The sequence below is a fragment of the Bos indicus genome, chromosome 8, assembly GCF_029378745.1.
Source record: "Bos indicus isolate NIAB-ARS_2022 breed Sahiwal x Tharparkar chromosome 8, NIAB-ARS_B.indTharparkar_mat_pri_1.0, whole genome shotgun sequence".
Taxonomy (NCBI): Eukaryota; Metazoa; Chordata; class Mammalia; order Artiodactyla; family Bovidae; genus Bos; species Bos indicus.
In genome coordinates, this window is record NC_091767.1 from 88,843,012 (window position 1) to 89,419,727 (window position 576,716).

General features: G+C 42.2%; 2 protein-coding genes, 1 long non-coding RNA gene and 1 pseudogene across 8 annotated transcripts; 2 read left to right on the forward strand and 2 right to left on the reverse strand.

Annotated features, from left to right (window-relative positions):
* Positions 1-2,861: 2,861 nt before the first annotated feature.
* Positions 2,862-3,401, reverse strand: LOC109562725 (large ribosomal subunit protein uL23 pseudogene; annotated as a pseudogene).
* A 9,895-nt stretch (positions 3,402-13,296) lies between these two features.
* On the forward strand, positions 13,297-206,245 carry SHC3 (SHC adaptor protein 3). Of its 4 annotated transcripts, XM_070795191.1 has the most exons (14): positions 66,611-67,040; positions 69,225-69,295; positions 74,638-74,728; positions 75,075-75,154; positions 120,844-120,907; positions 123,380-123,499; positions 126,990-127,043; positions 136,078-136,129; positions 151,455-151,581; positions 169,207-169,357; positions 170,350-170,449; positions 172,894-173,052; positions 177,003-177,298; positions 197,789-206,245. In XM_070795191.1, the coding sequence occupies exons 1-14, from the start codon at positions 67,038-67,040 to the stop codon at positions 197,915-197,917; spliced, it is 1,497 nt and encodes a 498-aa protein (XP_070651292.1). In that variant the 5' UTR covers positions 66,611-67,037; the 3' UTR covers positions 197,918-206,245. The 4 variants fall into 4 exon arrangements, with proteins under 4 accessions (XP_070651291.1, XP_070651289.1, XP_070651290.1 ...); XM_070795190.1 differs by lacking the exons at positions 66,611-67,040; positions 74,638-74,728; positions 75,075-75,154 and adding exons at positions 13,297-14,230; positions 14,831-15,639 and having other exon boundaries at positions 170,350-170,437; XM_070795188.1 differs by lacking the exons at positions 66,611-67,040; positions 74,638-74,728; positions 75,075-75,154 and adding exons at positions 13,298-14,230; positions 14,831-15,639.
* A 1,130-nt stretch (positions 206,246-207,375) lies between these two features.
* S1PR3 (sphingosine-1-phosphate receptor 3) lies at positions 207,376-220,666 on the reverse strand. Of its 3 annotated transcripts, none has more exons than XM_019966639.2 (2): positions 220,566-220,666; positions 207,376-211,060 (listed from the first exon to the last, which is right to left on the reverse strand). In XM_019966639.2, exon 2 carries the CDS (start codon positions 210,915-210,917, stop codon positions 209,781-209,783), a length of 1,137 nt encoding a protein of 378 aa, XP_019822198.2. In that variant the 5' UTR covers positions 210,918-211,060; positions 220,566-220,666; the 3' UTR covers positions 207,376-209,780. The 3 variants fall into 3 exon arrangements, with proteins under 3 accessions (XP_019822198.2, XP_019822196.2, XP_070651293.1); XM_019966637.2 differs by lacking the exon at positions 220,566-220,666 and adding an exon at positions 220,058-220,315; XM_070795192.1 differs by lacking the exon at positions 220,566-220,666 and adding an exon at positions 215,833-216,188.
* On the forward strand, positions 220,338-251,170 carry LOC139184621 (uncharacterized). Its single transcript, XR_011568164.1, has 3 exons — positions 220,338-221,351; positions 250,046-250,250; positions 250,990-251,170. It is a non-coding gene; the product is annotated as an uncharacterized lncRNA (long non-coding RNA).
* Positions 251,171-576,716: the final 325,546 nt, after the last annotated feature.

Sequence of the window (576,716 nt, forward strand, 5' to 3'; positions counted from 1 at the left end):
CATAGTAGATTAATATTGGGCACCAGCTTTCACTAGCTGCTGATAGGATTATTTTACTGTATACATTTGGGAGTATCATTTCAGATTTACATCAGCACTCTCTCTGGATGGGACCCAGTACCATCACCCTGTGGTGGTCGTGGTTTAGTTACTCAGTCCTGTAACTCTTTTTTTTTTTTTTTTTTTCGGCGAGGGCCCGACCCTGCCCCGTTCATGGCTCTACAAGCCCACGCCCGCCCGGCGTCCTCAACCCTCGGCCAGCTGCCAGCCCGGGATCAGTCCTGTAACTCTTGCGATCCCATGTACTGTAGCCCACCAGGCTCCTCTGTCCATGGGATTTCCCAGGCAAGAATACTGGAGTGGGTTGCCATTTCCTTCTCCAGAGGATCTTCCTGACCCAGGGGTTAAGGCTGGATCTTCTGCATTGCAGGCAGATTCTTTACCAACTGAGCCACCAAGGAAGCATCTTTGATTAGCAGTTCATGTTGAAAAGTGCCCTAAGAGAAGATCTTCTACTTCAAAATGTAATGTCATAGGCATACAACTCCTCAGAGAAAATTCAAATATAGTGCACCCACATTTTAAAAGCTGAAAAATATTATCTCACTTTGACTATAATTGAAGATCCTTTATTTTGCTAGATATGTCTCTCTTCATCTCATCCCATCCTGCCCTAAGTATCTTTGCTGTTGGTGAGGTGCAGAGCAGTTGACTTCATGTAACATCTTGTATGAGAAGTACAGGATCTGAAGGAAGGCTTAAGCTGTAATATCACTAGGTGAATCAGAATGGAAATGGTTTTACACAAAATACTGTCTTAGTTTTCATTTTTTTAAATAAAGAAGTATTTCCAAATATTTTTCTTAAAACAAATTTTTTTTGTATACCATAAAATCCACCCATTCAAAAATTAATTAATTTTTAGTAAATTGTCTTTATGATTTAGTAATTTTTAGTAAATTTACAGGATTTTATAAGCATCACTACAATGTAGTTCTAAAATGTTTCTAGCACCTTAAAAAACTTCAAACTTCCTTGTGAGATTTCCCTGGTGATCCAGTGGCTAAGACTCTGAGCTCCCAAAGTAGGGGGTCCAGATTCGATCCCTGGTCAGGGAACTGGATCCCACATGTTACAACTAACATTTTGCATGCTGCGACTAAAGATCTTGCATGCCAGAATGAAGGTTGAAGATCCCACGTGCCACAACTAAGAACCATCACAGTCCAACAAATAGATAAATGTTTTAAAAAATCATTAAAAAATAAATAAAAATATTCCTTGTGCCCATTGGAGTTAATCCCCGGTCCTTGCTGCTTTCCCCACAGGCATCAACTGATCTGCTTTCTTTCTCAATAGATTTGCTTTGTCTGAACATTTCATATAAATAGGACCATGCCACCAGAGAAGACCCAAAATAGAATCATACTGGTGGTCTACTGTGTCTGGCTTCTTTCTCACAGCACGACAATTTTGGGTTCATCTATGTTGTAGTGTGTATCAATAGTTTGTTCCTTCAGAGTAGTCTTGCATTCACCAGGTGATGGACATCTCCGTTGTTTCCACTCCCTGGCTATGATGAGTAATGATGTTATGGACATTTGTGTACAAGTCTTTTGTGGACGTATATTTTCCTTTCTCTTGGGTAGATTCTAAGGAGTAGATTTGCTGGGTGGATTAATAAGTCTATGTCTAAACTTTTAAGAATCTGCCAAACTGCTTTCCAAAGTGGTGGCACTGTTTTGCATTCCCACTAGATTAGATTTTTATAAAAAGTGCACTTCATGCCCTCATAGCAAATGGTGACACCCTGCCCTGAGGATAGATGAATCTTTGAGGCCGCCAGCAGGAGTGGCCCAAAGATCAGCCAAACTGTAGGTCACATGACTGGCAGAACCACTTAGTATGAATTTCTATAAAATAAGCCATCCGTCTTGGCAGTCTCTCACCATGCATCCTGACAACCATAAGAACCTTCACCCAATGCATCAATTCACTTAGACTTGTAGAAATATACTTTACAGCCAGTTCCTCCTGGCAAGACCACTAAGACACAAAACTGCCAAAATCAGAGGCTTAAGGGAGAACACTTTTTTTTCCTGGTTGGGTATCGGATCATAGTACTTGATCTACAAACCTCCGGTCTAAAGTTATGTATGCACGTCATCTGCATGGTCCATCTGCTGTATAAGACATGTTGGGAGAAATGGCAGCCCTCATCCATTGTTTTCCAAGCAGTAATGAGTTTCCATTATTTCTTGGAATCAATTGGTTATTCAAAATTTATAAAACATTCACACCATAAATTCACTTCCCAGACCACAATTCTCCCTGTACAAATACAGTGTATTTTGACTAGATTAACATTCAGTATTTACATTATTTTGAACATGCGAATATTACTGAGAACTGAGCCATGTATTACATGGCAATTATTTTTCCTTTTCTGCACCAATTTCTTACATTCCTTGGAGTTGAAAGGTTGCCTTTTTAATTTGTTTCAGATTCTTTGTACTTATCATGAGTAGTATCCCAAGTTCCATCAGGAGTCTGAACTGCCTCTCTCTCTGTCCAGTTTTGCATTCCTGAAACATGCTTTCCTGTCACCCTCTGCCTGCTCTTGCAAGGCCATCTTGGAAGTCCCCTCATTATCACCCCTGAATTTCCCTTCCCCTCTGTCTGGGATTGGGTCCCATTTCTTGCATCCTATGGCTTCCTCTTTTAAATATTTGCCCTGATGGGTAAGGGGAAGTACATCTCATAGTAGCTGCCTGAGGAAAAATGCAGAATTTTTTTTGAGATTTTTTTTTTTTATGCATAGTGAAAACTTTTATATTTGGAATTAGCCAGCTAGACTCAGTTTAGATGATCCCAGTTTTGTTGGTAATGTCCGAAGCATCATAGTCAGGAGCCAGTCATACATATACCTTCTTCTCTCCATCAGGCCTGATCAGAGTATTGACCTGACATGTCAATGGGATAGAGGTTCTTCACAGCCTGTTTAATTTGGTGCTTGTTGGCCTTGACATCCACAATGAATACCAGTGTGTTATTATCTTCTGTTTTCTTCATGGCTGACTCGGTGGCGAGGGGCAGTTTGATGATGGCATAGTGGTCAAGTCTGTTTCTCCTAGGGGTGCTCTTCCGAGGATATTTGGGCTGCCTCCTGAGCCACAGTGTTTAGGGCCGCCGGGAAGTGGGTGACGTCCAGATTTTTTGTGTGTATGTGGGTGTGGGCGCCTTTCAACACTACTTTCTTGGCCTTCAAAGCCTTTGCTTTGGCTTTGGCTTTAGGAGGGGCAGGGGCTTCCTTCTTTGCCTTCAGTGCCATCTTCATGAAAAGGCTTTTTTGAGACTTGGAATATCTAAAACTGTCTTTGTTCTACCTTCACCTTTGTTGATTATTTGGCTGGGTATAAAAGTCTAATCAGAAATAATTACCCCCTCACTATTTTGAGGGCGTGGCTCTAGGGACGTCTGCTTTCCAGTGTTTCTGATCCTGATTCTTTATATGTGACCTGCTTTTCTTTCTCTGTCTCTCTCTGTGTGTCTCCCACTGAGGGTTTTCAACATAGAAAGATCTCATTGTGCCCCAATCTTGGTCAATCTCAGTATTCATGTGCTTCAGTTCAAGGAAATTTTGCTATTATTTTATTATTTCCTCTTCTCATTTTCCATCCCTTCCTTATCTCCTTTCCTTTCTCCCTCCCCTCCCACCTCTATCTTTATTTTTTCTTCCTGCAATTCCTACAATTTGCTTGATGAATTTTCTGATATGGTGTTCTAATTTCTTATTTTTTCTTCTTTCCATCTTTTTGTAATTTTGTTCAGCTTTCTAGATATCCTCAAAAATTTCTGTTGGGTTTTAATTATCAGAAAGGAAGAGCAGGGGCCCTTTGTGGTGGATTTACTGTGGCAACGTTTGCCAGCCCAACCTCTCCCTGGCAGTGCTTACTCTTGTCTGCACGGGGTGTGTCAGGACAGGTGCCTCCATCCCACTTTCTCCAAAGCAAAAACAACTTATCTTCAGCAGGGTGGGCAGGAAGCTACAGCCTGGATGTGGATGGTTGGGGAAAGACTTTGGAAACTACCTCTAAACAGACTTTCAAGTAAGCCTGCTTACTTCAGCTCTTACTCTTTACATGCTAGTCCCCAGGTACCTGGTGTTGCTAACTCCTAAGACTGTAGGTCAGTCAACAGCCTGGTTGACCAGAGCTGCCAAAGCTAAGGCCTGGCTCTAGCTTGTGACTGTGAACCATTATTTAAGCTTTCTGTGCCTCAGTTTCTCCATCTATAAAACAAAGACAGTGCGGTGTATATGTAATTTGGGAATTTGCAAAAATGAAAGACCATTTAGAGTACTTAGAAAAGTATTTGGCACATCTTTTTCACTATTATTATTTTGGAGGTTCTTGGTTTAAATTTCTGGTTTCTTTGACAAGGAAGTTCTCAAGATTTCCAATGTGCAGCCAACATTGGGAACTCTGTTGCAGAGGAATTTCACATTGTGAAGTTCACCAAGAGTGCTACTGAACTCCTTGAAGATGCTGTGTAAGGAATTTGCCAAGATTTTGTCTTATCGGGCTTCTCAAGGTTGACCACCTTGATGTCCTGAGATGTTGGCAGGTGGAACCATTTCAGTCTGTTGGGTACTGTGTGGCTGGAACATATCCAGGGGGTGTGCTTTCAGTTTGGGATCACTGACCTGATTTGCACATTTACTGTGTGGTCAATGGACATTGTTCATGTGGGAAGTAATTGGGTAGCATAACTGGGAACCATCAACATCTACTAAATCCAGGAATGCCAAGTGATGCCAGCCTTCTTCATGGTGACACATCCACCAGGGAATCCTTGTCTGAGAACCATGACAACACAGAGGGGCTGCTGGTGGCTGCAGTGGGAAAACATACAGAATTTTTATTCTCAGTCTTACTAAGTGCATCAAAGACAGTGAAGTCCTTTCTAGTGTACCAGTGTCAGCATATTGATGCCCCAGCATTGTTGCTTCTGACTCCACACATGAAGAATAAATAATATGTATAATTAATATACATAAATATTATGTTGACAAAGATTGTATAAGTAGGTCACTATATATGCATGCATGCTTAGTCACTCAGTTGTGTCCAACTCTTTGTGAACCCCATGGACTGCAGCTGGCTAAAATTCTGCCCATGGAATTTTCCAGGCAAGAATATTGAAATGGGTTTTCATTTCCTTCTCCAGGGGATCTTCCTGATCCAGGAATTGAACCTGTGTCTTCTATATTGGCAGGTGGATTCTTTATCACTGAGCTACCTGGGAAGCTCCTATGTTAGTATGTATTTTTTCTTTCTAAGTCACTTCAGTCATGTCCGACTCTGTGTGACCCCATAGACGGCAGCCCACCAGGCTCCCCCGTCCCTGGGATTCTCCAGGCAAGAACACTGGAGTGGGTTGCCATTTCCTTCTCCAGTGCATGAAAGTGAAAAGTGAAAGTGAAGTCACTCAGTCGTGTCTGACTCTTTGAGACCCCATGGACTGCAGCCTACCAGGCTCCTCTGTCCATGGGATTTTCCAGGCAAGAGTACTGGAGTAGGGTGCCATCGCCTTCTCCGGAAAGTATGTATAATTATGTGTAAATCATAAGACATAATACATGCATATGAAAGAGCAATAATACATATAATTAATACACATAAAGATGTATAAATGTAGGTTATATAAGTATATTAATATATATGGCTGTGTATTATAGAAATCATAACACATATTCATATGAAAGAGAAATAATACTTTAATATTAATATATATCAATATTATACCAATATAGCTTATATAGGTATATTAATATACAAAATTATGTGTAAATAATAATGCATAATATATAATCTATAAACAATTATATAACAATGTAACTATATTATACATAATTATATATATAATAAAATATTTTTTGAAAAAGCTAAAAGTGATAAACATTTGACTATAGGGAGAACCCACACAGAGTCTAGAAGAAATAATCTAAATTAGAAATAGCCAAAACAATGCTGTGAGTCCAGAAAAGATAAGTATGAGATTCAAAACAGGCCCTCTGTTTGATGGAAAGATGTAGGTAAGGGTCTGTACAAGTTCAAGTCCACAGGTAGACTGGTTCCCACCACCCTACTTCCTTATCCAAATCTGGGCAAATCTCGTTAATTTTGGTTTGGAGCCAACCAGTCCCTATGAAGGCAGAGTTATGGCATCCCCTCCACCAATCAAGAGCCCAGACTCGAATAACCATCTTGAAAACTATTAAATAAGAAAAAGAATTTGTTACTATGAAAACCAGAAAAACAACAAAAACCCAAAACTGGTGAGGTTGCAGAAACACAGGTCTACCGATTGCTGTCAGAAGTGAAAACATAAAGAATTTCAGGAAAGGCACTTGGCAATGGCAATCAAGAGGTATGGAAGTTTGTTTTTCCCTGTGATTTATACTGAGAGATCACCCAATGATACAGAGGAAGCTGGGTGTGTGAAGTCTCTCCTTATGTCACTGTTTATGGCGTTGATAAATTAGAAACAACCAGTGGCCAGTGATGGGGAAAGCCTAAAGGAATTGTGTTTTCTCAATTCCATGAAACATGAAATGTATTTGTGGAGATTATATTATTAACTAAAACATCCCTGAAAATAGATTCTTTAGAGGAGAATGAGGAACACGAAATTGTTTCTACATAAAACTAAACATGCATATGATCAAGGAATTGATGGGAATATAGAATTCACTAAGTTGTTTTCTGAATAAATTAATTCTTCAGTAAAAGCTATAATTTATTTTACAAAGGAATATAAGGAAAATTATGACACTGATGAAAGAAATTGAAGATGACACAACAGATGGAAAGATACACAGTCTTCACAGATAGGCAGAATTTATATTGTTAAAATGACCATACTACCCAAGAGACTCAGTGCAATCCCTATCAAAATACCAATGGCATTTTTCACAGAACTGGAACAAATAATTCTAAAATTTGTATAGAAATATCAATACAAAAGTCCCCAGATGGCCAAACAATTTTGAGAAAGAAGAAGAAAGCTGGAGGTATGACGCTACCTGATTTCAAACTATATTGCAAAGCTATAGTGATCAAAATAATATGGTATGGCACAAAAACGGACACATTGATTAATGACACGGAATAGAAGGCCCAGAAATTAACCCACATATAGATGAACAATCAACACATATATATCTGTGTGTGTTTGTATGTACGTGTGTGTGTGTGTATAGGAATATTACTCAGCCATGAAAACAAATAATATTTTGCCATTTGCAACAACATGGATAGATCTGGAGGGTATTATGTTAAGTGAAATAAGACAGAGAGAAAGACAAATACTGTATGTTATCACTTATATGTGGAATCTAAAAAGTAAACAAACCAGCAAATATAACAAAAATGAAACAGAGTCACAGATAAGCAGAACAAATTTGTGGTTACAAGCTGGGAGAGGAAAGGGAGTGGTGGAGTAAGATAAGAATAGGGGATTAAGAGAATCAAACTACTATGTATAAAATAAATAAGATACAAAGATATATTGTACAGCACAGGGAACATAAGCCAAGATTTTATAATAAGTAGAAATGGAATATGATTCTAAAAATTGTGAATCACTCAGTTGTACACCTGAAACTTTTGTAATATTGTTAATCAGCTATACCTCAATTTAAAAATTAAATTAAAAAAAAAACAAAACTGTTGGGGCTTTCCTGGTGCTCTAGTGCTTAAGAATCTGCCTGCCAGTGCAGGGGACACAGGTTCAATCCCCGGTCTGGGAAGATGACACATACCACAGGGCAACTAAGCCCATGCACTGCGACTACTGAGCTTGCGCTCTAGAGCCTGTGCTTTGCAAGAGAAGCCACCACAATGAGAAATCCCCACACCTCAACGGAGAGTGGTGCTGGCTCACTATGACTAGGGAAAGTACTTGTGTGGCAATGAAGACCCAGAGTAGCTAAAAATAAGTTAATCTTTAAAAAAAAAATAGAAAAAATAAAAAGGATGTCCTTGATGCTGAACTGTTCGGCACACCCAGTTTTCAGCAGCCAGGTTTGTCGCCCCCGGGTGACTTGTTACAGAGGATTCCTGTACCACAGACAGTCCTACCTTCAGGCACCTTAGGAGCCCTACAGAGAAGACATCTGCCCACCTCAGTCTGGGAACCTTTCTCCACGGTCAGGTCTGGGTTTGACTCACATTTCTTCCTGTCTAAACATCCTGTATTCTCGTTCTGTCTTCCCTAGCGCCCATCCCTTCCCACCTTGTTGTGGGAAATGAGTTTTCTTTTGTTCCCCAGCCTGCCCCCAGGATGACTCGAACCTCTGGTTTTAGTGAACCTGTCACCCCTGACCCCTGCTTTGCCCTCCTGTGAGGCAGCTCCTATGTTTCAGGGGCATAGTTAGGGGCTTTCTGCTCCCTCCCACCTCCCTTGGATATGCATCCCAAAGGATCCAAGCAGCCACCTCCCCAGTGCTTCTCCTCGATACCACTGTGCTGCACTTGCTGCTGCTTCCACAGCCACTTCCATCTCTGTGCTTCTTCTCCCCACTGCCCATCTCCCACTCCTGCTAGTCTGCCTTCTCTCCTTCCCGCCTCTACCTGCATCCTCGAATGAACCTTCTACCTAATGATATGCTATCTTCCAGCTCATATGTCAGCAGATGAACCTTTAGAAAATCACACCTCTGCCCTCATATAGTTATGGTGGATTCATAATGCAGAACAGGAACATCTTTGCTTTTCCTCATTTGTCAGCAGCATCATCTCTTTTCCTCAGCAGGCTCTGTACGCGTTCATCCTCACTTCAGTTTTCTTACTTAAATGGACTACCTTAACTTTTTAAGTACAATCTTGGTCTTTGTGTTACAGAGATCAGGTATAACTCCACATTAGGCATCAAAGTCTTTTGGCTTCCTACCATGAGCGCAGATAGATTTATCTGCAGACACAGTCACGGTGACAGCCGCGGTCCACCTCCCTTTACTCTTCCTTGCCTGCTACGTTCCTGGGAGGCTGGTCCCTCACTCCCCACCACCAAGTTCCCTGAACCTCTGGCTTCTTGTGAATTTGGCTAATGGAAGGTGCTAACAGGAGTCAGAGACTGGGAAGAGAGAAGCTGGGGTATTTATTCTCTGTTTCCTCCCATCATTGGTTCTACTTCTCCATCAGTAACTGTATTCCTTTAAAACTACAGCTCCTCCCAGTGGCCCTACCTCTAAAATTCCCTCTGAAACTCCACTGGTTCTAGAAATTCAGTTGTTTTCCCATTACTTCAGCCCTAAAGGTGGGAATGACTTTTGGCTCTTAGGAATCCCTGGTGTGTCACATTGACCAAAGAAAAGTGTACAACCTAAATTTGCAAGTTAAGATTTATTTGGGAATCTTTCTGAGGACTATACTGGACTTAGCAGGAGGTGCTAGTGATAAAGAACCCACCTGCCAATGCAGGAGACGTAAGAAAAACGAGTTTGATCTCTGAGTTGGGAAGATCCCCTGGAGAAGGGTATGGCAACTCACTCCAGTATTCTTGCCTGGAGAATCCCCATGGACAGAGGAGCCTGGCGGGCTACAGCTCATAGGGCACACAGAGTTGGACACTACTGAAGCAACTTAGAATGTATGCACTGAGGACTGTACTCAGGAGACAGCCTCTCAGGTTGCTCTGAATGAACTGTTCTGAAGAAGTAAGGGAAGAGACAGGATATATACAAGTTTCTTTTGCTGGGGGGGGGGGTGGGGAAACATGTAGTTGAACATCATAAGATTACTGCTAATCACAAAAATCCAGACATCTCAACTTAATGATTTCAGTGCTTTTCTGTATGTATAAGAAGATGCAAGAATCTGAGTCCATTGAAATTATTCCTTGATATATGTGTCTTACGGGCTTCCCTGGTAGCTCAGCTAGTAAAGAATCTGCCTGCAATGCAGGAGACTCTGGTTTGATTCCTGGGTTGGTAAGTGCCCCTGGAGAAGGGATAGGCTACCCACTCCAGTATTCTTGAGCTTCATGGGTGGCTCAGATGGTAAAGAATCCACCTGCAATACAAGAGACCTTGTTCAATCCCTGGGTGGAAAAGATCCCCTAGAGGAGGGTGTGGCAATCCACTCCAGTTCTTGCCTGGAGAATTCGCAGGGACAGAGGAGCCTGGTGGGCTACCGTCCACGGAGTCATAAAGAGTGGGACATGACTGAGCGACTAAGCATATATATGTCTTACCTATTTAGGGCCAATATCCAAAGCACAGAATATTTTCTGTTTTCCTCCATCCTGAATTCCCTTCAGGGTGCACTGTTGGGCAGTTACAGTGGCTAATGACTTGATGCTAATAGAACTGGTATATTCCTTGTTTACAGTCACTATCCTTTGGAATTTCTTAACCTCTTCTCTGAAAACGGGTCTCCTCCTTGGAACCACCTATTTCCTGCTCAACCCCAAATGACCTGCTCCCCAGTTCCTCCATCTCTCCCACTGTCCTTTCTAGGGTGATAGCTCCACCTATCCTCTTGACCCCCACCTCTTTCCTGGATCTCCATTTCTTCCATTCTGATCTAATCTAAAGCCCTCACCTGTATTCTTTTTTTTTTGTTTTTGCACAAGGTGGGATGTAGGATCTTAGTTCCTTGACCAGGGATAGAAACCCCAGCCCCATGCATTGGAAGGCAGAGTCTTAGCCACTGGGCCGTCAGGGAAGTCCTGCCCTCATCTTTCTTCTAAACATACCCCCAACTCTTCTATTATCTGTTCTAAACTCCCTGCTGTACCTCCAGCCATTGCCCTATATTCTCCCTTTCATGGCAATTAGTCTTCTGGAAAGTATGACTGCTTTCATCCATTTCATCATCTCTCATTCAGTTGGCACCACCCCGTGACCTAAATGACAGTCCCTCTGTTACACTGCAAAGGTGTTGTCTTGGGGAACCACCACCTCCATAGTTGATTCTCAGTAGGTCCTTACTCAAGCTTGCTGAGGCCGTGGTCATGAACATGGATTTGGAGTCAGACAGAATGGCCAGTTCCTAACCCTGTGTGTCCTGGGCAGATCTCATAACCCCTCTGATCCTGTTTCTTTCTGTGCAGAATGGAGCCTCTGCTGTTTGGCTGGAGGCCATTACTTCTGGGGCAGCTGAGGGAGTGAGTAGTGAAGGAGAAAGGAAAGCCCACCAGGCCCCAGGGGGACCCTCATCACAGAGCCCACCAGGCTGGGTTATGTGTGGCTTCACAAAGGCCCACTTCTCCCTCTGCCCATACCTCTAGCCTTCTCCTGCCTCCCATGGAGTTTGGTCCTTAACAAGCATCTTGCACCCCAAACTCCATCTCAGCTTTGCCTCCAGATAAGCCAACCTGGCCCACTTTTTCTCACCCATCTTTGTCATCCAGGTCATTTTATTGTCTCTTGTTCAGCCCACTGCTTTGGTCTTCCTTCAAGACTCCATCACTTTTCATTTGTTTTGTAAACAACTCCTCAAGGCCACCCCACCTCACTGTCAAGGTGCCCACATAAAATATAGACCTGACTGTGTCACCTCTCTCAAGCCACTGCAAACCTGCTCAAGCATCTCAAGGAAGTCATTGGTTATTCCTAGATGCTCTGGGTCAGGCCATCTTAGTGGCTTGGCTTCCCAATACTATGCATCAGCCCAACCAAGATTCTGGATATCTTGAACTCGCTCAAGACTTGAGCTGTTCCCTACCCAGCATCTCCTCTCGAGGTACCTTTTTCCCTCAGCCTATCTGGAAGATCCCAGTAGTGCCTCAAATATTTTCTTGGGGGGTCATCTGCCTGCTGAAGTCAACCCTGACATCCTTATGAAAGTTCACGCTACTTCCGTATGGTACCCTATGGATACGTTTTGTATATCACACATACTACAGCATTCACATAGCATACTGCATAGTAATATTAATTTTCAATTTTCTGCCTCTCTATGGGCAAAGCCACGCTCCCCAGGGTCCAACTTATGGCCCATTCTCAGGAGCACAGGTTCAGACAGCCTCTGGAAGCAGGAGAAGGCACAGAGAAGGCAATTCTTCTCTAGAAATCCCAGAGGAATGAGCCTTGCTCACACCTTCACTTAATCTGCTTGTGAGCCATTTTGGACTTCTGATCTACAGCACTGGGAGATAAATTTGCATTGCTTTAAACCACTGATTTTGTGGTTATGGCAGCAATAGAAAATCAATACACTTTTAAATGAACAGATTTAAAAAGAAAAGCAGATATTCTGGAAAGGCCCTAGGCTGCCTGGCTTTCTTGAGGCTGACTTAATAGTGGTTTCATTTTTTCTGTTTTGTTGTTGTTGTTGTTGTCTGTGTCACCAGACTATGAAAATTTCATCCATTATCCATCTTTATATTGCCACAGGCTGATAAATCTGATACTTGGGCTTCTGGGATAATGTTTAAAATAAGCAATAACAGCCCCCAGTGAGGGCCCACAGGGCTGTCCTGGGAAGGAAGGTGGAGGCGGGGAGTGCTTCTTGGCTGGGTTGCAGCTTCTATTTTGGTGCTGAGAAACCTTTGGGATCCTCTTTTTGCTTTTCTCCTAAGTACCCAAATGCTGATACCATCTCCCTGATAAGTGAGGTTTTACTGTCCTATTGTATTCTTAAAATATTAATCTCCCTCTTAGATTATATCTTCTTCACATGTGGTACATTTATATTGCTATTTACTTTTTTAAAGTGGTCAATTTCCCTTTACTTGCCTCATTATAACAAAAGAAACGAATGTCTCCTGTTGGCTAAAGGGTTAACGTTGTAGCTTCGGGTTTTTTCCCTCTCCTTGGGGACTCAGAACGTGCATGCCTGTTCTATATTCCTTTCACAAAAAGGATCAAGGGCGAGGAGCCTGGGTATTGAATGTGCATTCACTGTACATTCATAATAAATGCTGAACAGAATGGCACATTCATGATTGCTCTTGATGTAAATGAATGGCTGAATGAAAGTTTTAGGGCATAGCTCACCTCCAAGAGGGCAGTCCTATTCGCACTCATACCTGTCCAGTGGATCTTGAATTTCCTTGGAAAAACTAGTTTTTCCTCTCATCATAACAGCCGTCTCCTTCCTCCCTACATCTTTGTAATCAGCCTTTTTTTTTTTTTCCCACACTGCTGTTGGATGAAAGATCCCGCCTTTGATTGAAATGGAATCTTCCACTATTGAGCAAGCTTTTGTTGAATGAGTCATCGGGGCGGCTGCTCATTGGCTGAGGCCGCTGGAACCAGGGGATTGCCTGGCGCCGGCTGCAAGGCCCGGCTTCATTCACAGAAACGCTGGCTCGCTCGCTAGCCCTTTCATTCACACAAACAGCATTTCATTCACATTTTGCTGTTTTTGTCTGCTTCTAATGAAGATCACGGTTTGGGAATGATAGGGAAGTTTTGCTTTAGATCTGGGGGGACTTGGATAACCATCACCACCATCTCTGGAGTGTGCATTTGCTGTTGCTATGCCAGCAAGGGGAAGAAAAAAAATGAGTGCCATGCGGCTGCTCGGCTAGGCCTGCGGCCCTGGGAGGGGAGCTGCCGCTTCTCCACGCTCCTGCGTCCCCGCAGCGGGCCTCACCTGGCCCACCTTGAGTGGCACTCGTCACACCCTGTTCCATAAAGCTTTTCAAGGCTGGGTGCCTCAAGTGTCACATGTCTAGCCGTGGGTGTGAGAAGACTAAGGCTAATCTGATAACGTGCTAGAGGTAAATTCATTTTTTGCATAGAAGTAGACGGGAAACTTGGACAGGGAGCGAAAGCGTTCCACTGTGAAGGGCAGCTTCTCTCAATAGACCGATGAAGACCGATGAAGACCGGCAGAGCCCGTGGTGACAGGGGTCAGTGGGTTTGCGTCTCCGCAGACCTTCTGGGGTGGGGTGGAGGGGGTCAGTGCTCTGTTCCGCGGACAGCAAGGAGGCCTGTGTGTTTCACTTGCAGCCGGTGTCTGACTCCTGAAAACAAGGCATCTTTCGGCGGGCTTGATCAGTGTACTGACAGCAGCTGCATTTTTTCTCTTTCTTTCTGCAGGGTTGCAAGCAGCAACCAAAGGGATATTGAAATGTATCTGTAGCGTTTCTTAGGCATTTCTCCAGAGCTTGAACACATTCAGTTGGAATAAAGCTTCAAGCACAGCCCCCCTTTTGGAATGGATTTCTGGAGCTTGTTGCCATTCATCAAAAGAAACACTCTTCTTTTTCAGAAGTAGGTTTTCAGCTTAACCCTGGCTGAGAAAGACTGCTGTAAATTATCAGGGAAGAGACCCTCAGTGGCTCTGGGCAGAAGTTCATACGCAGATTTTTTTTTTTCCTGGGAGGGGGAGGAACTGCATCGCCACAAAGACTCTTGTCATGGCTGCTCTGTTGACTTGAAAAAAACCTTGGAGATTGATATTTTATGTTCACCTGGGAATGAATATTTTCTTTTTGGCTATTTAAGAATTCCTGCTGCTTTCCAAATCAAAATTCATGAGGATCCGCTGAAGATCTTATTCTTAAAAATCCTTCGTCACATTTTAACGCTGCACCGTCAGACACTTTTCTAGGCTCACAGATGGGCTGAACAGGGAAGAAAAAACCCTAGCTTAGAATAATGGGTTTCAGAAAGTTCATTTGAAAGAACAGTATTTACCTCTGGCATAGATGCTGAGAGGGGGCAGGGAAAGGGGAGGTGAAAAACCAAAGGTTGGAAGGAAATGTCTGGGAAGGTAGAGAAAGGAAATTTGAGAATTGATTGGCTCTAGTGTGCTGTCAGTGGGTGTATGTGGTTTTTTTTCTTCTTCTTCTTTTTTTTTTTTTGCTACAGGAAGTGATTTGCAGTGCTCACCGAGCCTTTGTTGAGAAGGGTCTCCTCTCGGAGTGAGTCATGCTTTTGCTGTGAGCAGCCCCAAGCAGCTGGGCGCGCAGCAGAGGAAACTATGACTTTTGCAAAGCGAACGTACCGCCCTCAGCAGCCGAGTCCGGGGCCGGGGCTGCGCGGCCGCGGCCGTGCGGGGTGTTAGCGGTGGGAGGCCGGCGCCGCTGCTCGCGCCCCCCAGCCTGCTGTCCCGGCCGCTCCGTCCCGCCCCGGGGACCGCGGCTCGCCTGCTATGCGCGGCAGCCTGCGCCGGGGCCGGCACCTGCAGCGCCCGGGCGGATGCGGCGAGCCCACGGAGGGGCATGCTTCCACGCACCAAGTACAACCGCTTCAGGAATGACTCGGTGACATCGGTCGATGACCTTCTGCACAACCTGTCGGTGAGCGGCGGTGGCAAGGTCTCGGCGGCGCGCGCGGCCCCGGCGGCGGCCCCCTACCTGGTGTCCGGAGAAGCGCTGCGCAGGGCGCCCGACGATGGGCCGGGCAGCCTGGGCCACCTGCTCCACAAGGTGTCCCACCTGAAACTCTCCAGCTCGGGCCTCCGCGGCCTGTCGGCGGCCAGGGAGCGGGCGGGCGCGCGGCTCTCGGGCAGCTGCAGCGCGCCCAGCCTGGCCGCCCCGGACGGCAGCGCGCCCCCCGGCCCCCGCGCCCCGGCCATGCGCGCCGCCAGGAAGGGCCGACCCGGCGACGAGCCGCCGCCCCGCGCCCCGCACGCCAACGACCAGGTGCTGGGGGCAGGAGTCACCTACGTCGTCAAGGTGGGTGCGGGCGCCGGCCGCCGGGTGGGAAAGCCCGGGCGCAGAGGCGTCCGGCACAGTGGGTCGCCTTGGAGGCCCGGGGGTGCGCACTTTTTCGCAGCCAGCTCGTTTGGCAGAGGGGACCCAGCTCAGAAAACGCACCCATTGCGCATCCAGTGGGAGAAGCTTTGAAATTGGTGACCTCACTGTCCTGGTTTCCCCTGGCTCCGCTCCTTTGGCATGCCTTTGCCACCGAGCTTTGCCATGTGTCCGGCCAGTACCCCTCTCGGCATGGACCACTCTCCCTGGGAACTGTGCATCAGGTCTGCCTAGGGTACACACATGGAAGAACTGGGCAGTCCCTGCGATGAGAAAGGCAGGTGGAGTCACTACTTCTGTGTTTGCCCCAGGCGGCAGGGTAGATGGTTTCATTTCTTCCCTTAGCAAGAATTTCCAGCTTCTTGCAGTGCAGCCCAAGTACTGTCTTTTATACCAGATAGGTAGCAATTTCTTAGCCAGCAAGGTTTTCTTTGGTTTCTGCCTTTCCTTCCATACCTCCTTTGGTTTACAGCAGCAGAAGGAAATTTGGGACTGTTTTTCCCTGGGGACTGGCCTTCCCTTTAAATAGGCTAAAGGAAGCTGAGCCACAGGCTGGAAAGTAGATTTTTTTTTTTCCTCCAACACAGAGAATTATACAACCATGCCTGATGTAGTCCACAAAATTCTTCTCTTATGCAAGTATTCTATGATATTTAAAGAACAAATACTTGGCAGTATTCCACTGGCCTGCCACATGCTTATCACATCCTTCTGGTCGTTGGGCAGCAGAGGATCACCACAGTGCTCTTCCAGCTGGGCAGACAGCCTCCAGACAGTGGAAAGGGGCCAAAATGACATTATTTCAGACTGGTCACTCCAAGACATGACTTTTTGTTTTAAGAGAAATGAAATGCACACTGTCCCCACGGTGCTGTCAATCACACTGAGAAACCTGCAGGCTCTTAGTGGATATTAATACTTACTGGCTACAGATCCAGTTTCAAAATTCTACAGACCACATCCCCTGGCAAAATATATCTTGATAATTTTGAACCAAATATTAAAGGAAACAGTTGACTTTGTGGATTATCTTTAACTATCTCAAAAGTACTAACAAAAGGAATGAGATCATCAGCATTAAAAATGGACCTGTTCTCCTTTTGAGTCTCCTTTTTAATTTAATCTTCATTCTTAGCTTCTGAGAGTGAATTAATCATGTATATTACAAAAGGGATGAAGATCAACATATAGTATGCACAGCTGGTTGAGTTTATTGTAAAAGAAAAGGAATATTCCTCTTGTATGCCTTCTTTAAGTTATATAACCAGGAGCCGAAAACAAAAGGAAAAAAGAAGAAACAAAACCAAACAACAAAACCCCTGACAACGCTGAGGTTAAGAAGTGATGCCAGAGTATATTACTTGTGGCATGTGTAATATAGTATAATTGCTATCTGAAGAAAAAAAAGAACCATGTTAGACAGATGTTGGCAAAGGTTTTTATACCTGTCATGTTGAACATAGAGGGTAGTTTCCAAATGGAGGGAGAATTTTAGAAACTTAAGTCTCTAAAGTTTCCTTTAAAAAAATAACTTGCTTTGCTTAGGGCTTTACTCTTGCTTTTTGAAGGATGAAGGCTGACATCCAGTTCTAAATGTCAGTTGTGGCCGAAGAAAACTAGTCTACTGTGCTGGGCTATTAGGTTGTGACATCCGGTTCCCTCAACCCCAAAGCAAGAGCAGCACTCAAATAAGTGAAAGGCTGGGTCTGCCTAGAGCCTTCTGGATTTGGGGTCATTTTGCTGTGCCAAAGGATTGTAGTGACCTGGGGGCACATAGCATGCCTGGTTAGTGCTCCTTGCTGTCGCCTGGTCCATCTTCAGTGGTGAATGGTGGCGTCACAGGAATATAAGCTCAGGTTTCCCTGGAGAAGTTTGAAATCACACAGCAAAGGAGTCCAGACACTAAAGGACAATTTCTTCTGCGCACGTTTGATTCACAGCATCACATGGCCTTCTGTCAGTGCACATTTCTGAATTGCCCTTGTTGAGTTTAGAACCGTGAGTTTATTTTCTTGAAAGATCACAAAACTAAAAAAAGAAAAGAAAGAAAGAAACCTGGTATTATTGGCTGATTTGCAAATAGTTTTATTGGTGTCCTTACTTTGAAAGATCTCTGGTAGATAGAAAAGAGGTAGTCTTTATAACTTGCTTGTACATCAACAGCAGAATCGAAAGGCTTGGAGTTTGGGAGAGAACTTGTTATTATTCTCTTTGATTTAAATGTATGTCTAAATTAAGGAAAATCCCAAATGTTTTCTAGTTTCCTGGAAGACTCATCTGCTGTATAATTATAGATTTCCTGCCTCACAGACATATCTACCTAAAGACAATATTAGGATATTGCACACAGATTTATTCTTTAAAAACATTTCAATGTAATCTACTTACATAAAAATGGACATTGTAAAATATAGATGTCTGGTGTATCAATTAGGAAACACCAAATTGTTTGAAGAGCAGTTTGTAATATTAATTAATGAAGGATTTGAAATTTAAAAATAGTAATACCTGAGCAGCAGTAGAATTCCAGGCTCAGAGCACATTTAATTTGTCCTTCGTGCCTTCACTTGAATCTGATGTTAATAACAGCATGAGATTATGCAAATGAGCAAGGGTTCAGGTTTGTGTTTGTTTACTTCAGGACACCCATTGGTGGTACCTTTGTACCTGCCTAAGTATGCCTGACACTGGGTTTTGTTTTGTGTGTGTGTGTGTGTGTGTTTCTTTTTTGGTGACACAAAAGGAAAAGAACAAGAAAGTATGTCCTTGAGATAAAGGAAAATCATAACAGCAAAGAGCAATGGATATTTTCATTATAATTCTATTTTAAAACTATTTTACATTTGGGCTTAAAAGGCCTAGAGACAAGTATGGAGGACACTGCTGCCCACTTTCAAATTCTATTGCCTAGAAATCCAAGCTGGCGAGGAGCCTGAGTGCCCGTGGGGGCTGCTACTGATGTTTAGCAGGTCCCAAAGGCAATATTGGGATGCTCTACACACAGATCCGCAGGGCGAACAGTTTAGGAAGGAAAGATAGCCAAGAACAGTTGGGGGTCAGTTCTTTAAAATAGCCACTGGCTGTTGTGAAAGAGTCATTTGAAGCAAGCTTGTCTTGAGGTTCAGCCTCGACCACCCCTGATGGAAGGCAATACTGTGTGGGCTACACCTGAGTTAGCTGTTGTCCCTCAGTGGGAGGGTTCTGTAGAAGAAGAGTTCGCTTTACAGCACATGACACCACAGGCTCAAAACAGGATCAGGATAAGAAGTGGCCACATTCAGGGCTGACCCGAGTGCCCACAGCAAGAATCAGGAGGTCAAGATGCTTGCTGATCACCAGCAACCCAGTGAGAATGTAGGTTGTACTTCGTCACTCAGTCATGTCCAACTGTTTGCAACCCCACGGACTGTAGCCCGCCAGACTCCTTTGTCCATGGGATTCTCCAGGCAAGAATACTGGAGTGGATTGCCATGCCCTCCGACAAGGGAACTTCCCAACCCAGGAATCGAACCCAGGTCTCCTGTATTGCAAGCAGATTCTTTACCGACTGAGCCAATAGGAAAGCCACCAGAGAAAGTAGGTTATTCACCCTTAAATCCTGTGACAGCCCCCTCAGACAGCCAAGGTTTTGGTCTGCAAAGAGTGGTGCTGGGTCTTTACTGACAATAGCTTCACATTATGAGCTGTTTATAGGAGATTTTAATAATCAGAGAACTGCTGAATTATTTCCTGAAGTGCTGGATTGTTTTTCTTTTGGGATGAAGCCTTGTTTTTACAGAAGCTCTTTAAAAATTATTTTGTTTCTCCCATTTGTGACTCTGATGATATTTAGGGTGTATGAATTATTCATTTTATTTATAAATGTTCTATTGCTTTTTATAGGTGGTCTTTATTAACTGTTCTTACTCTAAAATTTATTCTTAATTGGTATTTTTTTCTCACTTGCCTCACTGTCTTTAAAAGTATTTTAAATTTATTCTTAGAAAAAGTATCTACAATCTTTTTTCTTTTATTAGCACTGTATTCTTTTGATAACTATGAGCTAAGTAAGGTCATATTAAACAGTCACCAACAAAGTTATTTCATGTATAGCCATGATATAGTATTGTGGTGGGATTGATCGAATTTTGTTTTAATTCTAGATTAGTAAGTTGTTCCTTGATATAGAACACAATTTTAAAAGTTGATTTTTTTCTTAAAATTGTTGAAAAATCTCATGAATGCATGGCTTATATGTAAACTGTCAAAATGATTTGAAAAACAGTTTAAGAAATTTTTGTGAGATTAGACAAAATTATTTATTTGATCTGGAAAGCATGACACCTCTTTTTTTTTTATGTGACACAAGTATAGCAGATGTGTGAAATGTGTGTATGTATACACACACCACATCACACATAAACACATATACACATATCCCACACCACACACACATACACACACATACACACACACTGAGTAGACAACTTGTAATGACTTCAGACAGGGTCATTAGAAAATAGTAAATGTTATATTTCCAGAAATGCCTGATTATTTCATTCATTACTTTTACATTCACATTTAAGAGAAAATAATTCTGAAAGATAAGCTTTTGGTGAAACTTAAATCTTACAAAGAGTGGACTTCTTGCTCCTTTACGTTCCCACTCGGTTTTATTTTTGAATATATGTCATATTTGTCATATATGAGAAATATCATTTAAGGAAAGTTGTGATAATGGGACACTTGGGCAACAGACATGTAAGACATGTAAGAGGCTGATTTTCCAGCCAACTGGCTTGTTCTGAAGGGTGTGTGAAGCCTGCCGCCCCTCACTTGGTTGTGGTGTCTCCGAGCAGGAACATGGCCTGGATGTGGAGAATCTGCAGGGTGCCTGGACACCAGGACCCCAGATCCATTTGGCCACCTCAGAGTGTGGGGCTCAAGAGGTCAGCCTGTCATGGCTGGGGCAGGTCTTTGCTCCTGAACCTCGTGCATTTGGAAGAAAGGGGCCTCCGGCTTGCACCATGGTGTCGGGCTGTGCTTCCCCAGGTCACGTGCCTTCTGGGTGGCTGCGGCCAAGACCAGACCCCATGGTGCTACTGCCCAGAAAGTTGCATAGGGTTCAGGGGGAAGCACAGTGAGGATTCAACACTTCAAACGAAAATACCCCAAAACAAATAAAGTTACATGGAATTAATTCAGAAAAAGATAGTTTCAAATGAAATGCAAAAAAATGATCAATTGGGCATATTTCCTGGGTAAAGCACAAGAAAAAAATTGAATTTAACATAAAAAATTTACAATGTGTAGTGGATGAAGAATGTCTTTATGGTGGGAGGAATTAAGTGTAAGAATGTCCTGCTGAGTGGGTGGATGTTGGCTTTGTGTGTGTGTGTGTGTGTGTGTGTGTGTGTGTGTGTGCACATGCAGCTGCGCAAGTTGCTTTTGGTCCTGCAAATTCGTAAGCATTGATTTTCAGTTGAGGTTAAAAAAAAAACCACCAAAAAACAACAAATCATTCTGTCCCCATGTGGTTTAGCCACTTCCCTAACCACCACCAGCGTGGAGACAATAACCCGTTGATATGTGTCAGTCTGGGCTTCCCATGTGGCTCAGCGGTAAAGGCTCAGCAATAAAGAATCTGCCTGCCAATACAGGAGACACAGGAGACACGGGTTCAATCCCTGGATTGGGAAGATCCCCTGAAGGAGAAAATGGCAACCCAATCCAGTATTCTTGCCTGGAAAATCCCATGGACAGAGCAGTCTGGTGGGCTCTCGACCATGGAGTTGCAAAGAGTCAGACATGACTGAGCAACTAATCACACACAAATACAGACACACACACACACACACACACAGACACAGACACACAGACACACACACACACACACACACACACACACACACAGAGGCATCAGTCTGTGCCTCCAGCGCTAGGATTGGTGCTATTTTCCTAAAATAAACAGAAAGACACTAGTTAAACTTGGAGAGCCAGGGCCAGGAATCTCCACGAGAACTGAATTCCAACAAGATGCTGGGTCAAAGGCTGAGTTTCCATGGTTCACGCAGGGCTGTTCTCTTCACCTTGGTGGGGAGAAGGTGCCATGCATACCTGTGATGCACTTGGGAGGAGAGGACCAGTTGCTGCTGTCCTTGGGGAACTGGTTTCCTCGAGCATCTTCTTGACTCTGCAGTGCCTCAGGCTGGGATCAGCCTCTGCCCTTGCTCTGGTAGGTGATAGCAACTCAGGGCATCCTTGGTCTTTGGCCCTCAGACTCTGGGCTCACACTTGCCTTGCCTCTCGATAAGAGAGGTCTGGCAAGTTCCACCACCTTCCAGCTGAGATCTCCATTTCTAGCCATGGTCTCATCTCCTGCAGGAGCTGTCGGGAAACCTGGGTGCCGGAGGAGAAGCTGCAGAAATGGGAGAGTTGAAGGGCAGGAGACTTACCTCATTACTGGTGTTTCTGACGCTCAGCAGCTTTAAAGTACCTGAAACCCTCCAAGCCAAGACTTTCTGAGGAAGAATGTTCAAAGAGCTTGTTGTTATTATGCTCCTTGCTTTCTATATTTATTTATTGGCCACACCACCTGGCATGAAGGATCTTACTTCCCTGACCAGGGATTGAACCATCGTCCCCTGCAGTGGAAGTGTAGAATCTTAATCAGGGAGGTCCCAGCTGCTTACTTTCAAGCTGACTTGAAGCCATCCTAGTTTTTCTGAAACGTGTTGTTTTGCTAAAGTAAAAGCCCCTCAGAAGAACCTTTCCTCACTTCTGTCTATTGAATGGGCAAAAAATCTGCAAAGATTTGATTTCAAATTTTAAGAAATTTAAATTTGTACCAACTCCACAGACTCAGTGGAACTTAGCCTTCACCCAGCCTCTCTGCTGGGACCCTTCTGACAAACTTTATTTTATCAAATTCCATTAAGCATAATTGTTTGGCAGTCTAAACAGCCTCACAGACCAGGTTCAATCCTATTGCTTTTGCAAATATTCAGCATTTCTAATACCACTTGCCCATATAAAAATCTTCTGTTTAAAATTTTTTTGAAAAGCCACAGCACAGCTCTAGCTCTGTTGAGGGAAAACTAGCCCCTAACCTGTTTTCAGCAGAAACACTATAAAATCAGGGTCTCTTATGCTTTCCCCCAAAGAGGGAGAAACAACGTTTTTATCTCTGGTGATGAAACCATGAAAAGGTGACTGTTTTTTGAGTGTTCTTCATGGTGAAGAACCAGCCCTTTCATTGGCCCTCCTGGAGGTGGACTCAGTGTGTGTGCACAGTTCGGGTTCTGCTGCGATCACTGTGCTGCACCAGGTCAGATCCTGAAGACCCCTTTCCCTCCTAGGACTTGGCACATACTCCTTACTTCCTTTCCCTCCGGGCCTCGGTTTGGACACTGATGTTACCGAGCAGAGACCTGTTCAAGCAGAAGTCCCCACAGCCTGCTCAGCAGGAGAGGACCTTTGCCCTCCCCCAACCCCGGGGAGGAGGGCGTATGGGGGGAGAGATGGTTGTCCCCTAATGCTGAATCTGTAAGGCAGCAATAATGAGAAAGGCAGCCTCTGGGGCCTGGAACCCATTATCTGATGGGTCCCAGGGCCCGCAGAGAAACACGGTCATGGACTCTAAGCCCAGACACTGATGGGCCACTTTCTGTTGCTGGCAGTCCTGCAGCCTTGTGATGTCTCTCACCTGCTTCTTTTGTACACCTTTCTTTTTTTTTTTTCTAAATGTATGTTATTACTGTTTGGCTGCTCCCAGGTCTTATTTGCAGCATGTGGGATCTTTAGCTGTAGCATTCGGACTTTCAGTTGTCATAAGTGGAACCTGATTTCCTGACCAGGGACTGAACCCAGTCCCCCTGCACTGGGAGGGTAGAGTCTTAGAAGTCCCATCAACCTTTCTTTATAAAATGTAAACATGTGCTGTGGAGATTTTCAAACACACACTGAGCATACAAAACATCAACATAAAAAAAAGAGAGGATGGTCTGATGAGCCCTCAGTTACCCGAGTCAGCTTCTCCAGCTGCCAGCTCATGGCCTCCCCCACTTCCTGAATGGTGCAGGGCTGGGGCGCTCAGACAGAACTCGAGGTTCTGATGAATAAGTTGCAGGATTGGGTTTCATAGTGCTTCCACATCTGGCAGAGCATGTTCAGGGTCACAGGCCCTGGGACACCCTTGCATTCGACTCTGTGGTCCCCAGCACAGAGACAGTAGGGCAGCCCTTGTGGTTTCTTCTTTAAAGGTGCTGACTTTGGGCTCCAAGAGGCACTGCTGATGGGCACCCCCAGGGGATGGGGTGGGAGCTGTACCTCGCTATTGACCCTGCTCGGGCTCCCCTGGACCACCCCTCTTCTGACTCTCTAGTAACCAGATGACCCTTTGAGGAACGGGTTTTCTCCCAAACTGTTTTTATAGCAGTGTATTAGTCCAGGGTCTCCAGAGATAGAGAACCAATAGAATGTACGTACAGGAGGAGATTTGTGACAAGACATTGGCGTATGTGATTACTGAGAAGTCCGCAGGGTGAGTCAGCAGGCTTATGACCCAGGAAGAGACAACATTTCAGTGTGAGTCCAAAGGCAAGAGAAAGCCATTATCCCAGTTTGAAGGCCCTCAGGTGGGAGGAATTACCTCTTATCCTAGGGGAGTGTCTGTCTTTTGTTCTATTCAGGCCTTCAGTTGATTGGATGAGACGCACCCACATTGGGAAAGGCAGTCTGCTTTACTCAGTCTATCCATTTAAATGTTAAAGTCATCCGTAAACACCTTCACAGAAACACCCAGAATCACTGTTGGTCCGTCTCTGGGCACCCGGTGGCCTAGCCAAGTTAACACACAAATTCACCATCACAGGCATAGCCACAAACTTTTGGAGTCTCATCTAGGATGGCCATTAGTTCACCCAAACAGTTAGAGAGATTCATGTGCCCTGGAAGAATGGAGATGAAAGATAAGAAACGCCTAAGTAAATCTCCTGGAAGAATCTCAGGTTTTCTTACCATTTCTCTGGGCACCAAATGGAGACACCTTTAAAAATTCCTCAAGCAGGACCTCAAACCAAAACCCTGGAGTATAAGACAGATGAACTCTGACCCCTGCACACCAGGAGAGCTGTGGAACTTTTGAGACCAGTGGCAAGAGTGTGTCTGTGGTTTGACACTTGCTCAGAGTGGAGGCCGGATACGTGCGGTGTCACACCTAACATTATCACCAGAGGCCAGGACAAGTTCACTGGTGGAAATACAGCCCGCTTGTGTGTCTGTGTACAGGCTCTCAACCAGGGACAGACGCTCTAGGAGGGAAACAGGTGTTTCTAGATCCGTGCGTTATTGTTGTTGTATAGTCACTAAGTCATGTCCAGTTCCTTTTGTGACCCCATGGTCTGAAGTCTGCTAGGCTCCTCTGTCCATTGGATTCTCCAGGCAAGAGTACTGGAGTGGGTTGCCATTTCCTTCTCCAGGGGATCTTTCTGACTCAGGGATCAAACTCATGTCTCCTGCGTCTCCCGCCTTGGCAAGTGGATTCTTTACCGGTGAGCCACTTGGGAAGCCCCACTGGGAGTCATTACTAAAATGGAAAAACTGTGCATTTTCTTTATGATTTGCAAATAATAATAGTAATTTATAGGCCTAGTTTTCTCAATTTAAGAGTTGCTCTCATAGATTTTTAAAAAGTGGTTTCATGTGAGCTTCTGTTTGTAGCCTTGAGCAAATTAGAGAATGAAGAGTATATATTACCAGACAGTGGAAGTAGCTAGGGCTGGTCCCTTTCAGAAACTGGGCTTTGTGTGAAAAGCTGATTATCACTTGAGCAAGCTGGCCTGAGTCCTGGGCCAGAGGAAGCACTGTTAAACACTTGGGACTTTCCTGAGCTCACGTTCTGAGAAGCTCCTATCTTTTGTCCATGTTCTTGTAACTGATGGAAGCTGGGGCACAGTCTAGAAGTCCTGATTCTCGCACGTGTCAGCCTTGTTTGTCCTTGTCTGGTTCTGCTGGCTTCAGTCCTTCAGGAGCCCCGCCTTTAGACTTTCCTCCTGGTCTCTGGGCTAGAGACATTGTTTTAAAATTTTTAAATTATTATTATTATTTTGGGGCCTCACAGTGTGGCATGCAGGATCTTCCCTGACCAGGGATAGAACCTGTGTCCCCGGCACTGAAGTCCGGAGTCTTAACCACTGGACCACCAGGGGAGTCCAAACACTGCTTTTTAAAAAGTTGTCTTATTTATTTATTTGGCTGCACCCAGTCGTAGTTGCAGCACTCAGCATCTTGAATCTTCATACAGCACAAGAACTCTTATTTGCAACATGTGGGATGTAGTTCCCTGACCAGGGATCGAACCAGGACCCCCTGCATTGGGAACATGGAGTCTTAGGCACTAAACCACAGAGAAGTCCCCAAACACTGCTTTTTTTTTAAGGATGGTTATTTGTGAGGTGGTGGTGGCTGCACTCTCTAAAGGACTGAGCTGTGAATTTGTTCACTGGAAGTAGCAACTCCTGTAATAGATAATAATCTTGTTTGCAGAGTGACTTAGTTACTTATTCACTAACATGGGAGAAGAAAATAAAAATCATCAAATGATGGCTAAGAGGAGGGGGGTTCCAATGTTCCAGTGTGATCCACAAACTCCTGTCCTTTAATTGCATTCCCCATTTCTGTTGCACCCTGCCGCCCACCCCACCCTCTCTCACTCCTGCACTATCTGTTGGTTAAGACTCCCAGGGCAGGGATTTGCTGAGAAAAGTTAACACCTGGCTTTCTGGACAAAAGCATGATTTATGTGCTGTGTATGTTCGTGCATGTTCAGTTGTGTCCAACTTTTTGAGATCCCATGAACTGTAGCCCATTAAGCTTCTCTGTCCATGGATTTTTCAGTTAAGAATACTGGAGTGGCTTGCCATTTCCTGCTCCAGGGGATCTTCCCAGAGTTTGCCAATTCTTGGGGTGTAAATAGTTATGGGATGTGGGAAAAGATGTGTAGTAACACAGCTTTGCAGACTCTTAACTTCAAGGGTGTGGATGATATTGACATGTCACACAATACTTAGAAGTGCTGAGTTTTGAGTATTACTTTTTATAAAATATAACTGATTGTTTGGACCTCCTCCTTAGGCTGTGCCATGCTTAGTCACTCAGTCATATCTGACTCTTTGCGACTCCAGGGACTATAGCTCTCTGGGCTCCTCTGTCCATGGGATTCTCCAGGCAAGAATACTGGAGTGGGTTACCATGTCCTCCTCCCTCCTTAGGCTGCTTGTACCTAAAACAAATTCCCCTCCAAGTATCCCTTCTTCCCTTGCTACTCCACCTTCCTCATTTCACTTTCTTTCACCTAATTCATGCCAACATGAGACAATTGACTTCTTCTGACCTGTGGACAGTGTCTGGAAAAGGTTCCTGGGTGACCCCCTAATTATAAAATCAAAAACCCACTTCATCTGGTGCTGACACCTCACAGCCTCTCTCCCAGACTCCTGGCATCTGGTGTGAAGGTTCTTCTTCTTTGCTTTTTCTCCTCATTTTTATTCCTGGATTATTTATAAACAGTCTTACCCTCTCTGTTCCTCTTCTCATTCATTAACTCCTCCATCAATCTACTAACCAATTATTTTATTCAGTTCAGTTCAGTTCAGTCATCCAGTCGTGTCTGACTCTTTGCAACCCCACGAATCTCAGGACGCCAGGCCTCCCTCTCCATCACCAACTCCCAGAGTTCACTGAGACTCACGTCCATCGAGTCGGTGATGCCATCCAGCCATCTCATCCTCTGTCGTCCCCTTCTCCTCCTGCCCCGAATCCCTCCCAGCATCAGAGTCTTTTCCAATGAGTCAACTCTTCGCATGAGGTGGCCAAAGTACTGGAGTTTCAGCTTTAGCATCATTCCTTCCAAAGAACACCCAGGACTGATCCCCTTTAGAATGGACTGGTTGGATCTCCTTGCAGTCCAAGGGACTCTCAAGAGTCTTCTCCAACTAAGTTCCCATCCTGGGGTAATGTGTTGGGGATAAAGAGGTGATTGCTGCTGCTGCTGCTAAGTTGCTTCAGTCGTGTTCGACTCTGTGCAACCCTATAGATGGCAGCCCACCAGGCTCCCCTGTCCCTGGTATTCTCCAAGCAAGAACACTGGACTGGGTTGCCATTTCCTTCTCCAATGCATGAAAGTAAAAAGCGAAAGTGAAGTCTCTCAGTCATGTCCGACTCTTAGCGATCCCATGGACTGCAGCCTACCAGGCTCCTCTGTCCGTGGGATTTTCCAGGCATGAGTACTGGAGTGGGGTGCCATTGCCTTCTCCAAAAGAGGGGATTAAATAAGCATAATTCCTGCTCTTTTGGTGCCAGTGGTGGAGACAGAGGAGAGAAAGTACCAGGAGATCACATTGGTGGTGAGGATGTGGAGATCAAGGGTGGCTTCTCAGAGGAGGTGATATGGAAGTGGAGCCCTAGATATCCAGGAAGATGGATGGAATTGGTATGCAGATGTGTTCAAGCATGAGTGAGTGTGTGTGTGCATGCATGTTCCATTCTAGGAGGAGATGGAAACTGACAGTAGCCAATGTAATTAGTGTATTGAGTCAGGGGAGGGTCCCTAGGGGCTGGCCAGCACTAGGCAAGTACAGTGGGAAACCACTGGAGATTTTCTGAAAGACTATTCTATCTTCTGTGTGGAGAACAGATTGGAAAGTCAGGAATAAAAGTAGAGACAGTTGAGAGGTAATAAGGAGGAGTGATGGTGGCTTGGACCCATGTCATAGGTCAAAGGCCAGTGGCATATGTTGGGCGCAGGTCCGTATTGTTCACTGTCCATGTAACATGCACATCCTCTCTTTCAGGGCCCCTTAAATGAAACAAATCTCAAACTGAATTCATAACCTTTCCCACCTCAGTTAAGGGTTTCATTGCTCACGTACTTCTCAAATTCAAGACCTCAAAGCCATCCTTGAATGCCTCCTTTTCCTAAACTCATTGTATCCATTCAATCACTGAGCTATCATTTCTATTCCACAGGGTTTCAAATCTTTTTTTCTTTTCCTTTTGCCCTGATTCATACCTTCATCATTTCTTGCTGTGACTATTACAATGTACTAACCAGTCTTCGATGATTGCTTTGGGAAGGACTCTTCTTTTTTAAATTAAATAAAAAAGATGATATAGTCTTACTTAGATGTTTCAGAGTGTCCTCTCAACAGCCTTCCCTTCAAATTTTCTTCCTTTCATAGATAATCACCATCACCTGTTTGCTATTTGTGTTTCCAGACACACATATGCACACTTTTTTACCTTTCTTTCTTGTATCTTTTCTTTTCCCTTTCTGTTTCACAAAGCAAAATATCCTACATACACTTTTCTGTGACTTGCTTTTTTAAAAAATTTAATATGCCTTGGAAATCATTCAGCATTAGTATTTATAATTCTGCTTCCTTCTTTTTGGCATTTGCTTAACATTCATGCACATGTTACATGCACAGTATACATGCACGCATGTATGTGTGCATGCGTGTGTGCTAAGTCGCTTCAGTCGTGTCTGACTCTTTGCGACCCCATGGGCTGTAGCCCACCAGGCTTCTCTGTCCATGGGATAATCCAGGCAAGAGCACTGGAATAGGTTGCCATATTCTCCAGGGGATTTTCTCTACTCAGGGACTGAATCCATGTTTCTTATGTCTCATGCATTGGCAGGCAGTTCTTTACTACTAAGCCACCTGGGAAGCCAAATATCCACCTGAGAGGCCAAATATTCATGTATATGGAGGTGCTAATACTTATTTAGTCAGTTCTCTATTGTTAGACTGGAGAAGGCAATGGCACCCCACTCCAGTACTCTTGCCTGGAAAATCCCATGGATGGAGGAGCCTGGTAGGCTGCAGTCCATGGGGTCGCGAAGAGTCGGATACAACTGAGTGACTTCACTTTCACTTTTCACTTTCATGCATTGGAGAAGGAAATGGCAACTCCCTCCAGTGTTCTTGCCTGGAGAATCCCAGGGACTGGGGAGCCTTGTGGGCTGCCGTCTCTGGGTTTGCACAGATTCGGACATGACTGAAGAGACTTAGCAGCAGCAGCAGCTATTGTTAGACATGTAGATATTTTCCAATTTATCCCAGTAAAATAATGAACATTCTTCTACACACGTGTTTCCATTTGGGCAAATATTTTTGCCTGTGAGTACAGTAAGTTTTAGCTAATATTAATCTTTTCCTATGATACATGTGGGAGCTAGAGAACAGTGATCAATTCTATTGATGAAGGTGACTTTTTCACTCCTGGCTACAAAGTGAGTCCTCTTACTTAACTATAAAGGAGGACATTTACTGTCATATACCCTTTTACAAGTTAAGAAACATTTCTTATAATCTTAGTTTCAAAAACTTTCAAATTAGTTTCCAGCATCTAGTGAGTAAATATATATATTTTGCATTCTTCTCTTAATGTGGTGAGTCATTTATCTTTGTAAAATGCATATCTCATCTTCTTAATTCAAATCTCTCTGTCGCTTGATTTGGCTTATGGAATTTAATCCAAATGAATTCCATATGACACCCAGACTTTTACAATTTGGCTTCAGTTTAGTTCTTGAGCTTCAACTCTTGCCCCTCCAGTTTCCAGCCTCATAAAACAACTTGTTTTCCTCAAACAAGTTGCAACTCTGGCCTTAGTTCCAAGGCCATTTTCCCACTCTGGGCCTCCTCTGTCCACTCCATCTTGGCCTGGAATAACTCGGTTGTTGTTCAGTCGCTCAGTTGTGCCTGACTCTGTGACTCCATGGACTGCAACATGCCAGGCTACTCTGTCCTCCACTGTCTCCTAGAGTTTTCTCAAAATCATATCCCTTGAGATGGAGAGTCCATTAACTCTGTTAGCTTTCAAGAGCTTTGGGCAGCTGTTCCCTCCTGTCTCTCTGGTGAGGCAGAGTTAGTGTCACTCCTCAGGGTCTCCACAGCCCTGTAGGCCTGTCTTTGTGTTCATCAGTTCAATCCATGCTGAGTGAGAACCTGCCAGATTCATGTTGCTGGAGCTCCTGCAAACCTAACATGAATTCAATGGTCCCTGCTTTCAAGAAATCATTCTCCAGAGAAGGTTTACATGGCCATGCACTGTGGAAAAGGAGGTCAGCTGGCTCTCCCCAAAATGTCCCTGGGTAAAGAGCCTGTGACAAACATTTATTATGTGAAAATGGAGGAATCAAGGTGGCTGGAGGCCACTGGGGTGTATGACAGAGCAACAGAGACTGGTTAGGAGGGAGACCTGTGGTCCTGTCATATATGGTTGGTGATTAAGAATGTGACTTCAGAGAGGCACATTTTGAACTCTGTTCTGTTTAAAAGTCCCTTGATGATTGTTCTTTCTGTGAACTGGCATGTATGAAATAGCCCATCCAAAGTCTTTACAGGGTGTTCCCTAGATCAGAGGGACCCATGAATTCTGTTTTGTATTGCTTTTTCTCTAACACTAATTGCAGAAAGATTTCAATAAGAGAATCAACTTTAATGAGAGCCATGAATAATTATTATTAAGTTAAAATATTGTATAACCAAATGTCACCAGGACATTTCCAAACAGAAAGCTAAACTGAACACTTCCACATGCTCCCACCTCTAATTAAAGCACGTGGATTTATGAAAAAGAATGAGGGAAAATGAATGTATCAACAAGTATTTTCTGAGGACTCAATTACTTGCCTTGTCCTGTGGAAGGTATTGTGGATTGTGAAAGAGGTACAGGGTGATTTTACAAAAGGAACTTGTGATCCAGTTGAGAAGGAAAAGCAGCTTCATTTTAAAAAGAAAGAAAAAAAAAATCATGCTCAATAAGGTTCTAATGGCATAGTGAGAGATTAGTGGTGGCTGGAGTTATCAAGAAAGGCTTCACAGAAGGTGTGGGATTTTTTTTTTTCTGAGTCCTGAAAGACTGTCCAGATCTGGGTAGGTGGAAGAGTGGAGGGTGTTCAAGCAAGAGAGCCAGGGTGAGAAACACTTTGAAGGTGGGAGGAGGCATGGTGTTTGACTAGGGGTTGGCCAGAGTCAGAGGGACGGTGAGAGGTCAGCTGCCATCTCTAGCCTCTTAGAGTCAGGATGCTCCCTATTTAATGGAGGGACCATTCTAACGCTGGTCCTTGTTGGATTACACTGGATGGCTTCCCCCCATGTGGTTGACGTTTGCAGGTCTGATCTTCATTATTAGGTTACAGAGCCTGAGAGAGCTGGAGGAATGTTTCCCTTACTTTCTTCTCTCCAAGTTAAACATTTCTCACTCAATCAACAGTCCCAATCTCATGATATCCTGGATTCTATTTGTTTATGTATTAGTTTGTTAATTACTTTTGAGAGACGTTGCTCGTGTGAAAAATTTGGTGGAATTGTTTGGATTAGTGTATATTATATTTTTAGAGTTTTGTCCTGTTCTCATCTCACATGCTAGTAAAGTAATGCTCAAAATTCTCCAAGTCAGGCTTCAGCAATATGTGAACCGTGAACTTCCTGATGTTCAAGCTGGTTTTAGAAAAGGAAGAGGAACCAGAGATCAAATTGCCAACATCCGCTGGATCATGGAAAAAGCAAGAGAGTTCCAGAAAAGCATCTATTTCTGCTTTATTGACTATGCCAAAGCCTTTGACTGTGTGGATCACAAAAAACTGTGGAAAATTCTTCAAGAGATGGGAATACCAGACCACCTGATCTGCCTCCTGAGAAATCTGTATGCAGGTCAGGAAGCAACAGTTAGAACTGGACATGGAACAACAGACTGGTTCCAAATAGGAAAAGGAGTACGTCAAGGCAGTATATTGTCACCCTGTTTATTTAACTTATGTGCAGAGTACATCATGAGAAACGCTGGACTGGAAGAAACACAAGCTGGAATCAAGATTGCCGGGAGAAATATCAATAACCTCAGATATGCAGATGACACCACCCTTATGGCAGAAAGTGAAGAGGAACTCAAAAGCCTCTTGATGAAAGTGAAAGAGGAGAGTGAAAAAGTTGGCTTAAAGCTCAACATTCAGAAAATGAAGATCATGGCATCCAGTCCCACCACTTCATGGGAAATAGATGGGGAAACAGTGGAAACAGTGTCAGACTTTATTTTTCTGGGCTCCAAAATCACTACAGATGGTGACTGCAGCCATGAAATTAAAAGACGCTTACTCCTTGGAAGGAAAGTTATGACCAACCTAGATAGGACATTCAAAAGCAGAGACATTACTTTGCCAACAAAGGTTCATCTAGTCAAGGCTATGGTTTTTCCAGTGGTCATGTATGGATGTGAGAGTTGGACTGTGAAGAAGCCTGAGCACTGAAGAATTGATGCTTTTGAACTGTGGTGTTGGAGAAGACTCTTGAGAGTCCCTTGGACTGCAAGGAGATCCAACCAGTCCATTCTGAAGGAGATCAGCCCTGGGATTTCTTTGGAAGGAATGATGCTAAAGCTGGAATTCCAGTACTTTGGCCACCTCATGCAAAGAGTTGACTCCTTGGAAAAGACTCTAATGCTGGGAGGGATTGGGGGCAAGAGGAGAAGGGGACGACAGAGGATGAGATGGCTGGATGGCATCACTGACTCAATGGACGTGAGTCTCAGTGAACTCTGGGAGTTGGTGATGGACAGGGAGGTCTGGTGTGCTGCGATTCATGGGGTTGCAAAGAGTCGGACACGACTGAGCAACTGATCTGATCTGATCTGATCTGAAGGATAATTTAGAAGTGGATACCTGTGGCGGATTCATGTTGATATATGGCAAAACCAATACAATATTGTAAAGTTAAAAAAGTAAAATAAAATATTAAAAAAATAAAGAAGTGGACATTTAGAACTGGATAAGTTAGAACTAGAAATGAAACAACAGACTGGTTCCAAATCAGGAAAGGAGTACGTTAAGGCTGTATATTGTCACTCTGCTTATTTAACTTACATGCAGAGTACATCATGAGAAATGCTGGACTGGATGAAGCACAAGCTGGAATCAAGATTGATGGGAGAAATATCAATAACCTCAGATATGCAGATGACACCACCCTTATGGCAGAAAGTGAAGAACTAAAGAGCCTCTGGATGAAAGTGAAAGAAGAGAGTGAAAAAGTTGGCTTAAAATTCAATATTCAGAAAACTAAAATCATGGCATCCAGTTCCATCACTTCATGGCAAATAGATGGGGAAACCATGGAAATGGTGACAGACTTTATTTTTGGGGCTCCAAAATCACTGCAGATGGTGATTGCAGCCATGAAATTAAAAGACGCTTGCTTCTTGGAAGAAAAGTTATGACCAACCTAGATAGCTCATTAAAAAGCAAAGACATTACTTTGCCAACAAAGGTCCATCTAGTCAAAGCTATGGTTTTTCCAGTGGTCATGTATGGATGTGAGAGTTGGACTATAAAGAAAGCTGAGCACCGAAGAATTGATGCTTTTGAACTGGTGTTGGAGAAGACTCTTGAGAGTCCCTTGGACAGCGAAGACACCCAACCAGTCCATTCTAAAGGAAATCAGTCCTGATTATTCATTGGAAGGACTGATGCTGAAGCTGAAAGTCCAATACTTTGGCCACCTGATGCAAAGAATTTTCTCATTGGAAAAAATCCTGATGCTGGGAAAGATTGAAGGCGGGAGGAGAAGGGGACACCAGAGGACGAGATGGTTTATGGCATCATTGACTCAATGGACATGAATTTGAGTAGACTCTGGGAGTTGGTGATGGACAGGGAGGTCTGGAGCGCTGCAGTCCATGGGGTTGCAAAGAATCAGACATGACTGAGCGACTGAACTGAACTGAAGGATAATTTGGGCCTTAGTTCATATGCTGCCATGACAGAGGTAAATTCACATTTGTCTAAGATACAGCTGCTCTGTTTTCCAAGAAAGGATGATAGGGCTTTCTTTGTGGATTATTCGTTATAATCTACAAACAGATGATTTTCAGAGTCACAGTTCCTTTTATCAAAAGACTCAGTGCAGATTCATCTGTGCCCTCTTATCCTCCTCCTATAGGCCATACAACTACTGTGAACTTCCAACCATCAACCTCGGTCATCAAAACTCAGAATCACAATTAAGAAGGACAGCGGAATCGTCACTGAAAATAACGCTACCCATAAAATAAAGCGAATGTCCCCCAGCAGAATGGTGGAATAAGTTGTGGTGTATTAACACCACACAGTAACATGCAGACGTTTAAAACAGTGAGTTAGAGTTTTATAGTTGATTGGATTTCACAAGGCATTGTTGGATGAGAAGAGCATAGTTTAGCTACATGTGTATTATGAATTAATTCTTGTAACAGAAGCAAGTACAGGAATGCTTGTATATACCTACAGTTATAGATGGAGGTTTCTACAGCTCACCCCAAGCAATGGATAGGTTACTGTGCTGAAAATCAGCTGCTGCAGCTGCTGCTAAGTCACTTCAATAAATGGTGCTGGGAAAACTGGACAGCTACATGTAAAAGAATGAAATTAGAACTCTTCCTAACAGCATGCTGCTGCTGCTGCTGCTGCTAAGTCACTTCAGTCATGTCTGACTCTGTGCGACCCCAGAGACGGCAGTCCACCAGGCTCCCCGTCCCTGGGATTCTCCAGGCAAGAACACTGGAGTGGGTTGCCATTTCCTTCTCCAGTGCATGAAAGTGAAAAGTGAAAAGTGAAAGTGAAGTCTCTCAGTCATGTCCAACTCTTCTCGACCCCATGGACTGCAGCCTACCAGGCTCCTCCATCCATGAGATTTATCAGGCAAGAGTACTAGAGTGGGGTGCCATTGCCTTCTACAGAAAATCAGCAAAGATATACACAACTGAGCAACATAATCAACTATAGGGGCGGATAGACATCTGTAGAGTCCTCTATGAAACCACAACAGACTAAACATTCTTATCAAGTACTCATGGAATATCTACTAAGATAGACCACAGTTCAAGCCATAAAGCAAGCAAACCTAACCAAGTTTAAAATAATTGAAATCATACAAAGTATGTTCTCTATGACCACAATGAATTCAAGTTAGAAATTGATAAGGAAAGACAACAGAAAAATATACAAACACTTGAAAATTAAGCAATATGCCTATAAATAATCCCTGGACAAAGGACAAATTGCAAAGGAAGTTCAAAAATACATAGAAGGGAATGAAAATGAAACTACATCATATCAAAATATGTGGGACACAGCTAGAATAGTACCAAGAGGGAAATTTATAGCAGCAAATGCTTACTTTGGAAAAGAGAAAATTTCTCCAAGCAGTGACCCAAGTATCTAGCTCAAGACACTAAAAAAGAACAAAATAAAGCCAAATCAAGTAGCAGGAAGGAAATAACAAAGATAAAAGCAGAAATCAATGTAATGAAAAACAAAATCAATAGGAAAAAAAAATCATGAAACAAAAATCTGATTCTGTGGAAAAAATAATCAATAAGATGGATAAGCCTAATAAAACTGACAAGTATCAAAAGAAAGAAGATACAAGTCACCATCCCTAGGAATGTGAAGGGGCTGATTCAAGAGATCCGGTTGCCATGACAAGCTATTCTAAGATAGCTTGGCCAGGTTCTCAGTTGTCAGCGTCCAGATGCTGGCCTGGCAGCCGCTCACTAAGAGCCAGGACAGTGAGGCAGGCTCTAGGCAAAAGGGAGTGTGGCAAGGAATGGAAGACAAAGCCAGGCATCCAGATACAGTCTGATTCAATAATACGGAGGCCCAGTGCTGAGATTGGAGCTCAAGGCCCAGTGGGTCCACAGAAGAAGCCTGGCTGGGCTGAGAATGTGGCTGTTGACACTACACCTATAAAGGTTCAACTACACAGAGAGGAGCTAAGGAGACTTCAGGGGCCATCTTGTCCAATAATCTTTTTATTTATTTTTTTCAGGTGGGGTTGGGAAGTAAAGAAAACCAATTCTACAGGCAAGAGAATGTATCTTCTGAGACCAAACAGCTAGTTCAGTGTCAGAGTGAATGGAGTCTTTGTAGGCTAAAGAGGGCCGGTCAGCTTCGCCTCCTTCATACATTAGCTATAACGTGGCTTTAGCTGTCATACCCATAGGTATTTTGGGAATATTTCTTCCCTCTTTTCCTTTGGCTTTGAATAGCAGATGTGGCCTATTGCGTTGCCTGTGATTTTCAGATGAAATGAAGCACAGTGGTTTACTTTTAACCAAACCCCAGTCATACTTCCTCTCTCTGACTCAGCTTCCTCGTCGTAAATGAGATGGATGACACACGCCACCAGCTAACATTTACAAAGACATCCTGGCTTTTTTTTTTTTAATGAAAGCCTATATGGCATTTGTATTAATATAATTTTCTCTGTTAGATGAAAGATTAAACGAGAATTGTCACACTAGCTAAGGAAACGTAGACGTAGGATGCCTATGGAACCAAATGGCTAATTTCTTCCTTGTGTAGGAGCTGAAAAAAATCTAATAAAGAAAACAGGGAGACTGAAAGTGGGTCATCACCTCTCTCAACACTCAACCCTTTCATTCCCACCAGACCGTCCTGCAGCGTGCTCCTCTTCATGTGCACTTTTTTTTTTTAACTGCACCGGAAACATATTTTCTGGCTTTATTCTTAACAACAGATACCCTGAGTTCTCTGGACTTAACAACAGGTACCCCCGGTGGCTCAGATGGTGAAGAAACTGCCTGCAATACAGGAGACCTGGGTTCAATCCCTGGGTCAGGAAGATCCCCTAAAGAAGGAAATGGCAACCCATTCCAGTATTCTTGCCTAGAGAATTCCATAGACAGAGAAGCCTGGTGGGCTACAATCCATGGGGTTGCAAAGAGTCAGACACGACTGAGTGACTAAGCTAACATTTTCACTTGCACTTTATTATTCCAAGTTCTCTGAACAGGTGACAACTTTACTTAACTCTTAGTTGTCCATTCCCCAGGGTGATGCCCACCAGGAGGAGGTGCATCAGAGCCTCAAGTCTGAAGTGGGGATGACTACAGCACCATCTCATAGGGCTGGTCAGAAAGAGTGCAGTCAATGAACATTAGTAGGGCAATTGGCTCAGCGCCTAGCAGGTGATAGAGGCTTCCTGAAAGCTTGCTATTTGAGCCATCCGTGTCCCTATTATTGAATCCGGAGCTCACCTCTCCAAAGTTTTATGAGTCAGGGACGACCTCTGTCTTCAGTCAAAGAGACTGATTATTCATTTACTTTATTCAAGAAAGAGTACTGTCATATCACAAGATTGTGACTCCAGCTCTGTGTCAGCTCAGCCTCCTAACTCATGTGGATCTGTTCCAGGAGGCAGATGTGATGGTACAGTGCTGTTCTACATGCCCCTGAGGGGAGCTGAGGTTGAGATTTGATGGGATGAAAGCTGGGGAGTGATCACTTGCTCTTCCTGGTCCCCATTTTGGGTTGTCAGCTTCCCAACTTCTGCAGATTTTCTTTGGGGCTACAATATGAACAGCATGGGTTTGTCATGGAGGGTGAGTAGCAAGGTAATTACCAGCAACTGGTTTTTGCTCCTGGAAAGAAGCAGTGTGGATATTGGAAACAGGTTTCATTGTGGGTGAGTGATGTCTATGTGGCTGCAGTGCCCAGCACCAGTGTTGAAGTTGATAGGTGTTGGTACAGAACTTGCTAGCTGCCCTATAAGCCAGTACACAGAAGCTGAGTTGTCATAGGGCTTCAGACAACATGTATCATAATGCCAAGTTATTTTGGTGGGTGGATTAGAAATGATTTTCATTTTTTGATGCTTGTCTGTATTTTCCAAATTTTGCTACAAGGAACATACATTGTCAGAAGAAAATGAGCATTAAAAATAAAGTGATTTGAGGATTTTTTTTAAAAAGCAATGATCTTTTGTTCTTTTTATTGACCACATAGTAGACTATGTGACCTTGAGTGTTTAGCTCAACGAACATCATATATATATAGAAACACATTACACCTACAGAGCACCTGACAAAGATCTAAAGGACATTCCCAGGCTTTCTGTGTCCCAGCCAGTCAGGAACCTCCCAAATGTACCCATTCTTCTGACTTCTGCCACCATTGATTAGTTTATGTCCATAAACTTTTTTTCCCAACCTTGAAACTTCTTATTTTGTATTGGGGTATAGCTGATTAATGGAGAAGGCAATGGCACCCCACTCCAGTACTCTTGCCTGGAAAATCCCATGGACGGAGAAGTCTGGTAGGCTGCAGTCCATGGGGTCACGAAGAGTTGGACACGACTGAGTGACTTCACTTTCACTTTTCACTTTCATACATTGGAGAAGGAAATGGCAACCCACTCCAGTGTTCTTGCCTGGAGAATCCCAGGGATGGGGGAACCTGGTGGGCTGCCGTCTATGGGGTCGAACAGAGTCAGACACGACTGAAGTGACTTAGCATAGCATAGCATAGCTGATTAACAATGTTGTGGTAGTTTCAGATGAACTGCAAAGGGCCTTAGCCATAAAAATACATGTATCCTTTCTCCCCCCACAAAGCCCCCTTCCATCCAGGCTGGCGCATAATATTGAACAGAGTTCCATGTGTTATGAACAGGTCTTTGTTATCCATTTAAAATATAGCAGTGTGTACATGACCTTCCCAAAGTTCCTAGCTATCCCTTCTTTCCCAGCAGCAATAAATTCATTTTCTAAGTCTATGTGTCTCTTTCTGTTTTGTAAGTTCATTTCTATCATTTCTTTTTAGATTCGGCATATGAGGGATGTCATATGCTATTTCTCCTTCTCTGTCTGAGTTCACTCAGTATGACCCTCTCTAGGTCCATCCATGTTGCTGCAAATGGCACTATTTCATTCTTTTTAACGGCTGAGTAATATTCCATTGTATATGCACCACACCTTTATCCATTCCTCTGTTGATGTACATTTAGGTTGCTTCCATGTCTTGACTATTGTAAGCAGTGCTGCAATGAACATTAGGGTGCATGTATCCTTTCTGGTCATGTTTTTCTCTGATTACATGCCCAGCAGTAAGATTGTTGGCTCATATGTAGCTCTAGTTTTAGCTTTTGAAGGAACCTCCATACTGTTTTACACAGTGGCTGTACCAATTTACATTCCCATCAACAGTAAGAGGGTCCCCTTTTCTTCACACTGTCTGCAGATTTGTTCTTTGTAGAGAAGTTACTCTTGAACACAAATGTTTGTGGTTGATTTGCTAAGATGGTTGGGCCACAGCTAACTTCAGCAATTCTAAAGAATTTTTCAAACCTAAAATTTCTGGAACAGAATTTTGCTTGAATTTAAAGTTGTCACACATTCTGTAAGTCTGTGACATTTGAATTCTAATTGATTGTAGGTGTGTAGTGAAGTGACCTGGAATATTAGGCACTCAGTCACGTTCAACTCTTTGCAGTCCCATGGACTATAGCCCACCAGGCTCCTCCATCCACAGAGTTCTCCAGGCAAGAGTACTGGAATGGGTTGCCATGCCCTTCTCCAGGGGATCTTCTTCACCCAGGGATTGAACCTGGGTCTCCTGCATTGCAGGCAGCTTCTTTACCATGTGAGCCACCAGGGAAGCCAGTTGGTTAGCCCTTGTCTGTGCTTAGGTGCAATGGTCACCACTGGGGATTTGGATGAAAGAGATGAAGTTCACAGCCTGCCCTGGGCCTTTGGGTTCCCACAGGTTATCGAGTGATGGTTGACCAGGTCACAGATGAGACTCAGGCAGGAGCTTGTTTATAGTATATCTTATATGCCTCACATCTTTAACTCGAATTTCCCAGAGAACACATCAAAAGTGCCAGTTTCCCTGTAGAACCTGAAACCCTTTAAGTCACTAGCGATCTGTACCACTAACAACTAAAATCTTAAAAACAGAACCATTGACTATTATTGCAAATCTGAAAGTCTATAGACAACCTTACCAAATATGGATACTTTTAGTTAATAACGTTATCTTTCTCTTATGAAGGCAATGCAAGAAAATTGCAGGAAAAGTAGAAACTAAGGTATAAAGAAGAAAATTAAAATTACCTGTAATCACAATTTTCCATAATAATTGCTATTAAGATTTCCATGATTGTTTTAGCCCTTATTTTCACTTATGCAGAATTGAGATCGAGTTCAATGATTCTCTGAATTATTAAATATTCTTAGAAGGCATTTTTTTTTTTTTTTTTGGCCATGCCATGCCATGCAGTTTGCAGGATCTTATTTCCCTGATCAGGGATTGAACCCAGGAGTTTGGCATTGGAAGGGAGCCTTAACCACTGAACTGCCAAGGAATTCCCTAGAAAATATGTTTCGCTTTTGGCTGTGCTGTGGGGCTTGTGGGATCTTAGTTTCCTGCTCAGGGATAGAATCTGGGGCCCTGCCAGTGAAAGCACCAAGTCCCAACCCCTGGATCACCAGGGAATTCCTGAAGATATGATTTTTAATGATTGCATAATATTCTATCTCATTAATTCATTATAACTTAAACACTTTCTTATTTTTTAATATTTATGCTATTTCCAATATTTTTTTGCTATAAAAACTTGGATATTCAATCATTCATTCATTTACTCAATAAATCACACTGAGTTTACACTCGGGCCCTGTACAGGTGCCAAGGGTAGAAACTGGGAATTAAAGAAAAGTAGATGTGGTCTCTTACTTCATAGAGCTTACATTTCAGTGAGGAATCAGAAACTAATACAATAAACAAGCTAACAAAATAGAGAATTTAAAAATTAATTAAATAATTTAAAAATGCAATCATGCTCAGAAGAGCCAAAATGATCTTGATAGGAAAAAGTTAGAAGACTCAAAGTTTTTGATTTCAAGACAGTATGATACTGGCCTAAGTGTAGACATATAGATCAATGAATATAGATCATACAGAATTGAGAATCCATACATTTATGGCCAATTTATTTTTGATAAGGATTCCAACACTGTGTCTTTTTAGCAGATGGTGCTCAGACAACTGGATATCCACAGGCAAAGAATGAAGTTGGACCCCTTCCCACATCATATATCAAAATAAATTCACAGTGAATCAAAAACTTAAATATAAGAGCTAAAACCATGCAATGCATAGAGAACACATTGCGGTACATTTTTGTGACCCTGGATCAGGCAATGGTCTCTTAGCTGTATTACTAAAAGCACAAACAACAAAAGAAAAGTGGGTAAATTTAGCTTCATTAAAATGAAAGAACTTTGTGCTTCAAAGGACACTGTCAAAAAAGTGAAAAGACAACCACAGAATGGGAGAAAATATTTGTGAATCATGTCTGATAAGGGACTGACATCTAGAATACATAAGGAATTATTATAATTCAATAATAGAGATGAAAATAACTCAATTTAAAAAAATGAGCAAAGGATTTGAACAGGCATTTCTCCAAAAAAGACATACAGATGGTCAGTAATCACATGAAGAGATGCTCAACATCTTTAGTCATTCAGTTCAGTTCAGTCGCTCAGTTGTGGCCGACTCTTTGCGACCCCATGAATTGCAGCACACCAGGCCTCCCTGTCCATCACCAACTCCTGGAGTCTACCCAAACACATATCCATTGAGTCGATGATGCCATCCAACCATCTTGTCCTCTGTCATCCCCTTCTCCTCCTGCCCTCAATTTTTCCCAGCATCAGGGTCTTTTCCAATGAGTCAGCTCCTCACATCAGGTGGCCAAAGTATTGGAGTTTCAGCCTCAACATCAGTCCTTCCAATGAACACTCAGGACTGATCTCCTTTAGGATGGACTGGTTGGATCTCCTTGCAGTCCAAGGAACTCTCAACAACACTACAGTTCAAAAGCATTAATTCTTTGGTGCTCAGCTTTCTTTATAGTCCAACTCTCACATCCATACATGACCACTGGAAAAACCATAGCCTTGACTACACAGACCTATGTTGGCAAAGTAATGTCTCTGCTTTTTAATATGCTGTCTAGGTTGGTCATAACTTTCCTTCCAAGGAGTAAGCGTCTTTTAATTTCATGGCTGCAGTCACCATCTGCAGTGATTTTGGAGCCCCAAAAAATAAAGTCAGCCACTGTTTCCATTGTTTCCCCATCTATCTGCCATGAAGTGATGGCACTGGATGCCATGATCTTCGTTTTCTGAATGTTGAGCTTTAAGCCAACGTTTTCATTCTCCTCTTTCACTTTCATCAAGAGGCTCTTTAGTTCTTCTTCACTTTCTGCCGTAAGGGTGGTGTCATCTGCATATCTGAGGTTATTGATATTTCTCCCAGCAATCTTGATTCCAGCTTGTGCTTCCTCCAGCCCAGCGTTTCTCATGATGTACTCTGCATACAACTTAAATAAGGGAAATACAAATCAAAAATCACAATAAGATATCGCTTTATGCCCACTAGAATAGCTGAAATAAAAAAGACAGACAATAAGAAGTGTTGTTGGTCAGGATGTGGAGGAATTGAAACTCATGTTGCTGATGGGAATGTAAAATGCTATACCTGCTTTGGAAAAAGTTTTGGTGGTTCTTCAAAATGTTAAATATAGAGTTACCACGTGGCCCAGCAATTCCACTCCTAGGTATACGCCCAGGAGAACTGAAATCATATGTTCATGTGAAAACTTGTACATGAATGTTCATGGCAGTTTTCTTCATAATAGCCCCAAAGTGGAAATAACCCAAATACCCATCAACTGCTGAGTGGATGGATTCAACTGTAAAAATGAATAAAATACTGACGCGTGCTATAACTTGGAAGAGCCTTGAAAACATGCTAAGTGAAAGAACCCAGGCACAAAAGGGCACATATTGTATAATTCCATTTATATGGAATGTCCAGAATTGGTCATTTTTAGAAATAAAAATTAGATTAGTGGTTGCCAAGAGGTGTGGTGGGGAGAAGGTAGAGACTGCTAATGAGTCCCTTACCCAGATTTATTTTGGGAATGATGAAAGTGTTCTGGAATTAAATAGTGGGGATGGTTATACAATATAGTGCATATACTAAAAATGACTGAACTGTAAATATTGACAGGATGGATGACTTTTCATAGCAGGTGAATTTTTTTTTTAGACAAGGCTTCAACTTCTTTCTTTTAAAAGCTATGTATGTATTTATTTGGTTGTGCTGGGTCTTTGTTGCACGAGGGCTTTCTCTAGTTGCAGTGAGTGGGGGGCTGCTCTTCCTTGCAGTGCTCAGGCTTCTCACTGTGGTGGCACCCCTGTTGCGGAGCACAAGCTCTAAGCCCATGGGCTTCTGTAGTTCTGGCCCTTGGGCTCAGTAGTTGCAGCTTTCTGGCTCCAGAGTGCAGACTGACACATGGACATCGCAGTTGCCTCGCAGCATGTGGGATATTCCCGGAGCAGGGATTGAACCCGCATATCCTGAACTGGCAGGCAGATTCTTAAGCACTGGACCACCAAGGAAGCCCACATCTCACTTCTGAAACAATAAAATTCATTGTAAAAGTTATTTTTCAGGTAAATAACAAAATGAAGATAAATCACAGCCTGCAGACGTGGCAAAGAGGAAGGGGAAGGGTGCTCTCACATACCATGAATGGATGTATAAATCGGTACAAGTTAATGAAAAGCCAATTGAAATCCTTATCACAGGAGCCTGATGTGGATGAATCGTCAGTATTCTGAGTATAGTACATGTAGCTTTCACAGCTTAATTAATGCCACTCTTCTACAACCTGTGCTGTCTGGTGTATTTTTCACAGTAATTCCATTTTATAGATGAGAAAAAATAAACTCAGAAAGGCCTGCAGTAAAAAAGTTTGCTGCAGTTCACAAGCCACGAGGTGGGTCGGTGACGTAGGGTTGTGTGAGTCCAAAGTCTGCTCTTGTCTGACTATCAAGATGAATGCAGGAATATACGCAGGTTTTGCAGGGCTTTGTCATGTGCCATTCAGCAAAAGTGATACGTCAACAAAGGTCTGTGTAGTCAAAGCTATGGTTTTTCCAGTAGTTGTGCGTGGATGTGAGAATTGGACCATAAGGAAAGCTGAGCGCTAAAGAATGGATGCTTTTGAACTGTGGTGTTGGAGAAGACTCTTGAGAGTCCCTTGGACTGCAAGGAGATCAAACCAGTCCATCCTAAAGGAAATCAATCCTGGATATTCATTGGAAGGACTGATGCTGAAGCTGAAGCTCCAGCTCTGGCCGCCTGATACGAAGACCTGACTCATCAGAAAAGACCTTGGTGCTGGGAAAGATTGAAGGCAGGAGGAGATGGGGACAACAGAGGATAAGATGGTTGGATGGCATCCCTGACTCGATGGACATAAATTTTGAGCTAGCTCTGGGAGTTGGTGATGGACAGGGAAGCCTGGCATGCTGCAGTCCATGGGGTCTCAGCATCAGATAAGACTGAATGACTGAACTGAACTAACAGGTGGCGCTAGTGGTAAAGAACCCATCTGCAGTGCAGGAGCCACAGAGATGTGGGTTGATCCCTGGGTCGGGAAGATGCCCTGGAGAAGGAAATCACAACCACTCTGGTATTCTTGCCTGGAGAATCCCATGGACAGAGGAGCCTGGTGGGCTATAGTCCATAGGGTCGCAAAGAGTCAGATACGACTGAAGCGACTTAGAACAATGCATAAAAGTGATTTGCCTTTTGTAGAACAGTCTTCTTATGCTTTTAAAAGAACAGAAGACAGAGGAGTGAAATTTGAGATCAATGATTTTTCTTGTTCATTTTTGTATTGTAGTGGTTGGCATATAGAAACATTAAATACTTGTTGAATTGTGTAGTTACGGCATACTCAACAGAAAAACACACATGCCAGTTAACATATAGACTTAGAGAGAAGGTAGTTGACTCATAGAAAATGTATTTATTTAAAAATTATAATTAGTCACTGGGAAACTCTAAGCATGTAATTCATTTGGAAAACTACCAACTACTGACCTTTTAGAAAATGCACCTGTTATACCAATTGAATGTTACCTGTATCAATTTCCAGGATACTGCTCCATATGGGGAAAAACTGGCACGGAGGTAAACTGAGAGAAAATGTTGAAGTTTATAGCAATAGTGTTATAGTCTGCTTTTTTCTATTCCTGAATTTTTAAGCATCTTTTTATTTTGAAATAATTACAGAATATTGTTGCAAATATTTATTGTGCTTTTTACTCTTCTCCTCCTTTGCTAGGATCGGCATTCCCATCTCCTACTGTGTTTTCCTTATTGTTCTTTAACTTAAAATACACACTCTCAGACACTCACTTGGATTAATATAGCTAAGTGAAAAGGCCTATTTAACAGTTAAATATCTAAATTCCAGAATAATTTCAGGGAAACACAATCAGTGAATGTTCGAGTATGTTACATATCACAAACCAGGGTAAATTGCTGCTAATAAGTGAAATAAAAAGTTAATGAAAAAATTATGATTCATGAGATTCCCACATTATCAAATGAAGTGTTATAAGCTTTCTGGTTCTATTGCTGAAGAGATGCTGAAAGCATCTTTAACTTCATTAGCCTTTGGTGAATATATTCACCAAATGTTTACTTTGTACCCATTTCATTGAGGCATTAGGAATGCAAAGAGGAATAAAGACACAGGTCTGTGGATTCTTCCAGCTGACAAAGTGTGTGAGTGGGTGCTGGAGCCTGCACTGGGTTTGGGGATGAGGGTGCAGGGCAAAAATGGGATATTTTGGAGACAAGCTGAGATATTGGGGAATTGAGAGGGAGGGAGGGCATGGAAATGTCAGAGAAACTTAAAGGTTTAAATTTTCTTCATTTTGAATTTTGGCAGCATCACTTTGTTACATTCTCTGTGTAAAGCATCATGCCACACTAAAATGGTGAAAAAGGATCATGCAAACAGGCAGAGGTCATGGCTGCAGAACACAAGAAGTGCTCTTGCAAGATAAGGGATATTACCACTTGAGGAGGGAGGGCACTTTCTGGGTGTCTGATATTTGACGCAAATCATGAAGGATTGGAAGTCATCTGAGAAGGGGAAGTGGGGAGGGAGGAAAGGAAAGAAGGAGTTGCAGGGAGGAGGATATTGCCTCTATGGACACAAGAGGTGTGACGAGATGGGATGCACGAGGTAGAGATGAAAGATTTGGTTTGGTAGGAGTATGGGTGTGGAGGTGGTGTGTGAAACCCAAAAGGCAGGCGAAGGATAAAATCATGCTTTATTTATATGTATTACCTACTTTCCTGACTAGCATGGACCTTCAGTCAGAGCATGCTCTCGTCTATACTGTTCGCTGGTGTCCTTTCATCTGTCTAGACCAGTTCTGGCACAGAGTAGGGGCTCCATCAACATTTACAGAATGAATGATGTGTTGGAAGGATCTCCTTTTTCAATTACAGAGAGAAGCTGTTGCATATCGTTGAGGTGCTTCCAATTTTCACTGCTGCATCATCACCTTGTTTTGTGAATATACGGCTATGTATTATTAATTACGCCATTGATGGGTATTTGGTTTTCCTTCAGTTAGGGACTACTATGCATAGTGCTACTGTGAATATTTTCATACATTTATTTTGGTGGGCAGATGGATTTATTTCTCTTGGAGTGGAATTGCTGTATCACAGGGTATGAACATATTCAGTTTCAGAAGAAAATGCCAGTTTTCCCAAGTGTTTTCCACAATTTATATACCTACCAGCAGTGCAAGAGTTCCTGTTGCTCCACCCCCTACTCTTGATATTGTATTTTCCACTTTACCAACCAGGTGGGTGTGTAGTGTGTGCACTGTGGTTCAATGAGCAGTTACCTGATGACTAATGAAACTGATCACCTTTTGTTCATGTATTTGCCACTTGAAGTTACCTTAAAATGTAATGCACAATTTAAACTGCTATATTTCTAATACCAGCTTTAGTATCTGATGTTAGTATTCTAGTCCAAAGGAGACAAGAGCCTCACTATCTTATCTTTCATTTCTCTTCATTCCCCATCTTCCCTCTGCTATGCTCCTTCTATCTTCCATGTCATTGTAGAACCTTCAGTTCAGTTCAGTTCAGTTGCTCAGTCGTGTCCCACTCTTTGCCACCCCATGAATTGCAGCACACCAGGCCTCCCTGTCCATCACCAACTCCCAGAGTTCAGCCAAACTCATGTCCATCGAGTCAGTGATGCCTTCCAGCCGTATCATCCTCTGTTGTCCCCTTCTCCTCCTGCCCCCAATCCCTCCCAGCATCAGGGTCTTTTCCAATGAATCAACTCTTTGCATGAGGTGGCCAAAGTATTGGAGTTTCAGCTTTAGCATCAGTCCTTCCAAAGAACACCCAGGACTGATCTCCTTTAGAATGGACTGGTTGGATCTCCTTGCCGTCCAAGGGACTCTCAAGAGTCTTCTCCAACACCACAGTTCAAAAGCATCAATTCTTCGGCACTCACCCTTCTTCACAGTCCAACTCTCACATCCATACATGACCACTGGAAAAACCATAGCCTTGACTAGACGGACCTTTGTTGGCAAAGTAATGTCTCTGCTTTTTAATATGCTCTCTAGATTGGTCATAACTTTCCTTCCAAGGAGTAAGCGTCTTTTAATTTCATGGCTGCAGTCACCATCTGTAGTGATTTTGGAGCCCAGAAAAATAAAGTCTGACACTGTTTCCACTGTTTCCCCATCTATCTGCCATGAAGTGATGGGACCAGATGCTATGATCTTAGTTTTCTGAATGTTGAGCTTTAAGCCAACTTTTTCACTCTCCTCTTTCACTTTCATCAAGAGGCTTTTGAGTTCCTCTTCACTTTATTTGCATATCTGAGGTTATTGATATTTCTCCCAGCAATCTTGATTCCAGCTTGTGCTTCCTACAGCCCAGAGTTTCTCATGATGTACTCTGCATATAACTTAAATAAGCAGGGTGACAATATACAGCCTTGATGTACTCCTTTTCCTATTTGGAACCAGTCTGTTGTTCCATGTCCAGTTCTAACTGTTGCTTCCTGACCTGCATATAGGTTTCTCAAGAGGCAAGTCAGGTGGTCTGGTATTCCCATCTCTTTCAGAATTTTCCACAGTTTATTGTGATCCACACAGTCAAAGGCTTTCGCATAGTCAATAATGCAGAAATAGATGTTTTTCTGCAATTCTCTTGCTTTTTCTATGAGCCAGTGGATGTTGGCAATTTGATCTCTGACTCCTCTGCCTTTTCTAAAACCAGCTTGAACATCAGGAAATTCACGGTTCTCGTATTGCTGAAGCCTGGTTTGGAGAATTTTGAGCATTACTTTACTAGCGTGAGATGAGTGCAATTGTGTGGTAATTTGAGCATTCTTTGGCATTGCCTTTCTTTGGGATTGGAATGAAAACTGACCTTTTCCAGTCCTGTGGCCACTGCTGAGTTTTCCAAATTTGCTGGCATATTGAGTGCAGCACTTTCACAGCATCATCTTTCAGGATTTGAAATAGCTCAACCGGAATTCCATCACCTCCACTAGCTTTGTTCGTAGTGATGCTTTCTAAGGCCTACTTGACTTCACATTCCAGGATGTCTGTCTCTAGGTCAGTGATCACACCATTGTTGATTATCTTGGTCATGAAGCTCTTTTTTGTACAGTTCTTCTGTGTATTCTTGCCATCTCTTCTTAATATCTTCTGCTTCTGTTAGGTCCATACCATTTCTGTCCTTTATCGAGCCCATCTTAGAACCTTAGTTCCAGATTATTGTTATTATATTAAGACACAACCACAAGACATTTAGACTTAACAGTTAATTTCATTGATTATTAAATATTGTGTTTTATTTACCATTTCTTTTTCTAGGATTTAATTCTCACTGAATGCAACATCAGGTAATTCTTTCAGAGAGTTTCCATACAGTAAACTTTCTGAATCTATGTGTATCTGCAAATGTTTTCGACCTGTTCCCCTGCACAATATAGTTTAGCTGGGTGTTGAAGTCTATGTTCAAAAATTATCTTCCTTCAGAATTTTGAAGATGTTGCTGTATTATCTTTTTTTGTATCTGAAGTTGCTGGTGAGAGGTTGCTATCCATATGCTTGTTCTTTTGTCTATGTATTTATGTATGTATGTATATTAAATTGTGCTAAAATATATACAAACATAAAATTCCCCATTTTAACCATTTTAAGTATACAGTTCAGAAGCATCAAGTACATTCACATTTTCGTGTTTAACTCTTTTTTTTTTTTTTTTTTTAAAGTAACTGAATACTCTTATGCAACACCCAAACTTTTGAGGATTTCCTCTATCATTGTTCTGACATTTTATCAAGACATGGGAGCTTTTGTTCATTTGTTCTTTTAATCTTTTTTTGATTGCACTGTGCAGCTTGTAAGATCTTAATTTGCCGACCCAGGATTGAACCTGTGCCCCCTGCAGTGGAAGTGAGGAATCCTAACCAACTGGACCACCAGAGAATTCCCTGTTCTTGGTGGAACATTTCAAAGGAGAAATTGGATCTTCTCTATTATCTTTTCTCTATATTCTTATGCCTGCATCTTATATTTGATGGGTCCTGAAATATCTGAATCTATCTTCAATGTCTATATTCAATGTCTTTTAAATTTTCTTTTACTCATCCCAATTCTTTGTTCTTTTATGCTGTTGGTGTTTAGTATGGTTGATCCCACAGTCTCCTTTTGCTCTTTTCATGTGTGTAGCCGCAGTGGGTTTTAGGAATTGTGTCCATCTCTAGGTGTGGTCTTGAATACGCTGTCAATCATTGTAATCGCATCCTCCTGTAAGCACTTAGTTCAGGAACCAGGATGAAGCCTCAGCAAGGCATTCTCTTGGCAACATCCTCTTGATGCTGTCTGCGCATCAGTGCTCCAGTGTCAGTCCCATGCTTCATGCATGACTGTGACTTCCTTCTTCAGCCCTACTCTGATTGGCTTTCCTCTTTCAGGGATGCCTTAATGTGGCCGGTCCGCTGATACACCCCTTCTTCTGCTTCCCATTGTAATTAGGGATTCACCTATTCTTTCTAACTCTTCTGCCAGTACTGGGGATTTAAGTGGAAGTGAGAGGCTGCAGTGTGCATGCAAACAGCCAACATCATCCAAAGACTTTATCAATTTTTAAACAGAAAAGTTTTTCCCTCATTCATAGTATGAATGCATTTCCTTTTTAACTTCCCTAGTTTCATTAAGCCTAGTTGTATTTTGGGGTGATGCCCACTGTTAGGGAAAGGATATGTGTTGCCAGCTCTGTACTTGTCTCCCACCCTGGAGAGCTGAGTCCTGCTTGGAGCTCAGCTCAGGTTCACACCAGGAAGTCCCTGCCTCAGGCAGATGCTTTACTGAGCAAAGGGTATGTTATGTTATTACATAACAAAGTTATGTAATTTTTTAAAATTTACCAAAGCATTGCATACTTATGAACTTTGGAAAATGCAGAAAATACAGTTTAAGGATTTTCAAGATGAGTTGATATTATACTTAAACGTCCAATAAGTATATTTTAAAAAATAGTCAAAAAACAAATCCTCTTTAATCCCACCACACAAAGAAGATAACTCTGGGCAGCAGGTGGTTGAGGTCAAGATTTAGGGTCTGATATGAGGTGGCCGGGGTTCAAATTTGGACTCCTCCCGTGATCCTGTAAGCTCAGCATTTCACCTTTCTAAGGACTGAGTGTGGCTTCTTCCAAGTGTGACTTCTGACCAGATATTCGCATCAGGCCCCTTACAGACCACTGAGTCAAACTCTGGGGTGGAGAGGGCTTAGCACTCTGGGCTCAACAAGGCCTTCGGGTGCTTCTGATGTGTGCTCAATTTTAAGAGCCATTATTCTAAGCATGGTTTCCTTCATGTGCCTTTTAAAGTGAAAGTGAAGTCACTCAGTCGTGTCCGACTCTTTGCAACCCCATGGACTGTAGCCTACCACGCTCCTCTGTCCATGGGATTTTCCAGGCAAGAGTACTGGAATGGGTTGCCATTTCCTTCCCCAGAGGATCCTCCTAACCCAGGGATTGAACCTGAGTCTCCCGCATTGTAGGTAGACGCTTTACCATCTGAGCCAGCAGGGAAGTCCTCATGTGCCCTTAGCTATTAATTATTTGTAATTGCATAAGTAATATGTGGGTACATTCTTGTTGAAAAACATCATGTCACACAGAATGAAAAAGCAGAAGTCTCTCTTCATTACCGTCAGGTATTGAATTCCTTTCCACCGGTCACTGCAGCTACCAGTTTGCTGCCTGTTCTTGTAGATTTTTTTTTCCCTGTGGATATATTTGTATCTTTGCAGACATATATGTCACTAGGAATAAGTAGTTTTGTGGGTGTTTTTTTTTTTTTTTTGCTTTTAACTTAAATGGTATCATAGCATGCATACTTTCCCAAAGTTAGCTTTATTATTGTTATTTATTTGCTTGCCTTGAAAAAAGTTTCAAAAACAGAGCCATATTTTTTTTTAATTACTGCTTGATCAACCATGATTAAATTTCTTTCTGATATAAGCACACAGTAAAAATCTTTGATGTGCCCCCTCTTAAAATGTATGAGAATCTCCACAAGTACTTTCTCATGGGAGAGGTTTTGGGTCAAAAGGGAGAAGTGCGTATTAAAATTTTTGAGCCATTCTCTGAAATGCTTGTATCAGTTGTGGTTCCACCAGTAGTAAATACAGACTTTCATCTCATCTCCAGCAACACTGATGTGGCTGAATTTTTCAAAATTTTTTCCCCAATTTTCAATTTCTCATTTTGCTCTAACTACATAGGTTTGCGTGCTAATGAAATTACATAGGTTTGATCACTGCTCATAATGGTCAGCACCATGTCTGTCACATAGTGATTGTTTAATAAAAGTTAGCTTTTAACGATTAACATTTTGGTATAGTCCTTCTGATTTTTTATATATAGCTTTTGAAAGACCTAGTTATTATCATACTATAGATAGTTTGAAAAAACTGACTGCACTGCATTCCTTTTTACTAACTTATTTATTTTAAAAATATTTAAATATTTATTTATTTGGCTATGTCGGGTCTTATTTGCAGCACATGGGCTTCTCTCCAGCTGTGGCTTGTATAGCACAGGGTTAGTTGCCCCACAGCTTGTGGGAGCTTAGTTCTCTGACCAGTGATTGAAACCATGTCCCTTGCAGATTCTAATAAGGCAGGTTCTTAACCACTAGACCACCAGGGAAGTCCCTATTGCATTCTTTCCTCAGTATTTATGTAGTCTTTATAAATATGTAATGATGACATAACTCCTCTGATAGCTTCGCCACACTGACCCTCATCTCCTGAGGAGCACTTAGTTTGTGTCTTTGTTGTTTTTGTAACAAATAATAGTTGATAGGGCTTCCCAGGGGGCTCAGTGGGAAAGAATCCACCTGCCAATGCGGGAGACACAGTTTCAATCCCTGCAAAGATCTCCTGGAGGAGGAAATAGCAAACCACTCCAGTATTCTTGCCTGGAGAATCCCATGGACAGAGGAGCTTGGTGGGCTACAGTCCATGGGGTTGAAAAGTGTTGGACACGACTGAACAACAAAACAACACAACTAAACAGCAAGAGGATCTTTATGCATAATGGTTTTTTTAAGAGTAGGGATCATTAAGATCCATTCCTTATGTTAAAATTTCAGAAATGGAATTTCTGGAACAAAAGAACAGTGTTGAGCCTCTTATATGTGTAGAAAAAATATTTTCTGTGTGGTTATATAAATTAAAAATATTTTTATTACGAGTAATGCATTTACTCTTATTGCACTTATTACACACACACGTGAAAATCCAACAGTCCTAATGTGTGAAATCAAAATGCGAGGGTACTTCTCTCCCTCAGCATACTCCTGGTGGCATACCAAGTATATATCTTGTCAGATATCCTTTATCTATATAAACACACACACAGAAATGTGGATATATGTTTGATTAGGCAGAGAAAACTTGAGAAAAAAGAATGCATTTGTTCAGATTATAATGATTATTTTAAATAAAAGACAATATTGCCCTGCTTTTTTTTTTTTTTAGCATTTGCAGATGTCTTTTATTGTGATTTATGTTGGGAAGATCCCCTGGAGAAGGGAAAGGTTACCCACTCCAGTATTCTGGCCTGGAGAATTCCATACACTGTACAGTCTATGGGGTTGTAAAGAGTTGGACACGGCTGAGCGACTTTCGCATTTCACTTTCATGCTTCCATTTCTTAGGTTCGTGGAATTTCAAGCTAAACTTTATCTTTCTTTAAATATGATCCATTGCAGATGGATCCTCAAGGTGAAAACTCAGATCTGGTCTGAAGAGCAAGCACTAAGGGCTCAGGACACAACCCTAGAGCCTGCTGAAGGCCCAAGAAGGGGCCTTTGAAAGTCTGGATGTTTCTCCATGCCCTGAGAGTGGGCACATAATTATTTTCCTCTCCATGAAGAGAGAGGTTGGAAGAAAACTTATGACCAACCTAGACAGCATATTAAAAAGCAGAGACATTACTTTGCCAACAAAAGTCCATCTAGTCAAGGCTATGGTTTTTCCAGTGGTCATGTATGGATGTGAGAGCTGGACTATAAAGAAAGCTGAGCACCTAAGAATTGATGCTTTTGAATTGTGGTGTTGGAGAAGACTCTTGAGAGTCCCTTGGACAGCAAAGAGATCTAACCAGTCCATCCTAAAGGAAATCAGTCCTGAATATTCATTGGAAGGACTGATGCTGAAGCTGAAACTCCAATACTTTGGCCATCTGATTCGAAGAACTGACTCATTTGAAGAGACCCTGATGCTGGGAATAATTGAAGGTGGGAGGAGAAGGGAAGATGAGATGATTGGATGGCATCACCAACTCAATGGACATGAGTTTGAGTAAGCTCTGGGAATTGGTGATGGACAGGGAAGCCTGGCGTACTGCAGTCCATGGAGTTGCAAAGAGTCGGACATGACTGTGCCACTGAACTAAACTGAACTGCAGAATGAGGGGCGTGTATGTAGCTCAAGTTTTGCTTGCCAGTTTGTGAAGCCCACCGACACTAACTAACCATATAAGAGGCCCTACCCCTCAGGTTCTGGAGGGTCCAAGCAGCTGGCAAGAGTGAAATGAATTTGGGGGCCTGGGAGTTATTGGTTCAAGGTGGCAGGTTTCAGTGAGCACTGTAAACCTTTCTTGGCATCCCGGCCCTCCTGTGAGTCCTGAGCTCCTGGCAGTTTTTGGTTGTTCTAGGACCTGAGTCTCTCTGTCCGTGAATTCCTGCATCCCATGGGGAACTTCTAAGGGCTTCCCTGATGGCTCAGATGGTAAAGAATCCACCTGCAATGCAGGAGACCTGGGTTCAATCCCTGGGTTGGGAAGATCCCCTGGAGAATGGAATGGCTATCCACTCCAGTATTCTTGCCTGGCGAATTCCATGGACAGAGGAGCCTGGCGGGCTACAGTCCATGGGGTTGCAAAGAGTTGGCCACTACTGAGCAACTAACACACACACGTTGGGGAACTTTTACAATTCTGGCTCCAGCAATATGTCCCTGACCCCCAGTCTCCTTCACTTCCTAAAACACTTGGTGGGGCAGGGGGAAAACGCAGCTACTAAGATAATTCTGACGTCACCTTCATCCTCAGGCACTCAGGGCCAGGGCTGTGTCTCCAGGTAGACTTCTGAGATGGCAGTCCCAGTCCTTGGGGTGAAGCGAGAGTCGGTGGAGGGTGACAGATCTGTGGCTAATCTTTTCCCAACCTTTTTTTTTTTTTGGCTCCCTGCCCTTTCCATTCATTTGAAACTGGCTCAGGCACACAGCTGCTGAGAAACGTCTTTATCAAGACCCTCTTTTACAAAATGATGACTTCTGTCTTAGTGCTATTGCGGTTATCGCTCTTTTCTTCTGTATTGAAGGAACATTTCCCCTTATTTTCCTCCTGCTCTGGATGAATTGAGTTTTCTTTCAGAATCATTGTAAGTTGCAGTTGTTTTTCTAAGGGCTCTGGATTCTTGCCTACACACCCTATTATTTCTTTGAATCCTTTAAAAATTTTTCTTTGAATTCTTGAACAAGCTGGCTCAGTTTATTCTCACTGACACTCACTTCTGTTACAGGAACTCTGTCTCCAACCCCAGATGTTTTTGCTTTGAATGCTTCTCATCCAGAAAGCTGATTTTATTCTGTGCCCTTGAGTTATTATTTTTAATAATAGTGTTGTTTGCCTGTATTCCTCTGTTTCCTGAAGAAAGTCTTCGGACACAATTGGAAATTCTTTATTTTAATATCATGAACTTGGGTTTTCACAGAGTCCGTTTACCAATGTTATGCCGTCAGTTTCCCAAGATTTGGCGTGTTTGGACGCCCTACCTGGGGGCTATTACCAGGTTTACTTCAGAAAGCAGGAGAAGCCAAAAGCTACAAAACTCTGAAACACCCAAGGTTAGCTGGAGAATGAAAAAAAAAATAAAACGCACGGAAACATATGCCATTTTTAACTAAATATAAACTGTAGTTGAACCCTCAGCCACATTCTTATGAAGATACCCTTAGGAACTTGGCCTGAAGTGTACAAAATAATAATATTACTGGTATCTTAAGCCATGTAATGCCAGGAGTTATGTGAAATATTTTACAGGTGAGTTTTATACTCACAGCAAATCCAGGAGACATGTTATCACCACTGTTCTGATTTAAGGAAAGTAAGGCTGTAGCTGTGCACTTGTATGCTCGCTCAGTTGCTCAGTCCTATCTGAGTCTTTGTGACCCCATGGACTGTAGCACTCCAGGCTCCTCTGTCCATGGAATTTCCCAGGCAAGGATACTGGAGTGGGTTGCCATGCCCTCCTCCAGGGGATCTTCCTGATCCAGGGATCAAACCTGCGACTCTTACACTTCCTGCATTGGCAGGCGGATTCTTTACTACTGTGCCACGTGGGAAGCCCAAGGCTCTGGGAGAATTAACTAAAAAGCAAGCAAACCTAGGTTTCAAGTATTAAATGGAAAAACCAAGATTTGAACTTGCATAGCCTTAGACACGGAGAAGGCAATGGCACCCCACTCTAGTACTCTTGCCTGGAAAATCCCATGGACAGAGGAGCCTGGTAGTCTGCAGTCCATGGGGTCTCAAAGAGTCGGACACGACTGAGCAACTTCACTTTCACTTTTCACTTTCATGCACTGGAGAAGGAAATGGCAACCCACTCCAGTATTCTTGCTTGGAGAATCCCAGGGACAGAGGAGCCTGTTGGGCTGCCGTCTATGGGGTTGCACAGAGTTGGACACGACTGATGCGACTTAGCAGCAGCAGCAGCAACAGCCTTCGTACAACATTGATCAGATAAAGAAAGGTTGGAATGTTAAATCAGTACTATATAGACAAATCTCAGACTTGAGTGGACATCAGAATCCCTGGAGAGCTTGCAGGACTTTCTAACAGGTTCTGAGATGCTGCTGCTGGCCAGGGGACCACACTCTGAAATTCACTGCCTCATATACATAGTACATTTGGACATTGCTTCATGGTCTCTCCTTTGATTTCCCAACAATTTGTCTTTCATCCTGGTTCTGACACATTTCTTTTGCTGCCCCATGATGTAGCTGTCAAAGAATGACCAGTAAACTGTGAGTTCTTCAAAGGCATGATGCCTGTTCAAGTTCTTTCTATGTGAGCCTCCTAACAGGTGCAGATAAGTGTTCATTAACACTTATGATGAGAATGGTGTAGGGTCTTCTTACATGTAGTTAGTAAACAATGGGCTTCCCAGACGTGTTAGTGGTAAAGAACCTGCCTGCCAATGCAGGAGATGTAAGAGATGCAGGTTCGATCCCTGGGTCAGGAAGATCCCCTGGAGAAGCAATTCACTTAGAATTTAAGTAAATACCAATTCACAATAGCAATTCACTTCAGTATTCTTGCCTGGAGAATCCCATGGGCAGAGGAGCCTAGCAAGCTACAGTGCATAGGGTTGCACAGAGTCAGACATGATTGAAGTGACTTAGCACATATGCAGTAAGCAAATGCTTATATTCAGTTCAGTTCAGTTGCTCAGTCTTGTCCAACTCTTTGTGACCCCATGAGCTGCAGCACGCCAGGGCTCCCTGTCCAACAGCAACTCCTGGAGCCTGCCCAAACTCATGTCCATTGAGTTGGTGGTGCCATCCAACCATCTTATCCTTTGTCATCCCCTTCTCCTCCTGCCCCCAATCTTTCCCAGCATCAGGGTCTTTTCAAATGAGTCAGCTCTTTGCATCAGGTGGCCAAAGTATTGGCATTTCAGCTTCAACTTCAGACCTTCCAATGAACACCCAGGACTGATCTCCTTTAGGATGGACTGGTTGGATCTCCTTGCCGTCCAAGGGACTCTCAAGAGTCTTCTCCAACACCACAGTTCAAAAGCATCAATTCTTCAGCGCTCAGGCCTCTTCACGGTCCAACTCTCACATCCACACGTGACTACTGGAAAAACCATAGCCTTGACTAGATGGACTTTGTTGGCAAAGTAATGTCTCTGCTTTTTAATATGCTGTCTAGGTTGGTCATAACTTTCCTTCCAAGGAGTAAGCGTCTTTTAATTTCATGGCTGCAATCATCATCTGCAGTGATTTTGGAGCCCAGAAAAATAAATTCTCACACTGTTTCCACTGTTTCCCCATCTATTTGCCATGAAGTGATGGGACCAGATGCCATGATCTTTGTTTTCTGAATGCTGAGCTTTAAGCCAACTTTTTCACTCTCCTCTTTCACTTTCATCAAGAGGCTCTTTAGTTCTTCTTCACTTTCTGCCATAAGGGTGGTGTCATCCGCATATCTGAGGTTATTGACATTTCTCCTGGCAATCTTGATTCCAGCTTGTGCTTCATCCAGCTCAGCGTTTTTCATGATGTACTTACTCTGCATATAAGTTAAATAAGCAGGGTGACAATATACAGTCTTGAGGTACTCCTCTTCCTATTTGGAACCAGTCTGTTGTTCCATGTCAAGTTCTAATTGTTGCTTCCTGACCTGCATACAGGTTTCTCTAGAGGCAGGTCAGGTTGTCTGGTATTCCCATCTCTTGAAGAATTTTCCAAAGTTTGTTGTGATCCACACAGTCAAACACTTTGGCATAGTCAATGAAACAGAAGTAGATGTTTTTCTGGAACTCTCTTGCTTTTTTGATGATCCAACAGATGTTGGCAGTTTGATCTCTGATTCCTTGCCTTTTCTAAATCCAGCTTGAACATCTGGAAGTTTAAGATTTGCATATTGTTGAAGCTTGGCTTGGAGAATTTTGAGCATTACTTTACTAGCGTGTGAGATGAGTGCAATTGGGCGGTTGTTTGAGCATTCTTGGAGAAGGCAATGGCACCCCACTCCAGTACTCTTGCTTGGAAAATCCCATGGATGGAGGAGCCTGTTAGGCTGCAATCCATGGGGTTGCTAAGAGTCAGACACGACTGAACGACTTCACTTTCACTTTTCACTTTCATGCGTTGGAGATGGAAATGGCAACCCACTCCAGTGTCTTGCCTGGAGAATCCCAGGGACAGGGGAGCCTGGTGGGCTGCTGTCTATGGGGTCGCACAGAGTCGGACATGACTGAAGTGACTTAGCATAGCATAGCATTGAGCATTCTTTGGCATTGCCTTTCTTTGGGATTGGAATGAAAACTGACCCTTTCCAATCCTATGGCCATTGCTGAGTTTTCCAAGTTTGCTGGCATATTGAATGCAGCACTTTCACAGCATCATCTTTTAGGATTTGAAATAGCTCAACTGAAATTCCATCACTTCCACTAGCTTTGTTTGTAGTGATGCTTCCTAAGGCCCACTTGACTTGACATTCCAAGATGTCTGGCTCTAGGTGAGTGATCACACCATGATGATTATTTGGATCATTATGATCTTTTTTGTATAGTTCTTCTGTGTATTCTTGCCACCTCTTCTTAATATCTTCTGCTGCTGTTAGGTCCATACCATTTCTGTCCTTTATTGTGCCCATCTTTACATGAAATGTTCCCTTGGTATCTCTAATTTTCTTGAAGAGATCTCTAGTTTTTCCCATTCTATTGTTTTCTTCTATTTCTTTGCATTGATTACTGAGAAAGGTTTTTTTTTTTTAAATCTCTCCTTGCTATTCTTTAGAACTCTGCATTCAAATGGGTATACATTTCCTTTTCTCCTTTGCCTTTCACTTTTCTTCTTTTCTCAGCTATTTGTAAGGCCTCCTCAGACAACCATTTTGTCTTTTTGCATTTGTTTTTCTTGGGAATGGTCTTGATCACTGTCTCCTGTACAATGTCACGAATCTTTGTTCATAGTTCTTCAGGCACTCTATCAGATCTAATCCCTTGAATCTATTTGTCACTTCCACTGTATAATCATAAGGGTTTTGATTTAGGTCATACCTGAATGGTCTAGTGATTTTCCCTACTTTATTTGATTTAAATCTGAATTTTGCAATAAGGAGTTCATGCAACATGGATGACATTCCCATTTAGGGGCCATGCTTGAAAATTATAAGCCTAGGCTTACCATCATTCCAAATGAAATTGGAATGGGGCCTCTTATAGGCAATGAAGCTAGAAGTCACCAGGGTTAGTTATTCATAAACTCTTCTAACCTCTGAAAGTAAAGGTATGGGGACTGAGGAACAGTTATTAATTGGACGGAAGAGCCTGGCGGGCTATAGTCCATGGGGTCACAAGAGTTGGACATGACTTAGTGACTAAACCACCACCACCACAGCTCTCAGAAGCTGCTCTGGTCCAGACAGTTCCACCAAAACCCCCAGGACTCTGACTTGTTGGCCTGGATGGGATCACACACACATCCTTGACCAACTCTGAGGCTGGAGTTCAAAGACACCCATCATAGAAGTAGCTTTCCTGAGAGGTGTGGCTGGTTTCATGGATCACTTCCCTCACTATTGCATCATCAGAACAAGGTAGCTCTCTAGAAGTTCTGGGAGGGCTGCTTAAGATCCTTTGTCATTTGAGACACCAAGATGACCTTAATAACTTTTTGGTCCATCTGCATCTTGACTTGGAGGTCCAATTTTATTAAGCATGGTCTGTTTCTTTTGGTGGAAAATATTTTTCATTTTTCCTCATTTTGTAATTGTATGAGTAATAAACGAACATGTTCTTGCTATGTAAAATGTCTATAAACAACACAGAAGGATTCAGAGCTAATACTCCTTCCGAATCATTCCTCCTCCCACTCTTCTTCCCAGCAATACCCACGCTGTCTTTGGCTCCTCTCTGTGCCCCAGGTCTCTGAAGGTCGACCCAGTGAACTAGGCATCCTCATGTTCATACGCTTATGTGGTCCAGTCTTCTTTAGCAAGTTTCCCTTATCCTCCTCAACCACTTTTTTTCTTTGTCCCCTACCAGCCATACTGAGATCATCTGAGATTTCAGTTTCCCATCAGTATAAAAAAAAACTTAGAGTTATGCATCAATAATTGCTTAGGTATAAAGTGTACCTGTAAATTTTGTTGATTCTTTTCTTATCATTGTTTCTTGCAGCCCACATCCTTCTCTTCTTTGTAGTCCTTGTTTTCCTGAAATGCTTCTTTCATAGAACGTCTGTGGGTGGTTAACTTTCTGAGTCTTTGCTTTGCCCTCCTATTTGAATGCTAGTTTGGGTGGGTATAAGATTCTTGGCTAAATACTCTTCTTCATCCTTTCTATGGTATTTGTTTTCATATATCTGGTGCTGAAAGAGAACTTTCCCTCTACTTTTTTCTTTTATTTTCCTGGAATTCCCATGAAGCTAATGTGGAAACTTCTGCATCTAAATTTCATGACTTTACACTGTGTTTTATGTTTCAGTCTCTTTGGTGGTAGGAGGTTGTCTTCAGTTTTGGGAGGTTTTCTGGGCTCCATTGTCCAGGTTTGCACAGTTCTTCAATTTTGTACATCTCTGGAGCCCAGTGATTGAATTTTCTATGTAGTAAAAACCAGGTAGACACATGATGGAAAAATCAAACTCTCATTCCTTGTGGTTACCAAAATTTATACAAAAATGCCTTCAGTTCAGTCACTCAGTCATGTCTGAATCTTTGCAACCCCATGAACCACAGCATGCCAGGCCTCCCTGTCCATTACCAACTCCTGGAGTTTATTCAAACTCATGTCCATTGAGTCCATGATGCCATCTAACCATCTAATTCTCTGTTGCCCCTCCTCCCACCCTCAATCTTTCCCAGCATCAGGGTCTTTTCCAATGAATCAGGTCTTTGCATCAGGTGGCCAAAGTTTTGGAACTTCAGCTTCAACATCAGTCTTTCCAGTGAACACCCAGGACTGATCTCCTTTAGGATGGACTGGTGGGATCTCCTTGTAGTCCAAGGGACTCTCAAGAGTCTTCTCCAAAACCACAGTTGAAAAGCATCAATTCTTCTGTGCTCAGCTTTCTTTATAGTCCAACTCTCACATCCATACATGACTACTGGAAAAACCATAGCCCTGACTAGATGGACCTTTGCTGACAATGTAATGTCTCTGCTTTTTAATATGCTGTCTAGGTTGGTCATAACTTTCCTTTCAAGGAGTAAGCGACTTTTAATTTCATGGCTGCAATCACCATCGGCAGTGATTTTGGAGCCCAAAAATGCCTTGGAATACACCAAGAAAAGTATGAGATTTATATAATAAAAACTGCAGTCTTATTAAAGACAATAAATAATATCTGAATTTGAGACAACTCTCATGTTTGTGGATAAAAAACTTAATAATAAATGTAAATTCTTTTCAAGGTAGCATATGAAATTTCAATGGAATTCAAATGGTTTTTTAGGTGTGGGAGAATCTCATTAAATAATCTTAAAGTTCTTAAGGAAAAATATGCACAAGAGACTCATAAATTGACCAATGACATATAAGAGAGTTCAGATAAAGGTCCATACAGAAATAGGAATTTAACATACCACAAAGTTGGCACATTAATCCAGCAAGACATGAATGAATGATTAAATCAGTGATATTCATATAAATTCTTACTTAAGTACTTGTATAAGCCTTACAAATAGCTGAGAAGAGAAGAGAAAGGCTAAGAAGAAAGGGAAAGATATACCCAACTGAATGCAGAGTTCCAGAGAATAGTAAGGAGAGATAAGAACACTTTCTTAGGTGAACAATGCAAAGAAATAGAGGAAAAAAATAGAATGGGAAAGATGAGAGATCTCTTCAAGAAATTTGAGATACCAAGGGAACATTTCATACAAAGTTGGGCACAATAAAGGACAGAAATGGCATGGACCTACCAGAAACAGAAGATAATAAGAAGTGGCAAGAATACACAGAAGAACTATACACAAAAGCTCTTAATGACCTGAGTAATCATAATGGTGTGGTCACTAACCTAGAGCCAGACATCCTGGAGTGTGAAGCCGAGTGGACCTTAGGAAACTTTACTACAAAAAAGCTAGTGGAGGTGATGGAATTCCTGCTGAGCTATTTCAAATCCTGAAAGATGATGCTGTTAGGATCAAGTGCTACACTCAATATCCCAGCAAATTTGGAAAACTCAGCAATGGCCACAGGACTGGAAAAGGCTAGCTTTTGTTCTAATTCCAAAGAAAGGCAGTGTTGAAGAATATTCAAACTACTGCACAATTTCACTCATTTCACATTCTAGCAAGGTCGTGCTCAAAATCCTTCAAGCTAGGCTTTTACAGTACATGAACCAAGAACTTCCAGATGTACAAGCTGGATTTAGAAGAGGTAGAGGAGCTAGAGATCAAATTGTCAACATCTGTTGGGTCATAGAGAAAGCAAAGGAATTCTGAAAACCTCTACTTCTGCTTCACTGACTATGCTAAAACCTTTGACTGTGTGAAGTGAGTGAAAGTCGCTCAGTCATGTCCAACTGTTTGCGACCCCATGGACTGTAGTCCATGGAATTCTCCAGGCCAGACTACTGGAGTAGTTAGCCTTTCACTTCTCCAGGGGATCTTCCCAACCCAGGGATTGAACCCAGGTCTCCCGCATTGCAGGTGGATTCTTTACCGGCTGAGCCGCCAGGGAAGCCCAAGAATACTGGAGTGGGTAGCCTGTCCCTTCTCCTGTGGATCTTTCCAACCCAGGAATTGAACTGGGGTCTCCTGCTTTGCAGGCAGATTCTTTACCAATTGAGCTATCCTGTGTGGATCACAACAAACTGTGGAAAATTCTTAAAGAGATGGGAATATTAGAGCACTTTACCTGTCTCCTGAGAAACCTGTATGTAGGTCAAGAAGCAGAGCTAGAACTGGACATGAATCAACTGGCTGGTTCAAAATTGGGAAAGGTGTACATCAAGGCTGTATATTGTCACCCTGCTTATTTAACTTATATGTAGGGAGAAAAGTGAAAGTTAGTCCCTCAGTTGTGTCCCAGTCTTTGCAACCCTATGGACTATAGCCTGTCAGGCTCCTCTGTCCATGAAATTCTCCAGGCAAGAATAGCAGAGTGTGTAGCCATTCTGTTCTTCGGGGGATCTTTCCCACCCAAGGATTGAACCTGGGTCTCCTGCATTGCAGGTGGATTCTTTACCATCTGAGTCACCAGGGAAGCCCCAGAGTCATTATGTGAAATGCTGGGCTGGATGGCTCACAAGCTGAAATCGATTGCCGGGAGAAATATCAACAACCTCAGATATGCAGATGATTCCACTCTAATGGCAAAAAGCAAAGAAGAAATAAAGAGCCTCTTGATAGGTGAAAGAGGAGAGTGAAAAAGCTGGCTTGAAACTCAGCTTTCTAAAAACTAAGATCATGGTATCTAGTCCCATCACTTCATGGCAAACAGATAGGGAAAAAGTGGAAACAGTGGAAGATTTTATTCTCTTTGGCTCCAAAATCAATGTGGATGGTGACTGCAGAGATGAAATTAAAAGATGCTTTCTCCTTGGAAGAAAAGCTATGAAAAACCCAGACAGCATATTCAAAAGCAGAGAAATCACTTTTCCGATCAAGGTCTGTATAGTCAAAGCTATTGTTTTTCTGGTAATCATTTATTATGGATGTGAGAGTTGAACCATAAAGCAGGCTGATGCTGAAGAATTGATGCTTTCAAACTGTGGTGCTGGAGAAGACTCTTGAGAGCCTCTTGGACAGCAAGGAGATCAAATCAGTCAATCCCAAAGGAAATCAACCATGGATATTCATTGGGAGGACTGCTGCTGAAGTTGAAGCTCCAAAACTTTGGCTACCTGATGCAAAGAGCTGACTCACTGGAAAAGACCTGATGCTGGGAAAGATTGAGGGCAGGAGGAGAAGGGGAACACAGAGGATGAGATGATTGGATGCCATCACTGACTCAGTGGACATGCGTTTGAGGAAACTCTCAGAGATACTGAAAGACAGGGTAGCCTGGCATGCTGTATTCCATGGGGTTGCAAAGATTTGGACATGACTTAGCAACTGAACAACAACAACTCATATAAGTAGTAGTCCATTTGGAGGCTAGCATTATAATTCATGCCATAGCCTATATAGACAAATAAATCCCAAATAGATTTAAAAGCTAAACGAAAACCATTAAATAAAGTGAAAGCATAGATAGGTAAATAATAAATAAATATTCTTAAAATAAAATTTGGAAGATTATTATGAAGACCTGTGGACACAAGATCTTCTCATGCAAGATAAGGCATTCCAAAGCCACACCAGAAAGGATAGGCATGTAATCACAGGAATTATTACTATATTACTATGGTAACAAGTTCTTTTAGGTAAAATGTAGAAACTGACCATCAAAAGATTAACATCACATTAATCTAGAAGAAAAAGATGAAGAACCTAATAGAAAACTGGACCAAAGATATGAACAGTCAGTTAACAGAAAAAGAAGTGCAAATAGCCAATAAACAATAGAAAACTACACAATCTAATTAGATGACAGGGAGATTCAAATGAAAACAACAACAGAAAAGAAATACTTTTGCCCACAAGAGGCAAAGTTTCAAAAGATTGATGTTGTCCACTGTGATGTATGGATGTGAGAGTTGGACTGTGAAGAAAGCTGAGCGCCGAAGAATTGATGCTTTTGAACTGTGGTGTTAGAGAAGACTCTTGAGAGTCCCTTGGACTGCAAGGAGACCCAACCAGTCCATTCTGAAGGAGATCAGCCCTGGGATTTCTTTGGAAGGAATGATGCTAAAGCTGAAACTCTAGTACTTTGGCCACCTCATGCGAAGAGTTGACTCATTGGAAAAGACTCTGATGCTGGGAGGGATTGGGGGCAGGAGGAGAAGGGGACGACAGAGGGTGAGATGGCTGGATGGCATCACTGACTCGATGGACGTGAGTCTGAGTGAACTCCGGGAGTTGGTGATGGACAGGGAGGCCTGGCGTGCTGCGATTCATGGGGTCGCAAAGAGTCGAACACGACTGAGTGACTGAACTGAACTGAACTGTTACAAAGGGTAGAGAAGTAAACTTGCTTAGACATTGGTGGGGACAGGACAAATTGCTACAGACCCTCGGGAGGGTAATTCCACTTGGCAGTGTTGGTGGTGATGTTTATGTAGTGCCGCGAGTGTGGCAGTGTTTGTCATCTTATATGATTCCCTGAAGTTGGACATGGTCTTTATATAACTGTGACAGCAGTGGAGGTACTGGCATACCTGTGAAGGTTGTGGTGGTGGTAATAACAACTCTGAGAAGTTAGTCTACATGTTATTCTGCACATTCGTCAAGGAATTCACATAGCTTTGCATTAGTGTTGGTGGTGGTATTCACAAGAATCTGTGATGTTGGTTGTGGTCATATTCATATAACTGCAGAGTTGGTGGCTGTGGTATTCATGTGACTGTGCAAGGATCTAAGTGGTAGTGTTCATCTACCTCTGTAGTGGTGAGCATGTTACGGGTTTTTCTGTGGAATGGGTGTAGACGGTCCTCATATAAATCTGCTGTGGGGGACATGATATTCATATATCTGCAGGGTTGCTGATAGCATTGAAATGATGTTGGATGTTGTTTATGGTGTTTACACAACCTGTGGTGTTGGTTGTGGTAATCACATAACTCAGTGGTTGTGTTGGTGATAGTCTTCTCATAACCTCACCATTGGCTGTCTGTTCCCATAGCTCCCACGGCTCCCATAGCTGTGATGTTGGTCATGGTATCCACACAGCCCTATCATGGTGGTGGTATTTGCATACACATAATGTGCCACCATGATAAGTGCATTCATATGACTTTATGATGTTGCTGATGTTATTTCCATGGCCTTTTGAGGTTGGCCAGGTGTTTGCATTTCACATATCATCATTGTCAGGGCAGAGGTGGTGGATGATCCGGCCACCCAGGATGGCTGTTTTCTTGCTCTCTGTACATCCCCTGCTTGACCAGTGCCAGCTATACCTACACCCTACTCACATGACTGACCTTCCCACATCCTTGCCCCCGGCCCCAGCCAGTGATCATTCTAAGCTTTGGTTTAGAGCATCTCCACCATGATACCTTATCAAATGGGCCATTATGGATATGCTCACTTGCTGGTTTTCCCTGGTAACTGATAGCCAACCTGATGTCAGTTCCCCCTATAACTGGTAACCTCCCTCTCCCCCTAGGAGCGAAGACTACTGCCCTGTTCTGCCCGCTGTCTGCTGCACATGGTGGGTTGTTGCTCCGGGACCTTGCTTCAGACATGTGAGATTCCCCCCATCCATTAAGCCATTGATGTCTCTGTTGCTGACACCAGCTCTTTCTTGGGTCTTGAAGCGGGGCAAATGCCGGGCTTGCAGGCCTGTAGGGTTCAGCCCAACAGGTGATATTCAAATAACTGTGTGGCAGAGGTCTTGTATTCACATGACCCCGCATCACTGGGGAAGGTTGTGTTCGTAGACACTGCAATTCATCACAGTATTCATAATCCTAAGATGTTATTTTGTCATGGCATAATTATATAGCATTGATATTGTTATTCACAGATCTTGTGAGGTTGGTGATGGTGTAATTCAGATAACATCAGGACTTGGGCGTGGAATTCACACAGCTCTACAATGATGGTCGTGTTGGCATTAGCATGGCACTGTGGGGTAGTGATATTCCCATAACTGAGAGAGCATTCACAGAATTCACATTTTGCTATGGTTGTGTGGGTGGTATCATATAATTCTGCAGTGTTATAAAATGGTCTTCAATAGCTCTGTGATGATGGGCATAGTAACTATCTGACCTGCAGTGATTATGTCATATTCACACATCTGCAGTGGTGGGCATGGAGGTTTCCATAACTGCAGTGGTGGTAGGAATGGTCGTCACACATTTTAGAGTTATTGACCAACTTTGCCACTTTGGTTGAAGTAATTACTTCACTTTGTAATGTTGCTGGTGATGGTGTTCACATACCTCTGGGATGTGGTTGTGATGTTCACATAACTGTGACAGTGGTGGTCTTGACAATCCTGTAACTCAGCAAAGGGGGTCGTGGTCTGCACATATCTTAGTGACAGTGGTCATCATCTAACCCTGCTGTGGCGATGATGGCATCCACACAAGTCTATAATAGCGATAGTGGTAGTCACGTGATCATGCACTGTTGTTTACTGTTTTCCTGTGACTTGCGACCTCGTTGTAGTATACATAACTCTGCAATGTTAGTCATGGTACTCATGTACGTTTGTGATAATGGATGTGGTATTCGAGTAAGTCTTCGACTTTGGTGGTGGAGGTGGTAGTTATATAATCCTGTGATGCTGGTCTCAGCATTCACGTGATTCTGTGATATTGTCCCTTTAATCATATGACTCTGCAGGGTTGGTGGTCATCTTATTCATATGTCTCTGTGACCGTTCATGGTACCCACTTAACTGATGGAGGTGGTGGTATTTAAATAACTCTGTGACTGTGCAGTGGTTGGAGTAATAGTCACATTTCAGAGAAGTTTGAAGTTTTGCTTGAGGTTATGTAAGATGATATGACAGAGCCAGGCTCAAATTCAGTTTTTCTGTATAATTTAAATGCAGTCTTTTCTGTACTACACCATGAGGTCCCTTCCTGCTATGTCTAAATTTAAAGTCATTAGTATAAAACATCTGTACCTTCAAACTCCCCCAAGGGCTTTGGAACACGAATATTCTATCTCTTCCATTCTAGTTGTTTGTCTGTAGCTTTAACTGTGGCCATATATTCACATGTACACATACATTCTCATGTATAAAACTGATAAACAAATGTAGCTACAAATTTATATGTTAAGTTGAAATTCTGGAAATTTATGTTAAATAATTCAGAAGAGGTCTTTCTGGTAAACCAAAATAAAACACCGTTGGGGATACTCTGTAGTTTGTTCAAAGCCCAAAATGTATTTACTAAATAGTGAAGTGTAAAGTTGGCCAAAATGTTGGTATTATAGTGTTTTCGTTCTTTCTTTAAATATTATAAACTCCTGGAAATTTAGTAAAGGACTGGAAATGGGATGCTGGGATGTTGGGTGGTGGTTACATGACAGGTGCATGTTTAAATGATCATTGAGTTATACATTTATGATTTCTGCATTTTATGACATACAAGTTATACCTCAACAAAAGCTTTTGAAGGTGTATTGCTAAAGAAAGTGAACATCCTAATGGGTTTCGTGAAAGTTAAGTATAGTGCCAAATGTAAGCACTCAGGATATTTTCTGATGGGTGTGAGTTATTACTTCTATAGAAACAGAACGAAGTGTCACCATGAATAAAAAGTTACAATGTGGTTGAAAAACTGTGTATGGCTCCCCCAAATGACTTTGCTTTGGTTAGGAATCATCTCTTCATCTTAGTTCTCTGACTCATGACTTACATTTTCTCTCCTTGCAGTATCTGGGGTGCATTGAAGTTCTTCGCTCCATGAGGTCTCTTGACTTCAGTACAAGGACGCAAATTACCAGGTAAGCCCTCTTGAAAATGGACTCCTGTGATTTTACTTGAGAAAGGAATGATTTCTGAAGTAAACCACTAGAAATTTCCAGAGGGAAAGTCTGCCCCTTGAGTGCTGGTGACCAGGGACAGGGAGTCAGGACTCACTGTCTCAAGTCTCCTGAGTGTTCTATGTTTGTGACATGTATGTCTTGACACAAGCCTCCTGAAGAACACTCCTCACTTCCAAACTCTTTTTATAATTAAGTTGCAGACAAATGGAGTGTTTATGTTTGTTTCTTTAATAAAAGAAACTCTTAGACCAGACTGATATTTTAAATCTCTGTTATTTCTTTTTTTTTTTTAAATCAAGATGTCAAGAGAGAATTTCCAATGGTATACACAGAAATTAAAATGCACACAGTTGGAAGTAGAAATCTTAATGGGAGTAATAATTTAGAAAGCAGACTGATTCTTTTAAGGCTTCAGTGATTTTGAGCAGGTTTATATGTTTTAAACCAGATTTTAAACTTGAGGGCCAATTCTGTTTTTAAGCATGTTTTTATAAAATTCATAGCCTAGTAGAACTTGTATCTTTAGAAAAATGCCAATTTCAAGTCATCTTGAAGAAGAGAACCAGAAAGCTAGGACTAGGTCTGTGAAATAGCTACATTTCAGAAGGCGATGAGCTTATATTGCTTTGGCAGTAGTGGCATTGTTTAATTTAAACAGTGACCTCAGAAAATGCCTCAATTTTATTTCGTTCAAATTTGTCTATTGGATATCTTTGCATTAGCAAGCCAAAAACTAAAGATTGAGCTTTAGAAAGCAATTATTTATGGTAATTAGCTGCTCAGTAATTTACATACCTCAGTTCTACGTTTTAAGCATCACAATGAAACCTCTTCTTGCTCATTGAAGAAATTCATGTTCAAAAGAGTTGATGTCTTCCTTCTCTCTCAAGCAACTCAAGACACACTTATTGTGAACACAGTAGTAATCTACGCCAAGGGGAGAATCCATCTCCACATATTTGTAGAAAATGGTTTATGGATATTGCCAAGGCAAAAGAATGGTATTTTGAAGTGAGAGCAGTTAGAATAAAAGTCTGAGTGTTTAGTCAATCACTCATTCATCCCAGCTGTGAGAAGGCAGTGCTGTGTAGGGGGTGTGGGCAGAATGCTTAACCATGGACCTAGGGACACTGGAACCCCTGACTCTGGTCACCTGCTCATGGGGGGTGGTGGTAGTTGTGTTTTTTTAACTTCAAAACCCTGAAGTATATTTGATTTACAATGTTGTGTATGGTGCCGTTGTTTTTTAAAGAGAATTGTCAGCCATTTCTATTGAATTTTCTTTATAGGTCCTAGAACTTCCGAGATAATTTATGTCATTTTAATTCTTCTGATATATTTTTTGAGTCTTTACCATGGCTGCTGTCCTGCTTTGCCAGACCCCCTGTTTTGGGGGAGAAAGACACACATGCAAATGGCCAAGTCCTGCTTTTCAGGAATGGAGGTGGGCAGGACGGCCAGTAGCAATCCCGGTGTGCCTTTGGATCAAGGTCTGGGCATTCTTTGGGTGCCAAATGGCCAGATAAAATCATGGTAGTGGTAGAAAAAAGCTGTGGAGCAGACATCCAATTCCACTCTATTTAGATTCTAGCAGCGGTGCAGCACTGTAATGGGCCAAGTGAAGTGCCATTCCTTGACTCAGGAAACTCGGTGTTGTACTTTGATTATATCAGAATTGCCTTGGGTTTATTAGACTTAAAAAATATCAATATATTTATTTTAATTGAAATATAGTTGATTTATGATATGTTAACTTCTGTTGTACTGCAAAGTGATTCAGTTATACATACATATAAATATATGTATACATTGTTCTCGATTTATTAGACTTTTTGAAAACTGTTTGCTTTTCTCTGTGATGCTTTTTGTCTTTTGCCTCATTTTTATCATGTGACCTGTTTCTTATTTTGTTACGAGCCAGACAGCACTTGTAGGAAACGGTTTGACAAATCAACATCAGAAAGCAGCCTTCACACCCAGGACAAGAATGCTCAATGGTGTCCTGTGGATGTGGCACGATTTCAAGTCTGTGTGGCAGCTGAGTGTTAAACATACCTGTGATTAAATTCTCCCATCTTGATGTGCTTTATATGCTAAAGGCATTCTTGAAAGGTTGTAGGGAAACCTAATGCTGTAGTTAAGTTCTATTGTTGATGTTGTCTCTAAGTCATGTCCAACTCTTGCAACCTTATGGATTGTAGCCCGCCAGGCTCCTCTGTCCATGGGGATCTCCAGGCAAGAAGGGTGTAAGTGCATTGGCATTTCCTTCTTCAGGGGGTCTTCCTGACCCAGGGATTGAACCTGTGTCTCCTGTATTGGCAGGGAGATTCTTTACCATTGAGCCACCTAGGAAGCCCAGCTATATAGTACTATACTGTAAAAAATTTAAAATACTTTTCATACAAATAATATATAAAAAAGCAAACAAAAAATAAATAAAACATTTTTAATCTTACAGGATAGTACCTTGAAAAGTACAGTAGTACCTGCTACATCACTGCTGCTGTAATGCTTGCTTCCAGGCATCCTGAACTTGAAATAAAGATACTGTACCTCTATACTCTAGACAATACTGTAGTAAAGTACCCAAAAGCACAACCCCTGGAAGAGGGTGCACCCATGTGACAGTGTGTGCCACACGTGTGAACTCATTTATGTGATTTGGACATGTGAACCATGTTCACATCTTAGCAAGTTTGCAACTTGAAGGCTTGGGCTTCCCTGATGGCTCAGCAGTAGAGAATCTGCCTGCAGTGCAAGAGATGCATGAGACCTGAGTTTGATTCCTGGGTTGGGAAGATCCCCTGGAGAAGGGCATGGCAACCCACTCCAGTATTCTTGCTTGCAGAATCCCATGGACAGAGGAGCCTAGCAGGCTACAGTCCACGGGGTCACAGAGTCGGACATGACTGAAGCGACTGAGCGTGCACGCGCGCTCGCGCACACACACACACACACAACTTGAAGGATCATATGTGGGGACTTACTGTATTTATGAAAGTCTGCTCAGGGGACAGAGACGCTTGACAGATGAAGAAAAAACTTTTGCAGAAGAACTAGTTGGTGGTGGACAGGGAAGCCTGTTGTGCTGCAGTCCATGGGGTCGTAAAGAGTCGGACACAACTGAGCGACTGAACAGAACTGAACTGAGAAGAACTAGCTTCCCAATGTTCCCCTGGTCCCTGCACCTGCATGGCCTTGAAGAGGGTGACTCCCTTTAGTTCCGACCCCACAACGTGACCCCTGTCAGCACGCCTCCCCACACCCTTATAACTCAGCACTATTAAGGCCACACAGGAACCCCACAGCAGAAGCTGGGCCACTCAAGAGCTTGAGGAAACTGCCTTCTGTTGTCTCCCCCATCACCAGCGCCACCTCATGGTCTGTGAAACCTGAAACCCACGTGGGGAACCAACTTTCTCCCTGCATGGATTTCCCTGTGCTGTGCAGCCCCGGAGGACTGTGGGGAGGGTCTCAGCTTGGTGTCGCCCTGAGGAAGGTGGGGGCTTGAAGCAGGGAGGACCCAGCTCCCCAGCTGGAAGTCAAATCAGAGACCTACGCTTTCATCTGTGTTAAGCTACTGGGTCTTCACATGAGGAGACTGTGGCAGAATGCTGATGGCCACTGCTGTGGCTTCCGGCCACTCTGCCCATGGGGACCACACCCTGTGCCTCGGGGGATGGTTTGGACTGAGTTACTGTACTTCCTGTCAGAGTGTGACGTGCCTCATTAGATGGGGTGGACTGGGATAGGGTAGCGAGTGTGCTTTTGGTCTGACTTGGCGAGCAGCCTGTCAGGCCACCCTGCAGGGTGACAGGAAGCGCCCATGTGCCATGGTCACGGGAAAAGCAAGGCCTTACTTTCTTTCCCCTTCCCATCTGCTAATTTGATTTGCCGTGTTCAATTTGATTTATTATTGGAAATCACCTTAAGCTGTTTTTATGGCATGGAAGGCTATAAATATATATGCGGTTAGACCCAGAGCACTCAGCAAGCTGGTCCTTCTCCAACAGTAACTGAGATGGTCTGACGTGTATTTTTGGTTCTAAGCAACCCCAGCTGACCTCCTGCAGTGCTTGGATTCATCCAATAACCATCAAGTTTGCTTTCCACTCAGCCTCGCATAGACACATGAGCTCAATGTGCATGGCTTTGCTACACTTTCTGTAAATGAAGGTGAGGGTGAATTCCTGTAAATGTACAAAATGTTGAGCAGAGACCAACACAAACTTGCTTTTTTCAAACTGTAGAGAGAAAACAGTTGAATCTAGTTTAGGTTTTTCATCTCCCTTATTTTATTAACCATGCTCTAACCAACTGAGCTAACTGGCCCCTTTCCCTTATTTTAAAGCTGTCATAGTTTCAATGGGCCCTGAAGATGCAGGTTTAGCCCAGACCTTGACCAGCACGGCCCATGGACGAGATTGCTCCCTAGCACTCCACTTAGCATCCACTTGCTGGAGGGTTCTGCTTCAGAGTCCAGGTGTTTTGAAAATTCCCCAGGAACATGTATGAAATATTTTTGGTTTGAAACCAAACTCAAAGTTTGTGTAAGGACAACATCCTTCTTTGAGGAAGGCATTTCCTTTTGTTCTTTTAAAAAATATATTTCATTTATTTGGCTGCACCAAGTTATAGTTGCAGTACACCAACCACCAGCTCTTAGTCGTGGCATGTGGGATCTAGTTCCCTGACTAGGGATCGAACCCCGTCCCCCTGCATTGGGAACACCGAGTCTTAGCTGGACCACTAAGGAAGTCCCTCCTTGTGTTCTGATTCAACCTATCAATGGGGGTCTCTGAAGACTTGTATCATGGATGCTAGCATGAGTTGAAGTTCAGAGTCACCTGGCCACAACTTTCTCACATTACTACAGCCTGAGGGGGCAGAGTGTAATGGACACAGAATCCGCCATGAGCTGGTGAGTCAGACTGAATGTTGTGATGCTGGGATCTTTTATGTCCAACGTTTCCCTCAGGGAGTTTGGTTAGATGGTAGATGTGTGACTGTGTGGAATGGGTCTGACAGTGCTGGGCACTGTGATGGCTACAGGGCCATGATTTTGAACAAAATAACCAGCACGCCCTGGCAGCCAGAAGGAGAAGGGAACCCGCAGACGAGGTGTTAAAGATCTGTCACGGATGCTCCTGATACAGCCTGATACAGCGAGAATGGCGGCCTGGCTTGCGGGGGTCTCTTGCCAGTTAGGAGCATGGAGGGGTCAGTCCTCAGCCTGAAAGACGGCTAGCTGGATGGCCTAAGTCCAGTTTCTTCTCTCCATCCACCCTCTCTTCCCCGAGTCGACCTGGCAGCCTTGGTAACGCTCACTTGTCCAGTCACTTCTGGCTTCCAACATTCTCTCAGTGCTCTCAAAAAAAGAAAAAGGCCAAGGTAAAACCTTTCACCACATAGTCCTTCAGTTCCATCGACTCCCCCAGCATCCTCATCTGTGTGCATCCATCCCAGCTGTGGTGTCTCTCCTCATGTGCATGAAGGCCTCCCGCCACCGCGTGCCCTCGTTGGACTTCCCGCGAGAGAGGGACCGACCAGGCTGCGGGGCTAGGCACCCTGGCCTCCTCCACCCCCGCGACGTCCACCACAGCCCTTTGCCGTCTCACATCAAACTTCTGTGACACGTGGCCATTTCATCACCAGCTCATGGGGGAGTGGATCAGTGCCCGGGCTGAGGTTTGGGGTAAGGCCACATTTACTAATGAGCTATTTGTGTTGTTTGTAGAAGATTTCCCATCCTCAGGGTGGCGTTCAGCCTGTGAGGAGCTGTGGGGAGAGGAGATGGACGCAGAGGAAGAAGGGCAGGTAAGGCGCTGCGCAGCTCTGCCTCTGGGAGAACTGTACACGGTCTGGGGATGACCTGGGGTCTGATCACATATCCTGACCAGGAGGAAGCTGGAAACACCCAGGCAGGGAGGGGCTCTGAACATCTTCTGTTCAGCTTTGAGGTGATCGCTTCCTCTTGGACCATGGCATGGATCCCACATGCTGCACGAAATGGGCAGGACTTTGATTCTGTAGCTTTCTCACCTAGCAGATCCAGAGGATGAATTTGGAAGGGCCCTGGCTTCCCTGGTAGCTCAGCTGGTCAAGAATCTACCTGCAATGCAGGAGACCCCGGTTCAATTCCTGGGTAGGGAAGATCCCCTGGAGAAGGGATAGGCTACCCACTCCAGTTTTTTGGGGCTTCCCTGGTGGCTCAGACGGTAAAGAATCTGCCTGCAGTGTGGGAAATCTGGGTTCAATCACTGGGTTTGGGAAGTCCCTGGAAGAGGGAATGGGCTACCCACTCCAGTATTCTGGCCTGGAGAATTCCGTGGACAGAGGAGCCTGGCAGGCTACAGTCCATGAGGTCCTAAAGAGTGGGACACGACTGAGTGACTTTCACTCTTATTTATCTGCAAACCCATTGTATCAAAGGTGTTAAGATGTGTGCTTGATACTTGGCAGGTGACATGAAAAACGAGACGGACTTTTGGTCAGGTGCCTTCAGGCTCCAGGATCTTATCTCGCCAATTAGACTCCTCCCCAATCATATTGGAGAATTCCTTTTTCGCTACAAAAGAAACACGGCTAATGTCGATTTAAGTTCAACACGCCAGGAAAAGGAAGAAATCTGTAAAAATCTTTCCCGAGGCTGGTTGACTCTCAGAATTAGAAAGGGGAGCAGTGGGTGTGAACAGCCTGCCTGCCCATCCCTGTGTACATCCTGCCGGCACAGGATGGCTAACATGATTTCAGCCTTACGGCTCGCTCTAAATTTATTTGTTCGGAACACGTTTCTCAGGCTGAGCCTTTCGAAGACTTCCACCCCCAGAGGGGCGAGGCCTGGCAGGGAGGGAGTTAGTGTTTTCTCAGTTTAGAATTCTTTTTGAAAACACCAGCTTGCCTGCGTGCAAACGCATCCGGGCTTTGGATGTAGCGGGCTGAGTCCTTCCGCTTTCCTTCTACGTTGTTACTCAGGGCTTACCACCAACCGAAGTAGTTTTGTGCTTTGCGCCTCATTCGTCATTATTTGCGTGCGAGAATGTGATAGATGGGGGTGTGTGCATCACAGGTGCCCAAAAAGCCACGACTAGGGAAAGAGGGCCAGAGTCACGAGGCAGTGGGTCAGGTGACAGCAAGCGCATAAAAAGTACCACAGGAAAACGGAAGAGGCTTGGACGAATCTGGGAGGACTTCCTGGGGAAGGAAGCGTTTAACCCTGGGGTGAATTTCCCTGACCACGTGGCAGACCGGAAGAAAGCAAGAAACTGAGGCAGCTGCTCCCACTTGGGCCTCTCAAGGTTTCTACCTGTCTGCCTCTGGGCAGTAATGCTAATACCCGCCAGAGGCTGGGGCCTGATTCGGATGAAGGAACACAGGCACACCCTGCACCTGTCTGAGTCCTGGGCCCAAGCCCGGCTGCCTTTAGGACAGAAAAAGAGTTCTGGGGCTGAGGGATATAGGCATCTGGTTTCTGATTGGCCGCAGTTTGGTGTTCCATCTCATCTTGCTAATATATGTTGATGCATTCACCCACTTTGTGAGGAATAAATGAGACGTTACATCATCTGGCACAAGCTGTGTACAGGTAAAGTCTCAAGGCCATTCCATTGACCAGACCCACACATGTGCATTCATCTGTCCCCTAGAGGACCCTGAGACTTAGTGTGAGGAGCCTACTGGGGAGCGTGTTGCAGGGAGCAGAGGGTGGGAATGGGGCCACTGGTGCTGGTGAAGCCCCTATCAGAGCAATGGAGGCCAGACTCTGGCCCTGGAGGGAGCATAGCCATTTTTATGGGGATGTCCATGGAGCCCAGGGTGGACTAGGGGCTGCAAAATGACAGCTCTAGCTGAAGGCTCACAGCATGACTTGGTCTCCAGGCTTGTCTCTCTGAATCCTCTCCAAATCAAATTTTTCTCTTGGGGCTCTCTGAGCAGCCGTCCTAGCCTGATCTTTGGACAGCAATCTCCTGACCCAAGCAGCAGAGCCTTATTTACAGGTGGGGTTCCTAACCTAGCAGGTGAGTAAAGGGATCCGTAGGTACCAGCTCATAATTACCTCTCACCAGAGAGGAGCATCCTAGGTTCTCATTACTTCTCAGGGTTGGCTCCTCACCTGTGGAATAGGGATGGAATCCCTACAAATGGCTTGTTTAGAGTCTTAAACCTACAAAGTGCGGGGGCTGCACCTGGTTTGCCAGGTTACACATAGTATGTGTTCAGCAAATCTGGATAGGGTCTTTATCATGGATTTAATTTTGCAGTTCACTCACTCTTTCCAAATTTCTGTATATGATAATATCGACTGTTGATTGACATTATTCTAATTATCAATATCAACCAGTTCCATTCAGGACAGGTTTTCTAGCTGAAAAGAAACACTGGTTTGATGCAACAAACTAAAGTTACTGAAAATTGAAATTTTTGGTAATGTAGCATTGATTTTCACTTACGCCAATATTATCTGGTGTTTCATTCTATCTTCTTGCTTTGCTAATTGCAGCTGTTGCTGATAATAATAATGATGATAATAATAATACCAACACTATTATTGAATACTTGCTATATTGCTCTAAACATGTCATTCATTCATTCAACAAATTTTTATTGATCACATGTCGTGTTCAGTCACTATTTAGATATTAGGAACAGGACACTAAATAAAAACTAAACTTCTATTGCAGGGAGAGAGAATAAGCACATAGACATATCAAAAGAAGGATGAACTTATAGTTTTCTTAGTTGACAATAGTCAAATTTCAGCAGTTTCATGTTATTTGGCATAATAATTTCAGATAGCGATGAGAGCATGTGGTTTCTTGTCTCAGAATCCCTGGGAGGTGGACTGTGTACATTTTGGAGATGAGGAAACCAAGGATCAGAATGTTTACAAAAACTGTCAAAGATCACAGTGCCAGGAAGTGGTGAAGTTGAGACTGGAACCAGAGCAAGTCTGAATCTAGAGTCAGGAGTCACCCACTGCTACTTGAACAAGAGGGTTGCATCCTTAGGGAAGCCACAAATGCTGGCAAACTCCAGACACACACTGGGCAGGGGGGCACCATTGGCAGATGGAAATTCCTTGTTAATTAACAATTCCTTTCCCAAACACAGTGACATGATGGCCTTGAGCAGGCCATGGAGAAAATGAGGCACTTGCAGTCTGGTTGGGATGAATGGGGCAAATACACATAAGGAAAAGGGTCAGCTGTGGGGCAGAGTGGGCTCTTCAAAGACTGTGCTGCTTGCCTTCTACTTGCTTTATTCATCCTGGGAGTGCTTGTCCTGTGCTTCAGCAACTCTTCATTGAATGTCACTAAATTATAGAAGTAAATATAATACAAGTGTTTCTTTTTTTTTTTTAAACTTTTCATGTAAATAGTTTGTAGAAAGGATGAGACTCTTGCCACCTTAACTAGCTCAAAGTGAGTAGGGTAGGTTAGAATGGGGAGAGGTGGGGTGGAAAGGGGGTGATTGAGAGGTGATAGGATAGATGAGTTGAGGAAGGGTGGCTAGGTGGGGGTTTTGGAATGGGAAACGCTGAGTAGGGGTGGGGAGAGATAGGGCGGGCTGGGTAAGGTGGAGGGGGCTGGGAGGAAAGGATGAGATGCCATCTTTCTCTCCAAAGGGTTTTAAGTGAGTCGTCTTTTCTCACCTTGACCATTGGGATAAACTAGAATCAAAATTGCTGGGAGAAATATCAATCACCTCAGATATGCAGATGACACCACCCTTATGGCAGAAAGTGAAGAAGAACTAAAGAGCCTTTTGATGAAAGTGAAAGGGGAGAGTGAAAAAGTTGGCTTAAAGCTCAACATTCAGAAAACAAAGATCATGGCATCCGGTCCCATCACTTCATGGCAAATAGATGGAGAAACAGTGGAAACAGTAGCAGACTCTTTTTTTTGGCTCCAAAATCACTGCAGATGGTGACTGCAGCCATGAAATTAAAAGACGCTTACTCCTTGGAAGAAAAGTTACAACCAACCTAGACAGCATATTAAAAAGCAGAGACATTACTTTGCCAACAAAGGTCCGTCTAGTCAAGGCTATGGTTTTTCCAGTAGTCATGTATGGATGTGAGAGTTGGACTATAAGGAAAGCTGAGTGTCGAAGAATTGATGCTTTTGAACTGTGGTGTTGGAGAAGACTCTTGAGAGTCCCTTGGACTGCAAGGAGACCCAACCAGTCCATCCTAAAGGAAATCAGTCCTGAATGTTCGTTGGAAGGACTGATTTTGAAGCTGAAACTCTAATACTTTGGCCACCTGATGCGAAGAACTGACTCATTTGAAAAAACCCTGATGCTGGGCAAGATTGAAGGTGAGAGAAGGGGACAACAGAGAATGAGATGGTTGGATGGTATCACTGACTCGATGGACATGAGTTTGAGTAAACTTCGTAAGTTTGTGATGGAGAGGGAGGCCTGGCATGTTGCAGCCCATGGGGTCGCAAAGACTCAGACACGACTGAGCTACTGAACTGAACTGAACTGAGTCTGATTCTTGGTGTTTTTTTTTCCCCCCCAACTGGAAAATATGACATTATTCTACTTCCTCATTTCTACTTTCATTTCAGACAGTGGTCAACACGTTGTCAGGATGACCTTATCACCGTAATTTTCTGACAAGATGCTTAGGAGATCAGCTTCAAGATAAGTAGCTGTCTCTCCCAGTGAGGGCATAGTGCCCAAGAGCATGTAAACCTCCAACCATGGGACCTGTTCCTGGGAACCTGGGTGGAGAGATCTTTCTACTGACAGTCTGCTGGGTGGGAGTGTCAGTGTCCGCTGGACTTGCATGGCATGGGCTTGGACAGCCAGTTGGCTGCACACATGAGCCAGGATCTCATGGGATGTGGGGCTAGGAAGGGTGAGTGGCTAGAATAAGTTCAGATGTCACTGAAACACAGAGAAAGGGGTTAGACACAATGTCTAAGAGTTTAATGCTGAACTAGTTGAGGACTTGGCAGAGCCTCACTTTCCAAGCCTGGAGTTTTTTTTTTTTTTTTTTGGTTACTTATTTACTTCTTTAGCAACTAGCTCTGTCTCCTAGTGAAACGTTTGTTTAGTAAAGACATATCACTCTTTGAAGGGAAGACAGAGAAAACAGGAAAATTGTCAATTACCATAATCTCCTCCCATGGAGAGAATTCTGCTGCAGTTGGCTGGGGCGAGGCCTGGGTGATTCCCAGGGTGGCCTGATAATATCTCTGGATGACAGCAATAGGAACGGAAGATCTTTTTCTCTTCTTTACCATATTACACCACCTGGAAAGGACTCTTCACCTAACCTGGGCTCCACTGTACTCTGGACTTCTTGAAGAATCTAGCAAGCTGGAATACAGGGGCCCCACAGATATGTTCTGACCTGGGACAGGGTCCCCAGAGATTTAATGACACATACACATATCATCTCATTTTCTAGAGTGGTTCTCAAACTCAAACATACATCAAAATTACCTGGAAAGTTTGTTACAACAGATGGTGGGACCTCACCCTCAGAGTTTCTGATGCAATAGGTCTGGGGTGGGGGCTGAAAATGTGTATTTCTACCAAGTTTTCAGAGGTGGATGCTGAGGCTGCCAACTCAGGTACCACATTTTGAGAAGCAACATTCCAGAGTTCTATTTTTCACTTCTGAACCATTTGCAACTACCATGTATGAAACCACAGCTTTGAAAATAGGTCTATTTATTTTTTTCCCAGTGTTTCCACTCATCCAACAATTATAAAAATGGAGAGCATTCTCGAGTTCATGGTTTAGAATGGTTTAAACAGAATCCATAAGATGAATGTGTGGCATTCATTCCATACTCTCCTTAAGGACCATCTGGCATAGTGTATATTTATAATCCTCATGCCAGAAGCACGTTTGTGTAAGAATGTACCCCCTGATTGCTCCTTTTCTGTCTCTTTCTCTGAGTTCATTTACCCCCAAGTATATCATTCCATAAGGAACTTTTTGCTCTTGCAGAGAGACACTAGTGTTGGAGGTTCTGGAGTCAGATTTGGCTTCTATTAGGCTGAGTAACTTTCCAGCTTGTGATCTTGTGCAAATAGCTTATGTTCTCTGTGTCTCAGTTTCTCTGTCTTTAAAATGGGAATCATCATGGTGCCTCTTTCATAGGATTGAGAAGAAATTGCGTTGATATCTGGAAAGCACTTAACGTGTTGTCTTGTACATGGAAGGGCTTAAGGCATGTGAATATCATACTGATATTTTCATTTTTATTATATCCCCTCTTTGTTGGTAATCTCACTGCCTTAAATAACACTTCTAGGTGTATAAGCCACAAATCTGTATCTGTACCTCTGGATCTTCTCTTAGGTACAGCCCTGTATTTTTAGCAACTGATGGACCTGTGTCTTCTTGCTCAGTAAGTTGCCAAGTCCTAAGCAACCTATCTCTGACTCTCTGTTCTGTTTATGTCTCTCCATTCTCATCTCTATTACCATAGTTGGGTCCAGCTCACAACTCCCTGAATGTTTGTCACAACTACAACCCACACATTCTCTTAAAGTAGGAACCAGGAAGTCAGTCTAATATCATCTCTCTTCCCTGTACAGTTACCAATGCTGTGGTACCAATGCTTATCCTTTGGAAGCCTCCCTAGTAATTTCTCTCCTTTTTTCTAGTCTCTCTTGCCTTCAGTTTTATTTGTATTTGCTAATCCATTAATGTGCCTAAAACATATTACTTCCTGTTAAGTTTCATTGTCTTACCCACTACCTGCAGAATACAATGAAAAAAAATTTAACTTAATATTCAATGTTCTATTTGAGCTGCCCCAGCATACCTTTCCAAATATATTTCTTATACTCCCCATTATGCTTCCTTTGCACAACCACACCAACCTACACACTGCTCCATTCTCCTGGTCCACTGTGACACCTTGAAGTGAAATATTCAGCCATAAGAAGTATTCATTTTTAGCCTGAGCTATAAGACCACTTTGTCTGAATTGCTTTGTTGGCTTTTACCTTATGCACATTGTATTAGACTTTTAAAGACACAGGCCATATTTCATCTATTCAAATATCATCTATATATAAAACACTTCTTTTTTTTATAACCACTAAAAAAGTCACTGTCAATTAATATATGACGCAATGCTTTCACATCACTTAGATTCAATTTACATATATTGAAAAAGCTATTTGGATATTTTGCAGACACAGATTTATATCATTGTAATACTTGTACATTGTTAGAAGGAAAATATAAGTAATATGAAAAAAGATGTTCCTAGAAATTTCTTCTAATTCAGAGTCTGAATAAGGTGAATCATTTTTTTTTGACTCCAAGTCTTGTTGTCTATGTTTTTCTAAATTTTATTGTCCTTTAGGTTATTTCAAGAGCATTAGAAGGCAATAAAATTAGAATCAGGAAAAGAATAGAAAACAAGTTTGAAACTGAAAAGGTAGTTTTTTAAAAGGCACTAAAACTGATAAACTACTACCTAGATTGGTCAAGGAAAGAGAGAGAAAATTCAGTTTACCAATAACAGGAAGGAAGAAGGGAACATTACTATAGATACTACAGACACTGCCAGGATAGGAAGGGAATGTTATGAACAATTTATGTCGACAAATTGAATAACTTAGATAAAATGGTACAACTGCCAAAGTGGCTTAAAGGAAAAATAGATAAACATAATAGGTCTGTATGTATTAAAGAAATTAAATACATGGTAAAAGCAATAAGCAAATCTTTCCATAGAGAAAACTCCAGGGACACATGATTCCATTGGTAAATTCTACCAAACATTAATGTTTAAACAATAAATATAGTTTATTGTTATCTTTTTGATACATTGTACATATATGATACATATATGATACATTGGAGGGGTTATCTAAGGCTTGTAAGGTTGGTTCAACATTTTAAAAAAATCCATGTAATTACACATATCAGCAGACTGAAAAAGAAAAACAAATATGAAAATCTCAATAGAGGAAGAAAAGCCTTTGATGAAATTTAAGACACATTTGTGATAAAAACTCTCAGCACACTACCAATAGAAGGAAACTTCCTTAATCTGATAAGACATCCACAAAAACCCGATAGCCCATACCACAATTAGTGATGAAAAATTAAATATTTTCCCTCTAATATCAGGAACAAGACAGGAATATCTACTTTCACAACTCATATAACATTGTACTAGAGATTTTAGTAAGATAATAAAAAAGGAAAAGGAAAAATCATACAAATTAGGAAGAAATAAAGCTGCCTTTATTTGCAGATTATATAATCATTCATAAAAATTCCTGAAGACTCTATACATAGAAGCTACTAGAACTAATAAGTGAGTTTAGCAAATTTGCAAAATACAATTGATATAAATATCAGTTGTATCCTGTATTTTTACATACTAACAAGAATTAGTTGAAAACTGAAATTTAAAAAGAACCATTTACAATAGCACAAGACATGAAATAGTGTTAAATTAGGAAAATATGTTAGATTTATATGCAAAAACTTCTAAACATTGATGAGAGAAATTTTAAAAGATCTAAATAAGAGGAGAAATGTACTGGGTTCATGGTTTGGAAGACAGAATGCTTAAAATACCACATCTTTATATGTAGTCGCTTGATATATTTTAATACAATTCTAATCAAAGTCTCATTAAGCTTTTTGTAGAGAGCAACAAGCTGATTCTTCAGTATATATAGGATAATCAAAGACCTAGAATAGTCAAAACAATTTTGAAAAAGCCATACAAAGAGAACTTGCACAAATTTGCAGTAACCAATATAGCACAATGTTAGCATAAGGACACAAGGACAGACGTGTAGAGTTCAGAAACATATGCACACATATGGTCAATTTGTTTTTGACAAAGGTGTCAAGGTAACTCAATAGAGAAAGGATGGTCTTTTCAATAATGCTGCTGAGACAACTGCATATCTACATGCAAAAACCAAGAACAACACAAACAACAATGGCCTTCTATCACCACTTACAACAAACTCCCTCACACATATACAAAAATTAACTTGGAAACACAAAAGTTGAAATGCCTTGTAGTCTTAAATCCAAATGCTAAAACCACATAACTTCTGGAATGAAACAGTTGAAATAGTCTTTGTAATCTTGGATTAGGGAAAGACTTCTTAGAACATGAAAAACACAAATCACAAAAGAAAAAGGATAAATTTGCTTCATCAAATTAAAAATTTTCTCTTTGAAAAACATAGTTAAAAGAATGAAAGACAAACCACTGACTGGGCAAAAATATTTACAAAACATGTATCTGGTAAAGATGTGTATCTGCAACACAGGAAGAAGTTTTGCAACAAACCAGTTTTTTAAAATGAGCAGGTGATGTGACTAGCACTTCACCAAAGAAGAAATATGGAAGACAAATAAACACATGGAAAGATGGTCAACATTGTTAGTCATTGGTGGTGGTGGTGTAGTCGCTAAGTTGTGTCCAACTTCTGAGACCAGACCTGATGGACTGTGGCCTGCCAGACTTCTTTATCCATGGGATTCTCCAGGCAAGAATACCTGGGGTGGATAGCTATTTTCTGCTCCAGGGGATCTTCTCCATCCAGGAATTGAACCCAGGTCTCCTGCATTGCAGGCTGATTGTTTACCCACTGAGCAATGAGGGAATTAGCGAAATGCAAATTGGGGCTTCCCCAGTGGCTCAACACTAAAGAATCCACCAGCAATGCAGGATCTGCCAGAGATGCACGTTCGATGCCTGGGTCAGGAAGATCCCCTGGAGGAGGGCATGGCAACCCACTCCAGAATTCTTGCCTGGAGAATCCTGTGGACAGAGGAGCCTAGCGGGCTGTAGTCCATAGGGTCACAAAGAGTTGGACACAACTGAATTGACTTAACATGCACACAAATGCAAGTTAAAAATGTGTTGAGTTACCACTACACACCTACTGAAATACCAAACAACTCAAAACAAAACAAAGCACCCTGACAATACCAAGGGCTGGCTACGATACGGAGGAGCAGCTATAACTTTCAACAGGGCTGCTGGGCATGCAAAGTATTGTTACTTTGGGAAAAAGTATGGCAACTTCTTATACAGTTAGTCACTTACCATATGACCTCGCAATCCCACTTCTTTTTATTTTAAAGAGAAGTGAAAGCATATCCATATAACACACAAAACCCTGTATGAAGGTTTATAACAACTTTATTTGCAATTGTCTCAAATTGGGAAAAGCTCAAATATCTATCTACTGGATAATGGGCAGACCAAATTGTATGTCAACATAATGGAATGAAAGTGAAAGTCGCTCAGTCATGTCCCACGATACAGTCCATGGAATTCTCTAGGCCAGAATACTGGAGTGGGTGGCTTTTCGCTTCTCCAGGGGATCTTCCCAACCCAGGGTTAGAACCGAGGTATCTCACATAATGGAATACTACTGAGTGATAAAGAGGAACAAAATCTTAAAAAATTTTATAGTCAGCATGCTGTATATTGTATCCCCAGAACTTAGTTACAGCTACAAGTTTGTATCTTTTGACTGCTTTCACCTATTTCCCTCAACCTCTCCCCTCACTTCTGGCCACCACCAATCTGTTCCCTGTTTTTATGAGTTTAATTTTTTAGGTATTACAAATAAGTAATATTATAGAATATTTGTCTTTCTCTGTCTGACTTATTCAGTTAGCATGATGCCCTCAAGATCCATCCATGTTGTCATAAATGGCAGGATTTCCTTTTTTTTATGGCTGAATAATGTTTGATTGGATATATGTCCCCTGTTTTTTTTAATCCATTCATTTATTGATGGACATTTAGGTTGTTTCCAAGTCTTGGCTGTTGTAAATAATGCTACAGTGAATAAGGGGGTACAGATGGCTCTTTGAGATAGTTATTTTATTGTCTTTGGATATATACTCAAAAGTGGAATTATTGAATCACACAGTAGTTCTCACAGTCATGTCCATTGAGTCAATGATGCCATCCAATCATCTCATCACACTCCGGGAGATAGTGGAGAACAGGTAAGCCTGATGTGCTGCAGTCAACGTGGTCTCAAAGAGTCAGACACAATTGAGCAACTGAACAATAACAACATGCTAGTCTATTTTTAATTTTTTGAGGAATCTCCACACTGGTTTCCATAGTGACTGAACTAATTTACATTTCCAGCAACAGTGCACGAGGATTCCCTTTCTCCACATTCTCAAAAACTCTTACCTTTTCTGTTTCTGATAAGAGCCACTCTAACAGGTTGGCACCTGATATCTTACTATGGTTTTGATTTGCGCTGCTGTAATGATTAGTACTGTTGATCACCTTTGGATGTCCCTATTGGCCACTTGTATGTCTTCTTTGAAAAATGTCCATTCAGTTCCTCTGTCCATTTTTTAATCGTATTGGGTTTTTTTTTTGGCTATTGAGTTGTGTGAGTGCTTTATATATTTTAGATACTAACCTTTTATCAGATAGATGATTTGCAAATACTTTCTCCGATTCTGTATTCTGCTTTTTCATTTCGTTGATGGTTTCTTTTGCTGTGCAGAAGCTTTTTAGTTTGAGGAAGTCCCACTTGTTTACTTTTGCTTTTGTTACCTTTTATTTTGGTGTCAAACCCAAAAACTCATTGACAAGACCTATGTCAAGGAGCTTATCCTCTGTTTTTTTTCTTTTAGAAAATTCAGGTCTTACGCTCAAATCTTCAATCCATTTGAGTTTATTTTTGTGTATTGTGTGAGATGGTCCAATTTCATTCTTTTACATGTGACTGTCCAGTTTTCCCAACACTGTTTATTGAATATGTTTTCCTTATTGTATATTCTTGGCTACTTTGTTGTAAATCAGTTGACTATATATGAATGGGTTCATTTCTATGCTATCCGTTCCATTTTTATGACTATGGCTTAGAAGTCAGGAAACGTTGTTTCCAGCTTTGTTCTTTCTTAAGATTGCTCTGGAAACTCTGGGTGTGTCATGGTTCCATACAAAGTTTAAGATTGTCTGTTCTTTTTCTGTGAGAAATGCTCCTGGAATTTTGATAGAAATTGCATTGAATCTGTATAATGCTTTCGATAGTACAGATATTTTAATAGTATTAATTCCTTCAGTCCATGAGCATGGAATATCTTCTTTTATTTGTGTCTTTGATTACTTTCATCAGTGTCTTACAGTTTTCAGTGTACAGATCTTGCACCTTCTTGGTTAAATTTATTCATACCTATTTTATTCTTTTTGATGCAATTGTAAATGGGATTGTTTTCTTAATTTCTTTCTGATAGTTCGTTGTGCTTTTTGTGTATTGATTTTGTTTCCTGCAGCTTTACTGAATCTGTTTATCAGTTCTAACAGTTGTTTTTTCTTTTTTTTGGTGGAGTCTTTAGAGTTTTCTATACATAATATGTATGTATTTAGAGTTTTCTATACATAATATGTATGTATATTTCTGACATATACATAATATGTCACTTGCAAATAGAGACAGTTTTAGTTCTTCCTTTCCAATCCAATTCGGATGCTTTTTATATCCTTTTCTTGCCTAATTGCTCTGGTTACAGCTTCCAGTACTCTGTGGTATAAAAGTAGTGAGAATGGGCATCCTTGTCTTGTTCCTGATCTTGGAGCTTCAGGCTTTTGCAATTAAGTATGATGTTAGCTGTGGGCTTGTTACATATGTCTTTTATTATGTTGAGGTATTTTAATTTTTTTGGTGAGAATTTGTTGAGGGTTTTTGTCATAATTGGATACTGAATATTGTCAAGGTTTTTTCTATGTCTACTGATATGAACATTACAATTTTTATCATTCTTTTTCTTAATGTGTATCACATTGATTGATTTGCAGATGTTGCTGCTGCTAAGTCGCCTCAGTCGTGTCCGACTCTGTGCGACCCCATAGACGGCAGCCCACAGGCTCCCCCGTCCCTGGGATTCTCCAGGCAAGAACACTGGAGTGGGTTGCCATTTCCTTCTCCAATGCATGAAAGTGAAAAGTGAAAGTGAAGCCACTCAGTCGTGTCCGACTCTGAGCGACCCCATGGACTGCAGCCCACCAGGCTCTTCCGTCCATGGGATTTTCCAGGCAAGAGTACTGGAGTGGGGTGCCATTGCCGTTGAACCATCCTTATATCTCTAGAGTAACTCCAACTTGATCATGGTGTATATCCTTCTTTTAATGGTTGTTGAATTTAGTTTGCTAATATCATGTTGAGGATTTTTGCATCTATGTTCATCAGGGGTACTGGCCTAGGCTTGCTTTTCTTATGTTGTCCTGGTCTGGTTTTGGTGTCTGGATAATGCTAGCCTCATAAGATGAGTTTGAAACTTTCCCCTCCTCTCCTGATTTTTTGGAAAACTTTGAAAAGAATTAGTTTTAATTCTTCTTTAAATATTTTAAAGCTGATTCATTACATCTAAGAGTTGAAATGTGGTATTTTAAAATATTTAACAGTGTTGAGTTTATGGGTAGGAGTTTACACTGCTTCTATACACTCCAATGAAGCCATTTGATCCTGGGATTTTCTATATTAGAAGTTTTTGTTTTTTTAATTTTTATTGGAGTGTAGTTGCTTTGTTGTGTTAGTTTCTGCTGTACAGCAAAGTGAATCAGCTATATGTATCCATATATCCCCTCTTTTTCAGATTTTCTTCCCATTTAGGTCACCACAGAGCACTGAGTACGGTCCCCTGTGCTAGACAGTAGATTCTCATTAGTTACCTATTTCATACACAGTAGTGTATCTATGTCAATCCCAATCTCCCAATTCATTTCATCTTTCTTCCCCCTTTGGTGTGTTGGGAAGTTTTAAATTACTGATTCTATATTACTAATGGTCTGATCAAGAAAATCTTCTTACATGCAATAATAGAGATAAATCTCAAAAGCACTGTGCTGAGTGAAAGAAGTCAGACACAAAAGGCTACATGCTGTATGATTGATTTATATGATAATCCGGAAAAGGTGAAGTTAAAAGCAGAGTTCAGCTCCCTAGTTGCCAAGGTCTGGAGGAGGGAGAAAAGGAATGACCACAGAAGGGACATATGGACCCCTTTCAGGGATAATGAAAATAGTCTCTCTCTTGATTTTATTATGGTTACATAAGTGTACATACTTTTCAAAATCCATAAAACTGAACATCTAAAAGAGTGAATTTTACCTTATGTAAATTTTATTTCAGGAGATCTGTCTTTCCACTATTGTCTTAAAATTTTTTTTGTCTTGAAATTGTTTTTTTTTTTCAAACTAATGATACTTATTCTGCAAATTATGATGCGTATATGCAGGAAATGGTAACTACATCATAAATGCTGCCTGGCCAACAGAAGTTTTGGAAACATTAAAATACGAAAAAAATATGCCTTTTAGAATCAATGCATTGGGATTCCTTCTCTTCCCTAGGGAAGGGAACACTTGAAGCTTCTAAGACCCTTCATGGCATCTTTGGAGACTGGCTTTTCCTTACACTTCACAATCTTTGGTTAATAATTATTGAGTCATTTAATGCTTTTTACATTAGAGAGGCTTCTTAAACCTGAACTAATAGGTAGGGAATTTTGTGCCTTTGGAGACAAAGGGAATGCACAAATAATAATCAGGCATAAGATTTTCATGAAATAGCTCTATTCTGTGGATCAAAATGTATTCTTTTTTCTGAGTATAAAAATAACACCCCAAATTAATGTATGTCTATTGGTACAACATTGGAGTGCATAGAAGCAGTATAACCTCCTACCCATACACCCAACACCATTAAATATTTTAAAATATCACATTTCAACTCTCAGATGCACTCTTTTCACATATTAACATCTCTGAAATCTGGATACATTTATACTGAGTCATATCTTAACCTCTTTCATTTCAGTGGACTGAAGTTGTATCAGTTCAGTTCAGTTGCTCAATCGTGTCTGACTCTTTGCAATCCCATGGACAGCAGCATGCGAGGCCTCCCTGTCCATCAGCAACTCCTGGAGTTTATTCAAATTCATGTCCATTGAATCAGTGATGCCATCCAACCATCTCATCCTCTGTCGTCCCTTTCTCCTCCCACCTTCAATCTTTCCCAGCATCATGGTCTTTTCCAATGAGTCTGTTCTTCGCATCAGGTGGCCAAAATAGTGGAGTTTCAGCTTCAGCATCAGTCCTTCCAATGAATATTCAGGACTGATTTCCTTGAGGATGGACTGGTTGGATCTCTTTGCTGTCCAAGGGACTCTCAAGAGTCTTCTCCAATACCACAGTTCAAAAGCATCAATTCTTTGACACTCAGCTTTCTTTATAGTCTAAATCTCACATCCATACACGACTACTGGAAAAACCATAGCCTTGACTAGACGGACCTTTGTTGGCAGATTAATGCCTCTGCTTTTTAATATGCTGTCTAGGTTGGTCATAACTTTCCTTCCAAGGAGTGTTTTTTAATTTCATGGCTGTAATCACCATCTGCAGTGATTTTGGAGCCCTCCAAAATAAAATCTGTCACTGTTTCCATTGTCTCTCCATCTATTTGCCACGAAGTGATGGGACCAGATGCCATGATCTTAGTTTTCTGAATGTTGAGTTTTAAACCAACATTTTCACTCTCCTCTTTCACTTTCATCAAGAGGCTCTTTAGTTCTTCACTTTCTGCCATAAGGGTAGTGTCATCTGCATATCTGAGGTTATTGATATTTCTCCTGTGAATCTTGATTTAAGCTTGTGCTTCATCCAGTCCAGCATTTCTCATGATGCACCCTGCATATAAGTTAAATAAGCAGAGTGACAATATACAGCCTTGATGTACTCCTTTCCCTATTTGGAACCAGTCTGTTATTCCATGTCCAGTTCTAATTGTTGCTTCCTGACCTGCATACAGATTTCTCAAGAGGCAGATCATGTGGTCTGGTATTCCCATCGCTTTCAGAATTTTCCAAAGTTTGTTGCGATCCACACAGTCAAAGGCTTCACACAGTCAAAGGCTTTGGCATAGTCAATGAAGCAGAAATAGATGTTTCTCTGGAACCCTCTTGTTTTATGATCCAGCAAATGTTGGCAGTTTGATCTCTGGTTCCTCTGCCTTTTCTAAATCTAGCTTAAACATTTGGAAGCTCACCGTTCACATATTGTTGAAGCTGGCTTGGAGAATTTTGAGTATTATTTTACTAGCATGTGAGACGAGTGCAGTTGTGTGGTAGATTGAACATTCTTTGGCATTGCCTTTCTTTGGGATTGGAATGAAAACTGACCTTTTCCAGTCCTGTGGCCACTGCCGAGTTTTCCAAATTTGCTGGCATATTGAGTGCAGCACTTTCACAGCATCATCTTTTAGGATTTGAAATAGCTCAACTGGAATTCCGTCATGTCCACTAGCTTTGTTCGTAGTGATGTTTCCGAAGACCCATTTGATTTCACATTCCAGGATGTCTGGCTCTAGGTGAGTGATCACACCATTGTGATTATCTGGGTCATGAACATCTTTTTGTATAGTTCTTCTGTGTATTCTTGCCACCTCTTCTTAATATCTTCTTCTGTTAGGTCCATACCATTTCTGTCCTTTATTGTGCCCATCTATACATGAAATGTTTCCTTTGAATCTCTAATTTTCTTGAAGAGATCTTTAGTCTTTCCCATTCTATTGCTTTCCTCTATTTCTTTGCATTGATCACTGAGGAAGGCTTTCTTATCTCTCCTTGCTATTCTTTGGAACTCTGCATTCAAATGGGTGTACCTTTCCTTTCTGCTTTGCTTTTCACTTCTCTTCTTTTCACAGCTATTTGTAAGGCCTCCTCAGGCAGCCATTTTGCTTTTTTGCATTTCTTTTTCTTGGGGATGGTCTTGATCCCTGTCTCCTGAACAATGTTACAAACCTCTGTCCATAGTTCTTCAGGCACTCTATCAGATCTAATCTCTTGATTCTATTTGTCCATTCCACTGTATAATCGTTAAGTGATTTGATTTAGGTCCTTCCTGAATGGTCCAGTGGTTTTCCCTACTTTCTTCAATTTAAATCTGAATTTCGCAATAAGAAGTTCATGATCTGAGCCATAGTCAGCTCCCCATCTTGTTTTTACTGACTGTATAGAGTTTCTTCATCTTTGGCTGCAAAGAATATAATCAATCTGATTTTGGTATTGACCATCTGGTGATGTCCATGTGTAGAGTCTTCTCTTGTGTTGCTGGAAGAGGGTGTTTCTTATGACCAGTGCATTCTCTTGGCACAACTCAGTTAGCCTTTGTCCTGCTTCATTCTGTACTCCAAGGTCAAATTTGCCTGGTACTCCAGGTATCTCTCGACTTCTTACTTTTGCATTCCAGTCCCCTATAATGAAAAGAACATCTTTTTGGGTGTTAGTTCTAGAAGGTCTTAAAGGTCTTCATAGAACCATTCAACTTAAGCTTCTTCAGCATTACTGGTTGGGGCATAGACTTGGATTACTGTGATATTGAATGGTTTGCCTTGGAAACCAACAGAGATCATTCTGTCATTTTTGAGACTGATTCCAAGTACTACATCTCAGACTCTTTTGTTGACTGTGATGGCTACTCCATTTCTTCTAAGGGATTCTTGCCCACAGTAGTAGATATAATGGTCATCTGAGTTAAATTCACCCATTCCAGTTCATTTTAATTCACTGATTCCTAAAATGATGTTCACTCTTGCCATCCTGTTTGACCACTTCCAGTTTGCCTTGATTCATGGACCTAACATTCCAGGTTCCTATGCAATATTGCTCTTACAGCATCGGACTTAGCTCCCATCACCAGTCACATCCACAACTGGGTGTTGTTTTTGCCTTGGCTCTGTCTTTTCATTCTTTCTGGAGTTATTTCTCCACTGATCTCCAGTAGCATATTGGGCAGCTACCAACCTGTGGAGTTCATCTTTCAGTATCTTACTTTTTGCCTTTTCATAGTGTTCATGAGGTTCTCAAGGCAAGAATACTGAAGTGGTTTGCCATTCCCTTCTCCCATGCGTCACATTTTCTCAGAACTCTCCACCATGACCCGTCTGTCTTGAGTGGCCCTACACAGCGTGGCTCATAGTTTCATTGAGCTAGACAAGGCTGTGGTCCATGTGATCAGATTGGTTAGTTTTCTGTGATTGTGGTTTTCAGTCTGTGCTCTCTGCTGGAGAATGATAAAAGGGCTTATGGAATCTTCTTGATGACAGAGACTGACTGAGGGGGAAACTGGGTCTTATTCTGATGGGCGGGGCCATGCTCAGTAAATCTTTAATCCAGTTTTCCGTTGATAGTTGGAGCTGTGTTCCGTCCCCATTATTTACCTGGGGCCAAACTAAGTGGAGGCAATGAAGATAATGGTGACCTCCTTCAAAAGGTCCCATGCATGCACTGCTACACTCAGTGCCCCCAACCCTGCAGCAGGCCACCACCGACCCATGCCTCCACTGGAGACTCCTAGACACTCCTGGGCAAGTCTTGGTCAGTGTCTTATGGGTCACTGCTCCTTTCTTCTGGTCCTGGTGCACACAAAGTTTGTGTGAGCCCTCTGAGCATCTCTGGTGGGAATGGGGTTTGATTCTAAATGCAAATTCGCCCCTCCTAGCGTCTTGCAGGGGCTTCTCCTTTGCCCTTGCTGTCATTGCTGAGCATGGGAATATCTGCTGATTGCTCATGTCAGCTCAAGTAGACAACTTTGACCCTCGATGGTCAGTTCACCAACCATTCAAGGGAATGTAAGTCTTCAAAATGGGTCAAAATCCTTCCCCCAAGACCTTTTGGAAAGGCCAAGCATTAACTCTTGCATAATAGGCCTCAGTGGCTTGGAAGAAAATACCAAAATAGTAACAGAGCATTCATTTAAAAACTGCTGTCTCACCTGCATTCTGGATGGCTCAGAGGATGATGTTGCATAGAAATGCACAGATACCAACAACTGAATCATAACATGATTCAGAAGTGTTGAAACCACAATGGCAACCCACTCCAGTGTTCTTGCCTGGAGAATCCCAGGGATGGGGGAGCCTGGTGGGCTGCTGTCTATGGGGTCACAGAGAGTCGGACACGACTGAAGTGACTTAGCAGTAGCATGCATCAATAAGTCTAAAAAAGTTCTCTAAAAGTATAAAAGACAAATTCTAAGGGATGAAGTATTGTGTCACAGTTTTCTCTTTAGTTGTGGGACATACAATGAGCATTTTTTATTTCTGAGACATACCATGTGATCTCTTTTGCAATTGGGTTCATCTTCAATTTGACTAAGGATAACATTTCCTTCATCTTTTCTGTGCATTTTAAAACATTTTTGTTTGTGATTTTAAGCAGAAAATGTGTAAGAATAGGACAAAAGATCCCTGCCAATCTTTAATTTTTTTTTCTGAACCATTCAAAGCTACATAAGAGTGTCTTTCCTCAGGACGATAACATTTCCTTACATATCTGGAGTACAGTGATCAAATCGAACTGTAACACTGATAGAACAGCCCATCTAATCTACAGCCCATCTCCACATTTCATCAATTGTCCCAGTAATGTCTTCCACAGCTGTTTTTGCCCAGTCTAGAATTCCATCCAGGATCTCACATTATATTTAGTCATCATGTTTCTTTGGACTCTTTTAATTTGGAACAGTTACCTAGCCTTTCTTTGTCTTTATTGACGCTGACATTTATTAAGAGTACATGCCAGTTACTTTGTAGAATTTACCACACTTTTAATTTTCCTGTTGCTTTCCCATGATTCATTTTGGGTTATATTTGGCAGCAAACAATAGGAATTATTGTTTCCTTCTCAGTGCATGACCTTAGGAGATACATGATGTAACTTTTTCCATATTGGTGACATCAACTTTGATGAGTTAGTTTGATACAACTATGATGGTTTACTTTTCTTATACATTGTTGATAGAGTAGTGTTCAGACTGTATATGAAAGGTTTGTTCATCTTTCCTCCCTTAGAATCATAAACATATGTCATTATTAAAAACTCTCAGTGTATGTTATTATGCAAAAAGAACAAAGTCTAAAATGTCTGAATGCAGTCAGGGTTGAGCCAAGTTATCTTGGAAGTTGGGTTTGAGTTTCCTTGATGAGTTCACAGGGAGGCATTTTCATGGCCCACAAAGCCAACAGACTGTCCCTAGTAGAGACTTAGGCCCTGAGCCAGTACATGCTGCTGCTGCTGCTAAGTCGATTCAGTCGTGTCCGACTCTGTGCGACCCCATAGATGTCAGCCCACCAGGCTCTCCCATTCCTGGGATTCTCCAGGCAAGAACACTGGAGTGGGTTGCCATGTCCTTCTCCAATGCATGAAAGTGAAAAGTGAAAGTGAAGTCGCCCAGTCCTGTCTGACTCTTCGCGACCCCATGGACTGCAGCCTACCAGGCTCCTCCTTCCATGGGATTTTCCAGGCAAGAGCACTGGAGTGGGTTGCCATTGCCTTACATAGTAGGTGCTCAATCAATGTCAGTTGAAATCTTAAGTTTTCACGAATCCTGGGAAATAACTACAAATGAAGCATCGGATAAAAGCAAATTGCAGATAGTGGCAGCCCATCTGAAGATGTGATTAATAAGACAAACTCTGAGTAGAAAGAGCGATTTAAATTTTTTCCTTCCTTTTGCCCCCAGGACCTTTTCTGTGAAAATGAGTACAGCTACATCTGCTGAGCAGAATGGAAGTCACTTATTTTTAGAAGACCAGGCTTCCTTTGTTTGAATATAATATTGTGGGATAGTGTCCTTTCTCTTCACATTTTCATTTTCTACTTATGACCTGGAAAAATGAAGACTTGTTGGATAATTTCCAGATTAGCAGCTTATAGCTCCTTTTGTAGTAAAGCCTTTAAGCACTGGGAAGTGAATTCAATTAGCTAATCTGTTATTTCCTGTAATTTAGTTTAATGCACTTTAATACCTAAAATATCTATTGGAGGTAGACATATTGTTGAGCGGTGAGTCTGATCCTGACTTCTCTGGGGGACACGACAGGGTCTGTGGTTGGTTGTTCTTTTAAGCGAATGAGCTCCTCATACTGCTTGCTGGAACCTGGCCTGGGAAGCACCTACTCTGGTGCATTCCATCCAGCATCCAGGGTCTCTACAGCGCCCCCTCTGGTGGAACTTCTAACTCCGCTTGTCCCCTGGTCTGGGGGCACCTGTCCTAGAGGGCTCCCCCAGAAGGGCTGGGGTGACTGGTTCCTGCTGCCTAATGCAGTTTCCTCCACTCTCTTACTGGGCCCTGGTCGCTCCTTGTGCTGTCTTTTGTTTCAGCAAAGCAATCTTCACTTCCTCAGACCCTGAGTTTCACAGGACCAGCCTCGAATAGGTGGCTGCTGAATTTGTCCACTCCACTCTGTCCAGAGCCCAAGACCCCTCACCCTGGGGAAGGCAGCTGGCAGGCAGATCCTGGGGGTCTGGTTTTCAGACCCTTCAAGGAGCATCTGAAGCACTATCAAACTCTGCCTGCTGCCTGTGAACATCAAAGGCCCCGGCTGTCCTCACCCTTGTTCCCTCTTGCCCTGCAGGTACCTGCAGGACAGCCAGGTGATGGTGAAGATGAAGGTGCTGCAGCCTGCACACTGGGTCACCCCTGAGGGTGGGTGACCGGGAGGGTGGGGGCAGCCCCTCCAGTGGCTTTCATACTGAGTCTACCTTCCTTGGACATCTTCCTCTCCTGTAAAAGGGGCATCCATGAACTCCTCCTGGGAGAACACACACATACACACACACACACAAGCACAGCTGGTACTGCTGCTGGCCTGGGGAGCGGGATCCAGGGCACTGTGATCCCTTACGGAAAACAAAAACTAGGCTCCATCCCAGGGTTTCTCAGCCTCGGCATCCTTTAATTTTGGAGTCAGATCACGCTTTGTTGGGGGGACTGTTGTGTGTATTTTAGGACATTTAAAAGCCCCTCTGAGCTCTACCTACTAGACAACCACTCCCACAACGTCCAACCTGTCTTCAGACTCTGCCCAATGTCCCTTGGATTAAAACTGCTGCTTTATACTAACCTGCATGCATGCTAAGTAGCTTCAGTCGTGTCCGACTCTGTGCGACCCTATGGACTGTACCCCTTAGGCTCCTCTGTCCACGGGAATCTCCAGGCGAGAATACTGCAGTGGGTTGCTGTGTCCTCCTCCAGGGAATCTTCCTGACCCAGGGATTGAACTCACATCTCTTAAGTCTCCTGCACTGGCAGGTGGATTCTTTACCACTAGCGCCACCTGCCTACCTTAAAACTAAATTTGATTTCGTCATAAAATTACATATACATGCCCACCAGAAAAATTTTAGAAAACAAAGAAACATACCCCCCAAAAGAAGGGGGATGTTTTCCTGTAATCTTTCACATTTGTTCAATCACACTATGCAAAGTTCTGTGCCCTTCATTTTTTTGTCCAAAATAACATTAAGTAACATCAGGTTCAGATTATTAATTTAATCTTATGTTATGTACATATATTATCTCCAGCTCACTCCCTCCAGTCTACTCACTTAGTCTAGATGGAAATTAACTCAGCCCTTCATGCCTGGTGGGAGGTGAGTCTGAGTGCAAACCTCACTTGGGGGTGGATGGGATCAAGTCTGCCCCACAGTCTCCATCCAGCTTCCTGAATCCAGGACACAAGCAAATACTGATGCCCTGGTTCTCGGGGGATCAAGAATCATTTCATGCCCATTTATTAGCCAGTAACATTTTATGTGTTTGACAGAATTCTTGTTTTTATCTGACTGTGATTCTCTTATCCATCCATATTCAACATTAGTGTGTGTAGTAGAGTAGACCCTGATCCTCTGAAATGTATGTGCCTAAATATATGTTATTTATTATTTTTTAGCTGTGGTTTGTTTGTATCTGAGGCAGTGCTTTCTGACATGTGGCCAGACGCCCACAAAGCCTTTTAATAGCTGCAGAGCACAGGCTGTGCCGAAGGATGTCCCACGAGAAGCATATTATCATTTAAGTTTGAAAAGGCCTTACTTAGTTCAATTATTTATAGTCTCAGGCAGGAATTCTATCTTTATGGGCATAAAAATATATTGAAGAATGATGATGCATTTGACAGGAAATGCTGAAGGTTTAATTATACCCAAGATGAAGGACACGGTTAAAATCGATGAGTATCGGTCAGTGGCCTGTAGACCAGTGGGTTAGCCTGTAGGTGTGAGACACACTACGCTTTTACGCCAGGCTTCTGTCATGGCCCTCGTGGGGGTACACATGGCCCTTGGTGTCTGGCTCTGACAGCAGTGATTGTTTTTTATTTTTATTTTGGTTAAACAGAAAATTCACCATTCTAACCATTAGCCATTTTTAACTGGTTAAGTGACATCAAGTACTTTTACCTTGTAGTGTAGCCATCACCACCGTCCATCTGTAGGTGGATTCTGTCTTCCCAAATGCAATTCTGTCCCCATTAAATCATCACTTTCTATTCCTTTCTCCCCGTAGCCCCTGGCAACTTCCATCCTACTTTCTGTCTCTATGAGTTTCACTTCTCCTCCATATAGGAGGCATCATGCAGTGTTTGTCTTTTTATAGACTGGCTGATTTCACTTAGCAGAATGGCCTCCAAGTTCATCCATGTTGTAGCATGTGTCAAATTCCTGCTTTTTAAGGGCCAAGTAGTATTCCACTTGGAGAAGGAAATGGCAACCCACTCCAGTACTCTTGCCTGGAGAATCCCAGGGACAGAGGAGCCTGGTGGGCTGTAGTCTATGGGGTCGCACAGAGTCGGACACGACTGAAGTGACTTAGCAGTAGCAGCAGCAGCAGTATTCCACTTAGGTATGTTTCACATTGGTGTATCCATTTGCCTGATCAATGGATACTTGAGTTGTTACCACCTTTTGGATATTGTGAATAATGCTGCTATGAATATGGGTGTACAAATATGTGGATCCCTACATATGATATATATATATGGATTTGTACACCTATATATATATATATATATATATATATATATAGACATCCTGGAATGTGAAGTCCAGTGGGCCTTAGAAAGCATCACTATGAACAAAGCTAGTGGAGGTGATGGAATTCCAGTTGAGCTATTCCAAATCCTGAAAGATGATGCTGTGAAAGTACTGCACTCAATATGCCTGCAAATTTGGAAAACTCAGCAGTGGCCACAGGACTGGAAAAGGTCAATTTTCATTCTGATCCCAAAGAAAGGCAATGCCAAAGAATGCTCAAACTACCACACAATTGCACTCATCTCACACACTAGTAAAGTAATGCTCAAAATTCTCCAAGCCAGGCTTCAGCAATATGTGAACTGTGAACTTCCTGATGTTCAAGCTGGTTTTAGAAAAGGCAGAAGAACCAGAGATCAAATTGCCAACATCCGCTGGATCATGGAAAAAGCAAGAGAGTTCCAGAAAAACATCCATTTCTGCTTTATTGACTATGCCAAAGCCTTTGACTGTGTGGATCACAATAAGCTGTGGAAAATTCTTCAAGAGATGGGAATACCAGACCACCTGATCTGCCTCTTGAGAAATTTGTATGCAGGTCAGGAAGCAACAGTTAGAACTGGACATGGAACAACAGACTGGTTCCAAATAGGAACAGGAGTTCGTCAAGGCTGTATATTGTCATCCTGTTTATTTAACTTATATGCAGAGTACATCATGAGAAACGCTGGACTGGAAGAAACACAAGCTGGAATCAAGATTGCTGGGAGAAATATCAATAACCTCAGATATGCAGATGATACCACCCTTATGGCAGAAAGTGAAGAAGAACTCAAAAGCCTCTTGATGAAAGTGAAAGTGGAGAGTGAAAAAGTGGGCTTAAAGCTCAACATTCAGAAAACGAAGATCATGGCATCCGGTCCCACCACTTCATGGGAAATAGATGGGGAAACAGTGGAAACAGTGTCAGACTTTATTTTTCTGGGCTCCAAATTCGCTACAGATGGTGACTGCAGCCATGAAATTAAAAGACACTTACTCCTTGGAAGGAAAGTTATGACCAACCTAGATAGCATATTCAAAAGCAGAGACATTACTTTGCCAACAAAGGTCCGTCTAGTCAAGGCTATGGTTTTTCCTGTGGTCATGTATGGATGTGAGATTTGGACTGTGAAGAAGGCTGAGAGCCAAAGAATTGATGCTTTTGAACTGTGGTGTTGGAGAAGACTCTTGAGAGTCCCTTGGACTGCAAGGAGATCCAACCAGTCCATTCTGAAGGAGATCAGCCCTGGGATTTCTTTGGAAGGAATGATGCTAAAGCTGAAATTCCAGTACTTTGGCTACCTCATGCGAAGAGTTGATTCATTGGAAAAGACCCTGATGCTGGGAAAGATTGGGGGCAGGAGGAGAAGGGGACGACAGAGGATGAGATGGCTGGATGGCATCACTGACTCGATGGACGTGAGTCTGAGTGAACTCCGGGAGTTGGTGATGGACAGGGAGGCCTGGTGTGCTGCGATTCATGGGGTCGTAAAGAGTCGGACACGACTGAGCGACTGAACTGAACTGATCTGATATATATGTGTGTGTGTGTGTGTGTATATATATATATATATGTGTGTGTGTGTATATATGTATATATATATATATATAATTTTTTGGATATACACCCAAAAATGGAATTGCTGTATCATATGGTCAGTTTTAGGTGTTCTCGGTGGCTCAGATGGTAAAGAATCTTCCTGCAATGCAGGAGACCCAGAGCATCCCCTGGAGAAGGAAATGGCAGCCCGCTCCAGCATTCTTGCTTGGAAAATCCCATGGACAGAGGACCCTGATGGGCTAGAGTCCATGGGGTCGCAAAGAATCAGACATGATTGAGCGACTAACATTTTCACAGCTCTCATGGTCAGTCTGTGCTTAATTTTTTGAGGAACTTTCATGCCACTTCCCACAGCAGCACCATTTTACTTTCCTACCAGCAATAAACAAGTGTTCCAGTTTCTCCACATCTTTGCCAACACTTACTATTTTCAGTTTACTTAAAATTTTATTTTAATCATAGTCATCTTGATAGGTATGACTTGGCATCTCATTGTGGCTTCTCTATTTCTTTTTTTATTGGAGGACAATTGCTTTACAATATTGTGTTGGCCTCCGCCATACAATAACATCACTGTGGCTTTAACAGAAATTATTATTTACAGTGTTTTGCTTTTTTATCTCAAAGTCCTTTCGCATGTGAGTTCACCTTTGATCCCTTCATAGGTAATGGATGTTCACTGTGACTCTGAATGCCAGGTGCCCCAGTCTGAACTTGTCAAATTTCTTCCCACATCCAGGGCTTATGATGCAAACTAGATCCATTCCCCACCACCACCTCCTAGTTGTGTGACCTCAGATGGGCCATTTAACCTCTCTGGTCTTAGGTTCTCACCTGTAGAATGGGAATCATAATATTAAAATATTCATATGCTCAAAATAAATAGAACAGGGCCAGTCACTGAACAAACACTCCATAAGTATTAGTTGTGGATATTATTACTTTTTCAATCTTCCTACCTTGATAATAACATTACCCTGTCACCAGACTCAGAGTCAGTGTCTTCAGCCTGTGTGTGCTCTGCTTGAAAACACCTCTTATATTCTCACTTTCCTTTCATCCCACCTCAGCTCTCCCCAGGATTCTTTAGCCGCAGAGACTCACTTTCACATTTGACCCCTAAATATTTGCCCAGTAACACTTCCTCCTCCAATTTCTCCTTTAAAAAGATCACATCCCTGTTCCAAAATTTTCATCACTTTTTTCTCTGGCTTCAAAAGCTACAGTGGGTCCTAATGACAGTGGGTCCTAATGTAGCAGAATACATTCCAGTCCTGCTGACTGGTTTTGTTGTTTGAATTTTCATTTTTGTTGGTGTTTAACAATGAATTCATTGAGATATTAATATAACATACCTCCTGTAGAGTGTCCAAATATTCAGCGTATAATTCACTGGAATTTTACACACGCATACACTGAACAGCTGACACCCAGATCAAGACTTAGAACGTTCCCAGACCCCAGAACTCCCTCTGTGGCTTCCCAAGCCAGTAAACCCCGACCCTGTTCTTGAACTTCTTATAAATGGAAGCATATACCCTGTCCTTGTGCCAGTCTTTTTCCTTTCTCTCATCGTTTCCTGTTTCCTCTTCGACGTTCATTCTTGCTGTCTGTTGTTTCTACTGATGAATGGTACCCAGGGACTGTGATGCCACAGGCTGCTATGCATGGCTTTGTGCATCTCTTCCAGGGAATGCACGCATGCATTTCTCTTGGATATGCACCTTAGTGTGCACCAAGTGTAGGCCATGTTTCTTATTTCATTAGAAATTTTTGTTGTTATAAATGTTCCCCTTGGTTCATTGAGGTCTGACTTACACAGATAGAATCCACCTATTGTAAGTGTACAGTTTGAGGAGTGATGGCAGTTGTATACAGTCATTTCATTGCAGAAGATTTTTGTCCCCTCTTCCAAATTCCCTATGCTTTTTGTAGTTGATAGCCATCCCCAAGTCTGCCCCACGCAACTATAGTACTTTCTGGTCCTTTAATGTTGCCTTTTCTAGAATTTCACGTGAACAAAATCATGCCGAAAGAGGTTTTCTGTGTCTGCCTTCCTCCATTCCCCACAATGCTTTGAGGGCCCCAGCAACGTGATTGTGTCATTGCTGTTAAGGATGCAAAATGGCACAACACTTTGGAAAGTAGCTGAACAGTTTTTTTTCTAAAAAGTTATTTAAATGTATTTATTTTATTTATTTGGCTGTACCAGGTCTTAGTTGCAGCACTCAAGATCTGTAGTTGCAGCATGTGGGATCTAATTTCCTGACCAGGGATCAAACCTGACCAGAGGCCCCCTGCATTGGGAGTGTGAAATCCTGGCCATGAACTACTAAGGAAGTTCTTGGACAGTTTTTTAAATGAAATTGATATAAACTTACCAGATAAGCCAGCAAAACATATATGCACAGCAGGTGGATGTTCACAGGATTATAATTCATAATAGACCCAAGCTATAAACAGCCCAACCCCATTGATCAGCCAGTAAATAAATAAACAAATTCTGGTATGTACCTGCTATAAATACCATTTAGCAATAAAAAAGAGGAATTACTGATGTATGTGACCACATAGACTGATTTCTTGTTCTATTAAACTTGTTTTTCTTTAAAAATTTCATTAATACAGTAGGTGCTTATTATAATGAGTTAAAAAGGATAGAAGTACAGAAAGAAAAGGTAAAGTTTCTCTGCTCCAGTCATAGCTACTTGAGGTGAGGTAACAGGTAATCACATTTTCTTTTTTGCACTCACACACTGCACACACATGCACGCACCACACATCACACACCACATATATATAGCACACACACACACACACACACACGCATGCACCACACATCACACACCACACATATATAGCACACATACACACACGCATAGTAACTCCCCACTCTTTTTGTTAAAAATAAATTGATACTACACTGATTTCCACAATTTGCCTTCTTCATGAACAAATCAGTAGATTTGGGTCTGACTCCTTCATTTTGTAATGGCTGCCAAGTCATTATGGCTATGGGCCAATTTAGTCAGCTCCTCCCATATCTGTTGTTTTCTGGACAAAGCCACCCTGTAAGGTCACAGGCAACTCTGTCCTTGGTGCTGAAGCTCAGGTTTTCATAGGATTCCTTGACATGGGGCTGCTGCAGGGTCGCTTCTCAAGTTCACACCATTTTGAGCAATTTATAAATACAGCCCCCACTCATTTTTTTTTTTATACATTTGAGCACTGAGTCTTAATGTTAATTTTACCAGTTTTATGGTCAAAACAATGTTGCTTTTGTTTTCCTTTAAGGTTTTTGTGCACCAGAAAGGTGGCACCTTCTCACACATATTTGCCAGCTGGTTTCCTTTCCTTTTTAATGAATCACTTTTACATCACCTGACTATTTTTCTGTTGGGTTCTTTTTCATTTTCTTGTCAATTTGGGGGAGCTTTTTGCACACACAATTGTAGTTTGCAATACAATGTTTCCCTCACTGTAAGATCACACTAATGATTATTAATATTTTACTTTATTTTTTGCCTCTGGATTTTTTAGTTCACCTCTCATAAGGTACAAGTGCCCAAACGGCATCTCAAGCTGAGTTGAATTCCACCTTGTGTGTGTGTGCTTAGTCGCTTAGTTGTGTCCAACTCTTTTGAACTGTGATGTTGGAGAAGACTCTTGAGAGTCCCTTGGACTGCAAGGAAATCCAACCAGTCCATCCTAAAGGAGATCAGTCCTGAGTGTTCTTTGGAAGGACTGATGTTGAAGCTGAAACTCCAATACTTTGGCCACCTGATGCGAAGGGCTGACTCATTTGAAAAGACCCTGATGCTGGGAAAGATTGAGGGCGGGAAGAGAAGGGGATGACAGATGATGAGATGGTTGGATGGCATCACCGACTTGATGAGATGAGTTTGAGTAAACTCTGGGAGCTGGTGATGGACAGGGAGGCCTGGCATGCTGTGGTCCATGGGGTCGTGAAGAGTCGGACATGACTGATGAACTGAATTGAACTGAACTGTGTCCAACTCTTTGCGACACCATGGACAGTAGCCCGCCAAGTTCCTCTGTCCATGGGATTCTCCAGGCAAAATTACTGGAGTGGGTTGCCATTCCCTTCTTCAGGGGATCTTCCTGACCCAGGGATTAAACCCACATCTCCTGCACTGGCAGGCGGATTCTTTACCACCTGAAAGCCTTGAGCCACCAGGAAAGCCCAAATTCCACTTTTTCATCTACTAAATTCCCTATACCCTTGGCTCTGTTTCTGTGTCCTATATTAGTCTACCTACAGATTTGTCTTCTGTGTACCAATAACCTACAGTTCTTGATCTTGGTGGTGGTATAGCCATGTTCCTGATCTTGTAGGAGGCATTGCTCCTCATTAGTCTTTCTTGTTGTTTAAAGCCTTTTCTTCTCAAGTTTTGAACTTTCTTGTGCATTCTAATATCATACTGTTGAGTACAAAAAGATCTCATTAGGATTACAATTATAATCAAATTAATTTATTGTATTGGGGAGAAGTTGCATGTCTATGATGTCTTTGTATCTGGGGACATTCATTCAGACCTCGTTATGTCCTGTGATGACATTTTATGTTTGTCTTCATACAGGTGCTGCCCCACGTGTTACACTCCACTCTGTGTCTTGTCATCCATATGTGTAGGGCTCCCCACCCTTCACCCCACCATTCCCCTTTCTATATGCTCACTGCTATCAGAACGAAGAGTCTTTCTTGTTTGTCTCTACGTTACCAGACTTCCATCTTTCTTCCCAGTAATTTTTCCTTTACATCTCTTCAACAACATAATTTCTCCCATGATGTTCACAACACCACCCTTGTGGGTAATTTGCCTGTTTCTTTGTTTCCTGTCCAAGGTCCCACTCCAGACCAGCCCTCTGGGCTCTGTAGCTGCCTTCCAGGCTCCTCCTGGTCCACTGGGGCCCACCCTCCCTTCTCTCTATTTCTACATCTTTGCTTGTCCTCCCCTTTCCTGCATGGCATTTGGCACCCTTCTCAACAGAGAGCCCACCAAAACCCCTAGAGGGTCAGCCTGTGCCCAGTAGCAAAGGACTTCCCTGCTCTGACCCTGCACTTGAAGGCCCGTGGTCTTTCCTTTCTCTGAGGCCTTTGTCATGTCACACAGTGTGAGGTTGGATGTGGCCCTTCCTCCTCCACACTCCACACGTTTGGTCTCACTTCTTGTATCAGCTCTGAATAGATCCCACGCTTTGTTTCTGTCCCCACTGCCCACTGGGTCTGGCTACTCTTCACACGCTCGACCCTCAAGTGGGAAGGGCTGGTCCAGGCCTACCCTAGTGCCAGTGCTGGCCTTGTGGTCTCACATGATCTGCTTGGTCTCCCCACACCCCAAGAGGAGAGTGAAATGAACAGGAGTTCGAATGTCTGCCCCCCTGCCTCTTGTGATCTAAGTGAGATGCTGGGTCTAAAGGTTCTCTTCTGACCTGACCTGGCTCATCAATGCTGAGTGCCCACCCATTGTGTGGGTTCCTGGGATTGTGTGTGGACCCAGTGGTGTGCTTGAGTAGCTTTTGAAGTGCAGAGCTCAACTCTGGAATGCTGAGCATCCTTGCAAGAGATGAAAGCTTGGAACTCTGGGGCCGTGCTCAGCCTCACCTAGCAGTGCTACATACCCAGTGGTGTTGCCTCTGGTCATTGTGGGCTGTGGCGACGGGGCAGGATCTCACACCTGAGCCGGGGGTCCCGTCTTCCTGTGTGACCATGGAGGTGCCTGTTTCCTTGCTCACAGTGGCTGATGGCAGGCAGTCCCTGGGTCACTGAGTGCATCAGGTGAGTTAAGGTGGCCAGGGCTTCCCCACCATCACCTCTAAGGAGGCTCAGGGCTGTGGAGCCCCAAGGATCTAATTCAGATTTTGACTCTTCTAATATAATGTGATTCTGGGAAGAATTAAGTACCTTCTCTGAACTGAATTCATTTTGAAAGTGAAAATGAAAGTCATTCAGTCGTGTCTGACTCTTTGAGACCCCATGGACTGTGGCCTGCCAGGCTCCTCTGCCCATGGAATTCTCCAGGCAGGAATACTGGAGTGGGTAGCTATTCCCTTCTCCAGGGGACCTTCCCAACCTCGGGATCGAACCCAGGTCTCCCAAATAGCATTCGGATTCTTTACCATCTGAGCCACAGGGAAGCCCAAGAAAACTGGAGTGGGTAGCCTATCCCTTCCCCAGTGGGTCTTCCAGACCCAGGAATTGAACTGGGGTCTCCTGCTTTGCAGGTGGATTCTTTACCAGCTGAGCTCCCAGGGAATTCATTTTATCTTAGTTCATTTTTCCCAAAGGGGAAAGATGCTGGATACATCTCAGGGGTGGTAACTCAGGGAGATGAGGGGTGTGAAGGCACACAGCAGAGGCCAATTTCCTTACTCTTGGGGTGCTGGCTCCCATGGAATGAGCATATATGTGTATGTGTGTGTGTGTGTGTGTGTTCGTGTGAGGCCCCCTCCTACAGCTTAGAGTCCTTGTTTGCAGGGAGCCTGAAGATCTACCCTCTGGGTCCCAGGCCCCCAGTCCGCTCTTGCTCTGCCCCTTAAATTGAGAATTACCTCCACACACAGGCAGCTGCTCAAGCATATTTTTTTGAAAGTTTATTTATTGTTTTCTAATGTTTCCCTCAAGCCCCATCTCCTTCCCTCTTCCTTTCTTTTCTGCAAAATCAATCAGAGGGACTTGTTTTCACACTACATAGAAACAGCCAAATACAGACAGAAAGTCAGACAAGAGGGCTAAGAAGGGAACTCTCTCCAAATGGAACAGCCTGTGATGCACAGAGTTTGTTGAATGATCAGAGAAGGGAAATGTCGCTTGTTTAAATAAACACCCACATGATGGGTACCTCCCATAGGAAGGGGTGAGATTAACACCATTTGTACATGAGGAAGAATCAAACCAGATTTTCTCTCTTGCTTTCCAGATGTACTGTCTGTCTGAAAGGCACTTTCTGAGGACTTGCGGAGGGGGACCTTCACACCCTTGGAGCGCCCTGGCCACCTTGGGTCTAGCCAGGTGCTGTATCCTGAGCCCTGAATTCTCTGTTCTCCACAGTGAGGCTCCTGCCCTGCCCACTCCCCTAATCCTGCACTTCCCCACCTCTCTGGGGTCTCCGCCTCCTTACCCACAGGGCGCTGTAATCACCCTTTTGATTGACCGCCTTGTAGTTCTTGCCTGATATTAAACATCTTTTTGAGAAAAACAACCCATTGTGTCTATGTGGTCTTTATTTCTAGGAATTTGTACTTTGGCTTCCTATATTCCATGCTGCTCATCTTCTGGAGTTTGTTTATATAAGAATCTGTTGCTGTTCTATTATTAATAAAATGGTGACAGAAAGGATGTTTGGGGACCAATGAAGTAGGTCCTCGAAAGAGACGGGAGCGTGGGGAGTTGCCTGCCTCTCCCTCCCCTCCCCTTCTCTGACCCCTGGGCTCCCCAGGGCTCCTCCTCACTCCTCCTTCAACCTCCAGTGGCTGCTCTGAAAGGGGAAGCTCACTGTGGTGGCCCCCACAAGAGAAGAGAAGAGGAGGTGTTCAGACTGAGACAGCGCCTGAGTTTCTGTGAGGCTGGCATGAGCTCCCCCCGCCCTGATGTCAGGAGGCACAGGAGGGAGCAGGAAGCAGAGGCCAGGAGGGAAGAGGTTTAGGCCAGAGTATCTGCTGGGGTTTCCATGGGAAAGGCAAGACAGGGCGGTGTGTGCAGTCCAGCCTAGCTAGCTTGAATAACTCCTGTGGGTTCTGAGCTATAGCAGTCGCCTGGCACCCAGTCCGGTGATGAGAGAGGCAGAGGAATGCTGCCTCTGGGGTGCAGGGGCCTGAGAGAGGAGGCCTGGCTCTGAATTTGTTCATTGGCATGTCACTGGTGCTCCACTGGGCCCTTTTCTGTCTCTAAAGAATCAGCTAATCCCAGAGGAGTGGTCTGTCCCCAGCTAGAAAGTTTCTTTAAGATGTCAAAATGTCATGATATACAGAAAATAATGACAGAGGACATGTCTGTGCGAGGCTCAGGACTGTTAAATAGGGCTGCATTGGAGATCCTCCTGTTGGCTAAACCTATTTTTAGCTGCTGCCTCTGAGAACTGCATCCATCCACCCACAGGATCCTAAAGGGGAAGATCTCATTGGGCAATGGCTTCTGGGTCTGCAGTGCAGTACAGAGCACAGCACGGGAGCCAGCCCAGCCTAGTGTCTGAGCTGTCTGGCCAAAGGGACACCCACAATGCTGTAGCTGCCATTTTACAAAGGAAAGTGAACGCAGAGGACGGAGTGAAGGAAGAGCAGGTGTCTGTTCCAGATTTAGGCAGTGCAGCCAAGACTACAGCCACAGAGAGGCTTGATGATGGAAACCTGTCCTGACTTGACCAGACGTGGTTGGGAATCTTGGACTCAGGCTTCTCCCAGGGAGTATGGGAACAGGCTCGTTCCTCCTGTGGTCTCCCAGTCACACACAGAGCACCATCACATATAGATTGGTGTGCATTTCCTGGAATTTTTATATATGTGGAATCAGGTAGCACTTACTCTCTTTTGTCTGACCTCCCTCATGCATATAACTTTGTTCACACTCATTCATGTTCTGTGTGGATCTGTAGTCTGCTCTTTTTCACTTCCGGCACAATTTTACTCAAATATGGTTTATTTATCCATTCCATAGGTTTTGGATATTATGGCACCTGTTTTTTTTACTCACAGCCCTCATCTTTCCCACCACTCAAGGTCCCCAGTGGGTTAGAAATGGTGTTGAGGACTTCCAAGGCCTTATGTAGTTCTGAGGTGGTGAGGATGCTAAGATTCTGAGTCAGTTGCTGGTGACCTTGCTGAGGAACATGTGGGTGGGCTCTCCCGAGGTCCAGAGAGAGACAGATTCAAAATATGCACCATCTCTGTGGATGTGATCTGGTCTTGGAGCTGAGGGTTCAGTCCCAGGACTCCAAGCAGGCTCAAAAGCTTGCTGGCTGTGTGATCTCAGACACTTTGCTTAACTACTCTGTGTCTTCATCTCCTCAACTGTAAAACCAGAATCAGTGGTCCTATCTGCCAAGGATGTGTGAGGATTAAATGATGCCATACCTTGAAAGAGATGCGGATTCGGTCCTTGGGTCAGGAAGATCCCCTGGAGAAGGAAATGGCATCCCACTCCAGTATTCCTGCCTGGAGAATCCCCATGGACAGAGGAGCCTGGCAGGCTATGGTCCATAGGGTTGCAAAGAGTCAGACACGACTGAAGTGACTGAGCACGCACACATACCTTGAAAGCATGTAGAACAGAGCCTGGAAAATGTCAGGCCCCCTTTTGCTTTTGGTGGCTGTTCAGTTGCTCAGTCGTGTCGGATTCTTTGTGACCCTGTGGATTGCAGCACACCAGGCCTCCTTGTCCTTCACTCTCTCCCCGAGTTTGCCCAAGTTCATGTCCACTGAATCAGTGATGCCTTCCAACCATCTCATCCTCTGTCACCCTCTTCTCCTTTTGCCTTCAATCTTTCCCAGCATCAGGGTGTTCTCTGATGAGTTAGCTGTTCATGTCAGGTGGCCAAAGTACTAGAGTTTCAACCTTGGCAATAGTACTTCCAATTGAATATGCAGGGTTGATTTCCTTTAGAATTGACTGGTTTGCTTTTGGTATGTGTATCCAAAGGGTCAGAGATTTTGAGGTCAGGTTTGCTTGCTTCTTCTATATTTCTGCTGTGCTATAAGGAAGCAGGTTTCAGTGGCATTGGGTTCTTTAGAGCCTGTGGTATTTGATCTCAGAAGATGAATCTCTCTTAAAAGCTGGCATTAAAGATAGATATAGGCGGGGTTTCCAAGGTCTGTGGATTCCACGCTTCTTTGGGCAGCCCCATTTAATCTCTTGGTGGCTGGCATTCAGAGGGAAGTGGGACTGCCTTGCCTGTAGCACAGTGTGGGTCGTGGACTCATCCTGATTACCTGAGAATTTGGCTTTTTATAAACTTGTGCCTGTCCAAAAAGAGCAATTATGAGGTATACCTTTCTCTTTGATTGGCTTATCAGCAGCTTGAAACAGTTGAACTGGGAGCACTTTTTCTAACCCACCAATGAGAATGTTAAAGGGGAAAAGAAAATGCAGTGGAAGTACTCATAAGAATAAATAAGGCAAGGGTTTGAACTCTCAGCCAGAGATGTCTGTGACCACCACAGACCACCACACATCTTGAGCAGACATTAGTTATTTAAACCATTAGGAATATTAGGTTTAATATTGTCTCAGGGAGCTTTCTCTTTGGTTCAGACATTTTTAGCAATCTCAAGGGTTTATGTTTCACTTGGGGATATCAAGGTGCTTAAGGAATGTCTTTTCTACTTTTCTGTTGGGCTTTTATTTTAAATGAGAAATTATAGGATACTAGTTTTTGTATCTGTTTAGTAATCAGCAACCAGTATTTATTGACACCTACTGTGTACATATGTCTGGGGCAAATCACAAACATTGGGAATGTTGGGATAACAATGGCAGAGTTGACAGTAAAATTGTGACAGTTGGGAACTTGCTTTGGTATCTTACTGATTCTTCAAGTGGTACAGAGATTTCAAAATCCATGGCTCTGTTTCTGCTTGCAACATACCTATTGTTGGAAAACTTAAGTGGTTTTGACTTGTTATGGTGAAATTCCTTTTGACAAATTAAATTTGAGGTATTTTTGATGCCTAAAATTGTATTTAATCCTGTGTGATGCTTTAGATTGTAGGTGTTGGGAAATTTCCATCCATCTGCATGGATGAAGCTGGGAAGAAGCCATCTGCTCTAAGTCCTCCTCCTGGCATGTTGAGCATCCATGTCCCCTCTGACCCTGACTGGCAGCCTCCTGGCCCCATCCTTGCTGGGTGTTGGCTCTCATACCTTGCCTGCCTGTCTCATGGCTTCATGATGGAGATAATGGGCCACTTTCAAGCATCTTTGGGGGAAGATAGAGGCCATCCTAATAGTGAGAGTGAGCTGTCTATGGCCCCACTCTTAGCTCTACTCACCACTATCAGGCAGGCCTGTTGAGTTTTCTTCTCCAAATGCACCTCTTTTTCTTGTCATTTTCACCACAGAAGTCTGGGCTGGTCTCCCTGCCTGCTGTTTCTCAGTCCTCTCTGTCTGGCATACTGCTGCTAGGTAATGTCCATTCAATTTTATTTCTATCATATCAACCCTATTTCTTTAATGTTGAGTTAGTTTCTATTGTACAGGAAAATGAATCTGCTGCTGCTGCTGCTAAGTCACTTCAGTCGTGTCCGACTCTGTGTGACCCCATAGACAGCAGCCCACTAGGCTCTGGGATTCTCCAGGCAAGAACACTGGAGTGGGGTGCCATTGCCTTCGCCACGAATCAGCTCTACATATACATATATCCCCTCTTTTTTGGATTTTCTTCCCATTTAGGTCACCACAGAGCATTGAGTAGAGTTACCTAAGCTGTACAATAGGTTCTCATTAGTTATCTATTTTATGCTATGCTATGCTAAGTCAGTTCAGTCGTGTCCGACTCTGTGCGACCCCATAGACGGCAGCCCACCAGGCTTCCCTGTCCCTGAGATTCTCCAGGCAAGAACACTGGAGTGGGTTGCCATTTCCTTCTCCAGTGCATGAAAGTGAAAAGTGAAAGTGAAGTCGCTCAGTCGTGTACTACCCTCAGCGACCCCATGGACTGCAGCCTTCCAGGCTCCTCCATCCATGGGATTTTCCAGGCAAGAGTACTGGAGTGGGGTGCCATTGCCTTCTCCTATCTATTTTATACATAGTATCAATAGTATATGTATGGAAGTTCCAGTCTCCCAATTTATCCCACCCTTTCCTTCCTGCTTTAGTGTCCATATGTTTGTTCTTTACGTCTGTGTCTTTATTTCTGTTTTTCAAATAAGATCATCATGCCATTTTTCTAGATTCCACATATACTTGTTAATACACAATATTTGTTTTTCTCTTTCTGACTTATCCCACTCTGTACAACAGTCTCAAGGTCCATCCATGTTTCTACAAATGACCCAATTTCATTCCTATTTTAGGCGGAGTAATACTCCATTGTATATGTACTACATTTTCTTATTCCATTTCTCTGCTGATGGACTCTTAGGTTGCTCCCATGTACCTGCTATTGTAAATAGTGCTGCAATGAACATTGGGGTGCATGTATCTTTCTAAATTATGGTTTCTCTGGTTATATGCCCCGTAGTGGGATTTCTGGGTCATATGGTAGCTCTCCATACTGTTCTCCATAGTGGCTGTGTCAATTTACATTCCCACCAAAAGTGCAAGAGGGTTCCCATTTCCCCACACCCTCTCCAGCATTTATTGTTTGTAGGTTTTTTGATAATGGCCAATATCAGCCCTATTTAAAAGGCCTCTGTTTGTCACTCCTCAGAGCACCTCTGAATACTTCTTGGATCTGGGTCTGAATTTTAAACCCATCTGTTTCTTTCTCCCAGCCCTCTGCAAATCTGACCCAGTCTGCTGTTTCCCAGACCATCCATTGCTCCCTGAGGCTGCTCCTTATACTTCCATCATGTCATGCTTCTCTGATCCCATTTCCAGTCTGTATTTTCTCCTGAGATCTTCTACCACCCCTGGCCTCCAGCTCCTTTAGCACGGAGGCCTCTCTGTGGACAAAATGTACCTGCCTTTTTGCTTCTCTCAAAGACAGAATTGCCTTCTGGTAGTTGACAGTGCACACGCTCTGGCTACTGCTTTCTCTAGAGTATTCCGTGAGTCGCTGGTCTCCTCCTCTGCTCTGTAGGTTTCTGGAGAGCGTAGACTGTCTTGCTTCTCCACGGTGGTCAGAGCTCTGATGGATTTGGTGTGGGAGTGACTTGGGAGGGTCAAGGACAGCTCCTGGGTGTGGGGTGGGGGTAGCTCTCTGGACCATGGTCCTGTTTTCTACCATGGGAAGACCAGGGAAGGAATGCTTTTGGTAGGGACAATCAGGGCTTTGTTTGAAAACAAGTCTGAGAAAACTTTAGACAATGAGCTGGAGATAGCAACTGGATGTGGTAATTGTCTATAAAATCCTGGTACCAACATCCTGGGAAAGACTGAAGCTGGGGATGAAGACAAATGAGGCATTTGGAGCTAGAGATAATAAGGCACCTTAGGACAGAAATAGGCAGAGGTAACCACAGAGTAAAATTGGACTCTGCCTTTGTTTAGCAGAGGTCCAGGCAGGGCATGGCTCCAGCACTCCTGGAGGGCTGAGGTGTGGGATCACCACAGATGGGTGTGGAACCTACTTTGCTGTTGTTTTCCCAATACTCACCCGGAAGGCATAATGAATGATGTTGGGAATTATGGAGAGGATTTCTCTGGCTAGAGTCTTGTGTCTTGTGGTCTCTACCCTGCTAATGTGGGAGGGGCCAGATGGTTTCCTCTTGCTTCAGACACAGTGATGGGCTTTGAGAAAATGACACAGACTTTGGCATGTGTCACCGGGAGCTCGGGCAGCCTAGTGGATCAACAGAATTGCAACATTGAGACCTTAAGCAGGAGGAAATGTGTTTGGAGAGAAACTACCTGTAGCTGATAGAAGGTGCTGTGCACAGGAGGCACCCTAATGGGTCATGAGCCCACTGAATCCATGCTAGAAAGCATTCAGCTAAAGAATGAGGTTGTGTCAGCAGCAACAGGCTGGAGCTACTCCATGGGTGTGATGCTAGGAGGGGCAGGTGTGTGGGTAGATGAAGGATGGACATTATCTATTTGATAGCACAGGCACCCAACTATTCTTGGGAGAGGGGGAAGGAGCTGTCAAAGAAGCAAGTTCAGACCCTCAGTCATGTCCAACTTTGTTACCCCATGGACTGCAGCATGTCAGGCCTCCCTGTCCATCACCCTCTCTGAGAGTTTACTCAAACTCATGTCCATTGAGTCGGTGATGCCATCCAACCATCTCATCCTTTGCCATCCCCTTCTCCTCCCTCCTTCAATCTTTCCCAGCATCAGGGTCTTTTCCAATGAGTCAGTTCTTCGCATCAGGTGACCAAAGTATTGGAGTTTTAGCTTCACCATCAGTCCTTCCAATGAATATTCAGGACTGATTTCCTTCAGAATGGACTGGTTGGATCTCCTTGCAGTCCAAGGGACTCTCAAGAGTCTTCTCCAACACCACCGTTCAAAAGCACTAATTCTTTGGTGCTCAGCCTGCTTTATGGTTCAACTTTCACATCCATACATGACTACTGGAAAAACCATAGCTTTGACTAGACGGACCTTTGTTGGCAAGGTAATGTCTCTGCTTTTTAATATGCTGTCTAAGTTGGTCATAGCTTTTTTTCCAAGGGGAAAGGGTCTTTTAATTTCATGGCTGCAGTCACCATCTGCAGTGATTTTGGAGCCCCCAAAAATAAATTCTGTCACTGTTTGCACTGTTTCCCCTTCTATTTACCATGAAGTGATGGACCAGATGCCATGATCTTAGTTTTCTGAATGTTGAGTTTTAAGCCAACTTTTTCACTCTCCCCTTTCACTTTCATCAAGAGGCTCTTTAGTTCTTCTTCACTTTCTGCCATAGGGGTGGTGTCATCTGCATATCTGAAATTATTGATATTTCTCCTGGCAATCTTGATCCCAGCTTGTGCTTCATCCAGTCCAGCATTTCTCGTGATGTATTCTGCATAAGAAGCAATGAGAGTGCCTATTAGAGGAGTCTGCTGCAAACCTCAATCCTGGCCTGAGGGCCCAGACCCAGGGCTGGCAGTGTCCCTCAGTGCTCCCTGACTTCTTTGTATGCATCCCCAGACCTCTATCCCAGCTGTGTCCAGAGGATGGAAGACACCTCCTTCCTTGGCCACCAGGAGGTTTTGGGCTCCAGACACTGCTAACAGAGGAGAAGAGCTCTAACTTTAAATGATGTTCCAGGCTTTAACTATTACATTGGTACTAAACATTTTAAATCACTGAAAATAGGAAAATAGAGTCATTTGTAAGTGATTGAGGACATTTTCTTGTCCAGAAGTGAGTTGACCAGATGTAGGGTGTGCCCAAGGGCTTCATCCAGAGCCTGGGAGGAGCTGGCTCCCTGAGTGGATTTAGACAGAAGATGTTTGGGCAGTAAATTTGTTCTCAGATTGCACCATCTACTTGTCCAGGTTATACAGAGGACAGAGAGGAGTTGGGCTGAATAGATCCCTGGGGCTCTCTACGACTTAGAGTCATGGAGAAGGTGAGAAACTGACCGGAAACACTCAGGAGGGTGGAGCTTGTCAGAAGAGTGTGGAAGCAAGAAGTCAAGAAAAGTAAGTATGTCAAGGAAGTGAGGACAGGAGATCATGGGTCAATTTGGTGCCAGGGAGGGTGTTGGCAACTTTGCAGGAACAGTTAGTGTGAACAAGAGTGACTTGGAGAAAGCTGAGGAGGAAAAGGGAGGTGAGAGTGGAGAGGGCACCATCAACAATGCTATTGATAGTTCATTTAATGGAGGTACCATAAGTTGTTGAACTGGTCCCATGATAGACATTGTTTCCCATCTGCATGTTAAAGACTTTGCTGCAATCAGTGGTGCTGTATGTAAGTCTTTTATCTTGTTTCTGAGTGTATTTAGAGGATGCATTTCTGAAGGTAGAACTGCTGGATGAAAGGGTCTATGCGTCTTTCATTCTGTCAGGGATATGACCAGTCTGCTCCCATAGAGGCTATACCAACTTACACATTCTCACTGATGTAGGTACTTTACCTACAAAGTCTTATCAAGCTTAAATCTTTGGCTGTGAAAGTTGATTTTTAGTATAAGCTTTAATTTGTATTCTTACTATGGTAAAGCTGAGAATCTTGTCATATTTTCAAGAGCCATTTATTTCCTGTGTGAACTCTTTGTTCATATCTTTTACCCATTTTCCATTGGGTTTTTGATGTTTTCTTTATTGACTTATATTAGGACAGTTATCTCTTTGATTGTGAAATGTTGCCATTTTTTCTTGTGCATGAAGTTTTATGATATTGTGTCAATATTTTCTTTTCTGGCTTCTGTATCATTTTAAGAGATTTTTAAAAAGTCTTCCAAGTTTTCTTTTAGTACTCTTATGGTTTCATCACAAACAAATTAAATTTGTGATCCATCTAGGATCTATTTGCATACTTGTATAAATATAAGATAGGAACTCAACTTACTTTTTCCTAGATGGTTACCCAGGCACTTAAATGACCTCACTGGGTAACTTTTCCCCTCAACTGATATACATTACGACATTTATTCTGTAGGGGAGGAAAAAACTTTTGTGCTCTACCCTCCTATGTTCTTTGCCTGGGACCCTAAAATAAAGACTAACAGAAGACAGAGTAATGAGAGAAAGATGAACTGTTGATTAAAGCATGCAGTGCATATACACACAGTGAAACTCAGCAATGAGTAACACAAAGAAGTGGTTAGAACTTGGGCTTATATCTTAATTGAAGGATACATCTGTACAGAATTGACAAGGCACAAGGAAAAAGACTGAGTTTCTAGGGGTGACAAATTGTGGGAAGATAAAATGCATGAGGGAACTAATGGATAATAATAGTTAGGAACAAGGTTTGCTATGCAGATTCCGCTGGTGCATTTCTTAGTTGATCAAGGTCTAGCATTGTCTCCGGCTTCCCTGGTGGCTCAGAGGGTGTAGAATCTGCCTGCAATGCAGGAGACCCAGGTTCGATCCCTGAGTCAGGAAGATCCTGGGAAGAGGAAATCGCAACCCACTCCAATATTCTTGCCTGGAGAATTCCATGGTCAGGCCATCAGCTACAGTCCATTGGGTCACAAAGAGTAAGACATGACTGAGCAACTAACACACACACACAGCATTGTCTCCAGTTGTCCTTCCAGGTAGAGAGGAGAAAGAAATACCTTTGAAAATTCATGTCCTAATTTTAGGCAAATAGGGGAAGTGCAGGGTGCTTTTCTTATATCTGCTTCTTCTCAATTGCCTTCAGGTCAAAATGATCCTTAGACCAGAGAGGCATATTTGAGGGTGGCAGGTTCTACTTATCTACACATTCTACATACCTCTACTTTTTGTTTCTTCATGAAGTTGATTGCAATTTGTGATTATATGTGTGTGTTTGTTGCACACCCAACCCACTAGAATATGAGTGATAAGTGTAGAAATAACCCAGATGTCCTGTTTTTCTTCTTTTTATTGTTTTAGTCTATAAAATATGTGTGTGTGTGTGTGTGTGTGTGTGTGTGTTTGGGGAGATAAGGTAGGCAGCAATGAGATTGTGAGTAGGGAATAAGGTGATGCTGCATGATTTCAAAGGGTCTAGTACTGTATTCCAATGAAAAAGCTATTAAATCTCAAGGGTACTGGCTCTAACAATAAGAATTTTAGACTGAAAAAGGGATGATGGTGAAATCATAAGAAAGTAAAGATTAGCATATAGGGCTGGCTATTGAAGCCAGTAATTGTACTCTCAGATGACTCTGGAGGTGCCAAACATTCCATTTTCATATTAACTGAACTCCAAGGTCATGGTTGACTTACCAAAATGGGATCTCACTGGACAGAATGTTAGGATGCAATTTCCATGATTAAAAACAGGGCAAAAGCACAACTGGAGGCTCGAACTAGGATTAAATGGACTTATACAAAGGCTAAATAATGATTGCTAAATGAACCAGTTGAAATAATACTCATCACCAAGAGGCACTCTGCTAGGGAGTAAGGAGGGACAATAAAAATTGTTACAGTTAAATTAGACTTTGAAGTTCAAGCTAATTTCAGTCATCTAACTATTGCGCTTATTAATAGTTATGTCACATTTCTATTTCAAACAGAAATGAATACCATCAACCTGATTGAAATGAGAATTCACACTCATGAGGAATACGGTCATTAGAAACAAGTTTCTGCCAATGATGAAAGGAGAGCATTTTTTCTGAAAAGTAGCTTGGTTTGCAAACCTCCTTGGGGATTCTAAAGACTGGCTCACAAGGGGGATCCCTAGGACTTCCCTGAGTCCCTGAGCTCTGAGACATTTCTAGAAGGTCTTACATTTGCAAAGTTTAAGGCCAAAAGATTGAGTCTCTGAACATGCCCTGAGATGGCTGCTTATCTGTCTATGGGAGGGATAGAGATAATGGGATTTGTTTGATAGACCATGTTTATTATTTGCAACATTTTCACCACAATCCCATTCTTAATGCTCACTGGTCTTTCCCAACTCCCTAAGTGGTACATAGTAGCAAGGCCTGTTGCCCAAGCTTAGTGGCTTGACTCCGTGGGACATTTGATGATGTGTAAAAGCTACATACTAAAGTAGACATTTGACATTTCTTTCTTGAAGCCTGTCATCCAAGACCAGTTTTTTTCCTCTTGCATATTGGTGGAAGGGAAAAGAAATCTGATGCTTACTAGGGGTATTTAAAAAATGACTAACTGGAAATTTTTCACCAAATAATGTCTTTCTAGCCTGCTGGGACTATCAGAGACTGAACTGCTTTGCTCAGCTAAATATATCATTTAATATAACACACACAGTGCAGACAGGCATCAAACTTTAAAAAAATTAAACAGATACAATATAGTAACTTTTTTAAAAATGCATGCTTCTCTAGAGAAATGACTCGACTCTATTCAATAAGGCGTTTACCTTTAGAAAATACTTCGGATGATCATTTTGAGAGAACCACTTTTAGAATAATAGTATTTTAAAATAAATGACTAAGGATAAACATTAAAAAATTTGTTTCTTTCAAATAAACTTTTTCTGCGTCATGATGATTCATTGTCTACAGTTTTTATGGCATCTGAACTTTTAGAATAGTATTTCTTTCTCTTTTCTCTACAATGAGTTGAATGGCAAATGTAAAGCTTATCTTAATAGTCTCTTGCTTAATTTGACAAGGTCATATTTCTCTTAAAAGCATTCTATTGTGACAGTAATAATGTTTAGATGATAGAAATAATTGCAAGAAGTATTCAGCTGAAAAAGTTTTGAAATGTTACTGAGGACCCATTATCTTCTTTATTATTCAATGTGTCTCCAATTCCTATTTATTATTTTTTTTAATGTTCTTTTACTATTTTGTCCTTTTCCATGTGGGAGTTAGAAGTTAACCCAGCTCTTTTCGGGGCTCCTGACTTTGAGGCCTCACTTGGCATATCACTTATCATGTCTCACTGAGGCTGAGTCACAAAACTGTGCTACACATGCATTCAAGCACCCACCAGAGCCACGTTCTGCCCAGCTTCCAGCATCTGGACTATAGCAGCCTCCACCTGGTCTTACTTTTGTACCCACCCACTGCTCCTGTGGGTGCCCGGGGCGGCTCAGTGGTAAAGAATCTGTCTGCAATACAGGAGACGCACGTTCGATCCCCGGGTCAGGAGGATCCCCTGGAGGAGGGCATGGCAATCCACTCTAGTATTCCTGCCTGGAAAATCCTATGGACAGAGGAATGTGGCAGGCTACAGTCCACAGGGATGCAAAGAATTGGACATGACTGAGCATGCATGCACTGCTTCATGCCTCCTGCCCCGGACAGGCCTGTGGGTCAGACGCTCTGCAGCTGGTCCTCCTGTCAGTCCCCCTTGGTACCTACATTCCTTGTCTCCTTCCTCAAGACTGTGCCCAGCACATTGTAGCTACTCTAGAAATGCCTGCACAGAGCCTCATTTCTGGCTCATTTGTATACCCCCGGAGTTCCTCTCCTCTTTCAAAACTCTCTTGATTTTATGATATTTAGTAACTGCAGAAGCTGGGAATAACACTCAGAGGACTGAATTTCTTTTAATTACATTCTGACTCACTTCAGAAGGATCTTGATCAATAGCAGTGCTTGATTAGGATTGGGCCTTGTGCCATGACCACAGCAATGGAGAGAACATCCAGAAAAGTACACTTCAGCGCTTCATGGCACTGATTTTCTAAAATGGAATCTTAACCAAATGTTGAAAAAGAAAAAAGCAAGTGTGGCATTGATACATCTTACAGCCTTAGGAAATGGTCATTGCAACAGATAGAACTATGATACTGGCAGTCAGACGTTCTAAGATACACTGCTTGTAGATTTTTTATTTTGTTTTTTGTACATGTAGACAATCTGGGTTATGTAATCCTGATGGATGTGATAAAATGGATCTCTCTTCCTGTCCTCTTAGGGAAGCCATCAGCCGGGTTTGTGAAGCTGTCCCTGGATCCAAGGGAGCCTTCAGGAAGAGAAAGGTACCGTCCTCCCAGCTCTATGTCTGCCTGTGTCTCCTTCGCTTTTCCCCACTTCTGTCACCACACAGCATCTTTAATCACACGCCTTGTTCAGTTTCTCTTTCCCATGGCTTGGCTGTTGTCACTTTTTTTTTTGGCTGAGCAGTGGGGAACCAAGAGTCATCTGTTGGTTTAAAGAGGGTAACTTACAGTGACAATGACTTTTGTCACTTTTAAAAACAAAAAGAGCTTAGTTTCCCTCTTTGCCATATGGTCGATGAGGACAGTTAGCTCTCAAGGCTAACTGATAGGGTTGCCAAAGTCAACACCCAAGGTCTACACTTAAAGCCCTGTAAACCAGGGCCAGATGCTCTTCTCAGCTTTTCTGTACATTAATTAATTTCATTAGAGCAACTCTTTGTGGTTGATGCCCTCAGGGATGTACTGGTAAAAGTTGAGCAACAGGCTCTTGAGGCTGGAGATGGAGACTGAGAAGCACTAAATTGGTCTTGTTTGCCAGTTTCCATGGTGTAAATGCTCCACTGTGGCCAATTTCAAGCTCTAACCTGATATCCCTAAAGGGGAGTTGGGAAGAAGTATGTTTTAAGTCACTGTTACACAACATCCCTGCCACATGTCATGGACATAAGTAACCTGAAGAGCACGGGCATGCATACTCAAGTCTCTTGGTCACGTCCGACTCTTTGTGACCCCATGCCCTGTAGCCTGCCAGGCTCCTCTGTCCGTGGAATTTTCCAGGCAAGGATACTGCAGTGGGATGCCATTTCCTTCTCTAGGGGATCTTTCTGACTCAGGGATCGAACCCGAGTCTTCTGCATCTCCTGTACTGGTAGGTGGATGCTTTACCACTGAGTCACCAACCTGAACAGCATAGCTAATACATAATGTAGCAACAATTAGGAAGTGATGAGTTTTGAGTATTTATTGCTTGTTTTACAAATGTAATTGATTTAATTGTAAGTCTACATAAATTAATTTTAAGTAGCAGCTCCTTTTAATGACCAGCTCATGTTGTTGTTCAGTCACTCAGTCATGTCCAACTCTTTGTCACCAGCTCATAAAACTCCTAAAAAATTAATAATTGGCTTTCTTTAGCTAGAACAAACCAGCTCTAGAATACCACTGGCTATCCCCATTTTACAGATGATAGAAACTGAGGTACAGGGATGGGAACTTACAGTGTGAGAAGGTGGTGGAGCTTCTCAAGCTCAGGCCGCCTGGCTTCAGGGGTTGCACTTTTAATTCCTTGACCTTTTCATCCTGAAGGTGGTTGGACCAGAAAGGAAAAAAAAAAAAAAAAAACTTGATTAAGAGAAAACATAGAAAAACTCCTTCCTTAAGTGTCTAGTATATATGTAATTAAATACCCACCATCTGGACTTTTCTAAGCCTGGACTGAATGGTGGGGAGTTCGTGCATCCCTGTCTTCGAGTCTGTCCCAAGGCTGAGGTTCTGGGGCAGGTTGTGTCATTGCCTCCGCTGCTTCCAAGGCTGTGGGTCAGCTCTGTTTTCATAGCTTGCAGACATTTGTGAACCCACAGAGTAACTGGATTTCAGGCAGATAATTTTGGATGAAGGCTCAACTTGATGCGCTAGCCTGTGTTTCAATCAGCCCAGGGCAGACATAGAGGACCAGGCAGGCTCCAAAATTTTGCAAACAGGAATGCTTTTATAGTCACATGGTACTTGACCAGCAGTTCTCAGGGTTCCCTCACGATCCTCTTGACAAAAGTGGGGGAAGCAATTTCTATTTTGAGGCTCCACTCTGGTATACTTAATCAGAATCTCCTGGGTGGGCCTCAGGCATCTCTGTTTTTAAATAGCTCTGGCAGGGGATTCAAAAATAGTGCCTGCCTGGTTAAGAACTAGTATGCATTGGCATCTTAGAAGAGGGCATGTTCTAATCTGAAAGGGAAGGATGGTGGGGCAGTTGGTCCCTGTGCCAAGGACAATTCTGGAGGACTGTTTAATGCACCAGTTGGAGCAGAACTGGGTCTGTCCGTCCTTGTGCTGGCCCCAGACCCAACAGTTTTAACTGGACCATTTGATTGTTCATCAGCCCCATGAGCTGGCCCATTTAGTCTAGTCCTGAGTAGTTTCCTGGTGGGATGAAACCAGTTTCTGAGGCTGCAAAACTTGTGGCCCGTGATGCTTTTCTGAGGCTTATGAGTGACCCCCATGAGACTGCATCCCAGACGAGCTGCCTGGTGTACTGACACCTCTGACCTTCCTGCAGGGTTCTCATCTCAGTGTGTGCATGTTAGGTGTTTTAGTTTGCATACTGCATACTCTAGAATTGATGTGTTAGGGTCAGATCTCACCCTCCCAGCTCATTTCTGTGACATTGCCTTCATGGGCCTGATGAGAGGGGATGGTGGAGGTTGGAGGTGTGGCGGATAGAACAGCGTGGGGGCCCTGACAGTGTGGCCTCCCTAGAATGGAAAGCTAAAATAATGCTTCTTCATTTCACAGCCTCCGAGCAAAATGTTGTCTAGCATCTTGGGCAAGAGCAACCTCCAGTTTGCAGGCATGAGCATTTCCCTGACCATTTCCACCGCCAGCCTGAACCTGCGGACGCCGGACTCCAAACAGGTCTGTAGGTGCCCAGGCCCTGCCGTGCCCAGAACCCCCAAACCATGGCTGCTTGAAAGGGCTTCCCATTTCCAGCTTTATCGGGTCCCTGTGAAACATATTTGTATAAACTTTCACCAGTATACAAACTCTGGCCACTTTTAAAGTTCATCAAGTGAGTGATAGCTGGAATTGGGTCTTTTGAATTCTGATATAAACCTTTTTTTGTTGGGGGAGGGAAGGAAAATGCATGAAATCAGTGATATACTTAGAGTTAAAAAGAGGTGTATTTGTATATGCAGAAGTTTCCTATCAATGTCCCTTTGCCCCATTTTGTTTTCTCTTATGCTGTATTTTGTTGGTTCTACAGCCCACATTTAATTTTCACATCTATCGTCTTTGAAATGGTCACATGCTGTGGTTTAATTGATAGCATTTTTAATTTCTTAGTGGGTCATTATTTTGGAGGCTCTCGCGGTTGAGACTGTCATGGAGTTGACGTGACATGGTGCATCTGTGGCATGCCCAGTGTGGAGGGGTCCTGGCTGACTGAGGTGGGGGTGATGAAGCTTACTGAGGCAAACTCTGTTAAGATAGTTGGGTTTTTCCACATTGTCTGTCATTTAAGTTTCTTTGACTGTTAGTTCCTTCAGCTGGGAAAATGGGTGTATGAGTAGCTATCCTGGAACCAAGAGAACTTTGGTTCTGAAGGCCAAAGGAAGTAAAGGAGGTGAACACGCTCAGTTCAGTCTGGGGTTCTGTTGGCAGCAGTGTAAGCTGGGATTCAGGTGTGTCTCCATGGAGGAGGCTGGGCAATCCACAGACCTCTGAGTGACATACTTCCCCACTCTGCAGTGTGTTACCAGGGATGCCCAGGGTTACCTTCATCTTACTAAACATAGTCATATTTATTGATTTCCACACCCTCAAGTAAGCAAGCAGCATGCCCAGCTTCATTTAGGATGAATAGGACACCACCTCCAACCCCAGATGCTGAAGTAAATTCTAGATCTGGCATAGAAACGAGAGGCAATGCCTAGGCTGTGCTTTGGCATACTGCATGCCACTTCTCCCTCCATTCCTTTGTTCTCACTCAACTGATGGATAATTCCTTCTCACCGGCCCTTCTGAGGGATGGGTAACCAGTCCTCTGGTGGTAGATTAGAAACATGCAATGGGCTCAGCCTTTCTCTGGAGCTGCCTCTAGCTGAGCACTGTGGTGACTTGGGGTGTAGCACGCTTGAGCATGAAAACTAATGAGATAGGTTTCCTCAGGGTTTCCCTCACATGCCCACTTTCATTCTTTTTTTTCAAATTGAAGTATAGTTGATTTACAATGTTTTGTAAATTTCTATTGTACAGCAAAGTGATTCAGTTATATATGTATTTATATATGTATATTCTTTAAAAAATTCTTTTCCATTGTGATTTATCACATGATATTGAATATATTTCCCTGTGCCGTAGTGTAGGACCTTGTTGTTTATTCATTCTCTATATAATGGTTTACATTTGCTAATCCCCGACTCTCAATGTTTCCCTCCTGCCCTCTCTCCCCTTGGCAACTGCAATCTGTTCTCTTCCATTTTTATTGCACGTGACTGTTGCATCTTTTGTTTCTAGGAATCCTCAGGCCATGGTCCTCAATTCTGTGAGATCATTGTAATTCCACATTATACTTCATGTCCCACCTCAAAAAATAAAAAGAGAGAGAGAGGCAGACTCTCAGAGCAGAAAGGATGAGGTCACAGTGGTTGGCCTTCCCCATCCTGGGGTAGGGGGCTGGTTGGGTATGTCCTGGTCTCATCGTCCTGCCCTTGGGAGGGTGTGCTAGGCTCAAGAGTCCTGGGAGATGCCAGTACAGATAACATGAGCACAGTCTGAGGGAGATTTGGCAGGAGCCAGAGCCCACATTCCTCAGCCTTTCCCGAGTTTAGGCCTGGCTGTAGCAAATTGAGAAGGAGCTTGAGTGGCCCTGCCCTTCCCAATCCAGAGAGACAACAGAAGTGCAGTGCTAGCTCTCCTCTGCAGAGCTTGCAAGGAGGAGAAACCAGATGAAACACCCTCAGAGCAAAGCACATCCTTTAGTTAATTAGCTCTCATTTTCTTACTCTCCTTTTCAATTTCTACTCTACCCAAAGGGACAACATAAAATCACACAGTAATGGTCATGTTGACCAAATGTGATGTCCATTTTATTCTGACATCTTTGATTTCCAAATCTCAGCTTTAGGGCTGCTTTGGAATAAAAAATTAAAACACTTAACAAGCAGAAATGAACAACTATAGAAGTCACCGTTTGTCATCATTGGGGGACTGCTACGTCCTCATCGCTCTCCTGAGAGCCCCCTACCCCTAGACTAGAGGCAGGAAACAGCTGCAAAAGGCAACCATTAGTTTGATCCAGCTGGGTTTGAGTACAGGCTACAGAGCTGGACTCACTGTTTTTATTCATGTATATGCTCAGGATTTTTCTAGATTATGAGTAGTTTTGTGAGTGCCAACAACTGAAGTAGGCATTTAAAAATATCTCATTTTATCTTGTAATTCAGTTATAGCTTTGCTTTGAGTTTTACTGGCGCACGATCAGAAAAATCCCTTGGATGGTAGGATTACGGCTCTGTGAATTCTGCCTGCCTGCCTGCTGGCGAGGGCCTGAGGGGGCTGTGCAGAAACAAACTTGGTTATGCTGGGCTGGAGGCAAGAGTACTGTTCCCACCCCCGAAAATTTACCTCAGTGTCACTGCATTGTCTTTGGAAAGATAAAAATAGCAGGGAAGACTTATGTAGCTTTTTAAATTTAGGGCAGCTTCTAATTTGCTCAGTGTCTACTGGATTCCTCTGTATGCTGCAGTTGATAATGCTAATGGAAATTTCCCATTTTAAAATTAACTTGGAACATTCTTGCTGGTTTTTAAATTGATCGATGACAAGAGTGCTGGAGAGGGCATTGATTGTGATCTTGGATGTAAGCTAATTCGTGTGCTCATGATACAAACCAGATGAAGCTGGGGACAACCACATTTCCCTCCCCTCCAGCTATGGGGTCTTTAGACCCATTGTCTTTGGAAACAAACTGCACAGTTTTGGTGTGTAGATGAGACGTTTTCCTTCTCAAAGAGGCATGGTTATTAAGACCCTCTGTGTTCAGGTCTCAGCTCTGCCTTTTATTAGCTATAGAGCTTTGAGCCAACTGCTTGCTTAGCCCCTGGGGGCCTCAGGCTCTTCATCTGCAAAATGGGATTGCAATAGTTACATACCTCCCAGGGCTGCTGTGAGACATAAATGAGATAATTCTGGCAAAGTAGTTAAATGAACAGCTGATATGCTGTGAAAGTTCACTCGAGGGTATCTATTATTATTACTTTTATAATTGTTCTTTTCATTGGGTACCAATTTTACCAGTTTCCAGGACACCTTATTGATTTGTATCGTCTGTCAACAGTTTGTTCTCCAAGACGTGGGAAGGGTAATAACGGTGCATCTTGGTTTCTTGTTTTCGGCCTGGCAGATTATAGCGAATCATCATATGCAGTCCATCTCCTTCGCCTCCGGGGGAGACCCGGTAAGTACCCCTGGTGTTGTTTTCGCTTGTTTTCGTCAGAGTTGCTGAGAAGGGACCCTGCTTCAAAAGCATGCCTCTTCGAGCCCTGTAAGGAAATTTAACTGTGATACCAGCTATTTCTGCTCCCATTCCATAAGCTCTTCCTATAGTTTTTTTTAGGGGTGACCCATGGCAGCGACCTACTATTAGATTTCATTTCATTAGTCAAAAGCTGTCAGAAGTCTCCGAAGCAGCAGCTTTAAGGGACAGTGACATAGCTCCCTAGTTTTCAAAGTGGCCGCTGTGTGCCTGACTCTGCCGGTCCTGCTTCATGTACGTTTTTCTCTTGGCTCTCCCCCGGAGTTCTCCATTTGGGGATTTTAAGTTTATTCAAAGGCTGTGAATTTACTTACTCTGACTTATTCATGAATATTTGAAACTGGTATTTTTCTCTCCAAATTTAACACTGTCGTCTTTTAATGATTTGTTTTGCCAACAGGGAAGGAGTTGTGGAGAGAGAGGATAGAGAATAGGAGAATGTTCCAGTTTTTGTTGCTTCTTTTATTAAGAAGGTGGCATGACCAGGGAATTTGCTGTCCACATATGGTCAGGAAATCTACAATACAAGGCTAGCATTCAGTTTCAGGGTCAGGAAAACCATTCCTTCCTCAGGCAGGACAGTATTTTTGTTATCCTTATTGTTGTTTGTATTATTTTATCAAATTGTTGGTAGCCAGTGTTCAGATTTTATGTAAGGCTTACTGGTCCAAGATAGCCTGAGTAATCAATGCATTATATTAATTACTTCTTATCCCAAGGCCAGGGACCTTGTCTATTTCTAGCTGGGAAAGGGGATTTTTCCCAGACTCCATGTTTAACTCATATACCTTTCTTCCACACTCCTACCTGGGTAGCCTGATTGTAAAACTGCTGTTGGCACATTGAAAGCTAAATCAAGGGAGTGATTTCTTCTGCTGGTTCCAGTCTCACATTTCCAAAGGACAGTGTAATCATGACATTGAATATATTCGCTATAGGAAAGCCTGTGCTTGCTGTTCTCTCGCCCACCTGCTGCAGCCTCCATGGAGGTATCACTCCCATCTCCCCAGCATCACTCAGATGCTCCTGCTGGGGAGATACAGGCTGTGTCTCAAGGGTCTGAGACAGAGAGATGCCTGAACCAAGGCCACTGGCAGGAGAGGGACTTGGCCACCCTGCAGATGGCTCTTTGCCCTTAAACCTCTGCTAAAGTGTCACCCTTATGGCAGATAGTGAAGAAGAACTAAAGAGCCTCTTGATGGAAATGAAAGAGGAGAATGAAAAAGTTGGCTTAAAACTCAACATTCAGAAAACTAAGATCATGGCATCTGGTCCCATCACTTCATGGCAAATAGACAGGGAAACAGTGAGAGACTATTTTTGGGGGCTCCAAAATCACTGCAGATGGTGACTGCATCCATGATATTAAAAGACGCTTACTCCTTGGGAGAAAAGTTACAACCAAAGTTACCTAGACAGCGTATTAAAAAGCAGAGACATTACTTTCCCAACAAAGTTACGTCTAGTCAAAGCTATGGTTTTTCCCATAGTCATGTATGGATATGAGAGTTGGACTATAAAGAAAGCTGAGCGCCGAAGAATTGATGCTTTTGAAATGTGGTGTTGGAGAAGACTCTTGTGAGTCCTTTGAACAGCAAGGAGATCCAACCAGTCCATCCTAAAGGAGATAAGTCCTGAATATTCATTGGAAGGACTGATGCTGAAGCTGAAACTGCAATACTTTAGCCACCTGATGCGAAGAATAGACTCATTTGAAAAGACCCTGATGCTGGGAAACATTGAAGGCGGGAGGAGAAGGGGATGACAGAGGATGAGATGGTTGGATGTCATCATCGACTCAATGGACATGAGTTTGAGTAAATTCCAGGAGTTGGTGATGGACAGGGAGGCTTGGCGTGCTGTGATCCATGAGGTCGCAAAGTGTCGGACACAACTGAGTGAATGAACTGAACTGAAATTGTCACAGAATGACCAAAGCATTATTTCAACATCTTATTCAGTGCGTTTCACTGGCTTTAGCCCTATTTCATTCTTAGGGTCTAATTTTCAGAAGTCTTCCAGGATGCTTTCCTCTTCTTTTTTCCTTTCCTTTCCTTCCTTTATTTTCTTTTCAATCCTTTGATTTTTTACCATCCACTGCAAAATGAAATACCTCATTGAGATGTACGTTTAGAAAGTGGAAGTCTTCCATAATCAAGCCCATCCAAGGAGCACTTCTGAAGATTATATCAAGACATGATTACACACTTATCCTCTACCTGTGCTACACATATACTAGACATATACACATGTCTATACTTACATCTGTAGCCAGGTTTAATTATTTTGCACACATATCTATACTTACATATGTTCGGTTCAGTTCAGTTCAGTTGCTCAGTCGTGTCCGACTCTTTGCAACCCCATGAATCGCAGCACGCCAGGCCTCCCTGTCCATCACCAACTCCTGGAGTTCACTCAAACTCACTGTCCATCGACTCAGTGATGCCATCCAGCCATCTCATCCTCTGTCGTCCCCTTCTCCTCCTGCCCCCAATTCCTCCCAGCATCAGAGTCTTTTCCAATGAGTCAACTCTTCGCATGAGGTGGCCAAGGTACTGGAGTTTCAGCTTTAGCATCAGTCCTTCCAAAGAACACCCAGGACTGATCTCCTTTAGAATGGACTGGTTGGATCTCCTTGCAGTCCAAGGGACTCTCAAGAGTCTTCTCCAACACCACAGTTCAAAAGCATCAATTATTTGGCACTCAGCTTTCTTCACAGTCCAACCCTCACATCCACACATGACTACTGGAAAAACCATAGCCTTGACTAGATGGATATTTGTCAGCAAAGTAATGTCTCTGCTTTTGAATATGCATTCTAGGTTGGTCATAACTTTCCTTCCAAGGAGGAAGCGTCTTTTAATTTCATGGCTGCAATCACCATCTGCAGTGATTGTGGAGCCCCAAGAATAAAGTCTGACATTGTTTCTACTGTTTCCCCATCTATTTCCCATAAAGTGATGGGACAAGATGCCATCCATGATCTTCGTTTTCTGAATGTTGAGCTTGAAGCTAACTTTTTCACTCTCTACTTTCACTTTCATCAAGAGGCTTTTGAGTTCCTCTTCACTTTCTGCCATAAGGGTGGTGTCATCTGCATATCTGAGGTTATTGATATTTCTCCCAGCAATCTTGATTCCAGCTTGTGCTTCTTCCAGCCCAGCATTTCTCATGATGTACTCTGCATAGAAGTTAAATAAGCAGGGTGACAATATACAGCCTTGATGTAGTCCTTTTCCTATTTGGAACCAGTCTGTTGTTCCATGTCCAGTTCTAACTGTTGCTTCCTGACCTGCATACAAATTTCTCAAGAGGCAGGTCAGGTGGTCTGGTATTCCCATCTCTTTCAGAATTTTCCAAAGTTTATTGTGACCCACACTTACATCTGTAACCAGGTCTAATTATTCTGCACTGGCTGTCTACTTGCCTAATGTAATGCTTGGAACCAGTTTCTTAAATTTGGAAGTTGACCCAGTTTGAAAAACAAGAAGCAGAAACACTGAATACCTGCATCAACATCTCCTTTCAAGAACTTGTCTCAAACCTCATCTTCTTTTTTTTTTTTTAATTTTATTTTATTTAACTTTACAATATTATGTTTGTTTTGCCATATATCAAAATGAATCTGCCACAGGTATACATGTGTTTCCCATCCTGAACCCTCCTCTCACCTCCCTCCCCATACCATCCCTCTGGGTCGTCCCAGTACACCAGCCCCAAGCATCCAGTATCGTGCATCAAACCTGGACTGGCGACTCATTTCATATATGATATTATACATGTTTCAATGCCATTCTCCCAAATCATCCCACCCTCTTCCTCTCCCACAGAGTCCAAAAGACTGTTCTATACATCAGTGTCTCTTTTGCTGTCTCGTATACAGGGTTATTGCTACCATCGTTCTAAATTCCATATATATGCGTTAGTATACTGTATTGGTGTCAAACCTCATCTTCATGATGATATTATGAGAGGAGGTGCAAAGATATGGGAAATGGAAAGTCAAATGCGTTGTCCTTATCCAGGATGCACTAAGATCTGTGAACTATTTTCAATTTTCATCATCAGATCAGATCAGATCAGATAAGTCGCTCAGTCGTGTCCGACTCTGCGACCCCATGAATCGCAGCACGCCAGGCCTCCTTGTCCATCACCAACTCCCGGAGTTCACTGAGACTCATGTCCATCGAGTCAGTGATGCCATCCAGCCATCTCATTCTCTGTCGTCCCCTTCTCCTCTTGCCCCCAATCCATCATCACCTCTTCTTAAAAAGGGAAACATCTTAGTGACCCCTAAAGTAATTCATAACTTTTAATGTTTTTTCTGATACAAAAAAATGTTATGATTCTAGGGGATAGGAAACCTAGTTACTTTTTAATTTTAAGCAATTCAAATGCATATCACCTTGTGCCTGAGTTCCCATTCCAAATTTACTTGTAACCATTACAGTTGGTCAGATCAGATCAGATCAGATCAGTCGCTCAGTCGTGTCCGACTCTTTGCAACCCAATGAATCGCAGCACACCAGGCCTCCCTGTCCAACACTAACTCCCAGAGTTCACTCAGACTCACAATTCTTATTTCTCTTCCTTGTTCTAATGCTAAGTATGTGTCAAATTTTTGCTTTGTGCCTCAGTTTACTGGGTAAGAATATGGTGTTTTGAAATGTCAAATAAGACAGACTGGAATAGGACAGTATTTGTCTTATTATTATTCATTATAATTGTCTTATTCTTATTCATTATAAGAATAAGATGAATAAGACATACTGTTAATCCTTACAATAAATAGGCATACTACAATTATTATCTACTATTATTAGCAGTTTTAAAAGATCACTAAAAGAATGTCAGAATAATGGTTGGGCTCAGAAAAGCTTGGGAGTGAGAAGACACATGTATAAATACAGAATAAGCACTTGGCAGCTCCATCTTTGGAACTTAGAGTGCTCACGGTATGACTGGGTGATGTCAATGGCATTGTTCGGAATAGCAATACATTTCCCTGCTGTGCCAGAAGTGCATCGTTTTTGGCATCAGAAAGGCTGTGTCCTTGGCTTAACTGCTGACCAGCTGAGTGGCAGGGGCACATCAGGTCTCTTGCCTAGTCTTCCTTCCCTAGCTTGGAGCCAGCACAGCATTTCTCAGACTGGAGTAAGGATTGAAATAGAAGAATTTCCTTGTATATGCCAGAAGTGTGGACTCTAATTTTGTTATCAAAATATGTGCAAAAATAAATTATGGGTAGACTCCTTTTGTTTACATCTTTTATTGAACTGTAAATCCCAATCAAACTTGGAAGTGCAAATAAACACAGTAAGACTCGACAACATTCAAAGTAAAATTAATTTACTGTGATGCATAAAGTTTTGCTGAAACTAAATCTCTGCTCCCAATGTGACTCTAAAACCGGCCACCATGGTGCTTTTGAGGGCAGCAACTGTACTATCACAGGCATCGGATGACTCACTCTTTCCACTAATTTCTTCTATTCAAGTAAACACTTCAGTCATACATCATTGCGTACAAAAGTGACATTAAATTGCTTCAGGTGGGGCAAAGCCATCTAGTCTGCTTGTTCTTTTCTCTCTAATTCTTTAAAAAATGTGGCACCCAGAAGGTTGGAAACCCCACTGAAAATCTTGGCACTGAAATTGCATGCAGAGCTTGATGACACAGTTGTTGTTCGAATGATCCTGCATTTTCTTGTATTAACTTTTAAGATTCTTATGGAAAGGAAACCATACAAGAGATTCTGGTGATATCTCAAAAGCTGGAGAATATACCTGCCCAAACCCAGCGTTCCATGGATCTCAGATTGAGAAACACTAGTGCTTTCTAGGGTCACTTCTGACATTCACATCTCTTGCACCCAGAAAGAGTGTCTATGATTACAAGCTACAATCCTTATTTTTGCCAAATAGCTTCAGATTCTGAGCAGATCTTCCCTGATGAAACAATAGGAAGCTGTGTTGACTATTGGTCTCCCACTCCAATTCCCTGGTCAGTCTGTGAATATACCAAAGGAGAGTGGTCTGGGCAGGAAGAGCAAACAGCTTAGCCAGGCTGCATGCTGGATAATGACCCCAGGCTAGCAGTCCAATATATCAAGAGCTGCTGGAAGCTCTCTCCTTTTTTAGTGAATGGTTGTGAGTTCTGGAGAGTGATTTTTGGAAAAATACCTTGAACCATGAACTCCCTGCCATGGATGATCATACCATGGCATCCTCCACCCCCACCCCCACTCTCCCCCTTTCCCCCTCACATTGGAGGGTTTTCTGGAGTGCTGTAGGGAGAGAAGGGGTTGTCGTCTCTGCCCACAGAGAATCACAATGAAGGAACTCATGACAGTCTTACAAATGCTGAAAAAAAAAACAAAAAAACAAATAACCTTGGAGTCCTCTGAAACCATCACATTGGGGAAATACTGGCAACCATGGGGAGAACTTTACCAGTTGCCCCCCTGCCTTGAGAATTTTTTGAATGTTGAAAATATCAACTGTGCAGCAAAGTCTTTCTTTTGCTTTGAAGAATTCAGAGATGGGATTTCCTTGGTGGTCTATTTCAGTTCAGTTCAGTCACTCAGGTATGTCCAACTCTTTGCGACACCATTGACTGCAGCGTGCCAGGCATCCCTGTCCATCACCAACCCCAGAGTTTACTCAAACTCATGTCCATTGAGTCAGTGATGCCATCCAACCATCTCATCCTCTGTCGTCCCCTTCTCCTCCAGTCTTCAATCTTTTCCAGAATCAGGGTCTTTTCAAATAAGTAGCTCTTCGCATCAGGTGGCCGAAGTATTGAAGTTTCAGCTTCAGCATCAGTCCTTCCAATGAATATTCAGGACTGATCTCCTTTAGGATGGACTGGTTGGATCTCCTTGCAGTCCAAGGGACTCGCAAGAGTCTTCTTCAACATCACAGTTCAAAAGCATCAATTCTTCTGTGCTCAGCTTTCTTTATAGTCCAACTCTCACATCCATACATGACTACTGGAAGAACCATAGCCTTGACTAGATGAACCTTTGTTGACAAAGTAACGTCTCTGCTTTTTAATATGCTGTCTAGGTTGGTCATAACTTTTCTCCCAAGGAGTAAGCGTCTTTTAATTTCATGGCTGTAGTCACCATCTGCAGTGATTTTGGAGCCCAGAAATAAAGTCTGCCACTGTTTCCATTGTTTCTCCATCTTGCCATGAAGTGATGAGACCAGATGCCATGATCTTTGTTTTCTGAATGTTGAGCTTTAAGCCAAATTTTTCACTCTCCTCTTTCACTTTCATCAAGAGGCTCTTTAGTTCTTCTTCACTTTCTGCCATAAGGGTGGTATCATCTGCATATCTGAGGTTATTGATATTTCTCCCGGCAATCTTGATTTTTCTCATGATGTTCCCTGCATATAAGTTAAATAAGTAGAGTGACAATACACAGCCTTGACGTACTCCTTTGCCTATTTGGAACCAGTCTGTTGTTCCATGCCCAGTTCTAATTGTTGCTTCCTGACCTGCATACAGATTTCTCAAGAGGCAGGTCAAGTGGTCTAGTATTCCCATCTCTTTCAGAATTTCCCACAGCTTATTGTGATCCACACAGTCAAAGGCTTTGGCATAGTCAATAAAGCAGAAATGGATGTTTTTCTGGAACTCTCTTGCTTTTTCGATGATCCAGCAGATGTTGGCAATTTGATCTCTGGTTCCTCTGCCTTTTCTAAATCCAGCTTGAACATCTGGAAGTTCACAGTTCACATATTGTTGAAGCCTGGCTTGGAGAAATGTGAGCATTACTTTACTAGTGTGTGAGATGAGTGCAATTGTGTGGTAGTTTGAGCATTCTTTGGCATTGCTTTTCTTAGGGATTAGGATGAAAACTGACCTTTTCCAGTCCTGTGGGCACTGCTGGTGGTCCAGTGGTTGAGAATTGGCCTGCCAATTCAGGTTTGATCCCTGGTCTGGCAATTGAGCTCATAGGCTTCAGGGCAACTAAGCCCATGTGCTCTAGAGCCTGTGCTCCACAACAAGAGAAGCTCCCTTAATGAGAAGCCTGGGGACAACTAGCGAGTAGCCCTTGCTTGCAGCAACTATAGAAAGCCCACGTGCAGCAATGAAGACCCAGTACAACCAAAAAAAAAAAAGAATTCAGAGAATTGTTGGTTCCTCTGTTTAGAAACTAAAATCCACATGATTGCCTAGGCCACTTCTGAGATCATCAATTACTTTGTGTGCCAAGTAGGTGAATCAGGAAGGGGACTTTATATTTCATGTGTAAGGGGGAGACTTCTCAATAGAATTCAAACTTTGGAAACATCTCAAAAGCATTAAAATCAGTCATTAAGTCATCATATCTCACCCACCCATTAGGGGTATTTGTAACCGATCTTTGAACATCCACTTCTGATTTTCTCAATGTGGCCCCCAGATCACCAGCAGCAGCAGCTGCCTGGACGCTTGTCAGAAATGTACATTTTGGGCCCTCAGCTCGGACCTGCACAGTTGGAGACCCTGGGGTGGGGCCCAGCAATCTGCGCTGTAACAAGCCTTGCGGGGAACTCTTGACATCAGCTCAGATTTGAGCTCCATTGTTGGAGAGCTGATGGCAGTGTTTCTCAGCCCTGGTCCATAATAGAATTATCTGTTTTGCTTTTAAAAATTCTGATGCCCGGGGCCCACATCCACTCTGGTTATATCAGATTATCTGGGAGCTGGGACTCAGCGATCAGTGTTTTTACAACTCCTTGGGTGATCCAACATGTTGAGTACCTGGGCCTTCCAGATCCTTGCTGCTCGCAGTGTGAGAGCTGTCTGCCGATCTCTGGTGATCCCTGCCCTGCGTACAGTTCGAGATGTGTCCTTTAGCTGGTCTGTCGTTTGGGCTGCTCTTGGTATCTGAGCTGCTGTGTACACGATGCATCTGCTTCCCCCGTAATCAGTGATGTGACATCTCCTTTCTCTTTCACAGGACACAACAGACTACGTTGCGTATGTTGCTAAGGACCCTGTTAATCGCAGAGGTAAGCTGTGTGTGACCTTTGTCATTTCTCATTCACGTGCAGTTGGGCTTAACACTGGATACAAGTTGGTCTTCATGATCTCAGCCCTCTTCACCTGCACGAACAAGTGTTCTCTCGTACTGTCAGTGATAATTTAGTTTTACAGGCAGTGAAGTGTGGCGGCACACCTGGCTGGGTTAGGAGACACTGGATATCTGAGAGTCTGAATCATACTCTGTATAGGAGACGCTGGATATCTGAGAGCCTGAAACACACACCTGTATCCAGACGGCTAGCACTTGGTACACCTGACCTGTGCAAGGCAGCTCCCACTTAGACTCTGAAGGTGGACTCAGTTACACCTGAAGGCTTTACAAGCCGCTGGCCTCCCGCCCGACACCATCTCCTCATTTGTCCACCGACAACTGTTTCACACTGCTCTGCATGGCTCCGGAGGCCAGTGTCCAAGCTCAGGGCTCTCCTCTTAAACCCTACAAAAAATGCTAGACACGGGCCTCAGACACAGGCTAGGTAGGGGATTCGAAGGATCAAGTACGTCCCATCCTCATGGACCCTTTATTCCTAGACCTTCCCTTCGTACCCACCATCCCATCTGTTACAAACAGTGGCCCCATCCCTCCTGTGTTAGGCTTGGGCCGGTGGGCTGAGTGAGGAGGGTGCTACGCTTGAATTCCAGGCAGCCGCCAGGTGGCGCACGACTCCAATTGAGAATCATCCATGACACCAGTGGGGCTTGTAACAACGCAAAATGGCCCTTCCCTTCACCACCCATTGGTTCCCCTCCTCCTCCCACCCTCTACCCCAGAAACCAAATAAAATTTCCTAGTTGGCTTTGCAAAATTTTTGTCTGTACACACACACACACACACACACACAAACACACTTCTTTTAAAATTTCAACACAGATGTGATTTTGGAATGCTGTTTTCCCACTAACCTTGGGGGAGGAGGATGTGGCAGGCTGCACCACATTCCAGAGTTATACTGGTTGAAGTTCTTCTTTTATTTTTGTTTGTTCCAAGTTAACCTCAAGTAATCCTAGACTTTCTTTTGATATGTTAAATGGTTCCTAAGTCAATGGTTCTTAAAATGAGCTATATTTTAAATCACCTCAGTTCAATTCAGTTCAGTTGCTCAGTCGTGTCCGACTCTTTGTGACCCCATGAATCGCAGCATGCCAGGCCTCCCTGTCCATCACCAACTCCTGGAGTTCACCCAGACTCACGTCCATCGAGTCAGTGATGCCATCCAGCCATCTCATCCTCTGTCGGCCCCTTCTCCTCCTGCCCCCAATCCCTCCCAGCATTAGAGTCTTTTCCAATGAGTCAACTCTTCGAATGAGGTGGCCAAAGTACTGGAGTTTCAGCTTTAGCATCATTCCTTCCAAAAAAATCCCAGGGCTGATCTCCTTCAGAATGGACTGGTTGGATCTCCTTGCAGTCCAAGGGACTCTCAAGAGTCTTCTCCAACACCACAGTTCAAAAGCATCAATTCTTTGGCACTCAGCTTTCTTCACAGTCCAATTCTCACATCCATACATGACCACTGGAAAAACCATAGCCTTGACTAGATGGACCTTTCTTGGCAAAGTAATGTTGCTGCTTTTGAATATGCATTCTATTTTCTTCCAAGGAGTAAGCGTCTTTTAATTTCATGGCTGCAATCACCATCTGCAGTGATTTTGAAGCCCCCAAAAATAAAGTCTGACACTGTTTCCACTGTTTCCCCATCTATTTCCCATGAAGTGATGGGACCAGATGCCATGATCTTCGTTTTCTGAATGTTGAGCTTTAAGCCAACTCTTTCACTGTCCACTTTCACTTTCATCAAGAGGCTTTTGAGTTCCTCTTCACTTTCTGCCATAAGGGTGGTGTCATCTGCATATCTGAGGTTATTGATATTTCTCCCAGCAATCTTGATTCCAGCTTGTGCTTCTTCCAGCCCAGCATTTCTCATGATGTACTCTGCAAAGAAGTTGAATAAGCAGGGTGACAATATACAGCCTTGATGTACTCCTTTTCCTATTTGGAACCAGTCTGTTGTTCCATGTCCAGTTCTAACTGTTGCTTCCTGACCTGCATATAGGTTTCTCAAGAGGCAGGTCAGGTGGTCTGGTATTCCCATCTCTTTCAGAATTTTCCACAGTTTATTGTGATCCACAGTCAAAGGCTTTGGCATAGTCAATAAAGCAGAAATAGATGTTTTTCTGGAACTCTCTTGCTTTTTCAACGATCCAGCAGATGTTGGCAATTTGATCTCTGGTTCCTCTGCCTTTTCTAAAACTAGCTTGAACATCTGGAAGCTCACGGTTCACATATTGCTGAAGCCTGGCTTGAAGAATTTTGAGCATTATTTTACTAGAGTGTGAGATGAGTGCAATTGTGTGGTTGTTTGAGAATTCTTTGGCATTGCCTTTCTTTGGGATTGGAATGAAAACTGACCTTTTCCAGTCCTGTGGCCACTGCTGAGTTTTCCAAATTTGCTGGCATATTGAGTGCAGCACTTTCACAGCATCATCTTTCAGGATTTGAAATAGCTCAACTGGAATTCCATCACCTCCACTAGCTTTGTTCGTAGTGATGCTTTCTAAGGCCCACTGGACTTCACATTCCAGGATGTCTGGTTCTAGGTGAGTGATCACACCATTGTGATTATCTGGGTCGTGAAGATCTTTTTTGTACAGTTCTTCTGTGTATTCTTGCCACCTCTTCTTAATATCTTCTGCTTCTGTTAAGTCCATACTATTTCTGTCCTTTATCGAGCCCATCTTTGCATGAAATTTTCCCTTGGTATCTCTGATTTTCTTGAAGAGATCTCTCGTCTTTCCCATTCTAGTTGTTTTCCTCTATTTCTTTGCACTGATCGCTGAAGAAGGCTTTCTTATCTCTTCTTGCTATTCTTTGGAACTCTGCATTCAGGTGTTTATATCTTTCCTTTTCTCCTTTGCTTTTCGCTTCTCTTCTTTCCTCAGCTATTTGTAAGGCCTCCTCAGACAGCCATTTAGCTTTTTTGCATTTCTTTTCCACGGGGATGGTCTTGATCCCTGTCTCCTGTACAATGTCACGAACCTCATTCCATAGTTCATCAGGCACTCTATCTATCAGATCTAGTCCCTTAAATCTATTTCTCACTTCCACTGTATAATCATAAGGTATTTGATTTAAGTCATACCTGAAGGGTCTAGTGGTTTTCCCTACTTTCTTCAATTTAAGTCTGAATTTGGCAATAAGGAGTTCATGATCTGAGCCACAGTCAGCTTCTGGTCTTGTTTTTGTTGACTGTATAGAGCTTCTCCATCTTTGGCTGCAAAGAATATAATCAATCTGATTTCAGTGCTGACCATCACCTAGGGAGTTTTAAAAATCCCAGTGCTCAGACCTCAAAGCAGTGGTGCCCATGCTCAGTCAAGGCTGTGAAATCAGGCTCTAGGGACAGACCCTGAAGGAATATAACCCCATGCAATTTGACTTAGGGCCATAGACACATACAAGCTATTGTCTTGTTTCACAGGCAGAAACCAGCAGTGCCTTCTGCCCACAGTGCCTTTTCAAAGTCATGGAAATCAGGATATATTTCACATGCGTGTTGGTTTCTAGACCAGCTCCCCCATGGGACCCATGTGCAGTGCTAGTGTGAAGACAAATGCCAGACCTCTGTGCTATGCTGCTGGTGCTTTGATGGTACCATCAGCCAAGTGGTCCTTTGATGCTTTGTGGGAGATGTTCACTCTTTCTTTCCAGTTATTTGTTGTCTGTAATACAGCTTTGTGGGTTAAAGACCATCATTTTAAAAGTATTTTTTGATATACTGTGTCACGAGTCCAGGCAGGGCTCAGTTGGCCAATTTTTCTGCTCTATGTGGCATCAGTGGGGTCTTGGGTGGTCTTTGGCTGGTAGTTGGCCTGGTCTAGAAGGGCCAGATTGATTTCACGTCTATGCCTCATACGTTGGCAGGAAGGACTAGAAGTCTAAGCCAGCAGGGTCCTCCTCTCTCTGCATGGAGTCTCAGGGTCCCTCCAGATGGTTCCTCCATCAGAGAAGTAGGACGTCCCATGTAGCAACTCTGGGCTCCATGATGCCAATGTGGACACATCCAGTGGAAGGCCAGGCATGGCTCCACCTCTGTCATAGTTTACCAATCAAAGCAGTCCTAGCCAGCTCAGATTCAGGGGACAAGGGAACCAGACCTGCCCTCTGACAGGAATTTGTGGCTTTCTTTATCCGTCACATCTCTGTCCCCACCCCTGCCACCCCTGCGAACACACACATACAGGGAGCTACAGCCTTCTGCGAGGCAGTAAGTGAAGGCAGGAGGGCGGCATGAGCCCAGCTATGAACAGTATCTCAGAGTCGGCTTTGCCTTCATCCCATGTATGTCCACCCCACCACTACCTCCTTGCATAAGATGCTGGTGGAGGGCTCCTCTTGTTGCCCTGTTCTTCTTCCTCCTCCTGGAATTTAACTTCCAGTAAGAGAGTTTAATTTAGTAAGAATGGCCTCTGACATGCAGGAGTTGTATTAGCAAGGTATTCTGGGAGTAAGTGTTCTTATTTGGACTCTTAGATAGCCAACTCCTCACACAGTGGCCCCAGTCGATATGCTAGGGGAAGCCTTGTAGCTTTGTGGTTCCCTGGCTGCCGGCAGAGCTCCTTAGAATGAACAGACATCTGGTTCCACATCTGGAACTCAGAAAGTCTTCTGTCAAAATCCTACAGAGATGAATCAGAATCCCTCACCATTATCATTCATCTTTTCCACATTGATTCCTGCTTATACATTCCTGTGTGTGTTTTCGTTAATCTAGAAGTATTTATGGACCAGCATCTATATTTTTCTCTTGAGTATCAAGAGTCCATGGCTTATCTAATTAATCTGGTGGAAGAGCAAAGGATCTCTGACCCAAGTCATTAAGTTCTATGGTAACCACCACTACCATCTCGAGGAGATAAGCATTGCAAATGAGCAAGTTTCACGAAGTTGGAAACTTACCTTTGAAAGGCAAAGCCAACCAGGAAGGAGGCCTGGAAGGTAACTCCTGATATATGTAGGATAAAACTCTCAACAAAGCAGGCTTTGCAGGATCCTAACATACCATTTTCACAATGGAATTTGGATTATGACACAATGACTCCCATCCCCTGCAACCTAATGTCTTTTGGTTCAGGATGGACTGTCTGGGTCACAAAAGTAGCTAAAAGATAATGTTCTGCTTAGACATATGGCTGCCTGCAGGTGGCTTGTATTCCTATAACCTATAAGCACAGAAGCATCCCTGTTCAGGCACCTGCTAGAGCTCCTGAACTTGCTGTAGAATGTCCTGTGGTGTTGACCTGATGGCAGAGAGCCCTCTGTTCAGCTTGTATAGCTTCTAATCCCAGGGTTAGAGGTTGCTTTTCCCCCAGGGTTTCCTGAATAAGGGGAAATGCGGTGAATGGGCTCTAGAGGGAAGTCCCCCGTGGACTGCTGCTCACACAACCACACTTCCTTCTTCAGGCTGCTCTATTAGCTCACGGTCATTTCAACCCTGAATTTAGGGTTCCTCTGGCTTTGGACCAGAGGCCCCAGAAGGTAACTTTGTAGGTTACCTTAACTTTGTAGGTCCCAGAAAGTAACTTTCTGGTAGAACCTCACAGAGTATGTACTCCTTAAATAATAGAGCACTTCCTTCGACTTTTCCTTCCCTAGAAGCAAAACCTCATCACCTCATTTTAGGTGAAAGCAATGATTTGATTTGTTTAAGCCAGGAGGTTAAATTTCATCAAATAACTCTGTGGTGGGAGGTTAATTTTCCTGTGGGAGAATGATTAGGTTGTTGTTTCCCTTATCTGGCTATTGTCAACAGTGTTTTTTTTTACAAACAAGCCAACCTCTGGGCTTTAAATATGCTGTGCAGAAGACCCTGAATATTTCTGCCTAGCCCAGAAAGTCAGACTTTCAGACTCTGGCTGAAAGTCAGACTTGTACCAGCCTGTTGCGCATCTCTGCTCACAAGTCTCCTAGGCCCCCCGCTGTGATAAGCCATGAGCTAAGTCTTTCCTCCCTCCATAGAGCTTTTCTCACTCGTCACGATGTGAGCTGATCCTGGTCTATCTGCTGTCTTGTTTCCTATGATTTTCTCCCACCTCCACTCCAGCTCCACTCCTTTATGGCTCATCCTTGAACCTGCCTCAGGGCCTTTGCACCTGTTAACCCTATGCCTGTGACATTCTTACACTAGACCTTCCCATGGTTCACTCCCTGACTTCCTCTGGGCTTCTTCTGTGACATCACCTCCTAGGTCACCTTCCCTCATCATCCTGTATTTTATCCTATACTTCTGCTGCTGCTAAGTCACTTTAGTCGTGTCCAACTCTGTATGACCCCATAGATGGCAGCCCACCAGGCTCCCCCGTCCCTGGGATTCTCCAGGCAAGAACACTGGAGTGGGTTACCATTTTGTTCTCCAATGCATGAAAGTAAAAAGTAAAGTGAAGTCGCTCAGTCTTGTCTGACTCATAGCGACCCCATGGACTGCAGCCTACCAGGCACCTCCATCCATGAGATTTTCCAGGCAAGAGTACTGGAGTGGGGTGCCATTGCCTTCTCCATTATCCTATACTGTCATCCTTAATTTACATTTACATTATTGTCTTTATGGTTGTATTGGTTTTCTGTGACTGTGCTGTGCTTAGTCGCTCAGTTGTGTCCAACTCTTTGTGGCCCCATGGATTGTAGCCCGTCACATGGACTGTAGCCTGCTAGGCTCCTCTGTCCATGGGATTCTCCAGGCAAGAATACTGGAGTGGATTGCCATTTCCTCCTCCAGACGATCTTCCCAACCCAGGGATGAAACCCAGGTCTCCTGCATTGTAGACAGATTCTTTACCATCTGTGCCACCAGGGAAGCCCAGAAATACTGGAGTGGGTAGCTTGTCCCTTCTCCAGGGAATCTTTCTGACCCAGGAATTGAACTGGGGTCTCCTGCATTACAGGTGGATTCTTTACCAGCTGAGTTACCAGGGGAGCCCTGTGACCACTGGAACAAATTACCACTAACTTTGTGACTTAAAGACAACAAAAGTTGCTCTCTCATAGTTCTGGAGGCTCAGGGTCTAAAATCAAGATGTGGGCAGGGCTATGCTTCCTCCATAGGTTCCGGGGAGGAGCCTTCCTGCCTTTTCCAGCGTCTGGTGGCTCCAGGAGCCCTTGGCTTGTGGTTGCATCACTCTAGTCTTGGCATCCATCTTCACATCATCTCCCCCTCCTCTGTGTCTGTGTCGTCTCCTCTTCTGTCCCTTATAATAAGAAACTTGTTATTGGATTTAGGGCCCATCCTAATCCAGAATGATCTCATCTTGAGGTCCTTAACTTAAGGACATCTGCAAAGACCCTTTTACACAGGTTCAAGAGGTCAGGATGCAGACAGGGCTTTGTGCAGGGGCACCGTTCAATCCATGCAAATGGTGTATTTTTCCTTTCTTGTTTTCAGTGTCCACCCTCTCGACTGTCAGCTTCAGGAGAGCAGGACTCCATTTTGTTTCTTGCTGTATCTGTAGAGTATAGGCTAGGGCATGGTACACACTTTATGTTCAACAAGTGTCTACTGAGAGAAGTCTCCAGTAGAGATTTTGTACATTTGCCCATGCTCACGTGCAAGAATGTTCTTAGGGATTATACCTCTGTGACAAATCACTGTTTTGGGACATCTTCAACTTAAAAAAAAAATGGTTATTTCACTTTGCAATTCCATAAGTGGCACAGGAGGACTCCTTGGCTTCTTCAACACTTGGCATTTTCAGGTTTTTAGATTCCTGCCAGTCTGAGGGGTGCAAAATTATCTCCTTATAATTTTAATTTGCTGCTCTAGGGCTAGAACACATATTAAACTCAATTTTTAAATTTTCATTATTTTTTGTTGGAATATAGTTGCTTTACAATGTTATGTTTGTTTCTGTTGTACAGCAGTGAATGAGCTGAGCATATACATACATCCCCTCTTTCTTGGATTTCCATCCCATTTAGGTCATCACGGAGCATTGAGTAGAGTTCCCTGTGCTACATGTTAGGTTCTCATTGGTTATTTATTTTATACACAGTAGCATACATACGCTACTTCTGTTGATGGACATTTAGGTTGCTTCCATGTCCTGACTATTGTAAATAGTGCTGCAGTGAGCATTGGGGTGCATTTATCTTTTTGTTTATTTCTTATTGGGGTACAGTTACTTTATGATATCGTGCTAGCGTCTGTTGTACAATGAAGTGAATCAGCTACATGAACACATCTAGCCCGCCCTCTTGCGTCTCTCTCCCACCCCCCACATGACTGCCGAGCACTGAGCTGAGCTCACTGTGCCATACAGCGGCTTCCCACCAGCTGTCTATTCGACACACGGTGGTGCAGCTGTGTCAGTCCTCACTTTCCAATTCATTTCACGCTCCTTTCCCACCCTGTGCCCACATGTCTGTTCTCTATGTTTGAGTCTCTATTCCTGCCCTGGAAATAGGTTCATCTGTACCACTTTTCTAGATTCCACATATATATGTGTTAATATGAATTATGGTCTTCTCAGAGTATATGCCCAGGAGTGGGATTTCTGGGTCATATGGTAGCTCTACTTTTAGTGTTTTTAAGGAACCTCCATACTGTTCTTCACAGTGGTAGTATCAATTGACATTTCCACCAATAATGTAAAAGAATTCCCCTTTCTCCACACCCTCTTCAGCACTTACTGTTTGTAGATTTTTTGATGATGGCCAGTCTGACTGGTGTGAGGTGATGCCTCACTGTGGTTTTAGTTTGCATTTCTCTAATAATTAGTAATGTTGAAAACAACTCTTAATTAAGAGCATAGCAGCTGAATCTTGACATTCTTACCTGTCTTGGATTAAAAAATCTGAAACAATGAGGAGCATGTGAATAAGTGAACACGCTAGAGTTGGCTGAAAACTATGCTTGAGTTTGTAGCCTCTAGCTCTCTGCTAAGAATTCATTGGTGGTCAGTGTTCCCCTTAAGGGGTGAGAGTTATCAGCCCACTAGGAGAAAGAGAGAGCAGTCATTGTTTGGTAGGGTCTTTTTCTGATTGGCCAGTGATTCCAGGTGTCTCTGAGATTCCCTGTGTTAGTCACCAATTGGTAGAGAATGTGGCTGTGAACTTGAACTCTTGGAGAGTCTGTGAGTCTAGATATGAGGACAGGAGGAGAGTCCAAGATGGGACCACTGCAAGGGCTGGGCTGCCTTGGGGAGGCTGGATGGCTGTGAAGTGTGAGTTGGGAGTGGTGTCGGTGTGGGTGTGGGTGTGGGTGTGGGTGGAAGGGGTCATGACTTCCTGAAAGAGCAGCACAGATCCTGAGAGGTTTTCTGCCCACATGTGCAGAGTCCACCCACACCCCCAACATGGAACTAATGCCCACCAAGGCGGGGTGGCCCATCCCACAGGGTATTGACGTGGCCACTGTGGTGGGAGACACATGCTGGAGCCTCTGTCTATAGTCGCCGCTGATCTGAGATAGAGGGGGTATTACCTTGTAATCATACATAAAAGGTGCAGTGAACCAGTGACATCCTTTCTGTGTGTCAGTGGCTCCAGGACCAAAGAGGGGGTATGGGAAGTGGGGTCTTACTTTCACAAACACACACACACAATAATCAGATAAGGAATCAACCCCTCCAAACTCTAAATGATTAAGAAAAGTTTTCCAGAGATGGAAAGATGAATTTTTATCCATCTAAGTATAAATATCTCACTCAAAATATTTATCTTGCTTTGAGATAATAACTGACAGTGTGATGCTTTCAGAGTCAACAAGAGATCTTGAACTTTTGTTTATCTTTGTTGCATCATTTTTGAAAGGTAAAAAGAGTGTCAGTCGTGTCCGACTCTTTGTGACCCCATGGACTGTAGCCTGCAAGGCTCCTCTGCCCATGGGATTCTCCAGGCAGAAATACTGGAGTGGGTTGTCATTCCCTTCTCCAGGGGATCTTCCCTACCCAGGGATCAAACCAGTGTCTCCTGCATTGCAGACAGATTCTTTACTGTCTGAGCCACCAGAGAAGCCCTACGTGTTTTAAAATATATTTTTATAATATACATACCATTATATTGAGCTTCTCAAGAGGCTAGTGATAAAGAATTCACCTGTCAATGCAGCAGACACAGAAGATGCAGATTTGATTCCTGGATCCAGAAAAACCCTGGAGTAGGAAATGGCAACTCGCTCCAGTATTCTTGCCTGGAAAATTCCATTGACAGAGGAGCCTGGCAGGTTACAGTTCATGGGGTCACAAAGAGTTGGACATGACTGAGCACAGGAAAGAAGGAACTAGTATATTATGTTCATAATTTATAAATAAGTTAACATCTATTTGGGACATATGCTCAGTATAGTGAAGAGTTCTTTCCTGGTAAGCATGAACAAACTTTGACAACTTCTTATTTACAGAAGTAAAGCCATTTGGGTGTTTGGTGCACGTGATAAGCATTGCTAGTGCTCACTTATGTCTTGACCTCCTTCCTCCCGAGCTCCCAGGGGACAGTACTGCCAGCCTTTCCTGGGTAGAGGAGGAGCCAGGTGACAGTTCTGTGTGAGAGCAGAATGCATAGGTGCTGGTACAAGGCCATGCTGTCTCTTTCTTCTCTGGCTTGTGGAGGAGGCCTTGTACTGAAACTCAGGATTGAAAGATCAAAGCAGCCTGGCTCATGGTGTCGCCACCTGGTTGAGGAGAGTTGAGGTGATTGAGTAGAGTTGCCCAGGAATGAGCAGACAAGAATGGAGTTGTCTTGTCACCGAGATGCTGGGGCTCTTTCTTATTTCAGCATCACTTGTTTGTGCCAACTAACAGAGCAGCTGTCCCAGGCAGGGCTCAGAGAGCAAGCTCAGATAAATGGAGATCCCGGTGGCCTGCAGTCCGCTCATCAGTTGGATGGCCGGGGCAGCCTTGAACACCAGTGGACAGGTGTGGCCACTGGCCTCTGGACTTGTTTGGAGCCATGGGGAGACTGAACCAGCATCTTACATAGTAACTTCTGCCCTGCCAGTGTCTACTGTGCGTGGAAGATGTGTGGTTGCCACGTGAGTAAAGACGTCACATCTCAGTTCTATCTGATGTGATTACAAGGGCCTCAGCACATGCTGCTCTCAACTGGCTCATCCCAGGTTGGGAGAGGCCTTTGTGGCCAAGCCCGATGAGGCCCCTTGCAAGTGTTAGGGCTGAGGTGGCTGCTGTGTGGTCTGAGTGAGCTCCTGGAGAGTGATGCCAGCCTCGCTTTTGGTCAAGAAGAGAGACCAGCTGGGCAAACAAGCGCCTCTGGTCCTCACCCCGTCTGTACACTACTGTTCACCCCCAGTGGTACACTGCTGTGCCGCTACAAAAGAGCCAGTTTCCTCCAAGAGGGACGGATTGAGGAACCTCAATTTTTGCTCATTTTGAGGTTTCTCAAAATGAGGAACCTCATTTTGCTGCTCCTGTGTTTGTTTGGGGGCCACATTTTAGGTTTTACAACGTCGTTTTGAGTCTTGACTCTGGGCCCCACCACTCTGTATGTACTTTTTATCCAGAGCTTCTCCTTCTCACTCATGAATGACAGACACCTCCATCCCCCTGTTTGCGTTGTGGGATGTAAAACAAGCAGCTCTGGTGGTCACCTTTGGGGAGGCCCTCATACTCCTCCCACAAGCAAGGCTAGATGATAGTAGCTTTTAAGCTAAAAACCATTGCAACACCAAGAGAAAATCCCAGACCCAGAGAGACTGTCAGCCCAGGTTGGTTTTAGATTTGGAGTGAGTTTCTGGAGCACAGAGAAGACATTCTACAGAAGGATCCTCAGACCCAACTAACAGATGATCCTTACTCAGTCCACTGAGGATGGAGCCGGCCCCAGAGCCTGGAGTCATGATTTAATTCTGCATCTGCAGGTTCTGTCACCCTCTTGTATCCAAATACTAGGGCTCCACTGTCACCAAGCGAGGGTGCTTCCACCCAGAGCCCAGCATCTTCCAAATGTCCCAGGAACTGACTTAAAGAAGACCTATTTCAGGCCTGGACTTCTTTGGTGTGTAGAAGGTGAGAGAGCTGTGTGGACCTCAGCAGAAACCTTATTCTTCATTCACTGTGTTAAAGCCTAGGGAGCTGCTCTTCTCCTTAAAGAAAGACAAGCTTCACTTTCTTGACTCATCCCCAGTTGTTATTCTGGTTCTCCAAATTACTAGCCAGCTGGTTCCCTCGGCTGGTGCCGATGCTGAGTGGAGGGGACAGGTGTGGCTGGAAACCCAGGGTAGGAGGGGGAGCCAGGTGTCTTTCCCTCAATCCATCCTAGACTCCTATTTCCTTATTGGCTGGAAAGACACCTCCAATCCTGTCTGTTAATGAACAACCACACGACTACAACAGCTGCTTAATATGGGCTTGCTTTATGCTTACCTGGGTTAATAATAAATACTAATACCAATAATAACATAAAACAGTATCATTATTGACTCACAGAAATACAGCTGGGACATCTGTCTCCTGGGACAAATCCCTTGGCCATATCTGTGCTAGGGCTAGTGTACCAAGTGATAGGGCTTCCCTGGTTGTTCAGTGGTAAAGTATCCACCTGCCAGTGTAGGAGATGAGGAGACATGGGTTTGATTCCTGGATCGGGAAGATCCCCTGGAGAAGGAAATGACAGCTCGCTCCAGTATACTTGCCTGGGAAAGCCTATGGACAGAGGAGCCTGGCAGGCTGCAGTCCATAGGGTCACAAGAGTTGGACATGACTAACCAACTGAGCATGGGCGTGAGACCCAAGGGGACTGCACTGCAGCCCAAAGCAGTGATCCAGTTACACTTGGTCTTCCCAGAAAATTCTTGTTTCTGTGTCCTCAGAGGCATGCTCCTTCCTTGAGCCTGTGAGGAGGAGAAACCTCAGGCTCCCCAGCCCAGCAGCCACCATCAGGGTGGGCTGTGCAGTGCCTGGCTGGCATTGTGCATAGAGAAGGCGGCATCGTGATGGAAGAGCGGCCAAACTGTGGAGGTGGTGATGTCTCTGCTCCTTCCCTCGCAGCTTCCCATCTTAATGAGTCCTCTCTTTGCTGACTTCCCCTGCAGTGGCAGTGCTTCTGCATCTCCCTAATCACTGCCCCAGGGAACAGCTCACTGCTGTAACAATGCCTCTCCTCACTGCTGGGCATCCACCATGCTCCTGGAGGAACCTCCTTGAAACACAGTTGTGTCCTAACTGGTGGCAAGAAAAAGATGGAGTGTGACACACACATCTGTCATTTTCTCCAGGGAGAATGTCTTTATCTCATTAGTAGCAGAACATGTTCCACTGGTCAGGATGCCACGTGGAGGGGCTGAGATGCTTCTGTGGGATGCCATGGACATGTGTCTGGGGAGGAGACAGTTCTACTTGTAGAGCAAAGGGGGCCTTCTCTGGCACCTTCCTCCATTTGACCCTTTATTCTCTGAAGGTTCCGCATGGATTATGCCACAGCCTGGCCACCAGGAAGGCAGACACCCCAGTGGGTTAAGGGTTGCTCCAGGTCCCTGAGGGGCCCTCATCTGACTGCCAACACCCCTTTGATGAGAACCAGCATGAATGTCCAGCATCTTCTGGTGTATATGCAGATGGCATGTGGTGGGTCGGTCATACTGGCTAATTAGTATCTCTTTAAATGTATCTTAAAAGTTAAGATGCTTTGAGTTGAGTCTTAGTGCTTAGAATTGCCACATTTGGTGATGACACTTTACTCGCCCTAGGAAATAAGCAAACAACTTGCTCCAAGGCCATAGGATACCTCAGGATTCATTCAGTAAGACTGTTTAACTACAATGATGTATCTCCTCACACTGTTTAGAATGGCCGTCATCAAAAAAAGTCTACAATCAGTAAATACTGGAGAAAAGGGAACCTTCTTGCACGATTGGTGGGAATGTAAATTGATACAGTTCACTATGGAGAACAGATTTCTTGAAAAATCTAGGAATAAAACTACCATATGAGCCAGCAATCCCACAATTAGGCATATACCCTAAGAAAAACCATGATTCTAAAAGACACATGTACCCCAATGTTCATTGCAGCACTATTTACAATAGACGGGACATGGAAACAGCCTAGATGTCCTTCGACAGATGAATGGATAAAGAAGTTGTTGTACAAATATACAATGGAATATTACTCTGTCATAAAAGGAATGAGTTTGAGTCAGTTCTAGTGAGGTGGATGAAACTAGAACCTATTATACAGAGTGAAGTAAGTCAGAAAGAAAAAACAAATATCGCATATTAACGCATATACATGAAATCTAGAAAAATGGTACCGATGAACCTATTTGCAGGGCAGCAATAGAGACACAGACAGAGAACAGACTTGTGGACCCAGCAAGGAAGGGACAGGCTGGGATGAATTGAGAGGGCAGCGCTGAAGCTTATACATTACCACATGTAAAACAGATAGCCAGTGGGAACTTGCTGTATGATGCAGGCAGCTCAACTCACAGCTCTGTGACAACCTAGAGGGGGTGGGAGGGAGACAGATGTGGGGAGGGAGGTTCGGGAGGGAGGGGACATATGTGTACCTAAGGCCGATTCATGCTGATGTATGGCAGAAACCAACACAACATTGTGAAGCAGTTATCCTCCAATTAAAAATAAATACATTTTAAAAAGAGTCAGTTTAAGTCCATTTTTAAGGCTCATGGGGTCTTAGAGGGATCCCTTTGTCATGTTAAGATTTCCCTCCAAATTCTATTTCCCAATTGAGTTCAAAGTTGATATTTTATAGACTCTCAAGCAATTGAAAAGCCATCAATTTTAAAAACTTAAAATGGACTTACAAATAGAACCTTTACTTTTGCAGGAGAATAAGCTATTAAGATGGAGAAAGCAATGGCACCCCACTCCAGTACTCTTGCCTGGAAAATCCCATGGACGGAGGAGCCTGGTAGGCTGCAGTCCATGGGGTCGCTAAGAGTCGGACACAACTGAGCGACTTCACTTTCACTTTTCACTTTCATGCATTGGAGAAGGAAATGGCAACCCGCTCCAGTGTTCTTGCCTGGAGAATCCCAGGGACGGAGGAGCCTGATGGGCTGCCGTCTATGGGGTCGCAGAGAGTTCGACACGACTGAAGTGACTTAGCAGCAGCAGCAAGCTATTAAGAAATGGATCCCTGTGGTGAAGCTGTGTGTCTGGGGGCTCCTGGGATTAAACTGCAGACAGAGCTGCCAGGACATGTTATGAAAGCCACCTCCTTGGCCCCCTCTTCTTCCCTAGGCTGGGGGGTTTTACCCTCAGGAAGAAGGAGCCTGGGTAGCTCCAGTGTCTGCCTCTAATGGGCCTGTGTCCCTTGCTCCCACAGCTTGTCACATTCTGGAGTGTTGTGATGGGCTGGCCCAGGATGTCATCGGCTCCATCGGACAAGCCTTTGAGCTCCGGTTTAAGCAGTATTTGCAGTGTCCTTCCAAGATCGCGGCTCTTCATGACCGGTGAGTAGTGCTGTGACACCATTTGCAGTGGCCTCTCTGCATTTTCTGACCCTTCCTCTTAAAATGACTTAAAAGGAGAAAAACCACAAAACAGCTCCCTGAGGAGTGCTCTGAACAGACAGTTAATCACAGGGCTTCCTGGGCCTGGAGACACCTGGCCGGTGCTGGGCTGGGGCTCAAAAAACCGACAGATGGAAGCTGACATATGGGTGATGCTCCCAATGTTTAGAAAAACATTTTCTTGAAACTATAGTGACAGTAGCTAAGGTTACCAAAAAAACAGTGTAATATGTTTTTATTCTGTTTTCTCTGCAAGCATGTGATGTCTCCATATGTTGTCTTCTTGGGTCGGTGTCACCCCGGGTTCTACCTGTGCTGCTGTCCTCGTCATCAGGGTTAGACAGAGTCCTGGTTCGGAGGCTTCTGTCATGAGGCACTGTGCTTGGGATGGCCAGCATGGTTCTGCTTCATTGGACTTTGTAGCTTTCAGGCGCAATGGCTGTAGGGTCCTGATCTTTGTCTCAGCAGTTTTCTTTCTGTAGGGAGAAGACTCTTGAGAGTCCCTAGGACTGCAAGGAGATCAAACCAGTCAATACTAAAGGAAATCAACCATGAAAATTCATTGGAAGGATTGACGCTGAAGCTGGAGCTCCAATCCTTTGGTCATTTGATGTTATGAGCTGACTCATTGGAAAAGACCCCGAAGCTGGGAAAGATTGAGAGCAAGGGGAGAAAAAGTGGGTGACAGAGGATGAGATGGTGGGTGGCATCACCAACTCAATGGAAATGAGTTTGAGCTAACTCCAGGAGACAGTGAAGGGCAGGGAAGCATGGTGGGCTGCAGTGCCTGGGCATCACAAAGAGTTGGACACAACTTACTGACTGAACAATAAGTTTTCTCTGTAAAATAGGAATAATAGAAGCTTGCAATATTTTAAACATTAAGTTCAGTTCAGTTCAGCTCAGTTGCTCAGTCATGTCTGACCCTTTGTGACCCTATGGACTGCAGCATGCTAAGCTTCCCCGTCCATCACCAACTCCTGGAGCTTGCTCAAACTCAGGTCCATCGAGTTGGTGATGCCATCCAACCATCTCATCCTCTGTCATCCTGTTCTTCTCCTACCTTCAATCTTTCCCAGCATCATGGTGTTTTCCAATGAGTCAGTTCTTCCCATCAGGTGGTCAAAGTATTGGAGTTTCAGCTTCAGCATCAGTCTTTCCAATGAATATTCAGGACTGATTTCCTTTAGGATGGACTGGTTGGATCTCCTTGCAGTCCAAGGCGCTCTCAAGAGTCTTCTCCAACACCACAGTTTAAAAGCATCAATTCTTTGGTGCTCAGCTTTCTTCATAGTCCAACTGTCACATCCATATATGACTACTGGAAAAAACATAGCTTTGACTGTATGAAACTTTGTTGGCAAAGTAATATCTCTGCTTTTTAATATGCTGTCTGGGTTGGTCATAGCTTTTCTTCCAAGGAGCAAATGTCTTTTAATTTCATGGCTGCAGTCACCATCTGCAGTGATTTTGGAGCCCAAGAAATTGAAGTCTGTCATTGTTTCCACTGTTTCCCTATATATTTGCCATGAAGTGATGGGACTGGATGCCATGATCTTAGTTTTTTGAATGTTGAGTTTTAAGGCAGCTTTTTCACTGTCTTCTTTCACCTTCATCAAGAGGCTCTTTAGTTTCTCTTCATTTTCTGCCATAAGGGTGGTGTCATCTGCATATCTGAGGTTATTGATATTTCTCCCGGCAATCTTGATTCCAGCTTGTGCTTCATCCAGCCTGGCATTTTGCATTATGTACTCTGCATATAAGATAAATTAGCCAGGTGACAATATACAGCTTTGATGTACTCCTTACCCAATTTGGAATCAGTCTGTTGTTCCATGTCCAGTTCTAACTGTTGCTTCCTGACCTGCATACAGATTTCTCAGGAGGCAGGTAAGGTCATCTGGTATTCCCATCTCTTTAAGAACTTTCCACAGTTTGTAATGATTCACACAGTGAAAGGCTTTAGCATAGTCAATGAAATAAAAGTAGATGTTTTTCTGGAACTCTCTTGCTTTTTTGATGATCCAGTGGATGTTAGCAATTTGATCTCTGGTTCCTCTGCCTTTTCTAAATCCACCTTGAACATCTGGAGGTTCTCAGTTCACATGCTGTTAAAGCCTAGCTTGGAGAATTTTGAGTATTACTTTGCTAGCCTGTGAGATGAGTGCAATTGTGTGGTAGTTTGAGCATTCTTTGGCATTGCCTTTCTTTGGGACTGGAATGGAAACTGACCTTTTCCAGTCCTGTGGCCACTGCTGAGTTTTCCAAATTTGTTGGCATATTGAGTGCATCACTTTTACAGCATCATCTTTTAGGATTTGAAATAGCTCAGCTGGAATTCCATCACCTCCACTAGTTTTGTTCATACTGATGCTTCCTAAGGCTCACTTGACTTCTCACTCCAGGATGTCTGGTTCTAGGTGAGTGATCACACCATCATAGTTATCTGAGTCATGAAGATATTTTTTGTATAGTTCTTCTGTGTATTCTTGCCACCTCTTCTTAATATCTTCTTCTTCTGTTAGGTCTATACATTTCTGTCCTTTATTGAGCCCATCTTTGCATGAAATGTTCCCTTGGTATCTCTGATTTTCTTGAAGAGATCTCTAGTCTTTCCCATTCTGTTGTTTTCCTCTATTTCTTTGCATTGATCGCTGAGGAAGGCTTTCTTAGTTCTCCTTGCTGTTCTTTGGAACTCTGCATTCAGATGGATATATCTTTCCTTTTCTCCTTTGCCTTTCACTTCTCTTCTTTCCTCAGCTATTTGTAAGGCCTCCTCAGATAACCATTTTGCCTTTTTGCATTTCTTCTTCTTGGGGATGGTTTTGATCACTGCCTCCAGTACAATGTTACAAACCTCTGTCCATAGTTCTTCAGGCACTCTATCTATCAGATCTAATCCCTTGAATCTATTTGTCACTTTCACTGTATAATTGTAAGGGATTTATTTAATTTAGGTCATACCTGAATGGTCTAGTGTTTTTTCCCTACTTTTTTCAATTTAAGTCTGCATTTGGCAATAAGGAGTTCATGATCTGAGCCACAGTCAGCTCCTGGTTTTGTTTTTGCTGACTGTATAGAGCTTCTCCATCTTTGTCTGCAAAGACTATAAGCAATCTGATTTCGGTTTTGAACACCTGGTGATGTCCATGTGTAGCGTTGTCCCTTGTGTTGTTGGAAGAAGGTGTTTGCTATGACCAGTATGCTGTCTTGGCAAAACTTTCTTAGCCTTTTCCCTGCTTCATTTTGTACTCCAAGACCAAACTTGCCTGTTACTCCAGGTATCTCTTGACTTCCTACTTTTGCGTTCCAGTCCCCTATGAGGAAAATAAACTCTTTTTTTGGTGTGTTCTAGAAGGTCTAGATCTGAGGTTAAATGTTTCATTTAAACATTAAATGAAATAGTAAATGTAAACAGGAATTGTGAGATGTTTAGTTTTTATAAAAAATGTTCAGTGTCTACTCTTGAGTTTCCTTAGGAGATAAGAATATTCCATGCAGCACTAAAAAGAAAGTAATGAGGCATATTGGTCATTCAGTCACTTCTACTGAAAGCTTATTACAATGGTGTGTTAACTGTCAATAAAGGTTAATTTCTCCTGAATTTACTTTTCCTCCAACTTCTATGGCCATATTCCAGACTTAGTTGTAAAGGCATTATACTCCTCTGTCTTCATTATCTCTCTGAAGTCTTCATCTTTCTTGAAAGAGATTTTTAATTTTTTTTCATCCACTGGAAAATTTCTTTTAAGGTATTCATTCTGGGGGTGCCTATGAAAGCCCAATTTTCCTGGTTGACAAGGACTTCTGCAAACTCATATAAGCCGTTTGGAAAGGAGTTAGAAAGTAGTGGGGACCCTATAGCCCTTGGCAGGACAGTGGGTGAACAAAGTTCTAAATTTTATATTATAATGGAATATAGTCATTAAACAGAATTCATCAGTATATGTGTATTATAAAAATGAATCTCAACATTTTAAATGAAGTAAAAAAGGATAGGAACCATTTATGAAAATTTTAAAAACACATAAATGACTGTATATGTAGCTTATGGATAAATGCATGTGTATAAAGAGTATAAAAACATGCAAGAATATTACATACCAACTCTAGGACATTTGAGGATGACAGGGACATGTATGCATGCATGTTCAGTCATGTCCAACTCTTTGCAACCCCATGGGCTGTAGCCCACCAGGCTCCTCTGTCCATGGAGTTTCCCAGGGAAGAATACTGGAGTGATTTGCCATTTCCTACTCTAGATGATCTTTCTGACCCACGGATTGAACCCATGTCTCTTGCATCTCCTGCATTGGCAAGCAGATTATTTACCACTGTGTCACCTGGGAAGCCCAAATTTTTGTACACAGGAGCTAGGTGCATGCATGCTAAGTCGTGTCCCACTCTTTGTGACTCCATAGACTGTAAACCACCAGGCTCCTCTGTCCATGGGATTCTCCAGGCCAGAAGACTGAAGTGGGTTGCCATTTCCTTCTTCAGGGGGTCTTCCCTACTCAGGGACTGAACTCACGTCACCTATGTATCCTATATTGACAGGCAGATTATTTACTACTAAGCCACCTGGGAAACTGACAGGGGCTTAGGGTGGGCTATAACTGGCTTTGTTAAGTGTATCTCTTCCCTAACATTTTATAAGAACAGTATTCCAGTATGTAAGAAGAATTTTGCAGTGAACACCTGTACAACCAACCACCTAGATTCTACTATTAACATTTTACTGTTAATATCACATACTTATTCATCCAATGTGAGTCTGACAAATTTTATTTCTTTGAAAAGAAAGGAATCAAATATAGCAAAATGTTCACACTTGTTTAATCTCAGTGGTGGATGTGTAGGTGTCTTTTATATTAATTTAGCTTTTCTGTACTTTCGAAATGTTACATAAAAGTCAAATAAATACTATTAAATGAGTATGTACAAAAATGAGTGGGGAGAGTTAATTGAACTACATGCTTCTCTGGGCATATACTTAAGGTATGAAGTCCTTACATGTTTCTATATAATAAAATTTGAAGAAGTTTTGGGGAAAGAAAATGAAGTAGAGAGATCTTATCTATTGAGAAAACTTTGAATCCAATATGCAAGTAATGGTATAAAATTTCTAAAGCAGAGCATCAACCAGGGGTCCTGTGTTCCTTGGCATCATTCTCATCTGGTCTGACAAGCTGCTTGTGTCCACTGAGCCGGTCTGAGACCCATCAGGTGGGAACGTGCCACCTTCTGGCCCTGCTGGGGCCATGAGAGAGCACATCTTGCCTCCAGCTGCCACACTCTTTGCCCCCTCCCCACCCTTTTCCAGAGACCTTGGACTGCAGACGTCACTGGCCCATTTTCCTTCTAGATTTCCCAGAGGCCAGCAAGACAGGAGGTTCTGTTTGTGAGCAGTTCTCCTTGGGTTTACTTCTTGCTTGCTCAGGCCATCTCTCTTCAAATTGGGAATGAGCTGCAAGTGTGAGAATTTGGTATAATCAGCTTCTTTGTCCACATTCCTTAGAGTAGAGTTGGGGACAGATGAGTGTGGAGTGAGTGTGGTGGTGTTAGGGCCCAGTACGCTGCCCCAGCATCTCAAAGTTTCAGGTTGGTGCACATGGCTTCCTCTCTCTTCTCTTGCTGCTGGTGGTTGGATGACTTTACTTATTATTCATGAATTATTTTTTGCTCATCGTATTAATTATTGGGAGACAGACTCTGTATCTGGAATCATCACCCATCTCCAACTGGAAATCAAAAATAGTACTTTTAAATGAATGGAATTTTTGGTATGGTCTGATTTTCCTTAGAAGATTTTTCCTCTGATTTTTCTTGCCAAAATCCAGGGTCATTTTCAACAGAAAACCAGAGAAGACAATGAAAAAGAATTCAAATGTAGTCAAATCTCTTTTTATTATTAAAAAAAAGTTTTGATATATAATTTATGATGAAAATTCATTCCTTTTGGAATATATAGTTCTGTAGTATTTAGTACTGTCAGAGACTGCATAATTATTGTTCCTAAATAATTCCAGAACATTTTCATCACCCCAGCAAGAAACTCCATACTTATTTATTAGCAGTTAATTCCCCAACATGCAATCTTCTCTCCCCAGACAATCATTGCTCTACTTTCTGTCTTCATTGATTTGCTAGTTCTGGATATTTTATATGAATGGAATCATACAATATATGCTTGAGTTCTTTCACTTATTGGATTGTTTTCAAGGTTAAGCTATGTTGTAGCATGTATGAGTATGGCATTTTTAGGTTTGAATAATATTCTTTTGCATACATTTGTTACCTTTTGTTTATTCATTCCTTGGTTTATGGATATTAGGGTTGTTTTTACCTTTTAGTTCTCATGAATTGTGCTGCTGTGAACATGTGTACAAATTCTTGTGAACAGATGTTTCAATACTCTTGGGTATATAACTAGGAATAGAATTGCCTAGTCATATGGTAACTCTGTGCTAAAGTTTTAGAAACTGCCAAACTGATTTCCAAAGGGGTTGTACCATTTTATATTTTCACCAGAATGTATGAGTTTCAGTTGCACTGATATTTGTTATTGTCCATCATTTTGATTTTAGCTATCCTAGTGAGTACAAAGTGGTTTCTGTGATTTTGATTTGCATTTTCTTGATGACTATTGATGTCAAGCATCTTTCCATGTGCTTATTGGCTATTTGTATATCTTATTTGGAGAGATGTCTGCTCAAATCCATAGACTATTTTAAAAATTATAGTTGATTTACAGTGCCATGTTACTTTCTGCTATACAACAATGTGAGTCAGTTATATATATACATATATATAAAACATATATATATATATGTATATATCTCCACTTCTTTTTAGATTTTCTTTCCATATAGGTCATTATAGAGTACTGAATAGAGTTCCCTGAGCTATACAGTAGGTTCTTGTTAGTTATCTATTTCATATACAGTAGTGTGCATATGTTAGTTTCAATCTTACAGTTTATCCCTCCCTTCCTTTTCCCCCCCAGTAACCATAAGAACGTTTTCTGCATCTGTGACAATTTGTTTCATAAATAGGTTAATTTGTACCATTTATTTGTTAGATTCCCATGTATGGGAATCTAACAAATCCCATCATATGATATTTATCTTTCTGTGTCTGACTTACTTTACTCAGTGCTGAGTAATATTCCATTGCATATATGTGCCACATCTTATTTATCCATTCTTCTGTCAGTGGACATTTAGGTTGATCCCATGTCCTGGCTATTGTAAATAGTGCTGCAATGAACATTGGGGTGCATGTATTATTTCAAATTATGATTTTTCTCTGGATCTATGCCTATCAGTGAGATTGCTGGATCACATGGTAGCTCTATTTTTAGTTTTGTAAGGAACATCCATAGTGTTCTCCATTGTGGCTGTACCAATTTACATTCCCACCAGTAGTGGAGGAGAGTTCCCTTTTCTGCACACCCTCTCCAGCATTTATTGTTTGAAGATTTTTTGATGATGGCCATTTTGACTAGTGTGAGGTAATACCTCATTGTAGTTTTGATTTGTATTTCTCTAATAATTAGTGATATTGAGCATCTTTTTGTGTGATTTTTGACCATCTGGATGTCTTCCTTGGCGAAATGTCTTTTTAGATCTTCCGCCCATTTTTGATTGGGTTGTTTGTTCTTTATAATGAGCTGCATGAGCTGTTTACATATTTTAGATTAATCTCTTGTTGGTTGCTGTGTTTGAAAATCTTTTCTCCAATTCTATGGGTTTTCTTTTCATTTTGTTGATGATTTCTTTTGCTGTGCAAAAGCTTTTAAGTTTATTTAGGTTCTGTTTGTTTATTTTTATTTTTGTTAATCTTGGAGATTAACCAAAAAAAGATCTTGCTGTGATTTATGTCAGAAAGTGTTCTGCTGATGTTTTCTTGTAAGCATTTTATAGTGTCTGGTCCTTCATGTACGTCTTTAATCCATTTTGAATTTGTATATGAGCATGTTCTAATTTCATCCTTTTATGTGTAGTTGTCCAGTTTTCCCAGCTCACTTATTGAGGACACTGTCTTTTCTTCATTGTATATTCTTGCCTCCTTTGTCATAGAATAGGTGACCATAGGTGTCTAAGTCTATCTCTGGACTTTCTTTCCTGTTCCACTGATTTATATTTCTGTTTTTGTGCCAGCACCACATTGTTTTGATTGCTGTAGCTTGGTAGTATAGTCTGAAGTCAGAGAGACTCATTCCCCCAGCTCTATTTTTCCTTTCTCAAGATTGTCTTGGCTCATCAGTGTCTTTTGTGTTTCCATACAAATTGTAAAATTTTTCTTGCTGTAATTCTGTGAAAAATGTTATTGGTAATTTGATAGAAGTTTCATTGAATCTGCTGATTACTTTGGGTAGTATAGTCATTTTGACAATGTTGATTCTTCCAATCTAAGAATGTGGTATATTTCTCCTTCTGTTTACATTATCTTTAATTTCTTTCATCAGTACCTTATAGTTCTCTGAGTATAGGTCTTTTGCCTCCTTAAGGTTTATTCCTAGGTATTTTATTCTTTCTGATGCAGTGGTAAATGGGGTTGTTTCCTTAGTTTCTCTGATCTTTTGTTGTTAGTGTATTGGAATGCAAGAGATTTTTGTATATTAATTTTGTATCCTGCAACTTTACCAAATTCTGTTCTGGTAACATCTTTAGGACTTTCTATGTATAGTATCATGTCATTTGCAAACAGTGACAAATTTACTTCTTGTTTTCCAGTTTGAATTCTTTAATTTCTCTTTTTTTCCCCTCTGATTGCTGTGGCTAGGACTCACAAAACTGTGTTGAATAAAAGTGGCAAGACTGCACATCCTTGTCTTATTCCTGATCTTAGAGGAAATCCTTTCAAATTTTTCACTCTTGAGAATGATATTTGCTGTGGGTTTTCATATATGGCCTTTATTATGTTATATTATCTTTATGCTTACTTTCTGGAGAGTTTTTCTCATAAATGGTGTTGAATTTTGTCAAAAGCTTTCTCTGCCTCTGTTAAGATGATCATATAGTTGTTATTCTTCAGTTCATTAGTATGGTGTATTATATTGATTGATTTACATATGTTGAAGAATCCTTGCATCCCCAGGATAAATACCACTTAATCACGTGTATGATCCTTTTAATGTATTGTTGGATTCAGTTTCTAAGTATTTTGTTGAGGATTTTTGTGTCTTTGTTCATCAATGATATTGGCCTGTACATTTCTTTTTTTGTGTGTGGGATCTTTGTTGAGGTTTGGTATCAGGGAGATAGTGGCCTTGTAGAATGGCCACTTGTAGAGTGGCCTTGAGAGTATTCCTTCCTCTATAATTTTTTGGAATAGTTTGAGAAGGATAGGTTTTAACTCTTTTCTAGATGTTTGATAGAATTCATCTGTGAAGCCATCTGGCTCTGGACTTTTGTTTGTTTGAAGTTTTAAAATCACAGTTTCAATTTCAGTGATTCACGTGTTCATATTCTCTATTTCTACATGTTTCAGTCTTTGAAAGTTGTCCCTTTCTAAGAATTTGTCCATTTCTCTCAGATTGTCCATTTTACTGGCAAATAGTTGCTTGCAGTAGTCGCTTATGGGCCTTTGTGTGTCTGTGGTGTCTGTTGTAACTTCTCCTTTTTTCATTTCTAATTTTATTGATTCGAGTCCTCTCCCTGTTTTTCTTGATGAGTCTAGCTAAAGGTTTATCAACATTATCTTCTCAAAGAACCAGCTTTTAGTTTCATTGATCTTTGCTATTGTTTTCTTTGTCTCTGTATCATTTATTCCTATTTTGATCTTTATGACTTCTTTCCTTCTTGAGGACTGTGGAGATTTTGTTTGTTCTTCTCTCTCTGGTTGCTTTCTTCTCTCTCTAGTTGTGTAAATTTAGGTTGTTTACTTGAGATTTTTCTCATTTCTTGAGGTAAGATTGTATTGCTATAAAGGTCCCTCTTAGAACTGCTTTTGCTGTGTCTCACAGATTTTGGATTGTCATGTTTTTGGTGCCATTTGTCTCTAGATGTTTCTTGATTTCCTCTTTGATTTCTTCAGAGATCTGTTGATTGTTTAGTAACATATTGTTTAATTTCCATGTGTTTCTTTTTAACAAATTTTTTTTTTACTGTAATTGATTTCTAATCTCATAGCATTGTGGTCAGAAAAGATGATTAATATGATTCAAATTTTCTTGAATTTACCAAGTCTTGATTTGTGGTCCAAAATGTTATCTATCCTGGAGAATGTTCCATGTGCACTTGAGAAGAAAGTGTATTCTGCTGCTTTTGGATGGAATTTCTTATAGATATCAATTAAGTCTATCTGATCTAACGTGTCACTTGAGGCTTGTATTTATTTATTACTTTTCTCTCTGCATGATCTGTCCATTGGTGTACACAGGTGTTAAAGTTCCCCAGTATTATTGTATTACTGTTGATTTCCCCTTTCATGTCTGTTAGCATTTGCTTTATATATTGAGGTGCTCCCTATGTTGGGTACATATACATTTATAATTGTTATATCTTCTTGGATTGATCCATTGATCATTATGTAATGACCTTTGTCTTTTGTAACAGTCTTTATTTTAATGTCTATTTTGACTGATGTAAGTATTTCTACTCCAGCTTTCTTTTGATTTCCATTTCAAGGAATGTCTTTTTCCATTCCCTCAATTTCAGCCTGTATGTGTTTCTAAGTCTGAAGTGAGTCTCTTGTAGACAGCACATATATTGGTCTTGCTTTTTATCCATTCAGCCAGTTTATGTCTTTTGGTTGAAGCATTTGATCCATTTACATTTGATGTAATTATTGATATGCATGTTCCTATAGCCATTTTCTTAACTGCTTTGGGTTTGTTTTTGTAGTTCTTTTCTCTTCACATCTTCTTTTGTTCTCTTCTCTTGTGGTTTGGTGACCATCTTTAGTGTTGTGTTTGAGTTGCTTTTTCTTTTTTGTATATGTGTCTATTGTAGTTTTTGTTTGCTGTCATCAGTTCTGATCTAGCAGTCTATGTATGTACAAAGTCTCATGTTTTAGGTTGCTGGTCTCGTTCTACCTAGAGAAGTTTGTTAGCATTTGTTGTAAAGCTGGTTTAGTGGTGCTGAATTTTCTTAGATTTTGTTTGTCTGTAAAGCTTTAGATTCCTCCACCAAATCTAAATGATATCCTTTCTGGATAGAGTATTCTTGGTCGTTGGTTTTTCCCTTTCATCACTTGAAATACATCATGCCACTCCCTTCTGGTGTAGAGTTATGGGAATTCTTTGTATATTACTTGTTGCTTTTCCCTTGTTACTTTTCATATTTTTTCTTTGTCTTTAACTTTTGTCAGTTTGATGAATATGTGTCTTGGTTTGTTCCTCCATGGTTTCACCCTGTATGGGATTCTCTGCACTTCCTGGACTTGAGTGAGTGTTTCCTTTCTCATGTTAAGGAAGTTTTTGACTATAATATCTTCAATTATTTTCTCCAGCCCTTTCTCTTTCTGTTCTCCATCTGGGACCCCTATAGTGTGAATGTCGGTGCATTTAATACTGTCCCAGAGGTCTCTGAGAGTACCTTCATTTCTTTTCATTCTTTTTTCTTTACTCTGTTCTGTGACAGTGGTTTCCGTCACTCTGTCTTCCAGCTCACTTACTTGTTCTTCTGCCTCAGTTATTCTGCTACTGATTCTGTCTAGTCTATTATTCATTTCAGTTGTTGTATTATTCACCTCTGTTCATTTGTTCTTTAAGTCTTCTAGCTCTTTATTGAACATTTTATATATATTCTTCATCTGTACCTCCACTCTTTTTCAGAGATTTTTGGATCATCTTTACTATCATTACTATGAATTCTTTTTCAGGTAGATTGCCTATCTCCTCTTCAGTTAGTTGTTCTTGTGGGTTTCTATCTTGTTCCTTTGTTTGCAACATATTTCTCTGTCATCTCATTTTGTATAATTTCCTGTGTTTGTGGTCTCCTTTCCACAGGCTTCAGTATTGTATTTCCTCTTGCTTCTGGCATCTTCCCACTATTGGATGAGATTTGTCTAAGGGCTTGTGTAGGCTTCCTGGTGGAAGGGACTGGTGCCTACCCTCTTGTGGGTGGAGCTGGTCTTGAACCTCTGATGGGCAGGGTCCTTAGCCCATTTTTAAGATTGCATTATTTGTCTTTTTATTGTTGACTTGTAGAAATTCTTTATATATTCTGGATACAAGTCTCTTTCCAGACATACAATTAGCAAATATTTTCTCTTATTTTTTGTGTTGTCTTGCATTTTCTTAATAATGTCCTTTGAAGGACCATAGTTTTTAACTTTGGTGAAGTCCACGTAATTTACTTATTTTCTCTTTGGTTGCTTTTGCGTTTGGTGTCATGTGTAAGAAACCATTGCCTAATACAAGATCATGAGGATTTACATCTATGTTTTCTTCTAAGTTTTAGCTCTTACATTTTGATCTTTAATCCATTTGAATTAATTTTTGTATATGGTGTGACTTAAGGGTCCAACTTTCACAAACGACTATCCAGTCATCATAGCACCATTTGCTGAAAAGACTGTTCTTTTACATAGTAAATTGTTTGGGCATCCTTGTTGAAATCGATTGACTCTAAATGTATGGGTTTATTTATGGACTCTTAATTCTGTTCCATTGATTTATTTATGTGTCTATCCTTATGCCAATACCATATAGTCTTGAATAGTATAGCTTTATAGTTAGTTTGAAGTGAGGTAGTATGTGTCTTCCAAAGACATTCTTCTTTATTAACGTTTGACCCTGTTCACTATTCTGAGCCTCTTGCAATTTCAAAGGAATGGCATAGCTTGTTTATTTTTACCAAAGAAGACAATTGTGATTTTGATAGAAATTATCTTAAATCTATAGACCTATTTGGGGAGTCCTTCCATCTTAACAGTATTACATCTTTCAATTCATAAGTGCAGGATGTCTTTCCACTTATTTAGAATTCCTTAATTTCTTCCAACAATGTTTTGTAATTTCCCGTTATGAGTCTTACACTTGTTTTGATAATTTTTACTACCAAAAGAATAAATCTTTTATTCTTTTTGATACTATAATAAGTGAAATTTCTTGTTAATTTTGTTTTTATTGTTAATATATAAAAATACAATTGACTTTATACACTGATTGTGTATTGTGGAAACTTGCTGAATTCATTTATTTTTTATTATTCACTTAGCTCTAATAATTTGGGTGTGTATGTGTATTCCTTAGTATTTATTATATACAAGATCATGTCCTGTGCAAGAAAATATAGTTTTATTTTGACTTACTAATCTGAATGCCTTTTCTTTCTTTTTATTATATAATTGTCCTGGCTAGAATCTCTAGTACAATGAATAGAGGTGTAAAGATGGGACAAACTTATTATGTTCCTGATCTTAGGAGGAAAATATTCAGAATTTTCCCATTAATCATGTTCTTAGCTGTGGACTTTTCATAGATTCTCTTTTTCATGTTGAGAAAAATGCCTTTTAATTCCAAGATTTTTGAGGGTTTTTTATCATGGAAAACTGTCAGATTTTCTCAAATGATTTTTCTGTGTCTAGATGTGAGTATTTGGCTTTTTTTTTTATTTTATTGGTATGATATATTACATTAGTTGATTTTGAATGTTTAAACAACCTTGCATTACCAGAGAAATATCACTTAGTCATGGTGCATGATTTTTTTGTATTTTGCTGGAGGATTTTTGGCTTGCTAGTATTTTGTTGAGGATTTTTCCATTCATATTCATAAAAGATATTGGTCTGCAGTTTTTTTTTTTTCCTGCAGTGTCTTTGGTTTTGGCATCTGGATAATTCTGTCATCATAAATCTAGTTTGAAAACTTCCCTCCTCTTCTATTTTTTGGAGGAGTTATGAAAAATTGCTATTAATTCTCCTTCAGATATTAGATAGAATTCACCAGGAAGCCGTATGATTCTGGGCTTTTCTTGGGATACAAGATTTTGATTACTAATTTAGTCTCGTTGTTACAGTTATCTTCAGATTTTCTATTTCTTCTTGAGTTATTTTTTGATAGATGGAGTCTTCATAGGAATTTTCCCATTTCATCTAGATTATCTAGTTTGTTGGTATATAATTTTTAATAGTTTCTCTTATAATCCTTTTAGTTCATGTATGGCTGGTAGCAGTTTTTCCTCTTTTCTTCCTAATTTTGGTAATTTGAGTCTGCTCTCTTCTTTCTTAGTCAGTCTAGCTAAAGATTTGTCAATACTGTTGATCTTTCTAAGAACCAACTCTTGGTTTCATTGCTTTTCTCTACTGATTTTCTATTTTTATTTCTACCTTAATCTTTATTGTTTTTCCTTCTGCTTGCTTTGGGTTTAACTCTTATTTTCTGGTTTATTAAGGCAGAAATTCAGGTTGTTGATTTGATATTGTCTATTATTATATAGGCATTTATATCTCATAAAGTTCTGTGTAAACACAGACTTTCCCTGTAAGTCTTAAACCCCTCAAAGTCATCCACGAGGGTTGAAACTAACTTCTTCCAAACTTCTATTAATGTTGAATGAAGATTTTACCTCTTTCCATGAATCATGAGTGTTTTTGATGGCATCTAGGATGCTTAGCAGAGAAGGCAATGGCACCCCACTCCAGTACTCTTGCCTGGAAAATCCCATGGATGGAGGAGCCTGGTAGGCTGCAGTCCATGGGGTCACTAAGGGTCGGACATGACTGAGTGACTTCACTTTCACTTTTCACTTTCATGCATTGGAGAAGGAAATGGCAACCCACTCCAGTGTTCTTGCCTGGAGAATCCCAGGGACGGGGGAGCCTAGTGGGCTGCTGTCTATGGGGTTGCACGACTGAAGCAGCCTAGTGGGCTGCTGTCTATGGGGTTGCATGACTGAAGCGACTTAGCAGCAGCAGCAGCAGCAGCAGCAGCAGAATGCTCAGTCCTTTCTAGAAGGCTTTCAATTGACTTTGCTCAGGTCAATCAGAGGAATCACTATTTGTGGCAGCTATAGGCTTATGAAATGTATTTCTTATAAGACTTGAAAGTTGAAATTACTCCTTGATTCAGGGGTTGCAGGATGAATGTTGTGTTAGCAAGCATGAAGACCACATCAATCTCAATTAGAACTCTTGGGTGACCAGGTGCATTGTCAATGAGTAGTAATATTTTGAAAGGAATTGTTTCTTTCCAAGCAATAGGTCTCAACATTGGGCTTAAAATATTCAGTAAACCAAGCTATAAATAGATATGCTGTTGTCCAGACTTTGCTGATCCATTTATAGAGCATAGACAGAGTAGATTTAGCATAATTCCTAAGGGCCCTAAAATTTTCAGAATGGTAAATGAGTACTGGCTTCAACTTAAAGTCACCGACTGCATTAGCCCCTAGCAAGAGTCAGTTTGTTCTTTGAAGCTTTGAAGCTGGGCATTGACTTTCTCTAGCTCTGAAATTCCTAGATGGTGTCTTCCAATATGAAGCTATTTTGTTTACACTGAAAGTCTGTTGTTTAGTGTAGCCACCTCCATTATCTTAGTGAGATACTCCAAGTAACTTACAATTGTTTCTATCAATACAGGAGCATTTGCTGCTTTGCCTTGCACTTTGATGTTATGGAAATAGCTTCTTTCCTTAAATCTCATGAACAAACCTCTGCTAGATTCAAGCTTTTCTTCTGCAGCGTCCTCATCTCTCATAAATTGAAAATAGGATTCACTTGCTCTGGATTAGGCCTTGCTGCTGCTAAGTCGCTTCAGTCGTGTCCGACTCTGTGCGACCCCAGAGACGGCAGCCCACCAGGCTCCCCCGTCCCTGGGGTTCTCCAGGCAAGAACACTGGAGTGGGTTGCCATTTCCTCCTCCAATGCATGAAAGTGAAAAGTGAAAGTGAAGTCGAGCAGTCGTGTCCGACTCTGAGCGACCCCATGGACTGCAGCCCACCAGGCTCCTCCGTTCATGAGATTTCCAGTCAAGAGTACTGGAGTGGGGTGCCATTGCCTTCTCCGTTAAGGTAATGTTGAGGCTGGTTTTATCCTCTATCTAGATCGCTCATAAGGTCTCCATATAAACAATATGACTGTTTACTTTCTTATTACTTCTGTGTTCACTGGAGTAGCTGTTGTTGCTGTTTGTTGTGGTTGTTTGTTTTAATGATTTTCCTAAACCAACTTGGTCAAGTCTATATTTTGTTACATATGACCACTGACAACTCTGCTCAGTTCACTTATTAGACAGCTAATGATCAAAGAGAGATTTAAACGTCTGAAACCACTAAGTCCCCCAGTTTTTGCTGAGGTGCTCTGTGTGAATCTTGGGGAACTCCTTCAACACTTGGCTAGGCAGTTGACAACTCTGCTTTAGCTTTGACTTTCTGCTTGTGCAAAACTTCAAGGTCAGTGCAGATGAGAACTAATGCCTTTTTACATCTTTTCTGAGCAGGCACACAACCCGGATGTGAAAATAGTTCTATACATGTAGATGCCTAGATTCCTAGAAATATGTCAAAATTTATAATTTCCTAGCTTTTTCTTTTAAGCTTTTTGACTAGCTTACTCTTTAGCCAAATGTTATCTATTGTTTCAGGGAGTCATAGTGTTAAATAATTGCCTCTAATTGTTTTTGACAAATGACCTTATGGAAGAAGCTGTTTTCCATAGACAAGCTCTGAATCAGGTCATATAAAGACAGTTTTGGGAGTGGAGTCTTATAGAGAATGAACAGAAAGGTCATAATGACTGTTTTCTGGGAATAGGAATTTACAGGAACCTAAATGCTTTTTTGCCTCCTCCCATGTCTAGCTATTTAAGCTGCTGGTTTTCACTGTCACTACTGGATTTTGGCTTTTAAGTCTATCCTGGAGATGGCAACAGAGCAAGTTAAAATGCAACAAAGCTCTTGTCCTGACAGCTATTTATGTCTTTTTTGTTTGTTTGTTTAATAAACACTCTCTGCTGCTGCTGCTGCTGCTAAGTCACTTCAGTCATGTCCGACTCTGTGTGACCCCATGGACTGCAGCCTGCCAGGCTCCTCCATCCATGGGATTTTCCAGGCAAGAGTACTAGAGTGGGGTGCCATTGCCTTCTCCAAAACACTCTCTATATTGGTACAAACTTCTGATTAATTTCCAGAGTTCTAAAAATGTTGATCATGAAAACATTTTTTGCTAGCTTTCTTGTTGTCATTACAGAGGAAAGAATAATTCAGAGGTCCTTACTCTGTCATTTTCCTTGATGTCACTAAATCTCCATTAAAGTTAATTTTGTTTTGGGTAAATTTCATGATATACTAAAATGTGTGTCTATACCTCAAGAAGCTGATTATCATTACCTATAAACTATGTATTTTCTTATTAAAATGTACTTTTAATAAAGGAGTTGTTTTCTGTTTCAAATAAGACTGGAATTTTCTAAAATTTCTAAATTCACACTGTGAATAAGGCGGGGATATTTGGCTGAACCATTCATCTGCTGTTTATATGTGCCTGAGACCTAGATCGTTGAAGGGGGAGTGACTAAACTCTGCTTTCTGGGTCTATAGTTACTAACATTAGATTTTTTTGTTTTGACAGTAAGCTCAAATTTTGGCTAAAGTTCTCGAAAATCCTCTTTTAACAGAATGCAGAGTCTAGATGAACCATGGACTGAAGAGGAGAGTGATGGCTCAGACCACCCATATTACAACAGCATTCCAAGCAAGACACCTCCTCCAGGGGGGTTTGCCGATGCTCGCCTGAAAGCCAGACCCCACGGTCCTGACACAGCCCAGGTGAGTCTTATATCTTTCCCTGAATGGTAGCTAACTGGACTTCATTTCCTATTGCTTTCTTCAACTCTATTTTCAGGCTGATGTTCTATCCAGACAGAAAAACTCACAAACTTCCTCCCCTTGAATTTCATAAAGCAGACAGTAGGGGAAGCTTTTGCTTTAACATCACAAGGTTTAGTCAAATGCCTTGGAACTCCATTGTGATTCCTGAGATACAAGTCTGCAAGTTCCCTCTTCATCCTAGGACAAATCCCATTGTATTGTGAACTTAATGAGGAAAAGAGAGAGTTCAAGACTTTTGAAAGCCTGGGGTTCTTTGAGTTCTCTGGAAATAGAAAGAATGTAAGCCTTTAACATAAGGTTTTTTTTGTTTGTTTGTTTTGTTTTGAAGTTTTCTGTTTTACTTATCTCCCTGATTTTCCCTCTAATTCAAAATTCTAGTAAGGCATTCTCTTTCTAGAGTTATGGTATCTCTATGATATCTTTTTGTTAAAGGGAATTTTTTGATGTCATTTACCTTATGTGGATGACAATAAAAGCGGTAAATAACACTGAAGCCAAATGTCAATAGCTCTATAAGAAGGAATCGACAAGGTGGATTTGCCCAGGAATGAATGGTTATAGGTGTATATGCTGGGAACTATGTTCTGACACATAGATAGTCTCTAACTGAAATCTATTTTAAGGCATGTTGGTGATGTGGCTGTATGTAGAGAATTCAATTTATGGTCACACTTAGGGAAGGGAGGTGGCGGGGTGGGTACTGAAAGCAGGGAACATCTGTAGTTTTAATGAGATGTAGCCTCTTTTTCACACCCATGCAGACTAACTTCCCAAATCATGCCAACTGTGAGGCATGAAGGGAAAACTGAGTACAACAGGGATGCAATCCACTGGCCACTGAAGTCCCTTCTTCTGTATTATGGCTTTCAAAAGTGGAGACGCAAGAAGAGGAGGACTTTTTCTTGTTTTGTATTTACATATGTCTATAGTTTGCAGGAAAAGAGCAAACTTACTACCAGGGAAGACACTTAGGAGACCCGTTTGGTGAAGACTGGCAGCAAACACCTGTCAGGCAAGGTGAGCGGCAAGGTAAGGTGGACAAGAAACATAAAAAATACTTTTCAAAAGTTCCTGTCCTGTGGAGTGGCAGAATGGCTGACTGGAAATAACTGCTGTGGGTGGGGCTACAGTTTCCCAACCGGATCACAGAAATAGAAAGAATGGCTGTCAGGGATGTTGGAGGGCACGCATCAGATAACCCATCCCTGGGCACCAGGACCAGCTCACTCTTCATGCCTCCCAGTTCTTCCTGTTCTCCTGCACAGAGACTGTGCATCTAAGGCCCTTTTCTGGCGAGAGGGCTTGCCCCTCCAGAGACTGAGGAATTCACCTCCCCAGGGCCAACTCCATACCCAGTTCGAACGAGGCTAAGGTGGGAGACTCTGGAGTCAATATTGAATCCTTGTAGCTTCTAATGGCAGCTTGTAGTTTTCCCCTCCTTTCCTCTGCCCCACCTCCCTCTTCTATGGTCACCTTTAGGAAGAATGGAGTGACACCAGCCCTGGCAGAGATGGCACCTGGAATACAAGTCTGTCACAGGGCCTGGGTCCTTTCAGAGGACACTTCATTTCTTATCAAACCTATAAGCAAGCACCTACATCCCACATTAAAAATAGTGTGACTAATTAAGCACTATTTAGTTTAATTGCTAACATTAGTCTCTATTCTCTAGACAGTTATTTTTAGACAAGCATACACATGTATGTATCTATACATTTTAAAGGTTTCTTTTAATTTTAAACATTTTACCTCCTCAAACATTTTGAGAACTTTTGATGGTTCCAGGGTCCTGGCTACAGGGTCTGAAGGAGATGGAGTGATAAATGAATGAAGATCCGATGTATGCTTCTATGTATATATTTTAACCATTTTTTGGTTTAACATTAAGGTTTTCACCTACATTATTGCCATTTGTGCCAGTGGGTAAATGACAATATATTTTTAAAATGTTTCTCCCGTGAAATAATTTTATGTCTTACCTGCCCCAGCTGAAAGATGACCCGTTTGTGCTGCCCAGTTAATAATCCATAAAAGAGTCAACAGACTACTTGACTGTACCTCAGAACAGGATGGAAATAGCAAATTAAAGTTATAACTTTGCCAGAGGCACTTTTTTACATTTTCAATTTTGTTCTGTATACATTTAAAGCATTTTATACAACAATCATGTACTTAGACATAGAATAACTATTAAAGACTAAGACACATTACATACATTAGATATTGACTCTACTGAAAAATTTGTTAGATTTATTTGAAAATGAGGTCTTTTTTATATCCAGGTTATTCCAGCCAGATCAAGAACAGACAATGTAAGAAATTCACCAGAGAAAAAAAATGAGCCTTATATAAGTTCTTGGCCTGGAACTTGAGACTCATAACTCTTAATGAATTTCAAGTTCGTATTGGAAACCAATAAATACCTTGTCCGTAGAACAAATAAACCCCTATTAATCTGCTAGCAGCCATTTCCCCTAAATGAAACTGAACTCTGGGTACCACCACCAGGGAGTGTATAGCTCCCTGCCCTGTACTCAGCACTCGCAATCATCTGAAGTTGATGACTTTCTCAGGACACTTGCATTCTCAGGCTTGTAGGCAGAGACAGTGGTCTGCCAAAAGTCCTTCAGTGGGCTCTTGAGAAAGCTTCTTAAAGAATCCTGAACCCACTCTTGCTGGTTGAATTGAGCCAACTCTCATGCCCCACCACCTGGAGAGGTGATCTCTCTCCAGGTCCAAGTTGGTCTTGAGAGTGTCTGTGGAAGTTTGTTAGAAATAGTGACCTGTACAAAGAACCAGATGGTGACCCGAGCAGGGCCACACCCTTCATTCACCTTGGTTGACAATAGCAGTGACCGCCCCAGTTGAGCCTCAGCAGTCTTGGTTCAGTTGGGAAGTCCGATGATGGCACAAGCCTGATTCTGTTTTATAAGGAAAGTGTCTCAATTCACTAGGAAGCAAATGGGGTAAATATTGCTTTATTTCTAAAAATGGGGCCAGAGCATTGGAAATTCATTGCATTTCTTTGGAGTTAATATATGAAGCATTCACCTATACTTAAAAAAAGAGCAGTGAAAATAAGGCTCATTGTTCTTCTGCTCAGTTATTTTGATCTCAGTCCTTCGCAGAGGGAATGAGGAGGCTGGGGGAGCTTCTGTAGCAGGTGTAGTTCCCCTGCCCCTCCCGCCCACCCAGCCTGAGTCAGATGGGCCTAGGGTCTTGACAAGGCTCCTAACCTTCATGGTGTCCATCATCCTGGGATGGCAGGTCCCATTTTGACAGGCAGGAGTGGAGAGTATCCTAGCCGAAGCACAGCAGGGTAAGAGAGTCAGAGAAGAGAGTTAATAGACGGGCATCTGAAAGAAGGATTTTCTTATGAATGGACTGAAGGAACTTCTCTGTGAAACATTGGGTGGCTTAACATGAATAGCATTATGATCAGAAGAGAAAGGAGGTCTATTTTCTTGTTGCAGGATCCTTGGACATCTACAGCATGCCTGAAGGGAAATCACATGTGGCTCCTACGGGAGAAGCCCCCACCTATGTCAATACCCAGCGTATCCCCCAGCAGACAGGGCCGGCCACGGGCAGCAGTGCAGAGAGCAGTCCGCGGAAAGACCTCTTTGACATGAGTGTGTTTCCATTTGCTATTGTTTTTTTCTCTTTTAAGGCTGTGTGTTTTTTTTTAAACTTTGTCTTTTGTTTGAAATCTGTGCAATTACTGAATTTTCTTCCAGTGTAGTTTTGATTAAGGATGCTGATTAGCTGTTTTTTTCCTGGGTTATGACTGAGTTTTTCAAGGCTTTGAACTTGGCTGACCCCTGCTTTCATATTACAACCTTCTCTGCAGTTCTCTGCAAAAGACAAAGCAACTTCCCCTCCTCTTTTTATAATTAATTTTGTTCTTGACAATCACATTGAGACAAATGATATACATAAGTGAATGCATTCATTTATTTCTTCACTTAGGTATTAATTGGATATTGTGTGCCTAAAATACGGTATCAGTTTTAAGGATGCTGAAATGCCTTGGCCCCTATTTTCACAGAGCTCTTAATCTACTACAAAGCTAGCATGTAAGCAAGAAATTGTAATATACCCATCTGTTTGCATATATGCACCCACTTTCCTTCTCCCCTTCTTCCTCTCCACTGAACACCTCAGGTATCAAATACTATTCTATTTACTGGGGATATACAGGAAAACAAAACAGACAAAGTCCCTCCTCTCATGGAGTTTAAATAACCACCATGTGTTACAGGTAGCGACAAATGCTCTGATGAAAAATAAAATGGGACGAGAAGAGTGACCCCAAACTACTGTTGCTTGCACTCTAGTGTAATGTGTGTCAGGGACCTCTGTTTGTCATACAGATTGGGAAAAATAAATCATCTGTGAACTGGTTAATGAAAGTGTAAATTGTTGTTAAAGAATTCTGAAAGAGATGGGAATACCAGACCACCTGACCTGCCTCTTGAGAAACCTGTATGCAGGTCAGGAAGCAACAGTTAGAACTGGACATGGAACAACAGACTGGTTCCAAATAGGAAAAGGAGTACATCAAGGCTGTATATTGTCACCCTGCTTATTTAACTTCTATGCAGAGTACATTATGAGAAACACTGGGCTGGAAGAAGCACAAGCTGGAATCAAGATTGCCAGGAGAACTATCAATAACCTCAGATATGCAGATGACACCACCCTTATGACAGAAAGTGAAGAGGAACTCAAAAGCCTCTTGATGAAAGTGAAAGTGGAGAGTGAAAAAGTTGGCTTAAAGCTCAACATTCAGAAAACGAAGATCATGGCATCTGGTCCCATCACTTCATGGGAAATAGATGGGGAAACAGTGGAAACAATGTCAGACTTTATTTTTCTGGGCTCCAAAATCACTGCAGATGGTGACTGTAGCCATGAAATTAAAAGATGCTTACTCCTTGGAAGGAAAGTTACAACCAACCTAGATAGCATATTGAAAGGCAGAGACATTACTTTGCTAACAAAGGTCCATCTAGTCAAGGCTATGGTTTTTCCTGTGGTCATGTATGGATGTGAGAGTTGGACTGTGAAGAAAGCTGAGCGCCGAAGAATTGATGCTTTTGAATTGTGGTATTGTAGAAGGCTCTTGAGAGTCCCTTGGACTACAAGGAGATCCAACCAGTCCATTCTGAAGGAGATCAGCTCTGGGATTTTTTTGGAAGGAATGATGCTAAAGCTGAAACTCCCATACTTTGACCACCTCATGTGAAGAGTTGACTCATTGGAAAAGACTCTGATACAGGAGGGATTGAGGGGCAAGAGGAAAAGGGGATGACAGAGGATGAGATGGCTGGATGGCATCACTGACTCGATGGACGTGAGTCTGAGTGAACTCCGGGAGTTGGTGATGGACAGGGAGGCCTGGTGTGCTGCAATTCATGGGGGTCACAAAAAGTCGGACGTGACTGAGTGACTGCACCATGACAACAATAGTCTATTTCTCCCAAGATGACAGGCAAAAATTCACCAGAGCCAGAAGAACTGCAGATCATCCAATCCAATCTCTTCATTTTAAAAATATGTGGAAATAGCCTAGGAGATATGAAGCAACTTTGCAAAATTTAGAACCAACTGTTAGCTCCTTGACCCTCTGCTCCAGTTTTAACAATGTCTCCCAACTTCACTTTAGTAGTTGAATTTTTGGCAGACCATTTTCACTGCTTAACTTAGTCAAGTTGCCAGTGAATTCTGGCCCCAGAGCCTGAGGAGAGTTAGATTAGGCTGGGGTTTGAGATGGAAAAATGAAAGTCCAAGCTACCCTTTTCAAATCCCTCAATTTCCACTCCTACTCCCAAAACTAGAGAAGGGGAGAGAGAAAGTAGATAGAGCCCTGGAGAAGCTAATATCTATTGAAAATTATTAGAGAAGTAGACCTAGTGCTCTGTTTATCTTGAACCCCAAGTCCAAGTGTTAGTCATTCAGTCGTGTCTAACTCTTTGTGACCCCATGGACTGTAGCCTGCCAGGCTCCTCTGTCCATGGAATTTCCCAGGCAAGAATACTGGCATGGGTTGCCATTCCCTTCTCCAGGGGATCTTCCTGATGCAGGGATTGAATCCAGGTGTCCTGGTTTGCAGGCAGATTGCTTACCGTCTGAGCTACCAGCGAAGCAGTATCTTGAACCAGTATATCTAAATAACAATAGTGCTAATGGTGCTGATTGTTCTGGTAATGGTGCTGATGGTGGTGGTGATGATACTGACGGTCATGAAGGTGACGATAATGATGAAATGGTGATAGTGGTGTTGGTGATGATGATGTTAATAGTGATAGTGATGCTGGTGCTCATGGGTCTGAGATGATGGTGATGATGATGCTGATGTTGTGGTGATGGTGATGGTATAGAAATAGAATACAAATTTTCAACTACTCCCAGTAATCAGGGGAAAAAGTAGAATGAAAAAAGAAAATACACAAACAATTTTAGCCCATAGTTTTAACCTCTTCTTTTTTGGGGGAGGGTGGGCACCCAAATCTGTAAATAATTTAGTAAGTTGTCAAAATGTCTTAGTTTTGGTTTCATTTATTCACTTCACTTCTGCCCATTCTCTGCTAACATTTAACAAACGGGTCTGATTTTACAGCACTCCCTGAATGTTTACAGGGTACAAACTATGACCCAGGAGCAGTGTTGGTCTCTGGGGATGCAGCCATGCCCAGGAGAGAAGCCTTCCTGGTCTTGTGGTGTTTGCATTGTAGCATGTTGGCAGTGTGGCCCTCAATAAACATCGCAACACCTTACTTTTGTGTAGCACTGTGTGCATTTTTCAGAGTGCTGTTGTACGTATTGCTTTGTTTGAAAATCCAACATTGAGATTTAATTAGATGTGCCTGTCGACTTCTCTCACTGCTGATATTTGTTGCTGTTTAGAACAATGCCCCGCAGTGAGAAGTGTGTTCTGAAGGGCATGGAGTCAAGCTCAATCTCAAACATTCATACAAGAGCCTTTTTCCCCAGGGAAGCAAGTGAAGGTCAAGGGGAGGTAGAGCTCCTAGCCTGGGGCAAGTCACACAAAGGGCTGCTAATAAATGTTGGTTTTCTTCTCTTTTAAAAATGCACCTATTTTGAAAGAAACATTTGTTGGGCTGGGTTTTGGTTTTGCACAAAACCTTGCAATTTGTCTTTTCCTCTGTGTATTTTCTTTGGTATTGACAGATTTTTATTCAGAAGAGAGCACATTTGTTGAAGAGGCTAGCCAATGTACCAGAGAAAGTAGATGGCATGTAGTATGCCTGGCCTCTTGCAGCATGCAAAAACGAAGTCATACCAGTGAGACAAAGGGTGTGCTTGAACCGTTGGCACAAGACACAATGCCCAGCTGTCTTGGGAAAGCAGACTCATCAGAGAGAGTCATGCCAAGGTTTGGGCTGTGTTTTCAGATGCCATTACGATGAATCTTGTTATCTTACCAGCCAGTCCGTTTTCTCTACTTTACTTTTTTTTTTCTGGTCGAAGTTGCCTTTGCATTGCCAACCCTCACATTGTGTTGTTTATCTTTTGCTCTCCTTGGAATTGACGTGTTGCTGGCACATGTTGTTGGCAGAGCCTTTTGAAGATGCTCTCAAGATTCAGTCCTTGGGGCCTGTGTTGAGCAAGGCAGCCTCCATGGAATGCATCAGCCCCGTCTCACCCAGAGCACCAGATGCCAAGATGCTGGAAGAACTGAAAGCAGAGCCTTGGTACCAAGGGGAGATGAGCAGGAAGGAGGCAGAGGGGCTGCTAAAGAGAGATGGAGACTTCTTGGTCAGGAAGAGTACCACCAACCCGGGATCCTTCGTCCTCACTGGCATGCACAATGGCCAGGCCAAACACTTGCTGCTCGTGGACCCAGAAGGCACGGTGAGCACAGGGCGGAGTACGGCCTGCACTGGCCACCCTTCCTCCAACAGTCTCCCCTAGGTCACTGCACTGGGACCACTTTCCCTTCTCTACCCACATATGTCTGCTGAGTCCTGACAGTCACTCCTCTGGGACCCTGGAGACCAGGCCCAGAGGACTTACTTTCAGGCCAGAGTCAGATTACTGGAGCCTATGGTTAGAGCCCCATGCAACTTATAAGACTTGGAAATTCACCAGAACCCAGGTGGAAAGCCTTAATTCTCGTGTTCTTTAAAGTGAATACAATAACTGCGAGAGTTTCCCTTCCAAACACATTCATAGTGAATCTTTGTTCCCAAGTGCAGGGTTTCTGGGCTTTTGATACGCACCTCAAATTTCTCTACAAGTTGAACCACAAGATTTTATTTGCAGGTTGTAAAATGTGACGGAGCAGTAGGTAAGCCTCCTATTAATTGTCTCTTGGTTTCCCACCCAGAGAAGTAATAGCTCATGACAGTGAGTTTGGCTTTTTGGCTCTTCCTAGCAGAATGACTGTGTCTGAATAATTCTGTAGGGTTGACTGAATACCCCATCTTCCAGTAAGTAAACAAAATTTGACTTCACCCTGGCATAGTCCAAGAATTACTAAGTTTAATAAATGTAGTTACACTAACCTAACCATTGAGTAAATTCCAGGATTGTTGTTTAAAATCTTTTATCCAGTGAGAACAATGCAGCAGGTAGAGTTATCTCAATAGTAAAGGATATTGTATTTTTAAAAATTTTGTTGAAGTATAGTTGATTTATAATGTGTTAATTTTTGCTGTACAGAAAAGTGACTCAGTTATACTTACAGACATATATATATATGTACGTGTATATATATATATTCTTTTGCATTGTGGCTTATCACAGGACATTGGATATAGTTCCCTGTGTATATAGTAGAACCTTGTTGTTATCCTACCTCTGTATAATAGTTTGCATCTGCTAATCCCAAACTCCCAGTCCTTCCCTCCCCCATCCCCTCCCTCCTTTGGCAACCACAAGTCTGTTCTCTATGACAGATATTGCATTTTTTGATTGACAGGTAGGGATGTAGACAGTCTTCAGTTGAATTTGGACACAACTGAACTGTGTGTGTTAGAGATGATGCTTTGCCTCAGGTGTCTGGACTTAGCTGCCTGCCTATCTTGGCTCCCTAGACTTCTGCATCTCCTCTTTCCCTTCCACCTGGGCAACCATGCCCCATAAATGTAATTTATAGCCTTCCAATCCACTTTCCTCAGAGAAGGCAATGGCACCCCACTCCAGTACTCTTGCCTGGAAAATTCCATGGACAGAGGAGCCTGGTGGGCTGCAGTCTATGAGGTCACTAAGAGTCGGACATGACTGAGCGACTTCACTTTCACTTTTCACTTTCATGCATTGGAGAAGGAAATGGCAACCCACTCCAGTATTCTTGACTGGAGAATCCCAGGGACGAGGGAGCCTGGTGGGCTGCTGTCTATGGGGTCGCACAGAGTCGGACACGACTGAAGCGACTTAGCAGCAGCAGCAGCAATCCACTTTCCTTAGTTGTATGGATTTTTTTCTCACATATATACATACCAGGGAAAATACATATTTTGTATTTCTGTGTTTTAGAAATTCACAAACATGATATTGTTCTGCAAATCATTTCTTTCTTTTCCCCTTCGGTACATGTTTTTGAGATCTGTCAGTGGTGCCTCTGCGTGATGAACTGTTTCTTGGGTGGGCCATCTGGGGCTCACTGGATACACAGTCTACACATCACTTCCTGAGCTCTTTTGTGAAGGATTAAAACCCTGAAGGCGCTGCAAACCTTGCGCTTGTTTCCCCCTGCACCTGGTACGGCCTCTCTTGGGCATATCCCAAGATAGGAATTTTTGATTGCAGAATGTATATACATTTAATGTCACTGTGGGGTTGCATTTACTTCCAGAATGGCTAGGGTTATCAACATGCACAGTGGCAGAGGATGAAGGTCCCTCATCTGCCTCTTCTCTCTCTAATTATGCTAATATGACCGGGGTGGGGAGTGAAAAGATGTCTTATTGTTTGCCATGCAATTCTTTGGTTGCACTTTAACAGGTTTCTCCGTAAATTTTGTATTCCTATCTTTCCCCCATATTTCCCTTTTAATTTTCTTATTGGGCTTCCTTGCGTTTTCTCCAGTCATAGAATGTCCATTTATACTCTCCCATGTCTTCACCTCTCAGATAATTTTGTCTGTGACCTTCATCAAATAAAAGTCTTTTTTTCTGAGAATATAGCTAAATCCATTAATTTTCCCCTTTATGGTTTATAGTTTTTAGTTTTAAAAGATTTCTCACCTACCAATCACAGGTATACTGCATCTTTCTTCCGTATTTTCTCCTATTAGCTTCATGGTTTTATCTTTCACATCTACCTTTCAAGCCCAACTGAAGATACTTTAGAAGATGATATAAGAGAAGGAGCCAACATCTAAAAAATCGCCACGTATTGAGTCCATTTTCCCATCACTATTTACCGAAGAATTCATCTTTTCTCTGTGGTGGTGACGCTCCTTCTAACACACACTAAGTTCTCTGTGTCGTGGGTCCGTTTCTGGACTCTCAGTTCTGTTCTGTTGGTTTGATGCTCTGTTCTTTGTCCGTGTTCCATACCGCTTTAGTCATTACTGCTTTAAACTATCCTAATATCTGGTGGCGAGTCCTTCCTCTTGAATCTCCTTTTCATAAGTTGTCTTAGATATTCTCAGACCTTTATTCTTTGTTCTGAGTTTAGATTCAGTTTACCAAGTCACCAAAACTATATGCTGGGATTTTGAGAGGACTTGTGCTGAATTTGTAGATTAACTTGAGGACAGCTGACATTTTTTTTTAATAGTAAATCATCACTTCCATGAACATGGCATGTCCCCACTTATTTAGTGTTAAGATATCTTTTGTTAGAATTTTAAAATTCTCTCCAGAAAGTTCTCCTGTTTCCTTTATCAGGTTACTTCCTTGGGTGCCTAGTTTTAGTGCCTGTTTTAAGTGATATGTTATTTTTGATTACTTCTTTTCAGTAGTTATTGCTTCAGGGAGAGGAAAGTAGTGTGATCTGGATTCTGGAAAATTTTTCTGACTGTTGTAGTTTTACCGGACCAGCGGTCATGATATTGCAAACACTGACAGTTTTTCCCTCCTGTCCTCCAAATCCCAGACCTCACAGGGTACTGCTGAGCTGACCAGGGCATCTTTGAGCATTGGCCAGGAGGGGGCGCCCTTGTGCAGTTTCCAACCTGAAAAGGAATGGCCTCTAAATTTTCATGCGGGCTTTTGTGGTGGCTCAGACAGTGAAGACTCTGCCTGCAATGCAGAAGACCCGGGTTTAATCCCTGGGATGGGAAGATCCCCTGGAGAAGGGAACAGCTTCCCACTCCAGTATTCTTGCCTGGAGAATTTCATGGACAGGGGAGCCTGGTGGTCTACAGTCCATGGGGTCGCAAAGAATCAGACAAGACTGAGTGTCTTTCACTTTCTCCCTTAAGGATGATGAAAGCTTTTATAGATGTTCTAATCAGCCGAAAGGACTTCATTCATTCATTCATTCTTCACTCAACAAATGTGTACTGAAGGACTACTAATCCAGATATTGATTTTGGCACCTGGTATATGTCTATGACCAGTTGGAAGGATAATCTCTGCTCTCATTAACATATATATTAATTACCCAATTACTTTTATCATGTATAGGTATTGAACTTTATCAAATGTTTCTTCAACAGCTTTTGAGATAATACCATGATTTGTTTCCCCTAAAGTCCATTTGTCTGGGGAATTACATAGGTAGATTTTTCTGATGTTTCATCCTGGCATAAACTCTGCTTGGTCTATGACATAGTAATCATGGATTTGGATTTGGAGTCTGAATATTTTCTTTAGAATTTTTTCAGGTGCTGTTCATAAGAGAAATCTGTCTTCATCGTCTTTGCTTCCTTTGGTTGTGTGTTCATCAAGCGATGTCAAGATTATGGGGTTATAATCACCTCTTACAATGATCTACCGCTGCTGCTGCTGCTAAGTCGCTTCAGTCGTGTCCGACTCTGTGCGACCCCATAGACGGCAACCCACCAGGCTCCCCGGTCCCCGGGATTCTCCAGGCAAGAACACTGGAGTGGGTTGCCATTGCCTTCTCCTACAATGATCTAGGTTTACTCCAAATCAGAGAAACCTCCTCCCCCCACCATTTTATCTCATAGAGAATACTTTGTATAACTGCTACTTCTTTACCCTGATTTATTCTTACCCTTAAGCACTTATCACAAACAAGCACTCTTTTATTTGCTAATTTATCATTTAGCTTCCCCAACTAGACAACAGGGCTTCCCTAGTGGCTCAGCAGTAAAGAATCTGCCTGCCAATGCAGGAGACGTGAGTTCAGTCAGTTCAGTCCCTGTGTTGGGAAGATCTCCTGGAGAAGGAAACGGCAACCTACTCCAGTATTCTTGCCTTGGAAATCCCATGAGCAGAGGACCCTGGCGGGCTACAGTTCACAGGGTCATGAAATAGTTGGACACGACTTAGAGACTAAACAACAACAACTAGACTATAATCCCCATGAGGGTAGCAGTCTTGTTCAGTGTTGTTATTTGCCACCATCTAGAATAGGTCCTGGCACATAAGTGGTGTTCAATAAGCAATGGTTAACTGAATACATAAAGCAACCTCAGACTTTTGCAGGTTGGGAACTGAGGACCCAAGAAGACAGCCTGGGTTCACAAATAAGTTTTCTACATAGACTCAGTCCAGAGTTCTTTCCGTCCACATTGACTACCTATGAAATTTGTTGTAGTTATCTCTAAGTAAATAGGAGAGAAAATATCTAAGCAATTCTATGAGAATATAAATATTTTGGTTGAAAATTTTAGGTATTTTTAAAAAATTTAAAATTTAGCTAAATTATACCCTCTTATAGATCAAAGATGATTAGTATTTTTTTTTGGTCACTCAGTCCTTATAGACAAAAGGATGATTTATGAAAAGATATGTACTACTAATATATTATACATTCACAAGCCAGTATAGAAATAATGTAGAAGGTAAGAAGGCGATGAAGTTAAACCAGATGTCTGAGCAAGCCCCGAGCACCCCACACTGTGTTGTCTCTACAACTTTAATTTTGGAGCAGAAATTTGCAGTATGGTTGGGAAAATGTGTGAATCACACCTACTAATAACTGTTCTTTTGGGGGGCTTTTCACTGGATCTGATTATCTAGCTTAATTGATCCTATGGAGGACAGCTTTAGTTGAAAGGGAAAATGGAAATCAAAGACTTAATTAAAAATATAATGTCGCTTGCTTGCTGTGAGGACACGAAAATAGACGATGAACACATTCTCTTCAATATTTATTCATCTGATTTTCATGGTAATTGGTTGGTCCCAGACTATAAAGGGGAAAACTTGGCAGAACAGATTACTCAGAAAAATAAGGATGCAAAACAGTTCTGCGTCTAAATTTACCCCCGAGTATATCAACCTATGTGCCTTCCCACTGTGCACTGATTGTTCAAGGCTCCTGAGGGCACTGATAACGGGTAACGGGGATGGTTGTGGCTGGGCTTCTGAGCTCCTGGGGAGTTGCTGAAGCTATCAACCCTTGAAAATACCAGCTGGAAATAGGCCCATGAGTTGGTCTGTAGGAACAGCCTCAGAGATGGCATCTGGTGCATTTTTTTTTTTAATCTTTTCAACATCTTTCAGAAACATTTAGTCAGCGCTCTGTGTCTAAAATTATTCCCTGAGTCATTTATCACTGATTCATCACTTTGGCCCTGAAGGGCCAGCAAAGTGTGGTGGGCAGCGAGCGTGCTTGCATTTGAACAAGCTGCTGTCACACATGGCTGGGTGTTCCGTGGGCTTCATTAATGTGACCTCAGGTTGTTTGTTAATGTCGTCTCAGGTTGTGACAGGTTTGAGAGCACATAGGGGCTTTTGCTTTCATAAAATCACCAAACCACAACAGCCATCCAACATTCACATTTATTAGATTGTTACTTTCTTCTTAGTGTAATTAAGAAAACACAAAGCCTTCCCCCAATCCCTCCACTTAATAAAGCCATGTTATTATTTTTAAATTCCCTTTTTACCAGTCAGTCTAGACTGTGCTGCCTTAATAAATAAAAGGTGAATTCTGGTTAAAAATGATTAAATCCAGCAGAGCTTCTGTTCCCACTCACGCCAAGCTGGTGTTTGTGGCTCCCTAGCCTCTCCAGTCCTTGCTTGGGTGGCTCAGGGATGCAGGCTCGTCCATCTCCTGGGTCTGCCTTGTCACCATGGAGAAGAGAGGGATGGAGGAAGATCAGTGGCCTCACTGGGGAAGTGACACATGTCACGTACCTCATGGTTCATTAGTCCCCTCCTGACTCCAAGAGGGGTGGAGAAATGTAAGGAAGCATGAAAAGTGCTTGACTGACAAGGTCATCTCAACAATCTGTCTTTTAACTTTCTGTCACTATAGTGTCCCCAGATATGAACAAAAAGACAGGAAGGGTTTAATGAAAACTGATAGGCCCCCTCCTTCCTCCCTACCCTATTTCTGATTCCAAGAGAGACAGGCTCTGCCAACGGATTCTCTTTAAAGTTCTTTGAAGAGTGCTTGATTCATTAATTTAAAATTTCCAGACATTGTTTCTTGATGTTCCCTGCGAACACTCTTTAGTCTACCTCATTTTTGCTACCTCTTTAATTTTTTGACAAGTATTTTAGTTTTTCTAGTGCTTGTTTTTGTGCCTTGCGATCTACCGCGGCTCTCTCCAGTTCCATCAGTGTAAGGACCGGTGTCTCACAACTTCGTCCCCTGCCCCAGGCAGAGTGGGCACCGGGCAGGTCCTTTCTTTCCTCCCCCTTCTTCCTCCATCTGTCTTATGTCAGCACTGGCTTTACATTTTTCTTTAATGCACTGGAGCAAAGAAAGTGGTCTAATGGATTCCCAAGTACTTATTAATGGCTGCAAAAATGACCAATATTGTTCTAATATCATTTCACCTGTATCTCACTCCATTCATTTTTTTTGGAGTATCTTTTGGAAGCACAGTATACAAAAACTTTCTTCTCTGGAATCATTTGAGAGTCAACTGCTCAGATATTCCATCACCCCCTTGAGTACTGGAGTATGAATTCCTGCTAACAATTCTCCTGCCTAACCATGGTACAGACACCCGAATGAATCAGATCTTTATCCTGCTGCATCACCACCAGCTCATCCCAAGAGTGTCCTTTGTCCTGAAAGGATCCAGTTCAGAATCATGTGCTGCATTCAGTGGTGATGTCTATTTAGCCTCCTTCAACCTACAACAGTTCTCAGTTCAGGTTCCTCTGATGTTTCCTCATTATTGGAGTCAGCTTACACATCTTGGCTGAACTATCATAGGAACACTGCTCGCTGTATGTGTATAGGAACACATCTCCCTGCTGGGGAGATGCTGACTGCTGGTGAGTGTTCACCTGGACGGCTTCACTGGGGAGGTGTTGGCATCCTTCCCCATAGCAGACCCTCTCCTTTCCCTTGAATTAACATTTGGGGGAGGTGCTTTGAAAACTACATAACTTCCCTCTTCATAGATCAAACTTTCCATCTAATCACTTATTTTTGCTGTTGTAGATTTCTAGTTTCCTGTTTTATTCAGTGGGCTATTTGTTGTTGTTGCTCAGTTGCTTAGTCGTGTCGGACTCTGCGACCCCATGGACTGCAGCACACCAGGCTTCCCTGTCCTTCACCATCTCCTGGAGCTTGCTCAAACTCATGTCCATTGAGTTGGTGATGCCATCCAACAGGTTATACTTAGTTATTGTATTCATTTTGATGCTCCTTCAAGCTGGCTTCTATGTCCTTTTGACATGTCTTTATCTTTCAGCATCTTCTTTCTTCTGATGCAAAATGATAAAACTCAGCCACCTGGCCAAGTCCTGCAGTTACCCACTTCTCCAAATGAACTCTGGTCTGGTTCCTTCAGAGACCAAGATCTGGGCATTGCACATGCTCATTGCTGGTGGGGTGCTGCTGCTACCAGACGCTCTAAATGGACAGACACTGTACACACACACACACACACACACATTTATTTCCATGTCTATTTCTATATCTATCTGTGAAAGTGAAGCTTTGCTTGCTCAGTTGTGTCTGACTCTTTGCGACCATGTGGACTGTAGCCACCTGGCTCCTCTGTCCATGGGATTCTCCAGGCAAGAACGCTTGAGTGGGTAGCCATCCCTTCTCCAGGAGATCTTCTCCACCCCAGGGCTGAACCCGAGTCTCCTGCATTGCAGGCAGATTCTTTGCCATCTGAGCCACCAGAGAACTGGAAACCAGGTGTTCACAAAAATTCTTCTAATTTCAAGCTATAATCACAGGGTTCATTTTTACTTTTTTCCTTTTCTCTGTCTACAACTCCCTTCTCCAACAAGAAACTTGACTCCCATTATTCTTAACAATTTAACCTATTTGATGAACTCCTTTTTATGTGATACATCACCCATCACGGCTGCTGCCCCTACTGTGTGTGGAAACCTTCCTCACCCAGCCTTGACTTGGACTGCCCGGCCCAACCCTTCTCCATGCGATTCCCTCCTCACCTTGTTCATGCTCCGATGTCTGTGCCACTCTACCCTCCTACATACACACCCTCCCCCTCCTTGGCTCTGACCACCATACTGCACTGCCCAACCTTCTCCCTGGCATGGATGTCTCTGAAACCCTGTGCCAGTCCATCCAGCCATCCCATGGGCATTTCCACTCTGCTAACACTCCAGGATGCCATGTGGGGCCATTGTGACTACATGACCCTCATAGCACCGAGACCTATCTTCTTGGCTTTTGGACTGATTGTTCTTTTAGGAAGGAAAAGGAGAAGAAAGGAAGGGGAAGGAGGAAATTTTCAAAGTAATTCATAGCAGATTCTGGGCTTCCTGTCATTTCTCCTGTAACTTCTGCAGGAATCTCTACCAATAAGGACATTGCAACAATAACATACCATCGTTATACCAACAAAACCAAAAATAATTATGGAACATATTGAAATTTTCCTGATTATCTTAAAGATGTTCTTTTTATAGGAAGTTTGTTGGAATCAGAATTGATAGATGATCCGCATAATGCATTTCGTTATGTCTCCTATGGCTCTCACTCTGTTGCAACTTTCTTTCTGCCTCTCTCTTGACTTATTTGAGGAATTAAATCCCCCTTGATTTATTTGAGGAATTAGACATTTGTCTGTAAAATATCCTGCATTATGATTTGGGTACATTATGATTTGGGTCCTTGTTTCCTTGTGGCATTATTTAACTTTTTTCTTGCCTCCTATATTTTCTATGAACTGGTAGACATAGAGATCTTTAAAAACAGCTTTATTGGGATATAATTTACATAATACCCATTTAAAGTGTACGATCCAGTGGTTTTTAGTATATTCACAGATATGTGCATCCATCATCACAGTCCGTTTTGTAATTTCATGCTGTACCATTTAGCTATCACCCTCCTAGTCTCCCATTCTCCAGCATTAGGAACCACTCAGCAGCTTTCTGTCTCTGCAGATTATACCATTCTAGACTTTCATATGAACAGAATCATATAACATGTACACTTTCATGACTAATTTTTTTCACTTAGCATAATGTTTTAAAGGCTTATCTATGCTGTAACATGTGTTAGCACTTCTTTTTTATGGATGAATAATACTCAATTTATGGATATACAACATTTTATTTATGATTAATCTGTTGATGGGCAGTTGGCAATTGTGAATAATGCCACTGTAAACATTATATAAAAGTTTCTGAAAGGACATATGTTTCATTTACCTTGGATATATACCTAGGAGTTGAATTAGTATGTCAAATGGTAACTTTATAAATAGTCACTTGAAATGCCAGACAATTTTCCAAAGCAGCTGCATCATTAAGCAGTGTATAAGGGTTCTAATTTCTCTGTGTCATCACCAACACTTGTTATTATCTGACTTTTAAATTTGAGAATACTAGTGGATATAAAGTGGCATACCATTGTGGTTTTGATTTGCATTTTCCTTGATGACTCTTGATGTTGAGCACCCTTTCATGTGCTTATTGGCCATTTGGGTATCTTCTTTGGAGAAATATCTGTTCAGATCTTTTGCTCATTTTTTTCCCTTCTTTTTATTTTTTCCCTTCATTTTTTTTTATTGTAGTAAAATATATATAGTATAAAATTTACCATCTTAACCATTTTTGAGTGTACAGTGATATTAAGTATGTTCATATAGATATGCAACCATCACCACCATCCACCTCCAGAAATCTGTCTTGCAACACTGAAACTTTATACTTGTTAAGCAATAACTCCTGCCTGCAATGCAGGAGACCTGGGTTTGATCCCTGGGTTTGGAAGATCCCCTGGTGAAGGGAAAGGCTACTCACTCCAGTATTCTGGCCTGGAGAATTCCATGGACTGTATAGTCCATGGGGTCACAAAGAGTCAGACACGACTGAGCGACATTCACTCACTCACTCATTCCCATCTCACAGCCCCTGGCCTTCACCAGTTTACTTCCTCTGTCAATGATTTTGACTACTCCAGGTACCTCATGGGCTTCTCCAGTGACTCAGTGGTAAAGAACCCATCTGCAATTCAGGAGACATGGCAGGAACTTCGGGTTTAATTCCTGGGTCAGGAAGATCCCCTGGAGAAGGAAATGGCAACCCAACCCAGTATTCTTGTCTGGAAAATCCCACAGACAGTCCATGGGGTCTCAAAAGAGTTGGGTATGACTTAGCAACTAAACAACAAGTACCTCATATACTTGGATTCATATAGTATTTGTCTTTTTATGTTTGGTTTCTTTCACTTAATATAATGCCCTCAAGTTTTATTCATACTGTAGCATGTGTACTAATTACCTTCCTTTTTAAAGCTAACTAATATTCCATTGTATGTATGAGTTCCAGCTTCCACACATCTTTGCCAACATTTCTTATTTTCTGTTTTGTTTTTTTTTTTTTAAATAATAGCCATCACAATGGCTATGAGATGTACCTCATTATACTTTGGTCTTAGATCCATTTTCAGTTAGTTTTTGTATGTTGCGTCAGTTAAGGGTGCGGCTTTATTTTTTTGCATGTGGATATCCAGTTTTCCCAGAGACATTTGTTGAAAAAACTGTCCTTTCTCTAGTGAAAGGCCTTGGCTTCCCAGTCAAAAAAATTTGCCCACATGTTGTGGGCGTTTTGTTTTCTGGGCTCTCTATTCTATTCCCTTGGTCTATATGCCTATCTTTAAACCAATATCTTATTGTTTTGATTACTGTAACTTTGTAGTGAGTTTTGAAATCAGGAAGTGTGAGTCTTCTAACTTAGTTCTTTTTTTTTTTTCAAGACTTTTTGGTTATTCATGTCCCTTGAAAGCAGAGATATTACTTTGCCAACAAAGGTCCATCTAGTCAAGGCTATGGTTTTTCCAGTGGTCATGTATGGATGTGAGAGTTGGACTGTGAAGAAGGCTGAGCACCGAAGAATTGATGCTTTTGAACTGTGGTGTTGGAGAAGACTCTTGAGAGTCCCTTGGACTGCAAGGAGATCCAACCAGTCCATCCTAAAGGACATCAGTCCTGGGTATTCATTGGAAGGACTGATGTTGAGGCTGAAACTCCAATACTTTGGCCACCTAATGTGAAGAGCTGACTCATTTGAAGAGAACCTGATGCTGGGAAAGATTGAGGGCAGGAGGAGAAGGGGACGACAGAGGATGAGATGGTTGGATGGCATCACCGACTCAATGGACTTGGGTTTGGATGGACTCCGGGAGTTGGTGATGGACACGGAGGCCTGGCGTGCTGCAATTCATGGGGTTGCAAAGAGTCAGACACGATTGAGCAACTAAACTGAACTGAACTGAATATAAATAGTATTTTAAATTTCAAATTCAGCTTGTTCATTGCTTACATATAGAAAAGCAATTGACTTTTGTATATTAACCTCTTATCCTGAAACCTTGATGCAATCACTTATTCATTCCAGGAAAGTTTTTTTTTTGTTGTTGTTGTTGCTGTTGACTTTTTTGAGTTTTATTCATAGATAATCATATTATCTGTGAGCAAGCGCGGTTTTATTTTTTCCTTCTCAAGTATTTCCTTTCTTGACTTATTGTATTAGCTAGCACTTCCATTTTGGTGTTGAGAAAGAGTAATGTAATGGGACATCCTTGCTTTGTTTCTAGTTATAGTGGGAAAGCATCATTACTTATAATATTCCTTTATTTTCCTTTTAATGTTCATGAGATCTGTAGTGATGACCCTTCTTTCACTTCTGATATGAGTAATTTGTGTCTTCTTTCTTTTTCTCTTAGGTAGCCTGGTTAGAGGCTTACTGATTTTAACTTTTAAGAGAACTAGCTTTTGGACTCATTGATTTTCTATACTGATTTCCTATTTCAATTTCATTGATTTCTGCTCTAATTTTTATTATTTCTCTCTCTTACTTTGAACTTAAATTTCTGTTGCTTTTCTAGTTTCCTATGGTGGAAGTTTACATGATTGACTTCAGATCTTTCTTCTTTTATAATACATGCATATTTTAGTCTATCCTCCTTGTTCAGTCACTAAGTCATGTCCAACTCTTTGCCACCCCATGAACTGCAGCATGCCAGGCTTCCCTGTCCTTCATTATCTCCTGGAGTTTGCTCAAACTCATGCTCATGGTGATGCCATCCAACTGTCTCATCCTCTGCCGCACATAGTTTTCTAGGGTTAACATTCCTTGTGTCATTTTTGTAGCAAAGTCCTTTATGCATCTGGAGGAGTTTGTCCTAAGTTTATCTGGGTTGCTGGGCTTTTAAAATCAGCCTTTGACATTTCCAACACACGGCAGGTCAGCCCCACAGATAGCTCTGTGGGCTGCAAGTTCTCTGGGCAGAATCCAGATGGGCTTGCAGCATGTATTTATGGAAGTGAAGTGAACTATTTCTTTATATTTCTTACTCCTTCTGTGTGCCTTTGTTTCCATGTGTGCCTGTTTATACTGGCCATCCTATGCACTACAAAAACATTGACAAGTGGTCCTCAGCTTGGGCAGAATGCTGCAGTCATGGAGGGAATATGAAACATGCCAGTGGCCAGGCCTCACCCCAAGCTCCTGGTGGAGCTGGCCTGGGCATGGAATTCTGGAAAGCAACTCAGGTGATGCCAACGTGAGTCTAGGTTCAGACCATTGTCCCAGACACCTCCCCATCATAAATCCTGCATCTGCCCTATTGCCGTAGAACAGAAATGAATGTTAATCCTTGCTGCTGCTACTGCTGCTAAGTCGCTTCAGTCGTGTCCGACTCTGTGTGACCCCATAGATGGCAGCCCACCAGGCTCTGCCATCCCTGGGATTCTCCAGGCAAGAACGCTGGAGTGGGTTGCCATTTCCTTCTCCAATGCATGAAAGTGAAAAGTGAAAGGGAAGTTGCTCAGTCGTATCCGACTCTTAGCGACCCCATGGACTACAGCCTACCAGGCTCCTCAGCCCATGGGATTTTCCAAGCAAGAGTACTGGAGTGGGGTGCCATTGTCTTCTCCATATTAATCCTTAAGAAGTGGGAATAAGGAATCAATGTAAAGGCAACACCCTGACAGTACTAGGCTCAAGCTGACTTCCTGGATGCCTTCATCCTCCTAAAAGGGGTCTGCTATGGCACTCAGGGGTCTTTCTGGATGGGGAATTCCACGGAGCTCCAGGAGGATTAAACAACCTTGATGCAAAGATGCCAGAAAGTCTTGCATAAGGTGTTTTTTTGTTTTTTGTTTTTTTTCCTGAATGTGCCCATCAGATTACATCCTTACTGAGGCTTAATGCCCAAGAGTCAGGGGACCTGACTGGGAAGTTTCTTCCCCTTCAATACTTACAGAGGTGGGTGGAGAGGGGCCTCATAGCAGACTTGGATCCCAGGAGAGGAAAACATCCTCATTTAAAAAAGTTTAAAACCCGAAGCAGATGGCTTCTGATATCCACATCTGGAGCATAGAGTTAGTGGAAGAGTGGGATATGGGACTAAAGGCCCAGAGATACAGGACCGAAAGACATCCCATGTCTTTGGGGTTGATGGAAGGGGAGGGATAAGAGTGACCACATTATGGCAGGGGAGTGAGACTAAGAACTTGGGGAAAGATGAATGGACCTAGAGATTGTCACACTGAGTGAAGTATCAGACAAAGAAAGAAAAATATCATATGATATCACTTACATGTGCTTATAAAAAAATGGTTCAAATGAACTTATTTACAAAACAGAAATAGAGTCACAGATGTAGAAAACCAACTTATGGTTACCAGGGAAGAAAGTGGGAAGGGATAAATTGGGAGGGTGAGGTTGACATATACACACTACTATATATAAAATAGATAATGAATAAGAACATAGTGTATATCATATATGAAGTGAGTCGCCAGTCCAGGTTCGATGCACGATACTGGATGCTTGGGGCCGGTGCAATGGGACGACCCAGAGGGATGGTATGGGGAGGGAGGAGGGAGGACGGTTCAGGATGGGGAACACATGTATACCTGTGGCAGATTCATTTCGATATATGGCAAAACCAATACAATATTGTAAAGTTTATAAATAAAATAAAATTAAAAAAAAAACCATAGTGTATAGCACAGGGAACTCTGTGCTGTAATGGCCTATACAGGAAAACCATCTAAAAAAGAGTGGATATATGTAATATTGGACAAGGAAATGGCAACCCACTTCAGTATCCTTGTTTGGACAATCCCATGGACAGAGTAGCCTGGCGGGCTACAGTCCACGGGGTCACAAAGAGTTGGATATGACTGAGCGACTAACAACACACACACACACACACACACACGTATATGTATGGGATTCTACATGGCACTAGTGGTAAAGAACCGCCTGCTAATGCAGGAGATATAAGAGACACAGGTTTGATCTTTGGATAGGGGAGATTCCCTGGAAGAGGGCATGACAACCCACCCCTGGAATTCTTGCCTGGAATATTCTGGTACTTGCCTCTAGTATTCTTGCCTCCATGGACAGAGGAGCCTGGAAGACTACAGTCCAGTTCAGTTCAGTCACTCAGTTGTGTCTGACTCTTTGTGACCTCCTGGACTGCAGCACGCCAGGCCTCCCTGTCCATCATCAACTCCTAGAGTTTACTCAAACTCATGTCCATTGAGTCGGTGATGCCATCCAACCATATCATCCTCTGTCTTCCTCTTCTCCTCCTGCCTTCAATCTTTCCCAGCATCAGGGTCTTTTCAAATGAGTCAGTGTTTCATATCAGGTGGCCAAAGTATTGAAGTTTCAGCTTCACCATCAGTCCTTTCAATGAATATTCAGGACTGATTTCCTGATGGACTGGTTTGATCTCCTTGCACCTGAGGGACTCTCAAGAGTCTCCTCCAAGACCTCAGTTCAAAAACATCAATTCTTTAATGCTCAGCTTTCTTTATAATCCAACTCTCACATCCATACATGACTACTAAAAACAACCATAGCTTTGACTAGATGGACCTTTGTTGGCAAAGTAATGTCTCTGTTTTTTCATATGCTGTCTAGATTGGCCATAACTTTTCCTCCAATAAGCAAGCGTCTTTAATTTTATGGCTGAAGTCACCATCTGCAGTGATTTTGGAGCCCACCAAAATAAAGTCTGTCAATGTTTCCACTGTTTCCCCTGTTCCCCATCTATTTGCCATGAAGTGATGGGACCAGATGCCATGATCTTAGTTTTCTGAATGTTGAGTTTTAAGCCAACTTTTTCACTCTCCTCTTTCACTTTCATCAAGAGGCTCTTTAGTTCTTCACTTTCTGCCATAAAGGTGGTATCATCTGCATATCTGAGGTTACTGATATTTCTCCCAGCAATCTTGATTCCAGCTTGAGCTTCATCTAGTCCAGCATTTCTCATGATATACCCTGCATAAGTTAAATAAGCAGAGTGACAATATACTTGCCTTGACATACTCCTTTCCCGATTTGGAACCATTCTGTTGTTCCATGTCCAGTTCCAACTGTTGCTTCCTGACCTGCATACAGATTTCTCAGGAGGCAGGTCAGGTGGTCTGGCATTTCCATCTCTTGAAGAATTTACCACAGTTTGTTGTGATCCACACAGTCAAAGGCTTTGGCATAGTCAATAAAGCAGAAGTAGATGTCTTTCTGGAACTCTCTTGCTTTTCCGATGATCCAATAGATGTTGGCAATTTGATCTCTGTTTCCTCTGCCTTTTCTAAATCCAGCTTGAACATCTGGAAGTTCAACATGTACTGTTGAAGCCTGGCTTGGAGAATTTTCAGCATAACTTCGCTAGCATGAGATGAGTGCAATTGTGCAGTAGTTTGAACACTCTTTGGCATTGCCTTTCTTTGGGATTGGAATGAAAACTGACCTTTTCCAGTCCTGTGGCCACTGCTGAGTTTTCCAAATTTGCTGGCATATTGAGTGCAGTGCTTTCACCGAATCATCTTTTAGGATTTGAAATAGCTCAACTGGAATTCCATCACCTCCACTAGCTTTGTTTGTAGTGATGCTTCCTAAGGCCCACTTGACTTCGCATTCCAGGATGTCTGACTCTAGGTAAGTTATCATACCATCATGATTAGCTGGGTCAGGAAGATCTGTTTTGTACAGTCCTTCTGTGTATTCTTGCAACTTCTTCTTAATATCTTCTGCTTCTGTTAGGTGCATACCATTTCTGTCCTTAATTGTGCCCATATTTGCATGAAATGTTCCCTTGGTATCTTTAATTTTCTTGAAGAGATCTCTAGTCTTTCCCATTCTATTATTTTCCTCTATTTCTTTGCACTGATCACTGAGGAAGGCTTTTTTATCTCTCCTTGCTATTCTTTGGAACTCTGCATTCAAATAGGTATATCTTTCCTTTTCTCCTTTGCCTTTAACTTCTCTTCTTTTCACAGATATTTGCAAGGCCTCCCCAGACAACCATTTTGCCTTTTTGCATTTCTTTTTCTTGGAGATGGTCTTGATCCCTGCCTCCTGTACAATGTCATGAACCTCTGTCCATAGTTCTTCAGGCACTCTGTCTGTCAGATCTAGTCCCTTGAATCTATTTCTCGCTTCCACTGTATAATTGTAAGGGATTTGATTTAGGTAGGTCAAACCTGAATGGTGCAGTGGTTTTCCCTACTTTCTTCAATTTAAGTCTGAATTTTGCCATAAGGTGTTCATGATCTGAGCCACAGCCAGCTCCTGGTCTTGTGTTTGCTGACTGTATAAAGCTTCTCCATCTTTGGCTGCAAAGAATATAATCAGTCTGATTTTGGTATTGACCATCTGGTGGTGTACATGTGAGGAGTCTTCTCTTGTGTTGTTGGAAGAGGGTGTTTGCTATGACCAGTGTGTTCTCTTGGCAAAACTCTCTTAGCCTTTGCCCTGCTTCATTCCAAGGCCAAATTTGCCTGTTACTCCAGGTATTTCTTGACTTCCTACTTTTGCATTCCAGTCCCCTATAATGAAAAGGACATCTTTTTTTGGGGGTGTTATTTCTAGAAGGTCTTGTAGGTCTTCACAGAACCGTTCAACTTCAGCTTCTTCAGTGTTACTGGTTGGGGCATAGACTTGGATTACGGTGATATTGAATGGCTTGCCTTTCAATATCACAGTATTTCTGGAAAGGAACAGAAATTATTCTGTCATTTTTGATATTGCAGCCAAGGACATGGAACAACAGACTGGTTCCAAATAGGAAAAGGAGTACGTCAAGGCTGTATATTGTCACCCTGCTTATTTAACTTACATGCAGAGTACATCATGAGAAACGCTACACTGGAGGAAGCACAAGCTGGAATCAAGATTGCTGGGAGAAATATCAATAACCTCAGATATGCAGATGACACCACCCTTATGGCAGCAAGTGAAGAAGAACTAAAGAGCCTCTTGATGAAAGTGAAAGAGGAGAGTGAAAACGTTGGCTTAAAGCTCAACATTCAGAAAACTAAGACCATGGCATCCAATCCCATCACTTCGTGGCAAGTAGATGGGGAAACAGTGGATACAGTGGCTGACTTAATTTTTCTGGGCTCCAAAATCACTGCAGATGGTGATTGCAGCCATGAAATTAAAAGACGCTTACTCCTTGGAAGGAAAGTCATGACTAACCTAGACAGCATATTAAAAAGCAGAGACATTACTTTGTCAACAAAGGTCCATCTAGTCAAGGCTATGGTTTTTCTAGTGGTTATGTATGGATGTGAGAGTTGGACTATAAAGAATGCTGAGCGCTGAAGAATTGATTCTTTTGAACTGTGATGTTGGAGAAGACTCTTGAGAGTCCCTTGGACTACAAAGAGATCCAACCAGTCCATCCTAAAGGAGATCAGTCCTGGGTGTTCATTGGAAGGACTGATGCTGAGGCTGAAACTCCAATACTTTGGGCACCGGATGCGAAGAGCTGACTCATTTGAGAAGACCCTGATGCTGGGCAAGATTGAGGGCAGGAGGAGAAGGGGATGACAGAGGATGAGATGGTTGGATGGCATCACCGACTCCATGGACATGGGTTTGAGTGGACTCTGGGAGTTGATGATGGACAGGGAGGCCTGGTGTGCTGCAGTTCATGGGGTCACAAAGAGTCAGACATGACAGAGTGACTGAACTGAACTGCATCTCGGACTCTTTTGTTGACTATGATGGCTATTCCATTTCTTCTAAGGGATTCTTGCCCACAATAGTAGATATAATGGTCATCTAAGTTAAATTCACCCATTCCAGTCCATTTTAATTTGCTGATTCCTAAAATGTTGATGTTCACTCTTGCCATCTCCTGTTTGACAACTTCTAATTTGCCTTGATTCATGGACCTAACATTCCAGGTTCCTGTGCAATATTGCTCTTTATAGTATCAGACTTTACTTCCATCACCAGTCACATCCACAACTGGGTATTGTTTTTGCTTTGGCTCTGTCTCTTCATTCTTTCTGGAGTTATTTCTCCACTGATCTCCAGTAGCATATTAATAGGGCACCTACCGACCTGGGAAGTTCATCTTTCAGTGTCCTATCTTTTTGCCTTTTCATACTGTTCATGGGGTCCTCAAGGCAAGAATACTGAAGTGGTTTGCCATTCCTTTTTCCAGTGGAACACATTTTGTCAGAACTCTCCACCATGACCTGTCCGTTTTGGGTGGCCCTACATAGCATGGCTCATAGTTTCATTGAGTTAGACAGGACTACAGTCTATAGGTTTGCAAAGCATCCAACACAACTGAAGTGACTTAGCACACAATGCATGCATGTGTGTGTATAACTGACACACTTTGCTGTACAGCAGAAACTAACACAATACTTTAAATCAACTATTTGTATTGATACTACAACTATTTATATTGGAATATATTTTACTCCAATATAATAAAATAAAAAGGAACTTGGGGAAAGAATATTGAGACAATTAAGGAGAATGGATGCATCTTCAGGTCCCCAAGGTAGGAATGGGAGATATCTGGTTGCTCTGGGAGGGATAAGTTCTGAGCAATGAGGCTGGAAAGAGAGTGGAGTACCCAGGCATCCCAGATACATTGTGAGGGCCAACTACGGGCTTGGAGCATCTGTGGATGTAGTGAGGTGCCTACTCCCTGCCCCACCTCCCCTCCCTCTCAAAGGAGCAGGCCCCCAGGGCTGCATCCAAAACAAGAGAGACTGCTCCTGGCCAGACTTCATACTGCCTCTTTCAAGTGTGGTCTCTCCTATGAGTGTACTGACTCAGGGTGGTGGGTGGGACTGGTGGCCTCCAGGGACCAGAGCACAGGCCCAGTGAGCAGAGCAAAGAGACAGAGTTCCTCCTGGGACCCTCACCCCATCTCAGGCCCTCATCTGTTCAGGAGGAGTTCATGGACAGGCACCATACCTGGCTCCAGAACTGAGTGACCAGGAACTGCAGCACTGCCCCTCTATTGCAGCTAGAGTCACCCTCCAGTGGAAACTTGGAGCCACTCCTCACAGCTGTGGACTCCTTCCTGGCAGGCAGGCAGGATGCTGGTGGGTGGCCTGGGGAGAGTTGGTATGGAAGGAAGGAACCCGAGAGTGCTGAGCTGGAGGCTGAGTTGGGTTTCCAGGTGGAAGAAGCACAGTCTGGGCAAGGGACCACTGTCCAAAGGCCCAAAGGTCGCAGGGGCTCTGGAGCCTGTAGACACTGCTGGGTGGTGTGGGACAGAGGTTTCTGGGTCCCAGGAGGGCAGGAGGGGAGCAGGAGAGAGGAGGCTGGCACCAGGTGAGCGAGCTCACCAGTCCCTGGTTGCTAAAGGCAGGGGAGGGCATGGTTCAGTCCCAGAGGGGTGGACAAATGAGCTGACTAAATTGACTGGCCAGTGACAGTGGCCAGGGGCTTGGCAGACACCATCTCTGGAAGGGTGATCCTGGGTGCCTAAGGAGCCTGCCCTTCCAGTTTCGACTGCCGGTGGGGAGCGATGTTCTCTGTCCTCTGACTGCGGGTGGTGCTAACCTTCCTTGTGCATCCCTCCCAGATCCGGACAAAGGACAGGATCTTTGACAGTATCAGCCACCTCATCAACCACCACCTGGAAAACAGCCTGCCCATCGTCTCCGCCGGGAGCGAGCTCTGCCTGCAGCAGCCAGTGGAGAGGAACCCGTGACCCGTCAGCTGCCCTGTCCGACACTGCACCTGTGGTCAGGAGGGCTTGGTTCTTCCCAGTAGATGGGTATCGGGGCCCGGGAACGTGAGCCACTGTCCATTGGCTCAGAGCTTTGTTCAGAAGCCCCAGGAGGAAGGCTTCCCTAAGATGCAAGTTTCATAAACTTGTTCAGAATTCTCATTAGCATATTAAAGGTGTACATACCTATACATCCTGTACAAATTATCCCTCTATATTTATATTTTTTAAGACTAAGAAAGATGTAAGACTAATGTTCTGTGCTGTATGTTTTTAATGAAAACTAAGTTTGACTGTAGTTGTCCAGGCAAAATGTTAATTCAGCTGACCCATTCCACTGGGAAATTCCACTGGGAAAGTGTTACCTGTTAAGCACAATACAGGGAATAGAAGCAGCAGGAGGGTCAGTACTAAATACTTGGGATGTAACAGAGTAAGACAAGATGCAGCCCGTGCTCTGCATGCAAAGCACCATGAAGTGCTGGTCCTTAGGGCCGTCCCTTCTCATTGGTGACGCCTCCCGGGCTGCCTGCACCACACCCATGGGGTTTCCAGCACCAGAGTTTGGGGTGCTGTGCTAAAAGCAGACGTCACTCCAGCTGTTTCAGGTAGTACTGAGCACAGGCATGCTTCTCCCATGACCCTGGTTGTCCAGGGGTTCTTGGGGTTTCACTTCACTGCCAAACAGGGCACAAAATAAGCCTCATGGATCAAGATCTTCACAGGTAAATGCTTCCTTTGTTTTTATCAGTATAATGGCAAAACGAGGGTGTGTGCAGGGATATTGGGTAGCTGGGGATGTGTACATCCCCTCAGCCAATGGGCTGCGGCCATACCTGCTAGTGAAATCCTGTCCCCTTTATATTCAGTAGAGGAGGAAGCATGCGTTCAACCTGTGCAGAATTTGGGTGCAAACACGTGTGCTCAGAGACGTTCCTTCGGTCATGGATGATTAAGGTTTGCCTAAACCTAGGGACCAACCCACTCCAGTGTTCTTGCCTGGAGAATCCCAGGGACGGGGGAGCCTGGTTGGCTGCCGTCTATGGGGTCGCACAGAGTCGGACACGACTGAAGCGACTTAGCAGCAGCAGCAGCAGCAAACCTAGGGACCAGGCTCAGGAGCTTTGGGAATCAGTTTGAAGTCCTGCTTCTGGAGAGATGGGTGGATCTAGTGTCTGGTTTGTTTCCACAATAGGTTTCCCAACTGCTCCATGAAGAGGGTACCTGCCCCAGGCAGCACTTTGTCCCAGCTCCTTCCTTCAGGATCAAACGCTCTGATCTCCTACTGGGTCTTCTGGTTTTAGGAAATTGACAATGTTTTTAAATGTCTGGCTTGAGATTTCCATGGGATTTAACAGGTGTTGACTTTTGAAAGATAGAAAGATTCATTCATTCACCGGCACCTTCCCACTAGTGCCACAACATTGGCTCTTGCCCAGTTGAAATCCCCTCTTGGGCAGCCCCCCTTCATCAGTGCAACAGAAAGACCCTCCACACACACTTAGCCTTTAATAGTAATAAATTTGATGCTTCCAGAATGAGGAGCAAAAAGTAGATTTTTGAAAACACTGACGAGCACTAATTCCACAAAGTTCTAATGCTCAGTGTGTGAACCCTATTTCTACTTTGAGGGGGTGTGCTTGGCCAGGATGGGAGAATGGGGTAGAGCTGACAGTTGAGGATGGGTTGGGGAAGGTCCAAAGCTTCATATTAGCATTCTGTGGAATTTTACCCCGTGAATCCAAGCTGACAGTTGTTTTAATCTTCTAGAATGTTCTGCCGTGAATGGGAACTCTGTGGGGAGTCTGACACTAATCTAGAACCACCCCCCTCCCCACCCCTGCCTCCTCCTGGACTGGTTCTGATTTCAGGTGTACCTGTTCCAGCTCATCCAGAGGCAGTAGGGGCTGAATGGGGATGGGCTGAGTAGCTGGGTTGGGCCTCTCCCCTGTGACAATGTAGATTTGGGGTGGCTGTGAGAATTGCCCTGCATTCTTTATGTATATCTGCATCCTGGAGATGTCCATAAAGGTCTGACCTCTGTGTGGAGGCATGATCCTTCTCTGTATGTGAGTGTACACACATATTCATGGATCAAATGACTTCTTTCAACAGTCTTGCACTCTCTGCTGCATAAGGCCAAAACATTAATGTTTAGGGCAGAATAGAGAAGGAAACAAGAGCGAAGACCTGAGAGCCCCTGAACACTTGATCTGTGTCTTCTTTTCTCTCCGGTGTGCAAGAAATGCTAATCAGTTTTAGTAGCTCTCTGCTCTGAAGTTAGTCTTTATCTCAGTGGTGATAAGCAATATATGGTTTTTTTTTTTTTTTTTTTTGCATGAGAATCAATTTAGAAAATTGAAAGTATGGGGGGATCAAATATCATTTCAGTGTTACTTAAAATATGTATTTTTAAGTTCAGATTATACCTTGCCTCCCATGGGGCAGTGGGACAAACCGGCACTCTTGTAGCCACTGGAGAGGATTTGAGACACAGCAAATGGCAGTGATTTTCTAGTCTTTGTTTTCTCCCGTTTGTAAAGCATGTAAGAGCTCACCAGGCCATCTCATCTCTTCCTTCAAGCGCCATGTGCCGGGTATCACGGAGCCTCACACACGGATGGCGAAACTGAGGCTCAGGTGGTGCCCACTTGCTCAAGTCCACGCGGTCGGCGGCAGCGAGCTGTTTCCCGCTCCTCTAGGCGCTTCCTGAGCTCCGCTGCGCTGGAAGCTCCGGTTTCCGAAGCAAACTCCCGCCCGCGCGACCATGCGCTCCAGGGCCTCCGACTCCCAGGGCGTGGTCCCTACGCACTGTGAGGGCCACCTGGGCCCCCGGAGCGTACTAGGACCTGCTGCCCCTCTCGTGGGACCCCTGCCACTTTACCCAGGCCCTTGTGTCTGCTGGGAGGACCTGGCGAGTCCAAAATGGACCCTTTTGCTAAGTGGCCCTGGAGACGGCTCCTCCGTCCCCCATCATCTTGTGGGAATTAGCTGTGCCTTCTAGCGATTCCCAGCTACTGAGAGTCTGCAGGGCTTCCTGTGGGGCTGCTGGTCACTGGTTTCAGCCAGCTTTGAGGCCTGACTCTTACGGATACTCTGAAAGGCTCACAGTAGAAGCAGGGGGAGAATTCCCTGGGGGGTCCGTGTGTGAAGGGAGAGGCCTAGTTTCAGGCAGGGAGGGTGGATGGAGCAGCACTTGGTGAGGCCCCATTCCCCACAAAGAGCCCTGTGCTCCAGGACAGTGTTGACTCCTGGCTCCATGTCCAGCCCTGTGTCCTCAAGTGCCCCCTTCCTGTAGTGGAGCTCTCCTTTCAGGTAGCACTGAAGCATTATGTAAGTAATGCTTACATAACGGAACGAACGTCCTGGTCCTCAATTCCCTGAAGCGGTCACCCCGTGGAGGCCAGTCACAGGATCCCAGGCTCCCATGGCAACCCACCTCAGCTCCTGCATGCAGAACCACGTGGCCTTGCGCTGGCTGCTGGGTTTCTCTGAGCCCCGCCCCGCCGCCTGCACCACAGGGCAGTACCTGACCTTAAGAGGGTGTGGGGGTTGATGACTGTGTGTGAGCACCAAAGACAGTTGTTTTCTGGGATGTTTCACTCTCAAAGTGTGCATCTGTGCTCTATTGCTGTCCAAGCACATATGGACAGCAGCCATAAATACTTTTCTGTGAATGGTGGTGTGCGTGCGTGCTAAGTCGCTTCAGTCGTGTCTGACTCTGCGGGACCCCATGGACTGTAGCCTGCCAGGTTCCTCTGTCCATGGGATCAGATACTGGAATGGGTTGCCATGTCCTCCTTTGGGGGATCTTCCTGACCCAGGGATTGAACCTGCATTTCTTATGTCTTCTGCATTGGCAGGCAGATTCTTTACCACTAAAGAATCTTCCACCACTAGGTGGAAGCCTAGTGGAAAATGGGAAGGAGACTGGAAAGATTACCAATAGATAACTATAGGACACAGACAGTCTTGACCTTGTGTGTGCGCTCAGTCGTGTCCTACTCTTTGTGACCCCAAGGACATAGCCTGCCGGGCTCCTCTGTCTGTGGGATTCTCCAGGCAAGAATACTGGAGTGGGTTGCCACGCCCTCCTCCATGGAATCTTCCCAACTCAGGTGTGGAACCCACGTCTTTTATGTCTCCTGCATTGGCAGGTGGGCGGGTTCTTTACCACTAGTGCCACCTGGGAACTGCAGGACACAGACAAATCTTGACCTTGGGTTTCAGAAAAACACTCTTGGGTTCTGTAGTAAAACTTCAAGTTGGTTTTAATAAAGAGAAGTGGAAAAATGACTTTACTGGCACATGTCATAAACCTGGAACTGTCCCTGCTTCTCAGAGGACAGCAAACGAGGGAGCGTCTTCAGATAGCACAGCTGGAAGGATCCCTTTTTCAGTGGGGATATTAGAGCTGATTGATTTCCTAGAAGGTGGTGACAGTCAGTGGCTGAATCTAGGACAGAATGCAGGACTTATTAGGGTCCTTCAGGGTTTCTACGTAAAGTTCAGCCCCTGGTGGAAAATGGCAAGTAGTACTTCCCTCCTTGACTGTATCTTTATGTTCTTCCCCACCCCCCTCCCCAAATGCATAGAAGCATGAGCCATTTACGGACAAGGAAGTGTTTCTCTTCCTTTGTTTAGTTTGTGTGTCCGACCCTTTGTGATCCTATGTAGCTGGGCCCCTCTGTCCATGGGATTCTCCAGGCAAGAATACTGGAGTGGGTTGCCATTTCTTTCTCCAGGGATCTTCCTGACCCAGGAATTGAACCCATGTCTCCTGCATTGGCAGGCAAGTTCTTTACCACTAGCACCACCTGGGAAGCCCCAAATTTTCATTTTTTATATTGGAGCATAGTTGATTTCCCAATATTTTTGCCTAGGAAATCCCACGGACAGAGGATCCTGGTAGGCTACAGTTCATAGGGTCACACAAAGTCAGACATGACTTAGCGACTAAACAGTAAGGTAGGTGACTAACAGTGATGTGTCCGTGATCGATGTCTGGCAAAGTGATTCAGTTATGCCCATAGCGTGAATATTAGAGTGGGTTTCCGCGCCCCTCTCCAGGGGCTCTTCCTGATCCAGGTGTCAAACCCGCCTCTCTTATACGTCCTTCATTGGCAAGCAGGTTCTTTACCACTAGTGCCACCTGGGAAGCCCCAGTTTAGTTTGGGGTCCCACAGAAGCAGACCCTGAGAAAGGCTCTGAGTATATACAGACTCAGGGTTGGGGAAGGAAGCTGATGAGGAAGGCATGATCAAGCAAATCACCAAGATGTAGATAACTAATTGCACTGGGGACTGAGAGGCAGGGCTGGGCAGACCTAAGAGCTAACCCACCGGGGCAGGGATCGAGCCAGACATTTACCCAGACAGCCCAGAGCTGGTGGAAGGCTGTTTCTGGCCACAGTGTCCTGGCTGGTCCTTCACACACCAAACCGAGGAGTCCTTGGGTGGAGAGACAGCCCTTCATAAGCAGACTTGGGGTGAAAGGCAGGCATCAGAGCCTTCGGGGATCCTCCCCAGAGTTCCTGACTCGGTAGTTCTGGATGGGGCCAGAGAATTTGCATTTTTAGTAAATTGCAGTTGATGCTGGCAGGCGGTCTTGACTTTCAGAACCATCATCAGGTATGAATTGCTAGCCCTTACCTGTCTCAATGACTGTTTTTCCCCTCTAACATATGGTTGTTTTCATGCCACTTCATGTTATAGATCCCAGAGTCCAAGCTGTGAGTTCAAAAGTGGAGGATTAATAAGCATTTATAACTCCATGCAATCACTACTGGCAGATAAAATGCCATCTGCCAGACACAATTTATTTATAATGGGGTTTATACATATTTATAAGTTTGCAAGCAACAAATGCACAGTTTTAAAACTGGCATATTTTATAGCAGCCAGAAAAATTGCAACTTTATACCAGGACTTGTGAATATCAACTGCATATGTGTATATATATATATATAAATACACACACATACGTATACCTACTAATTATGACAGATGTTTGTCTCCGTCTGTCTGTACATACATATATACACATGCATATACCTACATTGATTATGACGGACACACATCTCTGTCTACATGTGTGCACATGCAGGTTGGTACCTTGGGACTCCTCCCTGGATTTTGGTATTTTAATTAACATGGACAATTAGAAAATTACACACATGTTGAGAGTTTGGGGACCGATACGTCCTGGCATCTGCACATGGTCCTGGATGCTGGTCTTGGGAGGATGGTCTTGGATGCTGCAGGAACAAGACAAGAGTGCCATGAGGGGGCCACTGTGGGAAGTGACAAAGGGACATCGGGAAGAGAAGCCAGTGGGGGGAGACAGGAAAGGAGAGGCTGGGAGAACAGAGAAGGAAAAAGAAAAAAGGTAGGGGGCAGCAAGTCCAGACCTACATCCTGTGTTCATCCAGCAGTGTGTAAAGATAAGCAGGGGCGGGTGTCGGGGAGGCTGCCCAGGCAGGTGTGCCTAGGGGCTGAGCGTTGTCTTCCGGGTGCGGCTACACTGCTTGTTGCCTCCACTAACCAGCCTCCTCTTGGCCTTGTCTCACGTTCGTTCACGTGAGGCAAGCACTGTGTTGCGCTTCTATGATCATGCAAAGGTTCTGCCTGTCCGCAGTTACAATTCAGTAGAAAATACACACACAGAGGGTATGGGGCCGCGACAAGCCTGATGTGTGTCCCACTTCATAGGACCCTGGAGGGTGGGGCTCCTGGGTGGGTCTGGGGATTCTGAAGGTTGCAGACAGGATGGAGAAGGTTAGAACAGGCAGACACAGTGTGGATGGCCCAGGAGGAGGCAGAGACACCCTCATGCATGAACAGTGGTCAGGGTTGGGAGGGATGTTGGAGGCATCCCTGGGGTGCTCCTGCCTCATTCTTGCCTCCTTCTCACAACCACAGATGACCAGAATAATGACCCCCTTAGGCCCAAACACACGGGGCTCCCTCCTGAGGGCTAAGGTATGGAAGAGGCATTCTCATTGAAGAAAGCATGAGAAATGAAATTCCATCCAATTTCCAGTTTCTATTTTGTTGTTTCACCTTGAAATGCTGTAGGCAGAAACACACACATGTGGGGACACATGCTGTGGCCCTGGGTGACTGAAGTCATGAATTCACACTCATCTGGGACGTTTTTACCACAACCAAAGTTTCTAACCACGGAATCAAGGGATGATTAAAGCAGAAATCAATAGACAAATCCATTTTTGAACACTGAATAAACTTTTTTGTAACAATTATATGTTGGTTGCAAGTGGAATGTTCTCTGTTCCTTTGACTTTTGAATATAACTTGTTCCAGAGTAAATCTTGTAAAATTAAGGACATGAATGTTTCTTTGTATCCAGAACTAAATAAGAATTAAAATTTGATGCTTAAATCCAAGGATTAGGAGAGAACTCCGTCCAGTGTACATCTAATGTGTAACAATGAGATATTTATTACTTTTAAAAAAGCATTTGGATGGGAAATTATACCTATTGGTAAATATTAGAAAATTTCGTGTTTATTTTCCATTAACTTTTGTGAAACAAAAAAGAATTACTGTGAAGATCTCTGGTTTATTGCCAATTTATCACTTTCTATGTTGCTACTGGATAAGAAGTGGTGTTGGAGATCTCTGAGGAGTGGAAACACAAAACCAACTTCAAGTTTTCTAAATTCTGTTCTTTGAAAGGTAATAAAACTGAAATTATTTGGCCAACATCTGGGAGATTTGACAACACAATGGGTTAAGAGAATTGGCTTAAATTCCCTCCTCATGCTCAGTGATTCCACTTTACTCCTTCAGTAAATGATGTGGTTTCCTGTTGTGAGCTCTGCTGCCATGCCAGGCACGTCCCTGAGCTTCTAGGGCAGCCAGTTGGAGGTGCCACGTGGCATTTCTGTGTGTCACCACCATGGCCCAGGAGCAGAGGTTGTCACTCCCACTTAGGCGCGACTGCACTCCTTGTCACTGGTTATCGGAAAATGTGCCTTCATTTTCAGAATAGTGGTGTGTGCGTTTCTGATTATGTAGCAAACCCTTTGATATTTGACTTAGATACTAAAAACATTTGAGTGTGGAGGTTTTGCACTCGTAGATACATTTAAAAGCATGGAATTGGTAATTTAACTACAAGTTTTCTATAACATACACCTCGTTAATAATGCATTTCTGTGAAAGGCTCTTTTCCAGTGTAGATGAACCATGGGTCAAGGGTGGAGAGAAACAACTGTTCTCTAAATAGTCTGATGTTAACTGACTGTCAATGTGAGTCTGTGGGCAATAAAGAATATTGTGAAAAGTCTCTCATTTGGATGGTGGATCTTGTATTGCCTCATGAAGGAGAGGAGGAGAGTTGGAAGCCTTTCCATAGAAAGCAGATATTCTCAATTATTCCCCAAGAGACCTCTTAAAATACAATCACAGCAGAGTCCTGGTGGGGACACCAAAGGTGTGGGATGGAAATGGCAGTTTGACAAAAGCCTTCCTGATGGGATTTAGGTAAACTTCTGCCCACTTGGCCTTGGGCAGTATCAAAGGGGGCAGTTGGTTGTGGTCTTTATTACATAATGGTACCACACTCTGCAGCTTGCGCATGTATCAGTGGCAGACATTTGAAATCCAAGTGCTCTGTAACACAGAAATGATGAATTTCTGTGTACACCCACAGTTCCTTTTGGGGGCAGATTGCTTCAGGAATGTCACTACCAACTGGTGATGCCAAACACTGGCTCCTTTCTGTGTAAAAATGCAGGGTGGAGAGATAAAAACTTACCATCTGTGATGGAGAAAGCTAGAGAAAGGGCTGGTTTATCAAGTCTCTCCTGTTGCCTCCATTGCACCAAATGGAGCAGAACCCATAGTCCCATCTCTTTTGGCTGCACTTTGGCTGCCGTGACTCTTAAAATTTCTCCCCATTGAAAGCGTAGTCTATTAACCTCCTTCCCTATTGACCTACCAAAATTGGTGGAAAGTAAAAGTGTTAGTTGCTCAGTCATATCTGACTCTTTGCAACCCCATGGACTATAACCTGCCAGGCTCCCCTGTCCATGGAATTCTCCAGCAAGAATACTGGAGTGGGTTGCCATTCTCTTCTCCAGGGAATCTTCCTGACCCAGGGATTGAACCTGGGTCTCCTGCATTGCAGGTGGATTCTTTACCATCTGAGCCACTTCCCACAAGCAGAGCTGGTATTTTCGGAACCTTTGGTGTATTGGGTGCTATTCCACCAATTTTAGCACCCAATACACCGAAGTTTCCTAAAATACCAGTTCTTCTATTGGGAAGTATAGGGGAAATGCAACTAGGGTTCTCAGAGTGGTTTAATTCCTGGAGGAACAGCTAGCAGCAGGAGAGAGTTCATGATGTCACTCTGCATATCATCAGGGGTGGCCTTAGAGTACACAGCTCCCCACATGGACTCCCAACAACCAGTTTATACAAAGGCTTTCAATTTTATTTTATTTTATTTTTAACAAACATACATGGGACTCGATAAAGGCTACTAACTGAATGAGCTCTAACAGACAGGTTCTCTCTGGCTTTGACACACTCAACTTCTAGATGATCAGCTAGCTAGTTAGGATTGTACACTTGATACTTTTTGTTGTCGTTCAGTCACTCAATCGTGTCCAGCTCTTTGCTGCCTCATGGACTGTAGCCCACAAGGCTCCTCTGTCCATGGGATTTCCCAGGCAAGATTATGGGAGTGGGTTGCCATTTCCTTCTCCAACACTTGGTACTAAATTTGATTATTATTACTTTTTGCATATATCAAATAGACACAATGTCTGTTTTGGGGTATTTTTCATTCAAATTGATTGAAAGTGTTGTGCTACCTCAAAAAAAGTTGAGGTTATGGTGCAGTGTTATATTTTTAGTGCCAGAGAGCTGGAGCCCCCAAGCAACTCAGAACTAATATGTAAAGTTCTTAAGTCATTTCTCCACTGAAGACAAAATGCAATACTCAATATTCTGGCTCTTGGAGGCAATTTTGTTGTTATTTTCTTAACTCAGTATCTTAATGCTTAACTTTTCTATAAATGTTCTTGGTTTTCTCAGGCTGTTTGACAAGAGAATAAGCTCCTTTTCAGTGATGTAATGAAAACAACTAAAATGCCACTGATGAGCATGTCCTTGCAAATAGGATTTATCTCCATCAGCAACAAAAATTAAGAAAGATGTTGGGTGGTATATGGTCACCCAGGACCCATGAAAATGTTCCTTTATAAAGAGGAGCTGGCACGAGATAACAAAGAGGAATCACTTTTTCTCTGAAAAGTTACTCATGTATTAAGACTACTCTTTTAGTCTTTACTCAGGCAAAATTCCCACTGAACCTAAAAACTTCAGGGGTTCTGAAGTGAGGCTTACGCAGATAAGAATCCTTTTGAAGGTTCCTTTTTATCTTTTTAAAAAACGAAGGACTCAGTACATCAACTATATACTTATGACAACTCTGCAAATTTGTATATTTTTCATCCATTTGTACTTCATGAAGAATCCTTGGGGATGACTGTGTACAAAAATGCCTTCTACATAATTCCTTCTAAAGGTAAAGAGTGGTACAGGGTCAACCTGTGTTAAAATGAAAGATTACAGTATTACTACATCTTTTTGAAGAAAGCACAAACTGCCAGATCACAATTAAACTGCTCTAATGGTCGCGGTCAGGGTCAGCTTTCAGGAATCCACAAGGCTGTTGACGGCCCCAGCTGCTCAGCCGTAACAGCACAGGGGGGTTACTAACTTGGTGCTTTTCTGATCCGGATTCTAACTCAACACAGGATCACAGTGCTGTCCTGTAAGCATCTTCGAATTCAACGGAAACTCCCCATTATGTTGGAAAGGTGAAATGGGCCAGGGGTCTGTCCTCTGCTTCTCCCTCTTGGATTCTTTTCTTGATTGGTGTGGGGCACAGGCTCCTGGAATACCTTGGCTGGCTTTTCTAGGATTTGGAGAAACCCCAAACAACCGGGTAATTTGGCTAATTTGACTTTTGGATGAGCTTAAGACTCCTCAGGGAGAAATGACGGAAGACAAGCAGGGGTCCCCTTGGGGGACGTACATCCACAGAACTCACTTGTTCTCTCCTGGATCCTCCAGATGCTGTCAAGGGCACCTCAGGACAGTTGGGGGTCAGATGCATACATCTGAGACCAGCCTCGGACAAGCCCTTTTAGAGGGGTTGCGCTTTCAAAATCTGCTTAACATGACACTTTGTGTCAGTCAGAGGAGACTGGGACTGACCTGTTCACCTAGTTCTCAGTCACATCCTCATACTTGGGGGTTCAGCCAGAACTTACTTGTACTCCCTGTTACATAACGACACCATGTACTGCAGCTGACACAGGTACCAGTGGCAGACATGTGAAACGCAAGTGCTCTGTAACAGAAATGATGACTATAGCATCCTTCTGTGCACAGTCGATGTAGTGTACAGTCACAGAACATCATCCTGGGATGAAGAGGTTCCTGGGAAACACATTGCACAGTGTGTGTGGTCCGACACCTTCCCTCTCCAGACAGAGGCCAGAGGGGAGGGAGGATTCAGGAGAAGTCGGCTGCTGACATCAGCAGCTTGGTACATTTGGAAGACCCTAGAGCCTAAATGGACAAGGCATGGTGTCTGCATTGAAATGCATCAGCAATTCCTTGAGTCCCCTCCTTAAGAGACATCCACACCAGTCCAGGCTGTTGGCAGAACAGCTTTCTCGAGTCCCATATCTGGAAATACCCCCATGGGTGAGGCATGCAATCCAGAAGAACGTGGCTGCAGGGTTGGCTGCCGCTCTTCCTGTGGCGATGCAAGGACCCCAGGTTCCTTGAGGCCTGCACTCTCACTTGTAGATGACTCCATTCTGCAGGGTTTTGTTTCTGTCGGTGATGCAGGGTGAGGCGGCCGTTTGGGGGAGGTCTTCCTTGCTTTTGGGGGAGGGGCTGCTGTTGTTGCTGCCACTGGATTTGCTTCTGCTTGGGTCGAGAGCGGGCTGGATGGGTGAAGAGTGGGCTCCCCGGCCCCTGACCAGGCAGGTGCAGACAAGTCGGAAGAAGGCCCGCCGCATCTCCTTGCTGGCCAGCGTGTAGATGATGGGGTTCATGGCGGAGTTGAGCACAGCCAGCACGATGAACCACTGGGCCTTGAACAGGACAGCACACTCCTTGACCTTGCAGGCCACGTCCACAAGGAAAAGGATGAAGAGGGGGGACCAGCAGGCGATGAACACGCTCACCACGATCACCACGGTCCGCAGCAGGGCCATGGACCGCTCTGAGTTGTGCGGGCTGGCCACCCTGCGGCTGCTGGACTTCACCAGGAAGTAGATGCGTGCGTACAGGATCACGATGGTCACCAGGATGGCCATGAAGATGCTGATGCAGAATGCGATGTACTTCTTGGAGTAGAGGGGCAGGATGGTGGAGCAGTCGGGGAGGTTGTGCAGGCAGTTCCAGCCCAGGATGGGTAAGGCGCCCAGTGAGAATGCGATGAGCCAGCACATCCCGATCAGAAGAAACACGCGGTGCTTCTTGTTGGCATCGTACGGCCTCATTTTGATCATGGTCAAGTGTCTCTCGATAGCAATGGCCAGCAGGCTGCAGGTGGACGCCCCAAGGGCCACAAACATGCTGCCTTCCCGTAGGAACCAGACCGTCAGGGAGAGGCTCAGTGTCCTCTTGCCCGACATCAGAATGTTGACCTTGTACGCAATGCCAGCCAGCAGGTCGCAGAGGGCCAGGTTACCAATGAAAAAGTACATGCGGTTGTGGAATTTATTGTTTTTCCAGATGGCAATCAAGACCATCAGGTTCTCCAAAACAATGAAGCTGCAGATGATCAAGAACAGCACGGTGGTGAGTGTGCTGCCCTCGGGGGCGTCCTTCAGCCTGCCTTCCAGCTTGCCCACGTAGCTGTAATGTTCGTGCAGGGTTTCGTTGGAGGTGTAAGGTCTGGGGCGTGGCGTGAGAATCATCGCCATCACTTGGAACTCACAATCAGTTAGCTCCTGAATCCACCAGAGGGCGCCCTGAGAACGTCCATTTCCAGGGAAAACACTGCTTTCTGCTTAGGCTGCAACAGGGATCCAGGCGAGACACCGGCTAGGGTGTTGAGGATAGGCTCCTATGAAAAGACAAAAGGAGAGAGAGCCCAGTGATAAAGTAACAGCACCTAAAAACAACAGCAGCAACAGAGTTGGAGAAAGGCACTAAAAATGCTGAAGCATTTGGGTGGCTGGTCCATAAGGGCCCAAAGAGGGCCTTTAACCCAGGCCAACTTCCTATGTGACTATGGAGCCCAGAAGAAGCAATTCTGTGTCTACAGTTGCCAAGGAGGGAAATTCTGTCATTGGGCACTGCCACCATTCAATCATGTAATCCAAACACACGGATTTAAACCCAAAGAACACTTCCACCTGGAAATCTCAAGGCACTTAAAACGCTAACCAGTTCATACTCATCTACTGTGCATGCGTGCATGCTAAGTCACTTCAATCATGTCCAACTCTGTGTGACCCTATGGACTCTAGCCTGCCAGGCCCCTCTGTCCACGGGATTCTCCAGGCAAGAATACTGGAGTGGGTTGCCATGCCCTCCTCCAGGGAATCTTTCCAGTCCAGGAATCGAACCTGCATCTCTGTGTCTCCTGCATGGGCAAGTGGATTCTTTACCACTAGCACCACCTGAGCAGCCCCATCTCCTGCCCAGGAGCTGGTAAACCCTTATTCCCAGTTACTGAGAGAGAAACAGAGATTATGTCAGGCCCAAAAAATAGGATGGAATTCAGAATAAGGCCCACTGATTTCTGAAACCTCCTTGGTGGGCTTTGGAGCAATGTTGTAGGAAGTAGTCACACTTCCCTGGAATCCCTGGGACCAAGGCCAAGACCAGAAATCAAATCTAGATGGCCCCCAGGTCTGCCCCACAGAGAGCTCAGAGACAAACCATCTGGTCACCAAAGGAAGAACAGCACAGCCCACACATGGCCCACAGGGCCACTCCCTGAGCGAGCAGCTAATCGTGGAGCCAGGGGAAGAAAGAATATAAACCTGTAAAAGTGGAATCAACTGCTACTGAGACTAAAGGAAGAAGAGCAAGGACAAACAAGTGGATTTTTGAGTTTGGCTTAAAATTCAGAGTTTAGATACAACTGTCGAAACCGCCAAAACTCAACCGGTGTGTGTGATGGAAAGAAACAACCAACCTGGGAGCACTGGTGACGGTGGGGCAGAGAGCCCAAGAGCCAGGCTTCCAACGGCCCTCCGCCCTCCAGACCTCTATGCACCCCCCAGCCCTACGTGGCTTTATCCAAAGGCTTCTTGTGATGTCCAAGGCAGAGCAGACCCAAGTACCAAGGTAGAAATGGTTTTTGCTAAATGCACTGATTCTAAATCAAAATTATTTGAATATTTAAATACATAATTAAACTCAAACAAGGTCAATTTACATCAGCCTACTGTGTGGATCCGCTGAAGTTTTTCAACTTTTATAAGTTTAAGTCGCAGCCCTCAGTTTGGCTTGGTGGCACATGGACCACTCTCCAGAGAAATGGGGCTCTGCATTTTGGGGTGCAGTGGAATCTGAAGGCCTGGTACAACTGCTGAGCTCATTCCAGAGAAGGCCTCAGTGGCAGGGGGACCCTGGGGCTCAGCCTGGGTAGCTGCTCTGTGAGTGGGAAGCAGAGGAGGCTCCAGACAGAGCTTCCTGACCAAGGGCCCTCCAGGTGGATGCTCTCCTGCCACTTGGGTGCTGGTTCCAGGGCCCTGAGGATGTTGTCAAGCCTCCACTCCCTTAATCTGGGTGAGACTGGTTTTCTGACATGGGGCAACAATGATCCCACTGCTTCTTTGCAGAGATTTCTTCTGTGTCCTGGAGGTTTGTTTGTGGCTTATTGTGGAAACCACATGAGCCCCTGGTGTCTCAGTGCAGTTTGAGGTCACGGAGGGCTGGGAGTCAGCTTTACCACCAAATGTTGGGGCCTGCCAAGGTCTCCACATCGCTGATGAGCCTCGGAGGCAGCATCCAACCCTGGGGCTGTCTCCCCTCACCCAGGGGCACTGTGAGGCCTCATGCAGGAGGCAGACTCCCCAGCCAGCTCTGGTCCCCCCTGCTTGGTCTGTGATAAGGGGCCTGGTCTCCCAGAGACAGAAGCAGGGATGGTGGGAGTCAGCTCGTGGGCCACTCCCCCCCACCAGCTTACCTCTTTTCCATTTTTATTTAAATCATGCCCATCCTTAAGGCTCCAGGTCAACTTCTACCAGCTCTATAGCGTTTTCTGGAATCATCCTGCCCCAGCACACCACTTTTTAAAACAAACTGCAAAGTGTTTTTTAAGGATAGAGACAGGAGCAGCAGCTGACACTCTCGGAGCACTTTCCTGGAGCCCCTTATTTCATCCTCTCCATCTCCTCTCACACCACCACGTACATTAACGGTGCCCAGTAAATGCATGTGCCCCTCGTTGCTGTTCATCTAAGTGCTCTCGTCTGTGGGCGCTGAATGGAGTCTCTGTGCTCCCACTTTGCTGACCCTTCCTGGCTGTTGTAGGAAACCAGGCACAGGAGAACCTAGTCGCCTGGTTATCTTTCCAACACCTCCCACCCCAGAGCACAACCCTGAGAGAGTGCTTGGCATTCCCGCATGGATACCCTGTCACGGCACCACGTGTGTCCTTGTTCACAGAAAAGGCATGACCCAAAGGTAGGGCAGAGGAACACACGGGCTGCTCCAGTGAGAGTCACAAAGCGGCAGCATCCTGAGAGGGGCTGTTTTTCCTTTGGTGGCAGTGGGGTCATATAGCTGGCCGGAGGGCCCTCCAACACTCCCTGTCCCCACGCTCGCCCTTGCCCCCACCACTCCAGGCCACCGGCTGCCATGTCCAGGTGGCCGCCCCTCCATCCCAGGACCTGATACTGGTGAGCATAACGTGAGGAGTTAGGATGGTGACTTAGCACCAGAAGACCCTGAATGATAAAAATATACAAACATTACAGAAAAGGAGAACAATGGGAATTGTATCGTAATTCCCCCTCACACTGGGGCGAAACAGCTCCAGGAAACTGCATCTGAAAGCCTTTTGAAAACAGGTATGTCCAAAGTTTCTCTCCTGTGCCCTAGTTTGCCTGAGATAACTCCATGGCCTTAAATACCTCATGGCCTCCTCGAGACAGTCTCTGCCCCTCTGACTGTGCTCTACAGTACAGACAGCAGGGCTGTGAGTCCCTTTAAAATTGCTGGATGTGGACTTCTCTTGGGAATAAAGGGCGGAGGAAGTACACGGCAGGCTCCACAGACTCACATTCATTTTTTTCCCCTTCAATATGTAGAGTTTTGATAAACTTGAGTAGAAGGTATGAAAGGAAACAACAAAAACGAATACCCAGCAAGAAAATAACCAAAATAACAATACTTTAAGATGTGCCAGAAACCCATCAAAACCATGAATCCTGAGGGTGAACACATCTTCCCATTAATGCTCGATTAATGATTTCCCTTAATTAAATATGTATCACTCAAGGAGCATATTTTCTCAGAACTTTTTTTGTTATAAAATACCAATCTCCACACTTTGCGTAACTGGAAGATACCCATCTCTCTTTGGAACCCAAAAGCTTATTTTCTTTAGATTAACAATATTAAAAAGCTGATCCCATCTGAGAGTTTTGTGCCAGGCCAAAGATAAGATTGATTTTGGATAGATCTGAATGCCACTACGCATGGCCAAAACCGTCTCATGGGCGAATTCCTGCCTCCATCCGGAGGGACGCAACACAGACTCCAAGTCTGCGGGGAGAACGCTCTGTCCCCTCCCTGGTCCCCGAATCTTTGAGAGTCAGCTGGCTCTGCTCATGGAGAGGTGGGCATCGGCCCTCTGTGGCTCACCCACCCTGCTGCTGCCAGTCACTGCAGGAGTGCTGGGCACTGCGGGCCCCCGGGCCCCTGGGAGACCCAACCTTTCCTATCCCTCATGGCCTCTTCTAGTCACTAACCACTAGAATGGAGCACTCTCTGGACTTCTTATCCCTTAGAGTAATTTAGCCTGTGTCTGACCCTCACATAAATGGAGTCATGAAGCTGTGCCTGGCATCTTCTTCTCAATGTGGTGTTCCTGTGAGCTTCCTGCTCAAGGTGAGTCATGCAGAGAGATGCGGGTAACTCCTTCCCATTGCTCCCGCTGGGTGGACGGATACATTCTGGGCTGTGGACGTGGAGTGGTTCCCCTGTGCCGTTGTCCTCAGCAGTGCTGTTAGGATGAGTTGAGGATGTCCCCCACGGCCTGTGTCCCAAGGGGTACCGTGGACTTCCTACTGCTGATGCCTAGGCTGGATTTTGATGGAGGGTCCCCACAGAGGCTTACGGGTCTCAGCCAGTGGTCCTGAGAACTGTCTTTGTGGGTAGCTGGAGAAGTCCCCAGCGAGGGTGAGAGTTACACGTTACAAATGCTCACACTTTATTTTAAAAGATAAGTGTCCGGGGCTGGTAGTGACCTGACCAGTATCTGCCTTTCCATTGTAAAAACTGGATCACTGCTTAATTTCCACCTGAATACTGAAAAATACAGCCTAATGCTGAAAATGTCGCTGGGTGCCAGCTAGTCATGTACATATTCAGAAAACCTGGCCAGTTATAGAAGACATGTGGGTGCTCCTGCTCATGCGCAGTGGCCTTCCAACAAACCCAGATTCCGACAGAGCTGTGCCTGAGAGCTGGCCTTACTTATATCCATAAGCAGAGCTCTCCTCCCAAACTGTGCTCAGGTCATCCAGACCCCCGCAGACTTCTCCCCTCACCCACTCTGAGTGAGGATTTGACTGCCTGCATCTCACTGTGAAGGTAAAGATAGTACACTGCCCACTCCTGGGCTTGCCTTCCATCTATTCAACAAAGATCTGCTACCTGAGTTTTCACTCCATCCTCATTCAGGTGGGGTCTTCGAGTCTACCTCAAGGCATTCCAACACCAAGGCTTTTCTTTCTGCAGAGAAGGAATATGACACCTTCTAGAAGGTGGTTCATAGGGGTGTCACCCCATCCCCCTCCCTCCATTCCAAGGAAGAGCATCTGTTGGGGGAGGGGGAGGGAGCCAGGCAGGGCCCAATGGATTCCAGATGTGTTTTCCATGCTGGAGAGTCACTTTCTCTACTCACATCACTTTGAAAAATAAACAAACTATAAAAAGAAGGAAAAGGGAAAAAAAAACAGAGGAAAATATTTCACCAGTCTGGGGTCTGTCTCTTTCTCTTTGTAATGGCCAAAAAAAAAAAAAAAAAAGGCACAATAAGATTGTGAGACATTGATTTCTCCTGGTAAGATGCAAGGCATTATATTTTTAAAATGCTATATTCTCCCATTTCATCCCATAAACTGAATTAAAACACAAAGCATTTGTCCACAAGTAAAATTTCTTGGAAAGCAAGATATTTTTCCCCCCACTTAGAAGAATTTAGAAAGGAAATAATGAGTTGGCCGTTTCATGGCCCCAACAAAATTCCTTTGCTAATGAGTATTTCCCGTCACTCAGGGGTTTCTTAGGTGACCTCACTCTGCTCTCAGAGATGGTTCATGACAAGAGGTGTTACATACTCAGCCTTGCATGCCTGCATGTTGCTCTGGACCTATTAGTGGAGCGCCTGGTGAGAAAGGCTGTTACAGATGAACCACATCAGGATTCTACATCTTCCCCTTTCTTCTCCAGATTGCGGAAGCAAGTTTGTCCCTGGTCGGATTTCCTACTTTTATGCAGCTTCTCCAAAGGTTATTCTCTCAGCAAACAAGGCTCAGATGCTAACAGAGATCTGACAGCAGTCCAAGGAGTCCCATGTATGCAGGTTGTGCCCACAATCAAGTCCAGCTTGAACATCTGCCCCTCTGCATATTCTCCTGGGCATCCAGGCTCATCAGTCTGAGGGCAAATGCTTTTGATGCAAGAGGTCTTTATCTTCATTGCTTTTCTGCCAGGTTTCTCAAACTTTCTCTTCTCTGTTTTTTCTAAGGAAGGGTACAGGACTGAATTTCTACCAAGGCTGTCACAGCACGAATCAAAGTGTGTGGAAATGAGTTCCTCTAGGCATACGAAAATGAGAGGTGTTCTGGGCAGGAAGTGGTAACCGCGGGGCTCCCTTCATCTGTTCCCACAACAGCACTCTTGCTCGGTGGCCTGGCATGCGCACTGCGCACTGTGCCTTGCAGGCGCCATGTCTGAGCCCACCACAGCATCTGCTTCCAAATGGACACAGCGGGAAACTGAACCTGTGGCACAGTTTGGAAGAGGCTGCGCTGGGCTGGATGCCCATGTCATAGGATTCTAGTGCACCACATTAGGGATAAGCTCTTCCAGAAGCTGTTGCACTTCCATGTGTTCCTTACCTATCTAGAGACACGGGTGTCACCAGCATACTTGGGACCGAACTACTTTTAGCTACTATGCTAGCAAAATGCTGGAATGCTGAATCTGGGGGCTTGACTGAAACATATGGAAAACTTTGACCCCAAGGAAATGGAGCAGCATCTTCAAGGCCAAAGAGCCTAAAAATGACTCAGGATTCCCACTCCAGCTTATGGTTCCAACCAGATGTTAGAACCACCTGATCAGTTCCACACTGTCCTCTGAACAACCTTGTCACTGATTTACCTGACTGGCTATCCCCTGCCCTCTCACAGATGCCACTGTGATTCCTCAAAAACAGAATAAAAATGAAACAAAAGGTAACTTTATGCCTGGTAACTATAACAACAAGTTAAAAAGTATTATTAACTAAAGCTAGACAGGATTCCACTAAGTCTAGCATATCCTCTCCAAAAGCTCATGGAATATCTCTTTTTCATTTATTTATTTTTTAACTGGAGGATAATTGCTTTACAATATTGTGCTGGTTTCTGCCATACATCAACAAGAATCAGCCATAGGTGTACATATGTGCCCTCCCTCTTGAAGCTCCCTCCCACCTCCCACCCCATTCCACCCCTCTAGGTTGTCACAGAACACCTGATTTGAGTTCCCTGCTTCAAACAGCAAATCTTCACTGGTTATTTAATTTTACATATGGTAATGTGTATATTTCAATGCGCTTAAGGTAATTAACCAATTTTACAGAAAACATATGGCAAGGGAATAATACAAAATGGCTCGAAAACTGATAAGAAAGGAATCACGAAACCAAATGTGAGGAAACAGAAAGCCTTGTATAGCCCGGGGGCAGCTCAGTCTCGGCTAACTGGCCAACACAGTAGATTGCCCAAGGCTGCCATGCCAGCTGTATCAGCCCCAGAGTCATAGTCCCAAGTCCTGGCAGAGAAAAAGGGTTTCTCCAGTTGGGCAACAACAAATGTTTCAAGATTATTTTATGCTCAAATTCCCATGTCTTTGTAACAAAAATATATGCATAGACAGTAGGTCTTGAAACATTTTTAGGGAGTCGAAGAGATACCATGGAATCAAATTAGTGTCATCATTTCCTGGTAAAGGAAAATCAGTCCCTAAATTTTGAGACATAAAGTCATTAGGCCAAATCATAAGGTAGGCCTTGTACAGGAAATGGTAGCTTCAGTATCCACATATGGTAGAAAATTAGGAGAGTCATGCATTTTAATGGAATTCACAAATATAAAGAGGAAAGCAGCATTTTCAGAGATGAATATTGGTCGAGGAATCATTGCATCTGTATCTTAAGGGCTGATTTTGCGTTTTGGATCCTTGGTGTCAGGAGACTAGAGCGCCTAGACTAGCAGGCCCAAAGTGAAAGTTTTCTGACTGAGAAAACCCAATGTGTGGTTCACCTATGGTAATAACAGTATTCAAACTGGCACTGAGCTCTGCATCAGTGAGTCCACAACTCTTTGAGCACCACATACACACACCACCCCCCCCCCCCCCGGCCCCAGAACCACCACCATCCTCATTAGTCATATACCCACAGATCATAATCCTGCCCTTGTACTTTCTAGGAATTAAGTTTTTCTTAACCATGCTTGTACGATTTTCATCAATGAAGAAAGGAATGTTGTAAAGATAAATCATGAAGACATAATTCTTTGGGGCTTCCCTGATGGCTCAGATGGAAAAGAATCCGCCTGCAATGGGGGTTTGGATCCCGGAGAAGGGGATGGCTATCCACTCCAGTATTTTTACCTGGAGGATTCTATGGACAGAGGAGCCTGGTGGGCTACAGCCCACGGGGTTGTGAAGAAGCAGACAGGACTGAGTGACTAACACTTTACTTTCAAGATTCTGTACAATGTCTGCAACTTCTAACTCCAGACTTTAAAAAGATGCCTAATTCTGGAAGTACCCAGAGCTCCAGAAGAGCCAGACTCATTCATGCTCTTCATCTTCAAAGTAAAGCATGTTTCCTTTAAAAATCCAACAAGAAGTCCCTCTCTTACATCTAAATATAAATACACCACAAAGAAATATGTCCTTGGCAGTGTCCAACGTCAGGAAGAGAGAAAGTAAGGAGAAGGAGGAGAGAACAATTTGGAGACTATGGTGGGGGCAGGGGGTTAAAAGTGGCAAAGTTAGCACTTTCCTGCAATCGGCTCGAAGAAGGACCAGTCCTGTCGCTTCCCCGGATTTATCCCAGATATGAGTATAACTTACTGATCTTCCCTGGGAACCTCATTACTTCATCATAGAACTTTTGTCTTCCAGACTCCTCTTCCCGCCCCCCCAACCCCGCCCCCCGCCCGGTTCCCACAGCACTGACTGCCTTGTTTGAGAAATAGAAGGAAAACTGGAACTTTGTGGCCAAGAAAATAAAATAGAACGATTTCCCCAAGGGAACAAGAACACACACTTCCAGAGCCCCCAGGTCCGCATTCCAGGCCGTATAAACTTAATTATCCCAGGAAAAGGACCCATGGCGTGTCTCTGTGAAGAGTCACTTCTCTTTCATTCGGCGTTTAAATGCTCTAACTGTAGTTTAAAAAGGAACCATCCCCACTTCCCCTGCCCGGGTTCAGTCACCAGAATGGACGACCTGGTGGGAATGGGCGATGCTGATGTGGTGTGCTCGCCCGCCCAGGTCCACGTCGCGATGGGCTGGATGGCCTGGAAGACGGGCTGGAAATCCGTAAGAAAAGCGGACCCGGCTGCTCCCACCCAGCCCGGGGGCCCGCCGGCTCACCTCCATCCGAGAAGGGCGCTCGGACCCTCGGCATCTTGGCACCCCTTCCTCCCCTCCCAGTGCCGGGGCGCCGGGATAGACTTGGCGCTCGGGGCTGGGGACACTGCCCGGGCCGCAGAGTCTCGCTCGGGTTCCTGCGGCCACCGCGCTGAGCGTCGGGTTCCTGTCGCGTGTCTCCCAGACCGGCTTCCTCAGCCTCTGCCCCCGCCGGCCCCGGCGCAAACTTTTCCAGCTAACCTCGGGGGCTGGGCCCCGCCTCCCTGCCCTGCCGTCCAGCCCTCATCTGCCCGCGTCCTTACTCCCGCCCCCGCAATACCCCTCCTACCCGGACCTCCTTCCGCACCTCCCGGCTCCCCGCCCCATCTCCCGGCCCCGCTGCATCTCCCCCGCTCCCTGCGGCTCTCCCACAGCATCTTTTCCCCCCGGCACCTTGAGTCCCCACCTTCCGGCTTCCCGCGCTCCGCACCGTCCTTGGCTCCTCCCCCATCTCCCCGCCCTCTGGCCTCACCTCGTCACTTCTCGGTCCCCACCACGTTTGTACTTCTTCCCTCAGCGTTGAGCCCCTATATCCCCATCCCTTCTCCCCTCCCCGCAGCCCCAGCATCCCACTTTCTCGCTCCCGGCTCCCGCTCTCGCTCCTCAACCCCTTTATCCTCCTCCCCGACTGCCACCCCTGGAGTGTCCCCGCCTTTCGTGTCCGCCCCCGCAGTCGAGCCTCTGGCGGGCCCCTGACATTCTCCTGTCGCCCCCGCCTCCCTCGGCAGTCCCCCTGAGCTTGGCTCGCCCCTCCGCCTCTGTCCCAGAACTGCCCTTCAGATCCTCCGCCCCGCCGAGTAGTTCAAGGCTGCTGACCCCTGCCCAGCACCCAGCGGGGAAGGTCCAAACCGGATCGGGACTAGGCGTGGACCGGGTGCATTGAGGGCGAGGGTCTGCCAATTATTGCTGTTAGTTTCATCATCATCATCTTTGTCGCGATCACGATCATTTTTGGTTGGAATTGACTGACCGCCGACTTGAGGGGAGACATCTGGCCGCATTTTGATTTGAACCCTGCGCCTACCACCTCCGTTCTGCTCTGAGCCTCCAGGGCAGAGGCTGTTTCCCGGAGGGCACACAGGCTCTGAATCCCCGGATCTACCCCTGGCACAAGAGCTCGTGGGCCTGCAGGGGCAGATCTCAGCGATTCGCCTCTCTTGTGTGTATGAATGAGATAGTCTATGTGAAAGCTTCCTAAAGAAGAATCCCCAGGGAGGGGACGACCAACTCTATTGGACAGGGAAAGTGAAGGTCCTGAGTAAGTGAACACAGAACCAACCCTCCAAGCTTCTAGCCGGATGGAAAAAGAAAGAGATGGGCGGTTGGGCAGGGGGTGGAGGAGGGGAGGGCAGGGGAAGGGTTAGGAGGAAAAGGAGAGAGGCAGGAAGAAGGAACCAGAAGGCCTGATATCATAGCAAGGCTGTGCATTCCTGGGAAGAGGGGACTGGGACCACAGGGGTCCCTGGAGCAAGTTGGGGAGTTGCTCAGTTACCTGTCTGTGATTCGCTCTTGCTTCTAGAGGAGGAACCCCAAGCATCCTTCCCCTCAAGCTGGGAGCAAATGCCCATTAGGGGTGGGACTGAGCCCTGATGGGTAGGCAAGGGAATGCAAGTTGCCAGCACTTCTGCCTGCCTTTTGAATTGGTCCCTGTTGAGAAAGCCCAGCCCTGGAGAAAAAGGGGTATTGGTGTGGGTTTGCACACCTTTGGCGCTCAGTGGAGGGCTGGTGTTGCCCTCGCCTTGCTTCCACTTAATCTACTCTGAGTTCCCTCTGGTCGCCTTCCCAACTGGCTCAGAGTATCCTGTGCCAGCTCTGAGAAGCCATTTCTGCTCCAGATTACAAGGGGAACCAAGTGTGTTCTCATCTTTCCACTTCTACAACAGCAAGTCAGGAAAAGGAGACGAGAGATCACGCATTTTCAGCCAATCACCACGACCAGGGTAAAAAGAAAGAGTACTGGCCATGGTGCTTACAACTGACCAAAACAATCAGTTGGTTCATTGACAAGTCTGTTCAATTAGTTGCTTCGCGTTGTGAAAAATGCACTACTAGGTTTGTTTTGATTGGTGCCCATATCTTCATTCACTGGATGATGTCTGAAATCTTGACATCACCAGGGCAACCTTGAGGCCTAGTGATGCCTCCAAAACCAGTGTCAGGACCTGGACTCCAGAAGCCTGAAAACTTGTGAGACTCTACTGCAGGTATCCAAGGGACATGAGAGGATTTGACATACAGGCATATCTGAAACTCCTTTTCCGCAAAGATTTCCCATCCTGAGCAGCTCTATCCATACACGGTCCTCTAACTGGCCCAGTGCCCAACTCTGCTTGCTCCTCCTTCCCTTAAAGCTCAGACAGTGGACCTTGACTTGGGGGGGGTGCCCTCTGTGCCCCCACACAACTCTTAGAGACCATATTCTCTCATGACTTTTCTGGAGAGAACCAGTTCTCCCTAAGAGTCTGTGGGATAAAAGTCTTCCCCTCTGCAGGGACAGCTCTCTCCAGAGGAATGATGTTTCGCAAATGCAGAACTAATGAGAGAACTGGGCTTCCCTGGTGGCTCAGTGGTAAAGAATCTACTTGTAGTGCAGGAGATGTGGGTTTTGTCACAGGGTTGGGAAGATCCCCTGGAGAAGGAAAAGGCAACCCACTTCGGTATTGTTGCCTGGGAAATCCCACGGATAGAGGAGCCTGGCAGGCTATGGTCCATGGGGTGGCAAAGGAGCTGGACATGACTTAGTGACTAAACAACAGTGGGATAATTGGGAAGTTCCCAGTGTGCAGTGGTCAGTGAAATAACTGAGTTAGAGAAGGCAGTTTTATGCAGGGCCCTATGAAGATGTGGAGAGTTGGTGAAGCACAGAGCTAACTGGAAAAGTAAGAACATTCTCCACTTTCAGTGGACACATCTGGCTGTCAGGGCCTTCAGGAGGGATCAAACTTAGCGTCTCTCATATCGAATCAACCTGATACTGGATGCAGAATCCAGCACACAGCATCACCAATGCTGTGTTCTTGCTAAAAATACTTAACTTGAATCAAAGTTCAAGCCTGCAGCCTTTCTGGTTTACAAGAAAGAAGGGTTTGAACAGCAAAGTAAATGACTCCAGGGAGAAAAGATCAGATAGGTGCAGAGAGCAGAACATTCTGTATCAATTTTTCTGGTCTCTTCAAAAATGTCAGTGTCAGAGAAAGAGTGGGAATGTTCTAGTACAAAATCAGCTAAAAAGGAGCAATATTCATAACAAACATGGACACTGATCAACTCCTAAGTCAACTAACCAGTGTGAAACAGTTTGGAGGAAGTTTCAACATGATGATGTATTGAATGATATTGTAGAATTATTGTTCACATTGTTCGGTGTGTTAGCAAGCACACTGCTTGCTAGAATGACTTTATTTTTAGAAGATGCCTGCTTAACTATTGAAGGGTCTGGATACCTGAAACTTGATTTTAAATGATTCAGCAAAATCAGTGAAGTGAAATGAAGAAGTGAAGTTGCTCAGTTGTGTCCAACTCTTTGAGACCCCATGGACTGTAGCCTACAAGGCTCCTCCTTCCTTGAAATTTTCCAGGCAAGAATACTGGACTGGGTTGCCATTTCCTTCTCCAGGGGATCTTCCCAACCTGGGGATCGAACCTAGGTCTTCTGCATTGCAGGCAGACGCTTTACCGTCTGAGCTACCACAGTATGTACAAGTAAAGCTGATATAACAAAATGTTAGCAGTAATTTGATCTCCAGGGTGGATGGGGAGACTTGTGCTATGTGTTCCCCTTCTCTAAGAGCTTGAAATTTTTCCATGATAAAAATTTAGAGAAAAATAAAATGTGAGGTTCAGTTCAGTTCAGTCAGTTCAGTCACTCAGTTATGTCTGACTCTTTGCGACCCCATGAATCACAGCACTCCAGGCCTCCCTGTCCATCACCAACTCCTGGAGTTTACTCAAACTCATGTCCATCGAGTCAGTGATGCCATCCAGCCATCTCATCCTCTGTCATCCCTTTCTCCTCCTGCCCCCAATCCCGCCCAGCATCAGAGTCTTTTCCAATGAGTCAACTCTTCGCATGAGGTGGCCAAAGTACTGGAGTTTCAGCTTCAGCATTATTCCCTCCAAAGAAATCCCAGGGCTGATCTCCTTCAGAATGGACTGGTTGGATCTCCTTGCAGTCCAAGGGACTCCCAAGAGTCTTCTCCAACACCACAGTTCAAAAGCATCATTCTTCGGCACTCAGCTTTCTTCACAGTCCAACTCTCACATCCATACATGACCACTGGAAAAACCATAGCCTTGACTAAGTAATTAAAAAAATTCTCCATCTCTGTGCTCAAACTATCAAATGAAATCTAGGCTTATGGGGATTAAATTAAAAGATACAATCATTTATGTCTGTATACTTTTGAAAACCATGTGATCGCAGACAAATATAATTTGAGCAAATGTGTATTATCATGTGGACTTCCCAGGTGGCGCTAGTGGTAAAGAACCCACCTGCCAGTGCAGGTAAACTGAAGAGACTTGGGTTTGATCCCTGGGTTGGGAAGGTCCCCTGGAGGAGGGCATGAGAACCCACTCCAGTATTCTTGCCTGGAAAATCCCATGGACAGAGCAGCCTGGCGGGCTATGGTCCATTGGGTCGCAAAGAGTAGGACTCAACTGAACATACACACCCGCACACATACACACATTATATTCTTATGTGTAGTTTTTTTTTAAAGAAATACACTTTATTTTTACAGCACATTAGTGCCTGAAACATGGCCTGCAGGTGCCACATGGTGAAAAGACATCCAGTTTTGAGACTCTAACCCACAGGGAAGCCTTCCCCAGCAGAGCTGAGATGCTGCAGAAGTAGTTGTAGGAACAGATAAGCTGGGAAAGCCAGACACTTGTGCCTATAAATGCACTTTCTTTCCTCCCTGCTTGCCTCTGCCTCTTGGATCTCTGTCTTGCTCTTATCCTGAGTGAGTGTACATGCTACTTTTGGGGGGGTTTCAGAGGTTGATCTGTAAAGATGCAATGTGGTGTGAGTCCACACGTGTGGACAAGTGGTGGGAGCTCTGGGCAGGGGGTGGGGTAGAGTAGGTTGGCCACAGGGAAGGGTACCCAGTAGAAAAGAGTCCCTGGGGGGCCCTGGTCTTGTGGTTTCCAGCAGATCACCACAGTGGAAGTTATTTACATAGTGCTGGAGAGAAATGAAGTGAAAGTGACTCACTCATGTCTGACTCTTTGTCACCCTATGGACTATACAGTCCATGGAATTCTCCAGGCCAGAATACTGGAGTGGGTAGCCTTTCCCTTCTCCAGGGGATCTTTCCAACTCAGGGATTGAACCCAGGTGGATATTTTTACCAGCTGAGCCACAAGGGAAGCCCAAGATACTGGAGTAGGTAGCTGATCCCTTCTCCAGTGGATCTTTCCGGCCCAGGAATTGAACCGGTGTCTCCTACATCGCAGGTGGATTCTTTACCAACTGAACTATCAGGGAGAGAAATAGCTCCAAAACATCGATCTGGATTGGATCTGCAGCATGGAAATTGGCCTTTTGTACCTAATAACCCTGGCTGGGGCCAAGTGAAGCCTCTGCCTCTCTGTCAGAGCTCTTTCCCAGTGAGTTTTCTTTCTTTGACAGAGATTCCTACCAAAGCTAGCCTTCATGACTTTGTGACTTTCATAGTTATTACATCATCTGTCCCCATCTTTATGCCTCATCCATCCCCTTTCTCCACTCTTGCTCAGTGGAGAACCAACAGATTCCAGGAATTGTTCTTTTCACATTTCATATTTTGTAAGGCTGTTTCTAATATTCAGACACCTAATTAGTGTGTGTGTTCATATAAGTGTGTAACTGTATATATGTGTGTGCATTGTGTGTGGGTGTATGAGTGTATGTGTGTATTTGTATACATGTATGTATGTGCCTGCATGCATAAGTGTGTGCACATGTGTGTATGTGTGCATGTATACGCTGCAGCGGTAACTCCTGTGAGGGAGGTAATAGGTTTGACCCTCCCTGGAAGATAAGCCCATGGACCCTGTAGTATGCTGCTGCTGCTGTTGCTACTAAGTCGCTTCAGTCGTGTCCGACTCTGTGCGACCCCATAGATGGCAACCCACCAGGCTCCCCCGTCCCTGGGATTCTCCAGGCAAGAGTACTGGAGTGGGGTGCCATTGCCTTCTCTGACCCTGTAGTATAGTACAAAATAAATATTTGGTCTTTGCTCCTGATTCTTGGGGCTTCCCTGGTGGCTCAGACAGTAAAGAATCTGCCTGCCAATGCAGGAGATGCAAGAGATGCAGGTTCAGTCTCTGGGTGAGGAAGATCCCCTAGAGAAGGAAATGGCAACCCACTCCAGTATTCTTGCCTGGGAAATCCCATGGACAGAAGAGCCTGGCAGGCTAGAGTCCAGGGGGTTGCAAAGAGTTGGATACCAGTGACAGAACTCCTAAAATCCTCAAATCTATTGTCTTTTGCCTGCTAATGAGATGGCTGGTGGTTGGGGCCCTGGAAAGCTTCAGGATGGGAGCTGGTTGAGAGGAACCAGCCACGTGATCACAGAGTTGGAACTTTCACACCCATTCTGGGGAGGAGGGTGGCTGGAAATAATCACGGCCAGTGATTTAATCAATGAAGCCTACATAGTGAAACCTCCGTGGAAGCCCCTACGCAACTGAGCTTCTGGGTTGGTGAACATATCTATATGCTGGGCACATGATAGACCCAGAGAGGGCATGGACTTTCCAAGGTCTTTCCCCATACCTTGCTCTGTGCATCTCTTCCATTTGGCTATTCCTGAGCTATATCACTTATAATAAACCTGTAACATAAGTAAATTTGTAGTCTGCTGGGCAGAAGTTTCAGTGGGAGCAGATAAACAGAGAAATGTAAGCTCAGCCTGGGCTGGTGGTGAAGGTCTAGTATGTTGGTGTATTTGCCCTTGTGGCATGTTTTCAGTTAGAAGCGTGTGTTCTCTGACAGCAGGAGGAGACAGGGTGGGCTGGAAGGCACTCCAAAGGGTGGAGGCACTCCTGAGTCTCTCCATTGTTTTGTTGAGGAGACCTGTCTGAGGCTTGCGGCGATGCCTGCACTGAACCTCACAAACTGGGTAGCTCAGTCTTCGGCAGCCTGAAACTTTGAGTCGTTTGTCCCTAAAAGTGCTTTTCTTGCTGGATATTGCTTCTGGGAAATTGTGGTGGGGGCTGACTTGCTGGAGAAGAGCTTTCCATTTATGGAGGACTGTTGATATATATAGTCTGGGTTGTAATTCAGCAAAAATGCCTGGGTTGTGTTTATCCTATCATTCACATAGCCCTCAGTGAATGGGGTGGTTTTGCGCAAACCTGTCTGCACTCTGCTTAGACTGGTTCCACGTATTCCTCGCCTGCCCCTGGCTATTTGAACAAGTGTCTGCAACATTATTGAATGACTTGGCTTTTCCTTGGCTGTGGAAGGGTTGTTTGGAGATGAAGGTGGAGAGAGAGGGTGACGAGATGAGGGCAAAAGTAATTGCCAATTTCCTCACTCCTGTACCATCAGAGACTGAATCTTAAGTGGAAAGGGCTGAAGGAGTTTGGATGGGGGAAGTCAGAGCAAATATCAGTACTGATTTGGTACCTACTCCTGCCAGAGCTTGTTCAAAGAACTTCACACAAAATAACTCCTTAACCTTCAGAGCAACCCTAGGAGATGGACACCAATATCATTCCATTTCTCTGAAGAGGAAAGTGAAATGCTGAGCTGATCATACATTTACCCAAAGTCACACAGTTGGCAAGCAGTGGAGTTGGGTTGCCCTGTCTATCTGGAGTATGTTGATTTACTTTAGCACTTTGGAAGTTGCAGCCCTCCTGAAAGACCTAGGCTGGCCTTTATGCATGGATGTCCACTATCCAGGTGCCTGCAAAGAGGCCCAGGGCCTGGCTCCTTTGACCTAACTTGACTGGAGCCTGAGGGCAAGAAGAGGAAGGTAGATGCCATCCACTGACCCTCACTCTTGCCAGTCCCCACATCTACTCTGCGTTGTAGACTGTGCATGGCTGGTTTTGGGGTGGAACCTGCCCAGATCCCTTATGGACAGCCTCTGCTCCAACTGGTGAGAATGGCTAGCACAGGCTGGAATGCTGTAGTGGGGAGAAGGGTGGGGAGTGTTGCTTCTACCATCATTGTTAATTAATAAAGAAACTGCCACACATCTGAGTGTCAGGGTCCGCATCTAGAAAATGGCACATTGTACCCCATTTAATGGGTACAATACTAACTATCTGGGCATTTAAATGGATCATAGAATTTCTACAACTTTTCATAAAAAGAAAAAGCTTTTCCTTTTATATTCATTGAATTGAAACCATGCACAAGCTCTTCTTCTTGATTAAAACATTTTTTTTTTTTTGTGCACAGTTATTGTTTTTTTCCAACCATCTTTTCCATCAAAATCAATAGTTACCTTATTTTGGTGATATATTGATTTTAATTCATTTTATTTTTTAATTTATTTTTTTTAATTGGAGGATAATTGCTTTACAATGTTGTGTCTGTTTCTGCCGTACACCAAAGTGAATCAGTCATAACTATATATGTATATATCCCCTTCCTCGTGAGCCTCCCTCCCCCCATCACAACTCCTACAGAACACCTGCTGAACGCTGGCAGAAGACCTCAGACTTCCAAAACATGTTTTTAAAAGCTGAGATTAGAAAATAAAATAGACTCAAATCAATAGTCTAAGCTCTCACCTCAGGAAATAGGAAAAAGAAGGCCAAGCAAATCTAAAGCAAGCAGAAAGAAGGAAGCAAGAAAGATAAGAGCAGAAATTAATTAAATGAAAACAGAAAAATAATCAATGAAATAAATGGTGGTTGTTTTGAAGGTCAATAAACAGACAAAGCTCTAACAGGGTTGACACAAAATATAGCAAGACAGACATTAGCAGTATTAGGAATGAAACAGGTAATGACTACACTCCCTGCAGACATCAGAAACATACAAAAGGAAAACTAGAAACAGTTCTACACACATGCATTTGACAACTTAGATGGAAAGAACCAATTCTTTGAAAAGCACAATCTACCACAACTCTCCCAATATGAAATAAAACATTTCAAATTTGGATTGCCCTATAGCTATCAAAGAAAAGGAATTAATAATTTTTAAATCCTCAAAAAATAAATCTTCAGGCCAGATGGTTTTGCTGAAAATTCTACCAAAGTGTGAAAAGAAGAATTAACAAATGCCAATTTTGCACAATTCTTTCAGAAAATAAAAGTGAGAATGTCAACTCATTTTGTAAAGCAAGTATCCTGAAAGCGAAAAAAGTACAAAAAAAAAGACTACAGGCCCATATTCATCAATATAGTTACATAGATTCTTAACAAAATGTTAACAAATAGAATTCAGTAATATATAAAATAATTATCAAGAGCAAGTTGGGTTTATTCTAAGGATGAATGCTGGCTTAATATTCACAAATCAAGCAATATAATCCATAATACTTACAAGCTAAAGAAGAAAAATCATATGATCCTATCAGCTGACGCAGAAAAATCATTTGACAAAATTCAACATTATTTATGATAAAACTGTCAGATAACTAGGAATAGCGTGAACCTTCATCAACTTGGTAAAGAACATCTGCAAAATCCCTACTGCCAACATTATATGTGATGGTGAAAGAGTTGAATGTTTTCCCCTAAGATCAGACACAAGACAAGGACACTGACACCACCTCTCTTCAGCATGCTACTGTAAGTCCTAGACAGCAAAACAGAAACAAGAAAGGAATAAAAGATACACAGGTCAGAAAGAAAGAAATAAAACTGCCCCCATTTGCAGATGGCATGAGGGTCTTCAGAAAAACCCTAAGGAATCTACAGAAGACAAACAAGCAAAAAACAAACACAAAAACACCTGGAACTAATAGACAAGAGTTCAGGCTATGCGATCAATGTGCAAACATTAATTGTATTTCTACGTACTGGCGATAAATATATGAAAACTGAAACTTAAAATATAATATGACTTATAATCACTTATAATATGACTTATAAGCAAAAAGAAATTCTGAGGTGTAAATCTAACAAAATATGCACAGGTATGCTAAAAACTACAGAGTGCTGAAGAAAGAAGTCAAAGATATAAATAAGTGGAGAAAATACTATGTTCATAAATTGGAGAACTTAAAGAAGTCAATTCTCCAAAACTGATATAAGGTTTAACAAAATTCCCAAAAAACTTCCAGAGAAAGGGAAGATAAACCAGGACACATGCCAGAAAATGGTCATCATAACAAGTACCGGATTTCTCAACAGTAGCTTTGACAGACAGTGGAGCCTGGAATCCTACACTCAGCCAAATCATCAGCCAAGTCTGAAGGTATTATAAAGATATTTTCAGACAAAGCAAGGATTGAAACAATTCTCCTTCTATGTCCCTTTCTTAGGAAGTTACTTTAGGATGAGTTTCAGCAAAATGAGAGTAAACTAAGAAAGAGGACAGCATGCGGCCTGAACATAAGAAACCTAAGCTAGAAAGAGAAAGCAGCTCTCATGATGCCTGAGAAGGAAAGTTTCTGGATGATGGCTCTACAGGAAATTCATCTGTGATTATCTCTACCCTTCTCCCCGCTACTGTCATACCAATGGACAGTTTAAAAGGGTCAGACCTGGAGAGTAATCTTCCTTCCGTTTTCTTTGTGGCTATTTCTACTTTGTCTATAACGCCTCTGTTTATGAACCACATTAAACATTGCTGTCCCTGGGGAATGGGAAAATCTTGCAATTAGTTAAGATGGGAGCATTTGGGATAAGCAGAGGTTTACTGGGAAAGCATGACCAGATAAAGAAAGAGAGAAAAGACATCGCTGTATTTTTGGTAGAAGGAGGAGGCTGGCTACCAAAGAAATGTTTTAGAAGGAACCACGTGAAATTACCACACTTGACCACTTGTAACCACTAATATGGTAATTTTATACAGTGCACGCTAAAAGAATAATGCTAAGAAACACAGAGGTGTTCTCTAGAAATGCTCTCAGACTTCTATAAACCAAGTATACAAACACGCCCTGTCGTCCTTCAATGACTCTTGCTCCCTTCTCTATTCCAAAAAACAGGGAAGAAATAAAGTAATCTCTCTCTCTAGTCCCTCAGTGCAGAAATCCCCTGTGAAGTCCCTTGCTTCAGGGCTGCAATCTCTTAACTAGCAATGTTAACCAAAGGACTCCAGATTCATAGTTCTGTGGGCTGTAGGATCTTGCAAAGTCAGATAAAAGCAGAGACAAATCATAAACCAGAAATAAATCCTGCCTGCAAGGCTGACCTGCTGCCTGAAGCATCCAAGTAATTGAGAGTCCTCAACAATCATTTGAAAACAGATTCCGTTACACTGGAAGGAACTGACTTTGATTCATAAAGAGTAAATTCCATTCAATAAAAGTCACAGGAAATGTTCCAGGACTACATTGGCTATAATGCTCACATAGGCATTTAAAGATAAATAAAGAGGACAAAAAGGGAAAAGAAAACAAAACAAAACAACAAACTTTGGAGCATTATGCTTTTAAATGCAGAGTCTCGGGGAGAGTCAGTGGAGAGCAGTGGGTAAACCCAGGAGAAACAAAGGCCCCAACAGGGGACTGTGTGGTTACTGAGAGAGGCAATGAGTCAGAGGCAATGAGCCACTTGAGAACCCAAAGGAGGCAGCACGGAAATGGCCAGAAGCCCTGGCTCTGAGCACTTCTCCAGGTACCCAGAGAGCACGCAGCGCCGTGGCCTTCCTCCAGCTTCCCCAGTCACTGTGGGATCCTGGGACTTGCTGGTTCAAAGGTTTCCAGTTCCATGCACTCCATTGCCAGAGAAGGCAATGGCAACCCACTCCAGTACTCTTGCCTGGAAAATCCCATGGACGGCGGAGCCTGGTAGGGTGCAGTCCATGGGGTTGTGAACAGTCGGACACAACTGAGCAACTTCACATTCACGCATTGGAGAAGGAAATGGTAACCCACTCCAGTGTTCTTGCCTGGAGAATCCCAGGGATGGCGGAGCCTGGTGGGCTGCCGTCTATAGGGTCGCACAGAGTCAGACACGACTGAAGCGACTTAGCAGCAGCAGCACTCCATTGCACTGTCCAGAAAGGAGGCACCTCAGGAAAAAAAAAAAAAAACCACTCCACATTGAGACGACCAGCACTGGAGCAGCAGGTCCATGGGATATCTACATGGGGTCTTTCTGTCCCCTTCCCATTCTTCCTAACAGAGAGGTATTCGGTTCTTTCCCACTGGGGGTCTTCACCCCGGTTCTTGTACATATCATGAGAACATACCCTTCAGTTTTCCCACTGGAACAAGGACATCATGTGTTAAAACTTTCACAAGAAAATATAAGGACTTCCTGATTTTTCACTTATTTAAAATTTTAATTTTTGAAAGTGAAAGTATTAGTCAATCAGTAGTGTCTGACCCTTCTCGACCCCATGGACCGTAGCCCACAAGGCTCCTCCGTCTATGGAATTCTCCAGGCAAGAATACTGGAGTGGGTAGCTATTTCCTTCTCCAGGGTATCTTCCTGACCCAGGGATCGACCCCAGGTCTCTTGCTTTGCAGGCAGATTCTTTACTGTCTGAGCCACCAGGAAAGTCAAAATGTTAACTTTTTATTCTAAAATAATTGCAGATGCATAGGATTCTACAAGTTACCCAGCCATGGAGAGTGTGTATGTGGTTCTGTGCCATTTAATCACTTGTGTAGGTTCTTATAACCATCTCCTGGCTGTGCCCTGAGAGCAGGTGGGATGGGGACATGGGCTCCCAGTTGGATTCTCTTGTTTCTCCAGACCAAAGGCTTCCTGGGGTTCTCCTTGTCAGCATCCCTCCCTGCTAGCCTTCCTAAGGCAGTTCCCTCCCCTTCATCCAGGTGTTCTCTTTCCAAATTTCCATGAGTGTCTCTTTCCCCGATGTCCCATTGCATTTCTCTTTATCCCTATTGCACAAGGGACAAGGGGTTTCAGGAAGGAGATAAGGTTGTGTTTGGTTAATGTAACATGGGTTTCCCAGGTGACACTAGTGGTAAAGAACTCGCCTGCCAGTGCAGGAAATCTAAGAGACATAGGTTCAATCCCTGGTGGGGAAGATCCCCTGGAGAAGGGCAAGGCGACCCATGCCAGTATTCTTGCCTGGAAAATCCCACTGGCAGAGGAGCCTGGAGGGTTACAGTTCATAGGGTGGCAAAGAGTCAGACACGACTGAAGTGACTTAGCATGCATGCACAATGTAATACATTCAGTCAGACAGCCTAAAGACAGGTTTTTAAACATTCTCATTCTAAACAATGCTAACAACAACAAAACAAGTTCCTCCTTTGATGATTTCCTCTTCCCCACGGCTATCATCTTTCGTCTCCTTCCTAGAAAGTTGCTATTTTCTCCCTTTCTGCTTCTCTCTTCAGTACACTCCCATTTAGCTTGTATCTGTCGCTCCAACCTTAATATCTCTTGCTAAGGTCACAAGGATCCAAATGCTGCTAAGCCCAGTATGCTTTTTCTTACACTGTGGTCCCTCAGCAGACTGTCATGTTGACACACCTCTTGGGCAGTCCTTCTTTCCTTGGCCGTCTATTTATCCTCCTCTCTGATGATCCCTTACTCTCCTTTGTGGGTAACTCTGTCTTCACTCGAGGTTAACCTTTGACTTACCTCAGGGCTGGATCTAGGCCCTCTCAACTTTAATTTCCACCGTGGTCATGCACAAACACAGTTGAGCTCACCCTAGTTCTCCTTTCCCACTGCCACCGAAAGGATCTTTTCAAAATGCACAGTGATGACCTCTCTCCTCAGCTCTAGCCCCTCCCAGCTGCTAGGAGCTTCTAGTGCTGTCCCCATCATTTCATGGCCTGATGTCCTGCATGTCCTTTCTCCAGCCCACCTCCTGCCTTGTGCTTCTTCCTTGCCGCACTGCTTCCCACCTCAGGACCTTTTGCACGTGTTGCTCTCACACCCTCCTCATCTCAGTAGATCCTCGTCACACTCTGGCTTTCAGATGAAGAGGCTCTTCTTGCAGGAAGTCCTGCTTGATGCACCTAATTGTCTCTCTGTTTCCTCTTGGCCACTAAAGAGATAATGCTCCTCTACTTCTTCCTCCCCTCACCTTTCGTCTGTATTCCACATCTGCCTCCAGACCCTAAACTCTATTATCAGGAGAGCCGGGGTCTCTATTATCTTTGGAAAGCAACACTTTCTAGAGGGTTTTGCATCATTTCAGCCAGTCTCAATGTAGAATGGCAGGAATTCTGTTTTCCCATGTAGCAGAAATACAATTTACATTTACTCTGCTGGCTTGCTAAGAAGTATGCACAGTTCCTCACCCTTTTTTAACATGAGGTGAAATTTTTATTTTTTGAATTCATGTAATTAAAATATACATGTAACATAGGTTGACATTGTAGGATGTGGGAAGTACTTTTGTTCTCACACTGACATGCCACAGCCGCCCCATGCTGGGGCCTGGCTTGCTGCAGCCCCAGGAAGCACCTGGGGATCCTGATCCCCTCCAGCCAGGTGGCTGCTTACCTGGGGGTAAAACCCCCGAGGTGGCCAGGTGTGCAGAGGAGATTTCATTTAATTTACAGCCTTCCAGGGTCAAGGGGTTTTCATTCACTAAATTAAAATGTTTGACAGTTGATTGCTTAATATAAGTGGGCAGGAGGGAAATCTACACTTGGGACCAGGGCTCAGGAAAACAGACCTCCCCTTTGGACGTATTCCAAACCCAGAGACTAGAGAAATGTTGGCTCAGCAACTCTGTGGTCTAAAGTCCAGTGTGACTCTGGGAAAAGTGTGGAGTGTACGTGTGTATACGTGAGTGTCTGCATGTATGTACGTGAGTGTCTGCATGTGTGTACGTGAGTGTCTGCATGTGTGTACGTGTGTGTCTGCATGTGTGTACGTGTGTGTCTGCATGTGTGTACGTGTGCATCTGGGCACTTGTGGGGCAGAGATCTCAGGCCCAGACAGCACTTCTCCTCAGGCTGACTTTGGAGTAGCCACCCTGTTGTCTCACTAGCTCCTCGCTTAGCAGTTGTCCTGCAGGGCTGGTGGCTCTGACAGTGACTTCTGAATTTCATGTCAATTACCACTTTGGTGTGTAGTATTCTTACTCTGTTTTCTGTTGACTACACTGAAAGACAATTTAACATGAAATTATTCTTATTTCTCTGTTATTTTCTTCCCCACACTCAACCTTATGTGACTTGGATTACAATGAGGCAACGTGAACCTGTGTTCACCTTGAATTTTAAATATTCCTGCTGGTCCTTATAGCACGTTCACCTGAATGTGCAGGATAGTAACCATGCCATGAGTTTCCACCCAGTTGATTAGATCCACCCACTTAATCAGTGACTATACTCATGTCACCTTGAATTGACTCTTCTAAAGGTAGGGCACCAGCTACATTCACTGGGCACTCTTGGTCTTGCCACATAGAGTGTAAGTTCTGAAGTCTTAAAAAGAAATAAGAAACAGGGTTTGGAGAGCTAAATACTTTCCTCTCTCCTGCCTTCTCTCCTTCCTTCTCATCTCTCATTCGTTCTTTTTTTTTTTTTTTTAATTTAACAACCAACAGGGCTTGCCAGGTGGCTCAGATGATAAAGAATCTGCCTGCAATGGAGGAGACTCAGGTTTGATCCCTGGGTTGGGAAGATCCCCTGGAGAAGGGAATGGCTACCCAAACAACTAACACTTGTGAAGCCAGACCCAGAGTGGGCATTGGATCCTGTTCTTAAACCCCCTCTAATCCAGTAGAGTGGGAAAGACCAGAAAGTGGACAACTGCTAAGCAAGGAGCTAGTGAGACAACAGGGTGGCTACTCCAAAATCAGCCTGAGGAGAAGTGCTGTCTGGGCCTGAGATCTCTGCCCCACAAGTGCCCAGATGCACCCTCCTGCTTTTAAGGAGGGTGGGGGTCACAGCCCAGTCTACGGAGGTGGTTAAGGCTTCCTGCAGGAGGGGCTTGCCCTCCATCTTACATCTTACAGATACAAAACATGCAGGGTCCAGCAGCGAAGGGCTGGGTGGCAGGTGCCAAGCCTGGAGAGCGTGTGACTCCTGGGCCTTGCATCATGTTAGATGTGACTGAAGATCTGTGTGTATTGGGGTGGGAGTGGGAAGTCATGGCAAGTAAGGCCATGGGAAGGGTCTGACCTCTCAGTCATCACACCAAGAATTTCCAACTATCTTTTCAGACTAAGGCCTTTGCTGGCTTTGAAGCAATGGTGTCCTGATCCAATAGGCCTGTGAAGACACACATCAGCCTCACTTTTTACCCTCACACCTTGGTGTGCACACCGTGAGGAAGTCCTCCCTGTGCAGCCTTGAAGGAGAGGGAAGGCAGAATCCTGGGGAGGCCTGGCTGGGCAGACTTCTGAGGGATGCAAGAGCCTTCATGCTCTGAATCACTAGAGACTAGAGTTCCAGGGCAGGCAAGAGCTTGGTGGGTATGGACAACACTGTCATCACTTACTGAGAATGTCTTAGGTGACATGTGCTCCTGGTTGGTTGCTCTGTGAATACATATGTTATTTGTTAACATCCAGGCACTGCAAACCTGTCAATCCTAGAGGAAATGAACCTTGAATATTCATTGAAAGGACTGATGCTGGAGCTGAAGCTCCAATACTTTGGTCACCTGATGCAAAGAGCCAGCTCATTGAAAAAAACCCTGATCCTGGGAAAGATCGAAGGCAGGAGGAGAGGGGGCAAACAGAGGATTAGGTAGTGGAATGACATCACTGACTCAATGGACATGAATTTGAGAAAGCTCCTGGAGATGGTGAAGGACAGGGAAGCCTGGTGTGCTGCAGTCCATGTGGTCAGAAAGAGTCAGACGTGACTTAGCACCTGAACATCGAGGACACTTTGAGGTGAGTTCTTGCTTGCGGGTGTAAGCAATTGGACAGAAGAAAATCTTGTTAAAGAGCCCACTTTCTTTGTGGAAGCATGATGTTGGGTTTGGTGTTGCCCAGGAGCTCATCAGAAATGCAGGTACTGAGGCCCACTGTTCCTCCTGCACCAGAACATGCATTTTAACAGACCTGCAGGCGTTTTCTGAGGCACTGAGGTGGGAGGAACTCTGAGCAACAGCAGCAGTTCCCTGTCTCCCTGCGTCAGAGGAGCCTGGTGGACTAAAGTCCATGGGCTTGCAAAGAGTTGGATGTGACTGAGTCACACACACACACACACACGCACGCACGCACACACACACACACACACACACACACTGCACATTAGCATCACCAGAGATTTCACACTCCCCAGATCCAGCCACATGCCAGGCCAGCAGAGCCAGCTGCTGGTGTGCAGCTGGTGCCCTGCACAGCCAGGGCTGAGGAGCTGCTCCACCTGCTGGATCTGGCTCACCTGAGCCCACAGCTCAATCTCCCCGATGTAGAGCTGATCCTTGGTCCTTGCTTGGGTTGGTCTGAGTCTGGGACCTTCCAGTCAGGCCTCTACAGTCCTATATTCCTGGTGTTCTCACTGTCTCTCCAAGGGCTCCCCTCACTCTCCTGCACATCCTCCACGGCTCCCTTCCTACAGGATTTCTGCATTCATCTCCCATATGTCTTTACCCTTCTTCCCCCAGGTAGGAGTTCATTGTCCATTACTATCATTGCTCCTCAGTCAAGTCCCCAACAACTTCCGCACTTCCCACCACCAGTTGAGTCTCTGCCGAAACTTTATTTAATCAAACCTGAATCTGAATCACAGCAAAATGACAGGGAGAGCTGAAGGCAAACATGATAAATGGGCGTTTGAAAATTGTCTTTTACTCTAAGAAATAAAGTGTAAGCAGTAGATGAAAAGACAGGCTTTGAGAGTGACCACAGGGCAAGGACTGGGTGGTTGTTAACAATGCAGTGGGAAGAGAGGAGCTGTGGCTTTGGGCATACCTGGCATTTCAGTTAGGGGAGACTGGGTGTGCAATTAGGGAGATGGGGTGCCCAGTAGCCTGCCATACCCTGGGATCCTGAGAGTCTTAGCTGAATATGGCCAAAGCCAGGGTCTAATCAGTGCTCCTGTGACATGGAGGCAAGTTACTTGTATAGCTACTTCTTTAATTAAATATCCAAGGAAGTTTTCACTCTAATAATAGCTCCAAAATGATAGCTGGTGGCAAGAAGCCTATGGACAGTGATAAAGCCCCGATACAGGTTTCTGAGCAACTGAGGACTTTGGGATCCAGACAGGGCAAAGGGCACATGGAGCACTGCAGAGTGTGGCAGAAACGAGGACTGGGATGCTGGGCAGAGGTCAGCTTGCTGTGGGATGTGGGCTGGGTGCCTAGAGCAGGACTATGAGGGCCTCAAGAGCCCCCATAAGCCTGGCAGCAATGTGATGAGCCAGGACTCAGGTGGCCTCATTGGAGTAAAAACTTTGGCTCTGAGGTGGCTTATAGGCAAGTACGTCACAGGGAACTGTAGGTCCCACGTTAAGGGGAAGGGCTTAGCCAGGCGACAGGTGGAGAAGCCCACCACAGATCAGGCTCAGGTGTGCAGAATCTGGTGACAGGACCCTGGTGGCTCCCAGGAAGGGGCAGGGGGGTCTCCAGATCCTCATCAATGGCCCCCTTTGGGGCAGAGAAAAGGAGACTGTCTCTCTACTCAGGTTCAGTTGGCTTCCAGGAACTGAGATCAGAATGGCCTGAGTCAGGGCAGGATGTGGCCAGCTGTGGTGGGCAGGGTGTGTGGGAGCCAGGGCCACTGCCTCCTGCAGCTATCAGTCTTGCAGTGGCTCACAGACCCGTCAGGAGTTTCCGAAACAGGACCGTGGGAGGGAGGTGGGTGAACCCCTAGGTTGGTGATCTGGGGAAATCCATTCTTCATAATAATGATTTTTGCTTTTGTTTTTGTTACTTCGGCTTGGCCTCTTTTATTTGACATGCTGTTTTGAGATTCATTTTATGTTGTTCCACACATCAGTAGTTTGTCCCTTTTTAAAAAATTGAACTATAGTCGTAGTTGTGTTAGTTTCAGCAAAGTGCTTCAGTTATATATGTATCTTTTTTCCCCAGATGTTTTCCATTAAACATAATGACTTGAAAATGCATTCCTTTACTGACCGTGACTTTTTTCTTTCTTGTCTCCCTTCTTTCCCTCCTTCCTGCCTTTCTTCCCCTCTCCCACTATATCAGTTTCAGGTACACAGAATTATAATATGCCACCTGTGTACACTGTAGGGTTGTCATAGCCACAAGTCTAGGTGCCATCCATCACCATAAGGTGGACCCCCTCCAACGGTTTCACCCTCCCCTCAACCCCAGGTGCCATCCATCACCATAAGGTGGACCCCCTCCAAGGTTTCACCCTCCCCTCAACCCCCTTCCCCTCTGATCACCACTAATCTTTTCTCTGTACCTATGAGTTTGTTTTGTTTAATTTTGTTTGTTTGTTTATAGCTTTTTTATGTGAATGATATCTTTCTCCATCTGATTTATTTCACTTGGCATAATACCCTCTAGGTCAATCCATGTTGTTGGAAATGACAAAATTTCACTTCATATTTTATGGTTGAGTAATACTACACACACACACACACACACACACACACACACACACACACACACACACTTTCTAGGTGACTCAATGATAAAGAATCTACCTACCAATGCAGGAGATACAGGAGATATGGGTTCAATCCCTAGGTCTGGAAGCTCCTAGAGGCAACCCACTCCAGTAGTCTTGCCTGGAAAATCCCACAGACAGAGGAGCCTGATAGGCTCCAGTCCATGGGGTCAGAAAGAGTTGGACATGACTGACTGACTGGGCACACTCAGCAGGCACACCTATATGTGCCACATCTTCTTTATCAGTTCATCCATTGATGAGTACTTGGGTTGCTTCCATGTTTCCATCTCTTGGCAGTTGTAAATAATGATGTAATTGAACATAGATATCTTTTCAAATTAGTGTTTTCATGTTTTTTGAATAAACACCCAATAGTGGAATAGCTGGATAATATGGCAGTTGCAGTCTTAATTTTTTGAAGAACCTCCTTTCTGTTCTTCATAGTGGCTGTATCGATTTATATTCCCACCACCTGTGCGCGAGTCCCTTTTTCTCCACATCCTCTTCAACATTTGTTGTTTCTTGTCTTTTCCATAATAGTCATTTTAACAGGTATGAGGTAGTATCTCATTGTGTTTTGATTTGCATTTCTCCAATAACTGGTGATGTTGAAAATCTTTTCATGTGCCTGCTGGCCATCTGTATGTGTTCTTTGGAAAAATGCCTATCCAAACACTTCCTTTTTAAGTGGGTTGTTTCTTTTTGTTGTTGAGTAGTATGAGGTTTATAAATATATTTTGGATATCAGACATATTATTTGCAAGTATCTTATCAGATACATGATTTGCAAGCATCTTCTCCCCTTAGAGGGGTTGCCTTTTCAGTTTGATGATTATTTCCTTCACTGACCAGAAGCTTTGTAGTTTGATATAGTCCAATTTGCTTATTTTTGCTTTTGTTTCCCTTGCCTTTGAAATCAGACCACACACAAAAAAGTCACTAAGACCAATGACAGTGAAGTTACTGCCTATATTTTCTTTTAGGAATTTTATGTTTTCAGGTCTAACATTGTAAGATAGTGATCTAGTTTTGTTTTGTTTTGTTTTTGCATGTGACTGTCCAGTTTATTCAACACCATTAATTGAAGAATGGTGTTGAGAATACTTTTTTCATTGTATGTTCTTTCCTTTGCCATAGTTTTTCCATATATGTGTGAATTTATTTCTAGGCTCTCGATCTGTTCTGCTATTCTATATATATATATATTTTTTTTGCCAGTATTATACTGTTCTGGAGGAGGAAATGGCAACCCACTCCAGTATTCTTGTCTGGAAAATTCCATGGACAGAGGGGCCTGGCAGGCTACAGTCCATGAGGTCACAAAAGAGTCAACATGACTGCAACTGAGCACAGCATACTGTTCAGATTACCATAGCTACTCTATATATTATATATAGTATATATATATATATACACACTAACATATACTTGATATATGTTAGCATATTCTGAAATCAGGATGTATGATACCTCCAACTCTGTTCTTCCTTAAAATTGTCTTGGATATTTATGATCTTTTGTGGTTCCATAAAATTTTTAGAGTATTTGTTCTAGTTTTGTGAAATATGCCATTGGGATTTTGATAAGGATTGCATTGAACCTTCAGATTGTTGTAGATATTATGGACATTTAAACAATATTAATACTTCTAATCCATGAACATGGAATGTCTTTCCATTTATTTGTGTCTTCTTCAGTTTCTTTGAAAAGTGTCTTAGTTTTCAGTTGTATAGGCTTTTCACCTTCTTGGTTAAATTTATTCCCAAGTAATTTATTCTTTTTCATGCTATTGTAAATGGGATTTTAAAAATTTCTTTTTCTGATAATTTGTTATTAGTCTGTAGAAATGCCACAGATTTCTGTTTATTGATTTTTTTTAATTTAAATTTATATATTTTAATTAGAGGCTAATTACTTTACAATATTGTATTGGTTTTGCCATACATCAACATGAATCTGCCACGGGTGTACACGTGTTCCCAATCCTGAACCCCCTCACACCTCCCTCCCCATACCATCCCTCTGGGTTATCCCAGTGCACCAGCCCCAAGCTTCCTATATCCTGCATCGAACCTGGACTGGCGATTGGTTTCTTATATGATATTATACATGTTTCAATGCCATTCACTGCGATCCAACAGTCTACAAGCAATAAATGCTGGAGAGGATGTGGAGAAAAGGGAACCCTCTTACACTGTTGGTGGGAATGCAAACTAATACAACCACTATGGAGAACAGTGTGGAGATTCCTTAAAAAACTGGAAATAGAACTGCCATATGACCCAGCATTTGTTCACTTTGTTAATTATGTATTAATCATTAATGTGTCATATTGATGGATTTGTTGATGTTGAACATCCTTGCATCCTGGAATAAATCCCAGTTGAATATGGTGTATGACCTTTTTAATATATTGTTGGATTTGGCTTGCTACCATTTTGTTGAGGATTTTTGCATCTGTGTTTATTAAGGATCAGTTCAGTTCAGTTCAGTTTGGTCACTCAGTCGTGTCCGACTTTTGGCGACCCCATGAATCGCAGCATGCCAGGCCTCCCTGTCTATCACCAACTCCCGGAGTTCACCTAAACTCATGTACATAGAGTCGGTGATGCCATCCAGCCATCTCATCCTCTGTCGTCCCCTTCTCCTCCTGCCCCCAATCCCTCCCAGCATCAGAGTCTTTTCCAATGAGTCAACTCTTCGAATGAGGCGGCCAAAGTATTGGAGTTTCAGCTTCAATATCTGTCCTTCCAGTGAATACCCAGGACTGATCTCCTATAGGATGGACTGGTTGTATCTCCTTGCAGTCCAAGGGACTCTCAAGAGTCTTCTCCAACACCACAGTTCAAAAGCATCAATTGTTTGGCACTCAGCTTTCTTCACAGTCCAACTCTCACATTCATACATGACCACTGGAAAAACCATAGCCTTGACTAGACGGACCTTTGTTGACAAAGTAGTATCTCTGCTTTTTAATATGCTGTTTAGGTTTGTCATAACTTTCCTTCCAAGAAGTAAGAGTCTTTTAATTTTATGGCTGCAGTCACCATCTGCAGTGATTTTGGAGCCGCCCCAAATTAAGAATATTGAGCTGTAATTTTATTTTTTTGTGTGTGGTGTCCTTGTCTGATTTTGGTATAGGGCTGAAAGTGGAAATCACTCAGTCATATTCAACTCTTTGTGACCTCTGGACTATACAGTCCCTGGAATTCTCCAGGCCAGAATAGTGGAGTGGGTAGCCTTTCCCTTCTTCAGGGGATCTTCCTAACCCAGGGATCGAACCCAGGTCTCCCACATTGCGGGTGGATTCTTTACCAGCTGAGTCACAAGGGAAGCCCAGTACAGGGTAATGCTGGCTTTATAAAATGTGTTTGGAAGGTTTCCCTTCCCTTCACATTTTTATAAGAATTTGAGAAGGGTAAGTAGTATCTTCTATGAATATTTTGTAGAATTCACGAGTGAGACCAACTAGTCCTGGGCTTTCAGTTGTTGGGAGATTTTGATTACAATCGCAATTTCCTTACTAGTAATCTGTCTACTCAGATTTTCTATTCCTCCAAGACTCAGTCTTGGAAGACTATATGTTTCTAGGAATTTATCCATTTCTTCTAGATTGCCTAAATTGTTGATGTATAAGTGATTGTAGCAGTCTTTTATGAAATGCTGTATTTCTATGTATTAGTTGAAATTTCTTTCATCTTTAATTTTATTTATTTAAATCTCTTTTATTTTCCTGTTGAGTCCAGCTAAAGGTGTGTTGATTTTGTCTTTTCTAACAATTGGCTCTTAGTTTTATCTTTTCTATTTCCCTGTAGCTTCTATTTCATTAATTTCTGCTCTGATCTTTGCTATTTTCTTCCTTTTACTAATTTTGGGCTTCATTTTAAAAAATTTCTTTAGAAGTAAGGTTAGATTTTTCATTTGTGATTTTTCTTGAGGTAGATTGCTATGAACTTATCTTTTGGCATATGTGGGAGTTTTTTGTTGCTAGTATGTTTTGATTTTTCCTTTAATTTCTTCAATGACTCCTTGGTTTTCAGTACCATGTTGTTTAATCTTCACGTTTACGTGGCTTTGAGTTTCTTCCCACTTGTGATTGATTTCTACATTAATACCATTGCAGTTGGAGAAGGTGCTTGATACAATTTCAATCTTGAATTTATTGGCTCTTTTCTTGTGACCCAATATGTCACATATCCTAGAGAATGTTTCACATGCATTTAAGAAGAATGTGTATTCTGCTGCTTTTGGATGAAATGTTCTATCTATAAATGCGAAGTTTATTGATCTAATATGTTGTCTAAGTCTGATGTTTCTTTATTGATTTCCTGTTTGGATGATCTATCTATTGATTTACTGTTAATCACTCAGTTGTGTCCAACTCTTTGCAACCCCATGGACTGTATGTAGCCTGTTCATGGAATTCTCCAGGCAAGAATACTGGAGTGGGTTGCCATTCCCTTCTCCAGGAGATCTTTTTGACTGAGGAATCAAACCCATCTGCAGTACAGGCAGATTCCTTACCATCTGAGCCACATGGGAAGCCCATTCAATGATTTAAGAGGGGGTGCTTATTACTATTAGTACTTTTACTATTATTTTGTTTACTTTATTATTTTATTCTTTCTGCTATTATTTTGTTGTTTACAATTTTCCCTTTAAAATGTTAACATTTGCTTTATATATCTTGGTGCTCCTCTGTTGGTGCATGTACATTTATAAATTATAAAAGTGTATCTTCGTACAGGATTGATCCCTTTATCATTGTGCAATATTTTGCTTTGTCTTTTTATTACACTCTCTGTTTTAAAGTTTATTTTGTCTGCTATGAGTATAGCTGCTCCAGATATCATTTCCATTTGTATGGAATATCTTTTTCCATCCTTTTCATTCTTTATGTACTTTCTCTGAAGTGGCTTGTAGGCAGCATATAGATGTGTCTTGTTTTGTTATCCATTCAGTTGCTCTATGTTTTGATTGGTGAATTTAGCATTTTACATTTAATTAGTGTATGTCCATACTTATTGACAATTTGTTAGTTGTTTTGTGGCTGTTTATGTAGTTTATCTCTGTAACTTTCTTCTTCTCTTTCTCTCTTACCTCATGTATTGGTGGTTTTCTTTAGTGTTGCATTTTTTTCTCATTTTCTTTTATTTACTATAAGCTTTTTTCTTTGTGGTTTCTATGAAGTTCACATATAACATCCTATATAAATAGTAGCCTGTTTTAATTGGTAGCAACATTCCAAAACTTTATCCTTTTACTCTACCCCACCATATTTTGGGCTTCCCACATAGCTCAGCTTGTAAGGAATCCTCCTAAAATGCAGAAGACCCCAGTTCAATTCCTGGATCAGGAAGATCCCCTGGAGAAGGGATAGCCTACCCACTCCAGTATTCTTGGGCTTCCCTGGTGGCTCAGATGGTAAAGAACTCCCTTGAGATGCAGGAGCCCTGGGTTCCATCCCTGGGTTGGGAAGATCCCCTGGAGGAGGGCATGGCAACCCACTCCAGTATTCTTGGGCTTCCCTGGTGGCTTTGCAAAGAACTCCCTTGCAATGCAGGAGCCCTGGGTTCCATCCCTGGGTTGGGAAGATCCCCTGGAGGAGGGCATGGCAACCCACTCCAGTATTCTTGGGCTTCCCTGGTGGCTTTGCAAAGAACTCCCTTGCAATGCAGGAGCCCTGGGTTCCATCCCTGGGTTGGGAAGATCCCCTGGAGGAGGGCATGGCAACCCACTCCAGTATTCTTGGCTTCCCCGGTGGCTTTGCAAAGAACTCCCTTGCAATGCAGGAGCCCTGGGTTCCATCCCTGGGTTGAGAAGATCTCCTGGAGGAGGGCATGGCAACCCACTCCAGTATTCTTGGGCTTCCCTGGTGGCTTTGCAAAGAACTCCCTTGCAATGCAGGAGCCCTGGGTTCCATCCCTGGGTTGGGAAAATCCCCTGGAAGACAGCATGGCAACCCACTCTAGTATTCTTGCCTGGAGAATCTGCATAAACAGAGGAAACTGGCAGGCTATGGTCCATGGGGTTACAAAGAGTTGGACATGACTGAGCAACTAAGCACAGCTCCACAGTTTATAATTTTGGTAACACATTTTACCCCATTTTATTTTATGCATCCCTTGATTAATTATTATAATTTTAGTAATATTTACTACTTTTGATCCACTATCTTTATTTTACAGTAAGTCCCCTACACATGAATGAATTCTATTCCAAAAGCTCATTCCTAAGTCCAACAAAGTTAACTTAGGTACCCAACTAACACAGTTGGCTATATAGTACTTTACTACAATGGGTTTAAAATACTTTTCACACAAATAATACATAAAAAACAAACACACAAAAAATAAAGAAAACATTTTTAGTCTTAAAGTATAGTATCTTTAAATGTACAATAGTACAGTATCAGATCAGATCAGATCAGATCAGTCGCTCAGTCGTGTCTGACTCTTTGCAACCTCATGAGTCGCAGCACGCCAGGCCTCCCTATCCATCACCAACTCCTGGAGTTCACTCAGACTCATGTCCATCGAGTCAGTGATGCCATCCAGCCATCTCATCCTCTGTCGTCCCCTTCTCCTCTTGCCCCCAATCCCTCCCAGCATCAAAGTTTTTTCCAATGAGTCAACTCTTCGCATGAGGTGGCCAAAGTACTAGAGTTTCAGCTTTAACATCATTCCTTCCAAAGAAATCCCAGGGCTGATCTCCTTCAGAATGGACTGGTTGGATCTCCTTGCAGTCCAAGGGACTCTCAAGAGTCTTCTCCAACACCACAGTTCAAAAGCATCAATTCTTCAGTGCTCAGCCTTCTTCACAGTCCAACTCTCACATCCATACATGACCACAGGAAAAACCATAGCCTTGACTAGACAAACCTTTGTTGGCAAAGTAATGTCTCTGCTTTTGAATATGCTATCTAGGTTGGTCATAACTTTCCTTCCAAGGAGTAAGTGTCTTTTAATTTCATGGCTGCAGTCACCATCTGCAATGATTTTGGAGTCCAGAAAAATAAAGTCTGACACTGTTTCCACTGTTTCCCCATCTATTTCCCATGAAGTGGTGGAACCGGATGCCATGATCTTCGTTTTCTGAATGTTGAGCTTTAAGCCAAGTTTTTCACTCTCCACTTTCACTTTCATCAAGAGGCTTTTTAGTTCCTCTTTACTTTCTGTCATAAGGGTGGTGTCATCTGCATATCTGAGGTTATTGATATTTCTCCCGGCAATCTTGATTCCAGCTTGTGTTTCTTCCAGTCCAGCGTTTCTCATGATGTAGTCTGCATATAAGTTAAATAAACAGGGTGACAATATACAGCCTTGACAAACTCCTTTTCCTATTTGGAACCAGTCTGTTGTTCCATGTCCAGTTCTAACTGTTGCTTCCTGACCTGTATACAGGTTTCTCAAGAGGCAGATCAGGTGGTCTGGTATTCCCATCTCTTTCAGAATTTTCCACAGTTTTTGTGATCCACGCAGTCAAAGGCTTTGGCATAGTCAATAAAGCAGAAATAGATGTTTTTCTGGAACTCTCTTGCTTTTTCCATGATCCAGCAGATGTTGGCAATTTGATCTCTGGTTCCTCTGCCTTTTCTAAAACCAGCTTGAACATCAGGAAGTTCATGGTTCACATATTGCTGAAGCCTAGCTTGGAGAATTTTGAGCATTACTTTACTAGCGTGTGAGATGAGTGCAATTGTGCGGTAGTTTGAGCATTCTTTGGCATTGCCTTTCTTTGGGATTGGAATGAAAATGGACCTTTTCCAGTCCTGTGGCCACTGCTGAGTTTTCCAAATTTGTTGGCATATTGAGTACAGCACTTTCACAGTATCATCTTTCAGGATTTGGAATAGCTCAACCGGAATTCCATCACCTCCACTAGCTTTGTTCGTAGTGATGCTTTCTAAGGCCCACTTGACTTCACATTCCAGGATGTCTGGCTCTAGGCCAGTGATCACGCCATTGTGATTATCTGGGTCATGAAGATCTCTTTTGTACAGTTCTTCTGTGTATTCTTGCCATCTCTTCTTAATATCTTCTGCTTCTGTTAGGTCCATACCATTTCTGTCCTTTATTGAGCTCATCTTTGCATGAAATATTCCTTTGGTATCTCTGATTTTCTTGAAGAGATCCCTTTCCCATTCTGTTGTTTTCCTCTATTTCTTTGCATTGATCACTGAAGAAGGCTTTCTTATCTCTTCTTGCTATTCTTTGGAACTCTGTATTCAGATGTTTATATCTTTCCTTTTCTCCTTTGCTTTTCACTTCTCTTCTTTTCACAGCTATTTGTAAGGCCTCCCCAGACAGCCATTTTGCTTTTTTGCATTTCTTTTCTATGGGAATGGTCTTAGCAGCTGCCATTCAGGGGTTGGCATTGTGTAAACAGGCAAGAATTGTTACTGACTGGAGGAGGGAGAGGAGTTGGGAGATGATAGAGCTGAAGGATTTTCAGCAATATGAAATGGAGGGCAAATTGCAATTTCACTCACACCTGACTCTGATGGCATGCATGTTTGCATCTTTGAAAGTTTGCAACTTGATGGTTGGTATTTAGGGGACTTACTGTATATCCAAAATCACTGCAGATGGTAACTGCAGCCATGAAATTCAAAGACTCTTACTCCTTGGAGGGAAAGTTATGACCAACCTAGAGAGCATATTGAAAAGCAAAGACATTACTTTGCCAACAAAGGTTCGTCTAGTCAAGGCTATGGTTTTTCCAGTGGTCGTGTATGGATGTGAGAGTTGGACTGTGAAGAAAGCTGAGCACTGAAGAATTGATGCTTTTGATCTGTGGTGTTGGAGAAGACTCTTGAGAGTCCCTTGGACTGCAAGGAGATCCAACCAGTCCATTCTGAAGGAGATCAGCCCTGGGATTTCTTTGGAAGGAATGATGCTAAAGCGGAAACTCCAGTACTTTGGCCACCTCATGCGAAGAGTTGACTCATTGGAAAAGACTGATGCTGGGAGGGATTGGGGGCAGGAGGAGAAGAGGACGACAGAGGATGAGATGGCTGGATGGCATCACCAACTCAATGGACTTGAGTTTGAGTGAACTCCAGAGTTGGTGATGGACAGGAAGGCCTGGTGTGCTGTGATTCATGGGGTCACAAAGAGTCGGACACAACTGAGTGACTGAACTGAACTGAACTGTACTATAATATATGTTATATATTGTCTTTTCCATTGAGATTTTTACTTTAATATTGTTTTCTTATTATTAATTAGTGCCATTTCTTTCAGCTTAAAAAACTCCCTTCAATATTTTTTGCAGGGTTAGTTTAATGCTGATAAACTTTTTTTTTTTAACTTTTACTTATCTGGGAAACTCTTGATCTCTTCTTCAATTCTGAATGAAAGCCTAGCTCAATAGAGAATTCTTGGTTTCAAATTTTTCTTCTTTTCAGCACTGAATATGGCATACTATTCCCTTTTGGTTTGTAAAAATTTCTGCTGATTTTGGGTGTTTGCCTTATATTTAACAAATTGTTTTTCTCCTGCTACTCTTAAAAGTCTTTCTTTAACTTTTATCTTTTTTAATTACAATGCTCATCTTATTTGGTATTTTCTGAGCTTTCTAGACTTGGATGCCTATTTTCTTTACCAAATTAGGGAAATTTTCAGCCACTATTTCTCCAAATAATTTTTCTGGCCCTTTCCCTTTCTTTTCTTCTGGGACCTTGTGCTAAGTTGCTTCAGGCATGTCTGACTCTGTGTGACCCTATGGGCTGCAGCCTGCCAGGCTCCTTTGTCCATTGGATTCTCCAGGCAAGAATGAATAATGGACCGTGTTGCCATTTCCTTCTCCATCTGGAACCTTACAACACAACATCTACCTGATGTTGTTCCAAAGGTCCTTTAAGATATTTTCACTTTTTAAAGTTCTTTTTTATTTTATTTTATTTTTTAACTTTACAATATTGTATTGGTTTTGCCATATATCAACATCAATCTGCCACAGGTATACACGTGTTCCCCATCCTGAACCCTTGCTGCTCTGACTGGGTGAGTTCCATTGCTTTGTCTTCCATCTCACTGATTCATTTTTCTACCATATCCAGTCTGCTGTTGCACCCCTTTAGTGTGTTTTTCAGTTTAGTTGTAACTTCTGTTTGGTAATTTCTTGTATTTTCTATCTTTTTGTTGAAGTTCATCCATTCTTCTCCCAAGTTCTGTGAGCATTCTTATGACCATTATTTTGAATATTTTACCAGATAGCTTGCTTATCTCTGTTTGAGTTAGTTCTTTTCCTGAAGCTTTGTTTTGTTTTTTTGATTGGAACATATTCTTCTGTCTTCTCATTTTATTTTATTTCTGTCTTCTCTGTTTATTTCTGTGTATTAGCTACTTGGGAAAAATCGTTGGCAGAAGGAGAAGAGGGCATCAGAGAATGAGAATGCTGGATGGCATCACTGATGCAATGAGCATGAACTTGGACAAACTCCAGGAGGTGGTAAAGACAGGGAGGCCTGGCATGCTGCAGTCCATGGGATGGCAAAGAGTCACACATGACCCGACAACTGAACAACATCAACAACAGCAATATTAGGTATATTATCTCTCACAGTCTTGGAGGAGTGACTCAGCCCCTACGAAGTCTTGCAACTTATTCCTTCCTTTCCAGCAGATGCTTCAAGATTAGTAAGTGGGTCTCCTTCACCTATGGCCCATATGCTTTTAAATCTGGTGTTTCTGAGCTATTTTTGAGATTGAGTGAATTTTGCACATGATCCTTTTAAGAGTGGGTTCTCCATTCCCTATAGTTCTATAGTTTTCCTGGGCATATTCCTTGTTGGTTTTCAAAGCCAGGTGTTTTAGGGGCTCATCTCTCCTGTACAGGATCTAGAGGTTGGAGTATCAGATGTGAAGCTCAGATCCCTTAGTCTTCGGGGAAATGACCCATACCTTTGTGATCTCTCCTGATTGTGGATCACTGTAGCTGGGATCTGGGTTTTTCCTTGGCAAGCCTGTATCTCTGCCTCTTTTACCCATATAGATGCTATCCTTTTACCCTTTGCTGTGGAGGCTCTGGGTTTTAGGTCTCTTTCCGAGGGAATTATTTCCTATGTATTTGTAGGTTTTTTGTAACCACGGTAGGAGGTGAGATCAGGATCTTCCTACACTTGCCGTCTTGAAGCCTCTCTGGCTGTGACTGCAGTGCAGGAGGAATGGTTAAAGACGTAGTTGGGAGAAATGCTTTGACAATGTTAAAAATGATAACTATGAAGTGCTTAAGACTGTTTTCTGACACAATGAATACAGCTACTTTTCTTTACTTTTTCTTTAAGTTTTCAGGCACTTTGAAATGATGGATAAGAACAAGGCCATCAGCAGAAATGAAGAACATGAATGTAAATTACATCAGGAGGTCAGGATTTCCCATTCTGGACACTTTTCAAGGATGATCTTCAAAGCAAGGACATTTTCAATGCTTGGGTTTGTTAAATAAAAAGCTAATGTTCGATTTAACCTGTGTGTTTGTTCATGTGGTTATTCTCCTTCCTTGAGGCAGCTTTCTCTGTCTCTGAAAAATGCAAACATGTCCTGCATCAGGAGAATTTCTGAGTAGTCTTTTCTTCCTAACTCCTTTGCAGAAGGTGGACTACAAAGGACACTTGTCTCTTCCTGAAGAGACAGTTCCTAGTGACGGGCTGTATAGATCTGAGCTCGCAGCGCAAGAACAGAGACCTGGAAATAGAATGAAAGGAGAGACTGTGATATGTCAGGAGGCCTTCAGGAGATTTTTGACCTCTGAGAACAAGGGGGTCACCTGGATGCAGACTGCCTGTTCCATTCAGTACTCCAAGGGAGAGTGGGCCCAGATACCCTGGAGGGCCTGAGTCTGAACTCACAGGGGGCCCGTCTGATGGATTTAGACAGAAGAAAATAACATCCCGAGTCACCTTGCAGGATATCTGTTTTTCTGCTGAGAGATGTGGTCCTTAATTCCACGTGCAACCACATGCAGTAACATATTCATAGGTTCCAGGGATTAAGACATGATTAGGCTGCCTCTGAGGGGCCAGTCATTACCAACCAGGAAAGGAATTTGCATTTTTATCCTGTGTGTGGCAGGAGCTTTTGGAGGAATTCACATAGGGAATTATTCTGATTAAGAGCCGCCCCCTCAACAGGGTGTCACAGTGTTATAGAACCCTTCAGGGTGTACAGGGCTTCCCTTGTAGCTCAAATGGTAAAGAATCTTCCTACAATGCAGGACACCCAGGTTCAATCCCTGGGATTGAGGGAAGATACCCTGGAGAAGGGCATGGATACCCTCTCCAGTATTCTTGCCTGGAGAACTCCATGGACAGAGGAGCCTGTTCATGGGAATCACCAGAGTTGGACACGACTGAGCGACTAACACACACGAGGTGTTTCTGGGCTTCCCAGGTGGCGCTAGTGGTAAAGAACACGCCTGCCAGTGCAGGAGACATAAGAGATATGAGTTCCATTTCTGAGTTGGGAAGATCCTCTAGAGGAGGGCATGGCAACCCACTCCAGTTTTCTTGCCAGGACAATCCCATGGACAGGGGAGCCTGGCAGGCTATGGTTGGACATGAATAAAATGAATAAAATGACCTAGCATGCATGTAGGCTATTTCTGGCAACTGTCATAGCCCCATTCTCAGAGAAACAGTCTGCTGGGTGCCAGGCCCTCCCTGGGACCCATGGAAGCCTAGCTGCCCACTGTGTGCGTCCAGTGCAGAGGGGAAAGGGAGCTGGAGAGGAATCCTGTCCACCATCCGGCTTCTTCTGGCCAGAGCCTCTTCCTTGATTCAGCCCTCACTGCATTCCAGAGTTCTCCAAGCTATGTGTTCAAGAGATTGAAACAGTGAAATGTCCACTGGTCAGTGTCTTTTAAAGAAGACGAGAACCCCAAATACCTTTGAATCTATTAGGGGTCTGGCCCTCTTCATATTGCAAGAGGGGACTATATTGTTTTGAGAGTCCCATTTTTATTTTTGGTAACTCTATGTCACATCTACTTTTCTATTCAACTGAAGAGGCATCTTCAATGCAATCCCTAAATTAGTAAATCGTCCATGCTAAGTATTGGGTTGGCCAAAAAGTTCCTTCGGTTTTAAGTATTGTAATGTACTTACTGTGATCGATATTCTTGTATAATGAATGAGGCTTGTCCTATTTAAGTGTTTATATAAGCTAGTTATATGAAGTGTCAGGTAATGACGATTATCATAGTAAGTTGTTTTCGTAAATTTGCACAAGTTTTTGAAACTCATTGGTAAAACAGAAAAATTTTGGTTTAAGAATAATCTTCACCGAAGCCTGGAAGTTCACTCTAACAGCTTGCACCTGGGTTACATTTACTCTGTCCTATTCTGTGGAAGTTGTTACAATATTTGACAACCATCTAGTAGGAAGAGAGGGAGACAGTCCCTAGAGAAGGCTCTTTCCAAGGAGGCCAGGTGCAGGGGAGGGAGATGTGACCTTAGTTAATATCTCTTCACTTTTTGGGGAGTGGAATATATGCATGATGGGTTTTAGTGCACCTGGAAGCATCAACTGATGCATATTTCTTGAGTGTTGCAATATATTTGTCTCCTGGGAGGCTGATAAGAACAAATTTGTGCTGACCATATGTGAAGCAATGGGGCAAGTGCGGGCTTGGACTTCGCTTCCTCTGATTCCAGTAGTGGTGGAAGTCAAGGAGATGCTCACATGCTCAAGATAGGAGAGAGAACTTTTCAGGTTATGATTCTGGATTCTCACCTCTTCCTGCAGCAATCATCATCATTAGCCATCCTTCAGTCTCTCTTTTGTGTTCTTGCAACCAAAACAAACACAAATTACTCTGTTAAACTCCTAGCTGCTGTAATAATGAATAACAAAACATGTTCAACCTTGTGCTTGGTTCTTGATATGCATGCAGTGCTTATAGTTAGCATGTTATTTCTGTGTTCTGCTCTTTCATATTTTTGATATTATTGCTTTCATATTTTTGATATTGTTGCTTTCATTTTTATGGTTTTTAATCAGTTTCTCTCAATTTTTATTTATTTATTTCTCTGTCTACATTTATTACTTTCAAAATAGTTTTATTTTCAAAAGACTATTTTCAAATAGTCTTGTGGCCTATTTGTCCTTTCCTATTTCTTTTTCTTTTTAATATTTCTTTTGTTGTGTCTCAGTCATTTCTTTCCATTCTCAAACCTTTGATTATGTCAACAATTTCTAACTATCCATAAGCTTCCTTAAGTGTAAGGGCTCAGAAATGCCTGTAACTGTGACCTAATCTTATTCATCTTATTGAGTTCCATGATATATGCTGAATAATACCTACGGAAATGGAAAGTTGAATTTCCAAAATATTAAGCAGTAAATTTCCAGCAACTAAAGCCCACACTCATAATTTTTAGCATGATTTTCTTGGGCACCATCTCCTAATGGTCAGAACCACAGACTGCAGGCTCTGCTGAGGAGACCATTGCACAAAGAGACCCATCAACCCGCATAAGTCTAACCCTTTCTCTTAAGTCCTGAAACAACATTCTGCTATGACTAAATTACCTAAGATGTACTCACTGGTGTTACCAACTCCCAGGATGTTGAAATGAGAATTGTGGCTTGGCCACAGTTATAAACAATCTATAACTTTAAATCTCTTACCATCTGGCTACAGGGAAGCCTTCTTATGAATGGTTTGCTTTCTTCAGTCTTAACTCTTTTTGCGTATTTGTGTTGCTTGTTCTGTCTAGACTCTGTCTTCCCTGAATAAACGCAACATGAAGTTACAACCTGTTAACTTGGTCATGAAAGGTAGAAGGTAGGGATGGGTGGCTGGCTGGAGGGTAGACAGGTGGCGAGATGGATGGATATGTGATAAAGCAAGTAGGGTCAAATGGGCATCGTAAGATCTAGATGGCATGCATATTGCCTTTTACTGCAATATTCTTTTGGTTTTTCAGTTTATTTGAAACATTTCACAACAAAATTTTGGAGGAAAAACTTGGAGATGGTGGGATGATGGTTCAAAATCTTATAAATCCCTATGACTTTGATTTTCTCCCCTAGTTAGTTATGTGCAGCTTATCTCTGGCCAAGTTCAGGCAGGTGCACCTACAGAACACATTCACCAGAGCTGCTGCTATTCAGTCCAGTAGTTGTGGGTGTGAGTCTTCTCAGTTAGATGCTGATCTCCTTTGGCAGGGATCAAGTTATACCCATTTTCTCTTTGTGTCTATGGATCAATACTGAGCACAGAGTGAATTTTCAAATACGACAATTTTACCAAGGTTGGTTGGAAAGCTGGCTCCCACAGTGTATTTCTTATTATGTTGACAAACCAGACAGGGTCAGTGGAAACGAAGTAACCGATCCCTTCATCAGCCACTTGGGTGTTGTCGGTATTCAGTTCCTTCCTTCTTGTATCAGTTATCTCTTGAGGGTACCAGGCCTCCAGTTCTGGGAACACAAAGCTGGAAGACACGATCACTGCTGTTCAGGAGTTTATGGAGAAATGGAGATGGTTACAGTGTGATGTTCATGTTTGCTGGGGGAGGTCAGTGGGATTAGCAAAAGTGAGAGCCTTGTCCTTGGCCCTTGCCTACTCCAGAGGCTGCATGCCCCTCTCGTAGACCACCTCCAAGCAGGCCCAGACTCCAATGTCAGGAAAGGCTGGGGAACCAATGCCCAAGGTCACCCCTCACCAAAGAGGAGCCTGGACTGAGGACTTCTGTCTTTCTTGCTCCATGGGGCAATTGCACATCTCTGGAGTGTTCCCAGCAGGACTGAGCCCCAGGTGCCCACAGAACTGTGGCACACACTTCATCAATCCTCCTCCCCTCTCCCTGAGTAAGTGCTTCCTGCAGCTGTCTCCAAATGAACTAATGTAATGAAACTTTGTCGCTTTGGGAAAGACTCAAACTAGGACACAAGCACAAACCACCTGGAGCCAGGTGGGATCAATGCAGGTCTAGGGCTCCATCCATCAGCCACGGTAGGGTGGGATGAGGAGGTGGGTGGGCGTGGGGAACACACACACCACTTGGAGACATAAGGCTATAAGTAGGAGACCTATTTAACTAAATCACTGAAAAACAAATTAAGGTTCTAAAAAAGCATATAGAGCAGGATTTCTTGCTTTCTGTATTAATTTTTAAAACCTTTTTTTAAAATTATGTATTGGGGTGTAGCCAGTTAACAATGCTTTGATAGTTTCAGGTGGACAGCATAGAGACTCAGCCATACATAAACATGTATCCATTCTCTCCCAAACTCCCCTCCTATCCAGGCTGCCACATAACCACCTTTGGCATTTTGGGCCAGAAAATTCTTTCCTGTGGAGACTGTTCTGTGCACTGTAGGAAGTCGGGCCTCTACCCATTAGATGCCAATAGCACGTCTTCCTCCCAGATGTGACAACCAAAAATATCTTCCAGGCACAGCCAAATGTTTCCTGGGGTGTGGGGCAGGGGGGAAATCACATTCAGCTGAGAACCACTGACACAGAGTTTCTGGAGTTTCAAAGTAGCATCCTGATTCTAGAACATCCCCCAATATACAGGTGCTCCTGTGATGGTGCTGCCAGGGCCATCATGGGGGTGGTCCAGAAGCCCACATCACTGATGGGGCAGCTCTGTGCTCTGCAGGAAAGCCTCCTGCCCGTTGGCTGCATGCTGCCCTGGGGGCACAGTGCTGTGAATTTGTGGGGGTCCCTTGGAAGAGTTGAGTAGGGGAGAGCTGGAGCTGACCTGCCTGATGCCAATCCTAAAGCAGCCCCAATACCTCCTCTCCCACCTCTGTGACCAGTTTTGGGAGTCCCAGGCTTGGCATTTCCTTGGCTGCAGAACTTGGGCAGCCTTGAAGTCACTTTAGTGAGCTTTCCACTGAGGATTGGGCTGGGATGTGCCAGGCACCTGTGGAGGGAGATACTTGTGGGATCCGATGAGTTTAGGCTGCCTCCCAGGAGAGCCACTGGACAGGCCCAAAAAGGTTCTGAATCAAAATGTGCTACAGAGCCTCCGCTCCTGCTCCCAAACCAGCTCAGAGTCCTGGGATCCAGCCCACCTGGAATCCCCAGGGGCGGTTAAGCGTTCTCACATACAGGGTGGCAATCCTTGTTTGGCAGGCCTCCCCAGAGTCTCCCTTGTAGCTCAGTCTGTAAAGAATCTGCCTGTAATGCAGGAGACTTGGGTTAGATTCCTGGGTCAGGAAGATCCCCTGGAGAAGGAAATGGCAACCTGCTCCAGTATTCTTGCCTGGAGAATTCCATGGACAGAGGAACCTGGCGAGCCCCAGTCCATGGGGTCGTAGGAGTCAGACATGACCTAGGACTAAACCACCACCACTACCCAGGGGTCTGTCGGTGTTCACGGAGGGCTCATGCATGCACACAGGTGAGAAATCTGTAGAGAACTCTGTTCCCTCCGGGAGTTTTCAAATTCAGTCTGGAGGATGAGGCAGGCACATCACAGCGGAGAAGATTATCAGTGCCCTGCAGGACCACACTTCTGACCCCCGTGAGAGCATCACATCGGCGAACACGCCACTGTCCCAACTGCCTGGGGGGCTGGCTCTTCTTAGTGGCCCCTCTACTTGGTCTCTGGTTGAGATTGCCTGGGAGCTTTTCTGCCTCCCCACTCCCCACCTTCTCTGCAATGGTCTAAGAAACCCACTCTTGGAGTAGCAGTGAATGTGTTGGCTGAAGGGTGAAGACAGCCTAGTACAGAGTGGGGGGCAAGGCAGAGAGGACGCCTCCCTGCTCTGAAGCCTATCCGGTCCCTAAAGACAAGGCAATCTCGTAAACTTCAGCTTGCCTAAGGGACCAGAGTTTCTCTTAAATGCAGGTGAGGAGGCTCTGGCCCCCCAAATTTGGATTTGATGGTCTCAGGAAGCAGATTTTCAGGTTCATTTTATTTATTTTTAAAATGTTTTATTTTATATTGGAGTATAGCCAATTAACAATGTTGTGTGTTTCAGGTGGACAGCAAAGGGACTCAGCCAACCATATACATATATCCATTCTCCCCCAAACTCCCCTCCCCTCCAGGCTGCCACTTAACACTGAACAAAGTTTCTTATTCTGTACAGTAGGTCCTTGCTGGTTATCCATTTTAAATAGAGCAGTGTGTACATGTCCATCCCAAACTCCTAACTATCCCTTCCCCCTGTCCTTCCCTCTGGCAATCGTAAGTTTGTTCTCTAAGCCTGTGAATCTAATTCTGTTTTGTAAATAAGTTCATTTATATCATTTGTTTTTAGTTTTTGCATAAAAGGGATGTCACACAATATTTCTCCTCTGCCTGACTTACTTCACTCAGTATGACAATCTCTAGGTCCGTCCATGTTACTGCAAATGGCATTATTTCATTCTTTTAAATGGCTGAGTAATAATCCATTGTATGTTTGTGAGTGCTTAGTTGCTTCAATCGTGTCTGACTCTTTGCAACTCTATGGACCATAACCCTCCGGGCTTCTCTGTCCATGGGATTTTCCAAGCAAGAATACTGGAGTGGATTTCCCTGCCCTCCTCCAGGGGATCTTCCGACCCAGTGATTGAACCCTCATCTCCTGCATCTCCTGCATTGCAGGCAGATTCTTTACCGCTGAGCCACTGGGAAAGCCCAATCCATCATATACATGTATCCATTTTAATTTTAAATAATTGTCACTAAGTAGTCAATGGACAAGGCTCTGCTCTGAGAAGCAAAGGCATCTTGCATTCTTCTGTGGGAACAGGGAAATGGGTTTTAATTGCGGGATTTCACTCACAAGCTGGAGGGAAGGCAAGCTGGTTGATGGATAGCCCACGACCACTCTGGTCTGGGAGAACATGAGGTCTTAACAGAGGGCCGATCAAGGCAGCCAGAGGCAGAGGGACCCTTATGTTGACACTGAGACAGACTGAACAGAGCAGGTCTCTCAACATACCATCTCCCCACTGCACCAGCTTCCAGAAAAAGCCAGATCCAGTTATAAGGTAACAGAAAAGTGGTCATGACTGAGATGAGAACCATTCATCCTTCATTCCTCAGCATCCTGCTGGCCACACCTATAGGGACAGAATTTTCCAGGGACTGCTGGATTGAAAAAATTGAAAATCATCCTGAGAGAAGGGCAGAAATTGAGTTTGAGTCCACTTTCCAACCCAGATTCCTTTCCTGAGTAACCCAGGAAGCTGGGTGGGTGAGGTTGTGAAGAAGTTGGGGGAGGAGGGGCTCACCTGTGACCTCCTGCTCCTCCAGTGAAAGGCTGGCACTAAAGCACCTCACTGAGGGAAAATGGATACATGTGTATGTGTGGCTGAGTCCCTTTACTGAAACTGTCACAACACTGTCAATTTGCAATAGTGGTTTAGTCACTAAATTGTGTCTGACTCTTGTGACCCCATGGAGAGGAGCCTGCCAGGCTCTTCTGTCCATGGGATTTTCCAGGCAAGAATACTGGAGTGGGTTGCCATTTCCTTCTCCAGGGGATCTTTTTGACTCAGCGACCGAGCCTGCGTCCCCTGCATTGCAGGCAGAATCTTTACCAAGTGAGCCACCTAATTGGCTACACTTCAATATAAAATAAGAAGTTTTAAAAAAGTACCTCATCTTTCCTTGAGTGATTTTCTTTTGATCTGGGCAAAGTTGATGGTTAAATGATCCTATAGATCAGCATATGCAATGGTTCACCCAACCCTCAATCTAGAAGTGAGGGATCCTTACTTATCTCAATAAGATGAATTCTCAAAGTGTAGCCCAAGGGCCATTAGCATCAACATCACCTGAGAAATGCAATTATTATGCCTTTTTCAGACCCACCGAGAAACTCACTATGCATTTTAAAGTCCTGCAGGGGCTTCTGATGCGAGGAACCACTGCAATGCAGAAATAATAAGCTCTTACCAGTGCAGATCAGCTGAGGCAGAATTCAGCCCTTGTTCCCAAGCACCAAGACCAGCAGCCCTTTCCACCATCATTCTGACACCCATTTTTCCAAAAGAACCAGACGGCATTTCATTTCTCTAGAGATCTCTTTCCAAGCTTTTTTTCTCCCACCAGAAACATTCTCTGACCACCTCACTGAACAATGGGTTTTGTCTGCCTCCTCTCAGCTTCCCAGTATCTCTGATAGTTCCTTTTCTGACTGGGGGCACCTGGAGAGCAAGGACTGTGTCTCAGTGTACGGGTCTGGGGTTGAGAAGATACACCATGATGTTCACAAGAACATCACTGATGGTGGCACTGCTTGGATTCCATCCACAAGAAAGGTACCATGAGCTCATTATCTGGAGTTTTAGTCTGGGTTCTCCTGAGAAACAGAACCAAGAGAGACAGACAAATAGATAAGGGACTTATTTTTAAGAATTGACTAATGTGATTTGTGGAGGCTTTCAAGTCCCACTCTATGGTGCAAGTTAGCAGGCTGAAAACCCAGAGAAGAGCTGATATTTCAGCTTGAGTCCAAAGTCCATGTAGGGTCAGAATCCCCTTTTTCTTGGGGATTTCAAGGTTTTTTTCTCTTCAGGTTTTTGACGGATTGGATGAGGCCTACCCACCTTATGGAGACTTATCCGCTTTTCTCAAAGTCTACTGATCTAAATGTTGCTGCTACTGCTAAGTCGCTTCAGTCGTGTCTGACTCTGTGTGACCCCATAGACAGCAGCCCATCAGGCTCCCCCATCCCTGGGATTCTCCAGGCAAGAACATTGGAGTGGGTTGCCATTTCCTTCTCCAATGCATGAAAGTGAAAAGTGAAAGTGAAGTCACTCAGTCGTGTCCAACTCCTTCTCCCACCTTATGGAGACTTATCCGCTTTTCTCAAAGTCTACTGATCTAAATGTTAATTACATCTAAAACTACCTTTACAGCAGATGTTGGGCCAAACATCGATATGCCATGGCCTAGCCAAGTTGATAGTTAAAATTAAACATCAGACAGGGAATTCCCTGGTGGTCCAGTAGTTAGGATTCAATGGTTTCACTGCTGTGGCCTGGGTTCAGTCCCTGGTCCGGGAACTAAGGTTCTACAAGCCATGTGTTAAGTCGCTTCAGTCCTGTCTGACTCTGTGTGACCCCATAGATGGCAGCCCACCAGGCTCCCCCATCCCTGGGATTCTCCAGGCAAGAACACTGGAGTGGGTTGCCATTTCCTTCTCCAATGCATGAAAGTGAAAAGTGAAAGGGAAGTCGCTCAGTTGTGTCCGACCCTGAGCGACCCCATGGACTGCAGCCTTCCAGGCTCCTCCATCCATGGGATTTTCCAGGCAGGAGTACTGGAGTGGTGTAGTGTGGCCAAAAAAAAAAAACCAAAAAAACCCCACTAGTGCCACTGTGGAAGCAATGCACTTTGTGAAACTACAGAGACAAGAGCCAGGGGCAACCGCTGTTAAGCTGAGTTAGACACATATGCATCTGCTCAGGGACACACTCATGCACAAACACACCCATACACGCATGGGTGACAGAGTGTGGCAGTGACTATCCAAGAGTGTCTGTGAGAGAAAATCGTCACATTGGGGTTTTCCTTTGCACCGTCTCCTAAATATACATTTCTATTTGTAACATAAAAGCAGGTCAAAAGCCACTCTGTGTTTACCAAAAGCCCAGAGAACGCCACTGAGAACAGTAGGCAAGTCTAACAATGGAAAACCCACAGAATTTTTCTGGTTTCTGCTTTGATGTTCCTAATCAGCTGAGGACTAGCTAAGAAGATAACCCTTCATTTAAGAGGAATTAATTTTTCAATATCTACAGCTATTTCATGTCATGTTGCCACCCTTAACCAGTATGACTCATTTCTTTTCCCTGTGGTGTTTATCTCGTGAAAAAACACTTCTCTGTGATTGATGGCTCTCTGAAGAGTTCAAATTCAGGGTTTTGACGTTTAGTGAACCATGATTTCCTTTTTGCTTTGGCTCTCTCTCTCTTTTTTTTTTTTTAACCATCCTCCATATTTCTCTTTATTCTTAAAAACAATGGGAATAAAAATAAAAGTGATCAAAGAGCTCCATCATTGAATTCTCTAAGTCTTAAACTGGACTTATCTCACTGATGTATACATTCCTGCAGGCAAATAATAGAGGAGCATACATTTTCGCAAAGCTTTACATTCAAGAAACTTTTGATCCTTTTAAACTGATAATGACAGTGAGTGCATTTCAGTAAGAAATTTTAAAAGTTTTTGTTTTGTTAGTCTCTGTCTGTGATGTGTTTGTATAAGAAAATTTCATAAATGTGTTATTATGAAAGACAATTAATGCAATAGGATAAACAAGCTCCAAACAAGTCCCAGGTGATTCCAATTGGGAGCCAGCCCAGCTTTGGGGGAAGGGTCAGGAGCATGCAGGGTGCCCGAGGACTTTATCAGGAGCAGGAGCCTCTGGAAGAACCCGAGTAAAGGTAACTGACTGACAAGGAGGGAGAAGCAGCAGTTGCTGTGATTGGCTGGGAAGATGTCACTGGCAATTCTAGCACAGGCACGCAGAATGCTTGTATGAACAAGTGCCTTTGTCTGACCGAGCTGTCTTCAAAGTTTCAACAGATCTCTGACCTGGGTTGAGGGTGGGGATAAACTTCACTCTGTAGGGAAAGTGGTGTAGGTCAGTGGTGCAGGAAGTGAGACTGGGGGGCCTACAGGGTGGTGGGCGGAGCATGGAAAAGGTGCCACAGGGTGCTGATGACACACAGTGGATGCTGGATGACAAGGTGCAGATTCTCGGCTTCCAGCTGGTGACTGACTGCAAGGGGCGTCTTCAGAATGGGCAGGCCAGCCAAAGAAATAGCTTTACACAGCAAACCGGCTTAAGGAGCAGGTACTAATTTGGACAAGTCATTTTCCACTCAAGTCTGCATGTCTGTGAAATCAAGCCTGGATCTTCTCTTTGAAATATTATGAAAACAGATTAGATAAGTCCTAAAAGAAGTAGCAGCTTTTTAGGCTGGTGTTTTAAGTTTTGAAGTGTTACAGGGTTTAGTAACTTTTGGCTGGCTGGGAGGGGACAAACTGAACCTTTCAACAGTAATCATTAGAGCCTGTGCACACTTGTAAGCTTGACACTGCTGGTATGTTGGCCAGGGGTTTTTGGAATATGAACGTTCAAACTTGATTGCTCTTGGGGAATTTCTATATACATTTTTAAAAATCATAAGAATTTTTATGTCTTTGGGTCACAGAGTCGGACACGACTGAAGCGACTTAGCAGCAGCAGCAGCTACAAATAGGCTGTCCTAAGACTCCAGTTCTTCTGCTGTCGGTGCAGGTTTTGGAGACCCTGGTTGCCTGGGCAAAGGATGAAAAACACCAGTCGATGGGACAAGGAGCCGCAGGCAGGTGACGGCAGCCGGGAGCCCACAGCCAGGCGCCCACAGCCGGGCTGAGACCGCCCTTGTCGGTCACACAGGGAGTGCTGCCGGAAGCAGCAGAGACGCTTCTATTCTGGGAACCATCTACGCCACCTTTGAACTTTGTCTATCAGTAAGGAGTGTGTGGGCATTGTTGAGTGGCTTGGTCTTAAAATAAACTGTGCTGTCTCCAAGGTCAGATTCCAGATGCCGGACGATGCGAGTGGCGGTGGGGGTGGCGGGGGGGACCCTCTCAGGGAAGTGATGCTCTGTCTTGGTGGTGAATGAGCCACGAGCCCAGAAATGGAGTCTCCTGGCTGTGCAGAAACTCAGAGGTCTCTGATCAGTTCCAGAACGTTTCCCTACTGTATGTGCACGCCCACAGAACATTAACATGAAGGCATCTTTTCTTTTCTTTTTTTTTTTTTTTAAAAAGTTGTTTTCCTTTCTGTAAACTCAAGGGTGCTTCTCTGACAAGCTTTATTTATAGGGATGCTCATTTTTTTTGTTTAATTCTCTTTTCCCTTTGAACGCTTTTGGGTGCTTGTGCCTCAGAACTTTTCTGGAAGAGGTGACCCCTCCCTGCCCAGACTCTCCACCTCAGGGATGATACACAGAGGCGGAGATCAGGCTGGCTCTGAAGCAATTACCTCCAGAGCATTAAAACCTTCCTAATAATTACTTGGAATGAATTGAGACTTACATGCATTAAAAAACGGAGAAGGCAATGGCACCCCACTCCAGAACTCTTGCCTGGAAAATCCCATGGGCGGAGGAGCCTGATAGGCTGCCGTCCATGGGGTCTCGAAGAGTCGGACACGACTGAGTGACTTCACTTTCACTTTTCACTTTCATGTATTAGAGAAGGAAATGCAACCCACTCCAGTGTTCTAGTCTGGAGAATCCCAGGGACGGGGGAGCCTGGTGGACTGCCGTCTATGGGGTTGCACAGAGTCGAACACGACTGAAGTGACTTAGCAACTTAGCAGCATGTATTAAAAAAAAAGTGAGAAATCAACCAACACCCCTCTCCCATTACAAAGGGGAACTCCCATCACAAAGGGGAACTGGAAAATATCAAAGTGGTAGATAGAAAAATTTATTCAGTCAAATAGAAGGAAAAATTTTGATCCAGAAGAAATGCAGCAGATAATACCTTGGCTGTCCCCTACTGTAAACACAAGCACACACACACACACACACACACCTACCTTATGGCAACATCCCCACCCTCCCTCTTGGCTGACCTTCACCTTATGGCCAGGTCCCCAGTATGGGGTTGGTGGCCGCATACCTGGCATGATTTCAGGGTGGAAAGAAACCACTCACTCCGTAACACCTGCCCCTTCACTCACCTCTGCTGACCGATGTCTCAGATGCCCATTTTATTAGGAAAGCAATACAGTTTTAGCTTTGATTAAAAAACCCCAAGTCTCTGAGCCTAATGGGGTCATTATGAGTCACTGAACCCGTAACAACATCTATCCACTCCTGAGAACATACGGAAAAGAGGTAAGAGGGAAAATTCAGACAGCAGGAGAGTTTAGGAGCTTGGAATGTACCGGGCCTTCTTCTCAATCTGTGATAATTCAGGGAATTTTTGTTATAAACAAACTGTAGCACCTGCAAGCCCTACAACACAGCTAATATCTTAGGGATGTGTCTTGTGATTAAGCAAGAGACAGGTACAAGGATATTCATAGCAGCAATTTTTATTTATTTATTAAAGATTTTTTGATGTGGACCAGCTTTTGAAAGTCTTTATTGAATTTGGTTCAGTGTTGCTTCTATTTTATATTTTCGTTTTTCTGACCATGAGGCATGTGGGATCTTAGCTGCCTGACCAGGGATCAAACCCACACTCCCAAGCATTGGAAGGTGAAATCTTAACCATTGGACTGCCAGGGAAGTCCCACAGCAATTTTTAAATGTAAGAGTCAGAAACCAGCTTGATGTCCCTCAACAGGAGTAAATAATGGTATAGTCACAAAATGGCAAAAATGAATGTTTGACATGTACTTCTAATAAAAATGAGTAAATCTCACCAACTGCTCACATCCAAACTCCACATGACGGGCCCTAGGGTGTAACAAATTTGACCGAGCGTGGAGTAGGACAGCTGGTCCATTGCCCAAGTCCTGCTGGGGTTCCCTGGAGACAGCGCTTCTTTGAGGGTTCTCTCTGCTTCATTGCCCACTCTCAAGACCCACTCCCAAGACCCACTCCCATGAAAGTCTATTCTGGGGTTCAAAATAGCTTATGGAACCTCCCAAGTTACTCTCAGGGACATGACTGTTTCTGTAGTGCTCATGCTTCAGCCTCAGAAAAGGTAAAAGATAGATGAATAAATCACAGTCACTTTCGTTCTATCCAGAACTGTGGACACTGTGGCATTTTCTCTCCAAACACTTTTTCAGTGCTCTGTGTGTGTGCCTATGTGTGCATGTATGTGTGTATTTTTTTTTTTTTTGCAAAAATGGTGTATACTGAGTACTCTTTTGCAAACTGTTTCTCCATTGAATAATATTTGGCTACATGTTTCCGTGTGATTCCTTATTCTTCAGTACTTTTAAAAAATTGTCATGAAATATACATAAAATTCAATATTTTACTCATTTTTATAGCTTATTTTTAAAACTAATTTATTTTTTAAAATTAATTTTTAATTGGAGGATAATTGCTTTACAATATTATGTTGGTTTCTGCCATATATCAACATGCATCAGCCTTAGGTGTACATATGTCCCCTCCCTCTTAACTTCCTTCCCACCTCCTAACCCTCCAAGTTGTCACAGAGCACCAGATTTGAGCTCCCTGCACCACACAGCATATTTCCACTGGCTATCTAGTTTTACATATGGTAATGTATATATTTCAACGCTGGTCACTCAATTCGTCCCACTCTCTCCTTCCTGCACTGTGTCCTCAAGTCTGTTCTCTCTGTCTGCATCTCCATTGCTGCCCTGCAGATAGGTTCATCAGTACTGTCCTTCTAGATTCCACATATATGTGTAAATATATGATATTTGTCTTTTTCTGACTTACTTCACTCTGTATAATAGGCTCTAGGTTCATCCACCTCCTTAGAACTGACTCAAATGCATTCCTTTTTATGGATGAGCAATATTTCATTGTATATATGTACCATAGCTTCTTTATCCATTCATCTGTCAGTGGACATTTAGAATTTAGATTGCTTCCACATCCTGGCTATTGTAAATAGTGCTGCAATGAACTTTGGGGGTACATGTATCTTTTTCAGTTATGGTTTTCTCAGGGTGTATGACCAGTAGTGGGATTGCTGGGTCATATGGTAGTTTTGATCCTAGTTTTTTTTAAGGAATCTCCATTCTGTTCTCCATAGTGGCTGTATCAATTTGCATTCCCACCAACAGTGCAAGAGAATTCCCTTTTCTCCACACCGTCTCCAGCATTTATAGTTTGTAGATTTTTTGATGATGGCCATTCTAACTGGTGGGAGGTGACACCTCATTGTAGTTTTGATTTGCATTTCTCTAATAATGAGTAATGTTGAGCATTTTTCATGTGTTTATTAGCCATCTGTATGTATTCTTTGGAGAAATATCTGTTTAGGTACTCTGCCCACTTTTTGATTCCAGTGTTTGTTTTTCTGTATTGAGCTGAATGAGCTGCTTGTATATTTTGGAGATTAATACTTTGTCAGTTGTTTCATTTTCTATTATTTACTCCCATGCTGAGGGTTGTCTTTTCACCTTGTTTTTAGTTTCCTCACTGTGTGCAAAATCATTTAAATTTAATTAGATCCTATTTGTTCATTTTAGTCATTAAAAAAAATACCTTTCTGTGACTTTAGGACTTTCCTGATAGATATCTCAATTGGTAAAGAATCTGCCTGCAATACAAAGACCCCAGTTTGATTCCTGGGTCTGAAAGATACTCTGGAGAAGGGATAGGCTACCACTCCAGTATTCTTGGGCTTCCCTGTGGCTCAGCTGGTAAAGAATCCACCCATAATGTAGGAGACCTGGGTTCAATCCCTGGATTGGGAAGATCCCCTGGAGAAGGGAAAGGCTATCAACTCCAGTATTCTGGCCTGGAGAATTCCATGGACTGTATAGTCCATGGGGTCCGAAGAGTTGGACACTACTGAGTGACTTTCACTTTTGTGACTTTCACTTTTGTGACTTTAAGTGCATTCACAGTGTTGTGTAGCCATCACCACCATCCATCTCGAGTTTTTCATCTTCGCAAACTGAAACTCCATCCCTGTTAAACACTGCTTCCCTGTGTTTCCTCCCCCATTACCACCCCAGCCCCTGGCAACCTGAATCCTGCTTTCTGTCTCTATGAATTTGACTCCTCTAGGGATGTCCTATAGGTGGAATCATATAGTATTTGTCCTTTTGTGACTATTTTTTTCACTTAACATAATATCCTCAGGTTTATCCATGTTGTAGCACGTGCAAAATTTCCTTCCTTTTAAAGACTGAATAATATTGCATTGTACTCTTAAATGACTACATAGTATTTCTTTTGCAAATATATCATAGCTTATTTAAATAATTCTTTGTTCTCAAATGTTTATTTCCACTTTTTAAAAATTATTATAAGCAACACAACAGTGGATATCTTCCTAGCTAAAGATTTGCACATATACCTGACTGTTTCCTTAGGATAAAATCCTAAATGGAAATGCAATTGCTGAGTAAAATGATGGAGGACACATTGTAAGTAGCTACACGAGGTACTAGCCTTTCACTTTGGTGAATGAAAGGGGCTCCCTGGCTGGTCTCTGTTGCCTGAAATTCTGTCTCTAAAAGCTTATCCTATTCAAACAGCTCTCTGGTGATAGTTATAGGCCTTCTTAAGGAAAATGAAGCTAATGGTTACCACTTTGAGCTGACTTAGGAGGCCTATTCTGTTTCTTCTGCAAGAGGAAGGACTTCGGATGGGAAAAGAAGGGGACCAACATTTTTAAAATATATCAGATGGATCAGGCTTTTTGCCTGTTATTGCCTCAATAGTCTCTCATCCTCCATTTGATGGCCCAACTGCTTGTTTTAAAACAATTTATTTTTTTAATTTGAGATAATTTATATTTACAAAGAGTCAAAAAATAGTACAGAGAACTCTCATCTTCACCATTTCTCTGATGCCAAAGTCTTATGTAACCATGGTACATTTGTCAAAACTAAGAATTTAGCATTGGGAATACACTGTTTGGGCTTCCCTGGTGGTTCAGATGGTAAAGAATCTGCTTGCAATCTTGGAGACCTGGGTTCGATCCCTGAGTAGGGAAGATTCCCCTGGAGAAGGGAATGGCTACCCACTCCAGTATCCTTGCCTGGGACATCCCATGGACAGAGGAGTCTGGGGGCTGTAGTCCATGGGGTCACAAAGAGTTGGACACTATTGAGTGACTAACATTTGTACTTTCATTATGCTGTTTACTGAAGTCCAGACCATTCAGATGTCATCTATGTCCCCTCTAATGTCCTGTTTCTACCCTGGAATTCAATCCAGGATTCCATGTTGTGATTGGATGTACAAATCCTCCTGGGGCCAGGGACAGGTACCATGTTTCTTTGTTTTCATGACTTTGATGGTTTTGAAGAGCGTGGCTCAGGTATTTGTCAGAATGTCCCTTAGTGTGAGTCTGATGCTTTCTCTTGATTATTCTGGGAAGAATATCACAGAGGTGAGTGTTTACTCATACACTTGTATCAGGAGGAACATGCCCGAAGCACCTCCCTGGTGCTAGCTGATGACTCATCAGATAAAGAATCTGCCTGCAATGCAGGAAACGCGGGTTCAATCCCTGGGTTGGGAAGATGCCCTGGAGGAGGAAAATGGCAACCCACTTCAGTATTCTTGCCTGCAAAAATCCCATGGACAGAAGAGTCTGGCAGGCTACAGTCCAAAAGATAGCAAAGAGTCAGACATGATTGGGTGAGTAAGCACACAGGCACAAGCATTGGTTGAGGTGGGGTCTCTGTGAAGGCTCTGCTTCTCTCTTTCAGTACGTTGGAGACCAGACACTCAGTCCAGCTCACACTCAAGGGGAGGGGAAGTAAGATCCTTCTCCTGGAGGTGGATCAAAGAATCTGTGGACCATGATAAAACCACCACAGTAATTAATAAATGTTTTGCAGTAGGTACTGTGAAGTGATGCCAATATCCACTAATTTTAGCATCATCTGTGGGCCTTGCCTGCAGCAATGATTACCTAGGTGTTCTCATGGGGATTTTCTCTTTTCCTCAGTCCTTCTACACTTACTGTTTGGAATCTGTGAAGGCAGTTTTGTCCCACTTCTCCATTTATTTATTTTTCAATCATTTGTTTATATCAGCATGTACTCATAGATATTTATTTTCTTCTCTGAGTTACAATCTAATATTCCCCTTATTTATTTTGTTGCTCAACTTGTTCCAGCTTGGCCACTGGGAATTTTTCCAGGTTGGCTCCTGTACTCAGTTGAAATGTCCTAAATGTTATCCTTTTGTTCTTTTCTTGAGTACTTAATTTCTGGAACAACAAAATGTTCTGAGCTCAACTGGTATTTTCTTTGCCCCTGTCCTAGAATCAGCCATTTCTCCAGGGAGTTGTGGTTCCATTTGTTGGAATTGGTATTTAGACACTACGATCTGTGACCTGGATCTGCTTGTTGCTCCTGGAATATCAGTGCTCCAGACCCTTGAGGCTAGTTAGTGACTCTAATCTTTTTTGCTTAGAGATTAGCGCAGGCTAACCTTTAATGCACACTGGCACACTGATCGACATTTATTTTGGTATCTATCTGTCCTTATCTATATGAAAACAAAAATGAATTCTTACCAATGTCTTCAGCTTTATTCCATCATCAGCCTATTGATTTTTTAGTTAGCTTTAGAACAGGACATTTTAAAAATATATTTTTTTAATTTCAAAACTTTCTTTTAAATTTTATTTTTTAAATTGAAGCATAGTTGCTGTATAAGTTACAAGTGTATAGTATAGTGATTTCACAATTTTGAATTATACTCCATTTATAGTTATTATAAAATATCAGCTGTATTCCCTGTGCTGTACAATATATCCTTGTATCGTGTTTTATACCTAACAGTTTGTACCTTTTAATGCCCTACCTTTATACTGCTGCTCCGCCCTCCCCACTGGTAACTACTAGTTTGTTCTCTATTCTTTAAGTATGCTTCTTTTTTGTTTTATTCACTAGTTGTATTTTTTAGATTCCACATGTAGGTGATATCATACAGTATGTCTTTCTGTTTGAATTATTTCATTTAGTTTAAGGTCCTCTAAGTCCATCCATATTGCTGCAAATGGCAAAATTTCATTCTTTACAACTAAGTAATATTCTAATGTGTGTGTATGTCTACATATATAGGAGCCTGGCAGGCTACAGTCTGTGGGGTCACAAAGTGTCAGACATGACTAAGCATGCACACACGTGTTCACGTGTTCACGTGTACGCACGTGTTCACATGCATGCACACACATGCACACACATCACATCTTCTTTATCCATTCATCAGTTGATGGACACCTAGTTTGCTTCCACATCTTGGCTACTGTAAGTAGTGCAACTATGAGCATTGGGGTGTTTGTATCTTTTTGAATTGGTGTCTTTCTTTTCTTTTTTTTTTCATATATATACCCCTGAGTGGAATTGCTGGATCATATGGTAGTTCTATTTTTAGCTTTTTTGGTTCATATGAATGATGTTTCTCATAAACCCTTTTGTTCCAGACTTGGTTTTCTGAAGAAAAGGCTAACTCATCACAAAACCTTATGCATGTGTTGAATGTGTTGATAAGCAGGGATTCTGAGTTCAGATCTCTATCTCAGGTCAACAAAACACAGTTACGTCTTCATTTTCCTTGAAATCTGACTCAGAGTCTTTATGCTTCCGGCTGGTAGAGAATTGAACCCCAGGCAGTCTTGGAATTTCCTTTGCTCCCAGATGGCACCTGCCCTGGGAGGTTTGTGTGATGGGAGGGGCTGCTAAGGTGAACTCCATCATGGCAGCTGCCAGCACCCAACCCTCACTAGGTTGGGCATGGGCTGGACAACTCGGGAGCTCTCTGTGCCCATATGTCAAGCAGGAAATAGGAACTTTAGCTCAGCTGAGAGTGCCTGGAGGCTGTCCCTCTTTGGCCTCCCTCCTCCTCTGGCTCCCTTATTTCTACTCCCAGCTCTCTATCATATCTACCTGGTTGACCACAGAGGCTCTTATAATAGTCTTTTTCATAAACCCAGGCCTTAGGAAAACAAAGGCCAGTGAAGGAAGAGTCTTGCTGGAAACCTCTGCTTTGGGCTTACATAAACTGCCCCCAGGAAAGAGCCTGGCTGCCTTCACAGGTTAGGACAGTGAGAAATACAGGTAGGGAAGAAAATGACAAATGATGTTGAACCTCTGGACTTCTGTAAGATCTCTGTTGCAGATTTTGCTAGTGTATCTAGATTTGTCTGGATTCATCCTTTGGCAGTTTCTCTTATATCACCAAACACTGACAGTGAATATCCACGTGTTTGCATTTTTTCCCCTGCAAGGCCGACCTTCCACATGTTTAAGTGACCTGTAGATTTGGTATGGATAATAGAGAAAGTTTCATTTTCATAATTATTGTTTTAATACTCATGTTCTGGCCTCCTATACATCTGAATTTTGTGGAAATGTTTTTAAGTTTATGTTCTTATGTTGATATTTAGCATTACCTTAGCATATCATCTTCATAAGTAAACTGCTGTTGCTTCACTAGTTTAAAATGCAGCTGATCTGCATGCATTTTTTTGAGGAGAAATTCAATGTTAATTTCTGCCAGAAGAATTAATCCAGCTGAGTTAGTACAAGGGAAGGGAAAAATAATTAGAAACAAAGAAATAACTTTTACACAAACTACATCTGTTGGAATGCTTTCAGCTGCAAATAACAGAGGACCCAAATCACATGCCTGAAACAGTATGGGTGGGGTTCAGGTAGGGACTGATCTAGAAGCTCTGTGATGACACCAAAAAATCTGAACATAGGATGTGGGATTTCTTTTAAATCTTATTCTTGATAATATTTTATAAAGCTATGGGGATAAGTTATTAACAACAATAACAACAACAAAACAACCAGATTGACGGTCTTCATCTTGTTTTTGTGTAGCTCTTTATGTAGCTGAGAAGGACTCTATGGGACTTACCTAGAACAGACCCACCCACCAAATCTTCTGCCAGCCTCTTGTGTGTAGAAAAACATTAGCCTCCTAGGCCTTCCCCTAGTTCCAAGGAGTAAATTTAATCAGAGAGGTGAGAAAATGAAGAAAGAAAGGAAAACAGTCAAGTAAAATAAAATAATAGCTTAGCCATTTAAAAAAGTTAAAGACCTTTAGTTCATCCTCAAAGGCTAAGATATTATTCTGAGACATATTCTTTGAACTGTTTTGCAGATACTGAAACCGCAACCAGGTGAGAAAAGTTAACCATATGTTTCCCACAATCTCATATACCCCAGACTGGTTGGAACCAGAAGGTTGATAATGTTGATTCCTAATTACCTCACCACAAACTGATCAAAAGAATGTTCACAAAATGACCACACACCCCACAGCTCTCCTCCCTAACCCTATACTTAAAAACCTTCTCGTGAAAGCCTTCAAGGAGTCTGGGTCTTTTAAGCAATAGCTACCTGGACTCCTTGCTTGGTGTCCTGCAATAAGTATTGCACTTTGCTTTACCACTGCTGCTGCTGTTGCTGCTAAGTCGCTTCAGTTGTGTCCAACTCTGTGCAACCCCATAGATGGCAGCCCACCAGGCTCCTCCGTCCCTGGGATTCTCCAGGCAAGAACACTGGAGTGGGTTGCCATTTCCTTCTCCAGTGCATGAAAGTGAAAAGTGAAAGTGAAGTTGCTCAGTCGTGTCCTGTTTTACCACACCCTGGTGTTAATAGATTGGCCTTTCTGTGTGCAGCCCAGCAGGTCCCAGTGTGATTTAGTAACATTTAGACAATAAACTCCATGATAAACAAAATTCTCCCACCAGTCAGGGACACTCCTGCCAGCAACTTGGATCACTACCGTGCCGGTGTTCCAACAACCTTTACATACCTCGCTTTGCACCCATGCCATATAGTCATCTTGTGATTGAAGGCTTCCACTTCCAGCTTTCTGAGCATAACCACAGCCCTCTCCTTTCTCCATCTGTGAATGGTGCTCTGACTTTCTGGAGTTTTTGAGTCCTTTGACTCCCTGCCCATGGTTTTACTGTCTTCCCTCACAACCCAGCTCTTCTTGTACATTATTTTACCTCTTTTCTATCTCCAATTCTTTGCCTTCTTGTCCATCTGCTGCAGCTGTCCTGCCAGTGTCCCACTTTGAATCCTGCCAGGCACCTGCCTTCTCACTCCCCAAGCCTTCATCCTACAGATGGATATTATCACAACTTTACAGCCTCTCACTGCAGCCCGTCTTTCAGAGTTGATGGCTGTATGTTCCATCCCCTGTCTCGGTCCTCACTCATGCTGTTTGAGCATCACCTCTCCTCACACCAGACGTCCCACCTGTGCCCCTCTCAGGAGGGGGAGACACCGCACTGCCTCTGCACTACCTGCATTGGCACATCCTTGTCCCCTTTCTCTGGATCCCTTCCTCAAGGAATGCTGCACCCACCTTTGACTTTACATCCCCCCTTTTCCTCCAGGCTCAAAGCCTGTTTCCATTTGATGTTTCAAATCAGTCATCCTTCATCTCATCTTCTCTCCTGACTCCTTGCTCCTGGATGTGTCATCTCATGAATAATTAGATGAATGAGAAGTCCTCCCTGACCCTGTGCTCACACCTCTGCCAAGATGTCCCCATTCCCTCCTGCCCTCCTCCTTCCATTTTGGTTTTGCTGGTACATAAAGAAGAAAAAAGTGAAAAGGGTCTATTACTGCCTGCAGCCTCCTCCAAAAGGGGGTGTGTGTGCTCAGTCGCTTCAGTCACATACAACTCCTTGTGACCCCACAAACTGTAGCCTACCAGGCTCCTCTGTCCATGGGATTCTTCAGGCAAGAATACTGGAGTGGGTAGCCATGCCCTCCTCCAGGGGATCTTCCAGATCCAGGGATTGAACCCATATCTCCTGCGTCTCCTGCATTGCAGATGAATTCTTTACCACTGAGCCATTGGGGAAGTCTAAAGGGATACCCCCAGGCATTAAAAGCAGGAGAAGATTCATGACCCATCGCTTGCAGGACCAGTTAAGAAGAGATGTCTGACCCTTGAACCATTGAAGGAGACTTACTGTTATGGTAGGATTCTGGTTATATAACTCTCTGATTTAGAAAGGTGTTCCCCTTCAGCCAGCCATGTATTTAGGGCTGACATTCTTTTCCAATTTTTCTGTTGTTTGGAGAATTTTAAGGATGGTGTCCTGCAGGTTGCCAGCCTTTCTGATGTCATTATTTTCCAGGGAAAACTCTACAGTAGTAAGTATTTGAAGCTCACTGAATGCCTCGATCTGAAATAATATCTGTACAAAAGTAGGCGATAATAGCATATTCAGTTTTATTTGACTCACATTGGGATTATATTAACAGTAAGCATTTTCAACATTCATAACTAAATCTTATTAATAACTGTAAAAACAATAAATAAGTTTCTCCTTACTTCATATCCCTCTTTGCTTCACCCTTATGCCTACCCCCCAAAGAAGAATTTGGAACTTTTAGTTCTAGGTCATCATTCAGTTTTAAAATATCATATGTCTCTGTTTTAAATCGTCCACAATGCCTGCCTGCCCACACTCAGCCACATCACCACCTTCACTGTCCACGTGACTCAGATCCATCACACTATCCTTGCATGCCTGTAGGCCCTTCCACGCTCTCACCATGCTTCTCATGTCAGCATCCTTTGGTTGGAGGATTTCCTCCAGGAGTTTCCTTAGGAGTCCACAAGGGTGAACACAAGGAATAAATGAGATAATGTTCCTCAAGCACTTAGTACTATGAATGACAGGGCACACAGTAGGACCACTAAATATATATATATGCACACACATACATACACACACACCACATATATATGATGTGTGCATGTTGTATGTGTGCTATGTACTGGAAGATACTATGTACTGTGTATTTGTATGTACACACAACACATGTATACGAAATCTCTAGGGAGCTGCCATATGTTGTACACTACAAATTAGTGTTGTGTGACATAAAGTCTCTATGCTACTTGTTAAAACAGGTGACAGTTTTCCTTAAGCCATAAAGTATCAAAAACAGGGTTTTCAATGGCTGTTCTCTGTGATATGGTGGTATGATCATTTAAGTTACACTCATCTACTGTCTGATGGCTAACATGCTCTGAATCATCATGGTACTGATACTCCTGTAATGAACTTCCTATGCAAAGCCCCACCCAGCCTCACTTGAGGGTGGCTTTCTGCCCATGGACCTCCAAAGAAGGGCAGAAGCAACTAATGTGATTCTGTGCCTTGTCCGGCCGGAAGTTTGCTTTGTTTCCATCCTATGTGATGTCTGCTTCACCTGAAGGTCTAGACTCACACCACTTCTCCAGATGTAGGTTAATGACTTTTCCCTAGTATGAGTGGCTACAACACATGCACCTCCCAACTGGCATATGATGGTTCCTGAAAATGCGTCTGCATGAATCTTTCCTAATGGTTGGACAATTGAAAGAAGTTGAAGTGAATTTAACTTATATAGATGGAACCTGTTTTCCTAAAATAAGACACAGAAATTTAGTAAATCTAATCATGGGCAGTTCAATTCAGTTCAGTTCAGTTGCTCAGTCATGTCTGACTCTTTGTGATCCTGTGGCATGGGCAGTTATAACTTACCAATAACCTTAAGCAGGATGATTAAAAGAAAAACAAATCCTAGTTGTTAAACATTCTTTAAATTTAACTGTTAAAGTCACATCTGCATTTAATCTCTCAAATTGAACACATACTGAATAGTTTTTCTTGGTCATAAGTTAGGGCTCATTTGCTCAGAGTAGAGGTGCTTCAGGCTCAGGAGTTAGACTGTGGTGTTTCTGGGTGGAGGCAAAGAGAGAGCCCTGACGACAACCTACTTGAATGAGAGAAGATCTTGGCAAATGACATATACAATAAGATGTTAATATCAAAAATATATAAAGAACTCACATAACTCAATATTAAAAAACCAAAAAATTCCATTTAAAAATGGGCAGAGGAACTGAACAGACATTTTTCTAATGAAAACATAAATATAGCCAATAGAAAGATGAAAAGATAACATTACTAATCATGATGGAAATACAAATCAAAACCACAAAGAGATGTCATCTCACACCTGTCAGAATGACTATTATCAAAAAGACAACAATTAACAAGTGTAATGTGCACAAAAGTGAACCCTTCTGTGCTGCTGGTAGGAATGTAAATAGGTGCAGCCACTATGGAAAACAGTATGGAGGAAAAAATAGAATTATCATATGAGCCAGCATTTCTACTTCTTGGAATTTATCTGAGGAACATGAAAACACTAATTCAAAAAGATATTTGCACCCCTACGTTCATGCAGCTTTATTTACAATAGCCATAATATAGAAGCAACCTAAGTGTCCATCAGTGATGAATGGATAAAGAAGATGTAGTACACATATATGTCATCCTGATTATTTAACTTATATGCAGAGTACATCATGCGAAATGCCAGGCTGGATGAAGCACAAGCTGGAATCAAGATTGCTGGGAGAAATATAAAAAACCTCAGATATGCAGATGACACCACCCTTATGGCAGAAAGCAAAGAACAACTGAAGAGCCTCTTGATGAAAATGAAAGAGGAGAGTGAAAAACCTGGCTTAAAACTCAACATTCGAAAAACTAAGGTCATGGCATCCAGTCCCATCACTTCATGGCAAATAGATGGGGAAACAGTAGAAACAGTGACAGACTTCATTTTCCTGGGCTCCAAAATCAGTGCAGATGGTGACTGCAGCCATGAAATTAAAAGACACCTGCTCCTTGGAAGAAAAGTTATGACCAACCTAGACAGCATATTAAAAAGCAGAGACATTACTTTGCCAACTGAGGTCTGTATAGTAAAAGCTATGGTTTTTCCATTAGTCATGTATGGATATGAGAGTTGGACTACAAAGAAAATTGAGCACCAAAGAACTGATGCTTTTGAACTGTGGTGTTGGAGAAGACACTTGAGAGTCCCTTGGACTGCAAGGAGATCCAACCAGTCCATCCTAAAGGAAATCAGTCCTGGATATTCATCGGAAGGACTGATGTTGAAGCTGAAACTCCAATACTTTGGCCACCTGATGTGAAGAACGGACTCATTTGAAAAGATCCTGATGCTGGGAAAGATTGAAGGCAGGAGGAGAAGGGGACGACAGGGGATGAGATAGTTGGATGGCATCACTGACTTGATGGACATGAGTTTGAGCAAGCTCCCAGAGTTGGTGATGGACAGGAGAGCCTGGCGTGCTGCAGGCCATGGAGTTGCAAAGAGTCGGATATGACTGAGTGACTGAACTGAACTGAATGCAAAATTTGATGAAATACAAGCAAAAAATGATCATATTAATAAAGGCAGAAAAATCACATGACAAAATTCCAAAACCCTTTCATAATAAAACCACCCAACAAACAAAAGTAGAAAGGAACTTCAACCACATAAAGGACATTTATGAAAAACTCATAGATAACATCATCTTAATGATGAAAAGTTGAAAGTTTTCCTTCAAAGATAAGATCAATATGCAAAGGCAATTGTATTTCTATACACTGGTCATGAACATTTTGAAAACAGATTTAAAGGAAATAATTCATTTTTCAACAGTATCAAAAAGAAGATACCTGGGAATAAATTTAGCAAAATGCAAAACTTTTACATGGAAAAGTATAAAACATTGTTGAAATTAATTAAAGTAGAGCTAAATAAATGTAAAGACACAGTTTTCATGGTTTATGAGCTAATACTATTAAGATTGTAGTACCCCTCCAAATAATTTACACATTCAATGTGAATTAAAATCCCATTTGGTATTTTAGCAGAAATTGACATGCTGATTCTGTAATTCATATTGAAATGCAAGAGACCCACAGTAGCCAAAAGAATCTTGAAAATAAAGAATAAAGTTGGAGGACTCATACATCTCAACTTCAAAACTTAATACAAAGCTGCAGTAATGTAAGTATAGAAGGTGAAGTTGCTCAGTTGTGTCTGACTCTTTGTGACCCCATGGACTGTAGCCTACCATGCTCCTCTGTCCATGGGATTTTCCAGGCAAGAGTACTGGAGTGGGTTGCCATTTCCTTCTCCAGGGAATATAAGTATAAAATGAGTCATATAGGTCAATGGAATAGAATTGAGACTTAAGAAATAAATCTTGACATTTATGGTCAACTGATTTTTGACAAGCGTGCTAAGACAACATTTCAGTGGGGGAAAGAATAGCCTTTTCAACAAGTGGTGTTGGGACAACTGGATATCCATATGCTAGAAAAGGAAGTTGACCCCATATCTCACATTATACACAAAAGTAAATACAAAATGAATTATCAACCTAAAAGTGAAAGTGAAATTCATATGCAACTCTTTGAGACTCCATGGACTATATAGTCCATAGAGTTCTCTAGGTCAGAATATTTGTGGGTAGCCTTTCCCTTCTCCAGGGGATTTTCCTGACCTAGGAATTGAACCGGGATCTAGGAATTGAACTGGGATCTCCTGCATTGCAGGCAGATTCTTTACCAACTGAGCTATCAGGGAAGCCCATCCACCTAAATGTAAGAGCTAAATCTAGAAAACTCTTGAAAGAAAATAAAGGAGTAAATCTTCATGATTTTGGCATAGGCAATAGTTTCTTACATAATGACACCTAAAACACAAATAACAAAAGGAAAGAAAAGGATATGGATTAGACTCCATCAAATTTAAAAACTCTGTGCTGCAAAAGTTACATCAAAAAGGTGAGAAAGACAACCCTCAGAATGAGAGAAGTGATTTAAAAATCATATATGTGACAAGAGGCTTGTTTCTGGAACATATAAAAAACTCTTACAACTCAATAATAAAAAGACAATCTAATTAAAAATAGACAAAAGATTTAAGCAGATACATCTCTAAAGGAAACATACAAATGGCCCATGTGTACATAAAAAGACATCATTACTCATCAGAGAAACACAAATCAAAATATAGCTCACATACACTTGTGCATGCTAAGTCGCTTCAGTGTCCAATTCTTTGTGACCCTATGGACTGTAACCTGCTAGGTTCCTCTGTCCATGGGACTCTCCAAGCGAGAATACTGGAGTGGGTTGCCATGCCCTTCTCCAGGAGATCTTCCCTACCCAGGAATCGAACCTGAGTCTCTTATGTCTCCAGCAGTGGCAGGCAGGTTCTTTACCACTAGCACCACCTGGGAAACCCCCTATGCACGAGAATGGCTTTAACAGATACAACAATTGCTGACTAGAACGTGGAGAAACTGGAAAATTCATCCCTACTGTTTGGAATGTAAAATGGGGCAGCTGGAAAACATCCTGGCAGCTCCTCAAATGGTAAATCTAGAATGACCATGTGATTCATAAATTCCACCCATAAATATGCAAAGAGTCAGACACGACTGAGTGACTGAACTGAACTGAAATACGTGCCTAAAAGGATCAAAATATATATCCACACAAAAACATGTACACAACTATTTATAGCATATTCTTCATAATAACCATAAAGTAGAGACAACCCAAATGTCCACCAACTAATGAATGAGTAAATAAAATATGATGTCTATACAATGTAATACTATTCAACCATATAAAAATGAATACAGTAATAATACATGTTAATTACATAGATGAATCCTGTATACAATATATTACTGAATGTATCCAGTCACTGAAGACCTCATATTATATGATTCCATTTATATGAAACTGTCCAGAATCAACATATTCATAGAGATAGAAACTAGATTTGTGGTTACATAGAGCTGAGCAGGAGTTGGGGAGGGTGTATGGAGTGACAGTTAATGTGAGAGAGAGAGAGAGTCTTAGTCGCTCAGTTGTGTCTGACTCTGCGCAACCCCATGGACTGTAGCTCTCTAGGTTCCTCTGTCCATGGAATTCTCCCAGGCAAGGATACTGGAGTGGGTTGCCATTCCCTTCTTCAGGGAATCTTCCCAACTCAGGGATCAAACCTGAATCTCCTGCCCTGCAGGCAGATGCTTTACCATCTGAGCCACCAGGGAAGTCCCAATGATAGTTCTTTCGAGAGGGATCAAAATGTGCTAGAACTAGCTAGTGTTGATGACTGCTTATCGCTGTGAATATATTACAATACACCTTTATGGATGAACTATACACCCTTATAGATGAATTGTATGTATGTGAAGTGATTACAATAAAGTGGTTTTGAAAACCAAAAACCAACTTATTATCTCACAGAACCCATAAGTCAGGAATCAGGGCATGGCTTGGCTGAGTTTTCTGCTTAGGGCTCACATGGCTGCTATCAGGGAGCACTCAGGCTGCCTTTTCCTCTGAAGCCTGTGGTCTCCTGCAGAGCTCCTGTGATTGTTGGCACACTTTAGCTGTTCCTGGCTCAGTTTTCAGAGACCTTCTAAATTTCCGACCTATCCTTAAGCAGTTCACAAGACAGTTTGCTTCTTCAAGGATAGTGAGTCTCTGTCTTATATATGAAGCAAGACAAAGACAGGAAGTATTGTAACCTACCTCAGCAGCTACATCCAGATCCCCTCTGCTTTGTTCTCCTGGCAAGGGGCAGGGCTCACAAGGGACAAATGGAGGTGAGGGATGGGGTGTGGGGATGTGGATCATGGGGCTCTCTTCTCTTCTCTCACAGGTTCCATTCTTTTCCTGAGCTGAACAACGTATGTTTAAACTAGATTTTCTGCCAGAAACTTCATAAAGGAGTCTCTCTCACCTCTCTCCTGTTCTCATTACATTTTCTTTCTACATTTACCCCTTCAAATTAAGGGAGACTAGTTTTTAAGAGCCACAGCACAACCCCTCCCTAAGAGCTAATTGAGGACTTATAGCATCTGAAGCATTTTGGAGTGAAGGTAACCTGCTGGGAGCCCAGTGCATTTAAAATTTTAATAGGTGTGAGGAAAATCAGATGCCCTAAAAGCATTTCTCATTGTGCTCCAGTAAAAATCTTCCCACTGCCTTTTAAAGGCTCCTTGTAATTAATTTGGAAAAGTTTTCATATGAGTTGTTTCATGTTTATGAAGACCTTAAATGATTGTGTTAGTTTCGGTAGAATCACTGAAAACATTTATTCTGTGTCCTTTCTCACACCAAACCCTGACCTGAAATTTGCTTTAGTACATTCTCCTTCATCCTAAACTATAGCCGGTAACACCCTCCACACACACCTTGTATATATACTTTCTATATACACCCTCTGCACAGCCCAAATCCACCCTCTACAATCAGTTTTCCTTCCAGAAAATACACCTGATTCAAATACATTCCGAATCAGCAGTTTATACTGTCCTGGCCCACTTGATTTTTTTTTTTTTCTGAGAATGAGTTTATGAAATTTGCAGTTTTAGTGGTCACAGCTACTATGGGCTTAACCTCTGCATACTGGATCAGCATTTGTTGGGAATAAGAACAAAACGTGGCTCTGAAACTCTTGTTCCAGTGCCTCCTGCTTGACAGGAAGTAGACCCAGGGCCAGTGAAGGCTGTTCCCCTCTGGGGGGATGCTGGCACAGGCAGTTGTCTGGTTCTTGGAGTTTAGCCCACTTTTGCACTGTCCCCAGCAGGGTCTTTCCTCCTACATGAGAGAAGACTCTGGGAAAAGGCTTGGGATTGATTTCAGATGTCTCCAGGAATTATACTTTTGCTAGGAGGCCATAGCCCTTTGGCAGAGTGGCCCAGCAGGGTGCGAGGGACATCTGGGCAGCAGGTGGGGTTCATGCTGCTGGTGAGTTCCTGCTGAAGGAGCAACTCCTGCTCACCAACAAAATTCACCTGCCTCCTCAAGAAGGAGCTGATCTGCCAGGTGCAATGGAAATGGGGAGGAAGCCAGCATGTGTGGTCAATGTGCCCAGACATTTGTGTTGGATAGATAGGGAGTTATCAAAGATGGAATTTACTAAAGAAACTATCTGATCTTCATAGAAATGACATGAGATGGGGATTGATCTAGTTATTTGGCTTACCTTTCTAGCAAAAGAATGAGGATATTAGATCTGGGGTACAGATGGAGAAAGGGCTTAGTTCAGTTCAGTTGCTCAGTCATGTCTGACTCTTTGCAACCCCATGAATTGCAGCACGCCAGGCCTCCCTGTCCATCACCAACTCCCGGAGTTCACTGAGACTCACATCCATCGAGTCAGTGATACCATCCAGCCATCTCATCCTCTGTTGTCCCCTTCTCCTCCTGCCCCCAATCCCTCCCAGCATCAGAGTCTTTTCCAATGAGTCAACTCTTCGCATGAGGTGGCCAAAGTACTGGAGTTTCAGCTTTAGCATCATTCCTTCCAAAGAAATCCCAGGGCTGATCTCCTTCAGAATTGCCTGGTTGGATCTCCTTGCAGTCCAAGGGACTCTCAAGAGTCTTCTCCACCTCAGTTCAAAAGCATCAATTCTTCGGCGCTCAGCTTTCTTCACAGTCCAACTCTCACATCCATACACGACCACAGGAAAAACCATAGCCTTGACTAGACGAACCTTTGTTGGCAAAGTAATGTCTCTGCTTTTGAATATGCTATCTAGGTTGGTCATAACTTTCCTTCCAAGGAGGAAGTGTCTTTTAATTTCATGGCTGCAGTCACCATCTGCAGTGATTTTGGAGCCCCTCAAAATAAAGTCTGACACTGTTTCTACTGTTTCCCCATCTATTTCCCATGAAGTGATGGGACCGGATGCCATGATCTTTGTTTTCTGAAAGTTGAGCTTTAAGCCAACTTTTTCACTCTCCACTTTCACTTTCATCAAGAGGCTTTTGAGTTCCTCTTCACTTTCTGCCATAAGGGTGGTGTCATCTGCATATCTGAGGTTATTGATATTTCTCCCGGCAATCTTGATTCCAGCCTGCGCTTCTTCCAGCCCGGCATTTCTCACGATGTACTCTGCATATAAGTTAAATAAGCAGGGTGACAATATAGAGCCTTGACATACTCCTTTTCCTATTTGGAGCCAGTCTGTTCCATGTCCAACTGTTGCTTCCTGACCTGCATACAGGTTTCCCAAGAGGCAGATCAGGTGGTCTGGTATTCCCATCTCTTTCAGCATTTTCCACAGTTTATTGTGATCCACACAGTCAAAGGCTTTGGCATAGTCAATAAAGCAGAAATAGATGTTTTTCTGGAACTCTCTTGCTTTTTCAATGATCCATTGGAGGCTGGCAATTTGATCTCTGGTTCCTCTGCCTTTTCTAAAACCAGCCTGAACATCAGGAAGTTCACAGTTCACATATTGCTGAAGCCTGGCTTGGAGAATTTTGAGCATTACTTTACTGGCATGTGAAATGAGTGCAATTGTGTGGTAGTTTGAGCATTCTTTGGCATTGCCTTTCTTTGGGATTGGAATGAAAACTGACCTTTTCCAGTCCTGTGGCCACTGCTGAGTTTTCAAAATTTGCTGGCATATTGAGTGCAGCACTTTCACAGCATCTTCTTTCAGGATTTGAAATAGCTCAACTGGAATTCCATCACCTCCACTAGCTTTGTTCGTAGTGATAGTGTTCATTTATAGCTTCTAAGAATATATCCCTTACCTGAGTCACTGAAGCCACCTTTCTATTCCTGCCTCAAAGGATGCTCCAGGGACAGACTGCTCTCCCACAGAACACACAGCTCAGCTGTCCTCATCAAATCCCATTGAAAATGTTTCTAAAGTGCATTTTGCCAAAGGCAACTTGCAGCCATGGAATTAAAAGACGCTTACTCCTTGGAAGAAATGTTATGACCAACCTAGATAGCATATTGTAAAGCAGAGACATTACTTTGCCAACAAAGGTCCGTCTAGTCAAGGCTATGGTCTTTCCAGTAGTCATGTATGGATGTGAGAGTTGGACTGTGAAGAAGGCTGAGCGCTGAAGAATTGATGCTTTTGAACTGTGGTGTTGGAGAAGACTCTTGAGAGTCCCTTGGACTGCAAGGAGATCCAACCAGTCCATTCTAAAGGAGATAAGTCCTGGGTGTTCTTTGGAAGGAATGATGCTAAAGCTGAAACTCCAGTACTTTGGCCACCTCATGCGAAGAGTTGACTCATTGGAAAAGACTCTGATGCTGGGAGGGTTGGGGGCAGGAGGAGAAGGGGACGACAGAGGATGAGATGGCTGGATGGCATCACCGACTTGATGGACGTGAGTTTGAGTGAACTCCGGGAGTTGGTGTTGGACAGGGAGGCCTGGCGTGCTGTGATTCATGGGGTCGCAAAGAGTCGGACATGACTGAGCGACTGAACTGAACTGAACTGAACTGAAGTGTTTTAAAAGATTCTATTAGCCAAGTTGCTATTGACCTTGATAAGAATTGGCTTAAACCTGAAATAAAAATAAAAACTGAGATGATGGAGCCCTGAATATGGTTTTCCTCCACTGTTTGAAGGAGACTGTTGGTTTTTTGGGTCAGGAAGGGGTATGGAGAATGCTGCTGATGCCATTTATCCAAGACTGCTGGACTTGGGCTCTAAGGGCCTGACCGGGAGCTCTTGTGACATTTATTGACCCTTCTAGTTCTTGCTTCCTAAATCAAATGTTAGCCTGCACATCCACCAAATAACCAATGTCAGCCTTTTAAATGGTTTTACCAGACTATTGTTTTTCCAGTGGTCATGTGAGATACGAGAGTTTTGACATTTCATGTCATATGGATGTGAGAGTTGGACCATAAAGAAGGCCGAACACTGAAGAATAGATGCTTTCGAACGTTGATGCTGGAGAAAACTCTTGAGAGTTCCTTGGAGAAAAAGGAAATCAGACCAATCAATCCTAAAGGAAATCAACCCTGAATATTCATTGGAAAAAACTGATAACTGAAGCTGAAGCTCCAATATGCTGGCCACTTGATGCAAACAGCTGACTCATTGGAAAAGACCCTGATGCTGGGAAAGATTAAAGGCAGGAGGAGAAGGGGACAACAGAGGACAAGATGGTTGGATGGCATCATCTATTAAATCGACATGAATGTGAGCAAACTCTGAGAGATACTGAAGGACAGGGAAGCCTGGTGTGCTGCAGGCCATGGGGTTGCAAAGAATCGAACATGACTGAGTGAGTGAACACCACCAAGCTATTGATGTATGTGATACACCTCTGAGGGATCTGTGCAAAACCAAAAAAAAAAAAAAAAAAAAAGCAAAGCTGTGGGTGGTAGTGAGTGCCAGCTCAGAGCACAGGCTCTGGCTCACCCCTTGTCTCTGGGGCTCCTGTAGCCTGTCCTTGGCAAGTGCCATTACTGTTCTCTCCAGAGAAAGCATGTGCTGTGCTGGTTCCTAGGCTTTTTGATACTTGTTCATTTCATGGTGAATGAGCCAAGTGGCTTCTGGTCATGGCTTGCTTTCTGTGCAGCCTATTGGCAGAACAATGTGAGTGGCCCACATCGACACTCATTGTGGGAGCTCCCAGTGGGTGCTTCAGTTTCAGTAGCATTTTGGAAGTAGGTGGTGGCCTGACTGAATCTGGATCCTGCAAGAGGTCCTTACTCTTCAAAGACCCTGCAGTTGCAGTGCTCCCCAGTTTGATTGGTCTGATTGTCACATGGGCCTGTGACATTGTGCACTTGGAGGGTGGCTTTATTGACCACCCACCAGCTTCTCCCCGCACTGTAAGTACAGGGAGGCCATGGCACTGGAGTCAGCATCCCACCAGGTGATAAACAAGGGCACACATGGTTAATGCCTCAGGCTCGGTAAACAGAGCAGCAAGGAAAACACATGTGGAGAGGTGCAGCCTGGCCTTTGTTCATGATTAATGGGAAATGTCCAGCCTCAGTGATGCAGGATTATTCTGACATTCCTGAGGGTAAAGAAATCTGTTCTCTGCAAACAGTTGAAGAGAGAATATTAGAAAGGAGTGAACTGTATCAATGCAAGATCACATCAGTTGCTCAGTCATGTCCGACTCTTTGCGACCCCATGAATCGCAGCACGCCAGGCCTCCCTGTCCATCACCAACTCCCGGAGTTCACTGAGACTCACATCCATCGAGTCAGTGATACCATCCAGCCATCTCATCCTCTGTCATCCCCTTCTCCTCCTGCCCCCAATCCCTCCCAGCATCAGAGTCTTTTCCAATGAGTCAACTCTTCGCATGAGGTGGCCAAAGTACTGGAGTTTCAGCTTTAGCATCATTCCTTCCAAAGAAATCCCAGGGCTGATCTCCTTCAGAATTGCCTGGTTGGATCTCCTTGCAGTCCAAGGGACTCTCAAGAGTCTTTTCCAACACCACAGTTCAAAAGCATCAATTCTTCAGCGCTCAGCCTTCTTCACAGTCCAACTCTCACATCCATACACGACCACAGGAAAAACCATAGCCTTGACTAGACGAACCTTTGTTGGCAAAGTAATGTCTCTGCTTTTGAATATGCTATCTAGGTTGGTCGTAACTTTCCTTCCAAGGAGTAAGCATCTTTTAATTTCATGGCTGCAGTCACCATCTGCAGTGATTTTGGAGCCCCCAAAAATAAAGTCAGCCACTGTTTCCCTGTTTCCCCATCTATTTCCCATGAAGTGATGGGACCGGTTGCCATGATCTTCATTTTCTGAATGTTGAGCTTTAAGCCCACTTTTTCACTCTCCACTTTCACTTTCATCAAGAGGCTTTTGATTTCCTCTTCACTTTCTGCCGTAAGGGTGGTGTCATCTGCATATCTGAGGTTATTGATATTTCTCCCAGCAATCTTGATTCCAGCTTGTGTTTCTTCCAGCCCAGCGTTTCTCATGATGTACTCTGCATAGAAGTTAAATAAGCAGGGTGACAATATACAGCCTTGAGGTACTCCTTTCCCTATTTGGAACCAGTCTGTTGTTCCATGTCCAGTTCTAACTGTTGCTTCCTGACCTGCATACAAATTTCTCAAGAGGCAGATCAGGTAGTCTGGTATTCCCATCTCTTTCAGAATTTTCCACAGTTTCTTGTGATCCACACAGTCAAAGGCCTTGGCATAGTCAATAAAGCAGAAATAGATGTTTTTCTGGAACTCTCTTGTTTTTTCAATGATCCAGTGGATGTTGGCAATTTGGTCTCTGTTTCCTCTGCCTTTTCTAAATCCAGCTTGAACATCTGTAAGTTCACGGTTCACGTATTGCTGAAGCCTGACTTGGAGAATTTTGAGCATTACTTTACTGGCATGTGAGATGAGTGCAATTGTGCGGTAGTTTGAGCATTCTTTGGCATTGCCTTTCTTTGGGATTGGAATGAAAACTGACCTTTTCCAGTCCTGTGGCCACTGCTGAGTTTTCCAAATTTGCTGGCATATTGAGTGCAGCACTTTCACAGCATCATCTTTCAGGATTTGGAATAGCTCAACTGGAATTCCATCACCTCCACTAGCTTTGTTCGTAGTGATGCTTTCTAAGGCCCACTTGCCTTCACATTCCAGGATGTCTGGCTCTAGGTCAGTGATCACACCATCATGATTATCTGGGTCATGGAGATCTTTTTTGTACAGTTCTGTGTATTCTTGTCTTCTCTTCTTAATATCTTCTGCAATGCAAGGGAGAGTATAAAAATGCATGTGGGCTCTGAAGCTCTGTGTTAGGGTAGAAGCCATAGTGAAGTTTAAAAGCATCTGGATACAGGCAGAGGAAAGCTGGCTGAATCTCTCAGAATCCTGTCAGTGAAATGACCTTTCTATTCCTGTGTGCTTTGAAGCTGGGGTGACTCCAGTAAGGGTGAAGGTCACCATGCAGACAAAGGAGTACAAGTCATGAGTGCTCCAGTCCCCACATGTGGCAGCTCCGGTCACCAGTGAGTGATGCTGTGCGGATGGCTCCTCCGGGCTGGGGGCCCCACACTTCCTAACAGCCTGAAGTCTTGTCACCATGCCACAGTATATCAGTGTTTATAGTCCAAAGAGGAGGAACATACAGAGTCAAATGAGCTGAGTCAAACCACGTTCACTTAAAATCAAATGTTAGTTTTCAGCTCTTCTATTTGGACAAATAACGTTGGAGATTCTCAGAGAGCTTTACTTTATGATGTTGGGGATAAGGATGAAAAAAACCTGTATTATTAGTTTCACAGATGGGGTGCAAGTGAGACAACTGGTCTGAAAACTGAGATTTTAACTTGTTGTTCAGTTTTCCCAGGTGAAAGGTGGTGAAACAGATCAGAGACTGATGAAAAGTAGAAGTGAAGATGGTGCAGTCAGTGAACTCCAATGTCTCTGAAGATGAAAACAAGCTTTTTGCCTTTTCATGTGTGATGAACCTGCAGAGCTCGTGCCCAGGAAGTTGCAACTAAACCTCAAAGATCAAGGCTCAGCCCTTGTGTTTGCCACAACATTAAAGTTTCACACTTGTGGTTCATTTGTTCCACTGCAACACTGAAGAAAGGAGGGGTCTGGTTGTACACAAGGGGCAGAGCCGATCCAGAGGTTTCTAGTCTTTCTATTATGCTGTGTCAATGGGCTGCCCCTGACCCCACCTTTCTGAGCCTTGTGGGCTGAATTGTGTCCCTCCCACTCAAAAATTCATACACTACTGATTCCATGAATAAAATAGATAACTAATGTGAACTTTCCTGGTAGCTCAGATGGTAAAGAATCTGCTTGTAACACACGAGACCTGAGTTTGATCCCTGGGTCAGGAAGATCTCCTGGAGAAGAAAATGGTGATCCACTCCAGTATTCTTGCCAGGGAAATCCCATGGATAGAGGAGCCTGGCAGCCTACAGTCCATGGGTTTGCAAAGAGTCAAACATGACTGAGCTACTAACACTGTAATACAAACCCACTGCATGGCACAGGGAACTCTACTTAATGTGATGACCGGAATGGGAAGGAAGTTCAAAAGGGAGAGGATATAGGTATATCCTTTATTTTGCTGTACACTAGAAACTAACTCAACATTGTAAAGCAACTATATGCCAATAAAAGTTAATTTTAAAAAATCATATGCTGAAGTTCTAGCTTCCAGTACTTTAGAATGTAACATTATCTGGAGATAGGATCTTCGCAGAAGTAATCAAGTTAAAATGAAGTCATTGGGGAGGCCCTAATTCAATATGACTGGTGTCCTTGTGTGTGTGTGTGTGTCTATGTGTCTGTTCAGTCACTCAGTCGTGTCCAACTCTTTGCAACCTTACGTGCTAAGTCACTTCAGTTGTGTCTGACTCTGTGCGACCCTGTGGACTGCAGCCTGCCAGGCTTCTCTGTCCATAGGATTCTCTAGGAAAGAATACTGGAGTGGGTTGCCATACCTTTCTCTGGGGATCTTCCTGATCCAGGGATTGAATGCATGTCTCTTATGTCTCCTGCATTGGCAGGTGGGTTCTTTACCATGAGTACCACTTGGGAAGCCCTTGCAACCTTATAGAAAAAGGTAATTTGGATACAGAGACATGCACACAGGGACACATGTGAAGTAAAGAAAGCCACCTTCAAGCCAAGGAGAGAGGCCTGGAACAAATTCTCTCCCACAGCCTCAGAAGAAATCATTCCTACAGACACCTTCATCCTGGACTTTCCAGCCTTCAGAACTGAAAGATGATGATTTTCTGTTGTCTTAAGTCACAGTCTGTGGTGCTCTGTTAGAACAGCCCTAGCAAACTGGGCCTATTTGGGGCAGAGAGGACCCATGGTCATATAACTCTAGAACCCAGTGCTCTGCTTTCCTGCATCCCACATCCATCTTCCTTCTTGTGTGTGAATCATTTCTGGGGATTGGTAAATGCATAGATTTCCAGGGCCTCCCCATGCCCACTAATTTGGGATCTCTTGGGTGGTTCCCCCAAATCACCCGAGGATGCTGTTGCAACACCAACTATGATCAGTACATCTGGGTGGACCTGGATGATCTGAGGCCACCTTTCATGGTCATGTTGGAGAATTAAACATCTTTAAGTTTGCTACTCAAAGCACAGTTTACAGACTGTTAGCATAGACATTGCCTGCGAGCTGTGCTGAGCACAGAAACTCAGGCCCTACCCCAAAGAGCTGAATGAGACTCTTGCCTGGGTGTTTCATGGCACTGTCCTTAGACATGGGGACTAAGTTTCTAAAAGCACCAAGCACTATTAAGCCAGGATAAAAAGAACTTTTTGTTCTAATAAAACAACTGGGTTTCAGGGAATTCCTAGATTTTGCTTCTTTTAGATCACCATCATCTTGTCTTCATCTTCTGATCCATACAAAGAAACAATGCAGTAAAGTAAATCTTATAGTTGGAATAAGGACTCCAGGGCATTTCTGGTAGAACATTCTGGGAATTTATACATTCCCATTGGGATTCCCCCCTTGCTGATGGTAGAAGTTCTAAATCTTATGTGTGTGTTTGTTCAAGATTAAAGTAAAAACACTTTAAAAACATGGTCAATTTGAAACTTAGAAAACACATTTCTCTACTGCCAAAGTAGTCAGATACCCCACCTTTGCCATCTCAGGGTCTGGGTACCTGTGACAGTTGCAAAATTAATCCACTGGTTCTCTCCCTCCACCAGATACCATCAGCCAGTTTCCCATCTTGAGTCTTTGTTCTCCTGGAGGGCAAAGAGATTTGGAAATCTCTGGAACTTTCCTCAAACGAATATGTCATTATTAGAAGGTAGACTTAAAATCAGTGTGGAGCTTGGTATAGACCCTGGTGGAAATAACTGAAGTTCCGCACAGCAGGGCAGGGTCTGCTAAGAGGGGAACCTCCAGCAGTGACTGAGGGTGTCAAGTTCAGCCTCACCAAGTCCTTAACCTGTGCTGGAGGGGTTATTCCAAAACATGGCTTCTCATCTCCAATTCAGGGAGGAGCGGCCCTCATCTCAGTGACGCCTTCTAGTCAGAGCAACCTGTTCATCATTTTACATCCAGAGTGAGATCAGGACACTCACTGGACCCTTCTTCCTTTCTTCACTCAGGACGTTGGCGAACCTTAACCCTCCTCAGACCACGGTTTCCTGGTCAATGACATTCTGATCATCACACAGTGAATAGTCTGTGGAACAATTCAGATGAATATGTATGGATTTTACAAAACACATCAAACTTTTATTCTAAAAGGGCCCTAGAATTTTCCAGGGGTCCAAATAGCCTCCAGGAAGTCTAGCTTTGGATGATCAGAACTATATAGTTCTGATAGGCTAATAGTTTAACTAATAGTTCTGATAGGCTCCTTAGAATCTTAAGAACAAAGACCAAGGTTGATGACAGGGAAATATGTGAGAAATAAAGTTTGGAATAAAAAAATAACTTAAGCAACCATTTCTGAAAGGATAATGGCCTCAAGAGATGGTCTTCTCTGCATGCACATGTCTATTTTAGTTGCTAATCTTGGCTCTGGGTGCATTCTGTGAAATTCTTGGGCATCAGTCTTCTCATTTACGTAATGGAGATCTGAACACCATTTGAATTTTACCAGTTGGTACCACCATCACCATCACCCCCAACCCCATCATATCAATGTCCGAGGAGGGGTTTGGGCAGGGGCACCCCAAAGCCAGCCTGGAGTCCTGGTCATACAGAGCAGTTCGTCAATCAACGTCTGTGCAGAGAGCATGGTTCCAGCTGTTCACTAATAGGGTAAGTGACATCCATACAAGGTTGAAAACATGAAACCCACATTCAGCTCTTTGAGCATCTTTGAAAATGTTTAATTGTGGCAAAATATGAATAACATAAAATTGGGATCTTAACCATTTTAGAATACACAGTTCACTCGGGTTAAGTGCATTTACATAGTTTCTGCAACCATCACCACCATTCATCCAAGAACATTTTTTCCGTCCCCGTTAGACAACAATTCCCAACTACCCACTATTCCCAAAACCTGGTACCATTCAAATTTCCGTCTCCATGAATTTGACTACTCTAGGAACCTCATGTAAGTGGAACCATGTAAGATTTGTTCTTTTGTGACTGGCTTATTTCATTTACATAGTGCCCTCAAGGTTCATCCATGGTGTAGCATGTGTCAGAATTCCCTTCCTTTTTAAGGCTGAATAATATTCCATTGTGTGTATATCATCTGGGCAGTGGACACCATGCGGCTATTGTGAATAATGCTGCTATGAACATGGGTATACAAATATTTCTTCAAGACCTCTATTTCAATTTTAGGGGGTATATACTCACCATGTTTTAATAACAACACATTTCATTCTGCAATTCTATCAGAAACAGGGAAGACTGAGGGTTCTGAAGATGCTTCCAGCCATCTGGGCTCTCAGTGACTGGTACCAGGTGGCTAGCTGACAACCCTCAGAGTGAGTCAGGGGTCCTAGGCCCAATCCCAGCTCTGGGTTTTTTCTGGATGAGCTGTTTTGTTTCATGGGAGGTTGCAGTTTTCTCTTGTGAAGTGAGATGATTGATTTGGTGATTGGTAAAGATCACTGAAATCATGAGAAAGGATTAATACTACTCATCACCTGAACTTCTCAGAGGCAGGAATTGGGGACAAATGGCTGCCTAGGGTATTGGTTCCTCCCTTCTCTCCTGACCACCTGGCTGTTTCCCTGGAACAGTTTCAGTTTGTATATGGTTTGTGAACTGCTAAAGCTGGAGGGTCATTCTCAAGATTTCATTCCAAGATGAAAGCTCAGAGTCCGCCTAGTTCCTGGTGGCCCTGCGTTCTGTATCCTAAGGGGTCCTCGAATGTCTTTCATCAGCTTACCTGCTCATGTCTGCTGCTCTTTGAGGTGGTCATGACCAGCTAGGAATGAGAACCCTTTACATTTATCTGTTTTTAGGTTCAATGTTTAGCCCCTGCAAGTCAACACCATTTTTCTTTTTTGGTTTTGAAGGAGGAAAAATGAGGTATTTATTTTAAGAAATGGGTTTTAGCACAGTTGGTCAAAACTCTTCAAAATCCCCTTCCCTGTGGTGATGTGGTGAGAAGCACGGTGGAAGTTGAAAGTTCAGGTTTGTTGGAAGTTTTGTTGGATGGACTGCTGAACACAAATACATGTGCCTTCAAAATAATGGTGGTGCAGTGGTAAAAAAAAAAAAAAAATCCTTCCAATGCAAGAGATGTAATAGACATGGGTTCAATCCCTGGGTTGGGAAGATTCCCTGGAGTAGGAAATGGCTACCCACGCCAGTATTCTTGCCTGGGAAATCCCATGGACAGAGGAGCCTCGCGGGCTACAGTCCAAATGCTCGCAAAGAAGTTAGACACAGTTGAGCAACTGAGCACACACACACACACCCAGCACACAGTATAACCCCCCTGCAGCTGTGTAACCAACAGCTAGAAAGCATGTGACAATGGGCTTGTCTGTGGGGGCTCTGGGGCTTTGTTCTTCCCTGTCTGCCAACAAGAGCCTTTTTACAGGACTGGGCCAAAGTGATTCTGCTCCCACTTGGAACTGCAGGAAGACCTGAAGAGGAAAAATGCAACAGGCACAAACAAAAGAACATTTTCTAAAACCAACACATCTAAGTTTAAGATTTGGGTAAGAAAACCTGTGGTTGCCTCTCACTAGCAAAAAACAATGGCTCTAATTTTATCTCCCTAAGTTGTGGGCACTGCATGATACTCTCAATTTTAATGAAATATAGTTCTTGAGAGCCAGTCTCTTTATGTCAGTTCATCACAAGTGCATTTGCAATTCTTTGTCAGAACTCACTGTAAGCTCTCGGTTTTTGATTTCAGGTGGAGAAACAGCGCTATGTCTGAACAGAAGCCTCAGGAGCACCCTGAGCAGGGCTGGCGGGCATGTGGTTCGCTGCAGCTTCTTGTTTTTCTCTTCTTTCTTCTTTTAATAAGCTATTTATTTTATAACAGTTTTAGATTTATAGGAAAACTGCAAAGACAGTACAAAGAGTTGCTGTAAGCCCCTCCACCAGTTGCCCTCATAGTTAAGATTTTACCTTGCTCCATTTAACAGCACTAAAATGAAAGTGAAAGTGTTAGTCACTCCGTCATGTCCGACTCTTTGCAACCCCATGGACTGTAGCCTGCCAGCCTCCTCCAACCATGGGATTTTCCAGGCAAGAATACTGGAGTGGGTTGCCATTTCCTTCTCCAGGGGATCTTCCCGACCCAGGGAGTGAAGCTGGGTTTCCCACATTGGAGGCAGATTCTTTGCAGTCTGAGCCACCAGGGAAGTCCCAGTCACAGACCTTAAACACATAGAAAGAATTGAAATCATACATTGTATGCCTTCTGGCCACAGAGGAAGTAAGTTAGAAATTAATAATAGAAAGGGGTAACCAGAAAAATCCCTAAATGGTCAGAAATAGGCAATATGTTTTAATATAGCTATTGATCAAAATATTCAATAAGTATTAGAAAATATTTTGTATAGACTGTTAATAAAAATACGTCATATCAAGACTTGTAGGATACAACTACAGCTGGTCTTCTGATGGAAAAGAACACCGCTCAGGAGAACGATGATCTGCAGCTACCTGCAGCACCAAAGGCGAATCTCACAGACAGCACGGAGCAGGAGAAGCCCCATAAAGACGCAAATGAGTCCACATGGCCTGGTTACACCTCCAAAATTTAAACATTGGGCAAACAAATATGGGACTGGAAATCAGCGCAGAGGATTTCCCCTCTGTGAAGGAGTTGTGAAGGGGTTGGAGAGCTGGTCATGCTTCATTTCATGATCAAGGTGCTGGTAACAGAAGGGTATTTGTTTTGTGAGCGTTTATGGAGCTGGAGGAGTGTTTGTGTGCAATCAGCATTCCCTGGCTTTATGTCCTCTTCCTCTACTTCCCTGGTGGATCAGACAGTAAAGTGTCTGCCTGCAAAGCAGGAGACAGGGGTTCGATCCCTGGGTTGGGAAGATCCCCTGGAGAAGGAAATGGCAACCCACTCCAGTACTCTTGCCTGGAAAATTCCATGGACCAAAGAGCCTGGTAGGCTACAGCCCATGGGGTCGCAAAGAGTCGGACATGACTGAGCGACTTCACTTTCACTTTTCTTTCTGGGAGTAGCCTGCCTCCTCCTGGGTAAGTGATCCCCGGAGGTCCCCAGTGTAGCTCATGAGAGGCTTTCCTGTTTACAGTCTTTACAGTCTCATGGCTCCCTTCTTGCATCTATCTAAAAGCATAGCAGAAGTTAAAAGAGTGTAATAACAGGGTTGTTCCCTGGCCCCACATTGGTTCCCGTCACTGCAGTGACTGACCTGTGTGACCTCGTATGGCTGCTGTCTCCCCTGTGAGCTGGGTTCAAAGCAAGATCAACTTCTTAGTTTATCAGCAGGATTACATGCTTCCTACCTAGCACAGAGGCTGGCAATGAGAAATAACCACAAGTCATTACTAATACGTTTTATTTATCATGAAGGCAAATTTTAAACCACATTTTATTTAAAAAAACAATGGCTATTACTTTCCTTTTGGCTGTTCAAACCTGTAGCTCTCAACTCTTTTATTTTCTCATTATTAATAAACAGTTTTAACAATAGTTAAGGTTGAATTATTTTAAAAAACAAATACTTGTATCTCTACAGAACAAAACTTTTTTTTCAGTGAAAACTTTAGTTACAAAAATAGAGTAAATGATAATGACAGTAAGGTTTTTTTCATTCTTATTACAGATGAAAATAACATCTAAGATTGCTGTAGTTAGGGGCTCATTTTGTGTTAGCAAGTAAAACAGTAGTGACAGCAGAGAACTACAGAACCAGTTGTTTTATGGCATCTTACTAAGCCATCAAGGTCAAAGGTTTCCAGACACATTTATCAGAATCTCAGATCTGGGAACCTGTGTCTTTAAAAGTTCTTAAGTGCTCTTAAAATATCTTTCAAGGACATTGGAACAGTCTGCCAGGACTGGGAATCTGATATGATTTACCTCCACCTTTAAAAGAAAGCTCAGCCACCCAAAACATGGACATCTTCCCTCCTATTAACTGGAGGAGGGCATGGCAACCCACTCCAGTATGCTTGCCTGGAGAATTCTCAAGGACAGAGGAGCCTGGCAGGTTACAGTTCATGGAGTCTCAAAGAGTCGGATACGAATGAGCAACTAAGCACAGAACAGCACAGCGAAGGTATTTAAGTAATGTCTGTTTGGCAGACCTGTTCACAATTCACTTCAATGATTACCATTTTTCCTTGAGTAAGGTGAGGTTCTTTGTGCTCCAGTATAAGTCATCTCTTTGGGGGAATGTCTTATCTGAATACAGAATATCCAAGCCCTGTTTTGTCCTGGGAAAGCAGGGAGTGGGGGGTTGCACTTGCCGAGGACCAGAGAAGTGACTGCGCAGCTGACTCATGAGGTGGGCCAGGACTGAGGAAGCAAATGCAGAAATCCACTTGGGTGGGGAAGCTGGGAGGGTGGGCAGAGGGAGGCTTCTGGGTCTGCTGCATTGCAATTCCAGGGGCTGGAGGTTGGAACAGACAGAATGAGCCCCAGCTCAGCTGGTGAGTGGACAGGGGCTGGGGAAATCTGTGATGCCAGCCCTGGCCTCACCATGGGACTCTTCAGCAGGGAACCATACTGCTAGCTGGGTGACCCAAGGGCCCAGGAACACATGACATGGCTCAGGCTGCCAGGTCTTCTTGGGGTTTAGTCTGGGAACCAGCATTTTGTCATTTCTGCCACATTCCACTGGTTAAAGCAGGTCCTGGGCCCAGCACGGATTTGAGAGGACAAGGCCACCCAAGGACATGGATCCTGGGAGGGCTAATCATTGGGATTATCAGTCCGCCCAGCCACCCTTGCTCACATCTCTTTCCATCCTTGCAACCCATATGGAGAGCACTGAGGGCTGAGTGATGTTCCGTGAGAGAGGGATGGGCTGTGCAAATAAGCAGCCCAACTTGCCTTTGTGTTTTTGGTTCCTGGCATGGGAGGTGGCAGCTCGGTCTTCCCAGAGTGGTCCCCCTACCTGCCCTCACCTCCCTCCCTCCCTCTCCATCCCCTCCCCCTGCTCACAGCCTCTGGGGGAGGGGCAGAGGGAGGAGGGGGCTCTAGGGCACAGGCAGATTTGGTCTTGAAACCTGCCTTTGCCACTCATTCCCTAGGCAGTCTTTGAACCTCACTCTCCAGGTCCACCCAGAGGGGAAAGAAGCAGAAAACTCTTTTTCTCAGAGGCATTCTCTAGGGAAAAGTGCCAGGAAAAGGAAGGGGGGCGGAAACAGAGACCTTGGTCCCCTTTGAGAGTGTCATGATGACTGTCAGCTCTTAGGCTGCCTGTCCTCCAGACTTGGGGTTTTATTGACCCTCCAGAGCTAATGGTACAGGGAATGGGGTCTGCATTATGCTGAACTTTGCTTTGTCTGAATGCCTAGAGATTGTGTTTAAAACTTGGCATCACTATGAAATTTCCAGCTTAACCCATTTGGACGGAGGCAGGTTGTAAACGTGTACTTGTTATTCCTGCAGGCAGATCAAGTGGTCTGTCTTAGCCTCCAGGATCAAGGAATTGTGTTGCTGAGTGGAGCAGATGATAGGATTCTCATTTCTTTTTTTTTTTTTTTTGTTCAGGAGACCAGAATTCAAATTCTGCTGTGCTAATGGGAGATGGGGCACTTCTTGTCCCATTGTTTTCTGAGTCAGTCAGTGGGCAACCTGGCAAGAGATTTGACTGCAAGGCTGAGTCCTGGGACTTGGGTGGGTCCTGACTGTAAAGAACAGAAATGTGGTCCTTTCATTACATTTTATGCTGACCCTACCCCCAAGCATTCAGCTTGGGCTCTCCTGGACATCTGTTCCCTCCCTGGCCATGTGCAGGCCCTTATCTGCCACCCTGGCTGATGGCATGAATGCTGATAGAGATTTTGGTGGGTGGCTTATAGGCTCAACAGCCTTCTGTTGAAGACTCTTGTTCCTCCTGTTCCATCCACATTTTCTTCTATGTTGGGCCAAGAGACAGTGGAATGACTCCTGACCAGCTCAGGAGGCCCAGGAGGAAAAAAAATCATTTGTCTTATTTAAACCACTGCTTTTTTTTTTTCCTGATGAGAGGAGTTAGAAGGATTGAGTGGCAGGCGGATTTCTGCCACTCAAAGCGAAACCGTACTAAATATTTCAGCAGTCAACTGATCTGACCATGCATTATTATCAAATTATGTCATCCAGACACAGATTTTCCCCTCATGGTGAATTGCTGGGACCATCCCACCTGTCCTCTTTTCCTCTCAAGCTTTGTTTATGGCAGTAATTTCTGCAAATGGGGAAAAGGAGAGGCAAACGGCACCCAGTGGCTGGGTTGGTTCAGTTTTTAATGCAGTTGCTACTTGATTTCTCAAAGAATGTTTAGGTGGAGTAGGATGTTGGCAAGAATTTGATTTTTGAATTGTCAACATGTATCTCAACTCTAAACAAGGGTAGAGAATATACTGTTTAAAAGAAGTCTAAAAACCTTCCATTTCAAGCACACAAATGCAGAGACAGCGGTATAAGGAAATTTCACAGACCCCAAACCCAGCTTCAACGATTAGCAACATTTTTCAATTTTGCTTCATTTATTAATATACAGAAGTACTTTGAGTGTGAACCACAAGCAACATCACCTGGCTACACATTGCATTAAGCTGTTAGCTCCCTTAATTCTCTTGTAGTCTAAAAATGTCTCCCATCTCTATTTATTTGCCTACTTATTATTTTTGTCTGGAGGAAACATGCCATTTGTCTTGTAGAATGTCACATTAGAATGTCACACATGTTCAGAGTTTTAAGTCTCCACGTTTCTCTGTCCACAGCTATGTGGCAAACATCCCTGTGAAAGCACAGCATTACAGCATTCTGTGAGGAGCAGGTAATGACCTTGCCCTGCTCTTGGCTTCCCAGGTGATTCTCGTAGTTTCTAATGATGCCTTGACCAGCATCATTTCTCTATCAATGAAAAACTAAGGTTGGATGGAGATGGAGAATGGGCCAGGGACTGATACACCAGCAAGGGTGCCTGGGACATAATAGATACTCAATATTATTTGACAAGTTCATGAAACAGAAGGACCTATTATCTGTGCCCTCAGCATCCTCAGGGGTGCCACTATACCCACTGCTGACTTAGAACATCAGACACTTTCTCCTGGACCCCCCTGCAAACATAATCAAGTCTGACACCAAGAGCTCTATCAAGGTAGAGACTCAGCCGGTGAAGTTCAGAGGAGAAGCCGTCCTGGTTTAGTCTAGCTCTGTTGTGGTCCTTCTGAGGCCTGCTTGATAAAAAGTGAGTGAAGCAAAAGCAGGAACTCTCATTCAAAGCTCCTGCTAGTGGGACTGCAAAATGGAAGATGGATTAGTAGTTTCTTACAAAACAAAACTACTGCCATACCAATCGTGCTCCTTAGAATATTCACAAAGAAGTTGAAAATGCGTGCCCATGCCAAAATTTGCATATGGATGTTTGTATAGCAGCTTTGTCCGGAAATGCCAAAACTGAAAGCGACCAAGATTTCCTTCAGTAGGTGAATGGATAAATAAACTGTGATACATCATGACAGTGAGATACTATTCAGTGCTAAAAAGAAATGAGCTACCAAGCCATTTTGGAGAAGGAAATGGCAACCCACTCCAGAATTCCTGCCTGGAAAATTCCATGGGCAGAGGAGCCTGGCGGGCTACAGCCCATGGGGTCCCAAAGAGTTGGACAGAACTAAACGTATGTTATTTAGTGAAACAGGTCAATCTGGAAAGGCTACATACTGTATGGTTACAATTCTATGGCATTCTGGAAAAAGCACAACCATGGAGATGATACATCACGTGAAATGCCAGGCAGGATAAAGCACAAGCTGGAATCAAGATTGCCAGGAGAAATATCAATGACCTCAGATATGCAGATGACACCACCCTTATGGCAGAAAGTGAAGAAGACTAAAGAGCCTCTTGATGAAAGTGAAAGAGGAGAGTGAAAAAGTTGGCTTAAAATTCAACATTCAGAAAACTAATATCATGGCATCCGGTCTCATCACTTCATGGCAAATAGATGGGGAAACATTGGAAACAGCAATAGGCTTAATGTTTTGGGGCTCCAAAATCACTGCAGATGGTACCTGTAGCCATGAAATTAAAAGATGCTTGTTCCTTGGAAGAAAACCTATGACCAACCTAGACAGCATACTAAAAAGCCAAGACATTACTTTGCTGACAAAAGTCTGTCTAGTTAAAGCTATGTTTTTTCCAGTAGTCATATATGGATGTGAGAATTGGACTATAAAGAAAGCTGAGTGCTGAAGAATTGATGCTTTTAAACTGTGGTGTTGGAAAAGACTCTTGAGAGTCCTTTGGATTGTAAGATCATACCAGTCCATCCTAAAGGAAATCAGTCCTGAATATTCATTGGAAGGACTGATGCTGAAGCTGAAACTCCAATATTTTGGCCACCTGATGCAAAGAACTGACTCATTTGAAAAGACCCTGATGCTCGGAAAGATTGAAGGTGGGAGGAAAAGGGGACAACAGAGGATGAGATGGTTGGATGGCATCACCGATGATGGCATCATGGACATGAGTTTGAGCAAGCTCCAAGAGTTGGTGATGGACAGGGAAGCCTGGCGTGCTGCAGTCCATAAGGTCGCAAAAAGTCAGACATGACTGAGTGACTGAACTGAACTGATGGAGATGATAAAACGTGGGGAATGCCAGGGGTTGAGGGGTTAGAGCACAGAGGATTTTTAAGGTAGTGAAAATGTGTTGTATGATACTATAGTTATGAACACATGTCATTATGGATTTGGCAAATCCTATACAATGTACAACACCAAGAGTAAACCATTATGTAAACTATGAACCCTATGTGACTATGATGCATCAGTGTAGGTTCATGGATGGTAACAAATGCACCACTGTGGTGGGGGATGATGATAGTAGGGAGGCTGTCTATATGGGGGGTGAGCTCTGTACTTTCTTCTCAGTTTTGCTGTGAGCCTTCAACAGATCTAAAATAAAATCCATTTATTTATTATTGGAATATAATTGCATTACAATGTTGTGTTACTTTCTGCTGTACATCATCATGACTCAGCCGTAAATATACACATATCTCCTCCCTCTTGAGTCTCTTTCCCATCCCCCATATCCCACCCCTCTGTGTGTGCTAAGTTGCTTCAGTTGTGTTCAACTCTTTGTGACCCTATGGACTCACAGTCCACCAGGCTTCTCTGTGCATGGGATTCTCCAGGCAAGAGCCCTGGAGTGGGTTGCCATGTCCTTCTCCAGGGGATCTTTCTGACCTAGGGATTGAACCTGCGTCTCTTACATCTTCTGCATTGGCAGGAGAGTTCTTCACCACTAGAGCTGCTTGGGAAGCCCATCTAGGTCATCCCGGAGCACCAGGCTGAGATCCCTGCACCTGTGCTATACAGCAGGTTCCCTCTAGCTGTCTATTGTACACATGTAGTGTATATATGTCAGTGTTACTCTTTCAATTTGTCTCACCCTCTCCTCCCACAGTGTCCACAAGTCTTTTCTCTATGTCTGCTCTTCTATTCCTGCTCTGCAAATAAAGTCTATTTTTTTTTAAAGGTTGAAAAAGATGCCCGGGAATGGGAAATCCTTCTGCATCTGCCCCAGCTTCCTCTGATGGAAACAAGCGAGTTGTTAGGGCTGGTAGGTGTCTGCAGGGCTTCAGGGGAGGGGCTAGTCAGTGACTTTTGCCTGCACAACCCCTGAGGGGTCACTCCTTTCTCTGGACACACAGGTCTGTGTGGGTTCTCAGAGCTTTTTCTTTTTTCTTTATGCAGTATTTCTGCATTTGATGTTTATTTCACAACAGTATCTTGTTTCTCAGGCTGCTGTGAACAGAAATTAAATAGTAGGTATGAAAATGTCTTTAGATCTTCAGAAGAAAGCCATCTTATAAACCTCAGTTATTATTCCTAGTAAAATGATTCAGGATATCAATCTCCTATTCGTCCACTTCATCAAATAAAATATAATCTCTATTAATTCCCTCATCAACTCCTACCCACACCTCTTTCCTCCCACCTCCTCTGTAGAAAATAAATATCTGGTTTTATTTAATTAGGGGGTATAAAGTTTATGTTTGTCTCCGAGGTTTCCTTCTTCTAAAACAACTTTGTAGTTTTTTAGGTGGAAAAAAAGGAGTACTTGGACAGGCTACTTCACATTCCCTTTTTCCTTAAGATTCTAGCAGTAGGGTTCTTTCATTTCTGTAACTACATGCATGCTAAGTCACTTAGGTTGTGTCCAACCCTATGGACTGTAGCTGACCAGGCTCACTGTCCATGAGATATTTCAGGCAAGAATACTGGAGTGGGTGCCATTTCCTTCTCCAGGGCATCTTCCTGGCCCAGGGATTGAACATGCATCTCCTATGTCTCCTGCATTGCAGGCAGATTCTTAACCACTGAGCCACCTTTCCAATATTGGGTTTTTCAATACAGTTGCAAGGTTTTCCAAGGAAACCTGAACTAGATCTTTTATCTAATCATTGCTGTTTTGCAACTTTTAACCTTTGAGTTATTGCTCATAATGGTTGGCCATGGGATAATTTCTAATATTTCAGTTTGTTTTATGGGAGATGAATCACTGCAGCCTTGTAAACTGTGGCCCTGGGATCTGGGGCCTGGTGTGGAGGCTTAGAGACACCACCAGGGACTCGCTCAGTTTTTAAGTCTCGGCCTCCGTGTTCATGCTGACCTTTCTTGGCTCAACGCCTATGGGCTCTAGCAAAACTGAGTTCTCTTTTCCTTGTAGAGGAGTGGCTGATTGAGCGAAGCTTCTAACAGAGGGAGGAATATTTTGAGGGCTAGAGTTTGCTGTAGGGTTTATTTCCACACTGAAAGCCGGAGGGTGAGAGATGTGTTTTCTGGGCAGACCAGTTTCCTGAGTAAAATGGGGATAATAGCAGCTTCCTTTTGAACTTTGCTGGTGACCTTGGCAAGCGTTAGGGGTGGGTGGAGTCTGAGGCCATGCTGCAATATGATTGCTTTGCCAGGAATTGGATGCTGAGAGTTTATGAGAGCCTCCCACTGTCTAGACTGTTCCTCCAGCATAGAGCAGGATCACACTCTACAGCTGGGCTCTGTGCGCCACTCCAGGGGAAGTGAGCTGTAGGTCCTGGGTCAGGCTGACATGCTCAAAACATAACCCCAGTTTTATCAACAACCCCCAATAGAAGCACTTTCACTTCCGGAAGTTCTTTGACTCTTGATAAGCCACAAACCTCCCATTTCCCCTGCACACTTATGATATCTAATAGGACCTTCGAAAAATTGGTTCTTTTGGAGCTGTAGACCTTCTTTTTTTCTTTTTTTTACAGCGTCTTTGTCATGAGTGTCGTTTCTCCTTTACTTATATCAACCTAATAGCTCCTGTAAGTATATCTCAAAAATTCAAGGCCCTGTGTTGGTTTGGTGGCCTAAGGACGCCTCATAACCTCATAGCCTGTTTTACTTAGTAAGATAAAACAATGCTTTTAGTTTGAAATAGAAATATGTCTCCACTTGTAACAGTGCAATAAGCTAGGAAAAATGAGCCCAAGTTACCTTCCTTAGGTACAGATACTCAGTTGTCACAGTCATTTAATGAAAAGGCTGTTATTTCTCCATCAAATTACCTTTGAAACCTGTTTAAAATCATTGTTCACACAGTATGACTATATTTCTGGACTCTCTATTCCATTCAATCAATTTTTTAAAAATCTATATTTTCAACAAATATATACTGTCTTGATTACTGTAAGCCCATTATAACCTGGAAATCAGATACTATCAGCTCTCCAAATTTGCTTTTATTTTTAAATGTTGTTTTAGCTATTGTAGGTATTTTCAATTTCTGCATGACTTTTATTTATTTATTTATTTATTTTTAGTACATTGTTTTTTAATTTCTTTTTTAATTTTTTTTAATTTTTATTTATTTATTTTTTAATTTTATTTTATTTTTAAACTTTACATAATTGTATTAGTTTTGCCAAATATCAAAATGAATCCGCCACAGGCATACATGTGTTCCCCATCCTGAACCCTCCTCCCTCCTCCCTCCCCCCCTCCTCCCTCCCCACACCATCCCTCTGGGTCGTCCCAGTGCACCAGCCCCAAGCATCCAGTATCGCGCCTCGAACCTGGACAGGCAACTCGCTTCTTACATGATATTCTACATGTTTCAATGTCACTCTCCCAAATCTTCCCACCCTCTCCCTCACCCACAGAGTCCATAAGACTGTTCTATACATCAGTGTCTCTTTTGCTGTCTCGTACACCAGGTTATTGTTACCATCTTTCTAAATTCCATATATATGCGTTAGTATACTGTATTTATGTTTATCCTTCTGGCTTACTTCACTCTGTATAATAGGCTCCAGTTTCATCCACCTCATTAGAACTGATTCAAATGTATTCTTTTTAATGGCAGAGTAATACTCCATTGTGTATATGTACCACAGCTTTCTTATCCATTCATCGGCTGATGGACATCTAGGTTGCTTCCATGTCCTGGCTATTATAAACAGTGCTGCGATGAACTTTGGGGTACACGTGTCTCTTTCCCTTCTGGTTTCCTCAGTGTGTATGCCCAGCAATGGGATTGCTGGATCATAAGGCAGTTCTATTTCCAGTTTTTTAAGGAATCTCCACACTGTTCTCCATAGTGGCTGTACTAGTTTGCATTCCCACCAACAGTGTAAGAGGGTTCCCTTTTCTCCACACCCTCTCCAGCATTTATTATTTGTAGACTTTTGGATCGCAGCCATTCTGACTGGTGTGAAATGGTACCTCATAGTGGTTTTGATTTGCATTTCTCTGATAATGAGTGATGTTGAGCATCTTTTCATGTGTTTGTTAGCCATCTGTATGTCTTCTTTGGAGAAATGTCTATTTAGTTCTTTGGCCCATTTTTTGATTGGGTCATTTATTTTTCTGGAGTTGAGCTGTAGGAGTTGCTTGTATATTTTTGAGATTAGTTGTTTGTCAGTTGCTTCATTTGCTATTATTTTCTCCCATTCTGAAGGCTGTCTTTTCACCTTGCTAATAGTTAAGGCTGTCTTTTCACCTTGCTAATAGTTTCCTTTGATGTGCAGAAGCTTTTAAGGTTAATTAGGTCCCATTTGTTTATTTTTGCTTTTATTTCCAATATTCTGGGAGGTGGGTCATAGAGGATCCTGCTATGATGTATGTCAGAGAGTGTTTTGCCTATGTTCTCCTCTAGGAGTTTTATAGTTTTTGGTCTTACGTTTAGATCTTTAATCCATTTTGAGTTTATTTTTGTGTATGGTGTTAGAAAGTGGTCTAGTTTCATTCTTTTACACGTGGTTGACCAGATTTCCCAGCACCACTTGTTAAAGAGATTGTCTTTAATCCATTGTATATTCTTGCCTCCTTTGTCAAAGATAAGGTGTCCATATGTGCGTGGATTTATCTCTGGGCTTTCTATTTTATTCCATTGATCTATATTTCTGTCTTTGTGCCAGTACCATATTGTCTTGATAACTGTGGCTTTGTAGTAGAGCCTGAAGTCAGGTAGGTTGATTCCTCCAGTTCCATTCTTCTTTCTCAAGATCGCTTTGGCTATTCAAGGTTTTTTGTTTTTCCATACAAATTGTGAAATTATTTGTTCTAGCTGTGTGAAGAATACTGTTGGTAGCTTGATAGGGATTGCATTGAATCTATAAATTGCTTTGGGTAGTATACTCATTTTCACTATATTGATTCTTCCAATCCATGAACATGGTATATTTCTCCATCTATTAGTGTCCTCTTTGATTTCTTTCACCAGTGTTTTATAGTTTTCTATATATAGGTCTTTAGTTTCTTTAGGTAGATATATTCCTAAGTATTTTATTCTTTCCGTTGCAATGGTGAATGGAATTGTTTCCTTAATTTCTCTCTCTGTTTTCTCATTATTAGTGAATAGGAATGCAAGGGATTTCTGTGTGTTGATTTTATATCCTGCAACTTTACTATATTCATTGATTATTTCTAGTAATTTTCTGGTGGAATCTTTAGGGTTTTCTATGTAGAGGATCTCTGCATGACTTTTAGATTCAATTACCAAATTAAAAAAAGACCTGCTGTTATTTCAATTGAGATTATACTAATTGTATAGATTAATTTGTGGAATTGACATATTAATAGTACTGAGTCTTTCAACCCATGAATAATCTATATATCTTCATTTGTTTAGGTCTTCTTTAATTTTTCTCAACAATGTTTTGTAGTGAAAACTACACTGAAAAGTGTACAGTTCCTTCACTTTTGTCAGATTAATTCCTAAGTATCTCATGTTTTTATGCTAATGTAAATGACATTATGTATTTTTCAATTTCCAATTGTTTGTGGTAAGTATATAGAAATACAATTCATTTCTATATATATTGACTTTGTAGTCCAAAAATTGCTAAACTCACTTGCTTATTCTATTAGCTTTTCTGTAGATTCCATCAGATTTCTACACAGATGATCATGTCATAGGCAAATAATAAAAGAAAGACTTTTTTCCTTTCCTAATATGAATGCCTTTAATTTCTTTTTCTTGCCTGATCTGGCTGGAACCTCCAGTACAATGTTAAATAGAAATGTGTTGTTTCTGATTTCAGGAGAAAAGCATTCTGTCTTTTACCACCAAGTATGATATGGTCTGTGGATTTTTGGTAGATCCCTTTCTAGTCTTTGTATGATGAAATTGTTTCTATCTCCAGTAGATGTTGGGTTTTATCAAGTACATTTTCTATGTTTACTGAGGCAATGATAGGATTTTTCTTTTTCAGCTTGTTAATATTATGAATTACATTGATTAATTTTTGAATATTAAGCCAACTTTGCATTTTTGAGATAAACTCCACTTGGTTATGATGTCTTTTGCTTTTGATATATTGTCAGATAGATTAGCTAAAATATTATTGAGGATGATTGCACTTGTATCTATGCAAAGTAGTGATATATATTGTCATTTCTTTAATATCTTTTCTTTTTTTTTGGATCAGGATAATGCTTGTCTCAAAATGAGCTGAGAAGTATTCCTTCCTTTCTAATTAAGAATTTTTGTAGAATTATAATTATTTCTTCCTTAAGTGTTTTGTAAAATTCACCAGTGAAGCTGCATGGGAGTACAATTTTGTGCGTGTTTATGAGAAGGTTTTTACTTATAAATTAAATTTCTTTAATTTAGGGTTATTTGGGCTATCTGTTTCTTCTTGGGTGAACACTGGTAGTGTTTTTCAAAAACTGTTCATCTAAGTAGTTAAATTAGTTGACATAAAATTGTTCCTGATAGCCCCTTATTGTCCATTATTATTTTGGTTCTGATGTGATGTCACTTTTCTTTACCTGATTTTGGTAATTTGTGACTTCTCTTTTTTGTGATCAATTTTGCTTCCTATCTATCAATATTATTGATCATCTTAACGAAGCTACATTTTATTTTATTGATTTTTGTCTTTCTATTTTGTTTTATTAATTTCCACTCAGATATTTATTTACCCTTTCTTCTACTTAACTTTGGGTTTAACTTGCTCTTCTTTGTCTACTCTTAATGTAGGAGCTGAGATTTTAAATTTGAGACTTTTGTTCTTAAGTATGTGCTTAGTCACTCAGTCATGTCTGACTCTGCAACACCATGGACTGTAGCCCGATAGGCTCCTCTGTCAATGGAATTTTCCAGGCAAGAATACCAGAGCTGGTTGCCATTTCCTACTCCAGGCAGTCTTTCCAGTCCGGGAATTGAACCACATCTCTTGCATCTCCTGCATTAGCAGGCTAACTCTTTACCAGTAGGGCCACCTGGGAAGCCCAGGTGTTTGTTTTTAAATAGTAATGTTTAATGTTACTTATTTCTCCCTAAATGTTCTAGTGACCTCTCACAAATTTGATTTTTTTGTGTTTTTATTTTTCTTTACAAAATATTGTCTGATTTGACTTCTTCTTCAGTTCATAACTTATTCAGAAATGTGATGTTTGGTTTCCATGTGTTTGGAGAATTTTCCAGAGATCTTTCTGTTGTTCATTATAAATTTAGTTCCACTGTGAGTAGAGCACAAAATTTGTATGGCTTGGAACATTGTACATTTCTTGAGACTTGTTTTATAGCCCTAAATTTGACCTACCTTCATAAATATTATGTGTACACTTGAAAATATTATGCTATTGTTATAGCATAATAATAGCATATTATGCTATTGTTGGGATGGGAGGAGAGTTCCATAAATATTAATTAGATTAAGGTAGGTAACAGTTTTGTTCAAATACTCTATATTCTTACTGAGTTTTTATCTACTTATTCTATCAGTTATTGAAAGAAGGTTCTTGAATTCTCTGATCATACCTAAGAATTTATATATTTCTCTGTATAGTTATATCAGTTTTTGCTTCATTTATTTTTATTTTCTGTTATTAGATGGTATCTACATCCTCTTCATGAATTGATCCCTTCATCATTATGAAATCTCTTTCTTTATTCCTGGTTATTTTGTTTGTATAAAATCTACTTTGTTTGGGGGCTTCAGTGATAGTCCAGTAGCTAAGACTCCACACTCTCAATGCAGCGGGCCTGAGTTTCATACCTGAACTAGAACTCACAAGCTGCAGCTAAGAGTTCTCATGCTGTAAGATTCTAAATATTCTGCAATCACAACGAAGTTTGACAGTCCCATGTGCAGCAGCAAAGACCCAGGCAGCCAGATAAGTAAATAAAAACAAATACATATTACAAAAAACCTTTGGTAGCAGTTCAAGCTTTTTTTGATTAATATTAGCATGGTATATCTTTCTTCATCACTTTACTTATAACTAATATATGTTTATATTTAATATATGTTTCCTATGGATGATATATATTTAGGCCTTGCTCTGGCATTCAATCTCTTCAAGAAAATCAGATAAACTCTGGGAGTTGGTGATGGACAGGGAGGCCTGGCATGCTGCGATTCATGGGGTCGCAAAGAGTCGGACACAACTGAGCGACTGATCTGATCTGATATGGCATTCAATCTGACAATCTCTGCTTTTAATTGGGGTATTTAGACCATTTACTTTTCATGTGATTGATATGGATATGATCATTTGATGTTTCTATTTATCTCCTTTGCTTTTTTTCTATTTTTCTGGGTTTTTTTTTTCAAAGTTTCATTATGATTTACTTATTAATTTGGATTGTTATAATTCAAAACTCATAATTATTAGAATTAATGTTTTAATTTTTATCTGTCAATTTTTTTTTAAGTGTTTTTGGCTATTCTGGGCCTTCGTTACAATGTGCAAGCTTCTCTAGTTGCCACGAGCGGGGGCTACTCTCTAGTCGAGGTGCTTGGGCTTCTCACTGTGGGGGCTTCTTTCGTTGTGGAGCATGGGCTTTAGGCACATGAGCTCAGCACTTTCACCTTGTGGGCTCCAGAGCATGGGCCCAGTAGTAGAGGGGCATGGGCTTTGGTGTCCCACAGCATGTGGAATTTTTCTGAATCAGGGATTGAACCTGTGTCCCTTGAATTGGCAGGTGGATTCTTTCTGGACCACCAGGGAAGTCCTGTTGGTTTTATTAACTATAACTTTTGGTTTATTATTCCAGAGCTTGCTTTAATTTTTTATATAGTTTTTAATTATCACAGACTAGTTTTTAGCACTGTTACATTACTTCCCATATTGTATAAGGACCTAACCTTTTACTTTTTCTCATCCATAATTTTGTTCTGTTATTGTCATACATTTTTATATAATTAATTACATAACCAACAAACCCCATAGAATAATAGTATTCTTTGTTTAAATAGTCAGTTATCTCTTAAAGATTTTAAATAATAAGAACAAAATATTATACTTTGATCAATATAGTTACCAATTCTGATACTTTTCATTCCTTTATGCAGAGCTACAGTTTCTGGTGATATCATGCTCCATCTGTCTGTAGGACATTCTTTACCATTTCTTATAGTGCAGGTCTGCTGTGTGTGAAGTCTAAGCTTTCACATTTTTTAAAGTGGCATTATTTGCCTTAATTTTTGAAAGACATTTTCATGGGACACAGAATTTTGAATTGACAGAATCTTTCCTTTCAGTGGCTTCCCTGGTGGCTCAGAGGTTAAAGAGTCTGTCTCCAGTGCGGGAGATCCGGGTACTTTCAGTACTTTAAAAGCTGTTACTGCACCGATTTCCCATTTGCATTATTTCTGGCAAGAATTTTGCTGTCATTCTTATTTTAGTTCTTTGTATATAATGACTTTTTTCCTCTGTTTGATTTTAATATTTTCCCTTGATTTGAGCTATTTCATAATAATGTGCTTTGATGTTTCATATAATGTGGCTTCATGTTTTTGTAATTGGAGTTCAATGAGCTTATTGGATCTGTGGATTTTTACTTTTCCTCAAGTGTGGTAAATTTTTGTCATTATGTTATCAAATATTCTTCTGTTTCTACTCTCTCTTCCAGGGATTACCTATATATTAGGTATTTTGAAGTTGTCCGACAGCTCACTGATGATATGTTTATTTTTAGAAATTCTTTTTTCTCTCTGTGTTTCATTCTTCATAAAAAGTAAGATTTTTCTAGTTTAGCTGATAGTTCAGTTCAGTCACTAAGTCGTGTCCGACTCTTTGCGACCCCATGAACCACAGCACACCAGGCCTCCCTGTCCACCACCAACTCCCAGAGCCCACCCAAACTCATGTCCATTGAGTTGGTGATGCCATCCAACCGTCTCATCCTCTGTCATCCCCTTCTCCTCCTGCCTTCAATCTTTCCCAGCATCAGGGTCTTTTCCAATGAGTCAGCTCTTCGCATCAGGTGACCAAAGTATTGAAGTTTCAGCTTCAACATCAGTCCTTCCAATGAACACCCAGGACTGATCTCCTTTAAGATGGACTGGTTGGATCTCCTTGCAGTCCAAGGGACTCTCGAGAGTCTTCTCCAACATCACAGTTCAAAAGCATCAGTTCTTTGGTGCTCAACTTTCTTCATAGTCCAACTCTCACATCCATACATGACCATTGGAAAAACCATAGCCTTGACTAGACGGACCTTTGTTGACAAAGTAATGTCTTTGCTTTGTAATGTGCTGTCTAGGTTGGTCATAACTTTCCTTCCAAGGAGTAAGCGTCTTTTAATTTCATGGCTGGAATCACCATCTGCAGTGATTTTGGAGCCCAGAAAAATAAAGCCAGCCACTGTTTCCCCATCTATTTCCCATGAAGTGATGGGACTGGATGCCATGATCTTAGTTTTCTGAATGTTGAACTTTAAGCCAATTTTTTCACTCTCCTCTTTCACTTTCGGGACGGGTGCTATTCTGGATGTGTGTGTACTTCAAACACTGTTCCTTTCAGTCCTTTTTAGGGGTTCTTCCCCAGCCTTGGGTAGTTTCTTCATGCTTATATGTGATCAGTACTTGGCAGGACATTCAAAGGAAACCCAGGGTTCTCTCCCTATGCATTTTTCCTCTCCAGTACTCTGTCCTGTGACCTCAAGCCATCTTGGTCTCCTAGACTTTCAGCTCCATCTCCTCAGCTCATAGGTTCATCAGGTTACCCCTGGAGTACTCCTATCTGTGCCCCAAACTAAAAACACAATTAAAGCAGTAATAATAGTGAGACAATTGTTGTATTCACTTCATTTGTTTCTTATATTTCAGGGATTACTGTCCTTTGTTGATCAATATCCAGTGACTGGAAAACAATTGCTTCATCTGACTTGTTACTTATATGTTTGTGAAAAACAATTGTTTTATATAATTTTTTGTTACTTATATATGTGTGCAGGGGTAAGTCTGATGTCTTATTTTTATCATGGCTAGAAGCTTCAGTCTTAATACTTTTATTTGAAAACTTGGGTAAACTTCATAATTTCCTAGGAATGTATAATTTACTTAAACTTACTTGAAAAATGTCAAGGCACTGTTTCCTAGACGGGATATAGAAAAAGTTGCCAGTTAAATCTTGAGAAGTCACTAGATTCAGTTGTTTTCACACACAAAAAAAATCCTACCAAATTTGATACACTAAAATCTCAATGTTATTAAGTGATTCTGTTCTATAATTTAGAAAAAGAAAGGAAGTAACCAAGTCATTTTTATGAAGTGAGTTCAGTTCAGTTCAGTAGCACGGTCATGTCCGACTCTTTGAGACCCCACGAACTGCAGCAAGCCAGGCGTCCCTGTCCATCACCAACTCCTGCAGTTGACCCAAACTCATGTCCATTGAGTCAGTGATGCCATCTAACCATCTCATCCTCTGTTATCACCTTCTCCTCCTTGCCTTCAATCTTTCCCAACATCAGGGTCTTTTCAAATGAGTCAGCTCTTTGCATCAGGTAGCCAAAAGAGTAGTAATCAAATTCAATAAATCTGGCATGAAATAAAATCACAGACCACTACAATGTATGAATATTGATTTAAAATCTGTAAGTAAGATATTACTGTAGCAAATAAAAATAATAGTTCATCATAGCCAAGCAAGTCTTATTCTAGGAATATAAGAGGTACTCCATGGTAAGAAATGGTTACTGTGCTAATAGAACTAAATTTAAAAGCATGTGCTTATTTCCATGGATGCTGAAAGGCATACAATAAAATTCAATATCCATTAATGATAAAGACTGCTTACTAACTTAGGAATATATGTATGCTACTTGAATGAGATAAAATATACCTATTTCAGCCTCAAAACAACAGTATCTTTTTAATTAGAAATTGCTTATAGTAATTAAATGAAAAGACAAGAATGCCCACTTTGTCATTAATCTTTTAACTTGTTTTGCAAGTACCAAAACAGTTAATACAATTAGATGTACTACTAAGGCATAAAAGTTATATTATTAGAGGTATAAAAATTGGAAGAGTAGAAATAAGGTCATGATTAGTTTTACACATGACATATTAATTATACTTTATGTATTAACTTATTACATATGGAAAATCAAAGTATCCTCTGAAAAAATTATTACAAACAATGGAATTCACTATGTTACAAGATTAATATACAGAATTCTACAACCTTTATGTATAAAAGCAAGAATTGGTTGCAAGAACCAAATGGAAGAAAATATCCAAATATAAGGAAATACAAGGAAAAAAGAATAAATGCATGAAAATTATTGAGAATCTATGAGAAAAAGTGAAAAATTCTTGTGAAGATCATTTAAAAAAACCTACCTGTACAAGTGAAATGGAATAGGAGGGAAGGAGCCAGAGTACAACCTTTAAAAGAACTACATAGCCCAAGGACATGATGTAAACTGATTAGAATCAAATAGGTCCAAGATGGCAGACAAGTCAACTTCCGCTAGACCTTGAACCTCAGTAGAAGCTCATTGTAGTACATCAGCAAGCTAAATGACATACCCACAAGTGCCATGACCATTCCAAAGCTGACCATAAAAGGCTAGAAAGCAGGCAGTAACCCAATTCCTGGAAATCCCCATCTCTTCCCCCAAATAGTTGGAATGCTCCTCCCACTCATTAGCCTATGAAATTACCCACCCCTATAAAAACTGACAACCCCATTTCCTGGGGCTGCTTTTACCTTCTGAGATGGCCCCCCTACTCTATCTGTGGAGTGTGCTTCTTTCTAAATAAATTCACTGCTTATTTATCACTTTGCCTCTCACTGAATTCTTTCTGCAATGAGATATCAAGAATCTGAGCTTCATTAGGTCCTGGGACTAGGTGTGTGATCTCAGTTAAATGATGTGGAGGTATAATCCTATTAGAAGCTCAAACATATTATGAAGCTTCAACAATTAAAATGGTGTGGCATTGGGGCATGAATTTATAGATCAATGCCATAGATTAGAATGTCTAGAGATAGCTCTATGGACTTATGAAAATATGCTATATTATATAACTAGTGTTTCATAGGTGAAAAAGAAGATGGATTATTCAATAAAGGCTTTTGGACAAACAGGAAGTTACTTGAAAAATAAAAAAACTCTAGCTATATCTCACAGTTTGCAATTCTAGGTAGATCAAAATTTTCAATACTTTTTAATCGTTAAAAATAATAGAGAAGATGGTCCATCTTCCAGCTTGGAAGTCACCACTCCCATTCTCACATTAAGAAAAAAGCTGAAAGCTAAAAATCAGCAATTCTTTTTAGATCCATCAGAGGATTGAGATCACAGAACACACTACCACTCCAAAAACTAAAGAAACAAAAAGCAACAGAGAGTCATAGCTTACCTGGAGCAGATATCACTCAGAAACCATCACTGGAGCCAGCATCAAGTAGGAATTTTTAAAGTGTAATTGCCTAATTGCAGGAGTCTGTGCATGAACTAGCTTCAGAGACAAAAACTCCTGGAGGCTCAACCCTGTGAACAGAGGTTTATGATTTCCTGAATTTTATTTCTAGGATAAGGTTTATTTCTACAATAAGGTTCTCATTGTAAAGATCAGAGAAAAGTCTCTTCATGATTCCAGTTGGGTGGGCAGGGGAGGAGATATTGGTAAAAAGAGAAACCATTTTGAAATATCCCCAGAGTATTCTTTTCTTAACAAAGTCTGCCCTCAAAGGAAAATATTTCAGCAGAGACTAACTTGGGTTTTTCCAGAACTTAATAATCTAGGGAAATACCCAACTTCACTTGCCTCTAGCCTTTCATGTAAGAGAAGGGAAATACCAACCAAGTCTCCTTTAGCTGTCCTGACTCACCTAAAGGGGAAGAGGGCAAGATACTGAGAAGCACTTCCGGAGGTCCCAGGCCAGCGGCACAGGCTCATCCAAAAACTAAAACTAATCACAGGACACTTCCTGTTTCCCACAGCACCTCATCATCATATTACTAAAGACCTAATTACCACAGATAATTTCACTCAGTACATCATATCCTGCTTTCAGCAAAAAAATTACAAGACATAGTGAAAAGCAAAAAAAAAAAAAAAAAAAGAAAAGAAAAGAAATAGAATAAGCATCAGAACAAGATTCAGATATGGCAGGAATGTTTGAACTATCAGGTCAGGAATTTAAAAGAAGTATAATTAATATTCTGAGGACTGTAATAAAAAAAACAGACAACATGCAAAACATATGAATAAGGTACACAGAGAGATGTAGGTTCTAAAACAAAATAAAAAAGAAAAGCTGGGAATAAAAAATGCTGTGAAAAAAATGAAAAATGTTTTTAATGGGGACATTAGTAGACTGGACATGACAAAGGGAAAAAAATCTCTGAATTTGAGAATACGTCAATAAAAACTTCCCAAACTGAAAAGCAAGGAGGAGTGACTGAAAAAGGGGGAGAAAAATATCAAGCACTGTGGGAAGTTTACTAGAATGAAAATAAAGAAAGAAATGCACAGAAGAATATCTTAATTAACTGATGACTGAGAATTTTTCAAAAATAATTAAAGAAACCAAACCACAGATCTAGGAAGCTCAGAGAACATCAAGAAGGATAAGTGCCAAACACTACTCTTAGGCATAGCATATTCCAACTGCATTAAATAATCAGAATGGAAAAAATCTTGAAAGGAGTCAGAGTGGAAAATAAAGGAAACTTCACTTACAGAGGAGCAAGGATAAGAATTACAGCAGACTTCTTTATAAAAACCATGCAGGCATGAAGAAAGAATGAAATATTTATATTATTGAAGAACAACAACAAAAAACCCTCTCACCAACCTAAACTTTTGCATCCAGTGAAATTATCCTTTAAAAGTGAAAAGGAGATCAAGGCATTCTCAGATAAACAATAATTAAAGAAATTTATTGCCAGTAAATCTGCCTTGAAAGAAATATTAAAATAAATTTTTCAGGGAGAAGAAAAATGTTATAGGTCAGAAACCTGGATTATCATAAAAAGCAAGAGTGTTAGAGAAAGAATAAATGAAGGTAGATAAATATTGTCTTTCTTAGTCTTAATTGAGTTAACATCTCTTTGGTCAAAGTGATAGCAATAGTGTATTTGGTAATTATGGCATGACAACAATGATATAATGGAAACGAGGAAGAGAATGGGAAGACTATTCATAGGGTACTTGCCTACCTGTGAAGGTATAGTGCTTTTTGAAAGTTAACCTAGATTAGTTGAAAATGTATATTGTAAACTCTAGGGCAACTACTTAAAAAAAGAGATAGAAAGTATAGCTGAGTTGCAAGAAAAGGAGAGAATGGAATCATGTAAAATATTTGCTTCATCAAAAGATGGAAAGAGTGGAAGACAAAAATAACAACAGACAAAAAGGGCAACAAACAGGATACAATAACAAAAATGGTAGCTGTTAATCTAAACATATCAGTAATCACTTTAAATTTCTATGGTCTAAATGCATGAATCAAAAGGCGAACACTGTCAGAATGGATCAATAAACAGGATCCAACCCTATATCATCTACAGGAAACTCATTAAATATAATGACATATGCAATAATAAAGAGAATGGGAAATATATATCACGCTGAAGTGAAGTCGCTCAGTCGTGTCCGACTCTTTGCGACCCCATGGACACCAAGCTCCTCCATCCATGCGATTTTCTAGGCAAGAGTACTGGAGTGGGTTGCCTGTTCCTTCTCCAGGGAACTTCCCGACCCAGGGATCGAACCTGGGTCTCCCGCATTGTAGACAGATGCTTTACCGTCTGAGCCACCAGGGAAGTCACATATCATATGAACAGTAGTCAAAAGAAATCTGGAATGGCTATATTAATTTCATACAAAGGCAATTTTAGAAGATGGAAGATTATCAGGTAAAAACAAGGATAATATATAATGAAAGGGGTCAATCCTCCAAGAAGACATAATAGTCCTTAAGGTGTATGTGCCTAACAACAGAGACAAAAACTAATAGAATTTCAAGAAGAAATAAATACTTAACACCCCGTACCTGATAGTTTCAGCAAGCAGAAAGTTGGAAAACACATCTTAACTGAACATCACAATCAATTACCAGTATCTAGTTGACAGTTATAGACCACTCCATTCAACAACTTCAGAGTATATATTCTTCTAAAGTTCACAAGCTGGAATCAAGATTGCTGGGAGAAATATCAATCACCTCAGATATGCAGATGACACCACCCTTATGGCAGAAAGTGAAGAAGAACTAAAGAGCCTCTTGATGAAAGTGAAAGAGGAAAGTGAAAAAGTTGGCTTAAACCTCAACATTCAGAAAACTAAGATCATGGCATCAGGTCCCATCACTTCATGACAAATAGATGGGGAAACAATGGAAATAGTGAGAGACATTATTTTGGGGGGCTCCAAAATCACTTCAGATGGTGATTGCAGCCATGAAATTAAAAGACGCTTACTCCTTGGAAGGAAAGTTATGACCAACCTAGATAGCATATTCAAAAGCAGAGACATTACTTTGCCAACAAAGGTCCATCTCGTCAAGGCTATGGTTTTTCCAATGGTCATGTATGGATGTGAGAGTTGGACTATGAAGAAAGCTGAGCGCCGAAGAATTGATGCTTTTGAACTGTGATGTTGGGGAAGACTCTTGAGAGTCCCTTGGACTGCAAGGAGACCCAACCAGTCCATCTTAAAGGAGATCAGTCCTGGGTGTTCATTGGAAGGACTGATGTTGAAGCTGAAACTCCAATACTTTGGCCACCTGATGTGAAGAGCCGACTCATTTGAAAAGACCCTGACGCTGGGCAAGATTGAGGGCAGGAGGAGAAGGGAACAACAGAGGATGAGATGGTTGAATGGCATCACCAACTCAATGGACATGAGTTTGGGTGAACTCTGGGAGTTGGTGATGGACAGGGAGGACTGGTGTGCTGCTGCTCATGGGGTCACAAAGAGTTGGACACAACTGAGCGACTGAACTGAACTGAACTCAACTGAAAGTTCACATAGAACATTCACCAAAATAGATTGCATTTTGGATGATAAAACACATGTTAGAAAACTTAAAAGGATAAAAATCATACAGTGTTTGCTTTCAGATCACAGTGGAATTAAACCAGTAATCAATAATAGAAAGGCAGCTGGAAAGCCCCAGACTTCTAAATAACACACAGGGCAAAGAACACATCTCAAGAGAAATTTAAAAATAATTTGAGGTAAATGAAAATAAAAGTACAACTTCCTATAATTTGTGGGATGCAGCAAATGCAGCATTTAGAGAGCATTACTTTGAATGTTTTTATTAGAAAATAAGACAAATCTTGAAGTAAAATCTAAGCTTTCACTTTAGGAAACTAGAAAGGAGGAGCAAATTCTATCAAAAATATGCAGAAAAAAAGAAATAATAAAATTATAGCAAAAATTAGTGAAATAAAAAAGAAAATTAAGAGAAAAATCAACAAAATTAAAAGTTTGTTCCTTGAAATGACATTAAAATAAGTTGATAAACATTCTACCAAACTAAAAAAAAGAAAGACACAAGTAGCTGATATCATAAATTAAAGAGAGGTCAGCACTACTGATGTCATGGAGCTTAAAATGATAGTAAAAGAATATTATAAACATTCTACATCTACAAATTTTATCACTTAGATGAAATGGACCAACTCCTTGGAAGACATAATCTACCAAAAAATTAGATAATCTGAATAGGTCTATGTCTATTAACAAAATTGAATCAATAATTAAAAACTTCCAAAAGAGATTTCTATCTGGACATCATTCCCAGATGGGTGCACTGGTGAATTCTACCAATATTTAATGAAAATATTATGTCTATTTTTAGAAATCTGTTTCAGAAATTAGAAACAGAGAGAACACTTGCTAACTCATCATATGAGGCCAACATTACCCTAATATCAAAACCAGACAAAGACATTACAACAAAAGAAAACTACAGAGCAATATTTCTCATGAACATAGATGTAAAAATCCTCAACAAGATACAGGCAAGTTGAATTCAACAGTGCATAAAAAGAATTATACACCACAACTAAGTGGGATTTATTCCAGGTATGAAAGGCTGCTTTGATATTTGAAAAAATCACATCAGGCCTAGAAAAAAAAATCATGATTATATTAATAACTACAGAAAAGTATTTGACAAACTTGAACATAAATTTATGATAAACAATTTTCTTCAAACTAGGAAAGAAAGAACTTTCTCAGCTGGATAAAAGAACAGCTGTTAACATCATATACAATGATGTAAAACTAAATGCCTTTCTCTAAAATTAGGAGCAAGACAAGGATGTTCCCTCTTACTATTCCTATTCATGATTGTATGGGAAACCCTAGATAAGACAAGAAGAGGAAATAAAAAGCATACAGTTTTGGAGAAGGAACAAATAAAACTCTCTTTGTTCATAGATGACATGACTGTCTATGTAGGAAATTTGAAAGAATCAAAAACAACAACATAATAAACAACAACAACAAAACTCCAGAAACTAATATAGTGTAGCAAGGTTGCTGGATAAAAGGTTCATATACAAAAGTCAATTGCTTTTCTACATATTAGCAATGAACAATCAGAATCTGAAATAAAAGACACAGTACAATTTATATTAGCAATGAAAAATGGAACACTTTAGGTGTAAATCTAACCAAATATATACAAGATCTACATGATTAAAACTACAAAACTCTGATGAAAGAAGTCAAAGAAGAACTAAATAAATGGAGACACTACATATTCACAGGAAAACTAAATATTATTAAGATATGTACCTCTTCCCAACTTCATCTATAGATTCAATGCAACCCTAATGAAAATCCCAGTGCATTACTTTGTGGATATCAATAAAGTTACTGTAAAAAAATTTTTGGAAAGATGAGAGACTTGGATTAGTCAACCACAGGCGGCTGCGACGACTGGCGCGCCAAGCGCGGCCGAGAGGAGCCACCCCACGTCCGAGGTCAGGGGCAGAGGCCGAGAGTACCAGACTGTGAGGGCGCAGGGACAGCCGAGAGGAGCTACCCCGCGTCTGAGGTCAGGGGTGGCGACGAGAGGAGTTACCCCGCGTCCGAGGTCAGGGGCAGCGGCCAGGAGGAGATACCCTACCCCCCTAACCCCGAGGCCAGGGGCGGTGGGTGGGAGGAGCTACCCCACGCCCCTAAGCCCAAGGCCAGGGGCGGCAGCCGGGAGGAGCAACCTCCACTTCCAAGGAGCCGTGGCTGCGTGGACACAGGAGGGCCTAGAGGAGCTATCCCACATTGAAGGTCAAGAAGGGCGGCGGTGAGGAGATACCCCTCGCCCAAGGTAAGGAGCAATGGCTGTGCTTTGCTGGAGCAGCCGTGAAGAGATACCCCACACCCAAGTTAAGAGAAACCCAAGTAAGACGGTAGGTGTTGCAAGAGGGCATCAGAGGGCAAACACACTGAAACCATACTCAAAGAAAACTAGTCAATCTAATCACACTAGGACCACAGCCTTGTCTAACTCAATGAAACTAACCCATGCCCGTGGGGCAATTCAAGATGGGCAGGTCATGGTGGAGAGATCTGACAGAATGTGGTCCACTGGAGAAGGGAATGGCAAACCACTTCAGTATTCTTGCCTTAAGAACCCCATGAACAGTATGAAAAGGCAAAATGATAGGATACTGAAAGAGAAACTCCCCAGATCAGTAGGTGCCCAATATGCTACTGGAGATCAGTGGAGAAATAACTCCAGAAAGAATGAAGGGATGGAGCCAAAGCAAAAAGAATACCCAGCTGTGGATGTGACTGGTGATGGAAGCAAGGTCCGATGCTGTAAAGAGCAATATTGCATAGGAACCTGGAATGTCAGGTCCATGAATCAAGGCAAATTGGAAGTGGTCAAACAAGAGATGGCAAGAGTGAATGTCGACATTCTAGGAATCAGCAAACTGAAATGGACTGGAATGGGTGAATTTTTCTCAGATGACCATTATATCTACTACTGTGGGCAGGAATCCCTCAGAAGAAATGGAGTAGCCATCATGGTCAACAAGAGAGTCCAAAATGCAGCACTTGGATGCAATCTCAAAAACAACAGAATGATCTCTGTTCATTTCCAAGGCAAACCATTCAATATCACAGTAATCCAAGTCTATGCCCCAACCAGTAACGCTGAAGAAGCTGAAGTTGAATGGTTCTATGAAGACCTACAAGACCTTTTAGAACTAACACCCAAACAAGATGTCCTTTTCATAATAGGGGACTGGAATGCAAAAGTAGGAAGTCAAGAAACACCTGGAGTAACAGGCAAATTTCGCCTTGGAATACACAATGAAGCAGGGCAAAGACTAAAAGAGTTTTGCCAAGAAAATGCATTGGTCATAACAAACACCCTCTTCCAACAACACAAGAGAAGACTCTGTACATGGACATCACCAGATGGTCAACACCAAAATCAGATTGATTATATTCTTTGCAGCCAAAGATGGAGAAGCTCTATACAGTCAGCAAAAACAAGACGAGGAGCTGACTGTGGCTCAGACCATGAACTCCTTATTGCCAAATTCAGACTGAAATTGAAGAAAGTAGGGAAAACCACTAGACCATTCAGGTATGACCTAAATCAAATCCCTTATGATTATACAGTGGAAGTGAGAAATAGATTTAAGGGCCTAGATCTGATAGACAGAGTGCCTGATGAACTATGGAATGAGGTTCGTGACGTTGTACAGGAGACAGGGATCAAGATCATCCCCACGTTAAAGAAATGCAAAAAAGGAAAATGGCTGTCTGGGGAGGCCTTAGAAATAGCTGTGAAAAGAAGAGAAGTGAAAGGCAAAGGAGAAAAGGAAAGATATGAACATCTGAATGCAGAGTTCCAAAGAATAGCAAGAAGAGATAAGAAAGCCTTCTTCAGCTATCAATGCAAAGAAATTGAGGAAAACAACAGAACGGGAAAGACGAGATCTCTTCAAGAAAATCAGAGATACCAAAGGAATATTTCATGCAAAGATGGGCTCGATAAAGGACAGAAATGGTATGGACCTAAGAGAAGCAGAAGATATTAAGAAGAGATGGTAAGAATACACAGAAGAACTGTACAAAAAAGATCTTCACGACCAAGAAAATCACGATGGTGTGATCACTGATCTAGAGCCAGACATCGTGGAATGTGAAGTCAAGTGGGCCTTAGAAAGCATCACTACGAACAAAGCTAGTGGAGGTGATGGAATGCCAGTTGAGCTATTCCAAATCCTGAAAGATGATGCTGTGAAAGTGCTGTACTCAATATGCCAACAAATTTGGAAAACTCAGCAGTGGCCACAAGACTGGAAAAGGTCAGTTTTCATTCCAATCCCAAAGAAAGGCAATGCCAAAGAATGCTCAAACTACCACACAATTGCAGTCATCTCACACGCTACTAAAGTAATGCTCAAAATTCTCCAAGCCAGGCTTCAGCAGTATGTGAACCGTGGACTTCCTGATGTTCAAGCTGGTTTTAGAAAAGGCAGAGGAACCAGAGATCAAATTGCCAACATCTGCTGGGTCATGGAAAAAGCAAGAGAGTTCCACAAAAACATCTATTTCTGTTTTATTGACTATGCCAAAGCCTTTGACTGTGTGGATCACAATAAACTGTGGAAAATTCTGAAAGAGATGGGAATACCAGACCGCCTGACCTGCCTCTTGAGAAATCTGTATGCAGGTCAGGAAGCAACAGTTAGAACTGGACATGGAACAACAGACTGGTTCCAAATAGGGAAAGGAGTATGTCAAGGCTGTATATTGTCACCCTGTTTATTTAACTTCTATGCAGAGGACATCATGAGAAACGCTGGGCTGGAAGAAGCACAAGCTGGAATCAAGATTGCTGGGAGAAATATCAATAACCTCAGATTGCAGATGACACCACCCTTATGGCAGAAAGTGAAGAGGAACTAAAAAGCCTCTTGATGAAAGTGAAAGAGGAGAGTGAAAAAGTTGGCTTAAAGCTCAACATTCAGAAAACGAAGATCATGGCATCTGGTCCCATCACTTCATGGGAAATAGATGGGGAAACAGTGGAAACAGTGTCAGACTTTATTTTTCTGGGCTCCAAAATCACTGCAGATGGTGACTGCAGCCATGAAATTAAAAGACGCTTACTCCTTGGAAGGAAAGTTATGCCCAACCTAGATAGCATGTTGAAAAGCAGAGATATTACTTTGCCAACAAAGGTCCACCTAGTCAAGGCTATGGTTTTTCCTGTGGTCATGTATGGATGTGAGAGTTGGACTGTGAAGAAGGCTGAGTGCTGAAGAATTGATGCTTTTGAAGTGTGGTGTTGGAGAAGACTCTTGAGAGTCCCTTGGACTTCAAGGAGATCCAACCAGTCCATTCTGAAGGAGATCAGCCCTGGGATTTCTTTGGAGGGAATGATGCTAAAGCTGAAACTCCAGTACTTTGGCCACCTCATGCGAAGAGTTGACTCATTGGAAAAGACTCTGATGCTGGGAGGGATTGGGGGCAGGAGGAGAAGGGGACGACAGAGGATGAGATCACTGACTCGGTGGACATGAGTGTCAGTGAACTCCGGGAGTTGGTGTTGGACAGGGAGGCCTGGCGTGCTGCGATTCATGGGGTCGTAAAGAGTCAGACACGACTGAGTGACTGATCTGATCTGATTGAAGGAGAAGAACAAAGTTGGAGGACTGACAGAATACCTGACTTTTAATTCTTGGTATAGAGCCATAATAGTCAAGACAGAGTGGTATTGGTGAAAGGATAGAGTAGGACAGAGTACTACTCTGTGGAACAGAGTAGAGAGCCCAGAAATACCCACACAAGTATAGTCAACTGATCACTGATGGAGGAGCAAAGGTAAGCTAATGGCAAAATGATAGGCTTTTAATCAAAGGATCTTAGAACAATTGGCCACAGATATATAAAAAACAATTCTAGACACAATTCTATGCTTTTCACAAAAATTAACTCGAAATGGGCCACAGAAATAAATGTGAAATACAAAACCATATAATTCCTAGAATTATAGCATAGGAGAAAATTGAGGTAAATTTGATTTTGTGATGATGTTTTAGACAAAACACCAACAACACAATTCAGGAAAGAAAAAATTCCTAAGTTTGAATTTTAACTTCATTAACATTAGAAGCTTCTGCTTTGCAAAAGACACTGCTGAGAGAATAAGACCAGAAGACTGGGAGAAAATCTTTGTGAAACATATATCTGATAAAGGTCTGTTATCTAAAATACACAAAAAACTCTAAAATTCAATAATGGAAAAATGAAAAATTCAGTTAAAAATTGTCAAAAATGTAAACAGATACCCCACTAATAAAGATATACAGATGGCAAATAATCTCAATGTCATATATCATTGGGGAATTACAAATTAAAGCAATGCTATGATACTACTGCATACCTATTGGGCTGGCTAAAATCCGGAACACTGACAGCACTAAATATACAGCATAGGAATCTTCATTCATTGCAGATGGGAGTGCAAAATAGTAGAACTACTTTAGAAACCAGTTTAGTATATGACCCAGTAATCATGCTCTTTGATGTGTAGTAAAATAAGTTGAAAACTTATGTCCACAAAATAAAATCCTGAACACAAATATTTATAGCAGCTTTATTCATGATTACCAAAACTTGAAAGCCACCAAGATTTCCTTCAGCAGGTGAATGAATAAACAGATGATGGCACATGTGGGTCATCCATCACTAAAAAGTGAGTTATCAAGTTATGAAGAGTCACGGAGGATACTTAAATGCACATTACTCAGTGAAAGAAGCTATTCTGAAAAGTCTACATACTACATGATTTCAACTATATGAGATTCTAGAAAAAGTAAAACCATGAAGACATTAAAAAGATCAGTGGTTGCCAGAGACTGGCATTTAGGAAGAATGGAGGAATGGTCAGAACAAAGAGAATCTTTAAGGCAGTGAATGTATGATACCACAACAGTAGATAACATGCAGATAAAGGTAGATTACATTTGTCCAAACCCATAGAATATACAACACCAAGTGTGAATCCTAATGTATATGAACTTGGAGTGATTATTTATCAATGTCAGTCTATAATAACAAGTATACCATCTGGTGGCTCAGACAGTTAAGAATGTGCCTTCGAAGCAGGAAACCTGGGTTTGATCCCTGGGTCGGGAAGATCCCCTGGAAAAGGGAATGGCTACCCACTCCAGTATTCTTACCTAGAGAATTCTATGGACAGAGGTGCCTGGAGGGACAGAGGTGCCTGGAGGGCCACCGTGGATGGGGTCACACAGAGTCAGACACATCTGAGAGACTAACACTTACAACACCTGGTAGAGATGTTGAGAGCACAGGAGGCTGCGTGTGTGTTGGGGCGGGGGGTGGAGGCGGTGGGTGGGAGCAGGCAGGAGTATGCAGGGAGTGCATGGGAAATCTTTGTACTTTCTACCCAGCCCCTCCTACTTTTTGATCCACATTCTTCTGGCCCACCTATAGTGCAAGACCACCACCTTCCTGTTTTGGTTACCTAGTTTTGAAGGACATGTCAGGTAGCTTTTACATGATTCTGATCTCTATTTCACATGATGCTGAACCTTGCCTCTTATTGATGCTCTGTGTGGATCGGGCCATACTTTTTATTGCAGTTTTTTAATTGAATTACTTAAAAAATTTGTCTGGAACCACTTGTTTTGATCAATATAACATCATCTTTCTTAAGTTAAAAAATTAACTTAATTAATTAATAATAATTATTTAAGTTAAAATAATTAGTTTTTAATGTTCTAATATCAGTAGTGGTTTAATCCAACGAAGAACTGATGCTTTTGAAATGTGGTGCTAAAGAAAACTCTTGAGACTCCCTTAGACTGTAAGGAGATCAAACCAGTCAATCCCAAAGGAAATCAACCCTGAGTATTTATTGAAATTTATAATTTTCACAAACAGGAGCTATAAGATATCAAACTAGAGATATTGAAGTTTAAGATCATTTGAAAAGGAAAATAAAATAATATTACTTGGCACCTATTAGTGAATCACAAGCAACAGAACCTGACATGGAACAACTGACTGGTTCAGAATTGGGAAAAGAGGATGACAAGGCTGGTTATTATCACTGCGCTTATTTAAGTTCTATGCAGAGTAAATCATATGAAATGCCAGGCTGGGTGAATCACAAGCTGGAATCAAAATTGCTGGGAGAAATATCAACAACCTCAGATGTGCAGATGATATACCACCCTTAATGACAGAAAGCAAAGAGGAACTAAAGAGACTCTTGATCAAGGTAAAAGAGGAGAGTGAAAAAGCTGGCTTAAAACTCAACATTCAAAGAACGAAGATCGTGGCAACTGGTCCCATCACTCTATGGAGAAACAATGGAAACAGTGACAGATTTTATTTTCTTGTACTCCCAAATCACTTCAAATGGTGACAGCAGCCACAAAATTAAGATGCTTCTCCTTGGAAGAAAAGCTATGACAAACCTACACAGCATACTAAAAAATAGAGACATCACTTTGCCAACAAAGGTCCATATAGTCAAAGCTATGGTTTTTCCAGCTGTCATGTATGGATGGGAGAGCTGAACCATAAAGAAGGTTGAGAATTGAAGAATTGATGCTTTTGAATTGTAGTGCTGAAGAAGACTCTTGAGAGTCCCCTGGACAGCAAAGAGATCAAACCAGTCAGTTTTAAAGGAAATCAACACTGAATAATTATTGGAAGGCCTGAAGCTGAAGCTCCAATCCTTTGGCTGCCTGATGCAAAGACCTGACTCACTGTAAAAGACTCTGCTGCTGGGAAAGATTGAAGGCAAAAAGAAGAAGGGGTTGACAGAAGATGAGATGATTAGAGAGCATCACCAACTCAGGGGTCATAAATTTGAGCATACTCCAGCATATAGTGGAGGACAGAGGAGCCTAGAGTGCTGTAGTCCATAAGGTCACATAGAATCGGACACAACTTAGCAACTGAACAACAGCAGCAGTAACAAGTGCATCAGAATTCATGTTCAGAAGTAAATATCTTGTCAACTTTCAAATTTGGTGGCACATTTCTTCTAAGTTTCTGTGAAAAAGGCTTTTCCTTTCTAATGATTTCCATGGTGCTGCACTTCCTTCATTTTACTTATGAAGGTTGTCTTCATTTGCTTGGGGTCAGTATGCTGAGTTTCTTCAAAGAGAACACACTCATTTTTTCTTTTCATACAAGCTTTCTGGGTTTTTTTCTTGATTATAGTTGATTTACAATGTTGTGTTAGTTTTAAGTGTATAGCAAAGTGAGTCAGTTATATGTATACATATATCTATGTATACGATGTGATTCTATTCCCATATAGGTCATTACAGAATATTGAATTGAGTTTCCAGTAGGTTCTTATTAGTTATCTGTTTTATGTATAGCAGTATGTTTATGTCAATCCCAATCTCCCAATTTACCCCCACTTCTCCCTTGGTAACCTTAAATTTGTTTTTTATACCTGGGATACACACGCATTTTTCCCCCATAAAGGTTACTGTTTCTTGACACACAGGCAGCCTCAGTGTGCAGGACATGGAGTCTTATGCTTCGCAGGTATGCCTTCTTGCCTGAGGATGAGGGAGGCATGCCACATAGCAGCAGTAATTCCTCAGTGGAGATCTACCTAGGGGCCTCTGAAATATTTATGCAGTGAAAATAGAAATCTGATTTATACAAGGTTTTTATTTATTTATTTTTAATATATCCCAGTACTCCTGCTCAATGAACTCTAAAGCTGCCCTGAAGTTTCTTTCAGTAAATCTGTAGCAGAAATGTGTTTGGGCATGTTATCTGCTCTTGTCAGACCCACTGAAAACAGGGCTAGGAATTGATTTGGGGCTTTCCAGAGTAACATTATTCATTCGTGACAAAAAGTGGTTCCCAAACTTTTCAGAAATAATGTGATTTGCTTCTAGGGAATAACTCGATGAACATGACAAAATACCAGGATTCCAGCTTTTAAGACAGAGATGTTGTTTTTCACTAAGAAAAATATCCCTTCTACATTTGACCCCCTCTGTCTCCTTGTCTTAAAAATGGGATTCCCCCATGTGGCTTCTTAATTGAAAAATGTGACACAAATACACACACCCTTGCTTCTGAGAAACTAAAGATAAAATGATTTCCTTCAGTCTTAAAAAAAATGTAGGTTCTTCCATCTATTTTCATGTTTGAAGGCTCACTTTTTTTAATCACTGAATAATATTCCATCATTTAGATGTACCATTGTTGATCCATTCATCTCTAAAGGACATCTTAGTTGCTTCCAAGTTTTGGCAATTATGAACACAGCTGATATAAGCATCCATGTGCAGGCTTTTGTGTGAATGTCAAGGTTTCAGTTCATTTCGGTAAATAGCAAGAAACATGATTGCTGGGTCATATGGTAAAAGTATATTTAGTTTTATAAGAAATTTTCTTCCAAAGTGGCTGTGCTACCACCAATGTGCATTTCTACCACCAATCAATAGATTTGGATAACTTTGATATATTTATTAGACATTTGGATATTTTTGTTAAAGTGCTTGTTCAGGTAAACTGCACATTTTTAAATGGGGTTATCTTTTTTTTCTATTGGTTTTTAAAAGCTTTTATATAGTCTGGAAACCTACTATTTGATGGTGTGTATATATATACATTTGTTAGATAACAATGTTTGATGAAATGAGATTCCACCTGTTTTTGATGAAGAAAAGCTCTTAATTTTATTATAGTCCAAAATATCAATCTTTTATTTTATATTAGTAACTTGTGCCCTGTTTAAGAAATATTTGCCTGCCTGAAGGTCATGAAAATATTTGCTTGTTACTTATCTCATAAAAGCTTTATTGTGTTCCTTTTTATATTTAGGTCTTCATTCTATTCAAAATGGATTTTTGTGTATGCAGAGAGATATGAATCACTACTCATATTTTTATTTGGATATTTAATTGATAGCACACTACTTATTGAAAGACTCTTCTTTTTCCATTCCCGGCAGTGATACCTTCTCACAAGCCAAAACAACCATGTAAGTGTGGTCATGTCTTGCTTCTCTGTTTCATCCTGATTGTCTATGAACATTCTTTTTGTCAATGCCACAATCTTTATTTCTATAGTTTTGAGTCTTGAGATCTGTAGTGTAACATCTCTAATTGCATTCTTCAAGACTGTCTTTGTTTTTATTAGTTCTATACATTTTATATTAATTTTGAATCTTCTTGTCAAATTTCCCAAAACCACCCGCTGGAATTTTTATTGAGATTGCACTGAATCTGTAGATCTGTCTTAGCAGTATCTTGACTTCCATCCCCAAACACAATCTTTGCTTTCATATATTTTGGTCTTCTTTAATTGGTAGTGTTTTATAGTAAATAGGGCCTTTATGTTCCTGGTAAATATTACTATTTACTATAAAAATAACAGGTATTTGATATTTTTCTGATTCTTTTATGCATGGCATTATTATTAAAAATTTATTTTCTTATCATTTGTGGTTAATATATAAAAATACCATTGATTATTGTACACTGACTTTTTATCTAGTGACTTTGTTAACTTCACTTATTATTCCAATATCATCTGTAGATGGACTGAGTATTAGTATGATCTTCTGAATAATCACAATTCAATTTTTTGGTTAGGTTTTCATGCATATTTTACATCTTGACTTCAGTGATGAGATGGCTGCTAATTTAGTAACTATTTTCAAATTCATTGCTTTTTAATGGAATGAAACTGGGAAGGAGATCAATGACTTCATGGATGTCTTGGTCAATAAAATGAGTTTTTTTTTTTACTTAATTTATTTATTTTAATTGGAGGCTAATTACTTTACAATATGGTGGTGGTTTTTACCATACATTGATATGAATCAGCCATGGGTATACACATGTCCCCCATCCCAAACACCCCTCCCACCTCCCTCCCCATCCCATCCCTCATGGCTTGTCCCAGTGCACCAGCTTTGCATGCCCTGTTTCATGCATTGAACTTGGACTGGTCATCTATTTCACATATGGTAATATACATGTTTCAATGATATTGTCCCAAATCATTCCACCCTCGCCTTCTCTGACAGAGTCCAAAAGTCTGTTCTCTATATCTGTGTCTGTTTTTCTGTCTCATGTATAGGGTCATTGTTACCATCTTTCTGAATTCCATATAATATGCATTAATATACTGTATTGGTGTTTTTCTTTCTGGCTTACTTCACTCTGTATAATAGGCTCCAGTTTCATCCACCTCATTAGAACTGATTCAAATGCTTTCTTTTTAACAGCTGAGTAATATTCCATTGTGTGTATGTACCACAACTTTCTTATCCATTCATCTGCTGATGGACATCTCATTGCTTCCATGTCCTAGTTAATGTAAACAGTGCTGCGATGAACATTGGGGTACACATGTCTCTTTCAATTCTAGTTTCCTACGTGTGTATTGCAAACAGTGCTGTGATGAACATTGGGGTACGTGTGTCTCTTTCAATTCTAGTTTCCTGGGTCATATGGCAGTTCTATTTCCAGATTTTTAAGGAATCTCCACACTGTTCTCCATAGTGGCTGTACTAGTTTGCATTCCCACCAACAGTGTAAGAGGGTTCCCTTTTCTCCACACTCTCTCCAGCATTTATTTTTTGTAAACATTTTTGATAGCAGCCATTCTGACTAGTGTGAAATGGTACCTCATTGTGGTTTTTTATTTGCAGTTCTCTGATGAATGATGTTGAGTATCCATCTGTACATCTTCTTTGGAGAAATATCTGTTTAGTTCTTTGGCCCATTTTTTGATTGGGCTGTTTATTTTTCTGGTATTGAGCTGCATGAGCTGATTGTATATTTTGAGAGTAATTCTTTGTCAGTTGCTTTACTATTATTTTCTCCCATTCTGAAGGCTCTCTTTTCCCCTTGCTTATAGTTTCCTTCATTGTGCAAAAGCTTTTAAGTTTAATAAGGTCCCATTTGTTTATTTTTGCTTTTATTTCCATTACTCTGGGAGGTGGGTCACAGAGGATCTTGCTGTGATTTATGACAGAGTGTTTTGCCTATGTTTTTCTCTAGAAGTTTTATAGTTTCTGGTCTTACATTTAGATCTTTAATCCATTTTGAGTTTATTTTCATGTACGGTGTTAGAAAGTGTTCCAGTTTCTTTTACAGGTAGTTGACCAGTTTTCCCAGCACCACTTGTTAAAGAGATTGTCTTTTCTCCATTTTATGCTTTTGCCTCCTTTGTCAAAGATGAGGTGCCCATAGGTGTGTGGATTTGTCTCTGGGCTTTCTATTTTGTTCCATTGATCTATATTTCTGTCTTTGTGCCAGTACCATACTGTCTTGATGACTGTAGCTTTGTATAGTATAATATACAAAGCTTCAAACTATAGTATAGTCTAAAGTCAGGCAGATTGATTCCTCCAGTTCCATTCTTTCTCAAGATTCCTTTGGCTATTTGAAGTTTTTTTCATATTTCCATACAAATTGAGAAATTATTTGTTCTAGTTCTGTGAAAAATACTGTTGGTAGCTTGATAGGGATTGCATTGAATCTGTAGATTGCTTTGGGTAGTATACTCATTTTCACTATATTGAGTCTTCCAATCCATGAACATGGTATATATCTCCATCTATTTGTGTCATCTTTGACTTCTTTAATCAGTGTTTTATAGTTTTCTATGTATAGGTCTTTTGTTTCTTTAGGTGGATTTATTCCTAAGTATTTTATTCTTTTCATCACAATGGTGAATGAGATGATTTCCTTAATTTATCTTTCTGTTTTCTCATTTTTAGTGTATAGAAATGTGAGGGATTTCTGTGTATTAATTTTATATCCTGCAACTTTACTATATTCATTGATTAGCTCTTGTAATTTTTTGGTGGTGTCTTTAGGGTTTTCTATGTATAGGATCCTGTCATCTGCAAACAGTGAGAGTTTTACTTCTTTTTTTCCAATCTGGATGCCTTTTATTTCTTTTTCTTCTCTGATTGCTGTGGCTAAAACTTCCAGAACTATGTTGAATAGTAGTGGTGAGAGTGGGCACCCTTGTCTTGTTCCTGACTTTAGGGGAAATGCTTTCAATTTTTTGCCATTGAGGATAATGTTTGCTGTGGGTTTATCATATATGGCTTTTATTATGTTGAGGTATTTTCCTTCCATGCCTGCTTTCTGGAGAGTATTTATCATAAATGGGTGTTGAATTTTGTCAAAGGCTTTCTCTGCATCTATTGAGATAGTCATATGGTTTTTATTTTTCAATCTGTTAATGTAGTGTATCACATTGATTGATTTGTGAATATTGAAGAATCCTTGCATCCCTGGGATAAAACCCACATGGCCATGATGTATGATCTTTTTAATATGTTGCTGGATTCTGTTTCCTAGAATAAAATGAGGGTTTTGAAGACTATAATAGTGACATCAGTAGTGTGAAAAAATGTATGCAGAGCTTAATTACAGTAACATAAAATAGGTGCATGCGTGTAAGCATATTTGCACTTGAAAATCTGCATAGCATTTGACTCAGCACTTGCACTTCAAAGAATTTAACTTAAAAGTAATTTCAAATATGTTCAAAGTTTCATCTAAAAGGATATTCATTGTATCATCTTTCATCAAAGCAAAATCTTAGAGAGATAGCTTAAACATTCAACTACATGTCCTGGGTTAATTTCATTATGGTAGTAGGATGAAATTATATAGAGACATTCAGGATGATACCATAAAATTAGTTAAGGGAGAAAAATGTTCATGATAGAATAAGTGACAAAACAGGCTATACAACTAACAATCTCATTTTATTTATCAATAATTATAGATGTATATAGTCAGACTGTATTAGGGGAATTTCCAGATTTGTCAACAGTAGTCATGGCTGAGAAAAATAATTTTCTCATTTCTGCTTTCACTGTTTTAAAATAATTGCCTACAATAAAAATGTACAAAGTCATGTTTAAAATAAGTCATATATGTGCATATCAAAATATAAACAATATATAAAATAAAAGATAAATTATACTTTTGTTGGGAGGTTAGGGTTGTTTGAAGATTTTTATCTTCTCTTGTAATTTTTTCCAACTTTCAGTAATATTGTTTCTATAATGGAAGTATATAATAATTTGGAAGACCATCAACAGGGAACAGTTTATGATGAATGTGGTAAGAGCCAGAGCAACATCACTGGAGGTGGCTGATCACTGGTGGAGGATGAGAACAAGTCACAGTTGTCTTATGTAAAGACCATTTGAGCTTTAAATTGCTCCTTCACACTAGAGTAGGGCTCACATTTCTTGGACAGAAGTTATTTCACTAACATCTCATAAGAATGGATTTTTTAAATAAAAAAGATGCATTAGAACAATAGAAGGTCTTGTGCTGTTTTAAACTTAGTTCTAAAAATAAAAGCAAAACTACTTTTTCCCCAGTACTCTTTTATGCTTAGAATGGCTGATGGACCTGTAATCACTTGTTATGGCTGCTGTAACAGACTGCATGACTTAAACAACAGAAACTTACTGTTCACAGTTCTTGAGGCTAGAAGACCAAGATCAAGATGTCAGCAGGATTGGTTCCTTCTGAGGACTGTGGGAGAAGGATCTGCTCCAGGACTCTCTCCTTGGCTTGTAAATGGTCATTTCCCTCCCCTGTATGTTCACGTGGTCTTTCTTCTATGCCTGTTTCTGTGTCCAAATTTCCCCTTTTTATAAGGACACCAGTCATATGTGAAGTCAAACTTGAAAAACTCACTTTAACTTATTCAACTCTTTTAAAGACCCTATTTCCAAATATAGCCACATTCTAAGGTACTGGAGTTTAGGACTTACAACACAAGAATTTTGGATATTTGGCAAAACTAATACAATATTGTAAAGTTTAAAAATAAAATAAAATTAAAAAAATAATAATAATAAAAAAAAAAATTTTGGACAACACAATTCTACCCACAAAAGTGACACTCGTATTTGTGGTTCTCATGTTTGTCAACTTACTTTATGAGAGTTATACTAATCCTTCATGGTCAATTTGTCCCCCTTGTCCTCATTCCCCTTCCCTGGCACCTGGTTTATTATGTCCTTTGTAACCAACAGTGTAATCAAGGCTCTGGGACTGTGTTATGGTATCTTGAATTTTATTTGCTGGACATAGGTGAGCTTCCCATAGAGACTGACTTTAAGTGGCTTTTGCTTCCCAGAGGTGGAAAAATCCTTCAAACTGAAAGGACTTTTGTGATAGCAGATCTTAAATCTATTGGAAGAAATTATTGTCTCCAGATCTTATTCCACATTGTCAAAAGCATTGAGCACAAAACATAATAGCTGGTACCCATTGTAGCCTCTTGTAGAGCTTCTCTGTATCTATTGTACACATTGTAAAGCTCCTCTTGTGGCTCAAGTGGTAAAGAATCTGCTACAACATAGCAGACCCAGGTTCAATCCAGGGTCTGGGAAGGTAGTACTGGAGAAGGTAATGGCAACCCACTCCAGTATCCTTGCCTGGAGAATCCCATGGACAGAGGAGCCTGGTGGGCTACAGTCCATTGGGTTGCAAAGAGTTGGACGTGACTGAGCAACTAACAAAACACACAAATTGTAGCCTTTACACATAATAGCCATCAGCTTTCACTCTGTGGGATAGTCAGTGAGGTCGAAGATGGATACACCAGAGATGAGCAGGAGAGTTACAAGTTGAACACCAAGGCACAGGTAGACCATTGGTTTCCAAATATGATGAATTTTTAGAACTGGGATAGACCTTAGAGATAAATTGGGTGACCCACTCCCTCATTTCTGATAAGACCCTAAATATCCAGTAACAGCTGCTGCTGCTGCTGCTAAGTTGCGTCAGTCATGTCTGACTCTGTGCAACCCCATAGACGGAAGCCCATGGTTAAATTCAATAGAAGAAGAAAAAAAAAAAATTCAATAGAAGAATGATTGTATAAATATGGTAATTATTTGCATGCAAGGCAGGATGGAAACCCATTCTTAGGTCTATGCTCAAGGGAATAGAAATATATGCCACACAAAAATTTGCATACACATTTTCACAGCAGCATCATTCATAATATCCCCCAAATGGAAACAACCCAAATGTCTTTCTGTGGATGAATAGTCACACAAAATGTGATACATTCATGCAATGGAATATTATATGACCATGAAAAGAAATTAAGTTCTGATACTTGTTACAATGTGGATAAAGTTTGAAAATTTTATGCTAAGCAAAATAAGCCAGGCACAAAAGACCACATATTGTATGAAATACTCCAAATTTACATGAAATATTCAGAATAGGAAATTCATGGAAACAGAAAGCATGCTAGTGAGGAACAGGGAATAACTGTTCCTGGGTATGGGGTTTCTTTTGATAAAGTTTCCTGATGGTGGTGGTGGCATAACCCTATGAATACACTAAAAACCACTGAATGGTATACTTTATAGGAGTGGATTTTATGATATGTTAATTAAAGCTCAATAAAGCTGTTATCGAATAAGGAGGTATATGAGAAGACAGAAGAAAGCTGTGTACAGAGGCTGTGGTTTGGAAATGGGGTATTCACTTTATGACTTAGGTATTTCTCTGAGAGCTAGAGGGGTGTAACTTATGGCCCATCCTACTGTGTGGAGGGAGAGGGGAAGGCACAGGAGGAGCTGAGACTGGATTGCCAGAGGATGGATGGCTCAGGCAGAGGATGCTGTTCAAGTCACCAGAAAGATGGCAGGGGAGCAGACAGGAAGACTGTGAACCTAGACCCAGCAGGAGAGATGAGAAGGTCAAATTAGGTTTAATCAGCCCCTGTGGCCCTGGGAGCCATGATGAGTATACTAAAGAACATTTCACTTTAGACTATGTATTCTTGACATGGTTTTTTTTTAATGGGCATCCTCTGAAATTGTACACACAATTCTACATGTGTACAACTGATCTGCCTTTTTTTGGAGGATTTCATGATTCAACAGATTTTCAAAGAGGTGAATGATAAAATAAAAAGGCCTAAGAATTGCTGCTATCAAGCATTTGTGTCAGGAATTACTCAATTTTTCCCCCTCCCCCACTCTGAGGGAATTCAGAGTGGAGAAAAATAGAATAGTGGTCCTAGATAGTTAAGATGCATACCAAAGGAATAATTGCAATACATTCAAACTCTCACATTTTCTCATACACAAAAATAAAATAAAATAAAATCATTAATTTGCGATGTCTGTTTCATGATTACTGGTAATCTTTTAATGTTCTGACCAGATTCCCCCTCTAACCCCAACTAAAGCTCTTATATATCCTGGCTCCTCACTTACCTCTTTGGAGCAGTCCCTCAGGGCTATCTGAGAAGCTCTATCCTAGCCTATGCTGCTGCTGCTGCTGCTGCTGCTGCTAAGTTGCTTCAGTCGTGTCCAACTCTGTGTGACCCCACAGACGGCCTCCCACCAGGCTCCCCCGTCCCTGGGATTCTCCAGGCAAGAACACTGGAGTGGGTTGCCATTTCCTTCTCCAATGCATGAAACTGAAAAGTGAAAATGAAGTCGCCCAGTCGAGTCCAATCTTAGCGACCCCATGGACTACAGCCTACCAGCCTCCTCCGTCTGTGGGATTTTCCAGGCAAGAGTGCTGGAGTGGGATGCCCTAGCCTATAGTCCTCAGTAAATCTGCCAAATAAAACATAGATCTCAAATTTGAAGTTGTGCATTTTTCAGTCAACAGCACTGAGATTGAAGTTAATTACAGTATTCCTTTTCTATATCTCTCGGCATTGAAACTCTCTACAACCAACATTTTAAATTACAATTAAAAAAAAAGAAAAATTTTGGTGGGATAGTTGGTGAAAAGTTTACATTTCAGAAGTTTCCTGTTGTATATGCAATCCTATTAGAACCCCCACCAAGAAGTCAGGAAAAGAAGTTTATAAAACATCTGTTTGTTCCCAGTGAATTTGAAGTTCTTGCTTTGTTGTTAAAGAATTTAGAGATGAAGTGATAGTAAGAAGTGGGTTTATTTAGAGAGAATAATGCTTCACAGACAGAGTGAGGGCCATCTCAGAAGGCAAGAAATCCTTGAAATACAGCATGGTTAGATTTTTATGGGCTGGGTAATTTTATACTCTAAAGTGGGAAGATTATTCCAATCATTTTGGAAAAGGGCAAGGATTTCCAGAAATTGGGCCACCGCATACTTTTTGGCCTTCTATGGTCGGCCTCAGAACTGGATAAGAAAGTTGTGGTACATATACACAATGGAGTATTACTCAGCCATTAAAAAGAATACATTTGAATCAGTTCTAATGAGGTGGATGAAACTGGAGCCTATTATAGAGAGTGAAGTAAGCCAGAAAGAAAAACACCAATACAGTATACTAACGCATATATATGGAATTTAGAAAGATGGTAACAATAACCCTGTGTACGAGACAGCAAAAGAGACACTGATGTATAGATCAGTCTTATGGACTCTGTGGTAGAGGGAGAGGGTGGGGAGATTTGGGAGAATGGCATTGAAACATGTATAATATCATGTATGAAATGAGTTGCCAGTCCAGGTTCGATGCACGATACTGGATGCTTGGGGCTGGTGCACTGGGACAACCCAGAGGGAGGGTATGGGGAGGGAGGAGGGAGGAGAGTTCAGGATGGGGAGCACGGGTATACCTGTGGCGGATTCATTTCAATGTTTGGCAAAACTAATACAATATTGTAAAGTTTAAAAATAAAATAAAATAATAAAAAAAAGAATTGTCATGGTGCTGCTAGGTATATCATTTAGCTTATGCTTTGTTGTTTTGCTGTTGTTTGGTCTTGAAGTCATGTTGGATTCTTTTGCAACCCCACGGACTGTGCCCTGCCAGGCTCCTGTGTCCATGAGATTTCCTAGGCAAGAATACGGAATAGATTGCCATTTCCTTCTCTAGGAGGTCTTCTCGTCCAGGGATCAACCTTGTGTCTCTCATTTGGCAGGTGGATTCTTTACCATTAAGCCTACAATAAGCATATAATGATGCTCAAGGTACACTGGAAGTCAAATCATCTGCCATCTTGGACCCAGTCAGTTCTAACCAGTCTTTGTCATGTCCTATGGCTGTATCATTCTTTTAAAGGTTGTGCCCTGTCCCCTTCCCTTCTGTTTCATATTCAGCTGGTTTGGGACTGTAGGGAAGCAAAACCTGTCACTCCAAAATGTCTCTTTAGCATATGGATTATTTTGAGCTGAAAACAATCAAAACCCAAAAGACTCAGAAAGAAACTTTGACTTTCCCTCTCATTTCCTGAAAGAATTTAGATAAAATGGCTGTTATTGCAGTAGTGCTGTCACCAGAGGTATCTGCAAAGAATATGGGCTAGTTGTGGTGGGGGACAGCTGGCAGAGCCTGGAGATCAGAGTCCACTCTGTGTCCCATTGTCTCCGCAGGGCCCAGCAAACATTTGTTTACCAAACATTTGCTTTGTCCATCTCCTCCCCTTTGAAGTCCCAAACCGCTACCCCTAGTATCTTAGTTTGTCTCTAGCTGAAGATGGTACTTAAGGTGAGAGTTTCCGCCATTCTCGCAAATTACTGTTTTCCTGGACCTCTCCCATGTACACATGTTAAAGAAAGAAAAAAAATGAAGTTGCTCAGTCGTGTCTGACTCTTTGCGACCCCATGGACTGTAGCCTACCAGGCTCCTCTGTCTATGGGATTTTCCAGGCAAGAATACTGAAGTGGGTTGCCATTTCCTTCTCCAGGAGATCTTCCTGACCCAGGGATTGAACCTGGGTCTCCCTCATTGTAGGCAGATGCTCTACTGTCTGAGCCACCAGGGAAGTCCATACATGTTAAATGTTTGTTTAATTTTTTCCCGTTAACCAATTTCATTCTTAGATCAATCAGAAGAACTTGAAGACAATTTCTTTCTTCCTGAAGGTCAGTCTTGAAAATTGGCAAGATAGTCTCCTGGAAGCCTGGATACCCAACACAGTCTGAGTGGTTCAGTGCTGGACACTGCCTGGTGTTCTGCAGCAGTCCATGGGAATTCACAAAAAGGGACTTTCTTTTTCATCCCTACTGTGAACTACAAACTGGTGCTTGCTAAGGACATTTGCCATCTGCCTCTGCAGAGATCGAATCCTGTGCTGCTGCAGCTGTTGACCTTTGGCACACCCTAAAGGGAGATCAAGGTGGAGAATGAGGCACTTTGTGTTCCAGGGAAACTGATGGAACAGGCCTTTAGATAGTTAGATATTTTCAGGAACTAATTTCATGATCCCAACCCTGGCATCTCCTTGTATCAGAATAGCACTAAATCCCTTCATGGTGACAGCAGTTTCTTGTGACTAGCAGAAAATCTTTTGTAAAGTAAGTACCTGATCTCATTGAATTCCCCCTTCACTGAATCTTCTGTATTGACCTTCCCCCAAAGCCTCTTTGGAGTCATTTCTCAGAGCTATCTGAAGTGCTGTCTCCTGGGCTGTGGTCCTCATTCTATTTTGCCCCAAATAAAACTTATCTCCCAACTGTCACATTGTGCATCTTTTTTAGTCGACACTACTTTCTTTCACAGCAGAAATTACCTAAAATGAATCAAGATGCCTTCTGATGGCAAAGCAAGGTCTCATGTGCAAGACAGGGAAGGCCTTAGAGAGGATTTTTAGGGTGAAGAGGTGCTCTTCTCTTTGTTGTCGCTGGGGCAGTGTGGGCGTGGGAACCCTAAATGCACTACCACACCATCCCTGTCCCTTAGACACAGAGGGTTTCTTCATCTTTCCACACCACCCTCTTTTCTATGATTACCAGTGGGTCCATGTGGTAAGTGTTTCTGACATAGGCTTTGCGTATGCTATTCACTTAATCTTCACAAGAGTCTGTACCATCTGGATTTTCCTATTTCCATTTTACAGACAAGAAAACTGGAAGCTTAGATAAGTTGGATGATTTGCCAGAATCCCAAGATGTGGAGACATGTTTCCTGTAGAACCTCTGAGTTTTCCTGGGTAATTACGTAAGCTTAGGGGAGTGACCACAGATTGTATGATGGCCTCTTGTGTGTGTGAGGACAGTGTACCCACTTGCAGAGAATGACTGACTCACTGGGAGTTTTACTATTTCCAAGCTGGAAGTATCTTACGGTTCTGAAGGACACTCCTATGTAAGGAAGTGCCTGCTATCCTATGGGCCATTGGAGGGATGAAATGAATCAGAAGATGGGCTCCCACACATCCTGCTCAGGCATCACAGACCATTCCTCCAGTTCAGCATGCCTCAGATTAATAAAGGTTCTGCTCTGTAGTCCCTCCTAGTGGTGGAAGAGGTTCCCCATCACCACTGGGGACTGTTGAGGGCACAGCTGTATGAAGATGCTTCAAGCTATACTCTGACACCAAATGAAGGCCCAGATGAACTGTGGCTTTTGGCTTCATGACTCACAATGTGTATTATGGTAGCAATATAGCCGTCAGCAGATCTCCTCCTGAGTGTCTTCGGGGGTATTCTAGCAAAATCCCGAGACTTCCTGTGGCACTAGTGGCAAAGAACCTGCCTGCCAATGTAGGGAACATAGAAGACACAGGTTCAATCCTTGGGTTGGAAAGATCTCCTATAGACGGGCAAAGCAACACACCACAGTATTCTTGTCTAGAGGATCCCAAGGACAGAGAAGCCTGGTGGACTAAGGTCCATAGAGTTGCAAAGAGTCAGACACAAATGAAGCGGACTTAGCACACTGACTCCCAACTAGGCTGGGTACTCAAACACCATGAGAACGACAAGGTATCTTAGAGCAACCAAACCAGCTTTTGAAGGGCTTCCCAGTAAGCTCAGACATGTGACCACTCAGATCCTCATCCCTGAGTCAGAAGATCCCCTGGACAGGGAAATGGCAACCCGCTCCAGTTTTCTTTCCTGGAGAATTCCATGGACAGAGGAGCCTGGTGGGCTATAGTCCAAAGGGTTGCAAAGAGTTGGATGGACATGACTAAGCATACAGGCACATTCTTAATAATGGATGATACAGACATTTCTCCAGAAAATTCACACAAGCTAGGAAACTAGCATGTCACTGCGTATTTGCACATTACACTGGGGGACATAATTAAAGGGCCTCATCTTCCTGCCCCATTGCGTGCTTGAGTTCACTGGGAGAGACATCCACCCTCTCCTCTAATTGGCCACCACACCCACAAGGCTGTAAAACATCTGCCTGCAGTATGGGAGATCCAGGTTCACTCCCTGGGTTGGGAAGATCCCCTGGAGAAGGAAATGGCAACCCACTCCAGTACTCTTGCCTGGAGAATTCCATGGACGGAGGAGCCTGGTAGGCTGCAGTCCATGGGGTTGCAAAGAGTCAGACATGACTGAGCAACTTCACTTTCCTACAAGGCACTGGTTCTTTAGACCTGTCTCAAATGCCTTGGGCACCAGACTAGGCTCACTTGCCTGCAGATTTGGACCAACCCTAGAAAGGCTGTCTCACCCAGGTCTCAAAAGAAGGATAAGCACCTGAAGAGTACCTTTTATTTTATTGGATATTTTACATCTATTTTATAACATGGAACGCATCTCCAGGCATTTTACAGTGAGTTGTTTTTGATGATCGCACTGTAGCTTTTTTCTTTCTGTTCATAGTCCAATGCTGTGCTGTAATGACACAAATGCAGTTCGCCCCTCCAGGTTGACCCAGATTATACACCTAGGTGAGGAAGCAGAACACAGTTTCATATTGAGAAGCACCAGAACTTAAATAGCAGACAAGACCTCTGTTTCTCAAGAGCATTTGCAAACCACAGAATGTTCCGTGATGCAATGTTGCATAGTGAAGCCCTGAGATGCCAGGTTTAGTACAAGTTCCACTCATTCTGCAAAAACTAAGCTATGTGGACACATATTTTGTAATGGGAACATTGACATATTCAAATCTTTGATGGGTTTGGTCATACTTCTTGGAAACATTTAAAAACATTTCTAAACTGAATGTTCAAGCTTATGGCTTCTCAAAGCTCTTCAGATGTCTTAAGCAAGACTGTCTTGAAGTGGTTCACTCCTAATATGGATCATGTGGGCCTCTATGAAGACTAGAAAGTCCATGCTCACCTAGGAGTTCCTTCCCAGATAGGATCTGCCTGTTTTCTCTCCTGTTCCTAGTCCAATGCTGTGCTATAATGACACAAATGCGGTTCGCCCCTCCAGGTTGATCCAGATTATACACCTAGGTGAGGATGCAGAACACAGTTTCATATTGAGAAGCACCAGAACTTAAATAGCAGACAAGATCTCTGTTTCTCAAGAGCATTTGCAAACCACAAAATGTTTTGAGGGGCGGGACCTGGCTGGGAAATGGAGGAAATAGATTCATGCTCCAAGTAGGACCAGGCTCCACAGAGCTGTATTGTTTGGAAGATGTTAGGAAAGCAGTGTTGGCAGATGGGCGTCACAGATGAAGGGGCCAGGATCCTCCCTGGTTTGCAGCCTATTAAAGTTTAAATGACCAACCTGTTAGTGATAGTTACAGATTACAGTTTATAATCAATCATTTAAACTTATGAAACTGTGGTTTTCTCAACTGTAAGACAGGAGTAACAATTGAAACTATTGTAAGTGGGTTGTCTGGACACCAAAATAGCCCATCATTTTATACCACCACACCCTCTTCTATGACAAAGACTTACTGGGGTCTCCCCTGGTGTCTCTATTTTATGGAATTAGAAAGATCCTGGATAAAGGGTTTTTCAGGTCCTATCAGAGGAACTTCTGATTCTAACAACATCCTCCCCAACCCTGGGGACTCTTCCCGTCACAACTCCTGTCTCCATAAAGCAGTGATCTTGTTTCTAAAAATCAGACCACCCTTAAGGTTAGATTGCTCACTGCTGAGTTGGTTCAAAGAAGGTGACTTGGGTTGTGATGTTTGGAGCAGTGGCAGCATTCTTGAAAGGTCATCTCAGTGAAGGACACAGAGCTCCAAGGGCTGAGAGGCAGGGAAATGACCGGGATAGGAGGCTGGCACTGAGGTGGACCTGGGAGCAGAGCCTGGGCCAAGGGCCAGTGGCTGAGCCCCCATGTGGGAAGTTGTATCAGTCATCTCTGACTGCTTAACAAAACACCCAGGATGGGTTGTCTTAGGCAACAGACGTTTATTGTCTCACAGTCTTGGAGATTGGAAATCCAAGATCAAGGAGTCAGCTGGGTTAGTTTCTCCTGAGGCCTCTCTTTTTGGCTTGTAGAAGACCATCTTCTATCTTTGTCCTCACAAGTTTTCCCTTCTGTGCACATCTGTGTCTTAATCTCCTCTTCTTAGAAGGACATAAGTCAGATTGGATTAGAGCACACTCTAATGACCTCATTTTAAACTTCATCACTACTTTAAAGATTCTTTCCAAATAGTGTCCATTCTGAGGTACTGAGGGGGCTGGAATTCCAACATTCAGCTTTTGAGGGACACAATTCAGTCCATCATTGAGGACAAGCTTGATTTTGTGGCCCTACAGCTCCCAGACAGGGAACTGAAGGAGAGAGGACTGGGGATCAAAGGGCAGTTGGGACAGCAAAGGGACCTTTGCTGCAGTTCTGCTCGTTGCCACACCACATTGCCCCGGCTCCTATTGTCTGCTTCCTACCAATCCTTGCATGGGCTTCATGTCCATGACAGTAGCCCTGAGTACCATTGTGTGGCTGGACTCTTCAGTAACAGCTCGGATCCAGGGTCAATGGATTGCACACTGTTCACCAATGACCAGGGTGTTGCCAGGAGCCATGGAGGATGGAATAGGAGATCCACTTTTTTTTTTTTTAACATGATCCACATGGGTGGCCATGGTCATATCCACCTGGTGGGTAAAGGGGAAGTTTGGTCTGTGTCTGGCTGCAGGGACTGAACGGCCTCCACTAGGGGTTTTTGGTCTTGTCCATGAGTTTCTGATGATGGTTTTCAGCAGTCACCTGATGCTGAAGTGTAAGGTCTCTGACCCCTACTCACTAGGGTCCTCATACCTGAAAGCAACCTCAAGCCTCTGACTGTTCAGTGGTCCCTTCATTACCTCCCACAGCTTGTCCAGGGGATTCAGGAACTCGAAGTCACCTGCATTGCACAGGTGTGTCTTCAAGAGGCCAGGTAATTATCTCTGGTCCATCTTTCTAGACCCCTTCTCTTCTCCTGCTGCTCCACCACCTGCACACATCCTGAGAAGGGCAGGGAAGCTGTCTCAGCCCACCTGGACTTCTCAGTGTCTCACAACCCACTATTGCCCAAGCACAGAGGATAAGGGTGCTGGGCCACTTTTCAAAGACATGGGGAATATCCCCAGCTTTCCTGCTCTTCCTCCCCTGTTCTAAAAGGACATCCATTCCTATCTGGTTGGGAATGTCTACTCCATCATATACTCTCACTTCCTTGCCTCTATGACATTTCCCTTTCCTGTCCTGTCCCTTCTCCTGGAAGATAAACCTTATTCCCTTGATCCCAATGACAGAGCAGGTACAGAGTTAGGGGAAAACTGATTGATTGGCAGAGAAAATACAGTAGAAGATATTGTTTATTGATAATAAAACCCCATTAATATGATAAATAATCAGAGGATGGAAACACAGCTTGTTATTACAGGGATGTCAACCCTACTATAATTAATTAAAAATCACTTAATAATAGAAAGTCCTTCCATTAGCTGCAGAAACATATACAACTTAGGTAGATATATGTAAGTGCCAGCGTGAGGAACTCCGCTCGTGGCAAAGGTCATGAGGAAGGAGGCTCGGCATACGCAAAGGTGGGATCGAGCCTCAGGAGTCCCCCTGGATATTCTCGAGCATCTACCCCCCAAAACCAGAGTCTGCCTACTTTACTGCTTGTGCTCTCACCTCTGACTTTACGGGGGCTGTCCCCCACCACCATCTCACTCTCTCTGAAAAGGAGTTAACTTACAGCTCCAGTTAATAAAGGTCCTGGGCATAAAAGGAGTGTTTAAATCCAAACCCCTCAGATAGCTCTCTACCTCGCCTGACAAGTTTACCCAGACTCCTACAGCTATGCATACGATTGTTTACAGTCTCCCAGCCTCGAGAGGCACGGGAAGCTTAAGATATTCAAATAGCTTAGAGCCTCTCGGAGAGTTAAAAACTGTCAGAATAAAACTAGTAAAAGATTTCACTGATGAGCCAATGCTTGCTGCCAAGTTTCCACATCCCCTGTATTGTATCCTTGAATGTGTATTAATTAACATACTTGGTATGTAAAAAAAATAAGTAGTGGCCTTGGTGCTAGCAACTTTAGACCCTTAAGGTAATAAATTCTTTCCTTTGTTGTAAACCCACTGCACCTCTGCCCTATAGGAATGCAACTTTATCTAACACCTTCGGAGGATGGCGCCAAACTTTAAAATAATTACTCTTAGAGAAAATAAGTCTTATGGTTGACAAACCTTTATCAGAGTCATAAAATGTTAACAGGCCTTCTGGCCAGAAGATGATGTAAATCACCTAAACCATTTGTATATGATAAATTTACAGAAAGGAAAGCCTGGTCTCAATAAGGATCAAAGACTGCTGACTTTTCATGATTTCACACCCCCTATTATCCTCTATGTGCAACTTAGGGTATAAAAGCCCCTGTTGAAAATAAAGCTACAGGCCTTGCTCACCGAAACTTGGTCTCCCCGTGTCATTCTTTCTTGTTTCCTTTTCCTCCTTTTCTCTTCTGTTCTTCCTTCATGCCAAAATAATTTGGAGTGTGGGGGTCCTCTGCGACCACTTATTTGCCTGGGCTTCTAAGACCCACTCGAGAAGGTGCCTAAGGTGGGGCACCTTCCGCTATTCGAGAGGGTGCCTGCGGCCTCCGTGGTCAGAGCAAGTTTAGTGTCACGAACTTTATTTATTTCCCAAGTAAACCAGTTATCATTGAGCATCTAATAAATCTCTCAGCCTTTGCTATCCCTTAATCGCCAACGCCGTCATCCTGAGGGAATCCCTGGATCCAACTGGGGCTGGACTCCGGGATGGAAGAGTCCTCAATTTCTTACTCAGGCTAAATCAGAGGCCAAAGAATGTAGAATTTTTCTCTCTGGTGGGTTTGTATGTTTCAGATCTTGGCACATCTGTAAGCGTATACATTTGAAACCTCGAGTTAAGAATATATTGTGCTGGCCAAAAAGTGCATAACATGTTACGGAAAAAAACCCAAACAAACTTTTTCGTCCAAGTTCAGTTCAGTTCAGTCACTCAGTCATGTCCGACTTTTTGTGACCTGATGGACTGCAGCACGCCAGGCCTCCCTGTCCATCACTAACTCCTGGAATTTACCGAAACTCATGTCCATTGAGTCAGTGATGCCATCCAACCATCTCATCCTCTGTCGTCCTCCTGCCTTCAATCTTTCCCAGCTTCAGGGTCTTTTCAAATGAGTCAGCTCTTCGCATCAGGTGGCCAAAGTATTGGAGTTTCAGCTTCAATATCAGTCCTTCCAATGAAGACTCAGGGTTGATCTCCTTTAGGATGGACTGGATGGATCTCCTTGCATTCCAAGGGATTTGCAAGTGTCTTCTCCAATTCCACAGTTCAAAAGCATCAATTCTTCAGTGCTCAGCTTTCATTATAGTTCAACTTCTCACATCCATACATGACTACTGGGAAAACCATAGCCTCGACTATATGGACCTTTGTTGACAAAGTAATGTCTCTGCTTTTTAATATGTTGTCTAGATTGGTCATAACTTTCCTTCCAAGGAGCAAGCGTCTTTTAATTTCATGGCTGCAGTCACTATCTGCAGTGATTTTGGAACCCCTCAAAAATTAAGTCTGTCACTGTTTCTGGTTTCCCCATCTATTTTCCATGAAGTGATGGGACTGGATGCCACGATCTTAGTTTTCTGAATGTTAAGCTTTAAGCCAACTTTTTCACTCTCCTCTTTCACTTTCATCAAGAGGCTCTTTAGTTCTTCACTTTCTGCCATAAGGGTGGTATCATCTGCATATCTGAGGTTATTGATATTTCTCCCAGCAATCTGGATTCTACCTAGTGCTCCATCCAGCCAAGCATTTCTCATGATTTACTCTGCATATAAGTGAAATAAGCAGGGTGACAATATACAGCCTTGACATACTCCTTTTCCTATTTGGAACCAGTGTGTTGTTTCATATCCAGTTTTAACTATTGCTTCCTGACCTGCATACAGATTTCTCAAGAGGCAGGTCAGGTGGTCTGGTATTCCCATCTCTTTCAGAATTTTCCAGTTTATTGTGATCCACACAGTCAAAGGCTTTGGCATAGTCAATAAAGCAGAAATAGATGTTTTTCTGGAACTCTCTTGCTTTTTCAATGATCCAGCAGATGTTGGCAATTTGATCTCTGGTTCCTCTGCCTTTTCTAAAACCAGCTTGAACATCTGGAAGTTCACAGTTCATATATTGCTGAAGCCTGGCTTGGAGAATTTTGAGTATTAGTTTGCTAGCCTGTGAGATGTTCCCTTGATATCTCTAATTTTTTTAAAGAGATCTCTAGTCTTTCCCATTTTCCTCCTATTTAATACCTGGATCAGCGCTGAAATCAAAGTTAACCTTCAGTGAGTTAACACACACCTTTGGAAAGGATAAACTTTATAAATAGACAAATTTGATTTTCTAAAAATTTTTTAGCAGCTTTTATTTAAAAGTAGGGTATAGAAAGAGGAATACTCAAAAATTGAGATGTAAATTGATGTACCATCAGTTAAAACACATGATGTAACACTATCCCAATCTATCCCAGATCAGTAGTAGGTGAAGACAGCTGCTCTTTGGATCTAAAATCTGCCAAACTCTTAAATTTGAATTCCTTTCATTCAGAGCTTGTAAATAATTTGAATTTCACTTGTGATAGACTTAAAAATGATAGCATACATAAAGAAAGGGTTTATTACACAAATTAATGTTGTATCCAGAGTTGTGAAAATATATTTAGCCTTGTGAACCAAGCAACTCAAATACTTAAAATAGGCTGTAAACAAATGAAATAAATTTCCCAACAAAGATAATGTTTATTATTATATATTAATAATTATATGTTAATGCAGATCCTACGAGAAGGAATCTATTTCAGTAAGTTTGGATATCTGATGCTGCGATTCATGGGGTCACAAAGAGTCGGACGTGACTGAGCGACTGAACTGACTGAACTGAACTGAAACATGCATTATTTTTATGTCAGTGCTTGAATTCAAGCAACGTGTTGTTTTAAAAATTGCTAATCATGAACCAATTATTAGAATATAAGTAAAATTCAAAATATATGAAAGCACTTGGGGCTTCCCTGATGGCTCAGCAGTAAAAAATCAGCCTGCCAATGCGGGGGACACAGGTTCAATCCCTAGTCTGGGAATTAAGATTTCACGTGCCACAGGGCAATGAAGCCTACGTCCCCTCGAGCCTGTACTCCGCATCAAGGGAAGCACCACGCAAAGATCATGCACGGCAACCAGAGAGTAGCCCCTGCTCGCCACAACTAGAGAAAAATCCAAGCAGCAGCAAAGACCCAGCACAGCCAAAAAAAAATACATATAAAAGAAAACAATAAATTAAAAAAACATTTAAATGAAAGAACACAGAGAAAGGAAAATATTATGTTCTAGTATTTTACTGGAAACAAATTACCTTGATGATGTAATTGAACAAAAGGAAAGAAAGTCCTATTTGAAATTTTTCTTACTAAAAAGTTAAATCTTTTTTCCCTATCATGAAAGGATGTACATCTTGAATGCACCCATTGATTAAAACACTCCCTACATAGGCCAGGGAGTGAGGGTTCTGTTTTCAAAATTTACCAGGTATTCTGCCTGCAATGCTCAAAATTCTCCAAGTAAGGCTTCAGCAATACGTGAACCATGAACTTCCAGATGTTCAAGCTGGATTTAGAAAAGGCAGAGGAACCAGAGACCAAATTGCCAACATCCACTGGATCATCGAAAAAGCAAGAGAGTTCCAGAAAAACATCTATTTCTGCTTTATTGACTATGCCAAAGCCTTTGACTGTATGAATCACAATAAACTGTGGGAAATTCTGAAAGAGATGAGAATACCAGACCACCTGACCTGCCTCTTGAGAAACCTGTATGCAGGTCAGGAAGCAACAGTTAGAACTGGACATGGAACAACAGACTGGTTCCAAATAGGAAAAGGAGTACTTCAAGGCTGTATATTGTCACCCTGTTTATTTAACTTATATGCAGAGTATATCATGAGAAATGCTGGACTGGAGGAAGCACAAGCTGGAATCCAGATTGCTGGGAGAAATATCAATAACCTCAGATATGCAGATGACACCACCCTTATGGCAGAAAGTGAAGAAGAACTAAAAATCCTCTTTTTTTAATTTAAATTTATTTGTTTTAATTGGGGGCTAATTACTTTACAATATTGTATTGGTTTTGCCGTACATCAACATGAATCCTTGACGGGTGTACACGTGTTCCCCATCCTGAACCCCCGTCCCACCTCCCTCCCTGTACCATCCCTCTGGGTCATCACAGTGCACCAGCCCCAAGAATCCTGTATCCTGCATCGAACCTGGACTGGCGATTAGTTTCTTATATGATATTATACCTATTTCAATGCCGTTCTCCCAAATAATCCCACCCTGTCCCTCTCTCACAGAGTCCAAAAGACTGTTCTATACATCTGTGTCTCTTTTGCTGACTCACATATAGGTTTATCGTTGCCATCTTTCTAAATTCCATATATATGCATTAGTATACTGTATTGGTGTTATTCTTTCTGGCTTACTTCACTCTGTATAATAGGCTCCAGTTTCATCCACCTCATTGAACTGATTCAAATGTATTCTTTTTAATGGCTGAGTAATACTCCATTGTGTATATGTACCACAGCTAAAAAGCCTCTTGATGAAAGTGAAAGAGGAGAGTGAAAAAGTTGGCTTAAAGCTCAACATTCAGAAAACGAAGATCATGGCATCTGGTCCCATCACTTCATGGCAAATAGATGGGGAAACAGTGGAAACAGTGTCAGACTTTATTTTGGGGGGCTCCAAAATCACTGCAGATGGTGACTGTAGCCATGAAATTAAAAGACACTTATTCCTTGGAAGAAATGTTATGACCAACCTAGATAGCATATTCAAAAGCAGAGACATTACTTTGCCAACAAAGGTCCGTCTAGTCAAGGCTATGGTTTTTCCAGTAGTCATGTATGGATGCTAGAGTTGGACTGTGAAGAAGGCTGAGCGCCGAAGAATTGATGCTTTTGAACTGTGGTGTTGGAGAAGACGAGAGTCCCTTGGACTGCAAGGAGATCCAACCAATCCATTCTAAAGGAGATCAGTTCTGGGTGTTCTTTGGAAGGAATGATGCTAAAGCTGAAACTCCAGTACTTTGGCCACCTGATGTGAAAAGTTGACTCATTGGAAAAGACTTTGATGCTGGGAGGGATTGAGGGCAGAAGGAGAAGGGGACGACAGAGGATGAGATGGCCGGATGGCATCACTGACTCGATGGACATGAGTTTGAGTGAACTCCCGGAGATGGTGATGGACAGGGAGGCCTGGCGTGCTGCGATTCGTGGGGTCGCAAAGAGTCGGACACGACTGAGTGACTGAACTGAACTGAACTGAACTGCCTGCAATATAATATAGTACAGTGAAAACACCTAGCAAACTGTAACTCTTGCAGATACTAACTATCAGTCAGTTCAGTTGCTCAGTTGTGTTCGACTCTTTGTGAGCTCATGGACTGCAGCATGCCAGGCTTCCCTGTCCATCACCAAATCCCAGAGTTTCCTCAACGTCATGTCAGTTGAGTTGGTGATGCCATTCAACCATGTCATCCTCTGTCGTCCCCTTCACCTCCTGCCTTCAATCTTCCCCAGCATCAGGGTGTTTTCAAATGAGTCAGTTCTTCACATCAGGTGGCCAAAGTATTGGACTTTATCAGCTTCAGCATCAGTGCTTCCAACGAACACTCAGGACTGATCTCCTTTAGGATGGACTGGATGGATTCCTTGCAGTCCAAGGGACTCTCAGGAATCTTCTCCAACACCACAGTTCAAAAGCATCAATTCTTCAGTGCTCAGCTCTCTCTATAGTCCAACTCTCACATCCATATATGACTACTGGAAAAACCATAGCTTTGACTAGATGGACCTTTGTTGGCAAAGTAATGTCTCTGCTTTTTAATATACTGTCTAGATTGATCATAGATTTTCTTCCAAGGAGCAAGCGTCTTTCTTCATGGCTGCAGACACCATCTGTAGTGATTTTGGAACCCCCCAAAATAAAGTTGGCCACTGTTTCCATTGTTTCCCCATCTATTTGTCATGAAGGGATGGGACCAGGTGCCATGATCTTAGTTTTTTGAATGTTGAATTTTAAGGCAACTTTTTCACTCTCCTCTTTCACTTTCATCAAGAGGCTCTTTAGTTCTTCACTTTCTGCTATAAGGGTGGTATCATCTGCATATCTGAGATTATTGGTATTTCTCCTGGCAATCTTGATTCCAGCTTGTGCTTCCTCCAGCCCAGCATTTCTCATGATGTACTCTCTTTATAAGTTAAATAAGCAGGGTGACAATATTCAGCCTTGATGTACTGCTTTCCCAATTTGGAACCAGTCTGTTATTCCATGTCCAGTCCTAACTGTTGCTTCTTGATCTGCATGCAGAGTTCTCAGGAAGCAGGTAAAGCATCCTGGTATTCCCATCTCTTGAAGAATTTTCCATAGTTTGCTGTGATCCACACAGTCAAAAGCTTTAGTGTAGTCAATGAAACAGAAGTAGGTGCTTTTCCAGAACTCTCTTCCTTTTCTATGATCCAAAATATGTTTGCAGTTTGCCCTCTGGTTCCTCTGCCTTTTCTAAATCCAGCTTGAGCATGTGGAAGTTCTCAATTCACATGCTGTTGTGAATTGGAGAATTTTGAGCATTACTTTGCTAGCATGTGAGATAAGTGAAATTGTGTGGCAGTCTGAGCATTCTTTGACATTGGCTTTCTTTGGGATTGGAATGAAAACTGACCTTTTCCAGTCCTGTGGCCACAGCTGAGTTTTCCAAATTTGCTGGCATATTGAGTGCAGCAGTTTCACAGCATCATCTTTCAGGATTTGAAGTAGCTCAGCTGGAATTCCATCACTTCCACTAGCTTTGTTTGTAGTGATGCTTCCTAAGGCCACTCAACTTCGCACTCCAAGATGTCTGGCTCTAGGTGAGTGATCACACCGTCATGAAAATCTTTTTTGTATAGTTCTTCTGTGTATTCTTGCCACCTTTTCTTAATATCTTCTGCTTCTGTTAAGTCCATACCATTTCTGTCCTTTATTGGGCCCATCTTTGCATGAAATGTACGCTTGGTATCTCTAATGTCCTTGAAGAGATATCTAGCTTTTTCCTTTCTATTGTTTTCCTCTTTCTTTGCATTGATCACTTAGGAAGGTTTGGTTACCTCTCCTTGCTATTCTTTGGAATTCTGCATTCAGATGGATTTTTCTTTCCTATTCTCCTTTGCCTTTTGCTTTTGATATAAACTGTAGATTTTGTATCAAATATGAAAAACAACTGCAAGAGGTGTGTGACAGAGGGGGGCATTAGAAGACAGTCTTTTTTTTAAAAAAAAATTGAACAGACATTTTTCAAAAGCAAAGTTATGGTGACCAATTAGCACATGAAGAGCTGCTCAAAATCATTAGTAATTTGCACTAAGGATATGCAGATCAAAGTCAGGATGAACTCCTCTCCACATCCACTGGGATGAATAAAGGAAAAATACTGTTCATTCCAAGTATTAGAATTTGACCAATTAGAATGGCGTGTCACTCTAGAAAACTGGCAGTGTCTTAAAATTTTACCTAGTTACATAAGTTAGCCATTTCATTATTAATTATTTACCAAAATTGTCCACACAATTATGTGTATGTTTGGGGAAACACTGACTGAAACTGGCTGCCCGGACCAGGCACCATAGTAACTACTTGCATGAGTTATCTGAAATAGGAGGTCCTGGTAAGGAATGTGGAGCTAACAAACCGAAAGAATTCAGGAAAGGTCGGCAGAGAAGAGACGCCAATCCATATGCCCTACCAACCTCCATCATCCTTCTTATTGGGATCCATCTTGGCTGAGAGATGCGTGTGCCACCAGGAAGGACCCTTGGTTAGGATGATTTGCCAGAAACTAACTCCATCACCATTAAATCTGAGACTGAGAGCCACATGGCAGAGTCGTCCTCCTGGGTTCCCTTACCCTCCTACTCTCCACCTGGGCACTTCTTCCCAATAAAGTCTCTTGCTTTGTTATCATGTGTGTCTCCTCAGACAATGCATTTCCAAGTATTAGACAAGAGCCCATTCTTGGGGTCTGGAAGGGATCCCACTTCCCACAATAGGAAGATGAATGTTCACAGCAGCCTTATTCACAGTATCCTAAACACAGGGGCCACCCAAATGTCCATCACCAGGAGAATGGGTAACCAAAGTGAGGTATATCTGCTTAATCGTTAGTGAACAACATGAAAGGACTAGCTCCTGGGGTAAGTATGGGTGAATTTCAAAATCATTATGCCAAATGAAAGCAGCTGGTCACGAAAGACCACGTACTATATAACTTTAAAGGTAAAGTGTTAGGAAGTGCAAATTGGGCTTTAGTTACAAAAAGCAGATTAGAGTTTGCCTATCTTGTGCTTCCCTCGTGGCTCAGATGGTAAAGAATCCATCTGCAATACAGGAGACCTGGGTTTGATACCTGGGTCGGAAAGATCCCCTGGGGGAGGGAATGTCTACGCACTCCAGTATTCTTGCCTGGAGAATCCCACTGACAGAGGAGTCTGGTGGGCTACAGTCCATAAGGTCATAAAGAGTCGAACAGGATTGAAGCTACTTAGCACGGCTCGGCAGGGCAGGAGCAGAGGGAAGAATGAGCAGCAAAGAAAGAGGGAAAAGCTTTTGGGGGTGATGGAAGTGTTCTGTCTCCTTTTGGTGTGTACAGCTGTCAAAACTCACTGCACTGTAGACCTTAATATGTGCATTATGTCAGGTGTACATTGTATATTTCCCTCCATAAAGCTGATTTTTTAAATTGTTCCAAGCTCCTGCTTAGTGAAAAAGAGTAAAAGCATTAGGGGATCTGTTATTTTTCATGTGAGACTGGACATGAGAGTCTCTTTTGTTTTTATTTTTATTTTATTTTTTAACTTTACAATATTGTATTGGTTTTGCTATACATCAACATGAATCAAGTCTTCTTGAGCTACTGATTTGTGAACACTTGGAACAGGCAACCTCATTTCCAAGATACCCTCGGGCTGCAGAGAGAAAATCTGCCCAGTATTTGTATGCAGCAAACAGAACAGTAGGTCGTGAACAGACTTTAGCTTCTTTTCAAGACCAAGTTTACTGTAAAAAGTAAGACTCTTCCCCTCAAAAAAGAGAGCAGTGCCTTGAAGAAACATTATCATCTCCAAGGAGACTGGCTGCTCTCACAAGAAGCACCCGCCTGGACATCTAAGCATTCAGTTGTCATGGCAACTTCTCCATTCTGTCCCCAGCGATGACCCCACACTGACACTCAAAGATGCCAACTTGCACATCCAGTTTCTACTGCCTGGGAGAAAGATTTGTCTCTAAGGGATTAATTCGCTCACCTACTCTGGTACGGCCCTTTGTTGTGACAGCCTGGGCCTGGGGCAGGTCTGTGTGGCAGAAGAACAGGGTGACTGTAGCTGTTCATCCACCTGCCCCAGGATGTCAGCATGGTGTCCAACAGAGTCCACTTGGCCCAACTCAGAGGCCAGGCCAGGCTCAGGTGGGCAGATGGCTGCAGCCCACCTTGCTGCTGCTAAGTCCCTTCAGTCATGTCCAACTCTATGAGACCCCATAGATGGCAGCCCACCAGGCTCCCCCATCCCTGGGATTCTCCAGGCAAGGACACTGGAGTGGGTTGCCATTTCCTTCTCCAATGCAGGAAAGTGAAAAGTGAAAGTGAAGTCGCTCAGTCATATCTGACTCTTAGCGACCCCATGGACTTCAGCCTACCAGGCTCCTCCGTCCATGGGATTTTCCAGGCAAGAGTACTGGAGTGGGGTGCCATTGCCTTCTCCGGCAGCTCACCTTGATGGGTCCTTAATTGCTCATGGTTCTATGCCTAAAAACAAATAGCAAATTAATGGGGAAAGTACTTGCTGATATTCCATTAATAATAAAGTAAAAGGATTAGTTTGGGGTCCATATCTCTTACTTAATTTCTAAGTTCTTTTGTCACCTGTTAGGTGGAAGTAGCAATACATATTTATCCATGATATTCATGTTTGAATGTGTGTTAAGGAATGAAAATCATAAAAAGCATCCCATAAAAAGCATCAAAAAAATATAAAGGAGAGAAAGAGAAAAAAGAACTCTTGAGCTGTGAAGCAGGCATCCCAAACAGCTAAGGACCTGCAGAATGGGTTCTGTTCTGGTGGAGGCTGTGGAGCCTGGCTGGCCCCTCCCACCTTGGTGCATCCCTGTGTGCTCAGTCATGTCTGACTCTTTGCAACCCCATGGACTATAGCCCACCAGGCTCCTCTGTCCATGGAATTCTTCAGGCAAGAATACTGCAGTGGGTTGCCATGCCCTCTTCCAGGGCATCTTCCCAGCCCAGGAATCAATCCGATCAATCCCACATCTCTGACTTCTCCTGCATTGACAAGCAGATTCTTTACCACTAGCACCATGTGGGAAACCCATTTACACTATCCTCCCGCCTGAGGCTGAGGAAGCAGTCCTGAGTGTTACAACCCTTCTAGGAAGTGTGCTCACATCTAGGGCACAGTGAGGACTCCGAGGGCTAGGGGCACCTCAGCTCTGACAGGATGAGCCTGTAGTGAACACCTGAGATTCAACCACCAGCTGCTCTGGCCCCAGAGAAGGCAGCATGGACCCATCCCAGCAGCAGTGGTTCTTAATGGAAACCTATCCAGAGCCCAGAACAGCCCAGCAGTGCTGTGCTCACCAGGACAAACTGTAACATGTCAAATCAATCAAATAAAAAATAAAAATTGAAAAAAAAACTGACTTAAAAAAAGAAATACTTGGTCCTCAATCTCAATATTTTCCAATTAATAAGTGAAAGAGAATTATTGATTAGGAAAGAACAGTAGATCCAGATACATTGGTTCCAAGTTCTGTGACTTTCCTGGATTCTGATGTGGCTCTGCTTCTGCTTTTTCCTCTCCCATTTGCCAATGCCTGTAAGCTACCCTACCCCTCTCTTTCTCCATCCCTCTGTCTGTCTGTCTCTCTCTGGCTCTGGGAACTGTAGTATCCCTTGTCATGGGCAGCTCAGGGAGGGGTATGGGGGAAAGGAATGAAAGGTCACTGAGGACTTGGAGCAGAACCAGCTCTGAAAGACCAAATTCCAGGCCCTGAGAATGTCACTAGTGTCAGATCAAGGTTAGGAACGAGAAGTCGGGGCTGACATTAATGGGGGGGCGGGCGGGCGGGCTGGAAGGGGAAAAAGAAAATGCGTAGAACTTTTTGCTTGACCCCAAAGTTGACCACCACCACCCTTTAAAGAAAGACTAAAATTAAAAAAAAGCTTAGATGTTATACCAGTAACTAACTTTCTTCTGAAAAGGGTGTGCACAAAGAGGAGACAGAGAAAGCCAGCCCTAATGACAAGGACAGGCTCTGGAATGCTGACAAGGGGAATGACTGAGCAGCAATTTCGTTTTCCACATCAGAGTAGAATTTACATTCAATTCAGGAGCCCTGAGAGGAATTTCCCCATCTCTCATTTGGCCCCCTGAATCTTCTGGCTGGAAATACCTCTGAGCAGATGCAAATGTCAGCAGTGGGGAGATGGGTTGACAAAGAGAAGTAGCCTTTGTATCTCACTGCAGTTGGAAAAAAAGAAAATTCCTAGTTTCATGAGCATGACTGCCCTTTTGTCAAAAGCAGGGATCAGGGACAGGCTGGGGGTTAAGTGGAACAGGCTCTTTATCCAAACAGGCGTCTTTTAGTGACTTGGCCGAGGCTGAAGGAATGGGGCCAAACAGACCCTGTGGAGGTTGTTTCCAGAGCAAGAGTGGGTGAAACTTGCCTCTTGTTTCCTGAGGAAGCTGTAGCCATGAGCTGAGAACCACCTCTGCATTCAGGAAAGGATGTGTGTTTGAGGCTTTGCTGGTGGCTCAGATGGTAAAGAATCTGCCTGCAATGCAATGCAGGAGACCAGGGTTTGATCCCTGGGTGAGGAAGATCCCCTGAAGAAGGAAATGGCAACCCACTCCACTATTCTTGCCTGGAGAGTTCCATGAACTGAGGAGCCTGTCCATGGGTAGCAAAAAGTCAGACCCGACAGAGCAACTAACACTTCACAGCTGAGCAAGGATGAAACCGGTGCTGCCTGGTGTTCACTACCTGTGACAGCCCTGTTACTACCTGTGACAACCCTGTTACTACCTGAAACATCTCTCCAGACTGCCCCTGCTGGTGGCTGGGGTCCTGGGCTGCAGGAACTGGTTTGGTTCTCCATGGCCTCTGTTGCTTAGAACCCATGCAGCTTCCAGCAGTTCCAGCTTTTCCACATGGAGGTGACCACTGAGATACGGGATTCCAACTCATAGTAGAGGAACACATTTTTTTAAAAAAGTGGCGAGACACACGTCTAATCCATCATCATGATTATTGGTGAACATTCATACGCAGCTCCTGGTCTGTGTCATGCTCTGTGAAAGTGAGTAAGGGCAACACATGGCCCCTGCCTTGGGCTGCCCAACATGTGGTTAGAGAGGGGCATGTGCTCTTAAAAAGGATGAAACCTGGGCTGTCACATACAGCCAGCACCCCAACCTCCTCTTATTAGATATGTGTGTGTATACTGACATACTTTGCAGTTTTATATATAAATATAAGTATATTCTTCTTTTTGGTTCCGGAACCCCTGTCATCCCCAGACCAAAATTCACGGATGCTCGAATCTCATACAAAACGTCATGTGCTTGCTAAGTCATTTCAGTTGTGTCAAACTCTGCAACCCTGTGGACTGTAGCCCTTCAGTCTCCTCTGTCCATGGGATTTTCCAGACAAGAATACTGGAATGGGTTGCCATGCCCTCTTCCAGGGGATCTTCAGACCCAGGGATCGAACCCGTGTGTTCTTCAACTCCTGCGTTGCAAGCAGATTCTTTTACAGCTGAGCCACTGGGGAAGCCCATAAAATGTCATATGATTTGCATATACCCTACACACATACTCCTGCATACTATAAATCACCTCTAGATTACTTGTAATACTTAATACAATGGAAATGCTATGTAAATAATTGCCCATGATGGCAAAGTCAAGTTGTACGTTTTAGAAATTTCTGAAATTTTTTTCTAAATATTTTCTATCCAAGTAGGTTGAATCTTCAAATACAAAACCCAAGGATACAGCTAACAGAATTTCACACAGATAGTAAAGTTGAAAGTCTCTTCTCAGTGTATTGACTCGGCTTTTTAAATGAGTTCTTTCACAGTATACATTTTACTAATTTCTAAAATTCTGGACTCAGGAAAACAAAAGAACTCTGGAAAAACTGAATTGGTCATTGGGGTAAATACAGGTCCGGGGCCTCCCCCATTATGAGGAGAGAGCACATCATCTGCAGCGTGACAGGACAGGCAGCTGAAGCTCTGGCTGCTGGGCCACCTGTGGTGGAAGGAGAGGAGGCCGTCATGCTGGCCGCCAAGTGGGGACTGCTGGCTCCCTGACAGGTGGAAAAGTAAATTCATCTCATTCACCTTTTTTGTAATATTTTTATTGGCATGGAGGAAGGGGTCTCTTACCTAATTTGACAGTTTCTTGCCAAGCAAAACTTTCTACAGAGTGTCAGGCACAATTGCTTGTGCCAGTTGTACGCAAACGAGAAAAGAGCAAAGACATTTTTCTCACCATCCAAGTCTAAGAAGATTAACCTGCTGCACTGCCTGACCTACAGTGCACTCAGTCTTTCAGACAGAGGAAGGCAATAACAGGATGCTCTGTGCTTTGGACCAACTGGCCCTTAGATAGGTAAGTGCATTTCAGGAAGAATTTTTTTTAATGAGGGCTTCCCTGGTGACTCAGATGGTAAAGAATCCACCTGCAATGTGGGAGGTCTGAGTTCGATCCCTGGTTAGGAAGAAGAAGGGAACAGCTGCCCACTCTAGTATTCTGGCCTGGGGAATTCCATGGACTGTATAGTCCATGGGGTTGCAAACAGCTGGACATGACATGAATGACTTTCACTTTTTTTAATGAACCCTGCTTCTTGCAGCTTCTGATACATGGAAAAGCACTATAATCATTAACTTGAAATATCTGTTTGCTTGTTGTTTTTGTAACAAGCAAGACGTATGCCTGATTGGATATGCATTCTAAGTCACTTCAATTGTGTCCAACTCTGCGACCCCATGGACTGTAGCCTGCCAGACTCCTCTGTCCATGGGATTCTCCAGGCAAGAATATTGGGGTGGGTAGCCATTTCCTTCTCCAGGGGATCTTCCCCAAACAGAGACTAAACCTGCATCTCCTGCATTAGCAGGCAGATTCTTTCCCACTATCCCCAACTGGGAAGCCCATGATTAATTGGATGTATTTCCTAACAAAAATCCTGTATAAACTAGCCTTCCCTCTTACTTCTTTGGTTTTTTTTTTTTTTTTTAAACCTTTTGTTCTCCTTACTTCTTTGGAGCAGTTTCCCAGAGCTACTGAGAGGCTGTCCTGGGGTCTAGTCCTCAGTAAGCTCTTGAGTAAAATCTGACCACAATTTTCCTGTTGTGTGTTTTAATTTCCACTGACAGATATTTCTTACTACACAATGGCTATATATGTCTTAAAAAATGGTCTTCATCTTTTAAAGCCTGTATTTTTTAATGTGGACTTAAAGCAAAATCTAGGAAGGAAATTTCCACGCATTTCAAGTGCTGGACATGATGCTTATGAGACTAGGATATAGATGTCTACCCAGCTCCGTCACAAATGGGTAAGGTTTATTTTGTCTCACCAGTTCCTGCCTTTGAGCTTTATCTGACCAGTTCTTCTCCCATAATATACTGATCAGAAGTTCATATAGTCCACTATTTCATTAGTAAAACTATTTTTTAAGAGGGCTTTCCAGGTGGCTCTAGTGGTGAGGAATCTGTTTACCAATGCAGGAGATGCAAGAAATCCAGTTAGATCCCTGTGTGGGAATGGCACCCACTCAAGAAGGCAATGGCAACCCACTCCAGTACTCTTGCCTGGAAAATGCCATGGGCGGAGGAGCCTGGTGGGCTATAGTCCATGGGGTCGCAAAGAGTTGGACACAACTGAGCAACTTCACTTTCACTTTTCACTTTCATGCGTTGGAGAAGGAAATGGCAACCCACTCTAGTATTCTTGCCTGGAAAACTCCATTGACAGAGGAGCTTGGAGGGCTACAGATTGATTTACTAACAGTAAACGTAGTCTCTGGCTGCTGATATAATTCTGTTAGCAAATGACTAATCAGGAAATAGAGGCTGTGCAGAATTTTAGAACTTATCAATATTAAAAATATTGCTCCTACAATAGAAGATTATGTAGGCTGTATTTTCGTGTCTAACTTGCACACTGGAAACAAAGCCATGAGTTTCTAATGCTCAGAGACTGTTCCTTATCTCAGCTTAATTTTATTCAGATCAACAGGAATTTCTTTTTAAGCTCACACATTTTTTTTTTTAATCCTCTAGTTCCTAGATTGGGGCTTAGAGGTTCTAATTCTTTAGCAGGCGTCTGTTCTGTAAATTTATTTTCAGTCAAGCAGAAAAAAGGACCCTCCTCCAGATTCAGTATTTCTTCTGTATACAAGTAATGTGCCATTTTCATTGGTCCTGGACACAGGCAAATTCCTGGAATGGCACAGTGTCTTATATTCTCCAAGATAAATAGCAAAGTAAGATAATTCAAGTTCATGAGTCAGCTATTCATTGATTGCCATGCAGTGGTATTTCAAAGTGACAAAGGAAAGAGAAATTCCAACACAAGACATTCCCACTGAAATAACCAAAATTACCATGACAACTGGAGAAGCATGGGCTTCCCAGTTGGCGATAGTGGTAAAGAATCTGCCTGCTAATGCAGGAGATGCAGGTTCAGTCTCTGGTTGGGGAAAATCCTCTGCAGAAGGAAATGGCTACCCACCCCAGTATTCTTGCCTGGAGAATCCCACGGTCAGGGGAGCCTGGCAGGCTTCAGTTCATGGGGTGGCAAGAGTCAGACACAACTTAGTGACTAAACCACCACCACCATGACAACTGCCAGCACATGCTGCACACATAATGGTTCATAATTAGTATGGATGAGAGAGTCAGTGAACACATGGGTTAATGTTGTCCACAATGCAAAGTCGCAGGATGGTTGATCTGAATCCCATCCTTTCCATGCAGGCTGGAAGGGAAGTCTCCACACCCCAGATGGACCACGGTCATCCTTTCCCTTCAGGTCAAAGTATAATTTTCAAATAACTAAACATCAGATGCTCGTATTCTCATAGACTGGGGGAGTATCCAAGGTTTGTTTATTTAACTCAGTATAGAGAAAAATCATAGGCAAAGGATGGCAAAGCTGGTTCAAAGGAGCATATGAGGAAGTATAAACATATACATATAAACACGTTCAATGGGAAAGAAGTAACTGCTTGGGCCGTATCATATTTACCATATAGAAAGTATTTCCATCTCTAATAGACAGAGATCATTGGCAATTTATCAATCTTGCATCAAACTAACATCTAATTTTACAAAGTCTGGAAGTAAACTGTAAGTCCAATAGTTATTACTTCCTAGAACATCAAAAGATTCTTAGGTAGGTTTGTTGGACAAGACTGAACTATGGCATTTACTCCTTTTGACATTTTTCCTCTTTTCTGATGTTTTTTCTTAATAATCAAAGCATATAGGATATACCCTGACTCTTAGAATGTTGAAGAAGGATAACCTTATGCATAACAAAATAAAATGACTCATTATCCTAGTCCAATTTTAAGATTTACCATTAATAAAATGGTTATCATATTTAATCTTTTCCAAACCCTTTGATTTACTGTAAAACAAAACCAGTTGTTCTCCTGAATCTAAGAACTTTATAAAGGCATTTCTCCCACTGTTCTTGTTTGGGTAACATGATCAGTTCATTAAGGAAATAATTTGCACTAAATGGATGGTTATAATACATCATTAATAGGATCTACTGCTTGAATTTGGAGGGGAAAGAAAATGAGAACAGAGGTCCTGTATTCAAATGGCTCTGTGCTTCGTTTATCAGAACAATGGCCAAAATCTTGGCAGGAATGTGTCAGAAACCCCTTGTTAAACGCAATGCTGATCATGCCAGGAAAAGAACTTCTTGCTCTTGGTGGGAAGAATTTTCATTCACTATTATTTTTCAGACATCATTTATCAAGTTTAGGAAGTTCCCTTCTCTTCCTATTTTGTTGAGAGATTTTATCCTGAATGAATAATGTATTTTGCTAAATGCTTTTTTCAGTGTCTATTGAGATAATCATATTTCATTAAACTTTTTACTTTGAGATTCTTGTAGATTCACCTGAGGTTTTAGGAACCATGAGACGGATCCTGAGTACCCTTTACTCACTGCTTCCCCCCTGGTAACATCCCCCCAAACTCAGTACACTATCACCACCAGAATATTGACATTGATACAATCCAGATTTAGAATACTTCTCACCTGAAGGACTCCTCTTGTTGCTTTTTGTAGCTACTCACGCTTTTCTTACCTATTTTTAGGTTTTCTGTTGCACTGATTTGTCTACCCACCTCTTCCAATACCACACATTCTTGATTACTGTACTTCTGTTAATAAAATAAGTCTTCAAATTCAGTAGAATTATTGTTTTTACTTTAATTTTAAAAATTGTTTTAGCTATTCTAGTTGTTTTGCCTTTCCCATATGAATCTTAGTATATGTTGTCTACATCTATAAAAAAATTCTGCTGAGATTTTTATTGAAAGTGTTATTCGCTCAGTTGTGTCTGACTCCTTGTGACCTACCAGGTTCCTCTGTCCATGGAATTCTCCAGGCAAGAATACTGGAGTGGAATGCCATTTCCTCCTCCAGGGGATCTTCCCAATCCAGGAATAGATCCCAGGTCTCCTGCATTGCTGGTAGATTCTTTATCATCTGAGCCACCAGGGAAGCTAATAATTAAAACCGAATATAAAAAAAAAAATAGTAAATGTGGTGTAGGATGTTAAGTAAACTTATCAGATCAGATCAGATCAGATCAGATTAGTCGCTCAGTCGTGTCCGACTCTTTGTGACCCCATGAATCGCAGCACGCCAGGCCTCCCTGTCCATCACCAACTCCCGGAGTTCACTCAAACTCACGTCCATCAAGTCAGTGATGCCATCCAGCCATCTCATCCTCTGTCGTCCCCTTCTCCTTCTGCCCCCAATCCTTCCCAGCATCAGAGTCTTTTCCAATGAGTCAACTCTTCGCATGAGGTGGCCAAAGTACTGGAGTTTCAGCTTTAGCATCATTCCTTCCAAAGAAATCCCAGGGCTGATCTCCTTCAGAATGGACTGGTTGGATCTCCTTGCAGTCCAAGGGACTCTCAAGAGTCTTCTCCAACACCACAGTTCAAAAGCATCAATTCTTCGGCACTCAGCCTTCTTCACAGTCCAACTCTCACAACCATACATGACCACAGGAAAAACTATAGCCTTGACTAGACAGACCTTTGTTGGCAAAGTAATGTCTCTGCTTTTCAATATGCTATCTAGGTTGGTCATAACTTTCCTTCCAAGGAGTAAGAGTCTTTTAATTTCATGGCTGCAGTCACCATCTGAAGTGATTTTGGAGCTCCAAAAAATAAAGTCTGACACTGTTTCCACTGTTTCCCCATCTATTTCCCATGAAGTGATGGGACCGGATGCCAGGGTCTTCATTTTCTGAATGTTGAGCTTTAAGCCAACTTTTTCACTCTCCTCTTTCACTTTCATCAAGAGGCTTTTGAGTTCCTCTTCACTTTCTGCCATAAGGGTGGTGTCATCTGCATATCTGAGGTTATTGATATTTCTTGATTCCAGCTTGTGTTTCTTCCAGTCCAGCCTTTCTCATGATGTCCTCTGCAGGGTGACAATATACAGCCTTGACGTACTCCTTTCCCTATTTGGAACCAGTCTGTTGTTCCATGTCCAGTTCTAACTGTTGCTTCCTGACGTGCATACAAATTTCTCAAGAGGCAGATCAGGTGGTCTGGTATTCCCATCTCTTTCAGAACTTTCCACAGTTTATTGTGATCCACACAGTGGAAGGCTTTGGCATAGTCAAAAGCAGAAATAGATGCTTTTCTGGAACTCTCTTGCTTTTTCCATGATCCAGTGGATGTTGGCAATTTGATCTCTGGTTCCTCTGCCTTTTCTAAAACCAGCTTGAACATCAGGAAGTTCACGGTTCACATATTGCCGAAGCCTGGCTTGGAGAATTTTGAGCATTACTTTACTAGCGTGTGAGATGAGTGCAATTGTGCGGTAGTTTGAGCATTCTTTGGCATTGCCTTTCTTTGGGATTGGAATGAAAACTGACCTTTTCCAGTCCTGTGGCCACTGCTGAGTTTTCCAAATTTGTTGGCATATTGAGTGCAGCATTTTCACAGCATCATCTTTCAGGATTTGGAATAGCTCAACTGGAATTCTATCACCTCCACTAGCTTTGTTCATAGTGATGCTTTCTAAGGCCCACTGGACTTCACATTCCACGATGTCTGGCTCAGGTCAGTGATCACACCATCGTGATTATCTTGGTCGTGAAGATCTTTTTTGTACAGTTCTTCTGTGTATTCTTGCCATCTCTTCTTAATATCTTCTGCTTCTGTTAGGTCCATACCATTTCTGTCCTTTATCGAGCCCATCTTTGCATGAAATGTTCCTTTGATATCTCTGATTTTCTTGAAGAGATCTCTAGTCTTTCCTGTTCTGTTGTTTTCCTCTATTTCTTTGCATTGATTGCTGAAGAAGGCTTTCTTATCTCTTCTTGCTATTCTTTGGAACTCTGCATTCAGATGTTCATATCTTTCCTTTTCTCCTTTGCTTTTCACTTCTCTTCTTTTCACAGCTATTTGTAAGGCCTCCCCAGACAGCCATTTTGCTTTTTTGCATTTCTTTAACGTGGGGATGATCTTGATCCCTGTCTCCTGTACAACGTCACGAACCTCATTCCGTAGTTCATCAGGCAGTCTATCTATCAGATCTAGGCCCTTAAATCTATTTCTCACTTCCACGGTATAATCATAAGGGATTTGATTAAGGTCATACCTGAATGGTCTAGTGGTTTTCCCTACTTTCTTCAATTTAAGTCTGAATTTGGCAATAAGGAGTTCATGGTCTGAGCCACAGTCAGCTCCTCGTCTTGTTTTTGCTGACTGTATAGAGCTTCTCCAGCTATGGCTGCAAAGAATATAATCAATCTGATTTTGGTGTTGACCATCTGGTGATGTCCATGTACAGAGTCTTCTCTTGTGTTGTTGGAAGAGGGTGTTTGTTATGACCGATGCATTTTCTTGGCAAAACTCTTTTAGTCTTTGCCCTGCTTCATTGTGTATTCCAAGGCCAAATTTGCCTGTTACTCCAGGTGTTTCTTGACTTCCTACTTTTGCATTCCAGTCCCCTATAATGAAAAGGACATCTTGTTTGGGTGTTAGTTCTAAAAGGTCTTGTAGGTCTTCATAGAACCGTTTAACTTCAGCTTCTTCAGTGTTACTGGTTGGGGCATAGACTTGGATTACTGTAATATTGAATGGTTTGCCCTGGAAACGAACAGAGAGCATTCTGTCGTTTTTGAGATTGCATCCAAGTACTGCATTTTGGACTCTTTTGTTGACCATGATGGCTACTCCATTTCTTCTGAGGGATTCCTGCCCACAGTAGCAGATATAATGGTCATCTGAGAAAAATTCACCCATTCCAGTTCATTTCAGTTCGCTGATTCCTAGAATGTCGATGTTCACTCTTGCCGTCTCTTGTTTGACCACTTCCAATTTGCCTTGATTCATGGACCTGACATTCCAGGTTCCTATGCAATATTGCTCTTTACAGCATCAGACCTTGCTTCTATCACCAGTCACATCCACAGCTGGGTATTCTTTTGCTTTGGCTCCATCCCTTCATTCTTTCTGGAGTTATTTCTCCACTGATCTCCAGTAGCATATTGGGCACCTACTGATCTGGGGAGTTTCTCTTTCAGTATCCTATCGTTTTGCCTTTTCATACTGTTCATGGGGTTCTGAAGGCAAGAATACTGAAGTGGTTTGCCATTCCCTTCTCCAGTGGACCACATTCTGTCAGATCTCTCCACCATGACCTGCCCATCTTGGGTTGCCCCATGGGCATGGCTTAGTTTCATTGAATTAGACAAGGCTGTGGTCCTAGTGTGATTAGATTGACTAGTTTTCTTTGAGTATGGTTTCAGTGTGTTTGCCCTCTGATGCCCTCTTGCAACACCTACCGTCTTACTTGGGTTTCTCTTACCTTGGGTGTGGGGTATCTCTTCACGGCTGCTCCAGCAAAGCGCAGCCATTGCTCCTTACCTTGGATGAGGGGTATCGCCTCACCGCCACCCTTCCTGACCTTCAACATGGGATAGCTCTTTTAGGCCCTCCTGCACCCGCGCAGCCATGGCTCCTTGGATGTGGGATTGGTCCTCCCGGCCACCGCCCCTGGCCTTGGGCATGGGGTTGCTCCTCAAGTAAACTTATGGTGGTAATCATTTCACAACATATATGAATATCAAATCATTATGCTGCACATCTGAAACTAACATGTGTCAACTCTAACTCAAGTTTTAAAAATTGAATATCAATTTGAGGAGAACTGACATCAATAATATGTTGAGTCTTCCAATTCATGAATGTGATCTGCTTCTCCATTTATTTAGAACTTCTTTGTTTCCCTTCATCATCAGTTTGTACTTTCTAGCATATAAGTCCCGTACATGTTAGATTTACACTTAAGTAGTTCAGTTTTTGAGCAATTGTAAATGGTACTGTAATATTAATTTTGGTGTCCACAGGTTCATTGCTATATATAGAAATATAATTAATTTTTGAGTGTCAATTTTGTATCATAAGATCTTATTAAACTTATTAGTTACATAAAGAGGTTTTTTTTTTTTTTTTTTTTGGTAGATTCCTTGGGATTTTCCACAGAGACAGCCAAACCATGTTATTTGAAAATAGAGACAGTTGTTTCTCTTTCTTTCTGATCTGCATGCCTTTTATTTCCTCTTCTCTCTTCCTTGTGTTGCATGAATTTGAGGATCTTGCTTTGTCAGGAAACAATCCAGAGATGAATTGATAGTAAGAAGTGGATTTATGCAGAGAAAAACTCCACGACCAGAATGTGTGGGCCGTTTCAGAAGATGAGAGGCCTTGGTAAAAACACTCCACAGACAGTGTGGGCCATCTCAAAAGGTGAAGGAGAGTGAGAGGGCTTCAGAATATAGTGTGGTTAATTTTTATGGGCTGGGTGATTTCATAAGCTAATGAATACGAGGATTATTCCAACTATTTGGAGGGTGGAGAGGAGATTTCCAGGAATTGAGCCACCATCCACTTTTTGGTCTTTGAAGGCCAGCCTCAGAGCAGTCATGTTGCTAGTAGTGTATCATTTAGCTTGCTGATATGTTACCATGAGTGTACACTGAAGCCAAAGGTCTAGAGGAAGATGAATATTTCACCATCTTGGACCTAGTTGGTTCTCATCGTATTCTGTGGCCATGTCTTTCTTTTAAAGGCTATGCCCTGACCCCTTCCCCCCTGCTTCACTTGCAGTAGCTAGAATTCCCAGTACCATATTGTTTAGTGGTGAGAGTAAACATCCTTGCCTTGTTCCTGACTATAGAGGGAAACATTCAGTTTTTCAACACTAAGTATGCTGTAGGATTTTGTAGGTGTTCTTTACCAAATTGAGGAAGTTCTCTTTTATTCTATTTTTCTATAAGTTTTATCATGAATAGGTATTAAACTGGTGAATACCTTCTCTTTATTGATTGACATGCGATCATAAAAATCAAGGGGCAAGAGCTTTTATAGGCAGAGGGCAAGTGCTACATTCAGAAACAGCACAGTCCACTGTGTCTGTCATCTTCAAATCGGTCATCGGTGGTCTGACCAGCATCACCTTGGTTATTTTAGGTACAGTTAATCTTCAGTTCCAGGGTCAGTTTGTTTTCATTTCTTTGAGGCCAATTATTGGAATTGTGGCAGCTTATTTCATGAGTGTAGTCTGATCATCATGATGTAGTTAACTTCTTCCACCTGGTGGGAGTTTCATTATCTATAAGACAGCTCACAGGATATGGCTCAGAATACTACCTACAGTCTTTGAGAAGGAACTAAAGATCCTTGACTGTACTTAGTGAGTATATTTTTATTATTTGGTCTCCTTTGACTGTTTTCCTTTGTTTCTGCATGTTCTCATTTCTTTATTTAAACTTATTCCTTGACTGAAGTTTTCCATAGACTAAAGGTAGGCACAGGACATGGAGAGGGGAAGGACCATAGGGTCTTGCTCCATTTCAGTGTCATAGAAATGTAGAAAACCTCTCTGCCTTTGCATCTCTTTACCTTCCTCCATTAAATATTTTCTACATAGATTTGTAACCACATCAGACAGTACATAACTTTTTGTCCTCAGCTATCAAACATAATTTTAAAAACTAAAGAAGAGATAGAAAGTCTGCTATATGTACTCATATTTTTGCAATGCTCTTTCTTTCATTCTGACGTTCTCAGATTCCTTGTTTTATTATTTCCTTCAGGTTAAAGAGATTTCTTCAGCTATTCTTGTAGGATAGGTATGCTGGTGACAAATGTCTTCGTTTTCCTTCGTTTGAAAATGTCATGCATACCTCCTCTCTATTGAAGGATATATGATTCTGTGTTGACAGTTCTTTGACATGTCTTGGTGTAGCTTTCCTTGGTTGATCTTTTTTGAGATTTGCTTAGCCTCTGGAATCTCTAAGTTTAGGTCTTTTGTCAAGTTTGAGTTATTTTCGGCCATATTTATTTGAGCTCTGATATCTTTCTTCTTTTCTTGTAGGATTTCCATTCTCTTGCTTTGTTAGTGAGGATAGAAATCTAGGCTCCTCACATGGTCTCCATTGGCAGCATGGTGATGAAAGCTCCTTGTTGCTGAGTAGGAAGGAGGGTCTTGGCTCTGTACTCAGGCTTCTCTGACGTCACCTGGGGGCAGTTACCTGGGAGGACTTGGGGCTGGGAGCAACTTTCTATAAACACTTCGGGGATGATGTGTATCACTATCTTCATTATGGTGATGGTTCATAAGTGTATACAAATGTCAATAGCACTCTAAATATACATTTTAAATATGAATTTCATGCTAATTATTCTGTCTGACATTAAACTGTTAAAGCTTTTAAAAAAGGATAACCCCAAAAGTTATGAATCTATTGCCATATAAGAGTCTCTTCATCCAACTTAGAATTCTAATTTCTTTCAAGTAACCTTTCTTTCACTGACTATATGTACTCAAGACTCTCAAATTCTCTGAATCACATTTGTCATCTTGCTGATTCCCTCATTAATAGGTTAGGCATGTGTTGACTATATACTTGAAGGAGGATTATGTTATCATTTTGCAACTCATCCTTTGATAATATTTACACCTATAAAATTAGCTTTATTTAAAATATCCATAGAGCACTTCCCTAGCGATCCAGTGGTCAAGAATCCACCAGCTAATGCAAGGCATGTGGGTTCAATCCCTAGTCTGGGGAGATTCCACATCCCACAGGGCAACTAAGCCCGTGTGCCACAACTACAGAGCCCATGCTCTAGAGCCCATGAGCTGCAACTACTGATCCTGTGAGCCCTAGAGACCTTGCTCTACAACAAGAGAAGCCACTGCAATGGGAAGCCCGCAACTAGAGAGGGCCTCCCACTCTCCACAACTGGAGAAAGCCCACATGCAGCAACCAAGACCCAGCACAGCCAAAAATAAAAATAAATAGTTTAAAAAATAAAATATCCATAAAAATTCTTCTAGGGAAAATATCTAAAGACTTAAGTCTGAAATACTCTTTTCTCTCCCTCCTTCTACCACTGACTATATGGAAGCAATTGTTTTATGAAAAGATTTTTGACAACTTGAGGATTCTTAGTAATACACTGTGAACTTAGGGAGAACAAATAAAATTTCATAACCTAAGGCATTATGTGGAAATGAAGATGAGACACAGGAACACCTGTTTATTTCAAGACATATATTAAGATTTTTCTGGAGATTTGGTGGGAAAGGTGGTGCAGAGTCCAGGAAAACAGTATAAAGCAGAAAACTCAGTTCTTGTTTAGTCACTCAGTCATGTCCAACTCTTTGGACCCCATGGATTGTAGCCTGCCAGTCTTTAAAAGGAAGTGTGTATGAAAAATTGAGGGTATTTATGACTTGTACTTTGGTATTTGGACTCAAAATAACTGTCACAGGAGTAATTATCTCTGTGTTATGCACTCAAAGAAATAAGCCAGATGGCAAAACAATGGACAGAGATGCGGGAGAAAAGGGACTAAAAAGAAAATTTAGCAAAAGAGAGAGAAAGTAGAAGAGGGTTAGAATAAATGTATTTATGTTGACTTACCATTAAAGATGAGCTTCCCATGTGGTACACTGCTAAAGAATCCCCCTGCCAATGCAGGAGATGAGGGTTTGATTCCTAGTTTGAGAAGATACCTTGTAGAGGAAATAACTACCCACTCCAGTATTCTTGCCTGGGAAATCCCATGGGCAGAGAAGCCTGGCAGGTTGCAAAAGAGTTAGACACGATTTAGTGACTAAACAACAACAACCATTAAAAATAGGGAACAAACTTTTGAAGCAAGAAGCTTTCAGCCTATACAGATGAGGACCACAGCTGTCTGAGAAAACAAAAGCAAGAAAGGATTCTATAAGGTGTGCGGACTCCCCTCCCTAGGGGCGCAGCTCCACCAGACCTCGAACATACCTTCAAGGGCAGATGACTCTACAGACAAGCTAAAAAGTATTTCAATGAAGCACACCTGAATTGAAGTCTCAATCTGATCTGGCTTAGTCTCCAGCATCTGGCAACTCTATCCATGGAAAATATTATAAGCCTAAATGGAATTTCCCTCTTTCAAAGATGATTTATGCGCATAAATATATAACACCAGATCTGTATGTAAATACTACCCTCCCATCTGTTGCTGTCAGTCCCCTGGGGGCTAGTGATGTAAATAAATGCAATAATAAGGAGTATATTTCAATTGCAACTATACTTTAATAATGCTGCAAAAAATATAAATCTAATATCATGAATAAAGGTTGCTGCTGCTGCTGCTGCTAAGTCGCTTCAGTTGTGTCCGACTCTGTGCGACCCCATAGACGGCAGCCCACCAGGCTCCCCCGTCCCTGGGATTCTCCAGGCAAGAACACTGGAGTGGGTTGCCATTTCCTTCTCCAATGCATGAAAGTGAAAAGTGAAAGTGAAGTTGCTCAGTCGTGTCCGACTCTTGGCGACCCCATGGACTGCAGCCTACCAGGCTCCTCCGTCCATGGGATTTTCCAGGCAAGAGTACTGGAGTAGGGTGCCATTGCCTTCTCCGTAAATAAAGGCTATTTACTTTTTAATATATGTCAAAAATACATTTCATGATAAGAATTGTTCCAAGCATAAGAAAAAATTCAAATGATTGTAACCTAAAATATCAACGAAATTAAACATCGGACACTGAGAGGAAAAAAAAAAAAAGAGCTCAAGGAAGAAATTTTTTAAATAAAGGTTAATAAGAAAAAGTTAAAATTGAGTTGGAAGGTTTGATGAGAAAGGAAATTTAAGATAACATAGAACCATTACAGTAATGAAAACCACATTAGAAGCTGCAAGAGTAAAAATAGAGACTGTTGGAAACAGACTCAAGGCAAAAACAGCTTTAAAAAGATCACATAAACAACATGGAAAACTAGAAAAAGTTTTGGAGAGAATAAAAATGTTTACTTTTAAATGGAGAGATTAAGAAAAGTCAACACGTGTGTAATTGGGATTTCTGAAAAACATATTGAAGTTCTGGTGGTGCTGGGACTTCAAGGATAAAAGTGTGAGGAAAAAAAACTCAAGTTGCTTAGAAGAAAGAAAATGGACTGACTTCAGTGTATTTTTGAAAATAATTATTTTCAGTGGCAGAATACAGTGGAGACACATACTGATGACTTGAGGAGAAAAAACCTGACTCCAGATGTTATGTATTCAAATTATCCTTTACTTAAAAGATAAGAGAAATACTTTCTTAAGCTTATATTCTTAGTGCATATAGCATCTCTGTGTCCTTAAAAAAAAACATGGTTGATAAATCAAATCCAACTGCTGAATTTAATGCAGAATTCCAAAACTGAAGCCATATTGGAAAATGCTGCATCTATTAAGATTAAATATCTAATCTTTCATGGTATGAGAACAGTTGATTCTGAAATTTGTGCATTAATAAAGATGTTGGCATATATATATATATATACACACACATGTGTGTGTGTGTGTGTGACTGTGTGTGTATACACACAAAGTAACCACTAGAAGAAATAAAAAGAAACAATAAAACTTCTAAATTACCAAGAGGAAAATAAGTACACCCCTCTCCAAACACATCATTCACCTAAGCACATACACACTCACACATACACAATCAAAGTAAATAAAACATTAAATTTTACATATATATCACATATATGTATTACAGCTATAGATATCAAATTTGTTAAAGGACCTAACTCCTTAGTTAGATCCAAAAGCTAATACAATTGCACACCAAAGTAAGAGATATATTAAAATATACAAGCTTGAAATTAAAGGTTAAATAAGATGAATCATGCTATTATATCAATGGCAGTAATATTTGAATTTAAAACAAAAGACATTACGTTTATAAATTAACTCACTTTTCAATAATGCAGGGTATAGTCACAATAAAGGTTAAAATGTCAGGGGACTTTATGGACCAAATAATATGTATCAACAAAACACAAAAGAAAAGATCTACTCAAGATACAAAAAAAAGAAGTACATAAAATTAAAGTATAATAGGAGATAACCCATTTCTTTCAGTATATCACAAAGTACAAATACCTACCAAAATAAGAAATACAGAAAATTTAAGCAACACTATTAATAATTTGTATTAAATGTGACTTGTTTGTGTATTATATATACATAAACTTGTTTCTTATAGACAAATATTTAATAATAAAGTAAATAAATATAATAATAAAGAGTACACTTCAATTGCAATTATGCTCCAATAATGCTGGAAAAAGTATAAATCTAACATTATGAATAAAAGCTAGTTGCTTTTTATTTTTTTTTTCTTCCCAGCCGTCCCGTTTTTTTTTTTTTAGATGCTTTTTAATATGTTAAAAATACATTTCAAGATAAAAACTGTTCCAAGCAAAAGAAAAAAAAAATCAAATGATTTTAATCTAAAATGTCTAAGAAATTAAAGCAAACATGGGATACTGAGAGAAAAAAAGAACTCAAGGAAAAGATCTAGTATGTCTACTTTTAAGCATCTATTCAACACTGCACTCATGAAACATTTATAAAAACTGACCACAAAGAGGCCACAAAGAATTTTAAATAGATCACAAAAATAAAACTGGTAAAGATCACATTCTGCACTTAGAAAGAAACAAGAGGTTAATAATATGAAATAATATGAAACAGAGAGGTGCCAATATGATTCCCTTGGAGGAAGAATAATCTTTTTGACAAATGGTTCTGGGACAACTGGAATTCTTTCACACAAAATAATAAAAATAAATAGACCACTAATCCACACCATACATAAAAATGAACTCAGTGTGGACCATCAACTTAAATGTAAGGGCTAAATTCATAGAAATCTTAGAAGAAAATATAAGGATAAGTCTGCAAATCCAAATCTGTGGATTTGGCCACAGATTCTTAGATATAAGACTAAAGACAAATGGAACAAAAGAAAAATAGATAAACTGAGCTTCATCAAAATTAAAAACTTTTGTGCAATAAAGAACATTATCAAGAAAGTGAAAAGACAACATACAGAATGGGAGAAAATAATGGCAAATAATATATCTGTGAAGAGTCCAGTATCCAGAGCACATAAAGAATATACAAAGAACTTGTACAACTTAGACTGAAGTACTGATCTACAAAAAGGAATGAAAGCACCAAAAATGAAAACTATATGAGTAAACTTAAAACATTTTTATTTTTTTCACTTTTTGGCCATACCGCCTGACATGTGAGAGAGCTTAGTTCCCTGACCAGGGGTCAAATCTGCACCCACTGCAGTGGAAGCCCAGAGTCTTAACCGCTGAACCACCAGGGAAGTCCCTACAATATATTTTTCTTATCTAAATGTTTATAAATATAATTGTCTGTTTGAATGAAAATAATAACAATGCAGTATAGGGTTTGTATAAAATGTGTTATAATATCATGAAAGAGAAGAGAAATAGAAGTATATCACTGCAAATTCTCATACTGTTTGTGAGGTAGAATAATATCACTTTAAGGCAGTTGGTAATAAATTAAATCTGCACATTATAAAGCCTAAAGCAACCATTAAAATAGTGAAACAAAGCATTATGGTTAACAAACCAACAAAGGAAATAAATAGAATCACCAAAAGTATTCATTAATGCAAATGAAGGTAGAAAAAAGAGAAGAAGGGAAAGAAGACAAATTTAACAGAGCAAATAACAACATAAAGTGTTTAAATCTAACTGTACCATTTCCATTAAATATACTTGACCTAAACACTCCAATTAAAAGACAAAAATTTAGAATGGGTTAAAAAGAGCAATGCACCTTATACAATGTACTCAAATACATGTATATGATGCTTCCAAGAAACACACTTTTTTTTTTTTAACATGTCACTGAATTTTAATGAAAGATTTTTTTCAAATATTTCATTTTTTATATAACAAAAAATTTCTAAGTATTTTGATATTTATGTTATGAAACTTACATTTTGAAGCTATGCATTTATTTTTTGGTTACTTGGGTTTTTTTCTATATATTTCTGATACTCAAGACTCCCCAGAGATCTAGCATAATCTCTCCATAGCCTTTTGATGGCTGTTTTTTTTTTCCCTATTTTTTATTCTTCGTTACTTATTAGAGGATGTTCTTTCACATGTTTTTAAGTTCTAGAGGCTAGAACTTATAATATTTATATTATATATATAATTTATAATATAAATTTATAATTTATAATATATAAAATTATAAAAATATAATTTATAATATAAAATATATATTATATAATATATATTATATATTTATTTATATAATATAAAATATATTATATAATATATAATTTATAATATAAATATATAATTTATAATACAAAAATTTTTTTTATATTATGACATGGGATACAGATAAGATTATCTCAGATAACATTTCTTCTATCTAAAAATCCTACAATTTATTGGGTGCTGCATCTAGCCTCTAGAAACACACTTTAAATATGATGCAAATATATTAAAAATAAAAGTAACGAAAAGATATCACATGACCCCTAATCAAAGGAATCTGAATTAGCTATATTAATATCAGAAAAAGTAGATTTCAGAGCAAAGAACAGTATCAAGAACAAAAAGGTCATTTCAGAATGATAAAGAGGCAACTTCACTAGGAAGACATAATAATGTTGTACATATATGCCCCCAAATAGCAGAACTTCAAAACATGAGAGCAAAGACAAAACTGCAAAGAGAAATAGACCAATTCATAGCTTTAGTTAGGGTTTCAATACCCTCTCTCAATAACTGATGGAAGAAGGAGGCTAAAAATCAGTGGTACACAGAAGGCAGCACAGTCGACTAACTGAACCCAATAGAAATTCATAGAATATTTTACACACACACAGCTGAAAGCATATTCTTTAAGTGCACACAAAATATTTACCATGATAATGACATTGTGGACTATAAACAAGTCTGAATAAGTTTTAAAAGATGCGAGTCATGCATATTTTATATTCACAAATCACAATAGAATTAAATTAAATCAAGGAAAGGAAAACACCTGGAAAATCACCAAACACTTAGGAACTACCTACTGCACTTTTAAATAACCCCTGATTCACAGAAAAGAGCAAAATAGAATTTAGACAGTGTTTTAAACTGAATGAAAATTTTAAAAAACAACATATTAAAATTTGTGAAATGATACTAAAACAGTAGTTAGTAAGACATTTATAGTACTAAATATTTATATTAGAAAAAAAAAGGTCTCAAATAAATTATCTGAGATTCCACTTTAAGAAATTAAATAAAATAGCGAAGGAAACAAAAAAATAAGCACAATAGAGAACAGAACAGAAATCAACTAAATGGGAAAAAAAAAGAGAAAAATCAGTGAAACTAAAAGCTCTTTCTTGGAGAAAAATCAATAAAATGGATAAATCTTGAATCACATTTAATAAGAGAAAAAGAGAAAAGACACAAATTATCAATGTTAGGAATGAGAGATCTCATGTTAGCACAGAATCAAAATGTAATACATTTATTGTAACGGAATGCTATGAAAAACTTTCTGTCAGCAAATTCAGCAACTCAGATGAGATGCACAAATTTATTGATAGGCACAAACTACTTAAAATCACACAAGAGGAAACAGATAATCTGAATAGCCCAGTGTCTACTATACAAATTTATTTTGTAATTAAAATCTTTCCCTCCTTACTTTCATATCCTGGATGAGATTCTGGAATAGAAAAATAAGGACATTAGGTAAAAACTAAGGAAATATGACTAAAGTGTGTGCTTATTAATAGCATCAATATTTGTTCATTAATTACAACAAATATACACTGTAAGATGTAATATTAGAGAAAACTGGGCATGAGTTTTATGGGAACTCCTGGTACTATCTTTGCAAGATTTCTGTAAATTTAAAACTGTTGAAAGATAAAATGTCTATTTTTTTAAAGAAGTAATAAATAATATGGTGCTCCTTCATACACATGTATACACATAAATCCCTCCCACAAAGATAGCTTTATGTCAGAATGACTTCAATGGTGAATTCTACCAAATATTTAAGAAAGAAATAATGCAAAACATATACATTTTCTTCCAGAAAATTGAAGAAGAAGAATGTACACTTAACTCATTATGGTGTTATCATTTCCCAATACCAAAATCTGAGATATTCTATGGAAACTACAGATCAATATATCTCATGATTATGAGTACAAAAATTCTAAATAAAATTTTAGAAAATCAATCCAGCAATACACTTGATCTCATAATTTGTGAATGCCATTTTTGTGAATTTGTCTACTTGCTAAAATTTGCTAGCAATTCCCTAATCAATAGGAGAAACAGAGAGAGTCGAATCTCCTAATATACACATTCTCAGTTGAGATTCAGCAAAGAACTGCTCTCTTGTCTCATTTCAGCTCTCGTACTGTAAGCAAGGGTTCTTTTTGCAGTATGTTTCAGTTCAGTTCAGTTGCTCAGTCGTGTCCGACACTTTGCGACCCCATGAATCGCAGTATGCAAGGCCTCCCTGTCCATCAACAACTCCAGGAGTTCACCCAAATTCACATCCAGCAAGTTGGTGATGCCATCCAGCCATCTCATCCTCTGTCATCCCCTTCTCCTCCTGCCCTCAATCCCTCCTAGCATCAGAGTCTTTTCCAATGAGTCAACTCTTCGCATGAGGTGGCCAAAGTACTGGAGTTTCAGCTTTAGCATCATTCCTTCCAAAGAAATCCCAGGGCTGATCTCCTTTAGAATGGACTGGTTGGATCTCCTTGCAGTCTAAGGGACTCTCATGAGTCTTCTCCAACACTACAGTTCAAAAGCATCAATTCTTTGGCCCTCAGCTTTCTTCACAGTCCAACTTTCACATCCATACGTGACCACGGGAAAAACCATAGCCTTGACTAGACGGACCTTTGTTGGCAAAGTAATGTCTCTGCTTTTCAATATGCTATCTAGGTTGGTCATAACTTTCCTTCCAAGGAGTAAGCGTCTTTTAATCTTATGGCTGCGGTCACCATCTGCAGTGATTTTGGAGCCCCCCAAAATAAAGTCTGACACTGTTTCCAGTATTTCCCCATCTATTTCCCATGAAGTGGTGGGACCGGATGCCATGATCTTCGTTTTCTGAATGTTGAGCTTTAAGCCAACTTTTTCACTCTCCTCTTTCACTTTCATCAAGAGGCTTTTTAGTTCCTCTTCACTTTCTGCCATAAGGGTGGTGTCATCTGCATATCTGAGGTTATTGATATTTCTCCCAGCAATCTTGATTCCAGCTTGTGCTTCTTCCAGCCCAGCGTTTCTCATGATGTCCTCTGCATAGAAGTTAAATAAGCAGGGTGACAATATACAGCCTTGAGGTACTCTTTTTCCTATTTGGAACCAGTCTGTTGTTCCATGTCCAGTTCTAACTGTTGCTTCCTGACCTGCATATAGGTTTCTCAAGAGACAGGTCGGGTGGTCTGGTATTCCCTTCTCTTTCAGAATTTCCCACAGTTTATTGTGATCCACACAGTCAAAGGCTTTGGCATAGTCAATACAGCAGAAATAGATGGTTTTCTGGAACTCTCTTGCTTTTTTGATGATCCAGTGGATGTTGGCAATTTGGTCTCTGGTTCCTCTGCCTTTTCTAAAACCAGCTTGGACATCTGGAAGTTCACGGTTCACATATTGCTGAAGCCTAGCTTGGAGAATTTTGAGCATTATTTTACTAGCATGTGAGATAAGTGCAGTTGTGTGGTAGTTTGTGCATTCTTTGGCATTGCCTTTCTTTGGGATTGGAATCAAAACTGACCTTTTCCAGTCCTGTGGCCACTGCTGAGCTTTCCAAATTTGTTGGCATATTGAGTGCAGCACTTTCACAGCATCATTTTTCAGAATTTGAAATAGCTCAACTGGAATTCTATCACCTCCACTAGCTTTGTTCGTAGTGATGCTTCCTAAGGCCCACTTGACTTCAGATTCCAGGATGTCTGGCTCTAGGTCAGTGATCACACCCATCGTGATTATCTTGGTCAAGCAGTACGTGTAGCACTACTTAAAAAAAAAAAAAAATTTTTCTTCATTGTCTTAATTGTGGTGATGGCTCCATAAGTGTATATGTCAAAACTTAAACTGTATACTTTAAATATATACAGTTTGTATATTGTTTGTCAGTACTATATCTCAAAAAAGCTGTTTTTAAAAGGCTATGAGGGCTTCCTTGGTGGTTCGGTGGTAAAGAATCTGCCTGCCAATGCAGGAGACAAGGGTTTTATCCCTGGTCAAAGATCGCATGTGCCAGAGAGCAACTCAGTCACTATACCACAACTGTTGAACCTGTGCTTTAGATTCTGGGAGCCGCAAATGCTAAAGCCTGCATGCTCTAGAGCCCATGCTTCGTGACAAAAGAAGCCACTGCATTGAGAAGCCCGTGCACTTAGAAAGTGGCCCCCACTTGCCGCAACTAGAGAAATGCCTGAGCAGCAACAGAGACTGAGCACAGCCATAAATAAATAAATAATTTTTAAAAATCTATGCGGCACTAACAGAATTGTTTCCCAAGTTAAAATTCATAGGTGTAAACTTTACATTGCTAAATGAGAAATAATGACATAAATTAGTCAAAAATTAACCTCCAGAAATAAGAAAAATAATAACCAAAAATGAAAATAAAATCCAAAAGAAAAAATACATACAGAAAAAAGAAAAAGATAGAACAGACAAATTTCAGAACTTGTTCACTGTAAATTCCACGGAAAGTCTGCTGCAACTACCTAAGCTTATTAATAAAAAGGGAGGGAACACATAAACACAGAAAATTAGCACTGTATATATGGCCGAAAGTGAAGAGGAACTAAAAAGCCTCTTGATGAAAGTGAAAGCGGAGAGTGAAAAAGTTGGCTTAAAGCTCAACATTCAGAAAACGAAGATCATGGCATCTGGTCCCATCACTTCATGGGAAATAGATGGGGAAACAGTGGAAACAGTGTCAGACTTTATTTTTCGGGGCTCCAAAATCACTGCAGATGGTGATTGCGGCCATGAGATTAAAAGACGCTTGCTCCTTGGAAGGAAAGTTATGACCAACCTAGATAGCATATTGAAAAGTAGAGACATTACTTTGCAACAAAGGTCCGTCTAGTCAAGGCTATGGTTTTTCCAGTGGTCATATATGGATGTGAGAGTTGGACTGTGAAGAAGGCTGAGCGCTGAAGAATTGATGCTTTTGAACTGTGGTATTGGAGAAGACTCATGAGAGTCCCTTAGACTGCAAGGAGATCCAACCAGTCCATTCTAAAGGAGATCAGTCCTGGGTGTTCTTTGGAAGGAATGATGCTAAAGCTGAAATTCCAGTACTTTGGCCACCTCATGCAAAGAGTTGACTCATTGGAAAAGATTCTGATGCTAGGAGGGATTGGGGGCAGGAGGAGAAGGGGACGACAGAGGATGAGATGGCTTGATGGCATCACCAACTCGATGGATGTGAGTTTTAGTGAACTCCGGGAGTTGGTGATGGACAGGGAGACCTGGCATGCTGTGATTCATGGGGTTGCAAAGAGTCGGACACAACTGAGTGACTGAACTGAACTGATAGTAATTCAGTTACAGGGCCAGGAAAAAAAAAAAAAAAGATGTTTAATAGGATATATTTATTGATTTGTGCTAATGAATTTGAAACCTTGATTAAGTTGATTTTCTAGAAAAATATAGATAATAAAACTTGCTTGGATAAAAGATGGATAAAATTGACAAGCTTTTAGTTATACTTACTAAGAAAAAAAGAGAAGCCTCAGACAAAAGCTGAAATTAAAGAAGAGAAATTACATTGGATACAAAACAAAATTTAAAGAGATCAACAAAAGTAAAATAAATGGTGAAACTTCTTAAAGGGCTATTGCCTACATTGTCAAACCCAAAATACTTTTCAGATTTCAAAGAAAATATGATTCTGATTATATTTATACTGTTTGAAGCTTAGAAAAAGAAAAGAAAATGAAATTCGCTCAGTTGTGTCTGACTCTTTGTGATCCCATAGACTATACAGTTCATGGACTTCTCCAGGCCAGAATATTGGAGTGGGGAGCCTTTCCCTTCTTCAGGAGATCATTCCAACCCAGGGACTGAACCCAAGTCTCCCACACTGCAGACAGATTCTTTACCAGCTGAGCCACAAGGAAAGACCAAGAATACTGGAGTGGGTAGCCTAGCCCTTCTCCAGCAGATCTTCCAGACATAGGAATTGAACCAGGGTCTCCTGTATTGCATGTGGATTCTTTACCAGCTGAGCTACCAGGGAATTCATTTTATCTTAGTCTATTTTTCCCAAAGGGAAAGGATGGTGCCTACATCTCAGAGGTAGTAGCTCAGGGAGATGAGGAACATGAAGGCACACAGCAGAGGCCAGCTCCCTCACTCTTCCAAGGTCTCCTGCATTGCAGGCAGATTCTTTACCAACTGAGCTATCAGGGAAGCCTTTGAATCCTCAGTCAGTTCAGTTCAGTCGCTAGTCACGTCCAGCTCTTTGTGACCCCGTGGACTGCAGCACACCAGGCCTCCCTGTCCATCACCACCAACTCCTGGAGTTTACTCAAACTCAAGTCCATTGATTCAGTGATGCCATCCAACCATCTCATCCTCTGTCATCCCCTTCTCCTCCCGCCTTCAATCTTTCCCAGCATCAGGGTCTTTTCGAATGAGTCAGTTCTTGGCATCAGATGGCCAAAGTATTGGAGCTTCAGCTTCAACATCAGTCCTTCCAATGAATATTCAGGACTGATTTCCTTTAGGATGGACTGGTGGGATCTCCTTGCAGTCCAAGGGACTCTCAAGAGTCTTCTCCAACACCACAGTTCAAAAGCATCAATTGAAGTCTAGTGGCTTCCAAATTTATACAATGAAACTGACATAACAGTAATTTTAATACTTGACAAAGAGAACAGAGAAAAGTGAAAACCCAGATTTTGGAAGTATGGATATCCCCATTTAACAGATATAAATCTTTAGGTTTTGAAATGTCAGGAAATTTGTCCTGAGCCATGTATTAGGTCAGAAATAGAATTGGCATTTGAATCCTAGTAATCCATTATGCTTTTGAACTGTGGTGTTGGAGAAGACTCTTGAGTCCCTTAGACTGCAAGGAGATCCAACCAGTCCATTCTAAAGGAGATCAGCCCTGGGATTTCTTTGGAAGGAATGATGCTAAAGCTGAAACTCCAGTACTTTGGCCACCTCATGCGAAGAGTTGACTCATTGGAAAAGACTCTGATGCTGGGAGGGATTGGGGGCAGGAGGAGAAGGGGACAACAGAGGATGAGATGGCTGGATGGCATATCTGACTCGATGGATGTGAGTCTGAGTGAACTCCGGGAGTTGGTGATGGACAGGGAGGCCTGGCATGCTGCAATTCATGGGGTCGCAGAGAGTCGGACATGACTAAGGGACTGAACTGAACTGAACTGAATCCATGGGGTCACAGAGCTGAATATGATTTAGTGACTAAACCACAACAACAAAGGCAATATTCAAACCTAAATTACCAACTGTTATTTAGCTATAAAAACCAAAAGCATTTCCTTTAAATTCGGGAGAAGACAAGGATACTCACTTAGCCCTCTGTTGTTTAATATTCTAAACACTTGGCCAAAGCAATTAAATTAGAAAGTGAAACATGATTAAAGTAAGTGCAAAAAATTAAGCCACAAAATATTGTAAACCAAATAGGTAACTTTTATAGAACTTCCCAAATTATGAAAATATTTTCTAAATATATTGTAAATTCCAGACATCACAAAAGAAAAGACTGATACATTTGGCTCCATAAAAATTTTGCACAGAGTAACTGTTGGTGGGAGTGTAAATTGACACAGCCACTATGGAAGACGGTATGGAGATTCCTTTAAAAACTAGGAATAAAACCGCCTTATGACCCAGCAATTCCACTCCTAGACATATTCCCTGAGGAAACCAAAATTGAAAACGACACATGTATCCCATTGTTCATTGCAGCACTATTTGCAATAGCTAGAACATGGAAGCAGCCTAGATGTCTATTCACAGATGAATGGATAAAGAAGTTGTGATACATATATATAATGGAATATTACTCAGCCATAAAAAGGAATGCATTTGAGTCTGTTTTAATGAGGTGAATGAACCTAGAGCCTATTATACAGCGTGAAGTGAATCAGAAAGAGAAAGATAAATATCGTATTCTAATGCATATATATGGAATCTAGAAGAAATTATTTATAGGGCAGCAATGGAGAAGCAGACATAGAAAATGGACTTATGGACATGAGGAGAGGGGAGGAGAGGGTGAGATGAATGGAAAGACGTATGGAAAGAGTAGCGTGTAAACTTAAATTACCATATGTAAAATAGATAGCCAAAGGGAATTTGCTATATGGCTCAGGAAACTCAAATAAGGGCTCTGTATCAACCTAGAGGGGTGGGATGGGGAGGGAGATGGGAGGGAGGTTCAGAAGGGAGGGGATATATGTATACCTATGGCTGATTCATGTTGAGGTCTGACAGAAAACAACAAAATTCTGTAAAACAATTATCCTTCAATAAAAAATTAATTAAAAAATTTTGCATGGAGCAACAAAAGAAATAGACAAATATAATGCCACCATGAAGAAAAATTACTTGCGTTACATATAACAAAGAGAAAATACCTTAATATATAAAAGGCTCATGCAAATCAACAAGAAAAAGATGAACAATACTTTAGAACATGGCCTGCAAAGGATTTGAATAAGTGATTTAAAGAAAAAGAAAATAGCAATTATAGGAAACTTATGAATAGAGGCTCAACTTCACCACTAATTTTTTTTTACACTAATTTAACAGATGCCAATCTAAACAATGATGAGATACTATTTCATATGCATGAGGTTAAAAGCTTGGCATTATCTAGTGTTGGCAAGGACCTGGGCAACTTTTTCAAAGGGAGTGTAAGTTGGTATCAACTTCTTTGGACAGTCATTTGGCAATCATTTTCAAAACGTTAAATATGAATGGCCTTTGATCCAGCAACTCAATTTCTTAGGAATTTATCCTGTAGAAATGCAGTATTGTTAGGGGAAGCACACTGATTGAAACCACCGACCCTGGGGAGGTACCATAGTAACCATTTGCATGAGTTGTTTTATGACAGGAGATCCTGATAAGGAATAGGGAACTAATAAGCCACCACCAACCGGAAGAGTTCGGGAAAGGTTTAAAGAAGACACCGCGTGTCCGTCCACTTCCCAGAATCCCTCTCGCTAGCATCCATCTTGGCTGAGCGATGCGTGTGCCACAGGAAAGACTTGGAATTAGAATGATTGGTTAAAGACCACCCGGAAACTAATCCCATCACCATAAAACCCGACATTGCGGGCCACGCGGCAGAGCAGTTCTCCTGGGTTCCCTTACCCTACTGCTCTTCACCCGGGTGCCCTTTCCCAATAAAGTCTCTTGCTTTGTCAGCACATGTGTCTCCTCGGACAATTCATTTCTGACCATTAGACAAGAGCCCAGTTTCGGGCCCTGGAAGGGATCCGCCTTCCTGCAACAGTATTGGCATAATTGTACAAACACAGGCCCAGACCCAGACACACACACACACCATTGTAGTAAATTCATTGCTTTCAGGAGCTATTAATATTAAGCTTTTACTGTTTTTGTTAGGTATGAACTTTTCAGTAGCATTCGGAAATTAAATTGCATGCAAGCTGTCTCCATATCTCTAAAGAAAGGTATTGTGTGTTTGAAAATAATTCTTTATTTGCATCCAACCTGTTGATGACTTCAGTGGAGGCTGGGGACTGACATTTTCTTTTGTGCAAACTGAGAAAGCCACCAGCGCTTCCTGGCCAGGCAGAGAACTCTAATTTACTTCTGGGAAAAGAAAGACACAGCATTTTATAACTACTTGCTCCGGGACCGCAGACACAGGAATGCTTTTGTGAAACACTCCATGGATATCCGGCAGCAGCTGTGTGGTCCCACTGCCTGGGAATGAAAACTTGCTCTGAGGCAGGGTAAATCTCTTTGAGATAAGGAAGTGCATTAGTAATGGACTGTTGCTCAGCAGCAAAGCCGAGCTTCTTCTGGGAAGAGAACTACTGCAGCCTGGGTTCATTAGCAACACAGTCTGAGAGACCTGACTCAGGGCCAGAGGAACAGGTCCCCAAGTGTGTAGTCAAAGGAGAGAACTCTTTACGTATTTACAGAAGTTAAAATATGTTTTCCCTTTGGTTTTCAATGTGAAAAAATGAATTGTGAAATGCCATACCTATGGTCTTTAGAGGCTTCCCTGATGGCTCAGTGGTAAAGAATCTACCTGCAATGCAGGAGACACAGGAGACACAGGTTCTATCCCTGGGTTGGGAAGACCCCCTGGAGGAGGAAATGGCAACCCATTCCACTATTCTTGTCTGGAAAATCCCATGCACAGAGGAGCCTGGCAGGCTGCAGTCAAAAGGGTTGCAGAGAGTCAGACACGGTCTTTAGAAGAGATTGTTAAATTTAGAATGACTTGTTGAATTTTCTGGAATTGGATCTTGTTTAGATGTTGAATAAATAATAATCAATATTAATGGAGAAACAGCTCAGGATTGATGTACTGGTCAAAGTAGGGATCTGGCATTTAAAATGATCTTAACACATTTTTTGCAAAGTGAATTCCTGGATATAATGAGCTGTCTTAGGTGGCCCTTTCTGTTAAGGCAGAGCAACAGCTGGACTTCTTAGATTACTTACTAAGAGTAAGTCAATTCTGAATAAAATGTCATCATCATATTCTATGCATGAGGTGTCATTTTCTCACATATCTAAACAAGCTCGTAGAGGACAAGCTCCTCTAAAGTAGACTTGTGGAGGTAAACAGACATTACTATTGGACTCTAGATTTTTTTTCTTGGACAGTAGTTATTTGCTGACAATGTGTAAGTTTTGGCTATCACAGAGCCACACACCTGGGAATGGCAAATGTGAGGTGCTGTAAGACGCCATCTGTAACCTGCACAAACCTGGACCATCCTATTCTTATTTTTAGGACAGTCTCCGGGGGCATCCAAACCCCCTGCCAAGCACCCAGTCACCTACCTCCGGAGCCCTGCTGCATATTGTGAGTCTTCAACCTGGGCTTTTCCTGAGAGGGCAGAAAATGCACAGAAGAGAGAGAAGCACCCAGAAATCCTCTTTCACCTCAAGGCCTTGTCGACTAAAAAATATAGGCACAGCCTGAAAGTAGAGAGTTATTTTATTTGGTGGGAATGTTTAGGACTCTAAGCCCAGGAGATAGCATCTCAATAGCTCTGAGAAAACTGCTCCAAGGAGGCAGGACCTGGAGTCAGGCTATATTCAAGTTTGTGACAAAAGGGAGCAGGCAGTTATCAAGTTAAGGAATGTAGCATGCTATGTATGGGAAGACGCAAGCCTCTGCTGCTACTGCTGCTAAGTTGCTTCAGTCGTGTCCGACTCTGTGCCACCCCATAGACGGCAGCCCACCAGGTTCCTCCATCCCTAGGATTCTCCAGGCAAGAACACTGGAGTGGGTTGCCATTTCCTTCTCCAATGCATGAAACTGAAAAGTGAAAGTGAAGTCGCTCAGTCGTGTCCGACTCTTTGCAACACTCTGGACTGCAGCCTACCAGGCTCCTCCATCCATGGGATTTTCAAGGCAAGAGTACTGGAGTGGGTTGCCATTGCAAGCCTCTGGGCTCACTGAATTCATTCCTTTCCTATTCACCTCGACTATCTGCGGCCAAGCCTGTTTCCTCGTTCACCTTGCTTCTTGCATTCCCCAGCTCCTCAGCAATCACCGTGGGGCATGGCAGCATCCCCTGGATGGAAGTTTTGGGAGACCTCATTTACATTTGGAGGCCAGAAATCGCTGATGGCTGTGACATTTCTTGTTTATCAGTATGGCAGGAGATATTTTCATTTCACAGCCCTATTTGTTTATCCCTTCCCTTTGGCCTTCACTTGCATGGGACTAATGACTGTTCCTTCTCAGTTTCCTCCTTCTACCCACCGCATCTCATTCTCCCTCAGATGGCTCTCTACATTTCTCATGCTGGAGCCCCTGTTCTCTCTCACCTTCATTAATTCTGCTCATTCACTCACTTCTTTTCTCTGCCAAACAGAGACTGGCCAATGAGGAGAAACACATTGTCCCATAGAGGGTGCAGAAAGGAAAAGGTTATACATACAATTATTTTAACTTTTTCCCTGTCAAAGAGTAAAGAGTTTCCTGTCTTCCTTTAATTTCTTGAGCACTTGCTACACCATAGGGGTTGCCAGGGTTGGGGAGGTTTGAATAAAACACAATTTCTGTCCTTGAAGAGTTTACTGTTTCCAGCTTTGACAACTCAAACTTCTCTAGAAAAAAGAAAGTTAGTTGTTGGTCTAAATAAAGTTGGTTTCTTTCCTACTCAGCAGGTCATTATTTTTCATCATTCTGAGGAGCACCCATCTTCCTAAGTGTTCTAAGAAGACAATTCTATTCAAAGTTGGTGCTCCATGTTTTAAATATTTCCCCCATAAGACTCTACACTGGCAGTCTTAGGAGTCCCTGTGTTCCTATCATTTTGTATGAGGTCGGTTTCTCAGGAGTTGAGATTATGAATTACCTGTAAGTCAATAAAAACAGATGGTAAATTCTAGAATCCTTATTCTCCCCTTCTATGACTTTCCAACTAAATAAGAAATGTAAAGATATATTCTAACTTTCTAATAAGCCATTTGCCTTTGAAAAGATCTTAAGGTTTTAGAGAAACAATGAATTGAAGGTCTGGTGCTTGGAACGCTTGAACTTGAGCTATCTTCCTTTTAAAATGTAATTCACAAGGACCACTGCTTAGAACATTTCCTTAGTAGTTGCCATTTGCTCACTGGTATACTTTCACCTTTTGCAGATCAAGAAGCATAAGTAAGTGATTGGGAAGAGTCCTAGACGGGAAACAGCATGAGACTCCAACTGTGCATTGTTCACCAGCTCTGAGCACTGACCTGGCACGTATAATGAATTTGATAATTATTTTCTTTAATGAATAAGTAACTGAAAGAAAAGGAATCTGGGATGTTTACTCTCTGCTTCCCTGCTCTTCATAATCACAACACACTCTACACCATGGAAAATCCTTTCAAGTGTAAAAGATAAGATGTGATCTTTGTCTTTCTTATTTAGCTTCTTAAAGACTCATTGAAAACATAGGCTGGCATGGAGAAACTCCTCTGGAATGAATGGCATGCTGAATGCTGTGGTTTCACCCAAAATATCATGGGTTGGCTAGAATTCTTTTTCTGTAGATAATATGTTCAAAGGATGGTGATGACAAAAAGTATATTAGGAAACTTTCTGCAGAATATGTTACCTAATTTTGCCACATTCTTTTCCCTTGAACAGGGCAGTGGTGCCCTTGGTCTGTAACTCTGCCTGTTTCCTTAAGAAGTGAGGGGCATTGCCTGTGTTGATGTTTACTGACAGAAACCATGTAATATGTGGTTGTAATTGCTCAAATTGTAAATATTATAGACCCAAACATCTACTGCTGTGCTTTGTTTTTTTAGGTCATTCTTCCCAAGGTTTCAAGTGAAGTGAAGTGAAGTCTCTCAGTCGTGCCCGACTCTTTGTGACCCCATGGACTGTAGCCTGCCAAGCTCCTCCATCCATGGGGTTTTCCAATCAAGGATACTGGAGTGGGTTGCCATTTCCTATGTAAATTTTAAAATGAATCATTACATTTCCTGCATGTAAAATTTGAAATTCTGGAGATTGTTCAGTTTGCAGGGTTGATTTGACTATACACTTGCAAAATCATCAGTAGGAAGATTCCAGGAATGCCAAACACAATTAGAAACCTTCTTTGCTTAAAAAGAAAAGGAATAGTAACAGGGACTGCAAGGAGATCAAACCAGTCAGTCTTAAGGGAAATCGTCCCTGAATATTCATTGGAAGGATTGATGCTGAAGATGATACTCCAATATTTTGATCACCAGATGCGAAGAGCCAACTCATTGAAAAAGACCATAATGTTGGGAAAGATTGAGGGCAAAAGAAAAGAGTGGTAGAGGATGAGATGGTTAAATAGCATCACCGACTCAATGGACATGAATTAGAGCAAACTCCGGGAAATATAGGACTTTTTGTCTCTACTTTGTCCTAGGATCATATCTCCCCTTTTGCTTAATTTTTTTTAACTTCTTATTCTGAGGTAATTGTAAACTCACAATAAGTTATAATAAATAATATCAAGAAATCTCATGTACCATTTACCCAGGTTTCCCCAACGGTAATAAGTTGCAAGACTGCAAAACAGTGTCACAACCAGAATACTGACATTAACACAGTCAAGATACAGAACGTTTCCATCATATCAAGGATCCCTTTTGTCACACTTTAATGGCCACACTCATTTCCCCATGTCATTCCACCCCCATCTCTGACCCCTGAAAACCACTAATCTATTCTTCATTTCTACAATTGCATCATTTCAAGAATGCTGCATAAATGGAATCATATATATCACTTATATGTGGAATATATAAAGATACAAATGAACTTATTTACAAACAGAAACAGACTCATGGACTTAGAGAATGAACTTATGATTGCCCGGGGTAAGGGTGGGGAGGAGGGATAGTTTGAATTGACATATAAACACTCCTATATTTAAAATAAACTGTCTTTCCATGAAAAAAACTACACTTCAATAAAAAAGGGAAACTTTTTAAAAAGGAATCATATAGTAGGTTATCTTTGGAATTAGCTCTTTATTTCAGCATATTTCCTTGGACATTTATCCAAATTGTATCAATAGTTTGTTCTTTTCAGTGCTGAGTTATCTCCCATCTTATGGAGTATTACAGTTTATTTAACCCACTGACAGACATCTAGATTGTTTTTGGTTTTCTTTTTTACTATTAACAATAAAGCCACACTGACCACTTGTGTGAGGTTTTTATGTGAACTTGAGTTTTCATTTCTCTGGGACAAATGCCCAAGAGTATAATTGCTGGGTTAAATGGCAGATACATGTTTCAGAAGAATAAGTTTTTCTTGGAATATTTTGTGTACGTCTGTTGGCAGTTTCAGATTGGAAGCTTCTTCAGTTCTCTGAGTGGGATATAAAGTCTGCAATAAGAAAGCCCAGGGAACTTGCTGTCATGACTCGCCTTAAGCCCTGTGGTCCCTAGGCAGTCTACTTTCTTTTTTCTACCTTTCAGTATCTTCCAATATCTGTGGAATATTGTGTTATGTCCAGGGTTTTTAGTGTTAAGAAGGAGAATGAATGTGGCTATTCAATGCTACTGGATAGGACGTCTTCCTTTACTTTCTCCAAAATCTTTCCACCACTGAACAGCATACCGGATATTTATTTACTTATTTGCTTATCCCTGATGAGAACAGAGTGTCTATAAATCAGGAAATTGTTGTTCTCTGCCGTCTCTCCGGAGCATAGAAAAGAGCCTGGTTTAATAAAAAGCTGTTGAATAATGCCTTTTATAGCAACATGGATGAACTTAGAAAGTGTCATATGAGTGAAGTAAGTCAGGCAGAAAAGGAGAAATATCATTTATGACATCTCTTATATGTGAAATATGAAAAGAAATGATACAAATAAACATGTTTGCAAAATAGACTCACAGACTTAGAGGATGGACCTATGGTTGCTGGGTGGAACAATGAGAGGGGAGGGATAGCTAGGGAGTTTGAGATGGACATGTACATACTGCTATATCAAAATGGATAATCAACAAAGACCTACTGTATAGCACAGGGAATTCTGCATGTTATGTGGTAGCCTGAATGAAAGGGGTTTGGGGGAGAAAGAATCATGTGTATGCAGTCCCTTTGCTGTGCTGGTGGCTCAGCTGGTAAAGAATTGACCTGCCATGCAGGAAACCTGGGTTTGATTCCTGAGTTGGGAAGATCCCCTGGAGAAGGGAATGGCTACCCACTCCAGTATTCTCGCCTGGAGAATTCCATGGACAGTATAGTCCATGGAGTCACAAAGAGTTGGACACGACTGAACAACTTTCACTTTGCTGCCCACCTGAAACTGTCACAACATTGTTAATCGGTTATACTCCAATACTTGTGGCCAATTCATGTTGATGTATGACAAAACCATCATAAAATTGTAATTATCCTCCAATTAAAATAAATTAATTTAAAAACAGGACAGCACTATTTAAAGAATGAAGAAGTGAGCAGTTGGTTGCCAGAGGGAAAGAGGTTTGGGGACAGGGAAGAAACGGGGGTCAACAGATACAAACTCCCAATTATAAAATAAACAAGTCAGGATGATGTAATTTACAGCTTGTTGATATAATCAATAATATTTCAGAGCATATATGAAAGTTGCCAAGAGAGTAAATCCTAAAACTTAACTTGTGTCTTGACAAATTGTAGCTACACTTACTGTGGCAATCATTTAATGTGCACACAAACATCAAATCATTAGTTTGTACACCTAAAACCTTTATGAGATCATTTATCAATTATCAGTTCAGTTCAGTTCAGTTGCTCAGTCATGTCCGACTCTTTGTGACCCCCTGAATTGCAGCACATCAGGCCTCCCTGTCCATCACCAACTCCTGGAGTTCACTCAAACTCATGTCCATCGAGTCGGTGATGCTGCCATCCAGTCATCTCATCCTCTGTCGTCCCCTTCTCCTCCTGCCCCCAATCCCTCCCAGCATCAGAGTCTTTTCCAATCTGGCAACTCTTCACATGAAGTGGCCAAAGTACTGGAGTTTCAGCTTTAGCATCATTCCTTCCAAAGAACACCCAGGACTGATCTCCTTTAGAATGGACTGGTTGGATCTCCTTGCAGTCCGAGGGACTCTCAAGAGTCTTCTTCACAGTTCAAAAGCATCAATTTTTTGAACCACAGTTCAAAAGCATCAGTTCTTCAGTGGTCAGCTTTCTTCACAGTCCAACTCTCACATCCATACATGACCACTGGAAAAACCATAGCCTTGACTAGATGGACCTTTGTTGGCAAAGTAATGTTTCTGCTTTTGAATATGCTATCTAGGTTGGTCATAACTTTCCTTCCAAGGAGTAAGCATCTTTTAATTTCATGGCTGCAATCACCATCTGCAGTGATTTTGGAGCCCCCAAAAATAAAGTCTGACACTGTTTCCACTGTTTCTCATCTATTTGCCATGAAGTGATGGGACCAGATTCCATGATCTTCGTTTTCTGAATGTCAAGTATACCTCAATGAAAAAACTTTCTAAAGAGAAAAACAAAACCTTTCTTTTCCTTATACTATCTCTTTGGTGTAGCATAACTGTGAATTTTCTAGAACAGGGCAATTTTGGTGAATATTGAAAAAATTACTCCCCCCCCCCAAAAAAAAATTAGGTCACTTTATACTGACACCATTAAAAAAAATCTCTGTGCAATTTTCACCTTTTCGTGTTTCATGTCTGCAAAGGGGCATATCATTTTACAGGGGGTAAAAAGAAAAATCACCTCTGTACTTTCCCTCCCGACCATCCCAGCTCTGAGCACATCACCTGCATACTCCTGGCCAAATCAGTCACTTCCTCTTGCCAGGCCCTTGCAGCAGTCTATCCCCATCAGCCTTCTGGAGTCCCAGCCTCACCCTCCTGCTATACCCAGGCCTCAGAGGGCAAGGGGTCTCTGTTCAGGGATGTGCTATTAACAGAAGACTCTCCTTGACCAAACTTCAGCCGTGTTCCTCTGAACACCCTTCCCAAGTAGCTCTTGGCTTTAGACTCCTATGTCTGCCTTTTAATTTCCCACATTTAGCAAAATTCCTGCTAAGTTAGTTGAGGCAGAACCCCTCACCCTCAATATCTGATCACTCTCAGTATCTGATCAAATGCCCTCCTCTTACTCCATCTTCCAGGTGATATCTGATCACCCTGGCTGCCTTCAGCTTTCCTGGCAAGTTGGTTTGGCAGAATCTCCCCTTACCTGTGATGCTTCCTCTTGGTAATTTTCCATCCACTGTCCACCCCCCTTCTCCTTGACTGTATATTCCCATTTGTCCATCATGTACTTGGAATAGAGCCCAGTTCTAAACTGAGTTCTCTTTTCATGTGTTGCTGTTATTCCTAAATAAAATCTGCTTTCACATCTGTCTGTCTCTGGATTTCCTTAACACTATGATCCCAATACCTCACACTGGATTTCCAGATGTGCTTCCCCGAAAGCACAGGTTCCCATAGTAGTGGGCTCATCAGTCCTGTGGTCAGCACATTGGGATTAAATTGGCATTTACGGGCAAGCTTGGAGCCTCGCTAGCTTTTACCATGTCAATAGAAAGATGAGTTTTGGGTTCTAAATGACAGCTGTACAAATGAGACTTCAAAAAGTGCAGTTTTGCCTCCAATTCTGGCCTGGTTATCCTGCTTTTTCTCAATTCAGCCTTCCAGGAACTGGATCCTACATGCACTGGCTCATCTCAGCTGTTTGGTAGGTGGTCAAATCAGACAACTGCATGTTAACTTTTGATGCCTTTTCCCTCACCTCTTCTTTAAGATCCATCACTAAGTCCTGTTGATGAGACTCTTAAAACCTTGTCCAATTCTGTCTGTCTCAGTATCTTCATCCTGGGCAAGTCCCTGAACCACTGTGTGTGTTTGTGTTCTCAGTCACTCCGTCATGTCCAATTCTTTGGGACCCCATGGACTGTAGCCCACCAGGCTCCTCTGCCTATGGAATTTTCCAGGCAAGAATATCATAGTGGGTTGCCATTTCCTACTCCAGGGGATCTTCCCAACCCAGGGATCAAACCTGGGTCTCTTGCATCTCCTGCATTGGCAGACAGATTCTTTACCACTAGTGCCACCTGGTAATGGATATTTGATGTCTGACAGTTCATTGTTTATGTGGCAGCCACAGTGATCATTCAGAAACCTGTCTCACTGGCTATTGCTTCCCCACTCGATGCTTGTGCCAGCTCTGGTCAGATGTAAATAAGGTACAATTTCCTACCCCCTTTCATAGCAGCAGAGGCGGACCATGCCCTCTTCCTTAAGTTCCTCTCTTCCCTGTTCCCCTTCTTCTCTTTAAGTTTCAACCTCACAGGTGGATTTGTTTGGAGATGCTGAGCCCTTATCACCAGCACTTACTGCTGGCCCCTCCTTCTGCCTCTGAACCTCTTTCCTGTGCATGTGACTGTACCCTGCTTAGTATTTTGGGCTCCGTGTAGATGTCGCCTTCACTTCCTGGTCTCCCAGGACAAAGCAGTTACTCTATCTTACTTTATATGACTGTAATTTAAATTCCTGGACAGCATGGGATATTGTGCTCACACAGGTACAGATGGTTGGTGTTTTACCATCTGCTCCCACTAAGTGTGATCTCCAGATATAAGTGTTTGTTCTACACCATTGTATCTCCAGTGTCCAGACAGGGACATAACACGCAGTGTAGTCACTACAGGTGGCCTGGGAACATAATCCAGTGTGGTCCTCCCCTCCTTCTAAAAAGGAGGTGACCCTTTTTAGAAGGAAATGAAACATCCCTTTGAGCTTCACCTTGGCCTGCTGGAGTGGAAATGCATGACGTTCTGGACCCATGGACTGTCCTGAGAAGCTCAGAGAAGCCTCAGCTGCATGTGTGTGATACCTCTGTATGTCCATGCTCGGTGAGGCCCTGTTTGTGGGATCTGATGGCTGGGTTTGTTTTTCTGCCCGGTGGGGCTGCAGTATTTCGTTCTGGAAACCTCATTCAGATGACATTGCTCTAATGGCTTTTGCAGAAGGTCAGTTCCCTTCTGAGAATCCACTATCTGCCAGTGAAGGATTCAAGACTTCCTCAAAATATGATGGGAATAACTGTCTCTGGATTTTCCCTAGGAATTTAGGGGAGATATTTTTTCTCTTCTTAAATTTAAAAAGAAAGAAAGGAATTGCAGCCTGTGTTGTGCTTGGAAAGGAGGAAGAACCTCAGATATTTTTTTGATTTCTGTTTTGATGCAAGGACAGCCATTATCAAGCTGTTTGGGGGGCACTGCTTAGCATGGAAGAGAAAATCCCCAGAATGACACTGTGGGGACAGGGCCTCCTGTGTACTAAGGGCAGAGCATCCTGTAACTTCACCTCCTTGGTAGCTATATGGACCAGTGAATAAAGATAAACAAGCCTTTCAAATAAACAAGATCAAAACTTTTATTTAGTGCTTGGTGTGTGTTAGACAACAGAAGCTTATTCTATGATTCATCTAATTCTCATTCCTGTGGGCAACTTAGCCACGCAGGGCCCCAGTTTTCTTATCTGTGTGATGGGCATAGCAAGAGAACCAAGCCCTTTTTTTTTGTGGTGAGGGTTGGCACGCCTTTTTTGCCTTCTGTGTGGCCACCACCTTTCTCAGCAGCACAGATAAGTTTGAATGACAAGTGGAAGCCAAACTCTGTATTGGGCGCTGGGGGTCCTTGACCATAGACTGTGGCAATGAGGTGAACATATGTCCACCAAAAAAAAAAAAATGCACAACCTAAAATTTGATCATTTTGTTTCATTTGAGGACATTACTGAGGACTATAGCTTGGGTAAGCAGCCTCTCACTAGTTCCAAGGGACTGTACCAAAGAGGAAAATAAGGAGCCAGGATATACAGGAGTTTTTGCTGAAACAAACAAACAAACAAACAAACATGTAGTCAAACATCAAAAGGTTGCTGCTATCACAAAAGTAAAGATCTTATGTTAATGGTTTTAGTGCATTTCTATTTGGGAAGATGCAAGAGTCTGGGCTCGTTGAAATGATTCCTTTGACATGCATCTTAACTACACGGCTGAGGGCTTGAAAACAGGCGTAGTTCATTGTTTACAGGAATGGCAGGCAACATCTATCATTCACAGAGAGGCGGTAAACAACTTGATTGAGCATGTGTATAAATGCCACCTCCTATGACTCTGACTATAGTTTCTGGAATGTCCATCTTCTGCCAGGTACTGTGCTAGGGCTCTGCTTATATTATCAGCCAAAAAAATATATTGGTTGACACCTATTTTAGGTATCAGGCCAGGTTCTGGGTGCCAGGGAGATATCTTATTCTGCACCAGACAGAACATGCATTTCCCAACTACCCCGTGATCCAGTGGGCATAGGTGTACACTTGCTCTTCATGACGATTCCAAGTAGTGGCAGGCACCCCACTGCATACAGGAAGAGCCAAGACAGAAGTCACCCAGTGTGTCTGGAGGTGACTTGGTTCTGACCTGAAGGTCTAGGTGTGAACTTTGTCATGCCATTCCCAGGGTCTGTGAGCCTGCATACTCCCTTTCTGAGCCTCAGTGACATGAAGACAAAAACATCTCCTCAAAATTGTAAGTAACTCTCAACAGATGAGAGTTTTAGACCATCATCAAGGTATATAACTGCCAAGTGGTTTAAGATTCACAGCCCAGCTTTGACCTCCCATCCCAGGGTCCTTGCACCAGCCCCAGGGCCCTCAAGTTGGATGCCATACTACTTGGCTGCACAGGGAATGAATGAGCACAGTAATGATGCTGCAGATTTCTCAGGAGAGGTTTCAGAGGGAGGGGCAGGTAGAGAAGACTTGTAGCAAGAAGGCAGGTGGTGTGTCCTCTACAGGACAGTGGAAGAAAAGAGCCTGGAGGAGGCATTTGCACGGCCAGGCCAGTCAGAAGCCAAGGGAGAAGAAGTTATAGGGAGTAAAAATGGAAATGAGGTTTGGCTAGCATGTGGAGAGAACAAAGGCATGGGGACAGTGTTTGCCTGCTCTGAAGGCCAGGCCAGAGTGTGAGCTCCCAGGGTGCCCTCTACAGCTGGTTAATGCAGAATTGGGGTGTCAAGCTTGAATTGCTGTGTTAAAAATTCCTCATATTGTGCCATTTATTTCCACAAGGGGAATAAATGTTTAATGTTGCTTATTTCCTGACTCAGGGGAAGAGACTCAGGCAGAGACGTGACTCAGGACCCATAAGTCCTCCTGTAGTTATCCATTAGTGATGGAAGGGAATGACCCAGGACATCAGTGATAACAGAGGAGCACAATCGGGGCTCCTAGCGGCCAATCCCATGGTGAGTTCAACACAACGTTCTGAGTGCAATAGAGAGAGGTTATAACAAGTCCCTGTCTGCAGAGTCATAGAGGAAGGACTTCTGCTTGGAGGAGATCCTGCATGTACCTAGAGGGGCCCCTGCAGGTCCAGGATTGCCCAGTGCTTACAATGCCCCTGTCCTCCTAGTGCTCTCATGTCTCATTTACTGATGTTGCTATTTAGTTGCTCAGTTGTGTCTGACTCTTTTGGGACCCCCATGGACTGTAGCTCCCCAGGTTCCTCTGTCCATGTGATTTTCCAGACAAGAATACTGGAGTGGGTTGTCATTTCCTTCTCTAGGGGATCTTCCTCACCCAAGGATCGAACTCATGTCTCCTATATTGGCAGGTGGGTTCTTTACCACTGGGCCACCTGGGAAGCCCCTTGTTTCTCATTTCCTGACATCTTTATTTGAACTAGAGGAAGGTAAGCTAATCTTCCTGGGATAATTCTGATTCTACACTCCAGATGGGCTTTGTACCCCTACTCTATGCACTTGTGTGACCTAATGGAGTACAAGGGCCTTTGTATTTGTCTGGCTTCATCCTCCTGTCAACCTCTTGAATGGTGGAGACCAGATGCTATGAGACCCTCTCATCGGTGCAAAGAGATTAAGTATCTGCCTGGGAACCAGGACTGGAGCTAGATTTCAGGTCAGTAGATCCCAATATCATGTCCCAGCAGTGATTCAGGTTTTGTAAAGCTTTTTTTTTTTTTCTCTCTCTTTAGTAATAATTATAAAACACAATAGAGAATGCCAAAGAAAAATAAGTAGTGATAATTGTTAATATTTATTGACCTCAGTGTCAGACTCAAAAAGCATTACCTCAATTGAATGGGCTTCAGGAGTGATCTATTATCACTATCCTAAGAAGCCTGGATTTGAGCTGGTACACAGGCACCTCTGAGGACATAATTCCCTGATCAGCCATGGATTTCAGTGGAAGCCAGCAGTGTGAGTGTCGGCTGTTCTTTCACCCATATCAGCTCAAAATTTGTTCCTATAAGCTCCCTATTTCCTCAGAGCCCGAGGGAGGCTCTGCATATCATTTTGTGAGGGGAAGGTGGCTGGCATTGAGTCTACCTGGTGAACATGCTGTTAAACAGCTCTGCATTCCTGCATATGCTGGTGACTGAGGGCTGGCAGTGAGTCCTTCTGGACTTGGATTAAATAGAAGTTGCCAGGATCTGTGTTTTATCAGTACTTTAAAAAAAATCTGACGTGGGCAAAAGGAAATTATTTTGCTTACTATTTCGAAATACTGAGGGAATTAAATACTTCATAAAAAATTAGGCAGGCCTGTCAGGTTTGATTAAAATAGCACCTTTATGACTGCAGAGGTCTAGACGCAAGGTTTCTTGTTTGTTACTTTCTGACCCTGGAGAAGCAGTCCTTGAACACAGCTTCTGGGGTGATATTCTAGAATGATAACAGTCATGGGCAGTCCCTGAAACCACCTGGTCAAAGAGAAAGGGAAGAAAATGTTCATTTCTTTGCTGCAGGTTTTTCCTTTCTCCATCTCTTTCCTGTTAGTTCCACATTTTACCTCTTCCTTCAAATCTCCATCTGCCCCTTTTCTTCCACTCAGCAGACATTCTACCTTCCTGGCCAGTTAATGACCATATACAGATTAGGGAGAGTTCTCTGTATCATAAAATGTTGTAGATCCAGATCATGTGCTGCCAGAATGATGGATTTTTGCCACGATGAAGCACCTTGTGCACCTCGCAACCTGTACAACTAGACACAATACCTGACTTTCAGAATGATGTCCCCTCTGCCTCTGGAGAATGTGCCCTTGTGCTACCAAAACATATGCATGGGGGATCTGGCTGTTCACCACTCAAAAGCCAGTATACAGGTCAGGTTGGTAGAAAGTAAAGTTTGCTTTATTTCAGATGCTGGCAACTGGTGGGGAGGGTGACGGACATCTGTCTAAAAGCCAATTCCCCACCTGGCCTGACAAGTAGGGAGTGAGAACTTTCATAGACAGGATCGGGGGAGGAGGATTACATGTAGAAACAGCACAGTCATCTCGAACAGTCACCTTCAATTGGTCATCAGTGGTCTGACTAGCATCACCTTGGTTCTTTTCAGTTCAGTTCAGTTGCTAAGTCGTGTCTGACTCTTTGTAACCCCATGAATCGCAGCATGCCAGGCCTCCCTGTCCATCACCATCTCCCAGAGTTCACTGAGACTCACATCCATCGAGTCAGTGATGCCATCCAGCCATCTCATCCTCTGTTGTCCCCTTCTCCTCCTGCCCCCAATCCCTCCCAGCATCAGAGTCTTTTCCAATGAGTCAACTCTTTGCATGAGGTGGCCAAAGTACTGGAGTTTCAGCTTTAGCATCATTCTTTCCAAAGAAATCCCAGGACTGATCTCCTTCAGAATGGACTGGTTGGATCTCTTTGCAGTCCAAGGGACTCTCAAGAGTCTTCTCCAACACCACAGTTCAAAAGCATCAATTCTTCGGCACTCAGCCTTCTTCACAGTCCAACTCTCACATCCATACATGACCACAGGAAAAACCATAGCCTTGACTAGACAGACCTTGTTGGCAAAGTAATGTCTCTGATTTTGAATATGCTATCTAGGTTGGTCATAACTTTTCTTCCAAGGAGTAAGTGTCTTTTAATTTCATGGCTGCAGTCACCATCTGCAGTGATTGTGGAGCCCAAAAAAATAGTCTGACACTATTTCCACTGCTTCCCCATCTATTTCCCATGAAGTGATGGGACCAGATGCCATGATCTTAGTTTTCTGAATGTTGAGCTTTAAGCCAACTTTTTCACTCTCCTCTTTCACTTTCATCAAGAGGTTTTTTAGTTCCTCTTCACTTTCTGCCATAAGGGTGGTGTCATCGGCATATCTGAGGTTATTGGTATTTCTCCCAGCAATCTTGATTCCAGCTTGTGTTTCTTCCACTCCAGCATTTCTCATGATGTACTCCACATAGAAGTTAAATAAGCAGGGTGACAATATACAGCCTTGACATACTCCTTTTCCTATTGGAACCAGTCTGTTGTTCCATGTCCAGTTCTAACTGTTGCTTCCTGACCTGCATATAGGTTTCTCAAGAGGCAGGTCAGGTGGTCTGTTATTCCCATCTCTTTCAGAATTTTCCACAGTTTATTGTGATCCACACAGTCAAAGGCTTTGGCATAGTCAATAAAGCAGAAATAGATGTTTTTCTGGAACTCTCTTGCTTTTTCGATGATCCAGCATATGTTGGTTCTTTTAGGTACAGTTAATCTTCAGTTCTGGGGTGCACTTGTTCCAATTTCTGTGCATCAATTCTCAGAATTGTGGCAGCTCAAGTCCTGGGTACAGTCTGTTCATCATGCAGTTAACTTCTCCACCTCGGGTTTTAGTATCTATAAGACAGCTCACAGGATATGGCTCAGAATATTATCTATAGCCCTTGAGAAAGAACTAATAGTCCTTGACTATGCTTAGTGATATGCAGATGACACCACCCATATGGCAGAAAGTGAAGAGGAACTCAAAAGCCTCTTGATGAAAGTGAAAGTGGAGAGTGAAAAACTTGGCTTAAAGCTCAACATTCAGAAAACGAAGATCATGGCATCTGGTCCTACCACTTCATGGGAAATAGATGGGGAAACAGTGGAAACAGTGTCAGACTTTATTTTTCTGGGCTCCAAAATCACTACAGATGGTGACTGCAGCCATGAAATTAAAAGACACTTACTCCTTGGAAGAAAAGTTATGACCAACCTAGATAGCATATTGAAAAGCAGAGACATTACTTTGCCAACAAAGGTCTGTCTAGTCAAGGCTATGGTTCTTCCTGTGGTCATGTATGGATGTGAGAGTTGGACTGTGAAGAAGGCTGAGTGCTGAAGAATTGATGCTTTTGAACTGTGGTGTTGGAGAAGACTCTTGAGAGTCCCTTGGACTGCAAGGAGATCCAACCAGTCCACTCTGAAGGAGATCAGTCCTGGGATTTCTTTGGAAAGAATGATGCTAAAGCTGAAACTCCAGTACTTTGGCCACCTCATGCAAAGAGTTGACTCATTGGAAAAGACTCTGATGCTGGGAGGGATTGGGGGCAGTAGGAGAAGGGGACGACAGAGGATGAGATGGCTGGATGGCATCACTGACTCGATGGACGTGAGTCTGAATGAACTCCGGGAGTTGGTGGTGGACAGGGAGGCCTGGCATGCTGCAATTCATGGGGTCGCAAAGAGTCGGACATGACTGAGCGACTGATCTGATCTGATGCTTAATGACTATGCTATTATTATTTAGTCTCCTTTGACTGTTTTCCTTTGTTTTAGCATTTTTCGCTTTTTTGATTAAACTGATTCTTTGATTAAAGTTTTCCACAGGCAAAAAGCAGGCAGAAGACATGCGGGGTGGGGGGGTGGCAAGGACCATATAGTCCTGCTCCGTTTCTCTTGTTCCTGATGCCTTTCTACTGAGCTGTGAATCCTCTCCTCTCCCAGCTCCCTTCCTATTTCTCTAAAACCATGCTACCTCTTCCTTTGGCCCTCTACCTACAACTCATTCATTTGGGGACCTCAATTCCATTTGTGGTCCAGCCACTCAAGCCCCCTTACTAAGCACAGCTGCGCTTCCCTTTTCCAGGAAGCCTGCACTTGCTCATCCCTTTCCACATCCTATCTCCCCACCTCCACCCTCTCCCCGAGCCACTGCTTTCTCTGCATCCCAGACCCTCTCTACTATACCTGGACAGGATGTGGCTGGGGTCCCACCCTTGAGCCTTGCTCTTCTCCCTTCACCCTCCCTGGCAAGCATCACTTGCATGGGACTCCCATTGCTCAGGATGGGGCCACAGCTGCCCCTCCTGCCCCTCCTCTGCCAGAGGCAGGACCCACATGAGCTGCTAAGCACTCATCCTCCTCACACCCCCAGCACCTCTTACCACTCCAAGCCCATGCCCACAGTCTTGTGAAGAGGAATCAGCACAACTCTGACTCCTCTCTTCTATTCCAGGACCACTGACCTATTGCTTCTCCCACAGCCTCGAGGCCCTGTACACACTCCTCTCTCGACGCTCGTCCAGCTTCTCCCAAAGGAAAGGCAGGCACCCACTTGCTGGAAAGGAGCACTTGGGAAGGACTCCATGTGCGCTGCTGCTGTCCCCTCACCTCAGAGCCTGTCTATGGACACCATGTGCATACACCTGGGCTTGGTTATGCCACCCAGCATCGGCACCACCCTCAGGCGGCACCCCAGCAGTCCATGGACATTGAGAATCCCCCTTCCTGGCACTGCCAAAGACTCGAGTCACCCACGGCCTCCTCCTTGCTCCCAGGACATTCGGGTCCCGTTTCCTGCACTCCCCACAGCTACCTGGACGTCCTGGTCACAGCCCTAGAGGCTGCTCTGAGATCCTGGAAGTTTCACTTGTCCGACTACGCTTTCTCTGCGCCCGCCCATCGCAGTCTCGGGCTGACTGTGCCCCTGTTCTCAGGTCTCCATGAAGCCTGCAACCAGAGGGAAGTGTTTCCTGGGCAAATGAAGAGGAAGTGCATTTTTATAATTATGCTCCTGAAACATTGGTTTGTTTTTCTTTCCAGCCCTCCTGTGCCTTTCAGAAGGTCCTTCCTCAGAAAGAGAAATAAGTGGAGTCTTCAGATCAGGCTCTGCACTCTGAAGTGCCTTGGATATTCCAAGCTGGTTGTTCCTGACGACCCCCTCTGGGCATCTCGCCACTCCCCCCAGCCCCACCCTCAGGCCCCACACACCAAGGTCCACGCCCTTCTCCGGCAGCCCTTGGCAGTGGGGGAACCAGTTATTTCCTTCTGAGATTTCAGCTCCCAATCCTTATTTTGCCAACATACACTTTTCTGAAAAACAACCAAAAATAGCCACAGCATATAACCTAGCCAGTGCTTGTATGAGTCTTCCTGCTCTTGCTGTTTGTCTAACAGGACACAGACAAAGAGTGCAAGGGATTTATTGGAGCCCCAGCTGGAACTTTCGCTGGAGATGATGCCCGTTGTTTAGTAGGTCAGCAGGTGAGAATGCTAGCCTGTTTCAGTTCACAGCTTTCCACCCAGAGACTTCCCTGTGTCCTTGAAAAATGCCTGGTTTGTTCTGTTGTTTTCTTTTTTGCAATTGTATGATTTTAATGGTCTGAATAATATAATTTTAATGTTCAGTGTGTGTGCATGCTGTCTCTCCGTCGTGTCGACTCTTTTGCGACCCCACAGACTGTAGCCCTCCAGACTCCTCTGTCCATGGGATTTCCCAGGCAAGAATACTGGAGGGGGTTGCCATTTCCTTTTTCAGGGATCTTTCCTAACCAGGGATCAAACCCACATCACTAATGTCTCTTTCAATGGCAGGTGAATTCTTTACCACTGCGCCTTTAATGTTCAACCCACAGTCCCTGTTTCCAAAGAGTGGGGTCTTCCTGGAGAATTTCCACTAATGTACACAGAGAAGTGTCCCTAAGAGCTGGGCCCCATGCTGTGAAGAGCACTGGGGGTCCAGCACCCTGAATCTGATGATCCCTCTCCCTGCCTCTGCTCTCAACAGCTCAGAGGAAGAGGTGGGGAAGGATTCCTTAGGTTTCCTGGCCCTGTAGCCCCCACCATTGTGTGCTGCTCTGATCTCCCTCTCCTAGTGGCCAAAGTGGTGGGGGGTCATGCCTAGAGACTGGAGTTATGTCCTCTCATCTCCCTCTGCACCAGCCAGGATCTGAGGTCTGACCCCCAGTGGTCCTTGCTCCCTGGAGGCCACCCTGGCCTTACCAGTCTCTACTCAGATGGTCTCCCTGCCATTCCTACACTCAGGGCCTCTCTCCAAGGTGACCCCCTTCAGAGAGACCCTCAGTCACCTTACCCCCTTAAAGCGCTGCAGATGCAATATCCTACCACACACATGGGGACACAAGGAGGCTTCAGAGCCCTTCTTCTTTCAGACGGAGCAGGAGCCCTGTGGGGGCCCAAGAAGTGGTGGGCATGGCTTGGCATAGAGTTTGGGTTAGTATATTATCATTTTTGCTCTGATTTTCAAATATGACTTAATAAACGGATGAGAAGTTTAATCTGTTATATTTATCCATATTTCTGTTCTCTCCAGAGTTTTTTCTTCCTTCTTTGTGCTTCAGGATTCTTTCTTGGTTATTGTTTTTCTGTCTAAAGAACTGATTTGGGGTCGTTCTTTAAAAGGACACCTTCTCCACACAGACGTGAGGCAGACCACGTACAGCCTCCTGTGTGCCAGGAGCCCCATAGGGGTCTGGAAGATCCACACAAAGGTGATTGCCCCCTCTGTATGTGCAGTCTCTGTTAGTAATTCAGTCGTATCCAACTCTTTGAGACCTCATGGACTGTAGCCCATCAGGCTTCTCCATCCATGGAATTCTCCAGGCAAGAATACTGGAGTGGGTTACCATTTTCTTCTTCAGGGGGTCTTCCTGACCCAGGGATCGAACCTGGGTCTCCCTCATCATGGGGAGATTTTTTACCATCTGAGCCAGGGAAGCCCTGCATGTGCAGTCTGCCTGCCCTAAAGTCTTCTTCCCCCAACCATGCCCACCCCACTCAGTGCTGACTGCCTGATCCCCATCCATCACAGTCCAAGTTGGGGCATGCAGAGTTAACCAGCAACTCCAGTCTGGCTAAACCAACAAGCTTCTCTGCAGTTTGGTGGCCAAACCACGTCTTCTTCAAGGAAGTCTGAACTCCTCCCAATTTTGTCCTTTTGATTTCTCCTTCAGCCTTTTAGGAGAAACCCTACACTTATGTCCTATGCTGCTGCTGCTAAGTCGCTTCAGTCGTGTCCAACTCTGTGCGACCCCAGAGACTGCAGCCCACCAGGCTCCCCCGTCCCTGGGATTCTTCAGGCAAGAACACTGGACTGGGTTGCCATTTCCTTCTCCAATGCATGAAAGTGAAAACGGAAAGTGAAGTTGCTCAGTCGTGTCCGACTCCTAGCGACCCCATGGACTGCAGCTCACCAGGCTCCTCCATCCATGGGATTTTCCAGGCAAGAGTACTGGAGTGGGGTGCCATTGCCTTCTCCATTATGTCCTATAGTTATTATTTTATTATAGTTAATAATTCTTGTATTAAACTTCTCCCGTTTAACCTACTGCTTGGTTTCTATCTCTTGTTTGGACCCAGATTGATACAAAAGCCCAAATGATTGTTGACAAATGTGCAGAAGGGATTCAGTTGAGCAAAGATAAACTGTCCAACAGTGGTCTGAAGCAATTGGATACCCACAGAGCAAAAAGTGAGCCTAAGCATTAACTACACAGACTGGGAGAAGACACAAAGCCATCAAAGGACTAAATATAGGAAATATATAGAACTCTCAGGACTCCACAGTGAAAAGAACAAGCTGTATAATTCAGAAATGGGCAAGAGAGCTGAATAAATATTTTACTGAGTAAGATACACAGATGGCAAATAAGCCCATGAGATGAGCAATATCATTAGCCATCAAGGAAATGCAAAAGGAAACCACAGTGGGACATAAATACCACACACCTATCACAATGGTGAAAATAAAATGTGACAATTCCAAATTCTTAGGATGCATAGAGGGTGAGTTACTTAGAAGTATCTGGTGGGAATGGAAAATGAGACAGCCCACCCCCCAGAAAACAGATTGGCATTTTCTTATAAAAGTAAACCTGCATTATCAGATGATCAAGCAGCTGCCTTCTTAAACATTTGTTTAATAAAATGAAGACATGTACTCACAAAAAACCTATACACAGATTTTCATAGCAGCTTTATTTGTAATAAAGAGCCAAAATATGGGAAGAACCAAAATATCCTTTAATGGGTGAATAAACTGATATCTCTTTACAATAGAGCATCACTTGGCAATAATAAGAAACAAAATAATAAATGAAGCATAACTCAGTAATAAAAATTCAAACAACTTGGATGGATCATAAGGAAATTACAGTGAGTGAAAAAGTCAATCCCTGGCATACAGGTGGCTGCATGCAGGCCTTCCACAGGCTCTCATGTCTGTTTGGAGAAGGCTACCTTTTAAAGAATGACCCCAAATCAGTTCTTTAGACAGAAAAATTATAATCAAGAAGGAATCCTGTGGCACGAGGAAAGAAGGAAGAACATTGGAGAGAGCAGAAATACGGAAAGTGACAGACTCTGTAATTCCACTTGTATAACATTCTTGAAGGACAGAATTATATAGAGGACAGATCGGTGGTGCCAGGAGGGATGGGAGTGGGAGGAAATTGGGTGTGGTTATGAAAGGGCAACATGTGATATTTGGGGGCTTTCCTGGTGACTCAGATGGTAAAAGATCTGCCTACAAGGCAGGAGACCCAGGTTTGATCCCTGGGTCAGGAAGATCCTCTGGAGAAGGAAATGGCAACCCACTCCAGTGTTCTTGCCTGGAGAATCCTAGGGACAGGGGAGCCTGGTGAGCTGCCGTCTATGGGGTCGCGCAGAGTCAGACACAACTGAAGCGACTTAGCAGCAGCAGCAGCCTTAGACATCCTGTTTAGAGGGCCCCTTCATCTGAGAGGAATCCGTAGGCTCACCTGTCTGTTCTTTCATTACTTTTATGTGTACTAAAAATAATTAAGTCTTTCATCCACATGCAGTTTATTTATCTGCATGGTATAAGGTCTTCAACATTTTCTCCAAATGGTTAGTAAATTTTCCAGTTCCCCTTCTTGAACAAAAATAATTTTTTAAATGCTTTCTTTCTCCTATACTAAATTCATACACACACATATATGTACATGAAATATATATATATATATATGTATATATATATATATATATTTGGATCTGTTCCTGAAATTTTTTCTATTTAATTCGTCTATCTATCCATTCCTTAGCCTTTGTTACTGTGTTAAATTACTATAGTTTTCAAATATGATTCTGCCCCTATGTACTAAGTAGTCCCTTCTTCCATTACTTCAATGAAATGTACTAGCTACTCTCAAGGATTTTTTTCTCCCAGGTAAAATTTAAGGTAAAAGAAACGACCTTGGAAGCTGTTTTCCAGAACACCACCCTTCTACTCTGCACATTCATGCATGAAAAAAAAAGTGAAAGTGTTCATTACTCAGTCATGTCCAACTCTTTGCGACCCCATGACTGTACCTACTTGCCCCCATCCTGCAGAGCTGTCACTCTGCCAATCACAAGTGAAAATGGCATATCCAACCTTTTCTTTGGGGTGTGTGCTTCCTTTCCTGCCTTGACAGCATTGAAATAGAATGAAAAAAGGAAGAGCTGCCTATGCCTCAATCACGGAGGGCAACACCTGGCCTGGGAGCCTGCTCAGAATGCAACCACAGCCTAGCAGGCAGCCCACAGGAGTTCCTGCAAGGAGAGAGCTAACGACAACCAGGTGCTGGCAATTTCCTCAGAATACCGTTCACAGGCGGGGTGGGGTGGGGGGCGAGGGTGGGGGGAGTTTGGTTTAAGGGTCTGCCGGAAGGCTCCTCCGTGAGGACTCATTAGGATTCCTTCCAGGTCTAAGTACAGGAAATTAAGCTCTTCGGGCCAGGAGCCAGGTTAAACAGAATAGCCTCAAGACAGACTGTGAGGCAGATGTTGATGAGGTGGAGGTGGGAGGCACCTCTCCACTCTCTCCCACAGGCCTCTGGTCCTTAGAGGGCAGGTGGACACTGTTCCTGCTTAAGCTGCAATAGTGAAAGTCATTTCCTGGGATGGAAATAAAGTCAACAAAGCCAACAACTTCCTTATAGGAGAAAAATCTGCACTGAGAGCAGACAAGCAGCAGGGCAACCACATGGGTGAGCCACCCAGCAGACACACAGGCCTTGCACACAGAAGGGTCACATCTGGCTTAATGCTCTTCTGTCACCATCTTGAAATTCTTACTAATTTGGAATAAGAGGCCCACTCGCTCATTTTGTGCTGGGTCCATAAATTATGTATTAATCAGTTTAGTTCAGTCACTCAGTTGTGTCCGACTCTTTGTGACCCCATGAATCTCAGCACACCAGGCCTCTCTGTCCATTACCAACTCCCGGAGTTTACCCAAACTCATGTCCATCGAGTTGGTGATACCATCCAGCCATTTCATCCTCTGTCGTCCCCTTCTCCTCCTGCCCCTAATCCCTCCCAGCATCAGGGTCTTTTCCAATGAGTTAACTCTTCGCATGAGGTGGCCAAAGTATTGGAGTTTCAGCTTCTGCGGCAGTCTTCCCAATGAACACCCAGGACTGATCTCCTTTAGGATGGACTGGTTGGATCTCCTTGCATGTATTAATAGTTGATTCTAATAAACAGTTTAGGAAAAGGTAGGATCTTTAATTCTAGTCAACTAGAGCCTTCTCAAGTTCAAGCCCCCGGTCAGCTGGAGAACATCAAACTATTCTTCCCTTTTTGTCTCTGCCATCTGAGTACTATCATTTCTTCTTAATCCTCCTCCCTCTATGCTCCTTTAATTTGTTTCTGATCTGCCTGGATCTCCTCCCAACCTCGTGTGCACACCCAGCACACACCTTCCATTTACATGAGCGAGCCCCCAGTGTTTGAGATGAAGCCTTCATTGGGAAATGCTTTCTCAGCCACCCAAGAGAAGAGAAGATTCTCCAGCTGATAACATCTTTCCCAGAAAGTCCTTGAGAAAGTGACTCTCTTTGTTTTAATTGGGAACTAAAAGCTCTTGAAAAATTATTATAGATTTCAAGAGATAGTTCAAGAACTCTCTATCTTAGGGAAATACCGTGTGGAGCAGTCAAGGTGACGGCTTGTCCAAGAAGCAACCAGAGAGGCTGAACACAGGCCAACTGTGGTTCAGACATGCTGAGGGACAGTCGGCATGGATGACACACCAGGGATGACAGACAAGAATAACCCAGGGCATGTAGGTATGAATGGCTGAGGATGACACCAGTTAGAAGAGACTGAGATAGATGATAAGGAGGCAGTGACACTCTGTGACTTTGAAGGGCATGTTATTTGCCAACCAGCACCACTCTAGTATTCTTGCCTGGAGAACTCCATAGTCAGAGGAGCCTGGTGGGCTACAGTCCATAGGGTGGCAAAGAGTTGGACATGACTGAGCAACTTTCACACTCACACTCACTCATCCCCAAGCAGAGGCTTCCCAGACAGCACTAGTGGTAAAGAACCTGCCTGCCAATGCAGTAAGAGATGTGGGTTTGACCCCTGGGTCGGGAAGATCCCCTGGAGGAGGTCATGGCAAGCTACTCCAGTATTCTTGCCTGGAGAATCCCATGGACAGAGGAACATTAGCGGGCTGAAGTTCCTTGGGTTGGAAAGAGTCAGACATGATGAAGCGACTTAGCTCAGAATGGAACCCCCAGCAGAAATAGAAATGGTTTAAGGTAAGCACTGGACCTGAAGTGCTACTGAGATTTGAGGATTGAACATGGTGACAAGCAGAGAAGGAGGAAGATAAATTTACAGAAGAAAAGCACTGAAAGTCTAAGAGAATGTTGTTTGTCAGCATCAGCTTACAGACACACACACAAGAGGCCTCTCCAGCCTTCTGACTGCACACTGGCCCCTCTGCGTGGACTTCCTGGACACCGTCGTCCTGAAAAGGAGAGGAAAGTGCATTTCCCAAGCGCCAGCCTTGCTAGGAGTCTCTAATATTACTTCCATGAGTGTGTGTTGATGGATTTTGAAAGGGAGGAGGTGAATCATAAAACACAGCCCTGAACTGAGCAATAATCAGCTGCAGCTGCTGCTTGGGATGGAGGCCTGACAAGCAAATTGCATCATGATGAAGCATTCTGAGACCTGCCACATGTTGCTGCCAACACGGGCATGGGGGAGGGAACAGTCTATTATTAGGAGCAGCACTGAGACGTGAATGTGCAGAATACACTGCTCTGAATTAAAACCACATTTGCAGGGAACAAACCACGGAGGTGCGTTCAGACTTCCCCCAAGCTTGCAGAAAGAGGGTTTGGGACCACAATTTGTTGAGTCCTTTATAATGTTTTTTCTTTAATTTTTAAAATTAAGTTTATTTATTTTAATTGGAGGATAATTACTTTACAATATTGTGATGGCTTTTGCCATACATCAACATGAATCAGCCACAGGGACACGTGTCCCCCCATTCTGATCCCCCCTCCCCACCCTATCCCTCTAGATTGTCCAGAGCACCGGCTTTGTGTGCTTCATGCATTGAACTTGCACCAGTCATCTATTTTACATATGTTAATGTACTTATTTCAAACTATTCTCTCGAATCATCCCACTCTTGCCCTCTCCCACTGAGTCCAAAAGTCTGTTGATGTCTGTGTCTCCTTTGCTGCTCTAATGGATTTAGAATTCTATGTTTTTCATCTAAATCTAAAAGCTGACCCCTTCCTTATGAGAATGTGGTTATAAGGTCACCAGAAAATGTCCTAGATCAGAGATTATTTAAATAGAACAATGAAAGCACATAGGAAATGAGGCTGCTCTGACCACAATCAGGGTCCTGGGGATGCATTTGGTTCAAAGTTGGACTTGGAGTGGGAAAACCTCTCTGATCATGTTTCTAGAGGTCTGTTGTTGTTCAGTCACTAAGTCGTGTCCTACTCTTTGCAACCCCATAGACAGCAGCATGCCAGGCTTCCCTGTCCTTCACTATCTCCCGGAGTTTGCTCAAACTCATGTCCTTTGAGTCAGTGATGCCATCCAACCATCTCATTCTCTGTCGTCCCCCTCTCCTCCTGTCTTCTATCTTTCCCAGCATCAGGGTCTTTTCCAATAAGTCAGCTTTTTGCATCAGGTGGTCAAAGTTTTGGAGCTGCAGCATTAGTCCCATTTGCTTTGTATATTCAATATTTTCATTTGAAATAATTCCTTTCCAGACATGAAGAGAGGAAAATAACAGATGCTAACAAAAAGTTGCAATCCAAAAAGAAAAGATGCTAAGGGCTACATTTCTTTTTCTTTTGAACAGCTTTTTTGAGGTATGATTGACATGTAAAAAGCTGTACATATTTAATGTATTGGAGAAGGCACTGGTGACCCACTCCAGTATTCTTGCCTGGAAAATTCCATGGACGGAGGAGGCTGGTAGGCTGCAGTCCATGGCATTGCTAAGAGTCGGACACGACTGAGCGACTTTACTTTCACTTTTCACTTTCATGCATTGGAGAAGGAAATGGCAACCCACTCCAGTGTTCTTGCCTGGAGAATCCCAGGGACGGGGGAGCCTGGTGGGCTGCTGTCTATGGGGTCGCACAGAGTCAGACACAACTGACGCAACTTAGCAGCAGCAGCAGCATTTAATGTATACAACACAAGGAGTTGAGAATAAGTATATACCTATGAACCTATCACAATTATTGAGGCCATAAAAAATCCATCACTTCTTCAAGTTTCCTCTTGTCTCCTTTATTATTACTTGTGTGTGTAAGTGGTAACACTTAAGATCTACCTTCATAGATAATTTTAAGTATATAATGCAGTAGAATTAGCTATAGGCATTATGCTGTATAGTAGATCTCCAGAAATTATTTATCTTGTATAACTAAAACTTTGTACTGTTTGATCATCACCTCTTGCCTTTTTGCCTCTCTCTAGACCCTGGCAATCAATCACCCTTCTAATCTCTGCTTTTATGAGTTGAGTTTTACTATTTTAAATTCCACATATAAATGAGATTACACAGTATTTGTCTTTAAGGGTCTGGTTTATTTCACTTACTTAATGAAATCCAGGTCCATCCATGTTGTCCCAAGTGGAATAATTTCCTTCCTTTATATGGAGGGATAATATTTCATATTTTACATATATACACATGTGCATCACACTTTCTTTCAGTTCAGTTCAGTTCAGTCGCTCAGTCATGTCTGACTCTTTGCGACCCCATGAATCGCAGCACGCCAGGCCTCCCTGTCCATCACCAACTCCTGGAGTTCACCCAGACTCACGTCCATTGAGTCAGTGATGCCATCCAGCCATCTCATCCTCTGTCGTCCCCTTCTCCTCCTGCCCCCAATCCCTCCCAGCATCAGAGTCTTTTCCAATGAGTCAACTCTTCGCATGAGGTGGCCAAAGTACTGGAGTTTCAGCTTTAGCATCATTCCCTCCAAAGAAATCCCAGGGCTGATCTCCTTCAGAATGGACTGGTTGGATCTCCTTGCAGTCCAAGGGACTCTCAAGAGTCTTCTCCAACACCACAGTTCAAAAGCATCAATTCTTCGGCACTCAGCCTTCTTCACAGTCCAACTCTCACATCCATACATGACCACAGGAAAAACCATAGCCTTGACTAGACGGACCTTTGTTGGCAAAGTAATGTCTCTGCTTTACAATATGCTATCTAGGTTGATCATAACTTTTCTTCCAAGGAGTAAGAGTCTTTTAATTTCATGGCTGCAATCACCATCTGCAGTGATCTTGGAGCCCCCCAAAATAAAGTCTGACACTGTTTCCACTGTTTCCCCATCTATTTCCCATGAAGTGATGGGACCGGATGCCATGATCTTCGTTTTCTGAATGTTGAGCTTTAAGCCAACTTTTTCACTCTCCTCTTTCACTTTCATCAAGAGGCTTTTGAGTTCCTCTTCACTTTCTGTCATAAGGGTGGTGTCATCTGCATATCTGAGGTTATTGATATTTCTCCCGGCAATCTTGATTCCAGTTTGTGTTTCTTCCAGTCCAGCATTTCTCATGATGTACTCTGCATATAAGTTAAATAAACAGGGTGACAATATACAGCCTTGACATACTCCTTTTCCTATTTGGAACCAGTCCGTTGTTCCATATCCAGTTCTAACTGTTGCTTCCTGACCTGCATACAAATTTCTCAAGAGGCAGATCAGGTGGTCTGGTATTCCCATCTCTTTCAGAACTTTCCACAGTTTATTGTGATCCACACAGTGGAAGGCTCTGGCATAGTCAATAAAGCAGAAATAGATGCTTTTCTGGAACTCTCTTGCTTTTTCCATTATCCAGTGGATGTTGGCAATTTGATCTCTGGTTCCTCTGCCTTTTCTAAATCCAGCTTGAACATCAGGAAGTTCACGGTCCATGTATTGCTGAAGCCTAGCTTGGAGAATTTTGAGCATTACTTTACTAGCATGTGAGATGAGTGCAATTGTGCAGTAGTTTGAACATTCTTTGGCATTGCCTTTCTTTGGGATTGGAATGAAAACTGACCTTTTCCAGTCTTGTGGCCACTGCTGAGTTTTCCAAATTTGCTGGCATATTGAGTGCAGCACTTTCACAGCATCATCTTTCAGGATTTGGAATAGCTCAACTGGAATTCCATCACCTCCACTAGCTTTGTTCGTAGTGATGCTTTCTAAGGCCCACTTGACTTCACATTCCAGGATGTCTGGCTCTAGGTCAATGATCACAACATTGTGATTTTCTGGGTCATGAAGATCTTTTTTGTGCAGTTCTTCTGTGTATTCTTGCCATCTCTTCTTACTATCTTCTGCTTCTGTTAGGTCCATACCATTTCTGTCCTTTATCGAGCCCATCTTTGCATGAAATTTTCCTTTGGTATCTCTAATTTTCTTGAAGAGACCTCCAGTCTTTCCCATTCTGTTGTTTTCCTCTATTTCTTTGCATTGATCGCTGAAGAAGGCTTTCTTATCTCTTCTTGCTATTCTTTGGAACTCTGCATTCAGATGCTTATATGTTTCCTTTTCTCCTTTGCTTTTCGCTTCTCTTCTTTTCACAGCTATTTGTAAGGCCTCCGCAGACAGCCATTTTTCTGTTTTGCATTTCTTTTCCATGGGGATGGTCTTGATCCCTGTCTCCTGTACAATGTCACGAACCTCATTCCATAGTTCATCAGGCACTCTATCTGTCAGATCTAGGCCCTTAAATCTTTCTCACTTCCACTGTATAATCATAAGGGATTTGATTTAGGTCATACCTGAATGGTCTAGTGGTTTTCCCTACTTTCTTCAATTTAAGTCTGAATTTGGCAATAAGGAGTTCATGATCTGAGCCACAGTCAGCTCCTGGCCTTGTTTTTGCTGACTGTATAGAGCTTCTCCATCTTTGGCTGCAAAGAATATAATCAATCTGATTTCCGTGTTGACCATCTGGTGATGTCCATGTGTAGAGTCTTCTCTTGTGTTGTTGAAAGAGGGTATTTGTTATGACCAGTGCATTTTCTTGGCAAAACTCTATTAATCTTTGCCCTGCTTCATTCTGTATTCCAAGGCCAAATTTGCCTGTTACTCCAGTGTTTCTTGACTTCCTACTTTTGCATTCCAGTCCCCTTTAATGAAAAGGACATCTTTTTTGGGTGTTAGTTCTAAAAGGTCTTGTAGGTCTTCATAGAACTGTTCAACTTCAGCTTCTTCAGCGTTACTGGTTGGGGCATAGACTTGGATTACTGTGATATTGAATGGTTTGCCATGGAAACGAACAGAGATCATTCTGTCGTTTTTGAGATTGCATCCAAGTGCTGCATTTTGGACTCTTTTGTTGACCATGATGGCTACTCCATTTCTTCTGAGGGATTCTTTCTTTATCCACTAATCAGTTGATAGACATTTATGTTAATTTCCTGTCTTGGCTATTGTGAGTAGTGTTGTAATGAGCATGGAAATTCAGATCTCTCTTCAAGATCCCAATTTAAATTCCCTTGGATATATACTCAGAAGTGAGATTTCTGAATCATATGATAGTTCTATATTTAATTTCTTGAGAAACTTCCATAATGACTGCACTACTTTCATTTTCACCAACAGTGTATAAGGGTTCCTCTTTCTCCACATCTTTACCAACACCTGTTATTTTTTTATATAAGTAAAAATATTTATGTTTTATTAGTCATCCTAACAGGTATGATGTATTGTTGCTGTTACTGTTCAACTACTAAGTCGCGTCCAACTCTTTGCAACTTTGTGAACTGCAGCATGCCAAGCTTCCCTGTCCTTCACTATCTCTAGGAGTTTTCTCAAACTTGTGTCCATTGAGTCGGTGATGCCATCCACCATCTCATCCTCTGTTGTCCCCTTCTCCTCTTGCCCTCAATATTTCCCAGCATCAGGTCTTTTCCAAAGAGTCAGCTCTTTGTATCAGGTGGACAAAATATTGGAGCTTCAGTATCAATCCTTCCAATGAATAGTCAGGGTTGAATTCCTTTAGGGTTGACTGGTTTGATCTCCTTGCTGTCCAAGGGACTCTCAAGAGTCTTTTCTAGCACCACAACTGAAAATAATCAATTCTTCAGTGCTCAGCCTCCTTTATGGTCCACCTCTCACATTTGAACATGACTATTGGAAAAATCATAACTTTGACTCTACGGACCTTTGTTGGCAAAGTGATATCTCTGATGGATTGGATTTATATATTCTTGATGATCAGTGATGTTGAACATCTTTTTTGTGTACTTTTTTATATCTTCTTTGGAAAAGTGTCTATTTAGGTCCTTGGCCCATTTTAAAATTGGATTATTTGTTATATTGCTTTTGAGCCACAGGAATCTTTCTACAGTTTGGGTATTAACTCCTTAACAGAAATAGAATTTGGAGATATTTTTTCCTGTTCTGTAGGTTGCCTTTACATTTTGTTTATTGTTTCCTTTAATATGCAGAAGCTATACTTTGATATATGCCCACTTGCTTACTTCTGCATTTGTTATCTGTGTTTTTGGTGTTATATCCAAACTATCATGACCAAGACCAACGCCCAGAAGATTTTCCCCTGTGTTTACTTCTAACAGTTTTGTGGTTTCACGTCTTATATTTATTTTTAATCCATTTTAAGCTAATTTTAAATTTTGTATTCTGTAGCTTTACTGAATTTGTTGATTAGTTCTAACAGTTTTACAGTGGAATCTCTAGGGATTTCTATTAAATAAGATCATATCATCTTCAGAGACAATTTTACTTCCTTCTTTCCCATTTGGAAACCTTTTATTTCTTTTTTCTTGCCTAATTACTCTGGTTAGGACTCTAGTACAATGTTGAATATAAGTGGTCAGAGTGTGGATTCTTATCTTGTTTGTGATCTTAGAAGAAGAGATTTCAGCTTTTCACCACTGAGTATATTAGCTTACCATCAGTTCAGTTCAGTTCAGTTGCTCAGTTGTGTCCGACTCTTTGCGACCCCATAAATCACAGCACGCCAGGCCTCCCTGTCCATCACCAACTCCTGGAATTCACCCAAACTCACGTCCATCGAGTCAGTGATGCCATCCAGCCATCTCATCCTCTGTCGTCCCCTTTTCCTCCTGCCCCCAATCCGCCCCCCCAGCATCAGAGTCTTTTCTAGTGAGTCAACTCTTCACATGCGGTGGCCAAAGTACTGGAGTTTCAGCTTCAGCATCAGTCCTTCCTATGAACACCCAGGGATGATCTCCTTTAGGATGGACTGGTTGGATCTCCTTGCAGTCCAAGGGACTTGCAAGCATCTTCTCCAATACCACGGTTCAAAAGCATCAATTCTTCGGCACTCAGCGTTCTTCACAATCCAACTCTCACATCCATACATGACCACAGGAAAAACCATAGCCTTGACTAGACGGACCTTTGTTGGCAAAGTAATGTCTCTGCTTTTCAATATGCTATCTAGGTTGGTCATAACTTTCCTTCCAAGGAGTAAGTGTCTTTTAATTTCATGGCTGCAATCACCATCTGCAGTGATTTTGGAACCCAGAAAAATAAAGTCTGACACTGTTTCCCCATCTATTTCCCATGAAGTGATGGGACCAGATGCCATGATCTTCGTTTTCTGAATGTTGAGCTTTAAGCCAACTTTTTCACTCTCCTCTTTCACTTTCATCAAGAGGATTTTTAGTTCTTCTTCACTTGCTGCCATAAGGGTGGTGTCATCTGCATATCTTACCATAGATGGCTTTTATTATATTGAGGTACATTCTTCTATATGTATCCTGTTGAGACTTTTTATTAGGAAAAGATATTAGATTTTGAAAAACACTTTTTCTGCATCTATTGAGATGATCATATTATTTGAGTCCTTCATTCTTTTAATGTGTTATACCACACATTGATTTGTCCCAGGGAGGGGTGAGCCTAGAGAGGCCAGGAGAACACCCCTGAAAGAACCAAATGGAGGCACTTTTTGGGCCCACTGGGCAGGTTCCTTCCCATAGTTTCTACTTTAAGCCATGCTGTGGGGACATTAAACCTCAGGAGTGGGAGAGGAGATCAAACACATGAGAAGGCTCAGGCTGCAGACTGTTCAGCCCACCAATATGGGCCTTCTAGGGGAATGAGGTGAAATCTTACATTTGAATCAAGTTTATTCAAAGTGAGGTTTAGTCAAGCTGTTTATTTGAGCTCTTTCTTTTTCTTACTGCATGCTTTTATCACTATAATCTTCCCTCTTAGAACTGCTTTTGCTGCATCCCGTAAGTTTGGGCATGTTGTGTTTCTATTTTCATTTGTCTCAAGATACATTTTTATTTCCCTTTTAATTTCTTCTTTGATCCATTGACTGTTCAATTACATGTTGTTTAATTTTCTTGTGAATTTACCAACTTTTCTCCTGTTATTGATTTCTAGTTTCACACCATTGCCATAGGAAAAGACAGTTGATATGATTTTGGTCTTTTAAAATTTGCTTAGACTAATTTTGTGATGTAAATATGATCAATCCTGGAGAATCTCCTATGTGTGCTTGAGAAGAATGTGTCTTCTGATGCTGTGGGATGTTCTATTTATATTGTTAGGTCAGTTTGCTTAATAGTGTTGTTCCTGTCCACCATTTCCTTACTGACTTTCTGTCTGAAAAATCTACCCATTGTTGAAAGTAGAATGTTGAAGTCCCCTACTAGAATTGCATTACTATCATTTCTTCCTTCAGTCTGTTAATACTTGTTTTATATGTTTAGCTCTTCTGATATTAGTTGCATATATATTTACAGTTGAGTCTATGCTGAAGTCAGATGACCATTTCCCTCTCTCTGCCCCCTGGGAGAGCTTCAGAGTGGAGGGGATTGCTCTCTGCCCTACTGCAGAGGCTTGGGGGAGAGGTAACTCAGGGAGAATGAAGCTGTCCTTGCACCCTCTTTGATGTGTCTTTTCTCATTTCTGTGCTCTATCAGCTACTGTAATCTCTCACCTAGAATCCAGGTCTCTCTCGAAGGCGTTTTCACAAGTGGATAGTTGTTCATCTTAGTGTTTCTATTAGGAGATATGGACGGAATGTCCTATTCCCCCACCTTGCTGTCACCACCTCCTAATGGCTGCATTTCAAACAAGGTGAAAATGTACCAAGGAGTCAGTAAAAACTTGGTCTTGCCAATATGGGACATGTTCAAACACATCTAAGCCTTACGTGAAAAATCATTTTGTAAGGAGGATAATTTGTGGGAGGTAGTTGTATAAACTCCAGCCCCCTAGTAGGGGTGGAGGGCATTTCCCCCACCTCTAGTGGGGACCTCTGGTCAACAAAAGGGCTCCACAGGAGGCCTTGGAGAATGTGCCCACAGGGTCTGGTTCTTGTGTAAGAGCAGGAGGTTGAACCACTGATGCTGGCTGTGCTGGTCATGGGAGAGTCAGAGGCCCACTGTTCTGGGTGGGATGCCTCTGGCCAGGTGTGGGCCTCATGCAGGAGGCAGCCCAGCGTAAGGACTAGCTGAGCAACTTTGGTTCAGTGAGGAGAAATGGGGCTGACCTCCAGTTTCCTGAGTAAGCAACCAACAGAAGAAAGGACTTTTTTTTTTTCCCCAATGGCAGGGGAAAGGACTGCAGGTGAACGATGCCCCAGGAAGGGATGAGGATAGAGAAGCCAAGCAAAATCCCCTGAGAGAACCAGATGGAGTCACTTCCCTGGCCCGCTGGGCAGATTTCCACCCATTGCCCCTCCTCCCAGCCTTAGTGTGGGGACCCTGAGCCTCAGTAGTGAGTGCAGGAAGAGGTCAGCACAAGAGACAGGCTGTAGACGGTCCAGCAGACTCAGAGTGACCCTGAGACTATGAGAACTTGAGAATAATCAGAACACTTCCGTCAGGAGGCTAAAAGAAGTATGAGGTCTGCTGGAATTTTCAACCAGGGCCAGGGGAAGTCACATCTCCACTGGATACCTTCTAAACGTCTGTGCCTTTAAAGAGACAAAGAGAATGACATTTTATAAATATGCTGTATCCTGATGGTATAAATTACACTTAGAAGGATTCTATTTCTTGTTAGCAACAACCTGGCACTAGGAAGAGTTGGAAATACTTCAGTGAACAATGCAAACAGAAAACCTAACAACTGGAGCCAGAAAAAACCAAACAACAAAACTATGGTCCAGAGGACAGGTTACCACTTGGTTAAGGAGCCAAGAGAGTGGGCCCTGGGACCCAAGATTTAGGGTGCACTTATCCCTGTCCTCTTCCTTTTCCCTCCTCTCTTTATCTCCCCATTCGGAATATCCTTTGCCTCATTTGGATCAGCAGTTGGTTTGGAGTGATCTAACTCCAAAAGGCAATGTGTTTTTCATACTGAACATCCCTGTTTTCTGACACCAGCAGCATGAGCCACTCTTACAGGGGGCCTTTGTGTAGCTCTCCAGACGTCTCTCATCTCAGGCACCATGGGCACTGATCACAGACCTGCAGGCCACAAGTCTGCCCTGGGATGGCTCAGGCAGCCACAGGCAATCCTTCAAATCACCTCAAGAGCCTGGTCCAGCCAGAGAACTTGCCGGCCACAAGTTAACAAAAACAAATGCCTTGAAGGCAGAGATAAAAAGGAAAGCAAGAAAAAGTTTTTTTTTTCCTTTGGACCGATTTTTTCAGATGAAGACAAAATTCTGCTAGAGTGAGAGACTTCCAGTGAGGCCAGCAGCTCCAGAACAAGGAGGCCCCCAGCCTGGGGACTTTAGTGTCCTCTCGGCTCTGTCCTCCTGACCTGCTGAAGCAGTGGGCATCCACGTTCATGTTGGTTGCCAGTCTGAAGTCGTTGTCCACAGTCACTCTGAAATACTGCCTGTCATATTGGCTTCCCAAGCTGTACTTGTGCTTCACAGAAGCCACATTTCTGAGAAATTCGGCAGGAGAGGGCAGAGCACAGGTCTGCTGTGGCCCCCAGACAGCAGATGGGTGGCAGTGGCGGCTGGCTCATATGCTGGAGCCACTGAAAGCCACCAGCAAACCCCTGCCTGTTCTCACAGAAGAGGCAGCTGCTTTCACCAGAGATGCAGAAAGCAGACTGAGTCGCTCCTTGATATTTTAGTTCCTCTTTTCAATAAAAGAGGAAGCTGATGGCTCTCAAAAGTGTCATTTTATGCTGTTGTTCACTAAATGAGTTTCTAGTATTTTGGAGAAGAAGCTGTAGAAATTTTGGAGGAATTCAGGGTGGGTGAGCACCCACCTCCGAGACCCAGTGGCACCAGTCCCAGGCTGTACTTCTGTCAGGGACTCACAGGATGCCTTGTGATCATGGTGCAGCCACGTGGTCTGGCTTCACTAAACTCTTCAGGGTTAGTGTATTTTTCAGGTGTACATTTCTCGTGAATAGCCTGAAGATAATTAGCCTCCATCTCACAAGGCTGTGGTTTCAATTCCATGCAGCATTGCATATTATTGTTGTTGTTTAGTCTCTAAGTGGTGTCCAACTCTTGTGACCCCATGGACTGCAGCGTGCCAGGCTTCCGTGTCCTCCACTGTCTCCTAGAGTTTGCTTAAGTTCACGTCCATTGAGATGGTGATGCTATCCAGCCATATCATCCTCCATCACCCCCTTCTCCTGCTCTCAATCTTTCCCAGCATCAGGGTCTTTTCCAATGAATTGGCTCTTCACATCAAGTGGCCAAAGTATTGGAGCTTCAGCTTCAGCATCAGTCCTTCAATGAATATTCAGGGTTGATCTCCTTTAGTACTGACTCCTTGCTGCCCAAGGGACTCTCAAGTGTCTTCTCCAACACCACAATTTGAAAACATCAATTCTTCAGCATTCAGCCTTCTTTATTAGGCATCAGGCAGAACACGGGTTGCACCTGTCTCCCTGGGTCCTCAGACCTCAGCTGAAGCTGCTCACCCTCCCAAGTACCCTTTTCTGATACAGCCAAGGAGAAAGGAGGCCGAGGGAGAGAGGAAGCTGGCAGTGGCACCAACCTTCCTCCTCTGTCCACCTGGGACCAGGAGGCCTGTGTGGGAAGTAGGCCGTGTGGGAAGGAGCTCGGCTGGTGCTGGACACCTGGGGAAGGGCTGTCTGGGCCTCACTGTCAATCTTTCTCAGGTTTCCCCAGCCCCTGGTAGAGTGAGTGTGTCTGTGGGACACCTGCACACTTAGAGGCTGGGTGAGAAGCAGACCAGATTAACCCACCTTATTAGAAATACAGAGCCCTTTGAAATAGCTGTTTAAACACGCCCCCCAACACACACACACATTTTTCTTCTGCAGCAGACACTCACTTCAAGCCCTCCCCCTCTGATGGATGTGCAGGTTTATCTCCTTGAAAATGAAGTCCCTGGGCTGCCCCTTCCCACAGGCTTCCTCTTTCAGACAGAGTGTGGTCACTGCAGCAGCTCAGAAATGACCTTCCTTTCCCAGCAGGATGAATCCCAGTCTGCATGCAGGGAACTGGCTCACATGAGAGAAACAGGTAACAAACAGCCAATTATCCTGGCATCACACTTTGCTGGAGGCACTTTGAAGGCACAGAAAAGTAGCCCCAGATGCCTCCTGGGCAGATCAGGAAGCTTTTCAGAAGAGAATATGTCCATGCTGAATCTTGAAAGATGTGCCTGGTGTTGTTAGAGAGACACTGTGAAAAGTGACATCCATGGGAACAGAGGATGAAATGGAAATCCTGTCCTGGGGATACATAAATGACGATGTCCAAGTGAGTCGCTATGAAGGCGGCCCTGCACGAAGCCTCCACCACTCTTCATGCTGAGTACCCATCTCACGCCTGCACATTGCCCAGCTTCATGTGAAACCGCGGGCGCTTTGGACAGGAGCCTCTCCAGGAAGTTTGCGGCAAGACACCAAATGAGAAGCAGGCTCCTCCTGGAGCCACAGATTTCCTGCTTACTCAAGACTAGGTTCCCCACAGGCCCTGAAAAATATCTGGTTCAGTGATTCTCACATGTAAAGCAATTGAATGCTTTCTTCAGATAACATTGCATGTGCGTGGATGCCAAGTTGCTTCAGTCATGTCCAACTCTTTCTGACCTTATGGACTGTAGCCTGCCAGGCTCCTCTGTCTGTGGGATTCTCCAGGCAAGAATGCTGGAGTGGGTTGCCATGCCCTCCTGCAGGGGAATCTTCCTCATCCAGGAATCAACCAGGGTCTCCTATGTCTCCTACATTGGAAGGTGGGTTCTTTACCACTAGCACCGCTTGGGCAACCCTAACATTATATACAAAAGCCTAATATAAGAAACCCATACAAGAGTAGTCTCTCTGATAGAAAGGGAGGGTCTCCTGGTCCAGGTTACAGAGATGCTCCAGCAAGGTACACCTGGCTGGAAACCCCAGTATTCCTCAAAATTCACTTGGAAAATCCACTATGCCAACTCAGGCTGCTCATGGGCAGAGAGGAGACTAAGGCCAGAAAAGCTGGTCTTTCTGCCCGCCTCCAGAGGAAGACTGAGCCTGTACCCTGGAATCATTCTGCAGATACTGTTTCAAGGCCAATGCTGATGTCTCCTTCAGGTCTTTGGTCTCCGCGTTCTGTAGAAGTGCTGGGAAGTGCTCAGGTTGCTTCATAAATGGGGGATAAGGAATTAGGGAGAAAGACTTTTGTATCAAGGGGAAATCCTGGGTGGCTCAGTGGTAAAGAATCTGCCTGCATTGCAGGACACACAGGTCCGATCCCTGGGTCGGGAAGATCCCTTGGAGAAGGAAATGGCAACTCCAATATTCTTGCCTGGGAAATCCCATGGAGAGAGGAGCCTGGGAGGCTGCACACAGTTCATGAGGGTCTCAAAGAACTGCCATGACTTAGAGACTAAACAACAAAAACAATTCTTGTATCAAGTATCTGCCCTCTGTAACAAACCATGCCAGAATTTAGTGGCCTGAGACAACAGTGCTGTTTCTCACGGTTCTGTGGGTTGACTGCTAGTCCCAATCTGGTAACTCATGTTCAGCTGAAGATAGTGTTGCCATTTTCAGTGGTCCCATCTCATTGGGAGGATGGAGGCGTTGGGCCAGGGCAGGCTTCCTTCTCAAATACCCTGTAATGTCTCAACAAATCCATCCAGCTAAATTTTTTTTTATTTTAATGAAGTATAACTGATATGCAATGTTGTGTTAGTTTCAGATGTTCAGCAAACTGATTCAGTCATCCATACAGCTAAATTTGAAGTGCATTCTCCAATCACTCATTCATTCAACAAAGATTTGTCAGGGAGCCAGGAACTGAGGAGAAGCTGGTTGGATGGCCACCATTCCTGACCTTTCTGAGCACATATAAGGGAAACAGATAACAGTCAATTATCCCAGCATCACACTTGGCTGGAGACAAAGCATGTAAAAGTAGCCCCCGATGCTGCCTGGGCAGGTCAGGGAGCTTTTCAGAAGAGTGTGCATCCATGCTGATTCTTGAAAGATGTGTCTAGTGTTGTCAGAGAGATACTGTGAGAAGTGACATCCATGGGAACAGAGGATGAAAGGGAAGACAGTGGTGGATACAAAAACTTGTCTTTTTAGGAGATATCAGGAAGAACTTCACTATTGAAAACAGTTCTTTCTTAAGAATAAGTTGTCACAGAAGCAAAAGGGACACTTCTCATAATAAGAGGAAGAAAACATTGAGTGAACAAAAGTCTGAAGCACAGGTTTTATCCAGGAACCAGTGTCTTTGTATGTATGTGGGTGGGCAGATTGGAAAGTGCCCATGAGGTCACTGGTTTATATAAAATTTGGGCTTGACTTATTTACTATGGGCTTCAGTTCACCCAAATAACTTGAAACTCTTCAGAAAGGCATCCAGTTGTGGTACAAGGATGCCATGATGTCTCAGAGTCCCAGTTTCTGGCTGACTTTATCCTCTGCCATACTGAGAACTGACTCTGAGTTCCCCTGTCTTGGGACATGGCCTCCAACCTCAGGGTCCCCTCATCCTGGGACCTGGTCTCCACCCTTTGGATCCCCTGGTACCAGGACATGGACTCCAACCTCAGGGTCTCCTCATCATGGGGAATTAGAAGTCTCATTTTGTACTCTGGGAACTAACACCCAGTAAAAAATTAGATTCTTGCTAAGGCAGAAAGAAACAACAGATGCTACATGGACAATTGACCATTTCTCCACAAGAAACAATTGGGGAATCTGGCCGAGAGACTAAAGAGATTGAATCCACAAAGGACGCGGGAGGGTTCTGAGAGCAAGCTCTCCTCTCCTCATCTTTACCAGGAGACCACGTGGGGAGAGGCATACATAGTGGAGACATTACATGTCAAGTTTCTAGTGAAAGTGAAAGTCACTCAGTCATGTCCGAATCTTTGTGACCCCATGGACTATACATGGAATTCTCCAGGCCAGAATACTGGAGTGGGTAACTTTTCCCCTCTCCAAGGTATCTTCTGAACTCAGGGATTGAACCCAGGTATCCCACATTGTGGGCAGATTCTTTGCCAGCTGAACCACAAGGGAAGTCCAAGAATACTGGAGTGGGTAGCCTGTCCCTTCTCCAGCAGATCCTCTGACCCAGGAATTAAACTGGGGACTCCTGCATTGCAGGGTAATTCTTTACCAACTGAACTATCAGGGGATCCCAAAGTTTCAAAGGTTTTAAGTTGCCCTCAAATGCCTTCATAACTAAATTCCTTTTCTGAAAGCATAAAAAGAAAAGGCTATGGTATGTCATTGTAGTTTCCGATTGAGTTTTAATTAGAGATCATTGTTAATTCTCTGAACCTTTTACAAAGAGGTTGTATAGATGGACGGTGAGGACCCACTTTCCCCATAGAGCTGCTTGTGGCTGTCCTAGCAGAGTTTCCAGGGAAACCAGAAGTAGAAAAATCCCCCATTGCATGCCTGCATTTCACCATCATGCTTTAGTTAATTAAAATGACACAAGACTATTTTCCAAGATCCATAAAATTCACCCTATCTCTCTGAGGCCATAACACAGCAGCAAGCAAGCAAATCTGGCCCAGTTTTTCTCCATTTGATTTGTTGATTGTGGGTGTCACTCCCAAGTCAACAGCTTCTCAATCGTAGTTTGGAAGTTTGCTGCGTATGAATTTTGGTGTTCTTTGAAGCCCAAGTAATAAAAATGCAAAATGTAGTGGCTCTGATAACAAAGAAAAATAAATGTGATTGAGGAGGGGAATGTCATTTGAGTTCTGTTCCTGGCAGTTCATACAAGTTCATGATTTTTGTTGACTTAAATAATGTGCAGATATGAAGTTGACAGGGCCAGCTGACTCATATTTGAACTTTATCCTTTTAAATCTTGTCTTTCCAAACTGGGGCAGGTCTAGCCAAAGCCCCATGCCACGGGGATTGAGTGGCAGTTAGTTTTGAGTTGTGTAGAGCCAGATGGTTGTGTCCCTGAGGGCAGGAGCATCCACGCTGGTGAGCTCCCTGTTTAGGCACGGCTGCCTGCCTTGCCTCCATGTCTGAAGTGGTCCATCCATAGGACACTGGGGGAAGCTGTCCCATCCACTAGACGGCCTCCTCATGAGGCTAGAGTTATGATAACAGCTCTCCAGGGACACGCACACTGATGCAAGACTTGCCTCCTCTCCTCCTGTTCTTCCAAGAATAATAAACAACTCCATATCCAAACTCTGGGCTGATGTGTATCACAATCCAACACTGGGTTGTGGAGATACGGAAAGAACAACAACAAAGATGGCCTCCCACTCAATTGAGAAATTCTGCCACTTAAAGCTTCAAACAATGAGTTGATGTTTGTGAAACAAAGTATATAATGGTGAGCCCCTCCCAGGAAATAAGGCTAAAATCTGACATCTGTGTGAGGATCATGATCACTGCACCCATGTTTCAAAAATAATGTATATTAAATAGAAAATTGGAGGTATAGTGATGCCAACAGATCAAGATATGACTGCCATTGAAAAGAGAGCTTGTTACTCACAGTTCCCAAGAGGGAGGGACATGCTGTACCCTACAGGGCCACATGGGGAGGAATCAAGGTCAGTCAGAGGCAAATGAAGAGGGGGTAAGTATGGGCCAGAAAGACTTTATTGTGACTTCCAATGGAGGGAATATGCAGTTTGCCTAGTTTGAATAATTTCAGTGGGCTCTGGGGCACAGGAGCTGTCTCTGGCTGTCTGGTACCAGATCCTGGGGTGACTAGGGTGGATGGTTAGTGCACTACAGTATGAGAGCCTGATAGAAGAGGTGGGTGGGTTGGATTTGGGATCTGGATTGATCAGTTGCATTTTAAAAGCATGTTCCTGGAAGAACATGGAATATGCTTGTTTACTCTCTTTTGTATTGGCTAACTCTGGGAGGGGCAGTCCCTCCAGGATCAGATGTCAAAACTTCAGAATGCTGAAAAGACATGGATAACATAACCCAGCTCAGGGTGGTGAGGCAGGAAAAGCATCTTGCAGAGCTGTGTATATTGGAGAAGGTATGGAGGACAGGCACAGTGTCTGCAAGTCTAGAAGAGGGATAAATGGCAGGTGCTTCTCCTGCAGTATAAGCCCCAGGCTCTGGGAGGCAGAAGATCCTGGGGAGTTTCTACAAAGGCATTTGCCAGTGAGCACTCCAGAGGCAGGCTGGGCCTCTAGTGAAGCAGTTAACCTGATATCAGGCAGCACCACCCTGGCCTGCACGGTGGAGGAGCACATGAGTTTCTAATAGAAGTTGTGCTTCCCACTAACTGCTGACCTTTTCAGGTCTTTTAACTCCTTTTTAAATACAGAAAATAATTTTTTTACTGGAGATGTGAATGAAAGGGCAAAACTTTGAGGGACATTCATGCAAAAGAAGTCGTACCCAGTGTCTATGGAGTCACACTCTTGACTTCTTGATTAAGGTCTGTCAGGCCAACTCTCTTCCCTGTTATACTCAGAGTAACAAGGTCAAAGCTTCTGCCTCAAACTCTCCAAGACTCCTTTGTATAGTAAGTTTAAATGCACACTCTGTGGATAGGATATGAGAGCAGGGTCTTCTGCCCCAGGGATTCCCACAGACAAAGCATATTTCTCTTCCAGAGGCTTTCACCTCTTCATGGGCCCATACCTTGTGCCTTTGTACCTGCTTGGTTCCTGGGTGCCCTGGGCTGAGTCCAGCCTCTCCCAGGAAGTGAGTGGTGGGGTGAATAGTGATATGTTACCCTGCACCACGAGCAAAGGTTGGGCTGGCTTCAGGCAATAACCAACCCAGAGCCTTTTGGAGTCCAGTGGCAGGAACATCTAGTCTGTTACAATTTGGACAGGTGATATCCTCCATTCAGTAAGACTGTACGACTTCTGACAAGTTCCACAAAGTTATTTATAATAAACCTTGTTCATGACCTGTTCACACCACACATAGGCACTTCCCAGGGATTCTGCAGTCTTTGTGGTGACAGTAGCTATTTTTCTGCTCTAAGAAGTGGAAGTGCAAGCATCCTCCTTGTCCAACTAGGGGCTCCAAGACCACAATCTCTCACCTGACTTCAAAGCAATTCACATATTAAACGGACCAACAGTGACGATCCCTGGCACACAAGAGGAGTAGAGTCACAGAGAGCTAACAGTTTTAGTCTAAATGAGATGCAAGCTCAATATTCCTGATACTGAGTCAAGAACTACTTTCCTGGTGATTCTGTCACAGCGATAGCAGCGAGGAGCTCTAATCTGAAGTGTTATGTTCAGGATGCAGGACCCACTGAGCCACACTCATATCTTAGAACTATCTTAGGTATCTTAGAACTAAAACATAAAGGAAATCAATTGACTTTTACAACTCAAAGACCCAAAGGCAGGGCTGGCTTCAGGGAATAACTGACCCAGAGGCTCAAATGTCTGAGGGGGACCTATTTTCCTCCCTCCGATTCTCAGAGGTACTCCGTCAGTACTGACTTTCCCTTCATCGTCTCAAAAGAGTGCCAGCAGCTTCCTCTTCCTACTGCCAGGTTCCACCAGGGAAGCAGGGGAGGAATTTGCTTCCCTAACAACATAACGCCTTGCTCTTGAATGTTGTTGAACCTGATTCGACAAGCTCAGGCCATATGACCATCTCTGAATCAATCATGGGGAGTTTTATATCCTGATTGACCAAAAGCCATCATGGCTTGCTCTTGGAGGCTGGATGGGAGGTTATGGTGATTCCTTCCAGACCACAAGCCCAGAAGAGGAGGCTTTGCCAGAGACAGTAAGAGGAAGCTTTCAGTGTCTTATTCCTGAAACTGAGATGCCCTAATCTGGCCTCAGTACATACTGGGTTAGGAAGTATTCCTAATTAGTAATATTCAGTCCCCAGAGATTTATGACATAATGGAATTTATCCAAGAGAACCCAGTGGCATTGGTTGGAAGCTTTGCAGATGACCTCTGAAATCCGGACCACAAAGTAGGTGTACTCTGCTTCCTCCATCAGTGTGTTCCTCCTCACAGCAGCCATGTTCCCTCCAAACATTCAGACTCTCTCCCATCCTCTGTTGATGACACTGCTTCTCTTGAAAAACAACTTGTGGTATGCTGGGGGCAATTATTCTGCACAAGAGAGATGTCAAAGAAGTTGGGTTTTTTAAAAAAATGTTCCTAAAATGATCTGATGAGGTACAATCTCTCCAAAGCCCTATTCTGATGCCATAAAATAACTAAATAAAACAAATAAATAAAGAAAACAAAACAAAGTCACCACAGAGCTGGGTATCTCCAATAGATAATTTTTAAGAGTGGCAGAGCTAAAAGTGGAAAGGAGAAAGGACTGGTGATATAAGTTTGTAGACATAATTACATATATTCTTAGGCACCAGTTTGGCTAAGAAAGCCAACTTCTGTAACACACAAGACTCTGGTTGTGTTCTGTTCCTGTCACTGTAGATTTGTGTTTTTCAGGCCAGGTGTGACAAAGCTATTTATTTTGTCTCAAATGCTACGTCGATCATAAGGACATATGACCACCATATAGTCATCTATCCCTTTTCCTAAGAAAGATGAAGTGAGAAGAAATTTAGCACTCTTTCCCACTAAACTACTATTTTCTTCAAAAAGAAAAATCAGATCTAGAGCTCTAAGCAAAAGTTGGGATGACTAATCACTATTAAAAAAAAATACCCAACTTGGCAAGTTGCAAAAAAGTACAGTCATTCAGGTATAAGAAGAAAGACTTACTATGACTCAGTTTATTAGAAGCCATTCAGCATGACCCCATATTTCACATTAAAGAAACTAGATACAATTAAGTGTTCCTGTTCTCAAAGATCTTACTCATGGAAATGGAGCTGAATTCATTTTATCATCAACCACCCCGTAATCAATGACTCTTCTCTTAAAGGTTCCTTAATTGCCAAAGATAAGACTGCACACAAACGAATCTAATTGGAACTTTGTATGGAAACAGATGTTCTCAAATAAGATTACTGAATCTTCTGGCAATGTCCTCATTTTCAGGATCTAGTCAATCCCTGCCAAGACCATCCTGTGACTGCCTCCAGCCCTTGTACCCTCTAAACCACATCTACATGGCATCTGCCCCATGCCATCACCCAGAGTTTCCATGCTGTGTGGTCTCCCTCACTGCAGCAAATAAGAAATCTAGCATTGTCCACTACAGGTTTGTTCCTGCTGGTTGTTAGCTGATATTGATGTCAATTACAGCTATTATAATGTACATACGGAAAACACAAAATTATCACCATATTTCATCTTTTTTCCAGTTACTTTCAGTTTTCTTTATATTTGTATGACTCTGCTGAATACACTTCACAATATTCATTTTAATTAGGAAACATTTTAAACCCAACCAGTACAGGTAAGTATATACCAGACATTTACATACCTACTACCATCAAGATACTAGTAAACATCAATACTCGTAAACATTTTATCATCATGCTTCAGATCCTAAGAAAAACAGGAAGTAATAAAATATTAGAAATAAAGTTAAAATCCCTTTATCATCTGCTTGGCCTCCCTCTTGCTGCAGAGAGAACTTCTGGATTGAATGAAATTCATATGTGCTGTGAACAGCCCCAATGGATTCTGTATTCCCAAATAAGATAGATTATTGCTTTGAATACTTTTCAAAACATGTGAAGTACTGATGTCACTCTTCATATACCATTTTGTAGCATACCTTTTCCTTTAATTATTATTTTTTGCTATTTTGTCCTTTTGTCATTTTGTTTAACTGTGCTATAATATGAGCTTCCCTGGTGGCTCAGCTGGTAAAGAACCCACCTGCTAATGCAAGAGACGCAAGAGATGTGGGTTCAGTCCCTGGGTGGGGAAAATTCCCTGGAGAAGTAAATGGTAACCCACTCCAGTATTCTTGCCTGGAGAATTCCATGGACGGAGGAGCCTGGCGGGTTACAGTCCATGGGATTGTAAAGAGTTGTACACAATTGACTGCATTTGTATACACACACACGCACACACACACACTGTAATAGTCCATTGTATGGATACAGCATTCAACCATTCCTATGCTGAGAGACAGTTAATTGTTTACAGTTTTCACTATTACAAATAGTACTGAAAAATTCCCTTACTATGTGGCCCTGTGTTCACTAGGAAGTAGGATTTCTGGGTCAGAGGTTTTATTTCTCTTCAGTGTCACTGTGGGCTTCCCAGGTGGCTCAGTGGTAAAGAATCCACCTGACAGTGCAGGAGACACAAGAGATACGGGTTCAATCCCTGGGTTGGGAAGATTCCCTGGTGAAAGAAATGGTTCAGTTCAGTCGCTCAGTTGTGTCCAACTCTTTGCGACCCCATGAATCGCAGCACGCCAGGCCTCCCTGTCCATCACCAACTCCCGGAGTTCACTCAGACTCACGTCCATCAAGTCAGTGATGCCATCCAGCCATCTCATCCTCTGTCGTCCCCTTCTCCTCCTGCCCCCAATCCCTCCCAGCATCAGAGTCTTTTCCAAGGAGTCAACTCTTCTCATGAGGTGGCCAAAGTACTGGAGTTTCAGCTTTAGCATCATTCCTTCCAAAGAAATCCCAGGGCTGATCTCCTTCACAATGGACTGGTTGGATCTCCTTGCAGTCCAAGGGACTCTCAAGAGTCTTCTCCAGCACCACAGTTCAAAAGCATCAATTCTTTGGCGCTCAGCTTTCTTCACAGTCCAACTCTCACATCCATACATGACCACAGGAAAAACCATAGCCTTGACTAGACGAACCTTTGTTGGCAAAGTAATGTCTCTGCTTTTCAATATGCTTTCTAGGTTGGTCATAACTTTTCTGCTAAGGAGTAAGTGTCTTTTAATTTCATGGCTGCAATCACCATCTGCAGTGATTGTGGAGCCCAAAAAAATAAAGTCTGACACTGTTTCCACTGTTTCCCCATCTATTTCCCATAAAGTGATGGGACTAGATGCCATGATCTTCGTTTTCTGAATGTTGAGCTTTAAGCCAACTTTTTCACTCTCCTCTTTCACTTTCATCAAGAGGCTTTTAGTTCCTCTTCACTTTCTGCCATAAGGGTGGTGTCATCTGCATATCTGAGGTGATTGATATTTCTCCTGGCAATCTTGATTCCAGCTTGTGCTTCTTCCAGCCCAGCGTTTCTCTGCATATAAGTTAAATATGATGTACTCTGCATATAAGTTAAATAAGCAGGGTGACAATATACAGCCTTAACGTACTCTTTTTCCTATTTGGAACCAGTCTGTTGTTCCATGTCCAGTTCTAACTGTTGCTTCCTGACCTGCATACAGGTTTCTCAAGAAGCAGGTCAGGTGGTCTGGTATTCCCACCTCTTTCAGAATTTTCCACAGTTTATTGTGATCCACACAGTCAAAGGCTTTGGTATAATCAATAAAGTAGAAATAGATGTTTTTCTGGAACTCTCTTGTTTTTTCAATAATCAGCGGATGTTGGCAATTTGGTCTCTGGTTCCTCTGCCTTTTCTAAAACCAGCTTGAACATCTGGAAGTTCACGGTTCACGTATTGCCGAAGCCTGGCTTGGAGAATTTTGAGCATTACTTTACTAGCGTGTGAGATGAGTGCAATTGTGTGGTAGTTTGAGCATTCTTTGGCATTGCCTTTCTTTGGGATTGGAATGAAAACTGACCTTTTCCAGTCTCGTGGCCACTGCTGAGTTTTCCAAAGTTGCTGGCATATTGAGTGCAGCACTTTCACAGCGTCATCTTTCAGGATTTGAAATAGTTCAACTGGAATTCCATCACCTCCACTAGCTTTGTTTGTAGTGATGCTTTCTAAGGCCCACATGACTTCACATTCCAGGATATCTGGCTCTAGGTGAGTGATCACACCATCGTGTGGAAATGGTATTCTTGCATGAAAAATCCCATGGACAGAGTAACCTGGCAGGCTACAGTCCATAGGGTCCCAAAGAGTTGGGACTGAACGACTGAGCACAAGCATAGTATAATTGTACTGGTAAGATGCTTTCTAAGGAGGTTGTAGAGTTAGAGGACACACATTTCCTGCTGCCTTCGGCTGCCTCCCCAGGTCAAATAGGGTTTTTCTACAGTAGCAGTTATGGCCATCCCCCACCCGAGCTGTCTTTTATCTGGGACACACGTAAAGGAATTTGTTCTTAAATCTTGTGGCTTCAAGAGTAGCTTTCTGATCTCCCATTGCCCTGTTCCAGGATGGAGTTCTGCCTGCTGAGGGAATGCTCCTAGAGACACAGCCTGGAGCCTGTCAATCCTCTGCTCACCATTACTCCCATCCTTTCCCTGATTCTGTCAGCACACTGTTATCCACAGGAAATCTTTCTGCCTAAAATATTTAGATTTATTTCTGTTTCTTACCCTGAACTCTGACCCCCACACACTCCCACCATCAATGTTGAAATTTTTTTTTTCTTCAGTATTAGTGGACTGCTTTCTGCCTATCTGATAAGTGGAAAGATGGTATTTAAGTGCTGTTTTGAGTTTTATCTGCTATCTTTTCATTTTTATAATTCATTTGGGTCTTTTCCTTTCTAATATACCTATTCATATTCTCTGCTTATTATGTTAGATAAGTTAATTATCCCTACATACTATAATAAATAACCCCCAAATTTTAGTAGCTTAACATCAAAAGAAAGTTAATTTTGCTCACTGCATGTTGATGTGAATCAGCTCTTTTGGGAGTCTGGGTTTGTTCTACTGAGTGACTCAACCATCTTAGGATCCTTGCCTTCAGTCATGAGGATAGAAGAGAGAAAACATGGATAGTGATATGAAACATTTTAGAAACCAGGCCTGGGAGGGGCTGCCCACATTCCATTGGCCAGAACTCAGTCATATAACCTAACTTCAGAGCCAGGGAAGTGTTAGGGTATATATGGATTCAGGTGAGTGTTAATACTCTCTGTGAATTCTGCTGTGATGGTCACAAACCATCAGGTGACTCCTCTCTGCCCGTACATTGAACATTCTCATATCCCTCCCCAAGGAAACCATACGAAATGTCATCAAGTCCCTGCATCCAGCCCAGAGACCAGGTGATGAATATCTCTCTCCATTAGGACCAACCAGGAAATCTATTTATGGACTGAAAAATCAAGTCATCCCAATCCTCCCTATAATTTTTTTTTCTTTTTTTGCCACAAGGGTGGTGTCATCTACATATCTTTTAAAATTAATTTATTTATTTTAATTGGATGATCATTGCTTTACAATATTGTTATGGTTTTTGCATACATCACCATGAATCTACCACAGGTATACATGTGTCCTCCCATCCTGAATCCCCTCCCATCTCCTTCCCCACTCTATCCCTCTGAGTTGTCCCAGAGCACTGGCTTTGGGTGCCCTTCTTCAAGCATTGAACTCGTCCTGGTCATCTATTTTACACATGGTAATGTACATGTTTCAGTGCTAGATCTCATGGCAGCAGGAGAGTGGGGCAGGAAACCTGCAGTAAAAGCTGTTCACAAAAAGGGAGAAAAGAAGACATACCACAGTTATTGATTCAAAATGGTAATGGATTCCTATAAGACAGTCCCTGGGAAGACACCTTGCTCTTGAAGTGTAGATTCCTTGACTAGGCCTTAATTAAATTATCTAGGAGGAGCTCTCTGTTCCATTACTTTTTTATGATAATAATATCTAGGAAGCTCCTCTTCATCCACTTTATTGGCCACACATGTTGTAAGTCTTGGGGAAGAAAATATACATTTATCCTTGGGGATGTACAGACTGTGAAGCCTGCATCTTGCTCTTGGGGCTGTTTTGGTCATCTGTTGCTATGTAAGAAACACCTCAAAGGTTAGTAGATTAAAAAGAAAAATTTTTATTTAGCTCACAAATCTTCAATTTGACCAGGGTTCAGTGGTGTTGATTAGGGTCACTCAACTGGAGTTGAAGGACCCACTTCCAAAGAGCTCACTCACATGACTGGCAAGTTGTTGCTGGAGGTTGGCTGGAAGTTTATCCTGAGTTAAGGGGCTGGTTTCTCCCAGGTGGCCCTCTTCAGAAACAGTGAACTTTCTCACATCACGGTGACTGGGTTCCAAGAGCACATATCACGTAAAAACTATATGTGATGTTAGAAGATGCACCACCCATGATGACCTAATCATGGACATCCCGTAACGGCAGTTCCCTCATAGTTCTGAGCATACCCAGAGTCCAAAAGAGAGCACACAGACCCTTGTCCCTTGGTGGCAGGTGTGTTGGTCACGCTGTAAAACCCCATGTGGAATGGGACATTGTTTGTGGCCACTTTAGAAAATGCAATCTGCTACAGAGAACCAAGTATAGTCTTTGAATATTTCATTGTCACCACATTTTGTATATAATTTTATTTACTTATTTATTTATGGCTGTTCTGAGTGCTCACTGCTGCATGGGCTTTTCTCTAGTTGCAGCAAGTGGGGGCTACTCTCTAGTTGCTGTGCATAGGCTTCTCACTGCTGTGGCTTCTCTTGTTGCAAAACATGGACTCTAGGGTATGCAGGCTTCAGTTGCTGCAGCACATGGACTCAGTATTTTGGCTCCGAGGCTCTAGAGTCCAGGCTCACTACCTGTGGTGCACAGGCTTAGTTGCTCCATGGCATGGGAGATCTTCTCGCATCAAAGACGGAACCCATAGCTCCTGCATTGGCAGGTGGATTCTTTACCACTGAGCCACCAGGGAAGCCCTCATTGTCATCACTGTGACATTGTTTCCACTGTTCCCATTAATGGCTTTGTTAGCAACACAATTTCCTCAAAAATTTGATAGATTTCTGGTCTACTTGCTTCCATTCAGGTCCAGACTCCAATAATTATACCCGTACTTATTTTTCTTCCCTGAACGTAGTTTCAATTCTTCTTTATTACTCTGTTTCCTTACCCTCGTGCCTCTTTCTCTCAACTTCCTGGAGATTATCTTAAGGCTCTCAGGCTTTGTGGGAAGGCCACACATACAGCCTCATCTTTCTCTTTATTCACTGCAGAAGTTTTATTGTATAGTTGTTGGCCGCATTTACAAAAACATCTCATCTCTTATTCCCTGTGACCTAGAAGGCCTTGGCTTTTCCAATTCTAAGTGACTGGAATTTCTGAACTTGCACTGTTTCCTCTCATTCTCCTTGTAAACTGCCCTACTGAGCTCATCTCATTCTTGGAACATTTTTATAAATGTGGCCCATACCACTTTGAACTTTTCCATTTACTTTTCCTCCATGAGCTGTCAGCTTAATTAGGCACACAGCCTGCCTCCCAATTATTGTAGGCAACAGTTTTACCAAATACTGACCAAATCATAACATGAATTTCCATATTTCCAGGCTCAAATGTTAGTTTTCTTATCAATTGCCACCCCAAACTAAGGCAGTGTCATAGATACCAGGTTTTCATATGAAAGTGCCCCACTCCTGGCACTGATTTCTAAATGGATAAAGATAATCAGCCCTGTTCTAACAAACAACTCAAATATATGGGTGGTTTAAAACCATAAACATTTATTTTCTGCTCACATCCTTGTCTGATGTAGATCTAAGCTAGATGATGGCTCTTCTTCAGTGGATCCAAGGATCTAGTACAGTTGACATTGGACAATATGGACCCCAACAATCTATGCAGTCAAAAATCCAGGTATAACTCAGACTCTCTAGAGAATCCCAGGGATGGTGGAGCCTGGCGGGCTGCCGTCTATGGGGTCGCACAGAGTCGGACACGACTGAAGTGACTTAGCAGCAGCAGCAGCTTACTGTTGGGAGAAGGCAATGGCAACCCACTCCAGTACTCTTGCCTGGAAAATCCCATGGATGGAGGAGCCTGGTAGGCTGCGGTCCATGGGGTTGCTGAGAGTCGGACACGACTGAGTGACTTCACTTTCACTTTTCACTTTCATGCCTTGGAGAAGGAAATGGCAACCCACTCCAGTACTCTTGCCGGGAGAATCCCAGGGTCAGCGGAGCCTGATGGGCTGCCGTCTATGGGATCGCACAGAATCGGACACGACTGAAGCAACTTAGCAGCAGCAGCAGCAGCAGCTTACTGTTGGGGGCTTCCCTGGTGGCTCAAGTGGTAAAGAAACTGCCTGCAATGCAGGAGACCAGGGTTCGATCCCTGGGTGGGGAAGATCCCCTGGAGAAGGGAATGGCTACCCACTCCAGTATTCTTGCTTGGAGAATTCCATGAACAGAGGAGCTTGTCAGGCTACAGTCTATGGGGTCAAAAGAGTCTGACACAACTGGGCAGCTAACACTTTACAGCCTACCACTGACTGGCAGTCTTACCAATAACCTAAACAATCAATTAACACATATTTTGTATATTATGTGTATTATATACTGTATTCTTAAAGTAAACTAGAGAAAAGATAATGGTAAGAAAATCATAAGAAAGAGAAAATACATTTATAGTACTATACTGTATTTATTGATACCAAAGTTTTCATTGTTTACAAGATGAGTTGTCTGTACCTGTATCAGTATTCATATATGATATAAAACACTGTAGATGCTATTCATAATACTAACACTGATGTCAAAAATGAAAAGATAATGTAAAAAAAGAAACTCATATTTATTTACAGGTACTGTATTTATTGAAAAAAATCCATGCGTATGTGGATCAAAACAATGTACATCCATGTTGTTCAAGGGTTCCATCATGTGGCTCTCCATCGGGGAGGGCTTCACACTCAGCCATGGAGATGGAGAACACAGAGCATACAGAAGATCACATGAGCTAGCTTAGAGGCCAGAGCCACAAATGACAGACATCTCTTTGTTCAAATGTCATTGGCCAAATTTGGTCATGTAGCCAGACTAAGAAGGGAGACTGGTGAATAGGGAGAGGTTTGGATATGACTGGGCAATCTTTGCCCCAATATGATTTCTTTATCTTCTTCTAATTAATGGTAGAAAATATTCATTTTTCCAGTAATCTAATCAGTAATAGTGTTACCAATAGCTTTCCTAAACCCAGGTCTATCTAGTGGAACTCTTATCCTTTGTTATTTACAAGTCTGAACTTAATCGAATGTATTACTTTCTTTTTCCTTTTATGGTTTCTGATTTTGATGCTTACCCAAGAAATACTTTCCTACCCTGTTGTGTTCATCACTCAGTTGTGTCCAACTCTTTATGAGCCCATGGACTGTAGCCCACCAGGTTCTTCTGTCCATGGGATTCTCCAGGAAAGAATACTGGAATAGGTAGCCATTCCCTTCTCCAGGGGATCCTACACTGAGTTCATAATATAGTCTTCATCATTTACTTGTAGGTCTTTACACTATTATTTTTCTGCATGTGGAGTACTCAAAATGGATTTCGTGCTTTTTAGCTCATGGTCCAAAGGGACCAGTTTGTTTCCTTAATGATTTCTCATTTCCCAACATGGAAACACCATACTTGTCACATATTACATTTCTAAACATAATGGCTCTCTTTCTGAACACTTGCTTTACACCATTTTTCTGTTCAATTACACATTCAAAACTATAATTGTTATTTTGTATTTCTAGGTGGTGGTTATATAGTTCACCTTGTTGCCTGCCCTAGAGGTTCACAATTATTTTTATAATAAAAACTGTAATTTTTATTGATGTATGCTATTTCCTCTTCTTATAAAATATTTTTCAAAAGTGTTTTTTTATAATTGCATATAATTCATTCTATAAATCCAACATAATTTGTTTAAATGCTTCTCTTGGTGAGCATATATCTAATTCTTTTTTATGTTACTGTTTAATCTTTGCCTGATTCCCCAGGCCTCCCTCATCCCAGGATTTTAAGAGCTTTACTGGATAATAATAGCTCCTGCTACTCTTCTTATCTTTCTACTCAGACAGTAGCTTATGGAGAGGATGCCCTCTGCTCCTCAGCATCCCCAATGCATTAATTGGGGTTCCCTGAGGCTCCCACTTCCTTCCTTCTTTCCCTTTTAACTGTCTCACCATATGCACTCCTCATCCCTTGATTTACAGCATTTCAGTTTTGCAAAGACTGCTGCCGCTAAGTCGCTTCAGTCGTGTCCGACTCTGTGCGACCCCAGAGACGGCAGCCCACCAGGCTCCCCTGTCCCTGGGATTCTCCAGGCAAGAACGCTGGAGTGGGTTGCCATTTCCTTCTCCAATGCAGGAAGGTGAAAAGTGAAAGACTATATATTCATAATTTTTTTCACATGTAATCATTTTCACTTTTATTACAGATAGTCTATATGACAAAGTCATGTTCTATAATGACCTAGCAGACAAGTCCCTACCTGGGGTGGAGTAGGGTGGTACCCATGTACATCAATTAGCTCATTCCTTTTTCCCATTAGACACAGTGCCTCGTCTGATCCTCTTCTGTTCTATCCCTTGAGTAACTGCATCACCAAACTAGAATAAAGTGGAATAAAAAGTAAACAAGTGGCATTGTAAAAATGAAAAAAGAGAATACTGCTTACTTTTAAAAGCTTAAAGCTAGAAGGAATAGACATATCACAGCAGGAAAAAATAGCACTTCTCTGTCTCACCACGTATTTATTTACCCTCTTTATAGTGGGGATGTTTCTGTGAAAAAGAATCAGAAGTCAGAAAGACCACTGAATCTTCTGTCAGCCCTTTGAATTAACTCACAGCTTCAAAGATAGGGTTCTCCTGCCTGGAAAGGTGGGGAGACTTTGTTACCTGTGATGGAGATTCACAATGGGTAGGAGTGAGCACTAAGCTCCTTCATCACCAGGATAAAGTGATGGTTCGTTGCAAAGCCTCCAGAAGGAAGCAGCCTAAGAACAGATACATGTATGAAAGAACTTGAATTCCAGAATAGTGTAGAAGTTTTGAAAATTCAAGGACACTCCTCTTTTTAAACTTAGACTAAAACCTATTAAGGCTGCCCCCAATTTTTTCCCCCAAATTTTAGAAATATTCATTGGAGGACTCCAGTGTTGCTCTGGAGAAGGAAATGGCAACCCACTCCAGTGTTCTTGCCTGGAGAATCCCAGGGACGGCGGAGCCTGGTGGGCTGCCGTCTATGAGGTCGCACAGAGTCGGACACGACTGAAGCGACTTAGCAGCAGCAGCAGCAGCAGTGTTGCTCAGTGTTATCTATTTTGGAAAAAAGTTTTCTCACATAGTAGTACTTCATCAGATGGAAGCAAACCACAGATTGTGAATAGATCTTAATTGCTTTTTGTTGAACACATTGAAGATTATCAATTTAAACTGTGATTGGTGAATTTTCTTAAATTTCTGGGTCTTGAAAAGTTTGGAAAATTGATAAATGAGACCACCAATTTATAGCACAAAGTACTATAAGCACATATTTTTGAAAAATTTCAAGATGAATAAAATTATTACAGAATTTATTATTTAAAATAAGTCCACTGAACTTCCTGGACTTATCTCTTCTTCTCACTAAGCACAACAATAAAGCCTGAGAGTAGTGTAATATGTGACTGAAGCTGAGTTCTAAATGGTGGATAGAGGGAGGCTACCTGGTTTGTGAGCCCAGAATTGGAGGAACAGCACAGTGACAGTCTGTCTTATGTCTTACTCATAGAAGGAAGCCCTGAGCTAGCAATTCCTGATTTCCAGTTCACTGTAGCCCAGGCGTGTTCCATCTTCCCCCAAATCAAGCATGAGTTCTGCAAAAACAACAGAAAATCTAAGCAACTGCCAAGAGATTTACTGGGGCTGCTGACAAGAGGCAATCAATGGGACACTTCTCTCTTTTGACACTTGAATTGAGACTCTCCTCGCCACTCAGCTGTGGGCATGAGCTAGGGGTTCCATCACACAAGGACCTGGACTGGGGAGCCTCATTGCCCCACAGGATAGAGGTATGCTTTCTCCACAGAGAGCCCAGCCTGGGCACTAACAGCAACCAGTGAGAGCCCAGCGACACAGGACATACCACCATCCCAAAACAGCACCACCAAGGCTCTGACATTTAGGTTGCCACAAAAGCAGGACAGGACCTGTATGATTAACCTAAATAAGTTAAAATAAAAATAAATACATTTAATGAAATTTAAACCTTTGGTGGGATATTTAGCTTAAATATCCAACTTATAATTAAAAAATTGTCTAGCATGCCCAAAACCAAGACAATAGCAACTTAAATGTGTAAAGACCATCAGCTGGTGCCAACAATGAGAAGAATCAGATATATGAATTATCTGTCAAGGATTTTAAAGCAATCATCATAATAGTGATTGACAAATAATTAAAATTTTCTTGGACAAATTAAAAGAAATTCTCATCAAAGAGAGTAGGAATAAAAAGAAACCAAATGGAAATTATAGAACTGAAAAATACAGTAACAAATAGAAAACTTTCTGAATGGGCTCAAATAGTAGAATGAAAATTAAGATAGAAACTGTGAATTTGAGGACAGATCAATAGAATTTACCTAATCTGAACAACTGAGAGACAATAGACTTAAAAGAAAAGGAAAAGAAACCAGAGACTCAGCAACATTTGGGATAATAACAAAAGATCCAACATTTGTGTCATGGGAATTGCAGAGTGAAAAGGGAAAGAGAGAGGGAATAATAGATAAAAATTTCCTAAATTTGGTGACATTGGGAAATCCACAGCTTTAAGAAGATGAGCAAACCACAAATAGGATGCTAAGTTGCTTCAGTCGTGTCCAACTCTGTGTGACCCCAGAGACGGCAGCCCACCAGGCTCGCCCTTCCCTGGGATTCTCCAGGCAAGAACACTGGAGAGGGTTGCCATTTCCTCCTCCAACGCATGAAAGTGAAAAGTGAAATCTTACCAGACTCCTCCATCCATGGGATTTTCCAGGCAAGACTACTGGAGTGGGGTACCATCGCCTTCTCCGACAAATAGGATAAATCCAAAGAAATTACTCCCAATACACATTGTAATTTAACTTCTGAAAGTGCTAACTCACTTCAGTCATGTCTGACTCTTTGTGACCCTATGACTGTAACCTATCAGGCTCCTCCATCCTTGAGATTTTCCAAGCAAGAATACTGGAGTGTGCTGCCATTTCCTTCTCCAGGGGATCTTCCTGACCCAGATATAGAACCCGGGTCTCTTACAGCTCCTGTGTTGGCAGGTGGGTTTTACCACTAGCATCACCTGAAACTAGACACAAGCAAAAAAACCTTCAAAATAACTACAGAGGAAAGACACATTATCCACAAGGGAATGCCAAGTCAAATGACAGGGGATTTCTCATTTGAAACTGTAGAGCAAAATGAAATGGTATAATATTATTTAAGTGCTGAAAAAAAGAATATCAATCATGAATTCTGTATATCATAAAAATGTCTCCCAGAGACAAAGGGATTATTTAGTAAAGGACATTCTTAGAAAAAGAAAAATTAAAATAATGTGTTGCTAGGAGGTTACACTTAGAGAATAATTAAAGGTATTTCTCCAACAGAAAAGCAATGATAAAAGAAGGAATCTTAGAACATCATGAAAAGTGAACATTATAAAGTGTGGGAATTGAATAAATACAATAAACTATTCTTCGCTTCCTGAGTAATCTGAATCATATGTGATAATTGAAGTAAAAATTAAAACACTGATACTTAAGACAATGGTCACCCCATCTAAAAGTGAGCAGAAAAACTAAACAGCCATTTCTCCCTAGAAGACATAAAGATGGTGAATAAAAACATGAAAAGATGCTCAACACCATTCATTAACAAAGACATGCAAATCAAAACTACAATGAGGTATCATCTCACACCAATCAGAACGGCCATCATCAAAGTCTGCAAACGACAAATGCTAGAGAGTATGTGGATAAAAGAGAACTCTCTTGCACTGTTTGAACTTAGAGCCTATTATACATAAGTAAGTCAGAAACATAAAGACAAATACCATATATTAATGCATATATATGGAATCTATTTAGATGGTACTGATAATCTTATTTGCAGAGCAGCAGTATAAATCAACTATACCTCAACTTTTAAAAGAAAGCAGTGTGTGATGATAAAATAATGTTGTTAGTTTCATCTGGTCCTGGAAAAAATAGTTGGCAAGATGAATCCAAAGTAGAATGGCTCAACATCACTAAATAAGTGTATGGTGTCCACAAGAAGAGTAGGACTCCCTTGGGACAAAGTGCATCTTGTCAATTGTGACTCCAGAGGACAGAAACACATTATAGTGCTTTACTGGTCACCAGGAGCAAGGGTCAGGAAGATCCCCTGGAGGAAGAAGATGGCAACCCATTCCAGTATACTTGCCTGGGAAACCCCATGGACAGAGGAGCCTGGCAGGCTACAATGCAAAGAGTCACAAGAAGTCAGACAAAAATGAGCAACTAAGCATGCTCACACACATATACACACACACACACACACACACACACACACACACATACCAGAAAGAAAACACCAATACAGTATACTAATGCATATATATGGAATTTAGAAAGATGGTAACAATAACCCTGTATATGAGACAGCAAAAGAGGCACTGATGTATAGAACAGTCTTTTGGACTCTGTAGGAGAGGGAGAGGGTGGGATGATTTGGGAGAATGGCATTGAAATACGTATAATATCATATATGGAATGAGTCGCCAGTCCAGGTTCGATGCACGATACTGGATGCTTGGGGCTGGTGCACTGGGACGACCCAGAGGGATGGTATGGGGAGGGAGGAGGGAGGAGGGTTCAGGATGGGAAACACATGTATACCTGTGGCGGATTCATTTCAATATTTGACAAAACCAATACAATATTGTAAAGTTTAAAAAAAAAAAAGGAAACACACACACACACACACATACACAGGCAACAGAAATGAACTCATAAAGAAACAGAAGTCTGGAAATACTGGCAGGCAAGGGAGGTGGGATGTAGATACAGCATTGGCCCCAGGGAAAGACTCACGTATCAGAGATAATGTTCAAAAAGTTTTATGAAAAATGTAACACAGTTACAAGCTGAGAATGATGATAGGTGAAAAATCAGGAAAACAATTTTATAGAGTACAATTCAGCTACAATAAACATTTATATAGAAAAAAACTTATGTATGGGAAAAATGATGATATGTAAATGTGACATCATATGTCATTGTAATATCCAGTGCAGCATAAAACATTCAAAAATACAAATTGCAATCCTAAAATTATTCAAGAATTTTGTTACCAAGAAAACAAAAAAAGAAAAAAGCAGGAAAAAAAGAACAGAAAAATGGAAGACAGAGTAAACAAAAAACAATTAGGGGTGGAGGGCCCTTGAGATGACACAATGAATTTCTGATGAGTCAGAGATCTCCTCTGTGTTCTTGTGCACTGGCTTTTGGAACTCAAGTAAAGGTCTTTTCATTTTGGCTGAAATTCCTCTTGATAGATTGGACCTAGGCTAGTCTTTGGAGAAAGATCAATCCCTAAGCCTTTGGAGTGTGAACACTGACCCCCAAGACCCTAGACAACCAGAGAACTAATCGTCAGTTCAGTTCAGTTCAGTCGCTCAGTAGTGTCCGACTCTTTGCGATCCCATGAATCACAGCACACCAGGCCTCCCTGTCCATCACCAACTCCCAGAGTTCACTCAAACTCATGTCCATCGAGTCAGTGATGCCATCCAACCATCTCATCCTCTGTCGGCCCCTTCTCCTCCTGCCCCCAATCCCTCCCAACATCAGAGTCTTTTCCAATGAGTCAACTCTTCACATGAGGTGGCCAGAGTACTGGAGTTTTAGCTTTAGCATCATTCCTTCCAAAGAAATCCCAGGGCTGATCTCCTTCAGAATGGACTGGTTGGATCTCCTTGCAGTCCAAGGGACTCTCAAGAGTCTTCTCCAACACCACAGTTCAAAAGCATCAATTCTTCAGCGCTCAGCCTTCTTCACAGTCCAACTCTCACATCCATACATGACCACAGGAAAAACCATAGCCTTGACTAGATGGACCTTTGTTGGCAAAGTAATGTCTCTGCTTTTCAATATGCTATCTAGGTTGGTCATAACTTTCCTTCCAAGGAGCAAGCGTCTTTTAATTTCATGGCTGCAGTCACCATCTGCAGTGATTTTGGAGCCCAGAAAAATAAAGTCTGACACTGTTTCCACTGTTTCCCCATCTATTTCCCATGAAGTGATGGGACTAGATGCCATGATCTTTGTTTTCTGAATGTTGAGCTTTTAGGCCAACTTTTTCAGTCTGTAAGAAACAGAAACACGTGGAGATTAAACAACGTGTTTCTAAATAATCAACAGGTTACTGAAGAAATAAAAAAACTTCTAGAAACAAATGACAATGAAAACGTGACAACTCAAAGCCTATGGGATGCAGCAAAAGCAGTTCTAAGAGAGAAGTTTATAGCAACACAATCCTACCTCAAGAAACAAGAAAAGCATTGAATAGACAACCTAACTTTACACCTAAAGCAACTGGAAAAAGAAGAGCCAAAAAACCCTCAAAATAGTAGAAAGAAAGAAGTCATAAAGATCTGAGCAGAAATAAATGAAAAAGAAATGAAAGAAACAAAAGTAAAGATTAATGAAACTAAAAGCTGGTTCTTTGAGAAGATAAACAAAATTGACAAGCCTTTAGCCAGACTCATCAAGAAAAAAAAAGAGAAGAATCAAATCAACAAAATTAGAAATGAAAAAGGAGAGGTTACAACAGACAGTGTAGAAATGCAAAGGATTATAAGAGACTATTACGAACAGCTCTATGGCAATAAAATGTATAATCTGGAAGAAATGGACAGATTCTTAGAAAAGCTTGATCTTCCAAGACTGAATCAGGAAGAAATAGAAATTATGAATAACCTAATTATGAGCACTGAAATTGAACCTATGATCAAAAATCTCCCCAAAAACAAAAGCCCAGGACCAGATGGCTTCACAGGAGAATTCTATCAAACATTTAGAGAAGAGGTAATGCCTATCTTTCTAAAACTCTTTCGAAAAATTGCAGAGGAATAAACACTTCCAACTTCATTCTATGAGGTCACCATAACCCTGATATCAAAACCAGAGGAGACAACACAAAAAAAGAAAACTACAGGCCAATATCACTGATGAACATAGATTCAAAAATCCTTAACAAAATTTTAGCAAACAGATTTCAACAACACATCAAAAAGCTCATACTCCATGATCAAGTTGGGTTTATTCCAGGGATGCAAGGATTTTTCAATATATGCAAATTGGCAATCAATGTGATACACTATATTAACAAATTGAAGGATAAAAACCATATGATAATCTCAATAGGTGCAGAAAAAGCCTTTGCAAAAATTCAGCACCCATTTATTATTAAATCTCTTCAAAAAATGGGCATAGAAGGAACCTACCTCAACATAGTAAAGGCCATAGATGATAAGCCTACAGCAAACATTATTCTCAATGGTGAAAAACTGAAAGCATTCCCCTAAGATCAGGAACAAGACAAGGGTGTCCACTTTCCCCACTATTATTTAACATAGTTCTGGAAGTCCTAGTTGCAGCAATTAAGGAATAAAAAGAAATAAAAGGAATCCAAATTGGAAAAGAAAGTAAAGCTCTCACTTTACAGATGACAGATGGCAGATGACATGATACTGTGCATAGAAAACCCTAAGGAAATCAGAAATTTACTAGAGCTAATGAATTTAGTGAATTTAACAAAGTTGCAGGATACAAAATCAACACACAGAAATCACTTGCATTTCTATATACTAACAATGAAAAATCAGAGAGAGAAATTAAGGAATCAATCCCATTCACCATTGCAATGAAAAGAATTAGGTATCTAGGAATAAACTTATATAAGGAGACAAAAGAACTGCACACAGAAAATTATAACACACTAATGAAAGAAATCAAAGACAATATAAACAGATGGAGAGTTATTCCATGTTCCTGGCTTGGAAGAATCAATATTGTGAAAATGACTATACTACCAAATGCAGTCTACAAATTCAGTGTGACTCCTATCAAATTACCAATGGCATTTTCCACAGAACTAGAAAAAAATTTTCACAATTCATATGGAAACACAAAAGACCCTGAAGAGCCAAAGCAGTCTTGAGAAAAAAGAATGGAGCTGGAGGAATCAACCTTCCTGGCTTCAGATTATACTACAAAGCTATGGTCATCAAGACAGTGTGGTACTAGCACAAAAACAGAAATATAGACCAATGGAACAAGATAGAAAGCCCAGAAATAAACCCATGCACCTATGGGTACCTTATTTTTTACAAAGGAGGCAAGAATATACAATGTGGCAAAGACAGCTTCTTCAATAAATGTTGCTGGGAAAACTGGACAGCTACGTGTAAAAGAATGAAATTAGAACACTTTCTAACATCATACACAAAGATAAATTCAAAATGGATTAAATACCTAGATGTAAGACTAGAAACTATAAAACTCTTAGAGGAAAACATAGGCAGAATACTCGATTACATAAATCAAAGCAAGATCCTCTGACCCGCCTCTTAGAGAAATGGAAATGAAAACAAAAGTAAGCAAGTGGGACCTCATTAACCGAGAAGCTTTTGCACAGCAAAGGAAGCTATAAGCAAGGTGAAAAGACAACCCTCAGAGTAGGAGAAAATAATAGCAAATGAAACATCTGACAAAGGATTAATTTCCAAAGTATACAAGCAACCCATACAAACTCAATGTGAGAAAAACAACCCAGTCAAAAAGTGGGAAAAAGACCTAAACATACATTTCTCCAAAGAAGACATACAGATGGCTAACAAACACATGAAAAGATGCTCAACATCACTCATTATTAGAGAAATCCAAATCAAAATTACAATGAGATATCACCTCACACCAGTCAGAATGGCCATCAATAAAAAGTCTACAAACAATAAATGCTGCAGAGAATGTGGAGAAAGGGGAACACTCTTGCACTGTTGGTGGGAATGCAAATTGATACAGCCACTATAGAAGACCATATGGAAATTCCTCAAAAAACTAGGAATAAAATCACCATATGACCCAGCAATCGTACTCCCAGGCATATACCATTAGGAAACGAAAATTTAAAAACACACATGTATCCCATTGTTCATTGCAGCACTATTTACAATAGCTAGAACGTGGAAGCAACCTAGATGTCCATTCACAGATGAATGGATAAAGAAGCTGTGGTATGTATACACAATGGAATATTACTCATCCATAAAAAGGAATGCATTTGAGTCAGTTCTGATGAGGTGGATGAACCTAGAACCTATTATACAGAGTGAAGTGAGTCAGAATGAGAAAGATAGATATTGTATTCTAATGCATATATAAGGAATCTAGAAAAATGGTACCAAAAATTTTATTTTTAGGGCAGCAATGGAGAAATAGACATAGAGAATAGACTCATGGACATGGGGAAAAGGGAGAAGAGGGTGAGATGTATAGAAGGAGTAACAGGGAAACTTGCATTACCATATGTAAAGTAGATAGCCAAAGGGAATTTGCTCTATGGTTCAGGAAACTCAAACAGGGGCTCTGTATCAATCTAGAGGGGTGGGATGTAGGGGGAGATGGGAGGGAGGTATACAAGGGAAAGGATGTGTGTATACCTATGGCTGATTCATGTTGAGGTTTGACAGAAAACAACAAAATTCTGTAAAGCAATTTTCCTTCAATTAAAAAAAGAGAAAAGAAAAAAGTTATATTTCAGATTAATGAGATTAATAAATGTTTTACTTTACTTAATTCTCATAATTTCCTTGGTTTAGTTTGTGGAAATCTTTATTTCTCCTTCACTTTTGAAAAATCAATTTTGCTTTACATAAAATTCTAGGTTGGTAGATTTTTTTCATTTATGCTTTAAGCATTACATTCCACTCTTGTTTGCATAATTTCCAATGTGAAGTCTGCTGAAATTCTCATTCTTATTTTCTATAGGTTGTGGTATTTCCATCCCTCCTATCCCTCACTTTGATTTCAAAGTTCAATCTTTGTTGTTAATTTTGTGTAATTTGAACATAATATCCCTAAGTATAGTAAATGTGTGTGTGTGTGTGTGTGTGTGTGTGTGTGTGATGTGTATATATCTTCAGGCTCACTTGTCCTTCCCTTGGCTGTTCAAGGCACTAATATATGGATCAAAACCATTCTTCACTTTTATTTCTGATCACAGTGCTTCTAACTTCTAATGCTTTCTAACATTTTCTTTGATTCTTTCTTAGAATTTCTCTCTCTCTGCTTTCAATGCTGTTCTGTGCTTGCAAGTTGTCAACTATTTCCATAAGAGTGCTTAACAAATTAATCTCACTTATTTTAAATTATCTGATAATTCCAACATCTGTGTCATATGAGTCTAGTTCTGATTTTTGCTTTGCCTTCACAGACTGTGAGTTTGGGGGATTATTTGCTTGCTCTTTTTGCCTTTTAGCACTCCACGGTGAAAGATGAACATGCTTTACTGGGTGAAAGTGAAAGTCACTCAGTTGTGTCTGACTCTTTGCAACCCCATGGACTATGAATTCTCCACAGAATTCTCCAGGCCAGAAAACTGGAGCAGGTAGCCTTTCTTTTCTCTAGGGGATCTTCCCAACCCAGGGATCGAGTCCACCCACATTGCAGGCAGATTCTTTACCAGCTGAATCACAAGGGAAGCCCAAGCATACTGGAATGGGTAGCCTATCCCTTCTCCAGTGGATCTTCCTGACCCAGGAGTCGAACCAGGGTCTCCTGCATTAAAGGCAGATTCTTTACCAACTGAGCTATCAGGGATGCCCTTACTGGGTAAAAGGAACTAAAGTAAATAGTCCTTCTGTTTGAGAATTTATGTGACTCTGGCTAGGTGTTGAACTTTGATTAGTATTTATAGCTGTAGGTACCATAGGAGTCAGCTCCTGTCATGTCCTTGCCTTCATTTTAGTTCTTGACTTTGGGCTTCCCTAAGTCCTGCTTCTCAGAGTCTCAGGATTTTAGCCCTTTTTACTGTGACCCACTCCTTGCAGCCAAAAATGGACAAGCTCTATACAGTCAACAAAACAAGATCAGGAGCTGACTGTGGCTCAGATCATGAACTCCTTATTGCCAAATTCAGACTTAAATTGAAGAAAGTAGGGAAAACCACTAGACCATTCAGGTATGACCTAAGTCAAATTCCTTATGATTATACAGAGGAAGTGAGAAATAGATTTAAAGGACTAGATCTGATAGATAGAGTGCCTGATGAACTATGGACTGAAGTTTGTGATATTGTACAGTAGATAGGGATCAAGACCATTCCCGTGGAAAAGAAATGCAAAAAAGCAAAATGGCTGTCTGGGGAGGCCTTACAAATAGCTGTGAAAAGAAAAAAAGTGAAAAGCAAAGGAGAAAAGGAAAGATATAAGCATCTGAATGCAGAGTTCCAAAGAATAGCAAGAAGAGATAAGAAAGCCTTCTTCAGCGATCAATGCAAAGAAATAGAGGAAAACAACAGAATGGGAAAGACTAGAGATCTCTTCAAGAAAATTGGAGATACCAAGGGAACATTTCATGCAAAGATGGGCTCGATAAAGGACAGAAATGGTATGGACCTAACAGAAGCAGAAGATATTAAGAAGAGATGGCAAGAATACACAGAACTGTACAAGAAAGATCTTCATGACCCAGATAATCGTGATGGTGCAATCACTGACCTCAAGCCAGACATCTTGGCATGTGAAGTCAAGTGGGCCTTAGAAAGCATCACTACGAACAAAGCTAGTGGAGGTGATGGAATTCCAGTTGAGCTATTTCAAATCCTGAAAGATGATGCTGTGAAAGTGCTGCACTCAATATGCCAGCAAATTTGGAAAACTCAGCAGTGGCCACAGGACTGGAAAAGGTCAGTTTTCATTCCAATCCCAAAGAAAGGCAATGCCAAAGAATGCTCAAACTATCGCACAATTGCACTCACCTCACATACTAGTAAAGTAATGTTCAAAATTCTCCAAGTCAGGATTCAGCAATATGTGAACCATGAAATTCCAGATGTTCAAGCTGGTTTTAGAAAAGGCAGAGGAACCAGAGATCAAATTGCCAACATCTGCTGGATCATGGAAAAAGCAAGAGAGTTCCAGAAAAGCATCTATTTCTGTTTTATTGACTATGCCAAAGCCTTTGACTGTGTGGATCACAATAAACTGTGGAAAATTCTGAAAGAGACGGGAATACCAGACCACCTGACCTGCCTCTTGAGAAATTTGTATGCAGGTCAGGAAGCAACATTTAGAACAGGACATGGAACAACAGACTGGTTCCAAACAGGAAAAGGAGTACGTCAAGGCTGTATATTGTCACCCTGCTTATTTAACTTATATGCAGAGTACATCATGAGAAACGCTGGGCTGGAAGAAGCACAAGCTGGAATCAAGATTGCCAGGAGAATATCAATAACCTCAGATATGCAGATGACTCCACCCTTATGGCAGAAAGTGAAGAACTAAAAAGCCTCTTGATGAAAGTGAAAGAGGAGAGTGAAAAAGTTGGCTTAAAACTCAACATTCAGAAAATGAAGATCATGGCATCTGGTCCCATCACTTCATGGGAAATAGATGGGGAAACAGTGGAAACAGTGTCAGACTTTATTTTTTTGGGCTCCAAAATCACTGCAGATGGTGATTGCAGCCATGAAATTAAAAGACGCTTACTCCTTGGAAGGAAAGTTATGACCAACCTAGATAGCATATTGAAAAGCAGAGACATTACTTTGCCAACAAAGGTCCGTCTAGTCAAGGCTATGGTTTTTCCTGTGGTCATGTATGGATGTGAGAGTTGGACTGTGAAGAAAGCTGAGTGCCTAAGAATTGATGCTTTTGAACTGTGGTGCTGGAGAAGACTCTTGAGAGTCCCTTGGACTGCAAGGAGATCCAACCAGTCCATTGTGAAGGAGATCAGCCCTGGGATTTCTTTGGAAGGAATGATGCTAAAGCTGAAATTCCAGTACTTTGGCCACCTCATGCGAAGAGTTGACTCATTGGAAAAGACTCTGATGCTGGGAGGGATTGGGGGCAGGAGGAGAAGGGGACGGCAGAAGATGAGGTGGCTGGATGGCATCACTGACTCAATGGACGTGAGTCTCAGTGAACTCCGGGAGTTGGTGATGGACAGGGAGGCCTGGCGTGCTGTGATTCATGGGGTCGCAAAGAGTCAGACACGACTGAGCGACTGAACTGAACTGAACTCCTATTATATTGGAGCCATTATTGTGATGGTAAAATGTGGGGAAGGGAAAACATTCTATTGTTGTTCAGTCACTCACTCCTGTCCAACTCTTTGCAACCCTATGGACTGAAGCATGCGAGGCTTCCCTGTCCTTCACTCTCTCCCAGAGTTTGCTTAAACTCATATCCATTGAGTAGGTGATACCATCCAACCATCTCATTTTCTGTCATCCTCTTCTCCTCCTGCCTTCAGTCTTTGCCAGCATCAGGGTCTTTTCCAATGAATCGGTTCCTCTCATGAGGTGGCCAAAATTTTGGAGCTTCAGCTTCAGCATCAGTCTTCCAATGAATACTCAGGACTGATTTCCTTTAGGATTGACTGGTTTGATCTCCTTGCAGTCCAAGGAACTTGCAAGAGTCTTCTCCAGCACAATAGTTCAAAAGCATCAATTATTCAGCACTTGGTCTTCTTTAATAGTTCAGCTCTCACATTCATACATGACTACTGGAAAAACCATAGCTTTGACTATATGGACCTTTGTCAGCAAACTGATGTCTCAGCTTTTCAGTATGCTGCCTAGGTTTGTCACAGCAGAAGTCTTCTAATTTCATGGCTGCAGTCACCATCCACAGTGATCTTGGAACCCAAGAAAATAAAGTCTGTCACTGTTTCCATTGTTTCCCCATCTGTTGCCATGAAATGATGGGACCAGATGCCATGATCTTAGTTTTCTGAATGTTGAGTTTTAAGCCAGCTTCTTCACACTCTCATCTTTCACCTTCATCCAGAGGCTCTTTAATTGCTCTTCGATTTCTGCCATAAGGGTGGTGTCATCTGCATATCTGAGGTTATAACAAGACTAGTCTCTGACAATAAACTTCCTTGTCTTCAAGGCATTGGTCCCTTCATCACTGACAACTGTTTCCAAACTTCTAAACTGTGAGCTCTCTTATCAACTTTTGATTATAGTAATAGAAAAATCCTGCTGCTGCTGCTACTACTGCTGCTAAGTCGCTTCAGTCGTGTCCGACTCTGTGCAACCCCACAGACGGCAGCCCACCAGGCTCCCCCGTCCCTGGGGTTCTCCAGGTAAAGTCAATTTCATTTGAAAATGAATCATCCTGGACCCAGAAGTGCAGCAGCAGTGTGTTTGGACATCAAGGTTCAAGCCCTGTTTGCTTCCCTGCTCTGTCATCCACAGGGATGGGCAAGTAGCCCACAGCAGTAATTCTACATGATGGAGTATTATTAGCCATTAAAGTTGTAATTGAGAAAGACCATGTGGCAGCATGGAAAAACAGTAGAGATACTAGGAGAAAGACCCAGAGGATAAAAGAGTGCATAAATATGATTAGACTTGTCTCAAACAAGACAAAAGACTGCTTCAGAAAATGGGGAAGAAAATGAACCAGAATGTTAACACAAGCGATAAATTTTCTTTGTTCTTTTTCCCCCAATTCTCAATATTTTTGAAATTTTCTTTAGGGATCTTCAAAATGAAAGAATCTTATTTTAAAACCTATAAAGAACTAAAATAAAAAAGGAAAGGGAATCTTTAGTTCTCCCTGGAAATTTTTTGGACTATAGACACTGCTTTGCTGTGGGTAATAGAATTCTGTGTCCTTATAGCCCTGATTTAAAAGTGAATAACTATATTAATAATTTCCATTTGTTGGATATTTCCACTATAATTAACCTGGCAGAATAGAGCATGCTAAGGGCTAATTAAATTTTCGACTGATTCTGATAGAAAGCTCATTACTAGGAATACTATTTTTATCAGGATACTCTCTTCCAGCCTCTCTCCACTTTCTTTTCAATGGTCCATTTTGAAATACAGAAAACTAGTTCTAACAGTATAAAAATTTTCCATATCTCCTACAATAGTTTAAATTTTACCACCTTTTCCCCATCATATCTCCTATCTATCTGTGATCATTATATCATTAGTCTTTTTTTAGAATCATTGGTGAGGCAGCTGCTGATACCCTTAAATATTACTGTGTGTTTTCCTCCAAAGACACTCTTCTAGGTAAACACTGTACAACCTTCTTAATCAAGATATTAACTTCAATTCATTGGCATCCAACTCACAGATCCCATTCAAATATTGCTAACCTTCCTAGTGCCACCTCCTTTCCTTTCTGGTTCCTGATTCTGTCCAGGATCACATACTGCATATAGTTGTCTTTTCAGTCTTCTCCAGTCCAGAAAAATTCCTCACACTTTCCTTGTCTCAATATAAAGAGAATGAAGCTTGATGTTTCCTCATGACAGTCTCAGACCATGGATCCCTGACGGGAACAATTTTTTTATTCTTTTTTTAATTGGAGTATTATTGCTTTACCATGTTATATCAGTTTCTGCTGTACAGTGAAGTGAATCAGCTGTAGGTATACATATATCCCCTCCGTCTTGGAGCTCCCTCACCCCCATCCCACTCCTCTAGGTCATCACAGAGCACCAAGCTGAGCTCCCTGTGCTATACAGCAGGTTTCCACTAGTTATGTTTTACACGTGGTAGAGTATTTAGTATGGAGGTTTCTTAAAAACTAAAAATAGAACCACCGTATTACTCAGCAGTCTCACTGTTGAGCATATTCTGAGAAAACCATAATTCAGAAAGTCACATGTCCCTCAGAGTTCGCTGCAGCACTCTTTACAATAGCCAGGACAGGGAACTTAACTAAAAGTTCGTCAACAGATGAATGGATAAAGAGGACATGATACATTTACTTAATGGAACGTTATTCAGCCATAAAAAGAAATGAAATAGGGTCATTTGTAGTGGTGTGGATAGACCCTAGAGTCTGCCATACAGACTGAAGTAAGTTAGAGAAAAACCAATTTGTATACTAATGCATATATGTGTGCTCTAGAAAAATGGTACAGATGAACGTAATTGCAGAGCAGGACTAGAAACACAGATGTAGAGAATGACGTGTGGACACAGGAGGGGAAGTGGAGGGTGGAATGAACTGGGAGATTAGGTTCAACAAGAACAGTGTTGCGTTCAGCGCACACAGCATCAACTCTTCCCACCGCTGCAGAGTACCACCTTGATCATCTTGGTATTTGCCAGTCTCTCCACTGCAAAGTCACCATCACCTCCTTTATAATGGAGATGTATGCTGTAGAAGATGCTCTCAGATTCCAACAAATATCCTTTTACCATCAAATTCCACCCAGGAGCATCTAGTAACGTCTCCTGCCTGAATCATCAATCATCCTTATAAAGATTTTCAGATGATAATGTTCTAATTCCTTCATTCCTTTCACACGTATCAGTCAGCATTCTACCCTAAAGAAGAACTGTTTCTTCTCTCTGATTTATTCATTTATTTAAATCAGCATGAACTCTGGGTGCATATTTCATTCATAGGTTGTAATCTGTTACTATCATAATTTATTTTCATGCTCAAATTTCCCAAGATGTAACTAGTAGAAACTTCTCCAGTCTCAATCCTGTATCTTTTGGACACAACTCTATCATAAGAAAGCACTGAAAACCCCCTCAGCAGTTTTATTCCTTTTGGGTAGAAAAATGAAAAGTATTCTTACATCATAGAGTATCAATTCACCAGAATTATCTTCTTTCCTTTTTCAGGAAAAAAATTGGTTGAAATGAGAGTTGGTGACAATAAACTGGTAGCTTTTCTCACTTTTACTTTAGAGATCTTAGTCACCAAAAGTTATTTCTTACTAATCCAAGATTTGGAGATAAGGACCTGCTTAATAAAGACCACTCTCCCGGTTGGCCTGCCACTCACCCCATAAGTAACCTGCCTGTTGTGGCCTACAGATCACTGCAGCCCATGCTGGAGCACACAGCCAGCCCTGATATTGGTGACATACACTGTCATTGCAGGAACAGACTCAGGAGATCCAAATCCTTCCCACCCCATTGTCCATGCCAAGTGTAGGACCTGACAGAGCATATGGGCAGCAGTCTCCTTTTGAAGACTAGTATCTCTCTCATTAAACTTTATAATGACAAAACTTCCCTGGTGGCTCAGACAGTAAAGCATCTGCCTACAATGTAGGAGACTCGGGTTCGATCTGTGGGTCAGGAAGATCCTCTGGAGAAGGAAATGGCAACCCACTCCAGTACTCTTGCCTGGAAAATCCCATGGACGGAGGAGCATGGTATGCTTCAGTCCATGGGGTCACAAAGAGTCGGACACGACTGAGCAACTTCACTTTCACTTAATGACAAAACATGCCACAGGCAGATAAACTTACTACCAAAAGCATGTTGGTCAAGGCTTGAATTCATTCATTAGTTCAACAGTTTTTGAGTATCATCTGTGTCAGACACTGTGATGCATGCCAGAGACAGATCAGAGAGAATACAAAGTGCCTGTCTTTTGAAGATTGAGAAAGAAACTGGCTATTAAAAAGGTGAGCAAGTTAACATGTAGTATGTCAACTGGTGAGATATGAATGAAGAAAGCTAAATGGAGTAAAGGGAACAAAGACTCTCCGTATGTGGGTATGGGTGGTGTTTCTGTTAAAGAGAACTCAAAGAAGGTCCTGCTGACAGAGTGCCATTTGAGGAAAGGCTGGAAGGACATGAGAGATGATCTGGTGGAAGAGTGTTCCACTCTGATCAGCTAGGGTGAAGGTTGGAGGTAGGCACATCTCTCATGGACCCAAGAAGAAAAAGAAGCCCAAGGGCTGGATGAATGGAGTGAGGGGAGAAGAGCTGGACATGGAATGAAAGAGGTAACCAGGGATGAGGGTGCTGGGTCTTAGAGGCCAAGCTGAGGGTTTTGGCTTTTACTCAGGGTGAAGTAGGGCATCCCAAGAAAGTCTCAGGGAGAAGATCAATGTAGCTCATCCTTTGCTTTAAAAGATTCTCTGTGGTAGCTATGTTGACAGTGGACTCTCAGAGGGCAAGAGCAGAAACTGAAATATCAGTTGTGAACTATGATAATAAGCCTGGTGAGCAGTGGTGGTAGCTTGGACCAGGGTGTTAACGAGATAGGAAATGGTCAGAGAAATGGTCAGATTCCTCACTATTTTCAAGGTAGATGCAAAAGGCTTTGTTAATGCATTGGAGACAGGTTATGAGAGAAGGAAAAGACCTGTTATTTGTTTGCCTCAGCCACTGGAAGAATGGCTGCTTCCTGAGATGGGAGTGCTGCAGGATAATCAGGTCGGTGGATGGGCTCTTGTCTGTGTGGGCTAAGTCTGGATGCCTGTCAGGCTTCCTAATGGATAGCAGGCAGTTTAGAAGGGAGATTGGGGTAGAGATACAGATATAGATGTGGAGATATGCACACAGTTGGAGTTAAAAGCCGTAAGACCAGCTGGGTTTAACTAGGGAGTAAGTATAGATAGAGGGAAAATAGAAGGATCCAAGGCCATGCCTTGGAACATGCCAGCAGCTGAAGGTCAGGGAGGTGAGGAGACAGCTCAGGAGACCATGCAAGGGTGGTCTGTGAGAGAGAAGAGAGGCTGGGGGACATGGAGATGAAAGGGAGAGGGCATCTCCTGCAAGGAGCAATCAGCTTCGTCAAACCACATGACAGGTCAAGTCTGATAACAGCCAAGAATTAGATACTGGATTTAGCAAAACAAAGGTCATGAACAATCTTGACAAAAGGAACCTGGTGAGGAGATGGCGACAAAGCTTGGATGGAGTGCCTTTAAGGAGAGAGGGAAGGAGAAGAGAAAAATGGAGACAACAGATAGAAACAAGAAAAAAAAGATCAGAAACATTTTCTAGCCCCATTCCAGCATGCTGTGAATAAGATGAGATCTGCTTGCTAACCAGCTCTAAAACAATGAGCAACTATCCCACTCTCTGAAAGTCACAGGCTTCTCACGGAGCCAAAGGAAAAGCAAGTTTAAATCAGAGGTTTGGCTGATGCTGCTGGAGCTTGGCACCTGGGATACAGAAAGGCATAGCCAAGACAGACACTTTATTATTAGCAGTTGAATTAAAAGCACAGCATTTTAAACAGTTGTAGGAAGACCACAGCAAGTCCTGAAAATTTCCGCATTGACTGATTACCTACAAATTCCTTTAGTTTGCAAACAAAGGCTTAGTAAGTCTAGGCAGGATCTCTCCGTTACCATGATTGATCTGTCATTATTACATGGAGTCATTCTGAAAGCCTCATGGATACCATCATTCGCCTCTAAGACAGGCTGTCAATAGATCTGAGCTCTGCACATTTTATTCAGAGAGGAAAACCAGAACCTAGCTGAAAATACCTTGCTTCCCACCGTATTGCGTCCTTACACTCAGCTCAAACTGAAAGCGAATGACATTCATCTGCTGAGACGCCTTCCATTTTTCTGAAAAGTCATTAGCTACTGTCCCTTGGATGTGAAAATGGACAACAGGGCAGGACTTCACTGGACTTTCCAAAGGCTTGTCTGACCCCACTAAACGGAGGTCAGACCGAAGGATGAAAAGGAGAGAGAGGGAAACACCCCAATATGCGTAACCAGGGTTACGTCTAGAGATTTTTGAATGTAGTTCAGACATGCCAGTTAACTTAAGCAAAGATAAATAATCTTGCTACTGTTGTTCTGTTTGGATGGAAGCATGACCCATGGCAACAGATTCAAGTGTCTCCCAAGAGCCCAGTTAGTGGTCAGCCAGGTCTGAAAGTCAGCCTGTTACGTCCATGAACACCCAGCAGCAACCCGGGAAAGCAGGAGGTTTTGTTAAACCAGCAGCTGCATCAAAGTTCTGAGAACTGAGACTGAAGTTAAGAACAGGATTCAAAATATTTGGGGTCAGCTTTCTCAGAACAAGTAGTTTCTCTTTTGTCCCAGAGCAGAGATCACAGAGCCCAGGTTCACTCTCACACATGCCTGCCCCCACCTCCTGGAGCTCTCCAGCACCAGGTGGGTAGCAATGACACGAAGGCATGAGCCATGATGCCCACAGAGTCTGCCTTCTGGGGGCCGGTTGAGCATCAGTGGCTACTTCATGGCTGTGCTCACATAGCTGGGGTGCCTATTCAGAGCATCTTGGGGTGGTCCCTTTGTGTCACTCCTCAATCACAGGGCTAATTTTCTTGATTTCAAATGTTGATGCTTTTTCCTTTGTTTTGTTTCTTAGAAAAGATCCAGAGGTAAGGAGAAGGGATATGCTGCTAGCAGTACTTTTCGTGTAACTTCTTGTTTGATTTCCAGGCATCCTTGTTTTCCCCCTTGTAAGCAGCACTGCAGGGATGTACCTTGGGCTTCCCTCCTGCTACTAACAGAACCCTGGGTATGAAGCCACACAGAGGGGATGGGTTGACTGATTAATCATGTAACATCTCCATCTCTAATAAACTTCCAAGAATTCTTCCAGTCATCATTTTCACTAAATTTTGTCCAGATACTCTCACCTTACCTCCACTTTCCAGTATTCCTAATAGCATGCAAAATAGACATAAGCTGTCTCATTGCAAAATTCTGTTCTGAGGTTTAGTAGAAATGGTCACACCATGTTGTATCTAGAATTCAGAGGGCAGGGTGCACTGAGTACTATCACTGGCCAAGCTCAGTCTGCAAACCCAGCACTTCTGTATTTCCAGGCAGCAGCTTCCACATGCTTGGTGGGGCCATTTGCTCCCTGGTCTTCTGGAAATCTATGGGTTGTGCAGTTGGCACAAGCTTCTGTTGGCTTGTTCTTCATTTCTTGGTTTCATCTCATGAGTCATTCTCCTTGCTGTCACATCCTGTTTCTGCAGCCCTGCCCAGCAGTGCTTCTGTCCCCAGGTTAGGCTCTCAGGATCTTTTGTCCCCCTACTTCCTGAACTACAGAACCTCAGTCTTGTCAGGGTTGACATCATGCTCCACCTAACACAGTGTTTTCCTGCCTTCTTTGCAGATGAGAGCAGCCATGTCTAAGTCTGGGCAAGGAAATGTAAATGGAAGTTTCCAGACTTTCTCCTAGCATGTACCCTTTGCCCTCTCCTCCTCCCTTAATGGAACGAACACCACGGTGGTGTTCCAGTCATCTTATGCTCTCTGGTGACATTCTGAAACCGTGCTGCTACCCTGGATAAACTATCCCTGGACCTTACTTTGTGTGTGTGTGTGTGTGTGTGTGTGTGTGCTAAGTTGTTCAGTCATGTCTGACTCCTTGTGACTCTGTGGACTATAGTCTGCCAAGATCCTCTGCCTGTGTGATTCTCCAGGCAAGAATACTGGAGTGGGTTGCTGTGTCCTCCTCCAGGAGATCTTACCAATCCAGGGATCAAACTCTCATCTCCTATGCTTCCTGTATTGTCAGGCAGGAATTTTACCACTAGTGCCACATGGGAAGACCTTGGACCTCACGTCATGTAAGAGAAAAACAGAACCTACAACTTGAGCTACTGTGTTAGAGTGGATCTGAATGAAGACTCCAACAGCCACAGGCCATGGTCCATGCCAGCCTACCCCTCTGGTACATGTCCCCTTTCTATCCTGTTCTGGAGTGGTAAGACCATCCCACTTGGACCGCCTGGGTAGTCCCCTGGCCCGTGATGCTCTGGGACCTCTGTGTCCATTTACATGAAGCTGCAGAAATGAACATCTCTGTACATTCTGAGTGAGGTTCGAATCTGCCCAGGGGCAGTGTACAGGCAGGCTCTGCAGGACCCACAGCTGGGTGTCTGCAGTCAGCCATGAGGTGTCACTCCCAGAAGGCACTCCTTGTCACTATCAGTGACTTCTTGGCACTCTCTTTCTAGGGAACAAGGCTTAAAATTGAGGTTTAGATGTGCTGCCTGGTGTGTGTGTGGGCTCAGTTGTGTCTGACTCTTTTGCGCTCCCCCTGGGCTGATTCCTCTGTCCATGGGATTTTTCCAGGCAAGAATACTAGAGTGGTTTGCCATTTCCTACTCCAGGGGATCTTCCCAACCCAGATATTGAACCCATGCCTCTTGCATCTTGTGCATTGGCAAGCAGATTCTTCACCACTATGCCATCTGGAAAGCCTAAGATGTTCTGCCTGGACATATGCTAAAATCAGCAGAGCCTCTAAAGTTCTAGGTGTAAGCTCCCCCCACCACTCTGCTCCCATAGATGAGGTTCTCTCACCACCACCAAATAGCCTTCTTATCAAGGGGGCAGGTGCAAGTCCTGTTTATCCCTAAGTGGCAGGTTTTTATATTTTTGGGCTCCAAAATCACTGCAGATGGTGGTTGCAGCCATGAAATTAAAAGACACTTACTCCTTGTAAAAAAAGTTATGACCAACCTAGACAGCATATTAAAAAGCAGAGACATTACTTTGTCAACAAAGGTCTGTCTAGTCAAGGCTATGGTTTTTCTAGTAGTCATGTATGGATGTGAGAGTTGGACTATAAAGAAAGCTGAGCACCAAAGAATTGATGCTTTTAAACTGTGGTGTTGGAGAAGACTCTTGAGAGTCCCTTGGACTGCAAGGAGATCCAACCAGTCCATCCTAAAGGAAATCAGTCCTGAATGTTCATTGGAAGGACTGATGTTGAAGCTGAAATTCCAATCCTTTGGCCACCTGCTGTGTAGAGCTGACTCATTTGAAAAGACTCTGACGCTAGGAAAGATTGAAGGCGAGAGGAGAGGATGAGATGGTTGGATGGCATCACCAACTCAATGGACATGAGTTTGAGTAAACTCTGGGAGTTGGTGATGGACAGGGAGGCCTGGCATGCTGCAGTCCATGGGGTCACAAAGAATCGGACACAACTGAGCAACTGAACTGAACTGAACTGAAGCAGGTTTTGGTTCCTGCCAAACTACAGAATCATTCAAGTAAGTTGATCACAACCTCCCACTGGAACCAGGGACAGCCTCCCTCTTGTTACTACAAACCCTGCCTCCTGCAGCCCTGCTGGTTCACTCTGGTCCCCAGTACATCCCTGTGTGGCCCTGGGTGGTGTGTAGAGTCCTCCTCCCCCGGCTGGGAGTATGTGTGACTAATAACGACTGTCCATCTCACTTCCAGGATGGAGAGCTATGTCTGCTCATCCTCCTACTACTAGGGTGGAAACCCTCTCTCATCAAAGGGGGTGGAAGAAGGTGATTAAAAAAGAATTCCCACCCACTCCCTATGGGCTGGGAAACTTCTCCCACCACTGCTGTTTCCCCAGCCAGTAACTCGCTGTCTCTTCTGTGTGGGAAGAGGTCAGAGTGCAGCCCTGCCCTCTCTCCTGAGTCACCCAGAGGCTACAAGCTGGCTGACAGGTCAGTGCAGAATGTGGCAAACATGGCGCCATCTGCTTTCATTTGTATCAGTAAAAGCCCCTCTCAAAGACTTCTTCCAAAGTGAGAAAAAGAGCTGAAAGGGGACAAAAGCTGTGCGGGGCAGGACTGAGATGTGACTTGAGAGTGGCCACTTTCAAGCCGTCCCTGGTTTTCTTCTTTTATAAAACCATCAAGCACATCAAATCTCCTGTTTGAAAGAGAAAGAAAAAAGAATGAAGGAAAAGTAAAGACAGAAATAGTATGATAAAGCCACCCGCTGTCTCCCATTCATTCACCATTGATCAGAGAGTTGACCATTCAACCCATTTCCAAACCTGAGAGCCATTTTTCATTGTTAAAAAGGCTGGTCACAGACCCAGCTTGGAATTTTCACCATTCAAGCCATTATCTGTTGTGTCAGCAGAGATGTCAACTGCATTCACAGTCATCATTTTGTTCCCCAAGACTAATTTGGATGACACAAAAACACAAAAGTGCTGGGAATCCTGAATTAGGCTCCCCTGGGCAGGCGTCCCCCTGTGAAACCACAGTGGATGGAAGTGAAGGTCATCCATGTGGAAGGTTCATTGTTCCTTGTTGGTGGCTGTAATTGTTCCTTGTTGGTGGCCGTTTGTGACCACACACCTAGCTCCCTCCTCAACCCTGCCCACCCGCACTGTAAATCCAGCTCCAGAACTCTCTTCCTCAGAACGACAGTGAGCCAGCCCCATGGTGATTAGCAGGTATGCGGGCTTCTCTGAGCATTTTGTTGTGTGCTTAGTTGCTAAGTCATGTCTGACTATTTGTGATCCCATGGACTGTAGCCCACCAGGTTTCTCTGTCTATGGGATTTTTCAGGCAAGAATACTGGAATGGGCTGCCATCTTCCTCCTCCAGGACGTCTTCCCAACAAAGTTATCGAACCTGCATCTCCTGTGTCTCCTGCATTGCAGGCAGATTCTTTACCCACTGAGCCATTGGGGAAGCATTTTGTTGGGGGAGAACAGAGAGGAGTTATCTTGTGCACCTTGCAGCAAAGATTCTGTTTTCTTCACCACCCCCTTTCCACTGTTGGCTCCCTCCCAACTTCTAGAATCACCTCTATCATCCAGAAATACTGAGTCCTGGGTCTCCCCAGCCATCGACCCACATACAATTAGCCAATCATCTTGAGATCAGCAGCAGGCTACAGTCTCTCTACCAGGTCCCGAGGAAGCCCTCCTTTGTCCAGGTGTTTCATCTGCAGCATCCATGTGACAATAGGAGAGATGACAGGAGTCAGGGGAGGAGGCCCCACAGAGTCCATGTCAGACTTGATCTACCTCAGGACACACATGGGTCGAGCCCCTCAGTTTCTAATTGAAGTGTTGTCCTGCAGGCCCCTCTTGTTACATTTTTCCCACACACAAGAAAATCAGCCCCGAAGACTTCAAGATAATTGTCTTCCTGCTGCCTCCACCCCTCAGCTGTGCCTCAGTGTGACACATGCAGTTTCCACCCATCCTCGTTTCTTTTCTTTCCTCAGAAGACATTCAAGGGATGGTCCCGCGGGACTTGTCTGGCCGCTTTGTCCTTGACTGACCCAGCTTCAGCCCATGGGTTATAGAGCCATTTCTCCCCAGCTAAGGAGACTCATAAAATTTTAGCACAGAGAATCTGGGCGGTGACAAAGCTAAGCATCTGAATAACACAGAACGTTGAAATAAAGGGAATCCCCTGTTCTGAAGAGAAGTCATCCAAAGACAGGACACATCCAACTTTGAGCCATCAGGACAGCCCTCAAGGGGCAAGGAGCCCACACCATTATCTCTTGGCATCTGGGAGCAAGGCTGCGCTATAGGAAGGAGCGATGGGGAGAAGATACATCTTCGTGCCATGAGCCCTGCCCAGGGTTGCTGTGGGCTAGAGACCCTCCTGTTGGCACTGAAGTTCCCACTAAAAGACAGTTGCAAGCCGCTTGCTCTGTCAACCCCTAAACACATGGAAACAGTGGTGATTTTATCTCAAGTGTATGTCAGGGTCACCAAAAGAGCTATTCCTCTAGGTATCAATTCTCAAGGTCTTCTAAAACCTTCCAACAAAGACATAGACAGACAGGATGTGTCTTCTGCCAGGAGGACACACCCACTATGAGTTTTTCAAGACAGATCTTTGAACCTGAAGGAGATAAAGCCTCTATGTCCAACTACCAATTTGTAGGAAGCACATGGGATGGAGAACATGACAACTTCCAGATGCAAAATCTAAAAGAAAGCAAAATTTAAATTGAGAGAAACTCTAGGAAATGAAAGAGCTGTTGATTCAACAAATAAAATGCAGAGAAAGAATGACGGATCTTTAAATTAGCAATGTAGAGCCTCATTTGGATTTTGATTCAACAAACTGTAAAAAAAATACCATTTACGAGACAGTTGGAGAACTTTGAACACTGACTAGATGTCGATGGTATTAAGGAATTTTTGCTAAGGTTTTTAGTATGATAACGGTACTTCAGTTATATCTTTTTAAAAATAGTCTTTGCATTTTAAACATCTCTTTCTACAGCAGTCACATGCACACACACACATATACATGCACTCATGCACTTACACAGTGTCTCACATGCTGTCTTCACACATGCACACACATTCTTTGATACACTATTTGACAAGCACACTCATACACATACACATTCTTACACTCACACACACCACACACTTCTTTATGCACACTAAATACATATACACACTCATGCACTCATACAGTTAAATGCAAACACTCCCCCATACACTCAAACACACACATTCACAACTCACACTTATATCCATGCACACACACACTTTCACACACTAGTACACTCTTAGATGCTCACATGCACACACATTCACACAAGTCTCTTTCACACATATACACACTCTCACACTCACACACTTTCTCTTACAGATATGCACTCCAACACCCACATGCTCACATGTGCACACAGCACACTTACTCCCTCCACACTTGCTCTCACACACTCACACAAAAACATAAGCACACTCTCACACCAACACACACTCTACCTTCCATCCATGCCCAGCTCTTTCACAGACATCTCCTGTGTTCAAGGTTGAAACTTGGCAGAAACAGGCCCTCCATTATAGATGTGAAGACAAGACCTAGGCCATCTCCTGGGGCTCCCACTGGCGGGCCGCCACCCTGTCGCCTGACCCCAGGTCAGTGTCCTTCCTCCCCAGCTTCTCCTAACTCAGCTGGTCAGGCTGGAGATCCTAAAGTAAATTTTAAGGAAAGGAAATGACCATCCATCCGGTTGAACTCGCCTGCTGGGCTTTTGGCTGCTCCAAATCCCACCTTCCGGTCTCAGATTTTGCCTCCTGGGACTTCTTCCTTTATGCTCAATATTTTCTGCATGGTGACCTGGATTTCATCAAATACTAGAGAAGCACATGAGAGCCTGGGAATTACTGTGGAGGAATTAAAGGTGAAGTAATTAAAGATAATCCTCAAACCTTGAGAATCAGAGAAAGACACAGGGATAAAGCACAAAACGGGAGTCCCCTGGCTGCACTGAAACCATATCAGAAGATGAGGAGGGAAAGAGGAGAGCAGGAGACTGGCTGGAAGGAAGAATCGCCAATGCAAAATTCAGCTCTTAGGAGAATGCAGGAGTGGGGGACCCATACAAATAAGGAAGCACACATCTTTAATCTTGCCCCAGAATCTCCAGGAAAAAGAAACGGAAAAATCGTACATAAGGGTCTTCTATGAAAGTAGGGATTTTTCTCTGTAAAATTATAATAAATTTCCTTTTTGAATCAAAAAGTTCAAAGATTTTATCTAATGTTTCATTGACTGTATTGCACACACACACACACACACACATACACACACATATACATCTGCCCACATGCACTCACACTCACCCACCATAGGTGACCTCGTAGAAGGAGGAATCGCAACTACTGCCAAGTAGCGATAATGGATCTGAGGCGATTGGCAGGCCCACCAGCCTTGGTCCTGGCCCTGTCTTCTGCCCTTTCTTTTTTACATGCTCCTCTACACTTCCCCAGGGCTCTTGTTTCCTGCCTGCTTCATGTTTTCTAAATAGGAGATGTTTCCAGTTTTCAAACCTCTCTTTGCTCTGATCCAACTCGGGGCATTCTTGTTTTTCCATTCAGCTGTACCGAGAATGATGTATCTTTATAGTTGGCACCAGGAACAGGATGTTGTTTCTGAGAATGGTTACAAATGAATGGAAGACAAAGCAAGCAGATCCCACATAAAGAAGATAAAATGGAGTGTGATACAAATATTTACATCCCCTGTGAGAGACTGCCAATGAAATGGCATGCTAATATTTACGTGGATACACATATATGTATGGTGTGTATATATGTAACATATACATATATGTTATGTGTGCTTTAACACACAGCCAGTCTTCCAAAAGCACATGTAAAACATGTGACTTCACGTGGCATGGTCCCCTGCCTTCCTCTATGTCCTGCCGGGTCCTAAACTGACCTTGGCCACACCAGGTGGGTAGGACTCAAAAGTGCAGAAAGTGGCCTAGGTGACGTTCAGGGTAATCCAATCTCCCTCAGCACAGAACAGTGCCCTTGGGACATCACTGAAAGAGAAAACACAAGGAAACAGCTCCCCAGGCCCACAGTGAAAGGAAAGACTCTTCCCTCTTCTTCCAGTGAGTGGGCCTTCACTTTTTGCTTCTTCTGGATCTTTTGGGGTAATGTGCAAGTGGAGATGACAGGGAATAAATCTTTACTCTGACTGAAAATTGCTCCATCAGCTTTTAACGACGGTGTTGAGTTCCTTTACGTGGATGTGCCATTGTTTATTTGTCTCTGCTGACGGATTCTGGGTTTCCAGGCTGTAACCATTGTGTCCTTGCTATTTGGTTGTTATTAACCAGCCCATTCTCTCGTCATGGGTGTGCATGTTTATATGCTCATGTATGACTTTCATCAGCAGCTAGTTTCTGAATTGCTAAACAATGGTACTTGTCATTATTTCTTTCTTTCATTTTTTTAAAAAAATCTTCCTTGTATGTGTAATGTCTGCAGGAGAGAAATCTGGCATTAAGAAAAGCAAGTCTTTTCCTTAGACTTCTTCAAGACCTCTATATTTCTTTAAAAAAGGTTTCAGTATTTTTTCCTACAGCAAATTTTCATTTACTCCCTTCTTAGTGCAGGAATGAAGGTTACTAGCATTCCTTCATTGCACAAACAGAAACAAAAGTTCTTTTGCCTTCCATTCATCAACTTTAACATTTCCATCTCTTCTAAATATCTGATGTCTGAAGATTTTATTCTTTCCTAGTGACATAGGCTGGTCTGAGGCATGTTCTGCTTTTATAACAAACACCCCCATAGAAATAAGTTCCCCGGTCTTCATTCTGCCACCCCTTGGAAGGGAGCAAACACACAGTCATGCACAGTCCCTTTTCCTGTTCCCAAAAGTCTGTGAGATGCCCTCCTTAGCCCTTTGTGGTACATACAAACATGCAGGCTCACCTTTATGCCTGTCCGATTTGCCCTTGCCCTGCTCAGAACCCTCCTCACTCCCTTTAAGCTCTGACACCCTGAGGCAGGCAGCTCTGTGCACAGAGCCCTCCCTAGTGCTCAGAGTTCACACTGTGAATAGAGTAACTTTTTAGAAAGCAATCCCAGTACACAGCTATACAGGCCCAAACACCCCATATGATATAACATAATAAATAGTTATTCACATCTATGACTTTAACATAACATATAGGTTTTTATTTGAAATAGTATATTATTCTATATTTTTATTGTTGCTACATAAATGTTATTGTTTAAACAAAACAGCAATAGGACTAGTAAATAGTGGTAACAAGTAGTATTTAACAGTAGGACTAATAAAATAAATACTATGTATGAGAAAAAATAGAGGGATATTTTTATAATGCTGCTTCCTGTCTTCTGACAGCAATTTGTTTTAATCTTTTTAACTCTTTGTTGAAGATTTAAATTGTATAGGCTATATTATTCTGTAGTTTTAAGATGCATAACTGGAAGATTTTAAAAAGAAGAACCAAATCAGTGTAATGTGTGTGTGTTAGTCACTCAGTTGTGTCTGACTCTTTGTGACTTCATGAACTGTAAACTGCCATGCTCCTCTGTCCATGGAATTCTCCAGGCAAGAATACTGGAGTGGGTTGCCATTCCCTTCTCCAGGGAATCTTCCTGATCCAGGGATCAAACCTGGGTCTCCTACATTGCAGGCAGATTCTTTATCGTCTGAGCCACTAGGGAAACCATTATTACCTACAATTTATTTTTAAAAGCCGTGACATGAGAGATCAGACAAGATGGGGAGTAGAAAGACCCTGAGCTTACCACCTCACACCAAAATTACAACCTTTTATGGAAGAACCATTAATGAAAAAGACTGGAACCTACAAGAAAAGATCTTCTACAACTAAAGATACAGAGAAGGAACTACAATGAGATGAGCAGGAAGGGTGGACTCATGATATAGTGAAGTCCCATACACCGAAGTTGGCATATTGACTATGCCAAAGCCTTTGACTGTGTGGATCACAACAAACTGTGGAAAATTCTTCAAGAGAAGGGAATACCAGACCACCTGACCTGCCTCTTGAGAAATCTGCATGCAGGTCAGGAAGCAAGTTAGGACTGGACATGGAACAACAGACTGGCTCCAAATAGGAAAAGGAGTACGTCAAGGCTGTATATTGTCACCCTGCTTATTTAGCTTATATGCAGAATACATCATGAGAAACACTGGGCTGGATGAAGCACAAGCTGGACTCAAGATTGCCGGGAGAAATATCAATAACCTCAGGTATGCAGATGACACCACCCTTATGGCAGAAAGTGAAGAGGAACTAAAAAGCCTCTTGATGAAAGTGAAAGAGGAGAGTGAAAAAGTTGGCTTAAAGTTCAACATTCAGAAAACTACGATCATGGCATCTGGTCCCATCACTTCATGACAAATAGATGGGGAAGCAGTAGAAATAGTAATAGACTTTATTTTGGGGGGCTCCAAAATCACTGCAGACAGTGACTGCAGCCATGAAAGATGCTTGCTCCTTGGAAGAAAAGTTATGACCAACTTAGACAGCATATTAAAAAGCAGAGACTTACTTTGCCAACAAAGGTCCATCTACTCAAAGCTATAGTTTTTCCAGTAGTCATGTATGGATGTGAGAGTTGAACTATAAGCTGAATGCTGAAGAATTGATGCTTTTGAACTATGGTGTTGGAGAAGACTCTTGAGAGTCCCTTGGACTGCAAGGAGATCCAACCAGTCCATCCTAAAGGAAATCAGTCCTGAATATTCATTGGAAGGACTGATGCTGAAGCTGAAACTTCAATAATTTTGGCACCTGATGTGAAGAGCTGACTCACTGGAAAAGACCCTGATGCTGGGAATGATTGAAGGTGGGAGGAGAAGGGGACGACAGAGGATGAGGAGGTTGGATGGCATCACCGATTCAGTGGACATGAATTTGAGTAAACTGTGGGAGATGGTGGTGGACAGGAAGGCCTGGTGAGCTGCAGTCCATGGGGTTGCAAAGAGTCAGACACAACTGAGCGACTGAACTGAACTGATACCTCCAAGTGGGCAACCCATGAATGGGAAAGCAATTATAACTTCAAAGGCTCTCCCAAAGGAGTGAGCATTCTGAGCATCCCCATTGGGCTCTCAGCCCATTCGTCCTGCACTGGGAAGACAAGCCCCCCAAAGATTTGGCTTTCAGGCCAGCAGGGCTTACTTTCAGGAGTCCTAGACAGCTGGGGGGAAATGGAGACTCAACTCTCAAATGGTGCACACAAAACCTCATAGGTTCAGGGGCCCAGGGAAGAAGCAAAATTTTAAAGGAGCCTGGGTTGGACCTATTTGCTGATCTTGGAGAGTCTCTCAGAGAGGCAGGAAGAAACTGTGACTCAACCTGGGAACAAAGACACTATGGCAGCCACTTTGGAGAGCCCCTTCTACCATGGTGCTGGTAAGCATCATTTTGGAATCCTCCCTCTAGATTATCTTCAGGACCCATCCCCACTCCTGCCCAACAGCCTGTGAGCACCAGTATTAGAACACTCAAGCCAAGCAACTATCTGAGTGGGTGTACAGTTCCACCTACCTGCAGACAATTTGCTTTAAGACCCCCCCTGAGCCCACCCCAGACATGGTCCAGGCCACCAGAGATGCCAGGACCCAGCTCCACACACCATTTGGGCAGAAACCAGCCCCAGCATCCCTGTTTCCACCCATTGGTGAGCCTGTTCTAGCCTCAGGACCAGCCCCCCACATCACTGAATGGATATGAGCAGCAGGACATCTGGAGGCTTCCCTGGTAACTCAGCTGGTAAAGAATCTGCCTGCAGTGCAGGAGACCCTGATTCGATTCCTGAGTCCCTGGAGAAGGGCATGGAAACTCATTCCAGTATTTTTGCCCAGGAAATCCCATGACAGAGGAGCCTGGCGGGCTATAGTCCATGGGGTCGCAAAGCGCTGGACATGACTTAGTGACTAAGCACAGGCACACACATCTGTAGCACCACAGCCTATGGACCCAGCCAACCCACCAACAGGCTAGATCCTGACCTGGGACAGGCTGGGTCCCAGCCTCGCACACTGGCAGGACAGCACAGGCTCCAGGACACCGTGTATCTTGCCACCAGCCATGTCAGGCAACAGGCCCGTCCACCAGCAGGGCATTCAGGCCCTGCGGCCAGACTCCAGGGTCCAGCAGTGCCTGGCAATGAGTTGGCTCTAGCCCCAGGACCTGACTACACTCACCAGTGTGTGGGCACCAGCTCTGGGTTCTCCTGTGTGCTGACTTCACCTACCCAATGAGACTGCACTAGCTCCAGAGGAAGGCAAAGAAAGGCAAATAGTGTACAATATCACTTACATGCGGAATCTGAAAAAAGAAAACAAACAAGTGAATATAAAAAGCAGAAACAGACTCAGAGATATAAACTAGTGGTCACCATGGGAGAGGGAAGGGAGGAGGGGAAGTTAGGGTTAGGGAATCAAGAGATATAAACTATTATGTATAAAATAAATACACTGTAAGGATATACTGTATAGCACAGGGAATATAGTGAATGTTTTATCATATCTATAAATTTATAAAAATAATTATAAAAATTAACCTTTAAAAATTGTGAATTACTACACTGTACAGCCTAAGCTTATACAACACTGTTGCTGTTGCTCAGTCACTCAGTTGTGTCTGACTCTTTGTGACCCCAGGGACTGCAGTATGCCAAGCTTCTCTGTCCTTCACCATCTCCTGGAGCTTGCTCAAACTCATGTCCATTGAGTTACTGATGCCATCCAACCATCTCATCCTCTGTCGTTCACTGTAAATCAAGTATATCTCAATAAGTGAAAGTCACTCAGTCATGTCCAGCTCTTTGTGATCCCATGGACTGTAGCCTGCCAGGCTCCTCTGTCGATAGAATTCTCCAGGCAAGAATACTGGAGTGGGTAGCCGTTTCCTTCTCCAGGGGCTCTTTCCAGGGCTTCCCAGGGATGGAACCCAGGTCTCCCACATTGCAAGTAGATGCTTATCTGAGCCACCAGGAAAATCTATATCTCAATAAAAAGGGGATAAAAAGCCATGACACATTCCTTTCTGTCTCTTGATTCACTGGGATGTTTTTACTCTCTTTCTCCTCCACTGAGCTACCTCCAATCTTGGAGACATTGTTTTTTTCTGTGTGGTGACAACACTAAATACTTTTGCGTTGGATTCCAAGAGAGCAGGAAGTATGGAATGTCTGCTGTATCCCAGACATTGGACAAGTAGGAGGATTGCAAAGGCATATGACTAAAACTGACCCTTTGACACAAGGACCTCTGAAGAAAGTAAACATGTCCTAAAAACAAGGACAGTAGGTTATGAGAAAACCTGCTAAATTATCATTATGAAAAGAATAAAATTTAAAATAGTGCATTCTACTTAGTGTAAAGAGCTAAGTGAAGAAGGAGAAATTACATAACGATAAATGGAAACATGAATCATGGTTTTCATATCTTTTTAGACATCCATAATCTGTTTGTGGATGAAATTCACTCATCAATGTTAAATCTGGTAAACTGAAAGTCCCATTTCCTTAATTTGTATGGGGAAAACTAGCATTGGTATCTGAGACCCCTTGCAAAAAAACCAGTTACATGGGTAATTTTATTTTCAGGAGAGTTTTAATTACCAATTCAATTTCTTAATAACAGAGTTTGAGATGGTTGGATGGCATCACTGACTCAATGGACATGAGTTTGAGTAGGCTCTAGGAGTTGGTGATGGACAGGGAAGCCTGGTATGCAGCAGTCCACCGGTTGCAAAGAGTCAGACACAACTGACCGACTGAACTGAACTGAATGATTATAAGACTATTCAGATTATCTGTTTCATCTTGGTTGAGTTTTGGTAACTGAGGTTTTTGAGGAATTGATTCGTTTAAGTCACTAAACTTAGAAGTGTAAACTTATTCATGTTATTCCTTTATTATTCTTTTAATGACTGCAGAATCTGTAGTGACATACCATATTTCATTCCTGACATTGATGATTTGTGGCTTATTTTTATTTTGTTAATCTTACTAGTGGTTTATCAATTTTATTGATTTCTTAAGGAACCAGTTTTTGTTTCATTGATTTTGCTTTGTTTTCTTATTTTCAGTTTCAGAATAACTGTATTGTTTCCTTCCTTATTTTCCTGCTTATTTTCCCCTTTTGTTTCTCAGTTTCTTGAAATAGAAACAGATTACTGTTTTGAAATCTTTCCTCATTTCTAATGTAAGTATTTATGGCTGTAAATTCTCCTCTCAGTAGTTAAGGCACACCCTACCTAGGTTTTACATGCTATATTTTCATTTTCATTCATCATTTGGTTCTATATTTTCAAAACTTTCCTTTGAGATTTACTCTTTGATCCATGGATTATTTAGAAACGTGTTGCTGCACTTACAAGTATTTAGAGCTTTTCCTTTTGTCTGTAATTGATATCTAATTTGATCCCATTGTGGTCAAAGAAGACACTCTATAATTTCAATTTTTTTTAATTCATTGATTCTTTTATTTTATGGCCCAGGATATGGCCAGGCTTGGCAAAAATCACTGGAACAAAATGTGTTTTATGTTTGTTGTATGTGGGGTGTTGTGTTAGATACATCATTTATATTAAGGCAATTATTTGATATGTTAGGGGTTATGTCTATTATTTGATTTCTGGAAAATGCAATATTTACTGACATAAAATATATTATTATTCATAAGACATATTTAAAACTAATTAAAAAGAGTATAAATGATACAAAGTAGTTCTTGGGCCACAGTAGAAGTAAATAAGAAATCAATAACAGAAAGGAAGCTAGAAGATCTCCAGTATTTGGAAATTAAGTAATATACTTCTCAGTAACATATGAGTGAAGAAAGAAGTCTCAATAGAAGTTTAAAAATGTTTTTAAATAAAGAAAAATGGAAATACAGCATATGAAAATGTGTGGGACTCAGTGAAAGCAGCACTTAGAAGACTATTATAATATTAAATGCATATATTAAAAAGAGGAAAATATAAGAGCAACAACCTAAGCATCTACATTAGGACTAAGACACTAGATGAAGAAGAACAATTAAAGTCAAAAGCAAGGAGAAAGGAAGATATAAATATTAGAGTAGAAGTCAAGGAAATTGACCATTTAAAAAGACAGAGAAAAATCAATGAAGAAAAACCTGATTCTTTTTTAAATGTCAATAAAATTGGTAAAGCTCTCACCAGGATAACCAACTGAAGAAAAGAGAAAAGATATGTTACCATTATCAAAAATTAAAGAGAGATTATCACTGAAGATCCCAGGTACATTAAAAGCTTAATCAAGGGATACAATGAACAACTATATAACTACAAATTTGATAACTTGGATGAAATGGATCAATTTCTTGAAAAACAAAAACTCACAGGAAGAGAAATAGATCATTTGAATGGACTTGCATGTATTAAAGAGAATGAATCAATAGTCAATAACCTCTCAAAGAGAAAGCACCAGCCCCAAATGGGTTGAATGTTGAATCCTACCAGAGATTTAAGGGGAAATTTTATACCATTTCTCTACAATCTCTTCTAGAAAACAGAAACAGAAGGAAAACTTCCTCATCCCTTCTATTTGGCCAGCATTACTCTAATATCATCATCAGACAAACATATTGCAAGAAAGAAAAAATATAGGCTGATACTTTACCTATATCTTTATTTGAACATAGATACAAAAATGAATAAAATATTAGCAAATAAAATGCAACATTGTATAGAAAAAATTTTATACCACAACCAGGAAAGACTTACACAAGACTGGTTTCACACTGGAAAATAAATAAATGTAATCCACCACATTCAAAGGCTAAAAAATAAAAGTCATATGATCTATCAGATTATACAGAAAAAAATTGGCAAAATTCAACATTTGTTTGTGAATAAGATGCTCAGCACATTAGGAACAGAGAAGAACTTCCTCAACTTGATAAAGAATATCTTTTTTTTTAAATTGGAATGCGATTGCCTTACAATGTTGTCTTGGTTTCTGCTGTGCAATGAAGTGAATCAGCTATAGATAGATAGAAAAATTGACCAATCCTCCTTCTTGGACTTCCTTCCCTCCATCCTACCCTCCTAGGTCATCACAGAGCACCATTACTTAGTTGGCTTATCTACCATATGCTTGATTTGGAGAAAATCTGTATTTTCTGGATATGAGACTTTATCATTTGCAGGTGTTGCAAATATCTCCAAATCTGCAGGAGGCCTTTCAAGCTCCTTAATGGTATTTTTTATTAGTATATATTCTTAAATTTAGAGTTTTCCCGGTGGTTCAGTTGTAAAGAATCTACTTGCCAATGCAAGGGACATAGATTCCATCCCTGGGCCAGGATGATTCCCTGGAGAAGGAAATGGCAACCCACTCCAGTATTCTTGCCTGGAAAATACCGTGGGCAAAGGAGCCTGGCAGGCTACAGTCCATGGGATCACAAAAGAGGCAGATTTAACTTAGTGACTAAACAACAAATTCTTAAATTTAATGTAGGCAAATAGAAGGGTAAAAAGTGGAAGCTGTGACAGATTTTCTTTTCTTGGGCTCTAAAATCACTGCAGATGGTGATTGCAGCCATGAAATTAAAAGATGCTCCTTGAAAGGAAAACTCTGACAAACCTAGATAGCATATTAAAAAGCAAATATTCTTTCTCCCTAAGATCAGTATCCAGGCAAAGGTATTTTCTGTCACCATTTTTATTTATCATTGTACTAAAGATTCTAGCCAGTAAGGTAAAATACTAAAATCATACAGACTGAAAAGGAAGAAATAGAGCTGTGTCTATAAGCCAACAAAGGTCCATCTAGTCAAAGCTATGGTTTTTCCAGTAGTCATGCATGGATGTGAGAGTTGGATCATAAAAAGACTGAGTGCTGAAGAACTGATGCTTTCAAATTCTGGCGCTTGAGAAGACTCTTGAGAGTCCCTTGGACTGCAAGGAGATCAAACCAGTCAATCTTAAAGGAAATCAACCCTGAATACTTATTGGAAGGACTAATGCTGAAGCTGAAGCTCTAATACTTTGATCACCTGATGTCAAGAGTTGACTCATTGGAAAAGACCCTGCTGCTGGGAAAAACTGAAGGCAGAGAATGAAATGTTGAGATAGCATCACTGACTCAATGAACATTAATTTGAGCAAACTCTGAGAGATGGTGTAAGACAGAGGAGCCTCGCATGCTGTAGTCCATAGAGTCTCAAAGAGTCAGACATGACTTAGTGACTAAACAACACAACAACTATACAGAAATATGGTTAACTTCTTATGACGATCTTTATCCTGCAATTGTGCTAAACTCTCTAGGTTGCTAAACTCACTAGTGTTTTTTATATCCCTTGGAATCTTCTGTATAGACAATCATATCAGGTGCTTATAGACACAGCTCTTTCTTCCTTTTCAGTCTATATGATTTTAGTACTTTTTGTTTTTCCCTTACCTTACTGGCTAGAATCTTTAGTACAATGATAAATAAAAATGGTGACAGAAAATACCTTTGCCTGGATACTGATCTTAGGAAGAAAGAATCCCAACTTTTACCATTAAGCATAATGCAATGTTCCGCATTTTAAAAGTAAGATAAATGGATTTGTGGTTTTAGTACATGCTTTTTCGGCATCAATTGAGATGACCATATGGATCCTTTTCAATTCTGATGATGTACTGATTTACATTAAAAAAAAATATTAACCCACCTGTATTCCATAAAATGTTATTCTTTCTCATTGTCTTATCTTTGCTAACTTTTTAATCTTCATGTTTATGAGAAAGGTTTATAGTTATCTTGTAATATCTTTGTCTAGTTTAGATATGAGGGTAATGCTGTACTCATTGACTGGGTCAGGAAATGTTCCTCCTCTTTTCTTTGGAAGAGTCTGTGTGGAACTGACATTCTTCCTTAAATGTTTAGAAGAATTCACAAATGGAGCCATGTTGGCTTAAACCGATTTTTTTATGTGTGTGAGAAAGACTTTTAACTATGGATTCTATTTCTTTAATAGTCATATGATTATTAAAGTTATCTGCTACTTATTGGATGAATTTTATTAGTTTGTCTGTTTCAAAGAATTTGTCTGTTTCATCTGAATCATTGAATTTATTGGCATAAAGTTGTTAATAATATTGCTAGAATTTTCTTAGTGTCTGTAAGATCTTAGTGATAGACTCTTTAATTTCTGTTGTTCATGATTTTATCTTTCTCTTTTTTTCCTGATCTGTCAGGCTATTAAATTATCGATTTTACTGATATTCTCTAAAAACCAGCTGAATTTGATTTTTCTCTATTGTTTCTGTTTTCTGTATCACTGACTTCTGTTCTTCCTCTCTTCTTTCTTCACCTTAATTTGTCCTTCTTTTCCTACTTTCTTAATGTAGAAACTTAGATCTTTGATGAGATCTTATATCTAATACAGATTTAGCACTGTTTTACCTCATACTATAAATTTTAAGATAGCTTAGTTTCATTTTAATTCACCTCAAAATATTTTCTAATTTCCACTTTGATTTATTCCTGATCCACAGGTTATATAAGTGTGTTGCTTAGTTTCCACATATTTGGGAATTAAAGATATATTTCTGTTATTAATTTTTTATTAATAACAGAGAATGTTCTTTGATTTATTTTAAATTTGAGACTATTATGACCCAGAATGTGGCAAATTATCTACAGACATTTGAAAAGATTGTGTATTCTTCTGCTTTTGAACATAGTGTTTTGTAGATGGACATTAGGTCAAGTTAGTTGATAGAGCTGTTCAGATCTATAAGAAACCTCACTGAGATTTCAATAAGAATTGCATTAAATCTATGATCAACTTAAGGATAATTGGCAAATTTACTATCAATATGTTGAGTCTTTCAAATCATTAAAACAATGACTTATCATTTAATTAAATCTTCTTGGTTTCTTTCACCAGCACTTTATATTTTTTAGTATATACATTCTCTATATATTTTATTAGATTTATACCTGTGTGTGTTAAGCCGCTCAGTCGTGTCCGACTCTTTGTGACCCAAGGACTGTAGCCACCAGACTCCTCTGTCCATGGGATTCTCCAGGCAAGAATACTGGAGTGGGTTGCCATGCCCTCCTTCAGGGGATCTTCCTGACCCAGAGATAGAACCTGAGTCTCTTATGTCACCTGCATTGGCAAGTGGATTCTTTACCACTAACACCACCTGGGAAGCCCAGATTTATACCTAAGTACTTCATTTCTTTTCAGTGATTGAAAGTGGTATTTTTAGATTATGTTTTCTGAATATTCATTGTTATTATATAATGCAGTTGAGTCTTGCATGTTACTCTTGCAATGCTACTTAACTCATTTATTAATTCTAGAAGATTTTTGTAGATTTTTTATCTACAAAATACAATATATAGAGATATATAGATAACCATGTCACCTGCAAATCACGATTTTATTCTTCCTTTAGAATTGGCGTGCCTTTTCTTGTCCTTGCATTTACAGGGTCTATAACTCCCAGTACTATAAAGAATAAGCATAGTGAGAGGAAGCATTCTTGCCTTGCTCTCAGTTTTCGGGAGACAGCATTCAGTCTTCTATCATAAGGAATAGAGTGAACTGTAGCTTTTGCATAAATATTCTGTATCCATTTGAGTTAGTTCCTCTATATTCCAGTCTTTCTGAGAAAGAGTTTTTATCATAAATTGGTGTGGGATTTGCAAAATAATGTTTTTGTCTCAGTTGATATTATCATATGATTTTTCTTCTTTGCCTAGTTGGTATGGTTAGTTATATTTATTTTAGAACATTGAACCAAACTTTCACACATATAAATCCCACTTGTTCATAGTATATAATTTTTTATACACTGCTGGATTTAGTTTGCTAATGTTTTATTATAGAAAATTCATGAAAGATATTGTTCTATAGTTTTTCCATTCTCCGTCATTCTCTGGTTTTGGTATCTAATCTAAGTGTAAATGTGAGCTGGAAAAGTGCTGCCCTCCACTCCCACCCCTCTTGTGCCTGCTTCTCAGGAAGTTGCCCAGCAGCACAGACAGCATCATATTGTATATTTGAAAACACATCTGTTACTAGAGACGGAGGCCTGATGGTGGTAGCCTGACCCAGACTGGGTTCCTACAGAAGCTCCAGCTCAGCAGCCACATTCTCTGATTTTGGTATTTAACTGACCTAATCAAATGAATTTAGGAAGTGTTCCCTCTGTTTTCTGGAAGCATTTTTATTGAAATTGTGTTAATTCACGAATTCATCTAAGTATTTAGTAGAATTCGACAGTGAAACACATTGGCCTAGAGATTTCTTTTTCAGGAGAGCTTTCAATCGTGAATTCAATTTATTAAATCATTATAGAACTTGAGTTTGAGCAAGCTCTGGGAGTTGGTGATGAACAGGGAAGCCTGGTGTGCTGCAGGCCACAACTGAGTGACTGAACTGAACTGATAGAACTATTCAGATTATTTGTTTCATTTTGGTTGCTTTTGGGCAACTTTAGTTTTTCAAGGAATTGGTCCATTTCTTCTAACTATTTCAATATTCTAAATAATCAAATTTACAAGTATAAAGTTATTCATAGTATTTCTTTGTTATCCTTATAATCCTTTTTAATGATTATAGGATTTTTGGTGGTAGTCCCATTTCATTCCTAATATTGGTGCAACCTCTTGCTAAACTTGTTTCAATTTTATTAATTTTTTTAAAGAATCTATCTTTAATTTTATTAGTTTTCTCTATTGTTTTCCTATTTTCAATTTCATTGGTTTCTACTCTGAACTTTATTATTTCCTCTCTTCTACTTGCTTTCAGGTCATTTTGCTCTTCTTTTTCAGTCTTGAGGTATGAACTTACATTTAGATATGAGACTTTCTCTTTTCTCATGTAAGCATGTAGTGTTAAGTTTCCTCTAAACAGTTTTAATTATACCCTACATATTTTCATATTTTTTTAAATGTCATTCATCATTTGGTTCTACTTTTTAAAAAGAAATTCCTTTGAGACTACCCCTTTAATCCATGGGTTATTCAGAAACATACTGTTTCATTTCCATATGTTTAGGGATTTTTCCTTTTGTCTATGTTTTTTATTTCTAGCTTGATTACATTATGGCTACATAATACATTCTGTATGATTTCAATTATTTTAAATGTTTTAATATTGTTTTTTGGTCCAAGATACAGTCTATCTTTATGAATACTTATGAGAATTTGAGAAAAGATGTGTATTCTTCTGCCATTGGATGGAGTATTCTATATATGCAAATTAGATCCTGTTGGTAGATCCTATTTTTCATAACTATTTCCTTACTGATTTTCTCTCCAGTAGTTCTATTAGTTGATAAGAAGTGGACATTGACGTTCCCAATCATAATTTTGGCTTTATCTATTTCTCCTTTAGTTCTATCAGTTTTTGCTACATGTATTTTGAAGCTTTGTTGTTTTTTGCATACCTATTTAAAATTATGTCTTCCTTTTATCTTTATGTAATGTTCCCCTTTGTCTTTATTTTCTTTGCTCTGGAATCCATGTTGTTGGCTATTAATACAGTCACTCATGCCTCTTTTCAAATTGATATTCTTTTGGCATGTCTTTTTCCGTTCTTTTACTTTCAACCTATCTATAATTATTGAACTTGAAGTGTATTTCTCATAAACAGCAGACAGATCATTTTAATCTACTCTTCCAAGCTTGCCTTGTAATTTTAATTGCTCTGAATAGCAGGGTCTGATGCAGCTCTTTGCAATGGAATGTTGAATGTCCACCAATCAGGCTGCCATGGAGTCTTTAGGAAATGCCAAGGCTACCTCAAGCTGATTAGTGCCATTTATAATCTGGCTCAGAAATGCAACCTAACAATCTCCATCTGCTCTAGATTTGGAACTGTAAACTTGAAATGTCATGATAATGACTTTCTTACCCAGCTACCCCTTGCCCCCCATTTGCTGATCTCTCTCTGAGGGAACTTTCCCCAGCACTACCAAATGGAATTCACCTTTTTTTCTCTTCAGTTTCCCAGGGAATACAGCATGGGATGTATTAGTTCAGATTTTGTCCTAAATCTGGAACTCATTTTATATAATCAGGCTCTCTGCTGTTTAACCCTTGAGTGCTGGCTCCCATAGAGTGGCAGTCCAGGGCCAACATTATGGAGAGATTTCTGAAGACTTGCAAGGTCACAGGGAAAGAAGGACTCACCATTTAATTTACACATTCCCTTCAGGGTCCCATATAAGTGTCCCTAATATGGGAAAGCTTTCCTCCCCATACCACACCAGAAACATTTCTCCCTTCTCTAAAGTATTACACTATTATTTATACCACTTGTTTTGATAGTTTCTTCTAAATTAAAAAAAAATCATTCATTGATGGTCTTCTGGGTACTTAGCACTCTTTTAGGTTTTAAAGTAATGGAGGGAGATAAGATGGAAAAGGGCTTCCCAAGTGGCACTAGCGGTAAAGAACCCACCTGCCAATGCAGGAGACACAATAGACGCAGGTTTGGGAAGTTCCCCTGGAGGAGGGCATGGTAACCCACTCCAGTATTATTGCCTGGAGAATCCCACAGACAGAGGAGCCAGGCAGGCTACAGTGCATAGGGCTGTAAAGAGTCAGACACAACTGAAGTGACTTAGCATGCACACACGCAAATGGAAAAAGCCCCCTAGCAGTGTCCTATGTCCCTCACAGCCCAGACGAAGAGCAGGCACTCAGATCACTCAGTGATGGCTATAGAGAGCACTGGGCAGGTTGATAGAATGAGGTGAGGCTTCACTCTATTCTTTTAATATCCTCCTAGTCAGTGTTCTTACAATGAAATTGCAGAGTGCTGGCATGCTCTGAATGTTCACTAAGTGATCTGCTGAAAAACAGCCAATATCAGTGTCCTCCAGAGGATCCTCTCTGATGTCTTATACCCCAGCCTACACTCCACACCAGGCATGGAGCTTCGAGCCTTCCCTGCCTGCATGCTCCACTCTGACCTAAGGTGGAGATCAGATGGCAGTGAGAGGCTGGATACAGGCGCAGACCAAGCATCCACAGGAATTGTCTCCTTGCAACCAACTGCACTCAGCCTTGAAGCTCATCTATCCCAGCTCCCAAGACTTCACCCCTAAAAGGGCACAAATATGAAAACAAAATAACTGGATGGAGTAATCAGATCATTATGTATCCCTGCTGTGATTGACAAGGAAACAGAACCTCACTCCCACAGGTAAGACCCCTGGAGATCCCGAGAGACCAGGGAAACAAAAACTCCCATTCTCGTTACTTTCAATCTAGATCAAACATAAAATGAATACCCAGATACCAGTACTTCCAAAGGGGAAGAGATAAGCATTCTTATTTTGATGCTGAGAGGAAAAATTTTGTTCAATCTCCTTATAAAGAATGCAGTGAAAATTGTTGCCTCATAAACTTAGTTCATGTACTAGAAAATGATCTGTACAGATCAAGTTGAATAACTTTAATCATTCATTCAATGTGTTTACATTTTTTTCCCTCTGGATTCAAGGTCCTAGTGCTCTAAATACAGACATGCCCTCTGTTCACCCACTCTGTACATTTTAAAAAGAGGTTCTGGGTCCTGTGTTGGTTGAACTAGCTGGTTGAGTGTTGATGGCGTTGAATACAGAGATAGCTTTAATTTTGGCATCACCAGATGCCACAACAGGAAATCTGCTCAACAACCAAACCAAGGCCCCAGGAAACATAGACATAAAAACTTGTATCTGAATTTTGGGGGCCAAAGCTTTCTCAAAGGGGATTTTCACTCTCAAAAACTACCTCAAAGAAATGCAATTTCACATCTATATTCATATGTAAAATGACAAGATTATTTTTTAAATGTCCCATATTTCAGTCTTTTCAACAAATGGTGCTGGAGTAATTGGACACTCATAGGCAAAAAAGCAGCTTCCCATATAGTGCTAGTGGTAAAGAATCCACCTGCCAATGCGGGAGACGCAAGAGACGTGGATTCAGTCCCTGGACTGAAGATCCCCTGGGAAGATCCCCTGGAGTAGGAAACAGCAATCCACTCCAGTATTCTTGCCTGGAAAATCCCATGGACAGAGGACTACAGTCCTAGCGGGCTACAGTCTACAGGGTCACGAAGAGTTGGATGTGACTGAGCACACACAAACAATACAATGTTTATAGAATATTGGAAAAATACAACAAAAACTTTAATCTAAACCTCACACATTATATACTCCATAACTCAAAATGGGTAATAGGTTTAAACATAAAGCTATAAAACTTTTAGAAAAAAAATAGGAAAAATCTTCAAGGCTGAGGGGTGGTGAATGGACATGACACCAAAAGCACAACCCATCAGAGGAAAAGCTCAGTAAATCTGACTTTCTCAACAATAAGGACTTGGTCTGAGAAAACCAGGTGAAGAGGATAAAAAGACAACCTACAGATTGGGAGAGAGAACCTCAAAGCACACATCTGACAAGAGACTTCTACATAGAAAATTTAGAGAACTCTTGAAATTCAACATTAAAAACAAAAGCAAATAATACAATAAAATATGAGCAAAAGGCATGAACAGACACTTCACTGGGGAGGATACATATGGTAAAGAAGCACATGATTTTAAATAAATAATATATAAATCTATCTGTGTTCTGCTGTGCTGTGCTTAGTCACTCAGTCATGTCCTACTCTTTGTGACCCTGTGGACTGTAGCCAGCCAGGCTCCTCTATCCATGGGAATTGTCCAGGCAAGTATACTGGAGTGCCATGCCCTCCTCGAGGGGATCTTCCCAACCCAGGGATCAAACCCAAGTCTTCCTCATTGCAGGTGGATTCTCTACCATCTGAGCCACCAGGGAAGCCCAAGAATACTGGAGTGGGTAGCCTATCCCTCCCTCAGGGAAACTTCCCAACCTAGGAAACTAATTCAAGTCTTCCGCATTACAGGCGGATTCTTTACCAGTTGTGTTACCAGGGAAGCCCCTTGTACATGGTACCAGTTTCCTGGTTTTGGTATGGAACTATAGTTTCATACTACATAACCTTCAGGGGAACCTGGGCAAAGAATGCATGCGGCATCGCTCTATTGTTTTTGTAACTTCCTGGGAAGTTATAACTATTTCAGATATAAAGTTTTCCCAAAACTCTCATATCCTGTAAGCATCATTAAAATGGAATCTTATCTGTTCTGAAAATGACTGTAAATTGTTGAATTAGACCTCTTTTGGTGTTTTACAACTTGTCAAAGACAGGAAGCTTTGAGTTTAGAGGGCAGTGGCACTGAGTTTTCCCATTTGTTTATTCGTTAGACTTACTTTGGCAGAATTAATGTTTGAATCAGCATTAAGTTTGTATGGGCAACTACTTTCCCATATGAATCTGGTTTATTATTTCTACAGACCTCAGGGCTGCCCCAGATAGTGTCCTACTCCACCCCCACCCCACCCCACCCCCCGCCCATTGGCCAATGCAGGCAGGTGAAAAGAAAAAGGTGAAAGGGGCTTACCTGGTGGCTCAGGTGGTAAAATCATTCTCCCAGGTGGCACTAGTGGTAAAGAACCCTCCTGCCAGTGCAGGAGACATGATGAGACCTAGGTTCTATCCCTGGGTCGGGAAGATCCCCTGGAGAAAGGAATGGCTACCCACTCCATGATTCTTGCCTTGAGAATTCCATGGACAGAGGAGCCTGGTGGGCTACACTCCATGGGGTTGCAAAGAGTCAGACATGACTGAGCGACTAACAGTGCCCTACTCCTCCCCATGCCCATTGGCGAATCCAGGTAGGTGACAGGGTTAATTACAAACTAGGCACAAGGTAGGGGTCAGGGCTGCTGAGATGCCAGGGTTGGCGCTGCCTTCTGCACCTGAGCTGGCCTTCCACATAGTCATGGTGGGGATGGTGAGCTGAAACCACAGGCCATGCTGTGGACAAGGAATTAGCAGGACAGAACTCTCTTCTTCCACACGCTCTGCTAAAAAAGCTCTTGTTATTTCTGTGAGGGGAGAGCTTTGCTGATTTCCAGTCCCATTTCCCAGGGCACAGGACAAGGTGGGGGTGGGGGGGGGGTGGCTGCCTTCATGGTCTTCCACCCAGAATCCCAAACTTGGAATGTGCAATAGGTGGGTGGTGGAGGTGAGGGACAGAGAGAGAGAGAAAGATGGAGAGAAACAGGCTGGGGTTAGAGGGGTGAGGATTTGGGAACGATTCATGGCTCTTTCTTACATGTGAGCAAATCAAGTCTTTAAACCTCACTTTCTGCATCAGTGAAGGGCAAGTGTTGGAATCACAACATGTAATCTGAGAACATCTGACCTGAAAGCTCCTCAGGCTTGTGAATGCTCTGCATTGCAGCCTGCTGATGTTGATACCCACTGGCTTCACTTTCTACCAACCTGCCACAGCTAAGGCTCTAGTCTGCTTGCCACCAGAGGTCTCTGGGCCCTGACTCCAGAAAGCAGAACAAATCTCCATTCCTCTAGGCTGGCACAGGTGCTGGATTCCCTGGATAGGAGAATTGGTTCATTGATCTTTTGTAGCAGATTCACAAAAAGAAAAATACTTCTGAGACTATATTACAGCAGGAAATTTCTGCTCTGTGTTCTGTGTGTTTATACTAAGTTGTATCTGACACTCAGAGTCAGATACAGGAGGTGGAAACTGCAGAAAGGGAACCACCGTTGACTGAGGGCTCCCTTGCACAGTACTTGCCTATGGATCTTTTTGTATAGGTGCAAAACCAGGGAAGTATCACTTCCCCCAAACAATTTACAGGTGCCAACCTAGCACTCAGACACAGGGGTAACTAATTCAGTTCCTGGCCATCCAGCCTCGAACCACAGGCATGCCTGTTTCTACTCTGACGCCAGCTTAAGGTGAATGCATCATGATAACACCCAAATCATACTTGCAGATGAGACCCTCTCCCAGCCTTGATTCTAACCTCACCAGGAGTGGCTTTTTTTTTTTTTTAACTTTACAAATTGTATTAGTTTTGCCAAATATCAAAATGAATCCGCCACAGGTATACATGTGTTCCCCATCCTGAACCCTCCTCCCTCCTCCCTCCCCATAACATCCCTCTGGGTCGTCCCAGTGCACTAGCCCCAAGCATCCAGTATCGTGCATTGAACCTGGACTGGCAACTTGTTTCATACATGATATTATACATGTTTCAATGCCATTCTCCCAAATCTTCCCACCCTCTCCCTCTCCCACAGAGTCCATAAGACTGTTCTATACATCAGTGTCTCTTTTGCTGTCTCGTACATAGGGTTATTGTTAGCATCTTTCTAAATTCCATATATATGCGTTAGTATACTGTATTGGTGTTTTTCCTTCTGGCTTACTTCACTCTGTATAATAGGCTCCAGTTTCATCCACCTCATTAGAACTGATTCAAATATATTCTTTTTAATGGCTGAGTAATACTCCATTGTGTATATGTACCACAGCTTTCTTAGCCATTCATCTGCTGATGGACATCTAGGTTGCTTCCATGCCCTGGCTATTACAAACAGTGCTGCGATGAACATTGGGGTACACGTGTCTCTTTCAATTCTGGTTTCCTCAGTGTGTATGCCCAGCAGTGGGATTGCTGGATCATAAGGCAGTTCTATTTCCAGTTTTTTAAGGAATCTCCACACTGTTCTCCATAGTGGCTGTACTAGTTTGCATTCCCACCAACAGTGTAAGAGGGTTCCCTTTTCTCCACACCCTCTCCAGCATTTATTGCTTGTAGACTTTTGGATCGCAGCCATTCTGACTGGTGTGAAATGGTACCTCATAGTGGTTTTAATTTGCATTTCTCTGATAATGAGTGATGTTGAGCATCTTTTCATGTGTTTGTTAGCCATCTGTATGTCTTCTTTGGAGAAATGTCTATTTAGTTCTTTGGCCCATTTTTTGATTGGGTCATTTATTTTTCTGGAGTTGAGCTGTAGGAGTTGCTTGTATATTTTTGAGATTAGTTGTTTGTCAGTTACTTCATTTGCTATTATTTTCTCCCATTCTGAAGGCTGCCTTTTCATCTTGCTAATAGTTTCCTTTGATGTGCAGAAGCTTTTAAGATTAATTAGGTCCCATTTGTTTATTTTTGCTTTTATTTCCAATATTCTGGGAGGTGGGTCATAGAGGATCCTGCTGTGATGTATGTCAGAGAGTGTTTTGCCTATGTTCTCCTCTAGGAGTTTTATAGTTTCTGGTCTTATGTTTAGATCTTTAATCCATTTTGAGTGTATTTTTGTGTATGGTGTTAGAAAGTGTTCTAGTTTCATTCTTTTACAAGTGGTTGACCAGATTTCCCAGCACCACTTGTTAAAGAGATTGTCTTTAATCCATTGTATATTCTTGCCTCCTTTGTCAAAGATAAGGTGTCCATATGTGCGTGGATTTATCTCTGGGCTTTCTATTTTGTTCCATTGATCTATATTTCTGTCTTTGTGCCAGTACCATACTGTCTTGATAACTGTGGCTTTGTAGTAGAGCCTGAAGTCAGGTAGGTTGATTCCTCCAGTTCCATTTTTCTTTCTCAAGATCGCTTTGGCTATTCGAGGTTTTTTGTATTTCCATACAAATTGTGAAATTATTTGTTCTAGCTCTGTGAAGAATACTGTTGGTAGCTTGATAGGGATTGCATTGAATCTATAAATTGCTTTGGGTAGTATACTCATTTTCACTATATTGATTCTTCCAATCCATGAACATGGTATATTTCTCCATCTATTAGTGTCCTCTTTGATTTCTTTCACGAGTGTTTTATAGTTTTCTATGTATAGGTCTTTAGTTTCTTTAGGTAAATATATTCCTAAGTATTTTATTCTTTCCGTTGCAATGGTGAATGGAATTGTTTCCTTAATTTCTCTTTCTGTTTTCTCATTATTAGTGTATAGGAATGCAAGGGATTTCTGTGTGTTGATTTTATATCCTGCAACTTTACTATAGTCATTGATTAGTTCTAGTAATTTTCTGGTGGAGTCTTTAGGGTTTTCTATGTAGAGGATCATGTCATCTGCAAATAGTGAGAGTTTTACTTCTTCTTTTCCAGTTTGGATTCCTTTTATTTCTTTTTCTGCTCTGATTGCTGTGGCCAAAACTTCCAAAACTATGTTGAATAGTAATGGTGAAAGTGGGCACCCTTGTCTTGTTCCTGACTTTAGAGGGAATGCTTTCAATTTTTCACCATTGAGGATAATGTTTGCTGTGGGTTTGTCATATATAGCTTTTATTATGTTGAGGTATGTTCCTTCTATTCCTGCTTTCTGGAGAGTTTTTATCAGAAATGGATGTTGAATTTTGTCAAAGGCTTTCTCTGCATCTATTGAGATAATCATATGGTTTTTATTTTTCAATTTGTTAATGTGGTGTATTACATTGATTGATTTGCAGATATTGAAGAATCCTTGCATCCCTGGGATAAAGCCCACTTGGTCATGGTGTATGATCTTTCTAATGTGTTGTTGGATTCTGATTGCTAGAATTTTGTTAAGGATTTTGGCATCTATGTTCATCAGTGATATTGGCCTGTAGTTTTCTTTTTTTGTGGGATCTTTGTCAGGTTTTGGTATTAGGGTGATGGTGGCCTCATAGAATGAGTTTGGAAGTTTACCTTCCTCTGCAATTTTCTGGAAGAGTTTGAGCAGGATAGGTGTTAGCTCTTCTCTAAATTTTTGGTAGAATTCAGCTGTGAAGCCATCTGGACCTGGGCTTTTGTTTGCTGGAAGATTTTTGATTACAGTTTCAATTTCTGTGCTTGCGATGGGTCTGTTAAGATTTTCTATTTCTTCCTGGTCCAGTTTTGGAAAGTTGTACTTTTCTAAGAATTTGTCCATTTCTTCCACGTTGTCCATTTTATTGGCATATAATTGTTGATAGTAGTCTCTTATGATCCTTTGTATTTCTGTGTTGTCTGTTGTGATCTCTCCATTTTCATTTCTAATTTTATTGATTTGATTTTTCTCCCTTTGTTTCTTGATGAGTCTGGCTAATGGTTTGTCAATTTTATTTATCCTTTCAAAGAACCAGCTTTTGGCTTTGTTGACTTTTGCTATGGTGTCTTTTGTTTCTTTTGCATTTATTTCTGCTCTAATTTTTAAGATTTCTTTCCTTCTACTAACCCTGGGGTTCTTCATTTCTTCCTTTTCTAGTTGCTTTAGGTGTAGAGTTAGGTTATTTATTTGACCTTTTTCTTGTTTCTTGAGGTATGCCTGTATTGCTATGAACTTTCCCCTTAGGACTGCTTTTACAGTGTCCCACAGGTTTTGGGTTGTTGTGTTTTCATTTTCATTCGTTTCTATGCAAATTTTGATTTCTTTCTTGATTTCTTCTGTGATTTGTTGGTTATTCAGCAGCGTGTTGTTCAGCCTCCATATGTTGGAATTTCTAATAGTTTTTCTCCTGTAATTGAGATCTAATCTTACTGCATTGTGGTCAGAGAAGATGCTTGGAATGATTTCTATTTTTTTGAATTTACCAAGGCTAGATTTATGGCCCAGGATGTGATCTATCCTGGAGAAGGTTCCATGTGCACCTGAGAAAAAGGTGAAATTCATTGTTTTGGGATGAAATGTCCTATAGATATCAATTAGGTCTAACTGGTCTATTGTATCATTTAAAGTTTGTGTTTCCTTGTTAATTTTCTGTTTAGTTGATCTATCCATAGGTGTGAGTGGGGTATTAAAGTCTCCCACTATTATTGTGTTATTGTTAATTTCTCCTTTCATACTTGTTAGCATTTGTCTTACATACTGCGGTGCTCCCATGTTGGGTGCATATATATTTATAATTGTTATATCTTCTTCTTGGATTGATCCTTTGATCATTATGTAGTGACCATCTTTGTCTCTTTTCACAGCCTTTGTTTTAAAGTCTATTTTATCTGATATGAGTATTGCTACTCCTGCTTTCTTTTGGTCCCTATTTGCATGGAAAATCTTTTTCCAGCCCTTCACTTTCAGTCTGTATGTGTCCCCTGTTTTGAGGTCGGTCTCTTGTAGACAACATATGTAGGGGTCTTGTTTTTGTATCCATTCAGCCAGTCTTTGTCTTTTGATTGGGGCATTCAACCCATTTACGTTTAAGGTAATTACTGATAAGTATGATCCCGTTGCCATTTACTTTATTGTTTTGGGTTCGAATTTATACACCGTTTTTGTGTTTCCTGTCTAGAGAATATCCTTTAGTATTTGTTGAAGAGCTGGTTTGGTGGTGCAGAATTCTCTCAGCTTTGGCTTGTCTGAAAAGCTTTTGATTTCTCCTTCATACTCGAATGAGATCCTTGCTGGGTACAATAATCTGGGCTGTAGGTTATTTTCTTTCATCATTTTAAGTATGTCTTGCCATTCCCTCCTGGCTTAAAGAGTTTCTATTGAAAGATCAGCTGTTATCCTTATGGGAATTCCCTTGTGTGTTATTTGTTGTTTTTCCCTTGCTGCTTTTAATATTTGTTCTTTGTGTTTGATCTTTGTTACTTTGATTAATATGTGTCTTGGGGTGTTTCGCCTTGGGTTTCTCCTGTTTGGGACTCTCTGGGTTTCTTGGACTTGAGTGATTATTTCCTTCCCCATTTTAGGGAAGTTTTCAACTATTATCTCCTCAAGTATTTTCTCATGGTCTTTCTTTTTGTCTTCTTCTTCTGGGCCCCCTATGATTCGAATGTTGTAGCGTTTAATATTGTCCTGGAGGTCTCTGAGATTGTCCTCATTTCTTTTAATTCGTTTTTCTTTTATCCTCTCTGATTCATTTATTTCTGCCATTCTATCTTCTAATTCACTAATCCTATCTTCTGCCTCTGTTATTCTACTATTTGTTGCCTCCAGAGTGTTTTTAATTTCATTTATTGCATTATTCATTATATATTGACTCTTTTATTTCTTCTAGGTCCTTGTTAAACCTTTCTTGCATCTTCTCAATCCTTGTCTCCAGGCTATTTATCTGTGATTCCATTTTGATTTCAAGGTTTTGGATCAATTTCACTATCATTATTCGGAATTCTTTATCAGGTAGATTCCCTATCTCTTCCTCTTTTGTTTGGTTTGTTGGGCATTTATCCTATTCCTTTATCTGCTGGGTATTCCTCTGTCTCTTCATCTTGTTTTAAATTGCTGAGTTTGGGGTGTCCTTTCTGTATTCTGGCAGTTTGTGGAGTTCTCTTTATTGCGGCGTTTCCTCGCTGTGTGTGGCTTTGTACAGGTGGCTTGTCAAGGTTTCCTGGTTAGGGAAGCTTGTGCCGGTGTTCTGGTGGGTGGAGCTATATTTCTCCTCTCTGGAGTACAATGAAGTGTCCAGTAATGAGTTATGAGACATCTATGGTTTTGGGGTGACTTTGGGCAGACTGTATCTTGAAGCTCAGGGCTGTGTTCCTTTGTTGCTGGAGAATTTGCTTGGTTTGTCTTGCCCTGGAACTTGTTGGCCCTCGTGTGGTGCTTGGTTTCAGTGTCTGTATGGAGGCGTTTGATGAGCTCCTGTCAATTAATGTTCCTTGGAGTCAGGAGTTCCCTGGAGTCAGGGTTTGGACTTAAGCCTCCTACTTCCAGTTATTGGTCTTATTTTTACAGTAGTTTCAAAACTTCTCCTTCTATACAGCACCATTGATAAAACATCTATGTTAAAGATGAAAAGTTTCTCTCCTTTCGAAGACTTGGGTTGCTTTTCTGGGTGCCTGATGGCCTCTGCCGGCATTCAGAAGTTGTTTTGTGGAATTTGCTCAGCTTTTAAATGCTCTTTTGATGAATTTGTGGGGGAGAAAGTGTTCTCCCTGTCCTACTCCTCCGCCATCTTGGCTCCTCCCCCCAGGAGTGGCTTTCATATCAGGACCATTTTCTGCTTCCCAGAACAAGCTTCCAACACAGCGAGCTTGAGCAAAGACACTTCCACTTCACTCTTGTCACAAGTCCTGGTTCCCAGGCACTTCCAAGATCTCTTTTTCATGTTTAGACTTCAATCCCTTCATGGGAATATTATAACAGAGAGCCTGGCCTATAATTATGGAAACCCCAAATGGAAATGTTTCCATTAGAACCGGCCCCAGATAAACCACTTATTCTTTTAGACAAACATTATCTGGCAGAAGATGAGGTGGACTAGAGTAGAGGCATGGGGTTTGGGGCCTTTCTACACAAAATCCCAGACCCAGTTCACAGGCCAAGTCCTGCTTTCAGTTTTTCAATCCCCGAGCTCTGCTGGAATTGGAGAAGTTCTTCAACCTAGTGTTTGAAGTCACTGAATTCCAAGTCCAGCTTCATTCTCCCCACACATCAAAGGGTTTCCAACAGTCTAGCTCTTCTTCCAAACCAGCAGCTCACAGAAGTGTTTACTGAAGAAGAAAAGTGAATCAGGAAACAGCTATGCCAAAAGGCCCAGCGCTGTGTCCCCTGGGGGTCACACTTGGCCATCTGTATCTCCTCTTATAGATAATCTCTCTGGTTCTCAGAGAAGCAGCCCATTAACTCCGACAGCTGGGAAAATGATGGAAACCATCTTTTAAAAAAATTCTTATTATGCAGTGTTTATGTTCCAGGATCCAGGGAGACTTTAGATTGTCGACCTTTTACCAGCCATTTGAGCCCAAAAGCATGGGTGCTGGGAGCTTGAATGGGGCCTCACTCTTACTACACTGACCCCAGGCAGGTTCACAGAAAGCAGGCTTAAACCAGGGTTGTGTGTGCACTGACTGGCAAGTGGCTTGATGTAATCTTTTATTTGGTTTATAATTTGGATGCAGTGACTGTATAAGCTCTGGTCCAGTTTCTTGCAGCAAAGTTTCCCTGCAGAGTGTTCCAGAAACTCAACAGCTACAGGAGGACTTTCTTCACCTCACAGCATCCAAAGCAGGTGAGAAGGGGGTTCATTAAGAGGCTCTGGTTCTAGAATGAGGCATTCCAAATACCATCCCCCTCTCCCCTGGAAAGTGTGTATCTTTTGCACAAGGCTCTTCATCCATCTCCCTTACTCTGAAGTTACAGTAGAGGGAGGGTTCCCATAAGCAGAAATAATGAAGCCCATAATAAATCTGTTTTCTCCCAGCTCAGTTCAGCTACTCTGCTTTAAATCCCAGATGGGCTGAAGTCTCTCTTTAAAAAAATAAATGCAGGACAGGATGCTGGGTCATGGGGGCTCTGACTGAGTATAAAAAAATAATAAACTTTTAAGGAAAGTCATATTTTCCCTTTCAAAGAAAATCAATTTCACAGAAAAGTCGACTCACAATTTTTTACATGATAACATTTCCAAAGCTGCTTCAGAACCTTTCCATTTCTATTTCTGATGTTTGTGTGGAGAGCTAGATCTGGGTTGCTGTCAGCATGGAAACGTATTTATTTCAGAAATGGTAAATATATTTCATATTTCATCTGTTCGCACTTAATGGTATTTTTTAGATTCTAAAGGTTTGAAAGCATGACTGATTTGTTTTAAAGGAAGCTTCATATTTCTCTCTGAAAGATGATATTTTCGTATGAATTTTGGCACATGAAGTGATAGTCAGACCTAGAAGCAGAGGGAAGTGTGCATTTCCCAATCAGCTGCCCCTAAAAGGAGAGTGATGGACATTAAGTCAGTGAATAAGGTGGACACTGTGGCCTCTTCAGTCTTGGGAACCTTCTTTCCTTTCTCTCTGTCTCCTCTGTGAAGCTCTGGCTCTAAAGGAGATGGCTAGGGTCACAGTAGGACTTCCAATGGCGAGGTTCTTGGTGGCTTGCACCTTGCCCTTATTAACCCAGTTAGTGGAGTTGACATTGCAAGGCCAAACAAAGCAAGTACACACCGCAGCTCTCAGAACCCTGCTCTTCCCTGCCCGGTGAATCTCTGCTCCAAGTGTTGTAATAAAAACAACTTCTGAAAAGGGCCCTTAATGAGAGAAAGACCAGGATTTAAAATATTAAAGCACAAAACATACTTCAAGAATGTTTTGCAGTTTAAGATGGGATGGAGATAGAGAACCATAAAATTTTATAACTGGAAGGGAGCATATACATTACCTTCTCTTTCTAAAGATGAAAAGACTGAGCATCTGAAATACCAGGAAGCTGCATGAGAGTAGTGGGTACCAAGAGAGAGAAAGCCATGAACTGTAACTCTTCACTGAGTAGGGCAGGACTCACAGGGGGGAAATGCCTATGTTATTTATGGTTCCTGACCGCACCTTGAAATCTGGATTATTTGAGGTAGATTGTATTTCTCAAAAACTGCCACAGTGGTGCTTCCAGAACCCACTGCTCCTAGCAAGAGATGAGCCCAAGGCTGGAGGAGTTAGTGTTTAATGGGTGTGAAGTTTCCGTTTGGGAAGATAAAAAGAATTCTAGACATGAATAGTGGTGATGGCTGCACAATAATGTGAATGTGCTTAATGCCACTGAACCGTACACAAAACTGTTGATGATGATAAAGTTGATGTTGTGTGTATTTTGCCACAATGTAAAAAAACAGATGGAGTCTATGTTCCCTTGAACCACCCTATTTCCCTTGAACCACCCTATTTCCCTTGAACTTAGCCAGATCTTGGTGGCTGCCTTGGGGGTAAAATACAGAGGAAGTAGTGTTTTGATGTCCAAATCCAGGGTCTCTCTCCCTCCCCATTCGCATTGGGAACACTGCAGACATGGAGTAAGGAAGCTCAGGGCACACATGGATAGTCCTGACTGACAGCCCAGGTCATGTACACAAGCCTCAATTCTGGCCCCACCAGCCTGAAACTGCCTCAGGTGATGCCAAGAGAAGTGACCAGCTTCCCTCTAGCCCCGTCTGGTGTCCAGAGGGCAGATCATGGGAAGAAGGATGTTTTCTCTTTAGCAACCATCTAGAATGAGACACCATCGATGTAGTCCTCAGTGAGCGAATGTGCACAAGGTCCCTGTGCACAAGATCAGGATGCTCCAGCTCTCACCCAAGTGCAAGAGTGCTCTACAGGAGTGCTACCTGGGAACCTAGCCCCACATTCGGCTGGGCTTCTCTTGGGCACCAGCCACTCTTCTTAGAACTTAGACCTCACCGGTGAATCACTAATTGTAGTTTTAGAACTATATTTTAAGTTGGGATGTGTGCAAGGCACAAAGTACTGTGTGTATCTGTACCTCGGGATCCAGGAAGATACTTCCTCGAGAGGTGACCTTGGACCTCAGACCTAAGCGTGAGTTGGAATTGGGTATAGACAGGAAGGAAGAGGGTTGGGGGATGGTGTCACCACAGAACCTAACACCAACCAGAAGGGGGAAGGGACAATAGGAGAATGTACAGGAGTGATCTAGGGCCCTTGGGTGTCTGCCTTATCCTCATCCTACCCACCCAAGCCTGCCTTGTGGCATTGTTCCCAGGGAAAGACATCCTTGGGGTCTGCCATGCAGATGGGTGGTATGATGGTGAATGAGAGGCTCAGGGGCAGCTGGTCCACACCAGCCATAGCATACAAGGGTTGGGGGTAACCAGGCTCAGGACAGGAGGGCTTTGCAAGCTGGACTAAGAGGTTTCAATGTCCATCCATGACCACATGCCTTTTGGATTTGGGGGTGTTCTTTTTGCTGGCTGTCAACTCTTCTTTTCTTTAGATCATAGGATGGGAGTGGGAGCTCCAGCAGGAGATGGTAGGATACCCCTGGGGACCCAGTGAACCCCCCTTTCCAATTCAGTGCAGCCTGCAGTGTCTAGGGCTGAGCAGTTCTCCTGACCCTTTCCCTCCCAGCGTTGTCTCCACTTAATGGAGTGCAAGCCATGGGGCACCCTGCTCCTGGCAATGGTGAGCAGCTCCCAGCCTCTGTGCTCTTGTGCACGTGGGCATTCATCCAGAGCCCCACCCTCCCTGGTGCCACCTCCTGGCTCACTCAGCTCATCTCTAAGAAAGGAGCACTGAGGACATGCCCTCCAGAATGCTGTCTTCAGCCACTCACCTGTTTTCCCTATGTCACACTTAAATCAAGCCATTTATGCTGACAGTGTCCACACTGAGCCCTCAGAGTCTGGACCTCTATCTCCACCATCATCACACACTCAGCACCTAATGAGTGTACTGGCTTGACCAGATACACACGCATGTGTGTGCATGTGTGTGCGTGCATGCTGTCCCTTTAGTTGTGTCTGACTCTGCAACCCTGTTGACTGTAGCCTGCCAGGCTCCTCTGTCCATGGGATTCTCCAATCAAGAGTGCTGGAGTGGGTTGCTATGCCCTCTTCCAGGTGATCTTCCCAACCCAGGGCTGGAACCCACGACTTTTTCATCTCCTGCATTGGCGGGCAAGTTCTTTACCAGGAGTGCCACCTGGGAAGCTTTCATGTGTACACACACACACAAAGAGGAATAATCACACTTACAGTACGTTTCACACTTGTCAGTATGGGTCATTGGAGAGAGGGAATTTCTGAGGAATGTCTGAACCACAGGAAAGGACCGTTAAAATTGTCTGAAAGTTTGGCCTGGAGCTCTTCCTTCCGTGTTTGGATGTAGAACTCCTCTCTTTTGAATTCTGGAATTCTCAGGCCCCATTTTGATCTCAGGCTGGATTCTCCTGGTGAAATCTACTGGGAAGCAGAATACAGTTGCCAGTGACAGCCGCTGATATGGAGGACATTGGCGAGTGGGCAAGGACCCCGAGAGGTCCCACCTCTGTATCTCTCTGTCTCCTGAGCATGTTCAGGCTCCCATGGTCCCCCTGTACCATTTCAGAAGGGTTGGCAGAAGTTAAACTCAACAAAGAGCATCTGTCAATTTGAGTGTAATCTACTGAAATCAATATGATCTTGACCTTTTCTTGTGGACGTAGGTAAGCACATTAAATTTTTAAATTTCCAAATGGAAACAGAAATAGATTAATGGAAAGAAAATAACTTCTACTGTTTTTTATTTCAGATGCTCTAGACTATGGACAGTAACTATTTTCTGCCACTTTTCATCCTGTGACTGTTAGGTAGGAAGTTAGACATGAGTAATGAGAGGTGGCGCCTTCGGTTAAACATCCAATGGTTGCCTAATCCCACCAAGCAATTTACCAGCCCACCCTTAATACATCCCCATCAGTACTCCAAAATAGTCAGGGGACCCATCATAAAGCCAGCAAAATATGGACAATATGTTAGTTTTTCAAAAAGACAAATTTACCTATTAAGAAAAGGTTCAGGAACATATACATTACCATATGTAAAATAGTTGGCTAGTGGAAAGTTGCAGTATAACACTGGGAACTCAACCCTGGTGCTCTGTGACAACCTAGAGGGGTGGGATGGAGGGGTGGAAATGAGGTTCAAGAGAGGGGGGTATAAGTGTACTTATGGCCGATTCACATTGCTGTGTGGTAGAAACCAACACAACATTGTAAAGCAATTATCCTCCAATTACAAATAAAGTAAAACAAAAATCCTAAAGGAAAAAGAAAAGACTGTTCAGGGACCTCCTGATGCTCTAGCGGTTAAGACTTCATGCTCCCAATGCAGGGGGCCCAGACGTGACCCCTGGTCGGGGAACTAGATTCCACATGCTACAGCTGCGACTAAAATCTGGCACAGCCAACTGTAAAAATAAATACGTAAATGCTGCTCATCATTCTGAAGTTCTGTGCTTCTTATACTCCTGTATGTTAAACTGTCTTCTCTTAGGAACTAAAGATGAAAACAAACAGCAGTTTTGTTGCTTGAACTTTCTTTTTAAAACTATTGTCAATCTGTCGTCACTAAACTTATGTAGAAATCATTTCACAATATATGCAGGTCGAGTCATTGGGCTTATATAGTATACAGTATTAGGCTTATACAGTCTTGCATGCTCAGTAAAACTGGGGAAAAACATGTTGCTAATCAATGAAACTTGAAAGTTGTGTTTCACCGCCCTAGCCTGCTCATTGGTGGTTAAAGTGTTACTATTGTAAAACTTGTTTGGAGTGAGGTACATAAAGCCTGACTTTCTCTACAAAGTAAAAGCGAAAGTCGCTCAGTCGTGTTCAACTCTTTGGAACCCCATGGACTCTGTAGTCCATGGAATTCTCCAAGCCAGAATACTGGAATGAGTAGCCTTTCCCTTCTCCAGGGGATCTCCCCAACCTAGGGATCAAACCCAGGTCTCCCGCATTGCAGGCAGATTCTTCACCAGCCAAGCTACAAGAGAAGCCCAAGAATGCAGGAATGGGTAGCCTATCCCTTATCCAGTGGATCTTCCCGACCCAGGAATCAAACTGGGGTCTCCGGCATTGCAGGTGGATTTTTTACAAACTGAGCTATGAGGGAAGCCCTTCCTCTACAAGGTTACTTGTTAAGACCCACTTGTCCCATCCTTTGTCATCATCATGGTTCCCTGACTGAGTCTCTGGATCAAGCCCAGGTTTGTTTTTCTTTTTCTCTCTTTCCCACCACTCCCTGAGCTGTCCTAGAGGCTCAGGAGATGGGAGAACTTTGATGCACATGTGTTTTTGGTATAATCAGGTCTGTTTTCTGGTAAAGACAACTAAACACTCAGATCTGAGTTCTACCCTCTGAGAAATCCCCACAGATTTGTTAAGGGAAGCAACAGGGAAACAGAGGTTCAGTAAAACTAGGACTTGATCTATGAGTCAGAGTTGGTCAAAATGTCCAGGGGTCAATGTTGGTCAAAATGAAGATATTAAATGTGAAAAGCAAACCGAACTATTGTCTTGAAAAACAAATTGTAAAGTTGACAGTGTGTGCGTATTTGTTTCTGACTCTCTGCCACCCCATGGACTGTAATCCGCTGGCTCCTCAGTCCATGGGATTTCCCAGACAAGAATACTAGAGTGAGTTGCCATCTCCTCCTTCAGGGGACCTTCCTCACCCAGGGATTGAACCCACGTCTCCATATCTCCTGCATTGGCAGGCGAATTCTTTTACCACTGAGTCACCTGGGAAGCCCAACACTGTCTGGGTTTAAGCACCACCTTTGTCTGTTGTTTCTTCCTTTGTCAGTTAGAGAAATAAGTGGTCATTTTAACAAAGAGAGGGGCCCAAGTTAATGAAGGAAATACTGAAGCTGCAAAGTAGAGAATTTTGAGAGTTTCAGAAAATGGAGACACAGAGAGAGAAAGGCATAAGAAGGGTGAGGAGGAAGAACCATGAGAGCTGGTGAGAGAGGTTATGGGTTGAAAGATAGCTTTCACCAAGGGTGCAGGTTTGGTTGAGGAGAAGACAGAGCTGGGAAAGAGGGTCTAGGTGACCCCTCCCGTGGGAGCATGGCCTGCCTGAGTCTCGCTTTGTTTCTGATCACTCATTTTCCACACAAGCCTCTTCAGAGGAGACAGGCACCAGTTCTGACAATCACAGGCAAACTGCTTTCCCACCCTGGTCACCCCCATGCAATAGAGCAACGCAGCCGAGCTCACATCCCACAGGCGGGGCCCAGTGAGGACATCTTGGTGACCTCCCTACGTGCATCACCCCTCCAGAGGAGAAAGCACAGCCTCCTTTCCAGCTCTCAGATTTCAAATACTGAGTGACAGATCCTTGTTTCACGGTCTCAAAGAAGCACAGGGCTGAGCTGTGGAATCAGCTCTGCAGCCCAAGGTAAAGGGTTACTGGGCGGGGTGAGGCATAGCAGTGGGGTTTTCTCACATGAGACCATCCAGCTTCCTCCCCCTAAACTGAGGGATGGGTGTTAAAGGTCCCTTTCAGTTCCTATTCTCAAGAACATCTCGCTTCTCTCCTCTTATGTGGTATCTCGCAAAGACCTCAGGATCCATCCATCTCTACCTGGAAGAGCACATAATGTGAAGCTCTTTGCCCTGCAAATACCTTCATGCACACCAGTGTTTTGTCATGACACTTGGATGAAAATCCTTGCATGATTTAAACTTTGAAAAGTTAGGGACACAGTTTGTCCCTGGCTCTGTCTGCAGGGAGTGAGGCCCTGAGCACATCTCACCTGCAGACAAACTCCCATTTTCCCACCACCTCTCCTTGCTCCTTCACATCTGTTCCTGTGCACACCCCTGTCCAATGCTTTAAAGCCCATCAAACACCACGGTTCCCTTCTTCCCAGGCAGATATTCATGGGAGGAGTCTGATGTATTTAATGCTGGAGTTGCTTTCAGAAGACAGAAGAACTCTCTTCTGTCTCACAAAATGCATGCCCCGAAGATGAATAAACCCACTAGAAGCCGCCCTCTGGCTCTGTAATTGCTACTCAGCGCAGCAGGAAATGAGACACTGGGGCACAGGTAGCCAGTTTGGGAGTAGCCAAAACACCCTGTCCCTACAAAGAAATTACACGGTAGCACAAAACCAGAGGCTCTCTTTCTTGAAGACCCCAGCAAAGCTACAGAGAGCCAAGAGAAGGCCAGTGTAATTACCTCCAGTGTATAATTACTGTTGATCATCTGAGAAGAGGGCTGAACCCTGCCTGGAGATAATCAGGCCGCTGGACATGGGCAGCGGGACCATGATCTCGGGTGTGTGTGTGTGAGAAATAGTTCTGCCTCCCACCGTACCCTCATCCCCCTCTGCTGGCAAGGAGCAGGGCATAAAACAAAGGAGTTTTTTTTTTTTTTTTAATTTATTTATTTGTTTTAACTGGAGGATAATTACAATATTGTGATGTGCTGGGGTCCAGCCCCGGTGGATCCAGGGAATTTGAAGTGGGGACGGTGTCGGAGAAGATCAGGAAACAATTGCTTAATTAAATGTTAATTAAGGATATAAAGAGTAATAGAATAAGGATAGCTCAGTGAGAAAATTTAGTGGAGAAAAGAGGCTGAATAATTCAGCCAGAAGGTGAGAGAAAGAACAACATGGGGAGACCAAGTTTCGGTGAACAAGGCCTGCACTTTATTTTCCAAAGTAGTTTTTATACCTTAAGTTATGCATAGAGGATAATGGGGGAAGGGGTAGAGTCATGCAGTAAGCCAGGCTTTCTTCCTGCAAACTTATCATATGCAAAAGTTTAGGTGATTTCCATCATCTTCTGGCCTGGAGGCCTGTTAACATTTTAAGACCCTTTCTTCAGAAAACTTATTTTTCTCTAAAGGTGATTATTCAGGCGCCACCCTTCAAAAGCATTAGATAAAGTTGCATTCCTACAGGGCAAAGGTGTGGTGGGCTATAACAAGAAAAAGAATTAACTCAAGGGTCCAAGGTTACAAACAGGGTCCAAGGTTACAAACATTAAAGCTACTACTTACATTCCTATACAAAAATTATATTAATCAATACACTGCCAGAGACACAGTAGGTAAGGGATATGGAAACTTAGCAGCAAACATTGGCCCAAGAAGTGAAAAACCCTTCACCAATGCAATTTCTAATCAATCTTTTAACTGCTCAAAGGAATCTGTATTTAGACAGTTTAGAACATCTCATGCCTCTCACAGTTGGGAGGCTCTGAACAATCACATGTGGCCGGAAAAACCTATTCAGGCAGGCTAGAGGACTTCCAAAGGAGTTTGTATGTTGAAACACTCTTGTCACACCCAGGAACTTTATTAACTGGAGCTGTAAGTTAACTCTTTTTTCAGAGAGAGGTGGTGGGGGACAGCCCCCCGTAAAGTCAGAGGTGTAGGTGACAGCACAAAGCAGAAAGGAGGCAGACTCTGGTTTTGGGGGTAGATGCTCAAGAATTTCCAGGGGGACTCCTGAGGCTTGATCCCGCCTTCGCATATGCCTCCTTCCTCACGACCTTTGCCACGGGAGGAGTTCCTCATGCTGGCTCCCGGCAGTGATGGGTTTTGCCATTCATCAACATGAATCGGCCATAGGTATACATGTACACCCCCCCATTCTGAACCCCTCTCCCACCTCCTCCTCCCACCCCATCCCTCCAGGTGGTCACAGAGCGCTGGCTTTGGGCACCTTGCTTCATGCATCAGACTTGCACTAGTCATCTATTTTACATATGATAATGTAGATGCTATTCTCTCATATCATCCCACCCTCTCCTCCCATTGAGTCCAAAAGTCTCTTATGCTTGTGTCTCCTTTGCTGCCCTGCAGGTAGGATCGCCGGTGCCATCTTTCCAGATTCCATATATATGCATTAATATACAGTATTTGTTTTTCTTTTTCTGACTTACTTCACTAACAGAGAAGTTTTAAATACTTCCTGACTGACCAGGTCCTTTCTGTTTGGGTCAGTGAATGGGGAAGTAGAGAAGATTTTGTTTTGGATTTTGGCACAAGGTTTCATCCTTTATAAAAAAGGAAAACACACAGCCCCGAAGCTGTGATCCTTCAACAGAACCTCAGGCAGTGGGGACAGAGGACTCCTGACCAGGACAGTTATTTACAAGAATCCCTACTTTCCCCTCCTTCCTTCACTGTGGTATAAGGGACTTTGCTGTTGCTGTTGCTTAGTTGCTAAATTGTGTCTGACTCTTTGCAACCCTATGGGCTGTGGTCCACCAGGCTCCTCTGTCCATGGGATTTCCCAGGCAAGAATGCTGGAGTGGTTGCCATTTTCTTCTCCAATCAGGGACTCTGCTTTTATGAAATTCTACCCTTTAGTTACATTGCTTGGGGAAATTGATACTAGGATCATTTTAACAGTTTTGCTTAGAGAAGGAATAGCCTTGTTTTGGAGTCTCTTGGGGAAAAAAACTTACAGTCAACCTAGCAGAACTGAGAGAAAGCAGAACAACTTCACAAAAAGCCTATGGCCAGGGTGGATCCAGGGTCTGCAGCCTGGGCTTCAAAGCTGCCAGTCCTCTGTGCTCATGCAAGCCGTTTCCGGCCTCCCAGTTAGGAAGGGTCTCACATTACATCTGTAATTCTCCTTCTGGGAATTTATCACCCTGGCCAATAAATAATTGTGCAATGACTTAATGCGGCTCTTCACTCCAGAATTGGGCACAAAGGTCAGCCCCATGTCCAACTTGTTTGCTGTTGGACTTCCTGTGCCTAGAATAGTTACTTTATACATGTAAAGCATTCGTATGCATTGAATAAATAGATGGGTTGGGCATGGATGGATGAATGGGTGGATGAATGTTTGAATGGACTCATGGATGAGTAGATGGATGTGTGAATGAACGGATGGCTCAATGGATGGATGGAGCTCACAAGATCGCTGAAGCATTTTGTTCTTCTCTAAGTTCAGAGCTGAGTTCCAGCAGCTGTCTGTTTCCAGAGCCTTCGAACGGAAGGCTGAACTTCCAGGTGTGTCTGACATGAGGCTGGGCAGCTGGAATGGGTAGATACAGTTGTGTGTTGTCCCTGCCCCCTGCTGCCCTGGGCTACAGAGAACCCTGTCCCTTGAGAGGGCATTGACCAGGGCCGTGATGCAGCCTCCTGGCCCCCCTGCAGAACTGACGCAGAACAAAGCCTGGGCTGTCTCCGGAGGGCCTCCTCACCCTCTAAACTGGGCGTGTATTTATGTAACACTTCAGGACTGATGGAGACCAGATGTGACCAAACGGTGGTTTGGGCAGCCCTGGAATGCTGAAATACCAAACTAGACAGTTTTTATGGCTGCTCACATTCAGCAACCCCTCCTTAAATCTTAGGTTTGAGCCCTGATGTACATCCATTAACTTCACTCTTCTGTGAAAGAGAAACATCTGGCAACTTCTATTTGATTTGTTTTGCATATGAGAGAAATATGTTCACGTATAATATCTATTGTCTGTCAGCATAGTGCAGTATAAGGAATGTTGGGGGAGACAAGAAAACCAAGGACAAAGCCGGGTAACCCTGGACCTTTTGCGAGTCTCTGGGACCCAGCTTCCCAATTACATTTTCAAGACTTACCATTTATGAAACACCTGCTTTGTTCTAGGCATCTCACCAGACGCTAAGTTAAAGTTACAAATCATTGCCACAACCATTCCCTTACTCAGATGAGCAAATGAGTACACGCGAATGACTTTCCAATATCACAGTGGTCAGTAAGGGACAAGTTCCAGTCTACATCGTCTAACTCTAAAACTCCACCTCTTGCCATTACTAAAAAGTTATCTGTCCTCTCCTCCCAAGCACGTGTGGTCAGAGATACACAGGCGTGCTCTGCCTGCAGCTTTGTAACACACCATAGCATATTACAGACTCTAAGAGGACTGGAACCAAAAACCCTGCTTACTGTTTGTTCTAGGATTCCCCAAGCTAATTGAGCACCCAGACACGTTTGTCCTCTGAAACTTCTATTGGTATCTTGAAAAACAATGGACATTCAAACAAAAATGTCTGTTGAGCATGTGTTGTGCAGTTGGCATGATAACCCTCATCGCTGTATTCAGGGAGTTTCCACCTTAGTGACAGGTGAGGCTCACCCTGGTCGCCTGTTTAGAGAAAGACTTTCCCTTCTCTGTGCCTTCCTCCCTTCCCCCAGGTACTTAGAATGCAGAGAGACTGCTCATACTATAAACTCATACTGCTTTGCAAAGGTGACCCCAAACTGTCCCTGAGGTTGCAGATGGCGGTCAGGGATCCCCACGCCATTTACCCGAGAACTGCACAACTTGCCGCTATCATTTTAGGGTCTCAGAAGCAATATTTGCTTGTGCAGTTTCTCATTCGAATAGAAAACAGAATGTACAAAACATTATAATTAGGGTTTTGCAACAAGATTTTAAGACTCTGCCCTGACATTCCTCGCATTTTACGGTCACCCTGCTCCCTCAGCCCCTGCTTCCCTCTGTGGCTTAGAGCATGGGCGCAGAGGGGAGGGCTCAGAGTGGGAGCCGAGCACCTTGGGTTCTGATCACACCTGCATGATTGGGGGCAAGTCCTTTATTCTCTGCCTCTGCTTTAGAACGCCTCCCCTCAGAATGCCAGGCTGGAGCATGTATGTCACACTAGGATGGATGGTTTGGTCAGAAGCACTTCACAGCTGGGAAGGAGCCACAGAGCAGAACCCGTCTCCATCTAGGGCACTGGCTGGAGGAATGCTCTGTGATACTCAAGGAGGATATGGGGGAACTCAGCCTCTGATTCATCTCATCCCTCCTCATTCGAGAGCCTCCAGCAAAGCCCTGAGTGGCTTCCCACCCCGGAGGCAGTAAAACCCACAGTGAGTCATTCTGGGCAAGTGAGCACACTGTCCACACCCACGAGAGACCAGGCTGGCCATGTAATCTGTTGTCACCATCTAAGGTCTGCAGCCTTAAATACCAACAGTGACACAGAGTCTGGAGCGCTGCCTCCTCCCTAAGACACATGTCAATTTGAAAAACCAAGAAGAGAGGGGCCTCGCTGTCTCTGTGTGGCACTTCTGAAAAAAACAAGTAAAACATTTTAAGGGAGGTAACAGTAATCTTCTGAACACATGTAACTCCAGAGTTTGGCCCAGACCATTGAGGCTTTAATTGCTGGGCAAGCAGTGCCCGCACTAGCCACGGTGCCCTGGCTTTTGAAGAAGGGGTTTGTAGAGGCTCACATTTCTATTCACCATTTCTTTTAAAAAGACAATATTACTGTTGCTTCTGTAATTATCTAAAACTCAAATAAACTAAAGGGCACTTTGTTCAGACACTTTATATAAAATATTCCCTACTAATTGAATTATTTTTCTTTACTTTCTCTACTTTCTGGGATACCACAGAATAGTATGTTACTTTATTGAATTAAACATAGATTCAAACTCTATTAGATGGAGTTTCATAGGTAGCAAAGACATATGCATGTCTCCATGTCCTTCTTTTCATACTGTTCATGGGGTTTTCAAGGCAAGAATACTGAAGTGGTTTGCCATTCCCTTCTCCAGTGGACCACGTTTTGTCAGAACTCTCCACCATGATCTGTCCATCTTGGGTGGCCCTACACGTCATGGCTCATAATTTCATTGAGTTAGACAAGGCTGTGGTCCATGTGATCAGATTGGTTAGTTTTCTGTGATTGAGGTTTTTAGTCTGTCTGCTCTCTGATAGAGGGTAAGAGGCTTATGAAAGCTTCCATGGGAGAGACTGACTGAGGGGGAAACTGGGTCTTGTTCTGATGGGCGGGGCCATGCTCAGTAAATCTTTAATCCAATTTTCTGTTGATGGGGGCTGTGTTCCCCCTGCTATTTGACCTGAGGCCTAACTATGGTGGAGGTAATGAAAATAATGCCATCCTCCTTCAAAAGATCCCATGCATGCACTGCTGCACGCAGTGCTCCCAATGCGTCAGCAGGCCACTACTGACCTACGCCTCTACCAGAGACTCCTGGACACTCACAGGCAAGTCTGGGTCAATCTCTTGTGGGGTCACTGCTCCTGGGTCCTGGTGTGCATAAGAGAAGACTCTTGAGAGTCCCTTGTACTGCAAGGAGATCCAACCAGTCCATCTTAAAGGAAATCAACTATGAATATTCATTGGAAGGACTGATGCTGAAACTCCAATGCTTTGGCCACCTGATGCGAAGAACTGACTCTTTTGAAAAGACCCTGATGCTGGGAATGATTGAAGGTGGGAAGAGAAGAGGATGACAGAGGATGAGATGGTTGGATGGCATCACCGACTCAATGGACATAAGTTTGAGTAAGCTCCGGGAGTTGTTGATGGACAGGGAAGCCTGGTGTACTGCAGTCCATGGGGTCGCAAAGAGTTGGACACGATTGAGCAGCTGAACTGAACTGAACTGAATGTCCTTCTTGCTTAAATGTTGTTGCTGTATAGTCGCTAAGCCATGTCCTACTCTTTGCAATCCCATGGACTGTAGCCTGCCAGGATCCTCTGTCCATGGGATTTCCCAAGCAAGAGTACTAGAGTGGGTTACCATTTCTTTCTCCAGGGAAATCTTCCCAACACAGGGATCAAACTCACATCTCCTGCTTTGGCAGGTGGTTTCTTTACTGCTGAGCTATCAGGGAAGCCCCAGTAAAGGACGGGGGAGCACCTGTGGCTCTTGAATCACCCCCAAGAGTGTAATGAAATCACAATGCAGTTGAAGGAACTGCTGAGCTACTGCCTGCCCCCTAGTCCTGTTCTGATTTTAAAATTAGCCACCTTTATTATGTAGAATGTGGAGAGTATGAAAAGCTCTGAGTAAAATAATAAAAATCACCATAATAAACCCATCTTGTCATGTTTTTCTAAAAGAAAGCAGTATTGTCTGAAGGAAACCTTGAAGCACTGTGAACCCATTCATCTACAACATCCTTGAGGCTGGCACGTTAAATGTTTTCTGGCACTAAAATGGTGTTTATGCTCATGAAAGAGGAAAAGTGAACACAGTTTTATATGAATTTGATACCATACCAAAATTGCTACCCTCACCTATCATATCTCAGAAAACTACCAGTTTCACCATGGCTGAACCTATTTTAGCAAAAGTGTCCCTTTACCCAACTGATGCTTAGCATGAACAGCTGCTCCACAGTCCTCACCCCACTGAGGTGGATGTAGACGTCAAAGCCAGGCTGAAAGGCCTTGGACAAATGGGACAGTGTTACTCAAGGGATGGGGAAACTTGGTTTCTGTCCAGCCCTCAAAAGTGCCAGGCCAGAGCCAAATAACTTGTTCTGCAACTGGAGCTGGCCAGAGGGCTCTGGGACAACCTGGGAGGGGCCAGCTGACCTTTAATGGACCAGGACAAGGGCTTCTAAGGCCGGGCAGTGGACTCAGCACATGCTCCTGACCCCACGGAAATCAGAACAAGACTGAAGAGAAGTGAATCTCTAACTACAAGAACGAGTAGCAGAACATCATCCCAGAAGGAAACTCGCTGATCATCATCTTGAAAATTGCAGACGCTTCAATCCCTCATGGCACTGCCTCGATGCTGCCTGCTGTATATTTCTTCATGATGCTTACCTCCTTATCTGCCACTTACCTCTCTGTTTATTGGTTACCTTTACCACTGACAGAATAAATGAAAGGGCAGAGATTTGGGCCTGTTTTATCTCCATCTTTATTCTCAGAAAATTGCCAAACAAATGTCAGATAAATATATGAGAAATAAACAAATTAAATACATTGCTTTTTTAGAAAGGAAGAAAAGTCAATAAAAACTCTACGGGACGAGCAGGAGTTCTAAAGATAGTCATGTTCCAAAGAGAAAGCAGTTGATGAGAAATAATAAAAGAAAATGTATTTGATTTTTGAGCAAGAATATTCTTCTAACAGTACACAGAATCCGATAGAGAAAAATATGTGATCCTGACCTAAATAGTAAACAAAAAAGACATAAAACTTATGATGCCAAGGCGATTTTTCCCCCCAAATTTTAGTGCCAACCTACGATTAACCACAACATAGAAATTTGGGCAAAACAATATACATGTTGCCAATTTTGATTTACTAAAAATGTACCTGACAAAAACTAAGTGGACCATGGAGAGAAGAAGTCTTTATCTCATATTACGTGGGGTCAAGATGTCCTGTAAAGTTGCTAAAATGGAAAATAAATATTTAAGTATGTTAGTTAAGGCAATCAATAAAATTAAAAATATATATAATATAGCTATCATATTTGGCAGGAGGTATAGGAAGAGGTAGGTGGTAGAGCAAGTAGTGATAATACATGGGGATCAGAGGGAGGAAATGCCCATAATTCATAATGGATAGTTAGCAAGCAACATCTGAAACTGAAAAAGACAACAGAGAAGCATGAGCTCATCTTTCCTTTAATATTTATTTATTTGGCTGTGTCCGGTCTTAGTTGCAGCTTACAGGATTTTCGTTGCATCATTCAGGTTCTTTTCTTGAGGCACATAAACTCCCTAGTTGTGGCTCAGGCTAAGCAGTTGTGACACACAGATCCCAGAGTGGGCCAGATTCAGTAGTTGCAGTGCGCGGGCTTAGTTTCTCCATGGCATATGAGATCTTAGTTTCTTAGCCAGGGATCAAACCCACATCCAGTGTACTGCAAGGTGGATTCTTTACCACCAGACCACCAAATAGTCCCACAAGCATATCTTTAAATTGTGAGAGATAACTGCCAGCATTGTGGAAAGAAGTGGGCTGGGTGGGGAGAGATATCACTAAGGAAGGAGGTTAACTTTTTTTTTTTTTTTTTTGAAGCTAATTTTTTGACATGAACGTTTCAGAATTAAAGAATCTATTACAAACAACGTTTACCTCTTTTAAACATTGAAGAGAAATTTTTAAATTACTAACTAGTAACTTTCTCAGGGAAATGTTTGCAAGAAAACTGAGTCAGCCTTTTAAAAGATACCTCTGAGTAACAGGAGCTTTCAACTCAAAAATCAATTTTTGGAAATTATTTTTCCCATTATCCTAAGAGAAGGATGTCCCACTAGATCTGCCAAAAAGAGATTGCTGGTAACTTCCAGAAAGGTGGCATACTGGGAAGACTTGGATTTTCTACCATTATGAGAACAGATGTGCTGTGTGCTCAGTCACTCAGTCGTGTCTGACTCTTGTGACTCCATGGACTGTAGCCCGCCAGGCTCCTCTGTCCATGGGATTCCAGGCAAGAATACTGGAGTGGATTGCCATGCCCTCCTCCAGGGGATCTTTCTGACCCAAGGATCAAACCAGTGACTCTTATGTCTCCTGCCTTGGCATTCAGGTTCTTTACCACTAGCACCACCTGGAAAGCCCATGGAGATAGATATGATAGACTAACATCCTGCCTTTTAAAATGCATAGCCTAGCTCAAAATAATAAAGAGGAATATTCTCAGAAAGTAGTCCAAGGTGGCCCAAGACAGTCCTGGACATGGGCCTCAGGCCTCTAGTGCAGAAGTGGGGATTAACCATCATGGGAATGTAATTAGCACTCACACAGGCTGGGGATGGAACTGAGGTGCCTGGGTGAGACCCCATGGAATGCTGATCATCTTTCTCACAAAGCAGAAGAGAAAACTCCACCACTGGTCCAGGGAAGGAGCAAGGAAACTTACCACATGTCCAGAACCCTGGATGGATGGGGAAATTACTAAGTGATTGAAAAACGAAATCTGTGCCATATAAACATTTACATGAGCCACATAGTGCAGGTATCATAAGCTTAGAAATTAACATAAAACCACTATGGTGACTTGGAAGTAAAAAGCATCAAGCCTTCTGTAGGGACAGCTCCACAATCTCAGACGCATGGAGCTCCCACAGAGAAAAAACTGCTCCCTGCCAAGAAAGAGCTCACAGTTAAAAACAAAACAAGAATAGCAAACACATAACCTAATATCAATAATGACTAACATTTACTATACATGGGCTATATCCCAACACTGTTCTAAATATTTTAGTCACCTTGACACTCTTCATGACATCTTTATGAGTTTGTATCAGCTAGCTCTTGTTGCATAACAAGTCACCCCAAAACTTAAGCTTAAAATGACAGATGTTGATTATTTCTCACAATTCTGTGCAGTCAGCTGTGCAGTTTTTTCTAGTCAGGGCAGATGTGATGGATCCCTGCTCCACTCACATACACAGTAGAGGCCAGATGGCAGAATGCCTGGGCTTACATGACTTAGAATGGTCCTACTCATAAGTTTGGCAATTGGCTCAATGTCAGTTCTGGTTATCAAACCTCAGAGGGTGCCCGAAACATCTTCTACTTTCCTCTATAATTCTCCTCTGCCCCTATATTCTTGTGTCATATGTTTCTTGGAATAATGTTCTCAGTGATCTGTGTGTTGGCGCATCCTTCATGCTGTCCATGGCTCCTCTCACAGGTCAAGGCTTCAAAAAATTCTTTTCTGACATCTACTTAAAGAGGCCTTCCACTGCCAGGCCCTTTCTATTCCGGCGATCTAGAGTATTCTTATTGTCACAAACACAATTGCTTTAAAATCCTATTGATTTTGTATACCTATGTCCTCCCACTAGACTCTAAGTTAAGGCAAGAATTTTTCTGTCTTATACTCCCGTCTTATGTCATAAGACATAAGACTTTTATGTCATGTTCTAAGGCTGGCACTTAGTGTAGGGGCATAGTGTAGAGCCAGTGTAGATAGTAGATCACTCAATAAATACTTTGAAAAACTAAATAAACTCAACCACAACTCAACTTGGTAAATTTCCATTACAACCTGGAGCATTGCAGTCACGTCCCATTTGTATCACTGTATAAGTCTATGTGGGACTCCATGACTGGGCAGCATAAACAACAGAAATGTGTTCTCCGACAGATCTGAAGGCTGAAAGCCCAAGATCGATTGTGAGCAGGGCTGGCTTCTTCTCGGGCCTCTCTCTTTGGTTTGCAAATGGCTGTCTTCTCCCTGTGTCCTCACGTGGTCTCCCTTCCGTGGGGGTCTGTGTCTTCATCTCCTCTTCTTGTAAGAGCACTGCACATTGGATTAGGGTCCACACTAATAGCCCCATTTTACCTTAGTCACCCCTTTAAAGGTCTCATCTCCAAAAACGGTCACATTCTGAGGTGCTAGGGGTTAGGGCTTCAACATGGTAGGGGATGACTCAGCCTATAATACCCTCCCTGCATTTAGCATGCCCCTGTAGGTCACTGATGCCCCCTTGGAAACAAGACCATTTGAGAGCAAAGGCAATTTATGCCTTGTTTGCACAACCAACATGTCCACAAGGTTCTGCTTCCATAAGATCTGAAAACATCAAAGCTTCTCTCTCCCACTGTTCCTCCAGCTAGAGGGCATCATGTGGATAGGAACGCTTTGAGATCCAACTAATGGGAAAATGATTTGGAAGAATGCCGAATTTCAGCTTTGGAGGCATATTTTCATGATTTTAGTCACCTCCACATACGGCTACCTTATTGGTAACCATTCCAGTGCAGGAATGACTTCCTGGAATGTCCCCCTGCCCAAGATGTCAATCCCCCAATGTCTTGACAAGCAGATGGGAGCACTTCCTACAGCAGTGTGGGCAGCAGATGAGAAGCAAGGATGGAGAGGCGCAGAGCCAGAAGCTAGTCTCTGAGAACTCTCCCAGCCATTATGCTTTAACCCATAGGCCCTTTCCAGTAATGCCTGTCAAAAAGAAGTGCTCTCTGCTCAGGGAAATGCTTAAAATCCAATATACTTAATTATAGATGCAATGTAGAGTTTTTAAAATAAGAATAATGTGCAATAGCACTTATCAGAACTCCTGTTTCTTAGGGCAAAAAGTGTAGCAGCTCTACAAATAACAGCTCCATCTATATATATGAAGTCATATTTTATCCTCCTCCACTTCCATGTGTGTGTGTGCTCAGTTGCTTCAGTCATGTCAGACTCTTTGTGACCCTCTAAGCTGTAGCCCGTCAGGCTCCTCTGTCCATGGGATTCTCCAGGCAAGAATACTGCAGTGGGTGGCCATGCCCTCCCCCAGGGATTCTTCCCAACCAGGATTGAACTCATGTCTCCTGCACTGCAGGCAGATTCTTTACCACTAAGCCCCCGGGGAAGCCCCACCACCTCCACATAGCAACTCACAAACTAGAGATTCCAGTGAATTTTATCCTCCAGAAATAGGTATTTCCAAATGAAAGATGCAAATTACTACCAAAGGGAGGAAAAAAGGAATTCCTGAAGTATTTCAGAGGTGAAATAATAAAAATATCTGTTATTTTTATGATATTATAACATATATGGTTATTTGTCAACTTTTAAAAATGTGTAATTTTTGAAATGTGATTTGTTTTCCAAGTCTAAGAAAACTCTTACCTAAGTTTGCATTAATAGTTTTGTGTCCTGGTTCTGCCCCAGTCCTCGAATTCCATCCCTCCCCTTCCCCTGGCCCTCATGGAAGGAGGCTCAACAAAGCCAAGGCAGTGAGAACTCAGCCAGATATGACCAAACCCTGGACCCCTGGACAGAGTGAGTTCTGCTTCCCAGAAACTACTGGTGCAGAGGAATGAGCTTTTATTCAGTCGATGGCTTTGCCACACATGGGAGACACAACCCTAGTTGAGTCTCCTTGCACCTGTGAACCCCATCTCCTCTTAAGAGTGGGCACTGGCCTTAACTTCACTGTTTTGGCTCATGTGACTGTACCTTGTAAACTGGGGTGTGTAGACATGAAGGGTTAGTTTTCCAAGGGCAATAAGGTGCGCAAGAAAGTACATTTTTCAAACAGATTTTTAGCTAATTCCTTTCTGCATAGAGTGTCACTAAGAAATGAGGAAAGAAAAGAAGAGATCATGATAGTCAGGAGGGAGGGACAGTGTTTCAGGGGAGTCTGTCTGATCCTCAAGCAGCCCTGGGGTACAGCCATCACAGAGACCTGACAGGGAGACTCCAAGCAGTGCTGAGCCATCACAGGACAGGGGTCAGGTGGTCTGATGTGTCCCAGGCAATGGAGTCTGTCTGGTCCCTGATATGATAAGTTTCTCAAAGTCGCTTTAAAAATGTGTTCAGCAGATCAAACTCCCCTAGGGGCTTCCCTGGTGGCTCAGACAGTAAAGAACCTGTCTGCAGCACAGGAGACACAGTTTCAATCCCTGGGTTGGGAAGATCCCCTGGAGAAAGGAATGGCTACCCAATCCACGATTCTTGCCTGGAGAATGCCATGGACAGGGGAACCTGGTGGGCTATAGTCTGTGGGGTCAGAAAGAGTCGGACACAACTGAGCAACTAACACTTTCCTCAAGAGAGAGGAAGCCAGACTTTTAACTGGCAAATGGATCAATCACTTAGATTCTGACTAGGCTGGTTTGAACCTGTGCTCTCTAGAGAAGGACAAGTTTGGTTTTGTTTTCTTCCATTTGCTGCTCAGGGTTACAAAGTGACTGTTAAAATCAGTCACCATTAATAAAACACTTATTAAACATTTGGATGGGGGGATAAGGTGAAATAAGTGAAAAAGTTAAAACTTATATGAAACATGTGTCAAAAAGCTGAGAGGCAGCTGAAAATGTCAGAAAGTCCCCAGTGCTCCAAATCACATAAGATAAAACTTGCTTCTGGAATGACTGGGCCCGTGAGTGGCTGCTATCAGAGACCTAGATCTTTTAGAGACATTCTTTTCTAAAAATTGTGCAGGCTAATACTTGCAAAGGAAGCATGATTTCTTACCATATGACACTGAAGTTATTTTAGCAGTAATAAGTTTAGAATGAGAGCTGGGAAAGGAGTAAAGCCTACTGGATCATAGAAATCTGGGGTTTGAGATGGGAACATTCATTTCTCCAACTTTCTACCCAGGAGTGATGTCCTTCCTGGGAGCCCTTGAGTATAGCCACCCCTCCCTCTGTGGGGCCTCTAGGTGCAGCTTCTCACTTTATCCAGCTCTATGAGGGCTCCTTAGTTGACTCCAAATCAACTCCATCTCAGTGTCACTCCTTCAGCTGGAAATGACCTGACATAATCCACAAAACTTAGTCATGGTTGCTAAAAAATGAACAAAGAAGAAACAGATAAGAGAAAGCTAAAGTCACCCTGCACAGACAACCGATGGCAGAATATTCCAACACTGATCTGTTCACAACAACTTTCTTATTGTTGGTTATATTAATGTTTTTGTAGAAAAGAAAAGAATCAGTTTGAAAACTTTCTGAAAAACATCCTCCTACACCAGAATTTATGTTCAAAAGAACTTTAATATTTAAAAATGCCCTTGTTTCAAAAAGATTACTTATGGGGAAAAGTAAAATAAGCAACAACAAAAATCTTATTCTATTATCAAATTCATGAAATCCCAATAAACATTTAAAATATTTCAAAATGTCCTTTTTCCCACTCTTTGTCTTAAAATGTTATGTATAGCCTAAAGTAGGCAACAGTAGCCATCCTCGAGGATCAAATTGCTTATGGAACTCTGTGTTGAGCATTGCAAAAGCCAGAGAATAGTTACCAGTCCCAGCAGTACCTGCAAGGTCATGTCCACACACACCAGCCACAGCAATAGTGCTTAGGGGAGGGGGCTCCAAGCCAGCTTTTGTGAGCCCACTTCTGTGAACTGGGAAGGACGAGGAGCAGGATGATTTAGGAATAAGTAAGGTAGTACTCATAAAGTTCTCCATGGAGAACCCAACCCACAGTCATAAGTGCTAGCCATTTTCACTGTTTTTACTCATTTCAGTCCAGTTATAGACAATTGTAAATTACTCAGAAATCAATTTCTAGGTTGTACATTACTCTGGCGACATTTGCAACGTTCTGTTTCACGCTTCTTGGATAAGTTTTCTAGGTTTTGAAAATGTCCTCTGAGACGGAGAAAAGATGAAACTAAATGGAGTCCATTTTCTTTTTTTTTTTTTTTTTAATGAAAAAAAAAAAAATCAAAGAGTCAGGAATGGAGCTTCTCCAAATAAGACCAGTGGGTAAACCATGGCTGGAGAGACCTGTCAGTCACGTCAAAGAGTTTGGACTTCATTTGAAGAACACTACGGAGAAGGCCATGGCACCCCACTCCAGTACTCTTGCCTGGAAAATCCCATGGATGGAGGAGCCTGGTAGGCTGCAGTCCATGAGGTTGCTAAGAGTCAGACATGACTGAGCGACTTCACTTTCACTTTTCACTTTCATGCATTGGAAAAGGAAATGGCAACCCACTCCAGTATTCTTGCCTGGAAAATCCCAGGGATGGGGGAGCCTGGTGGGCTGCCGTCTATGGGGTCGCATAGAGTCAGACATGACTGAAGCAACTTAGCGGCAGCAGCAGCAGCAGCAGCAAGGAGCCACCAAAAGGTTTTCAGCAAAGTACACTCAGCTTTGTGTACTAAGACATGTGGTAAGCTGCCTCCAAGGTGGCCCCAGTGAACCATTCATCATGGTATTCATACTGTGTGATCCTCTACCCTCAGGTATAGACTGGATTTAGTGACTGCTTCTAATGACAGTGCCAAAGAATACTCAAACTACCGCACAATTGCATTCATCTCACACACTAGTAAAGTAATGCTCAAAATTCTCCAAGTCAGGCTTCAGCAATATGTGAACTGTGAACTTCCTGATGTTCAAGCTGGTTTTAGAAAAGGCAGAGGAACCAGACATCAAATTGCCAACATCCACTGGATCATGGAAAAAGCAAGAGAGTTCCAGAAAAACATCTATTTCTGCTTTATTGACTATGCCAAAGCCTTCCACTGTGTGGATCACAATAAACTGTGGAAAGTTCTGAAAGAGATGGGAATACCAGACCACCTGATCTGCCTCTTGAGAAATTTGTATGCAGGTCAGGAAGCAACAGTTAGAACTGGACATGGAACAACAGGCTGGTTCCAAATAGGGAAAGGAGTTCATCAAGGCTGTATATTGTCACCCTGCTTATTTAACTTATATGCAGAATACATCATGAGAAATGCCAGACTGGAAGAAACACAAGCTGGAATCAAGATTGCCAGGAGAAATATCAATAACCTCAGATATGCAGATGACACCACTCTTATGGCAGAAAGTGAAGAGGAACTAAAAGCCTCTTGATGAAAGTGAAAGAGGAGAGTGAAAAAGTTGGCTTAAAGCTCAGCATTCAGAAAATGAAGATCATGGCATCCAGTCCCATCACTTCATGGGAAATAGATGGGGAAACAGTGGAAACAGTGTCAGACTTTATTTTTCTGGGCTCCAAAATCACTGCAGATGGTGACTGCAGCCATGAAATAAAAAGACGCTTACTCCTTGGAAGGAAAGTTATGACCAACCTAGATAGCATATTCAAAAGCAAAGACATTACTTTGCCAACAAAGGTTTGTCTAGTTAAGGCTATGGTTTGTCCTGTGGTCATGTATGGATGTGAGAGTTGGACTGTGAAGAAGGCTGAGCGCCGAAGAATTGATGCTTTTGAACTGTGATGTTGGAGAAGACTCTTGAGAGTCCCTTGGACTATAAGGAGATCCAACCAGTCCATTCTAAAGGAGATCAGCCCTGGGATTTCTTCAGAAGGAATGATGCTAAAGCTGAAACTCCAGTACTTTGGCCACCTCATGTGAAGAGTTGACTCATTGGAAAAGACTCTGATGCTGGGAGGGATTGGGGGCAAGAGGAGAAGAGGACAACAGAGGATGAGATGGCTGGATGGCATCACTGACTCGATGGACATGAGTCTGAGTGAACTCCGGGAGTTGGTGATGGACAGGGAGTCCTGGCATGCTGCGATTCATGGGGTCGCAAAGAGTCGGACATGACTGAGTGACTGATCTGATCTGATCTGATCTAATGACAAAAAAATACGATAAAAGGGATAGGTTGACACTTCCAAGCTTAGGTAACTGTGGAGTTCATCCTTGATGCCTCAGTCTCTCCCTCATCACACCAAGAAAGCCAGCTGCCACGGTGTGAGCTGCCCTATGGAAATACCCACACGTGAAGGAACTGATGTCTCCTGCCAACAGTCATGTGAGAGAGCTTGGAAGTGCACCTTTCTCCAGTTGAGCTTTCAAGTGATGAAGCCCCTGCCAACACTTATCACAACTATTGAGAGATCCTGAGTCAGAGACACCCAGCTAAGCCTTGCCTAGATTTCTGACCCACAGAAATGGTGTGATAACGAATATATGTTGCTTTAAACCACTCATTTTGGGGCCAGTTTGTTACGTAGCAATACATAACTAAAACAGATGATTATTCTGGCTAATGTAGGTAATACACTGGGGAATAAAGGTAAGACTAGAAGAAGGAAGACAAATAAAACAGCAGCCACAGTAGTTGAAGCAAGGGAAAAGATGTATTTGACCCAGAATGATGTCAGTGAGGGCAGAGAGCCCCAAGGGTAGGGAAATATGACTTGGAATGAGTATAGCAAATGCATGTAATGGAATCCCACACTCTTTTCAGGAGAAAGTTCTAAGTATGACTCTAAGCTATCAAGTGACTAATCCAAAAAGAAAATATCATTACTTACATAATTAATAAAGATTACAATATAAAAATGAACCAGTTTCTAAGGAGCAATCTAGTCATTAGTTATCCTGAGACCAGAGATAAGTTTATCCAATGGTCTTCAAAAGAAAGTACTGTTTAATGTAAAACATATATCCACAAATAAAATTATCTCTTTCTTTTGCTTTCTCCCTCGAGTGCTAATGGCATTAATCCAAAGTAAAATTCACTGAAGACTCCCTGGTTCCCACTATAGTGAAATCAGGGTCACAGCTGGTTTAATCCAAGCACAGATGGCTGGATATCTAGGAGAAAAACTGAACCACATGCCCATTTTCCACTTAGCTTTTCTTTAAGTGTTGAATAGCACCAAGTTCAAAGTATGATCCTTGTCTGGAGATGGAGGCATTGACTGGCTATGAACATGTGAATGTCAGTCCTGGCAGAGAAAATGCTCACTGTCATGCCAGGAGGAATGTTAGAATATAAAGAACAGAATGTGAAAAAAAAGGACTTACTGTGGATTTACTCTAGCTTCCAAAGTTCTATAACAGAGAGATGAGCTTAAGGTTAGCCTCAAAATCTTCAAAGCAAATGTAACAAAAGCCAGGAAAGTAGCTGTTGATGTGGGGACCCCTATATCTGTTCCAAGCAGAGCCCAAGCTTGGTCCTCACTTGGGACCTCACAGGACAGGATGGGCAAGTCTTGTTTAGGCAGCATCACCTTCAACGCTCAGCATTCCTTTGTCACCTTGGAAAGCTTCACATTGGAAGATGTATTCTAGCAGGATTTGTGAATTCAATATATGAATAGACAAAATGAAAAGAATAGAGGTAAAATAGTCATGGGGGAGGAGGTAGTGCTGGGAAATGTCCATAGGCACATGAAATTCTAGCTCTAACAGCCTAATTATAGAAGCCTAATTTAGTTGATGTCTTATTGGAAAAGCTGAATAAAACACCAATGCATCATCTGAAGATGTTAGTGATCTGGTCATTAGAATTTGACCAAGATTCCATAGAGAAGGGAAACATATTGACGTGAGCTGAGCAATCTACATAGTTCTGCCCCTCCAGGAATTTCCAGAATCACAAAAAAAAAAAAAAAAAAACATGGAGCAGAAAGGCTGAGCATTCAGCAGTAACATGGACTTGAGAAGGCAAAAATGGGGGCCCAGGGTTTCCAAAATGCCCAGGACCTGAGACATCCATCTTCTGGAGAGTAGGAAAATTCAGAAACATGAGCCTACATTCTGACCCGTTTTCATTTGAAACATTTTCAGATTTTAAAAATTTGTTTGGTCCTGTGGACTGAATTGTGTCCTCCCCAAAGTCATCATGTTGAAGCCTTAGTCCCCAATGTGGTAATATTGGGAGATGGGACCTTTGAGAAGTAACTAGATTAAGATGAGGTCATAAAGATAGGGCCATCAATCAGCATCCGCATAAAAACAGATCTCCGAGAGCTTGGTTATTCTCTCTGCTATGAGAACACAGTGAGAAGGTAGCCACCTGCAAGGCAGGAAGTGGTTCTCATTAGACCCTGATCTCAGACTTCAGGTCTCCAGAACTATAAGAAATAAATGCTGTTTAAGCCACCAAGTCTGCAGTATTTGCTGTGGCATCCCATGCTGACTAAGACATCTGACAAACTAGACAGAAATTTTGGTGGTCTCAAAATGCTGAGGAATTTTAGTCCTGTGTCTGTCTCTGAGCAGGAGGCCTAATAAACTTCCTAGGTTCTCAGTTAGGACCCTTAAGAGACTATGCATAGTACCCTCTGCATGCATGTGTGTTAAGTCACTTCAGTCGTGTCCAGCTCTTTGTGATCCTATGGACTGTAGCCTATGTATGTATGTATATATACATATAGTAGACCCAGATCCAGATATGAGAATATGCAAACAGTAATTTTTAAAATAACTATTACATGTTCAACAAATTAAAAGACAAAATGGGAGTTAACAAAGAAAACGTGATAATAAAGAAATCAAATGAAAATTCTAGGGCTGAAGAACTCAGTAATTGAAATTAGGAGATCAATGAGTGGATTCACCCCAGATTGGTTTCAGTAGAAGAAAAGATTTGGAAACACAAAAAGAAAATCAGTGATAGAAATGTCCATAATGAAAGAGAATTTAAAGTATAACATACAAAAAGTTATTTAAGAAACAAATGTGATGTGATAAATTGATCTATTATATAACTGAAGTGCCAGAAAGGAAGAATGAGGAGATGATGATCGAAGCAATGTTTGTTGCTCAGTTGTGTCCGACTCTTTGCAACCCCATGGACTGTAGTCCACCAGGCTCCTCTGTCCATGAAATTTCCTAGGCAAGAATACTGGCGTGGGTTGCCATGCCCTCCTCCAGGGGATCTTCCCAACCCAGGGATCCAACCCATGTCTCCTGCATTCCAGACAAATTCTTTACTGTCTGAGCCATCAGAGAAGCCCTGATGGAAGCAATAGTTGTAGACAATTTCTCAAAACTTATGAAATCCAAACAAGTTCAGTGAATCCCAAGCAGGTTAAATAAAAAGAAAACCATAGGTACATACCATGATGGTAAACTACTGAAAACCAACAACAAAGAGAGAAATCTTTAGAGCAGCTAGAAAAAAATTAAAAGACAGATTAACTTCAAAGGGGCAACAGTAAGATATTTAGCTGATTTTTTCAGGAGAAGCAGTGAAAACAGAAGACAGTGAAATGATGTCTGAATGGTGCCAGAAGAAAATCCTGCATAGGACATGCAGGCAGGGAGAAATATTTGAGGCCATTTATCTCATTTCTACAAAATAAAAATAAGCTTCTGGCTGTCCCTTGATGACCTAGACAGCTGTGATGAGAGTTTTTACTATTTTATTTTTGCTGTTTGGGATCTTTACTGCTGATTAGTTGTTTGCTTTCTTTACATAGCTGTAACAGAGCATTACATGAATCCAATTCCAAAAAAATATTTTAATACACTATTGATGGATGGAAATCATGAATCTTACTTTTGAAAACTCTATTAAATTAGTGGGAGTTTCCTCCCGTCAAATACTTATAAATTAATGAGATCATTGCTGACTTTAGCTGCACATTCTAGTGACTAATTAGAGGGGTATATAGCTTCTCTCCACATGCCACACTAAAATCTTTCATCTACATGGCTGTTAAGCCCCAGGCTTTTAATTAAAACTGCCTGAAGAGGAATCCTACTCAGGATACCCTAGGAGTTTGTGAGAAATACATGAGATTATCCACGTAAAACTCTTAGCACAGTGAAGATTTTGTTCTCTCCAATAGGCACAGTATCCATGTTTTCAATAATTTGGCAATGCTAGTGGAAAAAGCTAATTCTTTTGGTAAGTGTGCACCCTCAATAATCGGTTGATGGCATCTGAGACCCAGCATTTTCCCCTGGGATAGCCTCATGGGGGAGCAGGATCTGTGTGTCCCACGTAACAACAGTTAGTTTCTATGAGATGGAAAGGGGGGAAAGTGGTTAACACAATCACACTTATAAACCTTCTCACCCTCAGGTGTGCTCTGAGTAAACCCTGGCTACATACTGCTCCCCGGAATCTCTGACACCAACAATTTTTCAAAACATGCAACAGTTTTGTGGAGAGTTTGCATGTGTGTTTCAGTGATGTACCTCCCCTTCTCCCAGCGTGACTGTGGTATTGTGATATGAAAATGGAGTTTTATCTTGTGAGTTTGCATTTCTAGTCACTGGAGTCTTCCTTTGAGCCTCTTGCCTCCATCCATAAAGCTCCATTTCTTGTCCTCAGTCAGAAATAGTGAAAGCAGAGAAGTAGGAGCCAGAAGTGGCGAATTCTAAATCCTTTCAACAGCTATTCTAAAGTGTAGTGGATGGGAGCTCTAGAGTTTATGTTAGTTTCACCAAAATAATCACAAAACTGAGAGAACCATGATGTGGTTTTTTCAAAAATTTTTTTTTTCCAGAAACTGATAGGCAACATGTGCATTGATTAGATTCAAGTTTGCGATTCTAATTTCTCTAAATAGAGTGTGATCTGAAACATAAAACTGAAAAGTCAGACTCGATGTTTTTTCAAGTAGACAATGCATACTTAGAATTGGTATCTTTACTTTTTCTGTTTTAATCAATGAAAATTTTCAATCTTTTATGGAAGTGTAATCTGCAGTACAGAAAAATACATGAGTCACAAATGTGTGCATGTATCATAAATGTGCACACATTATAAAAGTATACCCTTGATGCATTTTCACAAAAACACATGTGTATATAATAATAATAGTAATAAAATAACCTACCAGATTGTCACATCCTAAGGTCCTGGGCTTGGAAAGTTCAGTGAGTGCAGTTCAGAGCTCAGCCTCCACCAGAAAGGGTCATCTCTGTTTTCAGGATTGAGGCTGTGAACTAGATATTGTTTGTGAGGGTGGTAGGAAGAAGACTTTGCTGCTATAAACCCCCCAAATTTTCAAGTAACAATCTCATTCTTTGTAAAGTTCAGCAGATGAGAACCCAGAGGTTCAGGGTTACAGTGTGTCCGCAGTTCAGAATGTGGAGGTGCACTGTCATGACAAGGCAGAGACGCTGTGCTAAGACCAGGAGCGTCAGTGAGCTCACCAGCAGGGCCCCCAGGTGAGCCCAGGACCCAGCATGAACAAGAGAGTCCCAGATGGATTTAGAATATATTCCAGAGGCAGATGTGTGTGTGGACCTCTGGTCAAGGCTCAAAAAAAATCATCAAGGTACTAGCACTTGAGTGAGTACTTGATCTGTCTTGAAGCTTCTCCTCCAACAGTGATTTGGGTTGTGCTCTTGCAAAAAAGTCCTGGCCTTCTCAAGAACCAACAGGTTAAACCCATGGCATGAAGTTATTAGCAGAGTAAAGTCCAGACACATCATAGATCCAGGCAACAGCTGCAGGAAGTTTGAGTTCCAGGTCTCCACACAAGATTTAGGCTAAGTTCTCAGAAATGATGCAGGTACATCCCAGGTAACCCAAATCTCTACCTAGCCTCCTGTAGTAGAGGCCATTGTATTCTCTGTTGTGGAATGCAGTTTCACCCTTGCCCCCATCTCCACGTGTTAAGGGTCCTCATCTACTGGTCCATTTAGGGATGTATTTCTCAGTACCAAGCCAGGTAGTCACTTCTTCTGATGTTATGCCAGAAGACCATTAGCTCACTGTCAGTTCTCTGATTCTTTTTTTTTTTTTTTAATTGAAGGATAATCGCTTTACAGAATATTGTTGTTTTCTGTCAAACCTCAATATAAATCAGCCATAGGTAAACATATATCCTCTCCCTTTTAAACCTCCCTCCCATCTCCCCCTACATCCAACCCCTCTAGGTTGATACAGAGCCCCTGTTTGAGTTTCCTGAGACATACAGCAGATTCCCATTGGCTATCTATTTTACATATGGTAATGCAAGTTTCCATGTTACTCTTTCCATACATCTCACCCTCTCCTCCCCTCTCCCCATGTCCATAAGTCTATTCCCTATGTCTATTTCTCCACTGCTGCCCTGTAAATAAATTCCTCAGTACCATTTTTCTAGATTCCATACATGTGTGTTAGAATATGATATTTATCTTTCTATTTCTGACCCACTTCATTCTGTATAATAGGTTCTAGGTTCATCCACCTTATTAAAACTGACTCAAATGCATTCCTTTTTATGGCTGAGTAATATTCCATTGTGTATATGTACCACAATTTCTTTATCTACTCTTCTATCAATGGGCATCTAGGTTGCTTCCATGTTCTGGCTACTGTAAATAGTGCTGAAAGAACAATGGGATACATGTGTCTTTTTCAACCCTGGTTTCCTCAGGGTATATGCCTAGGAGTGGGATTACTGCATCATATGGTGGTTTATTTCTAGTTTTTTTAAGGAATCTCCATACCGTCTTCCATAGTGGCTGTATCAATTTATATTCCCACCAATAATGCAAGAGCATTCCCTTTTCTCCACATCCTCTCCAGCATTTACTGTTTGTAGGTTTTGTGATGATGTTCATTCTGACTGGTGTGAGGTGATATCTTCTTGTGGTTTTGATTTGCATTTCTCTAATAATGAGCAATGTTGAGCATCTTTTCATGTGTTTGTTAGCCATCTGTATGTCTTCTTTGGAGAAATGTCTGCTTAGGTATTTTTCCCACTTTTTGATTGGGTTGTTTGTTTACCTGTTACTGAGTTGCCTGAGCTGCTTGTATATTTTGGAAATCAATCCTTTGTCAGGTGTTTCATTTGCTATTATCTTCTGCCACTCAGGGTTGTCTTTTCACCTTGCTTATAGTTTCCTTTGCTGGCAAAAGCTTTTAAGCTTAATCAGGTCCCACTTGCTTACTTTTGTTTTTGTTTCTATTATTCTAGGAGTTGGGTCATAGAGGATCTTGCTTTGATTTATGTCATCAAGTGTTCTGCCTATGTTTTCCTCTAAGAGTTTTATAGTTTCTAGTCTTACATTTATATATTTAATCTATTTAGAATTTATCTTTGTGTATGGTGTTAGGAAGAGTTCTAATTTCATTCTTTTACATGTAGCTGTCCAGTTTTCCCAGCACCATTTATTGAAGAGGCTGTCTTTGTCCCATTGTATATTCTTGCCTCCTTTGTAAAAAATAAGGTACCCATAGGTGCATGGGTTTATTTCTGGGCTTTCTATCTTGTTCCATTGGTCTATAGTTCTGTTTTTGTACCAGTACCATACTGTCTTGATGACCGTAGCTTTGTAGTATAATCTGAAGCCAGGAAGGTTGATTCCTCCAGCTCCATTCTTCTTTCTCAAGACCATTTTGGTTATTCAGGGACTTTTGTGTTTCCATATGAATTATGACACTTTTTGTTCTAGTTCTGTGAAAAATGGCATTGGTAATTTGATAGGGATCACATTGAATCTGTAAACTGCATTTGGTAGTATAGTCATTTTCACAGTATTGATTCTTCCTAGCCTGGAACATGGAATATCTCTCCATCTGATTATGTTGACTTTGATTTCTTTCATCAGTGCCTTATAATTTTCTGTGTACAGTTCTTTCATCTCCTTAGGTAAGTTTATTCCTAAATATTTAATTCTTTTTGTTGCAATGGTGAATAGGATTGATTCCTTACTTTCTCTTTCTGATTTTTCATTGTTAGTATGTAGAAATGCAAGTGATTTCTGTGTATTGATTTTGTATCCTGCAACTTTGATAAATTCACTGATAAGCTCTAGTAATTTTCTGATACTATCTTTAGGGTTTTCTGTGTACAGTATCATGTCATCTGCAAACTGTGAGAGATTTACTACTTCTTTTCCAATCTGGATTCCTTTAATTTGTTTTTCTTCTCTGATTGCTGTAGCTTTGTTGAGTAATAGTGAGGGAAGTAGACACCCTTGTCTTGTTCTTGATCTTAGGGTGAATGCTTTCAGTTTCTCAACATTGAGAATAATGTTTGTTGTAGGCTTATCATATATGGCCTTTACTATGTTGAGGAAGGTTCCTTCCATGCCCATTTCTCGAAGAGTTTTAATCATAAATGGGTGCTGAATTTTTTAAAGGCTTTTTCTGCATCTATTGAGATTATCATATGGTTTTTATCTTTCAATTTGTTAATATGGTGTATCACATTGATTGATTTGTGTATATTGAAGAATTCTTGCATTTCTGGAATAAACCCAACTTGACCATGGTGTATGAGCTTTTTGATGTGTTGCTGAATTCTGTTTGCTAAAATTTTGTTGAGGATTTTTGCCTCTGTGTTCATCAGTGATATTGGCCTGTAGTTTTCTTTTTTTGTGTTGTCTTTGGTTTTGGTATCAGGGTGATGGTGGCCTTGTAGAATGAGTTGGAAGTGTTCCTTCCTCTGCAATTTTTTGAAAGAGTTTTAGAAGGATAGGCATTACCTCTTCTCTAAATGTTTGATAGAATTCTCCTGTGAAGCCAGCTGGTCCTGGGCTTTTGTTTTTTGGGAGATTTTTGTTCATAGGTTCAATTTCAGTGCTTGTAATTAGGTTGTTCATAATTTCTATTTCTTCCTGGTTCAGTCTTGGAAGATTGAACTTTTCTAAGAATCTGTTCATTTCTTCCAGGTTATACATTTTATTGCCATAGAGTTTTTCATAATAGTCTCTTATAATCTTTGCATTTCTGCATTGTCTGTTGTAACCTCTCCTTTTTCATTTCTAATTTTGTTGATTTGATTCTTCTCTCTTTTTTTCTTGATGAGTCTGGCTAAAGGTTTGTCAGTTTTGTTCATGTTCTCAAAGAACCAGCTTTTAGTTTTATTAATCTTTACTATTTTTTTAATTTATTTTTCATTTATTTCTGCTCAGATCTTTATTATTTCTTTCTTTCTACTAATTTTGAGGGGGGTTTTGGTTCTTCTTTTTCCAGTTGTTTTAGTTGTAAAGTTAGGTTGTCTATTCAATGTTTTTCTTGTTTCTTGACATAGGATTGTATTGCTATTAACTTCCCTTTTAAAACTGCTCTTGCTGCATCCCATAGGTTTTGAGTTGTTGTGTTCTCATTGTCATTTGTTTCTAGAAATTTTTTGTTTTCCCTTTTGATTTCTTCAGTAACCTGTTGGTTATTTAGAAACATGTGGTTTAATCTCCATGTGTTTGTGTTTCTTACAGGTTTTTTTCTTGTAATTGATATCTGGTCTCATAACATTGTTTTTGGAGAAGATGCTTGATACAATTTCAATTTTCTTAAATTTACTGAGGTTTGATTTTTGACCCAAGATGTGATATTCCATGTGCACTTGAGAAGGTGTATTCTTCTGCATTAGGGTGGAATGTCCTGAAGATATCAATGAGATCCATCTCATCTAATGTATCATTTAAGACTTGAGTTTCCTTATTAATTTTCTGTCTTAATGACCTGTCCATTGGTGTGAGTGGGTGTTAAAGTCTCCTACTAGTACTGTGTTGCTGTCAATTTCTCCTTTAATTTAATTTCTCCTGTTAGTGCTTGTCTTATGTATTGAGGTGCTCCTATGTTGAGTGCTTAGACATTTACAATTGTCATGTCTTCCTCTTGGATTGATCCCTTGATCATTATGTAGCGTCCTTCCTTATCTCTTGTTGCTGCTAAGTCGCTTCAGTCGTGTCAGACTCTGTGCGACCCCACGGATGGCAGCCCACCAGGCCCCGCCGTCCCTGGGATTCTTCTTTATTTTAGGGTCTATTTTGTCTGATATGAGGATTACTACTCCAGCTTTCTTTTGCTTCCCATTTTCATGGAATATATTTTTCCATCCTCTCAATTTCAGTATACACATATCTTCAGGTCTGAAGTGGGTTTCTTATAGACAGCATATATATGGGCCTTGTCTTTGTATCTGTTCAGCTAGTCTGTGTCTTTTGGTTGGAGTATTTAATCCATCTACATTTAAAGTAGTTATTGATATATATGTTCCTATTGCCATTTTCTTAATTGTTTGGGGTTGATTTTTTAGATATTTTTTCTTCTGTTGTCTTTCTTGACTATATACATCCCTTTAACATTTGCAGTAAAGCTGGTTTGGTGGTACTGAATTCTCTTGCCCCTTGCTTATCTGAAAAGCTTTTTCTTTCTCCATCAATTTTGAATGAGATCCTTGCCAGATACAGTAATCTTGGTTGTAGATTTTTCCCTTTCAGTATTTTAAATATATCCTGCCATTACCTTTTGGCCTGCAGAGTTTCTGATGAAAGATCAGCTGTTAAACATATGGGATTTCCCTTGTATGTTACTTGTTGCTTTTCAATTGCTGCTTTTAATATTTTTTCTTTCTGTTTAGTCTTTGTTAGTTTTATTAGTATGTCTTGGCATGTTTCTCCTTGGGTTTATCCTGTATGGGACTCTGTGCCTCTTGGACTTGATTAACTATTTCCTTTTCCATGTTGGGGAAATTTTCAACTATAATCTCATCAAAAATTTTCTCATACCCTTTCTTTTTCTTTGTCTTCTGAGACCCCTATTATTTGAACGTTTGTGCATTTGATATTGACTCAGAGGTCGCTGAGACTATCCTCAGTTCTTTTCATTCTTTTTACTTTATTCTGCTCTTCAGAAGTTATTTCCACCATTTTATCTTCCAGCTCACTGATTTGTCCTTCTGCTTCAGATATTCTGCTATTGATTCCTTCTAGAGTATTTTTAATTCCAGTAATTGTGCTGCTTGTCACTGCATGTTTATTCTTTAATTCTTCTAAGTCTTTGTTAATTGATTCTTGCATTTTCTCCATTCTGTTTTCAAGGTTTTTGATCATCTTTACTATCATTTTTCTGAATTCTATTTCAGGTAGTTTGACTATTGCCTCTTCATTTATTTGGACGTCTGTGTTTCTAGTGTGTTCCTTGATTTATGTAGTATTTCTCTGCATTTTCATTATTTTTTTTTTAACTTACTGTGCTTGAGGTCTCCTTTTCAAAAGCTTCAAGGTTGAATTATTTCTTCCTTTTGATTTCTGCCCTCTAAGTTCGGTCCAATGGTTTGTGTAAGCTTCTTATAGGGTAAAATTTTGTTGAGTTTTTGTTTGTTTGTTTGTTTTTCCTCTGATGGGCAAGACTGAGTGAGGTGGTAATCCTCTGTGCTGATGATTGGGTTTGTATTTTTGTTTTGTTTGTTGTTTAGATGAGGCGTCCTGCACAGGGTGCTACTGGTGGTTGCTTGATGCCAGGTCTTATATTCAAGTGGTTTCCTTTGTATGAGTTCTCACTATCTGATACTCCATAGGGTTAATTCTCTGTAGTCTAGGGTCTTGGAGTCAGTGCTCCCACTCCAAAGGTCAGGGCTTGATCTTTTGTCAGGAACAAAGATTCCAGAAGTGATTTGTTACAGCATTAAGTGAGATTAAAACAAATATCCAAAAATGAGAAACCAAAGATGAACCCCAGACAAATGGCAATTACAAAATCAGGCAAATAATAATTAAAATAATAGAATGTATATATATATATATATATATGCACCCAGGAGCAAAGTCAAAACAGTTCAACAAAAATAAAGTACAATAGCTTGACCCAGCAAACAAAGGAAACCTCAAATTATATCTACCAGAACAAAATTAACCAAAGCACAAACTGGAAAACAAAACTAAAGCAAGGTGCCATTTGGGAAATAAAGCAATGAAAATAAAACTAACAAATATGTTAAGAGTAAAGGAAAGATAGAAAGAATAGCTATGGAAAGTTAAATAGAGGTAGATGAAGAAGATTTATATACTTTGAAGATTAACTACAAAGGGAAAAGAACAGTAGGATAGGCAAACAAAAGAATAAATGTAGAAAAATATAATAGGTTTAAAAAAATTAAAAATTGAAATTATAAAATACAGAAAAAAAAAAATAACAGAAGAAGAGAAAAGGAAAAAAAGGAAAACTCCACAGAACTGCAAAGGCCCAACATAGAGGCAGAGGCAGAAGTTTATACCAACAATAAAATTGTGACTGAATATACACATATACATATACACCCATAAGAAAAATTGAAACAGTCCAACAAAAATAAAATACAATAGATCGACCTGGCAAACAAAAGGAACCAAAAATTATGTCTACCAGAACAAAACTAACTAAAGCAAGGTGCCAAATGGGGTATAAAGCAATGAATATAAAACTAACAAATATGTTGAGACTAAAGGAAAATAAGAAAAGAAAGAAAAATTAGATATGCAAAGTTAAATAGAAGCAGATAAATAAGATTTATTTATATTAAAGAGTAACTGCAAGGGAAGAAGAATAGTAGGAAAAGCAAACAAAGGAATACATGTAGAAAAAATAATAATAGGTTTAAAAAATTAAAATTAAAAAGACAAAAAAAAAAAAAAAAACAAACAACCTCCCAGAACTGCAAAAGCCTGATATGGAGGCAGAGGTTTATAACAACAATAAAAAAATGTGACTGAGAAAAAAAAGAAGGAAAAAAAAGCTCAAAAGCTTAGTTAGATTTCATAGTGCCAATAAAATCGACAACTACAACAGAGGGGGGGAAATGGGGAAAAAAAAAAAGCCAAGAGAATCTACAGAACACCTCAAAACATAAGAATAATAAATGTTTTTCTTGAATCACTGCTGTCAGAGTCCTTTCCCTCGATGGGAGTCACAGTCCATTTCACCTCCCTAAGATGCCCTCTAACACTGTGCTGATCTCTGGACCTGCTGTGGGGGCAGCTCAGATTCTAATCTGGTCCTACTCCTATGTATTCTTGCCTTCAATGTTCACAGCTATCAGAACTTGTGTGTCTTCTTTTGTGGGAGCTCTCAGTGACCTTTTATATATTCCACAGACACAGAGTCTGCCTAGTTGATCGTGTGGATTTAATCTGCAGCTGTACAGTTGGTGAGAGGGTTTTGGGTCTTTTTCCTTAGTCACACTGCCCCTGAGTTTCAATTGTGATTTTATTTCCACCTCTGCATGTGGGTCATCCACTGGGGTTTGCTCCTGAGGCTGCCCTGGAGGACTTTGGTTTGCCCCTGTGAGGACCAGGTGTGGAGGCGGTGCAGCTGCTTGGGTCACAAGGGTTTTGGCAGCACCAGGTACTCAGGGGAGTTGGCAGCCAGGGCAGCAGGAAATATAGTGCTCTAGAAGGGTATGGCAACCAGTATCGGCCAATATGCTCCAGTATTCTTGCCTGGAGAATCCCCCTCCCTAACAGAGAAGCCTGACAGGCCACAGTCCACAGGGTCCCAATGAGTCGGACACTACCAAAGTGACCCTGTGCGTATAAGTGCAACACTCTTTTTGCCGTAGCAGCTCTGCCCCAGTAAGAGTTGAGCATGAAGGCAGCACAGCTGCTTGGCTTGTGGGGGCTCTAGCGGTGCCAAGTGTGCAGGGACATGGACTGCCTCCACCGTGGGAGTTATGGCCCTATCAGAGTCTTTTATCAAGCCTCTTGTATCTCGTGATCAGAAAGCCTCTTTGGCCAGTCTTTCTCCATAGCTCCACCGGTTCAGACACTTAGAGGGCTTCCTTGCCTGGGGTCCTACTCTGTTATTTGGTGCATCAGGCACATAAAGGGGGCCCCCAGCCTGGGGTTCTACTCTGTAGTTCAGTGTGTCAGGCATTTGGTGGGCCAGCTTCTCTATTGTTCAGCTGCTGATGCTGGCATGTGGGGGGAAATAGGCTATGGTGATGACTCCACCCCCTACACGTGACTCAGCAATATCGCCTTGCTTCCATGGCTGCCATGCTTTCCTCCACAGACATTCCCCACCACAATCCCCTCCCTCACATCCCCTCTATCCATCTCTCTGCAGTCAACAGCAGCCCTGGCCCTGGGATTGCTCCACAATCCCAAAACTCCAGCTCCCAACCACTGTGCCGTCTAAGGTATGTATGACTGCAGCAAGGGCTGTCTGATTCTCCTTCCATTTAGGATGCCACAGATCAACTGTTCCCTTCTCAGCCTTTAATGTTTCTCCTCCAACTCAGACAATTGCCCCAGTGTGAGGATCAGACCCCTGCTTCAGTTCCCCACCCGCCGAGGGCAGGTCCAGTCCTACTAACACTCCCATTTCCCCCCCTTGTTCCTTTGTCCTACCAAGTTTTGTGTGGGTCTATATATTCTTTTCCAGAGAAGGCAATGGCACCCCACTCCAGTACTCTTGCCTGGCAAATCCCATGGACGGAGGAGCCTGGTAGGCTGCAGTCCATGGGGTCGCTAGGAGTCGGACATGACTGAGCGACTTCACTTTCACTTTTCACTTTCATGCATTGGAGAAGGAAATGGCAACCCACTCCAGCGTTCTTGCCTGGAGGATCCCAGGGACGGGGGAGCCTTGTAGGCTGCCGTCTATGGGGTCGCACAGAGTCGGACACAACTGAAGTGACTTAGCAGCAGCAGCAGCAAATATTCTTTTCCTCTGATCAGGTACTCCTGTCTGCTCTCAGCTGGTGTTCTGCATGCACTTCTGTGTCTGAAAGTGTATTCCTGATGTATCCGTGGAGAGAGATGTATTCTACGTCTACCTACTCCTCCACCATCTTGTTCCTCCTCCTCTGATTCTGAAATATACCTTTCCTCATGAATCTCTCACAATTGCAAAAATATTCACTTAGTTATATTATTTATATTTCCATTTCCCGTAGCTTCTCCTTTCTCATTGAGAGTAGTTTTTTCTAATGAAATTCTAAGGCATCCTTCTCTTACTCTGTTTTTTCAGAAAATAATGCTGTGATTCTTTTGGAGGCTGCCACATAAAATGCATTTGTACTGTTCTGTTTTTATCCCGCTGTCTCCTGCAGCAAAACAAATCAATTACCATATTCCACCCTGTCACTTATTTTTGAGAGACCGCAGTATCCAAACACTAAAAGAGGCCTCACAAGGACAATACAAATGATTTAAGGGATAATATTGGTCCTTGCACTTGAGTAAATGGTGAGAGAGATAGAAGAACACTGTTGATCAATATCTTACAAGGCCAGAGCTCAGCTAAGCATTTAAATTACCCCTTGAGTTCCCAGACCCTCTATATAACATCTACAGAAATAATACTTTCAGCAGCCCCTGTTTGTTAGAAAAAATTATCATCTCTTCTCTGGTAACTTTAAACTAGACAATGGTCTTTCAGCCTGGGATATAGTGGCATCTCAAGTAAATGTTTTGAGATAGATGGATGGATGGATGAATAGATGAAGGGATGGATGACTAGATGGATGACTGAATGGATGGGATGCATGCATGATGGATGCATAGATAGATCAATAGATGGATGGATAAATGGATGTATAGATGGATACATGCACGGATGGACAGATGTAATAGTTTATCTGATATTGGATATCCCTATAGGCAGTTAGCTTGGTGTGATAGCCTGGTGTGGCTATGCGATTGTGCAGAAGTTACCTAATGTTTCTGTCTTGTGTCCTTATCTGTAAAAATGAGCCAATACAGGTCTACGATCTCTTTACCTAAAATCCTTGTAGACTTGTTAGGAGTTCAGAAGTGTTCAGATTTTAAGAGGACAGTAGTTTTACAGAAAACAACAAAATTTTGTAAAGCAATTATCCTTCAATTAAAAAAGTAAATCAAGTGGAAAAAAAAAAAGGACAGTAGAGCATATTGCCATTCGTTTTTGATACCAAATAAATTATGACAATTTTCTGGGCTCTTAGAGAACTTTAGTTCTTATCATTGAACATAAGAAAATGTGAATTTGTCTTCTGTTCCTTACAGTTTATTTGAGGATGGTCATGGGATCATAAACACATATACTGATTTACGTGATTTTTTTCCTGCCATCCCCACAATACCAACTATAATCATCATTAAAGTGAGGACCGTATTCCATATACATACCTGACACAGCAAGTGCTCAATAAAGACACTGGAAGGTATGGAAGGTGGAAGGGAGGGAATGAGGAAGAATCCTAACTTCTATATTTCCCACCACCATGTTCTGTGAACATCACCCCCACCAAGTCCATGCTCCAAGCTCAACAGGTACACTGATTCTTGTCTTCTTTAACTATCTGCATTCTGCACCCCACTGGCTACTTCCTTCTTGAAGCACTTCCATACCTTCCTTGCCTTCTATAACAGGGCATCTTCCTGATTTTTCCTCTTTTTTATGTATACTATTCTTTGATACTACACCAAAGTCAATAAGTAACAACCATGTGTTGACTTTGGTATAATATCAAGGAATAATATGCACAATTATTTGAAAAGACTGTAAAAATACCCCTTTCCTTTCCAACTGCATCTCTCTGTAAGTTGGATTTTCTTTGTTTATTTCAACCAAAAAACACTTGCAACACACTGACTGTGAGAGCAGATGAGTCTCCATCTGTTTTCCATTAGACCAAACAGTAAGGAGATTTGAAAAAAAAGTAAAACAATACCATTTTTTCTCGAGTTTTTTTGGTTTCTGAAAATATAGTCTTGTTTCATTAAAATGTGCTATGTCAATATGTAATAAAGTAATCATTGTTATCTTTAATGAATTAAATAAATATTTTAAAAGTCTAATATGGCAAATATTGCTAGATAAAACCCATTAAAACAAAAGTTTTGTGAGGAGACCTCAATAATGTTTGAGGGCAAAGGGGTCCTAAGACCAAAATGCTTGAGAATTTTTTATTTGTTGAAACAACTCTATGACCAGTTCCCTTCTCTCCGATCTTACCCCTCTCTAATCCTCCTCAGGCAAAGTGATTCTCCTGCAAGGCAATGTCATTGTATCACTCTCCGAATAAGCCCCGAGTGGGTCCCCATTTCTCTGGGGGTGAAATGGCCAGCAGAGTCCTTTACAAGCCTCCAATTTTATCTCCCTTTACTGCTCCCACTCTCCCAATTCACTAGTCATGCTAGGTAAGGTAAGGTAAGGGTTAGTCACTCAATTGTGTCTGACTCTTTGCAACCCCATGGACTGTAGCCCGCCAGGCTCCTCGGTCCATGGGATTCTCCAGGCAAGAATACTGGAGTGCGTTGCCATTTCCTCCTCCAGGGCATCTTCCCCACCTAGGAATTAAACCTGGGTCTCCCACATTGCAGGCAGATTCCTTACCAGGGAATCTCCCACATTGCAGGCACCACCAGGGAAGCCCTAAGGTAAGGAAATGGTTAGTCGCTCAGTGGTGTCCAACTCTTCGTGACCCCATGGACTGTAGCCCACCGGGCTCCTCAGTCCATGGGATCCTCCAGGCAAGACTACATGCTAAGTGCCTCACATTCTCTTGTCACATTTGTTCACTATCACTAGAATTTTCTTTCCATTTTACCAACCCTTCTAATGAGTCAGTTAGGAAGCTGTCAATTACAACAACTGAGAAAAACCAACTTAGATTAAACAACAAAAGACATTTATTGGCTCATGTAGCTGATAAGTTCAAAGTTAGGGTTGGCTTGTCAAGGACTGAGAGGCAGCTTGGCAGTGTCATCTCTCATCAATCTCTTGCAGAGTAGACTTCGTCATAAGGCTGGCTCCCTTCATGTTGGTAGGATGGGTGCCAGAAAACTAAAGATACTCTTTTTTTTTATCATGCCCAGTAGTTAAGAGTCTTTCTTCTCAAGTATTGCACAAAAGACCAGGGCTTCCTCTGATAAGAGTGTATTAAGTCATTGACCACTGATGACCAGTAACTTGGATTCCCAGAAGTCCACAGTAGATGATCCCCCTGTATCATTCCCACTGCAATTGTGCTTTCCTCTCACTGACACTGACGGAGTAGACTGAAACTGCTTGAAGAATTATCATTCTCTTGTTTACCTCTAAGTTATTTGAGCTCAGGAACTGCTTGCTTTGTTTAATATTGTGTCCCCAGTACCTGATATAATGAGGGAATGGTATATTATAGGTGCTCAATAAATGTTCGTTGCTGGGAGAAAAAGTAAACAAAGGAAGAGAGGCAACGTCAGGTTCTAGCAGAGATCAGGAGAAGGGTGTCTGGAGTGAGAATGAAGGAAGAGTTTTCCAGTGTCAGAGAATATGTCAAGGCCCTGCTCTGAGTTTTCAGGTAGAAGTGTGCTGAATATTACTAAATATTTAATATGTTACTTACAAGCTTTAGAGAAGACACAGTTTAAAAGTCAAATTTGATTCAGAGATTTTCTATCAGCCTGGTCAAAAATTTTATTTTAAGCCTTTTAATTATGAAATTGTCAAGTAGATTTTTAAAATTATCTTTTTAAATGATTATCTGGAAACTTTTGGTAAACACAAGGAACTTAATCCTGAATTTTACATTTTAATCTTTCCTTTGTACCATGCCCCAATAAGATGACTACTTTATATTTCAGTAGCCCTTCATTTTGTGTCACTTTGAGAAGATTTTTGCAGATGTCTTGAATATGCCAATGAACATTTTTACTATATGTATGTGGGAAAAGAACACACTTTGTTTGAAACTGCATATCAAGTACCCTATCTACACTATGGAAAGAATTCAATCTGAAGACTTAAAGATATAGCTCCAGATATTATGAATGTTAAATGAAGAGGAAATAACTCTCCATTTTTCTTGAGCATTTTTTTTGGATTATTTGGGTTTATACTGAATAATTTTTTTAATGTTTGTCATTGAGATTTTATTACCATTCTTCTGCTTTAAACAGGGATGGGGACAGGGAATTAAAGGGAAGCTCTGGATTAATAGTCATGAAAAGCTTCCAGACAAAAATCTCAGTTTTAAAAAGTGATTCAATGCCTTTATAAAGCAGGCACACAAAAGCTTCTGGAATTGCATTGTATGTTCTGTATTTTATACAGGTCATTTCATTGATCCAAACCTCAATTAGCTACAAAAAGTCAGAACCTGCCACTAAGCCCCAACTTTACTGCCTGGTTGAGCTTCCCTCATCAGAGGGACCCTCTAAGATTTGGACTCCTCAACTAACCCCAAATGGAAACAATAAATTCATCCAAGTGTGTTCCGAGAAACACCTAGCTGGTATGTGCCTCTAAGGATCTGAGTTCTGAAGAAGACCCATCCTGACATTGGCAAGGTGACCTAATTTCTGTGCAGTGGGAATCCTGGATAGAACATCTCTTATATACAAATCAACCCATTCTGAGCCCACATCCCAACCACCAATACTACAGAGATACAAAAAAAATCATTAGAGAATACTATAAAAAGTTAGATCCCATAAGTGATGTTGGGAAAAGTGGACAACTACATGTAAAAGAATGAGATTTTCTACTTCCTCAAACCATATGCAGAAATAAACTCAAAATGGGTTAAAGACCTTAATGTAAGACCTAAACCATTAAACTACTAGAAGTGAGCATAGTCATGCATCGACATACATCAAAGCAATATTTTTTGGATCTGTCTCCTAAGGCAAAAGAAATAAAAGCAAAAACAAACAAATGAGGTCTAATTAAACTTCAAAGCTTTTGCACAGCAATGGAAGCCATCAACAAAATCAATAACCTGGTGAATCAGTTCAGTCGCTTACTTGTGTCCGACTCTTTGTGACCCCATGAATTGCAGCATGCCAGGCCTCGCTGTCCATCACCAACTCAGGAGTTCACTCAAACTCAGGTCAATAGAGTCAATGATGCCATCCAGCCATCTCATCCTCTGTCGTCCCCTTCTCCTCCTGCCCCCAATCCCTCCCAGCATCAGAGTCTTTTCCAATGAGTCAACTCTTCACATGAGGTGGCCAAAGTACTGGAGTTTCAGCTTTAGCATCATTCCTTCCAAAGAAATCCCAGGGCTGATCTCCTTTAGAATGGACTGGTTGGATCTCCTTGCAGTCCAAGGGACTCTCAAGTCTTCTCCAACACCACAGTTCAAAAGCATCAATTCTTCGGTGCTCAGCTTTCTTTATAGTCCAACTCTCACATCCATACATGACTACTGGAAAACCATAGCCTTGACTACACAGACCTTTGTTGGCAAAGTAATGCCTTTGCTTTTGAATATGCTATCTAGGTTTGTCATAACTTTCCTTCCAAAGAGTAAGCATCTTTTAATTTCATGGCTGCAATCACCATCTGCAGTGATTTTGAAGCCCCCCAAAAAATAAAGTTTGACACTGTTTCCACTGTTTCCCCATCTATTTCCCATGAAGTGATGGGACAGGATGCCATGATCTTCATTTTCTGAATGTTGAGCTTTAAGCAAATTTTTTCACTCTTCTCTTTCACTTTCATCAAGAGGCTTTTTAGTTCCTCTTCACTTTCTGCCATAAGGGTGGTGTATCTGCATATCTGAGGTGATTGATATTTCTCCCAGCAATCTTGATTCCAGCCTGTGCTTCTTCCAGCCCAGCGTTTCTCCTGATGTATTCTGCATATAAGTTAAATAAGCAGGGTGACAATATACAGCCTTGACGTACTCTTTTTCCTATTTGGAGCTAGTCTGTTGTTCCATGTCCAGTTGTAACTGCTGCTTCCTGACCTGCATATAGGTTTCTCAAGAGGCAGGTCAGGTGGTCTGGTATTCCCATCTCTTGAAGAATTTTCCACAGTTTATTGTGATCCACACAGTCAGAGGCTTTGGCATAGTCAATAAAGCAGAAATAGATGTTTTTCTGGAACTCTCTTGCTTTTTCGATGATCCAGTGGATGTTGAGATGTTGAGAACCTGAATAATAGGAGAAAATATTCACCAATGATATGATTGATAAGGGATTAGTATCCAAAATACATACACAGCTCATACAACTCATAACAACAACAAAAAAGAAACGTGATTAAAAAGTGGTCAGAGATCTAAGGTTCAAGACATTTTTCTTGAATAGACAATACTTCACTTAAAAAATGTACTGCAGCTCAAGTGGAATAGTATGCATTGGTGGCCTCATCTGAGAAAATGCTTCACAGGAGAAATGATGATGACATGGGGCCAGGTTCTGGCTCCATCTTATACCAGCAGAAGAAAACCAGCTCTCTTAAGTTTTCATTGGGAGCAGGAACCTTATGGACATGATTTAATTTCAAGCTCAGAATAACACTGCAGGTTAACTATTATATTCCAAACTTGTAGAGGAAGAAATTGAAGCTGAGAGAGACTAAGAAAGTGCAGAGTTACAGAGCTAGTGAGCACTTAAACAGGAATTTAGACTTAGGGCCTGTTGAATTCAAAATTTTTATTTTCATCACAAACAGGCTACCCTTCCAGAGGGTGATCTGGAGCCAGTTACTCAAACACTTTATACTGACAAGTACGGCTTGATCACTTAACCACTCTGAGGCCTGAACCTACTTCCTAAGAACACCATGACCATCAGATGAGCCAGAAAAACCACTCTGGAAAGTGTAAGTCTGTGTCCCTTGTAAAGTACTTTTTATTATAAGGATGTCCCCTTTGTCACAAAATTTATCAGCATCAGTTCCCCATGAGGCACCCATGGCAGACTTCTGCACAAACTCCACACCATCAGCAAAGGCCAGCACAGTTTCCTGGTTTTAAGGCTATAATTTTCAAAGGGTTGTTTGTCTGTGCCTTGCTTCTGGTCAGATAGAGACCAGGCTTGTTGTCTTTTAATTGCATATGTTAGAAGCCACAGCTAATTCAGGACAAGCTAAAACATTTGAAATCAATCCCAGAGTGGAAGAGCATCCAATGGTATTCCAAGCAGTGCCACGTTACATAAAACAATGAAAGGAAAACTGAATACAATAGTGTGCGTGATGCACACCAACATTTTCAGACATTTTATTCAAAGACATGTGATTTTATTTGAAGAAGAAATTCCTTTTTCATATGACTTTCTGGAAATCTTCTGGACATGGCTTATGTCCCACTGATATTTAATTTTATGAAGCCACAGAGACTGGGAAAAAATGTGTGGGCAGTGCCAGATAAAAATTCATGTAGCACATGGGTGAATGAAGGAATGAGGAGGAGATGCAGACTTCCTCTGATGCCACTGCTAGGAGGTCAAATGTGGGAGCTCAATCCCCAGCACTGTTTTCTGTCTAAAAGGTGTTCCTAGGAATTTCCTCTTGCATTAGAAAGTCATAGCCCAGTTCAATGCATGGCCTGTTTTCTTTTAACTAAATATTGGTGTCTATCTGGTTCTCCCTTGTTTATTATCCTGTTGAAATTCTTAGAAGAAAATGCAATCATCATGTATCGTTTAAACAGACATAGTCCTCTCTGTCAGAATATGTTTTGCTGTTTCAACACCACATATTCAGACACGGGACATTCTCTGTTGCCTAAATGAAGTGAACAGATTATGGAAGGATGTTTATGCATTGTGTTTGTTACAGTCCCTTGTAGAAGAAGACCTTATGTTTATTGAAGGTCTCCTCTCTATGAAGATCTTCACTTATATTTAGCAGTTGAGTCATTTGTTGGTCCATCTTGTGAGGCATGCAACATTTTTTACTGAGCACTGGTTAGCTGCTGGGGACACAAAGATAAGGGTGACACAGTGCCTGACCTCAGGTCACTCTCATACCAATAGGGTTAGTTCAGTTCAGTTCAGTTCAGTCGCTCAGTCGCGTCCAACTCTTTGCGACCCCATGAATCGCAGCACGCCAGGCCTCCCTGTCCATCACCGACTCCTGGAGTTCACTCAGACTCACGTCCATCGAGTCAACGATGCCATCCAGCCATCTCATCCTCTGTCGTCCCCTTCTCCTCCTGCCTCCAATCCCTCCCAGCATCAGAGTCTTTTCCAGTGAGTCAACTCTTCGCATGAGGTGGCCAAAGTACTGGAATTTCAGCTTTAGCATCATTCCTTCCAAAGAAATCCCAGGGCTGATCTCCTTTAAAATGGACTTGTTGGATCTCCTTGCAGTCCAAGGGACTCTCAAGAGTCTTCTCCAACACCACAGTTCAAAAGCATCAATTCTTCAGTGCTCAGTTTTCTTTGTAGTCCAACTCTCACATCCATACATGACCACTGGAAAAACCATAGCTTTGACTAGATGGACCTTTGTTGGCAAAGGAATGTCTCTGCTTTTTAATATGCTGTCTAGGTTGGCTATAACTTTTCTTCCAAGGAGCAAGTGTCTTTTAATTTCATGGCTGCAGTCACCATCTGCAGTGATTTTGGAGCCCCCCAAAATAACAGCTGTCACTGTTTGCACTGTTTCCTCATCTATTTGCCATGAAGAGATGGGACCAGATGCCATGATCTTAGTTTTATGAATGTTGAGTTTTAAGCCAACTTTTTCACTTTTCTCCTTTACTTTCATCAAGAGGCTCTTTACATCTAAAGAGGAGGGGTAGATGGGCATGCAAAATTTCATTAAAAGCATTAGAGAAGATTCTATCATTTCTATGATAAAATTATGTTCAGAAAACTATGATGTCAAAAAGTAGATTAAAGCTGCATATTTATCCAAAGGAACTGAAATCAAAAAGATATCTGAACCTCCATATTCATAACAGCATTATTCACGAGAGAAAAGACATAGAATCAACCCAAATTTCCACCAGTGGATGAATGGACTAAGTATAGTATATACATAAAATGAAATACTACTTAATACTAAAAGGGAAGGAAATTCTGACACTTACTACAATATGGACAAACATTAAGGACATTGTGCTAAATGAAATAAGCCAAATACTGTATAATTCCACTTATATGAGGTATCTAGAGTGGTTAAACCCATAGAAGCCGAGAATGGAATGGGGATCACCAGGGCTGGGGGAATGGGAAGTGAGAGTTATTGTTCAAGGAGTTCCAGCCACACAAGATGAGTAGGCTCTAGAGATATTCTGTGCAATAGTGTACACATAGTCTACAATAATGCACTGTTTACTTAAAAATGGTTAAGCAGATGTATTTATATTACGTATTTTTTACCACCCCCCAAAAAGCAGAGCAAGGACAGAGATGACCCAGAAAAGGCTAGTCCACCATTGAGTCCTCCCAAGAACACTGTGAAAAACAGTCTTGCCCCATTTTACAGACAGAGGAGTTGAGGACTGAATTTCAGGTACATGTGACACGGAAGCCCACGATTTTCCATTATCCTGCAGTATTTTTTCCTCAGGTCACTAATTTCATGTGACTCATCCTAGAAAATATGCACATGGAAAGTCGAATGTGCAGAAATTGTTATAGTATCTATTATTTCTGCGAACCCAAAAGTGGGCTAAATCAGGAACCAAAAGCTAGGGGGAGATGTACTAACCTCTGAATTCTGTTTACATGTATTTGTTTACTTAACTGCTAAAAGAAATGATTTAATTCTCTTTTATAAAATCTATAATTTTTTAAAGCTGTAATGTGAATACTATCTTCCAAACAATGATTTCAATTAAATGGAGCTGATTTATTAAATAAGACTTTCCAGAATGTACTTCTGGATGATGTACACCATCAACAGCAGTTCCAAACAAACCAAGGAGCCAAACAGCAAGCAGGAGAACACAGAATTCTTAGGAATCTTGAAAATAGACTGAAATATCATTTTATGAAGAGACTTAAATATCTTCCCTCCTGAAGCAGTATTTGGAATTTTTGTTTACTGTTGTTTTGTTTAAAATACAAACATTAATTCAATATGATATACCAGTAAAACAAACTACTCTTGTCCCCTAAAAAGGAGATATGAATTCTCAAAAAACTTATAAACAAGACAAGTGATAAATAATAGATCTTGTTGGGTTAGAGTCATTGCTCTTCTTGGCTGTTAAATCAATCAGAGTAGAGTAAACTGTTCACAGGGTGATATTACCTGCATGGTTCTCAACTGGAGAAGATTCTGCCCCTCAAAGACATTTTTGATTGTCCTGACCTGGAGGTACTACTGGCATCTGGTGGGTAGAAGTCAGAGATGTTACTAAACATTCTTCAACGCAGAGGATACTCTCCCCCCCGCCCCCTCCCCCCCCCCCGCAAAAAAGTATTTAGTTCAAAATGTCACTAGTTCTGAGGTTGAGAAATCCTCTCTTATGCCAATGATTAAATTGTTCTTCCTGCTCACTAGGTCTCAGATCAATAGAAAGAATAAGCAATTTAATCCCCTGCTGGGAAATAGAGCCTCAGGAAGCACACTGCTCATGGCTGGGAAATGTTTATTTTCAACCGTGTATTTTTATACAAATGACATCAAGTCATCCAGAAGGAGATAGAGTGATAGAATGCAGGCACCAGAGAAACCAAGTTCTTTTCAGAGCTCCGCACTTGTATTACACCATATCAAAAAGACATGACCAAAATGGTACATTTTCTTATTTCCAACCAGACCTGAGAAGAGAACCACATCAAACTCAGTCCTCAAAATTCCATGTAATTTTTTTTTAATTTACCATGTAAATTTCATATATTTAAACATTTTATTATTTAGTTCAATTATCTGATAAAAGGCTTCACTTGGCATACAGCAAAACAGGATTAAGTTAAAATGAGGGGAAAAAAATCAGGTCCATCAAACAAAAAATAAAAGGTGAAATAATAGGAAGTCAACCCAAAAGGCAAAACCTTTCTCATAAATTTATAAAACCACCAGGGTTACCCTCAAGAAATCAAACCATCTATCCTGTGCTCCTCAAACCATTGGCCCTTATGTGGATGATCTCTTTATATAGTTATCCAGTTGTCTCTGACTTGTTTCAGGATGTCCATCCTTTCTCTCATTCATGCAGGTTTTTGCCCACTTGCTTAGAAGTTTTGTGCTATTTTATCTTGAACATAGTGTGTGTCCTCCTTCTCTACCATGAAGAACCAATTACCCCCCAAGTTTAGAAGTTTAAAACATGCACATTTATGATCTTGAAGTTTCTGTGGGTCAGGAAACTGGGCACAATGTGGTTGGGTCCTCTACTTCAAGATTCTCAATAGACTGCAATCTTGTGACACCTGGGGCGTGTTCATTTGAAGGTTTAATCAGGGAATAATCCGCATCCAAACTCATTCATATGGCTGTCAGTAAAATCCAGCTTCTTAAGGGCTTTTTTTTAAACCCTCACTTCCTCCCTGGCTGCTAACCAGAGGATACCCTCAGTTCCTTTCATCAGGACAAGTTTGCAGAAAAGTCAGAGAGAATGCCAGTAGGATGGAAGTACTTTTGTAACCTAATCTCAGATGTGCTGTCCCATCCCAAAAGCAAATCCTGAGGTCCACACTCAATGCAGAGGGACACAAAGTGGGGCCACACTGTGGGCACCTTAGTGACTGCTGACCACAATGTACTGTTGGGAAAAGCTCTTGCTTTCCTTTTGAGAAGGTTCCATGCTAAGGGGGCTCCCTTCCCCTAGAGACAGAGACAAATCGAAAGCTTCCAATTTCCCTTTATTTCTTGTCAAATGTGACGCTAAGCAATGGGTAATTACAAGTACAATTTTAGTCCAGCAGTCCCAGACCACTGAGCTGGTGTGGCTGTGTGTCAGAGGAGTGCTTGTGCAGGGTTTTGTCTTCAACCAACTCCCCACCCTATAGGAACAACCAAGCAACCAAGGGAGCAGGGGTGGGGCTGAACATGACCTCTTTCATCGTCTTCCATCAGAGCAGCTGATGGAAGTCTTCCTCTTTCATCAGAGCAGCTCGGAATGTCCAGCACCAACTTTGCCTGCATCTGTTTTGGGAAGTAAGATGATAGCTTTCTCCATAATTATTCATTGACGTGTACATATCAAGATATAAGGCAAGTGAATTTTCTGGGCATTTGTAGTTATACTCTCTTCTGACTTAAAGCAGATATGCAAGCCATCTTTTCCAAAGTGTTTGAAACTATCGTATTCAACGATAGTCAGCAGTAACCACAATATAATGCTCCCATTCACTTCTCAGGGGAAGAACATAGGTAATTTCAGGCTCTGTTTAGGGAAGGGTTCTGGGAGCCTCCCATAGGTATAAACCCCTCAATACCAAAATCAGCAGCAAGGTGCTAGCCTAAGTTCCCAGGGACAGGAGCCTGAGGTTTGAGTCCTTGGAAGGAGTAAGGGAAGAGGCAGGAACCGAGGGAGTCATGGAAAGAACAAATAGAGGAAAATGCTTGCCCAAGTTGGCCTCTAAGAGCACAGTTGATGGCTCTGTCTTGCCAGAGTCTGCCTGAGAGAGTGGTCTCTCCAGACAGTCCACCAGCAAGGAAGAAGGAAGGGTTTTTCCACTGATGAACAAGTTGCCGCATGGAGAACCGGCTCCCTTTATGCCTGGCCAACTGAGAATTCCAGGGGGTGTAGGTGTGTCAGTCACAAGGCCACATATGATAGCAACAGAGCACAAAATACCTTCCTCCATGGAAGAGAGAAATCTCCACCCTCCAGCTTATGAGAATTTGGTTGTTGCCAGACCATCTTCCTGGAGTGATTGAGTCACATCAAGCAGAGAACCCGGGAGGGGAAATCTAGGTTGGTGTGTAGACAGGTCCTGATACAACAACAAAAACATGTATTTGCCTATAGTACTTGAATTTGGAAGGTTTCACTAGGCTAAGGACCTCAGACGGGTCTGGGAACACTGTACCAGATGTCTGAAGTGGGTGTGGACAATGAGCCCAGGTGTGTGGCAGTTGAAGAAATACAGGAATCACCTGGGACTTGGGAACCCAGGATCCCTGCAACAGACCTCTCTGGCAGCTTAGGTAGAGGTAAGAAGGTGAAATCAGAATTGCATAAAACCAGGCATAGCGCCAAGAACTCTACTCAGTGCTCTGTGGTGATCTAAATGGGAAGGAAATCTGAAAAAGAGGGTATATATGTACGTATATAGCTGATTCACTTTGTTGTACAGCAGAAACTAACACAACATTGTAAAGCAACTATACTCCAATAACTTTTTTAAAGAAATACATAAATAAAAATAAATTTAAAAAAATTCTTTTTTGGGGAGGCACCTAAGACACTGCCTCATTTGTCCCAATGAGGCCATGCCAGGCACCTCAGTTTACAGATTTATAAACTCTTCTTTGCCCCTGGGCATTGTATGTGCTGCTCTCACCTGGAAGAGACTGTGTTCACTCAACTGTCAATCTGGAAACTCCCTTCTCATTGTCAAGCACTCAGCTTACTTGTCTCCTCTGACCACCGCACTGAGAGATTCATCCTCCCTACACCCTCCTGTCACAGGCACTGCACACTCTATATCACCTCTTAGTCTCCTCCACTAGAATGTGGACTCCATAAAAGACATGGTCCACATGTTCACTGTGTTATTATTGTACCATGCTATTACTGTAGCACAATGCTAACAGCTTCTGATGTACTTAATAATTGGATGGATGGATGGATGGAGTCAAGGCAGAACTGGGGGTCTAATAGGCACCTGTTATTTTGTGATGGCTCCAGAATTTCTACTTAGAAAGGACTTGGAAGTGGCAATTGTATTGGAAAGAAATGCTTTGTAATTCTTTATACAATGCTTTGGACAAGAATGAGAAAATTATTCAATTTTGAATATTGGCAGAGATCTGATGAGATTATGAAGCTAAGCTCTGGCTCCCTCTGAAACTAGCACTTTGTGTAACCCCAGCTCTAAGACAGATTCTGCACTAGGTGCTAGAGATAAAATGGGAGCTGAGACAATGGGTGTGGGCGTCAAGGATCTCACAGACTAGATGAGAAGGGATACAAAATGGAAAGAGAAAGAGAATTTATGTCAACAAGGAAATTTATGCTAAAGGCAGATTGTGTTGAAGAGGGACTGCTTCTTAACCAGTGACAACTGAAGCTATTGGAGAAGCTGGAGTTTAGAGAAGTAGTCTGGCCCTAGAAAAATTAGGAGAAGGTAAAAAAGGAAGCATGTGAACAAATCACCATGAATAAAAATGCTGAGTTTGTTTGAGGACTAATAGAAAGAAGCAGAGAGCTTATATATGAAATGTATGAAATGAAATAAAGGAATCCAGTAAAGAAAGTCATAAAGGTGAAGAACTTGGGAGCCACAAGATCTACTTTCAAAATCTAGCTTTTCTTTCTTGATCCTGGGCAAGTTATTTCACCATGCTGTGGCACACTTTCCTACTGTGACATGAGGTGGCAGTGGTACCTGCTTGAGGGTGGGTGGGAGAAGCATGCACGGCACATGGTAGCAGCTACTATGATGACCAATGCCATTGATGATATTGATTCTGCAGACAGCCAGGCACCATAGGAGGATGTAGGAGAAGGGGTAAAAAGCACAGAGTGACTGTCTAGGGAGATTCACGTACCTGAGTCTGTATCCATGGTGACCAGAATGGGGTAGGGGTAGAGGTGCTAATCCAGGCAGGAGTTGATGTGGACCAGCTCTTGTAAAGACATGGCGAGAATGGAAGGAGGACTCAGAAATGTGGGCAGGTCAATGGAAACCAAGCAGGCTTGAGGGGCAGCCTGGAAATGAAGGTTGAGAGAGGACCAGGACTCAGGGATGGTTGCTATTTGACTGCTCCAGCCTAGGTTGACTACAAAAACTAGTCCCTCCTTCTGTGTCTAGACAATGTTCAATAAATACTGATGACTCAAAATGAAATTAAATGCACTCTAGCTATCTCATGGCTCTTCCCAGCACAAGGTTGCATTTTTAAAAGTAAATTCAGCCCCCAAAATAATTTAAGAGTGTCAACATTTCACCGCATCCCATCGAGAATACCATAAAGAAGGAATAGTCATAATGACTAAAACATTTGCTGAAAAATTTTCCCATCTTAAACCTTCCTACATTGTTGGTGGGAATGTAAATTGGTACTACCACTATGGAGAACAGTATGGAGGTTCCTTATAAAACTAAAAATAGAGCCACAACCTATTTTGTACAACCCTGCAATCTCACTCCTGGGTACATGTCAGAGAAAAACAAGATCCGAAAGGACACTTGCACCCCGATGTTCATTGCAGCACTGTTTACAATAGCCAGGAAGTGGAAGCAGCCTAAATGTCCATCAACAGAGGAATGGATAAGGAAGATGTGGTACATGGAGAAGGAAGGGGCAACACACTCCAGTGTTCTTGCCTGGGAAACCCCATGGACAGAGAAGCCTGGGAGGCTACAGTCCATAGGGGTAGCAAAAAATCTGGACATGACTTAGCAACTAAACATCAATGTGTGTGTGTGTGTGTGTGTGTATACACATACTATTCTTGTGCTATTGTATAATAGTACAAGATACTATTCTTGTACTGTAACTATTATATATGTATAGTATATAGTACAAGAATAGTATATATATATATATATGTATACATATACTATATAGTGTATATGCTACACTATTCTTGTACTGTACTATTCATATATTTTTCTTTTACCTTTTCTGGAAATTTGGAATTTTTCAGAATAAAATATAGGAAGAAAATCACTCTGTAGACTTCCATTTCTGACATTAATGAAACAGTCCCACTCTCAGACTGAAAGCAACTTAAAATGGTCTTAAATATTAAAAAAAAAAAAAAACAGAAAATTTATTAAGGAGCTAGCATGAAAGTAAGGATTGATTACTCAGAAGCCAAAAACTAGTAAGAGATAAACAGAATGCTGAAACCAAGCTTTGTCTTAGCTAAACCAGATGAATTTGAGTTTTAGTTGTCATGGTCTCATGAGGCATAGAAAGAAGAAACAAAGGCCAGGTTCCTGCTAAGATGAGAAATTTCATGAGAGACTCCACACATAAAGCCAGGATCCCCCAGAAGGCCTCTTCAGCCTTTTTCCAGAAGACTACAAGAGAAAATTGCCTGTATGCAGCCTTGAAGTAGGATGGAGGGGGAAATACCTCCTCTGAGACTTTTTTTTTTAACCAAAGGCAATAATCTACTCTACCTGGGTTGTCTGAAAAAATTCAAGCACATAATTTACCTTAAAGTGGTTTCAGGTTGGTGGTGCTCCCACACAGCTGGCAAAGGTAAACCAGGTCACTTTTAGAGAAATCCAAATGCTATGGGCTGAATGTCTGTGTCCCTGCAAAATTCATGTTTAAAGCTAATCCCCAGTGTGATGGTATCTGGAGATAAGGCCTTTGGGTGGTAATTAGGTTCTAAGAGTGGGGCCCTTGTGAATGAGAATCGAGCCTTTATAAAGAAAACTTCAGAGAACAACCTCACCCCTTCTACCACATGAGACAAAGTGAGATGATAGCCTTCTACGAACCAAAAAATGGGCCCTCACCAGACATGGAGTCTGCCAGCACCCTGATCTTGGGTTTCCAGGCTTCAGAACTATGAGGAATGGGTGTTTTATTTATATAATGGCATCTTACTTAATGGTATTTTGTCAACCCAAGTTGACTATAACACCAATTTAACTCATATCCCAAACATTTCTACAGAAAAACTTCCAAGAAATGTGAACTCTCAGTCAAATTACAAATCATACAAAAAGACAAGACATCTTGTACAAGAATTAACAGGGAAAAAAAAAACAAAAATGAACAAAAAAATCTCAGATAACAGAATAAAACACATAAAGCCTTTAAAACTGGAATTGATTATAGCCATGGATTATAAAGAAGTATGTTTATTATGATAAAAGAAAATACAAATAACAAAGTTCTGCAAAAAATGAATAGGCAGGTTTAAAAAAATCTAGACTTCAAAAAAAATTTTTAAAGGTCCATATAGTCAAGGCTATGGTTTTTCCAGTGGTCATGTATGGATGTGAGAGTTGGACTATAGAGAAAGCTGAGCATAGAAGAATTGATGCTTTTGAACTGTGGTGTTAGAAAAGACTCTTGAGAGTCCCTTGGACTGCAAGGAGATCCAACCCGTCCATCCTAAAGGAGGTCAGTCCTGGGTGTTCATTGGAAGGACTGATGTTGAAGCTGAAACTCCAGTACTTTGGCCACCTGATGCAAAGAGCTGACTCACTGGAAAAGACCCTGATGCTGGGAAAGATTGAGGGCAGGAGGAGAAGGGGATGACAGAGGATGAGATGGTTGGGTGGCATCACCAACTCAATGGACATGAGTATGGGTAAACTCCAGGAGTTGGTGATGGACACGGAGGCCTGGCGTGCTGCGGTTCATGGGGTCGCAAAGAGTTGAACACGACTGAGTGACTGAACTGTTAAGATTCACTGACAAGTTTAACAGCAGATTAGACGTGCTGAAGAGAATCAGCAAATTAAAAGATAGAACTAAACTAGTTTTTTCATATAAAAGAATCATAGAGGATAGAGTGAGAAGATCTAATACATATCTGATTGAAATTCTAAGATGAGAAAAAAAACAGATAATACTTTCAGCACGATTTAAAAAAAAAAATTATACCTAGACATGAGATAATGAAAATGCAGAGCATGAAAAGCAAAGACATAACCTTAAAACCATCAAGAGAAATGGCCAATTACCTCCAATGGAACAGAAATGAGGCAGACATGTGACTGTGCAACTGCAAAAAAAGTAAACCAGAAGAAGAATATTTTTGATATTTGATATTATGATCAGAGAAAATGACTGTCAGTCTTGAGTTATTTAACCAGTGGAAATATCTTTCAAAAATGAGGATTAAATAAAGGCATTTTCAGGTAAACAAAAACTGACTTTGCCATTAACAGAGCCTCACTGACTGAAGCTGTACGGGTTCTCCATCAAGAAGGAAAATGATCTTAGATGGATGGTTAAGGATGCAGGAAGGAAATAGTGACTATATTAAGTGGTAAATATTAATAAATACATATAAACAACAACAATAAAAAGATGTGGTACATATATACAACAGAATATAACTCAGTCATTGAAAAGAATAAAATAATGCCATTTTCAGCAACATAGATTGCTGCATATGCTAGGTCCATAGATGGGCCCAGAGAGTCATACTGAGTAGCTTAAGTCAGGAGAAATATCATACAATATCCCTTACATGTGTATCTGAAAAGAAATGATACAAATGAACTTACTTACAAAGCAGAAAGAGACTCACAGACTAAAAAACGAACTTATGGCTGCTGGGGGGAAGGGATAGTTAGGGAGTTTGGGATGGTCATGTGCACACTGCTACATTTAAAATGGATAACAACAAGGACCTATTGTATAACATATGGAACTCTGTGCAATTTTATGTGGCAGCCTGGATGGGAGGGGAATTTGTGGGAGAATGGATACGTACATATGTATAGCTGAGTCCCTTCAACACTCACCTGAGACCATCACAACATTGTTAATCAGCTGTACCCAAATACAAAATAATAAGTTCAAAGTGTGGGGGAAAAGACTGCAAAAAAATTAAATAAAACTGAAAACAAATTCCCCACCTCTCTTGTATGAAATGTCTCTCTTACACCTGGGTTTCCCATCCCTCAGGACTACCTCAGTCTCACTGAGGCTCCTAATTCACTTCTTAACTCCAACATTTGTGCTTTTGCTTGGGGTGAGATTTGTGTTTTGTTTTTTATTACTTTGTTTTTTCCAGTTTTCCTTTTCCCACATTTCTTGGATTCCACTGGAAAAACTACAACAGTCAAGCCATGACTCTGACCCAAGAATCTTTTCTTGCTTGCTTTCCCTCTCCCCCGCCCCACCCCATGGTGTTGGTGAAAACAGGGAATATAGCCCCTATAAATTTCTCTTTGTCACACAAGTAACCCCTTGACTCTTATTTCACCTAAATTGCTGAGACCTAAACAAAATCAAATCCAATCCAAATATTCATGTTTATTTAACCTTGACTGAGAACTACCAAAAAAAGAAAGCGTTCTCATGAGCCATTTCGAACCATAGCCAAACCCATGATAGAACTCAGTTTCATGATCCCTAACTATTCCATTGCCACTCAAATTGGATTGGACAACCCTGAGAAAGTGGAAAATAAGCATCAAGGGACACTGGAGCTTTTAGGGTGAAACCACGGACAGGGTATCAAGGAAATGAAAGGGGAAGAAAGAATGAATTCTCATTGTACACAGACACATGTGCACACACGTATGTACACAAATACATCTTTCCTTCTTCATGTGTGTTATAGCTACTGCACCTAAATAATGAAATTGTTGCCTTTTTTAAAACTGCAAACGAGCTACCAAGAGAGTGCACCAGCAGATCCCTGTTGGCCACATGGAGGTTTTCGGTTTGCCCTTGCTCCTCCTATTCTGCAGACTCCAGCTCTTTCCTTTGAATATGAAGCAGTTGTCCCCTCAGAAAGGTCTTGCCTCAGAAGTTGGGTCCATGTACCCACCAGAGCACCCACGTGACTCCCTTTTCTGTGGAGAAGGGTGTCAACTGAACATCCAGCTTCAGCAGTTATGCTCAAAGCCCTGGATTCGACTCCCTGCCACTTCCAGTTCATGCAGACTGTGATTTGAACAATATTGGGCATTATAAAGTGCAGGTTCAAATATTTTGTAGTCATTGAACTGTCAGTTAGACTTGCCTTATTTTTACCTATTTATCAGCTTTTCTTTATCTCATTGTAACAGGATTGTTTTGCAATACAATAATAATGAGTCCTTAAGAATTATAATTAGAGACAACCCTGTCAATATATTGCATAAATAAGGTGACTTTACAGAGACAACTTATTTTTATGCGATTCATTGTTTAAATTAGGAAATATTCCAAGCACATGGAACTATAATGGACACCCATGTACTCATTTTATCCAGATTTCATAAATTTTTTAAAATTATCAAAATTTCATAAATTTTGTCCTAGTGGCTTCAGATTGAAGCATGTGGTTGAAGCCCCATTAGTGCTGACTTACCCATCTGCATCTCTGTCCATGGTGTACCAGGATGGAGAACGGACTTTTCCTCTTCTTTTTTCTAGCTGGAACCATCTTCAATGATGGTTCCATCATTCAACCATAGAATGTTGATTTATTCCACCAAGCTCATCACTTAATATGTTCGGTGAATTTAGAAAACCCTTTCTTTCTAGAAAATAGCTAGTACTAAGCCTATTGTCTGGGAGTGAGCTTAAAATCAGCAGCAGCAACATCAACATCACCATCATCATTGTCACCACCATCATCACCAATATCACCATCATCACAGCATCTTCATCATCATCAGCTACAGTCTCAGCTGACCCATTGATGCTAGTTGGTCCCTGTCTTTCTCCAATACACTGAATTCCATTGTTCTGAAGGGTGGGAAGCTTCAGGGCAAAAATATTAGCAAGATAGGTCTGAAAATGGTTTTCTTAAATATTATTTTTTTTGCGTGCCTACATCAGGCCCTACAACAGTTAGCATCCCTAACCACCATCTTTAGCAGCTGCTGTAAGTATCTGAGGCTCCAGAAGGGCCCTGGGGTATCTTCCTAAATGGAAAATCCAAGAGGAGTCATATACAGAAAACAATAGAGGTTGTCTTTTCCTTATCTAACCCTCAACAAGACAGCATGCCCACCAGGCAGTCGACTTACTGAAGTGGGGCATGTAGCTGGGGCATGGTGTCCCTCCGTCTCAGTCTGTTTGCTCAGCATTCAGTAATCCTTTCAAATATTGACTTTCCACGGTTTCTTATAAGGCCTACAGTCCAAGATTCAAGTGGACTCCAAGACTTGACCAGGAGCATCATTTTGAATTCCATAATATGGCATTTACATCACTGACCACTGTGAGAAAGAGGCCTCTGGAGGGCTTCACAAAAGCTCTGAAGCTTGTGATTTCATTCAGAGGTGGTTGCCTCCCACAGCCCACTCTAGCATCTTACTCACAGCTGATAAACTCTTTCTCTACATCACTTTCCATTCCAAGGGTACTGCTGGTTGTTGAGATCATAGCTGTCTAGAAAAACCCTAGGTTTCATTCTCTGGACTCAGCCTTTAAGAGGCTTTTAATTCCATTCTATCTGGAGATTGCCAGGAAATGCTCCATTAATCTCCACTTACTAGTGAGGACCTTCCCTGCTGGTCTCATCCTTGACTTTCTTCCCCAGCACCCCCTGGCTTTTTATCCCTTTCTTCTCCCACCAACTTCCCAAATCTTATTCAAATAAATCTGAAGTTTCCCTTTTCATTGGGAGAAGATGTTTGTAGGGACCAGAAGAGTTCTTTGGAGGCTGAAAAGGAGGCTTAAATTCTTCAGAAACCTAAAGAGATCATCTAGAAACACCTATGAATCTTTCTTGCTAATACTGAGCACCTCTTGTACCATGTATGTTTTGGGTAGACAGCAAAGACTTCTACTTCACCAAAGGACATGAGGCGAGGGCATGTAGCTGGGGCACGGTGTTCATCTATCTTAGTTTGTTTGTTCAGCATTCAGTAATCCATTCAAATCTTAACTTTCTAAGGTTTCTTATAATGATTATACTCCAAGATTCATATGGACTCCAAGACTTGATCAAGATACCATTTTGAATTCCATCCCAACTCCAGTGGTGTCTGAAGCTGGTTCAGAACAGATAATGAGAACCAATTTTTAATTTGTCAGGAATTTCACTTGCTGGTCAACACTAAGGTGGTAGCTTGGAATCAGCGATGGTGGCAGCAGTTATATCACAGAAATCACAGAAACCGGCCTGTGTTACAAATCAAGGTTCACTCCTGTGGGAATGTTAAACCTTTACCAGAACACCTCTGTCCTTCGGGGGGGGGGGGGGGGGGGGGGGGGAAAGGGTATGGGAAGAGAGGAAATGGCATACTAATAGCTAAATAAAGGTTTATAAAATAGATATAAAAATTCAGCCATTATCCTAAAGTATTTCCTCCAATTTTTGTCCTTAGGTAAACATATGTTTTCCTTTAACCATTATAGTAGATCTGTAATTTTTATATGAATTTTTCAAGCCACCACACACTTTTTGTAATTATCACTTTAACACCAATTCCTCTCCTTTTTCATTTTTCATCTCCATGGACATATTAATAGCTTATACCATTTTTAATTTTTATTATTCATGTTCTGAATATGCATCAATATTTCCCCACAATTTATTTAGGCTCCTCCTTTACCGAAAACACTGAGAAATGAAATTGATGTGTTCTAGGGCAGCACATTTTATAATAAGCTGCTAAAAAGTTTAGAAAAAACAAACAGTAGCTCCCTCTTTCCACACATATTCTAAAACCCTTGAATATAATAAAAGTTAAAAAAAAAACTTTTTCTCACTGGAATAAGCAAATACTGAGTATACTGTGGCTCTAATTTGCATTTCATAATCAGAAATGAAGTTGAGCAACTTTTCATGTGTTTGTCATTTACCAGGTTTTTTTCGGCAAATATCCTTTTTTTTTTAATCCTTTGCCTGTTTTTCAAATGAATTGTTTTACCTTTTATTGTTGATTTATAGGAACACTTTTTACCAATATTTCATCTATTAAATATGTTGCAAATACCGTCTACCTCTCTTTTATTTGTTTTTTAACTGTGTGCATGCATGCTAAGTCGCTTCAGTTGTGTCCAACTCTTTGCAAGCCTATGGACTGTAGCCCACCAGACTCCTCTGTCCATGGGATTCTCCAGGCAAGAATACTCGAGGGGGTTGCCCTGCCCTCTTCCAGGGGGTCTTCCCAATCCAGGGATGGAACTTGTGTCTCCTGCGTCTCCTGCATTGCAGGCAGTAATTCACTAAGTCATCAGGAAAACCAGTCTTTTAACTTTGCTTGAATAGAATGCATCTATTCTGATGTATAAAAGTTCTAAGCTTCTTGTGAGATAATCTGACAATCTTTTCATTGATGATTTCTGTGTTAGTCCTGTCTGTAGGTTTATATTTAAACTCCAAAATCCCAAAGACTTTACACACACACAAACACACACACAAATAATTTTATTTTTAATAAGAGGTTCCCAGTCTAATAACCCTTGCTGTCCTCAGACTCAGGGATCTGAGATCCTTTCACAGCATCCCTGCCCTCTGCAGAGTCTTCACTCCACCCTGTGAGTGGGAGAAGGAAAGGGCAGACAGCGCTGCTCAGAAGCCAGCAAGGGCCGAGCCGGCCAGCACACATCACTGACTCCCACATTCCCTCAGCCGGAACTCACTCACGTGTTCCTGTTCTGATACAGGGAGGCCTGGGAAAGGTCATCGTCCTGTTTGCCCAGGAGAATCAGGGGACAATTTGGTGAACACATGGCCTATCTCTGCTATAGCTCTGGCTTTGCTTCTTGCCTTGGCAATCTTTCTCCACCTTCAAAGAGCTACAATGTTCTACTATTTTTTCAGGTGGTGTTCCCATATTTAATCCATCTGGAGTTTAGTTTTGAGACTGTCCTAGGGGTCTCAATAAATAATCACTTATCTCAAAACCTCTGACTAAATAGTCCTCTTCCTACTATTCTGATATACCTCTGTTTTTGTCCCACTTTTACTGAGATATAACCAGCATATAGCATCGTATTCATTTAAGGTACACAATATAATGATTCAATATTTGTACATACTGCGAAATGACCTCTACAATAAGTTTAGCTATCCACCACCACACACAGTTACAAAAATTTTTTTTCTTGTGATGAGAACTTTAAGGATCTATTCTCTTAGCAAGATAGCCATTGTGCTACATATTACATCCCCAGAACTTATTTATCTTATTATTGAAAGTTTGTACTGGCATACCACTTGACCAAACAGAATTTGCACATATAAATGGTTCTGTTTGTGGACTCTTCTGTTTCTTTTATGTATCTATCTTTCCTGAATCAATTCCACTTTGTTTTAATTCCTTTGGCTTTCTAGTATGTTTTCATATATCCAACCCCTCTCCTTTATCTTCTTCCTCAGAATTTTCTTGGCTGTTCATACTTACTTTCTTTTCCACACCAGCATCATCACTTTAAACATTTTATTACACAGATATATGATAATTTATTGACACTGAAATTTTCAAACTTTTTACTGCCATGATCCTCCACGTATCTAAACCTTTGTTCATATTTACGTTAATTTCCCCAGGGTACTTTTTGGAAATGAAACTGCTAGGTCAAAGGTTATAAAAATATTTAAGGGTTTTGGTATGTGCTACCAAATTGCCCTCCAAAATGGTTGTACCAAATATACTACCACCAGCAATATGTGACGGGGATTTTTTCTCCACATGGTTGTCAGCTCTGAGTATTATAATCTTTTAAAAAGATTTAATCCAATAAATATTTTATTTTATTATAAATTCATTTGAATTCAAATAATGTCGCACATTCCTAGATGTTTTCATTTCTGGCATAAATTGCTTACTTATGTCTTTTTCTGCAAAGGATCATTAATTATAAATAATTTGCTGTATGAAAACCAACCCAGTGCTGCTGTAGTGGCTTGCTGCCAGGAATAACAGCTTTGCCCTGTGGCTCCAAACGGCCTGTTGTCTGTCAGTGATGTGGAAATTTGTGGAGTGTCTCCTTTGATGCAGCACTCTCTTCTGGATAAATTAATTGGGGCAAGTTTTGCTACAGGAATCCTTGGGGTCACCCAGATGGCGCTCAAGCAGGGTGAGTCTTCAAGCACTTTCTCTGGATGGGGCCCCTTGATACCTGGGTGTGGACTGTTCCTAGCCCCACTCAATGCACACTGACCAGGGAGCAGGGACTTGCTCCATTCTGCCTCCACACACGGATCTCTCTTAGCATCTGCCCCTGTTCTGTCCCAAACCTCACAAGCTGCCAGGCTGGTGGTGTAGCACACAGCAGGTGATGCAGCAAGATGCTGGAAGCTTCCACTGCCATTATGCTTGAACCTCTAGCATGAGAGCCCCTAAACATGAGGTAGCTGGTGTTTAGTGGAGAGTGGGGGTTCCTGCAAGGATGGATGGGGCCAGGACCTCTTCGTATATGATAGAATGCCGAAGTTGGGGAGGGCATCAGACATCAACACGGGAAGTCCCTCCAAGTGTGAACTCACTGGACCGAGCTGCCTGCCTGAGGAGAGGGAGATGTCTGCTGCCTTTGTCCATGTCCCTGTGAGTGGCCGGAGGAGGCGGGCAGGATGGACGGGGAACGCAAAGGCCGAATACTTAGATGTGATTTCTCACCCGGAAAGCTCTCCAGGCCAGCTGCTGACCCACTTGGGACTGTCCTTTGTGCATTCACAATGAACATTCTGAAAAGACCTCTTGTTGAATTCTTCTGCTATTTTGCAATGTCAACAGACATGGTGCTCTGAAGTGGCAAATGAGGCCTGGCCTTGACAAAGCTTCTTTATCCCCCCATGAGGCGGAGTGAGTCAGACGCCCTTGGAGAGGTGAAAGGTCCTAGAGCATAGGGGTGCCCGCCTGGTGCCTGGCAGGTGGGAAGTTCAGAGCTGGAATGTTTCCAGTTCCTCACGAATGGACTGAGCTTGTCTGAGGGGTGGGCGGAGTGGGGGAGTGGAGGTTAACCATCATAGCTTGTCTTGCTCTGCTAGGAAGCACTTAACAAAACCAGTAAGGATAGAATTCTTATTTTGCATAGCTGTCAATTTGCCAGGCTGAACAAAGAAACATGACACTCAACTCAATTTAAATTTCAACTAAACAAAATCATTTTTTTAGTATATGTATATCCCATGCATACTCTTTTACTATAATGGGTTTTTTGTGCTAAAAAACCCATAATGTTGATAACAACATACTTGAAGGGGCTGGCAGAAGGGCTGGGGAAGGTAGATGTTTGATACTTTTTAGCTTTGATTAACACAGATTAAAATTTCCAGGAGAATCTCCTCCCTAATCAGAGCAAAACTCATTAAAAGACGATTTGGTGTCTACCTCCATACCACCCTGAATGCGCCTTATCTCCTCTGATCTCAAAAGCTAAGCAGGGTCAGGCCTGGTTAGTACTAATCTAGAAGGCCTTGACTCTCATTTAATATTGCTTGTCTTTGAAATAAGCATTTTAGGACTCCTAATTCAGTCAGTTGTCATAGCATCATGTCACAGCCACATGTGGGTAATAAAGGAACAGATACACAAATCTCAAGCTTATATACATAAGTTTGCAAAGGAACAAATGAGGGACTTCCCTGGCAGTTCGGTGTTTAAGACTCTGCATGTCCACTGCAGGAGGCATGGGTTCAATCCCTGGTCAGGGAAGTAACATCCTGCACCACATGGTATGGTCAAAAATAATAATGATTTTAAAAAGAAATTTAAGTAAATAAAAAGAAATACTTGGAAAGGACTGCAGAGGTGCAGAGGACATGAAAAGAAACTGAGTGCTTATATGAATCCTTATCATATTAAGGATAAGGCTCAAAAATACATTTTTATGATTATTTTTATTATTTAGGACTATATTTACGTCAGAGAAGGCAATGGCAACCCACTCCAGTACTCTTGCCTGGAAAATCCCATGGACGGAGGAGCCTGGTAGGCTGCAGTCCATGGGGTTGCTAAGAGTCGGACACGACTGAGCAACTTCACTTTCACTTTCATGCATTGGAGAAGGAAATGGCAACCCACTCCAGTGTTCTTGCCTGGAGAATCCCAGGGACAGGGGAGCCTGGTGGGCTGCCATTTATGAGGTCGCAAAGAGTCGGACACGACTGAAGCAACTTAGCAGCAACAGCAGCAGCATATTTACATAGGCCTATTATATTAGTCCTGGTATTGGCCACTATAAGGATCCATTTCCACGTTTTCTCCATTTACAAGTCTTGTACAATGTCCTCAGGACTTAAAACCAACAGGAATCCTATTCAAGATCCAAAGAGAAAGGGTTAGAGTGGCCTTGCTTGTTGTTTCGACAATTGCCACACCTGTCTCAAGCCCATGACCAGCTCATGAATGGGCCCCAGGGTGACTGAATCCACTGCTTATACAGGTGATGGGTAGGGACAGTTGCTCTAAAAAGACTGTCCCCAGTCTTTAGTCCCCTAAACACTTTGTTCCCCAAAATACTCCCCATAGTCCAGTAAATCAACTGCAGAAATATAAAGAGGAAGAAATTGCAACTTGCCACTTGAAAATTGGCTTGAGAGATTTCATTAACAGTAAACCCAGAAGGAGCTGAATGAGATATGTCTGACGAAGCCAAGTATGCAGACAGGTTTGGTGTCTGCAGACTGGGACCCACAGAACATTGGGGTGGGGCCAGGGTTCTTTGACTTGTTCTGATGGCCACCATTTTGCAACTGGCTGATTTGGTCATGAAAAGCAGGTACTGTTCTCTGCTTGACAAATGCAAGACCTCTTGTATCTTGTACTCAGTTCTGGAAAATGCTTCACTCAGAAACAGAGGCAAACCCAGCCAGAGTAGGTCACAATAAGATTCAATATTACACCACATGGGCACATTGGAGAAAATGGAGATGAGGCCTCCAGGGAGAGAATGGAAGACACAATTGCTGAGTTCAACTGTTTATGACTCTTATGCAGGGTCATCATTCCACTGCAAGAATCCCAAGGGGCAGAGCCCTTTTCAAAGGGTGTCAACTACAGGAAGAAAGATTTTATCTTAAGTTAGGACTTATTAAGGGTTAAAGGGCTTCCTTGGTGACGCTAGTGGGTAAAGAACCCACCTGGCAATGCAGGAGACATAGGAGACCCAGGTTGGATCCCTGGGTCGGGAAGATCTCCTGGAGGAGGAAATGGCAATCCACTCCAGTATTCTTGCCTGGAGAATCTCATGGACAGAGGAGCCTGGTGGGCTACAGTCCATGGCGTCACAAAGACTAGGACACAACTGAAGCAACTTAGCACTTATGTATGCTGCTGTTATTCAGTCACCCAGCCATGTCCAGTTCTTTGCAACCCCATGGACTGCTGCACACCAAGCCTCCCTGTCCCTCACCATCTCCCAGAGTTTGTCCAAGTTCATGTTCATTGCATCAGTGATGCCGTCCAGCCTTCTCATCCTCGTACACATTCTTCTTCTTCTGCCTTCAATCTTTCCCAGCATCAGGGACTTTTCCAATGAGTCATCTGTTTGCACCAGATGACCAAAATACTGGAGCTTCAGCTTCAGCATCAGTCTTTCCAATGAGTATTCAGAGTTGATCTCCCTTAAAGATTGACTGGTTTGATCTCCTTGCTGTCCAAGGGGCTTTCAAGTGTCTTCTCCAACACCATGGTTCAAAGGCATCAATTCTTTGGTGTTCTGCCTTCTTTACATCCCAGCTTTCACAACAGTACATGACCACTGGGAATACCATAGCCTTGACTGTATAGACCTTTGTCAGCAGATTAATTCTGTTTTTCAACACACTGTCTACGTTTGTCATTGCTTTCCTGCCAAAAAGCAATCATCTTCTGATTTCACGGCTGCAATCACCATCTGCAACAATTTTGGAGCCCAAGAAGAGGAAATCTGTCATTACCTTTCACCCTCATCAAGAGGCTCTTCAGTTCCTCTTTGCTTTCTGCCATTAGCGTGGTATCATCTGCGTATATGAAGTTGTTGATGTTTCTCTCACCTATCTTGATTCCAGCTTGTAACTCATGCAGCCTGGCATTTCTCATGATATGCTCAGTATATAGGGTTAAACAAACAGGGTAACAGCAGACAGCCCTGTTGCACTCCTTTCTTGATCTTGAACCAATCAATTGTTCCATACAGGGTGCTAACTGTTACTTCTTGGTCAGGCTTCCCAGAAGCCTCATACAGGTTTCTCAGGAGACAGATAAGATGGTCTGGCATTCCCATCTCTCTAAGATATTTCCACAGTTTGTCATGATTCACATGACTGAAGCAGCTTAGCATGTACATGCTGCTGCTACTGCTAAGTTGCTTCAGTCATGTCTGACTCCCCATAGATAGCAGCCCACCAGGCTCCCCCGTCCCTGGGATTCTCCAGGCAAGAACACTGGAGTGGGCTGCCATTTCCTTCTCCAATGCATGCAAGTGAAAAGTGAAAGTGAAGTCGCTCAGTCGTGTCCGACTCTTAGCAACCCCATGGACTGCAGCCTACCAGGCTCCTCCGTCCGTGGGATTTTCCAGGCAAGAGTACTAGAGTGGGGTGCCATTGCCTTCTCCTAGCATGTACATAGGACTCATTAAAAGTAGACTAGGGAGTTCCCTGATGGTACCGAGGCTAAGACTCTACACTCCCAATGCAGGGAGCCCAAGTTTGATCCCTGGTCAGGGTACTAGACCCCACATGCTATAACTAAGAGTTCACATGCCACAACTAAAGATCCTGCATTCCATAACTACATGCCACAACCAAGACCTAAGGCAGTCAAATAAATAAATAAAAATATTAAAATAAATAAATAAATGTATTAAAAACAAATAAAAATTTTATAACATAAAAGTAAGCTGAATATTCACCAGCTGGGACCCAGAACAAATCATCTTTTCAGAGCCTTCTACCTAGAGATTCTGAGTCTTAATTCCCATCTATTCTTCGGATGCAATCTTTTTTTAAATACCAACCAGTCCTAATCACTCCCATCTCTAAACTAATATTATGTTTAGCAACCAGTCATCATGACATTTTTTCATATTCTCTCCTGTATATTTGGCCACTTTCAACATGTCTGGGTGCTATGGTTGGGCAGAGAAACCACAGATGACACTGACACTGTCCCTTATTCTTAGGGGCTTGATCCCCAGTCAGGCACAAACCATTTCTTCATTTCTTTCCAGGCTTCTTATAATCGGTGTCCATCACTGTCCCTAGGTCTTTATTTCTGAGGGGTTAATTTCTAGTGTGAATCCAAGTTTGAAGAGAATTTCTGAGACTTAGAATCAAATATTTTTTGCTTGAAGCTTTGCTCTATAAGCAAAGCTCTTATTCTATTACTAGAATATTCCTGGGTCATTCTAGTATGATGTTAAAGTGATGACATTCTGAGCTGGCTGGACCTGGGGTTGGTGGTGTCTCACCTCCTGTGGTTCAGTGGACTCCAAATGATGCTCAGTTCCTCCAGCTTCAGCCTCCCACTGAGCAATCACGACTTGAGTGTTTCCATTCCTTACTCAGGGTCTGGGCTACATTTGTGGCTCAATGATGCTCCCTGTAACACCCATCCCTGAGCTGTGACTTGCCTACATTCTGGTTTGTGGGACTAGAGCTCAACTTGGAGCTAGCTAATCTCTATTACTTACCTCCCATCGCAGAAATGAAATTTACTATGAGTTGCTATTTCCCTGAGCTGCCCACTCAACTCACCAGAACCTCCTGTGGTTCTTCTTTTACAATGCCAGTTGTAAATACTACTCCTTATATAACAATTTTTGGTCTAACATATTCACTATCTGGATGCTTCCCAGGTGCACTAGTGGTAAAGAACTCACCTGCCAATGTAGGAGATGTAACGTGATTCGGGTTTGATCCCAGGGTAGGGAAGATCCCCTGAAGGAGGACATGGCAACCCACTCCAGTATTCTTGTCTGAAGAATCCCCATGGACAGAGGAGCCAGGTGGGCTACAGTCCATAGGGTTGCAAAGTGTCAATCACGACTGAAGTGACATAGCACACATGCATGTATTCACGATCTGGCTCTTCACAGAAAATGTTTATCAATCCCTGACCTGATCAGTATTTGTGTGTGTGACTTACCATTTATTTGAGCACTAATGGAAATAACACACAAGTCAGGTTTTCTTCTTTATGTCCCTCAAATCTCTCCCTTTTATGCTCCTGCTATGGTCAAGCCCTGGTGTGTGGTCCCCAAGGAGTAGATGCCTTTTTAGAATGTGTGTGACACCTTCCTGTTTTGTATGTAAATAGCGTGCTGAGGGCTCTCCTTCATAATATATATTACCATCACCTTTCATCTTTCATCCTTGTCAACATTACAATATCTTTCCATTAAGAGGACATTGGGGGCCTTTAGGGAAATCTATTTCCTCTACTCCAAACCAAGGATGCGGCTATCCTTTCATTACTTGAGAAATTCCCCATTGCTCAGTGTATAAACTAGTATTTACTCTTCAGATAAGGCCCTGAAGATGTAGAAGCAGCAGAAAGATGTAACAGTGAGCAGAAAGGAAGCAATTTTTTTCCTTCACATGTATAATCAAAGCAAGTTGCACTGTGGCAAGCTTCACCATGGTGCCCACCACATCATGCACAGAGAGGCAAGAGGGAGATAGAAAGATCCCCATCTTTACAGCACTGAAATTACTCAGTCCTGCTTGGATTTAGCATCCATTCTGGATAGTATTAACTGATTATTTCCATAGAGATGTCTTTAACAATGTCTGATTAACCTTATTTTAACAGAGTAAGGAGACACAAAAGGAAGAAAAAGTAAAGAACAGGAAGAGATCTATTACTTGAACCAGTAAGAATTCTTAGATTCAAACAGATGCCAGCTTAACTTAAACACATTATGAAGATTATCAGGTACTCATAGAATCAAGAGAAATCTGGAGGGCCAGCTCAAAACACACAGGAGCAATCAGGTTAGGAGCCAAGAGTAGAGCCAGAGTCACATGGTGGGATGAATATCACATTCTGAGGGACATTGCAGCCACCACCTTGCTCCCCCCTCTGCTTCTAGCACCAGGCCTCCTGGCCCCATCAGCTCTTCCAAGAACGATCTCTCCATTGGGATACAACATCTGTGCATTGTTGATTCAGAGCCCTAAATAGGAGCTTCCAGTTGGTCTGGCCTACACTGTGCCCAGACTAGCTGCCAGGGAGCAGAAGAGAGAGTGTTGGTCTCCCTTGAGCTTGCAGAGGAAGTAGGCCTGCCTTCCAACAAACCCATGCAGAATCAAATCTCCCCAGATGAGTAGAAGATTTAGGAACTGACCACCAACATGATACTCAACAGTGGTCAACTGCAGTCCATCTTGTTTGACCCTTGATCATCTTCATGGACTTACCTCGTGGCTCAGATGGTAAAGAATCTACCTGCAGTGCAGGAGACCCAGGTTTGATCCTTGGGTTGGGAAGATCCCCTTGAGAAGGGAATGGCCATCCACTCCAGTATTCTTGCCTGGAGAATTCCATGGAAAGTGGAGCCTGATGGCTACAGTCCATGGGGTCACAAAGAGTCAGGACTGAGCGACTAAGCACAGAACAGCACATATACTCTATTATGTATTAAGCAGATAACAAGCTAGAATCTACTGTATAGCACAAGGAACTCTACTCAATGCTCTGTGCAAATGGTAAGGAAATCCAGAGGAGATAAATGTATATGTATATCTGATTCACTTTGTTGTACAAAAGAAACTAACACAACATTCTAAAGCAATTATACTCCAACAAAAAGTTTAAAAGTGAATAAAGAAATAAATCAGAGCAATGTTTTCTTAGATAAGTCCCTCAAGGCAATAGAAATAAAAACAAAAATAAAAAAATGCAACCTAAGCAAATTACAAGCTTTTGAACAGTAAAGGAAACCATTAACAAAACGAAAAACAACCTACCAGCTAGATATTTGCCAACCAAACAACCAACAAGGACTTAATTTCCAAAACACTCAAACAGTTCATACAACTCAATAACAACAACAATAAAATAGCCCTATCAAAAAAAGAGCAGAAGATCTAAATAGACATTTCTCCAAAAAAGATACACAAATGACCAATAAGAACATGAAGACATGCTCAACATTGCTAACTATTAGAGAAATGCAAATCAAAATAATGCAAATCAATGAAGTATCACTTCACATCAGTCAGAATGGCCATCATTTAAAAAGTCTACAAACAATAAATGCTGGAGAGGCTGTAGATAAAAGAGAATCCTCTTGCAGTATGCGTGGGAATATAAATCAATATAGCCACTATGGAGAACAGCATGGAGATTCCTTTAAAAGCTAGGAATAAAACTACCATATGATGGAACAACAGGCTGAGAGTTTGAAGGTCTAAGGCTTGGGATTACCCAAAAGAAACAGCAAAGACCCAAGAATGACTGAGGTCAGTGTTTTCAAGGAACAGAAAACAGGCTTGTGGCCAGAGCACAGGAGATAATGAGAAATATGGACAACACTCAGATTGAGGGTGTGGGAGGTAAGAGATTACATCAACCAGACCAAGAAATGTGAGTTTTACTCTAAAAGAGGTGTAAGCAAGGTAGTAGATGCTGAGGGTATCAGACAGTGCAGATCCATTTTCTTGGATCTGTGCAGGACCACAACTTGTTCACTCGAAATCCTTCTTGATTCCATCTCCTGAAGCTTTTGGCTGGACATCTTGCCTGGGGTAAGAGGACTCTGGGAAACACTACAGAAGTCTCAGCTGTGAGAGAGCTCCCAGGTGTCACTCGCTCCCTTCTGGTTGTAACTTTCATGAACTTCCTTAACCTCTCCTGTGAGTTCTAAATATGTCAAGAGGGCAACAGGCCTATCGCCCCTTGTGACCATCTCTGGGGAAACCTCAGTCTCAGCACTGTGACTGGTTGAACAGGAATGTTGCACGCCAAGCTCTGCCAAGCCCCCTCCTTCAGTTTGGGAGGATTTTGGTGAAATCTGCTTTGCTGAAGTATCAGCGTGTCCTGGATGACAGATGCAGCCGAAGGCAACATCAATTTGAAATGTTTTAAAGTCTCAGTGTTTATTTGGAACTATCCTCTCCAAATCATCTCCCTCCTCCAACAATGATCCACCAACTTATCTGAAAGAAAATCCAGCTTCGTTCTTGCTCCCTTGTAAGGGTAGAATAGCATTTGTATCCAGAGGCAGCTGAACCTGGGTTTCAAGGCATGGGGTCCATGAAGTGGCACCAGCCGCATTGGAGAGAAGGACCTGGGGGTGTGGGCATGACATTCCATGCTTGTAAGATGGTTTCCTGAGGCTGATGCTGGGGTCTGGGAGTTCTCCAACCAGCTTCAGTGATTAACTGTTCCTGAAATGCCTGCAAAGTGAGTTTCAGTAAACTAACTCATATTTCTGCATTTATTTCCATGATAAAATCAGAAATTCTTTCCCATGGAAAACAGTTTTAGCAATAAAATATTATACTTTAAAATGTGTTACTTTAGAATGAAAATTACAATTTTCCCAGGAAACCAACTAAAAATAAATCACAAAGCACACACTGTTGAAAGTTTGAGTATCCTGTCAGAAGTTACATTCACTTGCGCAAAACCCACAAAAGGGTAGGTATTCTTTATTTTAAAAACCACACTTTAGCAGTTTATCTTAAGAGTTTATCTTTTGAATGTGATCTTTTTATTGTTTCTCAAATACCATTTTCCTTTGCTATCCTTTAAGCTTTGTCATGCTAGTGGCCTCTATTTTTTTTTTTAAGTAATGGTCTCAATGGTTCATTTTTTTGGAAATTTGCACAAAATCAAGTTTAAAAACTTAAGTCCAAAGAAATGTTAAGGTAATATATTTCTGTCTTTCATATTAAAATAAATCTCCTTAGCAGCGCCCCAGGCAGACAATGACCAACTCCACCTGAACAGCTGTGTGAGATCATCCCTGTCCCAGGATGTCCACAGACTTGAGGGGAGAACTGTCACCTTAGTGAGCTTTTCCTCACCTGGACTAAATAAAGTATGCAGTACTTTTATGACATGAGACAACCACAGACTCCTAGAGCCAGCTCCTCTGTGCTCTGCAGGCTTCCTGATTGAATGAGCTGTCAAGGATCAAGTGAAGGACATGACTTGCAATGAAATCCCTCATCTCTGTTTGGCATCCCCTCCATTCTTTATCTGATCTTCGTGGGTCCCCAAACTGTCCCTCTCCTCATTCAGCATTCCAGGAGAACTCATTCCCATGGGGCTATGTGGAACCAAGAACACTCAAATTCCTCCAAGGATGGTGGGGCAGGGCAGAGCTGAGGGGGACATGGCACATCCCACTGGGGAAAGAAGAAGTTGGTATTGATAAGAGAGATGGGAGTCCAGTCCAGAGGCTGCCCCAGATACACCAACACCAGTGCTCCCTGGCTCTGGTAAGTTCTAAGAATAAAGCAAGACAGTGGTTTTCTCATTAGACTCTCTTGGCTGTGCTGAGAAATGAATTCTGCACGTTACTCAAACCAAGGGGAATACTTGGAACATTCTGTAGGCAGAGACAGATGGTACACATGCACATTCAGCCAGCTGGCCAAGGCTCCTGCATTTTGCTCTTCCTAGTCATTTCTTCCTCTACCATGATGTTGTTCCTCATTCTGAGAATGTGCACTGCTTCTTGTCACCACTGCTTTCCATCAAAAACGTCTGTCAATTGATGACAAGTCTTCTCTCTAGAACCTCTCAACCAGGGTTCAGTCTGTTTCAACATTCTTATAGTTGAAGTCATTTCTTTGTAAACCTTGTGCTCTTTATAAATAACAGCTTTTGGGCTGGGTTATGCTGTATGCTGAGGGGTTCTGTTTAAAGGGCAACAAGAACTGTCCCCTGATGGTCCCACCATCTGCCAATGTCAGGAGGCTGGGCGTGCACACAAGGAGAATGTTGTGTTTGTGCTGCACAGGAGAACGCAAGACCAGAAGTTCTAAAGTGGACTTCCCAGAGCAACAGCATCACCTATCTGGGAACTTGTTATAAATGCAGGTGACCCAGCTGCCCCTCTCCTACTGAGTAAGAACTTCTAGGTGGACCCCAGGGGTCTGTGATGTGACAAGCCCTCCGGGGGCTTTCCTGTGTCAGAGGGATGTTTTCTATCAGATGGTTCCACCTGTCACAAATATATATGAATGAATACACCATCAAAAGCCAAGTTAGAGGTGACAATCTCAATCACTTATGTCAGGTAACCCAGGAGGACTTGGCAAGCTTCTCACACTGAGCAGCCTAGAATCTCTCGTCTTCCCAGGGAACTCTACCAACCTCACCACCTGCAGCCTCCTAGGTGTGGGAGCTGTCATGGTGAGACCAGAGTTTTCTCTTTCTCTATGATCTACATACGCCTTATACTTGTATCCATATATTTTCACTTTCTGGAAACCTGTTTCTAATTCTTTACATATATCACAACTAAATGGTTGGTGAATGTGTGAAAAATACACAAAGCGATCTAAGAAAAATCTGTTTCTTTAAAACAGAGAACAAGATGGCGGGGGAGTAGGTGGACATGGAATACATCTCTCTCCATGGATACATAAGGAATACACCAACATCAGCTAAGAGCGGACAGGAGTACCTGGCCATCAGAAAAGAAGGTATAGAACCATGCAAAACTCGGTAGGATGAAGGAACTAGGGGGAAAACAGGAGTGTTAGTAAGACTGGACCTGCCTTTGGCGGGTGGGGGAACTGAAGCGGGGGGTCTGATCCCCATATCAGAGCAACTGTCTGAGTCAGAGGAGAAACATTTAAGGCTGAGAGTGAAACAGCTGATCTGTGGCAGCCTAGATGGAATGAGAATCAGACAGTCCTTGCCGTAGCCATACTTACCCTAGACAGGGATGCATGTTCCCTAGAAAGTGCAGAGGCTCGGAGCTGGAGTTTAAGGATTGTGGACCAATCCCAGGGCAGGGCTGCTGTTGACTGCAGAGAGACAGATCAAGGGAATGTGAGGGAGGAGACTGTGGTGGGAAATGCCTGTGGAGGAAAGCCGGGCAGCCATGGAAGCAAGGCGATACGGCTGAGTCACGCATAGTGGGTGGAGCCATCACCATAGCCTCCTTCTCCCCAAATGCCAGCAGGGCAGCTGAACAGAGAGGCTGGCCCATCAAACACCTGAGGTACTGAACTACAGAGTTGGACCCCACCCAGAGTGACCTTTAAGTGCTTGATAGGCTGATCTACAGAGTAGGACCCCAGCCAGTGGAAACCCTCTATGTGCCTGATGCACAGAACAACAGAGAAGGACTCCAGGCAAGGGAGCCCTCTAAGTGCCTAAACAGGTAGAGTTATGTTGAAAGACTAGCCAAATAGGCCTTCTGATTGCCAGCTAGAAGAGGCTAGAAAAAGACTCTGATGGGCCCATAACTCCTGCACGGAGGCAGTCCGTGTCCCTGCACCTTTAGCACCGCCAGGAGCCCCACAAGCCAAACAACTGTGCCACCTTCATGCTCAACCCTCACTGGGGCAGAGCTGCCATAGGCAAAAAAAGTCTTGTGTCTATGCACGCAGGGTCACTTCGGTCGTGTCCAACTCTTTGCAACCCTGTAGACTGTGGCCTGCCAGTCTTCTCTATCAGTGGCGGTGGGGGGGGGGGGGGGGATCTCCAGGCAAGAATACTGGAGCATATTGGCCAATACTGGTTGCCATACCCTTCTAGAGCACTATATTTCCTGCTGCCCTAGCTGCCAACTCCCCTGAGTACCTGGTGCTGCCAGAACCCCTGTGACCCAAGCAGCTGCACCGCCTCCACACCTGACCCTCACTGGGGCAGGCCCAAGTCCTCCAGGGCAGCCATAGGAACAAACACTAGTGGGTGACCCACATGCAGAGGTGGAAATAAAACCACAATTGAAACGCAGGGGCAGTGTGACTAAGGAATAAGACCCAAAACCCTCCCACCAGCTGTACAAGTTGCAGATTAAATCCACGTGATCAAGTAGGTAGATTCTGTGTCTGTGGAATATATAAAAGAACAATGAGATCTTCCACAAAAAAAAAAAATGCACTAGTTTTGATAGCTGTGGACATTGGAGGCAAAAACACACAGGAATAGGACCAGATTAGAATCTGAGCTGCCTCCGCAGCAGGTCTAGAGGCCAGCACAGTGTTGGAGGACATCCTAGGGAGGTGAGGTAGACTGTGACTCCCAGTAAAGGAAAGGACTCTGAGAGCAGTGACTCAAGAAAAATATTCAGTATTCTTATGTTTTGACTTGCTTTGTAGATTCTCTTGGATTTCTTTTCCTTTTTTATTTTCCTTTTTTTATTCTTCCCCCTCCCCCACCCTCACTGTAGTTGTTGATTTTATTGGCATTATGAAATCTAATTAAGCTTTTGAGCTTTTATTTCCTTCAGTCAAATTTTTTATTGTTGTTATAAACCTCTGCCTCTACATTGGGCTTTAGCAGTCCTGTGGAGTTTTCCTTTTATTATTTTTTTCTTCTTCCTTTTTGTGTTTTTTTTTCTTTTCTCTTTTGTTAATTTGAATTTTTTATACTATTATCTGTTTGTACGTTTATTCTTTTGTTTGCTTTTCATACTGTTACCCTTCCATCTAAACTTTAATGTATATAAATCTTCTTTATCCACCTCTATTTAACTTTGCAAATATATTCTTTCTTGCTTTTCTTTCCTCCCAATGTATTTGTTTGTTTTGTTTTCACGTTTTATCCCACACTTGGCACCTTGCTTTAGTTCTGTTTTCCAGTTTATGCCTCAGTTAGTTTTCCTCCTAACTGGTAGATATAATTTTTGATTTCCTTTGTTTGCTGGGTCAGTCTACTGTACTGTATTTTTGTTGGACTGTTTTGATTTTGCTTATGAGTCTACATGTATATGTGTATGTTACATTATTTTAATTATTATCTGCCTGATTTTGTAACTGCCATTTTTATGGGGGTTCATCTTTGGTTTGCCATTTTTAGATACTTGTTTTAATGTCACTTAACGCCATAAAAAACCACTTGTGGAATCTTTATTCTGGACCAAAGATCAAGAAACCTCACACTACACGAAGCTTACACAAACCACTGGACCAACCTTAGAAGGGCATAAACCAAAAGGGAGAAAGAATTCAAACTTGAAGCCATGGAAAAGGAGACTTCAAACACAGTAAGTTTTTTAAAAAATAATGAAAACACAGAGAAATACTACACAAATGAAGGAACAAACTAGAAACAAATAAATGAAGAGGAAATAGGCAAACTACCTGAAAAAGAATTCAGAATACTGATAGTGAAGATGATCAAAAACCTTGAAAGCAAAATGGAGAAAATGCAAGAATCAGTTAATAAAGACCTAGAAGAATTGAAGACTAAACATACAGAGACAAACAACACAATTACTGGAATTAAAAATACTCTAGAAGGAATCTATGCAAAGAAATAAAGGAAAACAATAGAATGGGAAGACTAGAGATCTCTTCAAGAAAATTAAAGATACCAAGAGAACATTTCATGCAAAGATGGGCTCGATGAAGGACAGAAATTGTATGGACCTAACAGAAGCAGAAGATATTAAGAAGAGATGGCAAGACTACACAGAAGAACTGTACAGAAAAGATCTTCACAACCCAGATAATCATGATGGTGTGATCACTCACCTAGAGCCAGACATCCTAGAATGTGAAGTCAAGTGGGCCTTAGGAAGCATCACTACGAACAAAGCTAGTGAAGGTGATGGAATTCCAGTTGAGCTATTTCAAATCCTGAAAGATGATGCTGTGAAAGTGCTGTACTCAATATGCCAGCAAATTTGAAAAACTCAGCAGTGGCCATAGGACTGGAAAAGGTCAGTTTTTATTTCAATCCCAAAGAAGGGCAATCAATGCCAAAGAATGCTCAAAGGGAAAGGAAGTCGCTCAGTCGTGTCCGACTCTTAGCAACCCCATGGACTGCAGCCTACCAGGCTCCTCCATCCATGGGATTTTCCAGGCAAGCGTACTGGAGTGGGGTGCCATTGCCTTCTCTGAAAGAATGCTCAAACTACCCCATAATTGCACTCATGTCACACGCTAGTAAAGTAATGCTTAAAATTCTCCAAGCCAGGCTTCAGTAATACGTAAACCATGAACTTCCAAATGTTCAAGCTGGTTTTAGTAAAGGCAGAGGAACCAGAGATCAAATTGCCAACATCTGCTGGATCATCGAAATAGCAAGAGAGTTCCAGAAAAACATCTATTTCTGCTTTATTGATTATGCCAAAGCCTTTGCCTGTGTGGATCACAATAAACTGTGGAAAATTCTGAAAGAGATGGGAATACCAGACCACCTGACCTTCCTTTTGAGAAACCTGTATGCAGGTCAGGAAGCAACAGTTAGAACTGGACATGGAACAACAGACTGATTCCAAATCAGGAAAAGAGTACATCGAGGCTATATATTGTCACCGTGCTTATTTAACTTATATGCAGAGTACATCATGAGAAACACTGGGCTGGAAGAAATGCAAGCTGGAATCACGATTGCTGGGAGAAATATCAATAACCTAAGATATGCAGATGACACCACCCTTATGGCAGAAAGTGAAGAACTAAAGAACCTCTCAATGAAAGTGAAAGAGAAGAGTGAAAAAGTTGGCTTAAAGATCAACATTCAGAAAACTAAGGTCATGGCATCCGGTCCCATCACTTCATGGAAAATAGATGGGGAAACAGTGGAAACAGTGGCTGACTTTATTTTGGGGGGCTCCAAAATCACTGCAGATGGTGATTGCAGCCATGAAATTAAAAGATGCTTGTTCCTTGGAAGGAAAGTTATGACCAACCTAGATAGCATATTAAAAAGCAGAGACATTATTTGTCAACAAAGGTCCATCTAGTCAAGGCTATGGTTTTTCCAGTAGTCAGATATGGATGTGAGAGTTGGGCTATAAACAAAGCTGAGCACTGAAGAATTGATGCTTTTGAACTGTGGTGTTGGAGAAGACTCTTTTGAGTCCCTTGAACTGCAAGGAGATCCAACCAGTCCATCCTAAAGGAGATCAGTCTTGGGTGTTCACGGAAGGACTGATGTTGAAGCTGAAATTCCAATACTTTGCCACCTGATTCAAAGAGCTAACTCATTTGAAAAGACCCTCATGCTTGGAAAGATTGGGGGCAGGAGGAGAAGGGGACGACAGAGGATGAGATGGTTGGATGGCAATACCGACTCAATGGATATGAGTTTGTGTGAACTGTGGGAGTTGGTGATGGACAGGGAGGCCTGGCATGCTGTGGTTCATGGGGTTGCAAAGAGTCGGACACGACTGAGAGACTGAACTGAACTAAATTAGAAGGAATCATTAGCAGAATATCTAAAGCAGAATGAATCAGTGAGCTGGAAGATAAAATGGGGGAAATAACTTCTGAAGAGTAGAATAAATTAAAAAGAATGAAAAGAACTGAGGAGTCTCAGAGACCTCTGGGACAATATCAAATGCACCAACATTCGAATTATAGGGATCCCAGAAGAAGAAGAGGAAAAGAAAGGATATGAGAAATTTTTTGAAGAGATTATGGTTGAAATTTTCCCCAACATAGAAAAGGAAATAGTCAATCAAGTTCAAGAGGCACAAAGAGTCCCATACAGGATAAACCCAAGGAGAAACACACCAAGACACATACTAATCAAACTAATGAAGACTAAACACAAAGAAAGAATATTAAAAGCAGCAAGGGAAAAGCAACAGTGACATACAAGGGAAACCTCATATGTTTACCAGCTGATCTTTCAGCAGAAACTCTGCAGGCCAGAAGGGAATGGCAGGGTATATTTAAAGCACTGAAAGGGAAAAATCTACAACCAAGATTACTGTACCAGTAAGGATCTCATTCAAAATTGATGGAGAAATCAAAAGCTTTTCAGACAAGCAAAAGGTAAGAGAATTCAGAACCATCAAACCAGCTTTACAACGAATATTAAAAGGACTGATATAGTCAAGAAATACAAGAGAAGAAAAAGGATCTACAAAATCAACCCCAAACAATTAAGAAAATGGCAATAGGAACATATATATCAATAATTGCTTTAAGTGTAAATGAATTAAATGCTCCAACCAGAAGACACAGACTGGGTGAATGGATAGAAAAACAAGACCCATATATATGCTGTCTACAAGAAGCCCACTTCAGACCTCAAGACACAGACAGTCTGAAAGTCAGAGGATAGAAAAATATATTCCATGCAAATGGGAAGCAAAAGAAAGCTGGAGTAGCAATCCTTATATCAGACAAAATAAACCTTAAAATAAAGAAGATTACAAGAGATAAGGAAGGACACTACATAATGATCAAGGGATTAATCCAAGAGGAAGACATGACAATTGTAACTATGCACCCAACAGAGGAGCACTTCAATAAATAAGACAAACACTAACAGATATAAAAGGAGAAATTGACAGTAACACAATAATAGTAGGAGACTTTAACACCCCACGCACACCAATAGACAGATCATCAAAACAGAAAATTAATAAGGAAACACAAGTCTTAAATGATACATTAGATGAGATGGATCTCATTGATATCTTCAGGACATTCTATCCAAATGCACAAGAATTGGAGAAGGAAATGGCAACCCACTCCAGTATTCTTGCCCGGAGAATCCCAGGGACAGGGGAGCCTGGTGGGCTGCTGTCTATGGGGTCGCAAAGAGTCGGACACAACTGAAGTGACTTAGCAGCAGCAGCAGCAACACCTTCTCAAGTGCACATGGAACATTCTACAGGATAGACCACGTTATGGGTCACAAAACAAACCTCAGTAAATTTAAGAAAATTGAAGTCATATCAAGCATCTTCTCCAACCACAATGCTATGAGACTAGATATCAATTACAAGAAAAAAAAAACTGTGAAATACATAAAAACATAAAGATTAAACAATACATTTCTAAATAACCAACAGATTACTGAAGAAATCAAAAGGGAAATCAAAAAATTTCTAGAAACAAACGACAATGAAAACATGACAACTCAAAACCTATGGGATTCAGCAAAAGCAGTTCTAAGAGGGAAATTTATAGCAATACGATCCTACCTCAAGAAACAAGAAAAACATCAAATAGACAGTCTAACTTCACAACTAAAACAACTGGGAAAAGAAGAACAAAAAAAAGCCCAAAATTAGCAGAAGGAGAAAAATCAAAGATCCAAGCAGAAATAAATGAAAAAGAAATGAAAGAAGCAATAGTAAAGATTTTAATAAAACTAAAAGCTGTTTCTTTGAGAAGATGAACAAAATTGACAAACCTTTAGCCAGACTCATCAAAAAAAAAAGAGAGAGAAGAATCAAATCAACAAAATTATAAATGAAAAAGGAGAGGTTACAACAGACAATGCAGAAACACAAAGGATTATAAGAGACTATTATGAACAACTCTATGACAATAAAATGGATAACCTGGAAGAAATGGATAGATTCTTAGAAAAGTTCAATCTTCTAAGACTGAACCAGAAAGAAATAGAAATTATGAACAATCTAATTACAAGCACTGAAAATGAAGCTGTGATTTAAAATCTCCCAAAAACAAAAGCCCAGGACCAGATGGCTTCATGGAAGAATTCTATTAAACATTTAGAGAAGAGGTAATGCCTATCCTTCTAAAACTCTTTCAAAAAATTGCAGAGGAAGGAACATTTCCAACTCATTCTACAAGGCCACCATCACCCTGATACCAAAACCAAAGACAACACAAAAAAAGAAAACTACAGGCCAATATCACTGATGAACATAGATGCAAAAATCCTCAACAAAATTTTAGCAAACAGAATTCAGCAACACATCAAAAAGCTCATACACCACAATCAAGTTGGGTTTACTCCAAGGATGCAAGGATTCTTCAATATATGAAAATCAGTCAATGTGATTTACCATATTAACAAATTGAAGGATAAAAAACCATATGATCATCTCAATAGATGCAGAAAAAGCCTTTGACAAAATTCAGCACCCACTTATGATTAAAACTCTTCAAAAAATGGGCATGGAAGGAACCTTCTTCAACATCAGATCAGATCAGATCAGTCACTCAGTCGTGTCTGACTCTTTGCGACCCCATGAAGCGCAGCATGCCAGTCCTCCCTATCCATCACCAACTCCCGGAGTTCACTCAGACTCACGTCCATCGAGTCAGTGATGCCATCCAGCCATCTCATCCTCTGTCGTCCCCTTCTCCTCCTGCCCCCAATCCCTCCCAGCATCAGAGTCTTTTCCAATGAGTCAACTCTTCGCATGAGGTGGCCAAAGTACTGGAGTTTCAGCTTTAGCATCATTCCTTCCAAAGAAATCCCAACATAGTGAAGGCCATATATGATAAGCCTACAGCAAACATTATTCTCAATGGTGAGAAACTGAAAGCATTACCCCTAAGATCAGGAATAAGACAAGGGTGTCCATTTTCCCCACTATTATTCAACATAGTTCTGGAAGTTTTAGCTACAGCAATCAGAGAATTAAAAGAGATGAAAGGAATCCAGATCAGAAAAGAAGTAAAGCTCTCACTGTTTGCAGATGACATGATACTGTGCATAGAAAACCCTGAAGATAGTATCAGAAAGTTACTAGATCCAGTCAGTGAATTTAAAAAAGTTGCAGGATACAAAATAAATTCAGATAAATCACTTGCATTTCTATATACTAACAATGAAAAGTCAGAAAGAGAAATTAAGGAATCAATCCCATTCACCATTGCAACAAATAGAATTAAATATCTAGGAATAAACTTATCTAAGGAAAAGAAAGAACTGTACACAGAAAATTATAAGGCACTGATGAAAGAAATCAAAGATAACATAAACAGATGGAGAGATATTCCATGTTCCTGGGTAGGAAGAATCAATATTGTGAAAATGACTGTAGTATCAAAGGCAATCTACAGATTCAATGCAATCCCTATCAAATTACCAATAGCATTTTTCACAGAACTAGAACAAAAAAATTTCACAATTCATATGGAAACACAAAAGACCCCAAATAGTCAAAACAGTCTTGAGAAAGAAGAATGGAGCTGGAGGAATCATCCTTCCTGGCTTCAGATTATACTACAATGCTATGGTCATCAGGACAGTGTGGTACTGACACAAAAACAGAAATATAGACCAATGGAACAAGATAGAAAGCCCAGAAATAAACCCATGCACCTATGGGTACCTTATTTTTGACAAAGGAGGCAAGAATATAAAATGGGGCAAAGACAGCCTCTTCAATAAATGATGTTGGGAAAACTGGACAGCTATATGTAAAAGAATGAAATTAGAACACTTCCTAACACCATCAGTTCTGTTCAGCTCAGTCATGTCCAACTCTTTGCAACCCATGGACTGCAGCACACCAGGCCTCCCTGTCCATCACCTAACACCATACACAAAGATAAACTCAAAATGGATTAAAGACCTAAATGTAAGACTAGAAACTATAAAACTTTTAGAGGAAAACATAGGCAGAATACTCGATTACATAAATCAAAGCAAGATCCTCTATGACCCACCTCCTAGAATAATACAAATAAAACCAAAAGTAAACAAGTGGGACCTGATTAAGCTTAAAAGCTTTTGCACAGCAAAGGAAACTATAAGCAAGGTGAAAAGACAACCTTCAGAATGGGAGAAAATAATAGCAAATGAAACAACTGACAAAGGATTAATTTCCAAAATATACAAGCAGCTCATACAACTCAATACCAGAAAAATAAACAACCTAATCAAAAAGTGGGAAAAAGATCTAAACAGACATTTCTCCAAAGAAGACATACAGAAGGCTAACAAACACAGGAAAAGATGCTCAACATTGCTCATTATTAGAGAAATGCAAATCAAAACCTCAATGAGATATCACCTAACACCAGTCAGAATGGCCATCATCAAAAAGTCTACAAACAATAAGTGCTGGAGAGGGTATGGAGAAAAGGGAGCGCCCTTGCACTGTTGGTGGGAATGTAAATTGATACAGCCACTATGGAAGACGGTATGGAGATTCCTTTAAAAACTAGGGATTTAACCAACATATGACCCAGCAATCCCACTCCTAGGCATATACCCTGAGGAAACCAAAATTGAAAGAGACACATGTATCCCATTGTTCATTGCAGCATTATTTACAATAGCTAGAACATGGAAGCAACCTAGATGTCCATTGACAGATAAATGGATAAAGAAGCTGTGGTGCGTATACACAATGGAATATTACTCAGCCATAAAAAGGAACACATTTGAGTCAGTTCTAATAAGGTGGATGAACCTAGAACCTATTATACAGAGTGAAGTAAGTCACAAAGAGAAAGATAAATATCAAATTCTAACTCATATATATGGAATCTAGAAAAATGGTACTGAAGAATTTATTTACAGGGCAGCAATGGAGAAACAAACATAGAGAATAGACTTATGGACATGCGGAGAGGAGGGGAGTGGGTGAGATGTATGGAAAGAGTAACCTGGAAACTTACATTACCATATGTAAAATAGATAGTCAATAGGATTCTGCTGTATGTCTCAGGAAACTCAAACAGGGGCTCTATATCAGACTAAAAGGGTGAGATGGGGTAGGAGATGGGAGGGAGGTTCAAAAGGGAGGGAATATATGTATACCTATGGCTGATTCATGTTGAGGTTTGACAGAAAACAACAAAATTCTGTAAAGCAATTATCCTTCAATTAAAAAATAAATAAAATTTTTTTAAAAAGAAAAAAACAGTAAAATGCCTAGGAATAAATCTACCTAAGGAGGTAAAAGACATATGCTTAGAAAATTATAAGACACTGATGAAAGAAATTGAAGATATCACAAACAAATGGAAAGATATGCTGTACTTATAAATTAGGAGAATTAATATTTTTTAAATGACCATACTCCCCAAGGAAATCTGCAGACTCAATACAATCCTTATCAAAATACCAATTGTATTTTTCACAGAACTTGCAGAAATAATTCTGAAATTTGTT

Excerpts from the sequence above, each read along its gene's own strand:
- SHC3 (XM_070795189.1), top strand. The coding sequence starts at position 15,184 with ATGCTTCCACGCACCAAGTACAACCGCTTCAGGAATGACTCGGTGACA. Across the intron at positions 15,640-69,224 it reads GAGTCACCTACGTCGTCAAG|TATCTGGGGTGCATTGAAGT; the intron begins GTGGGTGCGGGC and ends CTCTCCTTGCAG. Across the intron at positions 123,500-126,989 it reads GGACGCCGGACTCCAAACAG|ATTATAGCGAATCATCATAT; the intron begins GTCTGTAGGTGC and ends TCGGCCTGGCAG.
- S1PR3 (XM_019966639.2), bottom strand. The coding sequence starts at position 210,917 with ATGGCGATGATTCTCACGCCACGCCCCAGACCTTACACCTCCAACGAA.